Source organism: Chiloscyllium plagiosum, unplaced genomic scaffold (assembly GCF_037043375.1).
Source record: "Chiloscyllium plagiosum isolate Xiang-an unplaced genomic scaffold, Cpla_swu_hap1 HiC_scaffold_8, whole genome shotgun sequence".
Lineage (NCBI taxonomy): Eukaryota > Metazoa > Chordata > Chondrichthyes > Orectolobiformes > Hemiscylliidae > Chiloscyllium > Chiloscyllium plagiosum.
In genome coordinates, this window is record NW_028270146.1 from 37,910,754 (window position 1) to 38,403,995 (window position 493,242).

The 493,242-nt window shown below is 40.6% G+C and overlaps 4 protein-coding genes and 1 long non-coding RNA gene across 16 annotated transcripts; 2 read left to right on the forward strand and 3 right to left on the reverse strand.

Annotated features, from left to right (window-relative positions):
- Nucleotides 1–47,910: 47,910 nt before the first annotated feature.
- On the reverse strand, nt 47,911–75,132 carry ppm1aa (protein phosphatase, Mg2+/Mn2+ dependent, 1Aa). Of its 3 annotated transcripts, none has more exons than XM_043697261.2 (6): nt 74,984–75,131; nt 68,502–69,359; nt 64,587–64,704; nt 60,451–60,562; nt 57,245–57,299; nt 47,911–51,576 (listed from the first exon to the last, which is right to left on the reverse strand). In XM_043697261.2, exons 2-6 carry the CDS (start codon nt 69,336–69,338, stop codon nt 51,529–51,531), a joined length of 1,170 nt encoding a protein of 389 aa, XP_043553196.1. In that variant the 5' UTR covers nt 69,339–69,359; nt 74,984–75,131; the 3' UTR covers nt 47,911–51,528. The 3 variants fall into 3 exon arrangements, with proteins under 3 accessions (XP_043553196.1, XP_043553197.1, XP_043553194.1); XM_043697262.2 differs by having other exon boundaries at nt 47,911–51,500; nt 74,984–75,130; XM_043697259.2 differs by lacking the exons at nt 47,911–51,576; nt 57,245–57,299 and adding an exon at nt 59,672–60,340 and having other exon boundaries at nt 74,984–75,132.
- Nucleotides 75,133–75,228: 96 nt separating this feature from the next.
- dhrs7 (dehydrogenase/reductase (SDR family) member 7) lies at nt 75,229–145,388 on the forward strand. 2 transcript variants are annotated; one of them, XM_087989712.1, is made up of 9 exons: nt 75,229–75,282; nt 92,687–92,754; nt 93,179–93,306; nt 96,381–96,533; nt 101,927–102,033; nt 124,249–124,488; nt 127,568–127,690; nt 135,918–136,133; nt 144,199–145,388. In XM_087989712.1, the coding sequence occupies exons 2-9, from the start codon at nt 92,744–92,746 to the stop codon at nt 144,244–144,246; spliced, it is 1,026 nt and encodes a 341-aa protein (XP_087845838.1). In that variant the 5' UTR covers nt 75,229–75,282; nt 92,687–92,743; the 3' UTR covers nt 144,247–145,388. The 2 variants fall into 2 exon arrangements, with proteins under 2 accessions (XP_087845838.1, XP_043554401.1); XM_043698466.2 differs by lacking the exon at nt 75,229–75,282 and having other exon boundaries at nt 92,423–92,754.
- Nucleotides 145,389–152,138: 6,750 nt separating this feature from the next.
- Nucleotides 152,139–194,665, reverse strand: pcnx4 (pecanex 4). Of its 2 annotated transcripts, none has more exons than XM_043697265.2 (11): nt 194,543–194,665; nt 188,032–188,772; nt 186,411–186,587; nt 172,310–172,830; nt 170,513–170,613; nt 165,967–166,089; nt 164,211–164,574; nt 163,023–163,126; nt 157,025–158,091; nt 156,710–156,896; nt 152,139–154,205 (listed from the first exon to the last, which is right to left on the reverse strand). In XM_043697265.2, exons 2-11 carry the CDS (start codon nt 188,718–188,720, stop codon nt 153,954–153,956), a joined length of 3,585 nt encoding a protein of 1,194 aa, XP_043553200.2. In that variant the 5' UTR covers nt 188,721–188,772; nt 194,543–194,665; the 3' UTR covers nt 152,139–153,953. The 2 variants fall into 2 exon arrangements, with proteins under 2 accessions (XP_043553200.2, XP_087845843.1); XM_087989717.1 differs by lacking the exon at nt 194,543–194,665 and adding an exon at nt 194,237–194,388.
- LOC122553476 (uncharacterized) lies at nt 194,647–243,555 on the forward strand. 3 transcript variants are annotated; one of them, XR_015757875.1, is made up of 5 exons: nt 194,738–194,773; nt 203,464–203,536; nt 208,590–208,661; nt 227,769–227,886; nt 242,908–243,555. It is a non-coding gene; the product is annotated as an uncharacterized LOC122553476 (long non-coding RNA). The 3 variants fall into 3 exon arrangements; XR_015757873.1 differs by lacking the exon at nt 208,590–208,661 and having other exon boundaries at nt 194,718–194,773; XR_015757874.1 differs by lacking the exons at nt 203,464–203,536; nt 208,590–208,661; nt 227,769–227,886 and adding an exon at nt 232,844–232,930 and having other exon boundaries at nt 194,647–194,773.
- On the reverse strand, nt 238,425–475,971 carry lrrc9 (leucine rich repeat containing 9). 6 transcript variants are annotated; one of them, XM_087989713.1, is made up of 35 exons: nt 475,877–475,939; nt 468,192–468,253; nt 465,775–465,835; nt 463,319–463,401; nt 456,104–456,322; nt 450,096–450,236; nt 440,764–440,827; nt 438,408–438,478; nt 428,213–428,395; nt 423,794–423,949; nt 403,406–403,623; nt 402,134–402,265; nt 392,281–392,460; nt 387,938–388,055; nt 379,135–379,267; nt 377,465–377,605; nt 374,078–374,202; nt 358,309–358,524; nt 350,971–351,090; nt 343,903–344,094; nt 342,966–343,091; nt 327,219–327,359; nt 317,522–317,699; nt 314,461–314,681; nt 313,435–313,557; nt 297,542–297,672; nt 287,066–287,174; nt 285,288–285,427; nt 275,479–275,615; nt 270,930–271,147; nt 260,514–260,582; nt 253,965–254,090; nt 249,545–249,719; nt 242,537–242,711; nt 238,425–240,636 (listed from the first exon to the last, which is right to left on the reverse strand). In XM_087989713.1, exons 4-35 carry the CDS (start codon nt 463,373–463,375, stop codon nt 240,597–240,599), a joined length of 4,575 nt encoding a protein of 1,524 aa, XP_087845839.1. In that variant the 5' UTR covers nt 463,376–463,401; nt 465,775–465,835; nt 468,192–468,253; nt 475,877–475,939; the 3' UTR covers nt 238,425–240,596. The 6 variants fall into 6 exon arrangements, 5 of the variants coding, with proteins under 5 accessions (XP_087845839.1, XP_087845841.1, XP_043553199.1 ...); XM_087989715.1 differs by lacking the exon at nt 468,192–468,253 and having other exon boundaries at nt 275,479–275,612; nt 475,877–475,971; XM_043697264.2 differs by lacking the exon at nt 468,192–468,253 and having other exon boundaries at nt 475,877–475,971.
- Between the last annotated feature and the right edge of the window lie 17,271 nt (nt 475,972–493,242).

Below are 493,242 nucleotides of genomic sequence, written 5' to 3' on the forward strand. Positions count from 1 at the left end.
CTCTAGGGTATACCTGATCAGGTCCTGGGGATTTATCTACTTTTATGCATTTAAAAATATCAAGCATCCACTCCTCTGTAATCTGGATTTTTTTAACATGTCACCATCTATTTCCCTGCATTCTATATGTGAGAAACAATAGCTCACTCACTTCAATAATTTCAGTCCGAGTCCAAAAATCTGAAACAGTGTCGTTTATTTGTACACTTGCAAGTGGGTGCAATGTCTAATGCCAGGTAAGGCAATGACAAATACACATCAAATCCAACAAACTCTTGAAATTTATACAGTTTGAATCCCCATATTTTTTTCTTATTTCATTGTTTCCCCCCATCCTCCGCTTACGTCATTCATTTCCTTAAGACTGATCCCACAACTTCTGTTTATCCGGCCTTGTCAGTGACAAATGTCTATCTCTGGCTCCCATAAGGTTGTTTGACGTCATCCCATCCTTTGCTTACCATTATCTACTCCCTCCATCTGCGCTGCCCCTCACAGCATCTTATCACTAAGCCCTTTTAATTGGGGTTTGTTCCTGTGTCTCTGTACAAGTGGGAAACAGATGTTTTCCTGTTTGCCCATACATCTACCATTGTTCTATAATCATGTCTCATGCTAACATATCATTTTTTTAGCTGAATATATATATTTCCTCATTCTTGTTCTGTATCAGAATTTATAGTTGCAGAAATAACATTAATTCATCTATATCCCACATATATCTTCCATGTCCTTTTCCACAGTAAATACTGATGTAAAATACTTATTTACTATCTCCCCATCTCCTGCGGCTTCACACATTGGTCACCTTCCTGATCTTTGAGGGGCCCTATTCTCTCCCTAGTTACTCTTTTGTCCTTAATGTATTTATAAAAATCAAAGTTCATTATTTAAAATAACAATATGGTCTAACTGAAATTATTCTTTAGGTCAAAAATTAAGTTTGGAGTTAAGAAGTTAAATAAAGTGTTTTAAGAATTAAGAATAAAATATTACTATCTTCAGAGGTTATTTGCAATGATAGTTACATTTAACAAGAGCAGTAATTTTCTCTATTGGATACAATTATGACATTTGGCAGTAAAGTAGTCTGTAAATATAGGGATTGAGAAACTGATTGTCCCCACATTCTACAGTGGTAAATTGAGGCACCTGAACATTCAATATGGAAACAGTGCATTCAGATATATTCCATGACATAATAACACCATGGACTGTATTGGTTGTATTTGTACATACAAGAAATATATGAAACACTTGTTTCAAGTCACCTTCCTGAAAATTATCTGGTTTGTATGCCCTGGTTCAGAAAGCACATCAAAAATATTACTACAAGCCTTAATTTTTCAAATAATTGACCCTGATGCTTGCTGTAGAGTCCTATTGTGAATTGGTCTGCTCCAGTGCCTAATTAGCTTTGTGAAAAATTCACTTGGAAAATAATGGTGCTTAGAGGCAGCAAGTGTGCTTTTGCAGTGTTGATTAAATGGCTCATCCATTCATTAGTTGCTGGGTTTCCTCGTTAGACTGCTACACCTTTGGCCTATTTCCCTCTTCCAACTGATTCCTGACATCTAAGAAGAAGTTTTTTTATTGTTCTTACATTGCTTTTTGCTGGCTTCAAACCCATTTTGGTGTGGCAATTTTATTATTTGTCATGGGTTGTGGTGTCAGAGCCAGCATTTACTGCCCTCCCTGAGACATCCTTGAGAATGTGATGGTGTGTCATGATCTAGGTACACCCATGGTACCTTTCTTTTGTTTTATTCATTCATAGGATTTGAGCTTTATTGACAAAAACAGCATCTAATGCTTATTCCCAATTGCATTTGTTCGAGTCCATATGATGTGTTACACTTACTGTGCTACTTAGTGAAGGAGGTCCATAATTTTGATCCAGTAAAAGTCAATGAAGAAACAGTGAAATGACTCCAAGTAAGAATGGTGTATGATTTGGAGACACTGAAGTTCTCATGCACTTGTTTCCCTTGTGCGTAGACAATAGGGGTTGCAGGTTTAGAAGGTTCTGAAGAAGCAGCCTTGGTGCCTTACTACTGCCAATAATTTTATAGTAATAGAAGCAGGAGTATGCCATTTGGCCCATCAAACCTGCCCTGCCATTCATTAAGATCATGGCTGATCTATCAAATCGTCTCAGCTCCTCCTACCTGCATTATCCCCATAACCCTTAATTCCCCTACCATGCAAAAACCCATCCAACTGTGTCTTGAATATATTTAATTAAGCTGCCTCTACTGCTTCCTTGGGGAGAGAATTCCATAGATTCACTACTCTCTGGGAAAAGCAGTTCCTCCACATTTCTGTTCTAAATCTATTTCCCCAATTTTGAGAAGATTTGTCGCTCAGGTTGAGGTTCTGGATGAAGGTTTGCTCGCTGAGCTGGAAGGTTCATTGCCTGACGTTTCATCACCCTACTAGGTAACATCTTTAGTGGGCCTCAAGCGAAGCACTGCTGATAATTTGAGTTAGACCCCATCTACCGCTCCCTAAGAAAATGAACATGAAATGATCTTATCACAGGAAATGACATCACCAATCTAAAGAAACCTAAACATATAAATAGGAAGCAGGAATTATCAGCAGTGCTTTGCCTGAGGCCCACTGAAGATGTTACCTAGTAGAGGGATGAAACGTCTGGAAATGAACCTTCCAGCTCAGTGAGCAAACCTACATTCTATTCCTCAATCTTGAAAGCATGTCCCCTCATCCTAGTTTCACCCACCAGCAGAAACAACTTGCCTGCTCATATCTTATCTATCCCTTTCATAATTTTCGGTGTTTCTAAAAGATCCCCTCTCATTCAGAAGAATTTTAGTGAGTACAATTCCAGGTGACTCAACCTCTCCTCACAGGGTAACCCCACATCTCCAGAATCAAACTGGTGAACCTCTGCAAGGAGAAAGTGAGGTCTGCAGATGCTGGAGATCAAAGTTGAAACTTTATTGCTGGAACAGCACAGCAGGTCAGGCAGCATCCAGGGAACAGGAGATTCGACGTTTCGGGCACAGGCCCCTCCTCAGGAATGAGCAGAGAGTGTTCAGCAGGAGAAGATAAAAGGTAGGGAGGAGGGACTTAGAGGAGGGGCGTTGGAAATGTGATAGGTGGAAAGAGGTCAAGGTGAGGGTGATAGGTCGGAGTAGGATGGAGGCGGAGAGGTCAAGAAGAAGACTGCAGGTCAGGAAGGCGGTGCCGGGCTGGAGGGATCCGGCTGAGACAAGGTGGGGGGAGGGGGGATGAAGAAACTGGTGAAGTCCAAGTTCATCCCCTGCGGTTGGAGGGTTCCCAGTCGGAAGATAAGACGCTCCTCCTCCGACCGTCGGGTTGTTGTGGTTTGGCGGTGGATGAGTCCAATGACCTGCATATCCTCGGTGGAGTGGGAGGGGGAGTTGAAATGCTGTGCTACAGGTTGGTTGGGTTGGTTCGTCCGGGTGGCCCAGAGGTGCTCTCTGAATCGCTCCGCAAGTAGGCGGCCTGTCTCCCCAATATAGAGGAGGCCACACCGGCTGCAGCGGATGCAGTAGATGATGTGGGTGGAGGTGCAGGTGAATCTGTGGCGGATATGGAAGTTTCCTTTGGGGCCTTGGAGAGAAGTGAGGGGGGAGGTGTGGGCGCAAGTGTTGCACCTCCTGCGGTTGCAAGGGAAGGTGCCGGGAGTGGAGGTTGGGTCGGTGGGGGGTGTGGATCTGACAAGGGAGTCGCGGAGGGAGTGGTCTCTACGGAAAGCTGATAGGGGAGGGGAGGGAAATACATCCTTGGTGCTGGGGTCTGTTTGGAGGTGGCGGAAGTGACGGCGGATGATGCGCTGTACATGGAGATTGGTGGGGTGGTAGGTGAGGACCAGTGGGGTTCTGTCCAGGTGGCGGTTGGAGGGGCGGGGCTCAAGGGCGGAGGAGCGGGAAGTGGAGGAGATGCGGTGGAACCTCTGCAACACCTCCAAAGCCAGTATATTGTTCCTCAAGTAAAGAGACCAGAACTGTGCACAATATACCAGGTGCGGCATCACCAATATCTTGTACAATTGCAGCAAAACTTCCCTGCTCTTCAGTTAATCCCTCCAGCAATGAAAGCCAATATTCTGTTGTCTTCCTGTTTGTCATCTTTTTGCACTTGTTACATATGTTACACTTGGTCTCCTCTTCCAAATCATTTATATACATCAAGAACAGTTGCGGGCCCAACACAGACCCCTGCGGCACCCAGTTCACTACTGATCTCCAACCAGAGAAACAGCCATTTATCCAACTTCCTACTTTCTATTGGTTAACCGGTCCTCTATCCATGTGAGTACATTCTCTGCAACTCCATGCATTCTTATCTTATGGATGAGTCATTTATGTGACACCTTATTGAAAGTCTTCCTTATTGAAAGAAATCCAAGTATACATCATCCACCTGTTCCCTCCATCCACTGCACTTGTTACATCCTCAAAGAACTCCAGTAAGTTTGTCAAACCTACATTCCTGAATCCATGCTGCATCTGCCTGATGGAACCTTTTCCATCCAGTTGTCTCATTATTCCTTCTTTAATGATAGCCTCTAACATTTTCCCAATTACAGATGTTAAGCTAACTGACTTATAATTACCTGCCTTTTCCCTACACCCTTTTTTAAATAGTAATGTGACATTCTACATCTTCCAGTTTGCCAAGATCTGCTCAGAGTCTGGTGAACTTTGGTAAATTAACACTAACCCATCTACTATAACTTCTGACATTTCTTTCAGAAATCTGGGATGCATTCCATCAGGACTAGGGGACTTATCTACCTTTAGACCCTCAAGTTTGCCCAACACTACCCCTTTAGTGATAACAATTAAACTGAGGTCCTCACCTCCCATGGATCCTTATCATCATTCTTTGGCATGTTAAACATATCTTCCACTGTGAAGACTGATACAAAATAATTATTCAAGGCCTCGGCCATTTCAGCATTACCCAATATTAAATTCCCCTTTCTCATCCTGCAAGGGAGTTATGACCACATTCGCCACTGCTTTCCGTTTTATACACTTATAAAAAAAAATTCCTATCTGTTTTTATATTCTGTGCTAGTTTGCATTCATAATCTATCTTTTCTTTCTTTTTTCTTGCTTTGCAGTTCTTTGTTGCCTTTCAACATTTTCCCAATCATATCTGTTTCCCACTACCCTTGGCTACTTTGTACACCTGAGCTTTTAACCAGATGCCTTCCGTTAATTCCTTGGTTATCCAAGGTTGCCTCTTCCTACCCTTGCTATCCTTGTTTTAGAGAGTGAATGTTTAGGATGTTGAAAAAATGGCAGTCTTGGTTTACTTAAAAGTAGGCCGATTGTTCCCTCAGGCCTGCTCCACCATTTAGTAAGATCATGGCTGATTTGATCATAACCTTGTTATGATTCTGATGGAAGGAGTATGCTAGAAATTTTATCTGCTACTCCATGAGATATTTCAAAAATGTAAATGTCTTATTTATCAAGAAAATGAGTTTCTCTTTTCAATAAGCTCAAAAAAAAGCTTATTAATTAACAACAAACGTATTCCTTGAACAGCAGAAAAACATTATTAACTAAGCTGCTAAACAGACTGAAACTACATGCCCTGATCCCAAACACAATGATACATAGACAGGACAAGCAGCACAGCTAGACAAAGAATGGGTTTGAAAAAGATAGGCAAAATGGAACACACGCCTGACGGTCAAGGGTACAAATGCAGAAGATAGAATGGGTTGACTTCGAACAGTTTACCTGATTTCCCGTCAACATGAACCAATTGCTGTCAGGTGCAGTTTGGGTAGCAGGTTAGTTAGACAGAGGATCTTGGACTGAGTTAACAGTTCAGCATTCAAAGTTTGCAAGCACTTCAGAGATATTGATTCCAGGAGCTTTCTCCAATTCTTAGGAAATATTTCACGGAGATAACTTTTCAGCTGGTTTTCATTAAGGAATATATTTTAGTCCCTGAGAGAGAGAGAGAGAGAGAACATTTCTTCCTTGAAATATCTCGGGTCTGTGGCAAAACTGAAATCAAAAGTCCAGAGGCTTTTGCTGGGCAACCTTCAGCACTAGATTCTTTGCCAAACTCTGGTGTACCATGTGGATAATGGCTATACACATTCCTCTACACAGTGTAATAATGAGGGCCGTATCTCCATTTTTCATTCGGTTTCAGCCTCAGCATGGGCACCAACTTGGTGAAGAGGCATTGCCAGCTGAGCCACCAGCATAGTAGATCAGAAAGGAAGTGTCTGGTACACTCTGACTCCTTACCATCCCAGACCCTCATCAACTATGTAACTTATCATTACATTCAATAGAGCACATCATAATATTTTCATGATAAATAATGCAGTGATTATCTCCACCTCCTATAGTATCCTTCTAGGTGCCACACAAGTTATGAGCTGCTTTTGATCAACATTTGCCTCTTTTTTAGTCATTGCCATTAACATCTGTACAGTTGAAAAGCCACTATACAATCTATATTAAAAAAATGTCATGGTGCAAATTGTCTTTTACAAGCATTTGAATCCTAAGTATATTCACTCTGGAAGCATGACAAATACACAATGGAATTATTGCAAATTAAGTGTAGTTCTGCCTTTGCAAGCACATGTTTCATGTACTTCCCAGTCAATGTCATAGCATCCAGCAGATATGGATCCGTGCTTTTGCCCATCAAACTGACACTGACTTCACCCACCCTGTATGTTGTGTCAGCCATTTTCCAGTTGCAGTTAGCATCTAGCAAACAGCAAATGATGGCAATGAACACAGATGCCATCAGCACTGGGATCTGCCCCCTCCCAGAATGTCTATATCCCATTTCACATTTTGCCCCAAGTTCATTTCTATCCATATCACCTTTTAGAGAAACTAATCAGTTTCTAACATTTCTCACCTCTGGGCCCTCATTTTGCTGGTGGTCACCGCAGACTTATACACTCCTCCTCCTACACTCCTCCTCCAATCACTGATTGTCACTACCAATAACCCTGCTCTGCCAACCCACTCTCATTGCCTACTATGCCCTCTAATGCTGCTCTGTTCATACCTCCTCCCCCCCCCCCTCAACTTCCAGGCAGGGTTGCTGAGAGTATTGAGTGACCAAGTAAGCAGCCCTGCGCTGTAGCCTGGCTCAATTTGTAAGGTGGGTCCCTGTCCTACACAAAAAGTATTATCACAGCAATCTTACGATGTTAGTCGCCAATGCATTCAATGCAGATCTGTACTTCCTAAGCATCCCGAAAGTAGACTGGAGAGATCCTTAGAGGTTGGCAATTGTTAATATCAGTGGATGAGGGGTGCATGTGGCATGGATAATGCCCTAAGAAACTGTTGCATGGTTACCAAGATGGAGGCTCTTCACAGTCAGTAACAAGCTGATGTTGCCAGGTACCCATTCTGTCTGCCAAATCAAGAATTCTCAGCATTTCGATTGCCCACAGTGGGATGTAGGATAGGGAGCTGCATATTAATAAGGCAAGGTGTGCAGTTAATAAGGCTGTTAACCAGTGATAATCCCGCTAATAGGCAACTCACCACTGTCTATTGAGAATCTCACCTTGACACTCCAGAGTTGCTCCTAATGTTGAGATAGGCCTCACTGGACTTCTGCCACATTTCTCGCCATAGCCCACGTCGGTGAGGCTCCCATAAGATTCTGCCCTGTATCCCTTTCATCTCATGAGCTCTAACTTTGCTCACAAATTTGTTAGGTGGTGCTACATATGAAATACCTTCTGCAAGTCCATATACACCATATCAAGACCATTGCTTAATCTGTTGCCCTCTTAGTTACCATTAAAAAATTTCCAGCAAGTTGGTTAAACACGATTTGCCCTTAAGAAACCATACTGATTCTCCTCAGTTAATCAGTATTTATTCATACAATTACTAATTCCACCCCAAGTTATTGTTTCTAGAAGTTTCCCAACTATCAAAGTTAAACTGACTGGTCTGTGGTTGGTTGGGCTCATCCTTACAGCCTATTTTGAACAATATTTTCCCAATCATTTGTCACCACTCCCAAGACAGTACATGCAATGCCTCTTTCTCAATTTTAAATGCTTCCAGCAACTGAGTTTCCTTCTCTTTTCATGTTTATCTGGGCAGCATGCTTCTCTTTGTTAAAGTCAGAAGCAAAGTATTCATTTAGCCATGCTCTCTGTTTCCATCTGTAAATCCCCTTTTGGTACCAATCAGACTCACTCCTCCTCTCACCACCCTTTTCATATTTATATGCCTATAAAAGACTTTGAAATTTCATTTTAAATTTGCCTTCATCTCTTTACATAATCCCAAATTGTTTTCATCATTTGCTTTTTCTGAACCTTTTCCATATTATAATTGCTACCTGAAATCTGTCATAAGCACTTTTTAAAATCACAATTTCTACCTAATTTTTCAATCAGGGAGCTTTGGATTTATTTGCCCCACCTTTTTTTCCCGAGGGAACACACCTTGCTTGTGTCCAAACCATCTCTTCTTTAAAAGGTAGCCCATTGGTAAGCTACCAATTTCCCTGCCTAATTTGACTCCAATTTTCGTTGTGTAAATCCATTCTTACCTCACTGAAGTTGGCTTTCTCCCAATTCATTATCCTTACTTCAAATTGCTAATTATCCTTTTCTATAGTTATCTTTAACCTTACATAGTAATCACAATCCCCAAATCTACTTTTACTGACACTTAATCTACTTGGCCTGCCTAGTCTTTAAGAATCAGGTCTCACAGCATTTCCTTTCCTTTTGGACTGAAAAGTACTACAGTGGAAAATTCTCCTTGAAACCTAAGAATTCTTACCTCTCTCTGCCCTATTATCCTATCAATATTTATTATTGAAAGTCCCTCATTACAATATTATCATAATTTCTGCACTTCACCATACCTTCTTTGAAAGTTTCTCTACATGCTTCCTGCTAGTTGGCACCTATAGACTACACAAAGCAAAGCAATTACACCCATCTCTTCACCTTTTTTGCTTCTAAGTCTGAACATTCTCTCTATATTTAATTCATCCAATATGTGCATATTTTTAAAGATGTGTATTATGTATGTGGTAACCTTAAAAGCAGAATGTAATTTTACCACAGTGGAGTTATCCTTGTTGGGTTAACTTTGTTGTTTAAAGTTAAAAAATCACACAACACCAGGTTACAGTCCAACAGGTTTATTTGGAAGCACTAGCTTTCGGAGAGCTGCTCCTTCATCAGGTTGTTATTAATCTCATATGTGAATAATAATTCAGTGAGCAAGATTGCAAATAGTTGTAAAATGGATGAAACTGCTAAAATGTTGCATTCCATTCAATGAGCATAGACATGTGATTTCATATTTGGATTGATATAAAATATTACACATATGATCACAATTCAGTGCTCAGCAGTATAAAATTTAATATTCAACAGTTCCTGGTAAAAGGTTTAGGTTCACAGGCCAAAGTTTTAATGTAAACAGATTTCCTAATCCTTAATACCCATGCTTTCAACTGCAAGTACTTTGTGCTGACAGTTGATGAGTTATAAGGAGTCCCCAGTTCATTGTTAAAGGCTGCTTCATTTGTTGTAAGAGCAGAGAGAGTGAAACTCCTGTCTATAGGTGTTTTCCAGCACTCTTTCAAAAGTAGCTCTTCTAACTGACACCAATTAAAGAGATTATGTCATCAACTGAAAAGAAAGCTATTGCTACATATGTAAAAGCTTCGATTGCTTGTGACAGGGTCACTAGAGCCTTTACAACATAGCATGACCCCACTAAAATTAACTTCACTTCTCAAACACTAATTAGAATAATGTTTCATTGTTTTGTTATTTTACACACACATTCAACTCCCAATTAACCATGATTATTTGAAAGAGCTGGTTATTTCAGAAACAATTTATAACATTCCCCAACCTATATGGGAATTGTTTTCTATGCAACACTAGGAACGTTCAGTGGAGATTATTACTTTTATTATGATTTTACACATCCCCATAATTATATAATTGGGAATACCTCTTTTTACACAATTCAGTCCATCCAAAGAAATTGATTTACCATGTTTTGAGATCTAGTTTATCCTGAGGAAATTTGAAATCTATTTTAATTAGACAGTATTTAACAGAAACTTACTACTTTGACTGAACTTACCAGTTTTATATTCATTTGTGGAAAGACAGGGTTTACCAAGATTATAAGTGAAAATACTTTTCTTTGTAACATTTCCCCCCTTCCCCATTTCTGAATTTGAATTACTGTGGACACATTTATTGAATTACATTATTTAACAATAAATAAAATTTGAACATAAATATTCGAATAGAAGTCTTGTACAAAAGTAAACAAGATGTATTTGTTGCTTCTGAGACAAAGAAAGCAGAGGAAACTGTGGTAGTAAATCCTGTTGATGGAAACACCCCATGAGAGATGCTTACAGGAAAAGAAAATCGTGGCACAGATGGCAACAACATTGCCCAGGCTTCCACTTTACAGTCAGGTCGCAGCTATATTTCAGCTGGATAGTATGTTAGGCAGCTATCTGCCATTTCTCTTCAGAAACTACCAACCACCATCAAACATATGGTATAGAGAGGAATTGATATAAGCAGATTTAATTCAGGCATTTCTTCAAATTGTCCACCTACCTTTTTTTTTAATTCATTCATGGCATGTGGGTGTTTTATTACCCATCTTTAATCACTGAGAGGGAAATTAAGAGTCAACCACATTACTGGGTGCCTGGAGTTACATATAAGCCAAACCAGGTAAGGATAGCAGATTTCCTTGCCTAATGAACCATATAGATTTTTCTCTTGACAATCGACAATTATCATTATTAGAGACTCTTGATTGCAGATATTTATTGAATTAAAACTTCATCAGAACCCTGGAATATTACCAAGGTGTCCATATGAATTGTCTCAGGATTATACAACTGGGCAACCTGCACTTATTCATATAAAGTATTTCAGTCTGTGTAATTTCACATTCAAATTCTATTCTTGGTAATCTTTTGCTAGGTTTAAAAGTTTTGAAGCTATATAACTTTTTAGTTTATCAAAATCATGAATGGTGTAAGCAATAGTCCATGACATTTCATTGCAGCCATAAACCTATCTAATTGATAACAGCAGTAGCCCGGCACCCACTGTAGGCTGTATGGATTAATGCAAATTTTATATTGTACATTTCCATAGTAAATGTGAAGATTAAATTTAATTTTCTGATTAAGTTAAGAAAATCTCAAAATTATGAACTAAACTCCTGTCTTGTATTGAATTGTTCAAAACATGTCAATATATCAAGACCAGAAAATTTTAGTGGATGAAAGTAAACCTAGAAATAAACTGATTGAACTTAAGTGATGATTTAATGGAATATAATAATTTGGAATGCACTAAATTACTATTTTAATCTATCTAGTTGAGATGTCAATGCAGTTCTTTAAGTATATTGTACTCATTGGTAGGAAAATAGGAATACTTTATGAGGATATGAGAAATTATTAATCCAAATTTTTTTATTCATTCAAATAAGAATTTATACATTTAACAAAAAGTAATTACTTTGCATATTTTCTCAAACTGAAATGACATAACACTGAAGAATTTAACCTAACAGCCAGTTCACCTACTAATCCCATTCAATTCCACTCTTTGTTGTTCGGTACTGTTACTGAAAGCCTTTTTCAGTACATGTTAAAAGCTTGCAGAGATTGTCATCCCGACCTTTCACTTAGCTTGTAGCCTCCTTTAACCTCAACAGTACATGTTGCATTTTATGTTGTGGTTTTGTGCCCTGAAAGAAAATGACTTGTCTACTAAAATCTTTAAGTATGTGGCATTATATATAGCCTATACAGTAATACAGAGCACCACCTGCTGGTGGGTTGGCTCACACAAAAAATATCAATCTTAGCAAAATGTATGTTTCTGTCGCATGTTGTTTGTTCATTACAAATTATTTAACTGTTGTAATCTAAATCATGAAGAATTTTGTGAAGGCATTTACTAATTTTCTGCAAAGAATAACAAGAAATTAGGGAAAAGGTAATTAAGTATTTAGGGTTTTTACATTTATAACCTACAGAAAATGAACAGTTGGGCGGCACGGTGGCACAGTGGTTAGCACTGCTGCCTCACAGCACCAGAGACCTGGGTTCAGTGGTTAGCACTGCTGCCTCACAGCACCAGAGACCTGGGTTCAATTCCCGCCTCAGGCGACTGACTGTGTGGAGTTTGCATGTTCTCCCCGTGTCTGCGTGGGTTTCCTCCAGGTGCTCCGGTTTCCTCCCACAGACCAAAAATGTGCAGGTTAGGTGAATTGGCTATGCTAAATTGCCCGTAGTGTTAGGTGTAGGGGAATGGGTCTGGGTGGGTTGCGGGTCGGTGTGGGCTTGTTGGGCCGAAGGGCCTGTTTCCACACTAAGTAATCTAATCTAGCTCTTTATAACAAAAAGTCAATCAAATTTAATCTTTACCAGCATGAATAGTAAGGTGGCACAGTGGCTTGGTAGTTAGTATGACCACCTCACAGTGCCAGGGACCCAGGTTCCATTCCACCCTCTGACAACTGTCTGTGTGGAGTTTGCATATTGGCTGTGTGGGTTTCCTGAGTGTTTTGGCTTCCTCCCAGAGTCCAAAGATGTGCAGGCTTGGCGGATTAACCATGAGAAATGCAGCATTGCAAGAATGGAGTGGGTCTGGGTGGGATACCATTCAGAGGGTTGGCGTGGACTCAATGGGCCAAATGGCCTGCTTCCACAGTGTATTGATTCTTTAAATATTTGCATCAGATTATTTTTAAAAAAAAAATATTGTTCATGGAATGTGGCCTTTGCTGGTTGGCCAACATTTATTGCCCATCATTAATTAATTGCCCTTAAGAATGTGGTAGTGAGTTGCCTTCTTGAACCGGAGTAACATAAAAATTCATATTGACAAAAAAACAGATACTGCCTAACTGATCTATTCCAGTTATATGCTACTTTATGCATGCTCCTACTCAAATGATCGCTTCCACCCTGTCTTATGTTTCTCGGTTTTTCTCATGTATTAATCAAGCCACCACTTAAAAACATCATTGTCATTTTCTTCATCCAGTCCATGTAGCAACAAGTTCCATATTTACAACACTGTGTGAAGAAATGCATCCTAAATCCTTTGAGAGGAATTCAGAAAAAAGCTGAACAAGATTATAATTTTAAAAGGAGTTTTAATTCAGGGAAGTGAAATCGACTTGAATATTTTCTTCTTAGATGTTTTATCTTTGGTACTGAAAGCAAATAGCATAAATATCTGAATAAATGAACTGCATAAAAAAATTCCTTCTCACTGCAACTCCAGAGGACATTTTTCTAATTGCCTGACAAACAAACAGTTTTCCACACAAACTATTTACTTTTTATAACTACAATTTATTTTATACATTCAATTGACATCAAGATAGGTGGTGTAATCTCTGAAGTCATAATAGAATGCTGAATACAGACCTCAGCACATTTCACATTTTTACATAGGATTTTGACCTGTATTCAATGTTAATAAGTTTTTATTGAGCTGAAATAAAACGTAATTTAAAAACTCTGCATCACCTTCAACTCCATTACCCTGACTTAGATATAGTCTATAAAGGTTCTTTACATGATAGCTTTTGATTTAAAAAAAACTTGTCCCACAAATTTGACATGAAGTTGGGTAGATACATGCATTTTCCAAAATTGTCCAAAATCCAATTGTGAAAGCAGAAAATTGCCATCCATTTATTGACAAAATGTGTACAATGATTTCTATGGTACCTTCTCAATCTAAAAAGCCTTGTGTGTTCAGACCACCCAAGTAACTCTTTGTCCCTTCCAGCCTCCACTTGAAAACATGCTTGAAAAGAAATTCCATCTTTGCTTTTGTATTTGACAATGGCAGGTTTATATGCCATTAGCACATTTGTAGCAAACAAGTTTTGCCATAGCAGTTTACAGTTGACCATAGAAATAACATTCAATTTCTCTATATGGAATTTAATTATTACTTAATTAATTAATTAGTATTAAGCATTTTGACTTGCAAGAGAGTATTAATACAATTTCTTATGCCTATTGTGAGTATAATAATTCATTTAGTTGAACCATATTGAAAAACATTATAAAACTACAAAACATGTCACAAAGTTGCAAAGATTACATTTTTCAAACAATTTGGTTTGTGACAAATATTTACTTCTTCTCAGTGGCGTACTTCCTCAAACAATGCCATCCAAAGCATTCTAAGATAATTTCTGAACTTGAAATGAATGCTTTTTTGAAGTGAAATCAGTGTAATAAGTGATCCAGTGTGCCACTTGGATGATTGGAGGAATGATCATACCAAACGATAATATACAATCAATTTGCTATGTACCAGAGTCTTTGTGGTCTTCTACTGGTGTATTTAATGCATTCTTCATTCTGCTTTTGAATCTCAAAATAGAGAAAACATCTTCAGTTAAATATTTTACACTTTTAAAAATTAAGTTGAGAATGAAGCTGCTCATTAAGATAATTTATTTGTTGCTCCTCCATTTTCTGGGGGCTGCTTGTGTGCTTTCTTACTGCTCAGTCACTTAGTGCCTACCTGTATACCCGGGGCATCCATGCCATACCATACCTTGCTAATTAGCACAGTTGCATACCAGGCAGCTGATCAGCAGTCCTCAGTCTGGGAGGAGGCAGTGTGCTACATCAAATTCTCCCCTGCTCTATGTGCCAGCAGCTTACGCAGTGAACAAACTGCATATGCAGCAAGCAGGCAGCCATGTCTCAATGTCCATGGGGAAAACTGGTTCTGAAGTCAAGATAGGCACCTGTAAGACAGGGGGGCAAGACACAGTGAGTCAAGGGAAGCCTCTGATATCATTCCAGGAGATTTGCCATGGTCAGATGTCTGGTTGGAGTTTTGTTTAGGGGATTGTGCCTCTGCAGTCCTGGGAAAGGGTCGCAGCCAGTCTAAGGGATAGGGTTAACACAATCAGAAAGACTTTTGGGTATCAGCCAAGAATCTGGGCATGTGTTATCCAGAGCTATTCTGGTCATGTTGGTCAACGGAATGGGATACAGCCAGTCACTCAAATCCATCTACAGAAGCTAAAGACAAATGGGGGTGTGGGTTCGGGGTAAAGTAACCATTTCCACAGGACAGAGCCTCAGCAGGCTACTCATTGGTCGTGTTTAATGTGAGCTGCACAACCATGTAGTCACTTGGTGGTTCTGCACACAAGGTGTCTTGCATTGATGTGTTAACACATTGATGTCCACTTCCAGAGCTGCGGACTTTGGAGGCCCATGTGGCAGAAGAATTAAAGGGGGAATATTGATCTCTGGCACAGGGTCTTCAGACTCTGGAGAAGGATGCAGTACAATTGTGAAGGGAGTTGGGGTGCAGGACCTGTAAGGTGATATTTGGTTGAGCATGTCTAGGAATGGTGTTATGTCATCCATGATCAGAAGCACCCTGGTTTCAAGGTGGGGGCAGGTTATGACCACACTAGGCATGGTCACTGTATATGCCAGGGGGCTACATGAGAAAGATGGGCAATGCAGGTGCATAAGGATTGGTTGGGTGGCGACTTTTGGGAAACATTAAGTCTCTGTGTGCGATGAACAACCAGCAAGTGATTGTGGTTGTTTGGATCTGGATGTCTGCACGCTCATCAGTTTAGAAGCTACTGGCAGAGGAGCACTCACTCTCAACACAGATTTCCATCCACGGAATCTCAACTGTAGCCATGAAGTGATGCTAGTTGGTGTAATACATATGATTAGCCCCTACACAAAGAAACTAACAACCACATGCATGGTTAAATAACAAATATTTACACATAAGCTGAGAGTAACATTCAAGCCATTGACACTATTTCACAAAAGTGCCCTCAATAAGTTTTCTTCTTCCTCTCCTTCCCACTACATTTTAGGGTTCTTCCTGGTTATGTAGCTGGTGTGGGGGCAGCCTGCTTAGCTATAGAGTGGATTAACACTGACGTTTGGTGGAGTCATGCTGGACACACTTTTTTTTCTGGACTGACCAGAGGTAAATTGACTTAGCTTGACTTGAACTTCTAAGTGGAGAAAGTGAGGTCTGCAGATGCTGGAGATCAGAGATGGAAATGTGTTGCTGGAAAAGCGCAGCAGGTCAGGCAGCATCTAGGGAACAGGAGAATCGACGTTTCGGGCATTAGCCCTTCTTCAGGAATGAGGGAAGTTGGTCCAGCAGGCTAAGATAAAAGATAGGGAGGAGGGACTTGGGGGAGGGGCGTCGGAAATGTGATAGATGGAAAGAGGTCAAGGTGAGGGTGATAGGTCAGACTGGGGTGGGGGCGGAGAGGTCGGGAAGAAGATTGCAGGTAGGAAGGCTGTGCTGAATTTGATGGATTTGACTGAGACAGGCTGGGGGGAGGGGAAATGAGGAAACGTGAAATCCGAGTTCATCCCTTGTGGTTGGAGGGTTCCTAGCTGGAAGATGAGGCGTTCTTCCTACAACCGTCGTTTCGCTGTGGTCTGACGATGGAGGAGTCCAAAGACCTGCATATCCTTGGTGGAGTGGGAGGGGGAATTGAAATGTTGAGCTACAGGGTGGTTGGGTTGGTTGGTCCGGGTGTCCCAGAGGTGTTCTCTGAAACGCTCCGCAAGTAGGTGGCCTGTCTCCCCAATATAGAGGAGGCCACATCGGGTGCAAAGGATGCAATAGATGATATGTGTGGAGGTGCAGGTGAATCTGTGGCAGATATGGAAGTTTCCTTTGGGGCCTTGGAGGGAGGTGAGGGGGGAGGTGTGGGCGCAAGTCTTGCACCTCCTGCGGTTGCAGGGGAAGGTGCCGGGAGTGGAGGTTGGGTTGGTGGGGGGTGTGGATCTGACAAGGGAGTCACGGAGGGAGTGGTCTTTACGGAATGCTGATAGGGGAGGGGAGGGAAATATATCCTTGGTGGTGGGGTCCGTTCTCAACATTTCAATTCCCCCTCCCACTCCACCAAGGATATGCAGGTCTTTGGACTCCTCCATCGTCAGACCACAGTGAAACGACGGTTGGAGAAAGAACGCCTCATCTTCCGGCTAGGAACCCTCCAACCACAAGGGATGAACTCGGATTTCACCAGTTTCCTCATTTCCCCTCCCCCCAGCCTGTCTCAGTCAAATCCATCAAATTCAGCACCGCCTTCCTAACCTGCAATCTTCTTCCCGACCTCTCCGCCCCCACCCCAGTCTGACCTATCACCCTCACCTTGACCTCTTTCCACCCATCACATTTCCGACGCCCCTCCCCCAAGTCCCTCCTCCCTATCTTTTATCTTAGCCTGCTGGACCAACTTCCCTCATTCCTGAAGAAGGGCTAATGCCCGAAACGTCGATTCTCTTGTTCCCTCGATGCTGCCTGACCTGCTGCGCTTTTCCAGCAACACATTTCCATCTTTGAACTTCTAAGTGTCAGTGGGACAACCAGAATAGAGATGGAGGACCTAAACACCTCGGCAGTGTCCCGAGTGAAAAGCTGCAGAGGGACGTGTGTGTATGTATGAGAGATTCATCCTGGTATCACCCGGTTTCCTTGTAAAGAGCACACACCTGGTTGTTTTCCACCCGGCAGTTGCTGATCACTAGGTGAGGAAATGGAATTCTCAGTCTGTCCAACCTCCCCCAAGGCTGTTGAGCCTGACTCTCAATGGCAGCTGCCATTTCCGTGGAGGTTGTATGTTTTGATGCAATTATGCAGGTTTCATCTGCCATTTCACCACAGATATCCATACTGCTACTGGTGTCGTGTTCTGTGGTTGATATTTCTCATTATCTATACATTGGGGTCCTCTCCTACCTAGGCCTGAGCAGGTGCCTGGTCTCTGATCTCTGGCAGTCCTTTGACTGCAAATAATCTAGAGTGTTTCTTCCTCAGATAGCTACAGAGCTGTCACTGTGGGATGCTCACCAGCTTGTGCTCCCACATTCTATTAAGCCTAATGTTCCCATTCCTCTGTACCCTGGAGCTGGCTCTGAGACAAGTGGCAACCTTGGATCAGACTGACAGAATCTGGTGGTGTGGACTTGTCTGCAAAGAGATTCTCTGGATCACTCTGTCCACCAGGATTTCCACGTTCCTGTTGGAGAATGGCAGTGCCAACTAGACCAGTGAGCCTGACCTCAGTAGTGGGCAAGTTGTTGGAGGGAATCCTGAGGGACAGGATGTACATGTATTTGGAAAGGCAAGGACCGATTAGGGATAGTCGACATGGCTTTGTGCGTGGGAAATCATGTCTCACAAACTTGATTGAGTTTTTTGAAGAAGTAACAAAGAAGATTGATGAGGGCAGAGCAGTAGATGTGATCTATATGGACTTCAGTGAGACGTTCAACAAGGTTCCCCATGGGAGACTGATTAGCATGGTTAGATCTCATGGAATAAAGGGAGAACTAGCCATTTGGATACAGAACTGGCTCAAAAGGTGGAAGACAGAGGGTGGTGGTGGAGGGTTGTTTTTCAGACCGGAGGCCTGTGACCAGTGGAGTGCCACAAGGATCGGTGCTGGGTCCTCTACCTTTCGTCATTTACATAAATGATTTGGATGCGAGCATAAGAGGTACAGTTAGTAAGTTTGCAGATGACACCAATATTGGAGGTGTAGTGGACAGCGAAGAGGGTTACCTCAGATTATAACAGGATCTGGACCAGATGGGCCAATGGGCTAAGAAGTGGCAGATGGAGTTTAATTCAGATAAATGCGAGGTGCTGCATTTTGGGAAAGCAAATCTTAGCAGGACTTATACACTTAATGGTCAGGTCCTAGGGAGTGTTGCTGAACAAAGAGACCTTGGAGTGCAGGTTCATAACTCCTTGAAAGTGGAGTCGCAGGTAGATAGGATAGTGAAGAAGGCATTTGGTAATGATTTCCTTTATTGGTCAGAGTATTGAATACAGGAGTTGGGAGGTCATGTTGCGGCTGTACAGGACATTGGTTAGGCCACTGTTGGAATATTGAGTGCAATTCTAGTCTCCTTCCTATCGGAAAGGTGTTGTGAAACTTGAAAGGGTTCAGAAAAGATTTACAAGGATGTTGCCAGGGTTGGAGAATTTGAGCTATGGGGAGAGGCTGAGCAGGCTGGGGCTGTTTTCCCTGGAGCGTTGGAGGCTGAGGGGTGACCTTATAGATGTTTACAAAATTATGAGGGGCATGGATAGGATAAATAGACAAAGTCTTTTCCCTGGGATCGGGGAGTCCAGAACTAGAGGGAATAGGTTTAGGGCGAGAGGGGAAAGATATAAAAGAGACCTAAGGGGCAACTTTTTCACACAGAAAGTGTATGGAATGAGCTGCCAGAGGACGTGGTGGAGGCTGGTACAATTGCAACATTTAAGAGGCATTTGGATTGGTATATGGATAGGAAGGGTTTGGAGGGATATGGGCCGGATGCTGGCAGGTGGGACTAGATTGGGTTGGGATATCTGGTCGGCATGGATGGGTTGGACCGGAGGGTCTGTTTCCATGCTGTACATCTCTATGACATTTGTGGAATGCCAGTTCTCATTCAGGTGCACAACGAGCTTTTAAAGATGGCGTAGATGCAAGGGATTCCAGTCTTTTAGATTACATTAAGTGTGGAAACAGGCCCTTCGGCCCAACAAGTCCACACCGACATACCCCTACATTTACCCCTTACCTAACACTACGGGCAATTTAGCATGGCCAATTCACCTGATCTGCACATCTTTGGACTGTGGGAGGAAACCGGAGCACCCGGAGGAAACCCACGCAGACACGGGGAGAATGTGCAAACTCCACACAGACAGTCGCCTGAGTCGGGAATTGAACCCAGGTCTCTGGCGCTGTGAGGCTGCAGTGCTAACCACTGTGCCACCGTGCTGCTGCTGAGTGGCAAGTTTTTCTGGGAATGGTGTGGGCTAAGTTGGGGTAGAAATCGGATGTGAGAGATGCTATAGTGGCATAGTGGGAAATTAAAGAGACAAATTAAGTAAGAGAAAGCAAGAAATCCTGCCTGGCTTCGTGACCTAAGACCCTACAAAGAAAAACAGTGCAACTTGTATTTAGTCAAATAAAATGTAAGATCCATTCCCTTATACTTTCAGACCTTCTATTAAAACCTGCTGCTCCTTCAGTCTGGAAGGCTTCCTACTGGTCTTCCAGGTTCAACAGCCCATGAACCATCCTCAATTCAGCAAAGAACCTGTCTCTATGCCAACTGTTATGACTCATTGGGGTAGTGTGCTGGAAGTCAAGCATTTATTTTCCTAGTCATCACAAATTCTCTAAAAGATTTTAGCTAACTATTCAAAGTACCCAATTTACCTGACTGACAAACCCAAGTTAAAAGGAAATACTTATTGGGATTCTATACTTGAGAAAACAACTATTTATTTGCAGATTGATTTTAACCAATGTCAGAAAAGAAACACAAATTGCTAACTTATAACTTAAAGTCTACCTCATTAAAAAGAAATAACTCCCATACAAATATAACCAGGCACACAAAGAGACAAGGCAAGAGACAAAAAATTATGGGTGGGGAAGGAACAAAGAGAAGTCAGTGAAGTACAGTTCTGGCACCAATCCTGATTACAGAGAGTAGCGAGCTGCTATAATTTGTTTTACTTCACCACTCAAACAAGAGAGAAAGAGATGTTTTCTCTATTATAGGCTAAATGTTTCTGCTGCGTAGCCCAAACAAAAAGTGGCAGCCACTTGACCAGGAACCAGTCAAGAGCTTATTACTGTGCTGAGTATTCCTGAACACATGCAACTGGTCCTAATTGAAGAACCAATCAATAATCTGTCACTGGCAAAACACCGTGAAAACACACACAAACCCAAGATGCCTAACATCCTCCCACCTGCCCTCTGTTGGAAAAACGTAATCAATGAGTTCCAGTAATTCTTTTTAAAAATCATAGAAGCCCAATAGTGTGGAAGCAGGCCCACCGACCCTCTGAAGAGCCATCCCATCCAGACGCATGCCCCCACCTTATTCTTGTAACTGCATTTACCAAATCTACATCTCCTTTCACAGTCCCTAGTTTTAAAGCATTAATTTCAATTTTTTTGTGTACACATCCCAAAAATTAAAATGGTCTTAATACAACTAAGAGGATCCAGTTCATAATGTCACAGCATTATGTAAGATGAGCTATTTGGATGGCCAATTGAAAATCTTAGAAACATCAAAAGAATAAATTCAGGGGAAGTGTTTGTGTAGTGGTAACCTCATGGACAAGTAATCCAGAATTCTGGGCTAATGTTCCAGGAATAAGAATGTGAATCTCACCATGGGAGATTGCAGTATTAAGGGAGTACAACATTGTTTGAGGGGTCACCTTGATTTATTGTTTATTGATTGATTGTACCTACGTGCAATGAAAGGTTTTGCTTTGCGAGCAGTACAGGCAGATTGTAGCAAACAAGGACATACAAATCATAAGGGTACTTAGAGTGAGGCAAAAAAGATTATGACGGCACAGGAGATGCATAAAAGTAAGATCAACATTAGATTTGAAATTAGACAGGTCCATTCAGCAGTCTAATGACAGCAGGGAAGGAGCTGTTCTTGAACCTATTGGTGCATGTGTTCAAGCCTCTGTATTTTCTGCCTGATGGAAGAAAGCATTACCAGAGTGGGAGGGGTCTTCGATGATGTTGGCTGCCTTTCAGCTGCAATGAGAAGTGCCTTTACTTGGATGAGAGGTGGGCCTCTGTGATGGTCTGGGCTGTACACACAGGTTTCTGTAGTTTCTTATGGTCCTGGGCAGAGCAGTTGCTTTCTATGGTGCATCTGTAAACGTTGGTGAGGGTCCTTGTGCACATGCTGAATTTCCTAAGCGACCTGAGGAATAACAGCTGTTGTTATTCCTCCTTGATCATCGCATCTAAATAGGAGGTCCAGGACAGATTGTTGGTTGAGATTAGATTAGATTAGATTACTTACATTGCCCTTCGGCCCAACAAGTCCACACCGACCCGCCAAAGCGCAACCCACCCATACCCCTACATTTACCTCTTCACCTAACACTACGGGCAATTTAGCATGGCCAATTCACCTGACCTGCACATCTTTGGACTGTGGGAGGAAACCGGAGCACCCGGAGGAAATCCACGCAGACACGGGGAGAATGTGCAAACTCCACACAGTCAGTCACCTGAGGCGGGATTTTAACCTGGGTCTCTGGTGCTGTGAGGCAGCAGTGCTAACCACTGTGCCACCGTGCCACCCACATCATCACACCTCAAACCTTAAGGGTCTCAAACCTCTCCACCTCAGCTCCATTGATGTAGATGGGGTGTCTCCTTTTCCTTTCTTCCTAAAGTCAATTATCACTTCTTTTGCTTTGAGACATTAAGAGAGAAGTTGTTATCATTGCACCATGACAACAAGCACTCTTTCTCCTTCCTGCACTATGACTCATGGTTGCTTAAGAGTTTTGCATACCGATTCAAATAGATGCAAAAGATGGCATTATTTCCAAATCCTAGTTAATATCACCCTCAGCCATTATGATCAATACAAAGTTACCTCACTGGTTTTTGTGAAATTGCCAGACATAAAAATATTTCTTATTATAACAATATTATGGCTTTAAGAAGTATATTTTGTCCTGGTCTTTCTTCTAAGGAGAGTATTAAAGTAATAAAGAGAGAAAGGAGAGTATTTCAGACAGAGGTGAAAAGCTGTCTATTTGAATCCAATAAAGTAAACAGCGTCAAAAACAAAAGTCGTTGAAAAAGCTCAGCTGGTCTGGCAGCGTCTGTGAAGAGAAATCAGAGTTAACAGTGCAGATCCTGTGACTCTTCTTCAAGCAGTGCATGAGAGAGAGAGAGACAGACAGACAGACAACACTGCTAACTGATACAGCAGTGAACTTGAACAGTTAATGTTTTTGCTGTTTGAATTCATATATCACTGGACATTGGAGTGTGGCTGGGGAAATTAACAAACAGGAAAATTTACAACTAATCTTGGAGGGACCTGTTTGGGAGAGGTCACAACACAGAAACAGATAAGTGTGGCCTTATAGTAAGTCTGCAGTAGTGAGTAGAGTGTTTTTTTTCTTAATTATATCTTATATTGAGATATGTCTCTTGATTAAACTTAAAAATATAAACCATAAGTATTAAATTAACCTTGAGCAGTGTTTTGTAGAGGAATAAACAATGCTATTTCTGAGTCTGTTGATTGAAAGAAGCAAAAATGGCCTTCAGTAGAGTGATATGCTCTTCTGGTCAGATGTGGGAGTTTAGGGAGAGTTTATGTGTTACTGAGGATTATATCTGCAATAACTGCCGTTGGATGCGAATCCTGTCAGATTGAATGGATTAGCTGGAGAGACAGTTAGAGGTAGAGGTAATGAGGAATTTACAAAAGCAAGGGGATGTGATGGATGGCAGTTTTAGGAAGGGAGAAAAGTTACAGATAGATGGGTTAACTCCAGGAAAGGTAAGAGAGGTAGATAGGTAATGCATGAGTCTCCTGTGGCTATCCCCATTTCAAACAAGTATGCTGTTTGGAAAATGTAGGTGGTGATGGATTTTCTGGGAAATGTAGCACGAACAGAGACCTTGGAGTGCAAGTTCATAGCTCCTTGAAAGTAGAGTCTCAGGTAGATAGGATAGTGAAGGCGGCATTTGGTAGGCTTTCCTTCAATGATCAGAGTATTGAGTACAGGCGTTGGGAGATCATGTTGCAGCTGTACAGGATATTGGTTAGTTCACTTTTGGAATGGTGCATGCAATTCTGGTCTCCTATTGGAAGGATGTTGTGAAACTTGAAAAAGGTTCAGAAACTATTTACACGGTTGCCAGGGTTGGAAGATTTGAGCTATAGGGAGAGGTTGAATAGGCTACAGGTGTTTTCCCTGGAGCTTTGGAAGCTGAGGGGTGACTTTACAGAGGTTTATAAAATCATGAGGGGTATGGATAAGGTAAGTAGACAAGGTATTTTCCCTGAGGTGAGGGGTCTAGAACTAGAAAGCATAGGTTTAGGATGAGAGGCAAAAGATATAAAAGAGACCTAAGGGGCAACATTTTCATGCAGAGGGTGGTGCATGTGTGGGATGGACTGCCAGAGAAAGTGGTGGAAGCTGGTACAATTGCAACATTTAAAAGGCATCTGGATGGGTGTATGAATAGGAAGGGTTGGGAGGGATTTGGGCTAGATGCTGGCAGGTGGGACTAGATTGGGTTGGGATATCTGGTCGGCATGGACGAGTTGAACTGAACGGTCTGTTTCCATGCTGTAATCTCTATGACTTTACTGTTTGGCGGTCTATTATTCTGTTAAGTTAACTAATCTATTATTCTGTTAAGTTTCTCATTCGAGTTGTCATTCCAATTTCTTCTTACTTTTGTTGTATCTTAATTATAGTTTCTGAATGAAGTGTGTTTTACTTCAAGACTGGTGCATCACTAGAACTGTGGATGTGACAACTTAACCTCCAGAACCTATTCCTTTAAGGACAATTACAGCAAAGGTAATAGTGGAAAAATTAATTCATTAATTTGGGATTTTACTCATTATGGGCTACCAATTTAAAATTTAATCAGATCAATGTTCTATCTTTATAGAACATACAACATAGAACAATACAGCGCAGAACAGGCCCTTCGGTCCTCAATGTTGTGCCGACCTGTGAACTATTCTCAGCTCGTCCCCCTATACTATCCCACTATTTTTATGTCTAAAAATTTTCAGGATGTAATAAGCAATTCACTAATACTCATTCTATGTTTTGAAGAACCATTCAATGAGTATTAAAGATGCAGGATTAATTATAATTTGAGGTTTTCCTGCGACCTGACATATCAGAATATTTTACAGAACAGTACTACCTCATTCTGCTGGCTCCCTCTTTACTTGCCACAGTCCTTCTCTCGCAGATCTTTCAGAACATGGCCAGTTGTCGAGTTACGAAACCATTTTTGATGAAGGACATTTCCACCAAAATTAAGAACAATGTAGGAGTCTGTACATACATAGAACAGTATAGAAAGTAAAAAGTTGTTGTCAGTGATTCTATATTTCTACAGAATGAAATCCCTTAACAGTAAAAAGCCAAATACCTACCACCTTTTTCACATGGTTAGCCATGCTGCTAAAAAGAAATCAGATTTCGTTGAATGATATTTAACTCTGTTTTTATTGGCTTATAAAAGTTTTCTTCATGATTAGTTAGAAATATTTCCTTGCTATTAGCTAAATTCTAGTCCATAATTTCTCTGACATAATATGGCCCTTCTCTGTAACAGCAGAACAGTTGAGGAAGGGAACTAGAACATAGAAAAGTACAGCACAGAACAGGCCCTTTGGCCTATGATGTTGTGCCGAGGTTTAATCCTAATGTAAAATATAGTAACTTAACCTACGCACTCCTCAACTTACTGCTATCCATGTGCATGTTAGGCAGTCGCTTAAATGTCCCTAATGACTCTGCTTCCACCACCACCACTGGCAATACATTCCATGCATTCACAACTCTCTGCATAAAGAACCTTCCTCTGACATCTCCTTTATATCTTCCTCCTAATATCTTTAAACTATGACCCCTCGTACCACTCAATCCTGCCCTGGGGAAAAGTCTCTGGCTATTGATTCTATCTATTCCTCTCATTATTTTGTACTCCTCGATCAGGTCTCCTCTCTTCCTCCTTCTCTCCAGAGAGAAAAGTCCAAGCTTATTCAACCTTTCTCCATAAGGCAAGGCCTCCAGTCCAGGCAGCATCCTTGTAAACCTTCTTTGCACCCTCTCCAAAGCCCCTGTCTTTCCTATAGTAGGGCGACCAGAACTGGACACAAAATTCCAAGTGTGGTCTCACCAGGGACTTGTAGGGCTGTAGCAAAACCTCACGACTCTTAAACTCAATCCCCCTGTTAATGAAAGCCAAAACACCATATGCATTCTTAACAACTCTATCCACTTGGGTGGCAACTTTGAAGGATCTATGTACTTGCACATTTCTGTTCCCCCACACTTCCAAGAATCCTGTCATTAATCCTATATTCAGTATTCGAGTTAGACCTTGCAAAATGCATCACTTCGCATTTATCCAGGTTGAACTCTATCTGCCATTTCTCAGCCCAACTTTGCATCCTGTCTATGTCGCGCTGCAGCCTGCAATAGCCTTCTATACTATTGACGACACCTCCAATCTTTGTGTTATCTGCAAATTTACTAACCCACCCCTCAACCTCCTCATCCAAGTCATTTATAAAAACTATAAAGAGCAGAGGCCCAAGAACAGAGCCCTGCGGGACCCCACTCAACACTGACCTCCAGGCAGAATACTTTGCATCTACAACCACTCTCTGCCTTCTGTCATCCAACCAATTCTGAATTCAGATAGCTAAATCTCCCTGTATCCCATACTTCCTGAATTTATGAATGAGCCTACCATGGGGAACCTTATCAAATGCCTTGCTGAATTCAATTAAACTGAGAACTGAGAAAAGGCAACAGCAAGTAAAATTGCATTTATTTAGCAACTGAACATGTGAAATATAATCCTGTCATAAATATGCTAACTGCAGGCACTACAAATAGCAAATGAAACAAACCACCAGGTATTTGAAAGAACAAAAATGTTGGAAAAAACTAAGCAGGTAACTGTGGAGGCAAACAGAGTTGATGGAATGTTACATTAGAATTGTATTTAGCATGTTTAAAGAAGGTTGTGATGCTGGAAAGAAGAGGCATTTATTCTTTAAATAACACAGTTGGTTTTTTTGTATTCAGTTGAACAGACGGATTTAGAACTTTAATGCTGCAATTAAGTTATAAGCTTAACAGAAATTGTCAATTAGTTGATTGCGGTTGCTTTAATAGTTGTCAATTACTGTAGCAGTCACAAACTTTCTGTGAAAGAGAAGTCTGAAGCCCTATGTTCCTGTAAGAGAACAAATTCCTCTTCATCGCCATTGTAAATGGGAGGATCCCTATTTTAAAACTGTTTTGCCTCTTCTTGCTATCACCATATCTGAAAATATCCTCCCAGCGTCAATCCTGACTATCCCTTTAATAGTTGCTATTTATGTTTCAATAAGAGCAACTCTCATTTTCCTAAACTCCAATGGAGTATAGATCCAAACTACACAATTCAAGAACATTTCTCATGACAGATGTAAAGCATGGAAACAGACCCTTCGGTCCAACGTGTCTATGCTGATCAGATATTCTAAATTAATAGACAATAGGTGCAGGAGTAGGCCATTCTGCCCTTCGAGCCTGTACCACCATTCAATATAATCATGGCTGATCATCCTTAATCAGTATCCTGTTTCTGCCTTATCTCCATAACCCTTGATTCCAATATCCTTGAGAGCTCTATCCAACTCTTTCTTAAATGAATCCAGAGACTGGGCCTCCACTGCCCTCTCGGGCAGAGCATTCCACACACCCACCACTCTCTGGGTGAAGAAGTTTCTCCTCATCTCTGTCCTAAATAGTCTACCCCGTATTTTTCAGCTGTGTCCTCTGGTTCGGCACTCACCCATCCGCGGAAACATGTTTCCTGCCTCCAGAGTGTCCAATCCTTTAATAATCTTAAATGTCTCAATAAGATCCCCTCTCAGTCTTCTAAACTCAAGGGTATACAAGCCCAGTCGCTCCAGTCTTTCAGCGTAAGGTAGTCCCGTCATTCCAGGAATTGACCTCGTGAACCTACGGTGCACTCCTCAATAGCCAGAATGTCTTTCCTCAAATTTGGAGACCAGAACTGCACACAGTACTCCAGGTGTGGTCTCGCCAGGGCCCTGTACAGCTTCAGAAGAACCTCTTTGCTTCTATACTCAATCCCTCTTGAAATGAAGGCCAGCATGCTATTAGCCTTCTCCACTACCTGCTGTACCTGCATGCTTACCTTCATTGACTGGTGTACAAGAACACCCAGATCTCTTTGTACTGCCCCTTTACCTAAACTGATTCCATTTAGGTGGTAATCTGCCTTCCTGTTCTTGCCATCAAAGTGGATAACCATACATTTATCCACATTAAACTGCATCTGCCATGCATTTGACCACTCACCTAACTTGTTCAGGTCACCCTGTAATCTCCTAACATCCTCCTCACATTTCACCCTGCCACCCAGCTTTGTATCATCAGCAAATTTGCTAATGTTATTACTAATACCATCTTCTATATCATTAACATATACTGTAAAAAGCTGCCGTCCCAGCACTGATCCCTGCGGTACCCCACTGGTCACTGCCTGCCATTCCGAAATGGAGTCGTTTATCACTACTCTTTGTTTCCTATCTGCCAACCAACTTTCAATCCAAGTTAGTACTTTGTCCCCAATACCATGCGCCCTAATTTTGCTCACTAACCTCCTATGTGGGACTTTGTCAAAAGCTTTCTGAAAGTCCAGGTACACTACATCTACTGGATCTCCCTTGTCCATCTTCAGAGTTACATCCTCAAAAAATTCCAAGATTAGTCAAGCATGATTTCCCCTTCATAAATCCATGCTGACTCTGACCTATCCTGTTACTACTATCCAGATATGTCGTAATTTCATCCTTTATAATAGACTCCAGCATCTTTCCCACCACTGAGGTCAGACTAACTGGTCTATAATTTCCTGCTTTCTCTCTCCCACCTTTCTTAAAAAGTGGTACAACATTAGCCACCCTCCAATCCGCAGGAACTGATCCTGAATCTATCGAACTCTGGAAAATAATCACCAATGCATCCACGATTTCTCGAGCCACCTCCTTCAGTACCCTGGGATGTAGACCATCAGGTCCCAGGGACTTATCAACCTTCAGACCTAAGTCTCTCCAACACCAATTCCTGGCAAATATAAATTCCCTTAAGTTCAGGTCCTTCAATCACTGTTATCTCAGGGAGATTGCTTGTGTCTTCCCCAGTGAACACAGATCTGAAGTACCAATTCAATTCTTCTGCCATTTCTTTGTTCCCCATAATATATTCCCCTGTTTCTGTCTTCAAGGGTCCAATTTTAGTCTTAATCATTTTTTTGCCTTTCACATACCTAAAAAAGCTTTTACTATCCTCCTTTATACTTTTGGCCAGTTTACCTTCGTACCTCATTTTTTCTCTGCGTATTTCCTTCTTAGTAATCCTCTGTTGTTCTTTAAAAGCTTCCCAGTCCTCCGTTTTCCCACTTATCTTTGCTATGTTATAAAGTTAAAAGAGAAAAAGTATATGTTTCTTAACTTCCCTCGTAAGCCATGGCCACCCATGCCTCCTCCTAGGATCTTTCGTCCTGTTTGGAATGGACTGATCCTGCATCTTCTGCATTATACACAGAAATATCTGCCATTGTTCCTCCACTGTCATCCCTGCTAAGGTATTGCACCATTGAACTTTGGACAGCTCCTCCCTCATAGCTCAATAGCTATTCAACATAAATATTGTCACTTCTGATTGTACCCTCTCCCTCTCAAATTGCAGATTGAAATTTATTGTATTATGGTCACTACTTCCCAATGGCTCCTTCACTTCGAGGTCCCTGATCAATTCTGGTTTGTTGCACAATACCAGATCTGGAATTGCCTTCTCCCTGGTAGGCTCCAGCACCAGCTGTTCTAAGAATCCATCTCGGAGGCACTCCACAAAGTCTCTTCCTTGAGGTCCAATACCATCCTGATTCTCCCAGTCTACCTGCATGTTGAAATCCCCCATAACAACTGTAGTAACATCTTTGCGACAGGCCAATTTCAGCTCCTGATTCAACTTACATCCGACATCCAGACTACTAATCTAGCCACATTTGCCAGCATTTCACCCATATCCCTCAGCTACTCACCCAGATGCCTTTTAAATGTTGGAGTTGTATCAGCCTCCAACACTTCCTCTGGCAGCTCACCCATACCAACCTCTGTGCAAAAAAGTTACATTTTGGGTCCCTTTTATAATTTTCCCCTCTCACCCAGAGTTGGAATCTTTTGGTGGCCCATGACGGTGTCTTGGCAGCCAGCAGTGACAGCAGGGCCCAATGAGAACCCAACAACAGAAAGCTGAGAGTGGGTCCTGCCTGAGCATCTTGTGGAGGCAACATGAGGTCAGAGAGGATAGCATGCAATGGCATTGCAGCCCCATGTGGAAAAAGCGGGCAGCGAGGGAGGTTCCCAGTATCTGCAGTGGTGGCATCAAGAACAGGCAGCTAAAGGCGCCCTATGAGCACACTAAGCAGATGAGATTGGGCCCCAGCATGGCTAAATATTCAAGAAAGATTATTGAACATTTTACTTTATTCCTATATTCTTCCAGTTCATATTAAGGAGGACTTTAATGTTAACTACTATGATTTTTCTTTACTTTTCTACTTATTCTATGAAGGACTGTAATGCTTAACGTTTTAAACTTTGTTTCTCTCTTTTACTATTTTGTACGAAAGTACCTTGTACTTAGGATTGCGCCATGTGGTGACATTATACACTTTTCACGGTACTCCTGTACTTGAGTACACATGACAATAAAATCTAAATCTTCTCACATTATACCCTCTATGCCAATTTTTTGCCCACTCCTATAGCCTACCTATATCCTTTTGCAGACTCCATATCCTCCTTATAAATTGAATTTCTATGATTCGTTATATAATTAATATACTTTGCTATATTAGATGTCCCTTTACGCAAGCCAGTAACATAGGTCATAAATAGCCGAGGCCCCAACACTATGGCACTCCATTGCTTAGTTTGCCAAACTGAAAACAGCACATTTATCTGGACTGGTTGATTTATTACTTAGCAGAAAGTGAGGACTGCAGATGCTGGAGATCAGAGCTGAAAATGTGTTGCTGGAAAAGCGCAGCAGGTCAGGCAGCATCCAAGGAGCAGGAGAATCGACGTTTCAGGCATAAGCCCTTCTTCAGGAATCCTGAAGAAGAGCTCATGCCTGAAACGTCGATTCTCCTGCTCCTTGGATGCTGCCTGACCTGCTGCGCTTTTCCGGCAACACATTTTCAGCTCTGATTTATTACTTAGACAATTCTGTAACCATGCTTATACCACATTCCCACAAACACTATGAGCTCTTATCTTGTGCAGTGGCCTTTTATGTGACACCTTATCGAATTCCTATTGGAAATCCAATACTCCCAATAGCCCCACTTCATGTGCCCTGCCTATTACAACGTCAAAGAGCTCTAAGAAATTTGTCAAACACAAATTCCTTTTTACTGATCTATGTTGACTCTGCCTGACTTAATGATTTTCTAACAGTTCTGCTACTACCTTATAACAGATTCTAGCACTTTCCAATGAATCTTATTAGACTAACTGGCCATATTTTCCTGCTTTAACACCCCCTCCTTTCTTGTGCAGCTACTTCAAGACCTTGGGAAGCAAGCCATCATATCAGTGTCACAAGTTTTCCTAGTTCCATTTTCCAAATACTGTGAATATTAAGCTTCTCCCCTTTCTGTCTTTACTTCCTATCAATCTTGGGATACTCTATCTTCTACTGTGAAGACAGACAAAATACTTGCTCAAAAACTCTGACATTTCCTTGCTTTTCATTATTACTTCTCCAGTTTTAGTTTCTAAGTGACTAAGACTTGCTTTGGCTACTCTTTCCTTTTTATATACCCGTGACAGCTTTTACTGTCTGATATTTATATTTCTAGCTTGATTTTTTTTTCATACTTCAATTTCACCCTTTTTTGTTATCCTTTGCTGGATTTTTAAAAAATTCCCAAGATATGGAAGGTATGAAATTGCTGCATATATCCACTAGATTAAATATTCTAACTTACACTTTGCTTTGGACTGCATTGCTAATAAAGAATTCATCAGTTAGGAAGATGCACTGCTGACTGCCTTGTTCATACTGATTCCAAGTATGCAAGAGACTGCACCACTCTGAAGTGAATTTCTCATTGCTGCAGACACACATCAGTACGATAGCCTGCATAATTAAGTGCAATGAATATAAAGCAATCCAGGCCATTGTATTTTGCTACTATTAAATACTCCTTTAATATAAAGGCACCCCTTTAACAGCATATCGTTGCAGTACATACATACTGTCCTCAAGTAAGAAGTGCCTTATAGTTGCTGAGGAAAGAAATGCAGATTAGCAATTACACTGGCAAATCTTCAACTGCAAATTAAAGACAAGCAGCGTGAAGTTACTGCCTTTTCTTTCTGAAATGTGCTCCTTATTTATTGATAAATGATCTATTCATTTGTTATTTTACATTTGTGCTAGAGATTCCTTCCTTTTTAAGCACCTCCAAAGTGTATCATGTTTCTGATTATTATCAATGATCAACCATAAATATGTATTTAAATTAGGAACATTTTATGAAAGCATACTAAGTGTGGAGGAGTAAACCAAAACATTATTTCACTACATTAGTCTTTCTTAAAGAGGAGTTATCGATTTGCAAGACTTTTCTTGGTGTCATATGATCCTCTGTTAGTAAGTTGATAAATGTACATAGCCAAGTGCAGATCCTGTTACCGCAAGCAGTTATAGTCATAGGCTGTTGTGCAGCTGTAGCAACACATGCTCTTACTTGCTCGCTCTCACCACCTCTGCAATTTTTTTTGTTAGAAAAACAATATCTGTAATTTAGTGCAAGAGAGGCAAATATACTAAAGACAAATTCAGTTGATGGTCTGGTTCTGGTCATTGACTTGAATATTTGGTCAGAAAAGTGCAGGAAACCTGTTAACAAAATTGAAATTGACCATACTGGACTTGCCTATTGTACACATTGCTTTCTTCTTTTTTGAAAGCTTTGCAAATGATCACACACTGCACAATTCACAAATCAGATTCACATGTTGAAGGCACTCTGGAAAGAGTCAACTTCATCTAGTTACGTCCATGTAACATATATTCAAAACTGAATTTGTTGCTATTACTTTACAACAACAACCCCTTGGTGTTTCTTCTACTCAAAAGTCTTAAGGTGCAACCCACAAGATGCACACGCTCTGGACTATGCTTTACATATTTTCTTGCATTTAGTCCCACCTCTAGATCGAACGGCAATCTATTTTTCTAACAAGGAACTTCACAAAATTATTTGTATTGTCTGTGAATCTGAAGACTATTTTTCCAATAGTCAGGCCTGCATTACTGTAACAAGTATTCAGTTATTGATCAGTTCAAAATTTATGTTCTTTGATGCAGCACTTCAGTATCAGGGATAGGATGAAAGGTTAAGAACTATTGTTTAAAAAAAAGAGACACAAAGTTGAATCATTTTGTCTTGCATTCATCAGGACTGAGATGCAAGAAACTAAACTTTGAAAGCAAATCAATTGGATTTCTTGTATCTCTGTCCTGATAAGTGCAAGGTGATAAGTTTCAACTTGGTGTCTCTTTTTAACAATAGCCTCGACATTCCAGTTAGAGGCAGAAACCTATTTGCAACTCGTTCAGATTAAAAATTAGTTTGAGATGTCTTCTGCACTGCAATACTTGTAGAGAGGCTTCCTGTTACGTCTCTGTCCACAAGTACATGAACCTGCAGCAAACACAATCTTTGTAGCAACGGTGTCCCCTATTACAGCAGTCAGTGCACAGTGACTGTGATTTAAATGCAGTGTAGCACAGCCACCACTTAAACAGGGGCTAAAAAGAAAAATTATGCAATACAAATATTGGGATAATGTGCCAGGTGGGTGATGTCAGTATGATATCAAGTGGGTAAGGTCATTAGCATGCCAGAAGGAGGGGGTCCCAGGTGGGTTGAATAGTCACGTTCACTGACACTAACTTTATATCAGTGATTTATTAATACGATTTATACTGTACAAATGCTGTGGTAGAATTCGAATTAGTATTCAGTACATTAGCCTGGGTCTCTGGATCATTAGTTCAGTAACATTACCACAATGCCATCAGCTCCCCTGGCCAGTGAGTCAGGCTATTGGGTTTGCACAGTAAGTGCAACGGATGGTGGATAGCTGGGTTTTGCAAGGTCTGATTGGAGGGATGTGGAACAAAGTCAGGTTACTTGTTATGGTGGGAGTGAGTTTCTGGTCAGAGTGTAATTATCAGAGATCTGGAGTGTGTAAAAGGCCCAGGAGGGGAGTAGTTCTGGTAGAGTTGAGGGGTCAATGGTGAGTCACAGATCCAGTTTGGTAGTTAATCAAGGGATAGAAATGACGTTCTAACTTGTCCTGAGTAATTAAGAGTTGGAACCCTCTAAGGCTTTGATGGACTCTTTCAAAGAGTTCCAATGAAAGGGAATTGCCCAACAGAAAATTCAATTTCCCAGATAATTCCTGCAGAGTCAGCTGTTTCTGAGATTCCATATGGTCCTGATGCACAACTACAGTCTATGCTGTTCCAACACCTCTGTGGTCACTAGATCATCTGAGCTAATGTTTTCACCATCTATACTTTGCACTTGGTCATTAAAGGAATACAAAATATGTTTAATTATTCAAGATTGAGAGGAAAAAGGTCAAGATGTCCTTAGGTGATATCGTTATCATTTACAAAACTCTCTGTCTATCAGGCTACACAGATCAGATTAATTATTTAGAGATTTCTGATTTATGGGCATCAATGGTTAGGAGGCAGTGGAGCTGCTAGAACTAACATTAGTCAGGAGTAAAAATCCTGATTTGGCGAATTAAAAACAAAATTTAGTATTATAGAATCTTCAAGCTGGGTTTGTGAAGTTAGTATTTGTTAAGTCATCTACATTTACTTAGACAAACAAAAGGCAACGGGCTCTCCAAAAGACAAACAGTAATTTAAAACTAATCTTGTTGTATCCTAAAGAGCGCTTCCTGTTTTTGACCCCTCAATACCTCTACTTAGGAACCACAAAATTAAAACAAAACTGTAATCATATCTACCATAATGTGATAACTGTAATTGTGAACACAGCCACGATAAAATGTTTATTCTAATGTGTAATGTGCAACATTACACTACAGAAACACAGAAGACACGGGCAGGAGGAGGCCATTCAGCCTTTTGAGCCTGCTCCGCCATCATGGCTGATCATCCAACTCAATAGCCTAATCTTGTTTACTTCCATAACCTTTGATCTTATTCGCCCCCAGGTGCTATACCTAACCACCTTTTGAATATGTTCAATGTTTTGGCATCAACTACTTCCTGTGGTAATGAATCCAACAGGCTCACCACTCTTTGGGTCAAGAAATGTCTCTTCATCTCTGTCCTGAATGGTCTATCCCAACTCCTCAGACTATGACTTCTGGTTCAGGAACATCCTCCTTGCATCTACCCTGTATGGTCCTGTTAGAATTAAGTCTCTATGTGATCACCCCCCCCCCCCCCAATTCATCTGAACTCCAGAGAAAACAGTCCTAACCTAATCACGTTCTCCTCATATGTCAGTCTCGCTAACCTCGGAATCAGCCTGGTAAACATTCTCTGCACTCCCTGAAGAGCAAGAGCATCCTTCCTCAGAGAAGGAGACCAAAACTGTACACAATATTCTCGGTGTGGCCTCACCAACGCCCTGTATGACTGCAACAACACATCCCTGCTCCTGTACTCAAAACCTTTCACAACGAAGGCTAACATACCACTTGCCTTCTTTACCATCTGTTGCACCTGAATGCTTACCTTTAGCGATTGTTGCACAAGGACATGCAAGTCCCACTGCACACTCCCCTCTCCCAAACTATAACCATTCAGGTAGTAATCTGCCTTCTTGTTTTTGTTTTCAAAGTAAATAACCTCATATATCCAAAATTTACTGTATCTGCCATTAATTTGCCCACTCACCCAATTTATCCAGTTCATGCTGACGGATCTCTGTATCCTTATCACAGTTCACCCTCCCACCCAACTTGGTATCATTTACAAACTTGAGATGTTACATTTTGTTCCCTCATCCAAATCATTAATATATATTGTGAATCCCAGTACCCACCCTATGGCATCCCACTAGTTACTGCCTGCTAATTTGATAACATTGATTTTCTATGTGGTAAATGTCCCAAAAAAGTCCTAATCCAAATACCAACAATGATGGAAAATGTGTCATGATTATATATTAAATTGAACACAGGAACTGGTTAAATTCTCAGTTACCTGCTAGCGTAACTCAGTGCCCAGTACAAGTCCCTGTACACCAAGAGCAACCTGATAGACTCTGTAGCTTGATCTTGTTCAAAATTATATTGTGTAGCTGTGAATAAATTATACATTTTGGTGGCCTCTGTGACAAACATACTGTAGGCTCCAGTGCGATGTGACAACACCAGGTAACACACACACACACACACACACACACACACAAAACATTCATTCGCACTTATTTTTTTCTAAAGGTCATATTTTGATACAAGCCAATTTTTATATTTAAAAAAAAATCAATGGTTTGACCTTGAGAACATGCCTTGGAGGTTTAGCAACAATCCATTCTGTATCAATGAGCACATGAAATTGCTTTTATGAGCTAGGATGCTTTCAGCGCATTTGATAGCAGATGATTGGCCTTGCCTGACAAGACCTGCAGTAAAAAGATTTAATGTATCCAGCTCAGAGTGAATTGGATCGTAACCCACTGACATTATATCCTCAGCCCCAGGGAAGACAGGGCTAACTGCTGGGTGGCTGCATTAGTCAGACTTAATGGCTTTACTAAAGGAAACAGACCATGACATGGCTAAACAAAACTGGCAGAAAGACTGCATTAATCGAACAGATTTCAAACTCATCAGCAGCAGGTTTTTCCGTTCTGCAAACAATTAGTCTGCCATTTAATGTTCCATGCCACGTTGCACATAAACCTTCTCTTTCAGGTCTATAATTATTTACACCAGGTGCATTTATTTCACACGTTGTTCTGACTTTTAACATTGACAGAAACATGATGAGTAATTTGCTAGCCATTACTTTAGTCTCTTTGTATGGGTTTTGCCCTCAGGTATACTGTTACATTAACAAGCATTGGAATATAATGGAAGGAAATAGAATTTATCCCAGTTAACAAAGGATATTAGCACCCCTGGAAAAGAGCCCCAGGTGACTGAACAGCATTGATTTCAAAACTTCCAAATGACTGGGGCTCTTGTACTGAAATGCAAAAGATGTTTGAGCTGCAGAATACAAAAATAATTTCAATAATGGACAACGAATGGACCTGGCTCACTTCATCAGAAACTAATGGAGCAGCAATTATCAAAAGGGAGAGTAATCAAAGATTTTTCCTTGTTTGAATGAATTTTACAATTCCTCTTGTGAGTCAAACAAGAATATTCCACAATGCATAATCAAAAGTTATACCCAAAGCACTTCAGCACCCTCTGGTGTCAACAGAAATATCAAAATGCTCAGTAGATATGTGCAATTAGTGTTGCAAACCTGATTTGTGCCAAGTTAACAGATTCCAGTTATGATAAATTTGGCCTTTGGATTCTCATGAACTATGAAAGAAATAGAATTAGAATCCCTACAGAGTGGAAACCGGCCCTTTGGCCCGAGAAGTCCACACCAACCCCCCGAACAGTAACCCACCCAGGCCCATTCCTCTGCCCTATATTTACCCCTGACTAACCTACACATCCCTGAACACTATGGGCAATTTCCCATGGCCAAATCACCTAACCTGCACATCTTTGGATTGTGGAAGGAAACCAGAGCACCCAGAGGAAACCCACATAGACACGGGGAGAATGTACAAACTCCACACAGACAGTTGGCTGAGGCTGGAATCAAACCCTGCTCCCTGAGGCAGCAGTGCTGATCACTGAGCCACTGCGCCGCCCTATGGGGCAGTAGGCAAGATGGCTGGGAGAAGGAAAGACCTTCAGGAGAGGAAAGTCAGGAAGGCTTCACCCTCTTATTATCCAGTAACCAATTTCAAAGCAAAGAGACAGGAGCGGTTTGATCTGCAGCCTCATATCTTCCTTCACCAGTCAGTAAATAGCATACGATATTCATTCAGATTTTTGCTTAAAGAACATCTATTTGGATTGGTTTGGAAAGAATTGTCAGCAGTCTGTGGAGCTGTACAAGAACAGATACATACAGTACATAAGTTTTTTTTAAAAAAAATAGCAGATATGCAGGAAAACAAGTCGATACCACTGCCAGAAATTCAGTTACAAAAAATCATGCTGAAGTCATTTTCTTAATAAATTGTAACCAGTAACTTGACACCACAGTAGCTATCACATTCCTGATGAAGGGCTAATGCCCAAAACGTCGACTCTCCTGCTTCTCGGATGCTGCCTGACCTGCTGTACTTTTCCAGTGACACACTTTTTCACACTGATCTCCAGCATCTGCAGTCCTCACTTTCACCACAGTAGCTATAGTAACTTAATTAGTACAGCCTAATATTGCATCAGAATTAAAATTATCAATTCTGATAATTCAGTAATTAAGTCAACTTGCTTCTTACTCTCACCTCTTGAAGAAAAACCCTTCCCTTAATGTAATTAATATTTTCTACTTAGGGACATAGGAAAGGGAATAGGATGTTTAGCTGTTTAAGACTATTCAGCCATTCAATGAGTTAATGGGTGATCCAGCCATGACCAATTTCTAGTTACAAACCTTTGACTCCATCCCAAGAGTCTTAAAAATGCATCAATTTTGGATTATGGAACCAACAGTTGAAGTTGCAGCAATTAACATTTATAGAGGACCTGCACATTTCTACCACCCTTGCACATAGGAATGTTTCCCAATTTCACTCTTAAAGATCTAACTCAAAATTTTATACCATGCCCCACCAATCATTGAGTTTAGGTAAAGCAGTTTCTCTTTATAAAGACTGGAGGAAATGATCATGTTGTCGTAGTATAACTGAATGAATAATTCAAAGGCCAAGGCTAGTGCTCTGGGGGCATATGGTCAAATTCCACGATGGCAAAGAGTAGAATTAAACTTCAATTAATAAAATTGAGTAGTCTTCAATTCCAAGTGTTGGTGATGAAGACAGCTATCAGTAAATGCTGTAAAATTGTCTGGCTCACCAATATCATCCAGGGAAAGAAATCTGCCATTGTTTTCTAATCTGGCCTACAAGTGACTCCAGACCCACAGCAATGTGATTGATTCTGTCCTCTGAAAGATCTAGCAAGCCATTCAGTTCATGGGCAATTAGGAATGGGCATCAAATGCTGGCCTAGCAGCAATGTCATTATACCAAAAAAAATACTCATTTGTTCTCCTTAAGATCTTGAAAACGTTGATCAGACATTTCATTTGAAATCTAGAATTCCATCTAGAATATGCAATTTTCCCTTGTATACTAATAATCAGAGTCAAGTGCATTTGTATTGCACTCTCCAATGGCATTATATCCTATAAAGGTATGGCACCCAGACCTGCTGACAGTAATCCACATCTAACTAGAACTTTACGTCATTGAAACATAACTTGCATCTTCTTGCATTCTAGACATTTAGATAAATTCTAGAATTTGATTAGCTTCTTGGTTATTTTCTGTACCTCTTTATAACATTTCAATGACCAAGGCAACTGGATGTCCAAGTCTCTTTGGACCTCTACTGTTTCTAGCATATCACCATTGGAAGTATGCTAGCTGGTTGGCCTCATTTTAGCCACATTTAAATCATATTATCATTGTTTTCTACATAGTCACCAAGAGGGATAGGGTTATAACTACAGAATAGGCCATTTAGTTCATTGCGTCTATGCCAATTCTTTGTAGAGGATTTTGTAGTGGAAAATCTGCCTCAATTTTCCACCCTATCCCCAATAGGTGTTTAAACTTTTGTTCAAGTGCCCTTCCAACTTTTATTGAAATCATTGATCACCTCTGCATACACCATCCCTAAAGGCAGAGAGCTCCAGCTCACTACCACTTAAGTGTGAAAAAGTCCTTCCTCATATCCAGTCATGATTCTCTTGATCAAAATTTTGTAACCCAACCTTATAGTTAAAATCCCTCATCTCTGGAACTAGTTTGGCTCAGTGGTTTGCACTGCTGCCTCACAGCACCAGGGTCCCAGGTTCAATTCCAGCCTTGGTCAACTGTGAGGAGTTTGCACATTCTCCGTATCTGCATGGGTTTCCTCCGGGTGCTCTGGTTTCCTCCCACGGTCCAAAGATGTGCAGGTCAGGTGAATTGGCCATGCTAAATTGCCTGTAGTGTTAGGTGCAGTAGTCAGAGGGAAATAGGTCTGGGTGGGTTACTCTTCAGAGGGTCGGTGTGGACTGGTTGGGCCAAAGGGCCTGTTTCCACACTGTAGGGAATCTAATCTAATTTCCTCTGCACCTTTTGTCATGATGTTGTAATAAACAGCTCATTAATCTTTAAATTTCATCAGCTGTTTCATACCTGAAACTTTCATTTGAAAGAAAGCACCTTTAAATGAGGCAAGACACTGTTTTGCTACACGAGCCAACTGACCTATATGATTGCCATGCTCCATGGGAAAATACAAAACAAATACTGAAACAACATTGCTCGGAAAAAGAAACAAATTGGTGGCAAAACTCAGCAGATCTGACATATTTAAGAGACATTTGGATGGGTAAATGTTTAAGATTGGTTTGGAGGGGTATGGACCGGGTGCTGGCAGGTGGGACTAGATTGGGTTGTGATAACTGGTCGGTTACTCTTCGGAGGGTCGGAAGAAGAGGTTGGACCGAAGGGTCCGTACATCTCTAAGACTATGACTATGACAGCATCTACTACTGCTAGAAATCAGAATTAACATTTCAAGTCCAGTGATTCTTCACCAGAACTGATAGTGGCTGGGAAAAGCTGATATTTATGAAGGATGGGGAGAGAGGCATTTGGACAGATGAACAGATATGTGGAGATGGAGACCACAATGAGATATGAAAATGATAGGTAGGGAATTAACATCAGGCCAGGACAGAATGGTAGGCTGTGCGGAAAGCAAACCATGGAATGTGATAACAGGCCTAAAAGTGGGTGAAAATGGGTTGGGTTGTGCTCAAAGCAATCTATGTTAATTTTGGGTATCGGGGTGGGTAAACACGAAAGAATGGAATCAGGCTCTATAGTTATTGAACCCAATGTTGAGTCCTATAAGTTGCAGGGTCCCCAAATAGAAAATGAGATGCTGTTCTTCGAGCTTGTGCTAAGGCTTGCTGGAACACTTCAGTAGGCCTGCATCAGAAATGTTGACACAGGAACAGAAGCACCAAGTGCCAGACAACTGGAAACTCTGGTTCTTTTTCACAGACACCAGATAGGCATTCTGCAAAGCGATCTCCCCAGTGTACAGGAAACCACACTGTAAACAAATAGAATCGAGTGTGTGGTGTTGAAAAGGCATAGCATCCAAGGAGCAGGAGAGTTGACGCTTTGGGCAAAAGCCCTTTACCAGGCAAGTCTATAAAGAGAGTAGACTAGATTGCATGAAGTGCAGGTAAATCGTTGCTTCACCTGGAAGGTATGTCTGGGGCCTTGGATAGTGAGGAGGTAAACAGGTAGATAATACACCATCTGCGATTGCATGGACAGATGCTTTGGGAATGTGGGGAAGTTTTGGGAATGCAGAGGAGTGGACCAGGGTTACCCAATGAGTACAGTCCAAATGGATTGCTGACAAATTGAGGGGAATGTCTGGTTATGGCATCCCACTGGATACAGCGGAATTGATGGCTTACAATCCTTTGGATTTTGAGGCTGGTAAGTGAAGAGCAGGGGACCCTATTACTGTTGTGGGAGGGAAGAGAAGGGGTGAAGGCAGAAGTGTGGGCGATAGACTGGACACAGCTAAGGGCCAGACCACGGTAGTAGGCAATCTTCAATTGAGTAAAATGGTGGACATTTGAGGCCCCCTGCAGAAGGTAGCATCTTCAGATCAGATGTGACAGAGAAAAAGAAATTGAGAATGGGATGGAGTCTTTGCAGGAAGCAGGGTGCGAGGATGCATAATTGAGGTGGCTGTGGGAGTCTGAGAGTTTGGAATAGATACCATGGCCAGCCTATTTCCAGACATGGAGACAGAGAGGTCAAGAAAGGAAAGGGAGGAGTCAGAGATGGGCCAGCTGAAGGTGAGGGCAGGCGTGGGGTTGAGAGGTTACTTGACCCACTGTGTTGTTGCCTAGTCTCTTGAATGGGGAGCCAACTCAGCAAGTGCTCATTCTGTCACTGCTTCATGAAATGATGGGAAGCTTACACACAAGTGTGTGTCTACTCAGAAACAAACCCTGAGACAGAGAGATGGACCAAGGCAGGCAGAGAGAGGAAATAGGAAACTTCAGAAAATTCCCAGAGAGGTATTGGATCTGTCATTCCAAACAATTATCCAAATGAAATACTGCCTATCTATCTCATTCGGATAATAAAAGGTTCCTCTGCATACCAGAGAAACCCAGCACCACCCTTGTTGACAAGCTTCATGACAAAGTCAGGACTGGATCTGACAGCGTGGAGTGCAGCCAATTCAGAGGAAAATAGGTTCAAATGGGTGGAAGAGGGAGAAATTAACGTGACTGATGCTGCTATCTTAACATTTCTCAAATGAACAAATAAAAGTTAAAAAGGCTAGAGGAGAGATTCCAGGTGGAATTCAGTTTTTTTTGTCCGTGTTGGACCGGAACTGTAATGAGGTCAGGAGCAGACTAGCCTAAATTGAACAGGCTATTTACGATTAAGAGTGGTTCAGATGACCCATTTCCAACATATTTTCTGATTATCAAAAATATTGCCATTTTATGGTTGTAATTGCTATCTTATGGGTTAATCAAATTGATTAAAGATTGACATCTGTGATGCTGGGGACCTCTGAGGTTTTCAAAATCGGCCAACTACTTAGCACTTTGAGCTGAACACTGACAAACAGATCAGGTTTGTCTTTTGCTCTAATGTGTTGGGCTCCAGCATTGTACAAGATGAGGATATTGATGGAACCTCCTCTTTCTGTTACTGATTTAATTGTCCACCACCATTTATGACTGGATGCAGTAAGACTGCAAAGCTGTTGGTTGTGGGATTGCTTACCCTTGTCTACAACATGCTACTTCTGCCACTGAGCATGCAAGCAGTCTATGTTGTACCTTTACCAGGTTGACAGTTCAATTTTTATGTATGCCAAGTGCTGTTCCTGGCATTCTCTCTTATGCTGTTTTATTAACCATGATTGCATTACCTGCCAGGCAATCACCAGAGCAGGACATATCACAGACCATGAGATTACAGGTTGTGGTTGAATACAATTCTTCTGCCGCTAATAGCCACAGCACTCCATTAATGTGCAGAAATAGACTTCAATCAAAAGACCATAAGACATAAGAACACAAATTAGGCCATTTGGCCCTTTCAGTCTGCTCTGCCATTCAATCATGAATGATACGTTTCTCAACCTCATTCTCCTGCCTTGTCCCTGTGACCTTTAATCCCCTTTTTCATCTCCGTTCAAGAGAGTTTTTTCCTCTTGAATGGATTTTCAAAAGCCATATGGATACCTTTTTTCCAAGACTGTAGTATTTGAAAGGAAGTTTCCTTCATTCCTTTACTAATTTCATTGAATTGGAGAAATATAAATGCAGCACACCAGTCATACATTCTACCATGGATGTCTAGCCTTAAAGATTAACTGGCTTTTGATAATGCTTGTCATAACAATGTATACATGCAACAAATATGTTCTAGCACTTAGTTCTTATCTATAATTGACAGGCAAATTTCAAGGCCTCAATTCACTAAGGATTTCTAAATTTCTATTTTTGCATTGTACCCCAGAAAATCTTTCACGCCAAACTAAGACGTACTATATTGTGGAATCGAAAGAGAGTTAGTATTGATAGAATTTTGCAGAGATCTTACCTGTGAGAGAAGTAATTTTTGATTTCTAGAAATGAGGATTTTCCTTAACTACTGTTGATAGATAATTATGAATAAAAGCAAAACAGATGGAATGCTGGATTTCTGAAATAAAGAGAAACACAAGCCTGACAGCATCAGTGGAAAGACAAATATTGCTAACAGTAAGTCTAATGACATCTTTAGAATTGATGCGGGTTGGAGAGTCATAGTTTTTATGCTGTTGCCAAAACAGGAGGAACAGCGAGGCCGTTGGTGAGACTGCCCAGAGAAAAGATAATGGGAATGTTAATGGGAGCAGAGATGCACATGAAAAATAGATGCTGATCTTACTTGTGAATAGATGGAGAGAGGTTGGCTTGCTCATAGCAAACTCATGCAAATCACACTGGGGAGAGAGGAGAGTGTAATCAAAATCAGAGGACGGTGGTCATGCTCTCAAGTTGTTGAATTCAAATGCTGAGTCTTCACGGCCATAAATTGCCTACATGGAAAATTAGGTGTGATTCCTCCAGCTTGCATTGGGCTTTGCTGGAACACTGCAGCAGGCCAAGGGGGTAAATATTAGCCTTAGAGAATGATGGTGCTTGAAATGGCAAACAGCTGGAGGGTCAGGGTCATTCTTATGGAGGGAGGGGAGACATTCTACAAAGCAGGTACCCTGCCAGTATTTGGTTTTGCCAATGCAGAGAAGATTGCATTGTGAATAGTAAATACAGTAGACTAGACTGAAAGACTTGCAAGTAAATCACTTTCACAGTGAGGAGGGAAGAAGTAAAGGATAAGTTTGACACCTTCTGTGATTCCATGGGAAGATCCATACGGTGAGGACAGATGTAGAACTGTTGGGAGTGGACCAGGGAGCAGCAAGTGTGGTCATGTAGAATTCAGACAGCGCAGATGGGAAGTGAAGATATGTTTACCATAAGTGACAAAATAGTGGAGGATGATCCTTTAAATACAGAAACTGGTGGAGTGGAAAGTGAAAGGGAAAGGGGAGGGCAGAGGTGTGGGAAATAGGCCAGACACTGCTGAGGCTCCTGTCAACTATGGTGGGGGGAGTCCTCAACTGAGTAAAAAGGACATATTGGAGGCATTCCTGTGAAAGGTGTCATCGAAACAGATGGGATAGAGATGGAGAACTGGAAAAATTGAATGAAGTCCTTACAGGAAGCAACGTGCAGGTTAGGTTGAAGGATGGCAGCAAAGAAATTACAGCCGCAAATACCATGCTCACAATTCTCAATGAAGAAATCGAGTCTAGGCAAGAAAACAGGGGAATGGTCCATGTGAAAGGAGACTATTGGATGTATGAAAGGATCCATGGATTGTGGAGACAACTCCTGTGCATTGAGACAAACGTGAAGAACACTTCAACATATTGTCATGCCCAAAATTCACTGAAGTATGAACCAAATAATATATAACTAAGTCCTCTGCTGAGCACAGATTGTTCAATAGGAACTGGAAGGTCAGAGGGTATAGTGAATAAACAAGAGGTGGGATTGGAAAAACAGATGAAGTCAGAGGGAAGGGAAGGGGAGGAAGAGGAGAACTGGCACTTGCATTGGAACTTGCCTTCTTTAACACTTAAAAAGGAAGGGAAAAAGGTTTCTCATTAAGGTGCTGAACTCGACAGTTATGAAGTTTATTCTTCACATAGCAGACTTGGGATAAGAAGCACAAAAATGTTTTGTAAGCATTGGTATACAGTAGCAACCTTCTACTTTTACTGTGCACTTGGTTAAGATGCAAACTTTCACAGCGAAGGTTAAAATTAGAATTTTTCTTCACCATTTTCTAATTAACATATCTTTTGGAGTCAGCCTCGGCTTCCTTGTAGCACATTCATCACAGCATTTGAAAGTCACGAGTCTAGCTTCACTTCAAACACTTGAGCACAACTTCGGCTGACACTTGAATGGAGTAGAGTGTGCTGCAATGTCAGAGGTGTTATCTTTCAGGAGACGTTAAATCAACTGGTTCCTTGGGTGAATATAAAAGAATCAATGGTTTGGATTTTGTTCTCCCGGTATCCAGGTCAACATTTTCTTTAGTTTATCTTTTATTTAATTTATTTCAATGCTGTTTATGGAACCTTGACTGTCATTTTCCTACAATTTTGATTACACCTATAATGACTTTTGTTGGCTGTGATGCACTTTAAAATAGTGAGGGCAGGTACTTTCTTCCTTTCTGTCCATTCATTTGTATGTGCTATCTTTTGAATAGTTCATAAAATAGCTTAAGCAAAACATTTTGGTAAAATGTTTTAAATTCAGTACTTTTATTCCAATTGCCATCCACATTTGAAAAAACTACCAACATCGTAGCTTATATAAAATCAAGTAGAAGCAGCTGCTGTAACCATTTATAGAGCAATACAAAGACACACACAAGGACATTCCCTACTCACCGGCTTTCCTTTCACCTGCACAAGTTGTGTTCAGTCCCTTAATGAATGTGACAATTGCAGCTGCACAATAAGAGCTAGTAATATGCACACTTTTCAATATTACTTAGGAAAAAAGTTGATTTCTTACTTAATGATGTATTTTAATAGAAAAAGCATTCTTCTGTTCGATGATTAAATCATGTTGATCACTACAAGCAGATCCACGCAATACTGTGTTTCACTACTCGATAAAGCTGAACAGACTTTACCTACTGAAAAATAATCTTAGTGTTATAAACATGAGATATAACATATCAAAAGTGAAATTGGTTTAAAAGCTGCAGGCTACATTTATCATAGAAGTCAGTTCTAAAAAGAGGAAGTACAACCAATGATTATTATCAATGACAGCAGATAAACCCAAATTTAATTGGCTCATGTGTATTCCAATTATTTGCTCAAAATTATTTGTGGAACTTCAAAAATTAATTCATTTGATCTATCAAGTAAAGATTGGTCACAAGAATGTACAATAACAAAATATGCAAAACACTGATTTGGACCCTTGTATTCAAAAATTCTATTTCGAAGCATCTTGTTTCAATAACTTTACAGAAGATAGACAAAATTAAAGCAGGTTTTGATGTGTTCTGAATGTAAACGCTAAAGGTATATCATGATTTTTTGTTTTAGTAACAGACATTTGCATGGCATATCAGTAAAATGCCAAGTGTTACAGATAGAAACTTGGCATTTGATAGTCACTGGATAAAACAATAAAATGTAAAAATCTGAGTGTTATATACCTGCCTAGTTTTCAACTCAAAAGTAAAAATAGCATTAAGTATTCCACAAAGTATTTTGCATAATTTAATACATCCCTTTTTTAAATGTACATGCTGCTGATTGCCCATTTTTAATTCCTTCTTTGTATTTAACAATTGGGTATTGGCTACAAGTCAGTTGATTCATACCCTTTTCATGCAGCATGATCAGCTGAGTTGGGAAAATGAGATTTGAACCAGTGCACAAGTGACAACAATTTGCATGCTGATAGCCATTACAAGCAAAATGCCAACAACAGATCTTATGATTTGCATGTTAAAGTTATAATTACCTAAAAGAAATTATGCACCTTTGGTCATAAACCACTACCAATAAAGTACAGCCAGGCCATATACACCAAAATCTATGATTGCTCTTGATTCACTAATTGAGGTGCCTCAGAACACTGCCTATTGTGACTGCAACTTTTCTTCCTTTCAAGTTGGCTTATCCTCCAGTTCCTGCACTGAGAATGGAGAGCTCATGAATAACAAAATATTATTGCATGCTGTGGTATATTGAAAACCAAAGAACTAGTCTAAACCATACAGTTAATCTTTCCATTCATTATTTTTTTTTTAAAGTACCAAAATGTTTTGCACACTTTGCTTTAAATTCAGATGAAGAATGAGTAGATTTTCTACAGGCATAATTTAAAACTTCTGCCTAGTTTAAACAAACAGTCTTTGAAGGTTCCATACCACAAACAAAAACAATTCATCTGCACATTCATGCAATGTTCATGATTCAATTCTGGTAAAAACACAAAAATATTATGCAATAGCCTGACACTTTAATTAATGGCATCTTCATCCATAAATGTATTTCAAAACCACCACAGTGTGCAAACATAACAATACACAGGCATATGCAATTTGTTCAACTGACTCCAAACGAATAGAACAACCTCACAGTTAGGAACTAAATTCACACTATTTCCTTTGGAGTTGGGATCAGTACATAATACAAAATATACAATTAACAAGCTTTCTGTAAACACAATCAATTTCCAATAACAGTTTAATTGCTCTGAACAATAATGTACCAAATTTTGTTACATATTCTACACGTCAAACAATACATTCTAGTGTGAGATAAACTGAATATAAAATTTAAATTACTTCTCACTGATAGTGGAATTATTTCTATGCGAAATTAAAATATTTTCCAATGCCATTATTTTTGATCTGTAAAAATATATATCGATTGTAAGTGAAGTCCAGCAGTATGTAGATGCAACCTGATAACAAACATCATAAACAATCAATATTTCTGTAGAGGATGAATATCTATGGTAATTCAAAAGGTTTTCTTCCAAGATAGGCACAGCAAATTTTAGACTAAAGCGGCATATAATCCCTTCTTTTGCAATGTGCTGGGACAAATGCTATTCTAGAACAAAGTAAGGCAAACTGGTTTGATTACAGTTACATTTTCTGACACATAGCATAAGCAACAGTGGGTGGGAAAGTTCATTTATCTGACATCATTCCACAATGATGGGTAAAGTAAATGTGCACTTGACAATTTATACAAAAGACAATAAATGCTTCAGATTAAATTGATGCTTGTTCACAAAACTAACATGAAGGATGAGCCAATTTTAGAACCGAATTGCCCTCTTACATTTCACCCATTTCTCCAACACTTCTGTACTGAACTAATTATGCAATTTGGTCATTATGATAGTCCAATGGAACTTGTATTTCTAAGCAATTATCCAAAATATATTAAAATAAATTTTATTTAAAATATAACAGACATTCAATGGAAAACAGACCATGAACAGTCCAGTAATCATTTGAATATCTACATTTAAAGCTAATCAGAATTTCCATAACTCGTCATTTGCAAGTTTTCTGGTCAGCCCCACTCAAAAATTACCTAAAATATATTCATTTAATGTAAATTTAAATTTGCATAAAATTTGCAGTCAACTGTCTTGAGCACAAGTATTCCTTTCAAACAATTCAAATTAGAAAATGCACTTGGGAATAATGTTCTTCATAAAATTAGTCAACATACTATTTTGCCAGTAATGTAAATTTCATTATGGATTGTAAAAAGCAATCTTTACTTAAAATCACAAGTACTGACTATTAAGGGCACACTTTAAATTTGTAAGTTTATTAATCTTGTACATTAATACATAACTTAATCATTTTCCACACAAGATCCATTTGATGATATTTCAAAAACCATCTCAATATTCTAGTTTATAACTGCAGATTTTTTTTAAAAAATGGAGAGATGGGTTAGAATTCATAATGCTACCCTGTAAAATGTCACATAATTGTGCCTGGTTCTTTTTTTCCTTAAATTATACTGGTTGTTCAAAAGGCATAGCAGTGAATTCCATGTCTCAGCCAGAGAACTGGAATATTGGAGCTCAACTTCCTGTTGAAATTCACCTTGCTCAATGATAAATTTATTAAGTCAGGTCTGCACAACAGAATTATACTAGAGAGCAAATATGGGAGAAAATTTAAGTAAAGTTGCTCCTAAAGCAACTTCAGATTTTAAACTACATGAAAAGTATTGTGAAGTAGCAACAAACAAGCAAACATATGTTGCTTCATTAGCTAGAACATTTTACTCTTTTTTTTGCATTTGGGTTGGGAATTATAGATAGTGTAATTAAAAAGAACTTTTGGGCATTGTCTTCAAAATGGAATCTGTTTTGTAGCCAGATAGCACTATGCCAAAAACCATTAAAAAGCATCAATTTATTATGACTAGAATTCCATTCTACTGAAGTTCTGTACAATGCAATTTTAAACCATGATGGAGAAAACAAAATTCTTGCTCTGATGAGATTAAAAGAAAATCCAATGTCACAAGCTACTTTTTTTATTTCAGAACATGAAACAGCTGGAAGCTCATTCAATAATCTCTTATATCAAGCTGTCTGGTCACAGTGGTATAAGGAAACCTGATCCAGTGTCACAACCAATTCCTTTTCCATGAAACTAATCCTACTCAACATGTAGATCTAACGCTGTACCATTAATCCACATATTTTGAACATACATTAAATAAAACTTTCCCACCCTGCAATAGACCTCATTTTTATGTTTAATTCTCCACTGTTAACTCTAATGAATGAAATATTTAGTCCAATGAGAAAGTAATCTTATTAGCAAATATTCAAAATTCATTTTGAAAAATTTGCACATTTGAATCACTTGGAATAAAGTGTTAGGCCAATTTAATCCTGAAATGCACTATTTATCCTCGAAGAATACATTTAGAGGTTATTATATAATGCCACAGATTGTCGAATATCAAAAAAGAAATAAAAATTGCTAATGAATTACAATAATGCATCCATATCTCTTATTCATGATTTTAGGAAGGAATTCTACCTATTATATCATTCACACACAGCTGAAAAGGAACAAGTAAAAGGTTTGACTGAGTACAGATCATATGCAAAGTTTCTATATGCTATCAATGGTGGAAGTATTTTGGTGCTTCAAATCCTGACAATAATGCAACTCACCACCTATCTGTGATCACAAACTTCCATTCCAATGCTGGAAGAAGAATCTAGCATCATTCGTGGTGATTTGTTTAAGCGGAATGAGTCAGTGAAAGGTTGCCATCTTCTGGGTGGAAAAAACCTAACCTAATGGTCTTCACCATGACAGACAACACATCTACTGGATGACACAGCAATACAACTTAAATACATGTGGTCTGCTCACCTGTCTGTCCAGCTGATGATACATAAACAAAGGTATAAACCCAGGAAGATAAATAAGGAACACTAATTTTTGGAACTGGAAAGGCAGCATTAAAATGTATAATTATAACTAGCTGTTGAGTACAATGGCGAGAAAATCTAGAATCTGGTGGATGTTTTATTTAACAGCAAGAATACAGGGCCATTTAATAGTGTAAATCCTTAGCTAGAATTTTTCAAAATGAGAGACAGGGCATTATATAATTCCCAATAAATCACTTGCACCAGCACTGCAAAGTCAGCTTTTAAAATGCCGACAATAATGTGAATGCTATCATTCAAGTTTAATCTGTGACATACTCACATCTTGGCCTGCCAAATCCAAATTAAAATTTTACAGAGCATTCATAATCTCAGTTATTGGGACATAATTAGAAGAATAGTTTACCCAAGGCTCAATTTAAACATAGGAACAAAAATTCCATGAAGAGGATTTTACTTTTGATAAACCACTTCTACTGCAAATTCTTTACCAGGGAATATTGGTCAGTTTTTCTACCCAGTACATTTTGCAAAGATGTCATATTCCATTAAATAGAAGGTTTTTCTTAAAATAAAACAGAATTGCACTTTTAATCAGTCAATAAAATTAAAGTAAACAATGCCCAATTTATAGTGGAAATAATTCGATCTTCGTATTTTCAGCCACCGTAAATAAATCAGATCTTAGGTGAATCATTGCTGGTTACTGAATTCCGGTATTGTATTCACACCCTTGTTGAATTTCCTTCGCAACATCAACAATGTTTTGCAGACTTCTGATTCGCAGATATGCGATGGCCTTGATTGTGGATATATGCAAGCTCCTGGTCAGCTGTTACCACATATCATCAGGAGATGAAGGTTCCTTGTTAAAAAAAAAGAAGCATAACCCTTTAAAGTCTGGAGTGCCAAAAAGTGCAGAAATATCTAGACAACCCAGACTGTAAAGAGTTAAGAACCAAAATAACTGACTGGATTTATAGTTTTTAATAAAACAACATGCAAAGTTTCTGTGGTGGATATTTGACATAAATTAGTAGTTGGCAATACTCCATCCAGTAGCTTTGAATTTTAACAATCTCAGTCAGTCACAGTCAACCTCTCCATTCAAAATCAAGTAGCAGCCATTCTAAATTCCAGACTTCACAAACATTACTTTCTGGCAAAACAGAATTATGACTCTCGGACAGCAGAGCAGCTCTTATCAAACAGTACTTCTCACTTCTGATGGGGCATCACACAGTAGCAAAAAACATCCTTGGAGTGACAGACAAAGGGAATGAAATTGCAAAAGAATTAAAAATATATGGCTAACAAAATTAATATTAAAGTGTTGTAAACAAGTCAATCGCACAATGACAGAGCCCATGGTTGAGACAATCCTTCCAGTTAAAGCAGAAGAAGTCATTCACTCAGGACACAGCTATAATCACATATTAATGAAAATCAGCAGTATAAAAGTGAAAAAGGACAGCGTAGGGGCTGGAGGGGAAAGTATATAACATGTCAGACGACCTCATATTGCATCAATTTAATTGGCAGTGAGAACTCACTACTCATAACTATGGCACTATCATCTTCATACAAATGTCTTCTTAACTTAAAACTTGAAAGAAGATTATAAACAGATAATTAATAAATAATTGTTCTCCCGTTTGTTTAAGGGTAAACAATCCCAAAAAAATCAGATGCACACTCTGATCTTCTGAAACCACCTAAAAGCAAGAGCTTGAAGTTTTATACATCCTTTATACCACATCAATCAGTTAGTTTGGAGGATGTTAAAACTACAATATTTACTCAGATCAATGAGGAAAGACCACTGGAAGTGGTCAGTGCATGCATAAAAGAACATACTGGTTTCTAGCCACTACCACCAAGGTAATTTTTGCTGATTGAAAGCACTGTTTAAAAGAAAATTAGTTATTTTAAGTGAAATGCACCAATTCTATCCTACAGACTATTTTCCGCTATTTTTAAAAATCACAGTGTAAAACGCAGAGTATAAAGATAGTACCACTGCAGCACACAGATGCCAGGTGAGTCATGAAAATTTTTATTCACAACATCATTTGAGGCAAGTTTCTTTTTGAGAAGCTAATCAACAAGAGTAGTAACATTTATTTTCCCACCTCATTCCTTCTTTCCTCCATTCCAAATTGGAAATAACTTATGGAGTGTTTAGCTTCATTAACACAGTATGTATTTTGTACGCTAAAGTAAGGAATGATAATGCATGCCAAGCTTTGATGCAAGACCCTGTATTGGACTTATTCTGAGATTGCTAATTGTGTGCAAGAACAACTGGAAAAGGAAAGGAGACTAAAAAATAAGAACAAGGAACTGTATTAATGGTCATGAAAGAAAAAGGCAAACCTCAGGGGCCAATACTTCTACTTGATAAATGGTTATTTGAGGAACCTCGGCTTTATTATTTAGAATTGCAAGTTTTAATGCTACTTCAAACTTTTCCGAATTTTAGGTGGCTTCAAACTCAGTTCAGGATGCAATCTGTACTTTTCCATTCCCTGAAAGAAAAGACAGCCAAACCTTAATGCTCAGATCTAAAATCAGCCCTAAATTAAGTTCACTAATCCTTTACTTTCACATTTTTACGGTGAGAACATTAAATTCATGTCATAGCTTTTATATCTTGGTTTCAAAATTAAGTTGCTTCAAACAAGAGTTTCCTCATACTACTTTACAGTGGCTTCAATTTCTAGTTTTGCTGTTTTCAGCAGGATTTCTCTCTTTTAGCTGAGATGGGATATCAAGATCAAACGTGGGTTGAAACCTGCACTGTGGGAAACAATCACATGGCCATGATTTTCTCCAGTTTGGCCAATTATTGGCTAGACAGCAAGCCAATTAAGGATGGTGGTTAAGATCTCAATTTGGAAGTTCTCCAGATCAGAGGTGCAGAGAAGGTGAGAGAATCTCCATTTGTTCATCTTTTGTTCAACGTTTAGAAACCTGGAATTTTAAAATACATCAGCAGCTGTGTCACTATTGTGAAAGCCCCTGGCTGCTATTATAGCTAGGCAAACAGGGGTGGCCAACTCTGTCAACTGGCCTAGTTCCAATGACACAGTGAGGAACTAATGTTTTATTGCTAAGTTTGCAGTAGACACCAAGATAGGTGGAGGAACAAAAAGTGTTGTGTGAGCATGGAGACTACAGAAGGACTTGAACAGGCTAGAAGGGTGGGCAAAGTAATGCCAGAGGGAGTACAATGTGGGAAACTCTGAGGTTATGCACTTTGGTAGGAAGAACAGAGACGTAGACTATTTCTAAATGGGGACAGGCTTAGGAAATCTGAAACACAAAGGGGTTTAGGAGTCTTCGTTCAGAATTCTCTCAAGGTTAACATGCAGATTCAGTTGGCAGTTCAGAAATGCAATGTTAGCATTCATTTCAAGAGGGCTAGAGTATAACAGCAGGGACTGTTGAAATGCTGAGAGCAGTTTTGGGCCCTGTATCTAAGGATGGTATCCAGAGATGGTTTACTAGAATGATCTCAGGGATAAACGGCTTGTTGTATGAGGAGCGGGTCGATGGAGCCGAAAAGGATTGGTTGCGGAGGGGATCTCATTGAAACTTGTAGTGAAACGAGAGGCTTGGACAGAGTGGAGAAAATATTTCCACTAACAGGAGAAACTAGAATCTCAGACTGAAGAACTGAGATCAGGAAGAATTTCTTCAGCAGAAGCGTGGTTAATCTGTGAAACTTACTGTCACAAAAGGCCAAATCACTGAGTGTACTTTGATCAGAGATTGCTAGGGGCTTGATTATTAAGGGAATCAACGGTACAGGGAGAAGGAAGGAGGATGGGGTTAAGAAACATTGCAGCCATGATCAAATGACAGAGACAACCTGATGGGCCAAGTGGTCTAATTCCACTCCCATATCGTACAGTTAAGAAATCCCTACAGCGCAAATAGAGGCCATTCGACCCATCGAGTCAGCATTGACCCCCTGAGAAGAATCTGAATAAGGCTCACCCCATCCCTGTAATCCTGCATTTACCATGGTTAATCCACCTAACATACACCTCCTTGCAGGGCAATTTAGCAAAGCCAATCGACCTAAACTGCATATCTTTGGACTGTGGGAGGAAACCCACACAGACACAAGGAGAACATGCAAACTCTGCACAATCACCCAAGGCTGAAACAAAACCAGGGCCCTGGTGTTGTAAGGCAGCAGTGCTAACCACTGTGCCATCCCATTTGCCCTACAAGTTTTATGGGTCTGAGAAAACCAATTGGAAAATTCTTGTCAATGGGTTTTAACAGGCTACTCGCCTGGCTGATGTTCACGCAGATGTGGTGATTCCTGTCATCCTTGGGAAGATGAACCAAGTTTGAGATGGAGCTGGTAGACTGGACTTTTTGTCCATCCTGGCTCCTGCTGCCTCCATATGGGGCAGTATTAATCAACATAATACTCCCTATAGTGGCAGGGTAGATTAAAAAACTTGAGCTGCATAACCTATTAACATATTTTGTGTCAATTGGAGAAATTAGGCAAAACTTTGCAGTGATCAGATTGGGAGGCAGAATTCAAGTCACAATATGTCAAATTGGTCTTTTACTTGGAGGTGATAAAAGGAAGTAAAACAAGTGTTAACAAACAAATGAGGCGATTGTTCAGGGATTGAAGAATATCATTTGACAGTTGCCATTAAGACATTCAGGTTAGATACACTGGTGTTTCAAAAAATAAATTGGCCACAATTATCAGAATTGTTACTGGTTTCTGAAAATAACAAATTAACATTACAATCTGAGTGAAATAACAGGGTAATTTCAATAGCTATATTATTTTAGAAGAATTCTTAGCATCCTGTAATTTAGCTGTTATTCTAAATCAGTCAAGCTCAGACATCAGAATAATATTTTAAGTACAATATTGCACCTAACAGAGGAGTTTATGTGGACAAATGCATTTAAGTATTTAATAGAATCATAGAAGAATCATAGAATAGCCAAGATAAAACAGAGTTCTCTAGTGTGCTTTTTTTTTCATAGAAGCATGGAAGACAGGAGGAGTAGGCGATTCGACCCTGGAGTCTGTTCCACCATTTAATATGATCATAGCTGATCATCAAGCTGAATAGCCCATAGAAGTGGTCCTAAACAAGTATGATACTAAGCCACGTAAGGCAGTAAAAGGCAGATGTCTTTCCTACCCACCCCCAAATCCCTTAGTCTCTTTAGGGTTAACAGCTATAACTACCTTCTTCTTTACAACAATGTTTTTGCCTCAACCATTTTCTGTGGTAGTGAAATTCCATGGGCTTAGCACACGGTGAAGAAATTTCTCATCTTGGATCAATCATTTTTCCAAAAGGTTGCTGAATGATTGAGAACAACCATGCTTCAGGAATTATTACACTAAGGGATTGTGCAGGAGAAGTGGTTTTGCTTTGACATTTCTAAGATGTTGGTCCTTTCAGTAAACTAGATTCTATCTTTAACAATCTCCACACACTGGTGACTAATGAGACCAAAGACATTGTTAAAAATCACACAACACCAGGTAATAGTCCAACAGATTTAATTAGACGCACTAGCTTTCAGAGCACTGCGCCTTCATCAGGTGGTTGTGGAGTATAAGATTATAAGACATAGAATTTATAGCAAGAGTTTACAGCGTGATGTAACTGAAATTATATATTGGTAAAGACCTGGAAACCAACATGGTCGTTCTAACAGATGAGAGTTTTAACAAACAATCCAGGTCTTTTTCAATAAAGTCTCTCACCTGTTAGAACGACCATGTTATACTCCACAACCACCTGATGAAGGAGCAGTGCTCAGAAAGCTCGTGCTTCTAATTAAACCTTTTGGACTATAACCTGGTGTTGAGATTTTTAACTTTGTGTGGAGCATCAGTTTCAAAGAAGAATCACTCAACTCATACCATTAACTCTGTTTCACTCTGCACAGATGTTGCAGTCCTGTTGGGTCATTTCAACAACTTATTTTGGGAAATCTAGGATTCTTTATGTCACGGCAGAAAAAGGAGACTAAATACAGGTATTCAAAGTAATGAAAGGTTTTGCTGGCTCTCTCTTTCTTTGGCAAATATGTCTGTCGCTGGATATCACAGATTGGGAAAGGATTCAGAAGGGAAATGGGAATTTTTTTTGCACAGAAGGTTTTAAAGATCTGGAACACACTACCTGAAAAGTTAAACAAGTCATATTGTATCATAAGTTTCAAAAGGCAAGTACTTGAAGAATAATTTGCAAGGCTTGGGAAAAATTGCTGGGATGGGGAACTAAACTGAATTGTTACTTCAAAGAGCAAGCACACAAAATGGCCTCCTTCTGTACTGCAATATTGTATCATTTAATAGTTTCTTTTTATCGAGACAATTCGTAATGTGAAGAGGATGTGTTATAATACAAGTGTCATTGCTAATAACAGCAAGTTCTCAGCTTGAAAATAATTTTGCCTGAAGCAAAAAACATTTCTATCATAATGACATTGATTGGTTCTAATCATAGATGAAGAGGTTCACTAATACAATTACCTTATACAATCTTCTGGGATAGAAATGATGAGTATTAAGGCATTTGAATTAGATGTGTGATTACTCACTGTGTCAGCCTGGTAGGGACTCAGTCTATTGTAAACTGCTTCAACAACACTCTGCCTAAAAATGAAAACAGAAGTTAAAATGGAACATTAATTTCTCATTGCATATTCAAGTTGATATTGATATAAAATAAATACTCAAATGCTTCTGAAGTTGTAAAATGTGTCAGTCACCTTTTTAAAAAAAATTCATATATGGATGTGAGCATCACTAGCATTTATTTGCCCAGCTCTAAATGCCCTGACAGCAGTTAAGAGTGAACCGAACTATTGTAAATTTGGAGTTACAAGAAGGCCAGACCAGATAAGAATTGCAGATATCCTTTCCTGAAAGATATCAGTGAACCAGATGGGTTTTTATGACAATCAAATAGTTATAGGTTACTATTAGGGCAGCTTTTCTTAACATTAAAGCTTCAACAGATCATCCAGATCTCCATTTGATTCACACATTATTAAAGTAAATTGTAAGTATGCAACATTTAAGAAGTTTTAGATGGCTCTTTACTAGTAAGAGCAGTTTTTGAAAATTCACATTGCAAAGTCATTCACTAATTACAATACAATCCCAGGTGACTGAACTATCAAATGTTTGTGAAAAAACATTACAACAGCAAATGAAAATGCCACTTACTTTTGATTGGCCACGGGAGAACCGATGTGCATAGCTTCATTTTTGTTGCCTTTGTGTGGCAAACAATATCTACTTCAGATTTTTATTGCTTTTTTAAAAACAAACCATAATAAATTGCAACAGTAAGGTGGTTGTCAATAGGATATGGCTTTTGTTTAAGTGCTCCGCAAAACTGACAAAGGAAAACTGATTTTCAGCAAAGTTCGTTCAAACAAACATCATTTGGGTTTATTGCAAAAGCTGTTTTACTAAAATCATTTTTACTTTATAACACTATTTTCCAATTTAAAAATACATCTGAATTTAAACTGAAGTATTGTTTTATTGAATATTTGCCAAATCTACATTTGTTCAACTAAGTGGGCCTACGCTTGCCTGAATCCCTATATAGCCATAGAATCATCTGCAATGGCTTCACTTCCAACTTCTTTAACTCTAGGGTCCTTCAAAAATCTATTTCTAGCCCTGCCCATTTCTCAATTACTTGCTGCTGATCAGAGACATCATCTGAAGTACAAAACCAGCTTGTGTGTACACAGGAAAAAAAAATCTCTACCTCATGTCCACTTCGTTTGGCTCTTCCACTGTCTCGAAATTGTAAAACTGCTTGCTCAACATATAATACTGGATGAGCAGAAATTTCAAATATTTGGAGTCCAAAGTCATTGTCTTCAGTTCCCATCATAAACTCAATTCTCTCACAACTGACTCGACCCCTTGCCCTGGCAAACATAAGGCCGAAGCAGACCACTTGCAACCTTGCTGTTAAATTGACAAGGGTTTAAATTTCTCATGACACAGCCACTTCATCACTAAGATCACCTGCTTTGACTCCATGATACTGCCAGTTCCAGCTGAGCTGTGGCTCAGCTTCACCTACAGCTCAGTCATGTGCTGCCAAGACTCTGATTCATGATTTTGCTCAACTATAATCGTAATTATTTAATTCTCTTTCAGCCTGGTTTCCACCTTCTACAAATCATGACCTATATCCTAGCTGATGTTACATGAAGGAATGGAGAATAACAGTGCACAGAGCTGGGAGGAAGGGACAGAATCCTGGTGTGTGTGTGTGTGGGGTGGTGGGCGGGTGGGGGGGGGGAAGGGGTGGAGTATGCATGCGACAATGTGTGTATGTGAACCTACAGAATAACAGAGAGGCAAATACACACCCAACCTTGCCTCTTTCTTTTCCAAAAATGGTGGGGGAGGAGGAAATTTCAGGCTGAAACGTCCAGCCTTCCTATGAATTCTGTGAAGGCCAATTTGAAGTGTGTACCACAAGAGACGAACCAATTTCAGCGTTAGTTAAACCTAACTCCTTAGATCCCCCACCAAAACCACCCCACCAATCTCCACCCAATTCTTGATATCCAGGAGTTGGGGCCTAGTCTTTTTCTGTCTCTAGCTCTGCTTCTTAACCAAAAATGCAAAAACAATGTTAGTAGTTAACTCTGGTGTTTAGCAAGTTTTAATTGTCATTTTTTAAAATCAATCACTTAATTATTGACGGATTGCTTTGAAACTTTCTTTCATAAATTTAGTTTAGTGTTGTGCTACATCTTACTTCTCTGAAATTTTTTCACTGTGAGAGAGAAAAATTAAAAAGTGATAACCTTTCACTCAAGGCCATTTCATCATCCAGCGTGGCAATGTCAGGAATTTCCTGATTGCATTAGAAATATAAATTACACAATTTTGAAAAACTTGTACAAAAAATGTACTGCTTTAGTTACGTTAAAGTATATTTACACTTTACTATTAACCAAAGGTGACAAATACATTTTTCAAACAGAAATGAAACTAGCAACCAACCATAACCAGGCAAAAATCTCATTTAAATACCCGCAGTATCTTTTTCATACCTTAGATTGAATTTTATGCCATTTGAACATGAATTGTATGGTCTTGTGAACAAAATTGCACATGGAACTTAAATGCAAAAAAACCATATATTTATGAAGACAAACAATAGGTTTAATTTAACAGCATTCAATACAATTCAAGAAGCACAAAACAAAAAAAGGACATTGCAGTTTTAAAATCATAATTCCCAATTTTAAGGGTACATCGGATCAAAATCACCCAAGAGTCAAAATTTACGAGTTCTGCTTGGCACATTTGTGTATACTAGTCTGTTTTATTTTCACATTTTAAGTACCAACTGTTTATTTTCTATCATCTACAAATTTCAGCATCAACACAAATAAAAGACAATTAATTTCATTTTGCACTGCAAAGGGTTAAAATGGGACTGTTAATCAGTATGTATGAAACATAACTACTTATATCATCCAATCAACATATATTGTCTAATGCTTTCATATCACCTACAATTTATTCATCACCACTTTTCAACAAAGATGTTGTACTGAAATGCTGAGTCAAAGTTTATTCTCTTGGCTCTAGGAATAATGTCCATTCTTACTGTTAAAGAAAAGTCATTTAAAGAGCCAAGTGTCGTGCTGGAAAAAAAAAGACATAATTGCAGGTGATTAGCAGCCCCCTTTAAGATCCTTTCAACAGTGCAATTAGATTTTTAGTTAAAGATTATTTCCACGTATTATACACTCACTTGCTGGCTAGTTCACCTCCTGGTGGGAGGTTTGGGATGCTCTCCGACGACAAAGCACGCATCACCTGGACTAGACCTGGTACCCCCTCAGCACCCTGCTTCTCAAAGATTTCTGGGGAATCAGAAGGACTTCCAGGTCAGTGGGACATGCATATCAAAGTTGTATGCATATAACAGAACTTCAGAAATGTATATACTAAAACATAAACAGCAACTATGAAATGTGAACCCATCACACCAAAACAGAATTTTATATAGTTTTGCATGAGCTAACTATAATAGCAATATTCTTGTCTAAGAAGCATCATCTGGATAAGTGTAACAGTGGAACATTTTGTCAGTCAGAAAAATATTTTACTTCTGTTCATATCTGTGCATAGAGAACAAATGGTTAATTAACATTTTAAATACTGCATTGCAATTTGAATGTTTTGGATTGAAAAGTATCATTAGTCCACATTTAACATGAATAACAACATAAATAAAAAGAAAAAATATATTTGTAAGAGTATAGTTTTTAATTTGGGAACAATCTGAAGACTTGAACTCTAATTGAGACTAACTGAAGCAGAACAAATTTAGTGAAATCGTCCATAAATACTTCCTAAGATTTAGCCAAATGAAAAAATCAAAGATGTCAGAATTGATTCAGTAAATAATTTTATTAGAAGCGTTCAACATATCTTCATAAATATGGCTAACATATTATCTACATCAGTATGTTGAATTTTAATCATCCTATATATAATTTACTATACAAAAATAAAAGATTTACAGCCACTTGCTACCCATATATTATAAACCATAACTAAACTACTCAATATTATGCATATCAGATAATTGTGACACTAGAGTTTGTGTGCAAACATTAAGCAATGACTGCATTACATTAATACCTTTTGTCACAAAATATTTCCTTAAACACCCTTCTTACAGTTCTAATTTGACTAAAATGCAGAGATAAAAATGCCAACAAGTTGATAAACTTAGAACATCATCCTTTCTTCTGCAATCAAGTCAAAATAAACTGCCTTTACCAGTCACAGGCAAGAGCAATCAAAAGGTACTTCCACAGAACAAAGCTCATTAATAACAGGCATGAATTTTAGTAATTAATCATCATTTAGTTTATTCCTATATGTATGTCCATTGTACCGATCTATCTGTAGGGAGCTAACCAATTGTTTGTTACAATGTTACCTGAAGTACCACTACTATGGTAAAAAATGCTTTTAAAATCACCTACTGCAAAGCTTACATAATGCCTTTCGCTGTCTTAAAATCCTAATAGTTTACTGAATACAAATCATTCCCACTATTCTCACCCTGGGGAGGGGATGGAGGTGAAGGCAGGTTGAAAAGTAATTCACACAAAGAAAATTTCTTATTTTAAAAAAATGTAGACAACTAGGAAGCACAGGAATGTTGGCATCAATTTTCCATTTATAAACTTTCTCTAAAATGAAGGCAAAACAAAAATGGTGTACTGTTTACATTGAACTCATACAAAATGAAAATGGTTTGAATTCTGTTCCTCCACACAGATTTTCAAATACTGAATTTTTGAGGCAGGAGAAGGTATAGTCAAGATAATGTGAAAACATTAAATTGCCAAATCAGGTTACAGAGGGTTATGGGGAAATAGCAGGAACATGGAGTTGAGTATTAGCAGATCAGCCATGATCTCAGTAAATTGCAGAGCAGATTTTATGGGGTGAATAGCTTACTTCTGCTCTTACACCTTGTGGTCTTACGGTTTCTGGGGACCAGATGATTGTATAACTGTAGCATGAAACATTTAAAAACATTTTCCAGAATATAAGAGAGATGGATTCAACATGAAATTAAGCAAAGTTAGTATTTCAAGATATAAGTCAGGCATAATGTAATAACATTAAATCAATTAAAATGAGTTATTGCTGGTGTGCAATAGTTTATCAGAAGGTAATCCAGCTATTAGCATACATTTGATATTACTTCAAATAATACATTATGTGTTGTGCATCATTTTTCAATATACACCTTTTGTTCATTATTGCTTCACTTAAGGCCTTCACCAGGTATATTAAAAATGACAGATCCCAGCGACTCCAAATACACCAGCCTCCCATAATTCAAATAGGCTTATTTTCTATTCAATAAATAAAATAGCATTCTTCATTATATTAAGAAGGAAAATAATAGTCACTTGGAATGTAATGTATAAAATTTGGTAACAGGGATTGCAACGTAGAGATAACACTGCCAACACACTTCAAGATGAAAATAACATCTCCAAAAAATTGATGCATACATTGTAAAAACTGAATACTTACAAAAATTGAATATGGCTTGCGCATACATATGTTAATTGTATTTTCACTAAACTAGACCAACTACACACATATTAACCATTCTCAAATGTTCAGATAGTTTTATTCACTGAATGACATCTAACAACCCTGAGGCAAGTTTCAGAAATCAGATTTGGGCCTCAAACTGCGGGAAATTTGACCTTTGATGTACTCCCTTAATAGGCTGATATGTACAACCTGAATTGATGTCAACATAATCCTAACCATAGACTTATACAGGCATCAACTGAGGGACAAATTCAGACCTGAAGCTCCATTTTTGCTACAGCACATCAGATTGTAGTGTGCTGTATTGTCATAGCTCCTATTTAGTACATAGCTGCCTTGAGATTATAAACTAAGTAGGATAACCTCACAGACTCATGGTTGCAGATTTCATATTTAACATATTTCATATTAACCTTTATAAAAAGCTTTTAAGGGCACAATGTCTCATTTTTAAAAAAATTATTTTAAGTTTCATTAGATATGAACATTAGTGGCAGGACTAGAATTTAATGTCCATCCCAAGATGCCTTTGAGAAGACTGAGATAAAATACATATCGCAACCACAGCGATCTAAGTTGTGCAGGTACCTCCACACCTGCTTTGTCTCCCCTTCAATTGTGCATGTTATGCACAACCTAGTGGGAAAACAGTACAGACTAGGATTTAAATCTAGTAATCTGAAATTTTATTGCAGCTATCAGGTAGCCTGAAATTGTACATTTTTGATTGCACTTTTAATATAGCAAATCCCTGTTATCCACAATCCTGATCTACATGAATGATCACTTAATCTGCGGCAACCAGTCAATTAGGGAAGAGAGAAAAAAAACAAATTGGGTCTGAGCCAATTTGCAATTATGTGGATCTGTGGGTAGTGAATTCATGAGGTGTAAGCATAGTTAAGATTCAGTTCCAAATGGTATCATTTCAATATTCTTCATAAAGTAGTATTGGGATTATTGGCTGTGGATAAATATTGTTTACAGTCATTCCTTATTACTGTCTAGCTGAACAAATTGTAGATTTGTAGATTGTAGATATTGCATATCACTTGACCTCTTGAAAACTTAAAATAGAAATATAAACCTTTTTTGGAATGACAGACTTATACCCAGGACACCTTAATGCATAAACTTCCATCACAGAGGATATTCTGTTTCAACCTCGTACAACATTCCGCTATAGAATTATACAGTATATAGACAAACAAGTGACAATTCCATTTTTTTGGCTGGCAGAACCGAAACAGTGACATTTCCTGTGCAGAGCTACACTTTATAAAGGCTGTTTTCAAGAAAAAAACTAACAAACAACCAACAAATCATCACACTAGCAGCAATGTAGTTTTCTGTAGTTAATTTAACAATGCACATAACCTTGCACATTAGAATTATTGGGAGTTGGTTGTCCTGCAAGTGGTGTGGTCCCCACAGCCAAAATGTCAAGAGTAAAGATTAATCTACAATATATGCTACAAGATACGCAACTGAAAGCACAGTATTTTTTTTTCAAGAAGTTACCCCTCTAAGCTCAGACTTGTAATTATGACTACAGGAGATTTTGTTTTTATATAAAAGTACAATTTTAAAACTATACCATTGTAACAAAATCTCAGATATTAGACATCATATCCATTAAGTGTAATGAAAGACAGAATCACTTATCTTCAGTTGCTCCTTGAAGTTAAAGATTTATAGAATTTAGTTGGCTAGTTCACGTTAATGAACTTAGAGGGTTAACACTTTAACTTAAACTATATTACTTAGTAGCAAGTGTTTTTTTAGATGCTCCACCTTCCACTTTGTTCTCCAGATAGTTGTCCAGCTCAGCCTCTCTCTTCACTGCTTCAGGTGATACCTTTGGTGCATTTGGAAAGCAAATCAACACGACACTCATGTTGTCTCGACTCCCCTGTTTGAGGGGGAGAAAATACTGTTAGTCATATACTTTCTTTTATAATAACACAAATTGCAAGATTTATAGCAAGTTGCAATTCAATATCTGTGCATGAAGGGTTTTTGTCTATTTTTGCTGGAAGTTCAGGTAGAAAACAAGTTTCCCTTCAATATGTGCTTTATGCTCATAATAAAGACATTTGCTAATATTAAAATATAGAGGAACAAATATTCATAAAGAATAAGAAAATTCTGGGGAGTTTTGGGAATACAACCAGGAACCCAGTTATTCCCATTACGTTTTGCAAAAATGAAAGAGTTTTAAAAAAATAAACATACAGTCACAGACATCCTACAGTGCAGAAAGAGGACATTAGACCTATCGAGTCTGCACCAACCCTCCAAAAAGCATCCCAACTAAAACTGACCTCCAAACCTTTCCCTGTTACCACCCATTTACCATAGCTAACCCACCTAGCCTTTAGTATATCAGCTGCTGTAAAGTTAAAGAATGCCAGTCAATCTATCATGAAGTTACCTGAGCGGGTAACACTAACTGCAGCCTTCAGATGAACTTGAATTGAAGGATGCAAACTAATTGGACCACATGAATCAAACATGATGTAGTTCCATTTAAATTGATGCTTTCTATTTTTTTATTTATTATAAACTTCTCCAGTCACATTCAGCTGTGCTACATTTGAGCAGGCAGTTTCAATTTTTAAATGTAAATATAGTAATTTATAATAGTCAGCAAATATGCAGAAGGGCAGAAATATTGATACTCAGTTTTCACAGCTTTACATGTGGACTATACACAGCACTCAAATTAGTAAAGCAAAACATTTAAAGTGATAGGATCTTTGTAAGGTAATGCTTGTTCCACTATATAGCAAGTTACCAAGTCCAAATATTTACCAGCCAAGACTAATAACTTCAACCAGCATTTGAAGACAGACTAAAAAGAATTACAATGGATAGCTCCTTATCCTTTTCTTCCACTAATTCTAATTTCTATATTCAATTCTCATCTTTATCCTTTACTCAATCTTTTGTCAATCTACTAATGTTGTTCACCCATATCTTATTTACTTTGCTTTAGTCTCCCCTATTACTTTAATATTACAATTGTTCAAATTCAACTTTTTTTTAAAATCAGTCTTTCCTTCTCTCAAAATTCTGGGCATTTCTGATAAGCCCTTGCTTATGGCAGTAATGAAAAAAATTCTTTGCACTAAAATGAGGAATGCAGTTTCACAATGTTTGAATAGTTCACAATGTTTGAGAATAGTTCACAATGTTTGAATAAAAGTTGGCGTGTTTACTATGAATCCTAAAACTACACTAACCATATGGCACTCAGACTATAAGCATTTAATATCGCACTGATTCAAAGGTATCACTCTTGTTTAAATGACACTCCAGTATGGCTCAGTTGTCTGCATATATAATGAACAGGCAAAAGAGACGGAGTAAACCGTTCGGTGCATCGAGCCTGTTCTGTCACGAAAAGATCATGGCTGATCAAATTGTGGTTTCAACTCCACTTACCAGCCTACCCGATATCAATTGACACCACAATTAATCAAGGAGCTAATTCTACCTTAAAGATATTAAAAACTCAAGGTCCTGATAAAATTTGAAATGGTAACTTTCCTTCAAGACATAGTGCCTGACTCACTGGCCATTTCCATCTTCTCATTTTAATATCAAATTTCACATTTCTGCAGTATTTTCCTTAAGCACTTGCAAGTTCTTTACTTTTTTAATGTATCACTGTCTTCACTAAGTTTACACAATTTTTTTAAAAAAGATGGCTGAAATTTAGTTTATGGATTTCTAAATCAAAAATTAAAGACATAAAGATTATGTTTGCTTTGATGATCCTGTGCCATCCCATCTGTAGCACAATCTGGTCAATCCTGGTCACTCACTGTATCCTTGCATCCTACTAGTTTATTTCTCGAGAGTATGTATCCTATCTAGTTTTAAAATTATTCATCATCTCCTCTTAAACCATGCTTGGAGGTATGTGAGTAACATCTTGATCCATTCTAAGCTGACATGAAATAACAAATAACTGCAGCTGTTTTCCATTGAGCAAAGGAGGTTGAAGGAGATATGTTAAAGGTGTACAAGATTATGACAGGTTTAAGAAAGAGAGACAAAGAAAACTGTTCCTAACATATATTAAGGAACACTAGCTAAAAGTTCTGGGTAAGAGATGCTGAAGGGAATGAGAAAAACTACTATCTTTATGCAGGGTGTGGCAATAATCTTTAACAACATACCTCCAAGTATGGTTTAAGAGGAGATGATGAATAATTTTAAACTAGACTGAATACATACTCAAGGGAAATAAACTAGTAGGATGCAAGGATACAGTGAGTGACCAAGATTGACCAGATTGTGCTACAGATGGGATGGCACAGGATCAGTGTGCTGAATAGACTCCATCGAGCTTAACTGACTTTGATTCTACTACAGGTTTATTACCTCTTCAAGATCAAGTATTTGTTTAAAAGTTTTAAAGCAACACACTGGTTTACTGGCTGAAATCCTACATTAGCTACAACCAATTCCAGTTCAAATAAGATTGCAGTCTATTAGTAGGATAACTAATTAAATATTCCATTTTCAGTATGATAAGCGCAATAGGTAACAACATTAAGTTCGAGCACAGCCCATTGAAAGTGTTGGCTATCATCCCGATGTAAATGTAACTATTTATCAACTGTAGCTTTTTGAAAGCTTATTTTATAAATAAAATCAAGTCATATGAATCTGCAGCTCTAGAAAGAAATACAATACTGAGATAGCCTTCAATGACAATTAGCATTTTCTTCCATTCCTCGAGTCAGAAATCTGCACAATATCTCCCATGAATGACCAGTCCAAGCTCCAAACTTGCTAGTTGAAAAAGAATGCCTTCACTTTCACACTCACTACACACTAACGCAAGGCACTCCAACATGTTACGCTACTAGACCCAAAATCTATATTCACTGATGTTCCTCAAAATTAATTTGAATTTTTCTGTTATTTCAAAAGAAATTATGGATCCTTTCTTAAAGACTTAGCAGTAGGCCAAGAAGTAATTTTAGCGACCTAGTCCTGATGTTACCTAGCCAGTACTCTTATTTAGCACACAACCAGACTAGGGAGAATACAGCTACATATGAAATTGCATCCAGAACTTTGCTAGTATATACAACAGCTGAAAATGTGTTGCTGGAAAAGCGCAGTAGGTCAGGCAGCATCCAAGGAACAGGAGAATCGACGTTTCGGGCATCAGCCGTTCTTCAGAAGAAGGGCTGATGCCCGAAACGTCGATTCTCCTGTTCCTTGGATGCTGTCTGACCTGCTGCACTTTTCCAGCAACACATTTTCAGCTCTGATCTACAGCAGCTGCAGCCCTCACTTTCTCCTAGTATATACAACATAATATTAACTGGGTTACTTGCATAGAAGATGATGTAATTTAAGACTGCAGGGTAACAATATGCTTTACTTGGTGGCCCTTTGGTTTAACCAATGGATTAAAGATTAAAAATGAAAGATCAAGTTAGTTCTTCTATAATGCAATGGTTGCATTCTTGTGCAACTCCGTGATATAGAAAAATCATGCTTTAGAAACAGCACTTAAAAGTGTTGGTGCTGTAACTGCATTACAGCCAACACACATTTTAAAGGTTCTCGCTGTAGAAACAGCATCCCCAATTTGTCAATTGTGTTACAGCAAATTCGCATCGATGAAACACACGTTATAACAGAATGACCTATACAGTAAAATGGGAAGGACTTCAGATATACCTTGTACAAGCACGTGTCAACAATCTGGTTACACACTTTCTCAAGATCATTGCTAACTTCTAGTCTGGATTTAACAAATTCACAGATCTCTTCATTCCCCATGACATCCCAAATACCATCACACGCTAGGATAATAAACTGATCATCCGCTGTTCTCTCAATTTCATAAACCTCAGGTTCTGGTGAGACAAGCTGCTCTGTTGGACCCTTCCCATGGACACACTTGTAATCAAAGTCTCCAAGAGCCCTTGAAACAGCAAGGGAACCATTCACACGCTGAATCATGACTGAGCCACCAGCATTCTGGATCCGTTCTTTCTCCTGTGGGTTACTTGGTTTATGATCTTGCGTGAAGAAATGAACCTTGCCATTCCGACAAAGCAAACCTCGAGAGTCTCCACAGTTGATAAAGTAAATATGCTTGGGTGAAACCATGACACCCACTGCCGTTGACCCACTTCTGTCTGAACCATGGCGCTTCTCAGAGATTGTTCGCATATGCTCATCTATCTGCAAGAAACCTGTTCGGATTCCACTTTTTACTTTCTCAACCGTAGGTTCAGTCATGCCATCAGTAACTTTGAAATCCTGGGTGTTGGTGATGTGATCTAACAAATGCTCACAGCAATATCTGGCAACTTGGGATCCAGCATGCCCATCATAGACTGCAAAGAAAGACCATGCTTCAAGTCCATGTGGTAGTCCAATGACAGCTGTATGTGCATCCTCCATCTCAATTCGCCAACCTTGCATGCTGCTCAGTCCATAATGTAGGTCATTTCCTGCACCACTGGCATTATGCTTTTCCATCTTTGGCTTATCCAGAAACGCTCCCATTTTCAGCCAATATGCTCAGCACTGAAAAAGTAAACAGAATTTTTTTTTTGAATGAATGTACTTACAATAGCAGAAACATGAGCATAATCTCTCTTATAGTTGACCAGCAGCTAGTTAAAAATGGATCTCAGAAGAAATTCTTTTCAGCAAAGAAAATAAATAGATTCCCAAACAAGGTTAAAGCAAGACACACATTTGAAAGGCAGGCTCATCTTCAATTTATCAATTAATACAGCTTATACAAATATTTGTACAGAAAAGTGATTCATTCAGACAACTGATTAGATATTAATTTGCCAGTTAATCTGCATAACCATATAAATCTGATGTAAAGACAATAGTCAAAATACAGTACAAACAGTGTGATGCATGCTTTCTTTATTCACAAGCATCAGTGGTGACAAAATTTAAATAACATTTAACCTGAACTGTTCCAAAGGAACATCCCTTGAATGTTATATTTTGAAAAATCTGATATACGCTTACAGCAACTGCTTGTTTTATTTTTAAAAGCATCAAGGTTACCTCAGATTACAATGGGATCTTGATCAGATGAGCAAATGGGCCTAGGACTGGCAGATGGAGTTTAGTTTAGATAAATGTGAGGTGCTGCATTTTGGAAAGGCAAATCATGGCAGGACTTATATACTTAATGGTAAGGTTCTGAGGAGTGCTGCTGAACAAAGAGACCTTGCAGTGCAGGTTCCTAACTCTTTGAAAGTGGAGTAGCTGGTACATAGAACGGTGAAGGCAGTGTTTGGTATGCTTGCTTTTATTGGTCAGTGATTAAGTATAAGAGTTGGGAAGTCCTGTTGTGGCTGCACAGGACATTGGTAAGGCCACTTTTGGAATACTTTGGCGCAATTACAGTCTCCTTGCTATAGGAAAGATGTTGTGAAACTTGCAAGGGTTCAGAAAAGATTTACAAGCAGGTTGCCAGGGTTGGAGGATTTCAGCTATAGGGAGAGACTGAATAGGCTGGGGCTGTTTTCTGTGGAGCGTTGGAGGCATAAAAGGATGAGAGGTGACCTTATAGAGGTTTATAAAATAATGAGCGGTATGGATAGGGTAAATTGACAAGGTATTTTCCCTGGCGGTGGGGGAGGGGGAGAGCAGGAGAGTCCAAAATGAGATGGCACAGATTTAAAGATGAGAGGGGAAAGATTTAAAAGGGACTTAAGGGGCAACTTTTTCACACAGAGGGTGGTACATGTATGGAATGAGCTGCCAGAGGAAGTGGAGGAGGCTGGTACAATTACAGCATTTAAAAAGCATCTGGATGGGTATATGAATAAGACAATAGACAATAGGTGCAGGAGTAGGCCATTCTCCCCTTCGAGCCTGCACCACCATTCAATATGGAGAAAGTGAGGTCTGCAGATGCTGGAGATCAGAGCTGAAAATGTGTTGCTGGAGAAGCGCAGCAGGTCAGGCAGCATCCAGGGAACAGGAGAATCGACGAGGAAGGGCTTATGCCCGAAACATCGATTCTCCTGTTCCCTGGATGCTGCCTGACCTGCTGCGCTTCTCCAGCAACACATTTTCAGCACCATTCAATATGATCATGGCTGCCCAGAGTTTAGAGAGATATAGGCCAAATACTGGCAAATGGGACTAGGTTAGGTTAAGTTAGGATATCTGTTCAGCACAGACAAGTTAGACTGAAGGGTCCGTTTCTTTGCTGTGCATCTCTATGACTCTATCATCCACTGAAGTGAGCAAAAAGCATTCTACACAGGATGTGGTACAAAATAACTTGATTGTTAAAGGTCAATATAACTTTTCTCAAGCATCTTTAAAAAGCTGTTCTCTGCTGGGTTTTTTTTAACCCTTTTCCTTACTAGTAACTGTTGAAATATATCTTCACTGGACAAATGCAAAGACTTGGGAGTTATTTTTGGATCTGCATTTCTACGGTCATTTCTTAAACATGTGCATTCACTGCTCCATACAAATGTGGGTGGATTTGCAGTATTTATTTAATTTGGATTCAGAAATGCCTTGGACTTATCCATACTCATTGTAAGAAAAGAACTGCTGAAAAAATAAATTTTTGACTACTCAATACAATAAAAAGGTAGAGTCACCTTGGTCCTAATGGACCAGTAGGGCTGCTCTCTCAAAGAGAGATAAGTGGTGATGGTTTAACCTCAAAGTCACCATGACTCAGGCAACGGGAGGGTTTGAGAAGCAAAGGCGCTCATGGAAATCTCAGTCAGTGTTAGCAATATTCTATATTGTAAACAGGCGATCCAGTCAACTGAACTAACCAACCTCCCCCTGCCTCACTCTTGATCCTCCCCATGGTAATAACCATTGGCACTTTACACAGGCAATAGAACTATGCAATTTATTGCACAATAAGTGTTATCTTGATCAGATAGTCCTTTAACAAGCCAGTTTTGGTAATCTTACACAAAAACAGAAAATGCAATAGGTCTGACAGCATCTGTGGAGAGAAAAACATTAAGTGACCTTTGTCAGAATGGTCATTTTCAGAATGTTTTTTGCTCAACAGATGATGGCAGAGCTATTAAGTTTAACAGCACTTTCTATCTTTGTTTCAGACCTTCAACATTCACAGTTCTTTGAGTTATTTCGTTAATCTTAGCTTTACTTGCATGGAATAAATGATTCATAGGAAGTTGGAACTTACTGCCATGCCGGGAACTGATGAAGAGAAGCGGGGGGGGGAGGGGGGGAAGAAATAGGAAAGGGACAACCATCTCCAAAAAAGCATACTCTCTTAACCGATATACACAGACAGATTATCTAATATCACTGTAATGTTCCAAATAAGAAGCTAATCTGAAAGTTTTAAAACAATGAATTTCAGCAATCTGGTCCCAAGCACTGCCTGGGAAACTAGAAGGTCAACACTGCATTAATTTAAGGTGAAGTAGAGGAAATCTATTTGTATTTTTAAAAGCTCACCCTAATTTAAACAAACATTTGTTAAGGAATTTTAGGATTAGGAATACTTCAAAGCATTTAAGATTAGTCACAAAGTTTATGTCTTGGCACTGGCTGTCATAGATTCTAAACTACAATCTAAATAGCTCTTAGCCAGGTCACATGGTATGAAAGCTTGTGGACTCGAGATTACTAGTCCAAAGACATTACCACCATCCCACCACTGCCCCAGTTTATTTTTAGAATATGACGACTCAGCCAGAAAGGAGAACTGCAAAGAGATAATTAGTACGCAAGTACAGGAAGGAGAGGGTTTGATCAACAAATGCACAAATGTTTAATTTGCATTTTTTTTATCATCTTGCATATATAGGCTTTGTTTAGAATATCAGGGTATCCAAAAGCACTTAGTCAACTAATTACTTTTAATAAGTTAGTGTTGTAATGTCAGAGAAAATAGCCAATTTATACACAGAAGGCCTCACATATAGCAAAAAAGTGATTAACCAACTAATTTGTTTTTAGCAATGTTGATTAAGGAATAAATATTGGCCAGGATGCCAGAAGAGCTATCCTATACTTCAAATATGGCCATGAGATTTTAATGCTCATTGACAATACAAACAGAAACCTCAGAGCACAGTATTTCCTCAGTATTACATTTAATTATCAGGATAGATTATGCATTCATGTCTCTAAAGTAGAATTTGAACCCGATTACCTTTGAATCAATTGATGAATAGTATCAGTACCAGGCTCTACTCATCCATGGAATTTGACTAGGTAATTTCCAAAGTAGTTCAGAACAGTAAACATAAGTTAACTAAAACCTAAATTACCCAGTACCAACAGTAACATACTGTCTTTTCAGACATAATATATACATTTGAAATATAGATGTTAATATTGTTCCTCTTCAAAAACAATATCATACTTGGTAATAAATAATCACAGAAATTGCTGGAAACTCTGTAGGTCCAGCAGCATCTGTAGCGAGAAAACATATTTCACATCCTGTGAACCTCCTTAAGAATGAGAAACAATTCCAAAAAAAGGTATTTATGCTGAGGAACAAATGGGCATTGAGCAGACAGGTGGAGAGGGAGTCCAGAATGACAGAAAAAGCAGTAGGCAGACAAAGAGATTGTTTATAGCCAACCAGAGAAGCAGAAGCTAGATAGATGATAATGGGGACAATGAATAGTTGAAAATGAATTGGCTGTACTAAAAGCGTCCCATCTCATGATAGAACGTTGGGTAGTGGGAAAGGTTAACAAACAAGGAAGGGGGTCATCACGCACTAAAAATCGTTAAACCTGATGTTGAGTCCTGAGGGCTCAAGCAGCAGATGAGGTGTTATTCCTCCAGCTTGCATTGAGCTTCACTGGACTACTGTAATAAGTTTGAGACAGAAATGCTGTAACGAGAAAACAGTTGTGTCCAGAAGTGGCAAGGAGTTCAGGGTCATTTTTACAGACACATCATTGCTGTTCTGAAAAGCAATCATCCAGACTGTATTTCGTCTCCCTTATGTAGAAAAACCATTGTGAATAGCAAATAAAGTAGACTAAATTAAATGAAACGCAGGTAAATTGCTACTTCAACTGAAAGATGTGTCTGTGGCGTTAGTGGGAGGTGGCAAAAAACAAGTATTGCTCCTTCTGCGATTGCATAGTGAAGTGCCTTGGGGGTGTGGTGAGGTGAGGTGTTGGGAGCAATTAACGTGGTCTCCTCTACATTAGGGAGACAAAACACAGCTCGGATGAGTGTTTTACAGAACATCTACGTTCTGTCATAAAAGCGATCCCAAGCTTCTTCCCCCCCTTCACTGAGATTAAATTCAGGACAATCTTTGATCACAATGACTCACTGCTCCATTAATTGAAACAAGTACATTTCAAAGCCAGAATAGAAAGTTAAACAATTGACAAAATGAAAATATGAAAAAAGGCAAAAAAAAGGAAATGATCAATTAACATCTTTGCAATAAGCATAGAGAATTGAAATCTGTCCATCCAGCACGTGTAATGATGCTGAGGAAAACAAAAATGTACATTATACTTATCCCCATTTTTATATTTTCTGACCCCTTTCAGATTTTTTCCAACAATGAACTACGACGTAAGGACTATTTTAAATTCTTTAGCAGCTGAAAATGGTAACAATGTATGAATGCATCTTCCCAACATCTAAAGATATTGTTATATCACTAACTTTTATCACCATTTTTAAACGAACTTAAAATAATCTTCAGTAGCTTTAAAAAAAATCCAACAATGACATTCATAATCATACACAACTAGAATTTTGTTTACCCAGTAAATATTAAAACATTTAAAGAAGGTCATCCTACAAATGGTAGGATAATAAATATGCGATTGCCAGGAGAGTTCAAGGGGCAAAGCATTTTCGCTCAGGAAAAAAACGCAGTTACATAACACTAAACACACACCCAGGAAACACCTCCTCTTTCCTAATCCAATAATTATCAAAGATCAATGCACAGGCACAAACCATCTTTAAAAACAAAAACATTGTGAATAAAGAATAAAGTTAGAGGAACCGCAAACATCCTGGGTGTCTGGGATCAGCGTGGGAGAGAGAAACCATGAAAATGACAGCCTCAACAATAAATTTCAGAGCTGAGGCCTATGGTTGGACATGGCGCCCTCTTCTGCCTCCTGCAGCTCTGCGATAATCACGGCGTGTGTGGCGCAGACATGGACACTCACCAACCCTCAGCCAGACAACACAACGGCCTTCACCGTGAACACATTCACCACGAAGCAGAGTCCCTCTCTATAACAACAAGATGCCGACGCATCGCCCGCCTGACCGACCTAATCACGGTAACATACTCCCAGATCACAACTGCGACTGCGTTGATCTGCCGGCTTCCTGGCTGCAACTGCGGCTGCGTGGGATGGCCGGCGATCTGAGCAAAAGTGCGGTTGCGTGGAATGGTCAGCGATTTGAGCAAAACTGGTCCTGAATTTTTCCTTTAATTCATCTAATTTTCTTCACGTCAGAGGTCTGGCCATGGGTCCCACAAGGGCCCTAATTATGCATTTCCTTCTTGGGGTATGTGGAACATTCTTTGTCCAATCCTAGTCTAGTCTTAACCTACAACTCTTTCTTCATATGTCAACGACATCATTGGTGTTGCTTCCCTCTCTCATTTGGAACTGGAAAACTGTAAAATTTCTACCTTGTTCTCACCTTGCCGGATCTCCTCCCTTCCTTGACTGGCCACCAATATTCTCTACAAACGCACTGACTCCCACAGTTACCTGGCTATTCATCATCAAACCCTGCTTCCTGTAAAGACTATGTTTCTAGTTCCTTTATCTCTGACTCATGTTCCAATGATGCTAACTTTGACGAGGGGCCTCCAAAATATTCACCTTATTCCTCAACAGAGGATTCCTCACCATCGTGGTTGGCAGGGCCCTCAGCCATGTCTGACCCTTCTCTTGCACTTTGGCCCTCACACTCTGTCTTGCCTCCCACACAGCGATAGAGCCCCCTTTGTCCTCACCTACCATCCCAGCAGCATCCATATCCATTGGATCATTAACCACCATTTTCGCCAACTACAGTGGATGCCATCTCCAGAATCACATTTAGCTGCTGTCCTTTGTCAGCTTTCCGCAGACATTGTTCCACCGGTAACACCTTGGTCTACTCGTCCTCCACTCCCAACACCTCACTACAGTCCCATGGCACCTTCCCTTGCAATTGCAGAAGATGTAACACCTGTCTGTTTACTTCCTGACTCCTCACTATCCAAGACCCCAGACACACCTAGCATGTGAAGCAGCAATTTACCTGCACTTGACTCAATCTAGTCTTCTATATCTGCTGCTCACATTGTGTTCTCCCTTACATTGGGGAGATGAAGTGCAGACTAGGTGACTACTTTGCATAACACCTGAATTCTGTTTGCAAAAATGAACCTGAGTTTCCTGTTGCATGCCACTATAACATACCACCATGCTCCCTGGCCAACATCTCTGTCTCGGCTTGCTGCAGTGGTCCAACGAAGTTCAGCACTAGCAGGAAGAACAGCACTTCATTTTCCTTTTGGGAATCCTGAAGCATTCTGGTCTCAATATCAAGTTCAACAATTTTAGGGCTTGAGCATCTTCTCCCATGTCCTTGCCCTTACCTGAACATGTACACAGCCAGGCCTTATCATCACGTGGGCTACCAGCACAAACAACACATTACCAACCATGAATGGTCCCCATTAGCAGCAGTAGGTTCTTCCAGGCTGACCTTTAACCATTCTTTTATCTGCTTAATTGTTTTTCTCTTTCTCTGTCTGGACTCCACATTTTTGAGGAAAAAGTGAGGACTGTAGATGCTGGAGATCAGAGCTGAAAATGTGTTGCTGGAAAAGCGCAGCAGGTCAGGCAGCATCCAAGGAGCAGGAGAATCGACGTTTCGGGCAGAAGCCCTTCTTCAGGAATTCCACATTTACCTATCGTTGACTCCTCCCACCTCCCCACACTTCATCTTTATCACATAAACCAACCTTTTCCTAGCTAAAATCAGTTCTGAAGCAGGGTCACTGTACCAGAAATGTAAACTCTGCTTTCTCTCTATAAATGCTGCCAGACCTGCAAGAGATTTTCCAGAAATTTCTGTTTTTGTCTCTGCTGAGCACCTAGTGACCTGAGTATAACTATGGCACAAGGATTAAGTTCCTGGTTGGTAGTTCACAGATATTTGCAGGAGTGGAGTTTTTATTGTTATTATAGTTCATTTGGCTGAACAGTGGTGTGTGATGCAGACTAATGCCAATTGCATGGGTTCAATTGCCAGACTAGCTGAGGTTACCATGAAGGACTCTCTTTCTGAACTTTTCCCTTTACCTGTGGTGTGGTGACCCTCATGTTAAACACCACCAGTGCATTTACACTGCATTTTGCCCCCATCTCAAAGATTTTATTATTTTTCTGCAATTTTACATCACTTAGCAATTTTAGAAAACATAATCAAAAACTATATTTAAAAGTTAAGATTGCATTAGTTGATTACATCCTACATTGAGGTATCTTGTGAGGACCATTCAAGACTAATGCAGTGCGGAAATACGAGAATAAGAAGGAAGATTGTCAACCTGAAATGTTAACCCTGAACTGAATCTTGTGCTGCAGGACGTGGTGAGCTTGACTAAACAAGCATAGTTGGGATAGGATACGGGTAACAACATTTCAATATATAAAATTCAAGGTTAAGAGGATAGTATAGATACAGAGAGCTGGGTATAATCTGAAGTAATTAATTCGTGCAAATATATGGAATGAATAGGAAAAGTTAGATGGATTTTCAGTAAATTGTGCTTAGCTACCTTTAGGAGATAAGAAATTTTTTAAACATATCCTCAAGATTAAATGAGTTCAGTGAACAGGATTCATGAAAAATGATTTCCATGCTTCTATAATTGCCCTATTTAAGTTGACAATATTGGTTTGAGATTTGCTGTCGCTCAAACTGAAATTTAGATTCTACCATGACAACCACCCCCCCAACCTGGAGAATCATTAAGTATGGGACTGCTTATTAATCCTACATCATTACAAAGTACTAGATCTAAAATAGCCTGATCCTGGTTATTGGTCTGTGTTGCCAAGTTTGGTAAAACAATTGTAGGTTGGGAGGCAGGACATTAGAATTTGGTGTTTGTAAAATTTTAAATTGTAAAATGGGCAAAGCATTGCATGGTCCTTTAAAATATGGTGTTTTTCTGTGCTTAGAGATGTCTATGAGAGGCAGCTTGCGTTTGCCAGTACACAGACAGCCTGAAGTGAAACACTGTGGGAGGCGATGGCTGAGTGTTAATTCAGAGACTCATGTTTTGGGGACCCATGTTCAAATTCCACCATAGCAGAAAGCAGAATTTGAATTCAATAAAAAATAATTCTGGAATTAGGAGTCGCATGATGATATTGGATCCATTGTCAATTGTTGCAAAAACCCAATTGATTCACTAATGTCCTTTAGGTAAGAAACCTGTCATCCTTATCTGGTCTGGTCTACATATGACTTCAGACTTCAATATGGTTGACTCTTAACTGCCTTCTTGGCAAATTAGGGATGGGAAATAAATGCTGCCTAGCCAACGACGCCCACAGAAAACAATTTGTACCGAAAGGCTGTACTGTTAGCAGGTCAAGCAACAGTTTTTTTTACTAAGATAACAGGTTTTTGAATTTAGCCAGTCAATTTGAACCAGGCATTTAGATACCAAAAACCTATTAAATTTAAATCTAATGGTTCTGACAACATAGGACCAATTGTATTGAAGAAATATTGATATACTATCAAGAACATAAAAGAAAGGGGGCAATTGGACAAAGACCCCAGAGCTAATATCTCTCAGCTCTCAAGAGAGAAATTAGTTCTCTCAGTCATCTATGTATTAGAGAAAACACTATCTAAATAATATCGGTACCAATGATGAAGAAGACATTCCTGACGGAAGAAACAATGGAAGAAGGCAGTAAACATACCAGAAGACATGTTACCTGGCTGTAATTTTGAGTGACTAAATTATATTTTTTGTTATATGAGTGGGATTTATAATTATTGGAACATTAAACCATTAGAATATTGTTTTATTCAGTAATAGTTAGTAGTTATAAGGGCTTTATTCAGTTTGTTAATAGTTTAGTTAATTTGTTCACTGTTAGAGTTAGATAAATAAATTGTTACTTGTTGATTTTTGAAGTGAGTGTCAGGGATTTGTTTTATTTAATTACTAGTAGGTTCTGAAAAGTAGATTACACCATTGTTCACACTCTTTACAAATGATAGGGTGTGGTGTTCCTCTTTGGGTATTTAAATGTTAGGTCTTAGAAGGCGGGGGGGTCAACCTCCACTTTATAACATCTGCAACATACTTTTGTAACAAATAATCCCCGATACACTCTAGAAATTCTTCATGCTTCATATTACCCATACCCATGTCCAGTCGATATGCTGCTTAAAATCACCCATGACAGTTGTAATACTCTTCTTATACCACTCAATTATTTCTCGATTAAAGTTTGACCTAGAGAGAAGCAATTCTTTGAGGGCCTGAATAAAATTGCGAGCTCAGTACAGAGTTTAAAGGTAACTAAATGGAAAATGATATCCAACAAGGATTGGTGCTGGGACTGCTATTGTTTACCTATTGTTTACTATCTACGCTACTTAACTATGTGGTCTGCCTGTATTGCTCGCAAGACAAAGCATTTCACTTCGGTACACATGACAATAAATTCAATTCAATTGTTCACAATTTACTTAAAAGATTTGGACTCTAGAATTAGAAGCACAATTTCAGGATATGCAGATAAACCAAATTGGGAGGTGAGTACAGAGGAAGACTGTGACAAAATGCAGGAAACATGCAATTGGCAAATTCAGTTAAAAATAGATTGGTGTGTGTAGGACTTTTTGATAGGAAGAATAATTTGGCTGTGTCTCTATATAAACAATTAATTTCAAAAGAGTAAAAGGAATAGAGTAATTTGGGAATGCAAACAGACACACAAATCAGAAAGAGTAGTCTAGATTAATTATCCCATAAAAATGGAAAACAGAGAATTATAGTTCATTCAATGAGAAATAAATTTGAAAAACAGAAAATTCATGTTAAACTCATCCTAAAATCTGAGGCATGCAGCTTCATTAAAATAGATAAATGATCACCTCACATCAGGTGACAAGGTTGTTTCCTACATAACTGAACTAAATGTCTTGTCAATTTCTTGAATCAATTTGAATTAATTATATCAATCTGTTATGCTATTTGATGCTGTCAACATTAGTAGTCATTCTGATTTTCAGCCTGCTGAAACAGCGGTGGGGAAGGAGCAGTAGGCAAGCTTTGGCTTCTGTATCTTTTCTGTAGGAGGTTATGGATTGTGAAAATTGATAGGAGGAGGGAATGTAGTTTGAAAAAATATAAATAAGAGATTGGGCAGAAGAGTGGCAAATAAAGTATAATGCTGAGAAAAATGAAATTATCCACTTTGATAGGAAGAGCAAAATAGGCATATTTTTTAAATGATGAAAGACTGGCTGTTGATTTGCAGTGGAAATTGAGAAACTTCCAGAAAGCTATCATGGGTACAGTAAGCAGAAGGAAGGCAGCTGTTAATGTCTTTAATGTAATGGTTTTAAATATGACAGTACACTAAGGAAATTTACTGCAATCTTTATAGGATTTTGTGAGAACACATTTGAAATAGTTTTGGATTTTGTACCTAAGGAAGGATGCGTTTGCTTTAGAGGGGGTGTAACAAAGACTCACTAGAGTGATTCCTGGGATGATATTGTTGTCCCATGAGGAGAGATTGAGTAGAATGATTTTATCATCTCTGGAATTTGAAAGGGTAAGAAGTTATCTCATTGAAACATACATAAATATTTTAGAAGCAAAGACAGGCTAGATGCTGAGGGTCAGTTTTTGCTTTCTGGCTGAAGACTCTAGAGAACTAGGGGATCATTGTCTCAGGATAAGAGTAATAGTCAATTAGGACTAAAATTTATGAAAAATCTCACCATAAAGACAGTTTTCAAAAAATCCTTGTGTGGGATTGGGCACTGCTGGCAAATCCTGTCCTTGTTAAACTTGAGAAGATCTTCTTGTGACTCCTTTAAATTTAAACTCTGTGTGGCTTGAAGAACTTACCCCTGAGAACAGATTTGTATAAAAACAATTCATCACTTGGATTATTTCTTCAGCAACCTCTGGACTTGAAGGAGGTCAGAGGGCAGTGGATGTTCGGTAAGTGAGTATATTGAAGGATGAGATTGTAGACTTTCAGCTGTAAAGGAAATAATGGATATAGGCATAGGTTAGAAAATAGAGTACAGATTAAAGATCAGCCATGACCTGATAGAACAGAGCAGCACACCTAAAGTCTTAGATGGCCTTCTACTCCAAATTCTTATGTGTCAAATTGCAGGCAAGATAATGATGTTGTTTTTCCTTTAGTTTGCAAGATTTTAATTTGAAGTAATTGGAAAAGTTCACATTTGAATTATTAATTAACTTAATGAAGTATACCCAGTTAAGAAAAGTATCAGAAAAATATCGTAGGTGATTTCTGTCTCAAGACCTTAAACTGTTTCAGGTGAGACTTTTGTTCTCAAAGATCTTATTCTCTTTCATTCTGTCATAACACTTACTAATGAAGAAAAATAAATTTTACTCACCAAAGTCATGTCCTACTTTAAATTAAATGTTGCAACTGCCACTCAGTTGGTTACCAAATGGTTGAAGTGGAGGTGACAGTCTTGATTCAAGTATAAAAATGATCTGTTCCAATATATCTGATTGTGCTGTTGACAATTGCATTTTAATTTAACAAGAAATTAAGTAATTAGTTCCTTATGTCTGGTTACTATTGTAGGATTATTTATTGTCCCTGACTTTTCAAATCACAAATTTCGCTTTTAAGTCTTTGAAGAAAGGCTACTTGACTAATATCTTTAAAGAGTGGCACTGGAAAAGCACAGCTGGTCAGGCAGCATCCGAGGAGGAGGAAAATCAACATTTTAGGCATAAGTCCTTCATCAGGAATGACAATCCTGATGAAGGGCTTATGCCCGAAATGTTGATTCTCTACTTTTCCAGTGCCACACTTTTCAACTCTGATCTCCAGCATCTGCAGTCCTCACTTTCTCCTAATACCTGTAAAGAGGAAAATCTAACATAGACAACTTTTTATAATTGATGAAGAAAGTGTTTCAAGAGCAATTGCATAAAAACAGAACTTAATTATGACCATCAGTTATGAACATTTTTTTCTCTTCCCTACTTAGTTGCTTTAATGCAAAATTACCGCAAGTGCTATTTCCTGTTATTAAATTTTTGTTTACTTTTTTAGTAAACTTGCTTGGCATATAAAGTGTACATTATATTTCAGAGTAAAAGTTTCTTTACTATATCTCAAAGATAAGGAGGATTCTTTATGTGCATCCAGTAAAATCTGTGGCTGAAGTAATCTACAAAACATGATTCATTATCTTAGATGATCTAGATATCATGGTGTGTAATAATCACTTGACTACTCAGAGGCAAAAAAAACGAGAGATTTCCTGGAGTCCTGGTAAACATTTATCTTCTAGCCAATCCATGTAAAATAATTTAATTGGTTTGACACTGACAGTGAACTAAGACTCATTTTATGTTTTGAATGACCAGAAAATTTAAACAGTAAATGTACAAGTGAATTAAAGTAGAAAATAACATATTTGAGTTTTAAATCAAACTAGCTGTATGCTTAATAGGGAATACATTTCTCATAACTTTGAAGCTCAAACAGTTTATTTGGCCATTCGCTGTTTGTGAATCCTTGCTGTGCACAAATTTCACTACATTTCATCAGGGACTACATTTCAGAGGTACTACAGTATATTAGTTGTCAAAGGCATTATTTTAAATGCAAGATATTTTCTTTCTTAATTTTCCTATATCCTTTCATTAACTACTTAATTTCTACCTCTACAACATGAGTCAGCTTTGCTCCTAGCTCAAACTTGCCACCATTGAAATCCTCAAGTACGCCTGTTATCTTTAGAACCAATTATTCCAAAGATTCTCTTTTTGTATCCCGTCTCCTATCTGCTGTGAATTCTAGCCTGGCTGAAAAGCAACCATCTCTAACTCATCCTACATTTGGTCCCATACACCATTCCATTTGTCCCTACTGACTTACATGAGCTCCTTATCTCCCAAAATGAAAAGTTTCCATGTTAAAATATCTTTACAGCATTGAAAGCTGTAAGTTGAACTGAATAACAAAAAATTATTTCTGTTGCAGATTTCTTACTGTATGTGTAAAGTTTACTGTATGTGTAAACTTGCAACAAAAACTCCAAATTTTAATCCAATCTGAGAATGGAACTTTACTGCTCTATTGCCTTTGAGAGTTATTATCTATCTTCATATTATTAAAGATACATTGATTTATGAAAATAAAAACTACATTTCTTGTGCTGAATAAAAAGACAAAGAGGGATATGTCACTGTGTTCTTTTATAAAATTTCCTTCTTGGGATTTGAGCATTATTGCCAAGGCCAACCTATCCCTAATAAAACTTACATGTTAGTATTATATATTATATTATTACTGATTTATTTTATTATGTTTAGTTTACAGTATATAAAGATAAACTATTTCATCTAACGAATGAATACAGGACAAGTCATAATGTTACATATAGGAGTGAAATCAGGCAGTGATATCAACATCAAGAAGTTCAGTATAATGGTAAGCAGCTGGATTTGATCAGCCATCATCTACTTGAATGGTGCCAAAGGCTCAAGACACTGAATAATTTACTTCCATACCTCCAAGGCAGAGACATGGATGTTACAGAGTCTCCAAGTGTGCACAACTAGTGATGAGAGCCAGTAGCAACAAAAGTCATCTTAAACTACTTGTTTAAAATGAAGCAGATAAGAGCACTACCGTGTTCTGTATACTAGACCTTAGTTAATTCCTATGTGGAATACGGTGTCCATTCTCTCACATGCTTGAAGATGCTGGAAAAGATTCTTAGGAATTCACTAATAACTAACTTGAAAATCCTAAGCTATCACAATACGTTCAGGGTCTTAGTTTGTTTTATTCTAGAAGAATGTTCATCTGGATGGGTTATTTGAATTAGATAAGTCAGGTAGAAATAAAGAGTGCGTGCATACAAATTACGTAAATATAGCTTTACATCAGATGTCAGGAGATTCTTCTTTTCCCAGAGGGTTATTCGCCTTTTGGAAAATGCTGCTGGCATTAGCAGGTGCTACTGGTTTATAATAAATGCTCATAAGGGAACTGGACATGTTTCTGGAAGAAGCCGATGAAGCTGTATTCAGAAGGTAGGATGTTGGGTTATTTTTATCTTCTGAAAATAGCTTTTGATTGCCTTGGGGATGGAAGAAGAATATTCAAATGCTATTTTCCTTGAAATAAAAGCAAAATACAGGAAGTGAACACATGGACATATGAACAAGGAGCAGGTGTTCAGCTTTTCAAGACTGCTCTGTCATTTAATAAGATCATGGCTGATCTAATTGTAAGCTCAAATCTACAAGCCGTCTACCCTGTTATATAATAGAATAGAACATTCTTTTATTGTCACATGTACTCCATTGTAGAAGTACAGTGAAAAGCTTTTACAATGTCTTATGGCATCATCTTAGGTACAAGTACCTAAGTACAAATCTTGGACAAAAGAGAAATAAAAAGTAGTTGCATTACTTTAAAATATAAGTTAGAAATAGTAATTAGTAATCTCACGCTATTTATTACCAAGAATATATCTTTGCTTTAAAAATATTCAAAGACTCGGTTTCAATCATTTTTCAAGAATAGATTTTCTACTAATAATAAAATTTTGCCTCATCTGTCTTAAATTGGTGATCCTTATTTTTACACAATGACCCCTAGTTCTAGATTCTCCTATAAGAGTAAACATCTCTCTACATCTACTTTGATAAGACTCCTTAGGTTCTGATATGTTTCAATCAAGTCACTTCTTGCTCTTCACAATTCATGGTTAGTGTGTCCAACTTTTCCTGATCGACAACCTGCTCATTTCAGGTATTAGTCCGGTAAACCTTTTGTGAAATGCTTACTATGCATTTACGGCCTTCTTTAAATAAGATGATTAAGACTGTACACAATATTCCATATGTGGTCTCACCAGTGCCTTATATAAAAGAAGCTAAATAACCTTATTGAAACTGTGGAACAGATAGCCATGTTTTTTCCTAACCTCTACCAGATGGCTTGACCATAAAAGCCGTCCGGCAGATTTTTTTTATTCTCATGAACAGCTTAAGTTTTTTTTCAAGTTTAAAGAGTATGGAAGTTTTAAAAGATCATAACACTTCAGCTTATTTCATCTGCCCATCAAAAGCATCAAGTTCACTACATCAAATAATTACACATATGCTGGATTAAGGTTCTTGGAACAACCAAAATTGTTTGTTTGAACTCAGCATGAAGTTCAAATGGCTTTGATGAAGTTTAACTAAAATTTGACGGAATGAAATAGGGGCAGGACCTCTTCATCTGGTTCCTACATCACATTTTTAAATGTATCCAGAACTTTCTATTCCCCAGCCCAACATTCCAGGTCAATGGATTTTCAGCAGAATTGGGAAAAGTCTGAAAATATTACAGCTTTTGAATGAGACAATGCGTGGGGATAGGGAGGCCGAGAAAAATAAGCAAAAGGAAGGTCCTTGGTAGGGTGAAAAATGGATTTTCCTTGAATAGGTTTAATATTTTTCCTCTTTTGTCTTGGAGATTTCATGACTGCTGGTGGTTGGTGATGTCAGAATGATATCTAATTTCAAAGTAGTTGAAAACCTGCTGTTTTATTTTCTGTCCATTTTTGTCATATGTTCGTATCTACTCTTTATATGCATTTTTTCCTGAAATTATTAACTTATGATAAGGTAGACAATGTCACATATCCACAGCATTTTCAGTAACAAACTATTTTTCACACTCAGTCATGGAAAACAGTGTTTGATTATATAAGGTATCTCAACTGAGCTAGGTCTTGTTACATTGCACTCCTAGATGTTAGAGAGAACTGGCTGAGATAACCAGAGCCCTGATCCATTCTTTTCCCTTCCTCCCTTTAGTTTAGGCTTTTAAAGGCAAATCTTGGCACTTCATCACCAATCTAGTTATATTCAGCACATTCTAGAAACTAACCCAATTCGACAATGTATCACGTAATGTGCACTTAATCATCATTGTTTAAAATGACTGGAACCTTTGTGGTTTCAAAAAGCAGACAAGCTAATTTGCCATCAACAGCAGTCTACTCTCTCAGACCACTTTGTATTGATTTCTTCCACTCACTTCCTTAACTCTCAGATCACATGAACAATGCTATATTCGATGCTCTCATGGTACCGGTGCTCAAGATTTTTTTTGTTTTAGATTTAGATTAGATTAGATTAGATTCCCTACAGTGTGGAAACAGGCCCTTCAGCCCAACAAGTCCACACCGACCCTCCGAAGAGTAACCCACCCCCCTCTGACTAATGCATCCCAGCACAATCGACAATCAATTCACCTGACCTGCACATCTTTTTGGATTGTGGGAGGAAACCCACGCAGACATGGGGAGAATGTGCAAGCTCCGCACAGACAGTTGCCCGAGGCTGGAATCGAACTTGGGACCCTGGTGCTGTGAGGCAGCAGTGCTAACCACTGAGCCACCATGCCGCTTTTTTTTTGTTCTGTAAGCAAAGTTGTTTGTGATCAAATAATAATGAAAACTGGTTACTACTATACTTCATTGTATTAATATAAATATGTTTCGATTATATAAAACAAAAACCCTGTGTTTTAGAAATTTCTCTTTGTTAATAAATGCTTGTTACTAATGAGATCTGTCAAGAGAAATTCAGTATGAGTATATCTTATTTGGAGCTGTTTTTCCACTGTTAGCAATTTTTAAAATCATATCTCACTTTAGTGTCTGCATTAAAGTAAGGTTTATTTTCAAGACTTGTTAAATCATGGCCATTTCTAGCAGTTTGGAATGATATAAAATCCCATATTTCAAAGTAATTAATTTTATCTGAAGCACATTTGATATGTTTAAAGAAGCACCTAAGACAAAGCTTGTCCTTCAATTTTCTCCCCTTTGCTGACTCATGTTGAAAAACCAGTTCTGCAGACACAAGTCACTCACTTTTCCTTTACTTTTGTTGCCAATTGAAAGTTTAAAATGAGAGTTTCTGCCAATTATTCAATCACGTATGTCTGAAATGAATCCAGCCCTGCATTACACTATGCCTCTTTATCCTACTCATTTGACTTTAAATGTTTTGCTTATTTTTATGTATACTTAACCATGCATTAGCTATTCACACTTCTTTTCGGACTGAAAAGGCCACAGTTATCACTTGTTTTTCCTTATAACTCAAACCTTTTACACCAGAAGTCAGCCTCTTAGTTGCATTGCCTCTATAATGCTTGACTATCTCTTTTGTTTCTGGACATGTAATTCCAGTTGTAATAAAAACAGAAAATGGTGGAGAAACTCAACAGTCTGTGGAGAGAAAAACAGAGTTAATGTTTTAAATCTGAAACTATTCAGTTGTAATCTGGCCATAGTACAGCTTAACCATAACATTCTCTGCTGTTAAATGTTACTGTTTAGTTATTTCAATAAGCATCCTATTGACATAGTCCTAATTGCTGCTCTTCATCAATTGGACTTATTTTGTGTTGAATCTAATGCTTAAAGTCCTCTGGGCTTGATGGGATGCATCCTACAATATTAAAGAAAGTAGCCACAGAGATAGTTGATGCATCGGTAGTAAACTTCCTGGAATTGTTACATTCTGGAAAAGTCCGAGAGGATTAGAAAACTACCAATGTAACACCTTTTGTTTCAGAAATAAAGAAGGAGATGGAAAACACAGGTAACATTAGGCCAGTTAGTTAACGTCAGTTATTGGGATAATGTTAAGGATATTATAAACATAAAAACATAGAAAATCGATACAGGAGTAGGCCATCTTAGTATCCTGTTCCCGCTTTTTCACCATATGCTTTGATCCCTTTAGCCGCAAGAGCAACATCGTCTCTTCAATATATCTTAATGAACTGGCCCCAACACAGAACTGACATGTGAGTTATTCTGAAAGCAGCTTTGATGATACGATGTTTTGGCACTGCCCACTTGTATGGAAGAAGGATGGAAGAGTGTGGTGCTGGAAGAGCAGAGCAGGTCAGGTAGCATGCAAGGAGCAGTAGAGTCAACATCTCGGGCATAAAACATAACAGCACAGTACAGGCCCTTTGGCCCATGATGTTGTGCCAAGCATTTATCTTAATCTAAGATCAACCTAACCGACACACACTTCAATTTACTGCCGTCCATGTGCTTGTCCAGCAGTCACTTAAATGTCCCTAATGTCTCTGACTCTATTACCACTACAGCAGTGTATTCCACGCACCTACCACTCTCTGTGTAAAGAACCTACCTCTGACATCTCCCTTGTACTTTCCTCCAATCACCTTAAAATTATGACCCCTCGTGACAGCCATTTCTGCTCTGGGGAAAAGTCTCTCACTATCTCCTCTATGTATGCATCTTATTACCTTGTACACCTCTATCAAGTCACCTCCCTTCGTTTCTCCAGTGTGAAAAGCCCTAGTTCACTCAACCTCTGTTCATAAGACAAGCCCACCAATCCAGGCAGCATCCTGGTAAATCTCCTCAGCACTCTCGCTAAAGCATCTACATCCTTCGTATAATGAGGCAACTAGAACTGGATGCAATATTCCAAATGTGGTCTAACCAGGGATTTATAGAGCTGCAGCAAAAGCTCGTGGCTCTTAAGCTCAATCCCCCTGTTAATGAAAGCCAAAACACTATATGACTTCTTAACAGCCCTGAGAAAGTGAGGACTACAGATGCTGGAGATCAGAGCTGAAAAATGTGTTGCTGGAAAAGCGCAGCAGCTCAGGCAGCATCCAAGGAGCAGGAGAATCGACGTTTTGGGCAAAAGCCTTTCTTCCTGAAGAAGGGCTTATGCCCGAAACGTCGATTCTCCTGCTCCTTGGATGCTGCCTGACCTGCTGCACTTTTCCAGCAACACATTTTTCAGCTCTGATCTCCAGCATCTGCAGTCCTCACTTTCTCAGGGCTGTTAAGAAGTCATATAATGCTGGAAATCAGAGCTGAAAAATGTGTTGCTGGAAAAGCGCAGCAGGTCAGGCAGCATCCAAGGAGCAGGAAGAAGGGCTTATGCCCGAAACGTCGATTCTCCTGCTCCTTCGATGCTGCCTGACCTGCTGCGCTTTTCCAGCAACACATTTTTCAGTTCTTAACAACCCTATCAACTTGGGTGGCAACTTTGAGGGATCTATGTACATAGACCCAAGATCCCACTGTTCCTCATCACTGCCAAGAATCCTGTCTTTAACCCTGTATTCAGCATTCAAATTCGACCTTCCAAAAATGAATCACTTTGCGTTTATCCAGGTTGTACTCCATCTGCCACTTCTCAGTCCACCTCTGCATCCTGTCAATGTCTTGTTGTCGCCTGCAACAGACCTTGACACTATCTACAGCACCACTGACCTTTGTGTCATCGGCAAAATTACTAACGCACCCTTACACTTCTTCATTCAAGTCATTTTTAAAAACTACAAAGAGCAAAGGCCCAAGAACAGATCCCTGCGGGACATCACTGGTCAACTACCGCCAGGTGGAATATTTTCCATCCACTATCACTTGCTGCCTTCTTTTGGCTAGTTAATTCTGTATCCAGACAGCCAAATTTTCCTGTATCCCATACCTCCTAACTTTCCGAATGAGCCTACCATGGGGAATCTTATCAAATGCCTTACTGAAATCCATATACTTCACATCCACTGCTAGACCTTCGTCAACTTATCTTATCACATCCTCACAGGCATAAAGTTCACCAAGGAGGAAGAAACCGACAACAAACTCGCATTCCTGGACGTCACAATCGAAAGAACGGACAACAGAGAACTACAAACCTGCATATACAGAAAACCGACAAACACTGACCAAATACTTAACTACACCAGCAACCATCTCAACCCACACAAACGAAGTTGTATCAGAACACTATTCCAATGAGCACCTCACACTGCAGCACAGACGAACTTCGGAAAACAGAGGAGAACCACCTATACAACATATTCAAGAAGAACGAATACTCAAAACATACAGTCCGCAGATTCCTCAAGAACAAACCAGGACAAGCAAACCAAACAGCCAGAAACCCTAACCACCTTACCATACATCAAAGAAGTTTCAGAAATGACAGCCAGACTAATAAGACCCCTCGGAATCCTAGTAGCACACAAACCCACCAACACTCTCAAACAAAAACTAACAAACTTAAAAGACCCAGTACAACCCATGGACAAAACCAATGTCGTCTACAAAATTCCATGCAAGGACTGCCACAAACACTACGTAGGACAAATAGGAAGAAGGTTAGCCACCAGGATACACGAACACCAGCGAGCCACAAAAAGACATGACCCTCTCTCCCTCGTAGCCCTACACACGGAGGAAAAAAACCATTTTGACTGGGACAACACATCTATCCTGGGACAGGCTAAGCAAAGACATGCCAGAGAATTCCTAGAGGCCTGGCACACCAACCACAACACCACAAGCAAACACATAGATCTAGATGCTATCTATCAACACCTCAGAAAACGAACAGGAAATGACATTACCACAAACCCCAGGAACCCCATCCAGGACAAACATATAAATAGAAAGCAGGAGACAACAGCTTCGCTTCACTTGGAGGTCGCCACTGATGATGTTATCTAGCCAGGTAATGAAACGTCTGGATATCAAACCTACAGCTCAGCAAGCAAATCTACACCCTAAATCCTCAAAGAACTCAATCAGGCTTGTGAGGCATGACCTGCCTCTCACAAAACCATGCTTACTATCTTTAATCAAACTATATTTTCCCAAATAGTCATGAATCCTATCTCTCAGAATCCTTTTCAGTACCTTGCTTACCACAGACATAAAACTGACTGGTCTGTAATTCCCAGGGATTTCCCTATTCCCTTTCTTGAACAGAGGGACAATATTTGCCTCCCTCCACTCTTTTGATACTGCTGCCGTGTAGAGTGAGGGTGCAAAGATCATTGTCAGAGGCGCAGCAATCTCATTCCTTGTTTCCCATAGTAACCTTAGATATATCTGGTCCGACCCTGGGGACTTTTATGTCATGATGCTTCCCAGGATTTCCAGCACATCCACTTCCTCAATATCTGTTCAAGCCTATTAACCTGGTCCATGGTGTTCTCACTATCAACAAGGTCCCTCTCTCTCTATTGAATACTGAAGCAAAAAACTCATTTAGGGTGTCCCTTACCTCTTCAGACTCCATGCACAAGTTCTCTCCATTGTCCCTGATTGGTCCTACTCTCTCTGTGATCATTCTCTTATTCCTCACATAAGTGTAGAATGGTTTTGAGTTTTCCCTCATCCTTCCTGCCAAGGCTTTCTCATGACCCCTCCTACCTCTCCTCAGTCCATTTTTGAGTTCTTTCCTATCTACCCTGTAATCCTCTAAAGCTAGTCAGATCCTTGCTTCCTCAACCTTAAGTAAGCCTCCTTCTTCCTCTTGACGAGAAGCTCCTCTTCTCGTTATTCCAGGCCTCCTTTACCTTACATCCTTGCCTGTTTCAGTGAGACAGTTATCCAACACTCACAGTAAGTGCTCCTTAAATAGCCTCCACATTTGTGTTGTGCATTTCCCGTAAAACAATTGTTCCCAGTTTATACTCCACAGCTCCTGTTTAATAGCAGTGTAATTTCCTCTCCTTCAATTAAATACGTTCACATACTATCTGTTCCTATCTCTCTCCATGGCCATGGTAAAGGCGAGACTGTCACTGAAATGCTCTTCAACTGAGAGGTCTGTACATTCTCAAGTCACGTTTTAAGTCAGATTCTCAAAATAACTTCAGGGTTTCTAACAAAAAGGGAGTTCTTGGATTTACATATTAAGGAACTGAAACTCGCAAAACAATTCTAAAAGACGAAAAACCTGAAAAACAATCTAAGTTTGTTTAATATGTTTCAGCCGCGTGACATTGTAACCTTTGCGATAAATTCTGTCTTATGGTCCCGCTCCACAACCACCTGATGAAGAAGCAGCTTTTCGAAAGCTAGTGCTTCCAAATAAACCTGTTGGACTCTAACCTGGTGTCGTGTGATTTTTAACGATATGGAATGTGAAAGTAACGCCACCGTGTTTGTGGTGCGATTGGCAAGATCACGACGAGAGAAATTATGTTTTCGCCGTAGCGAATGTTTGGCATTTGGAATGCTGATTATATGCCGGACGGTGTGACGGAGACAGAAAGCGCTTCAGGGGATTGGTACAGGGTTTGCACGTTCCCCTCCCCGGCAGAGATTAGACCCTGCAGGATGGGTCGAACGGGCACGTGCTGTCATCATCGCAGCCTCGAGCTTCCCGCAAGGTTTGAATTTCGCGGGCTGGAACCGGTGGATCAGGTCCCGGATGTAATGTTGATCGAACTGAAGGTGGGTCATTCCTGAGGCTCAGATATTAAAAATTGTTTACTCTCAGGTAGACAAAGACCGACAGCCTGAGTTTCGGAATTTCACGACTGAGAAAAATGCAAAGGCGACTTTCTTACTGAGACGAAAGCTTCATAAAAATTAGATAACAACTCGGTCGATAAAATTAGTTTGATTAGCTTCCAATCTGCCTATGATATTGGTGACCTTACCGCATTGGATTCTTAAACTTTCGTGCGCTTGCTCTAAACCCCACCTACTTTCAACACCCTCCTGACAAGCTAAACGTTTGGATAGGTATTTTAACATCTTGTTTTCTGCCTTGCTGTCAGATTTTGTTCGTTGACGTTGCCGTGAAGCGCCGAGGGACCTTCTGATAAGTTGAATGTATGATCTCAGCGTAAGTTGTTCTTTATTTGAAATTTCTAGCGTTGTCGTACTTCAGGTTTTTTTTCTGTTGAATTGGCACATTCGTATAGAAAACGATTGTACAAATTCATTACACGGTTTACTGCATTTTAAAAGCGCCAATTTGGAAACGATTGGATAAAGTTAGTAAACCACGTAACTCAATATTAACATTGGAAAACTTGATATTCAATTTAAGAATGTTGTCGCAAGCGTAATTATAATTCACAAATAGCAATCCGAACAGAGCAAAATATGTATAATACATAATATGTTTTGACTTCTGGCTTAAACTTAATTTGCTGAGGCGTGTTTATGCTTTATAGGTCACTAGTGAAGAAATGGGAATTAAGTTTACATGTTACGTTTTGATTAGTTCAATTCACATGGCTTTTCTTTATTTTATCAAACACTAGGACAATGGATCTCTTATCATTACTGTATTACTGTCTAGTGATTTACGTGATCGTGCAGTTTATTCGGTTCTTGAGAGCTGATGGAGATTTGACATTGTTATGGTGTGAATGTTTTGGAAACAAGCCAGGTACAGAGATTGTAATTTTACTTCTATGTTCAGTAATTAATCTACTTCAAATAATGTTGTAAAAATTAATCATTGCACCAATACAAACTCACTTCAGATTTCACTGAACTCTACCTTTATTGACAAATTTCCATCCTTTAAACTTTCTACCTTAAACTATGTCCCCAGCCTGAAAAAAAAACTCTAAGTAACCATGCCCGTCATAATTCTGTAAACTTCTCTCATTTCCCCATATTCTTTGATGTTCAAGTGACATAATGAAAACATCCAAATCTAATACGTGGTTTATATTAATTGGCAAATTTCAGCTTAATAGCATTAGGAATTTTACAATGAACTCCGTTATCCTGGATTAAGTAGTTTGAAAATCCAGGAATGTTCCTGATACCATCTGGAGGGAAATCTAGTAACTGCAGTAACTCTCCATAGTTTCAACCCATATAAGGCACAATCTGTGAAGAAAAATCAAGTTCATCTGGCAATTCATAACATTAACATCAATTTTCATGTCATTCACAATCTTGGCATTTATAGCGTCATAGAGATGTACAGCATGGAAACAGACCCTTCGGTCCAACCCATCCATGCCGACCAGATATCCCAGCCCAATGTAGTCCCACCTGCCAGCACCCAGCCCATATCCCTCCAAACCCTTCCTATTCATATACCCATCCAAAAGCCTCTTAAATGTTGCAATTGTACCAGTCTGCACCACTTCCTCTGGCAGCTCATTCCATACACCTACCACCCGCTGCATGAAAAAGTTGCCCCTTGGGTCTCTTTTATATCTTTCCCCTCTCACCCTAAACCTATGCCCTCTACTTCTGGACTCCCCAATCCCAGGGAAAAGACTTTGCCTATTTACCTTATCCATGCCCCTCTTAATTTTGTAAACCTCTATAAGGTCACCCCTCAGCCTCTGACGCTCCAGGGAAAAAAGCCCCAGCTTGTTCAGCCTCTCCCTATAGCTCAAATCCTCCAACCCTGGCAACATCCTTGTAAATCTTTTCTGAACCCTTTCACAACATCTTTCAGATAGGAAGGAGACCAGAATTGCATGCAATATTCCAAAAGTGGCCTAACCAATGTCCTGTACAGCTGCAACATGACCTCCCAACTCCTGTACTCAATACTTATATTGTCATTGTGCACAACTCTCTGCTTTCAATCAAATAGTCCACTAACAATTACTGTCAAGTTTATTATGGCCCATGGCTAAGTTATCGGCTAAAGTTTGCCAGTCATCAAGCACCTATCTATTCTAATCCATTTTCTAGCACTTGGCCTGTAGCCTTGTATGCTATGATGTTTCACGTGCTTAACTAAATACCACTAAAATGCCTTGAGTGTTCCTACCACTCTTTTTAGGCAGAGTTCCCTGTATAAACCTGCAGCTCCTTACCTTAAGGCTATGTCTCCTGGTTGCTGACCCTTCTACTAAGGGTACATGAGGTTAACCATCCCCATGTTGTCCCTCATAGCTTTGTAAATCTCTCTTAAGTCTCCCTATATTATATTATATTCTATTCTTCATTCGCTATTCTAAGGAAAACCACCCCAGGCTATCTCGTCTCTTTCTTGGGCTGAATCTCTCCAGCTCAGTCTACATGTTGGTAAATAAAAATCGAAAGAACTGCAGATGCTGAAACTCTGAAACAAAGACAGAAATTGCTGGATAAGCTTCGCAAGACTGGCAGCAAATGTGGAGAGAAAGCAGAGTTAATATTTTGGATCTAGTGATCTTTTTTCAGAATAATTCATCCAGTGTATTCAAATCCCACAAGAGTCCCAAATCCTAGTTAATGCTATTATTGGCTAGTCACATTTCAAACTGAAATCTGCCTTGATAGATTTTTTAAAAATAAGTTAAGATGGTCTTTCACTGACACATAAGCCTGCAATAATGTAGATCTGGTTTTAACAAACAAACAGAAGTTTGTAAAAGAAAGGTTGACCAAGCTATTTACATATAACACAATTTGAAAGATTTTGAATTACACAAAAATACAATCCCTTCTATCTCAGTATGGTAGAAAATCTCATTTTGTGCTAATGACATCTATAGCTTTTAACATGGCTGTTTCTTTTCAATTCCCAATTTAGCAATTTCTTTTCCTTGGTTAGTTCCACAACTAACTTACTTGACTTCAAGTAACCATTTCAGGATTTAACCAAAGACTTTTGATCTGGAACTTCCACACTGATTTTTTTTAACAGTGAAGTAAACCATTTCTTAACAATTCTAAACCATCTTCCTTTTTCAGGTTTGTGTGTGTTTCTTACATGTAACTTCCTTCAAGATATCTGTGAACTGAAAACAAAAACTTCCCCAGCAATGAGTTTACCCCTTAAGCCAAAAACAAATCCCTTACATTTCCAAACTGAAAACAAGCTCATGCACCTCTACTATTTTACTTTGTCTGCTTGTAAAACTGTCCCTATGCAAACAAATTACCATTATCACCCCTTTTACATTGGCTTTTAAATCTTCATAGCTCTCAAAGTACTGACAAGTTGTTCATTACACTACTCTTGTATATGCAGACCAAACCCCATGTGCCACTAGTTCAAAATCCAAATTCTCAAATAAATGATTGTTTATATTTATGTAAATGTGACACATTGCATCAAGGTAGTGGGATACTATTGCATGGAGGTGGATTTGGAAGGTGCTGCAGAAGGAGCCTTGGTGAGTTATTGCAGTGCATCTTGGAGATGGCACACATTATTGCCATTATACATTGATGAAGGAAGTAAATGTAAATGGGTGGTGTGTCAATTGACCACACAGCTTTTTTTTCTGAATAGTGTTGAGCTTCTTGATTGGAGCTGCACTCCTCTAAGAAGCTCATCTTAGGTATGCAGAGATCTGTTGTGGTAGATGCCTACACAATTTTCCAATCTTGAGCATTTGTTTTACATCAACAAAAATGCAAGATCTAGGGGTCTTTATTTGAAATATTTCTGCTATCATTAAGACTCAACTTATTCATGAATGGAAATTAATAGTTTGTAAAGGTATTTTTGATAGTCAAGGAATAACATTTACAAGCTAGGTATTTAATATTCAATAGAAGACAAACTCTACAAGAAAGTGGTATGGATAACGGGGGCCTCTTCTGGAATTGGAGAGGAGCTGGCATATCAACTAGCAAAATTAGGAGCTTTTTTGGTGCTATCTGCTAGGAGAGTTGCTGAACTGGAACGAGTTAAACAAAACTGCCTTGGTAAGTAAAATATTTTTAATGATCGTATAGATTACTGGAAAAGTAAATTTAGTATGTAACTAAAGGAAATTAATTAGTTGTGCTGTTCACTATCCTTGGAGATTGAAACAGAGTTGAAGAGTTGTGAAATAATTTTAGCACTATCAGCGTTTGTAACGGATGTAAGTAAAGTTTCTTCTTGTGAACTGCCTGAAATTATCTTTCTTTGCCTCAGTTGAAACGCTAGACTTTTTTTTCATTTTTCCTCTATTCATCAGTTCCTGATGAAGGGCTTATGCCCGACACGTCGACTCTCCTGCTCCTCAGATGCTGCCTGACCTGCTATGCTTTTCCAGCGCCATAGATTTCAATTCTGATCTCCAGCATCTGCAGTCCTCAGTTTCTCCTTAAATCTTTCATGCCCAGGCGTCATTTACATGAAGAAAGCTGTCACCATCCTCTTGATCCAATTGTTAAGAAATAAAGAGCAGTATCACCCTTATCCAATTATCTCTGTCTGCATGGCTTCCAATGAGTATTATAGGTAATGTGCACTTCCCAGCAGTGATTTTGTTAGCAGCAATGCTGAGATCATCACTGTCAGTCTGCATGTAATTGGAGTTTCCTGCAGTGTGTTGCTCACCACTGTGCTCAGTGATAAATGGCGTATGATAACCCATCAGTCGAGAAAGGGGTCAAAGTGACAGTATAGGTTTTCAGTTAGATGTACTTTCAACTACAAGATGGTTATATGATTGAATAACATAATCATATGTATTAGTTTGAATATGATTGGATCATGCTGTTATGCGTACCACAATGGTATGTAGACTATTATTATTGTTAAGATAGATATTTGTATAAGTAAAAATGTAATGTTTTGGAAATTATCTGTAGAAATAGTTGGTCGGAAGCCTTATATGTAAAAATATAAGAGTTTTGGTTTTGTAATAAAGATTTTCAGCAATATGCCACTTTTTGATTTATTCATCTCTGATGCATGCGTGAATAAACTTTTAAGCAACCCGAGTCTTGTCTGGCCTAAGTGGGGAAAAAAGGTTTAATAGCTCACTTACTAGGCTGATGTGGCTCAGATTAGCCATTACCTTTTGGGGTGGCTTGACATCAGGTGGGGATCTTAGACGAATGAGACCAATAAGATCTGAATTGGGGTCACTGAGCCAGGTTGGGGACCTGAAGTTTTACAAAGTTGGAGTTTGGCAGAACATGGGTGTGTATTAGAGGGACTTGGAAAAATCGAGTCTTCAGTCTGAGTAGGTCGCAAAAAGGCAGTCAATTCAGGTCATGAGCGTCCCAGAACAGGACGTTCCTTAGATAAAGTTAAACAGCCCCACAAAGAAGCAGATCATTCTCTGTTGAAATCTAGGATATTGGAATTAAAAGGGCAATTCTTCAAACAACAGGTATTGGTCATACTCCAGATGAGTGGAGACAAACATCTGTATCATTACTATGTACTATAGCTGGTGTTTCTGGAATTTAGAATAATTTGTGTATCTCGCTCCTATAAAGGAGTTGGGAGGTCATGTTGTAGCTGCACAGGACATTGGTTAGGCCGCTTCTGGAATATTTTGTGAAATTCTGGTCTCCCTGCTTTAGGAGGGATGTTGTGAAACTTGAAAGGATTCAGAAAAGATTTACAAGGACGTTGCCAGAGTTGGAGGGTTTGAGCTAAAGGGAGAGGCTGAATAGGCTGGGGCTATTTCCCTGGATCGTCGGAGGCTGAGGGGTGACCTTATAGAAGTTTATACAATCATGAAGGGCATGGATAGGATAAATAGACAAGGTCTTTTCCCTGGGGTGGGGGAGTCCAGAAAATTAGAGGGCATAGGTTTGGGGTGAGTGGGGAAAGATTTAAAAGGGACTTAAGGGACAACTTTTTCATATATGGAATGGTGCGTGTATGGAATTCTCCTGCTCTTTGGATGCTGCCTGACCTGCTGCACTTTTCCAGCAACACATTTTCAGCTTTATTTCAAGGGGGTTAGAGTATGAAAAATTGGGTTTTACTGCAACCGTACAAGTTGCTGGTGAGATACCGGTGTCCCGTGAACAGTATGTGTCCCCTTGTTCAGAAACTATATCATTTCATTGGCGGCCGTTTGGAGAATGTTCACCGAGGTTGATCCCCAATATGGAGGGATTGTCTTTTGAGCAATAGTTATTAAAATTTAGAAGAATGAGAGCAAATTTCATTGAAACAAAGTTAAAAATCACACAACAAAGATGATAATCCAGCACGTTTATTTGGAAGCACTAGCTTTAGGAGCGCTGCTCCTTCATCAGATACCTGATGAGGAGCAGCGCTCTGAAAGATAGTGCTTTCAAAGAAACCTGCTGGACTATAACCTAGTGTAGTATGATTTTTAACTTTGTTCACCTTCGTCCAACACCGGCTCCTCCACTTCATTGAAACAAGTAGGATTATTAAAGGGCTTGACAGTATAAATGCTGAGAGGATCCATGGGAGATTCTAAGACAAGAGGATATCATCTCATAATTAAGGAGTGCCAATTTAAGACTGAGATGAGGACGAATTTCTTGAAGAATATGAGTCTTTGGAATCCCTTGCAACTGAGAACTGTGGGATCGGGTTAAGGTCTTAAGCCAACATAGAGCTTGCAAATGCAAGATAAAAATATTGGGAATTTAGAATTGCAGCTGTAAGACTGAGAATGTTTGTTTTGTTTCAAATCCAGACTTCCATTGTCAAATAAGAGATGATAAACTTTCGAGCTTGTCAGTTCTGATCAATGAGTTATAATCTGTTAATTGATTAAATGTAACTCTTTTCTTTTAGAATTGATGTAATCAACCTTATTATAAATCGTAGAAATTAATGTGCTTCATGTTTTGGGCAAGGTATAAGAAACGTTAAACTGTTTTTAAGATTTCATGCAACATAATCAATCCAGAGAAAAACAAACTGTTAATGATGAAGTATCTGATTTTTTGCAGGAACTTTATCAATTAAGTGCTGGGATTAAGACATGAGTTCAAGACATCGAAATCATTGCGTCCAGATTACATAAGCTTCCCTTTTCCTTTAACAAAGAAGCAAAGAATATTTATTTTTTCTTAAAAACTGTGATGCTAGAAGTCAGAAACAAAAAAAAATTGCTGGAAAAACTGCTGATCTGGCAACATCTGTAAAGAGAAAGCAGAGTTAAATCTTAGTGTCCAAATCTTCAGATTAGCTTTGAAGGGTCACTGGACCTGAAATAAATCTGCTTTCTCTCCACATGTGCAGTCAGACTTGCTGACGTTTTTCCAGCAATTTCTGCTTTAGTTTTTGAGCAAAGAATAGTTATTTTAGCAAACTAATAACACACCTGATGAAGAGAATGGACTCCTCAGTGACAATGTCAGCCAGTCAGACCTTAGTGGGTAGTGACTTTGGTCAGTGTCCATCACCCTGAAGAGCTAATTAGCGATGAATCATGCAGTGCTTAAACTAATCAGTGTCATACTTGGTTTGGTCAATCAGAATGACTTATATAATTGATTATGCTATATGGAGCTTGGAAAGAATTAATAAACAATGGCTTTTGGTGACTAAGCCCGTGGTGAGAGTTTGTGATCCTGCTTCTGCCTCAGAATGCGGGCCCCATTATTTGGCCTACTTGGATGTTTGCCAAGAGCCAATAGGCGGGACTGAAAGGGAAGGGGTAGGGGACGAAATTATAGGTTGTTTGGTATTTGTCAGTATGTGCCAAAAGACTAGGGTTTCTAAAATTTACTAAAGGGTTAAATTCACCTTTCAAGTGTGAACAAGATCACCAAAAAGAAGTTGTAAGAGAGTACAAACTTCTGAGATACCACATTCCAGTGCTGCACTCAATGGAACAATTAACCAGTGTCACAAAAACTATGGTCGACTGGTATGTGAGCTTTTGCAAGGAGTATAAATGAAACACTATACACTGTTGGAGCACTTTCATTTTGTTATATTTTTACTTTTTGTTTCCATTTCCAATATTTTACTGTAAGATCCTCCAAATATTTAGATCTTAGAAATTCTTCATCTAGTAGGGGAATATTCCAAGTATCATAAATTAATCAAACATCACTAAGACTGAAGATTTTAGATTGGAATTGCCCTCTTAGGTACACCACCCTCTTCTTGATCTGTGCTTTGCAAAGGACATTTTTTAAAATGTACAGTTTTACTTTGTAAATTAAGAAAATATTTAAATATAAATGCTCTACAGGAATGTTAAAAATGATTTCACGTGGATATTGTTGTCAGTAAGGACTTAAATATTATCAAGTTGGCTGACCTTTGGAAACTGCTATCATGTTGTATATTTTACCATGAATATGGACTCTCTTATTTGGCTTTTGTGTCAATCATCAACAGTACTGTTCAATGTTCTACCCTTTGAACTTTCCAAATTTAGACTTGTTTCATGGCAATCCTGCAAATTTTGAATGAGACAAAGAGAAAAACCTATTTGACTATTGTGCCTGTCAGTGTTGCCTAATTAGTCACTTTCTTTTACTCCAGCTTATTTCTCATAGCTCTCTAAAACCCAGTTTTAGAAAAGTTTAGTATCCTAACTCATATATTCAATGTTCTGACCAATGAAGGCAAGCTTGCCAAATGCCGTCTTCATTGCCCTGTTTATCTGCAACTCCACTTTTGAGAAACTATATATCAGCACCCCTAGGTCTCTTTGTTCGACAACACTCCCCAGGGGCCTACCATTAACTGTAAATGTCCTGCCCTGGTTTGCCTTACGTATGACCTCACATTTATCTAAATTAAACTCCATGGCCTACTCTTTACCAACTCGCCTGTCCTGCTGCTTTCAGAGGATTTGCATGCATGCACTCATAGTGATTGGAACGAGGTCAGCCAGATGGACCTCATAGAATTCAAAGTTCCCTATTTGGGGCTGTTAATCTGGACCAGTCAGGGAGTCCTGGCTGACCAGAATCTCAGGAGTTCTGTTCACTCTAGGAGCCAGCTCTGAGCTGGCTGGATTAATGTCATGTACTATGCATGTGTGAAAAAAGAAAGGATGACTTGGTGATGGGATACTAGATTTTGTGGAATTATTTCAACACTGTCTGGGTGTCCTAGGTTCTGACATCCCAAGGTATGACAGGAAAAATAATTTCACTGCAGAAATGCAAAATATTCAAAACGATTACCTGCTAACTCTCCGGATAAGACTTTAAAATGGGGTAGAGTGTTTTGTGTCTCAAGTTTCAAGTTCAAATTTGTTATGTTTCAAATTTTAATCATGGTATGATTTTTAGTTTAACTATTTATTAATAGCTATATTTTAGGCAAGGCTTTAAAAATGAAAACCAAAAGAATGAAATGATTTAGCATAAAATATTCATTTGTTTTAGTATTCACTCAGTGAATATGACTTGTTTTGTAGATCATAGCAAGCTACGAGTAAAGGACATTCTTGTTCTGCTACTTGACCTGAATGTAAGCAGTTCCCACAAGGATGCGACAAAAAGTGTTATCCAGTACTTTGGTAAAGTACGTTTCCTCATGATTTTCCATTTATTATAAGACCATAAGACAGAAGTAGAAGTAGGCAATTTGGCCTATCAAGTTTGTTTTGTTATTTGTTGTGACTGATATGTTTCTCTATCCCACTTTCCCACCTTCTCCGTGTAACCCTCAATCCCCCTAACAATCAAGAACCTATCTATCTCTGTCTTGAACAGACTCAGTGTCTTCGCCTCCATAACCTTCACTGGCAAGTGAGTTCCATAGGCTCACCACCCTCTGACTGAAGAAATTCCTCCTCCGCTCAGTTCTAAAGGGTTGTCCCTTCATTCTGTGGCTATGCCCTCAGGTCCCAGTCTCCTCTACTAGTGAAAAACTCTTACCCACTTTCACTCAATCCAGACCTTTCTGTAGGTTTAATAAAAATCTCTTCCCTCTCCCTCTCTATTGTCTCTATGTCTCTCCCTGTCTGTTTCTTCTCTCACCCTGTCCACCCTTGACACCCCAAAAAAATCCTTTTTAAACTGAGTACAGATCGAGAATCCTCAGACAGTACTCATGATAAACCCTTTATCCCCAGCATCATTCTTGGAAACAATTTCTGGATCTCCAAGGCCATCTTTCCATAGATACTGGGCCTAAAACTACTCTCAATATTCCAAATGCATCTGACCAGAGACATAAACAGCTCAGCAGCATATTTCTGCTCTTGTATTCTGGCCCTCTTGAACTAAATGCTAATATTTCATTTGCTTTCCTAAATGTCAACTGAATGCATGTTAATCATAAGAGAATTCTGTAGTGGGGCTTCAAGGCTCTTTGTGCTTCAGATTTCTGAAGCCTTTCCTTGTTTAGTAAATAATCTATCTTCTTCCTACCAAAGTGCATAACCCCACACTTACCAATGTGATATTCTTTGTCCACTCTCCTAGTCTGCCCAAGTCTTTCTGCAGCCTCGCTACTCCCCCAGCACTACCTGTCTCTCCACCTATCTTGTCATCTGCAAACTTAGCAATAATACTCTTAGTTACTTTGTCCAGATTGTTAATTCATAAAGTGAATAGTTGTTGTCCCAACACAGATCCGTGTGAAACTCCACTACTCTTTGGCTGCTATCCACTTCATGCCAGAACCTTGTCCCTTACACCATGGGCTATTGTCTTACTTAGCAGCCTCCTGTGTGGCACCTTGTCAAAAGGTTTCCTGGAAATCCAAATAGACCACACTGACTGGTTCAACTCTCATCTAACTTACTCATTACCTCCAGCAGACATGACCTCCCCTTGCCAAATATGTCTCTGTTTTACCATGTACTTCCAAGTACTCCACAATCTCCTCCTGAATAATAGATTAACTTCTTATCAACAATCTAGGTCAAGCCTATAGTATCCAACCTTTGACAAGTCTTCTGCCTGCCTCCCCTCTTAAACAGGGATGTTACATTAACCACTTTCCAGTCCTCTTGGACCCTCCCTGACTCTTGTGATTCCTGAGAGATTCCACAAAGTCCTCTGCTATCTCTTTCAGAATTCTGCAATGATTTAGCAACCTTCTGACATTTTCAGCTTCCCCAACACTTTCTCCTTACTGATGGCCACTACACTCACTTATGCCTCTGACTTTTTTTTAAGTTCTAGCATGCTTCTGTTTTCATCCACCATGAAGATTGATGGAAAGTACCAATTCAATTTCTCCACCATTTCTTTGTTCCCCATTACCACTTCTCCAGCCTTATTTTCTAGTGGTCCAATGTCCAGTCTTGCCTCTGTCTTGACATTTTTAGATATTTAAAACAACTCAAGCAATATTTTATATTACAAGCTAGCTTACTCTCTTATTTCATCTTTTTCTGGATTAGATTACTTACAGTGTGGAAACAGGCCCTTCGGCCCAACAAGTCCACACCCACTCGCTGAAGCGCAAACCACCCAGACCCATTCCCCTACATTTACCCCTTCACCTAACACTACGGGCAATTTAGCATGGCCAATTCACCTAACCTGTGCAAACTCCACACAGAGAGTCGCCTGAGGTGGGAATTGAACCCAGGTTTCTGGCACTGTGAGGCAGCAGTGCTAACCACCGTGGCACCCTTCTTTCATCCTTCACGTATCTCCCCGTCCCCGCTTTTTTTCTCTGTTATCCTCTGCTGCTTTTTAAAGGTTTCTTAATCCTCAGGTTTTCCCACTAATCTTCACCACATTGTATGCCTTTTATTTTGCTTTCATGCAGTCCCTGACTTCCTTGTGGTTGCCTTGATATATCCTAAATATGTTTTTTCTTTCTTGGGATGAATTTCTGCTGTATCTCCCAAATTGCCCCCAGAAACCCCTTCCATTGTTATTGCGTTATCTTGCCTGCTAGGCTTTCCTTCCAGTCAATTCTGGCCATCTCCTCCCTCAGGTCTTTGCAGTTATATTTTACTGAATTGTAATACCATTATATCTGATTCCAGTTCCTCCCTCTCAAATTGTAGTGTGAATTCTGTCATGGTCACTTCAACCATAGGGGTCCTTCACCTTAAACTCCCCAAACAGGTATGATTCATTACGCATCACCAATCCAGAGTTGCCTGTACTGTAGTGGGCTATACTACAAGCTGCTCGAAAACAACTGTCTTGTAGACCTTCCATAAATTCCTTTCCTTGAAATCAGTTGCCAACTTGATTCATCCCCAGTCGACCTGCATATAGAAGTACCCCATAATCATTGTAATAGTGTCTTTCCTTGCTCCTGATTTATTTTCTGCCGCACATCCTTACGACTGCTAGGAGGTCTGTACACAGCTCCCCTCAAGGTCTTTTTTTTCTCTTTGTGGTTCCTCAACTCTACCCACACCACACAAATTCTGACTGTCACTATTAAATTGATAGCAAGAAGTGTTAGACTCAAAAATACTAGAGAAACAAAATATGAAATTGATAGCAAAAATGTTGTTTCTTACTAAAAAGGCATCCTTGCCCCCCTCTGCCCATCTGCCTGTCCTTTCAAATAGGACATATATCCTTGAATATTTAGTTCCTGGCCCTGATGCCCTTGCAGTCACATCTCTGTGATACCCATAACCTCAGACCTGCCAAATTTAGTGCATATTAAAATCTCATTTGCCTTGTTTCATTTACGTACTGCACCCACTTTACCTCTGAGCATCCCCTCTCTGCTTCCATTTTTCTCTCTCACACACACGCACAGATGTACACAGCATGTCCCATTGGAACAGTGTCCTGCTTCCTCGATATTTTGCCAGTGTCCCATGAATTCAAACTCTTTGAACCACATGTTTAGCTCTTTAATCTTGTTGACCTTGTGCCAAATTATTTGTGGCTCAGGTAGTAATCTGGAGATTGTCTTTTTGTTCTTTTTTTTAAATTTAGCCCCTAGCTGCTCATATTCCCAGCAGAACTTCTTTTCTCTTCCTACCTATATCATGGCACCTACATGGACCATGACAACTGGGTCTTCCCTTCCCACTCGAAGTTCCTTTGCAGTCCAGATGAGATATCCTGAATCCAGGCACCATGCAGGCAACAGAGCTTTAGGAATTCTCAATCCTGGTCAGAGAGTGTCTATTCCCCTGACTGTATTATCCGCAATTACAATTTCATTTCTCTTTGAATGGCATCCTGTACCATGGTGGCATGGTCAGTTTGCTCATCCTCTCTACAGTCCCCACTCTCATCCACACATGGAACAAGTGTCTCAAACTATTAGATATCCCTCTATCTCCTGCATTCCTTTACCAGTCTCACTAGTAAACATACCACTGATCATGTACAAGATGGTTAATCTAAGGGGTGTGACTGTATCCTGATATAGTGCCCAAGTAACTCCTTTCCTCCCTGATGTGTTCAAAGATTGTGAGAAGATTTGTAGCTTGGGTGCTCGTTGTTATGGTTCTGTTCACCGAGCTGGGAATTTGTGTTGCAGACGTTTCGTCTCCTGTCTAGGTGACATCCTCAGTGCTTGGGAGCCTCCTGTGAAGCGCTTCTGTGATGTTTCCTCCGGCATTTATAGTGGTTTGAATCTGCTGCTTTGCAGGAACCGGAGTTGTTTGTATGTGGTGCTAAGGCGGTTGGCACAGGATTCCCATTTCCTGGCTTGTCTTAGCGTTCCTCGCCCGTGGGTGTTCAAAGTTTGTGAGAAGATTTGTAGCTCAGGTGCTCGTTGTTGTGGTTCTGTTCGCTGAGCTGGGAATTTGTGTTGCAGACGTTTCGTCTCCTGTCTAGGTGACATCCTCAGTGCTTGGCAGCCTCCTGTGAAGTGCTTCTGTGATGTTTCCTCCGGCATTTATAGTGGTTTGAATCTGCCGCTTGTTTGTGTCGCATTGTTTGAAATTCAAATGCTAGCTCATCAGCTCTGAGCCGGAATTCCTTGAGCAATCAACACCTCCTATAGATGTGATCACTATGAACCACAATGGGATCCTCCAGAACCCACATCATGCAGGTACAACACAGTGCTGGACCAGAATCTTTGTTTTAATTACTTAGTTCTTAATTTAATTTTTACAAGTTTCATACTGGTCCTCTGGTTTGTAGCCTGTAAATATTTCCTCTATTTATCTTCAGTCTGAAAGTAATAGTCAAATTAATAGCTATCACCAACCAGTGAACTTGTGGTTTATCTGTGATGAAAATCTTTTGTGCTGGACTTAGATCCTGGTCTTCAGTTTAACCTGTTCAAAAAAAAACCTTGCAAATTATGAGCTAAAAAAGGAAGCAAAAATATAGCTCGTGGCGCTCGAGAACCATAAATAGAATGGTGGTATACTGCAAGGATCTGTTTTGGGGCCACTGCTGTTTGTCATTTTTATAAATCACCTGGATGAGGGCGTGGAAGGATGGGTTAGTAAATTTTCAGGTGACACTAAGGTTGGTAGAGTTGTAGATAGTGCCAAAGGATGTTATGGGTTACAGAGGGATAAGCTGCAGAGCTGGCCTGAGAGGTGGCAAATGGTGTTTAAAGCGGATAAGTGTGAGGTGATTCATTCACTTTGGAAGGAGCAATAGGAATAAAGAGTACTGGGCTAAGGTAAGATTCTTGGTAGTGTAGATGAACAGAAAGATCACGGTGTCCATGTGCATAGACCCATAAAAGTTGCCACCCAGGTTGATAAGGATGTTAAGAAGGCACACAGTGTGTTAGCTTTTATTGGTAGAGGGATTGAATTTCGGAACCAGGAGGTCATGCTGCAGCTGTATAAAACTCTGATGCGGCTGCACTTGGATTATTGCATAAAGTTTTAGTCACTGCGTTACAGGAAGGATGTGGAAGCTTCGGAAACTGTTCAGAGAAGGTTTACTAGGATGTTGCCTGGTATGGAGGGAAAGTCTTATGAGGAAAGGCTGACGAACTTGAGGCTGTTTTTGTTAGAGAGAAGAAGGTTAAGAGGTGACTTAGTTGAGACATATAAGAAAATCAGAGGGTTAGATAGGGTGGGCAGTGAGATGCTTTTTCCTCAGATGGTGATGGCTAGCACAAGGGGACACAGCTTTAAATTGAGGGGTGATAGATATAGGACAGATGATAGAGGTAGTTTCTTTACTCAGAGAATAGTAGAGGCGTGAAATGGCCTGCCTGCAACAATAACTCTCTAACTTTAAGGGCAGTTAAATGGTCATTGGATAGACGTATGGATGAAAATGGAATAGTGTAGGTTAGATGGCTTCAGGTTAGTTTCAGGTCGGCGCAATATCAAGGGCCGAAGGGCCTGTACTATGCTGTAATGTTCTATGTTAGAACTCAAGATAGACGAAGAGAAATCTTGAACAGGGAATACTTTATTATGCATCCTCTCAGCTCCACAGTTGGGTTTAGACTGCTTCCCCTTGTTCCATCTGACCTACTCTACAGGGTAAAATACACCCAACTACATACATAATGCCAGTACCCTTTAATATTTCTCTTAATATATCAGTTATTTACAAAACAAATTGTGGCGGTGAGGTGGGGGGGGGAGGTGGAAAGTGATCCTTCCATAATATATATGACATGATCATTCTCTCAAGGGAATGGCTATTTCTCGAAGACCGTCTCCTCATCTCAGCCTTTTTTTATAGCATAATCTCCTGGGCTTCAGAAGCTCCTATCGTTCTGCAGTTTTGTCCCTCTCTGACTGTTGTCACCTCCCTGGATACATCCAACCTGGGGTCGGAGACACTTGACTTGGTCAACACCACCGATCCCATTTGGTCTGGCTTGGTATTCTGAGGGACACCTTCTTGTTCTTGCTCTCGCTCTCTCTTTTCCTACCGCTTCCACCCCCAAACATAGTTGGTGAGGTGTGGCAACCAGCTGCCCTGCATATCTCCACCAGCCCAGTTCATCCCAAGTTTGTACTGTATATGTCAACGAACCTGTTTGAGCCAACCACAGATGGGATCAGTTTTTCCCATCCAATTCCATGCCATTGCAATCTCTCCTCTTTGGAGTACCTTTGACCATGATGTTCCTGCCCTTCCAGCAGTCTGTCTGTCTTGATTTCACTCGACCACCTCTCTGATTTCTTCCAACCACAAACATGGTTCTAAGTTGGTGGCTGAACAGTAAGGACACTGGTGAGCACTGGGTCATCATTGTGTGGTGTGTTCCTGTACATGCTGAGAAACTTGAGGGCTTTAAGGCCTGCTTCAAGATTTGAAAATATCTCTGCACCTGGCTGTTTGTCACAGGGTTATACAAAGCTGATCTCACATATCTGACTTCGTGATTTTCCAGGTAATCCTTGCATTCTTGCGCCACAAACTGTGGACGATCGTCACTCATAACTTGTTCAGGGTTCCTGAATCTGGTAAACATTTCATCTAGGTTCATCTTTTATTGCTCCAACCGATAACTGACATCATTACTGCCACTTCTGGCTACTTGGAGTGGGCATCCATGACCATTATTAACATCCATCCCTCTACTGGTCCCATGATATTGACATGAATCAGCTACCATGATTATTGAGGCCATTCCCATGGGTAAAGGGGTGACAACAGCGATGCCTTCCTTACGAATGCTCAGAATTCACATCAACTTGCTTTCTTCTCAATCTGGGAGTCTATCTTTGGTCACCAAAAGTAGATTGTGGTTGTTTCTTTCTTTCACACCACACCGGGGTTCCCTTGGTGCACTTATTTCCTCTTAACTGGGGAGAGATAAGTTTTGCATTGATACCTTGCCTTCCTGGGAAAGGTATATAATTTTCTGGTTCCAGTTGGAAACATCCTTATTTCCCAGGAATGGTAACATTGACAAAACATTGCATTGCCGTGTTTCTCCGACTGTTGGTATTTGATTTAATATGATTTGGCTGACTAAGCCAGTGCCCATCTCTGAAATTGTGCTGTCGTTATTGACAGTAATCTTGTGTGCAGGCCAATAATGAAGGTTAGCAGCTTATGGTCTATCAGCAGCACTAAGTGCCTGCCAGACATGCAAACTTTTAACACTGAGCACAGTGCCCAATTCTTCTTTTTCCACTTGGTATACTTCTCCTCCACTTTCAATAGTGACTAGTGACCTCAATGTGAATGCAATGGGCCTTTTCCATGGCTACCCTTTTCCAGCAATCATTGCAGGGATTTAGCAGATCAGACACAAATTTGCCATCATAATTGATAAGTCTCAAGAATGATCTCTCTTGAGACAGTATCTGATTTAGGGCCTTTGTGATAACGCCCATATCTGGGGCACCTCGTGTAATCCCTTGTCATCGATTTACTTAGCACAGGTACTCTCTGGGGATCTTCCTTTCTTTTTTAAAAAAAAATTCTCTTCTTTTTCACTTGTAAGCCATGCTCTTAAAACCTTCTTGGTTTTTCGAATACTCCTATTTGGAGGATCCAGTAACCAAAATATTGTCCAGCTAACAGTGGACATTTGGCAAATCACACACAATTTGGTTCCATGTCTTTCTAGAATAGATCTAGCATGGACTTGATGCCAAAAGGAAGCCCCTTATAGTGGAATAGTTCCCTATCTGTCACTATTGTCAGCAGCAGCTGGGAATCCTTTGTGACTCCCATCTGCAATTAGGTTTGCAGCAGAACCATTTTTAAGAATTCCCTTTCCCCAGCCAGTCCACTGAACACGTCCTTAATGAGTAGAAGTGTGTATTGATCTACATAGAGAGCTGAGTTGACTGTGACCTTCAAGTCCACTACAATCCTCACTGCATCATCAGTTTTTAAAACTAAGAAGATTGGAGTGGTCCATTCACTGGTTACTGGTTCCAGTGCTCCCAGGTTCACTAGCTGTTCTACGTCTGTGTCCACTTTTTTGGCCAGTTGGTATGTGGTACCAATCGCAACTTCACACTCCCTGGACGAGCCTTCTGCTTCTACTGAATTTTAAATTCTTCTCCTTTCATTACCCCAGGATTCTCTTGCAGATGTCTTTTATGTATGTACAAAATCTCTTGCCAAATCGTTTTGAGTTTGCCAGTCAACCAACTACACCCCAATTTAACTTTAATTTCTGTAACCAAGAGCGTCCACATAATGCAGGGGAGTCACCTTTACTATGTACTAAGGCAATTTGGCACACTGGTCCCTTTAGCTGTGATTTTACCAGTACATAGCCTTTCAGTGGCACCACTTGTTTCCTCTGTGTCTGTAGTGTAATATTAGTGGGCTTCAATGGCATTGCCTTTAACTTTTTCTTTTTTTGTTAATTTGGGAATCAGAGACACCGCTGCAACAGTATCCACTTCCGTCTTTACTGTCTTCGCTTCCAAATTGGGAAGGTCTCAGAAGTGATTAGCTTCGCTCTGTACCAACAGGATATTTAACCAAAACTCTGACTCTGGGCCTGGCTTTCTGTTTCTCCTTCAGTTGTAGCTGACTCCAGGTTCACTCCTTGGTTGGCAACATGTACCTTATGTCTTGTTTTCTGAACTGCCTCCTTTGAGACACCACTTCTCTTGCTTGAGTTGTACCTAACAATTTCGGGCAATGTGGCCCGCTTGCTTACACCTGTGGCACTGGAGTTCCCCAGTCCAACACATTGACTTCCATGGCCACTCTTGCAACATTCTACATTCAACAGTTGGTATTGCACTCTGCCGAGTTTTTGCTTCCCTGCAGCTAATCCCATTGTCTTAAAATCCAGGTCTCTCTGTGTTAGGAAAATTCAAATGGTCCCACATGGCTTCTTGGAGGAACCTTCTGAATTTCCAATGTTCAACTAACTTTTTTAATGTTTGCATTTCGGACTGGAGGCCTGAATTGGGTTTTAACACACAGGGTAAACCTTCCTGCTAAATTTAACCCAGCAACACAGAAACGATTTATTGTGTGTAATAATCTATGAAAATTCGATAGGCCAAGAACTAGTTAAAGTAAAAATTAACAACTTTATCTCTTAAAGTATAACAGAGAATAATTAACTAACAACTATTTACAACTCCTTCCACTAAGCTATCGTTTACCTTTCCCGTCCACAATACTAATCCAATAAAACTCCCAATTACGATTTACAAAACAAAACTTCTTATCTCAAAACCAGGCAGCTTTTGGGTTCTTCTCTGTATTTCAGTCTTCTTTTCTTCTTCTTGGGGATTCTGCTTCACAGGTTACTGATCGATAAAGGTACCTTTGGGAGAGCTATTTTTCGGGCAGTGTTCTTATGTGTTGGTGGCTTGGTAGTTCTCCTTTCAACTATTCAATGTTCTCCAGTCTTATACCCCCAAAACATCGGCATTAGCTTTTAAGATTGTCAATATACTAAATTCAAACTGGATTGGAGTTTGGTATTTTTCAGGGTATAACTGAAACTGAACGGCCTAATTCTTAATTGTTTTGTCATCTCCAGGCAACCAACTAATCGAGTTTTTCGACCAAATGTTACATTATATATTAGATTAGATTACTTACATGATTAGATTACTTAGTGTGGAAACAGGCCCTTTGGCCCAACAAGTCCACATTGCCCCGCCAAAGCGCAACCCACCATACCCCTACATTTACCTCTTACCTAACACGACAGGCAATTTAGCATGGCCAATTCACCTAACCTGCACATCTTTGGACTGTGGGAGGAAACCGGAGCACCCGAAGGAAACCCACACAGACACGGGGAGAACGTGCAAACTCCACACAGTCAGTCGCCTGAGGCGGGAATTGAACCCGGGTCTCTGGTGCTGTGAGGCAGCAGTGCTAACCACTGTGCCACCATGCCGCCCATTTTTTCAGAGCACTTTGTTCTGTCAGGTAGTTCTGTTGCTTGTAACTCTCTTAAAGGTATAGTACATCCACATCTTCATACCACCTCATCCCTTAAGGAAAACGGAATCATCATAATGAAAAGATGGCTTTTTTTTCAATTTCTTTTTAAAACACATTACCCTAACATACAGATAACTTCAATATGAGTTCACCTTAACTTCTTCCCATAAACCTACACATACATACATATAAAACATTAAATAAATGCAAATCTCATCTAAACTTTATCAGTTCAATTCGCGATAACGCATCTGCAATTACATTCTTACAACCCCCAATGTGTATTATTTTTAAAGTAAAAGTCTGTAACATAAGACTCCAATGAAATAGTCTCATATTCTTGTCTTTAAAGCCTTCTAAGAATGTAAGTAGATTGTGATCCGTGTACACAAACATCTCCGACACATTCTTCATGACATACACATTAAAATGTTGTAAGGCCAGTACCAAACTCAATGGTTCCTTTTCAATTGTGGACTATTTCCTCTGGTGGATGTTGATCTTCTTCGAAAAGTTACCAATTGGCAGTTCAATCCCAACCTCATCTTCCTGTCGGAGTACAGTTCCAAATCCAATGTCATTAGCATCAATGGCTACTTTAAAAGATTTTGAAAGGTTTCGTGTAGCTAAAACTGGTTGGTGGTTAATATTGATTTCAAATGGTCGAATGCCTCTTTTGCATGGTTCTATCCACTGAAACTTTGTGTTCTTCTTAAGTAAATTGGTTAATGGTGCTGAAGTTTGCAACAAACTTCTGATAGAATCCGCTGAAGTTTGCAACAAACTTCTGGTAGAATCCGCTGAGTCCTAAGAATCAAAGCACCTCTTTCTTTGAGGTTGGTCATGGAAATTCCTCGATGGCCTTTGTCTTTGCATACCGTGGGGTCAACCTTCCATGACTGATGTTATGTCCCAAAAATGTCACCTCTGCTTTCACGAATTCAGTTTTGTTTAATTTTATTACCAGTTTTGCTTCTCATAGTCATTCAAAGAATTCTGGCAACTTTACCATGTGATCTTTCCAGGACTTCGTAAGGATCACTACATTGTCCAAGTAGACTGCACAGTTTGTTAACCCAGCCACAACTCTGTTCATGAGTCTTTGGAATGTGGCGGATGCATTCTTCATTCCAAAGGGCGTTACTTTAAACTGATATAGCCCATTTGGGGTTACAAACGCAGAAATTTCTTTCATCGTCTCAGTAACCACACATTAACCACGCTAGTAACCATGCATTAAGTCCAACTTGATGTAACTGGCTTGTTCGACTTTCTTGATACAGTACTCCAATCTATGGATTGGATATGAGTCTGATTTTGTAACGGCGTTGACCTTCCAATAATCCACACAGAATCTTTGAGTCCTGTCCGGTTTGGGAACTAAGATGATCAGTGAACTTCTTCAAGCATGGCCTCCATTTCCATGTGGACCTGTCTGGCTTTGAAAGGATTAAACAAGTAGAGGTGTTGTTTTATTGGAGCAGTATTCCCTACATCTACTTCATGTACAATAGCATTAGTCCTTCCCATCTGATTCTTACATATGTCTTTATATTGCAGTAACAAATCTTTCAACTGCGCTCTATGCTTCTGAGACCGATAGCTTACTAACCTATCCCACTCCTCAAGGACTTCTTCCTTTTTTAATATATCTTGAGGCACACCAAATCCATATCATCTGGATTTCATTCCTCACTCTGCAGAGCAGTAACATAGAACATTCCAGCGCAGTACAGGCCCTTGTACCCTTGATGTTGCGCCAACCTGTAGTACCACTCTGAAGCACATCTAACCTACACGATTCCAATCTCGGTCATATGACCGTCCAATGACCATTTAAATGCCCTTAACGTTGGTGAACCTAGCACTATTGCAGGCAGTGCATTCCACACCCCTACTACTCTCCAAGTAAAGAAACTACCTCTGACATGTGTCTTATATCTATCACCCTGCAATTTAAAACTTTTTCCCCTCGTGCTAGCCATCACCATCCGAGGAAAAAGACTCTCACTGTCCAACCTATCTAACCTTTGATTATCTTATATATCTCAATTAAGTCACCTCTCAACCTTCTGTCTAACGAAAACAGTCTCAAGTCCCTCAACGTCTCCTCGTAAGACCTTCCCTCCATACCAGGCAACATCCGACTAAATCTCCTATGAACCCTTTCCAAGGCTTCCATATCCTTCCTATAATGCGGTGACCAGAACTGCATGCAGTACTTCAAATGTGGCCGCATCAGAGTTTTGTACAGCTGCAGCATGACCTCATGATTCCGAAACTCAATTCCTCTACCAACAAAAGCTAACACACCATATGCCTTCTTAACAACCCTGTCAATCTCGGGGGCAACTTTCTTGGATCTAGGCACATGGACACGGAGATCTCTCTGCTCATCTACATTACCAAGAATCTTATCATTAGTCCAGCATTCTGCATTCCTGTTACTCCTTCCAAAGTGAATCACCTCACATTTTTCCGCATTGAACTCCATTTGTCACCTGTCAGGCCAGCTCTGTAACTTATCTATGTCCCTCTGTAACATCCTTCGTCACTATCCATAACTCTACCGATCTTTGTGTCATCCACAAATTTACTAACCCATCCTTCTATGCCCTCATCCAGGTCATTCATATAAATGACAAACAACAGTGGACCCAAAACAGATCCCAGCAGTAACTGAACTCGAGGACGACTATTTCCCTTCAACCACTTCTTTCAGCTAGCCAATTTCTGATCGAAACCACTAAATCACCCTCAATCCCATGCTTCCATATTTTGTGCAATAGCCTACCGTGGGGAACCTTATCAAATGCCTTACTGAAATCCCTATACACCACACCAAATGCTTTTCCCAAATCTACCTGTTGGGTCACCTTCTCAAAGAACTTAATAAAGTTTGTGAGGTACCACCTACTTTTCACAAAACTGTGTTAACTATCCCTAATCAACGTATTAATCTCTAGATGATCATAAATCCTACCTGTTATAACCCTTTCCAACACTTTACCCACAACCGAAGTAAGGCTTTCAGGTCTATAATTTCCAGGGTTGGCTCTACACCCCTTCTTGAACAAGGGAACAATGTTTGCTGTCCTCCAGTCTTCTGGCACTATTCCTGTAGACAATGATGACTTAAAGATCAAAGCCAGAGGCTCGGCAATATCCTCCCCGTCTTCTCAGAGAATCGTAGGATAAATCCCATCTGGGCCAGGGGACTTAGCTAATTTTACACTTTCCAAAATTGCTAACACCTCGTCCTTATGCCCCTCAATCCCATCTAATCTCGTAGCCTATTTCTCAGTATTCTTCTCTTTTTCTAGTGTGAATAATGACAAAAAGTATTCATTTAGTGCTTCCCCTATCTCCTCTGACTCTACACACAATGTCCCACTACTATGCTTGATTGGCCCTAATCTTACTCTAGTCATTCTTTTATTCCTGATATAGCTATAGAAAGCCTGAGGGTTTTCCTTGATGCTATCCACCAATGACTTCTCATGACCCCTCCTGGCTCTTCTTAGCTCTCTCTTTAGGTCTTTCTTGTAACTCTCAAGCACCATAACTGAGCCATCACACCTCATCCTAACATCAGCCCTCTTCTTCGTCTTTATAAGAGATTCAACTTCCTTAGTAAACCACAGCTCCCGTGCACACCAACTTCTTCCCTGCCTAACCAGTATATACTTATCAAGGACCCGCTGTACTCGGTCCTTGAATAAGCTCCACTTTTCCATTGTGCCCATCCCCTGCTGTTTCCTTCCCCATCCTATGCATCCTAAATCTTGCCTAATTGCATCATAATTGCTTTTCCCCCAGCTATAACGCTTGCCCTGCAGTATATACCTATCCCTTTCCATCACTAAAGTAAAGATAACTAAATTGTGGTCACTATCACCAAAGTGCTCACCTACCTCCAAATCTAACACCTGGCAGGGTTCATTACCCAGTACCAAATCTAATATACCTTGCCCTTGTTGGCCTGTCTACATACTGTTTCAGGAAACCCTCCTGCGTTGGACAAAAACTAACCCATCAAAAGTACTTGAACTTTAGTATTCCCAGACAATATTTGGAAAGTTAAAGTCCCCCATAACCACCACCCTGTCACTCCCACTCCTATAGAGGATCATCTTTGCTATCTTATCCTCTACATCTCTGGAACTATTTGGAGGCCTGTAGAAAACTCCCAACAGGATAACCTCGCCTTTCCTGTTTCTAATCTCAGCCCATGCTACCTCAGTAGAGGAGTCCTCAAACATCCTTTCTGTAACCATAATACTGTCCTTGACTACACCACCCCCTGTTTTACATTTTCTCTGTTCTTACTGAAACATCTAAATCCTGGAACCTGCAACAACCATTCCTGTCCCTGCTCTATCCATGTCTCCGAAATGGCCACAACATCGAAGTCTCAGGTACCAACCCATGCTGCAAGTTCACCCACCTTATTCCGGATGCTCCTGGTGTTGAAGTAGACATACTTCAAACCAACTCCTTGTCTGCTGGTGTCTTCTTGCGATCTTGAAATCTTAGTTCTGACTTCACTACTCTCCTCCTCCCGTATATTCGAGCTACAGTTTTGGTTTCCATCCCCCTAATTAACACCTGTTTCTCCAGTTCTTTTTCTCTCATATAATATGGTTTCAACATTTCACATAAAATACTCAATACCTTTTTTTCTTTCTGGCATCTTTACTAGGTAGTTCACCTGACCCAACTTTTTCTCAATTGATAGTGACCGCTAAACCTGGCTTTGAAGGGATCTCCTGTAACTGGTAACAGTAGTAACATGTCATCCCCTTGGGAAAATATCCGAGTCTCAGAGCTTTTATCTGCCATCCGCTTCATTCTATACTGCGTCCTGTTTAGGTGCTGTTTAGCTAACTCACCTATTCTAGTCTCTCTCTCACCTCCAATACATAAGTGTGAGATCTCCGACTTTGGTCCTGTCAATTTTTCTTTAATTAATTTCAAAGGGCCTCTCACTTCATGACCGAATATTAACTCAAAGAGAATGAACTGAGTAGATTCATTTGGGGCATCTCTAATGGCAAACAATATGAGTGGTATACCTTTATCCCAATCATTTGAGTAATCCTGACAGTTTGCTCTCAACATGGTCTTCAAGATCTGATGCTACCTTTCTAAAGCTCCCTGGGATTCAGGATGATACGCGCTGGATTTAAAGAGCTGTGTACGTAAGCTATCCATAATCTCCTCAAAGGGCCTAGCAGTAAAATTTGATCCTTGGTCCAACTGAATCTCTCTGGGTAGCCTATACTCTGTGAAGAAAGCTACTAACTCCTCGACTATCCTTTTTGCCTTGATACTCAGTAATGGAATTGCCTCCGGAAATATGGTAGACACATCCATTATGGTTAACAAGTACTGGTTCCCACTTTGAGTTCTTGGGTGGGAACCTACACAATTAATTATAACCTGTGTGAAAGGTTCTTCAAATGCAGGAATTGGTAACAAAGGTGCTAGTTTTATTACTGCCTGTGGCTGACATACCATTTGGCATGTATGAGACTATCGGCAAAAGTTAACCACATCCTTGTGCATTCCAGGCCAATAAAAATGTTTTTGTACCTTAGCCTGAGACATTTATACCCCTAGGTGATGTCCTACTGGTGGTTCATGTGTTACCCGTAGCACCTCCTATCTGTATGCTACCGGCATGACAATCTGGTGCACTTCAGCCTGTTTCTCCTCTGCACTAACCTGCTGTGGTCTCCATTTCCATCTTAGGATTCTATCTTTCAGATAGTAACCCTCTGAAATATTCTCTGCCTCCTTTCTGGAGTATGCATCCACATATATATCTTTCATTGTCTTGGCCTGCTGTTGCAAGTCTCTTACCTTTTCAGGACCAAACACTTCTGTCTGATCCTCTGCCTGTTCAGGTTCTTCCTACACCATTACGTCAAATAGGGTATTTGCTAAATGAACCTCAACTTCTTGATCTTTCTGTTTACTTTTCACTTCGTGCTGCAATTTATGATAGTGGAATCCAAATACCACACAATCTGGGAAAAATACCAGGATATTTCTCTTTTAACACCTCCGTTTCTAGGTGTTTCTTGGGCTTCTCTACAACAAGGGGTGTCACTTCCACCTTGGATCCTGCCAAACCATTCCCAAGAACAAATTGAATTTCTGGAACTGACTCTCTGTCAGTCTCTGTAACTTCACCAGTCTTGAGTTGGCACTCCAACCTGATTTTACATAGGGGAATGCAAACTTTCTGTCCACCTATCCCACAAATTACCACACTTTCGGGTAACAGATCAGAAAGAGTGCATATTCGCTCATCCCTTACTATCAGTGACTGGTTAGATCCTGCATCTCTCAAAATTATAACTTGTTGTCCTTCTCCCTCTGTTCGTTCTGAGTAAATTTTACCCACAGAGGCAAATTCTTTGTCGAAATCAGGTACTAACTTGATACCCAACCCCTGCCTAGGCTGTGAGCTCCTCGGCTCTTCCTGGGGTCTCCTCTACTACGTTCAGTAATGCCATTGGCTAAACTTCTTTCACCACATCTTTTCCCACAGTGCCTTTCTTTAATGAACAGCGCTGTGATTTTACGTGTCCCACCTTCTGGTAGTGAAAACACCTTTTCCCAGAGCCCTTCTGAAACCACTGGCACTGTAGTTTTCTGTGTCCCACTCCATTATAGTGAAAACACCTCAGGCCTTTCACCTCATTTCCACCCTCTTGGGCTTCTTTTTATCCTATGGTAAATTCTTACCAGCGCTCTTAATTTTTGGTTTTGTAGTGTAGGATCTCCCCTTCTCCCTTCTCCCTTCTATCCCTCACATGATGAAATTCTGGCCAGAAGCTTGTCTTATGCACCAGCATCTGCTAATTCTGCTGCCCTTCTTGCTTCCTGAATTTCCTGTTCCTCCACATGAATTCTTACCATCTCTGGAAGTGGGTTTTTAAACTCCTCCAGCAGAATAATCTCTTGTAGAGCCTCAAAGGTCTTATCTATTTTCAAAGCATGCACCCATCGATCAAAATGACTATGTTTAATTCTTTCGAACTCAATGTAAGTCTGACCTGATTTCTTCTTTGTGTTTCTGAACTGCTGTCTATATGCTTCTGGTACCAATTCATAAGCACTTAAATAGCCTGTTTAGCCTCTTCATAATCTCTTGACCCCTCATCTGACAGTGCAGCAAATATCTCACTAGCTCTGCCTACCAGTTTAGTCTGAACTAGCATTACCCATAAGTCCTCAGACCACTCATCTGCCTAGACAGTTTTTCAAATGAAATAAAGAAGGCTTCAACATCTTTCTCATCAAAATGTGGTAGAGCTTTGACATATTTAAATATATCACTACCTTCTCTTTTAATCTCCATCCTGTTAACTTGACTTTGCTTAATAAGTCACAATTTTTCAAATTCAAATTCTCTCTTTTTGGTCAGCTAAGAACTTTCTCTTTCTTTCTTTTCCCCCCTCTCTCTCCTCTTTTTCTCTCTCTTCTCTCTCCCTCTTTGCTCAGCTAAGAACCTTCCCTCTCTCTCTTTTTCCTCTCTCTCCCTCTCCTCTCTCTCTCTTTCTCTTTGAGGATCTGAAACCAGAATACAGGCTGAGGTAACTAGTTGTTGTCAGGAACAACCACTTAACAGATGTTCTTAATAACTTAGCTGGCAGTAAAATGGCTTCTCAATGCAAATAATATGACAAAATGGCTTCTAGGCTGCAAACTGACAATTCTGCTAAAAGCTGCATAAAATGGCTTTTAATTCTGCTATAGCTGCATAATTGACGAACCATTGTTTGCTTCAATAGAGATTAGCAGACAATGCTCCCTTTACAGCATAGAAATAATTAGACTAGATAAGACATTACTGGCTATCCTAACTGACCTTCAAATGCAGGTGCAATGGCTCAGTTAGTGAGATAAGTGTGGCCGAAGTGTTGGAAAACAAAGTTGGTTCCCAGGAAATATCATTGGACCAAGTAACTGTCAAATAAAACAATATCATTTATTGATTGGTAATTGTCTGAATGGACTATGCCATCATAGCCTGTTCCTTCCTTGAAGAAAAGTGTAAAAATGTCTTTGTTTTAAGCCATGAGCGCAGCTCCTCTGGTGAACACAGAAGTGTATAACCTCCTGTGTTTCTGGACGATCTGTGCCCAACCGTATGAAGAAATAAAGAGTGAAGTCTTAAAGGACCAGACCAATTGCGAATGTTTATTAACCAATCGTGGAACCGAGAGACCCCGCCGGGGGTCCAGATCTTCACCTTTGTTTCTCTTCTAACTCCATTTTCCTCAATTGTAATTTTAAGTTTTTCTACCTCTACTGCACTTCTGTGTTCTCTGACATATCTAAGTGTTTGAGTAACTCTTTTATAATTTCAGCTTTACTTTTGTCAATAGTTAAACCCAAATCTAACTTAATTGCTAATTCTAAAAGTATTGCCTTTTTCTTGCCTTCTAAACTTTCTTGGCAAATTTGAGAATCATCTTCCACAATTTTAAGAGTAATTTCTCTCACTTCTAATTTAATCAACTACAAGTCACTGAAATTAAACAAATTGTCTCACCCACGTTTTATTTAAAGATCTATGACTTACAAGGATGCCTTCCTTGAAGAAGCTCTCTTCCTCCCTCTACAAAACTTACAAGGATGCCTTCCTTGAAGAAACTCTCTTCCTCCCTTTACAAACAAAGACTTCAACCTACTGCGAATCCTCTTACAAGGATGCCTTCCTTGAAGAAGCTCTCTTCCTCCCTCTACAAAATTCCTGAAGAAGGGCTTATGCCCGAAACGTCGATTCTCCTGTTCCCTGGATGCTGCCTGACCTGCTGCGCTTTTCCAGCAACACATTTTCAGCTCTGATCTCCAGCATCTGCAGTCCTCATTTTCTCCTTAAAGATCTATGACACTAACCTACCAAGTGTTTAAATCTGGGGAGTTTTGTACCCCCAGATCTATTCAAATCTGTCTAAACCAGTTCAAATCCTGATGACGAGCCCCTAAACTGTTACGACACGAGGTAAACCCTCCTGCTCAATTTAACCCAGCAACACAGAAAGGATTTATCCCATGTTGTAATCTGTGAAAATTTGATAGGCAAAGAACTAGTTAAAGTAGAAATTACAACTTTATTTCTTAAAGTATACCAGAGCATAATTAACTAACAACTATTTACAACTCCTTCCACCAAACTATCTTTTACCTTCCCCTTCTACAATGCTAGTCTAATAAAACTCCCAATTATGATTTACAAAACAAAACTTACCTCAAAACCAGGCAGCTTTTGGTTCTTCTCTGTATTTCAGTCTTCTTTTCTTCTTCTTGGGGATTCTGCTTCACAGGTTACTGATCAATAAAGGTACCATTGGGAAAGTGTTTTTTCATGCTGGTGGCTTGGCAGTTCTCCTCTCAACTATTCAATGTTCCCCAGTATTATACCCCCAAAGATTTTGTCATTGGCTTTTAAGATTGTCAATATACAAAATTCAAACTGGATTGGAGTTTGGTATTTTTCGGGGTATGATTTAAACTGATTGGCCTAATACGAATCTGTGTTTATGTTCCAGGCAACCAGCTAATTGAGTTGTTCGACCAAATGTTATTTTTTTTTTCAGAACAGTTTGTTCTGTCAGTTGGTTCTGTTGCTTTTAACTCTCTTAAAAGCACACACGTCTTCGTAACAGATTGCTTCCCCTAGTTCCTACTTGACCTGCTCTCTCTAAAGGCAACACATGCTCAGTTGCATACATAACAAAAAGCACCCCTTCCACTCCGCACCAAATTCCCATGCTGCCTCCAAATTCCCTGAACTATATACTCACTTTGGCTGTGTTTTACTCCTGATATGATCTGTCCTTCATGACTGAGTATGAAACAATTAAATGTTTTTAAAACTGATGTTCCTTTTAAACAATTTATGAACAGAATGGAAAACAATGTTGCATTTCATTGGTGAAACTGATTTTATTTTGTCAGTCACCAACAAACTGGAAGAATAGTAAATTTTTTAATGAATAATTTGAATATTCCTGTATGCAAATGCTGCTTTTTTTTTGCTGCTTTCAATTTCACTCATTTATGGTTTCCCTTTAGTTCCATGCCCTTTCTACCAGATTTCTCAAGCCTTTTGCATAACTAGGTTGTATTCTGTAATTTCCTTTTTATTGTTCACTGTATGAACAATTAATTTCTGTTTTTCATGAGATTTGCTCATTTTCTTTTAAAGAGGAGAAAAATAAAGTAACATGAATATAACTAATTTTGGTTTTTACTCTTTTCACCATATTAGTGTAGTTGTTTACATCATTGACCTTGTCAAGTAAGAAAACTTTGTTTGGAAAACTTTGCATGTTAATTGCTATTATTGTTTCATGTACAAAAATTAAAAATAAATTGATTATTGTTTTAAAATGCTCCCAGAAAATACCTGAAAGATGTAAAATTTTAACCATATGAATTGAACCAGGCTTTTTTCTTAACAAAAAATAGTTTAGAAATGAGCTTGTGATTTAATGAAATCTGGCCCTTTTGTGATTTCTACAATATTTCCAATTAAATAAACAAGAACACCATTTGACTGTCCTCCATGGTTTTAATAATTGGCAGCACTAATTATTCTTGGAGAATCAGTTTTAAAGGATAGGTCAACAAAGATGCAGTGAAAGACTTTTAAGGTTATATTTCAGGATGCACAGAATGGATACATTCCAAAAAGTAAGAAACATTCCAAGCCACAGACCTGCCATTTGTGGTTAACTAGAAAGGTTAAACATAGTGTCAAACTTGAACCCCATGTGCAAAGACAGTAGCAGGTCTGTCAAATGACATTGGACAGAAATGTTTTTGCTTTATAGTAACAAAATCTAGCACAAGCGCAAAACAGAAATACTCAAGGATCGTAAGAGTTTCAATAAATACTTAAAGAAGAGTTAACAGAATGAGTTAGTCCTATAGAAAGTGAGTCTGGAGAAGTAATAATGGAAAAATTAGATGGCAGTTGACTTGAGCAGAGATTTTGCATTCAGTTTCAGTGTAGAGGATAAAAGTAACATCTAGAAGCAGTGATATTTATGGAAATGAAAGGGAGAGAGGAACTCTGGAAAAGAACTTAAGTGGTGTTGAGAAAATTGATGGAGCTGATAATTGCCTAGATTTTGGATGTCATCCTAGGCTTTTAACTGAAGTCACTAGTAAGATAGTTACATTGGTTTGAATTTTCCAAAATGTCCATTGATTCATGGAATGTTCCATTTTTAGATTGGAAGATAACTAATGTAGTTCCTTTAGTCAAAAAGTGGAGATAAAAAGTGGGAAACTAGCCAGTTAACGTTTGTCTTCAGAGCAAATTTAAAACTGTTATTCAGGTGTTACAATAGGGAAGTAAAGTCCTTTTTGAATATTTTAAGGCAGAAATAGATATATCACTTGTTAAGTAAAGGGGTGGGGGATTAGTGGTTGGGTGGGAATGCAGATTTGAAGTTACAATCTGATCAGAGGTGACTAAGGAAGCTTGGAACTGAGTGGCCTACTCCTTGCTTGTGTTTGCAATTTTTTTTTAGTTTAGTGAGGCGGTGATGGTAGTTTTGACTTTTCCATGGAAATGGAACTCCTTTTTATACTGGTTTGTTTAAGATTTGGTAGATCAGTGTTTTAAATGGACTGTCATTACAGTTCTGCCAAATATAACCAAAGCTCTTATACTTTGAGCTATTACACATGGGAAGTTCAACATATCCTTTTCTAAGCTTCTTTAACATTTTCCACTTTTCTTACCCATTAAAATATGCAATGTTTGACATATTTAGAAATGAAAATCTTACTTATCTAAAGCATTTGCTGCTATCTACCGAACTACTTGAATTGTTATATTGCAGTTATATTGCTAATTGAACACCCAAGATCTGCTTTTTGTGAAACAAGACTGAAAATCCAAGGAAATTTTATTTGTTAAGCTAGGAAATAATCATAGCTTTTCATTTTCTTGTTTACTATGTCTTAGTAGCTTTGATCTTTCTTCTTTACTTTGCAGATTGACATTTTGATCAACAATGCTGGTCGTTCCCAACGCTCCTTATTCCTGGACACCAACCTTGATGTCTATGAAGCCATAATGCACCTGAACTTCCTTGGTACAATCTCGCTGACCAAATGTGTGCTACCTTACATGATAAAGCAGGAGAAAGGACAAATAATCACTGTCAGTAGTTTGGCAGGTCTTGTTGCTGCCCCTATTTCTACAGGTTATGCAAGTAGTAAACATGCTCTTCAGGTGATAATAATTGCATTCAGTAATTATTTTAGTTGTCACAAAGTTATCTAATTGACCTTTTCTTCACTGTTAATTTTCTGATGTCATGGTTCCTTTTCACAATTCTGTGCTATATTGAGTTAATTATTTTTAAAAGAGATGTATAAACATTATGTTAAATCATAGAACTAAAATGAACAACAGTGATATGACTGTTTTAATTTTACTAAAGAAAATTGAAACGTCATTTTTAAAGTGATGTGATTTTTCAGTTAAAGCAGATTTGGTGTATACAGTTGATCTTGTTTCTTTGCTGAGAATTCATAGGCTGATGTGAATTTGATGGGCTGAATGGCCTGCTTCCACACTGTATGAATTCTATAAGGTCACCTCTCAGCCTTTGATGCCCCAGGGTAGGAAAAAAAACCCAGCCTATTGAGCCTGTTCCCTGTAACTCAAACCCTCCAGCCTCAGCAACATTCTTGTAGATCTTTTCTGAACCCTTTCAAGTTTGACAACATCTTTCGTATAGTAGTGAGACCAGAATTGATTGCGGTATTCTAAAAGTGGCCTCACCAATGTCTTCTTTGTTCTTTTTTAAAATTTTTACGAGCAGGAACAGTTTCTCTCTGTCTACTCTGTTCAGCCCACTCATGACTTTGTAAACCTGTACCAACTCTCCTCTCTACTGCCTTCTCCGAGGTGAACAGTGCTAACTTCTTCTTGCTATTCTCATTCGTGGAATCATTCTTGTAAATCACTTCTGCATTCATATCTTTTCTGTAATGGGGCACCCTGCAATTATATACCATACTCCAGTTGAGGTCTAACAATTATCACCTTCTTGCTCTTGTACTCCATTCCCACCTTTTCAGTATAATGGCGAAAACACTAAACATTGACTGCTCTCAGGAGAATTACAAGGCCTTTTATGCATATATTAGAAGAAAGAGGGAAGCAAGGGAAAGAGTAGGCTCCGAGTCGGTAAAGTGTGGAGATGGCAAAAGCACAGCAATTCGAGCAGCATTAGAGGAGCAGGAGAGCCGACGTTTTCAGTTGGTACCCTTCACTCTGCTCTCCTGTCCCTCTGGTGCTGCTTGACTTGCTGTACTTTTGCCAGCTCCACACTTTATTGACTCCGACTTTCCAGCATCTGCAGTCCTAACTATCTCCAAAGAGTAGGGCCACTCAGGCACTCAAGGACAAAAAGGAAGTTAAGCGAGGAGCTACAGGAAGTGGGAGAGATCCTTAATGAGAATTTTGTATTGATATTCACCAAGGAGAAGGACATGACTGACATTGAGGTCAGAGATAAGTGTGTGAATATTCTAGAGAATGTCAATATATTGAAGAAGGCAGTTCTGGGTATCCTAAATTGCATTAAGGTAGACAAGTCCCCAGTGCCAGATGTGGATCTATCCTGGGTTACTGTAAGAGGCAAGGAAAGAAATAGCAAGGGCGTTAGCAGATAGCTTCACATGCTTTTGAAGCTCCGTGCGTATTGAAGCCCTGTGGCAGGAGTAATAGAGAGGGTCTAGGGGTTCAAAGTCAAGGTGGACCCAGTCCCTTTACTCCTGGGTCTGGCGAATTTACCTCACTTAGATGTACATGGGAAAAAGCTTTTTAACATTCTCACTTTTTATGCGAGGAAGAACTTCTGATGTGTTGGGTGTCTGAGAATCCCCTGGGTCTGTTGGGGTGGTGTAAGTTAATTGTGGAACACATTCCTTTAGATCTTCCTTCTTATCTCTACGGTGCGCCAGAAAATGGACAACTTTTACAAGACATGGCAGCCCTTTTTGAAATACTTGGAAGCAGATCTGTCCACCGTTTTGATTAGGGCTTTTGTCTAGCCATGATGGTTTGGTCTGGCAAACCTAAGGCTGTGAGAGGAAGAATTTCAAACAAATGTGGGTTTAATAATTGAGGCTGTCTCAGGTTGAGAGCTGTGGTCTAGTTGCGCTGAGCAGTGTTATTTACTTGTATATTGATTTGTAATAAGTGCAGTTTTTATTTCTTTTGCAGAGTCGTATAGTAGTTGGTTTATTGTTTATTGTTGGTCTTGATGTTATGATGCTATATTTTCATGTTTCTGTAACTTTCTAATTTTGTAAAGAATAGTTTTTCAATAAAAGTATTTAAAAAAAAGGACAGAGAACACAGTTTCCAAGTCTTTTACAAAACAAGCAAATGTGAAGTGAGAAAAACGTTTTTCCTCCAGTGAGTACTTAGGGGTTTGGAATACACTGCCTGGTAATATGATGGAGGCAGGTTTAATCAAGGCATTCAATGCATTGGATGATTATTTAGATAGAAAAAAATGAGCAGAGTTATGGGGAAAAGGCAGGAGTTGCTATTAAGTCAAAATGCTCTGTGGGCCAGCTCTGACATGATGGCCTGAAATGGCTTCCTTATGTGTGGAAAGATTCTGTGATCTACCAAGTTTTTGCTCACATGCTTCATCTGTATACATCCCTTTTGTAGCCTCTCCCCCCTCCCTTTTTGACAATTTATTTCCCAATTTATCTTGATACTGGTTATCATACATTTGATCCCCTCATCCAAATCATTGGTAGAGATTGAAAATGATTGAGGACCCAGCACTTAGCCCTCTGCCAATCCATTGGCAAACTGTGACTTATGACAAATGATCCATTTATCCTTGCTCTGTTCTTCCTAATACCTAAAGAATCCATTATCCATGTTGCCCCTCCTGCAGGATGTGTTTTAATCTTTGTGGTATTTTTTCATGAAATGCCTTTTGGAAATCCAACTGTCGTACATCTACCATTTTGTTTCTCTATTGTAAATGTTCCTTCATCAAATACCCTAATAAATGAAACATGATTTCCCTTGCATAAAACTGTGATAGCTCTCTGATCACATGATATTCTTAGTATCCTGCTATAACCTTCTTAATAAATTCAAGAAACTTTCCTTATGATAGATGTTTAGGGTAACTTGCCTGTAGTTTACTGCTTTCTGCATTCTTTTTCTGGGTAGCAGGTCATAGTTGATTTTATCCATTTATAATGAACGGTGCTAGTAGATTGGAAAATAGCAAATGTAACACCTATGCATAATTCTACATCTTTTCTAGGGATTTTTTAATTCCCTTCGACCAGAGCTTGCGAATTACCCAGGGATTATAATTAGCACTGTTTGTCCAGGACTGGTCCACTCTAATATTGTGAAAAATGCATTTACCGAAGAGATAAATAAGGTACAGTGAATGTTAATCACCAGAGTTACCAGTGCAATTTTACTAAGATTGTTCAAAGAATTGTTGTTTACTCTTTTTTGTTATGAATGGGGTAAATCCCTCCCTGCTAATTTAAACCAGCCACACAGAAATGATTTAACCTGTGCTGGAATCTGTTAAAATTCGAGAGGCCAAGAACTATCCCAAAGGTCACTATTTAAATTAAAAATTAACAACTTTTTAATTTAAAAGTCTTAACAGAGAACAATTAACAACACTGATTTACAACCCTTTTCTCTAACCTATCTTTTACTTTCCCTTCTATAATACTGGTCTGATAAAACCCCCAATTGAGATTTACCAAAAAATTCAAATTTTAAAACCAGCCAGCTGTCTAATCTTCTCTTTGTATCTTCCTCTGTCTTATTTCCTTCTTAGGGTTTCTGTTTCACAAATCATTGATAGATAAAGAGAGCTATTCTGTGGGCAGTCTGTATATGTTGGTGGCTTGGTAGTTCTCCTCCAACTGTTCAATTTTTTTTTCCAGTTTTATACCCCAAAGCATCGGATCATTTCATTGGTTTTACTATTGTCAAAATACTAAATTCAAACTTGATTGGAGTTTTGTATCTTGGGGCATAATTTAAACTGATTGGTCGAATTTGGATTTGTTTTTGTCTCATAGCAACCCAGGTACTGCTAGCTGCTGGATCAAATGTTACATTGTAAATTCTCTAGCACTCTGTGTGCTTGCTAAGTCCTTCAACTCTCTTAAAGGTACAGTAGACCCACAACTTCAAAACACCTTCCCCCTTAAGAAAAATGAACCATCATAATGAAAAGATGGCTTCTTTTTTTTTCAATTCTTTAACCATATTACCATAATATACACATAACTTTAATCTAGGTTCACCTTAACATCTTCACATATATACATAACATTGAATATACAAATCTCACCTAAACATAATGCATCTGCGATTACATTCTTACGACCTGCAACATGTATGATTTTTAAATTAAAAGTCTGTAATATAAGACTGCAATGAAATAATCTCATATTCTTGTCTTTAAAGCATTCTAAGAATGTAAGAGGATTGTGATCCATGTATGCAACCGTCTCTGACACATTGTTCGTGACATGCATATTAAAATGTTGTAAGGCCAGTTCCAAACTCAATTGTTCTTTTTCGATTGTGGAGTATTTCCTCTGGTGGATGTTGAGTTTCTTTGAAAAGTAACCAGCTGGCAGTTCAATCCCATTCTCATCTTCCTGTAGCAGTACAGCTCCAAGTCCTATGTCACTAGCATCAATGGCGACTTTCAAAGGTTTTGAAAAGTTTGGTTTGGCGGTCAATATTGATTTCAAGTGGTTGAATGCCTCCTGGCATTGTTCTGTCCACCGAAATTTTGTGTTCTTCAGCAAATTGATTAACAGTGCCACTACACTGCTGAAGTTTGGAACAAACTTCCAATAGAATCTGCTGAGTCCTAAGAATCAAAGCACCTCTTTCTTCAAGGTTGGTCATGGAAATTCCTCGATAGCCTTTGTCTTTGTGTTCTATGGGGTCAACTTTCCATGACTGATGTTATGTCCCAAGAATATCACTTCTGCTTTCACGAATTAGTTTTGTTTAATTTTATTATCAATTTTGCTTCTCGTAGTCATTCAAAGAGCTCTAGCAACTTTACCATGTGATCTTTCCAGGACTTAGTAAAGATCACTACATTGTCCAAATAGACTGCACAGTTTGTTAACCCAGCCACAACTCTGTTCATGAGTCTTTGAAATATGGCAGGTGCGTTCTTCATTCCAAATGGCATCACTTTAAATTGATATAGTCCATTTGGGGTTACAAACGCAGAAATTTCTTTCGCTGTCTCTGATAAAGATACCTGCCAGTAACCACACATTAAGTCCAACTTGGTGATGTAGCTTGCTTGTCCGACTTTCTCAATACCGTCCTCCAATGTAGGAATTGGATATGAGTCCAATTTTGTAACGGCGTTGACTTTCCGATAATCCAAGCAGAATCGTTGAGTGCCGTCAGGCTTCGGAACTAAGCTGATCGGCGAACTCCGTTTGATTCGATGATACCCTTGTTGAGCATGGCCTCCACCTTCTCCTCGACCTGTCTGGCTTTGAAAGGATTAAGCCGATAGGGGTGTTGTTTTATCGGAGCCGTAATCCCTACGTTTACTTCATGTACAATAGCATTAGTCCTCCCCATCTGATTCTTACGTATGTCCTTACATTGTAGTAACAAATCTTTCAACTGCCTTCTATGCTCTGAAGACAGATAGCTTACCAACCTAGCCCACTCCTCAAGGACTTCTTCATTTTTAAAATCTATTTTGAGGCACATCAAAATCCAAATAAGCTGGATTTGATTCCTCACTCTGCAGGACAGTAACTAACATCTGTTTCTCCAGTTCCTTCTCTCTCCTAGTTCTCTGGAGGGGACCTACACAATCAATTATAGCCCGCATGAAAGGTTCTTCAAAAATGTAAATTGGCAACAAAGGTGCTGGTTTTATTACCGCCTGTGACTTACCTACCATTTGACATGTTTGACATGTACAGCAAAATTTAACCACATCCTTGTGTATTCCAGGCCAATAAAAATGTTTTTGTACCTTAGCCTGAGTCTTTCATATCCCTAGGTGACCGCTTATAGGTAGTTCATGTGCTACCCGTAATACTTCCTGTCTGTATGCTACTGGCAATACAATCAGTGTACTTTGGCCTGTTTCTCCTTTGCACTTAACCTGCTGTGGTCTTCGTTTCTGTCTTAGGATTCTATCTTTCAGATAATAACCTTCCGGAATATTCTCTGCCTCCTTTTTGGAGTATGCATCCAATTTTATATATTTTATCGTCTTGTCTTGCTGTTGCAAGTCACTTAGCCTTTTAGGACTAAACATTTCTGCCTGACCCTTTGCCTGTTCAGGTTTTCCCTGCACCATTACATCAAACAGGATATCCACTAACTGAACTTCAACTCCATCTTTATTTTTAGTTTTTTCTTCATGCTGTGACTTATGATAGTGAAATCTGTTTACTACATGGCCTGGGAAAATACCAGAATATTTCTGTTTTAACTCCTCAGTTTCTTGGTCTTCCTCGGGCTTCTCCTCAACAAGGGGTGTCACTCCCACCTTGGATCCTCCCAAATCATTGCCAAGAAGAAAGTGAATTCCTGGAACTGACACTCTGTCAGTCATTCCCACTCTAACTTCCGCAGTCTAGCGTTGGCACTCCAACCTGATCTTACATCGGGGAATGCTAAATTTCTGTCCATCTATCCTACAAATTACCACAGTCTCAGGTAACAGATCAGAAAGAGTGCATATTTGCTCATCCCTTACTATCAGTGACTGGTTAGATCTTGCATCTCTCAAAATTATAACTTTTTGTCCTTCTCCCCCATTCTTTTTGAGTAAACTTTACCCGCAGAGGTGAATTCTTTACTAATTCGATACCCAGCCCCTGCCTAGGCTTTGCACTCTCCTGCAGCTCCTCGGCTCTTCTTGGGGTCTCCTACCTTCACTAATGGCACTGGCTTAGCTTCTTTTACCGCATCTTTTCCTACACTGCCTTTTTTTTAATGACCAGCAATGTGACTTTACGTGTCCCACTTTATCACCTCCTTTCCACCCTTCTGGGATTCTTTTTTATCCTGTGGTAAATTCTTACCAGTGTTCTCTACTCTTGGTTTCATAGGGTTTCATTCACAGGATGAAATTTTGGCTGGAAGCTTGTCTTATGCACCAACATGTATTTATCTCTAATTCTGCTGCCCTTCTCACTTGCTGAACTTTCTGTTCCTCCACATGAATTCTTACCAATGGACGTGAAGTTTTAAACTCTCCAGCAGAATAATCTCTCATAGAGCCTCAAAGATCTTATCTATTTTTAAAGCATGCACCCATCTATCAAAATGACTATGTTTAATTCTTTCAGTCTCAACATAGGTCTGACCTGGTTTCTTCTTTGTGTTTCTGAACTGCTGTCTATATGCTTCTGGTACCAATTCATAAGCACTTAAAATAGCCTGTTTAACCTCTTCATAATCTCTTGACCCCTCATCTGACAGTGTGGCAAATACCTCACTAGCTATGTCTACCAGTTCAGTCTCAACTAGCATTACCCATAAATCCTCGGACACTCCATCTGCCAAGACAGTTTTTCAAATGAAATAAAGAAGGCTTCAACATCTTTCTCATCAAAATGTGGCAGAGTTTTGACATATTCATATATATCACTACCTTCTCTTTTAATCTCCATCCTGTTAACTTTACTTTGCCTAAAAAAATAATTTCTCAAGTTTAAATTCTCTCTTTCTTTGTCTCTCCCTTTCTTCTCTCTCTTTGCTCAGCAAAGAACCTTCTCTCTGTCTCTTTTTTCTTGTCTCTTTCTTCTCTCTCTTTCTCCTCTCTCTCTTTCTCTTCCCCTTTGTTTATCTTCTAACTTCATTTTCCTCAATTGTGATTTAGATCTTTCTACGTCTACTGCATTTGTCTGTTTATCTGATACACCTAAGTGTTTAAGTAACACCCTAACAATTTGAACTTTACTTTTGTCCTTGGTTAAACCCAAATCTAACTTATTTGCTAATTGTAAAAGTATTGCCTTTTTCCTTCTTTCTAAACTTTCTTGGCAAATTTGAGAATCATCTTCAAATCCCTGAACCTCTTTAGCAATTTTAAGAGCCATTTCTTTCACTTCTAATTTATCAACCACAAGTCACCAAAGTTAAACAAGTTACTTACAGTGTGGAAACAGGCCCTTCGGCCCAACAAGTCCAAACCGACCCACTGAAGCGCAACCCACCCAGACCCATTCCCCTACATTTACTCTTCACGTAACACTACGGTCAATTTAGCATAGCCAATTCACCTAACCTGCACATTTGTGGACTGTGGGAGGAAACCGGAGCACCCGAAGGAAACCCATGCAGACACAGGGAGAATGTGCAAACTCTACACAGTCAGTCGCCTGCGGTGGGAATTGAACCCGGGTCTCTGGCACTGTGAGGCAGCAGTGCTAACCACTTTGCCACCATGCCACCCATTATTGGGCGCCTATGTTTTATTTAAAGATCTAGGACACTAACCTGCAAGTGTTTAAATCTGCTGGGGTTTTTGTACCTCCAGATCTACTCAAATCTGTCTAAACCAGTTCAAATGACAGACAAAAGCTTCCAAACTGTTAAGACACAGGGTAATCCCACCCCTGCTAGTTTAAACCAGCAACACAGAAATAATTTTAACCCGTGCTGTAATCTGTTAAAATTCAAGAGGCCACAAACTATCCCAAAGTCACCATTTACATTAAAAATTAACAACTTTTTATTTAAAAGACTAACAGAGATTAATTAACAACGATTTACACCTCCTTTCTCTAACCTACCTTTTACTTTCCCTCCTATTGTACTGGGCCGATAAAACTCCCGATTGAGATTTACCAAAAAATTCAAATTTCAAAATCAGCCAGCTGTTGAATCTTCTCTTTGTATCTTCCTCTGTCTTCTTTTCTTCTTCTTATGGTTATTGAATAGATAAAGGTACCCTTAAGAGAGCTATTCTGTGGGCAGTCTGCATATGTTGGTTTAAAAATGTGTTGCTGGAAAAGCGCAGCAAGTCAGGCAGCATCAAAGGAGAAGGAGAATCGATGTTTCGGGCATAAGCGAAACATTGATTCTCTTTCTCCTTTGATGCTGCCTGACCTGCTGCGCTTTTCCAGCAACACATTTTTAAGCTCTGATCCCCAGCATCTGCAGTCCTCACTTTCTCCTGCATATGTTGGTGAATTGTTCAATTATTTTCCGGTTTTATACCCCAAAACATCGGATTGTTCCATTGATTTTAATATTATCAAAATACTAAATTTGAATTTGATTGGAGTTTTGTATCTTAGTGCATAATTTAAACTGATTGGCCGAATTTGAATTTGTTCTTGTCTCTTAGCAACCCAGATACTGCTAGCTGCTGGACCAAATGTTGCATTGTAAATTCTCCAGCACTCTCTGTGCTTGCTAAGTCCTTCAACTCTCTTAAAGGTTCGGTACCTCTCTACACCTTCAGAAAACTTTATTGCGAAAACTAAAAATGCATCCACTATTGTAATCATTTAAAGTGAAATTCATGCAATGAATATTGAGAGTTCAACATATTAGACTCAGTATCTTTGATTTGATTACTATCACGTGTATCAAGGTACAGTGAAAAGTGTTGTCTTACGCGCTCTGTAGGCATATTGTACTATAGAAGTGCATCAGGGTAACAGAACAGAGTACAGGATACAAAGTTACAGCCGGCGAGAAGGTACAGAGATTAGCATTAATGAGGTCCATTCAAAAGTCTGGTTATACTGGGGAAGAAGCTGTTCTTTAATTAGTTCATATTTGTACACAAACTTATATGCCTTCAGCCCAATGGAAGAGAGTATATACAGGGTGGGAGGGGTCTTGAGTTATGTTGGTTGTTTTCCCAATTCTGCAGGAAGTATAGATGAAGTCAGAGGATGGAAGGCTGATTTGTATGATGGACTAGGCTGTGTCTACAACTCTAGTTTCCTTTGGTCTTGGGAAGAACAGTTGCCAGCTCTGATGCATCCAGATAGGATGCATTTTCTGGTACATTTATAAAAATTGGAAGTCTTTATGGACATTCTTGGACCTCCTGGGGAAGTAGAGGCGATGCTGTGCTTTCTTGATTGTAGCGTCAATTTGGGTGGACCAGAATAGGTTGTTGGTGATTGTCACTCCCAAAAACTTGACATTTTCGACCATCTCCACCTCAGCACCACTGATACAGATGGGGAATGCCCCCCACTCTGCTTCCTGAAGTCAATGACCATCTCCACTTTGCAGACTTTGATGGAGAGATTGTTGTCTTTACATCATGCCTTTAAGCACTGTCTCTCCTTCCTGTACTCTGTCCCGTTGTTGTTTGAGATCCAACCAACAATGGTGGTGTCGTTAGCAAACTTGTAAATGGAGTTGGTGTGGAACTTGGCCACACGTGTATGTGTGTATGTGTGTGTGTGTAAGGAGAATAGTTGGGTGCTGAGTAGATAGCTTTGTGGCGCTATTTTCTGTATTGGGTCCTCAGACTTTAATTTCTGCTTGTAAGCCAGGAGGACCACAGCATTGTAGTCTGATTTTCCAAAATGCAGATGGGGAATGGAGCAGTAGGCATCTTTTATGGTTGTGTTGCAATGATCAAGGATGTCCAGTCCTCTAGTGGGACAAGATATGTGTTGGTGGAATCTTGCTAGCACATTCTTGAGGTTGAAAGAGGTAAAAACAATGACAGCAGATGCTGGAAACCAGATTCTGGATCAGTGGTGCTGGAAGAGCACAGCAATTCAGGCAGCATCCGAGGAGCAGCAAAATCGAATGTCGATTTTGCTGCTCGTCGGATGCTGCCTGAATTGCTGTGCTCTTCCAGCACCACTGATCCATTCTTGAGGTTGGCCTGGTTAAAGCCGCAGACTACGATGAACAAGGCATTGGGTATTCCAACTCAAGGCTGTTTATTTGTAGCACTGTATACTTCAAGTGCATTTTTCACTTCTGCATGAAATGGGGTGTAGACCGCTGTCATTGGAGGTGAACTTGTGCGGCAGATAGTATGGATGGTATTTCACTGTTAAATAATCTCAATCCAGGCAGCAGTGACTTGTTAAGCTCACCATGTTTGAGCAACCGGGAGATGTTGATATCAGGAGGCAGACTTCACCACACCTTACCTTGCCCGAGGATGCCAAGAGGTCCATTCGGTGAATTGAGAAGCCTTCAGGTTGTAAGGTAGTCAGATGCAGCAAGGATGAGCCATGTCTCTGTGAAACAGAATGCACAGCAGACCCTCAATTCTCTTTGGAAAGTGAGTCTCGTTTTAAGTTCATCCATTTTGTTCTCAATAGCTTGGATTTTTTGCCAGGTGTATGTTGGGGAGGGAGGACTTGAAACCCTAAAGTTTCAGTGTCACCTTTTATCTTGATGTTTATTGGAACAGAGAAGTAAAGTATTTTTCTTTTGGAGATATAAATGATAACTAGTTCTTTGTCTAATTGAGGGCACAGTGCCCAAATTTGATCTCATTTGAATTCTCTCCTTGGGGACAGCTTGTAAGCTGGACTAGTATGATTAAACAATCTGAATTTGGAAATCCTATAGCTTTTTCAGTTTACGTTTACAATTATAATTGCTTGCAACATACTGTAGTTTTGCTTTTTTTTTAGCCTATATCTGACAACTCTGCACAAACCTGCAAAATGTCCACTGCACGCTGTGTCCAGCTGATGCTAGTTGGTATGGCAAATGAATTAAAGGAAATGTGGATTTCTGGGCAGCCACTTCTGCTTTATGTTTATTTGTGGCAGTATGCTCCCACCTTGGCCTGGTTAGTTGCAAACAAGATGTCTGTGAAAAGAATAAAAAACCTGAAAAGTGGACTGGTAAGTACACTTTTGGAAAATGTAACCTGCTGATATTATTGTTACCTGTCAGTTGTCTGGACACATTATAATGCATGGCAAAATTTGCTAGCTTTTAAATGTACTCCTGGGTAATGCTATTATTTTTGAATTAAAGAAATTATTGCATTTAAATTTATGAAAACAATATCTTATTGCCATTGGTTAAGGGGACACCTTCTTTCTCCCTCCGTCCTCCCCTCCCTCTCCAGAGAGATATTAGAATGAATAAGTCTTTGCTAGATTGCAATGTGATTGCATGGTTTTTTTTGGTATCTCTGCAGATGTATAATTGACTTTAACAAGATTAAATGTTACACTTTATTTTTGAGTTTACAATCTGTCATAGATGCATTAAGCTAAGTTTTAGATGTACATTTTTATGACTGGCATGAGTGGAGACTAATTGTTGTACAAGTGCCTGAGCAGTTCACAAAGGCAGTGCTTCTACATTTAATTATAGATATGCATACTCCTTCCCAATAAGGTCACCTGAATTTTAAGAACACTAGGATCCATGTTGGCAAAAGCTAAGGTTTTGCTCTCCTCAAGTTCATATTAAAGTTTAAGACTGTAAAACATAGGAGCAGAAATAGACCATTCAATCCATCAAGTCTATTTACCTTTCAGTAAGATTATGGTTGATTTAATAATCCTCAACATCACTTCCTTGCCCTTTTTCCCTATAACCCTGATTCACTTACTGATTAAAAATCTCTTAGCCTTTAATATAATCACACAGCTTTGACTGCCTTTAGCAGCAAAGAGCTCCGCTGAATCAACCCTCTGAAGAAATTTCTCCCTCTCTCTTTAAAATGCAACCCTTTATTCTGAGATTGTGCCCTCTGGTCCTTGACACACTCTTACAAAGAGAAACAACTTTTCTACATCTACCTTGTAAATTCCCCTAAAATCTTGTATATTTCAATAAGATTGCCTCTTATTCTTGTAAATTCCACTGAGTACAGGCCCAACCTATTAAAGACAGCCTGTCCATACCAGTGATCAGCCTAGTGAGCCTTGTCTGGACTGTGTCCAATGTAAGTATATCATTCCTTATATAAGAAACCCAAATTCTTCATGTGCATGGGAATTCATGTCTCATGAACTTGATTGAGTTTTTTTTAAGAAATAACAAAGAGGATTGATGAAAGTAGAGTGGTAGATGTGATCTATATGGACTTCAGTAAGGCATTTGACAAGATTCCTCATGGGAGACTGGTTAGCAAGGTTAGATCATATGGAATACAGGGAGAACTAGCCATTTGGATAGAGAACTAGCTCAAAGGTAGAAGACAGAGGGTGGTGGCAGAGGGTTGCTTTTCAGACTAAAGGCCTGTGACCAGTGGAGTGCCACAAGGATCGGTGCTGGGTCCACTGCCTTTCGTCATTTATATAAATGATGTGGATGTGAACATAGGAGGTCTAGATAGTAAGTTTGCAGGTGACGCCAAAATTGGGGGTGTAGTGGACAGCGAAGAAGGTTACCTCAGAGTACAAAGGGATTTTGATCAGATGGGCCAATGGACTGAGGAGTGGCAGATGGAGTTTAATTTAGATAAACATGAGGTGCTGCATTTTGGAAAAGAAAATCAGACTAGGACTTATACACTTAATGGTAAAGTACTGGGGAGTGTTATTGAACAAAGAGACCTTGGAGTGCAGGTTCACAGTTTGTTGAAAGTAGAGTCACAGGTAGATAGGATAGTGAAGAAGGCTTTTGGTATTGATATAGTTTAGATTAGATTAGATTACTTACATTTGGAAACAGGCCGTTCGGCCCAACAAGTCCACACCGCCCCGCCGAAGCGCAACCCACCCATACCCCTTACCTAACACTACGGGCAATTTAGCATGGCCAATTCACCTGACCTGCACATTTTTGGACTGTGGGAGGAAACCGGATGCTTTCCTTTATTGGTCAGAGCATTGAGTATATGAGTTGGGAGGTCATGTTGCGGCTGTATAGGACATTGGTTAGGTCACTTTTGGAGTACTGCATGCAATTCTGGTCTCTTTCCTATCGGAAGGATATTGTGAAACTTAAAAGAATTCAGAAAAGATTTACAAGGATGTTGCTGGGGTTGAAGGATTTGAGCTTTAGGGAGATGGTGAATAGTCTGGGGCTGTTTTCCCCAGAACTTCGGAGGTTGAGGGGTGACCTTTAAGAGCTTTAAAAAATCATGAGGGGAATGGATAGTTGGGATAGTTCCCTGAGTTGGGAAAAGGACTTAGGTTTAGGGTGAGAGGGGAAAGATTTAAAAGGGACCTAAGGTGCAACATTTTCATACAGAGGGTGGTGCATGTATGGAATGAGCTGCCAGAAGAAATGGTGGAGGCTGGTACAATTGACAGCATTTAAAAGGCATCTGTAGACTCTGCAAGATGGTGGCGATTCTGTAGAACTGCTGTGGACAACTCTGCCTAACAGCCAAGGCATACTGGTGTTTTTTGCCATCCCTGGCCAACTTATGTGGTGGAATTATTAGTTTAACACCTTACAGAACACATATTTGTTAATATTGGGAGTGGGAAGGATGCCAAAGGGAAAAGGAGCGAGCAAACAGCAGCAGGGAGGACACTCCCCTGGACCACCTACCACACCAGAGACTGCAGCAGCAGCAACCTCTCCTGAACCCCCCGGGGACCTGACAGACTCACAGGAATTGGCTGCAGCGATGGAGGGACTTACCTTGAACGTTGGGGCTGCGATTGAGGAGATCCATGGGGAGATTCGTGCCCAGGTCCAACCTCTCACAGCCATGCTGCAGAAGCATGAGCAGGAGATTCAGAGCCTCGGGGAGAGGCTGGAGGAGGTGGAGGGTCGAACTAAGGCCTCGGAAGTTGCATTGGAATCCGCATCCAGTCGGGCCTTGTGAGATCATATCGATGACCTTGAAAATAGAGGTCGGAGGATAAATCTCCAAATTGTTGGGCTCCCTGAAGGCGAGGAAAGTGAGCAGCCAGTCAACTTCTTTGAAAGCTGGCTGCCGAAGTTTTTTGGCCTTCACATCAAGTCCAGCAGCCTGCAGATTGAAAGGGCTTATCGGGTTACAGTGCACAGGTCAGGCCCAGTGCAGCACCCCCGCCCAGTCCTAGTGCACTTCCACTCATATAAGGACAAGCAAAAAGTCATAGAAGCTTCCAGATCCCTGGGAAAAGATCCGCAGGCACTGCTGTACAAGGGGTCAAAAATCATGTTTTTCCAGGATTTCTCTGCAGCTGTAATTTGAAGTGAAGTTAGAAAGAGGTTGAGGAACCTGGGCATCCAGTACTCCATTAGATACCCCGCAGTGCTCCATTTCAGCCACGAGGAACTGTAGCATCGACTTGAGACGTGTTTGAAAGCCGCCGAGGAGGCACATTTTGTGTGGCCTTCGGTGACTAAGCTACAGCGGATCATGGCCCTCCAGCTGCCTTGAATTCAGTACTGACACAAAATGTAAAGAAAGAACTTGCTTTTGCTAGACAAAGGCTGTTCGAATATGGGGATAGGTCAGGGAAGTATTTAGCGTACCTGACTAGGAAAAAGCATGCTCCCCAATCCAATACTGCAATCAGAGACAGTGCCGGGGTCCTTACACACAATGCTAAAAAGATTAATGAAGCTTTTTGGAGTTTTTACTCTGAATTGTATCGGTCTGAAGGTTGCGAGGACAGGAGGGTTAAAATTGAGACCCTTTTTAAGAACCTGGACCTCCGAGGGGTAACCTTGGAACAGGCCTCTCCTGGGTGAGTTTTATAAGGGGTTTATAGGGCTGATGTTGGAGGTGTACAATCACTCATATATGCATGAATGTCTACCACCATCTTTGAGAGAAGCTAATATTTTCTTAATTCTTAAGAAGGGGAAGGTTCCTGAGGATTGTGCCTCATACGGGCCCATCTCTCTATTAAATTCAGATTTCAAGATTCTGTCCAAGATCCTGGCACTGAGATTGGAAAGGGTGTTGCCCCATATTATTAAAGAGGATTAGACTGGCTTTATAAGGGGCCGTAGGTCCTCTAATAATATTAGAAGGTTGCTGAATATGGTCCAAGTTTGTCAGCAACAATCGATTCAGGGGTTGGTGATTTCCTTAGATGCATTTGATCGGGTGGAATGGCCATACCTTTTTTATGTCTTAGAATAGTTTGGGTTGGGTGGAGTCTTTGCTAGATGGGTGGAGGTTTTATATCGCCACCCTCTGGCCGCAGTCATCACCAACAGGTTAAGTCTGGGAATTTTAGGATTGGTAGGGGGAGTCGGCAAGGCTGCCCCCTCTCACCGTTGTTGTTTACGTTGGTGATAGAGCTGCTGGCAGAAGCCATTCGTCAGAAAGGCCACATAACCGCTCCGGAAGTGGGATTGAGGGCACACAAGATTACACTGTATGCGAATGACATTCTTCTGTTTTTATCGACCCCGATGACCTCAGTACCCCATTTGATACAATGTATCAATTCATTTGGGGCTATTTCAGGATATAAAATTAAGTTTGTAAAATTGGAGGCTATGCCTTCGGGGAACTTTAAGGATGTGCCAGAAGTTGAAGGTGGCCCTAAGTTCCCTTTTAAGTGGTCATGGGCAGGGTTCTGATACCTAGGCATTTTTATTACCCCCAAGTTTGATCTGTTATTTCGGACTAACTTTGCTCACTTGCTCAACAATATTAGGCTAGATCTCCAGAAAAGGGAGGTTCTTCCAATTTCATGGCTGGGCCGAATATCTCTCATTAAGATGAATGTTCTTCCTCGTTTGCTTTATCCCATGCGTATGCTCCCTATAATGTTCCACAGATCAATGCTGCGAAAGCTTATGGGGTTTGATTTGGTTCCTTTGTCTGGAATCATGGGCAGCCCCTCATCAAATTTACTAAATTGCAGTTCCCTCAAAGAGGGGAGGAGTTGATTTCCCAGACATCAGGAGGTATCAATTGAGTTCCCTGCTGTCCTTTGTCTGTGATTGGGTAGGTAACGATCCAAACTCAATATGGCTGGATATCGAGGCCTCCCAGACAAAGTGCCCTCTTATTAACCTGTTGTTCATGGATAAGATGAGGACAGTTATGGAACACTGCCGGAACCCCATTGTCATTAGTACAGTCAAGGCACGGAGGGTGATGCGTCAGAGTGAGGGTTGTTTATCCAAGACTTCGCCACTAGCACCTATAGTTGGCATGCCAGGGTTCCGACCAGGGATGATGGACTCAGGGTTCAAACTATGGGCAGCGAGAGGAGTTTCTAGTTTGGGAGACTTGTTTGAGGGGGAGGTTATAATGTCTTTTGAGCAACTGAACTTTATACATCATTGGTCCTGACCTCGCATTGACTATGCCTCTCACCCATGCGAGGCCTGTTCCATGATTTTTGCACCAAACTTGTCCCCTATATCAAACTGTCTCTCTCACCTGACAGAGTCTTGTGTCAGGCATTGGCATTCTTGTTGCTGTTTCACAGGATGGACTCTGTGATTAACAAAGGCAGTTAAGGAGAGTATCAAATCAAAAAACTATAGCCCACAAAGTGTCAGAAAGTAATGGTAGGTCAGAGGATTTGAAATTGTTTAGGAATCAGCAAGGGATGAGTAAATGCTAAAAGGGGAGAAATTGACTGAGAAGTAAATTTGGCGAGAAATCTAAAAATGAACAGCTCGAGCTTCTATATACATACAAAAAGTAGCTAAACGAAGTGTGTGGGATCCTTGGAGGATGCAACTGGAGAAATAATAGGGGAACAGGGAAATGGCAGGTAGCATAAACAAATATTTTGCATTGATCTCCACTATGGAGGACGCTATAAGATACCTGAAGATGACAGATGAGTAAGGTGCTAATGAGAGGAAAAGTCTTGTAATGGTCTGAATCTCGAAGAACAAAGTATTTGAAAAATTAATGGGCTGAAGTGGCCTCTGGGAAGAGGAGATTTTAAAACCACTAAGGTGATATTCTGTTCAAAAAAATAAGGGAGACAAAGTAGTAGACTACAGGCCAGTTAACCTTGCATCCATCACTGATAAATGCTAGAGTCTATTAATAGGGACAAAATGGAGGACAGTTAATTAATTAGCTTAATACAATCAAATAGTCAATATGCTTTGTATAAAGGAAATTATTTGACATGTTTGCTAGATTCTTTGGGGATATATTAAGCAGAGTTGAGAACTGGGTACAGGTAGATATAATTTTGGATTTTCAGATAGAATTCAGTAAGGTACTATAAAAGATTATTGTACAAGATGGAAACTTATGATATTGGGGTAATGCATTAGTGTGCATTTGAGGATTGGTTAACACAAACAAGACAGAATTGGGATTAATGATCCTGTTTCAGGATCAGGCCTCGGGGTCTTCATTATTTATCTGTAGTTCTTTAGTCAGGGAGTGTGGTGGTGCATGGAGGTACAGTGTGCTTTGAGTGTATCCAGATTTTCTCACCATACAAAATAGGTGGGAAGGCATGTTGTGATGAGGATGTAAAACGTCAAGGAAGGGATATAGATAGTCTGAGTGGGCAAAAGTTTGCAGATAGAATTTAATGTATGAAAATGTAAGGTATTTAAATGATGTAAATCATATTGCTATTATTGAACAACTAGTAGTACAGCAGCACAAGTAATATTCTTTGAAACATACAAGACTCTGAGGGGCTTTGACATGAGAAGACATTTCCATTAATGGTGGAATCTCGACTAGGGGGCATAGATCCAAAGTAAGGGGCACTCATTTAAAACTGAGATACAAAAGAATTGCTTGGAATTATTTATCCCAGAGTTATGGAGGCTAGGTCACTGAAAATGTTTTAAAGAGGAGGTAAATGTTTAATATTGGAGTTGGGGGCAATGAAGAGCTGGTACAAAAGAGCTTAGGCCTGGAGCAGATCAGCCATGATCTTATTGAATGGTGGGGCTGAACGGCCTGCTCCTGGTTCTAGTTATTTTCTTGTATAACAACACTTGGTGTTTACTTTCATGAAAAAATTATAAATCAGGAATAATTTGTTTACAGGTCAGTTTAAGTACAGGCCAGGTTATGTTGTCATGGAGATGGTAGAAGTTAGGAATGATCTCTGGTTTCAGTTTGTTTGGGAATTGGTTGTAGATTTTGTACTGGTGTGTGCAGTTTGCACTTGAGAGAAAAGTTGGCCAAAATAAATGACTGTTAGTCAGACTATCACCATATGGAGAGTAAAACACTAACTCTATCATTAGCAACATGGAAGATGGGTGAGACTTGATCTTGGGTTGAATCTTTTGATGAAAAGAAGCTAGGAGAACACCATTAGACATGTTTTATTGCAAAAGAAAGTAACCAGAAATATTGGATTTATAACCAGAACCAAGGGATTGAGTATCTTTAGTCAAGAGGATAAGTACCTCTGAGAATAGCTGGAGTTGAGGATTATTCTTTAAAGGATTATGGCACACTTAGATTAGATTACTTACAGTGTGGAAACAGGCCCTTCGGCCCAACAAGTCCACACCGACCCGCCGAAGCGCAACCCACCCATACCCCTACATTTACCTCTTACCTAACACTACGGGCAATTTAGCATGGCCAATTCACCTGACCTGCACATCTTTGGACTGTGGGAGGAAACCGGAGCACCCGGAGGAAACCCACGCAGACACGGGGAGAACGTGCAAACTCCACACAGTCAGTCGCCTGAGGTGGGAATTGAACCCGGGTCTCTGGCGCTGTGAGGCAGCAGTGCTAACCACTGTGCCACCGTGTCGCCCACTTATTGGTGATTCCTACAGAAGTAAATAACTTTGATGTGTGTGTTTGAGAGAGAATTATTGGTGCATGTCAGAAGCAAGCCTAAATGCTTTGCAATATGGTTAATTATTACACTGGTCCTTGTTGAATTTAAAACTTTACATTCTGAAATGACTTTACATACAAAATGTTGTGGCATTGTTTTAACCAATAGAACAATGTTCCAGTTTTCTGTTTTAAATATTAATGGTTCATAACAGAAACTTGGTTACAATTCAATCGGCTGGAATGTACACCTTTGTTTCCCAGCCTCCTCCTCCCTTTGCTAACTCTTATTTTCATATTTTCAGGATGCTGATGTATCTTATTTTGGAGATTTAAAGATTAAAGCAGCTTGAAACTGTAGCCATTGTACTGGTGGAGAAGGTGAAAGTTTGGAACATTTTAATCGTCTGGTAGTATGGAACTTATGAAAAAGATTTTTTTTTGGTCTTGGACTTATCATGATATTTTACAAGAATACCAATGTAAAGGGAACAACATTTTATACTGTTTGAGAAGAGTGCTGATTAATGGAGGCATTGCCGTAGAGACTATCATTTCATTGAATGACAGTTAACTGCCGAGCTTTAATTTTGAATTGGGAAGTTCAACTGTGAAGGCAATGCCCAACTGACTTGCCTATTTAAAGTTGAAGCAAATGCAATGTCTGTACATGTCTTTCTGCCGGCAAGGGTCAGGGCCCTGTCTACTAATAGTGCCCAGTTTATCCCCAAGTGCCCTTCAAAGGTAAGATATCTCCAAATTGAGCAAAGGTAAAGGTAGCTATTTCATGCTACTTTGCAGTATTTTTCAATGGGTGCTTTAACAGGATTTTTTTTTCAGCCATACTTGCTGATGGTTTTGATTTAAATTAAACCTTTGTTACAATCTAACATCATTTTCATACACTGTTTGTTTAAATTTAATACTTGTGCTTACACGTTGGTTTTTACTCTTTTGAGTCATGGAACATGGTAAAAGGTATAATGGTCATCTCTCTTTACATCAATGCATGACATGTTATCTCTGTTCTGTGCAGTTAAACCACCAGCAAAATCCTATATGTTTTTCCTCATTTCTCTAATAAAGGAATACTAACATATCATCTTTGAATATTTACAAAGCACACTTAGTTGGTTTGATGACCAGATTGGTTCTAAGCTTCACTATAGCCTAGTGGCTAGATGGGGGTTTTAAAAAAAGCCATGCTTCCTCATCTTATGACTTAATAACACCCATGTGATAACTTCATACTGATGCTCAGTTTATACTCGCATGACTGGTTACTAAAGCTGTAAAGCAAAGTATTACTGCTCTATAGATATGAATAGTCATTATAGAGAGTAAAACAAGAGGAAAAAAATGTTCATCTGTGATTATATTAAGTATTTTCCTCCTTATACTCAGAAAGCATGAGGTATGACTCATGGGGATTTACAGTCCTGTGTATTGGAAAACTGAAACTATGTAACATTTGGCTGTGAAATGGATACCTGAGTTTTGCTGCTTTGACAACAATTCGAATTAACCAATCAGTTTAAATTATGTCCCAGAATAATAAAAGCCAATCAAGTTTGAATTTATTGTTTTGACAACATTGAACCAATGAGACTATGGGGGTATTAAAATGTGGGCATTTGAAAACTGGTCAGAGACCAACTGCCATTGAGACAGATCCAAGAAATTAAGGAACCATTCTCTATCAAAGGTACCTTTTCATATGAAATGTACTTGCAGTAAAAAGAGACAACCCAGGGAATTCAGCAGCCAGAAGAGTGAAGTCACAGAAGATGACAGCAGCTATGTGGTTTTGAAATTAAGTTGATGTAATTTTAATAAGTATCTTATTGGAACAGCATATTAGTATAGAGTTGGAAGCAGGTAATAAGCAGTTAAGAGAAAGAGGGTCTTAGAGTTGTTTAATGTTCACTTTTAGCATTAAATAAATTGATTATTTAAATAGTGGAATTTGGGAGTTCTCAGTCAAATATTTTAACAGATTACGAGGCAAGGTGAATTTTTCTGGGTGTTTGGTTTAATTAACAGAGGGGTTCACTGCCATGTTATAACATAGGATGAATGCATATAGTCTTTTTCCCATGGACGGGGAATTTAAGTGAGACGGGAAAGATTTAAGGTGGACCTGAGGGGGCAACTTCTTCATGCAGAGTTGGTGCATATATGGAATGGCTGAGACAGGTACAATAGGAACATCTAAAAAAAGTTGCATGGATGGGAAGAGTTTAGAGGGATAAGGACCAAATGTTGGCAATTGGAACTAGCTGAGTGGGCCCCATGGTTAGCATGGAGCAGTTTGGGCCAAAGGGCCCGATTCCATGCTGTACTCTATGACTCTTCTACTCATACTTTACATTCATTATCCACGATTGCTTTTTTTTTAACAGCTTTCAGTTGAAACACAACAGTTGATTTTAGAAATTTATGAGTTGAAACTTTATTGCTGGAACAGCACAGCAGGTCAGGCAGCATCCAGGGAACAGGAGATTCGACGTTTCGGGCACAGGCCCTTCTTCAGGAATGAGCAGAGAGTGTTCAGCAGGAGAAGATAAAAGGTAGGGAGGAGGGACTTGGAGGAGGGGCGTTGGAAATGTGATAGGTGGAAAGAGGTCAAGGTGAGGGTGATAGGTCGGAGTAGGATGGAGGCGGAGAGGTCAAGAAGAAGACTGCAGGTCAGGAAGGCGGTGCCGGGCTGGAGGGATCCGGCTGAGACAAGATGGGGGGAGGGGGGATGAAGAAACTGGTGAAGTCCAAGTTCATCCCCTGCGGTTGGAGGGTTCCCAGTCGGAAGATAAGACGCTCCTCCTCCAACCGTCGGGTTGTTGTGGTTTGGCGGTGGATGAGTCCAATGACCTGCATATCCTCGGTGGAGTGGGAGGGGGAGTTGAAATGCTGTGCTACAGGTTGGTTGGGTTGGTTCGTCCGGGTGGCCCAGAGGTGCTCTCTGAATCGCTCCGCAAGTAGGCGGCCTGTCTCCCCAATATAGAGGAGGCCACACCGGCTGCAGCGGATGCAGTAGATGATGTGGGTGGAGGTGCAGGTGAATCTGTGGCGGATATGGAAGTTTCCTTTGGGGCCTTGGAGAGAAGTGAGTGGGGAGGTGTGGGCGCAAGTGTTGCACCTCCTGCGGTTGCAAGGGAAGGTGCCGGGAGTGGAGGTTGGGTCGGTGGGGGGTGTGGATCTGACAAGGGAGTCGCGGAGAGAGTGGTCTCTACGGAAAGCTGATAGGGGAGGGGAGGGAAATATATCCTTGGTGCTGGGGTCTGTTTGGAGGTGGCGGAAGTGACGGCGGATGATGCGCTGTACATGGAGATTGGTGGGGTGGTAGGTGAGGACCAGTGGGGTTCTGTCCTGGTGGCGGTTGGAGGGGCGGGGCTCAAGGGCGGAGGAGCGGGAAGTGGAGGAGATGCGGTGGAGGGCACCGTCGACCACGTCGGGGGGGAAATTGCGGTCCTTGAAGAAGGAGGCCATCTGTGTTGTACGTATTTTGAACTGGTCCTCCTGGGAGCAGATGCGGCGGAGACGAAGGAATTGGGAGAATGGGATCCCTCCAGCCCGGCACCGCCTTCCTGACCTGCAGTCTTCTTCTTGACCTCTCCGCCTCTATCCTACTCCGACCTATCACCCTCACCTTGACCTCTTTCCACCTATCACATTTCCAACGCCCCTCCTCCAAGTCCCTCCTCCCTACCTTTTATCTTCTCCTGCTGAACACTCTCTGCTCATTCCTGAAGAAGGGCCTGTGCCCGAAACGTCGAATCTCCTGTTCCTTGGATGCTGCCTGACCTGCTGTGCTGTTCCAGCAATAAAGTTTCAACTTTGATCTCCAGCATCTGCAGACCTCACTTTCTCCTCTTTAGAAATTTATGATCCCACTTACGTAACAGGCAGTTGATAATTTATTGCAGTTTTCTGATTAGTTTAAGTAGCAGCAGTTTAGATAAAATACATCAGTTAAGTTGGCAAGGAAAATAAATATATGGCCCGTGCTAGTTGTGAACTGATCCTGAAGCTATTCTGTAAAACAGAGAAGCAGCAATAGTGATTTTGAAGTAATGGAGTGTTCTGTCCTGATGTTGTACAGTTTTTTTGGTAACAGTCTTTATCAGCTCAAGAAGAATATAGGGAAGCTCCTAGTCTTCTCCCAAGATGGTGGCTTGTTTCCCTTGAAACTTTCTCATCCCACCTATCCCTGTTGATGTACATATTTTGGAGGCTGGCCATCTGTGCTGTGTCAATTGTGTGTCTAAACCTCTTGGCCAATGACCATGAGCAGCAGCTATTGTTCCAGGATGCCCATTGACCCCTTGCTCACCTCCATTTGAAGGTTTGCTTTAATTCCTTTTAAGAATAAAATCTACATTGCATTGAAAATAGGGTGGTGTGGCACCTGATAAATGTTTGTGATCTTCTTGGTGATTCTTTTAACCTTTCTTGTTTTTGTAGATTTGACTCTCTAGCTTTTGGAAAAAATCTTGGCTATTCAGCTTATATACACCTTTCATGATTTTATAAACCTCTATGAGGTCACCCCTTAGTGTTCTATTTCCCAGGGGAAAAAAAGTCCCAGCCTCTCCTTATAACTTAACAAGACTAACCTTTCTAATTAATCTTTAAAGTTAATTCCTTTACCTTAACTTAGATTAGATTACTTACAGTCCAACAAGTCCCGCCGAAGCACAACCCACCCATACCCCTACATCTACCCCTTACCTAACACTACGGGCAATTTAGCATGGCCAATTCACCTGACCTGCAAGTCTTTGGACTGTGGGAGGAAACCGGAGCACCCAGAGGAAACCCACGCAGACACGGGGAGAATGTGCAAACTCCACACAGTCAGTCGCCTGAGGTGAGAATTGAACCCGGGTCTCTGGCGCTGTGAGGCAGCAGTGCTAACTGCTGTGCCACCGTGCTACTCTTTTCTAATCCCTTTTTTTGTTCTTTTCTAATCCCTGGTGCTTCTCAATTAATCCTAAATACATTTCAAAATGACTGCTTTTTTTTAGAGTTAGTACCTAAGGTAGTTCCTTACCAGCCAATCAACTGACTGCTTTCCTGTGATGTCATGTCTTCTTTTCCTAGTTCAGTTGCGAGCAGTTGACTGAATGAAACAGGTGTAATATAGGTAGCTGACTTTGCTCCCTGGTTAAGTAGGCCTCCAAATCCTCAGCTGTAGTTTTATATACTCGCCCCTCCATGCTTCTCCCCCACAGCTCTGGCATTGTACTAGTTACAGAGGAACCAGTCAAAGGAACCTCAATTATCCAAATATCAATGATCTGAATTTCAGATTATCCGAAGAAGATCTCAAAGTCTCAGTAAAAACATCACATCAAAGAGGTGTTACCAACACTGATTGCATCCTTTGTTCACAATGATTAAAAGTGAATTTGGCTTACTGAAATGCTAGGAGAAAGTGAGGACTGCAGATGCTGGGGATCAGAGCTTAAAAATGTGTTGCTGGAAAAGCGTAGCAGATCAGGCAGCATCAAAGGAGAAGGAGAATCGACGTTTCGGGCATAAGCCCTTCAGGAATGAGGAGGGTGTGCCAAGCAGGCTAAGATAAAAGGTAGGGAGGAGGGACTTGGGGGAAGGGGCATTGGGAATGCGATAGGTGGAAGGAGGTTAAGATGAGGGTGATAGGCCCGAGAGGGGGTGAGGGCGGAGAGGTCGGGAAGAAGATTGCAGGTCAAGAAGCCGGTGCTAAGTTTGAGGGTTGGGACGGAGAAAAGGTGGGGGGGGAGGGGAAATGAGGAAGCTGGAGAAATCTGCATTCATCCCTTGTGGTTGGAGGGTTCCTAGGCGGAAGATGAGTCGCTCTTCCTCCAGGAGTCGTGTTGCCACGGTCTGGCGATGGAGGAGGCCAAGGACCTGCATGTCCTTGGCGGAGTGGGAGGGGGAGTTAAAGTGTTCAGCCACGGGGCAGTTGGGTTGGGTTGGTGCGGGTGTCCCAGAGGTGTTCTCTGAAACGTTCCGCAAGTAGGCGACCTGTCTCCCCAATGTATAGGAGGCCACATCGGGTGCAGCGGATGCAGTAAATGATGTATGTGAAGGTGCAGGTGAATTTCTAATGGATATTGAAGGATCCCTTGGGGCCTTGCAGGGAAGTGAGGGGGGAGGTGTGGGCACAGGTTTTGCATTTTTTGCGGTTGCAGGGGAAGGTGCCGTGAGTGGAGGTTGGGTTGGTGGGGGGTGGATCTGACAAGGGAGTCGCAGAGGGAGTGGTCTTTCCAGAAAGCTGATAGGGGTGGGGAGGGAAATATATCCTTGGTAATACCTTCACCTTAATTCCTTCCACCTATCGCATTCCCAACGCCCCTCCCCCAAGTCCCTCCTCTGTACCATTTATCTTAGCCTGCTTGGCACACCTTACTGAAATGCTGCCAAGAACAGTGCTGGACATCAATGGGAGCCCAGGCACCGTCTCCAAATGACTGACCTCCTGCCCTCGGTGTCTCTCCCCACATTTTTCCTGGAGTTCTTCACAGGGGTGTACCCTAAACTCCCCTTCCCCAGATAATCTCTTCAACATTGTCCTGTACAGGGCAGACTGGGAACTTGTCAAAAAGTTGCAGTAAAAAGGTGTGTGTGGGTCTGTGTGTGTGTACTATTTTGAGACTCAATTAACCCCCCACAAAAGGCAGCATTGTTGCTGTTGGTATCCAGTCCGGCTGCCATCTCCGTTCAGAAGTCCCATTGGGAAGAAGAGATAAAGGCATCTAGCTGCTTCATTCCATCCGCTGGCAGGAAACATGGAAACATAGCAGGGGATGGGTGGGGTATGCACAACGTGCTGCTGCCTAGTCTTCTGAACAGGGAGCCGACTTAGCAAGTGCTCGCTCCGTCAATCCCATTGAAATGAAGCAGTGGTGGGGAGAGGCTTCAGCAATGCTGCAGGTCCTTTACACACAAGTGTGTGTCTGCTCAGAAACAAAACCTGAGAGAGAGAGGGACGAAGGCAAGCAGACAGAGAAAAAAAGAAAACTTCAGAAAACTCCAAGTGCCAGAGGAGAGGCATTGGATCAGTCATCTGAATAATCAGTTATCCAAACAGAATACTGCCCGTCCATCTCGTTCGGATAATCGAGGTTCCTCCGTTGATATAGTTTACCTGGACTTTCTCAAGGCATTCAATTGTATCTCACATAACAGTAATGCCTAAGATAAACAACTGGTTGGCAGACAAGAAATGGGAATAAATGGGTCAATGAGCGGTAGTGGATCAGTGGGGAACTTCAGAGATCAGTGCTTGAACCCCAGCTATTCACTATTATATATGATTTTAGTTGATGAAACTAAATGTAATAACTCTAAGTTTGCAGACAACACAAAGCTGGGTGGGAAGATGAACTGTGAGGAAAGTACAGAGATATTTGTGTGATTTGGATAAGTGGAGTGAATGGGCAAATGCATAGCAGATGAAGTATAATATGGATAAATGTGAAGTTATCCATTTTTGTATCAAAAACAGGGACAGAAATTCTGAATGGCAATAGGTTAGGAAAGGAGGTGCAATGAGACCTAGATGTCCTTGTAACCATCTGCGTAAATGTTGCAGCAGGCAAATAATATGATGGCTTTTGTATCAAAAGGATTGATACAAAACTGGGATGTCTTGTTGAAATAGTAGACTGTTGATGTATTGGGTTCAAAGGTAACCTGCTTCAAAGTTGTGTCCTAACATATCTAAACAGGTTGATCAACAATATCTATAGGGTCTTCAATGACACCATACCTGGAGCAATATATACAGTTTTTGTCTCCTTATTTGATTTTGTGTGTGTGTGTGTGTGTGTGTTGGGGAGGAGGGAGGGATCTTTTGGCTACAGAAGCAGTACAACCAGACTGACTCGTGGGATGGAAAGACTACACAGTAAAAGAGAATGGATCAGTTCAAACTATACCCACATAACTTCAGAAGAGGGAGAGCACATGGAAACCTGTTTAATTCTAACACAGAATGTTCTTAACGGTTCTGGACTCTCTAATCAGAGGCCATTCTGATGTCTCACCCAGAGAGTGGTGAGCCTGTGGAACTCTCGATCACAGAAAGCAGTCAAGGCCAAAACATTGAATGTTTTCAAGGAGTTAGATAAAGTTCTTAGGGCTAAAGGGTTCAAGCTGTATGGGGCTAAAGCTGGAACAGGTACTACGTAGAATGGTCAGAGCAGGCTGAAAGGTCTACTCCTGCTTCTATTTAATATTCCAACCATATTTGCCAAATATGTTAAATGTATAAAATTAAAGTTTTATTTATTTCTAATTTTACAAGTTTACAAAACAATGAAGATTTTAATTTATACAAATCTACAACTGGAAAAGTCAGTTAAAATGTGAAATACAGTTCTACATATCTTCCCTACAACTGAATTATTTAATATACAATAACCAATACTGAAATTTTTTATTCACCTGGAAAACAGGAGTTACAATTTTATTAAAATGTTTAAATGGATGTGCATCAAGGGATATTGAAAAAAAGAACATTATACACACTAACCAGCTCATACTATGCAGCACTTTAAAAATAGGCACAGTTTGAAGTTTAATTCTGTTCAATACAATTTTTGCATAATACATTTTTGGAAAAACTCAGCAGGTCTAGAAACATCTGTATAGAGAGAAATAGGAATTCACATTATAGCTCTAAAGAAATCATATTCAACTCAAAGAAGTGAAGCTCAGACGCAGAGTCTTATTTGACTCAAAATGTTAACTTTACCTTTCCACAGATGGTGCCAAGCTAACTTCAGTTTTTCCAGCATCTACCTGTCTTGCTTTTTAACAATTTCTTGCACGGTTGATTGAAAAATGTTTGTGTGCACATTTCAAAAAGTCAGGTTTCTAGAACTCTGCAATCTTAGATTTATATCGTTAAATGGATTTTCATGCAAATGATCAGCAAAAGAACAACTTGTTCTACTTTTTTTATGTTTTGAACAATTTTTTTTAACATTGTTTCTTTTTTGATATTGGTCAGTCAGACTACTAGCAGGTTGCTACTAATGTCTTGTTGACTTGTGCTAGTAGCCACCATGCAGTTCTTCCGATCTTCCCTTAGTGACCAGAATTAAACCAAGTGCTGTCATTCTCTGTTCAGCAGCCCACCACTCTGTTAAGACTTTCTAACATTTATCATTCACAGAACCAACAAAAAATATTTTCTCCAAATTAACTATAATTCTTATTTTTACTAATAAAGCACTTCTGAAAAATACATACATATACTATATTCAAAGTGAGTTGATGTAATTCCAGTACGACAAAATAATATTTTAACATCATTTCAAATTCAAATCAAAGATCTCAGGTAACCTACTGTTAACACCAATGCCTCTTCATTGGCTTTAATCAAAAATGAATAAACATTTTCAGCACTTCACTGGTAATTCATGGCAAAACATTTGTTTCTTTGAATAGAAAATCTTTATGGCTAATTCTTGTAGTCCATGCAATTACATCTATATAGTTGAATGTTATTTTACAATGAAGTTTTATAAATACACCTCATTCCAAATTTGTCTTCAATAAGCTGCCATACTTTTACGATTCAACTTATGTTGAATATGACACAAAGTAGTGTATAACATACATTCTCTTCTTCAAAGCTAGTGGGACATGCTTGGATATAGGTTCACAATTCTCTCAATCTTAATCTAAATCCAAGTTTTGGCTTACTTTTAAAACATGGAGGTATCAAACTTCCAATGCATTGAAACCATGTACTTTGCAACAAGAGTTGCAGGATAGCATTTCCAGTTGATGTTTCACTACTAACACCCCCACTTTGGTTTCAGGGATACAAAGAACAGTAAAATTCCACTAATTAAAAATCATTTGGAATATGTATAAAAATCCAGGCGTTAAATTCAAGTTTTGCATAGTTGATACATAATGGTCCCTGCCTAAGTAACAATTTTTACTAGTCCAAAGTGGTAATCTCTACAAAAAGGCCAAGCCTCAATTTATAAATAAGGAAACATTTTTCTTTCATTTCATCCATGGTAATAAGTGTTGGATGCTAATTAGAACTTGCAGTTCTCTAGAACAAAGGCACATGGATTGATGTGGATGAATAAATGGGATAGCCAAGGGGAGGGTCTGCTGACTGAACTGTTAAATTTCTCAGTAACACAGGATGTGCTTGTATACTATATCGTTCCTCATCATCATTTGTGGCATAAAGAAGTTCCCATGATAAGTTGGCCCACTGTCCTCTTATTGCTTCTGCATTCAATCTGCCAACTTGCAACAACATTTCCTGCAATGACAGTACACGTCCAGTATATGTACTCTGTAAGAACAATGAAAAAGAACATTAACTCCTCCGAGAACTAATTGTAATAAAATTATATTGTAAGTAATTATGGCAAGTAATTTGTTCCAGAAATGATTTAAGCAAAACCAGACATTTTCACTTGTTACAGAATTTGTACCAAGTTGTAGTGATGAAAATTAAGATGCCAATTTGACTGTCTAGCACTGCTTCCTCTAAATGAAAATACTTATAGGTTCAAGTTTTATTCATCTTGTACTGGATTGTTAGAAATGCCAGCATTTGAATGAGGATTTAAGGCATACCTATCTGTCTCTGCCACTATTTTAAAGCACAGCTCAATCTAATCAACTTTTTCCTGCAGCAACACCACTGAAAACTTCATCCCATTGCTGAATCTACCTGTCTGCAAATTCTGCCTTGATTATTGATATAATAGCAATGATAGTACTTCAAAATGGATTGTCATGTTTGCAAACTATTTTTGGTCAAGAACAAAATAGTCAAACTAACTGTAGAAATGTTTAGATGTAAACATAGTTTAGTTGTAGGTCAACAGACTCAAAGACAAATTAACAAACCAATAAATGATGTTCATTGAGTCATAGAATCACTACACAGTGAGGAAATAGGCCATTTGGCCCATCGAGCCTGTACTGACCCTCACAGCATTCCACCAAGACTACGCAGTCCCACCCTAACTCCATAAGCCCCATTTAGCAGGGCTAATCCATCTAACCTGCATATGCCTGGACACAGCGTAATAAACTGAGCGTAGTCAATCCACCTAACTTGAATATTAGAAGGAAATCACAAGTACCAGGGAATCCCACATAGACACAAGAAGAACATGCTAACTTCAGTCACCCAAAGCTGGAATTGAACCCGGTTCCCTGGCACTGTGAGGCAGCAGAGCTAACCACTGTGCCACCATGCTGGTGAACTTGAAAGAACAAGATGGTAAATACAAATCTACCAGATTTGTAAAATAAGCCACCATCCTGAGAATCTGGACCAAAAGGATTTATTAAACAAAATGAACAAAGTTAAATGATACCAGATATTCAGCCTCAAAACACTCCAACATATTTTTTAATCAAATGATTTTGTTACCAGAATTATTTAGTAGTAATATTGCCAATAAATTAGCAAATCATTACAAAGAAATACTAAGATTTACTACCATAAGTACTAATGGACCTATATAGCTCAACTTTATATATTTTGTATATTAATTTAATCCTCAAAATAGTCTCAAAACAAATATTTTCATAGATTGCTCAACATAGGTTTGTGGTTTAGTGATAAAGGTAAATTAAAATAGTCAAATTGTGTTTTAAAATACAAGTCTTGCATTTACAAATCTTCGCATGTTCTAAAATGCATTTTCAAACAGAATTGCGACAAAAGCATGGTAAAGTGCGATTTTGAAAATCCATTTTGCTAATGAGTAAAATTAGTTTAGGAGGATAATCTAGATATATCGGTTAAAATGGGAGAAGAGTCATGCTACATGAGTCAGCAGAGCATAGGGCAAAGGTGAGAAAATATTGCAAAAATGCCATTTGAAATGTAGGATTTGATATTGATATGTTATTGAAATGAGCCAGCCAATGACAACAAATGACAACTTTAAAGGTTTGAGAAAGGAGCTAGAGTTCTGGTGAAACTTGTTTTAAATCTGCTGGAGGGTTCACTAATTAATAAGGAAACGTTTTAGGGGACAAAATGCACTCTGAAGTGCTAAAGATCAATCATAGTGGGAAAGAGGCATATCCAATTATGTTTCTAAACGGAAAGTGTGGAATCTTAACAATAAATTTTGAGATTTGAAGCCTGATCAGGATTGAGCTGGAGCTGGGATCAGTCAGATTGAGCTTCTGAAAGAATCCTAGGCTTCCATGTTCCCTCCAAGCCTGCCATTTCCCATTTCTGTTGAAGTCTCAGAATTTATAGTATAGCAAGCACATATGTGGTGCTAGTTTCCTCAGATCTACCCTGATCATGTCATGCATTAGTATATCTTTCCATTCTCATCAAAATGATATAGTATTCCAGGATCAAGTTGGTGGGCAATATAGTTACTTTTGAAGTATAGTTACTGCAATAATACAAGAAGAGACGATGGCATAGGAAATTCCGAAAGCCATCCTCCTGCCTTTGCACCAAATTCCTCGACCCCAGCGGCTACCCTAAACAACCTCACTGAATGAGATGGCAAAAAAAACTTACCTTCTCACTGTTGGATCGGCCAATCATGACTCGACTGGCAGGCTTTAGGACCCAGAAGCAATGCAACCTGTAATTGTATGACCTACTCACCCTCACTCACGTCTCAGCTTTTAATGAACTGACTGGTTGGTAATCCACTGAGTTATCCCACTAATGTCAATGGTATGTTAGTTACCACACAACAATCTCAGCCCCACAAAGGAAAAAAACAAAATCTCTCTGTTGCATCTGAGTCAGAGGCAGGAGTGCTGCCTGCTAAGTTACACTGGTATGCAATTAGATGGACTTACCAGACTGGGGTCATATCCCAAGGAGAAGAGGTAAGGCTTTTCCTGCAGTATAGCCTGTTGCCACTCAGACTGAGACATCATACCAATGAACCAGTCTCTCTCGTATTCTTCCAAATAATTTACCAACTCAACAAAGTCTTCAACTGGACCAAGGCTGGCTTTGTCAAACATCAATTTGAAAGCATACCTACGTAAAGAAATGACCCACTATGACCAGATTCTGCATTTAGTAATTCAACCATGTAGCTACATGCATTAAATTGCAGTTTTATCAATTGACAACAGATTTACAACAATAACAATTTTTTAAATTACCTGAACGCCTTCAGTGCAAGTGTAAACAGTTCTGGTTTTTGAGTCAGCCAATCTAAACCAAAAGACCAAGGTATATCACCAGAATACACTTTGAAGACTTGATTAGGGCTTGGGATTGTTGAGTCTGTTCCTAACATTATGCCATAACAAGACATCACCACCTGGGCATACATCTCTCTCAAAGTCTTATCTCCTTTCACTTCAAAGGTAATAGAAGATTTTTCATCAGATTGGACAACATCCATGAGAGTAAGAACAAATGAATACCACTCATCTGGGAAGGATTTCAACAATTTTTGAAGAAGTAGAGAAGGGAAAGGTCCTGATCTCCAATTTTCTGGCACTTTAAGCTTACTTGAGTAAGGACAACTGAAAACAACCAGTGGGGCTATTTCATGGTTTCCACTTTCCATTAATCTCTTTCCGCCCTTGTCAATAGCAGGAAGTCCATATGGAGGTGTTTTCTTTGGTAATTCTTCTTCATTTATATCAGGAGATAAGCTTTGTGATTCAAGGCTCCCTGGAATGGATGTTACTATAGGTTTTGTAGAGATTTGTTGGACATCTATCATGTTTTTAACTAAACTTATTCTAGTCTTTCTTCCAATGGATTCCAGTTCAAATATATCACCATCTGACCATTCATTAAATGTTTCTGAATTTATGCTAAATGAATCTTTGGGACTTATAGAAGATTCTGTTTGTAGTGAAGTAACTATACACTCATCTGACCAGGTTCTATTTTGTTGTAATGGCTGGTTGTCTTGAATATTTTGTGAAGATTTTGACTTATTAGTATAACGTAGAAGCACCCAAATGAAAACTTTAGCAAAATCTTCCTTTAACTGTTTTAAATTTTCATGAGTGTCAATGATTCCTGTTAAAACATTCCGTGCATCAGAGTAAACTTCTACTGGTAATACAGCACACGGAGTCAAGATGTTGCCAAAATGCTGATTTATCAGGCAAGTTTCTGCTTGGTCCTCTTGTTCAAAGGCCATCTCAAACACCTCATCAACTCGTCGAGCTTCAGCAGTGTGGCATGATGTTTCTTGTAGCTCTAATCCCTGGCAAAACAGTAATTTCATAACACATTTTGTTTTAAAAGTCTATTGAAATATAAACATTCAATAAGATAATGTAAGTACTACACAATCATGAAATCAGATTCCAGTGCACTATTATCATTTTAAGTCAAAAATTAATTAATTTGCCATTTCACAGCATTCTTGGTTGACCAAATACGATGCAAATTACAACCATACTTCTACCAATGCCATTCAGTTATGTAGTTGACAGAAATAAAATACTAGATCAAGCTGACTATCCTTCAATTTTTTTTCTTTCCTGTGGGGAAGCCTGCAACTAATAGTGCAAATTTCAACAAACCCATTGACTAACTCCAATTATGTGGATTTCAGGGCTCAAATGGGCAGGATGTCTGGTGGCAAAAGTAAACCACTTTTAAGAGTCTAAGTGAAAACCCATATTGACTGAAAAGCTGAAATTTCACTCCAAGCAAAAAAATCAATCCAGCATCTTAAAACAAAATTGAAACAAACATCAAAAGTAAAGAAATTATAACTCTGGTCAACAAACACCAATGGCTTGTAGATCGTAGGCATTTGCTGCCCTACCTTCTGAGTGGTAAAATGAAGAAACCAAATCCATATGAAGATCAAACATACAAATTCACTTTCTGCAGGTCAATTTAAATTAATCACAACTATAAATGTAAACTTTCACAAACAGCAATTAAAAATGGCCTATTAAACAAGGAGACAGATTAAACTGATATATTTATTTTTTACAAGTAAAACAATGGTCTTTGTTGATTTATTACAATGTGGTATTGATGACTTATGGTCTATTCTTCTACTTACACTAGCTGATTCTTTAAACTGTTGTAATAAATATTTGGTAAATATATAACAAATGCTTACAATTAAGTCAGAAAAATTGCTGCTGCAGTCACATTAATTTCTCCACTACTATTTCTTATCGATTATTTTTTCTTTAAAGTTTCCCATTTTCACTAGATCATTGGTTTCCCATTATCTTTACAATATGCTGTATGTCTTCTCCCAAGACAGTTTTAAATTATTTGTAAAATAGTTTTTTTTTGAGAAAGGGAAAAATAGGCTGATATTAAAACATACTTCTTTATATGGATGGTTTCCCTGTGCAGTATGCACTGTGTCAGAATAATACACTAACAGATTGCTCCTAGTTTGCCACCGTTGCTCCAAAACCCTTGATTAGCATGTAGTCCCGAAAATGATGCAGAGAGAAAAAAATTATTTTCCACAAAAATAAAGTTACATTCCCTCTTCTGTTCATGAACTCAGCATTTGTGAGAAATAGAAGGTTGAAATCCATAGCCAGTTCTTCAGCACACGTGAAGATGCAAGGTTGCTTATATTGGAAATGGTATCATCATATTTGAAACACATAGCAGGTGGATCAAGTAGTTATGATGACATTTTACACTTAAATGAAACAGGGGAAAATATACATTTTGATTTAATAATACAATAGGTGAATTATTATTTGACCAGACAATACAGATCACAAATATTAAGGGTAGGGTAGAGATTTTATATACAGTTCATATTTTAGGAATAGATATCCAAAGATCATTCCTGAAAACCTGAACCTCTAATTTACTAAGTCATATTTTCAATCAAACGTTAACCTGATTGGACTTTATCCTGCAATACTGTTCTGAAGTAGTGATTGCTATACTATTTGGACAGGAAAATACATTTTCATTTAAGTTTGACATTAGCACAATGGATTGTTATTGCGTTTCACAAACTGGATTTCTTATGGGTCACCTGAGGTGCTTGATCTTGGTGCATGAACAAATAGGAGGTAACAATCTAGAGAATCATTTTTAGGATATTTCAAAACTCTGCTTTCTCTACAGTCCAAACAACAAATAGGATTTGATAGTAAAATTGTGTAGGATGCAAAACTTAATTCAAAAAGTACAAATTGTTATTGGTGTGTGTGTGTGCGCTCAGATTATTTGTGCTCATCAAGACAAACAACTGTGATTCAGCCCTAATTTTAAACTGTTATCATCTTGTTAGATTTTTAATTTGAAATTGCCCAAACACATTTTGCTTTAGATCTTACACTGGTTAGAGATCTTGAACCCTTTAGCTGAGTTTGAATCAACATCCTACAGATAATAATGTAATTGTTTTGTCTCACCAACCGATGATAAAGGTTTATAACATAATATCAGATGTGAGTTGGGAAGCATGGACTGGGAGCAATTGTTCCATGGAAAAGGCACTATAGACATGTGGAGACTGTTTAAGGAACAGTTGTTGCGAGTGATACACAAATGTGTTCCTCTGAGACAGGCAAGGGGTAAGATAAAAGGAAACTTGGATGACGAGAGCAGAGAAGCTTCTCATCAAAAGAAAGAAGGCAGCTTACGTAAGGTGGAGGAAGCAAGGGTCTTGCTCAGCTCTACAGGATTACAGGCAGGCGAGGAAGGAGCTCAAAAATGGTCTGAGGAGAGCCAGGAGGGGGCACGAAAAAGGCTTGGCAGGAAGGATTAGGGAGAATCCATAAGGCATTTTACACATATGTGAGGAATAACAGAATGATCAAAGAAAGAGTAGGGCTGATCAGGGATAGCACAGGGAACTTGGGTATAGAGTCTGAAGAGGTAGGGGAAGCCCTAAATGAGTTTTTTGCTTCTGTCTTTACTAAAGAAAAGGACCTTGTAGTGAATGAAACCATTGAGGAGCAGGTAAGCATGCTGGAACGGATAGAGATTGAGGAAGCTGATGTGCTGAAAATTTTTACAAACATTAAGATTGACAAGTCGCCAGGGCCAGACCAGATTTGTTCTCGGCTGCTTTGAGAAGCGAGAAATGTGATTGCTTCACTGCTTGCGAAGATCTTTGCATCCTCGCTTTCCACCAGAGTCGTATCTGGGGACTGGAGGGAGGCAAATGTAATTCCACTCTTCAAGAAAGGAAATAGGGAAATCCCCGGCAATTACAGACCAGTCAGTCTCACGCCTGTTGTCTGCAAGGTGTTAGAAAGGATTCTGAGGGATAGGATTTATGACCATCTGGAAGAGCATGGCTTGATTAAATGCAGTCAGCACAGCTTTGTGAGGGGTAGGTCATGCCTCAAAAATCTTATTGAGTTCTTTGAGGATGTTACTAGACAAGTTGATGAGGGTCGAGTGGTGGATGTGGTGTATATGGACTTCAGCAAGGCATTTGATGTGGTTCCCCATGGTAGGCTCATTCAGAAGGTCAGGAGGAATGGGATACAGGGAAATTTAGCTGTCTAGATACAGAATTGGCTGGTCGACAGAAGACAGTGAGTGGTAGTTGAAGGAAAGTATTCTGCCTGGAAGTCAGTGGTGAGTGGTGTTCCACAGGGCTCTGTTCTTGGGCCTCTACTCTTTGTAATTTTTATTAATGACTTGGATGAGGAGATTAAAGGATGGGTTAGCAAGTTTGCAGACGACACAAAAGTTGGAGGTGTCGTTGACAGTATAGAAGACTGTTGTAGGCTGCAGTGTGACATTGACAGGATGCAGAGATGGGCTGAGAGTTGGCAGATGGAGTTCAACCTGGATAAATGTGAAGCGATGCATTTTGGAAGGTCGAACTTGAAAGTTGAGTACAGGATTAAAGACAGGATTCTTGGCAGTGTGGAGGAACAGCAGGATCTTGGTGTGCAGGTATATAGATCCCTTAAAATTGCCACCCAAGTGGACAGGGTTATTAAGAAAGCATATGGTGTTTTGGCTTTCATTAACAGGGGGATTGTATTTAAGAGCAGTGAGGTTTTGTTGCAGCTCTATAAAACTATGAATACTGTGTCCAGTTCTGGTCGCCCTATTATAGGAAAGATGTGGATGCTTTGGAGAGGGTTCAGAGGAGGTTTACCAGGATGCTGCCTGGAATGGAGGGCTTATCTTACGAAGAGAGGTTGACTGAGCTCGGACCTTTCTCATTGGAAAAAAGAAGGAAGAGAGGGGACCTAATTGAGGTGTACAAGATAATGAGAGGCATAGATAGAGTTGATAGCCATAGACTTTTTCCCAGGGCAGAAATTGTTAACTCGAGGGGTCATAGTTTTAAGCTGTTTGGCGGAAAGTATAGAGGGGATGTCAGAGGTGGGTTCTTTACGCAGAGAGTTGTGGGAGCGTGGAATGCGTAGCCAGCACAGTTGTGGAAGCGAGGTCATTGGGGATATTTAAGAGACTGCTGGACATGCATATGGTCACAGAAATTTGAGGGTTCGTACATTAGGCTTACCTTACACAAGGATCAATGGTCAGCACAACATCATGGGCTGAAGGGCCTGTTCTGTGCTATACTGTTCTATGTTCTATAATTTGGATTTTAAAATAGAAGTAAAACAGATTTGTGGTATTCTTGCTGTGAAGGCAATCTTTGGAAACAGGTCAAAAATTTATTTGGAATAGTGACCTAGATCATTTTCAAGAAAGTACATGACATAAGTACTTAACAAGATGCCTGTTAACTGATTAAGTGTTTATAATGCTGGGTTTTAAGACACATAGAAAAATAATGGTCAGGTGTCTTGAGTAGTCTGAGTTCAGTTCAGAACAATTTCATAACAATGGAAGGACAGGTTAGTTGGAGTAGTCTTCAAACTCTGAGAATTTGCGCAGAAGTTTTCAAACTCTCAGAAAGAAAGTTTTGGTCATCTGAATTAGAAAATTGATTAAGAAAGAAAGAGTTAAAATAAGATTGGTACTTTACTAGATGTAAATGACTGTAAAGGATATTGGTGTGAAATTGCTTTTTTCTGTTTTTGTTTTGTGTTCCTTTATTAAAGATCATTGACATCCTTGTGTGAAAATGTTCAATAACAAACCACCATGATTACTAAACTGTTTCACTCTGGGATCTGAAACAGTCGACTATTAGTGTCAGCTGGGATCATAATAAAGCCGTTAATGCTTTTTAGTCAGGAGATGAAACCTTACCTTAATGCTAATACAGCAGTATCCAAAACCACGTTCCAAAACCAAGACCCATATCAATCTATCCTGGAAGCGACATAGGAAATGAGAGCCAGGTGAAGGATTCCCTTGAAATAAAGTGTCTAGTAATTAGTACACAGAATACACTGGAATTTTAAAACAAAATGCAAATACAATTTATATATACTGTGACAGATTTCACTGTACACTATTTTTATAAAAGGCAAAGAATCAATTTTGTATACACACATTCTGTATATGCATGTTTACTGTAAAAATTTAAAGCCAGGATTAGCAAATGAAGAGCTGAAAATTGTGTTGCTGGAAAAGCGCAGCAGGTCAGGCAGCATCCAAGGTGCAGGAGAATTGACATTTCGGGCATAAGCCCTTCTTCAGGCTTATGCCCGGAATGTCGATTCTCCTGTTCCTTGGATGCTGCCTGACCTGCTGCGCTTTTCCAGCAACACATTTTTCAGCTCTGATCTCCAGCATCTGCAGTCCTCACTTTCTCCTTAGCCCATGAAGCACCAATACATCTGGCTTCTGGCACTGAATATTTCCTACTTTAACAGCAGAAAAATAATTTAGAATTCACATTAAAAATATTTAAATTGGAACTGATGACCAATAAACTGAGTTTGCGGACATAAAGAACTCCCACTCAGTAACAATGATTCCTTTGCATCTTTAAGCCCCAAATATGGGTCACAATCATTTATAAATAAAAATAAAAAATGGAACAAAAAATAGATCTAATAAGTAACATCCCCTAATGTTAGGACAATGGATTTATGGAAAAACTCAAGATGCAAAAGTTAATACAAATAAACTAACACTCCCCATACAATTGTTTCAGTTTTAAAGTTTCCCTTCCAACTGAAGTGAAGAGAATCATTAAACTTCTCTGATGCAATTACAATATTGAATGTTTCATCTGTAACAGTGACAGCACGTTACAGTATATCAGTCTGATAGAGGTTTTCATGTTTATAACCAAGTTATATGATAAACTTAATCTTTAATCTTGGTTGCATGGACTTGTGACCATTTCAAAATACTAGTGTGAAACAAAAGTAGATCAAAACTAACTTCAGCTCGAAAAAATAGATCAAAACCTAACCTGAGTTTAGGAGTATTAAGTCATCAGATCATCAAGAACAACATTCAAACATAAAATAATTCTTCACCTACCCAAACTGCCAGCAGAAAATGCTTTAGAAAATGCATTAGCCAGGTTGTGCATCATATGCTGATAATATACTGAATCAGGACAGACGCATGCAGCAGCACCCACAGATCCAGGCCAGCTCTTACTTGGTCTTGGAAATCCCACAAGAAACACTGGAAGTGTAAACAGGGGAAGTAAAGGCGCTGAAAGTGCTGAAGCAAGACCTATGACTGTCAGTACAACAGGGAACAGAATAACATTTAATGTAATTATAAAGCTAGAAGACTTCCGGCGTTGCTTCTTTTCTGTCCAGGATGAGACAAGTACAGTCAAAGCAAATTTGAGCTTGGATGTTGCTTGAAAGAAACGATCTCTTATAATACCAACCTACAAAACAGGATTAAAAATATTAATTGTAGGACTTCTCAATTTTCAAATACAGTGACCAAAAGAATTAATTTTTCTCATTTTTTTAACTTTAAATTCATTATGAATATTTATGTTTGTGCAATGTATATTTTCTAAACCCACTTGTATTTATTTGAAATCATTAACGTAGAAAATTCTAACACACTTTGTAACAACTTAAATTAGGCAAAAACCGTAAAGGAGAACTGAATCAAGACAGTTATGATTGTTGGACAACTGAAAGGAGAATAGTATTAAAAATATTTCTCTGCCCAGGTAAGTACAGTCAAAGTAAACTTCAGTAACTATCTGCAGTTTGGTTCTAACTTCTGAACACACTTAATATTAAGAAATCAGCATAAAAAGTATTAAAACTAGTGGCCTACAAATTAAAACATCTACTGCATAAATAGCTAGGTTAAATACTTATCAGTATAAACAAAAATATCAAAATTTCCACAAACAAAATAAATCAGAGATTCAGAAAGCATCAAGGCTCATATAGCCATTGCAGAGAAATCAGGAAATCCATGTTTTTCTCCAACACAGAGGGGCTTTGTGCATTGATTTCCAGTGAAACAAAACACAACCCAGGACATTATTTTTTCAATTTAAATATTACATATAATCTTTAGAGTCACTGGCTGAATGTAGATTGGGGCAGAACATGCAACTTTTCTGGTCCACAGTGTTCAGCATTTCAGTAACTCTCTAATTCTGTGGTAAAACAATTAACCTCATTTTCTAAAAGAAAAGGCCTATAACTGAGATAGTAACTGGAATTTTAAAACAAAATGCAAATACAATTTATATATACTGTGACAGATTTCACTGTACACTATTTTAAAAGCCTGATAGAGTCTTTTGGAAACTGATTTAAGTGACAATCAATTGGATGTATGACAAAAAGTTCTGGAATAAATTCTCTTCCTCATATCTGCAACAATACAAAAAGTAGAAAGAATAAAATATTTGCACCAAAATTGGGAAAACAAAGCAAGATAATAACCCAATATATTGTACAAGAATCATCATTTCAGAAAATGAAGATTCCTTTCGAAAATATATTTGTTTTGGTAATATATATTCAGAGATGGACAGACAGAACCAGAACCTAACTTATAGTGAATAATTAAATATTATTAGCATTATTTTCAGCTTCTGTATTTTATTGTAGATGTAAGATGATATTTTAAAAACATTTTCATATTTGCACTGAACACTTCTTTGCTCTGTGGAGGTCCATTAATTTTTTTTAAACGGTCTAATTATGGCTTATGGTGATCCCACTGAATTTAAGGTAAAACTAAAATATATGCTCAGAAGCAAGTTACTAAACAGGAAAATATACAAAATAAAAATTGCAGTTACCATCAGAAGTTGGATTCCTGTACCTATACTGTTCCACCACACCAAACTTGAATGCACTGTGGAAAGTCGTACAATTGCTATCACAACCACTTCCAATAGTGCATTTTCTGTATTCTGCCAAACCTGTTAAAGCAACCAAATACTGTTTTACAAAAGGAATTAAAAATAAAGACATGTTGTATTATACAAACATCAATGATGGTTTATCATTAAATGGAGTTTTGATTTAGTAGTCAGCAGTGAATGAATTACGCTTACAGCTGCTCCCAAACCTTTCATGGGCTGTTGGGTAGCAACATGTAGTAACGAAGAGTCTGATACAATATAATGTCCTCTCTAGATGATCCACGACCTCTGAATAGGGCAAGCAATAGCGCATCTCTTCCATCAAGCGTACAGAAGGACTATTTACTAAGCTACAGAATATGAACCACGAAATATAATGAAGAATGTTTAATTCATTGTATAAAAAGTACAGAAAATAAAAGTCAGAAAGAAAAAGTGACAGAGCGAGAGAAAGAAGCATGAAAGAGTTAAATAAAATTGTTGCACAGTTATAAGATATTTAAAGTCTGAAGAAAGACATAGCAATTGTAGAAGGAAATTTCAGTGCTACACAATTTGACCTGTCACAGTTATTAATTTTCTTACAGAATTGTTGAAGAGAGTGTTAAAGTTTTACATCTTGCCCTCGTTAAGAAAGAATCACAAGAAATAAGCAGGAGGTGCTGATTGGTTGGCAAGTGGACTCTGATAAAGATGTTGCCATGGAGAATGTAGCAAGGAACAGTTAATGGCCAAAACTTTGTTTAAATTGTCAATGCCTTGACCAATCAGAGCTGACACGTCTAGTTCAAATTTAAAGAAAAGCTTCACAATTACCTGTTCCCTGTGCATTCTCCATGGCAACACCACTACCAGAAGTCAATGTGCCAACCAACCAAGCAATTGTTCCGTGCAATATAAATTGTTGTTCCCTTTGAGATTTGGAATAATGAGAGTAAGACTAAAGCTTCAACAGGAGTATTTTCTTCCGAGTCCTGTACTGCCAAGTTACAATTTACTTTCATTTAAATTCGGTCCATTGAGCCCACACCGCCCCTCCAAAGAATATCATATCCAGACCACCACCCCCCACCTCGCCATAACCCTACATTTCCCACAGTTAACCTAACCTGAACATCTTTGGACTGTAGGAGGAAACCTGAACGCCTGGAGGAAATCCATGCAGACACTATGAGAATGTGCACACTCCACACAGTCACCAGAGGCTCAAATTGAACCTGGGTCCCTGGTGCTGTGAGGCAGCATTGCTAACCACTCAGCAACCATGTTGCCTAGTAAATTAAAGAATTCCCATTATTTGCACATTTACTTGGTATGCCATCAAATTCTTGTTTTGTGTTTGAAAGTAGTGTCTCTTAGCAAGATAAGCAACAATCAAGGAGGAGCAGTGCAAACTGGACAGCAACTTCATGATTTTTACACTTAGGATTTTGCAGTCTCCATAAATTTTCTGATTTAACCCTTAATAATGTTGACTGCTGAAAGCCTCAGCTTTGACCTGAATCTTTAAATTTTGATAGTGGTGGACACTAAGATGGTCTCCACTATTAAGAGCTGCACTTATACTCAAGTGGAGAAGTGGCAATGCATCTTAATGGGATCTGGAGGAATCTTGGCAGAGTCGTCAACCATGAGCAGTCATTTGGGAACTTGGGCTAATTTTCCAGCAGTTAAAATTCTTTGCAAAGCTACTTTTTTGCCTCGGACAGCACCCCATTTGCTCACATCCCTATAAATTAACAGGATTATCAAACAACAAGCCCAACTCTGTTCCCCTCCCACACTCAGGGCTCCTCAGTCCCAAAGATATTCAGAAACAGCATTGGGGAGGAGCTTAACAACTCTCCTCAAAATGCTGTTTCTGATATCGTGTCAGAAAAGCTGGTTTGGAGTCAAGCCAGGTAGATCCCTGAGGGTGCACACCTTGGGTGTGGTGTTTGTGTGGAAAGGAGCCAAGGCTGTGGGACTATAATTAAAACAGGCACAGCCACATTGTCAGGTTACAAATTACAAAGAATGAGCTGAATAGACCTCCAGGACCTTGTGCTTATGACATAAAAAGAGACATTGCTTTGCCACTAAGGCACCACATCAACAGGCCTCCCTATTAACTTTGACATTACAGACATACTGCAGTGGAAAGAACAAGTTTCTGCTGGAGCCTACAACCAAGATTGGGTTGTCTTCATAAAGTCAGCAGCAAAGACTGACTGCAAGATCATGTCCATTAATCCTACTGCATAGTCTGGGCCCTTAGTACATGTCACTCAGAGCCACATAGCTCTTCTTGTGGTCTTCAGGTTAAAGACACCACATAGATCATTACTAATCTAGAACACAGAACAGTACAGCACAGTACAGGGCCTTGATGTTGTGCTGACCTTTTACTCCTACTCTAAAAGCAGACAAACCTACATACCTTCATGTATTATCATCCATACGCCTATCCAAGAGTCGCTTAAATGTCCCTAATGTATCTGTCTTTACCACTGCTGGCTGTGCATTCAATGCACCCACCACTCTCTGAGTAAAGAACCTATCTCTGACATCTCCCCTAAACCTTCCTCCAATCACCTTAAAACTATCAGAGAAAATGCTGGAAAATCTCAGCAGGTCTGTCAGCATCTGTAAGGAGAGAAAAGAGCTGATGTTTCGAGTCTAACTGACCTTTTGTCAAAGCAGATTCTTTACACCTTAAAACTATGCCCTCTTGTGATAGACATTTCCACCATGGGAAAAAGTCTCTGGCTATCCACTCTATTTATGCCCCTCATCATCTTGTACATCTCTATCAAGTCACCTCTCATCCTTCTTTGCTCCAATGAATAAAGTCCTAGCTCCCTCAACCTTTCCTCATAAGACATGCTCTCCAGTCCAGGCAGCATCCTGGTAAATCTCCTCTGTACCCTGTCTAAAGCTTCCACATCTTTCCTGTAATGAGGTGACCAGAACTCAACACAATACTCCAAGTGTAGTCTAACCAGGACTCTACAGAGCTGCAGCATAACCTCGCGGCTCTTAAACCCAATCCTCCTGCTACTGAAAGCCAACACACCATACACCTTCTTTACAACCCTATCAACTTGGATGGCAACTTTGAGGGATCTATGGACATGGACTCAAAGATCCCTCTGTTCCTCCACACTGCCAAGAATCCTGCCTTTGAGCCTGTAATGCGCATTCAAATTCGACCTTCCAAAGTGAATCACTTCACACTTTTCCAGATTGCACTCCATCTGCCACTTATAAGTCCAGTTCTGCATCCTGTCAATGGTCTGTTGCAACTTACAACAGCCCTTCACACTATCCACAACTCCACCAGCCTTCATGTCATTGGCAAATTTACTAATCTACCCTTCCACTTCCTCATCCATGTCATTTATAAAAATCACAAAGAGCAGAGGTCACAGAACCGATTCCTGCGAAACACCATGAGTCACCAAGCTCCAGGCTGATAACTTTCCATCTACCACCACTCTCTATCTTCTATTGGCCAGCCAATCTTTTATCCAGTCACCCAGATTTCCCTAGATCCCATGCCTCCTTACATTCTGAATGAGCCTACCATGGGGATTCTTATCAAACACCTTGCTAAAACTCATGTATCACTGAGGCAAGGAAAGGAAGGTAGGTTGAAAGAAGGGATGGTGGGTGACAAGGGATGGAGAACATCTAGTCTAGAGGAAGGAGTAAGCTTACTTAAGATTGAGGAAGCAAGGATCAGACAGGATTTTAGAGAGTTACAAGCTAGCCAATCTAGAAGACCCCAAGTGTGTTGTCTGTGCTGAGTTACCAATTTTAACCAGAAAAACAGATCAAATGCTATAAGCAGCCACAAAATTCTTGGGAATAGTGCTATCAAAGGAACCTGTTGGACATTATTGGATTCAGCTGTCACACCCTTCACAGAAACAACCGACAGTCATTTACACCTTTCCTCAAACAATCTTGGCAAAGACCTGGGAATCTGCCAACATCCTTGTAAACATGCCTCAGCATGAGTCTCAGTATTTGCAGCTGAGAGAAAAAAAATGGCAAATCCATTTTAAAGGCACCAGGAATAAAATGAATTTGCAGAGTGACTCGGCTTTAAAGAGCAATTTCCTCTTTGTGACCGAAACCAGTTTACTGCCTCTGCTGGACAATAAAACCAAAATACACATTTTTAAAAATTCCCCTTGATGTTTGTTGCTAAAATATGGATAGTTCTCTAAAGGCTGTCAGACTGGATGGAAATTTTTAGTCACTTTTAACATTCAATAGAGGATCTTTTCTGCAGTTTAGAATATAACCCGCCTACGGAACTAATGTTTAGTCAATGTGGCTTTTAGTTTGTGTGTTACAGTAAAAGACTTGAAACTTGAAATCTTGCATAAATTGATTAAATTGATCACCAGGAATTCAATATTTTTTAAAGAAGTTATTAGCCTCTATAGAAATAAAGAGTTAAAAAAATTGCATTTATGTATGACAAACTTACTATTCGGTATGCCCGTGTGAATCCAATGCAAAGAGATGCCGTATGGAGATCCTGCAGTGAAGTGTCAACAGAAAGAAAGGCTACCATGGCAAATGGAGAGACTAGAACAAATAGACTGTTATTAGAACAGTTCGCTCACATTTCACGTATACAGACTGGTTCACTACTAAGCTTCTAGCATTTCAAAAGGATAACATTGATCAAGTAAAGACTCTTGTTCATTCTGATCCTGACAAATTCTCTACACACATTACAGTACATTTATATAGCAAATAACTGTCAACAGCCAGAACTTGAAAATAGGAAACAAAATCCATCTACCAAAAATGTTTCCAACAGATTCTCAATGCTATGTTAATGAGATCAAGTCAATTCATTAATACAGTTAGAGAATCATACAGCACAGAAGCAGGCCCTTCAGCCCAACTTGCCCATGGTGACCAGGTTTCATTAACTGAACTGATCCCATTTCCTTTCATTTGGCCCATATCCCTCTCAACCTTTCTTATCCACGTACCTGCCCAAAAGTCTTTTAAATGTTGTAACTGTACCACCTTGACCACGTCTTCTGGCACCTTGACCCTCATCAAATCCTTTTCAAATCCTTCTCCTCTCACCTTAAACCTATGCACCTATATAGTTTTGGAGTCCTAGGGAAAAGACCTTGGCGATTCATCTTATCTATGCCTTTTATGATTTTATAAACCTCTATAAGATCATCCCACAGCTTCCAATGTTCCAAGGAAAATGTCCCAGTCTATCCAGCTTCTTCTTATAACTCAAAGCTTCCAGTCTCGATAACATCTTTGTAAATATATTTTGTGCCCTTCCAGTTTAATTCTCAACTCCTTTTCTCAATGCTCTGACCGATGAAGGCAAGTATGCCAAATACCTTCTTCACCATCCTGTCTATCTACGATGCCACTTCCAAGGAACTATGTACCTGCACCCCTAGGTAGCTCTGTTCGACAATACTCCCCAGGGCCCTAGCACTAATTGTGTAAGTCCTGCTCTGGTTTGTCTTACCAAAATGCAAAATCTCACATTTATCTGCATTAAACTCCGTCTGCTATTCCTCAGTCCAGTTGATCAAGATCCCATTATACTCTTAAATAATCTTCTTCACTGTCCACTATACCACCAATGTTGGTGTTATCTGCAAACTTACTAACCATGCCTCCTATATTCTTATCCAAATTATTAATATAAATGACAAACAACAGTGGACCCAGTACCAATCTACTGGTCACACGCCTCCTACCTGAACAACAACTCTCTACCACTACCCTCTGTCTCCTACCATGAAACAATTTTGGGTATCCAATTGGCAGCTCTCTATGGAATTTCACATGATCTAACTTTACTAATGGAGTCTACTATGTGTCACCCTGTTGAAGGCCTTGGTAATGTCCAGTGAGACAATGTCTACAGCTCAACCTTCATCTACTTTTTTGGTCACCTCTTCAAAAAACAAACTCTAACAGCATTGAGTTTTGAATAAGGAATATTTGAAGAAAATCCTATGTCACCATTCTGGAGCACTGTGCTAAATTACAAAGTGTAGTATCACTGTATCTATTGGGGTCTTGAGCATTAGTTTTACTCTGTAATATAATTTGTCTTTTCATTTCACCTTCAGATGGAAAGATTGTGATGGCTCTCAATACAAATATGTAATTGTGTACTAAATTAATTACTACTTGCAGACAAAAATCGATTAAGCGAAAGAGAAAAATTAAAAATACAATGTATAAATAAGTTAGACAATTTAATCTATTACCATTTCAGGTAACTTACTGAGATTAAGGAGAATCCTTTGAATAAAGCCAAACTTCATCAATATTGCTCGTTTCTGCTCAAAAAGTCTCACAGTTCTTAAAACTTTAGGGAATAAAGGATTTCGAAAGAATCCAAAGAGGACATATGCACCTTGAATTTCTTGGAAAATCTTCCATATTACCAAAGTCGCTATCAGAATATAGCTTATTACAGTCTGAGGACTTATTTTAAATGCAGTTGATCTTCTTACAAAGAAATGTAATAAGCCAGCTTCAACAAGTGTCACTATTAGAAGACTAATATAGATCAAGGCTTCCTTCCAGCCAAGACGCCATCCAATTCGTTTACCAAAGTATTTAGGATATTCCAATGAGGCATGAGTTGTCCTGCAGCAGAATCTGAATAAAGTATCAGCTTGGCTGAGATCAAGGCTCAGTATAAATCCCATTCCTGTTGTGAACAGCACAACACCAAGTGTGCTGGGAATAAAGAATGTTGCAATCACCACTCCAACAGACACAATAAACATAGCCAACAGCCTGCAGAAATAAAAAATGTAGATGTAAACCCAAACATGTGAGGTCAACATTAATTTTTTTTTCCAATTTTCTACTATGCATGTAATGATGTGGCCACAAATTCGGTAACTGTGCGACCTGCATATAAGCAGTGGCGATTAGGCAAAGACAATATTACCATACACCAGCTGAATTTCTGTCATGTTATGAACACAAAGTAAAAATTTGATTGAACCAGGAATCAGACTAGTTTGGATCTGTTAATGTGGAACAAGGCAGTTTTAATAAATCATGTCAGAGTAAAATTTATAAGAGTAGATGATGGCAGAGTGGTTCTATTGCTAGACTATTAATTCAGAAGCCCAGGTAATGTTCTGGGGACCTGGGTTTGAAACCTGCCATACCAGATGTTGGAATTTGAATTCAATAATAATCTGGAAATAAGAGTCTAATGATGACTATGAAACCACTGTTGATTGTCAGGAAAAATCCATTTAATTTACTAATGTCCTTCAGGGAAGGAAACTGCCATCCTTACCTGGTCTGGCCTACATGTGACCTCTGACCAACAGCCATGTGTTGGCATGCTTGCTTTCATTGATCAAAACATTTGTGTAAAGGAGTTGGCATATCATGTTGTGGCTGTACAGGACATCGGTGAGGCCAATTTTAGAATACGGTGTACAATTCTAGTCACCATATTGAGTCATAGAGATACACAGCATTGAAGCAGACCCTTAGGTCCAACTCCTGCATGCCGACCAGATATCCTAAATAAATCTCGTCCCATTTGCCAGCATTTGGCCCATATCCAACTAAACCTTTCCTATTCATATACCGATCTAGATGCCTATTAAATGTTGTAATTATACCAGTCTCTACCACTTCTTCTGGCAGCTCAGTCCATATATGCACTACCTTCTGCATGTCCTTTTTAAATCCTTCCAGTCTCACCCTAAACCTATGCCCTCTAGTTTTGAACTTCCCCAGCCCGGGGAAAAGACCTGGTCTATTTATCTTGAATATGCCCCTTATGATTTTATAAACCTCTATATAAGGTCAGCCCTCAGCCTCCGACACTCCAGGGAAAATAGCTCCAGTCTATTCAGCTTCTCCCTATACCTCAAATCCTCCAGCCCCAGCAACGTCCTTGTAAATCTTTTCTGAACCCTTTCAAGTTTCACAACATCCTTCCTATAGCAGGAAAACCAGAATTGCAAGCAGTATTCCAAGTGCAACCTGTGCAGCTGCAACATGACCTCCCAACTCATTTACTCAATGCACTGACCAATAAAGGCAAACTTACAAACACCTTCTTCACTATCCAATCTGCCCACGACTCCACTTTCAAGGTAATATGAACCTGTACTCCAAGGTCTATTTGTTCAGCAAAACTCCCCAGGACCTTACTATTAAGTGCATCAGTCCTGCCCTGATTTGCCTTTCCAAAATGCAGCACCTCACATTTATCTAAATTAAATTCCATCTGCTACTCCTCAGCCCTTTGGTCCATCTGATCAAGATCCTGTTGTACTCAGAGGTAACCTTCTTTACTGTCCACTACGCCTCTAATTTTGGTGTAATCTGCAAACTTACTAAACATACCTCTTATGTTCACTTCTAAATCATTTATATAAATGATGAAAAGCATTAGACCTAGCATACATCCTTGTGGCACACCACTGGTTACAACAGGCCTTCTGTCTGAATAGCAACCCTCCACGAGCACCCTCTGTCTTCTACCTTCAAGCCAATTCCATACCTAAATAGCTAGTTCTCCCTCCATTCCATGTGATCTAAGTTTATTAACATTTCTACCAGGAGGAACCTTGCCGAACGCCTTACTGAAGTCCTTATAGATCACATGCACCGCTCTGCCCTCATTGTTACTTCTCCAAAAAACTCAATCAAATTTGAGAGACATAATTTCCCATACACAAAGCCATGTTGACTATCCCTAATTAGTCCTTGCCTTTCCAAGATTCTCTCCAACAACTTACCACCACTGATATCAGGCTCACTACTCTATAGTTCTCTGGCTTTTCCTTAACACTTTTCTTATAGACTGGCACCGTGTTAGGCAACCTCCAGTCTTCCAGCACCTCACCTGTGGCTATCAATTCTACAAATTCTCAACAAGGTGTCCAGCAATCACTTAGAATGTTGCTGAACTTGAAAGGATGCAGTAACGATTTACAAGGATGTTGCCAAGACTGGACAGCTTGAGGTATAGGGACAGGCTGAATAGGCTGGGGCTTTATTTCGTTAGAGCTTTGGAGGCTGAGGGGTGACCTTATAGAGGTTTATGAAATCATGAGGGGCATGGATAGGGTAAATAGTTAAGGGGTGGGGTTAGTTCTGAGGAAGGGTCACCAGACCAGAAACATTAACTTTGATTTCTCTTCACAGATGCTGCCGCACCTGCTAAGATTTTCCAGCAGCTTTTTATTTCCTCTGTTCTGCAGCTTTCTTCAGTTTTTCTCCACTTAAATAACATTTAGCTCCACTGTCCTTTTGCCAAAGTACTGAGGTACTGTGTGCAGTTTTCATCTCCTTATTTGAGGGAGGAATGCTTTGGCTGTGGAGGTATTGCAACAAAGGTTTCCCAGACTGGTTTGTAGGATGGCATTACTGATGTTATGATCAATTAGGACTATATTTACTGGAGTTTAGAAGAATGAAGATGAAGTCTCATAGAAACCTATAAAATTCTAACAGGACTTAACAGTGTAAATGCAGGATAACTGCAGAGTTTAGAACCAGGGGTCACAGTCAAAGGTTTAGAGGGTAGGCCATTTAGTACTGACATGAAGAGAAATTTCTTTAGAGAGTGGTGAGCCTCTCTGTCACAGAATTCAGTTAAGAGCAAAAATTAAATGTTTTCAAAAAAAACGTTAGGTATAGTTTTTAGGCTAAAGGTAATAAGGGAGATGGGGAGAAAGTCAAAAAATAAGTTGGCTGATCAGCCATGATCTTACTGAAGGGTGGAACAGGCTCAAAGGGCTGAATGGCCCACCCTTCCATCTAGTTTCTATGTTTCTATTCAGTCTAGTCTGAAAAACATTTTTTGTTACTTCACGAAAAGTAGTGGAACTCAGTCTCCATAAGGCTATTAGGAGAGTCGAAATTGAAGATCAAATCATGTAGATTTTTATTAAGTAAGATATAATGGAAAAAGCCAGATAAATAAAGTTTAGTTTCAAATCAATCATGTGCTAAACTGATCACAGAACGGATTTCACCGATTGAAAAACCAACTGGAACATCCAATGTTCTACTTTAAAATGGCTGTTACCTTTAAATATAAAACTACTGAAAAATACTTAAGCTCTATCAAGAATAGGTGGGACTGAAGATAGAACACAGAAGAGAGAGACCAGTACAGCATAGTACAGGCCCTTTGCGCACGATGTTGTGTCAAGCATTTATCTTAAAGATCTAAGATCAACTTAATCTACACACACCTCAAATTACTGCCATCCATGTGCTTATCTAGCAGACACTTAAATGTCCCTAATGCCTCTGACTCTACCACCACTGCTGGCAGTGAATTCCACGCACCCACTATTCGGAGTGTAAAGAACATCTCCCCATACCTCCCTCCAATCACCTTAAAATTATGACCCCTCGTGACAGCCATTTCTGCCCTGGGGAAAGTTCTGTGGCAAAAACAATGACTGCAGATGCTGGAAACCAGATTCTGGATCAGTGGTGCTGGAAGAGCACAGCAGTTCAGGCAGCATCCAACGAGCAGCGAAATCGACATTTCGGGCAAAAGCCCTTCATCAGGAATAAAGTGAAGGGCTTATGCCCAAAACGTCAATTCTCCTGCTCCTTGGATGCTGCCTGACCTGCTGTGCTTCTCCAGCACTACACTCTCTACACTTAGAATATTATGTCCAGTTCTGGTCGCCCCATTATGCAAAGGATGTAGATGCTTTAGAGAGGGTGCAGAGGAGATTTACCAGGATGCTGCCTGGATTGGTGGGCTTGTCTATGAAGAGAGGATGAGCGAGCTTGGATTTTTCACACTGGAGAGAAGAAGGGAGGGGACTTGATAGAGGTGTACAAGGTAATGAGAGGCATAGATAGATAGCCACAGAATTTTGGATAAGTGGTGCTGGAAGAGCACAGCAGTTCAGGCAGCATCCAACGAGCAGCGAAATCAATGTTTCGGGCAAAAGCCCTTCATCAGGAATAAAAAGACCAGAACTGGACACAATATTCTAAGTGTAGAGAGTGTAGTGCTGGAGAAGCACAGCAGGTCAGGCAGCATCCAAGGAGCAGGAGAATTGACGTTTTGGGCATAAGCCCTTCACCAGGAATGAGGCTTGGATTGGGGCTGAGAGATAAATAGGAGGGGATGGGGTTTGGGGAAAGGGAGCTGAGAAAGCAATAGGTGGATGAAGGTGGGGGAGAAGGTGATAGGTCAGAGGGGGAGTGATGGACATGTCCGAGAGCAGTACCGATTTGGAGGCTTGGTACTGGGATAATGTTGGGGGGGGGGGGGGGGGGGGGGAGGGAGAGGGGAAATGAGGAAGCTGTTGAAATCCACATTTATCTCGTGTGGTTGCAGGGTCCCAAGTGGAATGTGAGGCATTTCTCCTCCAGATGTCAGGTGGTAATGGTTTGGTGGTGGAGGCTGCATGTCCTTCACGGAGTGAGAGGGGGAGTTGAAGTATTCAGCCACAGGGCAGTGGGGTTGGTGGTGCGGGTGTCCCAGAGATGTTCTCTGAAGCAATCTGCAAGAAGGCATCCTGTCTCCTCGATATAGAGGAGACCACACCCGATGCAACGTTAACAAACGTCCACTTACATGACAATGTAATTTTTAAATAATTTCTGTGCTATCAAGTTATCAAAGTTAACATGTAGGACTGTAATTAATCAACAAGTGCACTGCAGGTTTTGGGCTGCTGGATTATAACTGGAGGACTGATAAACAAGTAGACACAGTGAGAAGAAAAAAGGAGCTTATTTGCTTTTAGACACCAGTAAGTTGTGCACTATCAGGCAAGAGAGATCACATCTGGAGTGAGACATAGCCCAAGTCAGCATATGTTTCGGGGAATTTAGAGGCAGTGTGGGAATTCAGTGCAGACAGCAGAGGTGATTTTGGTTTGCTTTTTTAGTTCATAATTTGTAAAGTTTTTTTACAGGATAAATTGAAACCCAGGATGAGGGGCCCAGCACAAAAGAAAGAGTGACATCACAGGAAAACTGTAAGTTGATTGGTTAGTAAAGGCTGTAATTGGACTATTATGAGTAACTTTCAGATTGAAAATAAATAAGTGAAATATTTATAGGCTACAAACTAAACAAATCAGTCATAAATCTTTAAAATAAAATTAAGAACTAAGAAAATAAAACAGAGATGCAGAGCCAGCCATGTGTTGTACCTACATGATGTGGGAGCTGTTAGACGGCATTGAATGAATAATTTTATTGTCCCATATATCTCAGAAAATACAGTGAAAAGTGTTTTGTCATCACAATCTGGAACCATTCTGAGTTGCAAAAAGAACGAAAAGAAATTACCTAAATAGAGTTCATCTTCTGTTCAAATTGAGTCTCGAGCACAGCCCCAGGGCTTCTGCAAGGTCTCTACAAGGTGCTCAGGGCCTCAAAGAATCACTGCTCTGGGTACAGCAATGATAACACTAATGCCCCAGGAGACTCTGGCTCTGCTACAGCTGCCAACATCTCGCCATTACTGCCAGGAGTCCCTGCTCTGGGCACTACCACCACCGCCACTGCCGCCTCCAAGAGTCTAGGCTTCAGGCCTACTGCAGCCAGGAGTCCCCACTCTGGCCATCACCACAAGTACACGCTCCAGGTCTACTATCACAAGGAGCCCCTGCTCTGGGCATTGTCACTGCTGCCAAGGGTCCTGATCTACGCTGCTGACACTGCAGTAGCCGCCCCACCGACACTGCTTCAACTCCAATGATGAAGTAAGAAAAGAAAACAAAGGTAGACGAAAAGGAGAGGAAAGGATGCTGTCAGCCTGAAGCGGACAGGCTCAGGAGCCCGAACACTATCTACTGTGCTGGCACCACTATCTTGAAAAGGTTGTGGTTTATACAATTTCCAACACAAGATGTGTTTGACCACATCTGTAGGAAGTGTTAGCAGCTTGAGGAACTCTGGCTCAGGGTTGATGAGCTGGAGTCTGAGCTTCCAACACTGCAACAGATGAGGGTGGGGGAAGAGTTACCTGGATGCTGTGTTTCAGTAGGCAGTCACTGTTTAGATTAACTACCTTGAATTCAGTCAGTGGTCAGGGACTGGAGTGTATAACTACAAGTGAGACAGATAGAGGGATCCAGGAAATAGTGCTGAAAGAGCCTCAGCCCTTGACTTTGTCTAATAGGTTTGAGATTCTTGCTTGTATGGACAAGAGCAGGGGTTTTAGGGAGGATGAGCAAACTAACAAAGCATTGCATTTACTGGAAACCATTCAAGAGTGGGGAGAAAACAGAACTGTAATTGTAATCGGAGATAGTACAGTAGCGGGAATAGATACTGTTCTCTGGCCAGGATCGAGAGTCCCAATGGTTATGTTGCCTGCCTGTTGTCTGGGTTCAGGATCCTTCACCTGGGCTACAGAGGTACTACAGTGGGAGGGGAAAGACCCAGTGTCATGGTCCAAGTGGTTAACAATGATATGGTTAGAAGAAAGAGGTCCTGCTGAAGGAATATGAGTAACTAAGGGCTAAATTAAAAAGCAGAACCAAACCAGTAATTTCCAGATTACTACCTTAACCATGAGCTTATTGGCACAGGGTCAACAAGATTAAAGACGTAAATGCGTGGCTCGAAGATTGATGTGGGAGTAATAGACAATAGGTGCAGGAGTAGGCCATTCTGCCCTTCGATCCAGCACCACCATTCATTATGATCATGGCTGATCATCCTCAATCAGTATCCTGTTCCTGCCTTATCCCCATAACCCTTGTTTCCACTATCCTTAAGAGCTCTATCCAATTCTTTCTTGAAAGTATCCAGAGACTTAGCCTCTACAGCCTTCTGGGGCAGAGCACTCCACACACCCACCATTCTCTGGGTGAAGAAGTTTCTCCTCAACTCTGTTCTAAATGGCCTACCCCTTATTTTTAAACTGTGTCCTCTGGTTCGGGACTCGCCCATCAGAGGAAACTTGCTTCCTGCCTCCAGAGTGTCCAATCCTTTAAAATCTTATACGCCTCAATCAGATCCCCTCTCAGCCTTCTAAACTCAGGAGTATACAAGCCCAGTCGCTCCAATCTTTCAATGTAAGATAGTCCTGCCATTCCGGGAATTGACCTCGTGAACCTACGCTGCACTCCCTCAATAGCCAGAATGTCTTTCCTCAAATTTGGAGACCAAAACTGCACACAATATTCTAGGTGTGGTCTCAACAGGGCCCTGTACAGCTGCAGAAGAACCTCTTTGCTTCTATACTCAATTCCTCTTGTTATGAAGGCCAGCATGCTATTAGCTTTCTTCACTGCCTGCTGTACCTGCATGCTTGCTTTTATTGACTGATGTACAAGAACACCTAGATCACGTTCTACTATCCAGATGTGTCGTAATTTCATCCTTTATAATTGACTCCAGCATCTTTCCCACCACTGAGGTCAGATTAACTGGTCTATAATTCCCTGCTTTCTCTCTCCCTCCTTTCTTAAAAAGTGGGACAACATTAGCCACCCTCCAATCGCAGGAACTGATCCTGAATCTATTGAACATTGGAAAATGATCACCAATGCATCTTTGATTTCTAGAGCCACCTCCTTCAGTACCCTGGGATGTAGACCATCAGGTCCTGGGGACTTATCAGCCTTCAGACCTAACAGTCTCTCCAATACCATTTCCTGGCAAATATAAATGGATGGGACATTGAATTCATGGGACATTGGCAACAGTACTGGGAAACGAGGGAGATGTTCAAATGAGATGAGCTCCAGCTGGATCATGGTGAGACCAGAGTCCTGGCAAATAATAAGTTCATAAGATATAAAAGTAGAATTAGGCCAATCAGCCCATTGAGTCTGCTCTGCCATTCGATCATGGCTGATAATGTTCCTCACCCCCATTTTGCTGTCTTCCCTCCATATCCCTTCAACTTATTACCAATTAAAAATCTGTCTAACTCCTCTTAAATTTGCTCATTGTCCAAGCATCCACTACACTTTGGGGTAATGAATTCCACAGATTCACAAACCCTTTGGGAGAATAGTTTCTCCTCAATTCTGTTTTAAATTTGCTACCCCTTATCGTAAGACAATGACCTCTCGTCCTAGAATGCCCCAAAAGGAGGTATCTGCTCCATATCTATTTTACCAACATCTTTTATCGTCTTTAATACCTCAATTCGATCTCCCCTCATGCTTCTAAATTCCAGAAAGTATAGGCCTAAACTGTTCAATCTCTTTTCAAATGACAAACCTCTCATCTCTTGGATAAATCTAGTGAATCTCCTATAAACTGCCTCCGATGCCACTACATCTTTCCTCAAATACGGGGACCAAATCTGTGCACAATACACCAGGTGCGGTCTCACCAATACCTTGTATAGTTGCAACAATACTTCCTTACTTTTATATTCTATGCCTATATCAATAAAAGCCAACATTCCATTCATTTTCTTTATTATCTTCTGTACATGTAAGCTAGTTTTCTGTGACTCATGAACAAGTACACCTAGATCCCGCTGTACTGGAGCACTCCAAAGTCTCTCCCCATTAAGATAAGGATTCCTTCCCATTTTTCGACCCAAATGCATGACCTCGCAATTATCCACGTTAAACACTATTCCACATTTTGGCCCACCCTCCTAATCTGTCTATATCCATTTGTAAGGTTCGAATCCTGTAGCACCCCACTAGTTACATCTTGCCATCCAGAACATAAACCATTTATCCCAACTCCGTGTCTTCTGTCCATTAGCCAGTCATCGATCCCTAATCCCTAATAAATTATCCCTAATCCCATATGATCCAACTTTGTGAATTAATCTTCTGGCTGGTAGAATGTTGTGAGTATCACAGAGATGTGGCTGCAAGGGAATCAGGGCTGCGAACAAAATATCCAAGATGTGTGTCCAGGAAAAGGACAGGCAGATAGGCAGAGGAGCGGGGTTACTTTGTTAGTAAGAAATTAAATATTAAACTGATGGCAAGAAATGATGTAGAGTCTAAAGGCTGTTTAGACAGAGTTAAGGAACTGCAATGGAACAAATAGGAGTTATGTAAATGCCTCCAAACCATACGTGGGGAAGAAAATAAATCAGGAGATAGAAAAGACACTATTAGAATAATCATGGTAGACAGGGAACATCCAGATCCAAAGAAAAGGAATTTGTGAAACAGATTTTTTTTGGGAAGCAGCTTTTGGTAGAGCCCATAGGAAACAGGCAATTCTGGATTTGGTGCTAATGTAAAGAGGCAGACTTGATTAGAGAGTGAAGGTGAAGGAACCCTGAGGGAGCAGTGACCATAATGCAATAAAATTCACCCTGCATTTTGAGAGGGAGGAGTTGAAATCAGATGTAACAGTACTTCAATTGTGTAAAGATAACTACAAAGATATGATGGCAAGAGTTGATTGGAACGGGAGCCTAACATGGATGTTAGTGGAACAGCAATCATAGGAGTTTTAGGGAGTAATTCAGCAGGCACAGCAGAAATTCATACCAAGGAAGAAAAAACATACCAAGTAGAAGACAAGGCAACCACGGCTGACAAGGGAGTTCAGGAAAAGCATAAAAGTAAAAAAAAAGCAATGTGGTGAAGATTAGTGGAAAGCCAGAGCGTTGAGAAGCCTTTAAAAACCAGCAGAGGATAACTAAAAAAGTAAGGCAGGAGAAATAGTACTGAGGACAAAGAATAGGTACTTTGCATCAGTCTTCACAGTGGAAGACATGATGGAGGCATACCAGAAGAGAGTTGGGATCAGATGTGAATGTAGTGGGCATCACTAAGGAGAAGACGCTAAGGAAATTGAAAGGTCTGAAGGTGGATAAATCATCGGACTGATGAGTTCTGAAGAAATTAGCTGAGGAGATTTTGGAGGTGATCTCTCAGGAATCACTAGAGTCAGGGGCATCCCAGAGGACTGGAAAATTACTAATATAATATAATACCCTTGTTTAAGAAGGGAGGGAGGCAGAAGACAGGAAATTATTGGCCCATAACCCTGACCTCAAACCATGGCAAGATTTTAGAATCAATTATTCAGGATCAGATTGCAGGGTACTCAGAAGTGCATGGTAAAATAGTTAAAAACCACACGACACCAGGTTATCATCCAACAGGTGGACTGTTGGACTATAACCTGGTGTTGTGTGACTTTTAACTGCACCCCAGTCCAACACCAGCATCTCCAAATCATGGTAAAATAGGGTTGAGTCAGTATGACTTCATCAAGGAGAAGTCATGCCTGACAAATTTGTTAGAATTTTTTTTTACAGAAGTAATGATCAGGTTAAGCAAAGGACAGCCAGTGGACGTGATCTGTTTAGACTTTCAGATGGCCTTTGATAAGATGCCACACAGAAGGCTGCTAAACAAGATTAGATCCAACGGTGTTAGGGGCAAGGTATGGCATGGATAGAGGATGGGCTTACTGGAAGAAGGCAGAAAGCGGGGATAAAGAGGTCTTTTTGGGATGACAGCTAGAGAGTAGTGGAGTTCCGCAGGGATCAGTGTTGGGACCACAACTATTCATGTTATAAATTAAATGTCTGAATGATGGAACTGAGGGCATTCTTGCTAAGTTTGTACATGACACAAAGATTGGTGGATGGATAGGTAGTATTGAAAACGCAAGGAGGCTGCAAAAGGACTTGGACATGCAAGGTGAGTAGGCAAAGAAGTGGCAGATGGAAAACAATGTATTAAAAAGTGTGAGAGTTATGCACTTTGGTAGAAAGAAGAGGTGTATACATTTTTCTAAAGGGGAAAGGCGTTTGAAATCAGATGTAACAGTACTTCAATTGTGTAAAGATAACTACAAAGATATGATGGCAAGAGTTGATTGGAACGGGAGCCTAACATGGATGTTAGTGGAACAGCAATCAAAGGGACATGGGAGTCTTGGTTCAGAATTCTCTTAATGTTAACAGGCAGGGTCAGTTAGCAGTTAGGAAGGCAAATGCAATGTTTGCATTCATTTCAAGAGTGTTAGAATACAGTTGCAGGAATGTACTACTTAAATAAGGTGCTGGTCAGACTGTATTTGGAATGTCGCCAGCAATTCTGGGTCCCATATCTAAAGATGGATTGCTGGCATTGGAGAGGTCCAGTGGTGCCTTACAAGAATGATCCCACGAATGAAGTGTTTGTCATATGAGGAGTAGCTGAGGACTTTGGGTCTGTATTTAATGGAGTTGAGAAGGATTGGGGGGGGGCGGTTCTTATTGAAACCTACAGATAGCGAGTTTTGAGAAGATTTGTAGCTCAGGTTGCGGTTCTGGATGTAAGTTTGCTTGCTGAGCTGGAAGGTTCATTTTCAGATGTTTCGTCACCATACTAGGTAACATCATTAGTGAGCATCCGGTGAAGCACTGGTGGTATGGTCCGCTTTTTATTTATGTGTTTAGGTTTCCTTGGGTCAGTGATGTCATTTTCTGAGGTGGCCATTTCCTGTGGTAATGTCATTTCCTGTTCTTTTCCTACATTGGACAAACAGGCAGAAAACTAGGCACCAAGATACATGAATATTAACTAGCCACAAAAAGACATGACCCACTCTCACTAGAACCTTTATTTACAAATGAGGAAGGATACCACTTTGACTGGGACAACACATCCATCCTAGGAGAAACCAAACAGAGACAAATGCGCAAATTCCTAGAAGCATGGTACTCCAACCAGAACTCTATCAATAAACACATTGACTTGGATCCCATTTACCACCCCCTGAGGAAAAGTACAGGAAATGACACCATTATAGTATCATCAGCCCAAGGAAACATAAACACATAAATAAAAAGCGGGCCATACCACTAATGTTTCACCGGAGGCTCACTGATGATGTTACCTAGTATGGTGACGAAACGTCTGAAAACAAACCTTCCAGTTCAGCGAGCAAAGTTTCATCCAAACTTACAATTACTGAGAGGCCTGGATAAAGTGGATGTGGAAAACATGCTTCCACTAGTAGGAGTGACTAGGACTCTAGGGCACAGCCTCAGAGTGAAAGGACAACCCTTTAGAACTGAGATGAGGTGAGTCTGTGGAACTCCTTGCCATAGAAGGCTGTGAAGGCCAAGTCATTGAGTGCATTAAAGCAGAGATAGCTAGATTCTTGATTGATAAAGGGGAATCAAGGATTATGGGGAGAAGGAAGGAAAATGGGGTGAAGGACTATATCAGCCATGATCGAATAGTGATGAAGACTTGATGGGCCAAATGGCCTAATTATGTTGCTATATTTTAGTCTCTTTGACTTCCGGTTTTAAAATAAGAACAGGAAATAAGTTGTACACATCTCCTGCTGCACGAATAAAATGTTTGTAACTGAGTTCACAAAGCATTACTTGGTAACGGACAACAAAAGGTTTTGTACCTAACACAATAGTTGCGTCATTTTCAGGAAATACATGTACATTAAGGTGAGGCAATCGAACATTCTTCCAAATAATGTCTACATTATGCCATTTGTTTTCTTTAATGATTCAGTTCCTTGGATATTTACTCCTATTGAATATGATATATTATTTTCAAGATTGCATACTCTGATAATAATTGGTAATGAAATACAGGTATTTTTCTCCTCACCTTAACAATATAAATTGACATAGAATATGCTAAACAAAGTATTTACATCACAGTTTTTGAAAATAATAGGGAGTCTAATTTTTATATAACATTTACAAATTCTAATTGCAGATTTTTTACAACCCTGATACATCACATCAATGAATCATAAATTTTAGGAAGTTTTGTATTTTAATGCCTATTATTTACTCAATTAGTTGAGGCAGAGGGTTTCAACAGTTAAAAATTTAGTACAGCTGGATTAGAAAACAGATTTGCAATGATGACTGTCCACTGATCCTTACTGGAAATACATATGTACATGAGATGAGGACAAGATTGAACTCATACATGATATCATTTGAATGATCAGCACTGTCATTCACTTTCAAGTCTCACACAAATGACTAAATGTAACTCTGGCAAAGTACTGAAGGGCCTCTGAAAGTATCTCAAAAAATTAGTGCCCTTAGAAGGGGAGAGTAGGAAAGAAAATTTATCAGAGGGGACAAAATATTGGCTCTCTCATGTGGAGTGAAAAATGAAAAGCATTAACCTACAAATTAGGCTAATGTAGTGAATCAGGATCAGTTTGATATGCAGAATCTGAATGCAATAACAACCACTTCATAAACCACATGCTCCAAAGGGCATCTGCACAATCACCAAGACGCTGTATTAGTGAGGCCCTGAAAGAATGGGATTCTGAAAGACCAACAAATATCCAATGGCCATCATAAAATATACTATAACCTGTGTACAACAGGATGAGGCAATATTCACATGAAACTTTTAAGTTGATGAAAGAACTGCCTTTTTATCTTCATGTTTTTACATTTGTGAAGATTTAAATCTTACCTTAAATTGGTTGCCATGGGTGAACCTCCAAGCCCAAATTCTAAGACTTGTTCAAGAACCCATAAGAAAAGTGCATCCACAGGAGGCAAAATACCAACTGCCCAGATGACAGGCAGAAATACAAAAATAATGTGCAAAATCTGATTTATTTGAAGCAGGGTTGGGTTTACTGTAAATCTGAGGAAAGAAAAAGTCAATTAACTTCAAAGCACTATTGTACAAGATACTTCAGCTATATACCTCACTATTCAAAATCCAATATCCAGATTCAGAAAGCCTACCATTAGTTAAATATTACAAGTAACTAAAATTTCCTCAAGACTGGAACATAATATTGATAAATTTATATGAGCAAGAATGGAATTCCAAGCTATTGATACATAATCAGAAGAGAGAGTCAACATTACACATTCTAATTCCTTTACCCGCAAAATTAGGTTTCTAAATTCCATCAATCTCCATGTTTAGAAGATATAAAAGCCAGCTCTTCTTTTGGAGCTGACTGGCTAATTTCACTTCTCTAGTGCAAGTAACATTAGGTCAACTGCAAATTAAGAGTCATACTCAACACATACAAACTTTCCTTAAAAATGAAAATGAAGATAATTTACTGAACCTTTTGTATTTAACCCCAGCTCATGAAAATTATTCAACTTTCTAAAACTCACACCATCAATATTTTTCACTGTCAGGCAACTGTCTGTGTGGAGGTTGCACATTCTCCCTGTGTTTGGGTGGGTTTCCTGTAGGTGTTCCAGTTTCCGCTGACAGTCCAAAGAAGGGGATTCCAGTCAGTAGACTTGGCGGCATGGTGGCTCAGTGGTTAGCACTGCTGCCTCACAGCACCAGGATCCCAGGTTCAATTCCAGCCTCGAGCGAATGTCTGTGTGGAGTTTGCACATTCTCCCCGTGTCTGCGTGGGTTTCCTCCCACAGTCCAAAGATGTGCGGTCAGATGAACTGGCCATGCTAAATTGCCCAGAGTGCTTGGTGCATTAGTCAGAGGGAAATGGGTCTGGGTGGGTTACTCTTCGGAGGGTCGATGTGGACTGGTTGGGCCGAAAGGCCTGTTTCCACACTGTTGGGAATCTAATCTATGAACTTCTATGATTCTATATTCAGGTTTGGTGGATTGGCCATGCTAAATTGCCCACAGTGTCCAGGGATGTGTAGATGAGATGGATTAGCTATAGGAAATGCAGAGTCATAAGGAAAGGATAGGGAGGTGGATCTCGGTGGAATGCTCTTTGGAAGGTCAGTGTGAACATGATGGGGCGAATGGCCTGCTTCCACACTAAGGATGCTATGATTTTAATATTTTCAAATACACAGCCCTAATTTGCAAGGAACTAAAAGCCATTTCGGAATTTAAACTAGACCAATACTAAAGAAAATCCAATTTTATTTTTTCTAACAATTTCTAAGTTGAAAAAAAATTCATACTTAAGTCACGTATCCAGTCATATCGTTAGTGGTATTTTTAAAAACATGAAAATTGGAATGCAAATTCACAATTGAAAATCAAGTCAAAATCTGAACCCAAAATTTAAATGTAGTCACTTAATTCAATTGTAATTCTACAACCAACTCCTCACCAAATCAAAGATTAAAAATTTTTTTACCTGTAAGCAAGATCCATTGCAATGAAAAGAAAAATGTAAAGTGGTCTGGTGAGTGCATTGATTTCATATGTATCTTGTGGTTGGAATGTGGCAGTCTCCACCGCAGTATTTATGATTAAAGAATATTCTCCAATGCACACTGTTACCCAACCAAAAACGAAGAGCACAAAAGTTGCCCCTGTGTTGGTATATAGTAGCATTAAGCTGTTAGGTAGTAAATAAAATGTTCCAAGGCCACATAATGCTCCAGCTAGGATGGAATGAAAAACTGTATTGATTAAATACTTTTTTCCAGGTATGATAAATTTTATTGTCTCTGGCCCAGCACAGCTGGAAAAATCAAATTCATCCTCATCTGCCAAAGTATTTTCAGATGGAAATATTTCAACTGTCACATTCTTTTGTCTGACCCATAGGCTCATGCCTTGGACAATGAAGGCTGCCAGCAACATCAATCCTGCAGCAAGGACTGATGCCCAACAATCGTTTAATATATTTAGTTGGTAAAGAACAGTCCCTACACCACCAAAAACCCATGGTATCAGAAACAAAATAATTTGGTTAACATAAATGTAAGGCGGAGCACAGTATCCAAGTTTGAAGCGTGGTCCTCCTAGTATCGTCTGTGGAAACCGTTTCCAAAAGAATTCCTGTTTGTAGTCGTTTAGTAGTGGAACATCTGGACCCATCCTGATTTTGCACAATTCTTATTTTGTTAATGTTTCCATAACACGATTTTGCCTAGGAATGTCAGAATTTGACAGTTAGGGATATAAACATTATCTCCACTATTATACCAAGTAAACAAGCACATAAAATTTGGCATCACGTTTTCATTACAATTCAAAGCAACAGTCTAGGACACATTTACATATGGTGGAGGCAAACATGTGTGTGAAAAAAACATTACCAAACATATTGACTCACTATTCAATGTACAAACATCCTAAAAAAAGCTGAAAGGTATTAAGTGCTGTGGGTAACTGAGAACCTGTAGTTAAGTTCTATGTTTGTTGTGATCCTGCTGCAACCCAAATGCAAAAACTAACTTATTTATGTAACACAGCAAATTTACTAAATTAGTATTTCAAACTGGTTCTGTTTTTCAGATGTTACCAATACTGAATGATAACCTTCACAAACATATTGAGCGATCACTTGCTTAAGATACAAGTAAAACCTCTTAATCCCATATAGTTGCATTAAATGTTTTTGAAATACCTCCCACAGCATCCACTCAAAATGTAAATATTTTATCCTTGATTAGCTTTTTTTCCTTTCTTGCCCCGAAAGAATTACTTTTTGCAGTTGTCTACACAATTATAATCACCACTTTACCTCCCCCTTGCCAAACATGGATTTTTAATTATTGCTAATATAGTCATAGGTACTACTCAGGAGTCTCAAATGTTCAGGCATGAAGTAATAGAAGAACAGGGGAAAATAATATAGTTTGAATTATTATTTGCTTTGAAAGACATTTGCTTTTTTATTTGAATAATTTGCTCCTGGAAGATAAGCTTCAACACAGGTTAGTTGTGCTGGGGAGCATTTTTCAGTGTTATAAATATACTCAATCTCTGGATTCTGTTCTGCCATTCAGTGAAATCATGGCTGATGTAAATCTCAATTGCCTACTTGGGCTTTCTGTCTTGCGTATAACAAAAATTCACCTCAGTCTTCAATGTTTCAACTAATCCAGTAGCAATGGCCATCAAAGGACATGCTCCTAATGTTCATTATTTTTGCGTAAAAATGCAATTTCTGATTTCATTCCTAAATGGCCTAATTGTATTTGAAGATCATTTTCCCTTGTAATAGATTCCCCATGTGGGAATATGGTTTATTTTTAAGATCCCCAATGATTTATATATTTTCGTAATATCTAACACTTTAACAAGTGTCCGTTCTGAGAAGAACCAGTGACTTGCAGTAATGTCACTGGTCTAGCAACCCAGAATCCCATGCTATTGTTCTAGGAATATGAGTTTGAATCCCACCATAGCAAATGACGGAATTTGAGTTGGTAATTCAGATAAAAACCTGGAATTCAAAGCTACCTTAATGGTACCATGTAACAGTGGATTGTTGTAAAAATCAATCTGATTCACTAATGTCCTTCAGTAAGGAAGTCTGCCATCCTCACCTAGTCTGGTCTACCTGTGACCACAGACCCATAACAATGTCAATGACTCCTAAATTTGGGATGAGTAATAAACAATGACCCAGCTAGCAATATCCATATTCCATGAACAAATAAAACAACAAGCCTCGAAGATTGACTTACTGTAATCATAATATCAAACATGATCAAAACGTTTCACACATTCTTAGAGTCATAGAGATGTACAGCATGGAAACAGACCCTTCGGTCCAGCCTGTCCATGCCGACCAGATATCCCAACACAATCTAGTCCCACCTGCCAGCACCCGGCCCATATCTCTCTAAACCCTTCCTATTCATATACCCATCCAAACGCCTCTTAAATGTTGCAATTGTACCAGCCTCCACCACATCCTCTGGCAGCTCATTCCATACACGTACCACCCTCTGCATGAAAAAGTTGCCCCTTAGGTCTCCTTTATATCTTTCCCCTCTCACCCTAAACCTATGCCCTCTAGTTCTGGACTCCCCAACCCCAGGGAAAAGACTTTGCCTATTTATCCTATCCATGCCCCTCATAATTTTGTAAACCTCTATAATGTCACCCCTCAGCCTTCGACGCTCCAGGGAAAACAGCCGCAGCCTGTTCAGCCGCTCCCTGTAGCTCAGATCCTCCAACCCTGGCAACATCCTTGTAAATCTTTTCTGAACACTTTCAAGTTTCACAACATCTTTCCGATAGGAAGGAGACCAGAATTGCACGCAATTTACCAACAGTGGCCTAACCAATGTCCTGTACAGCTGCAACATGACCTCCCAACTCCGGCACTCAATACTCTGACCAATAAAGGAAAACATACCAAACACTTTCTTCACTATCCTATCTACCTGTGACTCCACTTTCAAGAAGCTATGAACCTGCACTCCAAGGTCTCTTTGTTCAACAACACTCCCTAGGACCTTACCATTAAATGTATAAGTCCTGCTAAGATTTGCTTTCCCAAAATGCAGCACCTCGCATTTACCTGAATTAAACTCCATCTGCCACTTCTCAGCCCATTGGCCCATCTGGTCCAGGTCCTGTTGTAATCTGAGGTAACCCTCTTCACTGTCCACTACACCTCCAATTTTGGTGTCATCTGCAAACTTACTAACTGTACCTCTTATGCTCACATCCAAATCATTTATGTAAATACCAAAAAGTAGAGGACCCAGCACTGATCCTTGTGGCACTCCACTGGTCACAGGCCTCCAGTCTGAAAAACACCCTCCACCACCACCCTCTGTCTTCTACCTTTGAGCCAGTTCTGTATCTCTAAACCTGACACAAACACTATTCTTTCAAAATATACTTTATTTCCAATCCATCTGTGCCTCACAGTTATTAGTTGCAATTTGATAGCACAGCATTTAGAGCTATATAATATGATCGGGCAGAATCAGCATGGCTTCACAAAGGAGAAATTATGCATGCCAAATTTACTAAAATTCTTTGAGAAGGTATCAAGCTGGATTGGTTATGGGGAAGTAGTGGACCTAATACATTTGGATTTTCAGAAGGCATTTGATGATACAATATCACAGACTAGGCTACTTCATAATGGTGTTGCAGGTAGTAATTAACATAGACAGAAGACTGGCTAGTGTATAAGACAAGACTCAGAATAAGAGGAGTATTTTCAGCAATGGCAACCTGGAATGAGTGATCTGCAATAGGGATCACTGCTGTGCTCAAAATTACTTGCAATACAGGTATATGTTGATGACCCAGATGAGGAAATTGAACACACGATGGCCAGATTTGCAAATGATGCAAAAACAGGTGGGAAGGTAAATGATGAGGATGACACAAGGAGTCTGCAGAGGGATATAGATAGGTGATGGGTGGACAAAAATTTGGCAGATGGAATATAATGTGGTGAACTTTGAAGTTATCTATTTTTGGCAGGAAGAATATAGGAGTGAATATTTAAATGGAGAAAAACTGCAGAAACCTACAGAGCAGAGGGACTTGGGAGTCCTTGTCCATGAGGCACAAAAAGGTAGCATTCACATTCAGCAGATAATAGCAGAAGACAAATGGAATCAAGCCTTAATTTCAAAGGAAATGGAGTATAAAAGTAGAGAGGTTTTATTAAAACTATGCAAGGCACTTGTCAGTCCACAGCTGGATTACTGTGAATATCTGTGTACCACTTATCTAGGGAAAGCTATACTGGAGGCAATCCAGACAAGATTCACCAGTTTAGTACCAAATACGGAGGGAGGAGAGATTGATTATGTTGGGCTTGAACTCACCAGAATTGAGAAGAATAACTGTGACTTTATTAAAACATACAGGTTTTGGGGGACTTGACAGGGTAGTTGTGGCAACTTTTCCCTTACGGGAGAATCTAGGACCAGAGGGCATAATCTCAGAACATGGAGTCGCACATTTAAGTTAGAGATGAGAAGGAATTTCTTCTCTCAGAAGATCGTGAATCTTTGGAATTTTTTACTACAGAGGGCTCTCAAGGCTGGATCATCAAGTATATTCAGGGTTGAGATAGATTTTTAATCAATTAGGGAATCAAGGGTTATAGCAAAAAGATGGGAAAGTGGGGTTCAGAATTATCAGATCAGACATGATCTCGTTGAATAGTGGCACAGGCTTGCTGGGTTGAATGCCATTCTGCTCCTAAACCTTACAGCCTTATACTATGCTTTTTATCCATTGTTTATGTGACAGTCTGGGTATTGCAGCTCCCCCATAGAAAGGTGAAAACCACAATTTCCATGATGACTCTCACCATATGACATTTCCATTTGCCTCACCAGAGTTGAAGATCCTCAGCATCCAAGCCTGGAAAGAATGTTTAAGCAAAACCCAAGGCCAGCCTATAATGGTTGAAAGCTCTTACATCTATTTTATAGAAAGAGAGGAGTAGGTAATTTGGCCCTGCTTCACCATTCATTATGGTAAAAGTTGATTAGCCAACTCCAAAAATTAAACATTCTAGAGGTTAAATTACAGTACTGAGAAACTTAACCAGAAACCTCCTTTTCTATTTTGTCTTTTCCAATCCCCTTTAATTTTGGAGGGTATTCTTCACAAGTGTCAATATCTGTAGATATTCAGCCATATATGCATAATTTGGAGATATAATGGTCAAGGAAGCCCAATTTCCATTCAAATGCAGTTTAGTTGACTTCACTAAAAAGCAGTCAAGATGCAGAATCTAGACTTAATTTTCCTTCCTTACCCAATAGTCTGGGATCAATTTCAGCATCTCTACTTTTATGTTGGTTGAGATCAAAACACTAAGCAAAATCTAAGGATGAACATGGAATGCTAATGTTCTGCAAATCTCAGCTATAACAAGCAATTGAGGAACCAGTTAATGTGTTTACATACCAACTAGAAAGCATCTTGAATTGCCTAGTGATATAATAATTAATGTAAGTTTGCCAATTGCTTGACATTTATAGAAATGAATCACACCTAATATGTTTTCAAAATAACTATGATCTAATTTAAGTTTCATTTGCCTGATTCACTCTCTGTAAGGTACAAAACTTACATGAGCCAAGAGGACTTGGGAAGTAGCCAATGCTTTGGTTTACTACTAAAGCTTAACAGGGGTTAGTTAGCTCACCTAATAGCTAGCTGGCTTGAGATGCAGAGAACCCATTGGCATGGATTCAATTTGCATATTGGCCGAGGTTACCAGCCCCAATGTTTTGGCTTGTCTGAGGCTTGGTGATCCTCAGATTAAGAAACCACCAGTCATCTCTCTCGCTAATGAGATAGTAACCCTATGACCCAGTAGCACAATGGCGACTTTATCTAAAGCTGAACTGACAAAAGTTGGAAATAAGTATTGCACTACTCTTGTACTGTTGAGGGTAATGGCAACAGCTACTTAAGATTGAACCCAAACTTTCTGAGCACTCAGATCCCATCACTGAAACAGGGTAGCTTGTCAACAACCGATATAACCGTTACAAGTTCAGGATCTGCTGTAGATTACCTTGTTGAGTACAATACTTAACTTAAAAAACCTTAAGTTTTCCAATAAACTAGATATCTTTACCAGACAAAGGAGACATGCATTAACATACATTTAAGTCATGTCATTCGGAGCTACGCTCCAAGTGAAAGTCGGTATTGTAAATCAAAATTATACACGGAGGTCGACAATTTCATTGCAGTCCGGATAAGAGTAGGCAACAGGTTAATCACACGATTCTCGCAGATTGTATTTCACCAACATGAAGCAGCCCTAGTAAAGGGCAGACTGGCCTTACGGCTCAGTGGCCACTCTCGATGCCGTCGCTGCCGTGAACCCTCCCCTTCTCACCGCTACACGTTTCTATGGCACAGACCGTAAACAGTCAACACCGAACATACACAGATCGTTAAAATACCTCCGACAACTGCGCCGGACTCCCGCTCCGTTTCCTCCCGGACTGGCTCCCGACATTAAACACCAACGACTGCACCGTCCCCCGGACATTTTACACATTGGCCACTTAGCCAAGAATGCTGCCGCCAACGCGCATGTGCCTGACCTCTCACCACCTGCTCGATGACGTCATCAAGCGTGCGGGCGCCTGCGCCAGCGTCAGACTCTGGCCATTACAATCTTGGGGAAACGTGTGAGTATCTGAGTTGGACTATAACCTGGTGTTGTGTGATTTCTAACTTTGTACACCCCAGTCCAATACCGGCATCTCCGAATCATGATTTTTAGAGTAGTAATGTTTTAAACTACATAGTGTTAAGTAACTTCACTGGTGTATTCCCTTTTCAGATTTTATTTCTCTCTACCCCCCCCCCCCCCCCCATTATAACTTATAACATTTGTAAAGTTTATTCAGCGGTCATGGGATTCATTGACATTGATTACTTGTCCCCTCCCATCTCCAATTGACCTTGCAAAGGTGGTGGTAGACATTACAAAAAACACCTTTGACCACAAGTCCATCAGGAAGTGGTCAGCCCGTAGTGTCCTTGAGAACCTTCGGGAAAAGGAGAGGACGGATCCTTTTGAGCGGTTCCCTGGGCAGCCTATCAAAGTCATTTGGCAGAATGCTTCATCACCAGAACTTTCAAACAAGCACCAAGACATGGCTTGGCTGGTGGTGAGAAGGGCTCTGCTGGTGAGATCCTTTATGCAGGCCCGGATTCTCTGCCCCACCACATGCTGCCCTCGAAACGGCTATGGAGGGGACAAGACTGTCACACACCTCCTTCTGGAATCTGCCTATGCAAAGGAAGTCTGGAGGGGAATGCAATGGTGTTTGTTGAGGTTCGTCCCGAGCAGCTTTGTGACGCACACAGCTCCATGCTGTACGGTCTGTTGCCTGGGACGCACACCGAGACGAACATCAACTGTGCCTGGAGGATCGTCAACTCGGTGAAAGTTGCTCTTTGGTCTGTCCGAAACCTGTTGATCTTCCAGCTGAAGGAGTTGACCCCGACTGAGTGTTGCAGACTGGCACATTCCAAAGTCCAGGACTATGTGTTGAGGGATGCGCTGAAGCTTGGGGCAGCTGCCGCCAAGGCACGGTGGGGAAAGACCACCATGTAAGGTCTGCCTGCCTAAGAAGAACAGGGCGCCCACTCAGTAATTGTGCTCCGCTGACGCCTCAGCAGAATATCTGGGTAGTCAATGTACAGATTTGAACATAAGAATGATTAATTCTGATCTCTGTATGTAAAGAAATGGAATGTATACGTATGTATGGCATCATCAATTGTATAGAAATCTAAATAATTTTATGAATAAAGTATATTTTTGAAATAAAAAAATTACAAAAACATTGTGATTCTTCTCTGACCACTGTCTCCTGCTGGCTGACTGTCACCTACAGGACAAGCAGTTGGCTGGTAAGGGAATGTGGAAGCTGAACACAAAGTTGTTGATCCCAGGAAACATTGAGCAGCTGAAGAGGCATTATGCAGGTTTGAGAACTATGAAGCCCCTCTTTGAGTCTCCAGTGGACTGGTGGGAAACTGTAAAAGGGAACATCAAGAGGTTCTTCTTCCTCAAAGGTGTTCAGGAGGCGAGACAGAGGCGGGGAAACTGTCCAAACTCCAGGAAAGTATGCAGAATTGCTCCTGCTGCAGACGATGGGGGTTAATGTCACAGAGGACCTCCAGGAGATGAAGGGCCAGCAAGCCTCGCTCTTTGCCTCAGAGGCCTCCAAGGTATTCTTCCAGTCTAAGGTCCGCTCTGTGGAGCAGGATGAGAGGTGCCCACATTTCTTTTTCCAGAAGGTGCACGAGGAGAACTCTGTGCTCAGCAGCCTGAAGGAAGATGGCTCAGTATCGTCATCTTAGGCTGACATCATGAGGATCAGCAAATTTTTCTATGCCAGTCTGTGTGACTCAAAGCCAATTGACAGCGTGGACTCCCCGTCATTCCTGTCCTTTATCACTGAGGAGTAGACGACAGAACATGGGAGACATTGAACCAGCAGCTATCTCTGGATGAGCTGACCAAGGACCTTGAGTCCTTTGAAAAGAATAAAACTCCTGGAAGTGACAGCTTACCGGTCGAGTTCTAATCTGCTCTATGGGATTTGATTGCCAGGACCTGCTGGAAGTGTATGTCATAATGCTTCTGGCAGGTACCATGAGCAAATCCATGAGGAAAGGCATCATCACCCTCATCTTTTATTTCTTTCTTATCTTTCTTTTTCATACATGTTTAAGTGCATTGTTTGGTTTTAGTTAGTTCATATAAAGCCAAGTTTACAATGGCAGGGGACCTCAGACCAGTGGCATATGCCTCTTGCTTGATGTGGGAGCTTAGGAACGTGTCTGACGTTCCTGACTCTTACACTTGCAAGAAGTGTGTCCAGCTGCAGCTCTTGTTTGACTGCATGACGGCTATGGAGCTGCGGATGAACTCACTATGGAGCATCCGCGATGCTGAAGAGGTCGTGGATAGCATGTTTAGTGATCTGGTCACACCGCAGGTTAGAATTGCTGAGGGAGACAGTGAATGGGTGACCAAAAGACAGAAAAAGAGTAGGAAGGTGGTGCATGTGTCCCCTGCGGTCATTTCACTCCAAAACAGGTATACCGTTTTGGATACTGTTGGGGGAGATGGCTCACCAGGAGAGGGCAGCAATTGCCAGGATCATGGCACCGTGGCGGGCACTGCTGTTCAGAATGGCGGGAAAAAGACTCGTAGGGCCATAGTCATAGGAGATTCTATTGTGACGGAAGTAGATAGGCGGTTCTGTGGCCAAAAACAGGACTCCCGGATGGTATGTTGCCTCCCAGGTGCTCGGATCAGGGATGTCACCGATCGGCTGCAGAGCATTCTGAAAGGGGAAGGTGAACAGTCAGTTGTCTTGGTGTATATTGGCACCAACAATATAAGTAACAAATGAGTTGAGGTCCTGAAAGAAGAATTCAGGGAGCTAGGAGAGAAGTTAAAGAGGAGGACCTCAAAGGTAGTGATCTCGGGATTACTACCAGTGCCATTTGCTAGCCAGCGTAGAAATGAAAAATAGGCAGGATGAACACGTGGCTTGAGAGATGGTGTAGGATTGAGGGGTTCAGATTTGTTGGATATTGGGACTGGTTCTGGATGGTCCACATCTGAACCAGACCGGAACCAATGTCGTTGGGGGGTTTTTGTTACAGCTGTTGGGGAGGTTTTAAATTAATGTGGCAGGGGACTGGGAACCAGAAGAGAAAACAAGTAGGCAGCGAGATGGAGACTGTAAGAATCATGAAGATAGCATTAATAAAGGGAAGAGTAGGCAGAGAGCAGATGGGCACAAAAGAACAGATGGCCTGAAATGCATCTACTTTAATGCGAGGAGTATAGTGTGTAAGGCTGATGAACTTAGGGCTTGGATTGGTGCCTGAGAGTATGACGTTATTGCAATCACACAGACTTGGTTGAAGGAAGGGCATGATGATTGGCAACTAAATGTTCCAGGATATAGACATTTTAGACAGGAGAGGGAGGGAAGTAAAAGGGAGGTGGGGGGGGGGGTGGTGGAGTTGCATTGCTGGTCAGGGATGATATCACGGCTGTGGTAAAGGAGGACATTATGGACGTCTTGGGTAATGCGGCATTATGGGTGGAGCTGAGAAATAAGAAAGGTGCAGTTACATTGTTGGGGCTGTATTACAGGCCTCCTAACAGTGAGCATGAGGTAGAAGAACAAATAGGTAAACGGATTATGGAAAGATGTAGAGGCAATAGGGTTGTGGTGATGGGAGATTTTAATTTTCCCAACATTGACTGGGATACACTTAGCATTAGAGGTCTGGATGGGGTAAAATTTGTAAGAAGCATCCAGGAGAGTTTTCTAGAGCAGTATGTCAATAGTCCAATGAGGGAAGGAGCCATGGGTGAGAGAATGGGTGAGATTCTGAATGATTACTTTGCATCAGTGTTCACTGAGGAGAGGAACATGATGAATCTTGAGATTAGAGATAGAAGTTTGATTAGTCTGGATCACGTTGACATATGTAGGGAGGATGTGTTGGGTAGGTTAGAGGTTATTAAGGTGGACAAACCCCCAGGACTGGATGGGATCTATCCCAGGTTGCTGAGGGAGGTGAGAGAGGAAATAGCTGGGGACCTTACAGTCATCTTTGTGGCATCCTTAAATACAGGTGAGGTGCTGGAGGACTGAAAGGTTGCTCATGTTGTCCCCCTGTACAAGAAGGGTAGTAGGGATATTCTGGGTAAGTACAGACCAGTGAGCCTGATGTCAGTGGTGGGAAAGTTGCTGGAGAGGGTACTGAGGGATAAGCCCATTCTTTTCTAAATATAAATAGAGCCTATCAGTGATAGGCAACATGGTTTTGTGCGGGGGAGATCGTGCCTTATCAACTTAATAGAGGTTTTTGAGGAAGTGACCAAGTTGATAGCTGAAGGAAGGGCTGTTGATGTCATATGCATGGGCATTAGTAAGGCATTTGATAACGTTCCCAATGGTAGACAAATGGAGAAAGTGAAGTTCTATCTAGGTGGTTAAAGAGCGTTGAGCAACAGGAGACAGAGAGTAGTAGTTGAAGGGAGTTTTCAAAGTTTGTGCGAAGATTTGTAGCTTGGGTGCTCGTTGCTGTGGTTCTGTTCGCCGAGCTGGAAGTTTTTGTTGCAAACGTTTCGTCCCCTGGCTAGGCAACATCATCAGTGCTTGGGAGCCTCCTGCGAAGGGAGTTTCTCGAAATGGAGAAAGGTGACCAGTGGTGTTCCACAGGGGTCAGTGTTGGTGCTACTGTTGTTTCTAATATACATAAATGATCTGGGAGAGGGCACTGCTTGTAAGATCAGCAAGTTTGCAGATGACACGAAGATTGGTGGAGTAGCAGAAAGCATAAGAGACTGTCAAAGAATACAGGAGGATATAGATAGACTGGAGAGTTGGGCGGAAAAATGGCAGATGGATCAGAGTTTGGGAGAAGATTTGTAGCTCGGGTGCTCGTTGTTGTGGTTCTGTTCGCCGAGCTGGGAATTTGTATTGCCGACGTTTTGTCCCCTGTCTCGGTGACATCCTCAGTGCTTGGGAGCCTCCTGTGAAGCGCTTCTGTGATGTTTCCTCCAGCATTTATAATGATTTGTACCTGCCGCTTCCGGTTGTCAGTTCCAGCTGTCCGCTGCAGTGGCCGGTATATTGGGTCCAGGTCGATGTGCTTATTGATTGAATTTGTGGATGCCTCTAGGAATTCCCTGGCTGTTCTCTGTTTGGCTTGTCCTATAATAGTAGTGTTGTCCCAGTCAAACTCATGTTGCTTGTCATCTGCATGTGTGGCTACTAAGGATAGCTGGTCGTGTCATTCCGTGGCTAGTTGGTGTTCATGGATGCGGACCGTTAGCTGTATTCCTGTTTGTCCTATGTAGTATTTTGTGCAGTCCTTGCATGGGATTTTGTACACTACATTGGTTTTGCTCATGCTGGGTATCGGGTCCTTCGTCCTGGTGAGTTGTTGTCTGAGAGTGGCTGTTGGTTTGTGTGCTGTTATGAGTCCTAGTGGTCGCAGTAGTCTGGCTGTCAGTTCAGAAATGTTTTTGATGTATGGTAGTGTGGCTAGTCCTTTGGGTTGTGGCATGTCCTCATTCCGTAGTCTTTCCCTTAGGCATCTGTTGATGAAATTGCAGGGGTATCCGTTTCTTCCAAACTTTGAACACCTACAGGCGAGAGACGCTAAGACAAGCCAGGAAATGGTAATCCTGTGCCAAACGCCTAAGCGCCACATACGAACAACTCCGGTTCCCGCACGAATGCCGAAAGAATCGAATCCTTCCACCATGTGTCAGATACAGACCACCAGTCAACAACCCACAAGCCAGGGACACAGCCAGACAGAACGGATTCAGGATGATCCAGGTAATGATTACAGACGCACACAACAGACTTCACAAATACAGACAAGAAATTGCGCGCCAAAAATCGTTAATTTCAAAAACCACCAATCAGGAATGGACCCGGACCATAGAACAGGCTGTCACCATAAGACAGAACAGGACCACACACCGCAAAAAAATGGCACTAAAAGAAAAAATGGCCAAACTAACACACAACAGAGAGGACACCACAACACACACCTGGATTAGAAACCTCTCCCACAGACAGCTCACAGAGCGGAAAGAACAATACTGGCTAAGGAACTCAACTACAACCACAGGGACACCAAGACAGCAGACTTCCTAGCAGCACTAGAATGCACACTCAGAAACAATGGACTGACAGAAGAGACACAACAAACAGTGAGACAAAGTATCATACCCATGATAACAAGGAAAAGACAAACACATAACCTCAACACCAAGGAGAGGGAAGCACTAAAAGCACTAAGAAACGAGAAGAACATAATCATACTACCAGCAGACAAAGGCAGAATGACGGTCATCCTGGACAAAGCAGAGTACATCCAAAAAGCGCAACAACTACTTGCAGATACCAACACCTACCAAAAGAGGGAGTTTGACCCCAGGCCACAGCTCGCCAATAGGATAAACAACACACTGAGGAACCTACAAAAAAACGGACAGATAACCAGGTTTGACCTAGAGAGAATGAAACCTGAAAGCAACAACACCCCCAGATTCTATGGACTACCTAAAGTGCACAAATCAAACATCCCATTCAGACCCATAGTATCACTACCAGGGACACCATCACACAAACTGGCTAAAGAACTACAGCAGAAACTGAAACACCTGATCAGCGGATCCAGACACTCTATACAGTTAACACAGGAATTCTTGAACATCATCAGAAATATACACATAGACAAGGAAGAAACTATAGTCTCATTCGATGTAATGGCACTGTTCACCTCTATCGACAAAACCCTAGCCAGAGAAACAATAGCCAACCTGCTGGATATACAGAACAGACAACAAGACGGGGAACCTATCAACAAAGACTGCATACTCAAACTACTGGACCTGTGCCTCACAACACACTTCACATTCAACAACCAAATATATGAACAAATCAACGGCACACCCATGGGCTCACCCATCTCTGGACTCATAGCAGAAGCGGTAATGCAAAGGTTAGAACAAACAGTCTTACTGCAAATTCAACCCAAACTCTGGGTCAGACATGTAGATGATACCTTTGTAATCATTAAAAACACAGAAATAGAGAACACACACCGGATCATCAACGCCACACTCACAGGAATCCGATTCACTAGAGAGGAAGAAAAGGACAACCAACTCCCATTCCTAGACGTGATGGTACAGAGAACACCTAACGGAGAATTCACCACAAAGGTATACAGGAAAGCCACGTACACAGACCAAGTCCTGGCCTATTCGCAGAACCTGTGCCTCCGCACTCACCTGGGCCATCTTCCACTTCATGTGGAAATCAAAGGTGGACTGGGTCCGAAGGGACACGATGTACAAAGATCTGGGCAATGGGGGAAAGAAACACAACCAATCCCACCCTCACCCTGATGGCCACCTTTGTGTGTAGCTGTGTCAAGCTGTGCATGGATCCCCGGTACGCAAACACCAAGTGTTACTGCGTACTGAGGTTCTACCTACCCCCGGTGTTGGGAAAGATGGGCCTAGCCTCGCTGCTGTGGAACACTCCAAGTAGATGGACTGTTCCATATCACCTATCCTTCGTGGAGAAATTTGTTAAAAAAACACCTTTGATCACAGATCCAACACTTAGTGGTCAGCACTTAATGTCCCCAAGACTCTTCAGGAAAAGGAGAGGGTGGATCCTGTTGAGCAGTTCCATGGGCAAACTGTCGAAGTCATTTAGCAGAATGCCTCATCACCAGAACTTTCCAACAAGCATCAAGATAGGGCCTGGCTGGTGGTGAGAAGGGCTCTGCCTGTGAGGTCCTTTATGCACGCCCGGACTCTCTGCGCCATGCACACTGCCCTCGAAGCGGCTGTGGAAGGGATGAGACTGTCACACACCTCTTTCTGGAATGTGCATATGCAAAAGAAGTCTGGAGAGGAATGCAATGGTGTTTGTCAAGGTTCGTCCCAAGCAGCTTCGTGACGCGGGACTCCATGCTGTTCACCGGGACGCACACTGAGACGAACATCAACTGCGCCTGGAGGATCATCAACTCAGTGAAAGATGCTCTTTGGTCTGCCCGAAACCTGTTGATCTTCCAGCTGAAGGGGTTGACCCTGACTGAGTGTTGCAGACTGGCACATTCCAAGGTCCAGGACTATGTGTTGAGGAACACGCTGAAGCTTGGGGCAGCTGCCGCCAAGGCACAGTGGGGAAAGACCACCGTGTAAGGTCCTTCTGCTGAAGAATAACAGGGGTCCCATTCAGTAATTGGGCTCCGCTGATGCCTTAGCTAAATACGAAGAGGCTGATTGGTTAACATACAGAATTGTAAATACCAATGACTCAGTCTGTTCGCTGTATATAAAGACATGTAAAGTATACATCTGAATGGCATCACCAATTGTACAGGTACCAAAGATTTCTATGAATAAAGTATATTTTTGAAATAAATTAATTAAAAAATTGACTTGAATTTTCCAAACTTTATAATCACAGAATCATTCTATTATGTTTGATTCAGAGGTGACTCAAAACAATTTCAAATATCCTTCCTAGCATTGTACACTTGTTGTAAGCCCAAGGAATTCTACAGTTTCTATCCCCTTGGTGCGATATCACTGAAAAGCCTTAGTGTCCCATTCCCATTGCATCTCTGCAAGTGCTACTCTAAGTTTTATTTTGTCACTCAGCATTTAGTGTGGACTTTGGAATAGGTACAGACGCAATACAGTTGAGACTGGACAGACCAAAGAGCTCCTCTCACTGAAATGATGGTCTTCTGGATATAATTGATCTTTTTCTCTGTGTCCCCCTAGGATCACACTGCAGCACAGAGGAACTACGAAGAGCAGAGGAAAATCACCTATATAGCATGTTCAAAGAGAACAGGTACCCAATGAATGCAGTCTGCCGATTTCTCACCCACAATCCCACCAACACATTAAAACAGCAACTAAACGACCCTTTACAAACAGTAAGCAAGATGAACATCATAGACAAAATACCTTGCCAGAACTGCAACAAACACTGCATTAGACAAACAGGCAGAATACTAGCCAGCAGGATACATGAACATTAACTAGCCACAAAAAGACATGATCCACTATCACTGTGGAAAAGACGATGGATGAAGACTCGCCATCTGAGGTAGTTTGGGCTGAGGTTAGGAATAGGAAAGGTGAGGTCACCCTGTTAGGAGTTTTTTACAGGCCTCCTAATAGTCCTAGACACGTAGAAGAAAGGATTGCGAGGATGATTCAAGAGAAGAGTGAAAGTAATAGGGTGGTTGTTATGGGGGACTTTAACTTTCCTGATATTGATTGGGAAAGCTATAGCTCAAGTTCGTTAGATGGGTCAGTGTTTGTCCAATGTGTGCAGGAGGGTTTCCTGACACAATATGTAGATAGGCCAACAAGAGGTGAGGCCATACTGGATTTGGTTCTGGGTAATGAACCAGGCCAGGTGTTAGAATTAGAGGTAGGTGAGCACTTTGGGGACAGTGACCACAATTCGGTGACTTTTACTCTAGTGATGGAGAGGGATAAGTGTGCACTACAGGGCAAGAGTTATAGCTGGGGGCAGGGAAATTATGATGCGGTGAGGCATGACTTAGGATGTGTGGCTTGGAAAAGTAAGCTTCAAGGCAAGGGCTTAATTGATATGTGGAGCTTGTTCAAGGAGCAACTATTGAGTGTCCTTGATAAGTATGTACCCGTCAGGCAGGGAGGAAAGGGTCGTGTGAGGGAGCCGTGGTTTAATAAGAAATTGGAATCCCTTGTTAAATGGAAGAGGGCGGCCTATGTAAAGATGAGGCATGAAGGTTCAATTGGGGCGATTGAGAGTTATAAGGTAGCCAGGAAGGACCTGAAGAGAGAGCTAAGAGCAGCAAGGAGGGGACATGAAAGGTCCTTAGTTGGTAGGATTAGGGAAAACCCTAAGGCTTTCTATAGGTATGTCAGGAATAAAAGAATGACTAGGGTAGGAATAGGTCCAGTCAAGGATAGTAGTGGGAAGTTGCATGTGGAGGCTGAAGAGATTGGGGAGACACTGAATGAATACTTTTCGTCAGTATTCAATCAGGAACAGGACATTGTTGTCAATGTGAGTACTGAGTCACAATTAAGTAGAATGGATGGCTTTGAGGTATGTAGAGAAGAGGTGTTGGAAATTCTGGAAAGGGTGAAAATAGATAAGTCCCCTGGGCCTGATGGCATTTATCCTAGGATTCTCTGGGAAGCAAGGGAGGAGATTGAGAGCCGTTGGCCTTGATTTTTATGTCCTCGTTGTCTACAGGAGTAGTGCCAGAAGATTGGAGGCTAGCAAATGTGGTTCCCTTGTCCAAGAAGGGGAGTAGGGATAACCCTAGTAACTATAGGCCGGTGAGTCTCACTTCTGTGTGGGCAAAATCTTAGAGAGAATTGTAAGGGATAGGATTTATGAACATCTGGATAGGAATAATGTGATCAAGGATAGTCAGCATGGTTTTGTGAAGGGCAGGTCATGCCTCACAAACCTTATTGAATTCTTTGAGAAGGTGACTAAGGAGGTGGACGAGGGGAAAGCGGTAGATGTGGTGTGTATGGATTTTAGTAAGGCGTTTGATAAGGTTCCCCATGGTAGACTACTGCAAAATATACGGAGGTATGGCATTGAGGGTGAGTTGGAGGTTTGGATTAGGAGTTGGCTGGCTGGAAGAAGACAGAGGGTAGTAGTTGATGGCAAAGGTTCATCTTGGAGTGCCGTAACTAGCGGTGTTCCGCAAGGATCTGTTTTGGGACCATTGCTGTTTGTCATTTTTATAAATGACCTGGAGGAGGGGTTAGAAGGTTGGGTGAGCAAGTTTGCGGATGATACGAAAGTCGGAGGAGTTGTAAACAGTGAGGAAGGATGTGGGAGGTTACAGTGGGATATAGATAAGCTGCAGAACTGGGCAGAAAGGTGGCAAATGGAGTTCAATGTAGCTAAGTGTGAGGTGATTCACTTTGGTAAGAGTAATAAAAAGATGGGGTACTGGGCTAATGGTTGGATACTTGGTAGTGTGGATGAGCAGAGGGATCTTGGTGTCCATGTACACAGATCTTTGAAAGTTGCCACCCAGGTAAATAGTGCGGTGAAGAAGGCATATGGCGTACTGGCTTTTATTAGTAGAGGAATTGAGTTCCAGAGTACTGAGGTCATGTTGCAGTTGTATAAGACTCTGGTGCGGCCGCATCTGGAGTATTGTGTGCAGTTTTGGTCGCCATACAATAGGAAGGATGTGGAGGCACTGGAACGGGTGCAGAGGAGGTTTACCAGGATGTTGCCTGGTATGGTAGAAAGATCGTATGAGGAAAGGCTGAAGCACTTGGGGTTGTTTTCATTGGAGAAAAGAAGGTTTAGGGGTGACTTGATAGAGGTGTACAAGATGATTAGGGGTTTAGATAGGGTCGACAGTGAGAATCTTTTTCCACGTATGGAGTCAGCTATTACAAGGGGACATAGCTTTAAATTAAGGGGGGGTAGGTATAGGACAGATGTTAGGGGTAGGTTCTTTACTCAGCGAGTTGTGAGTTCATGGAATGCCCTGCCAGTAGCAGTGGTGGACTCTCCCTCATTATGGGCATTTAAGCGGGCATTGGATAGGCATATGGAGGATAGTGGGCTAGTGTAGGTTAGGTGGGCTTGGATCAGCGCAACATCGAGGGCCGAAGGGCCTGTACTGCGCTGTATTCTTCTATGTTCTATCACTAGTATCCATACATGTAGATGAGGAAGGACACCACTTTGACTGGGACAACACATCCATTCTAGGACAAGCTAAATAGCGACATGTCCAGGAATTCTTAGAAGCATGGTATTCCAACCGGAACTTTATCAACAGTACATTGATCTGAACCCCATCTACCACCCTCTGAGTAAAAACAGGAAACGACATCACCAACACATGAAATGGCATCACCAACCCAAGGAAACCTAAACACATAAATAGAAAGCTGGACGTAACACCAGCGCTTCACCCAAGGCTCACTGATGATGTTACCTAGTATGGTGATGAAACATCTGAAAACGAATCTTTGAGCTCAGCGAGCAAACTTACATCCATAATCTCAACCTGAGCTACAAATCTTCTCAAAACTCGCTAATATGTCTTGATGCTTTTTTATAAGTGCTGATGATGAGGCTTTCTCCCCAAATGGCTTTGTCAATCTGCTTAGGGAACTAATCAACAGGATCCACTTACCTGTCATACATGGCTTTGGATTATTACATGTTGACCATTGCCTGGTGGACCTCTGATCAAAATTGGGGTTTTGTTTGACCATGGGTATTCAGTCTCTCTTTTTTATGCATGACCAGCCCCTCTAAAATATATCCTCTTGTACCTTCAGGTAATTTAATTTAACAGTAATGGGGACAAAGGATCGGTCAGCCCAGATCTCAAAGAGCATTGCCTCCCTCCTGCTTTGATTTACTTTCACTCTACAGACTAGTTCAAACAGGTCAGAGCTGGCAATCTGTGCACCAATACCATTAAAGCAAAAGGTAATGATGTAGCTGTGCACAGGGAGGCTTTGAGCTGAGTGCCTTCACTAACTGGGATAATTACCCTTTTTATTTGTTTCCCTGTTGATGGAATTGGCAAAAGATCTGCAGAAGACACCCATCACGTCAAGGTGAAAAGGGCAGCCCTGCATGGTTCCAGATTGATTAGAAAGATTTCCAATATCCACCTACTGACTGAAACAGTTTTTCTAATGTTGGTAAGGTGCAGCTGTATAAAATTGTGGGTTTCCTTCCCAAAACCCCATTGTGGAGAGAACATGGGAGTCTGTGATATTCTGTCTAATGCCTTTTCCTGGTCTTATTGGTGCCACATATGTCCACTTCCCTGTCCTGCACATAGGGAATTGTATCCCTGAGTAGCATAAGGCTGTTTGAGATTTTTTGGAATCATAGAATCTCTATCGTGTAGAAACAGGCCATCTGGCCCATTGAGTCCACACCAACCCTCTAAAGAGTATCCCATCCAGACCCACTATCTCTGTAATCCTGCATTTCCTCTGGCTAGCCCACCTAGCCTGCACAACCCTGGACGCTAGGGGAAATTTAGTATGACCAATCCACCTAACCTGCACATCTTTGGGCTGTGGAAGGAAACCGGAGCACCTGGAGGAAACCCACGCAGACACAGGGAGAATGGGCCCACACAGACAGTTGACCAAGACTGGAATTTGGCCCACAGCACTGAGTCAGCAAGGCTAACCACTGAGCTACTGTGGCACCCTGGCACATTTTCCTGCAATGTACAATACAGTCTGGTCAGGATGAATCATCAACTCCAAAGCAGAACTGACCTCATTGTCAATGACCTTGGACAGAACTTTGGAAGCTGTGTTCAGCAGTGAGATGGGTATCTTTCTAATTTACTCTTTCTCCACTTTCACTTGTTGATGAGTGTGATGATACTTTTTCTCATGAATGCAAACATGCAGCTAGCCAGAAGCCTACTCTTGTACACAAGCAGCAGGTCCCAGCTGATTAAGTGCTATAGAACTGAATACAATTCATTGATCATAGAGTCATAGAGATGTACTGCACGGAAACAGACCCTTCAGTCCAACCCGTCCACTGGTAAGCCATCACTTCTAGGAGTTTTACCGTCTCGTAGAACATGAGCTCCTTAGCTCATTCAGAATCAGCATTTTGTTCAGACTGTACCATGTATTGTCATCTAAGATATTCTTGCTAGAGGATTAGATTTCACCAGAACTATAGGTACCCTTCAAAATGATCCACTTTATTTTCCAGACCTGGCATTGCTCATTTTCTCCAAAAGTTATTTGGAATACCAGAAACAGTTGCATTATAAAAATATTTAATTTTTGGAGTTATTCTTTTAAGTTATCAGTGTATGAGGTGTTTGATACGTATCATAACATGCAACAAATACTTTAAATCATAGAATGTTGCAATGAAGAATCAGGCCACTTGACCCACATAATCTATATCTGACATGACCTTGCAACCAAAACAGGTAGGTCATTGCTATTCCTTTTAATCAGCATAGAAAAACGATTTAGTGTCTATCTATATAAGCTGGTGATGTAATCACAGATCTATCTCCCTGACTTACAGCCTGACAAACCAGTTCTGTTGAGTGCAAATCAGGTTTCTGCAGAGTTAAACACTCAGAAAAAAAAATCATACTTGAACCTGATCCCACCCATAAACAGGCTATGCCTCTTATCAAAATTACCATGGTGATTATCTGCAAATTTTGCTGAATACAAGTGTTCAAAAAGGCTTTCAAAATTAAGTTTGTTTTTAAGAGCAAAAGTGGGAGTAAGCACAATTAAATGTTAAAAATTTTACTAACATTTTGGGTCCATTGAGCCTTCTTCAGACCCCACGTGGCTCCAGTGGCACAATCGATTAACACGTGGTCGTTCTATGACAGTATAGAGATGTGTGAAATGTGGAGGCTGAGAATTCAAGCCTCAACTGGAGCAGGTTTTGGGAGTCAGAATACAGAAAGGAGATAGAGGACTTTGTGATATGGTGCAATTATAACAAACTCGTTTACAATGTAGGCAAAACTAAAGAACCAATCAGTGCCTTCAGAAAGAAATAAGGAGAACACGCCCCCACCTACATCAATGGAGCAGACATTGTGAGAGTCACGTTTCAAGGATTGACGATAACTGATTACCTGTCCTGGACTTCTCGCGTAGATGCGACGGTCAAGAAGGCACAAAGCCTCTTCTTCCTCAGGTGGCTCAGCAAATTTGACATGTCGACAAGGTCCCTCACCTTAGAAAGTACACTGTCCAGGTGCATAGCGGCCTGGTACAGCAACTGCTGTGCCCTGGACCATAAGAAACTACAAAAGATTGTGTGCACAGCCCAGCCCATCACGGAAGCCAGCTTCTCATCCATGAACTCCATTTACATGTTTTGTTGCCGTGGAAAGGCTGCTACCATCATCAAAGAATCAAGATTAGAGTGGAGCTGGAAAAGCAGAGCAGGTCAGGCAGCATCCGAGGAGCAGGAAAGTCAACGTTTCTGGCAAAAGCCCTTCATCAGGAATGAGGCTGGGAGCCTCGGGGCTTGAAGGATAAATAGGAGAGGGATGGAGCTGGGGATAGGATAGCCAAGAGTGCAATAGGTGGGTGGAGGTGGGGTTAAGGTGATAGGTCAGATAAGAAGGTGGAGCAGATAGGTGGGAAGGAAGATTGACAGGTGGGACAGGTCATGAGGACGGTGCTGAGCTGGAAGTTTGGAACTGGGGTAAAGTGGGGGGAGGGAAAATGAGGAAACTGGTGAAGTCCACATTGATGCCATAGGGTTGAAGGGTTCCGAGGCTGAAGATGAGGCGTTCTTCCTCCAGGTGTCAGGTGGTGGAGGATGCCCAGGACCTACATGTCTTCAGCAGAATTGAAATATTCAGCCACGGGGCGGTGGGGTTCATTGGTGCAGATGTACCGGAGATGTTCTCTGAAGCACTCTGCGAGAAGGCATCCGGTCTCCCCAATTTGGAAGAGACTGCATCAGGAGCAACGGATACAATAAATGACATGTGTGGAAGTGCAGGTGAAACTTTGATGGATGTGAAAGGCTCCTTTGGGGTCTTGGATGGAAGCGAGGGGGGAGGTATAGGCGCAGGTTTTGCAATTCCTGCGATGGCAGGGGAAGGTGCCAATAGGGGAGGGTGGGTTGTTGGGGTGTGGACTTGACCAGGTAGTCGCGGAGGGTATGGTCTTTGCAGAGGTAGGGAGGAAAATAGATCCCTGGTGCTGGAGTCCATTTGTAGGTGGTGGAAATGTCAGCGGATGATGTGATTTATGCGGAGGTTAGTGAGATGGAAGGTGAGGACCAGGGGTGTTCTGTCCTTGTTGCGGTTGAAGGGATGAGGTTCGAGGGTGGAGGTGAGGGACATGGATGAGATGCGTTGGAGGGCATCTTCAACCATGTGGGAGGGAAGTTACAGTCTTTAAAGGAGGAGACCATCTGGTGTGTTCTGTGGTGGAACTGGTCCTCCTGGGAACAGATACGCCAGAGACGGAGGAATTTGGAAAACAGGATAGCATTTTTGCATGAAGTAGGGTGGAAGGAAGTGTAATCCAGGTAGCTGTGGGAGTTGGTGGGTTTGTAAAAAATGTCAGTGTTGAGTCGGTCATCATTGATGGAGATGGAGAGGTCCAGGAAAGGGAGGGAGGCGTCAGAGATGGTCAGATGAATTTAAGGTCGGGGTGGAATGTGTTGGTGAAGTTGATGAATTATTCAACCTCCTCATAGGAGCACGAGGTGGCGCCGATACAGTCATCAATGTAGCAGAGGAAAAGGTGGGGAGTGGTGCCGGTGTAACTGAGGAAGATGAACTGTTTTACGTAGCTGACGAAGAGACAGGCTTATCTGGGACCCATGCGGGTGCCCATGGCTACCCCTTTTGTCTGGAGGAAGTGGGAGGATTGGAAGGAGAAATTGTTGACGGTGAGGACCAGTTCAGTCAAACGAGTAAGAGTTCAGTGGAAGGGTACAGGTGGGGACATCGGGAGAAGAAGAAATGGAGGGTTGGAGACCCTGGTCATGGCGGATGGAGGTGTAGAGGGACTGGATGTCCATGGTGAAGATGAGGCATTAGGAGCCGGAGAAACGGAAGTCTTAGAGGAGGTGGAGGGCATGAGTGGTGTCCCGAACATACGTGGGGAGCTCCTGGGTCAGAGGAATAGGACAGTAGGACAGTATCGAGGTAGGTGGAGATGAATTTAGTAGGGGCAGGAGCAGGCTGATACGATGGGTCGGCCTGGGTGGTCAGGTTTGTGGATCTTGGGTAGGAGGTAGAATCGGGCGGTGTGGGGTTCCTGAGCTATGAGGTTGGAAGCTGTGGGCGGGAGATCCCCTAAGGTGAAGAGGTTGTGTACAGTCTGGGTAATAGACCGGCATGGAGTGTCCAGGTGGATGGGGTGTGTTGGAGGCTGGCAAAGGGATCCGTGGAAGGTGGGCAGGTATTTTGATGAAGAAAGTAAGCTCAAAGGCGGAGGCGGCAGAAGAAGTGCTCAACGTCACAACATGTATTGAATTCGTTGATGCATGGTTGGACGGGGATGGAGGGATAGTGAAAACTCGGCAGGGCTGGGAGTTAGGACCTGGTATAGGGCTGGAGCTGGGAGAGGGGGCAGAGACTGTAACTGGAGTGGGCGTGGTGGTGGGGGAATGGGGGTGGAGTCATTTGCAGAAGTGGTGTTGCCCTCGGGATTCTGGGGTCTCCCCCACCACCACACCCTCTGCCCACGCATCAATGAATTCAATACACGTCGTGACGTTGAACACTTCTTCTGCTGCCTCCGCCTCCAAGCTCAATTTTTCCATCAAGAGTTCTGCCCATCTTCCGAGGACCCCTTCACCCACCTCCAACACACCCCATCCACCTGGACACCATGTGCCAGTCTATTACCCGCCCTTGACCTCTGTATTTGCAACTGCCGCCAAGACATTGACTGCCTCAACCTGTCCATCCCCTCCCCAACTCCAACCTCTCACCCTCACAACACGCAGCCCCCACTCTCTCTGCTCCAACCCCAACCTCACCATCAAACCAGCGGACAAAGGGGGTGTAGTTGTAGTTTGGTGCACTGACCTCTACACCACCGAAGCCAGGTGCCAACTCGAAGACACCTGCTCCTACCACCTCCTCGACCATGACTCCACCCCCATCACCAAACCATCATCTCCCAGACCATACAGAACCTCATCACCTCAGGAGATCTCCCACCCACAGCTTCCAAGCTCATAGTCCAGAACCCCACACCGCCCGATTTTACCTCCTATCCAAGACCCACAAGCCTGACCACCCTGGCCGACTTATCGTCTCAGCCTGCTCCTGCCCCAGCGAATTCATCTCCACCTACCTCGATACTGTCCTATTCCCCCCTGGACCAGGAACTTCCCACATACATTCAGGACACCATCCATGCCCTCCACCTCCTCCAAGACTTCCGTTTTCCTGGCACCCAATGCCTCATCTTCAGCGTGGACATCCAATCCCACTACATTCCCATCCGCCATGACCAGGGCCTCCAAGCCCTCCGTTTCTTCCTCTCCCGACATCCCCAACAGTACCCTTCCACTCACACTCTTATTCATTTGGCTAAACTGGTCCTCACCATCAACAATTTCTCCTACGAATCCTCCCAATTCCTCCAGACAAAAAGGGTAGCCATGGGCACCGGCATGAGCCCCAACTATGACTGTCTCTTCGTCGGCCATGTAGAACAGTCCATTTTCCTCAATTACACCAGTATCACTCCCCACCTTTTTCTCCGTTATATTGATGACAGCATCGGCACCACCTTGTGCTCCCGTTTGGAGGTTGAGCAGTTCATCAACTTCACCAACACATTCCACTCCGACCTTAAATTCACTTTGATCATCTTGGACACCTCCCTCCCCTTTCTGGACCTCTCCATCTCCATCAACAATGACCGACTCAACACTGACATTTTTTTACAAACCCACCGACTCCCACAGCTACCTGGATTACACCTATTCCCACCCTATCACCTGAAAAAATGCAATCCCATATTCCCAATTCCTCCGTCTCTGCCGTATCTGCTCCCATGAGGACAAGTTCCACCACAGAACACAGCAGATGGCCTCCTTCTTTAAAGACCGCAACTTCTCCTCCCCTGTGGTTGAAAATGCCCTCCAACACATCTCACCCACATCCTGCACCTCCGCCTTCAAACCCCACCCCTTTAAATGCCACAAAGACAGAATGCCCCTGGTCCTCACCTTCAACACCCACCTACCTCCGCAAAAATCACATCATCCGCCGACATTTCCACCACCTCCAAACGGATCCAACGACCAGGGATATATTTCCCTCCCACCCCTATCCACCTTCCACAAAGACTGTACCCCCTGTGACTACCTGGTCAACTCCACAACCCCCAACAACCCACCCTCCCCTACCGGCACCTACCCCTGCCATCACATCAATTGCAAAACCTGCGTCCATATCTCACCCCTCACCTCCATCCAAGGCCCCAAAGGAGCCTTCCACATCCATCAAAGTTCCACCTACATTTCCACATGTGTCATTTATTGTATCCGTTGCTCCCGATGCGGTTTCCTCTACATTGGGGAGACCGGACGCCTGCTCACAGAGCGCTTCAGAGAACATCTCCGGTACATCCGCACTAATCAACCACACCGCCCTGTGGCCCAACATTTCAACTCCCACTCCCACTCTGCTGAGGACATGCAGGTCCTGGGCCTCCTCCACCACCAGTCTCTCACCACCTGACACCTGGAGGAAGAACGCCTCATCTTCCACCTTGGGACCCTTCAACTCAATGGCATCAATGTGGATTTCACCAGTTTCCTCATTTCCCTTCCCCCTACTTTACCCCACTTCCAACCTTCCAGCTCAGCACGTCCTCATGACCTGTCCCACCTGTCAATCTTCCATTCCACCTATCCGATCCACCCTCCTCCTTCAACTCCACCTCCATCCACCTATTGCATTCCCAGCTACCTTCTCCCCAGTCCCACCCCCTCCCATTTATCCCTCCAGCCCAGTGGCTCCTGTTGAGGGGCTTTTGCCAGAAACATCGATTTTCCTGCTTCTCGGATGCTGCATGACCTGCTCTGCATTTCCAGCATCACTCTAATCTTGACTCTAATCTCCAGTGTCTGTAATACCCACTTCTACCATCAACAAAGACCCATCCATCCCAGTGATGCTCTCCTATAGCCTCTTCCATCAGTCAGGGGATACAGAAGCTTGAACACATACACCAGCAGGTTCAGGAGCAGCTTCTTCCCTGCCATTATTAGACTGATGAATAGTCTCTCTAACTTCAAATGATGTTGATTTTGTGTCGTGAAGATCCTGTGTAGCTTAACCTGTATGCTTCACTCTGACCAAGCTTTTTTCATCCTATGATCTGTATGTCTTTGCTTCCTGTGATTTGCCTGTACTGCTTGTACTTAGGTACAAGAAATCAAATCAATTAATCGATTGATCTGGTTCAGTTACTCACCATAATCCTTGGCTCCTTTGTCATTGTTTATTACATTTCTGACCAATCCATCTAGTCCCAATGTTATCCCACAAAAGGTTTTGATTACAGATAGCCTATCTTTGATAATGACCTGCACACCCAACCATGGCAATATCCACTATATTGCTATCACCACCTATTCAACCTCTGCCCACCTCTATCCCATTTCATTTAATCTGCTGCTAAAATCCCCTTCCATGACTTTATTGTCTCCAAACTTGTCTATTCTTGCTGTCCAAGCCTGGTTCCACTGCATCCCCAACATAAACCTTAGTTCATCCATAACTCTGCCTTATTCGAACCACATGTTTTCTTTGACCATCCTCCAAAGCTTCTAACAATTCCCAAGTTCAAAACCTTCCTTGCCCTTGCCCCTCCCAATAGTTATGTTCCCATATATCCGCTGTCCTTGACCATTGCAAAGCCCAAATAAGGCATCAAATTTCCAGACAGGTAGTTCTCAATGAGGCTAAGGCTATCAACTCTGGTCCAAATACTATATTCGAGAATCTTATTGCCAATCAGACTCCTTATGAATAAGCACAGTTATTTATTCTAAATGACTTAAATTTTATAACTTGCAGTGAAAAAACTGTTACTTTTATTGGAATACTTTTAGCCCCAGAAACATCCAAAATTGTGGCTAAAATGAACATTTCAAAATTAATTTAGCAGTTTAATTGGTTGCTGTTGCTATATTAAACTAGTAGCTTTAAAAATATTTGGCAATTTTTTTTATTCATTCATGGGTTGTGGGCATTGCTAGCTAGGTTAGAATTTACTGGCCAATTGTATAGAAAGCAGTTAAGTCAACCGTGTGTGTCTGGAGTCACATGGAGGCCAGACCAGGCAAGGACAGCAGTTTCCTTCCCTAAAGGACAACAGTGAAACAGATGAGCTTTTCCAGCAAGTGACAATGGTTTCAAGGTCTTCATTAAATTCCTAAATCCAGATTTTTACTGAACTGAAATTCCATCATTTGAACCCAAATCTCTCAAACATTACCTGGATCTCTGGGTTAATAGTCTAGCAATAATACCACTAGGTCATCTCCTCTCCTAATTTGATTACTTAATTTTATATTCTACTGGTTCCTCAGTGCTGCTGATCGTGTTTGATTTTTTGCATATAGTCAGTTGGATATTTGATTGGTTAAACTGTACAATATCAGTTGGTGGCAATCAGTTTTTTCCCTAAGAGGTGTGAAACTGTTGTTGTTGAAAAGTATGACAAAACAGGCATAGCTAGACATTAATTCTCATTTCATATTCTGCAACAATTACTATATATATTAAGCACAGGCATAAAGATATCAAACATCTTTCTCATCTTTGGCTGCTTTGTCAATTATTCTTTATTAAACATAGTCATTTTATTAATATTACAAATCACTTTTAAAACATCTAATTTCTCAAAGCCTATGTTATAATACATTATAGTATATTCTTCCAGTTGAAATAATGGATTTAGAAGGAAATAAAAAAAAACATTTTCTCCCCAAAGTTACTTTAAGAAATCAGCTTTCGTAAATGAAATACCAACCTAATTTTCATCAGTTTAACCTTTAAAGGAAGAGCCACTGTTTGGAGAGCTAACTAGAATTTTGGGATATGTCAGAGTGCTTGAACATAGCACCAGAACTGAATTACATTTAGAAGACAAAATCATTTTCTTTATGAGCCATAACTACCGACTAAAACATCATAAACATAATCCAGATAAACCATAATCACAATCAACATAATTTAGTCCTTTTGAGGTGCTGTCCCAGTTATTGATGGAAACTCTTTAACATTACTCATAAACAAGATTTCATTCTTGTAATGTGGTGACATGCTTTAGGCTGTGGTTCAGATTCACAAGGTTATGTCTTGATTAATAGTAGATAGCTCAGACCTTTCAAGATGGATTTGAAGATGTAAAAGTGGCAATGGAGGACAAATAGCAATCAGGCAAAATTGAGATAACACAGATAAGTGCTGCATTTATCAGTAGACTGCATCAAAATGCACTGATTTCTATAATAAAAATTAAATCTCTTGTGACTCTTTTCAGTTTTAGTTTTCCTTGAATATAACAGAACTTCAACCCATCACAGTTATGTTTGAGCAAATCCAATTTCTAAGACATATTGTAATTCTGATATTTGCTATCATTTGGATTCCTGAATATACTGAAGTTTGGAGTTGAGAGAGCATGGCGTGTGCATTGTAGTATTGAGTTGACATCCGACTTTTCAAAGTATAGACTTGTTTAAAATATTTTCAGTGTTCAATAAATCAAGAAATTACTTTATTGCTGATGTTTAAAATCACGATTAGAATTGACCTTCTACATTTAATCAACATGTTGAATTACGTTCATTTGGCAGGTTTTTGACACGTTGAAACTTCTGTCTGCAAATATAACTTGCTACTTATATAAAAGGAGCTTAATTACACATTCCTGCCATGTCAGTTTGAACTCTGATTCATTCTGATTAGTTTTGTTGCTGTTTCAATCAATAATGACAAAAACAGTCTGAATTTTGTGGTCAACAGAGAAAGGAGGTCACCCAGTTCTAACTTTGAAGAGAGCTCCCACAAGATCTAGCAAAAACCTTTGTAATGTTTCTTTCCCCTATTACAATGTAAGTTCCATTCTGTTTTCACCTAAAGAAAATCTCTGGCAATAGGGTTCAATGAAGCCATCAAGTAGGCAGAATCAAATTGAAAAATTCACAAGGATAGCAAACCAAGAATTTAAAAAATGACTGATTATCATTCACTATTTAATCCTTTTACAGAAAGAAAAATACAGATTGGGATATACGCATACGGCTGAAATTTCCCGATTTGAGGTCAGGTGTTTTGTTGAGTAAGATTCATGGTGCTTGGTCCATAATGGTTCAGAATGAAGTTTCTAATGCAATCTTCTGATCATCGCTTTATTAATTATGTACCTGGGCTCTGCACCTTCTCATGGAATGGCACAGCAAAAGAAGCAGAAGTTCATGCTGCTGGTGCCACATTGCAAGTGTATCTGCAAACTACTTCTGACGCTGCAAGTTGGGAACAGGCCTTCACACTGTTTGGCACAACTGATATCATTGAGGACATGACCCTGACAGGGAAACTGGCATCCCGCTTCACCGACAGGCATCTGCAGATGCTGGGGCATGGGCTGGTGGAGAGGAGGACAATGCTTTATTTATCCTGCTAATCACCAAAGGAGGCAACACCAACAGACTCAGCCAGTCTGGACCCAAACACAGTCCAAGTCAGTGCTGTGAAAGAAAACACAAGCAGTGCAGGAAAAAGGTCAATGATTTTCTGTACTCCACAAAGGTAACGGGCCAACATTTTCTCTCTGCTTCCTCACAATCACAGGGACTCTACTTATTCTAATTCTGTCACTGCACACACATCTCATCAGGGTCATGAACTATAACTGTTACTACTGCTTACATCACGTCCACCCAACAGCTCTCACATCTCATCTTCTCAAACAACACACTCTTCATGTTCCCTACATCTCTGACATTTGCTGTGGACACCTCACCACTGTGCTGCTCCAGCTTACCACTAACTGGTCTACCATCCACTTTAATCATATTTAATTCCTCCCTGTATCTCATTGCAGGAGAAACTGTCCAACAACTGGGCTGTCCCAAGACTGGTGGTGTTTGTGGTGAGTCTATGTCTGACATAAGAGTCCTCCCTCCTCCAACAAACTAGAGAACAGCATTCTGTTCATGTGGGGTGGTGAAGACCACAATGGGCAACTGACTCCATAAGCTTTGTGCTGCTGCACTGCTCTTCCATTATCAGCAACTTCCTTCTAGTGGCACCCAGCCAACCTCAGCCAAACAATTGTCAGCAACTGAGATGCTCAGCTCCACCTCCACCTGAGGAGGAAGCCACTGATGTACCCAACAAGGCTTTCACTTGCACTCTCCAACAGCTCAAAGACATTCACATTTGTGGGTACTCGATCTAATGAGCACATTGCTGAGATATCTTCAAAACCAATCGAGGAAGAAATGCTCCAGGTCTCTGGTACTCAGACATTAGGCATCTGGTGAGCCTCAGGCAGAAGACAATCCCTTGGTCTCGACTAGTAATAAGCATAAAATCGCACAGATAGACACATGAATATCACATCAATTTTTCAGAGGTAGCTGATAGGGTGGATAAAGGTTGAGGAATTCACCAATGTTATCAGTTTGGTGCTGGCTCTTGTGGCCGTGTGTCTTGCTGTTTCCTTTGAGAACTTTGTGGCTGCCATCGAAAGCCAGTTTCTGCTGGATATGTGCATCGACCTGCACTCCATGGCTGTAGCGATAAATGCTCAGCATCAAAGGCAAGGCAAGTGAGGTCATAAGAATCACAGAGATCTACAGCACAGAAAAAGTTATTTCAGATCTGCACCAGTCAAAAACAACCACCAAACTATCTAATCATATTTGCCAGCATTTGGGCCAAACCTTTGAATGCTTGGCATTGCAAATGTGCTTCTAAATACTTCTTAAATGTTATGGAAGTTTTTGCCTCCACCACCCTTACAGTGAATTCCAGATTCTCAATGGGTGAAGATTTTCTTCTTCACGTCCTCCCTAAACTTCCTGCTCTTTACCTTGAATCTCTATGTCCCAGCATTGATCCTTCCGCCAAGGGGAAAAGTTTTTCCTGTCTACCCACCTATGCCCCTCATAATTTTGTAGATCTCAATCATGAGCTCCCTCAGTCTCCTCTGCTCCAAAAAAAGTGCAGTCCATCCAATCTCTCTTTATAAGTACAACCCTCAAGCCCAGGCAATATCCTGGTAAATCTACTTTTCACCCTCTCACACCTTTTCTACAATGTGGATTCCAGAACTACACACAAAACTCTAGCTGTGGCCTAACCAACATTTAATAAAGTTCCAGCACAATCTCCTTGCTCTTAAACCCTAAACCCTAGCTAATAAAGGCAAGTATCCTTTTTGCCTTCTTAACCACTTTATCTACCTGGCCCGACACCATAAGGGACCAGTGTATGTGCACATCAATGTCCCTCTAATTCTCTGTGCTTCCCAAGGTCCTATCATTCCTCATGCATTCTCTGCCTTGTTTGTCCTGCCATGGCTGTTAATTTAACCTGGGGCAGTGTTTGTAGAGGAATAAGACGGTGTTATTTTCTGGATCTGTAGATTGTGAAGGAGAAAAAATGGCCTTTGCAGTGATATGTACTTCTTGTCAGATGTGGGAGTTTAAAGAGAGGTTAAGGGTTACTGCGGATTATATCTGCCATAAATGCTGTTGGATGCAAATCTTATCAGATCGAGTGGATCGGTTGGAGAGACAGTTAGAAGCAATGAGGAATTTGCAACAGCTACAGTATGTGATGGATGGTAGTTATAGAAATGGGGGAAAGTCTCAGATACAGTCACATAGATGGGTTAACACCAGGAAGGGTAAGAGAGGTAGGCAGCTAGTGCAGGAGTCTTTTATGGACATACCCATTTCAAACAGGTATGCTGTTTTGGAAAATGTAGGGGGTGATGGATTCTCAGGGGAACGTAGCACAAACATCCAAGTTTCTGGTATTGAGACTGGCTCTAATGCAACGAAGGGTACGTCGGCTTCCAAGAGATCAATTATGTTAGGGAATTCTGTAGTCCAAGGTACAGACAGACGTTTCTGTGGCCAGCAGAGAAAAATCAGAATGGTGTGTTGATTCCCTGGTGCCAGGATCAAGGATGTCTCAGAGAGGGTGCAGAATGTTCTCACGGGGGAGAGGGGCCAGCAGGAGGTCATTGTCCACATTGGAACCAACGACATTGGAAGGGAAGAGATTGAGACTCTGAAGGGAGATTACAGAGAGTTAGGTAGAATTATAAAAAGGAGGTCCTCAAGGGTAGTAATATCTGGATTACTCTCAGTGCTACGAGCTAGTGAGGGCAGGAATAGGAGGATAGAGCAGATGAATGCATGGCTGAGGAGCTGGTGTATGGGAGAAGGATTCACATTTTTGGATCATTGGAATCTCTTTTGGGGTAGAAGTGACCTGTACAAGAAGGACGGATTGCACCTAAATTGGAAGGGGACTAATATACTGGCAGGGAAATTTGCTAGAACTGCTTGGGAGGATTTAAACTAGTAAAGTGGGGGGTGGGTGGGTGGGACGCAGGGAGATAGTGAGGAAAGAGGGGTACAGCTGAGACGGGTACAGCTGAGAACAGAAGTGGGTCAAACAGTCAGGGCAGGCAGATGAACAAGGTAGGACTAATAAATTAAACTGCATTTATTTCAATGCAAGGGGCCTAACAGGGAAGGCAGATGAACTCAGGGCATGGTTAGGAACATGGAACTGGGATATCATAGCAATTACAGAAACATGGCTCAGGGATGGGCAGGACTGGCAGCTGAACGTTCCAGGATACAAATGCTACAGGAAGGATAGAAAGGGAGGCAAAAGAGGAGGGGGAGTGGCATTTTTGATAAGAGATAGCATTACAGCTGTGCTAAGGGAGGATATTCCTGGAAATACATCCAGGGAAGTTATTTGGGTGGAACTGAGAAATAAGAAAGGGATGATCACCTTATTGGGATTGTATTATAGACCCCCCAATAGTCAGAGGGAAATTGAGAAACAAACTTGTAAGGAGATCTCAGCTATCTGTAAGAATAATAGGGTAGTTATGGTAGGGGATTTTAACTTTCCAAACATCAAGTGGGATGTGTTAAAGGTTTAGGTGGAGAGGAATTTCTTAAGTGTATACAAGATAATTTTCTGATTCAGTATGTGGATGTACCTATTAGAGAAGGTGCAAAACTTCACCTACTTTGGGAAATAAGGCAGGGCAGGTGACTGAGGTGTCAGTGGGGGAGCACTTTGGGGCCAGTGACCATAATTCTATTTGTTTTAAAATAGTGATGGAAAAGGATAGACCAGATCTAAAAGTTGAAGATCTAAATTGGAGAAAGGCCAATTTTGACGGTATTAGGCAAGAACTTTCAAAAGCTGATTGGGGGCAGATGTTTGCAGGTAAAGGGACATTTGGAAAATGGGAAGCCTTCAGAAATGAGATAACAAGAATCCAGAGAAAGTATATTCCTGTCAGGGTGAAAGGGAAGGCTTGTAACTATAGGGAATGCTGGATGACTAAAGAAATTGAGGGTTTGGTTAAGAAAAAGAAGGAAGCATATGTCAGGTACAGACAGGATAGAATGAGTGAATCCTTAGAAGAATATAAAGAAAGTAGGAGTATACTTAAGAGAGAAATCAGGAGGGCAAAACGGGGACATGAGATAGGTAAGAACAATGACTGCAGATGCTGGAAACCAGATTCTGGATTAGTGGTGCTGGAAGAGCACAACAGTTCAGGCAGCATCCTAGGAGCAGTAAAATCGACGTTTCGGGCAAAAGCCCTTCATCAGGAACAAAGGCAGAGAGCCTGAAGCGTGGAAAGATAAGCTCGAGGAGGGTGGGGGGTGGGGAGAAAGTAGCATAGAGTACAATAGGTGAGTGGGGGAGGGGATGAAGGTGATAGGTCAGGGAGGAGGGTGGAGTGGATAGATGGAAAAGAAGATAGGCAGGTAGGACAAGTCATGGGGACAGTGCTGAGCTGGAAGTTTGGAACTAGGGTGAGGTGAGGGAAGGGGAAATGAGGAAACTGTTGAAGCCCACATTGATGCCCTGGGGTTGAAGTGTTCCGAGGCGGAAGATGAGGCATTCTTCCTCCAGGCGTCTGGTGGTGAGGGAGCGGTGGTGAGGGAGCGGCGGTGAAGGAGGCCCAGGACCTCCATGTCCTCAGCAGAGTGGGAGGGGGAGTTGAAATGTTGGGCCACAGGGCGGTGTGGTTGATTGGTGCGGGTGTCCCGGAGATGTTCATGAGATAGCTTTGGCAAATAGAATTAAGGAGAATCCAAAGGGGTTTTACAAATATATTAAGGACAGAAGGGTAACTAGGGAGAGAATAGGGCCCCTCAAAGATCAGCAAGGCAGCCTTTGTGTGGAGCCACAGAAAATGGGGGAGATACTAAATGAATATTTTGCATCAGTATTTACTGTGGAAAAGGATATGGAAGATATAGACTGTAGGGAAATAGATGGTGACATCTTGCAAAATGTCCAAATTACAGAGGAGGAAGTGCTGGATGTATTGAAACGGTTAAAGGTGGATAAATCCCCAGGACCTGATCAGGTGTACCCGAGAACTCTGTGGGAAGCTAGAGAAGTGATTGCTGGGCCTCTTGCTGAGATATTTGTATCATCGATAGTCACAGGTGTGGTGCCGGAAGACTGGAGGTTGGCAAACATAGTGCCACTGTTTAAGAAGAGTGGTAAGGACATGCCAGGGAACTATAGACCAGTGAGCCTGACCTCGGTAGTGGGCAAGTTGTTGGAGGGAATCCTGAGGGACAGGATGTACGTGTATTTGGAAAGGCAAGGACTGATTCGGGATAGTCAACATGGCTTTGTGTGTGGGAAATCATGTCTCACAAACTTGATTGAGTTTTTTGATGAAGTAACAAAGAAGATTGATGAGGACAGAGCGGTAGATGTGATCTATATGGACTTCAGTAAGACGTTCTACAAGGTTCCCCATGGGAGACTGATTAGCAAGGTTAGGTCTCATGGAATACAGGGAGAACTAGCCATTTGGATACAGAACTGGCTCAAAGGTAGAAGACAGAGGGTGGTGGTGGAGGGTTGGTTTTCAGACTGGAGGCCTGTGACCAGTGGAGTGCCACAAGGATCAGTGCTGGGCCCTCTACATTTTGTCATTTACATAAATGATTTGGATGCGAGCATAAGCGGTAAGTTAGTAAGTTTGCAGATGACACCAAAATTGGAGGTGCAGTGGACAGTGAAGAGGGTTACCTCAGATTACAACAGGATCTTGACCAGATGGGCCAATGGGCTGAGAAGTGACAGATGGAGTTTAATTCAGATAAATGCGAGGTGCTGCATTTTGGGAAAGCAAATCTTAGCAGGACTTATACACTTAATGGTAAGGTCCCAATGAGTGTTGCTGAACAAAGAGACCTTGGAGTGCAGGTTCACAGCTCCTTGAAAGTGGAGTCGCAGGTAGATAGGATAGTGAAGAAGGCATTTGGTATGCTTTCCTTTATTGGCAGAGTATTGAGTACAGCAGTTGGGAGGTCATGTTGCAGCTGTACAGGACATTGGTTAGGCCACTGTTGGAATATTGCGTGCAATTCTGATCTCCTTCCTATCGGAAAGACTTTGTGAAACTTGAAAGGGTTCTGAAAAGATTTACAAGGATGTTGCCAGGGTTGGAGGATCTGAGCTACAGGGAGAGGCTGAACAGGCTGGGGCTGTTTTCCCTGGAGCGTTGGAGGCTGAGGGGTGACCTTATAGAGGTTTACAACATTATGAGGGGCATGGATAGGATAAATAGGCAAAGTCTTTTCCCTGGGTTTCGGGAGTCCAGAACTAGAGGGCATAGGTTTAGGGTGAGAGGGGAAAGATATAAAAGAGACCTAAGGGGCAACTTTTTCACGCAGAGGGTGGTACGTGTATGGAATGAGTTGTCAGAGGATGTGGTGTAGGCTGGTACAATTGCAACGTTTCAGAGGCATTTGGATGGGTAAATGAATAGGAAGAGTTTGGAGGGATATGGGCCGGGTGCTGGCAGATGGGACTAGATTGAGTTGGAATATCTGGTCGGCATGGACGGGTTGGACCGAAGGTTCTGTTTCCATGCTGTACATCTCTATGACTCTATGACTCTAAGTGCATCACCTCACACTTATCTAGATTGAGTTCCATTTCTTCTGATCAGCTGTCCATATCCCCCTGTAATCTAAGGCTATTTTCCTTACTATTTAACACCCCACCGATTTTCGTACCAAGTGCAAACTTACTGATCAACCCTCACAATTTCAAATCTAAATCATTTCTAAAAACCACAAACCGCAAGGGCCCTAACATTGAAACCTGCAGAGCCCACTGGACAGAGACCTCCAGTCACAAAAACATGCCCTGACTATCACCCACTGCTTTGTACCACTCAGCCAATTCTGGATTGAGTCTGCCAAATTTCCTTAGATCCCATAGACTCTTGCTTCCTTGAATTTCATAGGTTGTTATTTCCTTGGATACCATTAGCTCTTACCCTTGCTATCAGTCTCCCATGAAGCCTCCCTTACAAAAACTTGCTAAAGTTTATATAGACTGCGTGGAAGGCATTGTCCTCATCTACACACTTAGTTACCACTTTAAAAAACATAATACAAGAGATCTTGAAGCCAGTCTGGGTGCCTGTTGGTCTCAGGGTTGCAGGTGATGTCAGCAGACATGCACTGGGAGGAAGAGCCACACAAAATACCCCGTGGCTTCCTCTTAGGACACTGCAGAGATTCTGAACCCAACACCACCACCCCTGTACTTGTGGTATCAAGGCCTGCAGAAGTTCCATCTGAGGAGGCTGCATCTACATCTGGGCAGGATCGGTCTGTAGACTCCGACCCTCTGTACCCAAATGCACATGACGACAACTGCTGAAATCTTTCATACCCAACAGGACCAATTACACAACCAGTTCTCTCCACCTAGATACAGAATTTGGGATTGCATTTAGATTGTGTGGAAAGGTAAGGAAGAAAAAAAAGAGTAGTGGCACATTCGTGCCATTCAGCCACAGTTCATCAACTTCACCAACACATTCCACTCCGACCTTATATTCACCATCTTAGACACCTCCTGCCCCTTCCTGGACCTCTCCATCTTCATCAACAGTTACCGACTGAACACTGACATCTTCTATAAACCCATCTCCTCCCACCCTGCCTCCTGTAAAAATGCTAACTCTTATTCCCAATTCATCTGCCTCCACTGCATCTGCTCCAGGAGGACCAGTTCCACCATAGAACGCACCAGATGGTCTCCTCCTCTAAAGACTGCAATTTCCTCTCCCGCCTGGTCAAAGATACCCTCCAGCGCATCTCATCCACTTCCCACACCTCCGCCCTTGAACCCCACCCTTCCAACTGCAACAAAGACAAAACCTCTGGTCCTCAGCCTCTACCCCATCAACCGCTGTATACATCACATCATCCTCTGGCATTTCTGCCATCTACAAACAGACCCCAACATCAGGGATATATTTCCCTTCCTACCCCAAACCGCTTTCCATAAAGACCATTCCCTTTGTGATTCCTTTGTCAGGTCCTAGCCTCCCCGCTTCCCTCCAACTCCCCCCCCCCCCCCCCCCCAACCACCACTAACTCATCCTCCCCTCCTAGCACTTCCCCTGCCACCGCAGAAATTGCAAATCCTGTGCTACATCTCTCCACCACCCCCCCTCACCTCCGTCCAAGGCCCCAAAGGAGCCTTTCACACTCATCAAAGTTTTACCTGCACTTCCACACATGTACACACTGTATCCATTGCTCCCGATGCGATCTCCTCTATATTGAGGAGACAGGACTCCTAATCACAGAACACCTCTGGGACACTTGCACCAACCAACCCCACCACCCTGCGGCCGAACACTTCAATTTCCCCTCTCACTCTGCCTAGGACATGCAGGTCTTGGACATCCTCCAATGCCACTCCCTTACCACCCAACACCTTGAGGAAGAACACCTCGTCTTCTGCCTCCTCTTCTGCCTCAGGACCCTCCAACCCCATGGCATCAATGTGGATGTCACCAGTTTCCTCATTTCCCTGCCCACCACCTTATCCCAGTTCCAGCCTTCCAATTCATGACCTGTCCTACCTGTCCATCTTCCTTCCCACCTCCATCTACCTATCAGCTACCTTACCCCAGTCCCAGCCCCACCCCTCTCCCATTTATCTCACCACCCCCGAGGCTTTCAGCCCCATTCCTGATGAAGGGCTTTTGCCCGAAACGTCAATTCTCCTGCTCCTTGGATGCTGCCTGACCTGCTGTATTTTTCCAGCACCACACTCTCGACTCTAATCTCCAGCATCGGTAGTCCTCACTTTCGCCAATGGCACATTGGTGGCATTGGATTATATATAATTTTAAATCATTTTTCACCTTTGTAAATATATGTTCACTTGCACTCTTCAAATGTCTACTCTGGTGCTTTTATGATTGTTGGACTTGGTTAAGTTGCACCCAGATAAGAAATAAGCAGCTTCTTCAGACATCCCAAGTATGAAAAAATGTTTTAATAATCAAGCATTACTCATCTCTCACAAGCAATCAACTCCTTGACAGCAGATAGCCTTAGAAATAAGGGCTCCTTCATCAACTTCCTTGATGTTGATGACTGCAAGCCAAGGAATTTCATTCTAATGTGGACAATATTGAGGCTAAATGCAATGTGCATGGATCATGCTAGGATCCATGTTGCATACAACATTCCACACTTAACACACCTCACCAGTGAGAGTACAGAATCAGTGAAGATTCCACACATTTCTGCAGGGAAAGGCTCATTTCAACTATCAACTTTTCAAGGGAGTGTACTGCCATTCAAGACTAGGAGACAAACAATGGCAGTTCACTTGTCCATTCTTCCTCAGAATGCAACGACCTGCCATGGAAAGGTACATAAAGTTCTCACAAGTTCAACAAACTACTTCTACGAAGCATTTTAGGTCAACTTAGCACTCTATGCAGACTCAGAAATGATTAATGCTGACCATTGATAGAAGAACCTACAGGAGATGCCACGGGGAGTCCTTTTATCCTGTGACCTGTCACAAGAGACTTCACTCTGCAACACTCTGATATCACATCTTGGGTGATGTCATAAGAGCAACCTAAGCTTAGCTCCATGCTATATTAGTGTACTGTCTCACAAACTGCTGCTTTTTCCCTAATGGCCAGGAGCTGTAAAGTGTAGACCTTTGGATGTGGAATCACCCAAAGATTCCACTGCACTAAGCAGGGGCTGCTTATTATATAACTAACAGAATGATGACTCTATGACTATAAATAATAGTTTATGTCCTGGAAACAAGTTAAATTAGGTGCTCTCTCACTTCTTGTGCTTAACAATTCATTACTCTTCAATTCACTCTTGAATGACCCTTGTGGTCAATGTCCTGATTTTTATTCTTATCTTCAACATCAGAAAATAACTAACAATTCCCTATTTCTTCATTATCCAGGACACCCCCATTTTGTCAGCTCCAGTTGTGAAGAGCACACATGCTACACTTGGCTACACTGCAAAGCCCTGCCAGAATGGTGCAGGCATCAAAACTGCATTCTCAGACATCCTTGGTGGTAATGTGGCCAGCATTGTATCTTTTTTGTGTGTCAGTTTAAAAGTTTTGTAAAGGTATAATCAGCCATGGAGAGGGTAGTCCATATCTCACAGTAAATATCTCTGTTAGGCCCGAAGGCTATAGTGCCCTGCACTTGAGGATGTCAGCATGGTGGGGAATTCTACTGGCACAGCTGCTTAACTCTCCTTACAATGGGGAAAGGGTATGAACAATTGTGATCTAGGTAAAACAGTAGCAATGACATCCTGGATGCAATTGTGTGGCAAGAATTGGCACAGGTCCCAATTTGCTCTGTGAAATGAACCAATGGCATAAAATACCTGGTTAACTGTTTTTTAATATTTCTCCCATCTTCATTCATCCCCCGTTGTTCCCCACTGTTTATCCCATTCTTTTCCTCCCTCTGTTTCTCACCATTCAAATCTCTGCCTCTGTTTTGCTCACTCTTTTTGAACCCCGTGGTTCTGTCATCTCTCTATCTACATACCTGTTCTCCCTCCCTGTTTCTCTATCCTAATCCCATTTCCAACACTTGGCCTTTTATACCAAGGTGTTTCATGTGTTCACCTAAATATCTCAAGTGTCTTGAGGGTTCCTACCTGTCCTACCCTTTTAGCAGTGATTTCCAGATATCCACAACTCTCTTGGTTAAAAAGGAACACTGGCTGAAAGACATACATGTGCTGGAAAATGGAATTAGAATTGTTGGTGACTAGTATAGATATAATGGGCTGAAGGACCTCTTTGCATTCTATATGAACTTTAAAGCTCTCTGTGACCCTAAACATAGGTCAGAGACTAGAAACTCTTCAGCAAGTATGCTTTTGTATTTCTTATATCAATATGTCTTAGGTGCCTCTCTTTGATTAGTTCTTCTACTGCATCGCGGCTGTAGTTCCAATATCCTGTACCTTAGTGCAGCAGCAATACGGAACAGCACAACATTAAAACTAATTGAGTTTACCTGTTACATTATGAGGATCCGGAATTCTGAAAAAGAACAAAGGTCAACAGCAAGTATCAGTAACTTAGATAGGAACAACATGTGTATTTGTATTGTACTTTAAATGTAGTAAAACATTCCAAAGTGCTTCATAGGGGAATTATCAAATACAATTTGACACCAAGTTCCCTAGGAAAATATTTAAAAGGTGATCAAATGATGTCAGATTTTCAGAAGTTCTTAAGAGAAGAAGAGAGATGGGGTTTAGGAAAAGCATTTCAGATTCTATGGCCTAGACAACCAGAGGCATGGCTATCTAACATATTTCTTCAAAAAAATAGATTTGTACAAGTTTTCGAATAGAAAAGTCAGTTCGTTATTGAAAACTCTGCAACCTTTTGAAATACATACTAACACTTAACGCTTTATAAGAACTATTTTTAAATCCATTGTTACATGTGATTTGATTTTACAGCAATTTGAGGAAAACCCTGTTTAAAAAAACACCAATACTTGGAAATGAATATACTTTTTTTAGTTAAAAATCACACAACATCAGTTTATAGTCCAACAGGTTTAGTTGGAAGTACTAGTATTCAGAGTGCTGCTTCTTCATCAGGTAACTAGTGATGCAGGATCTTAACTTGGTGTTGTGTGATTTTTAACTTTGTCCACCCCAGTCAAATACTGGCACCTCTATATCATACTTTTTTTAGGCATTGGTATTTTTCATCACAGGCTGCAAGTCTTGAACATGTACTGTTTCAGGCCACTCTTTCTAATCTCAGTTCATCAAAACTTTACCTTCTGTTTCTGCAAGAACAAGGACGCACTATCAGGGTTGATTGAACTTGCCACCACATATACTTCACTAAATGCAAAGATCACAGAACTAGAGTAAAATGAAGGCAAAACATGAAAGGATTTTCAATACCTTAAATTACTGCTCACATTTGTGATTCCTTGTTGTAGATGAGTGGTAATCAAGACCAACTTCAGTCTCCTGAGGACTCCTAGAATCAAGCATAATTTCTGATGTTCACACATAATGATTTCCATTCTCAGGGTTTTATTATTTTCTAACCTTATAAAAATTCAATTGTTTTCAATTGTTTACAAAGTGTTAGTAAATAACTAGTCAGAACAGAATGTATTGATGGGATGAATGATAGCAAAATTATAACAAAGAAAGTAAAATGTTGTAGAAGTAGTATAGTACATACATTGAAAATATTTTCCTCTATTATTGTGTGCACATATCACAGGTTATATTTGGTCCACCTACAAAACATCCTGATAACTCTGATTGATGCCTCATACTAATTTCACTGTAAAGGTTGAAAAAACCTGGAGGCAGAACATAATCTTATCGCAATACTCTTTTAAAGCTGTAAGCACTCTATCATTGTTTGTTCAGGTTCTTGCTGTTTGGTCCTAGCATAAGTTTTAAAGTAGTCTTAAATCTTTCCCTTATGCATTCAGCTGAAGGAACATTTGAAACAACTATTTGTGTCTTATTCGGTCAAGTGGTGTGGCGTGACCTAGGTGCAGAACCTTTTGATCTTCTATTGCTCTTGCTATTTTGTTTCTTAAATAAATGTTTCACGTCATGTTCCTTTTCTTTCAATGAACTCATGGTGGCTCAGTGGTTAGCACTGCTGCCTCACAGTACCAGGGACCTGGGTTCAATTCAGGCCTTGGGTGACTGTCTGTGTGGAGTTTGTGCATTCTCTCAGTGTTTGTGTGGGTTTCCTCCGGATGCTCCGGTTTCCTCCCATAGTCCAAAGGATGTGCAGGTCAGGTGAATTGGCTGTGCTAAATTGCCCATAGTATTCAGGGATGTGTAGGTTAGGTGGATTAGTTTGGGGTAAAAATAGGGTAGGGTGAATAGCTCTGGGTGGGTTATTCCTCAGAGGGTCGGTGTGGACTTGTTGGACTGAAGGGCCTGTTTTCACACTGTAGGGATTCTATGAATATTGCTTCTGACTTGCGCTCACATGATGACTCTTAGTATGATTTTGATAATGTGCCCAATAAGGCTGCCTGTCTTATGATGTTCGCAGAGGAAGATCTACAAAAACGTCTGGACCAACTGTAATGAACAGTAGCAGATATGGATTATCATTAAACTGCCTCAGATAGTATGCATGCTAATATCAAAGAAAAGAATTATACCTAGATGGAAAATTACAGTAGAGTTGAAAGAAATAAAATAGAATCATATTCTTATCTGGGTAACTTAGTAACAATATACCAGCAAGTGCATAAGGCTTAAAAAAACCTTCACAAAAATGTCAGCCCTCTTCAGAAATAAGAATATTTCTATGGAAAGCAGAATGAGGTAACAAAATCTATTCAATGTTACTATACAGATAATAAAGATGGAATATATAAGCAAGAGTGTTTAGTACAGCTGTAAGGAAGACTTATTTCAGCTGTAAAGGGACTGGGTGAGACCACACCTGGAGTACTGTGCGTAGTTTTGCTCTCCTTACCCAAGAAAAGATATATTTGCCCTAGAGGTGTGCAGCAACTGTTCATACAACTGAGTCCTGGGATATCAGGTTTGTAGTATGAGAGGAGACTGGAACAGCTGGGCCTGTATTCACCGGACTTTCAAAGAATGAGAGGGGATTTCATTTGACAGTTCTGACAGGACTGGCCAGACTGAATGCTTCCCTTGGCCAGGGGATCCAGAACAAGAGGTTAAGGTCTCAGGATACGTGGTGGTGAGAAGACATTTCTTCCCTGTATTGCTCAGACCTGGCTTAGAAAATTATTTTGTCATTGTTTGGTAGTACCTAACTTGAATATTGCTGAAAAAAGACACAGTTGTTCAAAGATTTGCATTTTGCAAAAAGATTGTGAAAAGCATCTGTGCAAAGACGTAGCCTTGCTTGACCCCAGCTCATTCCAGGGCTTAGCCATATAAATCTTGCGCATGTATACACAGGAAATATGCAAACAGGCAATATCTGTGGAGGGAAACAGATTTAGCATTTCAGGACAATGGCCTTTATCATATTTAATAAGATCTTAGGACACCACTCAGTCTTCTCTTATCATGGGAATTGACTCACCTCATTCACCCGTTCCTTATAGAAATGCAAGATTATTTATTGTATCCAGCCTAATCATTTTTTGCACCTTTTACAGTGCTTCTATATCCTTTTTAGAATTTCGGAACTAGAACAATACACAGCAGTCAAAGTGTTGTCTAACCATGTTTAGCATAAATTCTCTATTTGTCAATTCTACCCCTTCATTAATGAACCCACAACTTGGATTTCCTTTTTGTTTTTTAAGATCCCCTTATTAATCTGTATAGATGCTCATGTAACGTGGCCATTTGTACACCTCAGCAACTTTGGTTTTCTATTCCCTTTTGATTCTTATTTTCCATGTGTCCCTCTGAATTTTCCTCGCAAAATTTAACACCTTACAGTTAATTTATTGAAAATAATTGAATTATTAAGTCCATTATAATTCAATTTTTCAAGTTAGTTATTGTTGCTATTTGATTATATCACAAGTAATCCACGTCTGCAGTCCTACACTTAGCCAAGTGGGCCCTGACTGCTGACTTACTGCTGTTCCAAATACTTTCTGCTTTAAAGAAAAACAAAATATTGCAGATGCCAGAAATCTAAAATTAAAAAAAAGTTAACAAAGCACTCAACATGTCAGGCAGCAGTTGTGGAAAGAAACATTTCAAGTTGATGGTGACCTTTCATCAGTATTCACTACTTTCTGTCTTTCAACCAGTTAAGAGTGGTACGGTGGCACAGTGATCAGTGCTGCCTCACAGCACCATGGATCTCTGTTTGATTCCAGCCTTGGGCAACTGCAAGAAGTTTGCATGTTCTTCTGCTTGGGTTTTCACTGGGTGCTCTGGTTTCTTCCCACAGTCCAAAGATATGCAAGTTAGGAGGACTGGCCATGCTAAATTACCCTGAGAGGTTCATGGATATGTATGCTAGATGGATTAATCATGATAAATGTGCCATTACAGGGACAGGGTGGGGATTTTGGAACTGGACAGGACGTTCTTTGGATGGTCAGTGCAGACTTGATGGGCCAAATGATTTCTATCTGCATGGTAAGGAATCTATTATTTTATAAATTAATAAATTTACAAATTGCTTATCCCATAGCTTTACATGATTTCACCTCATTCATTGGCCTCTATTTGACATCTTAAATACAAACGTGAATTCTTAAAATCTATAAATTAATCATTGCAATATGATAAAGGATGGAAGAAAAAGACACCTTGGTGATAATGTTTTCAATGAAACTTGCATAACGGATTTTGAGAAGATTTGTAGCTCAGGTTGGAGGTTCTGCATGTAGGTTTGTTTGCTTAGCTGGAAGGCTCATTTTCAGACGTTTCGTCACTATACTAGGTAACATCTTCAGTGAGCCTCTGTATGAAGCACTGGTGATGTAGCCCGTTTCTATTTATATGTTTGGGTTTCCTAAGATTGTTGATGTCATTTCCTGTTGTGACATCATTTTCTATGGTGACATCATATCCTGTTCTTTTTCTCAAGGGGTGGTAAATGGGATCCAAGTTGATGTGTTTGTTGATAGAGTTCCGGTTGGAATGCCATGCCTACGAATCCTCGTGAGTGTCTCTGTTTGGCTTGTTCTAGGATGGATGTGTTGTTCCAGTCAAAGTGGTGTCCTTTCTCATCTGTATGTAAAGATACTGGTGAGAGTGGGCCATATCGTTTTGTGGCCAGTTGATGTTCATGTATCCTGGTGGCTAGTTTTCTGCCTGTTCGTCCAATGTAGTGTTTGTTACAGCTCTTGCAAAGTATTTTGTAAATGACATTGGTTTTGTTTGTTGTCTGCATAGGGTCTTTCAAGTTCATTAGCTGCTGTTTTAGTGTGTTGGTGGGTTTGTGGGCTACCATGATGCCAAGGGGTCTGAGGAGGCTGGCAGTCATTTCCAAGATGTCTTTGATGTAGGGAGAGTGGTTAGGGTTTCTGGGAGAAAGTGAGGACTGCAGATGCTGGAGACCAGACTTGAAAAGTGTGGTACTGGAAAAGCACAGCAGGCCAAGCAGCATCCGAGGAGCAGGAGAATCGACGATTCCGGCATAAGCCCTTCTTCAGGAATGCCAAACGGGCTGAGATAAAAGGTGGTGGGGGGGGGGGTGAGCGGGCACTGGGAATACGATAGGTGGAAGGAGGTGAGAGTGAGGGTGATAGGCTGGAGAGGGGGTAGGGACGGAGAGGTCAGGAAGAAGATTGCAGGTCAAGAGGGTGGTGCTGAATCCGGGGGTTTGGACTGAGATAAGGTGGGGGGAGGGAAATGAGGAAGCTGGAGAAATCTACATTCATCCCGTGTGGTTGGAGGGTTCCTAGGCGGAAGATGAGGCGCTCTTCCTCCAGGCGTCGTGTTGCCAGGGTCTGGCGATGGAGGAGGGCAAGGACCTGCATGTCCTTGGCGGAGTGGGAGGGGGAGTTAAAGTGTTCAGCCACAGGGCGGCTGGGTTGGTTGGTGCGGGTGTCCCAGAGGTGTTCCCTGAAATGTTCCGCAAGTAGGCGGCCTGGATCCCCAATATAGAGGAGACCACATCGAGTGCAGCGGATACAGTAAATGTTGTGTGTGGAGGTGCAGGTGAATTTGCAACGGATATGGAGGGATCCATTGGGGCCTTGGAGGGAGGTGAGGGGGGAGGTGTGGGCGTAAGTTTTGCACTTCTTGCAGTTGCAGGGGAAGGTGCTGGGAGTGGAGGTTAGGTTGGAGAGGGGGGGGGGGTGTGGACCTGACGAGGGTGTCGCGGAGGGAGTGGTCTCTCCGGAACGCTGATAGGGGTGGGGAGGGAAATATATCCCTGGTGGTGGGGTCTGTTTGGAGGTGGCGGAAATGACGAAGGATGATATGATGTATCTGGAGGTTGGTGGAGTGGAAGGTGAGGACCAGTGGGGTTCTGTCCTGGTGGCGATTAGAGGGGCGGGGTTCAAGGAAGTGCAGGAAGTGGAGGAGATGCGGTGGAGAGCATCGTTGACCACGTTGGAGGGGAAATTGCGGTCTTTGAAGAAGGAGGCCATTTGGGTTGTTCGGTAGTAGAATCGGTCCTCCTGGGAGCAGATGCAGCGGAGGCGAAGGAATTGGAAATATGGGATGGCATTTTTACAGGGGGCAGGGTGGGAGGAGGTATAATCTAGGTAGCTGTGGGAGTCGGTCAGTTTGTAGTAAATGTCTGTGTTGAGTCGGTCGCCCGAGATAGAAATGGAGAGGTGTAGGAAGGGGAGGGAGGGGTCTGAGACGGTCCAGGTAAATTTGAGGTCTGGGTGGAAGGTATTAGTAAAGTAGATGAACTGTTCAACCTCCTCGTAGGAGCACGTGGTAGCGCCAATACAATCATCGATATAGTGGAGGAAAAGGTGGGGGATGGTGCCAGTGTAGCTACGGAAGATGGACTGTTCCACATATCCGACGAAGAGGCAGGCATAGCTGGGGCCCATGCGGGTGCCCATGGCTACTCCTTTGGTTTGGAGGAAGTGGGAGGATTGGAAGGAGAAGTTGTTAAGAGTGAGGACCAGTTCAGTCAGTCAAAGGACGGTGTCAGTGGAAGGGTACTGGTTGGGTTGGCGGGAGAGGAAGAAGCGGAGGGCTTGGAGGACTTCGTGATGGGGGATGGAAGTGTATAGGGACTGGATGGCCATCGTGAAGATAAGGTGTTGGGGGCCAGGGAAGCGAAATCATGGAGGAGGAGGAGGGCGTGGGTGGTGTCCTGAATGTAGATGGGGAATTCTTGAACTCCTATCTGGGTGTCTTTAATGGTCTTCAGGAATTCTTGGGCGGAGTGGATGGAGTGACGTGAGTCTTCTATTGAGTATATCAGTCTCTGGCATAGTTCCTTGGCCAATCTGTAAGTTGATGTTCCAGGTAGCGAGACTATGGGTCTGAGGGGGGCTCCTGGTTTGTGAATTTTGGGTAATCTGTAGAAGTGTGGTGTGTTGGTTCCGTCTGGTTTCATTTTTTGGAAGTTGGTCTTATTTATTACTCCAGATTTCTGAGGTTTTTTGAGAAGGACTGTGATTCGGTTCTCTCGTTGTGGGGTCAGTCTAATGTCACTTGTTAGTAAGTGTTGGTATCGGCAAGTGGTGCATTTGCTTTCTCAATGTAGTCTCTTTGATTTAAGATGACTGTCAAGCGTCCTTTATCTGCAGGTAGGATAATTATGTTTTAATTTTTTTAAGTCTTTTTAGTGCTTTCCTTTGTTGTGTATTGAGTGTGTTTCCTTCCCTTTTCCTGCTTAATGTTGATGCAACTGCCTGTCTGATGGTTTGCTGGGTTTCATCTGTGGGTTGGTTTTCTTTCAGGGTTGTTTCTAATGCTGCTAAGAAATCTTATCCGTATCCATATCCTGAAAGTTGCAATTTAATCCTCTTACTAAAACAGCTATCTCAGTGTCTGTTAAGGGTCGGTCAGATAAATATTTTATCCATGCTTCTGTGTTGTCAGCATTGTTATTTTGTATAAGTTTGTCTATTTTTTTTCTGCAGGTTTAGTTTGTTCATTTTCTGTGTTTGTCGCTGTCTAATATCTATGGCTTTGTTGTACTGTGTCTGTCCATTCATAGTCTGTTGCATTAGTGAGTAAAGATTTTTGGCACAAACTTTCCTGGTTATATTTATGGAGCCTGTTGTGGGCATCATTAATCATTTCTCTAAGCATTCCACGGCCGTTTTGCTCTGCTATTCTTTTGGCTAGTGGGGTGTTAAGGGGAGGTTTGTATTTAAGACATTTAGGTAGTACCTGTTTCCTTAGGCACTCGTGCAGGATATATAGCCGTTCGTGGGTGGCGCTCTGTTGGATGGCATTGGTTTCCCATTTTCAGGTCATTTTTAGCTTATTGCGCCCATAGGTGTTAGTGGGTTTTGAGAAAATTTGTAGGTCAGGTTGAGGTTCTGGGTGTAGGTTTGCTCTCACTAGTATCCTTACATACAGATGAGGAAGGACACTACTTCACCTGGGACAACTCATCCATCCTAGGACAAGCCAAACAGAGACATGCACGAGAATTCCTAGAAGCATTCCAACCGGAACTTTATCAACAAACACTGACTTGGATCCCATTTACCACCCCCTGAGAAAAAGAACAGGAAATAACATCACTATAGGAAATGATGTCACCACATGAAATGACATCGCCAACCCTAGGATACTCAAACATATAAATAGGAAGTAGGCTACACCAACAGTGCTTCGTTCGGAGACTCACTGAAAATATTACCTAGTATGGTGATGAAACGTCTGAAAATGAACCTTCTAGCTCAGCGAGCAAACCTATATCCAAAAGTTACACAATCTTTGAAAGATATCTCTTACAAATAGAAAATTGTACCCAAAATTAAGAATACAAGGAAGGAAGTGTTTTCTTAAAACAACCACCAGATTAAAAAGGTAATTGAAATTAAGAGATCTATATTGTAGAAAAAGTGGTACTGCCTGTTGCTTTCTATTTCATTACATAACAGATTTAAACAATTCTGTTGAACACACTGGAAATCTCAAAAAAGCCTTTTACATTGGTGCAATTTTCAAAACAGCACTATTAATATTTTATTACTTTTATGCAAATAGAAATTTTACCAACACTGATGCTTATTAGGTGAGATGTAAATGGAAATAATATTCATTTCTTCTCAAATAATTGGTGAAATTTAAATAAAGATCTTTGACCATGAATTACTCTGGAATATAAATGCCAAAATTAATTAGAAATGCATAATCCAAAATCTCAACCAAATGAAAAGTGCCAAGTTGTTTCTTTCAAAACGTAGACACATTTTTGTTTGATATTTCTGAACCTTTACTTTTATTAGCACCACTTCTATTACTAATTTTAATCAATGCCATTGTGCAAAATTAGCAGTCATAGCCGTCTTTATTTACTGAAGGTTAATTAAAATAATCTGCACTATTAAATGAAAAAGGGTCAGATTATACTAATGACAAAACACCAAATATTCACTGTGGTTTCACTTATCAATTTTTGAAATCTAAAAATAATTTTTTTGGGCTCCTCAAGGATAAACCTTCACAAATATGATGTTCATGGTGGGTTATGCAGTCATCCGATCTTCAGGCATAATAATTTAAGAGTGCAATGTTCTTAAGATAATTTGTTAATGCAGGATTAAATACAAACCCATTTCATGTCGGATCCTTACAGACACTTGCTAAAGACCTTCATCTCGTATCCGAGTCCCAAAGGTGAAGTACTTTTTCTCATTCTCCGAAGAGAATGAATAGCTGTGGGAGAATGGTGTTTAATAATGGGAGTGGCTCCACTCAAGACTGAACAGTCATTATGATTAGCTAGTCTTTCCTGCCCTTTCTGCATGTGACCCATTCACCACGTAAATCCCCAAGAACTTAAAAAATTATTTTCAACTCACCTCGCAGTGACACAGCTCAAAACATTTGATAAGTTAACTGCTTGCCGTAAGATTTCCGGAACGTGATAATGTTTGCAGGATCGCAAGATCACGAGTAGTTAATAAAATTGTAAAATGTGACAGCACTTAAAAATCACACGATTACTACTAGCTAGTAAGAATTCTCAAAATAGAGAAACACCATTTATTATAAAATATTTAAGGATACAGTCATGATCATTTTAAAATAAAGATCTTACATTTTACAGATGAGGAAAAAGTAACTAGTGTTAGCTAATCACAAAGCCTGGTTCATTGTGGCAGTATAAAACAACCGAAAGAACCCCACATTCAAAATCTGTCAAGAGTTTAATATTGAATAATGTCCTAATAAATAAATGCACATTAACTACTAGGGTGAGCGGGAAAATCTGCAAATGCAACTGGAAACTAATACAAAATACAGTCCAGAGCTATATGTGAAAAGAGAAAAGATAAAAAGGATGACAGTTTCAACATTTACTCACCTGAAGTGAAACTGGTACAAATATTTGTTTGCAATATTTAATAGCTTGGACCTTCTTTATAACAATTTTTTTAAAAATGCAATTCTTCCCTAGAGCTGAAATAACTGCAATTATACATAACATAGGAGACAGGTTCACATGCTCAAAAATGAATAAGGGTATGAGTGCTTTAATTCACAGTTGAATGCATGAAATTTAGAAATTTATCGAAATTTATCAAATGTTGGGGAGAAAAATCCGTCACTAACAAGATCTTGGAAGATTTTTGCTAATTTATTGTATGATGCAACAGTCTAGTGGAATGTAACTGAAACATTTTATTGATTGCAAATGCACTTAATCCAAATATATTTTGAGATTAAATTATCCTGATAGTGCTATGTTTTTAATTGATTTTGAAACACATTAGATGTTGCATAATAACTTTTAAAACAAATAAAAATAGCAAAGTCTACCATGTTTGGGTATAAATAGATTATTAGGCATCTGTACTGTTTTCACTTCAAAATGAAACTGAAGAAAAAAATTAATTACAGAATGAAGGTAAGAAATGCGACTGGGTGTAGATAATACTGTGTAAATATGATTTCGTAATATCACACAACACATTTGACTAGACTATGAGGACTTCTTGTGAAGTAACAGTTTTCAAAATGTGTAAGTTCAAAAAAGTGCAATAAGACATTAAACAATTTCAATTTTGTACTGATGTTCAATAACATTTACTCTTATTGTGGAACAACTTGCAATAGAAATACAAATTTGTTATACAAAAATATAGTATTTACAAATGCTTTTGCAATACTTTTGAGAAATATGGAACAATGTTTCAATGTCATCAAGACATACTTAACAACATTAATTGTAATCACTGTAAATTGTCATTTTAATAAGCAGTTCTAAATCCATCTTTGTACACCTTTAACAAAATAGGATTACATTTATGGGGCATTTAAAGTAATATACAGTATTTGAGATTGCAAGTAAATAACTAATTAATGGAGTAGACTACTGAGCAATACCAGTTATTGCTTAATGATTCTTAAATGTTAGCAAATACAAACCTTATCTTTACATGGTAACTAACAAAAGTAATCAATGTTGTAATTGCTTCCACTTTTGCATGATTTAAGAATTTTTAACAGTCAACTAAAATAGTTTTAACTGAGTATTTTACACAATATTCTGTGATATTAGCTCAGCATTAAGTTATCATTGTTCATGTAAAACTGACTGCAGTTATTTCCATACTGAATTATAAAAGTCAATGAAGTGTATACTTCACCGAAAGTGCAAACAAATGTTCTTTGATGAATGTAAATTATGTCAATTAAATTCTCAAGGAAAAAAGGTTACAGCGAAGTCTTATTAAGTAATGTAGTGATGGACACAACAGATGACATTTTTTGGAGCATTCCTATGGATGATAAATACATTTATTTCATATGCCTTTTACATCTGAGAGGGTTTTCTATGTACCAACTTAGTTTCAATGTAAATCTTTAAATGTAGACAATTTACATAATAGTTAACTCATACAAAATGTTAAATTCAGCATACCTGAACCTTGAGAAGAAACTGACAAGCGATGCAGAAATAAATAAATCCACTGCTGTATTTTAAATAGGCTTATGGACTGTTTACAAAATAGTACAATGTTACTTTGAAAGAAAAATAACTCATCCTTAGAAATGTAAAACGTTTTTGAAAGAAAATGCCTGAATCAATATTTCATGAACAATGCATAAAGTTAGGGACATATGGTGTCTGCAAAGTTGTTTGTCTTCCTCTTCAGAAAGGAATATCCAGACATCCGTATTGTTTTCCGTCCTGTTGTCACATTTGAGATGGCTTTGAAGCACTACTGTTGTGTACCCTAGAAGAAACCTTTCCATTAGCAATGAATTTTATTTTTCATGAATTAAAATGTTCAACTAATTAATTTTCATAAATAATAAAAAATGCAGAACAGACATTCTGAATATTCATGCTTATATTTTGATTATGCAAATTCATTTTAACAAATATTTGAACTAATTTTGCAACAATTGGTATTATTGTCCTCTTTATACTAAAAAGTAGTGAGATTAAATAAAAAAGCCTGCTTTATTTCAATTGCATCATGTTAAATATCCAATAAATGTGACAATTGATTACAGAAAAAGCAAACATTGCAAACAAACTTTGACAAAAATTTGAAAATTTTTCTTTTAGTATGTACTGCTAAAACTAAATGTGCTGACCATGCAAATTAAATCATCAAAGTGAACTAATTCCGACAGAAAAGCCAAAATAAATCAGAGTTCATGTTTACCTATCTGTGGAGACAATATGTTGTACAATGATACATGTATTGCGCTTTGCCTAGTATGTTTCTTATTAATTCTATTATTTTTAACTGGCTGAAAGTCACTATTGAGATAAATAATATTGCAAAAATGACTTTCAATTATGTGTATTATTCTATTTAAATTATTATTTAATGTTGAATTTGGGACAGGACTTACACAGTTGTGTAAGCATTGTAGAAGAGAGAGACCTAGAGGTTCAAGGTACATAATTCTTTGAAAGTTGCGTCACAGGTATTCAGAGTGGTAAAGAAGGCAGTTGGCATGCTTGCCTTCTTGATTAGAGTTTAGGAGTTGGGATGTTGGCGAGGCCACTTTTGGTGTACTGTGTATAGTTTTAGTTGCCCTGTTATAGGAAGGATATTATTAAATCAGAGAGGTGCAGAAAAGATTTACAAGGATGTTACTGGGACTGCAGGTCTTGAGTTACAAGGAGAGACTGGATAAGCTGGAACCCTTTAACTGGACCATAGGAGATTGAGGAATGACTTTATGGAGGTTTATCAAATCATGAGGGGTATAGGTAAGGTGAATAGCATAGGTCTTTTCCTTAGGGTTGGGGAGTTCAAAACTAGAGAGAATAATTTTAAGGTGAGAGGAGAAAGATTTAAAAGGGACCTGAGGGGCAACATTTTCACACAGAGGGTGGTTCATATGTGGAATGAACTACTAGAGGAAGTGGTAGATGCAGGTACAGCTAAAACATTTAAAAGAACTTTGGATAGGTACATGAATAGGAGAAGTTTGGAATGATATGGGCCAAATTCAGACAAATGGAACTAGTTTAGCTTAGGATACTTGGTTGGCATGGACAAGTTGGACCAGAGAGTCTGTTTCTGTGCTGTATAACTCTAAAAAAAATTCTAAGTATATTTTTCTACACTCCTCAAATGGCATACTTAAAGCAAAAAGCTTGAATGCAAGCTCCAAGAGAAACCATTTTACTTTTAAAAATACTGATAAATAATTTTTACTGGATGTTATACTCAGAACAGTAAAAAAAAGGCTTTTGGATTTGGAGTATGAATTTCTGTACCCTTCCATAATGGTGCTACTAACTTTGAAAATAAAGCATACTTCTTATATTTGAAGGAAACATTATTCAAATAAAAATGTTCAACATTTCTTGCCAATTAAGAATTAATTGCTTCTTAGACATTTATTGTTGTATTTTGTAAATATTTTTCTAAGACGCAATGCATGGGAATAAATTTACATTTCGAATGCATTTACATTTAACTTTTCAATAGGTATCTAATTATGGTTTGACAGAACAAACCTTCAGCCGGTTAAAACTGCTGTGATGGACTGGCCAATGTCCATTTACAGAATAGAAATTGGACACTGGAAAAATTAAGTTATATCCTGCAAAGTGTATAATTATAAAGTAATTCAAATATAAAATTCAAATAAAAATTAACCACATACCTGCCATCTTGATCTTGGATTTGCATTAAAGTTCGCATGTTACGTGAACTGTCCCTCTGCTGCTGCATATAGGCAGGTTGATAGGTTGCACCACTTCTTATCTGCCGACAAATAATGTCTGATTGGAAGGTACGAGTATTCGGCAGGTTTGCTCCCAAATGCTTGGGCCTCTTATCTGCAACATTGTTTACATATTTGTAAAAAAGTTGACATCTGTTTTAATGTGAATTACTTCCAGTCAGTTATCTAAAGTTTGCAGTAATAGTTGTCTGTTCCAATATTTTATAGTCATAGAGTCTTGATCTACATTTGTACCATTACAGTTGCCATTCTGATAGTTATTGCCATTTTCTTTGTCAATGATTCCACAGTGTACAGTTTCAGAGATCCAGAGATTCAGAGTTCCAAGGTGTAAATCTCACCAATGATCTATCCTGGTCCAGCACATCAACACTACAGTCAAGAAAACACACCAATACCTCTACTTCCTCAGAAGGGTAAGGAAATTTGGCATGTCCACAATGACTCTTTCCAATTTTTATAGATGCACTGTGAAAAGCATCCTATCTGGATGCATCATGACTTGGTATGGCAACTGCTCTGCCCAAGACCGCAAGAAATGAGAGTTGTGAATGCAACCCAGTCCATCACAAAAAAGAGCATTCCTTCCATTGACTCTGTCTATAGTTCCTGCTGCCTTGGGAATGCAACCAACATAATCAATGACCCTCCTACTCCGGTCATACTCTTTTCCATTGGGCAGAAGACACAAAAGTTTAAAAACACATATGAAAAGATTTAAGAACAGCTTCTTCCCTGCTGTTATTAGACTTGTGAATTGACCTCTCATATATTAGAGTTGATTTTTCTCTACCCCTTCTCTGCAGCTGTAACACTATATTCTGCATTCTGTTCTATTATCCTAATATATTTCTATAAGGTATGATTTGTCTGGATAGCATGCAAAACAATACCTTTCACTGTATCCCTGTATATGTGACAATAATAAATCAAATCAAAGCAAAGCAAATTGAATGCTATTTTCTGCAGTTTGTTACTGAAAAATTGAGTGAAGCATCTTTCTTGTCCAGCAAATGTGATTGGAAATTTCCCAGTTTTCTATCTCAACATCAAGTCCCCACATTTCCCAAATAAGATCAAATTGTCTGCCAAGTCCTAGGCACTTTACATATACATATGTAGATTGAAATTTAGGATATAAATAAATGGGCCCTGTTGCTTAGGGATGCCTTACTATATTGAAGACACTGTATGTATTTGCCCATTTAAGCATATAATGTACTTGGGTTAAATTAATAGAAGAATGCAGAATATGAAGTTGTTGACAGAAATCAGTAGACAGTGGGTGTACTTTTCCCAGCCCTGTATGACTTGAACAATGGCAAGACAGTTAGGAAAATATGATGAATTTAGAAAATTTAAAACAAGAGAAAGAAATCTGATTTTTGGCTTAAGGTTGTAATAGCTGAAGGAGAATCTCGCCAGTGAATGGGGGAGGGCCTATTTCCATGTATTAATATTTATTATTACTTAATCTGACCTAATTAATATGCAACTTGCAATTTTCTCAAGCAGAGAATGAGATGGCGTCCATTCCCAACATGAAAGCCATTTTGGTTACATAGTAGCTCACCAGTGTCTTCTCCAGCATTCCCTAACTCTAAGGCATGCTGTATGGGCAGTGACTAGCAGCACCTCAATTTACAGAGGTTGACATTGGAAAAGCACTAGCCTTGCGTCACCATTAAACATCTCAGACTTGTATGTAATAGCTTACCACCTCAATATTGCACATTGGATCATACTGACAACATACATTACAGTCCTCCCAGGTACAGGCACCAATCTAATACATTGGAACAGGATGCCTCTTGGGTTATTTTCTTAGTGTTCACTCAATTTGTGCTTACTTGAATGCCCTCTGCATCTCTGCCTTGCATTTTTGCACATTGCACCACCACCCTCTTTGCCCTACTGTTGGCCAAATTTTCCTAGATTGCAAGAAGGGATTCAGTAATATGAATGCGGCTGGCACAGCTGTTAGTGGTGCATCAGATGGAAGTAAGGTAGTGAGATATCCTGAGTGACTGAGTAGGTGGTGTAGGGGCATGCTCAGTTTGTAATCTGTGGCTTTGAGGTGACTGATTACAGATAGTCAATATGGCTTTGTGCATGGAAAATCATGTCTCACAAACTTGATTGAGTTTTTTGAGGAAGTAACAAAGAGGATTGATGAGGGCAGAGTGGTAGATGTGATCTATATGGACTTCAGTAAGGCATTCGACAAGGTTCCTGGGAGACTGGTTAATAAGGTTAGATCTCATGGCATACAGGGAGAATTAGCCATTTGGATACAGAACTGGCTCAAAGGTAGAAAACAAAGGGTGGTAGTGGAGGGTTGTTTTTCAGACTGGAGGCCTGTGACCAGTGGAGTGCCACGAGGATCAGTGCTGGGTCCTCCAGTTTTTGTCATTTATATAAATAATTTGGATGCGAGCATAAGAGGTGTAATTAGTAAGTTTGCGGATGACACCAAAATTGGAGATGTCGTGGACAGCAAAGAAGGTTACCTCAGATTACAATTAGATCTTGATCAGATGGGCCAATGGGCCAAGGAGTGGCAGATGGAGGTTAATTCAGATAAATGCGAGGTGCTGCATTTTGGGAAAGCAAATCTTAGCAGGACTTATACACTTAATGGTAAGGTCCTAGGGAGTGTTGCTAAATGAAGAGACCTTGGAGTGCAGTTCATAGCTCCTTGAAAGTGGAGTCACAGGTAGATAGGATAGTGAAGGTTTTGGTATGCTTTCTTTTATTGGTCAGAGTATTGAGTACAGGAATTGGAATATCATGTTGCGGCTGTACCGGACATTGGTTAGGCCACTGTTGGAATATTATGTGCAATTCTGGTCTCCTTCCTATCGGAAAGATGTTGTGAAACTTGAAAGTGTTCAGAAAAGATTTATAAGAATGTTGCCAGGGTTGGAGGATTTGAGCTATAGGGAGAGGCTTGACAGGCTGGAGCTATTTCCCTGGTGCATCAGAGTTTGAGGGGTGACCTTATAGAGGTTTACAAAATCATGAGAGGCATGGATAGGATAAATAGACAAAGTATTTTCCCTGGGGTTGAGGAGTCCAGAACTCGAGGGTATGGGTTTAGGGTGAGAGGGCAAAGATATAAAAAAGACCTACGGGGCAACTTCTTCACACAGCGGGTGGTATGTGTATGGAATGAGCTGCCAGAGGAGGTGGTAGAGCCTGGTACAATTGCAACATTTAAGAGGCATTTGGATGGGTATATGAATTGGAAGGGTTTGAAGGGATATGGGCCGGACCAAAAGGGTCTGTTTCCATGCAGTACATCTCTATGGCTCTATGACTCTATGGGTGACAGTGAGTGAGGTAAGATGATAGCCAACAGAGGAAAATTGGCACCCTGGTTTGTTGACAGGGACTTCAAGGCCCTGGTGAATGGGGTCATGGGCAGCAGGGTTGTCCTTTTTCTGCAGGACCAGCAGAGGCTACCATGGCACCAAGCACTGCCAGCCTCATTTGAGATAGCCATTCAAATCAGTGTAGTGTCCATGTGCAGATGAGCCCAGCAACACAAGAAGATTAATGACGTCTGCATTCCGCAAATATAAGTACCACTATGTTTTCTCTGCTATCTCACATTCACTAATGCATAACTCTACAGCTGTACACAATTGCCACCAAGCCATATTGTCTACCACTCCCACTATTGCATGCAGCATCTTACCTCACATGGAATACAGAACCAACAAATCAGTCACATACTAACTTTCTGGCTATAGTCCATGCCTTTTGATCACTGGTGAGAATGGACTGTGTAAATTGATGAAGATAACCATGAGTACAAGAACTATTAATACTGGGGCCCAGCACCGCAAAATCTATTACAAGTACCTCTGGGGGACTCTTGGCGACCAGAAACCCATGCTGGGGTAAGGTCACTTACTTGCTTTGGTCAAAGTATGTCTCTCACAACTGCGACAGCAATCATCAATATCAGCAACCATCCTGGGCCAGTAACATTATTCCCTGATTAAGGCAGTCATCTTTTGTGGTGGCCTGTTCGACTATGAACTGCTACTAACATAGTACTTGAGACTGTCGGGGACAACAGTTGCTTCATCTCTGTCTCCTGTCATGAACCAACTGATGGAACACTTCATCCTCCTCCAGCATTGCAAGCCTTAATGTTGACCAGTTGGAGATGTTTGGTTTAAGCCCTCAAAAACATTGAGTGAATGCACAGATAAAAGAACAGCCCGATTTCCTGCTACGTCAACATTTCTAGGCACAATATAAGTTGATACACTTTGAGCATGCACAGCAAAGTCAAAGACTCATGTGCCCTGTCTGCCAACCTCTAATGTGCTGCTCAACGTAGTGACCTTACATGCTGCCCAAGGATGCTCGATATGTATAAAGTCATTCAACCCCAAATTAATTAATTCTCAACTTCCTTTCTTCCAATGAAATATCAATCAGATCATGAACTATCTGAAACTCCAGCAAATTAAAATTAGTTGATTGGATGCAAATAGGCTGAACTCAATATAGCCATGATGTTTTGAGCATCCTTCTCATTTCCTACCCATTGATCTGGTTCATTCATTCAAGCTATGAAAATCTATTCTTAACAAATAACATCAAATTCCACCATTGACCCTACCCAAGAGAAAGTGACAGAGCTATTGTGTAGAAGGTTAAAAAGCAACAAACATAGGGGAAAGATAAGACAACTTGAAACATAGAAACACAGAACAGAATGGTGTGGATGAGGGATACTCTTCATTTTATCCTTTCCTTGTATTTGTGTATTCTGTGCTATCATGGAACCATAAAATCATTTAATGGTCGCAGCATAAAATAAAACATTCAGAATGTTGTTTACATGGATTTTCCGTAACAGCTATTCAGCTCACCACACTCCCCTAATTTTTGCCCAGAGTCCTCCAATACCTTCCTTTTCTTTTCGGGTAATTATCTAATTCCCTTATGAAAGCAACAACTGAACCTTCCTCCACCACACTCTCAGGCAATGCATTCCAGTTCCTAACCATTCACTGCATAAAAATGTTTCTCCTTGTCTCGTATTGTATTTTTTTTGTCATCTACATGGATTCTAGACCTTTCCATCAGTAGGAGCATCTTGCGTATCTATTTTGTCCAAACCTTGTAGGTTTTTCAAAATCTCTATCAAATCTCTTCTCAACCTTGCCTAAAGAGAATGATCCCAGCTTCCTTAATCTACATACATAACTAAAGTCTCTCATCGCCATAGCCATTTTTATAACATTTCTTGTGCACTGAAATATCCTCTTCTTCAAGTGTAGTAGCCAGAATTGGGCACAACATTGCAAGTGAAGCCAAATTAGTTTTCTCAACCAGTTTCTCAACTTGCCCTGCCAAATTGAATCAAGCCAATTGGAACCTTGAGAGAAAAAAAATGAGGGAAATTTCATGCATAACGGGTGTTGGAAAAGTCGAATGCAGTTGAAGCAGAAACTCAAACTTCACGTGTTTTATGTGTTCTGGACTGGACAGTTTTCAGTAAATATGGAAGTTGGTTGGCTGATGAATTGCTGTATATGATAACTTTGTAGAGTTCTGACAGAGGCAGCTCCTGACCTAATAGCAAATCCAGAATATTTCATCACCTGAAATTGAGGTTAGATAGTTTGGAACTAAAACAATTGTCCATCTGTTAGGTTCAAGTTAATATATATATTGTCTCTGAGTGGTTATCTGCATTCAAAATCCTCAGTAGCTTCTAGCCTCTATACACAACTAATCGAATTACATACAGTTAACTCCACAATCCAAGGTCTCCCCATACTACTGGTTCTATAGGTAACATGGAAGACAGAGTTGGATTGAATTGCAACAACTTGTAGCCTATAGTGTTGAGATCCACTTAAAGCTGTGTGTTTAATCATCATCCCTAGAGACTGGGATACCCATGCCAGCAAGATGAACAGCACCTCCTGAAGCACAGGGTATCATTATTTTCATCTTACCTGTGGTAATTTTCAAATGCTGTATCAGTTGGATTCATATATGTTTCATCTCTAGTTGTGATTAAGATCATATTGTATTAATTGGGAAAAGATTAGGCATGTATATAAGGAGCAATAGGGGTCTTGTGGTACAGTGGTATTGTCACAACGTCTGGACTGAATCACTGAGTTCAAGTCCAACTTGCATGAAGGTAGGTCATAACATGTTCAAACAGGTTGAAAATTATTTATAAGAAGCTGTTTCCAACTGGGTATGGCTAGGCTGTAGAACAAAAACATAGTTGCAACTTACATTGTCCTGGGCGTGGTGACTAAACGTATAGTGGAAGACACTGACTTGCTGCCTGTTTGACTGCTGTTCGTTCACTAGACTTAACAGCCTGTACAGGCCAGTTCCATGTTTAGTCAGTTTTATGAACTTAGTTCAGCCATGAGGTTGAGTGCAGTAGCAAATCAAAAGTTTGTGCATAGCCAATTGCTTCCTTATTGTTCTAAAAGCTATTTCAGGAGGCTAACAAAGAACCAATGTTTCAATATGAACTTCCATATATATTAAACATTGAAAAAAACCTACATATTTCTTAACAGAATTTAAGTCAAAACTGAATAGGCACTCAATAAAACAAAGGTATTATTAGGAAGGGTGATTAAAATTTGGTTAGAATTCCTTTTTTTTTTCCAAAGGGAGGGATTTAATGGAGGAGAAGAATTAGAGATCTTAAATGGTTTTTTCCATTGAATAATTAATGATTCTTAAATACCGTCCAATTAACAGTAATAAAACAAAATAACCCTGTTAATTCCGTATCAATATTGGTCATTTTGGTATGATAGGACAGAACAAGTAAACAAGTTAATTTATTGGAAGCTGTACAGAATACAATATATGCAGGTTGTTGGCAAAGACAAAACAAGAAAAACACACATTACAATTTCTTACTTCTGACTGGCTCCTGTGGTACTGAGTCCCCAAAGCCATGTGGGAGATTGAAGTCTGGTCCTGAAAAAGGCTGCAACCCTTTAGGAAGACTATTGGTTGTCCTCAATGTATTGGGCCTTGTTAGTAATGGCATTATTGCAGCTAGCCCTGTTTCCATTGAACTTGAAGGCATTGTCTATGGTCAAAAAAATCAATATTGGTTAAATATTGAAATCTGTAGTTGCAGTGCTATTAAGGAACTGAAAATAAAACGAATATCAATGACATCAAATGTTTCTGAATGGATGTGAAAGGTGGTTTAGCCCCCTCAACTACAACCTGGCTCATGTGCAGAAAACCTGCCTGTATAAGATAGTTGGTGAGTGTACTTAATGTTCTGTTTTAGAATTGTCTATCAGCAGAGAGCTTTTGTGGTGCAGTACTACTGTCCTTGTCTCTGAGCCAGGAGGCCTGGGTTCAAATCTCACCTGCTTCAGATGTATGTAATACTATCTCTGAATAGGCCGATTAGAAGATCTCAGGCAGGAAAGATACTCAAATAATGGATGAACAATCTATGCCTTTTGATGGAGACATGCACCCACAGACCTCTCAATAAAAGCGGTCTAGGAAGATGTTTTTGTGTTGGGAGTTAGAGTTAAATTAGTTTAAAAGGATTCTGAATATTTATCAAATCAATTTGTTCTTTTAGCTCAAAAAGGAATTTTAAATGAGGGATACAGTGATTTCAACTTATGTGTGTGTTTGATGAGAGAGACTGTCAACTGCAATCTTGATTGTATGTGGTCCAGATTACTGGGAGAATATAAACAAAGTAAATGATCATTAGACCTACAGTTTAAGAAAGAAAATGCTAATCATTCAGCTCATCAAATGGATTTCATTAGGGAACAGAAACTGCAGGATGTCCCCAGTTAGTGAAAAATATCTATATGGTTTAAATGAAGAACCAGCTAATTGGCTTTGAAGTATTGAGAAAAAAACTAGACTAGTTGGACCGAAGAGTCTGTTTCCATGCTGAACGAATATGATAAAAATAACTCATTTAACCACAGTCAAGCCCCGAATATTACGATCAGTCCCAATCCCAACTTGTGGCAGTTTAAACAGTTTAGAAGACAGTCAGGATCTAAAGCAGGCTTTCTGACTCACTAAGTAAATCAAAAACCCTTCAAAGTCTCTAACCTTGGCTTTAAAGGTGGGGCCATTTTTGGAAGATTGTGGATGCTGGGATAATTGCCCATAGAAGTTTGAACTTCCAAGGCAATTCCTGCGGACGTCTGCCTTGGGATGTCCGTATGGTCCCAATAAGCAATTCCAGTCTTCACTTCTGCCACAACTATCTTCCTATCAGGAGGTCTGGGTCAAAGGATCTTGTCTTGGAGAATAGCCAGAACTGAGGAGAATTAAATTCCAGAGAGCAGGAACATACTTAGAGTCATAGAGATGTACAGCACAGAAACAGGCCCTTCGGTCCAATTCGTCCGTGCCAACCAGATATCCTAAACTAATCTAGTCCCATTTGCCAGCATTTGACCCAGATTCCTCTAAATCTTTCCTATATTGTTCTGATACAAGTAAATAACTCTTAAGATATCTTAAAGTATAAGAGAATTCTTTGGGGAGTGGAGCGAGGATAATAAATGCAACTGAATACATAACTATATAGCCATGAACAATATTGTTAATTAATAATCCTAAGTTTTTTTTAATGTCCAAATCTTTTAATTGCTTGATAGTACAGAATGTACACACTGCTAAAAAGAGACACAAAGTTAAAGCATTTTGTCGACACTTATCATGACTGAAACATGAAGATCCTCTTTAGATCCTCTTTAGAAAGCAAATAATTTATGCATTTTCGTTTGGGAGATATGCCAAGCCTTCTATCATGGTTTGTGGGACTACCCTGTGTTAAATGGGAAAGACTTCAAACAGATTTGGCAATTCAAAATTATACATCCACAAGTTGCACAGCAGAAATATATTCCAACACATTCTGTAACTTCATGGCCAGGCATTTCCCACACTATTATCATCAACAAGCTGACAGAATAATCCTGGTTCAATGAAGAATGTAGGAGGGCATGTCAGGAGTAGCACCGTGTCTACCTAAAAATGAAGTGTCAACCTGGTGAAGATACAACACAGGGAGAAAGTGAGGACTGCAGATGCTGGAGATCAGAGCTGAAAAATGTGTTGCTGGAAAAGTGCAGCAGGTCAGGTAGCATCCAAGGAGCAGGAGACTCGACGTTTCGGGCATAAGCCCTCCTTCAGGAAAGGGCTCCTGAAGAAGGGCTTATGCCCGAAACGTCGATTGTCCTGCTCCTTGGATGAAGATACAACATATGACTACTTGCTTGTAAAACAGTGGAAGCAGCATACAAAACTCAACAATTTTATAACCAATGGATCAGATCGAAGATCTGCAGTTCTGCCATATCCAGTCATGAATGGTGGTGCATAACTAAACAACTAAGGATGTGGAGGGTCCAGAAACATTCCCATCCTTGATGATAGGGAAAAGCCCAGTACATCAGTGCAAAAGACAAGGCTGAAGTATTTACATTCATCTTCAGCCAGAAATGCTAAGTGAATGATTCTCCTCCTGAGGTCCCCAGCATCACAGTCTTCAACTAATTTGATTCAATACATGTGATATCAAGAAACAGCTGAAGATACTTGACACTGCAAAAGCTATGGGCTCTGATAATATTTTGGAAATAGTATTGAAGAATTGTACTCCACAATCAGCCCCATACCCAAACCAAGCTGTTCTATGCAACCGCACACTGGCATCTGGCAGACAGTGTGAAAAATTGCCCAGTTATGTTTTATACATAAAAATTAGGGCAAATCCAACCCAACAATTACTGCCCCATCAGTCTTATCTCGATCATCAACAGTGTTACCTAGATGCTTAGCTGTGTACGCCATGGCTACTCAGCTCCTGGCTTCATTACAACCTGATTCAAAGATGGACAAAACATGTGAACTCCAACAGTGAGGTAAGAGTGACACCAAGTCAGCATTTCACTGAAATGGCATCAAGAAGCCCTAGCAAAAATAGGGTCATTGATAATTAGGGAAAATCCTTTACATTATTTGGAGACGTACTTAGCATGAAGAGAAGATGGTTCTGGTTGTTGGTGATCAAACACCTCATCCCCAGGGCATTTGTGGAATTCTCAGATAGTGTCCTAGGCTGATCCATTTTGAGCTGCTTTGTCAATGACATTCCCTCCATCATAAGGGCAGAGTAGAGATGTTCACAATAATTGCACAATGTTTGGCACCATTTGTGACACCTCAGATACTGAAGCAGTTCACGTCCATATGAAGCCAGATCTGGAAAACATCCAGGCTTGGACTGATAAGCAGGCACTCAAGTTCTGGACAATGATAATCTCCAACAAAACAGAATCTAACCATTACCACTTAACGTTCAATGACATTGCTATCTCTGAAAACCCCATTATCAAAATCCTATAGGTTGGCATTGAATAGAAACTGAACTATATAAATACTGTGGCTACAAAAACAAGTCAGTGGTTAAAAATTCTAGGAGTTACTCACCACCTATCTCATCAAAAGCTGTCCAACATCAATAACACATGTCAGTTGAGTGATGGAAAGCTCCCAATTTGACTGAATGGGCGGAGGTCCAAGAACACTCAAAAAGCCATCCAGGACAGAGCAATCTGTCGGGCAATCACTCCCTTCCCACTGACACAGTGGCAGCAGTATGAAACATTTACAAGGTGCACTGCATCAACTCAGCAAGGCTCCTCTGAAAGTACTTTGAAACTTGTGGCCTCTACAACCTTGAAGGACAAGGGCAGTTGACGCAAGGGAACACCATCATCTGCAAGTGCCCCTCTAAATCACACACCATCCTGACATTGAACGATATTGCTGCTCCTTCACTACTGCGGGTCAAAATCCTGGAATTCCTGTCCTAACGGCAAGGAACATACCCAAATGATTGCAGTGGCTTAAAATGACACATCACCATCACCTGGGGCGATAAGGGATGGGCAATAAATTCTGCCCTAGCTACCACTACTCACATCGCACAAACTGATAGTGTTCCCAGAGCATTAATTTGGGGCTCTGGATTACTATTCCAGTGACATTGCCACTATATCATCACCTCCCCTAAAATCTTTGTATACAATAAGTTTGTTTATGTTTAAAAAATTGAACTTGTAGGGCATTGTTCTATTGGATGGATGGTCAGATTTCCCTTTATATGTAAAGAATCCCTGAACAGGATTGGAATTTCATCCTAAATCAGAGACCATGATGTAACACACCACATAGCAAACCATCCCTATGTCAATCCAATCGATTGTTTAGCTTATACTGTTAACAATGTCACAGGATATCTGCTAGCCATTTAAACCACCAAAAGTCTTACATTATGCTCGCACAATAGAAATTCAGCTTTTTCTTTCTCATCCATAGTGACTGGTACGCCATCTAATATCTGAAGCTTTGTCAATCGAAACACTAGGAATGGACGATACAACATTTTACGAGAGACCTGAAAAAAATTTACAATGTAATCTTAAAATAGAGTATCACTTGATTATCATCTTAATGGTTTTGACATTTACAGTGATTCAGAAAAGATTGACATAAATCAAACACACTCAGAATTTCATACATTTTATTAGTTTTAGAATTGCCTATATTTTAAAGTGTCCTTATAAGAATTGCTGTTCATTGTAACTTGTAGACCCATTCAACGTTGATCCAAACCTTTACAACCACAAACTGATCGATTTTTTTTTTTTAAGAATGGTAACCTGAATTCTCCAGGTAGTTAAATGGCAACCTGAGACATACAAAACATAGAATACCACACTTGAACGGTTTCTCACCCCTGGAGAACATGTGTGCAGAAAGTGTGATCGGCTGCAGCTACTGATGAACTACATTTCAAAGCTGGCGCTCAGGGTGAAATCATTGTGGAGCATCAGCAGTGCTGAGCATGTTGTGGCTAGCATGTTCAGTGAGGTGGTCACACTGCAAGCGAAGATCGAACAGCAAAAATGGGCATGGGTGACCATCAGGCAGAGCAGAGGAAGCCAGGTAGTCCAAGAGTTCCCTGTGGCCAGCCTCCTTTCTAACAGATATATTGTTTGAATACTATTGGGGAAGATGACTGTGCAGCGGAAAGTAGTGGCAGCCAACTTCACAACACCATTAGCGGATCTGCTGCCCAAAATGGGAGGAAGAATAATGGCAGGACTGAAGTCGAAGGGGGTTCAATTGTAAGGGGAACAAATAAGTGTTTCTGTGACTGCAAAAGAGACTCCAGAATGGTATGTTTCCTCCCTGATGCCAAGATCAGGGATATCACTGAATGGCTGCATGGCATTCTGAGAGGGCATGTAAACAGAGATTGTTGCATATATTATGATTATGATGAGGGCTTAGGACTTATTTATTGTCAAATTTATCTAAAAAAGGTATAGTAAAAAATCCGGTGCCATTTTGAGATACAAAAAGAATTTTAAAAAATTACATAAACAGAGTTCCTCTTCTGTACAAGGGCTCTTCAAACACAGCTCCAGCAAAGTCTCTGCAAGGTGACCCAGGCCTCAAAAGAATTCTTGTGCTTCAGGCTTACTGCAGCCAGGTGTCGTCACACCAGGTACCGCTACTGCCACAGCTGACCACCCGCCAAGTCCACACTCTGGCCCTCCCACAGCCAGGAGTCCTTGCTCTGGGCATTGCCACCGCTGCAGCCGACAACCCACCAAGCACCCTCCAACTTCCCCAGACGTCAGATGATGATGAAAAGAAGAGAAAGAAAATGACGAGAAAGGAGAGAAAGAGAAGGACGCAGATGGCCTGTACAAAGATTTGCAGGTTAGGTACATAGGTTATGTCAGGGATCTGCTGACTAGGTGGATTAGACATTGGAAATGCAGTGTTACAGTGATGGAGTGGGTCTGGATGGGATGCTTTTTTGAGGGTTGGTGTGGACCCTGTGGGCCAAATAACCGGCTTCCACACTGTAGAGATTCTTTGATTCTATGAATGCATGGAGGGATGGTACAGGAGGGAGGGCTTTAGATTTCTGGGATGTTGGGACTGTTTTAGCGGCTGGTGGAACCTGGTTGCAGTGAACCTAAATGGGATTAGCATCCTTGTAGGAAGGTTTATAGTGCTTTTTTGGAACTATTTGGTGGGTGGAATCCTGAGAGACAGTTCAACAAGGGGAGATGAATGGTCAAAATTAGAGACAGCTAGGGAGTCAGGAGGCATAGAAATTGTCGGCCAGTTAAAGTACAAGGGAATTTAGCAAGGTTGGATGGTTTTTATTTTAATGCAAGGAATCTGATGAATAAGGCAAATGAGTTGAGGACACAAATTAAAACATAGGGATATGATGCAATTGCTATCACTGAGACATGGTTGACAATGGGACAGCATTGGCAAGTTAATATTCCAGGATACAGGGTCTTCAGGCAAGACAGGGAAGGAGATAAAAGAGGAAGGGGTGTCACAATATTAATCAGGAAAACAATTATAGCAGAAGATGCCTCAAATAAAGCCATATGGGTAGAAATTAAAAACGAAAGGGGAGCAATCACATTGCTGGGGGTGTACTGTAGGCCACCCAACAGTCTGAAAGAAACAGAAGAGTAGATATGTAAGTAAATATCAGACAAGTGTAAAAGTACGAGGATATTGATAGTAGGGGATTTCAACTTCCCAAACATTAGCTGGGTACTCACAATGTGAAAGATTGAGAGGAAGCAGAATTATTAAAATGCATCCAGGAGATGCATTTTTAAGCTGGTATATGGAAGGCTGTACATGATAGGGGATGATTTCAGCTAGGCAATACCTAAGAACTACAATTAGCTTCAGTGCCTCCATTTAACTAGGTGAAGATTGAGTGGAGTACCATTTCCTGTTCATTGGTTAATAATCTTACTCATATCTGTTTCCACTGGATTTTGATAAACATTGAATCACGATTAAGTTTCACATTTTAATGAGTTCCAAGATGCGCTACTGCAGTATACCGATATACGTACCAGTGGGAAGTCACAGAAATGAATAAAATAAAATAAATTTTTTTAATATCTTGAATATCTACATATATATACACAGGTATTTCTCAAAAAGGTTTTGCAATAGAGAAAACTGCAACTGTTGGTCGCACAAAGGTGATGGAATTGATCCTCATGTTTACAGTATAGATCATTCCTCTCAATGGAGAGGTGTGAGAAATACAACTTCTGTGACAGTGGCATGACCGAAGTTGTTATTCAGAATTCGTATGTAAGCACTAGAGAGGCAAGTAAAGACTGAGCATGGATCTGGGTGGCATGCTCTTTGCAGTGTTGGTGCAAACTCAAAGGTCTCTTGCTTGATGTGGGAGCTCAGGGATGTGGCTGACGTCCCTGACTCTTACACTTGCAAGAAGTGTGTCCAGCTGCAGCTCTTGTTTGACCGCATGATGGCTCTGGAGCTGCAGATGGACTCACTGTGGAGCATCCGCGATGCTGAGGAGATCGTGGATAGCATGTTTAGTGAAGTGGTCACACTGCAGATTAGAATTGCTGAGGGAGACAGTGACTGCGTGACCAAAAGGCAGAGAAAGAGTAGGAATGCAGTGCAAGTGTCCCCTATGGTCATCTCCCTCCAAAACAGGTATACCGTTTTGGATACTGTTGGGGGGAGATGGCTCAGTGGGGAGGGCAGCAGTTGCCAGGATCATGGCAACGTGGCTGGCACTGCTGTTCAGAAGGGCGGGAAAAAGATTCATAGGGCCATAGTTATAGGGGATTCTATTGTAAGGGAAGTAGATAGGCTGTTCTGAGGCCGTAAACGAGACTCCTGGATGGTATGTTGCCTCTCAGATGTTCGGGTCAGGGATGTCACCGATCGGTTGCAGGGGAGGGTGAACAGCCAATGATATAAGTAAAAAAACGAGATGAGGTCCTGAAAGCAGAATTCAACGAGGCAGGAGAGAAGTTAAAGAGGAAGACCTCAAAGGTAGTGATCTCAGGATTGCTACCAATGCCATGTGCTAGCCAGGGTAGAAATGAAAAAATAGGCAGGATGAACACATGTCTTGAGGGATGGTGGAGGAGGGAAGGGTTCAGATTTGTGGGACATTGGGACCGGTTCTGGGGAAGGTGGGACTATTACAATTGGATGGTCTACACTTGAACTAGACTGGAACTAATGTCCTTGGGGAGTCTTTGCTACTGCTATTCAGGAGGTTTTAATGTAGCAGGGGACTGGGAACGCGAAGAGAAGACTAGTAGACAGTGACGTGTGAACTAGAGCCTGTAAGGATCATGAAGTTAGCATTACCAAGGGGAAGAGTGGGCAGAGAGCAGATGAACGCAAAAGAACCGGTGACCTGAAGTGCATGTACTTTAATGCAAGGCAGATGAACTTAGGGTTTGGATTGGTGCCTGGGAGTATGTACCTGTAAGAAGCATCCAGGAAAATTTTCTCGAGCAGAGTGTCAATAGTCCAACGAGGGAAGGAGCCATATTGGAGCTGGTGTTGGGAATAAGCCAGGTTAGGTGGTAGAAGTTGCAGTGGGGGATTTCTTTGTGAATAGTGACCACAATTATGTCAGTTTTAGAATACTCGTAGACAAAGATGAAAGTGGAAAGTGAAAGGGAAGAGTACTAAAACTGGGCCAAGGCCAATTACATCAATATTCGCAGGAGCTGGGAAATGTGGATTGGTAGTAGCTATTTGAAGGGAAATCCACATTTGATATGTGGGAGGCTTTCAAAGATAGGTTGAAGATAGTGCAGGAAAGGCATGTCCCTTTGAAAACAAGAGATAGGAAAGCAAGATTTGTGAACCATGGATGACAGGTGAAATCGTGCAACTAGCCAAGAGGAAAAGGGAAACATACATAAGGTCCAGGCAGCTAAGAACAGAATGGGCTTTGGAGGAATATTGGGAGAGTAGGACCAATCTTAAACGAGGAATCAAGTGGGCTAAAGGAAGGTCATGAAATAACTTTAGCGAGCAGAATTAAGGAGAAACTCAAGGCTTTTTATTCATATATAAGAAGCAAGAGGGTAACTTAGAGAAAGGGTTGGTCCACTAAGGATAAGGAAGGAAGGTTGTCTGTCGAACCTGGGAAAATGGGTGACATTCTCAGTGATTACTTTGCATCAGTGTTCACTGAGGAGAGGGACATGATGAATGTTGAGATTAGAGATAGAAGTTTGTTTACTCTGGATCACGTTGACATATGGAGGGAGAATGTGTTGGGTAGGCTAAAGGATATTAAGGTTGACAAATCCCCAGGACCAGATGGGATCTATCTCTGTTGCTGAGGGAGGCGAGAGAGAGGAAATAGCTGGGGCCCTGACAGATATCTTTGTAGCATTCTTAAACACAGGTGAAGTGCCGCAGGATTGGAGAGTTGCTAAAGTTGTCCCCCTGTACAAAAAGGGTAGTAGGGATATTCCAGGTAATTACAGACCAGTGAGCCTGACGTCAGTGGTAAGAAAGTTGCTGGAGAAGGTACTGAGGGATAAAATCTATTTATATTTGGAAAAGAATGGGCTTATCAGTGATAGGCACCATGCTTTTGTGCGGGGGAGATCGTGCCTTACCAACTTAATAGAGTTCTTCGAGGAAGTGACCAAGTTGATAGATGAAGGAAGGATTGTGGATGTCAGATACATGGACTTTAGTAAGGCGTTTGATAAGGTTCCCCATTATAAACTAATGGAGAAAGTGAAGTCACATGGTGTGCAGGATGTTCTAGCTAGGTGGATAAAGAACTGTTTGAGCAACAGGAGACAGAGAGTAGTAGTTGAAGGGAGTTTCTCGAAATGGAGAAAGGTGACAAGTGGTGTTCCACATGGATCAGTGCTGGGGCCACTGTTGTTTGTGATATACACAAATGATTTGGAAGAGGGCACTGTTAGTCTGATCAATAAGTTTGCAGATGAGACTAAGATTGGTGGAGTAGCAGAAAGCATAGGGGACTATCAAAGAATACAGGAGAATATAGATTGACTGGAGAGTTGGCTGGAGAAGTGGCAGATGGAGTTCAATCCAGGAAAATGTGAGGTGATGCATTTTGGGAAGTCGAATTCTAGAGCGAACTATACTGTAAACGGAAGAGCCTTGGGAAAAGTTGATGAGCAGAGAGATCTGGGAGTTCAGGTCCATTGTACCCTGAAGGTGGCTGCACAGGTGGATAGAGTGGTCAAGATGCATATGGTATGCTTGCCTTCATCAGATGGGGTATTGAGTGTAAGAGCTGGCAGGTCATGTTAAAATTGTACAAGACTTTGGTTTGGCCATATTTAGAATACTTTGTACAGTTCTCGTCGCCACATTACCAAAAGGACGTGGACACTTTGGACAGGGTGCAGAGAAGGTTTACGAGCATGTTGCCTAGTATGGAAGGTGCTCGCTATGAAGAGAGGTTAAGTAGGTTAGGATTGTTTTCATTAGAAAAATAGAGATTGAGGGGGGAACCTGATTGAGGTCTACAAAATCATGAAGAGTATGGACAGGGTGGATAGAGATAAGCTTTTTTCCCCCAGGGTGAGGGATTCAATAACAAGAGGTCACACTTTCAAGGTGTGAGGTGAAAAATTTAAGGAGGATACACGTAGTACTTTACACAGAGGGTGGTAGGTGCCTGGAACGTGTTGCTAGCAGAGGTAGTAGAGGCAGGCACGGTAGATTCATTTAAAGTGTGCCTGGACAGATGCATGAGTAGATGGGAGCAGAGGATGCTTAGGAATTGGACAATAGATTTAGACAGTGGAGTTGGATCGGCCCCAGCTTGGGGGCGTCAAACAGCCTGTTCCTGGGCAGTAAATTTTCTTTGTTCTTTGTTCCATCTGCACTCTAGGGATTCTATGATTTGTGCAAAACAATTTTGATTGAGCAATTAATTGATACATTATAAATTATATACAACATACAAAATTATAATACTTACAGGATTTCCAACAACTGAAAGCTCTGTCAAATTTGGAAGTGAATCAAGTTTTTCCAGTTCACCTATATCCTGTGAAAAATAAGTTGTTTAATATCACGTCTATTATGACAGTATCTCAAATCTTGATTGACAGAACAGTTGAACAGGTTTCCTCACATTTCCATTACAATAGATTTGTTAAATACTGCATATCACATGTTTAAATGCACCTAGTTTTTCACAAGTTTGCTCAGCACATGTTCTATGCTCTTTCTTCTATGGCTTTTTGATTTATATGTTTTATACCTTTTGACTTCCATGCTTTAAAATATTTGAAATTTAGTTATATACAGTCCATAAAACTTCCTATGCTTTCAGAAAAATATTAAATATAAATTTTGAATAATAATATACACTTTTAGTACAAAAGCAAACTACTACAAATGCTAGAAATCTGAACTGCTGGAAATACTCAGCAGATCAAGGGCATCAGTGGAGACAAAAACAAAACTGAAACTTCAGGTTGTTGAAACTTTGAGAAGGAACATAGTTAGCCACCGGAAAAAGTTTGCGAGAGTAGAAAATTTAGGAGTTGAGGAATGGTCCATGTTGTCACAGAAAATAGTCATATTGAAACGCTGAAAGAGGAGAGGAGGAGTAGATGTGTTTGATGGTGACATCATGCTGGAACTAGCAGTGATGGTGGTAGTTGAGATGTTGATTGAATGAGGATACTGATGGCGTCAAGAGGAATTTAAAATAAATTACAAGGATATGATCATAGTGAGGACTAAAGTGAAATGGAAAAGTAGGCTAAATTGTAAGTAGTACAGAAACAGTGGGAGACATTTAGGATATATTTTATAACTTGAAACAATTAATATTCAAGTAATTGGTCAGACAGAACTTTGAGTATTGCTCATAAAAAATATCCTTGGTCAAAGTTTTCAACTTGCAATCATCAGGACAATCACAAGAATATCATAAAGGGAAAAAGCATGACCGAAAATCACACTGTATAAGATTGCAAGAGAAAATTGCTATGCTTGTTCATTAGAAAGTTTGCATTGTCCAAACAGCGCTCACAATTGATAAATTGCGTTATAGCCAATTTGTGCTAACGAAACATGCATGATACCAAAATGACCTGCACTTATATTGAATGAGAAGAGAGTACTCATTGTGGACTCTCATTGATACAGGTCTTGCCACGGAGAAGGCAACAGTTATAGAGTCATAGCGCCATAGAGATGTACAGCATGGAAACAGATCCTTCAGTCCAACTCATCCAAGTCGACCAGATATCCCAACCTAATCTAGTCCGACTTGCCAGCACCTGGCCCATATCCCTCCAAACCCTTCCTATTCATATACCCATCCAAATGCCTCTTAAATGTTGCAATTGTACCAGCCTCCACCACATCCTCTGGCAGCTCATTCCATACACGTACCACCCTCTGTGTGAAAAAGTTGCCTCTTAGGTCTCTTTATGTCTTTCCCCTCCTACTCTAAACCTATGCCCTCTAGTTCTGGACTCCCCCACCCTACGGGAAAGACCTTGCCTATTTTATCTTATCCATGCCCCTCATGATTTTGTAAACCTCTTTCAGGTCATCCAACGCTCCAGGGAAAACAGCCCCAGCCTATTCAGTCTCTTGATGATGATTGACTGTTATTTGCCATGCTTTTTTTTCCCATCCCTTTTTCTCTAGATTCTGTCTATAACACAAATCAGAAATGTGATTTATGAATTTCATAGCCAGCGTAATGCCAAGTATGTAGGCCATACATCTCAAAGACTGTAGATCATATCTCTTCAGCTGTTTGTAACAATCAAGGCACTGACCAAACACAAGCAGACAAAACATGCAACACAGTGTCCAAACAGTTGATGCAATTCTACAAACTGGACAACATTTGCTAGATTATTTTAAGCATACAAATAATGATACTTACAACCTATAGAGGATAGTCAGTTGGGCCCATCGTGTGATGTACTGCATGTACTCGAAGCTACATTTGTTAATATATACGGCCTGACTCTTTGCAGAAAGAAAGATCTTGAGCATGCACTGCATCTGTTTCCACTCAACAAAATAGTTGGCAGCCATTTGCTGGTTTATTTCTCAAGACAATTTCTCAAACAAACTCTAGTCCAACTAGTCCATACTGATCATAATCCCAAATAAAACTAGTCCCACCTGTCAGTGCTGGCCCATATTCCTCCAAATGTTTCTTATTCATGTACTTATCCAAATGTCTTTGAAATGTTGTAACTCTATCTGCATCCACCTCTTCCTCTGGAAGTTCATTCCACATACAAACTACTCTGTGTAAAGAAAGGTGTCCTTCATGACTTTTTAAAAATCTTTCTCCTCTCACCTTAAAAATATGCCTCTGTGTCATGAAATCCCCCCCCCCCCTAGGGAAAAGACACCTGCCAGTCACTTTATCTATATCCCTAATGACTTTATAACCCTCTATAGGGTCACCCCTCAACATCCTACGCTCCAGTGAAAAAAAGTCCCAGCCTATACAGCCTCTCCTTATAACTCAAGCCCTCTATTCCCGGCAACATCTTGATAAATCTTTTCTGAATCCTCTCCAGCTTAATAATATCCTTTCTATAGCAGGGAGGCCAGAACTGCACACAGAGAGGCCTCACCAACATCCTGTACAAATTCAACCTGACATCCCAATGCCTATATTCAAAAGGTTTGAGCATGCTAAATGTCTTCTTAACCACTATGTCTACATGTGATACAAACTTCAAAGAATTATGAACCTGAACACCTAGGTCTCTAACTTATACAAAATTCTAATTTTAAATGTATAAGTTCTGCCCTTGTTTGTTTTACTAAAATGCAATACCTCACATTTATCCAAATTAAACTCCATCTATCATTCCACAGCCCATTGATCCAACTGATCAAGATCTCTGTTATCTTAGACAACCTTCTACACTGTTCACTATATCATCAATTTGAAATAATCCACAACCCCCACTAACCGTGTCTTCTATATTCTCTTCTGAATCACTGATACAATTGACAAACAAAAATGGACCCAGGAGCAATCCCTGTGGAACACCGCTGGTAATAGGCCTCCAGTCCAATCAGCAACCCTCCATCACCACTCTCTGCCTCCTGCTGTTAAGCCAATTTTGCATCCAATTGGCAAGCTCACCCTGAATCCCATGAGATCTAACTTTATCAACTAGTCTACCATGTGGAAACTTTTCAAATGTTTTACTAAAGTCCAAGTAAACAACGTTTACCGTTCTGCCCTCATCAATTTTCTTGGTTACTTCCTCAAAAAGTTTCCCTTGGACAAAACCATGTTGATTCCTTGCCTCTCCAAATGCATATAAATCCTATCTTTCAGAATCATCTGCAACAACTTGCCCACCACCCCGAAGTCAGATTCGCAGGCCTATAGTTTCCAAGCTTCTTCTTACATCTTTTCTTAAACAAAGGCACAACATTAGCCAGTCTCCAATCATCCAGTACCTCACCTAGTAATAGGGGATACTATCATTTCTGCAAGGGGTTCCGCAATTTCCTCCCTAACTTCCCTAGGATACATTAGATCAGGTCCCAGAGATTTATCCACCTTTATATTTTCTAAGGCCTCCAGCACTTTCTCTTCTGTAATGTGAACTGTTTTCAAAACATCAATGTTTATTTCTCTGAGTTCTCTAGCCTCTATATCTTTCTCACAGTAATAAAAACTGACGAGGAATATCATTCAAAATCTCTCCAAAGGTTCAACACAAAGACAACCTCTTTTATTTTTGAGGGTCTCAACTCTCTCTCTAGTTGCTCTCTTGCTCTTAAGTGACTTGTAGAATCTCTTTGGATTATCCTTAACCTTATCTGCTAAGGTTATCTCATATTCCCTTTTTCCCTTCCTGATCTCCCTTTTAAAAATGTCCTTACACCCTTTATACTATTCAAGAGATTCATTTGAACCCTGTTGTCTATTAGATTAGATTTTTTTAGATTAGATTAGATTACATTACGGTATGGAAACAGGCCCTTCGGCCCAACAAGTCCACACCGACCCGCCGAAGCGCAACCCACCCATACCCCTACATTTACCCCTATACCTAACACTACGGGCAATTTCGCATGGCCAATTCACCTGACCTGCAGATCTTTGGATCTGTGGGAGGAAACTGGAGCACCCGGAGGAAACCCACGCAGACACGGTGAGAACGTGCAAACTCCACACAGTCAGTCGCCTGAGGCGGGAATTGAACCCGGGTCTCTGGCGCTGTGAGGCAACAGTGCTAACTGCTGTGCCGCCACCGTGCTGTCTATATCTAATATATGTTCTTATAAGGACCATAATGATTTTGAACAATTGTTATCACATTTTTCAAAGCCTCCCAGTTATCAAATGACCCTTTGCCTGCAAATAGTTTATGCCCATCAACTTTTGAAAGTTCTTGTCTTATACCATTAAAATTTGCCTAACTGCAATTAAAACCTTTAACATTTATGAAATGCTTATCTTTGTCCATAATTCTATTAGCTTTAAAATAATTATGATCAACTAGACCCAAATACTCCTCTAATATCAGTTCAGTCACTTGCCCTGCTTTATTATCCAAGAGAAAGTCAAGTTTTACTCCCTTTCTTGTAGGAATATTTACATATCGATAAAGAAAATTTTCTTGAACACAAGTAATAACTTCTTCACCATCCAAACTTTTAATACCATGGTAGTCCCAATCAATGTTTGGAAAATTAAAATCACCCACTATTAGAGCCTTATTATTCTTACATATACCTGAAATCTCTACATATTTGTTCCTCAATTTCCTTCTGATTATTTGGGGACCTATAGTACAAACCCATCAAAAGTCATCATTTCTTTCTTATTTCTAATTTCAACCCACATATTTGCATTGGATGACCTTTTAGAAATATCTTCGAGTTACAGCAATGTTTTCCTTAATCAAAATCGCCATACCCCTTCCTCTTTTGCCTCCTTTTCTAATCTTCCTACAGCATCTGAAACCTGGAACATTGAGCTGCCAGCCCTGTCCATTCCTCAGCCGAGTTTCTGTAATAGCAATCCCATGTTCCCAAACATGCCCTGAATTCACCAGTCTTAACTGTAAGAATACTTGCATTGAAATAAATGCAGTTTAACTCTTCAGTTACTTTATTCTGTGATGTGCTCTTGTCTGTCTTTTCTAATTAATTTGTTATTTTCAGATTCTGAACCATCTTCATCTATCTTTCTATTTACTCTGCTATGTGGGATCCCTCCACTCCCCCTCTCTGATAGTTTACAGTCTACTTTCATAGAACTAGCAAATTTCCCACTTTCCAGTTCAGATGTAATCCATCCTTTTTAAACAGGCCTTTTCTGTCCCAGAAGAGATCCCAATGATCCAAGAAGCTAAATCTATATTATACCACCTTTTCAGCCATTGATTTATCCTCTTCATCTTTTTACTCCTTCCATCATTCAAGCTTGGAACTAGGAGTAAACCAGAGATTACCACTTTTGAGCTTCCATTTTTTAATTTTCCATCCAACTTCTTATATTCACTCTGTAAAGCCTTAATCTTTTCCCTAACTACAATAATTTCACTCTCCCCTTTAACAATATGCTTCAAATGTTTTGAGACGTCCTTAATCCTGGCACCAGGAAAGCAACATACTATCCTAGATTCATGCTCACTCTTGCAGAATCTCTTGTTTGTGCCCCTGACAGGACAGCCCCCTGTAACAATTATTCTTTTAAATTTTGTTAAACAGCCTTATGTAAGATTCACTTTTAGTGCCCAAGATCTGATTGCCTCTTCTTTTTACTTCTGAGAGACTATCCCTTTCAAAAGTTTCCAAAACTGAGTATTTGTTTGAGAGAGGAATAGCCACAGAAGCCTTCCGAACTACCTTCTTACCTTTTGATTTGATTTGATTTAATTTATTGCATTCCTAATGAAGGGCTTTTGCCCGAAACGTCGATTTTACTGCTCCTCGGATGCTGCCTGAACTGCTGTGCTCTTCCAGCACCACTCTAATCTAGACTCTGGTTTCCAGCATCTGCAGTCATTGTTTTTACCTAGTTTAATTTATTGTAGTCACATGTACTTAAGCACGGTGAAGGGCTTTGTTGTGCGAGCAGCACAGGCAGATCATAGCAAACATAAATTATGGGATGCTTAGACAAAGTGAGGCATACAAGGTTACAGCTACACAGGAGATGCGTACAGCAAGATAACATTATTTGAAGTGAGAGAGGTCCATTCAACAGTCTAATAACGGGGAAGAAACTGATCTTGAACCAGTTGGTGCATGTATTCAAGTTTCTGTATCTTCTGCCTGATGAAAAAGGTTGGCAGAGAACATTGCTGGGGTGGGAGGGGCCTTTGATGATGTTGGCAATGAGAAGAGTAAATTGGGTCCATTGATGGGTCATTTGGCTTCTGTAATGGTCTGGACTATGCACACAACTTTTTGTAGTTTCTTTCAGACCTGGACAAAGCAGTTGCTGTACCAGGCCATTATGCACCTGGAATACTTTCTATGGAACATCTGTAAAAGTTGGTGAGGGTCCTTATGGACATGCCAAATTTCCTAAACCACCTGAGAAAGAAGAGACGTTGTTGTGCTTTCTTGACCACTGCATCTATGTGCAAGGTCCAGGTCAGATTGCTGGTTATCGTCATTCCAAGGAACTTGACACTCCCAACCTTCTCCACCTCAGCTCCACTGATGTAGATAAGGGTGCGTCTCATCCTTCCTTCCTGAAGTCAATAATCAGTATAGTTTTGCCTACATTGAGAGTGAGGTTGTTATCATTGCACCATAACACCAAGCACTCTACCTCCAACCTGTATTCAGACTCATCATTTTTGATATCTGTTCTATAATGGCAGTGTCGTCAGCAAACTTGTAAATGGCATTCATTTGGAATTTGGCTAGTCGTGAGTGTACAAGGAGTACAGTAGGGGGCTGAGAATGCATCCTTTTGTCCTTTCCTGACAGTTACCCGTCTATCTGACTGATCCTGACTGCATAATCACTTCTCTAAATATACTAGCCATCCAACTCTGTCTCTTGTATGCCCTCAATGACATCAAGCCTAAAAAGAGAATGCATAAGCTCCACACAGTCACCCAAGGTGGGAATTGAACCTGGGTTCTTGCAGAACCACTGAATCACCATGCCTTCCATTATGGCTAACTAAGGAAGTTAAGGATGATATCAAATTGAAGCGGTAGATATACACTGCTGAAAAGTGGTGGCATGGTGGCACAGTGGTTAGCACTGTTGCCTCACAGCGCCAGAGACCCGGGTTCAATTCCCGCCTCAGGCGACTGACTGTGTGGAGTTTGCACGTTCTCCCCGTGTCTGCGTGGGTTTCCTCCGGGTGCTCCGGTTTCCTCCCACAGTCCAAAGATGTGCAGGGTCAGGTGAATTGGCCATACTAAATTGTCCGTAGTGTTAGGTAAGGGGTAAATGTAGGGGTATGGGTGGGTTTCGCTTCGGCGGGTCGGTGTGGACTTGTTGGGCCGAAGGGCCTGTTTCCACACTGTAATCTAATCTAATCTAATCTAAAAAGGTTAGTGGAAGCTCAGAAGATTGGGAAAATTTTAAAAACCAGCAAAAGATGATTTAAAAATGTAATATAAAAAGGAAGGAATTAGGGGAGTACAACAGAATGCTAGTGATAAACATGAAACCATACATGTAAACACTGCCAAAAACAGCCTTTGTTAAAGTGCCACATAAAAGCTTACTTCACAAGACAGAGCTCATGGTATTGGGAATTACATGCTAGCATGGATAAAAGATTGGCTAACTACCAGGAAGCAGAGAACCAGGATAACTGAGTCATTTTCAGGTCAGCAACTGTAAGTAGAAAAGCACCACAGGGTTCAATGCTGGACCTCGATTTTTGTAACCTCTATTCATGATTTGGATAAATATGTTGTTAATTCAAATATAGGTACGGAAGCAAGTTGTGAGGATACAAAGAGTCTGCAAAGAGATAGGTTAAGTGAGTGGGCAAAAAAAATCTTGCAAATGAAGTATAATATGGATTGATGTGAGGTTGAGGTCGTGAGCATAGTGCTGGAAAAGCACAGCAGGTCAGGCAGCAATCGAAGAGCAGGAGAATTGACGTTTTGGGCACAAGCCCTTCATCAGAATGTTATTTAAATGAAGAGCGATTGCAGAATGCTTGAGTACAGACCTGGATGTCCTTGAACAAGAATCATGAAATGCCAGTACATATACACAGAAACTAATTATGAAGGCAAGTGAAATGTTAGGCTTTTTCACAATGGGGATGGAGTGTACAAGTAAGGAAGTCTTGATGCAGCCATAAAAGGCAATGATGAAATAGCATGTGGAATACTGTGTACAGCTTGATTCTCCTAATTTTAAAAGGGATCTCAACTTGCATTGAAAGCAATTCAGACAAGAGTCACTAAATTGATTCCTGGGATTAAAGGTTGTGTTATGAGGAAAAGTTGAGTAGGATAGACCAAACACATTGGAGAAGAATCATAGAACATAGAACATAGAAGAATACAGCGCAGTACAGGCCCTTTGGCCCTCGATGTTGCGCCGAACCAAGCCCACCTAACCTACACTAGCCCATTATCCTCCATATGCCTATCCAATGCCCGCTTAAATGCCCATAAAGAGGGAGAGTCTACCACTGCTACTGGCAGGGCATTCCATGAACTCACGACTCGCTGAGTAAAGAACCTACCCCTAACATCTGTCCTATACCTACCACCCCTTAATTTAAAGCTATGCCCCCTCGTAATAGCTGACTCCAGAGGTGATCTTATTAAAATGTACAAGATTCTGTGAATGTGATAGAAGCGGGGGGAAGATTTCCTTTCATGAGGGAATATCAAACTAGGTGACACAAATTGAAATGGTTCACAAATTTAGAACAGAGATTAGGAAGAATTTCTTCTGTTAGATGGTCATTAGTATTTGGAATTCATTTTCAGAGAGCAATGGAGGCTATGTGAATGAAAATATTCAAACGTAAGATATTAGGAATGTTGCAGTAAATAACCCATGACTTGATTCCCCAATGCTTGCCTACCATCCACAAGGCACAAGTTAAGAGCATGATGGAATACTCTCATTTGCCTGGATGCGTTCACCTCCAAAAACATTCAAGACGTTCAACACTAAGTTCAATCACACTGTTTGACACCTCATATATTTCCTCAAACATTCACTGTCACCATCACCAATGCAAAGGAACAACAGTGTGTACCATCTACAAGGTCCAGCAATTCACCAATGCTTCTTTTAAAGCACCCTCCACACTGCTCTGTCACCTAGATGGACAAAGGCAAAAGATGTATGGCAACACCATGACCTGCAGGTTCCACTCCAAGCCACACATCAGCCTGACATGGAACTACAGGGTATGTCATAGTTCCTTATCGCTGGATCAAAATCCTCGAACACCAATCTCAGAATTGTGTGTAACTACAGCACATGGATTACACCAGTTCTTGATGATGACTTATCATCAGGTCTTTGATTGACAAGGGAGTTAAGGGAGATGAAGGATAGGCAAGAAATTGGATCTAAAGATCTGAACAGATTAGCCATGATCTTTTTGAATGGTGGAGTGGGCTTAGTGATGTTAGTGAAAGAGGAATGGGGTGTGGATTTGAGGAAAGGGGGTGAATGCCATTACCTCGCCCCTATTTCTGATCTTATGATCCATGTAATAAATTAAAGATCTTTCACAATATGCTAACATACCAAAGCAATATACATTACAAATGCATTGCAAAATAATCAGGACAATTACTTCTGACCTTTTTCTCAAAATAAATATAACAGTTTCTATCTTGAAAAAGAAATTTATTTTGTTTCTGGTGTAATATAAACAAACTAATCTTCCATAATTTTGCCAAAAGCAAAGTGTAGATGCTGAAAATACTCAGGAGGTCTGATATAATTTGTGGAGACAGAAACAAAACTAACTTTGCAGATCTTGACTTTACAGAAGGTCAATAGAATGGTTCATTGATAGAGTAAGAAAATTGGATCTAAGTGCCACTGTAAGTGATTTGGGCACTTTATCTAGGCTGATGCTTCAGTTCTGTACTAATAAGGGCAGATTGCATTGTTAGAGCTGTTATCTTTCAGTCATGACATTAAACCAAGGCTTAACGATCTAATGTAAAATATCCCATCCCCCAAACTGAAAAGGAACACGGAAGCTCTTATTGGCAGCTGGACACAATAACAGATAAGAGTGCTACAATAGGTCACCTGATCATTGTTATTGTGAGACCTTGACGTGTGAACATTTATTGCTGCATTTTCATATATATCAACTAAGACCTTTTCAAAAAATATTTAATGTAAAGTGTTTTATTTGTCCTGAGTCACAACTACACTGTTTTCTTACAAATCATTTCTTTACCTGGATTTTGTTTACACCGAGGAAAAGTCGCTGTAGTTTTACCAGTGGATATAGATTGTTAAGATCACGCATCCTATTCTCCTCTAGGTGGAGCTCAATGAGAGAGGTTTGGCCCAAAAAGGAGTTCTCGTGGATCATTCGGACTCGGTTTCGTTCCAATGATAATTCAACAAGGTTCTGAAGGCAATCAAGCCCCTCAACCTGACTAATAAAATTGCCTATAATGTAAAGAATTACAATGACTCAAATAGTATGTATACTGCACATATGAAACTGTGTGCATCCACTTAACTAAAATTTAATTTCATCAGAATCAAGGAGATAGGATGAACCAAATTCAGTCAATCCATTTTTCCGATTGATAAATTTTGATCAGGGAACTTCAGATCATTTACATCTTCCTCTAGCAAGACCATATAACGAGTATAGAATGTTTACAGTTTTTCAAAAATATGTCCGGGGTGACTCTCTAGTCCGAGGTACAGACAGACATTTCTGTGGCCAGCAGTGAAAAATCAGAATGATGTGTTGCTTTCCTGGTGCCAGGATCAAGGATGACTCAGAGAGAGTGCAGAATTTTCTCAAGGGGGAGGGGGCCAGCAGGAGGTCATTGTACACATTGGAACCAACGACATAGGAAAGGAAAAGATTGAGATTCTTAAGGGAGATTACAGAGAGTTAGGCAAGAATTTAAAAAGGAGGTCCTTGAGAGTAGTAATATCTGGATTACTCCCAGTGCTACAAGCTAGTGAGGGCAGGGTATACGAGGATAGAACAGATGAATGCATGGCTGAGGAGCTGGTGTAAGGGAAAAGGATTCACATTTTTGGATCATTGGAAGCTCTTTTGGGGTAAAAGTGACTTGTACAAGAAGGACGAATTGCATCTAAATTGGAAGGGGACTAATATACTGGAAGGGAGATTTGCTAGAGCTGCTCAGAAGGATTTAAACTAGTGAGGTGTGACCCAGGGAGGTAGTGAAGAAAGAGATCAATCTGAGACTGGTACAGTTGAGAACAAAGGCAAATCAAATAGTCAGGGCAGGCAGGGACAAAGCAGAGAACAAGGTAGGACTGATAAATTAAACTGTATTTATTTCAATGCAAGAGGCCTAACAGGGAAGGCAGATGAACTCAGGGCATGGTTTGGAACTTGGGATATCACAGCAATTACAGAAATGGACAGGACTAGCAGCTTAATGTTCCAGGATAAACATGCTACAGGAAGGACAGAAAGGGAGGCAATAGAGGAGGGTGAGTGGCGGTTTTGATAAGGGATAGCATTACAGCTGTATGGGGGGAGGATATTCCCAGAAATACATCCAGGGAAGTTATTTGGGTGGAACTGAGAAATAAGAAAGAGGTGATCACTTTATTGGGATTGTATTATAGACCCACTAATAGTCAGAGGGAAATTGAGAAACAAACTTGTAAGGAGATCTTAGTTATCTGTAAGAATAATAGGGTGGTTATGGTAGGGGATTTTAAAAACATGCACTGGGACTGCCATAGTGTTAAGGGTTTAGATGGAGAGGAATTTGTTAAGAAGACTTGTTACAAGAAAATTTTCTGATTCAGTATGTGGATGTACCTACTAGAGAAGGTGCAAACCTTGACCTACTCCTGGGAAATAAGGGCAGGGGAGTGCGGTGTCAGTTGGGTGTCAATTCTATTAATTTTAAAATAGTGATGGAAAAGGATAGACCAGATCTAAAAGTTGAAGTTCTAAATTGGAGAAAGGCCAATTGTGATGGTATTAAGCAAGAACTTTCGAAAGCTGATTGGGGGCAGATGTTCACAGGTAAATGGATGCCTGGAAAATGGGAAGCCTTCAGAAATGAGATAACGAGAATCCAGAGAAAGTATATTCCTGTTTGGGTGAAAGGAAAGGCTGGAGGTGTATGGAATGCTGGATGACTAGAGAAATTGAGGGTTTGGTTAAGAAAAAGAATGAAGCATATGTCAGGTATAGACAGGACAGATCGAATGAATCCTTAGAAGAGTATAAAGGCAGTAGGAGTATACTTAAGAGAGAAATCGGGGGGCAAAAAATGGACATGAGATAGCTTTGGCAAATAGAGTTAAGGAGAATCCAAAGGGTTTTTACAAGTACATTAAGGACAAAAGGGTAACTAGGGAGAGAATAGGGCATCTCAAAGATCAGCAAGGCAGCCTATGTGTGGAGCTGGAGGAGATGGGGGAGATACTAAACGAGTATTTTGCATCAGTATTTACTGTGGAAAAGGACATGGAAGATATAGAATGTAGAGAAATAGATGGTGACATCTTGAAAAATGTCCATATTACAGAAGAGGAAGTGCTGGATGTCTTGAAACATAAATGTTGATAAATACCCAGGACCTGATCAGGTGTACCCTAGAACTCTGTGGGAAGCTAGAGAACTGATCACTGAACCTCTTACTGAGATATTTGTATCAACGATAGTCACAGGTGAGGTGCCGGACGACTGGAAGTTGGCTAACGTGGTGCCACTGTTTAAGAAAGATGGTAAGGATAAGCCAGGGAACTATAGACCAGTGAGCCTGACATCAGTGGTGGGCACGTTGTTGGAGGGAATCCTGAAGGACAGGATGTACATACATTTGGAAAGGCAAGGTCTGATTAGGGATAGTCAACATGGCTTTGTGTGTGAGAAATCATGTTTCACAAACTTGATTGAGTTTTTTGAAGAAGTAACAAAGAGGATTGATGAGGACAGAGTGGTAGATGTGATCTATATGGACTTCAGTAAGGCGTTCTACAAGGTTCCCCATGGGAGACTGGTTAGCAAGGTTAGATCTCATGGAATACAGGGAGAACTAACCATTTGGATACAGAACTGGCTCAAAGGTAGAAGACAGAGGGTGATGATGGAGAGTTGTTTTTCAGACTGGAGGCCTGTGACCAATGCAGTGCCACAAAGATCGGTGCTGGGCCCACTACTTTTCATCATTTATATAAATGATTTGGATGCGAGCATAAGAGGTATAGTTAGTACATTTGCAGATGACACCAAAATTGGAGGTGTAGTGGAAAGTGAAGAAGGCTACCTCAGATTACAACAGGATCTTGATCAGATGGGCCAATGGGCTGAGAAATGGCAGATGGAGTTTAATTTAGATAAATGTGAGGTACTGCATTTTGGGAAAGCAAATCTTAGCAGGATGTATACACTTAATTTTAAGGATCTAGGCAATATTGCTGAACAAAGAGACCTTGGGGTGTAAGTTCATAGCTCCTTGAAAGTGGAGTTGCAGGTAGACAGGATAGTGAAGAAGGCATTTGGTATGCTTTCCTTTATTGGTCAGAGTATTGAGTACAGGAGTTGGGAGGTCATGTTGTGGCTGTACAGGATATTGGTTAGGCCACTGTTGGAATATTGCGTGCAATTCTGGTCTCCTTCCTAGCAGAAGGATGGTGTGAAAATTGAAAGGGTTCAGAAAAGATTTACAAGGATGTTGCCGGGGTTGGAGGATTGAGCTATAGGGAGAAGTTGAATAGGCTAGGGCTGTTTTCCTTGGAGTATCGGAGGCTAAGGGGGTTTATAAAAGCATGAGGGGCATGGATAGGATAAATAGACAAAGTCTTTTCCCTGGGGTGGGGGAGTCTAGAGCTAGAGGGCATAGGTTTATGGTGAGAAGGAAAAGATATAAAAGAGACCTAAGGGGCAACTTTTTCACACAGAGGATAGTACGTGTATGGAATGAGTTGCCAGAGGAAGTGTTGGAGGCTGGTACAATTGCAACATTTAAAAGGCATTTGGATAGGTATATGAATAGGATGGGTTTGGAGGGATATGGGCCGGGTCTGGCAGGTGGGACTAGATTGGGTTGGATTATCTGGTCAGGATGGACAAGTTGGACCGAAGTGACTGTTTCCATGCTGTATATCTCTTTGACTCCAAGAGATAATCATAATGAATTATGTGGTCGTTAGCTGTGAACAAGTCTTAGTTAATACTGCAGATTCCTGGAGGTTACTTGATTGTCTTTGGAAGCTGAACTGGAATTTTCCAAGTTTGCATTACTGATTGTGTGAAATGGAGACAGAAATACGAGGAAGGTTGTGAAAATGGCTGGGCTTCAAAGATGATGCTTGCTCCTGGGATCACAGGGGATCAGGGCAATGGTGAGTCTTTCAGGCTGCAATGAATGGAAAATACATGTAGGGCACTATGGGACATTATATATCATGAATGAGGTAAATTTATAAAGATAGCACGAGAAATCTCACTGGGCTTCATGGAGAAAAACGCTTCATGAAACTTGCCAAAATTGATAATTAGTCAATTTCTACTAAATTCAGCTCATAGTCATAAGTAGGAGTGAATTGCTTAGGCTTTAGACTGTGAAGACTTGAGGACCACATCTTGGCTGTGAACAACATATTAAATATCTTAGGAAACCATGTAATGTCAAAGGCAAAGATTTGATTTTGTACTTTATCAGTTATTACATCTTAACTGCAGTGTTATGCCTCATCTAAAAAGTATAGAAATCAATTTATTTTCACTCTCATTTGTTGTTAAGTGTGCATAAGTTACTACTTACCTTCTAAACACAATACTCTCAAATTTACAAGTCTGTTTAACTGTAGTTGAATGAGGCTAGAGATGCCATTGTAGCCTAAGTGAAGTACTTCCAAGCTTTCCATAACAGGAGGAAGATTTTCATAATTTACATCTCTGCTGTCAGAAGGGAAATACAATTGTGAATCATGCAAGAAAACAATTCTTTTAATGTAAACTATTATTTAAAATGTAGCAAAATTCATAATTATATATTTATATGGAACACAATTTGGGAGAACAAAAAATTAGAAGACTTGTTAAATGGCAAGAGGCTGGGATATGTTTAACTTCAAAGGTACATGGATGTCTTAAGTTTATGAGTCACTGAAACTTATGTACAACAAGCAATTAAGAAGGCAAATTGATCTATAGTATGGAGGATTTGAGTCTCGTTGTATAAATGTCTAACTGCAATTGCATGGAGCTTTGCTGACGCCATAAGGAAAGATTGCATAGACTGGACCTATATCGTCTGGAGTTTAGAAAAGAGGGCGTGGTAGTGAGAGATGGGTGAATCTTTGGAACACTCTGACCTAGATGGCTGTGGAGGCTTAGTTTTGAGTATGTTCAAGGCTGCGGTTTGTACAGTTCTATACAGTGGAACCTCGATTATCCGAACGTGATGGGCGGGCACTATTTCGTTCGGATAATCGATTATTCGGTTAATCGATTAAATGCCTTTCCTCTGGAGTTCGGAGTTTTTAAAGTCTGCTCCCCGTTCAGGAGATCGCAGCAGCACACAGCGTGCGAGGCCCTGCCCCCACCTCCACCCCGCCCCCGAGCAGCCCCCTGCCCCCAAAACTGTCTTTCACCGCTCCCAATCCCATCCGACACCTCCCCGGCCCCGAAAACTCCCCACCTCCAACACCCCCGCCCCAACCCCTTCTGGACTGGACACCAACAAGACTGCCTTTGTGGGGTAAGTCTCCAAATAGCGTGTACACATGCGCGCGCGCGCACGCACACACACACACACACCAACCTTTTGACAGGTTCCACCTTTGCCCTATACAGGACAATGTTGGAGAGATTATGTGGGGAAGGGGAGTTTAGGGTACATCCCTGTTTAGAACTCCAGGGGAAGTGTGGGGAGAGGGGGAGGTCAGTCATTTGGAGATGGTGCCTGTTTAATCACTGTAAACAAAAGACACGATCGCTGTTGGAAACACGTCTTTGATGTAATGTTTCCATCAGGACCTCAAGATCTCCTTTGGATAATCCGATTTTTGGATAATTGGTATTCAGATAATCGAGGTTCCTCTGTATTTAAAAACAAAGAATATGTGGATAAATGCATGATGTGGGGGTGCCGGTGTTGGACTAGAGTGGACAAAGTCAAAAATCACACCGGATTATACTCAAACAGGTTTATTTGAAATTGCACGCTTTCAGAGCCCGTACGCGTTCCTTGGGCAGCTAGTGAGAGAGAATACATCTGACACAGAATTTATAAGTAAAAGATCAAAGCATCATACAATTTATGCAAATATGTTGAATAAACCTACATGGCTATTAAGTCTTTAATCAGTTAGAATGGAGGTGCAGGTTTCGATTGATTAACATGTGAATCCCAGAATTTCTTTCAGGTCACCGCCCCAAGATAACTTCACGTTTTATCAAAATAAAGGTGACACCTCAGGTCAGACAATGCATTTTATGTGTGAGGTCATGTTTCAAGTTTGTTTGTATCTCAGCCTGGAGTTAGACTGGTTTTATTTGCAAAGTAGGAATTTATAAAATGCCACATTGAGTGACTGTCAACAGATCTCATGCTTTTTTGAACAAAATAGAACGTATCTGCAAATGCAAATTCACTACATAGAAGTAAATGTGTGTGTGTGTGCGTGTGAGTGACTGTCGACAGATCATGTGCTTTTTTGAAAATAGAATGTATCTGCACATGCAAATTCACTACATAGAAGTAAATGTGTGTGTGTGTGTGTGTGTGTGTGTGTGTGAGAGAGAGAGAGAGAGAGAGAGACTGCGCGCGTGCTCTTGAGAGACTGAGTGTGAGAGAGTACATGTGAGAGAGCATGCAAGTGAGTGTGTGCGAGAACATGTGTGCACGAGTGTGAGGGGTTATATGCCTGTGACAGAATGTGAGTGCAAGTTTGTGTCGACGTTTGCATAACTTGTATGACTCTTTGATCTTTTCCTTATAAATTCTAACCCGGTGTAATGTGACTTTTGACTTTGTGAAAATGCAGGAAGATTAGATTAAAATAGAAGATCGGACATAATCTTATTGAAAGATGGAGCAAGCTTGAAGGTCTGAATTATCTGTTCTTAGGTGTAATAAAAATGTTATTACTAGGTTGGAAGAAAGTAGTTAAAACAGCAAGTTCCGGGATTATTTAGTTCCATTAATTTTTCTTATTCATTCGCAGGACATGGGCATCACTGGTGAGGCCAGCATTTAATGTACATCTAAACTGCCCTCGAAAGGATGACATCAATCACTTTCTTGGTAATGACATGGCCTGCTAGATGATTCTGGGTGTATTTAAGAGTCAACTACATTATTGTGGATCCGGAGTTACACTTGAACCTCACATGACAAGGACATCAAGAAAGGGACATTAATAAACCAAATAGCTTATTTTACAAGTCTCCACTCCTGATACTAACATTAGAACATAGAACATAGAACAATACAGCACAGAACAGGCCCTTTGGCCCTCAATGTTGCGTCGACCTGTGAACTATTCTCAGCTCGTCCCCCTACACTATCCCAAATTCATCCAAGTGCTTATCTAAGGATTGTTTAAATCTCCCTCATGTGGCTGATTGGCTACATTAGCAGGTAGGGCATTCCACGCCCTCACCACTCTCTGTGTAAAGAACCTGCCTCTGACATCTGTCTTAAATCAATTACCCCTCAATTTGTAGTTATGTCCCCTTGTACACGCTGACGTCATCATCCTAGGAAAAAGACTTTCACTGTCTACCCGATCTAATCCTCTGACCATCTTGTATGTCTCTATCAAATCCCCTCTTAGCCTTCTTCTTGCAATGAAAACAGGTTCAAGTCTCTCAGCCTTTCCTCATAAGACCTTCCCTCCAGACCAGGCAACATCCTGGTAAATCTCCTCTGCACCTTTTCCAATGCTTTCACATCCTTCCCGAAATATGGGGACCAGAAATTTACACAATATTCCAAGTGTGGGCACACCAGCGTTGCAGCATGATATTGCGGTTCTAGAACTCAATCCCTCTACAATTGAGACCTAACACACCATATGCCTTCTTAATAGCACTATACACCTGGGTGGCAACTTTCAGGGATTTATGTACATGGACTCCAAAATCCCTCTGCACATCCACACTACCAAGTATCTTTCCATCAACCCAGTACTCTGCCTTCCTGTTATTCTTCCCAAAGTGCATCACCTCACATTTAGCTGCATTGAACTCCATTTGCCACCTCTCAGCCCAATTCTGCAGTTTATCCAAGTCCCCCTGCAACCTGTAACATTTTTCCACACTGTCCACTACTCCACTGACTTTAGTGTCATCTGCAAATTTACTAATCCATCCACCTATGCCTGTGTCTAAGTCATTTATAAAAGATGACAAACCGCAGTGGTCCCAAAACAGATCCTTTTGGCACACCACTAGTAACCGGACTCCAGGCTGAATATTTTCCATCAAACACCACTCACTGCCTTCTTTCAGAAAGCCAGTTTCTAATCCAAACTGCTAAATCACCCTCAATTCCTCTGCATTTTCTCCAACAACCTACCATGTGGAACCTTATCAAAGGCTTGACTGAAGTCCATGTATACCACGTCAACTGCCCTACCCTCATCTACATGCTTGGTCACCTTCTCAAAAAACCCAATGAGGTTTGTGAGACAAGACCTGCCCTTGACGAAACCATGTTGACTATCTGAAATCAAATTGTTGCTTGCTAGATGATTATAAATCTTATCTCTTATAATCCTTTACAAAATCTTTCCTATAGCAGAAGGAAGGCTCACCAGTCTATAATTACCTGGGTCATCTCTACTGCCCTTCTTGAACAAGGGCACAACATTTGCAATCCTCCAGTCCTCTGGTACAAAACCTGCAGACAATGACGACTCAAATATCAAAGCCAAAAGCTCTACTATCTCCTCCCGAGTTTCCCAGAGAATCCTCTGATAAATCCCATCCGGCCCAGGGGACTTGTCTACTCTCACTCCTTCTAGAATTGATAACATCTGTTCGTAACTAACCTCGATCCTTTCTAGTCTAATATCTCATCCCTCATTCTGCTCCTCAGCAATATTCTCCTTTTCCTGAGTGAAAACCAATGAGAAATGTTCGTTTAGCACCTCTCCGATCTCCACAGGGTCCACACTCAACTTCCCACTTCTGTCTTTGATTGACCCTATTCCTACCCTAATCATCCTTTTATTCCTCACATACCTTTAGAAAGCTTTAGGGCTCTCCTTTATTCTATTTGCTAAAGACTGCTCGCGTCCTCTCTTTGCTCTTCTTAGCTCTCTCTTTAAATCCTTCCTAGCTGATCTGTAACTCTTCATCACCTCATCTGAACCATCTTGCCTCATCAGCACATAAGTCTCCTTCTTCTTCGTAACAAGAGATGCAATTTCTGTAGTAAACCATGGTTCCTCTACCTTATCACTTCCTCCCTGCCTGACAAGGACTTACCGAAAAGGACGTGCAATATCTGTTCCTTAAACCAGCTCCACATTTCCATTGTCTGCATCCCCTGCATTTTGCTACTCCATTCTATGCATCCTAACTCTTGCCTAATCGCATTATAATTTCCCTTGCCCCATAGATAATTCTTGACCTGTGGCATGTACCTATCCCTTTCCATCGCTGAACTAAATGTAACTGAATTACAATCATTCTCTCCAACGTGCTCACCTACAACTAAATCAAACACCTGGCCTGGTTCATTACCAAGCACCAGATCCAGTGTGGCCTCTCCTCTTGTCGGCCCTTCGACATACTGTGTCAGGAAACCCTCCTGTACACATTGGACAAAAACTGATCCATCCGACATACTGGAGTTACAGCATTTCCAGTCAAGGTTGGGAAGTTGAAGTCTCCCATAATGACCATCCTGTTCCTTTCACTCCTACCCAGAATAATTTTGCTAATCCTCTCTTCCACCTCCCTGGAACTCTGCGGAGGCCGATAAAAAAACTCCAAGCAGTGTGACCTCTCCTCTCCTGTTTCTAACCTTCAGCCCACACTACCTCAGTAGACGAGTCCTCATCAAAAGTTCTCTCTGCCACCGTTATACTATCCTTGACTAACAAGGCCACGCCTCCCCCTCTTTTACCACCTCACCAGTTCTTAATGAAAGATCTAAACCCTGGCACCTGCAACATCCATTCCTCACCCTGTTCTATCCATGTCTCCGAAATGGCCACAACATCGAAGTCCCAGGTGCCTATCCATGCTGCAAGCTCACCTACCTTATTTTGGATACTTCTGGCGTTGAAGTAAACACACTTCATACCAGCACATTCCTGTGACCTTGAAATCCTGTCCCTGACCTTCCTACTCTCATCCTCCTGTGCACTGCAACTACACCCCCAGTTCCCATCCCCCTACTGAGCTAGTTTAAACCTACCCAAATAGCACCAGCAAATTTCCCACCCAGGATATTAGTATCCCTCTGGTTCAAGTGAAGACCGTCCTGTTTGTACAAGTCCCACCTTCCCCAGAATGAGCCCCAATTATCCAAGAACCTGAAACCCTCCCTTCTGCACCATCCTTGCAGCCATGTGTTCAGCTGATATCTCTCCCTATTCCTTGCCTCGCTATCACGTGGCACATTCTATTCTAGATTTAACTAATTAACAGAAGTTAAATTCCCCAGCTTCTTTAGTGAGGTTTTAAATCCTGTGTCCAAATCATCATACTATTATTCAATAAGGGAATGAAGGATAAACCAGAAATGTCAGGCAAGTCAGTGTCCAAATCATCATACTATTATTCAATAAGGGAATGAAGGATAAACCAGAAATGTCAGGCAAGTCAGTACAACCACAGTGGTGGGGAAACTATCAGAAGCAATCCTAAGGAACAGAATTAATGCAAACTTGGAGAGGTAGATATTAAGCAAGTCAGTATGGTTTTGTTAAGGGGAGGTCATTTCTGACCAACTTGATTTAAATTTTCAAAGGGGTAACCAGGCTGTAGATGAAGGTAATGCATTTAATGTAATCCATTTAGATGTCTGCAATTCCTTTGATGAGATCGAGCAAGGGAGAATTATAGTGAAGGTAAGAGCCCATGGGATCCAAGGAAAGTGGTTAATTGGATCCAGAACTGGTGAGTGGCAAGAAGCAGATGGCGGTGGTTGAGGGGTGTTTTTGTGACTAGAAGCCAGTCTGTAGTGAGGTTCTGCATGAATCAGTATTGAGGCCTTTGCTGTTTGTGGTATATATAAACAACTTAGATTTGAATGTAGGAATATATTTAACAGATATTTGTTGGAACTTCAATTCTGTGACTGTGCACCTTGTAGATGGACTGCAGCAACTCACCAGAGCTCTTTTCATAGAACCTTCTAAACCCACAACCACTACCTCTCAGAAGGACAAACTTGAATGTAGCAAGTTTGCAGATCACCCCAAATTTGGAGGTGTAGTGGACAGCGAAGAAAGTTACCTCAGATTACAACGGGATCTTGGTTAGATAAGCCGACGGACTGAGGAGTGGCAGATGGAGTTTAACTTAGATAAATGTGAGGTGCTGCACTTTGGAAAGGCAAATTAGAGCAGGACTGATCCACTTAATGATAAGGTCATGGGGAGTGTTGCTGAACAAGAGACCTTGGAGTGCAGGTTCATAGTTTCTTGAAAGTGGAGTTGCAGGTAGATGGGATAGTGAAGGTGGTGTTTTGTATGCTTTACTTTATTGGTCAGAACATTGAGTATAGGAGTTCGGAAGTCATGTTGTGGCTGCACAGGACATTGGTTAGGCCACTTTTGGAGTATTGTGGGCAATTCTGGTCTCCCTCCTATCAGAAGGATATTGTGAAACTTGAAAGGATTCAGAAAAGATTTACAAGGATGTTGCCAGGGTTGGAGGATTTGAGCTACAGGGAGAGACTGAACAGGCTGGGCCTATTTTCTGTGGAGCTTTGGAGGCTGAGGGGTGACCTTATAGAGGTTTGTAAAATCATGAGGGGCATGGAAAGGGTAAATAGACTAGGTCTTTTCCCTGGGGTGAGGGAGTCCAGAACTAGAGGGCATAGGTTTACTGTGAGAGGGGAAAGATTTAAAAGGGGCGTAAGGGGCAACCTTTTCATGCAGAGGGTGGTGTGTGCATGGAATGAGCTGCCAGTGGAAGTGGTGGAGGTTGGTACAATTACAACAATTAAAAGGATGGGTATATGAATAGAAAGTGTTTAGAGGGCTATGGGCCAAGTGCTGGCAAGTGGGACTAGATTGGGTTAGGCTATCTGGTTGACATGGATGAGTTGAACTGAAGGGTCTGTTCCCATGCTGGACATCTCTAGGACTCTATGATTCTAAATGTGAGGTGGCGCAAACAAGGAAGGTAATGCATGATGAACAGTAGGACATTGGGAAGCACAAAGGATCAGAAGAACTTGGTGTGCATATCCATTAATCTCTTAAGATAGCAGCATCAATAGATAAAGTGGTTAAGAAGGCACATGGGATATTTGCCTTTATGAGATAGAGCAGAGAGTTTAAGAGCAGAGAAGTTAGCTGGAACTCTATGAAATATTGGTTAGGCCACAGCTAGAATATTGTGTGCAGTTCTGGCATCCATATCTTAGGAGGGATGGAACTGCATTGATAAGGGTGTAGAAGAGATTTACCAGGATGTTGCCTTGGCTGCAAGTTTTAGATAGGAGGAGAGACTGTTTACTCTGAAGTTGTTTTCCTTAGAGCAGAAGAGACTGGAGGAGGGTGGGTGGGGGTGCCATGATTGAGATGTTAAAAAAAAAAGAGTATGAGAGCCATAGGCAGGGTAGACAAGAAGAAACCTCTTTCTTGGTGGCGGGATCAATGACCAAGAGGGATGGATTTAAGGTAAGGTGAAGGAGGTTTAGAAGGGAATCAAGGAAAATGGTTTTGACTGTTAGAGTGGTGGGAATTTGAAACTCACTGCCTGCAAGGGTGGTAGAAACCACCATAGCATTTAATAAGTATTTATATGTATAGGATTAGATAGTTAGGTGATTATTTTTTGACCAGCCTCGATGGGTGATTCGATGGGGGTGAACAGTCTTTTTCTCTGCTGTAGATCTCTGTGATTTTATTATTGGATTGGGTCAGTGGATGACAATCCATGACTATAACTATCATGCTACTTTTCTCTACCAGTGTGGGAAGCTGATTTTCCTTATTGATGTATTCACGGTTTATTATATAATTGTCCAGTTAGCTACTGAAATGCAACATCTGTTTGATATTGGAGTTAGAGCATTTACAATATTGAATGTTTACTCTTGTAGTTAATAGGATTTAGTAATAATAAACACAGGAACATCAGAAAATTCCCAAATTAATGTTAATATATTTATTCATATACTATATAACTAATTGAACTAAAAGATTAGCCATTTTTAAACTTTAAATTTTGAACGGTTGTTTCAGTTAAGGAATAAGACGCACAGATCCCAATTTTCCTTCTAATTGGTAGTAAAGATGACTGGCTGTGCTTTTCCAGCACCACACTCTTCAACTCTATAACTCACTTTCTCCTGGTCCTAAAGATTGTATTGTTACAAAATTCTCATATTAGAACTTATAGCTTTCTCTGCGAGCAATGAGTAGGTAACTAAAATGAGTCACTTATGAGTTGAAGTCATTTCTAGCAGATTAATAGTGGTAGCAAGGCTCTTGTGAGACATCTCATCAAAAACCTTTCAAAGTGCACTCAAATCTTCCAGTTAGGATGAGAAATCCTTTTTCTGGCTCCAGTCAGACATAAGATTTCACATTTTTTTGATTTTTCTGAGTAACCTTCCGATGAAAGATCCTTCAGGATCAATTCAGTGCAGGAATCCTCAGCGGAAGCAGCAAAGACCATTTGCACAGAACTTAAAACTCCTTTTTATGGCCTTAGCCTACTTTTTTTGGTTTACTAGAGGCTTTGAATATTCCAAAGTTTCTTTGCAGAGCTACAAAGGCAGGAGTGTAAAGAGATAGGGCAGATATGGCTGGTGGATAAAGTATTTAAAGGATCGGGTGAATAGGTAGGTTGGGGTTGAGGGGGATGTCAGTCTGGTTTGGGGCATTGTTCAGGCAGTTGTAGTGAGAGTTGGGATGTCAGTGAGAGTAAACTTTTTTTTCTTTATTCATTTGCATTGTTGACTATATTAGCATTAATTGCCCATTCCAAATTGCCCAGAAGGTAGTTAAGAGTCAACCATGTTGCTATAGGCCTGGAGTTACTTGGTAAGGATGGCTGGTTTCCTTCACTAGAAGTTATGAGTGAACCAAATGGGTTTCTATGACAATCAACTGTGGTCACATGGTCACCACTAGGTCAGTTCTTTATTCCAGATGTTTATTGAATTCAAATGTTACCATCTGCCATAGTGGGATTCAAACCCACGTCCCCAGAGCATTAGCCTGTGATTTTGGCTTGTTAGCCCAATGGCATTGCCGTTACATTGCTTCTGATTTATCCTTCCCCTCTTGAAAAAGGGCTTATCTGATGTTCTTTGTTACTGACAGTAGAGAGAGGTGGAAAATATTCAATCTTTTGCTAGATGAATCATAAGGAAAAGATTTAGTTGACTACTTTATATATAGTGATAAGAAAGTGATTGTAATCACATACCTGTTGCTCCGGGAAAGTCCTGACTGTCCATAGCCACTGGATGAGACCTTCTGCTGAAGAATCTGTCTATTGGTCAAATGAAGTTGAGGCTTTTGTCTTGGCAAAATGGTCTCAATGTGGTTGTGGTTTAAGTAAAGCACCTTCATAATAAGCAAAATATTAATTGTCAAGACTTCAGTTTTGTTAATGTACTTATTTACCAGGTCCTTGTTTTTTCAGTTGGTCTCTAGGAGGTACACAAGAGAACCATAGAACACACCTGATAATGAAGAAAAATATCTATGACTTGTATTTCAGTAATAAGAAGATTAGTTTCCTAGTTTATTTTTCTGTGAAATACCCATTCCCTGTGAAGAACATCACAAAGCATGAGTGCAGACCTGTTTTATAGCATCCTATTTTGGTAACTCTAGCATTTTAAACGCTAACCTTGGGATTACAGAGTTACCTCTGAAACTGCAATAGAAGAGGACCTATAGGTGAGAGATGGAGCTTCCTACCACATTTTTCAGTTGGATTGTTGGCTGCCTGTTCCAATACAGAGTTGCCCACCCAGAAGGAAATGCCGATACAACTTGGAAATTATAGAACCCAGCCAAAATTGTCTTGAATATCTTAACATGGAACTCCAGTTCAGACCATACTGTTGCTGTCATTTCCAATTTTTACCATTTTTAAAATTTTTATTTCTTCTCGGTAAGAAAATGGCTTCACAATTGCCCTCTGAATTTCCAACTTCAGTTTTCATAGTAACCCCTGAACACGTCAAAGATGATTAAAAACAGTGTAAACACAGAAAAGATGTTCCCAATGACTGGAGAGTTCAGAACCAAGGGTCGCAATCTAAGGATATAGAATAGACCACTTAGGATTGAGAGTGGTGAGCCCATGGAATTCTCTGCCACAGAAAGCAGTAAACATTTTGAATGTTTTCAAGAAGGAGTTAGATAGAGTTCTTAGTGCTGAAGTGATCAAAGGCTATGGGAAGAAAACAGCAGGGTTCTAGAACCATGACTATAATGAAAAGCAAAGCAAGCCGATGTGCTGAATGATCTATTCCCACTCCGAATTTCTATGTTGCTATGAAGAATTTTTAAAAAAATTGTCCCTGGTTCCTGAGGAATTTTGTTTTATTAGTAGCAAGAAAGTGCAAATTCTAGATCTTCACTACATAGCTGTTATTTCCATTTCATCAATGTTATGTCCTACTAGAGGGCAGTTCTACAGACCAATTTAATTGCTTAGGATAGGAAATTCTGGCAATCTTGGGGCTGGACATGCTGCTAGAAAAAAATATACCTGTGGCATTCAGTGGATAGCAGTTAACATGATCAGTATTATAAGTACACTAAAATGATTAAAGGATATTTAATTGCACCTGCCTATGAATTTTGATTAGCGCCTATTTACCATTGAAATAGGGTCATTCAGCACAGAAGACTCCCTTTGGCCCATTGACCTATCTATATTAAACCCTTTTTCCAGCATTTGGCCCATGCCTTGAATGTTATGACATTGAGTGTCCAAATACTGCAACAATATGTTCTAACTTAATGCATATGTTGATCAGTCCAGTGTAATGATAGTTACAGTAAAGATGGCTAAACACAAAGTGTTGTACGTAATTTACGTACCTTAGATAAATAAATATACTGACTCAAATATGGAACAGAAGTGACTGGGTAGTATATCAACATCACTATTTATAACTTGATTTTTTTTCAAAATCTTGCAGTAAATTATCTAAATAGAGAAAAAAATATTTTTAGAAGACTCACTTTGACACGAGGGAGATAGACAAGACCACTGAAGGATGTAAGATTGTTGCGTTCCAAATTGATTCTTTGTAAACGTCCAAATTTCTCAGAAGGTCCAAGATCTACAGATCTGTTAAGAAGTATAAGTAATTGACACTAAATAATGATACTTATGCATTTGCTATTGCAACTGTTGCTACTTTTTAACTTTTCAATTAAATCTTTGTATTTCTTAATATTTGATGAAATGATCACAGGATTACAAGAGAAATAGGCCTTTATATCCAATTAATCCATGTTGGTGTTAATGTTCTGTATTAACAACTTTGCTAATCTCATGCATCCATCTTGTTTCCATATTCTTTTATTTTCATTTCCTTCAATGTATGAAAATAACATATTTAATGTTGTAGCAATAATGGCCAATTAAAGGGTGAATGCTGTAAGACTTCAGATCAACCCATTTCCTATTTTTACCTGTATGTTAAACCCCTTTCATAACTGTTCACAATTTTTTAGTCATAATTATTTGTAGTCTTAGTAACTTGGGTGTTAGTTTTTATTACTGATTTGTCATAGCATTTGTAAGTATATACTCAATTGTAGAGGGCTTTTGACAATACTGCTTGCAGTGGACAGACAAAGTGCTGTTGAAAGGAAGAGGGCAATAATGACAGAAGTCATTTACAAACAGATGGACAAGAAGTAAAACAATGTCTTATTTCTGATTTGAACACTTGCAAAAACATGTTTTTTTTCATCTTGACCTGATAAGATAAAAACTAATAATATTCCTATTTAAGAATGCGTTGGATAAGAAGGGCTGAAGTTGTTTGTTCTAATCAGGAATGAAAATTGTAAGATCTAGTTTAGAAGCAATGTACCTTTGTTTTGCAATCTTGTACATCGCCTATTAATTTAAATGCACGGTACCTTTATTTTCTTTTGCACATCTATTTTACATCTGCAGTCAAGTTCTACATTCAAGGTGTAATTTTTGTGTAACCATATTGCTGGAATACTGCATAGCCTAGCACCTTAGGGAGCAGTAGTTCAGAATCCTACTTCTTCAGCAAAGATAGCAAGGTCATTGAACCTCTAAGCATTAATCTGCTGACTGGCCACCTGTCTTCAATGGTTCACTGCTAACAGCACTTCAAAATTTCTAGACCGATTCCATCAGGGCCCTCTGTGCTGTATCTGAAAATCTTAGGCTCTCACAACAGTTGTTTCAGGCATGTCTGAATTTACAATGGTGCTTTATCTTGTCAATCAACAAATGTTTGACACGCCCTTAAGTGGAAATAAGCTGCCTGTAAAGGGAATCATAGGTAAGTCATTGTCAGACTCCAGTTAGGCAAGTTGCCAATGAACCATGTAAGAAGTATTGGCAACCTGACTATTCAATATTAATGACACAAGGCCTAACTTTATACTTTATGGTGGTAATGTGTTCAGGTGCAGGCTGAGTATGCAGTGCCAGTTCTAAACTTCAAAATGTCTTACGTATCATTGACTCAGGGCAAACTGAAACCTTACATTTTTGGGCATTGCACCTTAGGAAAGAATTATTGGTCTAGGAGTATAAATTTACCAAAGTATCTAGGTTTTTGAATGATTAACAGTAAAGGAGAGGTGACACAAACTTGAATGTATTCTCTGGAATGTAGAAGATTAAAGGCTGATTTGAACAAAGTTTTAAGACATTAAAGAGAACAAAGCGGATTAAAATGCACCTACACGTTCTTTCTGTTGTACAAATGCGATAGATTAGTTGAAACTATTGTGACTATTTGGGGAATCTACGATTTGAAGGCATTGTCCAAAAACTAGAGCCATGCTTTTCAGCAGTAAAATTAAGAAACACTTCTTTATGTAAAGCACAATAAAAGTTTGGAACTCACAATATCAAGTGGCAATTGATGGTAATTTTAAATTAATTTGCAGTGGATACATTTTTGGTAGCCATAGGTATCACAAAGGAATATAGAACAAAACCAATTGTATACATTCAGGTTACAGATCAACCATGATCTCCGCGAATGGTTTTGTAGTGAATGGAACGGTGGCCAGCTGAATCTCATTTACTATGAAATCCTTGATTGAAGTTGTTTGTCTGGGCCAGTCCAGGGAGCCATGGCTGGCAGTTTATGGACAGCAGATTTAGAATCTCCTAGTTTAGGGATCTGATTGTCTGCTAGCTGGGCCACAGTCAGTATGTACTGTTAATCTGGAACAATCAGGAAAGCCCTGGCTGATTGATCTAAACAGGAGATTCAGAGTCTTCTCAATTTAGGGGACCGACTCTGTGCTAGCTGGGTCACAGTCAGTGTGTTACTGCTGCTGTTGATTTCTGCTTTTTTTGTGGAGAAACCTGATTCCTGGACTGGCTGAATTATTAGGTGAGCACTTGCTGCATCATGGAGTTCGGGAGTAGACCAAACCCCTGTGAGTTAATTGCACCTTTACAATGAACTGTGCTCCTGTGAGTGGGCCTGGTTCTCTATGGATGGGCCAGGACCCTATGGAGACTGAACACCTGTGTGCTGTGGGGTGTGCATTTGTCGCCTTCAGGAGTGGACTCTGCAGTTTGGAGTGAGCTTCATTTCTGACAATGCACTTTGCCTACTGGAGTGGACTCCACATTTTGAAGAGAACTGTTTATGGTAATGGACTCTGTGTACCAGAAAGGACTTTGTTTGTTTGTTGACAATTGACACTGTCTTGTTGCTTGTTGGGGTTACCACCTGCACTATTTTGTGTGTCCCTGGGTCTGGCAGGCCTCACTGTGAGCTGAGAGGCTCATAGGTTGTTCTGAAAGTTGTCATCCCGAGAGCAGGAGGGTGGGTAGGCCGTCCTGTGAACCTGAAGGTGGGTAGGCTGTCCTGATGCCGGTTGCCCTGAGAGCCGGAAGGTGAGTAGGCAATTCTGAGCGCTGTCGTCCCAAGAAGGGGTAACCAGGATGGGCTGTCCTAGAGGTATTCGGAAGGTGTCAGAGCGGCAGAGAGCCAGAAGGTCTGTAGGGGCAGGCCAAGATCTGGAAGGCTCGTCATCCCAGGGAAAGGGATGGGCTATCCTAGAGGTGACCAAAAGGTGTGTCATGGCAGTCCACAGGCCGGATGGCGCGTCAGGGTGGACGAGAGCCAAATGGTACATAGGGGCAAACTAAGAGCCGGAAGGTGGGTAGGCCGTCCTCAGCACTGTCACCCTGGGCAGGTATGGGGGTGGGCTGTCCTAGAGGTGGCCGGAAGGTGTGAAGAGCGGTTAGGGAAGCTAGAAGGTGTGTAGGCTGTCCTGACCACTGTCGTCCTGGGGTGGTTGAGGTAGCAGGACGAGCTGTCCTTGAGGTGGCTGGAAGGTATCAGGACAGTCCGACAGCCGGAAAGGGCGTAGGGGCAGGTTGTCTTGTAGAGTGGTTGGAAGGTGGGAGGGATGGGTGAGTTGTTGGGGATCTCTATTTTATACACTGTTTATGTAATTGGATTGCTTTATACATATTTGTCATTGTTACTGTTTTGTGGTGACTGAAACTGGGATTTGAGGTTTGTCCACATTTCCCTGAAAACTGGTTGAACAGTAGGGTTTGGGGCCTGGCTTTGCTGCTCCTCTCCCTTGTAAAATTGCTGCTTCATTGTATAGAGCTGTTAATGTTAACTGTTTTGTAAACTGTATTGTTTAATACAAAATAAACAGGAGATTTAGAATCTCTGAAGTTCAGGGAACTGACTGTGCTGGCTGGGCCATAAACTCAGTGTTACAACTGTTGCTGGTTTTTGTTTTTTTTGAGGCGGGGGGGAGGGGTAGACAATTACCTGATTCCTGAACTGGCTGAACTATAAAACCCAATTTGTTAACTGGTATTCCATTCTTGAGGACTGATTTCTAAACTGCCTGATCCATACAGTCAATGTGTTTCAGGTGTAACTCAGTTCTCATTAGGGAACTGTTGTTTCACTAGCTGGTTACAGCCTGTACATTGTTCTTTCCTCAAAGTAAAAGAGTAATGTTGATTTTGTGGCAGGGTTTAGCCCTTGATTCTGGTTCTGTTTTTGAAAGTGTTTTCTCTTTTTTGGTGTTTGGACTGAGCCCTTGTGAGAAAACACATCTTTCTAGGTGAGCTGTTCTTGTGGGTAGGCGTGGCCCTTTGTCGGTGGATTAGGCCTCTGTAAAGACTGAACACCTGTGTGTGTGCTGGGAGGTCAGAATTTGCTGTGTCCTGGAGTTTGGGAGTGGACCAAACCCTTGAGTTACTGCACCTTCACAATGTATTATGTTCCTGTGAGTAGGCCTGGTTGTCTGTCGATAAACCAGGCTTCTGTGGAGACTGAACACTTGTGTGTGTGCTGTGAAGTATGCATTTGCTGCCTTCAGGAGTGGACTGTGACAATACATTTTGCATATTGGAATGGACTCTGCTCCTGGGAATAGACTCTGCATTTTGAAGAGAACCATTTATGATAATGGACTCTTAATACCAGAAAGGACTGTTTGTTGGTAATTGACTCTGTGTTGTTGCTTGGTGGATTTTTCACCTGCACTGTCTTGAGTGTCCCCCTGGGTCTGGCAGGCCTCGCTGTGAGGTGAGGGACTTGTAGGTCATCCTGCAAATTGGAGGCTAAGTATGCCATCCTGTGATGCAGATTACAAAATTCTGTCAAATGTAATCGCCAACCGGGTCAGGTCTGCTCTAGGGGCGGTGATTCACCCTGACCAAACCTGTGCTGTGCCGGGCAGGAAGATCGCTGAGAGTCTCGCACTCCTCAGGGATACGATTGCCTACGTGCAGGACAGAGGGTTGGACACCTGCCTGATCAGCCTGGACCAGGAGAAAGCCTTTGACAGGATATCACACACGTATATGAGAGATGTTCTCTCCAAAATGGGCTTTGGGGAGGGAATCTGCAATTGGATCAGACTGCTCTACACCAACATTGTCAGTGCAGTCTCAATCAACGGGTGGGAATCCGATAGCTTCCCAGTCAGATCTGGAGTCAGGCAGGGCTGCCCCCTCTCTCCTGCCTTGTTTGTGTGCTGCATAGAGCCATTTGCCGAGTCCATCAGGAAGGATGAGAGCCTGAGAGGGGTGACTATTCCTGGCAGCGGGGGCCTGCAGGTTAAGGCCTCCCTGTACATGGATGACGTCGCCGTTTTCTGCTCGGATCTGCTGTCCGTGCGCAGACTCATGTGCATTTGTGACCAGTTCGAACGGGCCTCGGGGGCCAAGGTAAACCGAGGCAAGAGCGAGGCCATGCTCTTCGGGAACTGGGCCGACCAATCCTTGATTCCCTTCACCTGAAGGTGCTGTGTATTTGGTTCGGAGGGGCTGGGGCGTGTGCCAAGTCTTGGGAGGAGTGTATCAGCAAAGTGAGGCAGAAACTGGGCAGATGAAAGCTACGGTCGCTCTCCATCATGGGGAAAAAACCTGGTCATCAGGTGTGAGGCACTGTCATTGCTATTATACGTGGCACAGGTCTGGCCTATTCCCAGAACCTGTGCCGCTGCAGTCACCCGGGCCATCTTCTAGTTTATATGGAGGTCAAAGATGGACAGGGTCCGAAGGGACTCACTGTATAAAGATCAGGGCAATGGAGGAAAAAATACACCCAATGCCACCCTCACCCTGATGGCCACCTTTGTGTGTGGCTGCATCAAGCTGTGCGTGGATCCCCGGTACGCAAACACCACGTGTCACTACGTACTGAGGTTCTACCTGTCCTCCGTGTTGCGAAGGATGGGCCTGGCCTCGCTGCTGCGGAACGCTCCGCGTAGTTGGACCGTTCCGTATCACCTGTCCTTCATGGAGAAGTTTATAAAGAAAAACATCTTTGACCACAAGTCCATCAGGAAGTGGTCAGCACGTAGTGTCCTTGAGACCCTTCGGGAAAAGGAGAGGGCGGATCCTATCGAGCGGTTCCCTGAGCAGACTGTCAAAGCCATTTGGCAGAATGCCTCATCGCCAGAACTTTCCAACAAGCACCAAGACATGGCTTGGCTGGTGGTGAGAAGGGCTCTGCCTGTGAGATCCTTTATGCACGCCTGGACTCTCAGCCGCACCGCACGCTGCCCTCGAAGCGGCTGCAGGGGGGACGAGACTATCACACACCTCCTTCTGGAATGTGCCTATGCAGAGGAAGTCTGGAGAGGAATGCAGTGGTGTTTGTCGAGGTTCGTCCCGAGCAGTGCCGTGACGCGGGACTCCGTGCTCTACGGTCTGTTCCTCGGGACGCACACCGAGACGAACATCAACTGTGCCTGGAGGATCATCAACTCGGTGAAGGACGCTCTCTGGGTGGTCCGAAACCTGCTGATCTTCCAGCTGAAGGAGTTGACCCCGACTGAGTGTTGCAGACTGGCACATTCCATGGTCCAGGACTACGTGTTGAGGGACGCGCTGAAGCTTGGGGCAGCTGTCGCCAAGGCGCGGTGGGGAAAGACCACTGTGTAAAGTCTGCCTGCCTAACTAAGAACAGGGGGCCCATGCAGTCATTTGGGCTCTGCTGACGCCTCAGCTAATTATATGGGCATATGATCAAAAAATATACAGACCTGTATAAAAATGATAAGTTTTGATCTCTGTATGTACATGTTTACAATGTATGGCATGACCAATTGTACAGACCATCAAATTATTTTATGAATAAAGTATATTTTTGAAATAAAAAAAAATCCTGTGCACCGGAAGTTGGGTAGGCTGTCCCAAAAGCTGGAAGGTGGGTAGGGCACCCTGATGCCAGTCGCCCTGAACGCCAGAAGATGGGTACGCTGTTGTCAGCACTGTTGTCCCAAGAAGGGGTAATCTGGATGGGCAGTCCTAGAGGTGGTCAGAAGCTGTGTCAGTGACCAAGAGCCAGAAGACGCATAGGACAGGCCGAGATCCGGAAGGGCTTGTAGGCTGCCCTGAGCAAAGTCGTCCCAGGAAAGGGGATGGGTTGTCCTAGAGGTGGCTGGATGGTGTCTCAAGGCAGTCCACAAGCTGGATGGCACATTGTGGTGGGTGAGAGCCAGATGGTACATAGGGGCAGCCCGAGAGCCGGAAGGCAGGTAGGCCATCCTCCGTGCTGTCACCCCAGGCAGGTAGCAGGGCGGGCTGTCCTAGAGGTTGCCAGAAGGTGAAGGGCAGTTAGGGAAGTCAGAAGGTGATGGGATTGGGGAAACAAGATGGGCTGTCCTAGAAGTGACAGGGCGGAAGGGGCGTAAGGGGCAGGCTGTCTTAGAGTGACCGGAAGATGGGAGGGATGGGTGGATTGCTGGGGGGGGTCTGTATTCTATGCACTATTTTTAATCTAATTGGACTGTCTTGTACGTATTTGTTGCTGTTTTATGATGACTGAAAGTGGGATTTGAGGTTTGTCCTCATTACTCTGAAAACTGGTTGAACAGTAGGGTTTGGGGCCTGGCTTTGCTACTCCTCTCCCTTGTAGATTGCTATTTTTCTGTACACAGCTGTTAATGTTAACTATTTTGTAAACTGTATTGCTTAATAAAAAAAGACAGATTTAGAATCTCCCCAGTTTAGGGGAATGACTCTTTGCTGGCTGGGCCACAGTCAATGTATTGCTGCTGCTGTTTGTATTTTGGTTTTTTTTTTGGAGGAAACCTGATTCCTGAACTGGCTGAATTATTAGTTGTTAACCAGTATTCCTTTTTATTGAGGATTGGTTTTTAAACTGCCTGATCTACGGTTAATGTGTTTCTGGTGTAACTCAGTTCTCCATTAGGGAACTGTTGTTTCACTGGCTGGTTACAGCCTGTGTGTTACTCTGTTTTCTCCTCAAAGTAGGAGAAAAATGTTGACTTTTATGGGAGGGTTTAGCCCTTACATTTTGACTTTTTGTTTTTTGTAGTGTTTTCACTTTTTGGTGTTTGGGCTGAGCCCCTGTGAGAAAATGCACCTTTCCAGATGAGCTATTCCTATGGGTAGGCCTGGCCCTTTGGTAGATGAGGTCTCTGTAAAGAATGAACACGTGTGTGCTGGGAGGTGAGCATTTGCTGCGTCCTGGAGTGGGCCAAAAGGTGAGTTAACTGCACCTTTACAATGTACTGTGCTCCTGTGAATGGGCCTGGTTCTCTAGGGATGGACCAGGACTCTATGGAAACTGAACACCTGTGTGCTGTGGGGTTGCATTTGCTGCCTTCAGGAGTGGACTCTGACCTCTATTGTGGACTGTTTTTAGCAACAGACTCTGCAGTTTGGAGTGGACCTAATTTCTGACAATGCACTTTGTATACTGGAGTGGACTCTGTTCCTGGGAATGGACTCTACATTTTGAAGAAAATTGTTTATGGTAATGGACTCTGTACCACAAGAGACTCAGTGTGTTGATAATTGATTGTCTTGTTGTTTGTTGGATTTATTACCTGCACTGTTGTATGTGTCCCTGGGTCTGGCAGGCCTTGCTGTGAGCTGGAAGGCTCATAGGTTGTTCTGAGAGCTGGAGGGTGGGTAGACTGTCCTGAGAACCTGAAGGCATACTTACACTACAGGTGAAAGTGAGGACTGTAGATGCTGGAGATCACAGTCAAGATTGGAGTGGTACTGGAAAGGCACAGCAGGTCCTTGGATGCTGCCTGACCTGCTGTGCTTTTCTAGCACCACTCTAATCTTGATACTTACACTACATAGAATAGAGTGATTCAAGATAGCTACACTCAACTACCTTCTGAAGGGCATTTTAAAAGCTAGTCAGGCCAATGAGGCCCACATGCTATGAAAGAAAAAAAAATTCATACGGTTTAACAATATTTTAATATCCAACCTGAACTTTTTATTAAGTACAAGACAAACTGGAATGAAACCTTGGTTTGAGTAACTTGATGAGGGCAAGGGGGAGGGGAGAAAAGGGTGGCATGGAAAAGTGTGGGGTGGAGAGGGAAAGGCAGACAGGAAAACTATCAAACTGAAATCTGTGGATTCTATTTACTTTACAATTAAAACATATCTTCTGAAGACTAGTTGGCAGAATTTATCATCATTCTAGAGATGGGGCAGGGTCACATGTTAAACCATAAGGAAAGGCAGTAGTTGGAGTTCTATTGTCTTTCAACTGCCATGCAATCTCACTAGTGGGAGGCAAGCCCCTTCCCTCCATATGGCCAAGTAAGTCACCTAAATGACTAAGTGCCTACTCCTGCCTGCACTCACATTTTACCTGCAATGGTGGCCCACTGCCACAGGGAAACTACCAGTTAACCTTTCAATGGACTCGAGGGCACCTTCCTAGTCATAGCATCATACAGCACGGAAACAGGCCTTTTGGTCCAACTTGTCCATGTTGACCAAACTAAACTAGTCCCATTTGTCTGCATTTGGCCCATACCCCTCTAAAGCTTTGCTATTTACGTAACTGTCCAAATATCTTAAATGTCATAACTTTCCATGCATCTATCACTTCCTCTAGCAGTTCATTCCACATACAAACCATCCACTGTTTGAAAAGGTTGCTCAAGTCCCATTTAAATCTTCCTCCTTTCATCTTAAAAATATACCCTCTAATTTTGAACTCCCCTATCCTATGGAATGATCTTTGCTGTTCACCTTATCTATGCCCCTCATGGTTTTATAAACCCCCTATAAGGTCACCCCTTAACCTCCTACACTCCAGTGTAAATGTCCCAACCTATCCAGCCTCTCATTATAACTCAAACCCTCAGTCTCCGTAACATTATTGTAAATCATTTCTTCACCCTCTAAAATGTAATAATATCCTTCCTATAGCAGGATGTCCAGAACTGTAGACAGTACTCCAAAAGTGACCTCACAAACATCCTGTACAACCATAACATGACATCCCAACTCCTATGCTCAATAATCTGAGCAATGAAGCAATGCCTTCTTTCAGGCACATTTTGGTCCTGAGAGGACCATTCTCATCAGTAATGGGCCTTTTGCTCTCCTCTCCCCATCCCCACTATCTCAGTTCACGCCTGTCTGTCTGATAGGACTCAGTGGTCCCAGATTCTAATTATTGAGTTGAATGGCTGTCATTCCATGACACCCGAATCTTCCAGGTGCAGTTTCCACACTACTCGTTGTGGTGCTGAGTTCTCAGGCCTTCAATTCACTGGCAGCTCTTGGGGTGAGTAATCAATTGGTTCTGTGCCATATTTAAAATGTGATCTTGAGTGCTGCAGAGCACCAAAATGGAGTTGACCCTCTCCTCGTGTTTCTTGGGCTGTTGGCAATAGCCATCACTGGATCAAAATTCTGCCCATGTCTTTAATGTGATATTTTGCAACAATATTTTCCTCTCCGGCCAGCAAAAGTATTTTAAATGTGCTAACCATATTTCATAAATTATATGTACTTTATTGTTTATTTATGTGATTGCTTTGTGACAATTCTCCCATTCATCATAGAACTTTTTGGCTGGTACAGTTGAGAATATTCAAAACTTGAAGCATTTAATAACTTGACTTAAAACAGAATTATGGTATAATTTTAATGTTGACTTACCACAAGAAATATTTAAGCAAGTCATTATAATTATTAGACTTTACCTGATTGCAGATTCTGGCATCTCCAACTTTAAAATTTCTGAAAAGTTTGAATGCCCCAGTCTCTCTGTAACCATATCAGCGGTTAATCTACCACCAAACACATCTTTTGCATTTTCAGATTCTGCTGGTTCCTGCATACAAATGCAAAACTTGAGATTTTAAAGGGCCCCAACATTTTCAGGTAGAAAATTAAAATGTAAAATACACCTGCAAATTACTTTATAATTGTGGTTTATTACAGATCTCAGAGGGACTGAATTGTTCTGGCAACATAAGCTTTTACAATGATGGACAATACGGCTGCAACAGTAGTGAAAATACTGCTGAGGGAATTAATTCCATGATACGGACTCTCAGACTATTAGCTCAGATAATGGACCGCACTTTGTGGCCAAAATTAACCAGGGGATTTGCAGGGAACTAGCGTTAAAACAACAATTCCACCGTAACCACTACCCAAAGGTGGCTGGAGTGGTGGAACAGGCAAACGGCACCCTAAAATACAAGTTGGCAAAGCTAAAACAGGAATCAGGCCTAAGTTGGATGAATGGCCTCCCTCTCGCCCTGTTCCACATGAGGGTTACTGTTCTAGCAAGACCAGCCTGTCTCTTGCTGAGGTTTACGGGAAGCCCATGAGGACTTTATGGGTACCTGGGAGACTCCAACAACCACCCCCACCCCCAGGTACCCATCCCCACCACGAGAGTCTAGATATGAACACTCTAGATATGACAGGAGGTGGGGGCGTACCGACAGGAGCTAACCAAAACTCTCCAGTTTCCATTCGCAGGGACACCAGGCTTGCAAAGAAAGCGACGATCTGCCTGAAGGAGACTACCCTGCTGCTGAACTGGGGGACTTCATCCTGATAAAGGCCTAGGAACAAAAGAAGGTGGGACCAAGATGGAAAGGACCATTACAGGTGCTGCTAACCACTCCCATGGCTGTGAAAGTACAAGGCCGTCCCTGGTGGATACACAGAACCAACTGCAAAGAGTCAGAGTGGAAGTAGACAACAACTAAGGACAACGATGTTTTCCATACTTGTGACTTTGGGAGAAGGAACCTTGAGAATAGATGGATCTCAAATTGACTGCCTGCAGCAATATTCCTTTTTGCACCTAGCCTAACAGACTGCCCGCTAACAGGGAGAGACACCTGCTGCTGGGTATGTGCCCCCCAATTGGTGGAGGAATCCCTTTGTGGCCCTTACCTTTTTGATGGCACAAACTGGCCGAATCACTACTGTGTCGAAGCTCCTCTGATGACCTTGCTAACACCAATAACGCACAAGAGTCAGCAGGGTATAACCTGACATCATTCAGGGGCTGGTATCACCCTAATTACAACCAATCCCATAGACACCCCCCCCCCCCCCCCCCCCCCCACCTCCTTGTAGTTCTCAACAACGCCATGGCCTAAACCATTTGTTTCAGGTGGGAGGCGAAACTCACCAAAGGCACTTATGTGGGAATGAGTGAATGCTCCTTTACCATCCCCTGGGCCAAACCTATTCGAACTTAATAGAACAGAACCTCATGCCACCTCTGGAATAATCCTGCTCCCAGGCTGGGTGGGGGCACTGGTTTATAACGGTACATATTTCATTAGCAGGTTGAAAGATTGGGAGGGATCGTGCTACCTGGGGTATGTTGTACCTCGCATTTGAGTTTTGGGCAACCTGCCCTCATTTGAGTTCCAGAAGGTCCCTCGCCAAGTTCTTCACCTGAGTAGGTATGATCAAAAGGAGGGTGTTCTGTCTGCATTGTATCTTAGAAATAGAACCTAATGGAGCCACACATGTGGATTCCCCTGTAACCCCAGATGGAGGAATTTGCCCTTTCCAGACAAGACTGATAGTCCTGGCCACAACCCTGTTAAAATGCCTCCTGCTCCCATTGTCTTTCTTCCCCTCCATATTAGCATAGGTATGTGAATCTCCCATTTACTAAAAGAAGAACCCTTCTGCCTTAATCTCTTCCCATCAACACATAATCATAAACAATACGATATTCTGTAATCAATTTACATGTTATCGCAGGACATTGACATTCATCAAGCTTTGCAAATTCATAATTATCTACTTTAAACTATGTAATGACAAGCGCCCATGTGACTGATATGCTTTAGTCTAATTCCTATAAAATATACTGTCTCTGTGTTTAAGGTAGAGATTTGCGAAGAAGAGTCACTACAAGTAGACACTTGGCTACTTTAGGGACTCTTTGAATCTCTCACCGGCTGTGCGATAATAAAGTTACTGCTTTTGTACAGAAAACTTGTGTCGTCTGGATTTGTGGAACAAAATAGACATCAACAATACTGGATCAGTTAATTTTAAATCTGAGACTTCTGTTAAGCAAAAGTATGGGACAAAGCAGGTATATGGAGTTAGGCCACAGATCAGCCATGATCTCTCTAAATAGTGGAATGGGCTCAAGGGGCTGAATGTACTACTCATGTTCTGATATTTCTAATTCAAACAGTACCAAAGCCTGAATGACATTAAGTTTGAACAATGGTTTCAGCATGAATACACACAGAAGTTAGAAAACATTTCAGACAGAACAAATTACTGAAGATGCCACAGTGTTAATGGCTTGGATAGAGATGAATTTATGTACAAGAAAACATTCTTATTTGGTATGTGGATGTACCTATGAGAGAAGGAGCAAAACTTGACATTCTCTTAGGAAGTAAGGTAGGGCAAGTGACAGAGGTGTCAGTGGGGGAGCACTTTGGCACCAGTGAAGATAATTCTATTAAGTTTAAAATAGTTGTGGGAAAGGACCGAGCTGATCTAAAAGTTAAAATTCTAAATTGCAGGTATTAGGCAAGAACTCTCAAAAGTTGAGTGGAGGTGGATAGTTGCAGGTAAAGGGATGGCTGGAAAGTGGGAAGCCTTCAAAAATGTGGTAACAAGAGTCCAGGGGTAGTATATTCCTGTTAGGGTGAAAGGCAAGGTTGGTAGGTGTAGGGAATGCTAGATGACTAGAGAAATTGAGATTCTGGTCAAGGAAAAATCAGGAAGCATATGTCAGGAATAAACATTAGGGATTGAGTGAATTCCTAGAAGAATATACGGGGTGGGGTGGGGTGTATACTTTAAGAGGGAAATCAGGATGAAAAAAGGAAACATGAAATAGCTTTGGGAAATAGGGTTAAGTAAAATCCAAAGAGAATTTCCCAAAGGTCCAGATCCATATTTAACAGTTAAAGGGGGAAATGTAGGGGAATGGGTGGGTTGCGCTTCGGCGGGTCGGTGAGGACTTGTTGGGTCGAAGGGCCTGTTTCCACACTGTAAGTAATCTAAAATACAAAAACAACAAAAGAGTAATAAGGGAGAGAATATGGCCCTGAAAGATCAGCAAGGCTGCCTATGTGTGGATCTGAAGGAGGTGAATTAGTTATTAAATGAGTATTTTGTGTCAATGTTTACTGTGGAGAAAGATATGGAAGTTTACACAACTTGGGGAAATAAATAGCAATATTTTGGAAAGTGTCCATATTACAGAGGTGGTGGTGCTGGACATCTTAAAATGTGTAAAGTTGGATAAATCCCCAGGAACTGAGCAGGTGTACTCTAGAACTTTGTGGGAGTCTAGTTTAGATAAATGTGAGATGCTGCCATTTTGGTTAGGCAAATCAGGGCAGGACTTAATTTACTAATAGTAGGATGGTGGGGAGCATTGCTGAACAAATAGACCTCGGATTGCAGATTCATAGTTCCTTGAAAGTGGAGTCACAAGTAGACAGGGTAATGAAGAAGGCATTTGTATGCTTGCCTTCATTGGTCAGTGCATTATATATAGGAGTCGGAATGTCATGTTGTGGCTATACAGGACATTGATTATGCCATTTTTGGAATACTGCATTTGATTCTGATTTCCCTGCTATTGGAAAGATATTGCAAAGCTTGAAAGGGTTCAGAAAAAAAAATTACAAAGACGTTGCCAGGGTTGGAGGGTTTGAGCTAAAGGGAGAGGCTTGATAGGCTGGGGCTCTTTTCCCTGGTGCGTCAGAGGCTGAGAGGTGACCTTGTACATGTTTATAAAATCATGAGGGGCATGGAAAGGGTGAATAAGCAAGGTCTTTTCCCTAGGTTGGGGCAGTCCAGAACTAAAAGGCATAGGTTTAAGGTGAGAGAAGAAAGATAGAAAAGGGATCGATGGGACAACTTTTTCACGCAGATGGTGGTGCATGCATGGAATGAATTGCCAAAGGAACTGGTAGAGGTTGATACAATTATAACATTTGAAAGACAGCTGGTTGGGTTATGAATAAGATGACTTTAGAGGGGTATGGGATAAATTCTGGAAATGGGACTAGATTAATTTAGGGTATCTGGTTGGCAAAGATGAGTTGAATTGAAGGGTTTGTTTTCAAGATGTACATCTCTATGACTTAAGGGCATCATACTGCTCAACCATTGTGTTTGCATCCACTCCTCAAAACTTGGTACCAAGAAGGGGGAGCACTGAATTTGATTGATTACATCAAAAATTCAACCCCTTGTTCAAGGGATCATCATACCAACCTTTAAATATAGGTACAGAAGAGAACTGATCAAGAGAACGATGGATATTAAGGTAATTGTGACAAGTTGTCTGATTAAACTCAATGTGAAAGAGAATTTACAAATAGCCTGGCAGGTATTGTCAGTTAACTGTATCAAAAACTTACGGATATACTCCCAGGTGCTGCATCCAAGATGGAAACTGACAGCAGTGAAAATGGAATGAAGAAGGTATACTAGAAGGTGAGAACCGAATTGTAAAGTGTGATGGACTCAATTCTCACAGTATAAACAATGTCAGGGTTGTAGCTGGAGCTGAATTAGATACTGACAACATGCCTGTTGGAATATTACCACATAAGCAAGTACGAACAAGATGATGACAGAAAATCAAATACTGATAGTGTAACAGATCCAAACCCTTAAAATACCTAGCAAGCTGTGGTGGAGGAGAGGAGGAGGAGGAGGAAGACGAAATTGTCTCTGAAATGGAACCATTATTGTCTTACCAGCTAATTAAAACTCAACAGTTACAAGTATGACAAAACTTCAAAATATCCTAAGCCTAACAAAGGCAGAAATGAATTTCATATGTGAACAATTAAAATTTAGTTATTTCTTCAACACCGGTCCATCCATTCAATTAAGAGTGTGCAATTAAGTACCTTTTAACACAAGAAGTGAAAATGTATTTAAGTTGATAGTGTTCATTTTGCTTGTTTTATTATTCTAGCTAAACGCTTGGCAATTTTGAAAGGATGTTATTATGTGACCTCACCTATGTGACCTGGATCATTAATTAATCTAGATTTAAACAATTTGTTTATTGATTGATTGAAACAGATTTTGGAGCGAAGACGGGTATATGAAGTTAAGTCTCAAATCAATTAATTCTCAAATCAATCATGATCTCTTTGGATGGTGTAATAGGAGCTCAGAGATGTTAATTGGCACATTACCATTCCTATGTTTTTCACATTAGTCAGCACATATGCAAACTTCCAAAACTGTTGTCAATTTCATCAGTGAAATGGGAACAAGTGCAGGCAGTTTTACTGTTAATTATCACTGCAAAATTTAATAAACAGTTTGCACACATACCATTACACAACTCACAGTAAGTAAAATTGAAACACGTTTGATAAATGCTGTAACACATTATTCTCCTAATATGGTATCGTGATCCTTTAAGTCCACAAAGTCTATACATAGAACAGTACAGCACAGTACGGGCCCTTTGGCCCTCGATATTGTGCCAGCCTTTTATCATAATCTAAAATCAGACTAACCTACACACCCTTCATTGTACTACCTTCCATGTGCTGACTAAAGACTTGCTTAAATGTCCCTAATGTATCTGATTCTACTTCACTGCTGGCAGTGCATTCCACACACCCACCACTCTCTGAGTAAAGAACCAACCTCTGATCTCCCCTAAACCTTCCTCCAATTACCTTAAAATCATAACCCCTCATAATAGATAATTCCGCCATGAGAAAAAGTCTCTGGCGATCCACTCTATCCATGCCTCTCATCATCTTGTACACCTTGACCAAGACACCTCTCATCTTTCTTCACTCCAATGAGAAAAGGCCTAACTCTTTCAATCTATCTTCATAAAAAATGCCCTCCAGTCCAGGCAGCATCCTGGTAAATCTCCTCTGCACCCTCTCTACAGCTTCCACATCTTTCCTATAATGAGGCAACCAGAACTGAACACAATATTCCAAGTGTGGTCTAAGCAGGACTCGAGAGCTGCAGCATAACCTCAGAGCTCTTAAATTCAATCCCCCTGCTAATGAAAGCGAACACACCATACACCTTCTTAGCAATCCTATCAACTTGGGTGTTCTAGGGGACTATTCACTGAGAGTCAAGGGCGGCTGCTGTGGTGTTGAGTTTTGGGAAGTCAGTTTTGGGGATGATAGAGCACAGTACAATTGCTTACATGATGGATTGACTATGAACAGCCACCATCCTGGCTCCAGTGGAGTGGGATAGTGCATAACAACATGTGGCTTAACTGAGCAGTCGGCCTAAGACTCAGAGAGTGAGGGCGTGAGATGAAAAGTTCAGTGAAAAAGTTGGGTGGGAATGTAGGATAGGCCAAACCTGAGAGGGTCAAAAGGAAGTGCAAGCAGAAAGCAACATATACGTTTCAGGGGACCTCAACTAGATTGACAGGCTAGGCCTGAAACTCACATCAAGTGCCACTCACGTTGCCCTCCATTTACATCCAAATCCCAAGTGCACATTGAAAATGAAAAATGGCTGCCACCACACTCAGCGTGGCAGAGTCAATAGTTCTTCTAAATCTCTGAGGGAACAGGCTCTGTTTGAATAATGAGAGGCCCTTCAAGAAAATAATTGTATTCATTAGGCTCTCACAAAGAACAGGTTAAAGACACTATCACAGAATTCTAGATGCAAACTGCATGCATTGATGAACTATGCTGACTAAAATCTTGGCTGGAAGCAATCTTGACCCTGTCATTAAGCATTTCAAGCTAATCCTAGTAATGGCTATAAAGCAGAAGTAATGTCAGGTAACCTGTAATTTTTTTAATCCAAGTTCCATAATTCACAAATATATTCCAAAGTCGTATAGCCTGCACAAGGTCCAGGAGGTCCTTACGTTTTAACATAGAACATAGAACAATACAGCACTGAACAGGCCCTTCGGCCCACGATGTTGTGCCGAACATTTGTCCTAGCTTAAGCACCTATCCATGTACCTATCCAATTACCGCTTAAAGGTCGCCAATGATTCTGACTCTGCCACTCCCACAGGCAGCGCATTCCATGCCCCCACCACTCTCTGGGTAAAGAACCTACCCTTGACATCCCCCCTATACCTTCCACCCTTCACCTTAAACTTATGTCCCCTTGTAACACTCTGTTGTACCCGGGGAAAAGGTTTCTGACTGTCTACTCTATCTATTCCTCTGATCATCTTATAAACCTCTATCAAGTCACCCCTCATCCTTCGCCGTTCCAATGAGAAAAGGCCTAGCATTCTCAACCTATCCTCGTACGACCTATTCTCCATTCCAGGCAACATCCTGGTAAATCTCCTCTGCACCCTCTCCAAAGCTTCCACATCTTTCCTAAAGTGAAGTGACCAGAACTGCACATAGTACTCCAAATGTGGCCTTACCAAGGTCCTGTACAGCTGCAACATCACCTCACGACTTGTGAATTCAATCCCTCTGCTAATGAACGCTAATACACCATAGGCCTTCTTACAAGCTCTATCCACCTGAGTGGCAACTTTCAAAGAGCTATGAACATAGACCCCAAGATCCTTCTGCTCCTCCACCTTACTAAGAACCCTACTGTTAACCCTGTATTTCGCATTCTTATTTGTCCTTCCAAAATGGACAACCTCACACTTGACAGGGTTGAACTCCACCTGCCACTTCTCAGCCCAGCTCTGCGTCATTTCTAAGTCCCTTTGCAGCCGACAACAGCCCTCCTCACTATCCACAACTCCACCAATCTTCGTATAGTCTGCAAATTTACTGACCCACCCTTCGACTCCCTCTTCCAAGTCATTAATAAAAATTACAAACAGCAGAGCACCCAGAACTGATCCCTGCGGAACTCCACTTGTAACTGGGCTCCAGGCTGAATATTTACCATCTACCACCACTCTCTGACTTCGACCGGTTAGCCAGTTCTCTATCCAACTGGCTAAATTTCCCACTATCCCATGCCTCCTGACTTTCCGCATAAGCCTACAATGTGGAACCTTATCAAATGCCTTACTAAACTCCATGTACACTACATCCACTGCTCTACCCTCATCCACATACTTGGTCATCTCCTCAAAGAATTCTATAAGACTTGTAAGGCAAGATGTATCCCTCACAAATCCGTGCTGGCTGTCCCTAATCAAGCAGTGTCTTTCCAGATACTCATAAATCCTAAGCCTCAGTACACTTTCCATTACTTTGCCTACCACCGAAGTAAGACTAACCGGCCTGTAATTCCCGGGGTTATCCCTATTTCCTTTTTTGAACAGGGGCACAACATTCGCCACTCTCCAGTCCCCTGGTACCGCCCCCATTGACAGTGAAGACGAAAAGATCATTGCCAACGGCTCTGCAATTTCCTCTCTTGCTTCCCACACAATCCTAGGATATATCCCGTCAGGCCCGGGGGACTTGTCTATCCTCAAGTTTTTCAAAATGCCCAACACATCTTCCTTCCTAACAAGTATCTCTTCTAGCTTACCAGTCCGTTTCATTCTCTCCTCTTCAACAATACGGTCCCTCTCATTTGCAAATACTGAAGAAAAGTACTCATTCAAGACCTCTCCTATCTCTTCTGACTCAATACACAGTCTCCCACTACTGTCCTTGATCGGACCTACCCTCGTTCTCGTCATTCTCATGTTTCTCACATACGCATAAAAGGCCTTGGGGTTATCCTTGATCCTACCTGCCAAAGATTTTTCATGCCCTCTCTTAACTCTCCTAATCCATTTCTTCAGCTCCTTCCTGGCTATCCTGTATCCCTCCAACGCTCTGTCTGAACCTTGTTTCCTCAGCCTTATGTAAGCCTCCTTCTTCCTCTTTACTAGATATTCAACCTCCCTCGTCAACCAAGGTTCCCTCACACGACCATCTCTTTCCTGCCTGACAGGTACATACATATCAAGGACACGTCGTATCTGTTCCTTGAAAAAGTTCCACATTTTTACGACATCTTTCCCTGACAGCCTATGCTCCCAACTTATACTCCTCAGATCCTGTCTTGCAGCATCGTATTTACCCTTCCCCAAATTGTAAAACCTATCCTTTTGCATGCATTTATCTCTCTTTATAACCAAGGTGAAAGTCACAGAATTGTGGTCACCATCACCAAAATGCTCACCCACTAACAAGCCCATCACTTGTCCTGGTTCGTTACCGAGTACCAAATCCAATATGGCCTCCACTCTGGTCGGACAATCTACACACTGAGTTAGAAAAGCCTCCTGGACACACTGCACAAACACCGCCCCGTCCAATCTACTTGATCTAAAGAGCTTCCAATCAATATTTGGGAAGTTGAAATCGCCCATGACTACTACCGTGTGGCTTCTGCACCTTTACACAATCTGTTTCTCCACATCTCTGCTGCTATTGGGGGGGCCTATAGTAAACACCCAACAAGGTGACTGCTCCTTTCCTATTTCTGACTTCAGCCCATACTACCTCCAAAGGCAGATCTCCCTCGAACTGCCTTTCTGCAGCCATTATACCATTTCTAATTAGCAACGCCACACCCCCTCCTTTTTTACCACCCTCCCTAATCTTACTGAAACATCTGTAACCAGGAACCTCCAACAACCATTCCTGTCCCTCTTCTATCCACGTTTCCGTGATGGCCACAACATCGTAGTCCCAAGTACCAAAGGACGCCTTAAGTTCACCCACCTTATTTCTGATACTCCTTGCGTTGAAGTATACACACTTGAACCCATCTCTGTGTCCGCAAGTATTCCCTGTCAGTGCTACCTTCTCCACAGCCTCCCTACATTTTTGGACATCCTGAAAAACAGCTAACCTACTTGCTGGACTACAAGTCCGGTTCCCATCCCTCTGCCAAATTAGTTTAAACCCCCCCCCCGAAGAGTGCTAGGAAACCTACCTCCCAGGATATTGGTGCCCTTCTGGTTCAGGTGCAACCCGTCCTGCTTGTACAGGTCCCAACTTCCCCAGAATGCAGTCCAATTGTCTAAATACCTGGAGCCCTCTCTCCTACACCATCCTTGCAGCCATGTGTTCAACTGCACTCTCTCCCTATTCCTTGCCTCACTGTCACATGGCACCGGCAACAACCCAGAGATGACGACTCTGTCCATCCTAGCTTTTAGCTTCCAGCCCAACTCCCTGAGCTCCTGAATGACCTCCCCACCCCTCTTCCTACCTATGTCGTTGGTGCCAATGTGCACCACAACTTCTGGCTACACACCCTCCCCCTTAAGGATTCTGAAGGCACAGTCCGAGACGTCTCGGACCCTGGCACCCGGGAGGCAACAAACCAACCGAGAGTCTCGCCCATGTCCACAGAACTGCCTGTCTGTTCCTCTAACTATAGAGTCTCCTATAACTAGCGCTCTCCTCCTCTCCCCCTTTCCCTTCTGAGCCTCAGAGCCAGATCTCGTGCCAGAGACCCGGTCACTGCAGCTTACCCTTGCTAGGCCGTCCCACCTCAACAGTATCCAAAGCGGTATACTTATTGTTGAGGGGAACGACCACAGGGAATCACTGCACTGCCTGTTTCCTCCCCTTCCCACCTCTAACTGTTACCCAGCTACCTCTGTTCTCTGGCGTAACTATGTCCCTGTAGCTTCCATCTATCACCCTCTCAGCCTCTCAAATAATTCTCAGTTCATCCAACTCCAGCTCCAGTTCCCTAACGCGGTCTGTGAGGAGCTGGAGCTGGCTGCACTTCCTGCAGATGAAGTCAGCAGGAGCATCGGTGGTCACCCCTACCTCAAATGTCCTGCAGGAGGAACATTCCACTGCCTGCACTGCCATAACTCTACACTTAGTCTCCAAAACAAGAACACCAAGTAGCTTACCTTTTTTTTAGGTTAGAGGAGGGAGGGTGGGAGACACTACACGTGTAGTGTCTCGGGTTCCTTCTCCACTCAAATAACAATTACTTACCTTCCCGACCGGCTTTGCGCTCCGACTTCACTTCTGCCCAGCTCCCGCCGCTCTCTGCTGCAAAAAGACCGTTGGCGTCGAGGTACGTTCTTAAATAATAATTACTTACCTTCCTGACCGGCTTTATGATGGTCCTGTGATACAGCAATATTTTCAATACAATAACTGAATTCTGGATTTTATAAAAGTAAGTAGATACATGGAAACAAAACCAAATAATTATTTTTCTCACTGGCTTGCAAGCATGCATCTAGATTGTCTCCTGCCCCCAGTGCAGATAGAGGACATAGAGTCATAAAGCACAGACATAAATCCTTCATTCCAACTCATGTGCACCAACCAGAAATCCCAGTCTGATTTGGTCCCATTTGCCAGCATTTGGCCCATATCCCTCTAAACCCTTCCTATTCATATACTGATCCAGGTATCTTTTAAATGTTGTAATTGTACTCGCCTCCACCACTTCCCCTGGCAGCTTGTGTCATACAGGCACCACCCTCTGTGTGAAAAAAAAATCACTCGACATCTGTCCTTCAAATCCATAATCAAAAAACTTTGGTGTCAGCTCTCTCATATGCCCAGCCTTTCTCCACTCTTCTCAATCAGAGATTCAGTTTGTATAGGATGCTTAGTTTATTTTGCACAATGCATATCCCGTTCAAAAGATGCAAGCAGCCTTTAAGTAGCGTTAGCCACTTACAATATTAAATCTGCCTACTGATGCTTGCAGCCAATGGATGACATAGGTAGAACTATGCTGCACATAGCAAAGGTACAAAAGAGCAGACATTAGAAATTGGAGAAACAATGAGCGGACAAAGGCTAATCATGCACCATGATCTCCCACACTCATTTTCAGGTTTTTTGTAAACATCTAAATTAGGAGCAAAAGTAGAATATTTGACCCCTCAAGCCCGCTCTGCCATTCAATGAGATCACGACTGATATTCCATGGTCATGTCTTCTCACGAGTAAGCTGTGATTGGAAGGGTTCAAATTGGATAGATTAGAAGTGTTGGATAGATTATCAGGAGTTAAAGTTGATGAGGTACCAGGACTGATGAGATGCATACAAGGATATTGATGGAAGTGAAAGGTGAAACAGCAGAGACACTGACCAGAATACAGTCTTTCTAGACTCAGGCAATCTGCCAGAGGAATGGAGAATTGCAAAAACTATGAACTTGTTCAAAAAGTTTATAAGGATAAACCCAACAATTATATAGATCAGTCAGTTTAACTTATGTAGATGGAATAATTCCCAAATACAATTATTTGGCAGGGATATAGTAGTCACATGGAAAAAGAAGAGCTGATTCGGAAGATTATGCAGAGACATACAGTACCACACACACACTTGTGAGAAACTTATAGCCTGTGGAATAATAGGGACAGTAACAACATAGATACAAAATTGGCTGAGTAATAAGAAATAAAGAATAATGATGAATTTTCAAGATGGAGAAAAGCTTGTAATTGGAGTTCCCCCAGGGTCAGTATTGGGACCTTTGCTTTCCAAATATCTATTAATCTTGATTTTGACATGCAGGAAACAGTTTCAAAGTTTGCAAGTGACAAAAAAAAATTGGAAGCATTGCGAACTACGAAGATAGTGAAAAATGGGAGGGACCTGCATGTGTATGTGCATATATATTTCAAAGTATGAGAGGTGGAGAGTGCAGTAAATAAAGCATACAGTATCCTGGAACAATAGCAAAGTACTGGAGATGCTAGAGATCTGAAAATAAAAGCAGAAAATGCTTTGGCAAGTTAGGAGCGGAGTTAGCAATTGTGATAATCTGAGCTTCTGACCTACTCTATAGTATATAGGCAGCACGGTGGCTCAGTGGTTAGCACTGCTGCCTCACAACGCCAAAGAACCGGGTTCAATTCCAGCCTTGGATCTGTGTGGAGTTTGCATATTCTCCGCATGTCTGCATGGGTTTCCGCCGGTTGTTCCCACAGTCCAAGTATGTACAGATTAGGTGGATTGGATTTACTAAATTGTCTGCAGTGTCCAGGGAGCAGATGAGATGGATCAGCTTGGTAAATGTGGGATTATGGGGATAAGGTGAGGCTGAATCTTGGCGAGATGCTCTTTGGAGGGTGCAGACTCATTGGGCTGAATGGTCTCTTGCCACACTGTACAGAATCTATGATTTTTATGACAAGTCTAGTTTAGTTTCTGATCAATGGCAAACCCCAGGATGTTATGAAGATAGGTTAAGGCTGTTCTCCTTGGAGAGAAGGCAGTGTAAAGGAGATCTGATATCAGTTTTTAAAATTGTGAAATAGTTGAATAGGTTAGATATGGATAATTTGTTTCTGCTTGTATAATATTGAGGCTTTGAGAGCACAGATTTAAAGGGATTTGTAAAAATAGCAAATGTGATATGACAGAAAATATTTTCATACAATTAGTGCTTTAGATCTGGAATACTCCACCTGGAAATATGGTTGAGATGGTTCCGTTGAGGCAGTCAAGAAGGTGTTAGAGGATTACTTGAACTCCAACAATTCACATGGGTATGGAAAAAAGGCAGAACATTGGCACTTAGTCATAATGCTCATTTGGAGAGTTGGTAGAAATGGAGATATGACAGGCTGAATGTCCCCCTTCTGCGCCGCAATATATCTGTGATATGTCCAATGACATTTGATTCCTTTGCCTAGCAAAAGCTATTCACCTCAGCCTTAAAAATATTCAACAGCTTTATTGCCTCTGGTGCCATCTGAGTTTCAAAATCACACAACCCACTGAAAAAAATCTCATCTGTTTTTATGAATCTTATCCATATTGACTGCCTTTAATATGTCATTTTGATTGTAGTTCTGTGCTAAAACATTCTCTTTACATTATACCTAATAACTTATTCTTCCATTTAACTCTCAAACCATTTTATAGAAACAGCTACTGTTATGAAGTTGAAGGCATTTACTGTACCTTTAAGCAAGAATGAATGCTGTTCTCATCTGAGAGATTACAAGCACCTTTGTATGACTAGATGGCAGTCCCAGAGTGTACTGGAAAATTGAAAAGATGTAACATTTGACTGTGAAATGGATACCTCAGTTTTGGTTGCTGTTTTGACAACAATTCAAATTTAACCAGTTTAAATTATCCCCCAGGATACTAAAACCCAATAGAGTTTGAATTTATTGATTTGCCAACATCCAACCAATGAGACGATCCAATGTTGGGGATATAAAAATGCAGGCATTTTGAAAATTGGAGAGAGAGCAACTGCCAGCAACACAGATCCAAAAAATTAGGAAACACTCTCTATCAAAGGTACATTTTCATAAGAAACATTCTTGCAGTAAAAAGAAAGAAGAAGCAGGGAATTCCGGAGCCGGAAGAGTGAAGTCACAGAAAACCACAGCAGTTGTGTGGTTTTGAAATTAAGTTATTGTAATTTTAGTAAGTGTCTGATTGGAACAGCATTTTATTATGGAGTTGGAGGCAGATAATAAGCAGATAAGAGAAAGTAGGGCTTAGAATTATGTATAGTTGTTGTTTAATGTTCACTTTTAGAATTAATTAATATTATTTTCTTTAAATAGTGGAATTTGGGAGTTCTCGATCACTCGTATTTTAACAGGTTACGAGGCGAGGTAAGCTTTTCTGGGTGTTTGGTTTAATTAACAGAAGGATTCATTGTCGTGTTATGACACTACTGACTGCCTGACTGTTTTCCTCCAGATACTTAGCTTGAACCTACATCTTAGTTTTGCATTTGAGGTAAAATGAGTACCAATTTTAAACATTGTTGCTGCCATGTCGGGGCAACCATGCATTTTTCATATTTGCTTTTTTTAGATTAGATTAATTTAGATTACTTACAATGTGGAAACAGGCCCTTCGGCCCAACAAACTGACTGTGTGGAGTTTGCACATTCTCCCCGTGTCTGCGTGGGTTTCCTCCGGGTGCTCCGGTTTCCTCCCACAGTCACAAAGATGTGCAGATTAGGTGAATTGGCCATGCTAAATTGCCCGTAGTGTTAGGTTAAAGGGGTAAATGTAGGGGTATGGGTGGGTTGCGCTTCGGCGGGTCGGTGTGGACTTGTTGGGCCGAAGGGCCTGTTTCCACACTGTAAGTAATCTAATCTAAGATCCACACCGACCCGCCTAAGTGCAACCCATCCAGACCCATTCCCCTACATTTACTCCTTCACCTAACACTACAGGCAATTTTGCCTGGCCAATTCACCTAACCTGCACATTTTTGGATTGTGGGAGGAAACCAGAGCACCCAGAGGAAACCCACGCAGAAACGAGGAGAATGTGCAAACTCCTCACAGAGAGTCGCCTGAGGCAGGATTGAACTAGCTACATTCATCACTGAAAAGGAAACAAAGAACTTCTATATTTTAGGAGCTGTTTTTGCATTTTCCTCCTAAAAGCATCACTCCTTGGCATGGCACAGTTCCCTGAATGCTGTTTTCCCTCCAATTCCTCGTGAATATTTATATTCAAGCCTTGACGATATGTTTCAATGTGCTATGTGATTACAGGGATAAAACAGCCAGATCCAATCCTGTTCTCACCCCATGAAATTAGGTAACTCAGTTTACACTGATGAGGTTAAATACTTTCTTAAGTTAAATACTCTAACCCGTGAACATAGACGATTACATGAATATTATAAAGTATGTTCAACTTATAATTTAATAAACAAAGAAACCACCTTAATAAGGAGTGAACACATACTAACCACTACATTTCCATCAAAAGCCCTCAATGAAGGTAGGTGATAGATGACAAAAAGGCGATAGTGTTCCTGTTTACAAACCAATGGGTTCCCATACAAGTCCAATATTACAAGATTCTCCATTCCCTAAAAAAAAAGAAAAGATCCATTAAGGAAAGTAACACATTTCACAGTTTTAAAGAGATGAATTAATCTTCTACAAATTCACAGCATTTTTATGCTATTGAATGTTCTGCAAGAAATAATTGTCAAAACTGAAATAACAACTTTTAAAGGCGCATTAATTATAGAATCATAAACATAGGAGGTGCTCATTTGGGCAACTGTGTCCATGTCAGAAGGCAAAAGGAATTCATCCAATTTGAAAGTTACTATTCAATCGTCATCTGCCACTCTTTCAGGGAGTGCAGTCAGACCATCTTAAGTTACTGCAAATTTCACCTCCTTTCATCAATCACCTTTTACATCTGTGTCTTCTGATTTCTGACCTTTCTGCTCGCATGAACATTTGTCCTTTATTTAACCAAAACACCCGGATAAATTTAAACTTCTCTATTAAAAATCTCCTTATCTTGCTCTGCTCTAAGATGAACAACATTAATTTCTCTAGGATCTCCATGCAATTGAAGTCATTTATCCCTGTCACAAACCTATTAAGTCTTCTCTAGATTCTCTCCAAAGACATGACATCGTTCCTAAAATGTGATGATGCAACTTTCGCATTTTCGTACTCTATTCTGACATCGAAGACCCATCTGTCACTTTCAAAGCTTGGTATACATTAATCCCTTGATCATTCTGATACTTGAACTTTCTTTAAAAGTCTACCACTTCGTTGATAATACCTCTTCTTGTGGTTTCTTCCAAAGTCCATCATTTCACATTATTTTAAAGAAAATTTTAAAAGATTAGAGTCAAGGATAGCGAATGAGATTGATTGGATATTTCTTTCAGAGAATGCAGATGTGGCAGAACACAAGACCAATTTCTGCACTGTAAATTGTCTACCAAAGTATGAAGTATATTTACCTTTAAATGGTAGATTTCACAGTTATTAACTATGAGATTGTTTCCCAAGTAGAGTTCTATTAAGGTGTATATTTTCTGTAAACAGCGTAGTGAACAAATGTTGTTGTTTTCTAGTGACAAATAGTGGAGATGCGTTAACTTGTCTAGACCACAGCCTTCCAAACTTTTCAATTGATTATTTCCAAGATTCAATCGAGTCAGTTTCATCAGCTTTGAAATCCCTAATTGCAAGAAAAATTAATTAGTTAACAGTAACCCAGCAGGGATCAAGGAGCATCTTTTACACCCACAGGGTGCCCCAAAATCCAACTAATTAATTACTAGTATAGTCATCATTGTTATGTAGGCAAATTCAGTAATCAATTCACATAAACTGCCATCAAATAAATTGCCAATTACTGTCTCTACAATTGCCCAGACTTGATAGATTTAAAGAATATTATAATATAAGAATGAACCTTTGATTTATCATATAATGATTCAAGTAACACTAGGTAAATTACGTTGAAGATCTGTGGTTAGAATGTGCCCATCTCACTGGTCAAGCATTTTAAAAGAAAGATTAGCCCTCATAACAAATGATGACATAAGGTCATTAGTGAGAATGGATTTTTGCTCAGAAAGTAGAATCAGTTTAGGAATAACACTGATACGGGTAATTTATGTCGGCCCAATCGTAATTACACCACTGAATGGAGCAAAATCTAATTGGAGCTTTAAACAAAGACAACAGAATAATCGTTGATATTTAATCTTTGTATATATTGGACAAATCAAATTGGCTAAGGTGGTCTGGAAGATGGGTCTGTAGAATTATTTTGCAACAGTTTCCTAGAACAATATGTCCTAGAACCAATAGGAAATAGAGCTATTTTAGATCCTTAGATTTCGCATTTTTAATTAGGCAGTTTTAATTAGCAATCGCATAATAAAAGAGGCTCTGCAATAGGGTTATAGTACAACTGAATTCCATATTAAGTTTGAAAGTGGCACATTCCAATCTCAAATAAATTTCTTAAACTTAAAGAAAGAAAATTCCATGGATACGGGAATTTCAAAAAAATTACATTCAATTAGAAAAAAAAACAAAAAAAATCCATCCATTGCTTCTAGCAAGTTGTTTTATTGACCATCACCATTAACAACCACAACCATGGTTGTGGCAGGACTACAGAGCTTAGATCTGATACAGTGAATGATCACTTGTCTCTTTGTGTTCTATGCCGTTTGCCCCGTGTTGTGCCTTCACTAGGCTTGCACCTTGTTTCTGTTTGTCTGTGCTGCTCCTGGCATGTTCTCCTGCACTTCACTGAATCAGGTCTGGTCCCAGCTTGATGGTAATTGTAGACTGGGGGATATACTGGGTTAATAGGTTACAGATCATGGTTCAATGGAATTCTGCTGCTACTGATGGCTCATTGTGCCTTGTATATGCCACTTTAGAGTTGCTGGATAAGTTTAAAATTTATGCTCATTACCATTCAACACAATGGAGAGGATCCTCAATGTGAAGTTGGTAATTTATCTCCACAAGGTTGATGGTCACTCCTACAAATGCTGTCATGGACAGATGCATCTGTGGTAGGTTGACTGGAAAGGGCTAGGTCAAGTACGTTTTTGCCTCTTGTTGGTTCTCTCACCATCTGCTGCAGACCTAGAGTATATTCTGTACCCTTACCACTCTGTGTTTCTTTCAGTTGGTGTTCAACATGGAGAAGTATTAATAATCAGTTGAGAAGGAAGTGGTAGGTCAAAATCAGCAGATTCTCTTGATCATGTTTAACCTGCCATGAGGCTGTACATGGTCTGGAGTCAGTGCTGAGGACCTACAAGACAGATGCCAGTTGTGAATCATATTGCTGCCACCTCTGGTGAGTCTGCCATGGTGGTGGGAATGGACATACCCAGAGATAGGAATCATGAGGTCTGGGATATGGTCAGTTAGGCTCATTGCATCATACATTACTATGTCAGGTTGTTGCTTGACAAGTCCCCAAGAGAGCTATCCCAATTTTATACATGCCAGACATATAGCAGAGGGATGGTGACAAAAAAGTTATTTAGCATTTAGAAGAATGAGAGCTCATTCCACTGAAAATGAGTTTTGAAGGGGCTCTCTAAGATAAGATACTGAGAGATTGTTTCCATGACTGGGGAACATAAATCATGTTCCAAACTTAGGCTACTGGCTGTATGGAATTTGCACAATCTCACCATGTCTGTGTGGGCTTCTGCCAGGTGCTCCAGTTTCCCCCCACAGTCCAAAGATGTGCATGTTAGGTGAATTGGCCATGCTAAATCATTAAGTGTTCAGGGATGTGTAAGTTAGGTGCATTGGCCATGGGAAATGCAGGGTTATAGAGAAAGGTTGGGTGGGGAGGAATGGGCTGGGTGGGATACTCTTCATAGGATTGGTGTGGACTTGTTGGGCCACTTGTTTCCACTGCAGGGATTCTATGGACTCTCCTATGTTGGCGAAGCCTCAAAATGAGGACAACCATTTAGCACTGAGTTGAGAGAAATTTCACTCAAAAGGTTGTGAAGTTTTAGAATTAATTTAGCCCAGAAGGTTGTGAGTGACTGATTGTTGAGTATACTTAAGACTAGCATCAATTGATTTTTCTCACCGGAAATCAAAGGATCAAGAGGCACAGGCAGAAAAGCAAGTTAAAGTACAAGATCAGGCATGCTCATATTGAATGACAGGAGCTGGCTTGCAATGGTGTATGGTCTTATGAATATCACAACACCAGAAGAATTGGGCAGTATCCATGGCTCACTACATATCCCAAGAGAATAAAAAAAATGTTATGTCCGCTTTCAATCAACAAATCAGCAGCTAGTTTTAAATTCTCCTCAGCTGACTGTATGTTCATGTCTAGTTGAGACTTGAACTGCAAACACATGATTCTCAACATGCTCGCTTGGAAAAGCTCTTACTTCAGTGTAAAAGCTGCTAATTTGGTTTTGGAATGATAAAGTTTGTTTACCAAGTATTACAAGGAGAATGAAATATAAAATCTGAAAAGAATGACAAAATCTGTACAAAACCAACCACTACCTTCAAGTTCAGAAATAAAGTTGTCTTCCAAAGAAAGTTCTTCAAGTTGGAGGCAGTGATCCAAGCCTTCAAATCTATGGATGATGTTGTTATTAAAAGAAGCCCAGCGCAAATTCTCCAGCCTATCTAGATTTGTGAGCCGTGAAAGATTCTGTCCATCTAAATTTAACGTAGTAATCTGTGTACCAAATGCAAATCAAAATATAAAAGGACATATGATTTAGAGATAGGATATAGGTATTGTTAACAACTGAGCTACCATTTATAAAACTGCAGTACAAATGAACACTTTAGATAGCTTTGTAATTAACTGGTCATATGAATAAGTCATACGTTTGAATAGGTTGTATAAATTTCTTGAAGTGTATTAGGACTTTACAGCAAGTCCTGGTTTACCAGGGCACTCAGAAGGTCGGAAGAACACAGAGTAATCTTGGGGTGCTTGTCCACAAATTTCTGCAAGTGGAAGTTTAAGTTTCTATGGTAGTTAAGGCAGCATATGGGACACTTGCCTTTATCAATGAAGTCATGATTTGGAGATGCTGATGTTGGACTGGGGTGTACAAAGTTACAAATCACTCAACACTAGGTTATAGTCCAACAGGTTTATTTGGAAGCGCTAGCTTTCGGAGTGCTGTTCCTTCATCAGGTGATTGTGAGAATAAGATTGCAAGATACAGAATTTATAGCAAAAGTTTTCAGTGTGAGGTAACTGAAATTATGTATTGAAAAAGATTGTTTGTAAAGTCTCTCATCTTTTAGAATGACCATGTTTTTTCAGTTCTTTCTTATGTAAGCTGCAAAAACTTTTTTAAAAGTTACATTCTCAAGTGCACTTTAACAATTGGTGTCATGTCGGCCCAGATAAGGTATTGAAGGTGTTAACTCCCTGTGAGGCTGTCTGTACCACAATGGGCAGACTGATTCTAATCTAAAAAACTGATTTACAGAGTCTTACATGGATTCATGCAGCTTTTGAGCAAAGTAAAATGCAATTCTGCAAGTACAAATTCACCCCACCTGTCTGTGTGTATAGTGCAATGGGGTCATTTGTAGTGTGACATGAACCCAAGGTCCCAGTTGAGGCCATCCCCATGGGTACCAAACTTTGCTATCAGCCTGTGCTTGGCCACCTTTCGTTGTTGTCTGTCCCAAAGTCCGAGATAAACAACGTTGGCTGAGTCGCATGAGTGCCTGCCATGTATATGGTGTGAGATGTCCTCACGTGTAATGGTGGTATCTGTGTCAACAGTCTGACATATCTTGCAGCGTCTACCATGACAAAGTTGTATGGTATTGTCCTGAAAGCCAGGCAGTTTGCTACAAACAATGATCTGTTTGAGGCTGTTTAAAGGCGAGAAGTGGAGGTGTGGGGAAGGTCTGAGTGAGGAGCTCATCCTCATTGATGATGTGTTGCAGGCTGCGAAGAACATGGCATAGTTTTTCATCTCCTGGGAAGTGCTGGACAACAAAGGGTACCCTGTCGGTTGCAGCTCGTGTCTGTCCCCTGAGGAGATCATTACAGTTCCTCGCTGTGGCAGGTCAGAACTGGCAATCGATGAGTTGAGCATCGTACCCTGTTCTTATGAGGGCATCCGAGTACTTCCAGGTGCCCATCATGTTCCACCTCATCTGAACAGATCCTGTCTACGTGTAGGGCTTGTCCATAGGGAATGGCTGTTTTAATATGTTTCGGGTGGAAGCTGCAAAAGTGTAGCATCGTGAGGTTATCCGTGGGTTTGCGGTAGTGAAGTGCTGAGGTGTCCATTCTTAATGGAGATTCATGTGTCCAAGAATGGTGAGTTTGATGGTGGGATGCAACTTGTTGATATCACTGTGTAATTTTTGCAGTGACTCCTCTTCATGGGTCCAGAGGAAGAAAATGTCATCAATGTACCTGGAGTATAGTGTTGGTTGGAGGTCCTGTGTAGAGAAGAAGTCTTGTTCAAACCTGTGCATGAAAATGTTGGCATATTGGGAGACCATGGGTGTTCCATGTGTCTGAATGAAGAACTGGTTGTCAAAGGTGAAGACGTTGTGATCGAAGATAAAGCAGATGAGTTGTAGGACAGTGCTCGGAGATTGGTAGTTGTTGGTGTTGAGTACCAAGGCTGTTGCCGTGATGCTGTCATTGTGGAGGATGCAGGCATAGAGTGCTGAAACATCCATTGTGATGAGGAATGTTCCTAGTTTGATTGGTCTGTGGGTGCTGAGTTTCTGTAAGAAATCTATATCTGGGGGTCCTCTGTACAATGGGTTTCAAGATGTCTTCAACATAGCCAGAGAGCTTCTCTGGAGCAAAGAAAGTTAGTGGGGACTTGATAAGATGATTATGGGCCGAATGGAAGCAGCCATTCTCCTTTGTTAAAGGATCATGAACAAGGTATCATAATTTTAAGATGAAAGGCACAGGGGATTTGAGAAAAAAAATGTTTTAATCTAAAAGGATGATGGGGTCTGGAATGGAACTACCTGGGTGGGTGGTTGAGGCAAGTAACCTCATGAGCTTTAAAAAGTACTTGGATAAGCAACTGAAATATCACAACATTCAAGGCTATGGGCATAGTGCTGAAAAATGGGATTAATAGGGAATTAGTGTAGAAAAGAAACAATGAACTGCAGATGCTAGAAATTAGAAACAAAAAGAGAAATTGCTTGAAAAACTCAGCAGGTCTAGCAGTACCTGTGGAGAGAAAGCAGAGTTAACATTTCAGGTCCAGAGTAGCTGGATTTCTTCAGAATCACCATCTGAGGCAGACAGTTCCAAAGGCACATAATCCTCAAAGATAAAAATTCCACTTTTTTTTCTTAAAAGGGTGACACCTAATTTCAAAACAGTATCCTCTAGTTATTCTCACTCACCCTCTGCTGAGAGGGATGAGATTTACATATATATATTAATATCAGTTTGGATTTTAAAATAGTGATATGTCTACATAGTAGTTTTAAAAGAAGAAATAAGTCAGATTGTTCATTTGTAACTGTGACCTGATATAATATGTATTTGAGAGTGAGGACTCTGGAATGTTCATGGAAAATTGTTTATACTATGCTGGTTTATGATAGCAATTATAAACATTGAAGGCTGTAAGATTTGTTTTCAATTCTGGATAATCAAGGAATGATTTTAGCTGAAGAAAACCAGAGATTAGAATTTTTGGGTAGTGCTGAGGAGACCTGACTAGGTTCAGATGCAAATATAGTTACTTTTTCCCCTAGAAATGAGCCTAGAACAGCTCAATAAAAAAAAAGTGTAACTTCCAGATCAGAAGTGTTTAGTTAGAGATTTGCAGGGTATTAGAAGTTGATAAAGTCAAAGGATTCAGTTTTGAGAGTATTCATGTAAGACAACTACATGGGTCACAGGAAAGAACTGCCGAGTTAAGTCAAACATAAAGATTTGATTTTGAGGATAGTTTCTCCAGATTTGAGTCTCTATAATAATGATAGTGTCAGGAAACAGGATTTGCTTAAGAGTGTGTTTTAAGACAATTTTAAATAATGTTCTGTACTTAAACAGTTTCGTTTTCATTAATTGTTTCGTGAACTTTTGTTCAATTGTTAAAGAAATTCTGCAGTCTTGTATGACCATGTTTTAGTAATTGTTAACTAACCAAAAAAGGATCTATCAAACCATGTTTCATTCTGAGAACTGACTTCACAATCATAATGTCAGGTAGGATTATACCATTAACTCCATCATGTCAAGTTATGTTGATCTTATAAATTTCAATCAAACCACATCTTGCTCTTCTAATGTGTAGTAAAAACAAGCCCAACTTGTTCAATCTTTCCTTGGAAGGCAATTTGCTCATTCCAGGTATCAATATAGTAAACCCACTCCGAACCGCTTCCAGTGCATTTACATTTTTCCTTGGATAAGCACATCAAAACTACATGCAGTATTTGAAAATGTGGTCTTACTGCTGTCCTGTATAACTGAAGTATAAAATCTTTACTTTTATATTCAATTCCTCTTGTAAAATGGCTACCATTCCATTATCTTTCTAGATACAATGCTCTACCTGGAGACTAATCTTTTGGTGATTCATGCAGTAGAACACCTCGATTCCCCTGCATCTCATCATTCTGCAGTTTTTCACAGCTTAAATAATACTCTAAATTTTTATTCTTTCTGCTGTGAGCAAAATTTTCCCACATTATACTCTATCTGCCAATCTTTTGCCCAGTCATTTAACATATCTACATCGATCCGCATCTTTGTTAAGTCATCTTCACAACACACTACCTTCCCTATCTTTGTGTCATCTGCAAAATTAGCCACTATGCTTTTGATCCTCTTATTTAAGTCAATGTTATAAATTGAAATTAAAGGCTCAGCAAAGACCCCACTCATCACATCCTGCCATTCAGAAAACAAAACATTTTTGCATAATCTTTTTTTACCTATCCATGTTAGTATGTTACCCTCTAAATCATAAGGTGCCATTTTTCACAGTAGATTTTAATGTATAAGCTTGTCAATAGTCTTCACGAATATGTAGACTCTCTTTCATTCATAGCACAAATGACTCTAAGACCATAAGACATAGGAGCATAATTTAGGCCATTCAGCCCATTGAGTCTGCTCCATCATTCAATCATGACTGATAGGTTTTCAACCTCATTTTTCCACTTTCTCCCATAACCTTTGATTCTCTTGGAAATCAATAAATTATCTCTCTCAGTCTTAAATATACTCATTGACCTGGCCTCCACAGCCTTCTGTGTGGTAATGAATTCCACAGATTCACCACTCTCTGGCTAAAGAAGTTCCTCTTTACCTCCATTCTAAAGGTCTTCCCTTGACTCTAAAGCAGTGCCCTCGGCTCCTCGTCTCTTCTGCCAATGGAAACATCTTCCCAACATTCACTCTGTCCAGGCTGTATTCTGAAAGTTTCAATCAGATCCCCCCATCCTTCTAAACTCCACTGAGTATAGTTCCAGAGGCCTCAAACATTCCTCATATGTTAAGCCTTTCATTCCTGGGATCATTCTTGTGAACCTTCTTCAGTTTGCGGCTGCAATTTGCTCAGTGCATTCTTTGAACTTTCTGATTTACCAAAATCACTGGGATGTTTTTGTATCCTTTATAGTTAAGGCTTAAATAAATATCTATTTGTTATTTCTAAAATTTCTTTATCATCTAATATTAACTCCCCATTCTCACCACATTGAGGACAACAACTTACACTTTGCTTACTCATTTCACTTTCAGATACCTATAGAAACTCGTCTTCCCCGTTTTTACATTTCTAGCTAGCTTCCCCCATGTTCTAATTTATTTGTCCTGATGAGCAGTCATTCTCTGCTGATTTTTTGTATTCTGGCCAATCATCTAGCCTGCCACTATTATTTTCTTAGGTTTGATGGTCTCCTTAATCTCTTTTGTTAACCATGGATGGAAAGTCTTCCCCTTTTCATTTTCTTTATAGTAGAAATGTACTTTTTTTTTCTTTAATATTTATTCACAGGATGTGAGTGTCATTGATCAAGCCAGCATTTATTACCTATCCCTAATTGCCCAGAGGGCAGTTAAGTAACACCCATATTGCTGTGGGTCTGGAATCACATTAGACCAGACCAAGTGAGAATTCATAGTTTCTCTCAATGAAGGATATTAGTGAACCAAATGGGTTTTTCCTGACAAAGGTTTCATGGTCATCGTTAGACTACTAATTCCAGATACTTACTATGTACATTCAAATTCCACCGTCTGCCATGGAACACTTGAACTCAGGTTCCTAGAACACTACCTGGGTCATGCGATTAATAAATAGTCTAGCAACAATACTACTCGGCCATCACCTCCCCCTTGTTCTTATACCTATTCAGAATATTGAGATATATGCTCTTAGATGTCTGTTAATGCATCTCTATTGATCACTGAGCCTAATATCCCAGTTCTTATGCTCAGCTTTCATGTTGACATAGTTGCCCTTATTTAAGTTTAAAATATGAGTCTAAAATACCCAATATAAAATTCAAACATATAATGACAAAGCAACAACCAAATGCCTGTCATATTTGCTATGGACTAGGTCAGACCACTCAAAACATTCTTGAGCAGGCAGCCCAGACCATAACTTTGCAATTTGTTTTGGTAAGTGTACAGTGAAAATTACCCGGAGTGGGCTAGCTAGGTTGACTACCAGGTTTTAAAAGAGAAAGAAATTTATTCACAAGATTACATAATGAAACACAAAGAACAGAATAAAGAACCCCTTAAGAACTCAGTCTATCCAAACTAGACTTAATTATGCTATTCCAAATTCACACAACAGTCCCTATAAGCAAACACTCTTTAAAAAAAAAGTTAAAAATTGGAACAGATGCTTACAGGTTGAAGTTATAAGGGCAGAAAGAGAAAGAGCCTTCTTCCACACAGCTGAACTCCTAACTAATTCTGGACTGAACCGCTCAGCTAGAGAGCTGACTACTCCCCTTTCAGTATACAGGTCACTTCTAAAACATGGCTACTTTGGCCTGAAGTCTCATCTGTTTACATATAAACAAAAAGGCCCCTCAATATCCATTAATCTCTGTACCAAATCAGTACCAAATCGGAACTGGAAGCTGGTTTATGACCCCTCTGAAAAAACCAAGGACACAGTATCCTTGAGAAAAGGAACAGCTTTTAGAAAGAAGGGACCAGCTTTGTGACACATTACACAATAGTTAGCTTCCTCTATGGTCAATTCCAGAACATGCTGCTCAAAGAAACTATCACAAAACCATTGTATGAACTCCTCATAAAAGCAAATAACTATTTCTAGTTTATATGCAGTATAAAATTACCCATAATTCTCACTATCCCTTTATCAAATGTTGATTATGTGTGTTCTTATATACTTCTTGCTCATGGTGACTGTTCAGGGGCTTGTAGATCACTCCAAGAGATTTCTTTTCTTGAGTATTTTCCTCTAGCCAAACAAATACTGCATGCTGATCTCTTGAACAAAGGTCATTTTCTAACTGTAACACCAATACCATCTTTATTTGAAGTGTTAAAGATCGACCTTCCTCTAGCTTCTTAGTCTCCTTGAACACCATATACATCTCAATATTCAGAAACCAATCCTTGACATCTTGCAGCCATGTCTCCATAATAGCTATCAGAACATATTTAGTCACTTCAATGTGAGGAGTGAGAGATAAAATCGTGAAGAGCATGGATAGGGTAAATAGACAAGGTCTATTCCCTGGGTTGGGGGAGTCCAGACTAAAGTGCATAGGTTTAGGGTGAGGTGGAAAGATTTAAAAGGACCAAAGGGGCAACTTTTTCACGCAAGGGTGGTACATGTCTGGAATGAGCTGCCAGAGGAAGTGGTAGAGGCTGGTACAGTTACAACATTTAAAAGGTATCTGGGTGAGTACATAAATAGGAAGGGATTAGAAGGAGATGGGCCAAGCGCTGGTAAATGGGACTAAATTTATGACACGAGGTTGACATGGACTAGATGGATCGAAGGGTCTGTTTTTGTGTTGTACATTTCTATGAGCGCTATCAAATCAGTTGAAAATGCAATGTGCATTCAGATACAGAGCTTATGGCTTGGCTTTTTTGTTATCCCTGGAGCATCGATTCTTGTCAACAACCAGGAAGGTTGGCAATCGAGAGAGAAATCAGAGAACTGTAGAAGCAGCTCCAAAATAGCAACAATTCAGTCATGCAACCCCTTTGTCAGAATCCCCATCAAACAACACTAACACAAAATTCCTGATACAAAAGCAAGCAATAACTCTATTAACTGACTGCCAATAAAGTGAATTGAAATAAAATGGGGAAACTGGACATGGTATTATACATCTTACTCTATTACCTTGTTGATCTCAGATTTGTGTATAAATATTGTAGATTAAACAGTTTATTAAACTATTGTAAGATAGATTTTCAATTGGACTATTATTCTGCAACAGAACTCTGCACCGTCAGGAACTTATAGTAAATGTGCTACTTTTCAACTTTAATGTGATGAAATCCATTCATTACATACGTAATTGTACCAGGGAAGATGGTTTTGGCTGAAAAGTATCACACTTAATTCCAGACTGGTTAGATGATAACATTCAATACTTCCCTACAACAGGTGTGGGCATATTGCAAGATTTTTAACTGGTCACTCAGGACAGTTTCGGGGCAGGTCACAAAAGAACAGTTCAAAAGAATGCAGACAATGTTGTGATCTCAGCTGATAGCAATATTTGACATGTTTAATCCCAAGAAGCAACCTGGTTTGAATTTTGCAGTTGGGTTCCATGGTGGCTAGTCACTGAAACACACGTCTCCAGATGTTCTTTAACAACAGCACATTTACTACTTCAAACAAAACACCAAATCTATAGAAAAATCTTAACACAAACATCAAAACAAAATTGCACTCCTATTTCAGTTTCTCAAACCTTTAATTAACTGATGTTTTGCAGTTTCTTTCCCTTAAACTGTTGACAACATTTATCTCAAAACAATTTCTTTCGCAATCTGATGGCATAAACCTTGCACAAATCTGGTGGCCCAACCTTTCTGAAAATGAATAAGTTGTAGGTTTCAAAAGAAACTCTTCCAGCATGAAAATTCCACATGAAATCACTTCAGCTAAAGTGACTAGTTCTCCTGACTGACTTGATTCTTCTGCCAGAGCAAACCATTCTACTTTCTGAATTAAACTCCAGGTTATTCTAAGCAAAAACTTTGAACCTTCTATTCAGAAGTCAAACTAAACTAATTTCTTAAATGCATATATAATACATCTTTCCTCACAACAGGACTGAAGGTCAAGGAGTTGTGAAACAGATAACTGGAGAAATAGACAGGGGCAGACTCCATGCTGTGAGTACTGATTTTTAGCTTTCTGGTAGGGAAGGAATCAAGAGCAATGAGATAGCTGTGTTGTTATGACGAACTCAGGAAGAGGTTCTAAGAAGTTGCAGGTAGACACAAATTGGCACTAGGACTCAAAAGCAGCCCTAAGAAGGTGAGAATGTGAAGGCTGATGGTTTGTATTAAGAGAAGTGCAGTTGAGACAATGAGAGTCGAAAAGCCATATGCAGTACTTGCTTGGTGCATCTGAGCTAAATTAAAGCTCAGGCAAAACGTGTGGCAGTTTTTAGTTTGGTGAAGCTGATGTGGGCGAAAAAGTTGACTCATGCTTGTGAATAAGTGATGGAGTGCATTTTTCAGAGTCTGGGAAAGTATGGACCAAGGAGGGAGTGATTGATTAGAACAGGTGCAAGTCATTGTGGCAATACAAGATGGATGGCTTTTGAGGGGCAGTCTCAAGGCAGATCAATAAAAGTGAAGAATTATGATTCCTTGTGAAGTCTAATGTGTTTTGATGACCATCATGTCATCAATGTTTGGGGGAGTAGCTCAGAAAATCTTTGGGATCTTACTTGATTTCATTTGCTATTTGATGTGCACTGTGGTGTATTCAATCACAATATATGATCTATGTTTACCACTTGTTAATTCTGGATGTTAGAAAAAAGTTGCACATGTATTGCAGATAGCACTACTATTCTAACTTTTAAAGTGAAGTTTATCATTGCTGTTTAAAAACATTGAGTTTTGCAGCTGTATTCTGTTAGGAATATCAGTTCTTTCAACTTTAAAACTTTATTTCGTCCCCAGTCAGATCATAAAGTTTGCAGTCTGGTCTGAATCATGACGAGTGACACTATAAACATTTTTACAAACCGTGGAAAACCAGTTGGTGCTTTGGTCGACAGATGGATTTGGTTTCTTTTTGCTTAACTGAGTCAGATTCTGAGCGCAGTTCAATAAACTGAGGCAACGAGGGCGCTCTTCATCAGTCCGTGAATGGGCTAATAAAGAAACCTAGCGGAGAAGAGAAAAGGATTTTAGTTTAATGGTAAAACTTATGTTATATGTGATAACTCCAATCAATGTGTTGCACACATTTAAAATTTTGTGATTCCATCCCTTGGGTGAATACCAATATTATGCAATCTTCATATCCTATTTTACTTTGAGCTGTTCATCAAATATTATATACTTTACATCACAAAAATCATCTATATGGATTTTTTAACAACTCTCATTTAAGCCCTTTCTTCAGTTCATTTGTAGGCAAAGTCCTTGACTGTTCCAAACATGAGGGGTGGCACGGTGGCTCAGTGGTTAGCACTGCTGCCTCACAGCACCATGGACCCAGGTTAGATTCCAGCCTTGGGCAACTGTCTGTGTGGAATTTGCACATTCTCCCAGTATCTGCGTGGGTTTCCTCCGGGTGCTCCAGTTTCCTCCCACAATTCAAAGATGTGCAGGTTAGGTGAATTGGCCATTTTAAATTGCCATTAGTGTTAGGTGCATTAATCGGAGGGAAATGGATCTGGGTGGGTTTCTCTTTGGAGAGTCGGTGTGGACTTGTTGGGCCAAAGGGCCTGTTTCCACACTGTAGGGAATCTAAACATCTAAACATGTCCTGGTTGGCCTAGTATCCTCCATGATTCATAAACTTCAGCACATCCAAAATTCTGCTGTTCATCATTAATTTATACCAAGTCCCATTCATCTATCACTCCTGTGTTCACTGTCCTCGAACTTGCATTTGATTAGAAAATCAAAATACTCGACTCAACACTGCAAGTAAAAACTGAAAATGCTAGAAACACAAAAGATAGAGAAGGAGAAAAAATAAAATTTTAAGACAATAATCTCTTATCAAAACTGATTTTAAAACAAGGTTCTCAACTTCCAGCCCCTCCACTTTAAAATTCCCATCCTCACATTCAAACCCTTTGTTGGTATCACCTTTCTATTATTTCTCCAATGTTTCTACAGCACACCAAGAACTAGGAGTTCCAATTTTCATCTTTTGTTCATCACCTACTCTCTTTACCCCAGTAATGGGAACCATAAGCAGAACTTTTCCACTTCCTAAATGACCTGGGCAATGAGACATTTGGGAAGGTATGGTGAGAATGGAAAGTGAAATTCTAAACAGCAAGAAAAAAAGTTCAACTTTCCACAAAGTTCCAATGACTACATGAACATCTGATTAATAAGTGGCAAGAAGCCTATTTGCATCCATTAATATCTGATTATTTCAGAATCTCACTCATTCATATGTAGGTTGCTATTTTCCCAAGCAGCTGGGAGAAACTTGATGGTTCCAATTCCCAATTTGAAAATCAGAACAATTATTTGGAGAAGGATTTGAAGAAGAATCATTCGATTCAAAACAATAACTTAGTTTCCTCTTCACATTTGCTGCCAGATCTACTAAGTTCTCCAGTAATTTCCATCTTTGTTTCAGATCTCCAGTATCCACAGTCCTTTGTTTTATTTAACCAGTTACCTAGTGGCTGCTGCTCACTTGCATCTTCTGTAGCCATCCAACTTGGCTAGCATTCCCCAACATCTTAGGGTATACTCCATAGGTAGCGACTATCTGGATTCTCAATTGTTGGAGGTTGGCATCAGTAAAGCACCACATCATCATGGCACCATCACCAACTCAATTCTCATAGTTCAGCTCTTCACCTTTGAACTTTGGAACACACTGACACCTTTTATTGCAATGCTGCTGCCATGCTGCTTTGTGTGCTGAGACAGGCATCTATCTTATGTCGTACAGAGTGCATCTCAGGGCTCTTCGCTTGCTTTCTTGCATTCACTTGCTTTGCGTCTACTTGGATGCTCACAGCATTTCTGCCTTGCCTTTTTGTGCATTACCACTTGAATCAGAACTTGAATATGTGTATTGCCTTGCCTTTTGGGATAGAAAAAAGCCAAGCAGCTTGGATTAATTTCATTTCAGAGGATGGCCCATGTCAGTTCAGAGGGTTCACAGCAACCAGTCTGGTAGTTTGTGGTAAGTCATTCAGGGAGATGCACAGAAATCAACCAGAATTCTGGTCAGTTATCAACCAACATGTTGTTCCAAGTTATTTGACAAGATAGACCACATTTAGTCCTGGGGGTCTGTTCACTAAACATTAAGGGGGCCACAGTTGTGCTTAGGAAGTTGGGGAGGTCAATCTTTAAGATTGGAGGTAGCATGCTATGACTGAGAGAAGACAATAATTGTGATTTGTTTTGTATTCATTTTGTGGGATGTGGGCATCACTGGCTGGCCAGCATTTTTTGCCTATCCCTAGTTGCTCTTGAGGGATAGGCAATAAATGTTGGTCAATTGTTGTATGGAACTGTTGCAGTCCAACAATGCTTTAGGAATGGAATTCCAGGATTGTGATCCGGGGGGGGGGTAACACCATTGAATCACAAGGAGCGATGGTTAGATTGCCTTTTATTGGTGATGGTCATAGCCTGGCATTTGTATGGCTTGAATGTTACTTGCCAATTGTCAGCCCAAGCCTGGATATCGTATTTGGACGTGGACTGCTTCATAGAACATAGAACAATACAGCACAGAACAGGCCCTTCGGCCCACGATGTTGTGCCGAACATTTGTCCTAGCTTAAGCACCCATCCATGTACCTATCCAATTGCCGCTTAAAGGTCGCCAATGATTCTGACTCTGCCACTCCCACAGGCAGCGCATTCCATGCCCCCACCACTCTCTGGGTAAAGAACCTACCCTTGACATCCCCCCTATACCTTCCACCCTTCACCTTAAACTTATGTCCCCTTGTAACACTCTGTTGTACCTGCGGAAAAAGTTTCTGACTGTCTACTCAATCTATTCCTCTGATCATCTTATAAACCTCTATCAAGTCACCCCTCATCCTTCGCCGTTCCAATGAGAAAAGGCCTAGCACTCTCAACCTATCCTCGTACGACAGATTCTCCATTCCAGGCAACATCCTGGTAAATCTTCTCTGCACCCTCTCCAAAGCTTCCACATCTTTCCTAAAGTGAGGTGACCAGAACTGCACACAGTACTCCGAATGTGGCCTTACCAAGGTCCTGTACAGCTGCAACATCACCTCATGACTCTTGAATTCAATCCCTCTGCTAATGAACGCTAATACACCATAGGCTTTCTTACAAGCTCTATCCACCTGAGTGGCAACTTTCAATGATCTATGAACATAGTCCCCAAGATCCCTCTGCTCCTCCACCTTACTAAGAACCCTACCGTTAACCCTGTATTCCGCATTCTTATTTGTCCTTCCAAAATGGACAACCTCACACTTGACAGGGTTGAACTCCATCTGCCACTCCTCAGCCCAGCTCTGCATCATATCTAAGTCCCTTTGTAGCCGACAACAGCCCTCCTCACTATCCACAACTCCACCAATCTTCATATCATCTGCAAATTTACTGACCGATCCTTCGACTCCCTCTTCCAAGTCATTAATAAAAATTACAAACAGCAGAGGACCCAGAACTGATCCCTGCGGAACTCCACTTGTAACTGGGCTCCAGGTTGAATATTTACCATCTACCACCACTCTCTGACTTCGACCGGTTAGCCAGCTTCAGTATCTGAGGAGTCGGGAATGGTACTGAACATTATGCAGTCATTGGTGAACATGCTCACATCTGACCTTATGATCGAGAGGACCATTATTAGGCAAAGTAATTGTATAGGTGGATACGATCATTAGAAGCTGAAACCACATGTCTCCTATCTCACATATTTGTTAACAGAACCCATGTTGAAGACCAAAGGATTGCAACTGCTGAAGATTGAATTGATGTATACAACTAAAACTTCATCCTTCACCTTCAAATTCAAAAAAAAGAGAAAAATAGGAGAGTGAAAGGAAAGCAACCAACCAGAGTAAAGCATGGATAGACGTGAAAGTCTTAAGGTCTCCTCCTCAAAACAGAAGGGAAGTCCTTGTGGAGGATGTCCTTGTTCTAGATCCAAGTAATCGTAGGTCTTGCTAGGTACTTACTCATGATCTTTGGTGAAGTTCTGCAATGCAACTTGTACACGTGGCTACTACTGAATGTCAATGGTGGAGTGGATGTTTAGTGGATATGGCGCCAGTCAAGTAGGCTGCTTTGTCCTAGATGGTGTCAAGCTTCTTGAGTGTTGTTGGAGCTGCACCCATCCAGGCAAGCGAGGAGCATTCCATCACACTGTGTCTTGCAAATGTTGGACAGGCTTTGGGGAGACAGGAGGGGAATTCTTGCCCCACTATTCCTAGCTTCTGATCTGCTCTTCTAGCCACTGAATTTATGTAGTGAGTCGAGTTGAGTTTCTTATCAATGGTAACCCCAAGGATGTTGTTACTGGGGGATTAAGTGATGGCAACTCATTAGGAGATGCCTGGCACTTGTGAATGTTACTTACATTTGTCAGCTCAAGCCTGGATAGTGACTAGTTTTTGTCACATTTAAACATGGACTGTTTCAGTATCTGATGTTTTGCTGAACATTGTGCAATCAGCAGCGAACATCCCCACTTCTGACCTAATGATGGAGGGCACGTCTTTGATGAAGCATTCCTATGTGCTAGGTAAGACTCCAAGACAGTGCAGATTTTGTCCCTGATATCCACTGATTCCAGTTTTGCTAGGACTCTTTGATGCCACACTCAGTCAAATGTTTCACTCTCTTCTCACCTCTGGAATTCAGCTGTTTTGTCCATGCTGGAACCAAAGTTGTAATGAGGTCAGGAGCTGATGGCCCTGGAAGAACACCAAACTTGGCATTACTGAGCAGGTTATTGCTCAGCAGGTGCTGTTTGATGACACATACCATCACTTTACCGACTATTGAGAAATGACTTTTGGCTGGGTTGGATTTGTCCTGCTTTTTATGTGCAGGATATAGCTGGGTAAATTTTCACATTGTTGGATAGTTGGCAGTGTTGTACCTCTTCTGAAAGAGCTTGGTTATGGGAATGGCAATCCTGGAGTACAAATCTTCACTTCTAATACCAGAATGTTGTAAGGGCGTGGAGCCTTTGCTGTATCCAGTGCCTCCATACATGTCTTGATATCACATGGAGTGAACTGAATTGGCTGAATGCTGATATGTGTTATGCTGGGGATTACCAGAGGAGGCCAAGATGGATCATCCCCACTTTGTGGCTGAAAGTTGCTGTGAATGCTTCAGCCTTGTCTTTTGTTCTTGTTGGACTCTTACATTGAGGATATTTGTGGAGCCTTCTCCTCCAATAAGTTATTTCTCCACCACCATTCATGACTGCTTAGAGCAAAGCTTAGATCTGATCCATTGATTAGGGGATTGCTTAGTTCTGTCTATCACTTACTGTATAGGCTGTTTGGCTTGCAAGTATCTTGTTTATCACCTCATTTTTAGGTATGCCTGATGCTGCTCATGCCCTCCAGCACTCTCCACACAGGTCTGACCCTCTGGTTTCCTGGTAATGGAAAATGCTGGGCCATGAGGTTGCAGATTGTGCTGGAGTACAGTTCAGTTGCCATTCATGGCCCACAGCACCTCATGGATGCCCAGACTTGAGTTGGTACATCTGTTCAAAGTCTGTCCCATTTAGCATGGTGGTAGTACCAAAGAACACGATTGAGAGTATTCTCAATGTGAAGGCAGGACTTCATCCCTGCAATAACTGTGCAATGGCCATTCTTGACAGGTGGACAGATGAATTTGCAGCTGGCAGATTGGTAAGGGTGATGTCAGGTATGTTTTCCCTTTTTGTTGGATGCCTCACCACCAGCCGCAGACACAATCTAGCTGCTATATCCTTTAAGACCTGAGCAACTCAGTCAGTAGTGTAACTGCTGATATACTCTTGGTTGTGGATATTGAAACTCCCCCACCCAGAGTACCTCTTGCTCTCGTCACCCACAGTATTTCTTCTCGGTGTTGTTCAACATGGAGTGGTACGGATTTAACAATTGGGAGACCACCCAATTGTAAACAGCAGCGGGGGGGGGGGGGTGGTGTTCCGTGCCCATGTTTAACCTGAAGCCATGATGTCCACAGTCAATGTTGAGCATTCAGAGGCCAAGTCTGCCCCGACTGTGTTCCATTGTGTTGGTACCTCAGCTGAGTATGTCCCTGGGACAGAACGTATCCAGAGATAGTGATGGTGGTGTATGGGACATTGTCTCTTGGGTATGGTTCTATGAGTATGGCTATGTCAGATTGTTGCCCGACTAGTCTATGAGACAGCTCTCCCACTTTTGGCACTAGCCCCAGATGTTAGTATGGCGGACATTGCAGGGTCGACAGGGCTGTATCTGCTATTGTCTTTTCCTATGCCTTGGTCAATGCCATGTGGTCTGTCCAGTTTCATTTCTTTGTTGAGACTTTATAGCAATTGATACAACTGAATGACATGTTAGGCCATTTCAAAGGACAGTGAGAATCAACCACATTGCTGTGGGTGTGGAATCACATATAGGCCAGAGAAGGTGAGGGTAGCAGATTTCCTTCCCTGAAAGACATTAGTGAACTAGATGGACTTTTCAGACAATTGACAATGGTTTTTGGTCATCAGCAGATTCTTAATTTCATATATCTTTTGCGGAATTCAAATTCCACCATCTGCCATGGTAGATTGAAACCTGGGTCCCCAGAATATTAGTCGAGTTGGTCAACGGAGAACTGTTTTGGCTTTTGAAACCAGATTTTCTGCATAGGTGGCCCAATGTCCTTTGGAGCCACGTAATTATGAAGAAATGCTAGACACTTCAGAATAGGTTCAACAAATGGCATCTAAGATGGATGTTTGGTTCACTTTGCTGACTGTAGCAGTTGTGTTGTATGCACTTAAATCATGTAATTGATGTCGATCTGCCACTATGGTTTCATGCTAGCATCACATTCCAGCAGATGTCAGTTGCATGGGTATGGCTTTTTTTCTTCTTGCCCACAAGATCTTTCTTAAGGCTTTGTTTGAAGTAAAGGCAATTACAAATTTGGTTAGCCTCTCCACAAGTTCTTCTTCGGAGAATTACATTCATGCCGTTTGCTGTGGCATCTTATGACAAAGTCATTAACGGACTCCTGGGATTTTTGGTGTACAATATTGTTTAGAGCCTGTTAATCTGAAAGTTAATTCATGCCTTGCACAGGATTTCTTTTGTAAGTAGTTTTAATTGGATGAGTAGTTAATATTCTTCAACTTTAAATGTGTTGACATTGGAAAGGTAAGCTTCCTCTTTTAATCTCAATTGCAAAAGTGGTTTTGTGGCTTGTTGTTTTTGCTTTTCTTTTATAAATTAAAGTTACATGGAAGCCTTCATGCCATCTGGTGCTCCCCCATTCAATTATGACAAAATTTTATGCTAATATGGGTGCTATGGAAAGATATAACAATATTTCAGACAGGTCTATAAGATTGCATGGTGCTAAAAATGGCTGTCTTCATTCTTGTAATTACAGCACAAATGATAGTTGATCACAAATAATGATGAAAAATGAATATTACTTACAAATGTGATGTTCTATTTACAATGAAATTTCACCATGATACCAAGTGCCCTCTTAGAGGTTTTCTTTTTCCTTCCCACTGAGTCTAGAAACAGTCCTGAGGTCTACATCTGGGATAGATGGAGCCTGGCCTATAATGGATCCTGTTGGTGTTGGAATTTTAAATGAATGATACAATTGTGGCTAGATGGCCCAGATATGCTGAAAGTCCTGCCCAGATGTAGGCTCACTGTCCTTGGTTTGAACTTCTGCAGGGTCAAGGGATGCAATCATAATGGAGGTAGAGGGACTGGGCACTTTAGCAGTCTCCTAAGAGCACATTTTTGAGGAGCCTATATATAGCTCCTCCTATTAGCACTCTTCTATTTCCTTGTGAGGAAGGGGTGTCTGCAGTGAGACCAAGATCCCTGTCACCCTGCCATTGGTGTTAATCACTTATGTGAGGGAGTGTCGAAGGTGCATCCTCTGTGTGAACTTCTTCCTCAGAGTGAAAAAGTTTATGATGTCAAGATGAGCTGGTCTCTTTATGGCAGAGACTGCATGGATGCCACTTAAGCCTGTGCAAGATAAGAATAGGAATGATTTGTGGAAGAGGTGCACGGGGCAGAAATTTGGACATATTAACAATATGGCGGTGGTAATGGGAAAGCAGTGCAACCTTTGGCCACAAGTCTTAGGTCATTAGGATAAGGATAATACTGGTTCTCGGATGAAAGTGTTAAATAAGGGAAAGGCTAATTACAACAGGACTAGGCACAAACTGGAGAAATTAGATTGGCCGCAGCCGTGAGAGCCTTTTAAGATCATAAGACATAGGAGCAGAAATTAAACCATTCAGCCCATCGAATCTGCTCCACCATTCAATCATGGTCGATAAGTTTCTCAACTCCATTCTCCTGCTTTCTCCTTATATCCTTTGATCCCCTTGACAATCAAGAGACTTTCTATCTCTGTTTTAAATATACTCAATGACCTGGCCTCCACAGCCTCTGTGGCAGTGAATTCTACAGATTCACCACTCTCTGGCTGAAGAAGTTTCTCCTTATCTACATTCTAAAAGGTCTTCCCATTACTCTAAGGCTGTGCCCTCAGGTCCTAGTCTCTCTGACCAATGGAAACATCTTCCCAACATCCACTCTGTCCAGGCCACTCAGTATTCTCTTAAAAGGAAGTTAATCAGAATTCAGGACCAGCACATTCCTGTAAGATTGAAATTAAGCCCAGCAAGATTTGGGAACCATGGATGACAAGACATATTCAAAGTTTAGTTAAAAAATTCAAAGGAAACATTTCTGAGGTTTAGGCGACTGAAATCAGACAAGGCCCTTGTCTGAGGAAGGGCATGTGCCCGAAACGTCGAATCTTCTGTTCCCTAGATGCTGCCTGACCTGCTGTGCTGTTCCAGCAATAAAGTTTCAGCCTTGTCTGAAGGAAGCAGGAAAAAACTTAAACAAGGAATTAGGAGGGCTAATAAGGGCCACTGAATGCCCTTGGCAAATAGGATTAAGGACAATACATGCATAAGGAACATGAACGTAGTTAGGGAAAGGGTAGGCTCACTCAAGGACAAACAGAACATTTATGCATGGAGCCAGAGAAGGTAGGTGAGGTTGTTATTGGTGTTCACCACTGAGAAGTTAAAAAAATCACACAACACCAGGTTATAGTCCAACAGGTTTATTTGGAAGTACTAGATTTAAGAATGCTGCTCCCTCATCTGAAAGCTATTACTTCCAAACAAACCTGTTGGATTATAACCTGGTGTTGTGTGATTTTTAACTTCCACCCCAGTCCACACCAGCACCTCTACATCATGGCTACCAATGAGAAGGACATGGATGATGGCAAGATTAGGAAGGGGTATGTTTCATATTCTAGGCCATGTTGATGTTAAGGAGGTGGTGGTGTTGGATGTCTTGAAAAACATTAAATTCCCAGAGCCTGGTGGGATCTATTGGAGTATACTGAGTGAGGAAGAGAAGAGATTGTTGCGGCCTTGACAAAGCTCCCTGAAAGTGGCAATACAAGTGGATAGCCTGGTAAAGACGACATATGGCATGATTTGCCTTCATTGTTCAGGATGAGGTGGTACCGGCGTTGATAGCCAAGTTCGATACCCATGAGGATGGCCTCATGTCACACTACAGGTGACCTGACTACACTACACACACTCTTTTATACATACATATCCTCTCTCTCAGACCCACATACACTTCTCACCCACGCACACACCCTTTCACAGGCATATACTCAGTCACGCTTGGGCACACACACCACCAAACAAGCAAGCAAGTACGTATATATACACACACACACACACAAATATAAGCTATGGGGTGAATTTGGATTTGAAGAATTATATTATATAAAGATATATTCTATTTTGTTTAAAAAACACACAATCTGCAGGCACTCATTGCAGCCAGTCAATCCATGTGACATTTTATAAATTCCTACTTTGGAAATAGAACAAGTCTGACTCAACATTGGGATACAGACAGACACTAATTTCACACCTCCAATGCATGGTCTGAGCTGAGATGTCCCTTTTTAAAATATAAAACCTTAAGTTATCTCAGGAATGTGACTTGAAAGTAGTTCGGGGATTTACATATTAATGAATCGAAACCTGCAACCCATTCTAGGAGATGAAAGACTAAACAGTAATCTAGGTTTGTTCATTATATCGTATCAGTTGCATGACACTATGATCTTGTGCTGTAATTTCTGTGTGCTATGATCCTGCCCCAATAGCTACCTGAAGAAGCAGTAGTGCTCTTAAAGCTGGTACCTCCAAATAAACCTGTTGAATTACAACCTGGTGTTGTGCAATTTTTAACTTCATCGGTCAGAGCATCGAGTGTAAAAGTTGGCAAGTCATGCTACAGCTACACAAAACTTCAGTCACCCTACACTTGGATTATTGCATACAATTGTAGTCACCACACTAGAGTCATAGAGATGTACAGCATGGAAACAGGCCCTTCGGTCCAAATCGTCCATGCTGACCAGATATCCCAACCAAATCTAATCCCACCTGCCAGCACCTGGCCCATATCCCTCCAAACCCTTCCTATTCATATATCATATATCCATCCAAACGCCTCTTAAATGTTGCAATTGTACCAGCCTCCACCACATCCTCTGGCAGCTCATTCCATACACGTACCACCCTCTGCGTGAAAAAGTTGCCCCTTAGGTGTCTTTTATACCTTTCCCCTCTCACCCTAAACCTATGGCCTCTAGTTCTGGACTCCCCGACCCCAGGGAAAATACTTCGTCTATTTACCCTATCCATGCTCCTCATAATTTTGTAAACCTCTATAAGGTCACGCCTCAGCCTCCAACGCTCCAGGGAAAACAGCCCCAGCTTTAGCGCAAATCCTCCAACCCTGGCAGCATTCTTGTAAATCTTTTCTAAACCCTTTCAAGTTTCACAACATCTTTCTGATAGGAAGGAGACCAGAACTGCACGCAATATTCCAACAGTGGCCTAACCAATGTCCTGTACAGCTGCAAAATGACCTTCCAACTCCTATACTCAATACTCTGACCAATAAAGGAAAGCATACCAAACGCCTTCTTCACTATCCTATCTACCTGCAACTCCACTTTCAAGGAGCTATGAACCTGCACTCCAAGGTCTCTTTGTTCAGCAACACTCCCTAGGACCTTACCATTAAGTGTATAAGTCCTGCTAAGATTTGCTTTCCCAAAATGCAGCACCTCGCATTTATTGGAATTAAACTCCATCTGCCACTTCTCAGCCCTTTGGCTCATCTGGTCCAGATCCTGTTGTAATCTGAGGTAACCCTCTTTGCTGTCCACTACACCTCCAATTTTGGAGCCTTTGGAGAGAGTGCAAAAGAGTTTTACTGAATGTTGCCTGAATTTTGAGTGTAGTAGCTGTAAGGAGAGGTTGGATAAACATGGATTGTTTTTGCAAGAAAAAATTGAGGTTGAGGTTGAGGTTGAGGGATGACTTGACAGAAGTATATAAAATTATGAGAGACATGTAAAAGGTGAATAGTTGGAGTCTTTTTCCCAGGATGGAAATGTTAAACACAACTGGCCATAGGTTTAAGAGATTGAGAAGCAAGCTTTCTTTACACACAGAGTAATGCACTGCCAGGAGAGGTAGTAGAAGCTGATACATAGCAATGTTTAAGAGGCATTTAGACAGACAAACGAACAGGCAGGGAATAGAGGTATATGGACCATGTGCAGTTAGTTCGGATTGGTTTAGATGGCATCATGCTCAGCACAGACATGTTAGGCCAAAGGGTCTGTTCCTAAGCTGTACTGTTCTATGTTCTAGTTGCTGATAACTGGAAGTCTCAACATTACAACATTGGTTTTAATGTCTTTTCCCAATAAGGTGAAGATTCGCTCCTCACTAGGGGTAAGGAGATGAATGTTGAGTACTCCACCACCTGTCTTGGGCCTTCTAGCCCTATGGTGTGTTGTTTTCTCCTGAAATGAATGAAATGCAGGGATTGAGTAAGGTGAAAGTGGACAGCACTGCTGTTAGTATTAGTGCTGTTGTGAGAAAAGTGATGAGGTGTTCCTTCTGAGTAAGAAGAGTCAGAACGAACACCTCATCACTTTTCTCAGCGGGCAAATAGAGTATGTAGTTTGCGGATAGAGTGGGTGGGAATGATTGAGAGAAGATGACATGAGCCTTGGTGGGACCTACGTGCAGTGATAGAGATAAAGCAAATGGGAAGAAGCAGAGAGCAGAAATGGTGGTACTTACCCTTATGAGTGCAGAACATACTTGTAGCATTGCTGGGAGTTTCTCCAGATCTTGAAAACTGCATTGAGCAAGGTGGCAAATCTGGATCAAGCTGACAGGGTGTAAGTGGTGTGGTTTCTTGGGCAATTTTGAATCAATATATTGGCTGCCCTCTCTGTCATCAAAGCAGGGTGCTAAATTTCCTCAATCAGCCATCTCTTGTGCAGCTATTCACACATCGAAACTATGCAGTCTTCTTCTTGACTTGCTGTACTTGAACAGCTCCATATTTGTACTTTATATGTTGTTGGCAGCAAGAAACCTATAAGATCCTAACAGTGGTAATCATTTTTACTGCTGACTACCATGAAAGTAAACCATGGAGGCATGGTTCATGCTTACTGTGGTGAGCACGATACAATTACATGAAGAGGCTCAGCAGATCCACAGAGAATAACCCTCCAGACCAGAGCCCATCAAATTATTTTAAGAAGGTAGTTTAGACCCTAAAGTTTTCTTATTTTAAAGGTAGATGTGAACTATATGTTCCAGATGTGATGAGACTGGTCAAGCCACTTGACATTAAGCAAAACACAATAAATTAAACACTACAGTTAAAATACAAACAAAAGAAAGAGGAATTTAAAAACTTGAACATTGGAAATGTTAACCGAATAATAGGTACACTAATTAACTGTTCTAGGAGAAAGTGAGGACTGCAGATGCTGGAGATCAGAGCTGAAAATGTGTTGCTGGAAAAGTGCAGCAGGTCAGGCAGCATCCAAGGAGCAGGAGAATCAATGTTTCGGGCATTTCCTGAAGAAGGGCTCATGCCCGAAACGTCGATTCTCCTGCTCCTTGGATGCTGCCTAACCTGCTGCGCTTTTCCAGCAACACATTTTCAACACTAATTAACTGTTTCAATATAATAACATCCCACAATCACACCCTTAGCAAAAAGGTAAATTCAGACACAGATTCTCACATACAGTTCTCCATTCCAGGAAGAAACAACATCAAGGGTGATTTCAGAGAAGGTAGTAGCCAGGGAATCATTCACTGAAGCTCCAACTCGTCTAGGACCCACATAGCTTCTGACTACTAAAGCTAAGAAAAATTAGAAAGCCTGGTCGGTGAGAACTGGCCACTCCCCTTCCGTTGTTATAACTGTTTTTAAAAAAAAACCTAAATGCCTCCCAAGTTATTTACTTCAGCCATTTTCATAGCCACTTTGGCACTTCCACCTTTACAATCTCTCTTCAAAAAAAACCAGAATAAAATAACCTTTTGAAAGTGACAGCATCGTCACATACTTAGCTCCAAATCCTTCCTCAGGTGTCACCAAATGCAGGAATGCCTCAACTCTGTTTACCTCACTCTTCTTTTTTGAGATCTTCCTTGAAACTTAATAAAAGCAAAGCATGACAGATATTATGGATCAAAAAACAAAAACAGAAGTTCTGGAGAAGTTCAACAGATCTGTTAGCATCTGTGGAGAGAGAAACAAAGTTAACATTTGAGTCTAATAAGACTTCAGAAAAAGTTCTTCAGCTTCTGGTTCTCTGTTCTTCTGTTTTTGTTCTTTGAAAACTACTACTATGACCAAACATGATTGTGAACACCATGCAACAAACCATGCTAACTCCTCTGCCGTGTCCCCTCCCCCTACACAGCACTCCCCAAACAACCCTAATCCAAACAATGGCCTGGAGCAAACAATCATTCCAGCATACATGGGAGTACTGCCGGGCACCTACAGAATCCTAATCATAGTAGACTCGAAGGAACTGTCTGGGAAACTGAAGATTCATTTGGACAATTCCACTATGCTTGGATGTTTCCACAAATTTGCATTTTGATTATAAAGTTCAAAATGTTCTGATGAAAGTAAATGAATAGTTACTCAGGAAATGTTAGACTATAAATACACAGTCTAACTCCTGTTTAAGTTTTAAACTAAGTTAATACTGACCTCACACACTCCAACTACTCCTCTCAGACCCTGACCTCACCTCACCCCACCCCACCCCTATTCCCCCAAGACCTAATATTGCACCAAGTTCTGGACCCAACATCCCTCTTTTCCATGCTGTACCTACCTCCATCCATCCTCCAATGCATTCCTCTCTCTTTTCCTTCTCCTAATCCACTCCTCCATCACTCTCTAACTTTCAGAGTACAACAGTTGACTGCTGTGCAAAGGAGTGCAGTTGCCTTTTCCTAACAGTTCTGCACTATGAGCAACCTACCAAGTATACTTCACATTTTCAAAGAAATGCTGATTGGAATCTCTGGTCAAAAATGAGGAGCCCTTTCATTTTGTAAAATAGAGTGGGAATTTCTTAAAAAGTCTAGCCCAATGTCTGTCTTTGCCTCAGTTATAGTTTTTCCAACTTGTACATTGTGCTAGTGTTTCTAATGTCAAAGTGTTCAGAAATGTATTTTTAAGAATTAAATTTTTATTAAGGACAATAACACAAAAGACCAGAGCAGCTTGTTTCACAGCAAAATAGATTGGAATTTATAATCACTTTATATGTTCAAAATTATTTGACTGTATCAATAGCTAATTAGCCATAGTCCACAAAAGATCATAGCAATCGCTCCCCAGAGACAGATTATTAGTTACATAGCTTGAGGGATACCATTCCATATCAAACATGGGAAATGTCAAGAAAGCAGGCTTCCATGAATGACTACAGCCAGTAGTTGTTGAACCCATGCTGCTGGCATCATACTACACCACACTCTTTGCCAACAGAGCCAACTAACCACCACAAATCTAATATTGCTAAGTGTAATTTGTTAAAAACAAAATGAATCCAAAAAGTAAAGGTAACCTATCAGATGAACAGCTGAATTCTTTATGCCAGTTTCACATTTTGTATTTGGTGTACCTGCAAATTGGAGGTAGTAACTTGGAGAGTTACTAGCCAGCAAAGCCCATATTCCCTAAATGAATTAAAAGAAGTGTACGTAAGAAGTTTATGTCATACTTCATTTTTAAAATAAATTCACTCCATGTCAATAATAATTTGAGATCGTAAGTCTGAACTTAACTGAAATATGGAAATGTGTTAGCATAATAAAAACTGATATTTAAAGTTTTACATAGAGGATTAATAAAAAAATATAAAAGTCAGAGAGCAAGCCTTTCTATCAGGTAGCATATCCATCTTAAGTTTGTGTGAAATACCCAATTTTTTAATGTTGAAAAATAGTATGTCAATTATTAATGTTTTAAGCAGCATGCCAATAAAAAGAATTGAAAAAGTAAGCCTAAGATTTAAAAAAAAGTATACACACAGCTCAAGTGGAAGAGTCAATTGATTGAAAACAATTTTTTTTCCAATTTTAGTGTATACAGTCAAAGAAATCAGAGAAGTTAACATCAATGTTGATCATACCTGCGTAATCTTGGATTCAGCAATCATTTGCAGAGCTGCTAGAGTTTCTTCCTCCATTACAATGGACCCATTCAGATAAGTGAGAGTCTTTAATTGGCCAATGACAAGCGGACGTAATAAATCAGGCTATTAAAAAATTTGATATGGGTAAAAACAATGATTAGGCTTATTGGAATCAATTAAGTTAGTTTATTTTAAAGCAGAACCAAATTGACATCTATAATATAAACCCATTCAATGGAAAATGTGAAATTATGCAAATGAATTAGTATTTAATGAATTAACTTGTCTTTCAGAGTAAGGATCGCCTTGCCAATCTCCACCAGTCCAAAGATGCATCATCATATTTGGTGATGTAGAACTTTAGGTTACCCAAGTATAATTGTTTCTTGCATTTGATAATCATAAGACAAGCTGGCCTAATATTTTATGAATTGATTATTCAACATAATAAACATAGATTCTGTTCTTTTCTCTAGCAGAGACTGGGAACTCAGCAAAATTGAGGCTTGACCCTGCATTGCTGCATTCCACAATGTGATAGATTGTGAACCATCTTTCCAGTTACACATTTTGAAAATGGGAATAGATAATGACATCAAACAATAAAGATGGTTCACTATTCATTCTGTAGGTTAATCCACCTAGTTTTAAAACTTGGTATAATGTTGAAGGGTCATTGTGTACGTAATTTTGTTCACAGCAATGTGTTGTCATTTGACTACATATTTTCACTTCAAAGTAGTTGAAGAAATACTAACTGACTATATAAGCGAAACAATGTATGGAAATGTTTTAAGTATTGTAAACAGTTGGATCCATGAATTAATGAAAAATGCTCTTGAAAATGAATTTAAATAAAACTAAGTGAAATTTAAAATAATCTAAATCACATTCTATTGTTTATCTTTGTCATTTAAACACCAATGAAACATACCTTTTTCCATGGATTGTGACTGAGATCAAGTGTAAGAAGTTCAAATGCATGTTTATGAAGAACTCCTATTTCTTTCTTGATGTAAGTCAATTGATTCCAACTCAGGTCCAAATAGTTGAGATTCTCCATTCCAGTGAAACCATCTAAAGTTATCAACTGGTTGTGGCTTGCATCCAAAAATCTTAGATGAGACTGCAGAAGTTTAAATTACTAGATTCAGAATCAAGGAACAAGGTAAAGGAAATTAACAATGGAAAAAAGAATTTAGGATTGTCAGTTAGGTTCACAGTGGGGCTGACTTCCCTAAATTTTGCAGATTAAAGGAGCATTTACATTTACTGCATTTGTTTCAACTCAACAAAATAAGTGACAGCCATTCACTTTTTGACACAACACCCTGCTGAGAGTCACCTGACTGGTTTAAAATGTAAACAAAACCTGATAGTTAACTGTGACTCATGATTATCTAGTGTTCTCCATGGCAATATCTCTACCAATCACAGTCCAACTGCCAACTAATCATCCCTCTCCACTCAAATAGCATTAAAATGTTAGTTTCCCCTTAAACTGGCAGTCTTGTGAATTGTAATGATGAGGGCAAGCCAAAAAGCTTTGACAAAATCTCTCTCTCTTTTTCAGCAATATTGAAGTTCTGCACTTTAATATTGTGAAACATCTCAAGGCTGGACAACTTTCAGATATTGAGACTAACCACATTAACACAGAACATGGAACAATACAGTACAGAAACAGACTCTTTGGCCCATCATGTCTGTGCCAACCATGATGCTATTCTAAATTAATTCAATCTGCCTGCACATGGCCCATATCCCATATATTCCTTGTCTGTTCACGTCTGTATGAATGAGAAATTCCTGGAGAGCTAACTGCCCATCTAACATCTTTCTCTCAAACAAATTAGAAAACACTCTCTATCCTTTTCATGTGAAACATACTTACAGTAAAGAGAAAGACAATGACCCAGGGAGATCAGTAGCAGAACAGTGAAGACACAGAAGACAACATAGACTATGTGGTTTTGAAATGAAGTTGATGTAATTTTAATAAGTATCTCATTGGAACAGCATTTTGTTATAGAGTTGGAGACAGATAGCAAGCAGTTAAGAGAGAGGGAGGCTTAGCTTTATGAATAATTATTTGTTTTGTTTAATGTTCACTTTTAGATGAGAAAATAAACTGATGTTATTTTCTTTAAATAGTGGAATTTGGGAGTTCTCTGTCACTCATATTTTAAGAGATTATGAGGTGGCAAGCTTTTCTGTGTGTTTGGTTTAATTAACAGAGGGGTTCGCCTCAGTGTCATAACACTAATGAAAAACTGAAACAGATGCAACTTGACTTGCCAACTTTTAGATTCAATGCCCTGACCAATGAAGACAAGCACACCACACACATCTTTACCCACCTTATCCACTTGCATTGCTCCTTTCAGGGAGCTATGGACTGGCACCCCAAACCCCCTCTGTATATCAGTGCTCAGGGCTCAACCATTTTCTGTATATTTTCCTCTTGTAATAGATCTCCTAAGATGCATTACTTCACACCTGTCCGTATTAAACTCCACTTCCTATTTCTCCATCCAACTTTTTACTGGTCTATATCTTGCTGTCTAGAACAGGAGCAAGGATGTTGTTGGAGTTATACAGGGCCCTGGTGAGGGCACCCGAGAATAGCGTGCGCAATTTTGGTCTCCTTTTCTGAGGAAGGATGCTCATGCTCTCTCTCTCTCTCTCTCGTGCAGCGAAGGTTTACCAGGCTGATTCAGAGGATAGCGAGACTGACGCATGAGGATTGATTGACGAGGCCTAGGTTAGTTGAAACTTTATTGCTGGAACAGCACAGCAGGTCAGGCAGCATCCAGGGAACAGGAGATTCGACGTTTCGGGCACAGGCCCTTCTTCAGGAATGAGCAGAGAGTGTTCAGCAGGAGAAGATAAAAGGTAGGGAGGAGGGGCGTTGGAAATGTGATAGGTGGAAAGAGGTCAAGGTGAGGGTGATAGGTCGGAGTAGGATGGAGGCGGAGAGGTCAAGAAGAAGACTGCAGGTCAGGAAGGCGGTGCCGGGCTGGAGGGATTCGGCTGAGACAAGGTGGGGGGAGGGGGGATGAAGAAACTGGTGAAGTCCAAGTTCATCCCCTGTGGTTGGAGGGTTCCCAGTCGGAAGATAAGACGCTCCTCCTCCGACCGTCGCGTTGTTGTGGTTTGGCGGTGGATGAGTCCAATGACCTGCATATCCTCGGTGGAGTGGGAGGGGGAGTTGAAATGCTGTGCTACAGGGTGATTGGGTTGGTTCGTCCGGGTGGCCCAGAGGTGCTCTCTGAATCGCTCCGCAAGTAGGCGGCCTGTCTCCCCAATATAGAGGAGGCCACACCGGCTGCAGCGGATGCAGTAGATGATGTGGGTGGAGGTGCAGGTGAATCTGTGGCGGATATGGAAGTTTCCTTTGGGGCCTTGGAGAGAAGTGAGGGGGGAGGTGTGGGCGCAAGTGTTGCACCTCCTGCGGTTGCAAGGGAAGGTGCCGGGAGTGGAGGTTGGGTTGGTGGGGGGTGTGGATCTGACAAGGGAGTCGCGGAGTGAGTGGTCTCTACGGAAAGCTGATAGGGGAGGGGAGGGAAATATATCCTTGGTGCTGGGGTCTGTTTGGAGGTGGCGGAAGTGACGGCGGATGATACGCTGTACATGGAGATTGGTGGGGTGGTAGGTGAGGACCAGTGGGGTTCTGTCCTGGTGGCGGTTGGAGGGGCGGGGCTCCAACCGCCACCAGGACAGAACCCCACTGGTCCTCACCTACCACCCCACCAATCTCCATGTACAGTGCATCATCCGCCGTCACTTCCGCCACCTCCAAACAGACCCCAGCACCAAGGATATATTTCCCTCCCCTCCCCTATCAGCTTTCCGTAGAGACCACTCCCTCCGCGACTCCCTTGTCAGATCCACACCCCCCACCGACCCAACCTCCACTCCCGGCACCTTCCCTTGCAACCGCAGGAGGTGCAACACTTGCGCCCACACCTCCCCCCTCACTTCTCTCCAAGGCCCCAAAGGAAACTTCCATATCCGCCACAGATTCACCTGCACCTCCACCTACATCATCTACTGCATCCGCTGCAGCCGGTGTGGCCTCCTCTATATTGGGGAGACAGGCTGCCTACTTGCGGAGCGATTCAGAGAGCATCTCTGGGCCACCCGGACGAACCAACCCAACCACCCTGTAGCACAGCATTTCAACTCCCCCTCCCACTCCACCGAGGATATGCAGGTCATTGGACTCATCCACCGCCAAACCACAACAACGCGACGGTCGGAGGAGGAGCGTCTTATCTTCCGACTGGGAACCCTCCAACCACAGGGGATGAACTTGGACTTCACCAGTTTCTTCATCCCCCCTCCCCCCACCTTGTCTCAGCCGGATCCCTCCAGCCCGGCACCGCCTTCCTGACCTGCAGTCTTCTTCTTGACCTCTCCGCCTCCATCCTACTCCGACCTATCACCCTCACCTTGACCTCTTTCCACCTATCACATTTCCAACGCCCCTCCTCCAAGTCCCTCCTCCCTACCTTTTATCTTCTCCTGCTGAACACTCTCTGCTCATTCCTGAAGAAGGGCCTGTGCCCGAAACGTCGAATCTCCTGTTCCCTGGATGCTGCCTGACCTGCTGTGCTGTTCCAGCAATAAAGTTTCAACTTTGATCTCCAGCATCTGCAGACCTCACTTTCTCCTCGAGGCCTAGGTTAGGCCTAGATTATATTTGCTGGCGTTCAGACGAATGAGGGGGGAATCTCAGAGACTTATAAAATTCTAACAGGACTAAGTAGGGTGGATGCAGGGAGGATGTTCCTAATGTTGGGTGTGTCCAGAACTAGGGGTCACAGTCTGAGGATTTGGGATCGACCATTTAGGATGGAGATGAGGGGACATTTCTTCACTCAAAGAGTAGTGAGCCTGTGGAATTCATTATCCATTTATATTGCCACAGGAAATAGTTGATGCCAAAACATTGAATGTATTCGAGAGGCAGCTAGATATACCACTTGGGATGAATGGGATCAAAGGTTATGGGGAGAAAGCAGGATTAGACTATTGAGTTGGATGGTCAGCCATGATTGTGATGAATAGCGGAGTAGGCTCAAAGGGCTGGTTTGGCCTCCTCCTGCTCCTATTTTCTATGTATCCTTTGATAACCTTCCTGACTATCCACAACTCCAACTTTCATTTTGGCTGAAAACTTATTAATTAAACTACCTACATTTTCATCCAAAGCATTTCGGTATATATTATATATTAATATACATATCACAAGCAACAGAGATCCCAGCACTAATCCTTGTGGAACACCACTGGTCATAGACCTCCAGTTAGGAAAACACCCTTCCACAGCCACCCTCTGTCTTATAAGACCAACCCAATGTTGTGTCCAATTTGCCAACATACTGTTGATCCTATATGACAATCTTCTGGACCAACCTACCATGAGGCATCTTGTCAAATGCTTTTGTAAAGCCCATGCAGACAATATCCACTGGCCTACCCTCATCAATCATCTTTGTTACGTTCTCAAAAGACACCAAGTTTGAGACAAGATCTCCCTGGCATTTAGCATGCTTTCCCAAATAAGACCATTCTTTTCCAAATGCTAATAAATCGTGTATCTAAGAATCTTCTCCAATAATCTTCCAAACTACTGATATTATACCCAATGCCTTCTTGATATCATATGGAATGAATAAAACTGATTGAAGACCATCTGTGTTTTTGGGGACTTCGAGAGGAGCAGAAACGGTTCATTCACTTGGCATATTTGACTGGACACTTTTGAAAATCCTCCAGTCTTGGCTTTTGTACTGATGTACTAAACTATCTCATCATTGAGGAGGAAGATATTTATGGAAATTCTCTCTGGTACCTGTCAAGATTTACAACTGGATGTGGCAGGACCACAGGTCCAATCCGTTGCTTTTGGAATTACTTAACTCCATCTATTGTATGATGCTTCTGTGTGTGGCATGCAAACAACGTGAATTGGAGTATTAGTAAACATTAGGCCTGATGATTAGAAACTTGGCCAAAGAAGTAGGTTGTTGTGAATGTCAAAAAATGTTAGCTCTGCATACTATCCATAAATGCTACCAGACCTGCTTAGTTTCTCCAGCAATTTCTGTTTTTGTTTCAATAAAAACATGGTGAGGTTAATGCAAAAACCTCCAGAGCCTAAACCTAGATCATCAAAGGAATGGTTGCTAATGCAATGCCTACGAGCCAGAATTGGAGGAGTAAAGAGATATTGGAGGGTTATAGAAGATAAGAGATAGGATGGGATGAGGCTGGATATGAAATTGAAAAACAGAGTCAAAAATTTTAAAATCAAATGCTGGACCAGGAGAAAATGCAGGACAGTGAACAAAGTAGGACAAAGTTAGGATACAAGCATATTGTTTTGGTAAGTTCAAGTATATGAAAGTTGCAAGATTGGGAGGTCAGCGAGCATTACATTGAAATTGTCACATCTAGTAGTAACAAAAATATGGATAAGGGTTTAGAGATAAATATAGTCATTTATTTATTAGCATACATATTGATGCTAGGATAAAATGGTATCACAGAAAGGATGAAGAATTCTCTTTAGCAGGATGGAGTAAGCCAGAAGTCATAATACATGCCACCAATCACATTTTCAGATTCTCAGGAGTTGGGGTTGAGAAAAGTACAATTTTGGAGAAACGAATCTCTGGACTAATCCTACTGACACTACTTATTGCAAACAGAAATAGATGGAAGGATGAAAAGTGACCTGACGCAAGTTGCAGGAGGGCGTGCTTAAGATTCTTCAGACATTGGAATCAGTTCTGGGTCAGGAAGCATTTATTCAAAAAAGAAAGGTTGCACTTCAACAAGTCTTGGACAACTTTCATTAATGCTGGAGAAGGGAAACTAAACTGGAAGAGGTGATGAGAGCCAACATATAAAAGTGGGAAAGAGGAACGAGGTACATTAAGTACTGAAAGTTTTGGATGGTAACAGAAAGGAAACAGTCCGATAATAAATAGGAACAGACTCAGGAGGATTAATAAAGTTGCTATAGTCTCAGAGGGCCAAAGGGCTGCTTTCTCATTAGAAAGAGATGACTGATGGTGAATTTGAACTGAGGATCACCATACTTTGAGTAAGGGGTAAGTTTGAGAAGAAGGGATCTTCATGGTAACCTGATTTAAAAATAGTAAGAACTTTAATATTCAAAGATCCAAAGTACTCAGAACGAATAGGTAAGGAAAATACAGAGGGGAGATAGCAGAATAGAACGGGGAGGATATTGGTCCAGATCTTCAGTGGTGCAATAATCATCGGATTGCCATTCTGCACAAACTTCGTCTTGCCTCAACATTACTTCACACTTGTTGCATGGTCTTCTGAACCTAGTTTCTCCAAAAAATTGGACTGCAGCATCCCTTAAAAGGGCTGTAGGATTGGGAACAAACAGGACAGAGCCGCATGCCTCCTTTTCTTTCTTTAGAGCTCCAATATTTGGAATTTAAAGTGAAAAGCAAACGATACATCAGATCTTACCAAAGGTTTTGCAAGATAGCCAAACAGAAAGACAAAGTATTGTATTGTGCAATTCAGTCACAGTTGTTTGAATAACAGTTAAAGAGGTCTGTGTTTCCATTATGCTTTCTAAAATGTTGTTCGGCCAACCTCAATAGTTGACACTTAAATAACTTGTTTTCTTTATGCAATATAAAAACACATGCACTACCCCCTTCACCGTGTCAAGCTGTTTATTTCACTGTGTTACTGAAATCAGCGTCTTATCAACTGCTGGACAATGTGTTGGCCTAAAGTGATCATGTAATCAAACATGAATGGGGAATTTGTCAATCCTCGCCCTACTTGGTTGTTAACACTGATTTTGCCCTACCACTACAAGCGTAAAGAAACAGAAAATTTTCCATATTGCCACCAATACCTTTCAAGCATCAGATTGCATAGCCATCGGTTCATTTCATCCTGAAAACAATTAGGGCTTGGAAGTGGATCTTAAAGTTCTTACCAGGTTTGAAAGGTCATTTAGCTGTGTGAGTTCATTAAAGCTGATAACTAGTTTCTGTAAATTTGAGAGTCTGGAGATACCTTTTAGCTTACGCAGACCATTTCCATGTAAGTTCAAAATCTGCATTGGACCAAACATAAATATAAACAAAATACATTTCAAATTAAATCTCTTAGCATGAATTTATATCTATTTTGCATATTGTTCTCATGAAGTACAGATTCCTATGTTTTCATATACTGTCTCAAAAGACAACACTTTTTGTTACCATATGATTATAAACTCCAGTAACTACTCAGATCATCATTTTAGAAGATAATATTTTCAACTGAATAGTTTTTATTGCAAATTTTGGAAATGTCTATACAACTGAGTTCTTTGAGGCTGTGACGAGACAAGTTGATGAAGGTCGAGCAGTGGATGTAGTGTATATGGATTTCAGTAAGGCATTTGATAAGGTTCCCCACAATAGGCTCATTCAGAAAGTTAGGAAGTATGGGATACACAGAAATTTGGCTGTCTGGATACAAAATTGGCTAGCCAAAAGAAGGCAGCGAATAGTAGTGGATAGAAAGCATTCTGCCTGGAGGTCAGTGACCACTGGTGACCCACAGGGATCTGTTCTTGGGTCTCTGCTCTTTGTGGTTTTTATAAATGACTTGTATGAAGAAGTGGAAAGGTAGATTAGCAAGTCTGCCAATGACACAAAAGTCGGTGGTGTTTTAGATAATGTTGAGGGCTGATGCAGTCTATATCAAGACATTGACAGGATGCAGAGCTGGGCTGAGAATTGGCAGATGGAGTTCAAACTGGATTCATTTTGGAACGTCAAATTTGAATGCTGAATATAGGGTTAAAGACAGGATTCTTGACAGTGTGGAGGAACAGCAGAGTCTTGGGGTTCACGTGCATACATCCCTCAAAGTTGCCACTCAAACTGCTGGGGTTAAGTTGTATGGTGTTTTGGCTTTCATTAACAGAGGGATTGAGTTTAAGAGCCATGAGGTTTTGCTGCAGCTCTATAAAACCCTGGTTAGACCACATGTGGAATATTGTGTCCAGTTCTGGTTGCCTTATTATATGAACCATGGAGATGCTTTAGAGAGAGAGCAGAGGAGATTTACCAGGATGCTGCCTGGATTGGAGGGCATGTCTTAGGAACAGAGGTTGAATGAGCTAGGGCTTTTCACATTAGAGAGAAGGAGGAAGGGAAGTGACTTGTTAGAGGTGTACAAGGTAATAAGACGCATAGATAGAGCAGATAGCCAGAGAGTTTTCCCCAGGGCAGAATTGGCTGTCATGTGGGGTCATAATAGTAAGGTGATTGGAGGAAGGAAAAGGGGAGATGTCAGAGGTAGGGTCTTTACACAGAATGGTGGGTGCGTGGAATTCACTGCCAGCAGTGGTAGTAGAGTCAGAGACATTAGGGACATTTAAGAAACTAATGAATAAGCACATGGACGGCATGATGTGCAAGTTGGTTTGATCTTAGATTAAGATAAATGCTCAGCACAACATCATGGGCTGAAGGGCTTGTACCATGCTGTTCTATGTTGTCAAACTTATTAACACTCACTTGTCAATTGAATAAATTGTTTGTAATATGATAATTGAAAATAATTAAGAGTCACATAGTAATGGAGTTGAAAAAAAACAAATTAATACAAATCATCAAAGATTCTTTCTAATTTACATATTATTCTTCAATTTTTCATGTTCCAGATTCTGCAAGAATAGCCCACACTGTCAAGAGAATTCGTGACAAGATTATGTATGCTCCATTCTATGTGCTGTAATTTTGTCTACTAACTCCTTTTAAAAGGGAACTCAACAAAAATCTACTGAAAATTCAAATTTATTACATCTACTGGTTCTCCCTTTCTTAGAGTCACAGAGATGTACAGCATGGAAACAGACCCTTCGGTCCAACCTGTCCATGCCGACCAGATATCCCAACCCAATCGAGTCCACCTGCCAGCACCCGGCCCATATCCCTCCAAACCCTTCCTATTCATATACCCATCCAAATGCCTCTTAAATGTTGCAATTGTACCAGCCTCCACCACATCCTCTGGCAGCTCATTCCATACACGTACCATCCTCTGCGTGAAAAGGTTGCCCCTTAGGTCTCTTTTATATCTTTCCACTCGCACCCTAAACCTATGCCCTCTAGTTCTGGACTCTCCGACCCCAGGGAAAATACTTCATCTATTTATCCTATCCATGCCCCTCATAATTTTGTAAACCTCTATAAGGTCACGCCTCAGCCTCCAACGCTCCAGGGAAAACAGCCCCATCTGTAGCGCAAATCCTCCAAGCCTGGCAGCATCCTTGTAAATCTTTTCAGAACCCTTTCAAGTTTCACAACATCTTTCTGATAGGAAGGAAACCAGAACTGCACGCAATATTCCAACAGTGGACTAACCAATGTCCTGTACAGCTGCAACATGACCTCCCAACTCCTATACTCAATACTCTGACCAATAAAGGAAAGCATACCAAATGCCTTCTTCACTATCCTATCTACCTGCATCTCCACTTTCATGGAGCTATGAACCTGCACTCCAAGGTCTCTCTGTTCAGCAACACTCCCTAGGACCTTAACATTAAGATATACAAGTCCTGCTAAGATTTGCTTTCCCAAAATGCAGCACCTCGCATTTATCTGAATTAAACTCCATCTGCCACTTCTCAGCCCATTGGCCCATCTGGTCCAGATTCTGTTGTAATCTGAGGTTAACCTCTTTGCTGTCTGCTACACTTCCAATTTTGGTGTCATCTGCAAACTTACTAACTGTACCTCTTATGCTCACATCCAAATCATTTATGTAAATGACAAAAAGTAGAGGACCCAGCACCGATCCTTGTGGCACTCCACTGGTCACAGGCCTCCAGTCTGAAAAACAACCCTCCACCACTACCCCCTGTCTTCTACCTTTGAGCCAGTTCTGTATCCAAATGGCTAGTTCTCCCTGTATTCTGTGGGATCTAACCTTGCTAACCAGTCTCTCATGGGGAACCTTGTAGAACGCCTTATTGAAGTCCATATAGTTCACATCTACTGCTCTGCCCTCATCAATCCTCTTTGTTACTTCTTCAAAAAACTCAATCAAGTTTGTGAGACATGAGTTCCCACGCACAAAGCCATGTTGACTATCCCTAATCAGTCCTTGCCTTTCCAAATACATGTACATCCTGTCCCTCAGGATTCCCTCCAACAACTTGCCCACCACCGAGGTCAGGCTCACCGATCTATAGTTCCCTGGCTTGTCTTTACTACTTTTCTTAAACAGTGGCACCACGTTTGCCAACCTCCAGTCTTCCAGCACCTCCCCTGTGACTATCGATGAGACAAATATCTCAGCAAGAGGCTCGGAAATCACTTCTCTGGTTCCCACAGAGTTCTCGGATACACCTGATCAGGTCCTGGGGATTTATCCACTTTTACCCGTTTCAAGACATCCAGCACTTCCTCCTCTGTAATCTGGACATTTTGCAAGATGTCACAATCTATTTCCCGACATTCTATATCTTCCATATCCTTTTGCATAGTAAATACTGATACAAAATATTCATTTAGTATCTCCCCCATTTTCTGCGGCTCCACACAAAGGCTGCCTTGCTGATCTTTGAAGGGCCCTATTCTCTCCCTAGTTACCCTATTGTCCTTAATATATTTGTAAAAACTCTTTGTATTCTCCTCAATTCTATTTGCCAACGATATCTCATGTCCCCTTTTTGCCCTCCTGATTTCCCTCTTAAGTATACTCCTACTTTCTTTATACTCTTCTAAGGATTCACTCGATCTATCCTGTCTATACCTGACTTACGCTTCCTTCTTTTTCTGAACCAAACCCTCAATTTCTTTAGTCATCTAGCATTCCTTATACCTACTAGCCTTCCCTTTCACCCTGACAGGAATATACTTTCTCTGGATTCTTGCTATCTCATTTCTGAATCTTCCCATTTTCCAACCGTCCCTTTATCTGAGAACATCTGCCTCCAATCAGCTTTTGAAAGTTCTTGCCTAATACTGCCAAAAATTGGCCTTTCTCCAATTTAGAACTTCAACTTTTAGATCTGGTCTATCCTTTTCCATCACTATTTTAAAATGAATAGAATTATGGTCGCTGGTCCCAAAGTGCTCCCCCACTGACACCTCAGTCACTTGCCCTGCCTTATTTCCCAAGAGTAGATGAAGTTTTGCACCTTCTCTAGTAGGTACATCCACATACTGAATCAGAAAATTGTCTTGTATGCACTTAAGAAATTCCTCTCCATCTAAACTTTAAACACTATGGCAGTCCCAGTCGATGTTTGGAAAGTTAAAATCCCCTACCATAACCACCCTATTATTCTTACAGATAGCTGAGATCTCCTTACAAGTTTGTTTCTCAATTTCCCTCTGACTATTGGGGGGTCTATAATACAATCCCAATAAGGTGATCATCCCTTTCTTATTTCTCAGTTCCACCCAAATAACTTCCCTGGATGTATTTCCAGGAATATCCTCCCTCAGCAAACTAAGCACAGCTTATTCTACTATTTACATTCTCAAAAACTCCAGTAGATTCGTCAAGTGTGATTTGCCTATCATAAAACTCATGCTGGCTTTATCGAATTCCATTAATACTTTTCAAATATTTTGTTATTGCAGACTCCAACATTGTAACAGACTCCAACATTTTCCTCACTCCTGATGTTAGAGTAGCTGGTCTGTAATTCTCTTCCTACCTGCTTAAATGGTGGGATTATACTTGCTGAGCCCCACAATCTGTGGGAACTGCTTCAGAATCTATACAATTTTAGAAGTGACCACCGATACATCCAATATTTTTAGGACCACTTCTTTTAGTATGTTGGGATGTAGATTATCAGGACCTTATGATTTGTCAGCCTTTAATCCCATTAATTTCCCAAGCACAATTTTTTTTACTAATACTGATCTGCTTAAATTTTGCATTCTCACTAGACTTTTTCCTTCCCCAATATTTCTGAGAGGTTATTTTGCCAACTTTTGAGGACAGAACCAAAATGCGTACACAATTCTTCTGCCATTTCTTTATTCCTCATTAATAATTCCCCACTTCTGACTGTAAAGGATCTATATTTATCTTTGCTAATCTTTTTCTTTCTATGTATTTGTAGAAGCATTTAAGTTTCTACATTCCCTACAATTTTACTGTAATGCTCTATTTCCCCTTTGTTGACCAAACATTTGCTGAATTCAAAAGTTCCTAATCCTTCGAGCTTGCTGCTTTCTCTGGTGATTTTATATCTCCTCTTTGAATCTAATACTGTCCATAACTTAATTTATAAGTTATGGTTGAGCTACCTTTCCTCTTTTCATTTGTGCCAGACAAGAATAATTGATCCATGTAATTTATGCATATATTCATTCAACCTATATACATTTTGTTCCAGTTATGAAAAAAATGGGAGTTATTTTTACATCGTTTGTAGATTTCACTCTCTAATTTTTTTTATTGGCTTGAAAAATATTTGAAGAACTAGACTACTTTGAAAAAAGGCTCTGCAACAAAGCCATCAGATCCTCGTCCTCATTGAAAGCTCAAAGATCCCAAGAGAAATTTACAAAACTGGGATACTATAGCAAGCCAACAAACTCACAATTATCTCATATAGGATTAATAAAATCATTCATCTGGAGTTCAAGAATGCCATGACGGTTCATACAAACAAAGAGAAAGGACAAAAATGTACATGTGACAAACACAGAGGAATGCCACAGCTCATGCTCGCAGGCAAAGCAAATGTCCTGCCCAAAAGACTGCTAAACCACAGAGGATAAGTGCACTGCTGGAAAGCCAAAGTGGGATTCAGGAAAGGCAGATGTACATGTGTCATGATCTTCACCTTTCGCAAATAAAAAAAATGATTCTTCTGTGCCTTTGTCAACCTAACAAAGGCCTCTGACAGTGAGATGGAAAACAAAATTGACAGAGCAAGCTTGGCAATGTTGGTCTGTGCAAGAGGCTGTGGAGGAAACAAGATTTCCTTATTATACTCAACTTACAACAAAACTTGATGTATACAAAGCTATGGTTATATATATCTGAGACCTGGACTACCCATTCCCAAGATATTAAGCAGCTCGACAATTTTGCATGAGATGCATTCAGATCAAATGAGAGAACAAAGTGTCCAACATTGAGATATGTCAAAGAAAAAAAAATGTCTGGAATTGAAGCATTCATTATCAGATGGAGTGGGCTCATAAAACATATGACGGATGATAAAATCCCTAATGTTCATTTCTTAAGTTTGGGCACCACTTGCAGTGATGTTAAGATTTAAGAACATCTTGAAGCCAAACTTCAAGAAATAGGACAGGTCTATAATAGAGTGGGAGAATACACAAGAAAGAACAATGTGAAACAGTTGGTGTTGTTTCCTTCAACAGCAAAGAATATGGTAACAAAGGACGAAAGCCAAACTAGAAAAATTGGGCAAGACCATAATTTAAAAAAAGACAACTCTTCCTTGCCTACTCTATGGAATGCATTCTAGCTCTGCAGTTGGGTTTTGCAACCGAACTTAGAATACATAACCGAAGACCACAAGAAATTATGGAGAGTTGTGAACACAGCCCAGTCCATCACGAAAACCAGCCTTCCTTCCCTTGACTCAGTCTACACTTCCTGCTACCTCGGGAAAGTGGGCAACATAATCAAAGACCCCTCCCACCCTGGGTACACTCTCTTCCACCTTCTATCAGGCAGAAGATACAAAAATTTGAAAACTAAGAATAGTTTCTTCCCTGCTGTTATCAGACATATGAACAGACCTTTCATATTAAAGTTGATCTTTCTCTGAGCCTTCTCTGTAGCCGTAACACTATATTCTGCAATCTGTTCTATCACCCTGTTGTACTTAAGTAAAGTATGATTTGTCTGACAGCACACAATACAATATTTTACACTGCATCTCAGTAAATGACAATAATAAGTCAAATCAAATCAAACTGATTATACATGCAACAAATGACCATTTATAGTAACAAAGGGAAGCTGACGACTTGCAACTAGAATTTAATCTTGGTTCTTTTAAGACAAGAACAAAATCATTATCATTGGATAAATTTCCTTCATAGGACACAGAAACTATATGGATAATATATCAAATGAAATATCTTCACTGTAATAGCATCTTAAAATGGTAATGCCAATCATGACTTGGTTTTACATTTGGAAGAGTTTGAAAATGTTTCAATATGAAGAATGATGAGCATCCTTAGGGCAATCTCTGACAGTTAGTGAGATAAGCAAATTGCCTTCACTAAGCATCTTTTTTTACATGTACATGACTGGAACTTACTGTGATTTGACTCAATATTGAAGCTCCAGAAGCAGAAAGTAAAGTAATCTCCTCCAGATTTGGAATTTTATGACTTTGTGTCACAATTGGATCCATTTTTAACACTTCTTCGTCAAATGCCATGGCTCGCTGTATGATCAATATTTCTGCTTTACTCTGCTTCCTTGGATGTATTTTGTTTTCAGAAAAAGCAGAATAAAATGTCTGCCCATCATTCTAAATAAATTCAATTCGGACAAAAAATGATTAAGTACATTCATTGTAAACTTTGAAAATGCTATCTTTATTTTTATTAGATTTTCCTACTTCCCTCCATTATTGACCAAACTTGAAATGAAAAGATGGCTGAATCTGTTATTTGCACCATGAGCTACAATGCAAAGTCAGAGTTATATCAGATATAACATACAAAATATATTATTGCAAGCTAAATACAAGAAATGTCATGAGTTTTTTTTTCCATCCACTCGTTTCAATTATTAATATTGGTTACCAATCAAAAGGACTTGGGTCTTTTTTCTAAGAGCTGAAAATGTGTTGCTGGAAAAGCGCAGCAGGTCAGGCAGCATCCAAGGAGCAGGAGAATCGACGTTTCGGGCATGAGCCCTTCTTCAGGAATGAGGCAAGTGTACCAAGCAGGCTAAGATAAAAGGTAGGGAGGAGGGACTTGGGGGAGGGGCGTTGGAAATGCGATAGGTGGAAGGAGTTTAAGGTGAGGGTGATAAGCCGGAGTGGGGGTGGGGGCGGAGAGGTCAGGAAGAAGATTGCAGGTTAGGAAGGTGGTGCTGAGTTCGAGGGTTGGAACTGAGACAAGGTGGGGGGAGGGGAAGTGAGGAAACTGGAGAAGTCTGAGTACATCCCTTGTGGTTGGAGGGTTCCTAGGCGGAAGATGAGGCGCTCTTCCTCCAACTGTCGTGTTGCTACGGTCTGGCGATGGAGGAGTCCAAAGACCTGCATGTCCTTGGTGGAGTGGGAGGGGGAGTTGAAGTGTTGAGCCATGACCTCACTTCCTCTTTTTTCTAAGATCCATGTATTGATCAAGTGTTTATTTTAATTTTAAGATTTTTAACCAGGTATATCTACTACTATATTTTGTCATTATCTTGAATTCACTTGTTTCAACGATATCTCCACATATTTATAGTGGAAACTGAACTCTGAGGAGGCATGCACTCTGTGTAGAAGTTAAGACTTTAGAAAAGGGCTCCAGAAAGATAAAATAAGTATAGCTGAAAATTAAATATTAAAATTGTTATTTATCTATTGGCTTATTTGAAGTCTATATGAAGTTATAGCTTCCAATAAATCCAATGAATTTAAAAGGGGTGAATGGCCTATAATGTTATTTTTCCACCCATGAGGGAAGAATAAAGTTTACAGCAGATATCTCACATTAACTGTAAAGTCTCCTACCTTCCTGCAGGGACAGATTCTCAGTTCTAAAACAACATAACATGGTTACTTCTTGTACAAGATAAACAATTTTACATCATAGATGGGGTAGACCAGAACACATCATGGTATGGTAAGCATGAATAATAGGTGTCGGGCAAAAGGCTGAACACTAAACATCAAAACTTGAATTTTCCTTTCGAGGTTGGAAAGCAAAAGCTGAAACTGTGTTCAGGTCATCTTCCATTGAAGATGGCGTGCAGGCTCTCTTGGTTGGAGGGCTAATTGGAAACCTTGCTGTTTGAGACAAGGAGCAGGGTGTTATGGAAGGTAACAGAAAGGGTGCTTCTTTCCAACTACTTAAAGTGTTTAATTTAAAAATGACATTCTCATTAGCCACCGCCATGCTGCAATAGAGATTTCCTCGAAAGGACAAGTTGGCTCCAGCAGCCAAGAAGGAATGCCTCCAGAAGAAAACTTTTCACAGCAGCCTTAGGAAATACATTTCAACACCAAAATATGTAAGGGGATGCTAGGTTAGATTATCAAAAGCATAACCAAAGAGGCAGGTTTTAAAAAGTCTTTTTTTTTTTACTATTCACTCATGGGACATGGACATCACTGGTTGGGCCAGTATTTATTGCCAAATCCTATTTGCCTTTGAATAAATCGTGACGAGTTGCCTTCTTGAACTGGTAGACCCATAATGCCATGAGGGAGAGAATTCAATGACATTGACCCAATGCCAGTAAAGGAATGGTGATATGAGAACAAATTGCAGGTGGCGATGTTCCCATGTATATGCTACCCATATCCTTGTAAATGGAAGTAGTTATGAGTTTGGAAGGTGCGGTCTATGGACCTTTGATGAATTTCTGCAGAGATACAGACTGCCGTCTAAGCATCGGTGGCAGAGTGACTGAATGTGGAGGAAATAGCAAAACACCGGTAGTGAGATGGGCAGGGAGGGCATTCAAGAAATTAGTATTGCCTGGAGTGATGTTTCACCTCCCCTAACCCAGCTGTTATTTTCTTACCTCCAGAAACCTAAACTGGTCTCCATCAATGTAGAATACTAGAGAATAAATGGAAAATAGTGTCTGCTATAACTGGACTATATTAGGCCCCTAAAAAGCCAAATTGTAAACCTGTCACATATAAGTAGGCAACCCTGCCAACATCTATCCTGACTTGGCAAAAATAGCCTGGCTAAGTGCTGTTAATCTTTGGCTTTCATTACAGTAATCGTATTATTTCCACAGTAATGAAGCAGGCCATTTCGCCTATCAAGTCCACACTGATCCTCTGAAGAGCATTCCACCCATTTCCAATGGCTAATCCAACTAGTCTGCACATCCCTGGAAATTTAGCCTGGCCAATCCACCTAATCTGCACATCCCTGGAAATTTAGCCTGACCAATCCACCTAACCTGCACATCTTTGGACTGTGGAGGAAACTGCAGCACCTGGAGGAAAACCATGCACATGTGGTAAGAACATGAAATCTCTACACAGATAGTTGCCCCAGGCTGGATTCAAGCCCAGGTCCCTGGTGTTGTGAGGGAGCAGTACTAACCACGGAGCCTGCTTTGGGCCAAACCTCCAGCTCATGGCTTCAACTGCCAAAATAACACCATTTAAAAAGTGGCCCTACGACATATTTGTAATGATTGGAATGAGGTCAGCCATGAATATGAGTTCCCTGATTGGGACTATTAACTTGGTCCAATCAGGGAATCCTGGCTGACAGATATAAACACAATTGTTTCCCCTTCACTGTTTTGATCACACAGCACTGTCCTTTGATGTGAAGAGCAGTGTTTGTCACTGGCCACCCGGGTGTTTTCCTATCTTCCTGGTGGTGGAAATTGAATAAAGATTCGTGCACTTTGTGTCTTCCACTGTGTCTCACACCTGCGCACACACACACACCATGGGTGCTGGGGATAAAATAAGCACTACCGCACTTAAGTGGTAGTGTGGGGGTTAAAATTAAAAAAAAGAAAAAAAAGAAAAAAAAAATAAACAACAGTGTTTCCCTACCCTCCCCTTCACTGTTCTGATCACTCAGCACTGCCCTTTGAAAAAAAAATAAACATAATTGTGTGTCTCACACCTGCGCACACACACCATGGGTGCTGGGGATAAAATAAGCACTACCGCACTTAGGTAGTAGTGTAAGAAAAAAATAAATAAAAAGGGGAGTGTCCAATTCTATTTTGAAAAAAAAGAGAAATAAACACAATTGTTTCAGGGAGAGGTGGACGCCGCAGGGAGTGGAGTGCATTATTTCTCCCTACAACTCTATTTTGATTTAGTCCCTCCCCTCCCCCTCACTGTTTTGATCACAGAGCATTGCCCCTTGATGTGAAGGGCACTGCTTGTCACTGGCCACTCGGGTGTTTTCCTATCTTCCTGGTGGTGGAAATTGAATAAAGATTCGTGCACTTTGCATCTTTCACTGTGTCTCACACCTACACACACCATGGGTGCTGGGGAACAATAAGCACTACTGCACTTAGGTGGTAGTGTGGGGGTTAAATTTAGAGAAAAAAAAACAGACGGGTCAGTGATATTGTTCACTCTGAGAGAGCTGGATCAGTGTGTGCGTAAAAAAAAATAAACAATTGTCACACAGCACTGTCCTTTGATGTGAAGGGCACTGCTTGTCACTGGCCACTCGGGTGTTTTCCTATCTTCCTGGTGGTGGAAATTGAATAAAGATTTGTGCACTTTGTGTCTTTCACTGTGTCTCACACGTATATACACATACCATGGGTGCTGGGGAAAAAATAAGCACCACCGCACTTAGGTGGTAGTGCGGGGGTTAGATTTTTTAAAAATTTTAAAAAAATAAACAGGGAATTATAAAAAAAAAGAAAAAATATAACCAGAGGATTTGATGTGAAGGGCAGTGCTTGTCACTGGCCACTCGGGTGAGAAAAAAAATAAAAACAAACACAATTGTCACACAGCACTGTCCTTTGATGTGAAGGGCGGTGCTTGTCACTGGCCACTCGGGTGTGTTCCTATCTTCCTGGTGGTGGAAATTGAATAAAGATTTGTGCACTTTGTGTCTTTCACTGTGTCTCACATCTACACACACACCATGGGTGCTGGGGAAATGTAAGCACTACCGCAGTTAAGCGGTAGTGTGGGGGTTTAATAAAACAAAACAAAAGAGATAAACAGGAGATTTGGGTGCTGGGAAAAAAATAAGCACTACTGCAACTAGGCGGTAGCAAAAAAAAGAAAAAGTGTTGAACATCCTGTTCCCTCTGAGGGAGCTAAAAAAAATAAACACAATTGTGCCAAACTGGCCATAAATAGGTCCAGGCAGCGGGCCGTGGAGGGGGTCGTTAGGGCCGACTGCCTCCCCCTCTTCGGCAGTTACGTTAGAGCCCGGGTGTCCTTGGAGAAGGAGCACGCGGTGTCCACCAACACCCTGGAGTTGTTCAGGGAGAGGTGGGCGCCGCAGGGAGTGGAGTGCATTATTTCCCCCTCCAACTCTATTTTGATTTAGTCCCTACCCTCCCCTTCACTGTTTTAATCACACAGCACTGCCCTTTGATGTGAAGGGCACTGCTTGTCACTGGCCACTCGGGTGTTTTCCTATCTTCCTGGTGGTGGAAATTGAATAAAGATTCGTGCACTTTGTGTCTTCCACTGTGTCTCACACCTGCGCACACACACACCATGGGTGCTGGGGATAAAATAAGCACTACCGCACTTAAGTGGTAGTGTGGGGGTTAAAATTAAAAAAAAGAAAAAAAAAGAAAAAAAAAATAAACAACAGTGTTTCCCTACCCTCCCCTTCACTGTTCTGATCACTCAGCACTGCCCTTTGAAAAAAAAATAAACATAATTGTGTGTCTCACACCTGCGCACACACACCATGGGTGCTGGGGATAAAATAAGCACTACCGCACTTAGGTAGTAGTGTAAGAAAAAAATAAATAAAAAGGGGAGTGTCCAATTCTATTTTGAAAAAAAAGAGAAATAAACACAATTGTTTCAGGGAGAGGTGGACGCCGCAGGGAGTGGAGTGCATTATTTCTCCCTACAACTCTATTTTGATTTAGTCCCTCCCCTCCCCCTCACTGTTTTGATCACAGAGCATTGCCCCTTGATGTGAAGGGCACTGCTTGTCACTGGCCACTCGGGTGTTTTCCTATCTTCCTGGTGGTGGAAATTGAATAAAGATTCGTGCACTTTGCATCTTTCACTGTGTCTCACACCTACACACACCATGGGTGCTGGGGAAAAAAATAAGCACTACCGCAAAAAAAATAAACACAATTGTTTCAGGGAGAGGTGGACGCCGCAGGGAGTGGAGTGCATTATTTCTCCCTCCAACTCTATTTTGATTTAGTCCCTGCCCTCCCCTTCACTGTTTTGATCACACGGCATTGCTCTTTGATGTGAAGGGCACTGCTTGTCACTGGCCACTCGGGTGTTTTCCTATCTTCCTTGTGATGGAAATTGAATAAAGATTCGTGCACCTTGTGTCTCTCACTGTGTCTCACACCTGCACACACACACCATGGGTGCTGGGGAACAATAAGCACTACTGCACTTAGGTGGTAGTGTGGGGGTTAAATTTAGAGAAAAAAAAACAGACGGGTCAGTGATATTGTTCACTCTGAGAGAGCTGGATCAGTGTGTGCGTAAAAAAAAATAAACAATTGTCACACAGCACTGTCCTTTGATGTGAAGGGCACTGCTTGTCACTGGCCACTCGGGTGTTTTCCTATCTTCCTGGTGGTGGAAATTGAATAAAGATTTGTGCACTTTGTGTCTTTCACTGTGTCTCACACGTATATACACATACCATGGGTGCTGGGGAAAAAATAAGCACCACCGCACTTAGGTGGTAGTGCGGGGGTTAGATTTTTTAAAAATTTTAAAAAAATAAACAGGGAATTATAAAAAAAAAGAAAAAATATAACCAGAGGATTTGATGTGAAGGGCAGTGCTTGTCACTGGCCACTCGGGTGAGAAAAAAAATAAAAACAAACACAATTGTCACACAGCACTGTCCTTTGATGTGAAGGGCGGTGCTTGTCACTGGCCACTCGGGTGTGTTCCTATCTTCCTGGTGGTGGAAATTGAATAAAGATTTGTGCACTTTGTGTCTTTCACTGTGTCTCACATCTACACACACACACACACACCATGGGTGCTGGGGAAATGTAAGCACTACCGCAGTTAAGCGGTAGTGTGGGGGTTTAATAAAACAAAACAAAAGAGATAAACAGGAGATTTGGGTGCTGGGAAAAAAATAAGCACTACTGCAACTAGGCGGTAGCAAAAAAAAGAAAAAGTGTTGAACATCCTGTTCCCTCTGAGGGAGCTAAAAAAAATAAACACAATTGTGCCAAACTGGCCATAAATAGGTCCAGGCAGCGGGCCGTGGAGGGGGTCGTTAGGGCCGACTGCCTCCCCCTCTTCGGCAGTTACGTTAGAGCCCGGGTGTCCTTGGAGAAGGAGCACGCGGTGTCCACCAACACCCTGGAGTTGTTCAGGGAGAGGTGGGCGCCGCAGGGAGTGGAGTGCATTATTTCCCCCTCCAACTCTATTTTGATTTAGTCCCTACCCTCCCCTTCACTGTTTTAATCACACAGCACTGCCCTTTGATGTGAAGGGCACTGCTTGTCACTGGCCACTCGGGTGTTTCCTATCTTCCTGGTGGTGGAAATTGAATAAAGATTCGTGCACCTTGTGTCTCTCATTGTGTCTCACACCTGCACACACACACCATGGGTGCTGGGGAAAAAAAAAGCACTACCGCAGTTAGGCGGTTGTGTGGGGGTTAGAAAAAAGAGAAAAAAAAGAATAGCAATCTAAAAAAAAAAGAAATAGGAGGGTCTCCCCTTCACTGTAAAAAAAAAAGCATGAGTGTCCAATTCTATATAAAAAAATAAACACAATTGTGCCAAAATGGCCATAAATAGGTCCAGGCAGCGGGCCGTGGGGGGGGGGGGGGTCATTAGGGCCGACTGCCTGCCCCTCTTCCGCGGTTACGTTAGGGCCCGGGTGTCCTTGGGGAAGGAGCACGCGGTGCCCACCAACACCCTGGAGTTGTTCAGGGAGAGGTGGGCGCCGCAGGGAGTGGAGTGCATTATTTCCCCCTCCAACTCTATTTTGATTTAGTCCCTGCCCTCCCCTTCACTGTTTGATCACACAGCATTGCCTTTTGTGAAGGGCAGTGCTTGTCACTGGCCACTCGGGTGTTTTCCTATCCTCCTGGTGGTGGAAATTGAATAAAGATTCGTGCACCTTGTGTCTCTCACTGTGTCTCACATCTGCACACACACAAAAAAGAAAAGAAAAAAAACAGGAGTGTTAGAAAAAACAAACAAAAAGGAGTGTCAATCATCATGTTTACTCTGAGAGCTGGCTCTGAGGGAGCCAGACCAGTGTCAAAGACACTCCACGTGTAAATAAAAGGTGACTTGGTGGTGGGATACTGGCCTCTGTGGAGTTATTTCAGTTCCTTTATTAAATGCATCTCTAATTCCCTTTATATTCCCATTCCAAATCCCAACATCACCCTCTAGTTTAAGGGTCTATATTAACACCAATTAATATTTTTTGTCCCTGGGATTTTCTCAGCTTTGCCTATACAGATTCTATATCATTGGAGCTAATATCCTTCCTGTCTGTTTGTTAATTTCTTCTTTAACTAACAATGCAACTCCTGTGCTATTTCCTTTATGTCAGTCCTTCCAAAATACGGAACACCCCAGGATATTCAGTTCCCATCTCTGGTCAGCTGGCAGCCATGTCTCTATAATTCCAATTACATCCTGCCTATCTACATCTATTTGTATAATTCATTCATTCACACTACTGCAAATGCATAAAACCTGAAGGTGTGTCTTTGTAACAGAAAAATAAACACAATTGTGCCAAACTGGCCATAAATAGGTCCAGGCAGCAGGCCGTGGAGGGGGTCGTTAGTGCTGACTGCCTGCCTCTTCCGCGGTTACGTTAGGGCCCGGGTGTCTCTGGAGAAGGAGCATGCAGTGTCCACCAACACCCTGGAGTTGTTCAGGGAGAGGTGGGCGCTGCAGGGAGTGGAGTGCATTATTTCCCCCCTCCAACTCTATTTTGATTTAATCCCTGCCCTCCCCTTCACTGTTTGATCACACAGCATTGCCCTTTGATGTGAATGGCACTGCCTGTTACTGGCCACTCGGGTGTTTTCTTTCTTCCTGGTGGTGGAAATTTGAATAAAGATTCGTGCATCGTGTCTCTCACCTGCACACACATGGGTGCTGGGGAAAAAATAAGCACTACTGCAGTTAGGCGGTAGTGTGGGGGTAAAAACAAAGAAAAAAAAACAGGAGTGTGAAAAAAACAAAAGAAAAAAGAAAAAATAAACACAAGTGTCAGGGATTCGCTTCACTCTAGAAGCCAACTCTGAGCTAGCTCAATCCATGTCATGTACTTTGCACATGTAAACAAAGAGTGACTTAGTGACAGGGCATTGGCCTTTGTGGAGTTATTTCAGTGGCAACAAGAGAACAAAAATGCCCCTGAAGAAATTTGCTCAAAACTGTCGTCTTTAATATTTCTACTACCATGCCACTATTTGGGAAGCTTGACTCATTTGATCTTATTATTGAAGATTTGGCCCAGTATGTGGAAAGAATGCACTATTTTTTCTGTACAAATAATAGCGGGACATGCGAAGGGTAACAAGTAATTCGCCTGACAGTTTGTGGACCTGCAGCTTTTTCAGTTATTAGGAGCCTAATGCTTTCTGAGGCACCAGACTGAAACTTTTCAAGAGTTGATGAATTTAGCAATAGACTCCAAGCATAGTATCTAAATTCTGAGATGCTATTGGTTTTACTCAGTGGCTTGAGAAACAGGGAAATCTGTATCAGCATTTCTGTTGAGGTAAAGATGACTGCAGATGCATGTGATTTTGGTTTAATCCAAATGAGATGCTGAGAGGCCATTTGGTATATAGGATTAATGAGGTCAAAAGGAGCTGAAGCGCAACTGGACTTCAAACAGGCACCAGCACTGGCTTTGTCACTAGAAAATGCAGCAAGTGGAGCTTATGAGTTACAGGGTATTCCGATAAAAGTGAACACCCTCGCCAGGCTGACTGAGCTTAGGGAACAGCACTTGAGTGTAGTCAATTGTAGAGCCTCGCTCACGACATATCCTGAGCAGAGTAGGTCAGTCCACAGCAATACCCCAAAGCAAAACCAAGCCCTGGCCAAACGGTTAAAAGTTTCTCAAGGATCCAGGCTGGCAGGCCATTGTAGTTGCTGCTTGTATGCAGGCTTGAGACAGCAAAACAGTCCCAATAGGCCTGAATTGAGTAATAGAATTCATAGGCCAGTATCCAGAGCAGTGCACATCCTGGAAAGCCCATCTGCAGCTGGTTTGGAACAGTTAAATGACTTGGCAACATCCAAATCAGTGCCAATAAAAATAAATGTCTAGTTAAATTGTTTGATACCGACACAGCTGTATCAGTGATTGAGCAACCAGTTTTCCCCAAAATATGATCTGGCTTCCAAACCTTAAGTTTGCATAGGACCTCAGCTAGTGTGAGAACCTATACCAGGGAGCCTTTACTGATTAAGGGTCCAACTTCGGGTTCCAATCTCTTATATAAAAACACAGTTAGTTGTTACCACTGATTGTAATAAAAGGATCAGGTCCCAAGCTTGATGGGGTGGAATTGGTGGAGAAAGATTCAATTTTATTGGCTCAACATTTCTCAATTAGAAAATATCTGCCCGAGTGAAGTCCTAATTAAATACCTGGAAGTTTTTCAGGAAGATCTATGGACTATCAAAGGAGCCAAGGTCATCTTATATATTGACCAGGATGCAATTTCACAGTTCTGCAAGGCCCGCCCAGTGTCATTTGCCTCATGGGCAAAACTAAATGCACATATCAGGAGGCTGGAAAACAAACGAAGTTTGTGGCATGAGTAGCACCAGTTGTACTGATAGTGAACCCTGACAGGTTGGTCCACCTTTGTGGGGATTTCAATCAAATGGTAAACCGCTTTTTGCAGCTAGATAAACACCCAATACCTCACATAGAAGACTTATACAAAATTGGTGAAGCTGGGCATGAGCCAAGTATGCTTGCAATGAAGGGTAGATGAGGATTACCAGAAGTATACTGCAATGAATACCCACAGAGGTTTGTACCAATGAATGAAACTGCCATTTGGGTATCATCAGTCTGTGCCATTTTTCAGCGGATGATGGAGAACATGTACAAGATCTACCCCAGGTTGCCATTCATCTAGATGACCTGCTAATAGCAGGGAAGACCAAATGTAGCACTTACAGAACTTGGCTATAGTGCTTGAAAGGTTTCTTCAAACCAGGCATATGCCTTAGGAGGGAAAAATGTATGTTCCTGGCACCCCAAGTGACCTGCTTGGGTTACAGAATCCACAAGACTGAGTTACACCCACTGGAAGATAAAATAAGGGTAATCAAAGGTGCGCTGTCTCTCTCATGTTTTTGTATCAGAGCTTAGGTCTTTCCTTGGGTTGATGAATTACTACAGAAAATTCATAGGTAACCTAGCCACTGTCCTGGTACTTTTACAGCTGCTATTGAAAAAGAGTCAGTCCTAGAGATGATCTTGTAGCCAAGAAGTAACCCAGACAAGGCCCTATAGGCAGGGGTGGTGAAGTATCGGCCTAGTGGCAAAGATGGCTCCTAAGGATCACCAACTTCAATATTCATTGGGTCTAGTGGAAACAGCTGCATATGGTGTGGAAGGATGACACAGGCACCAATGATGGTGATGAGCTGGCTCAAGACTGTTGGACCTCTTCAAGCTATACCTTTTTTCACTTATTAATAAATTATTCAAACTGGCGCTATATTGTGGCACCAAATGAAAGCTTTTCTCTATATTTTATTGTATTATTACTGTAAAACATACATGACAATAAGATCAAACTTAATACATTTATGGATATAAATTTATAATAGTAATGGACCACAAGCCCCTGTTCAGGCTACTTAAAAAAGACAAGGTGGTGCCACCCATAGCTTCAGGTTGAATTCAGTTTGCACTCTTATTCTAAGTGCATATAATTACAAGTTGGAATACAATCCAAGTGGCAAATGTGGATGCCTCAAACTGCCTCCAAATGGCAGATACACTACCAGTACTGCTGCCACAAGAACAATTTTCTGAAAAATTTTCTAAACACTCTTCTGGTCACCACTGACAATATCAGAGCTTGTTGTTGGCAACTTTTTACAAATTTAAATTTGTGAAATCTGAACATCACTGAATGCACATCTATAATTGCCTAGAAGACAGTTGAGAGTCAACCACATTGTTGTGGGTCTGGAGTCACATGTAGGCCAGATCAGGGGAGGATGGCAGATGTCCTTCCCTTAAGGACATTAGTGAATGGGTTTTTTACGACAATCAACAATGATTACATGGCCTTTACTCCAGATTTTACTGAAACCAAATTCAGAGAATGCATTAGATAGCAAATATGAGGTAATGGAAGGATCTAAAAATAAGGATGAGAATTTTAAAACTGAGCATTGCTTAACTGGAACACAGTGTAGGTCATCAAGCAGAAAGGGGGTGAATACAATGCTAAGTTAGTACACTGTTGCAATGCAAGGTTAAAAAGATTACTGCACTTTTGGGAATGTATCTTTAAATTACAATTAAAAGGTGGTCATGTGACCTGTTCTTCAGTCTGCCTAACAGCAGGCCTGAGGTATCTGGCTGATAAAATTAAAGAGAAGCTTGGGTTGTTTTGTCAGGAAAAAGGCTTATGGTATTATACTTAGAGACAATGGCTACAGTTTTGAGATTTGTAGCTCAGGTTGAGGTTCTGAATGTAGGTTTGATCACTGAGCTGGAAGGCTCATTTCTAGATGTTTTGTCACCGTACTGGGTAACATCTTCAGTGGGCCTCAGGTGAAGCACTGCTGATAGTTCCTGCTTTCTGTTTATATGTTTGGGTTGGTGATGTCATTTCCTGTGGTGAAGTGACTTCCTGTTCTTTTTCTCAGGGGGTGGTAGATGGGGTCTAACTCGACGTGTTTGTTGAGAGAATTCTGGTTGGAATGCTATGCCTCTAGGAATTCTCGTGCGTGTCTTTGTTTGGCTTGTCCTAGGATGGATGTGTTGTCCCTCCTTATCTGTATGTATGTAAGGATACTAGTGAGAGGGGGTTATTTCTTTTTGTGGCTAGTTGGTGTTCATGTATCTTTGTGCCAGTTTTCTGCCTATTTGTTCAATGTAGTGTTTGTTACAGTCCTTGCGCAGTATTTTGTAAATGACATTAATTTTGCTTGTTGTCTGTATAGGGTCTTTCAAGTTCATTAGCTGCTGTTTTAGTGTGTTGGTGGGTGTGTGGGCTACCATGATGCCAAGGAGTCTGAGTGTACCTAAGATAGAGATAGATAAGTTCTTGATTAGTAATGGGAATGAAGGTTATAGGGAAAAACAGGAGAATGGAGTTGAGAAACAGATCAGGAAAGACTGAATGGCAGAGCAGACTCAATGGGCCAAATGACCTAATTCTGGTCCTATTTCTAATGGTCTTGTGATCAAAAGTCTTACCATGTCACTCTATCATTTTTCAACTAGAGGTTCAAATCTTTTTTAAAAACTTTCTAGGCTCTACAATATAGATGGCAGAGGTGTGTTTGATCTGAAGTTTACCAAAGGTTAGTCAGGGAGGCCAGTCAAGTGTGTCAAGATTAGAGTTAACAAAGGTAACAAATAAGAACTGGATGTAGGTTTTCTAGTTGAGCTGTAAGGTTCGTTTTCAGACGTTTCATCACCATACTAAGAAACATCATCAGTGAGCGTCCGGATGAATAAAGAACTTCAACAGCAGATGATCTGAAGCAGAAACAGAATTAAGTGATGCCAAGAGGTGAAAGTAGACATTCATAGTGATAATACAGATAAATGGTTAAAAGGAGTAAGGTAACATAGTGGATACATGGAGTAGCAGGTTAAAGGCTTGGATTAATGATCCAGAGACACATACCATACTATGGCAACTTAGGAATTTAAATTCATTTAATTAAATACATTCTAGAACAAAGAAATACAATCTGCAGTAATGGTAGCCATTAAAGTACTAAATTGTCTAGTTCACCTATGTACTTTAATGGAGGAAATCTGCTGTACTTATCCAGTCTGGCCAAATAGGACTCTGAACCCACAGCAATATGGATATATTTTAACTGCCCTCTCAAGTACTGAAAAAGCCACCCAGTACTTTCAAAAAGGTGGCTCACCACCATGTTCTCAAGGCCAATTTGGTATAGTCAATAAATACTGGTCTTCCCAGCAATGTCAACATCTCCTGAATGAATAATAAAATAATGTCTCCAGGTCAAATAGTTCAGCCCGAGCAGTGAAGAGTAAATCAAGTTAGGATTGCTGAAGTGATTGTGTGTAACAAGTGTCGGAACAAACTATGGGCATAGTTGAACACCATAGGGAAAAGTATGGACTGCAGATGGAATCAAAAGTGTGGTGCTGGAAAAGCACAGGAGGTCAGACAGCATCTGAGGAGCAGGAGAGTCAACATTTCAGGCAAAAGCACTTTATCAAGAATCTGATACATAATGGCAATATGAATACTAAAGTGGCTAAGAGACAGAAAGCAGATTATTTTGTACAGGTTTTCCTGAGTTGTTGGTATTAGATCACTTCTCTTTCTGATGTAAATAAATAACCTGGATTTGGGTACACAAGACATAATTTCAAAGTTTTCAGGTGACTTAAAACTCTGAAATCTACTAACAATGGGAATAAAGTTAAAAATCACATAAAACACCAGGTTATAGTCCAACAGGTTTAATTGAAAGCACACTAGCATTCGGAGCGCTGCTCCTGCTCTGGCTCTGAAAGCTAGTGTGCTTCCAATTAAACCTGTTGATCTATAACCTGGTGTTGTGTGATTTTTAACTTTGCACACCCCAGTCCAACACCAGCATATCCAAATCATGACAACAATGGAAATGGCAGTAACAAACTCCAAAAGAACATTATCAGAAAGGGAAAATGTGAAGGACACATGGCAGATGAAGGGAATATGTCAGCACACGTTGCACATTAAAGCAGAAAAAGAAAGCATTAGTTAATAGATCTGTTTCTGACTAGAGGAAGGTAAATGGTGGAGGCTTCTCAATGTCCACTGATTGGGACACTGTGCTTCTTAATACATATAAATGAATTTGATTCCAATCAACTAACAGAAAAGTAAATCTCAAGATAAATGAAAAGACTACCTTGAATATATCCAGAGGCATTCAGCAGTGAAACAGCTCGGAAAATAAGAGGCCAAAAATATATTTCATCATTTTAAGCGGTAGTGGGACAGAAAGAGATGCAGTAAACACCCCTCCCACAATAACTAGATATTCCCTTCTTTGTAAATATAGCAAAATATACAGACAATGCCAAAAAAAAAAGAACAAAGGTAAATGTCAAAGTATTTATGAGAAAACAGACATATCAGTAGATTAGTCAAATAGAGGCCAAATTAATATAGAAACAAAAGTCAAGGGGACGATATACACACTGAAAAGTTAACTTTCTTTGTGCCAAAGGAGCAGAAATTAAAAGGGAAAGACAAAAATATATTCAAAATTGAAAGGACAAAATCAGGAGACCTTGTACATGAAGATCTGAAATAAAATTTATGGGATAAAGTATAAAGCACAAGACAAGGAGATAATGCTAAACAGATAAATCATTGTTTAGATCATAATTAGAAAATAACATTTAGTTTAGATATCTTTCTTCAGAAAACAAAAGCCATGGAGCGAGTGCAGAAAAGATAAAAGCTGGGCTTTTATTTATATGCAGAGATGGAAATTTGATCTCTTTTCATTAGAACAAAGCTGGTTAGGATAAGATCTGAAATTTGTTCCAAGTTATGAAGGAATTAGAGAAATACTTCAAAAAATACTTCTATTACATAATCCTGGTCCTGTTAGAATTCTTGACCTGCCTAGATCTGGAGTTGAGTCATAAAATTAAGAAATTTTCACCTCACCACATTTCTATACTTCAACAGAAATAAAAATCAGAGAGATATAAATCGGGTTATTAACTTATTACCCATTTTATAATATCACATCATATTACAAGGTCTACCAACTACCTGTAATTCTATGACAAATTTTCAATTGGAGCGAATGAAGTTGAGAGAATTTGTGCAGATAAATTGTATGAATCTCAACAGACACCAATGATCACCTAATTTTGTACTGAAGTGGTTCAACCTTAAATAGAAATTCTCTTTCATCATTTCAACATATTCCATTAATAAATATTCTACAGTTCGTTTAAACAGTCCTTTAATAATTGTAGTCCATACCTGTGTTATATATTCAAAGTCAATAAAATATTCAGGAACAACCAGTTCATGGTCAAACACAAACCACTCATATTGACGAAGGCTGCAATCACAGCTGCCGTGGAACTTTAAGGAACTTGAGAATCCTTTCATGTACATGAAACATGGGAGGCAATTAAAAAAGTTAGGAAATTAAACATATACATTTTTTAATAGTATTGGTAGAAACCTATCCAAAGAGCAAACTTCTGATACTGACAATGTGTGCATTAAATGATAACTGAAAAATATGAGAGCTAAGTTTGTAGGCTGTAAGAAATCAATTATTTGTTAAGTCATACAACAAGTTTTTAAGATATGATTATTGTTAGGTTGTATGCAGATAGCCATCCTGTGCTTTTTGCAGAACACATTTTCTATTTTAGGTACCTGAACCTTTTAAATATCATATACTGACCTCACTCAAAATAACCTAAGCATTTTTGGTCACTGTTTGACTTCCGAGTATTTTTTGCTTAATTCTACAAGTGGTGAAATTTCACTGTCTGCAGAATTTTTCGCAATGTTGTTGCTTTTTGCCACACGTTTTCTTGCTGCAGACATGATAGTCTGATAGGCAGCCTTTTGGAATGGAGAACGATTGCCATCATACCATTGTGCTGGTAAAGTTCCCAGAAAAGTGAAAAGGGAGATGAGACTGTTACACAGGAGGTCATACCGACAGAGGATCTTGGAGAAGTATTCATTCTACTTCACTTACAGTGTACAAGTTGAATTTGCTTTCAGAGGCATATTAAGCTACAATCATCAGTGCCAACCTCAACAAAACCTAAAATCATGAACAAAAGCATTACATTCAACTATCAAGGTTACTATAGTCCACTTCTTTTCTGTCGCAGGTAGAGTTCAACAGCAACACCTCATAATTCGCAGGCCTTGGATGAACTGGAGAAGTCACCTCTACATTGGAAACATTTATATTTCCTATCCATTTAATAGTGAAGGAAGAAAGGAGAAAGTGAGGACTGCAGATGCTGGAGATCGGAGTCGAAAAGTGTGGCACTGGAAAAGCACAGCGGTCAGGCAGCATCCGAGCAGCAGGGGAATCAATGTTTTGGGTATAAGCCCTTCGTCAAGAATGGGGTGGGGTGGGATTCAGGGAGGTGGCTGAGAGATAAATAGGAGGATGGGAGTGGTGGGGGGGGGGGGGGGGGAGAAGGTGGCTGGAAGGCGACAGGTAGTTGCAGGTGGGGGGTGATGGTGACAGGTAGTTGCAGGTGGGGGGTGTGGTGTGGATAAGTGGGAAGGAAGATGAACAGGCAGTTTTAGAGTCATAGAGATGTACAGCATGGAAACAGACCCTTCAGTCCAACCCATCCATGCCAACCAGATATCCCAACTCAATCTAGTCCCACCTGTCAGCACCCAGCCCATATCCCTCCAAACCCTTCCTATTCATATACCAATCCAAATGCCTCTTAAATGTTGCAATTTTACCAGCCTCCACCACTTCCTCTGGCAGCTCATTCCATACCCATACCACCCTCTGCGTGAAAAAGTTGCCCCTTAGGTCTCTTTTATATCTTTCCCCTCTCACCCTAAACCTATGCTCTCTAGTTCTGGACAGGATGGTAGGATCTGGATGAGGTGGGGGGAGGGGAGATCAGGAAACTGGTGAAATCAATGTTGCAATAATACTTATGGTATTAGAGTGGACAAATCAAAGCAATTTTCAGCCAATAGAATACTTCCTAAGTGTCATAATGTAGGAAATGTGGCAGGCAGTTTACATACAGCTAGCCTCTCTCCCCAACAACCCTCCAAACCTTCCCATGCAACCGGAAAAGATGCAAACCTATGGCACACCATCCCCCTATCTCCATCCAGGGCCCCAAGCAGTCCTTCTAGGTGAGACAGAGGTTCACTGTTCCCTCCTTGAACCCAATTTACTGTATGCAGTGCTCCCAATATGGTCTTCTGTACACTGGGAAGACCAGACATAAACTAAGAGAACATTTCACTGAGCATCTCAGTCAGGTTCGCAGGGGCCGATGGGGCCTCACAGTAACCACCCATTTTAAATTCCCCCTCCCACTCTTTCCGACTTGACCATCCTTGACCTCCTCCATTGCCACAATGAATCAAATCGTAAATTGGAGGAACAACACTCATCTTCCACTTGGACACCCTACAGCCCAGATGACTCAACATAGAGTTCTCCAATTTCAAATTACCTCCCTTTCCATCCACCGACTCCCTTCACAGCCCCTCCTCTCTTTTCCATACCTCTCAGCCACCTACCAGATTCATGCCTCCCATTGACCAATCAGACCGTACCCTTTACTTGAGTTCACCTATCCCCTTCTCAACACCCTTCATCCCACCCCCTTTATCTGCAGCTCCCTTTACATCCACCCTAGTCCTGAAGAAGGGTTACACCTGAAAAGTCGACTTCTTCATTTTCTGACCTTGCCTGGCTTTTTGCGTTCACCCAGGCTCCTGCTGGTCTGCCCTGAATTCCAACATTTTGTTTTGTTTGCCTCCAACCCCAGAATGCCGACAGGGCCTCAGTTTAATATCTCTTATGAAGGGTGATACTTGCAACAATGTAGCACTACCACAGCATCACTCTGGATTATCAGTCTAGGTCTTTGTGCTCAAGTCTCTGGAGTGGGACCTACAACCAGAGGTAAACTTGCTGCCAATGAACCACAGCTGAATGTAATAGTATTAGCGCTGATCTGTCTGGCAGGCTTCACAAAAGGTGCATGGTGCAATGACTGAAGACAACATATTACTTTGTATGCTCCATATAAAAAGCCTGGTATATCTGTTCAGTAAAAGGATTCCACTCCTTCAAAGTACAACTGGTTTCAAATCTCCCCAGCAGCCATCACAACACTTACATTCATGCCACAAGTAACATCATGAAATAAACAAACAATCGACATGATACAAGTAATGCTTTTGCTTCCTACGCAGTTTTGGAGGAGCTTTGCTGTAACATTCTTACCACATCTTCAAGCTTCATCATGGGGTGGTAGGGACAACATGCATACTGCATTTAGTGGGTAAGAATTGGGCTTGCTTTAGATGTGCTAGAAAATGGGGTTAGAATAGTTAAATTCTTGTTTGTGACTGGCACAGACTTGATAGGCTGAAGGGATTTTTCTGTGCTGTGGACGTCTGCTTCTATGTATTGGATAAAGTCTAGACTTCTATTGGAATGTATGGATAGCTGCTGAGTTTTGGATTCACCTTACTGTCAAATACGAAAATTTTACTAAGTACATTAGGTTCTTTCAGAGTCTACTTTTTCTTTCATTTTATTTTCTTTAACCATAGACTTATTCAAAGATCACTAACTATTTTTGGAAAGCAAATCTAGTGCAATATACTATTTGTTACCTGTATCATTTGCACATCTGGTGTTCACTTTTCGAGGTCTGTAGACAGAATTTGCATTTGGATACTTCAACTGTTCAACAGGTTCTGAATCGATGGCCTGAACACTATGACCAAGGAAAACTTTGGCAATAATGAGCTGACCTAAAAACAAAGTTGAATGGTTTATTGCAATGTTTTCTGAAATTGAATTTTTCAATTCATTCAAACCTGACATGGAAGATATGTAATATAGCAATAGTGTGGAGGAAGATGACAAGTTGACCTGATGCATCCCCCCAATTTCTGCCAATAGACAAGATATTTTGATATTCCCAGTCAGAAAGCAATTTATGCAATGACCTGAGGGAGATAAAGAATCACAGAGAATGGAAAGAAATAAATTCATCCGTAACTTACATAGCTGACAATATCAATCTAATTTACTGTACATTATATTATTCAAAACCAATCAATTGCACTTCAAATATTACATTTCTATGATCCCAACATGGGAATAACCATTGTATTTCACATATCAGTGACAACCACATACACTTATCTACTGAACATTCACCCAGTTTTGATATAAATTTCATTTACATAATTTTCCTAATTTTTCTTAAACTTGGCTTCAATGTTTTGAATCTTTGCTGAAATGCTGCTCAGAAGTGCCCATTTTGTATAGTAGTCAAGTGTTACAATTTATATAAAGTCTTCAACACAATGTCACTCAGCTTCTTTACTAGTTTTATGTCTTTCCTGAATACCACATACCCTTCAATATCCAGATTCCAAGCTAGGCCATTCTGCAGCCTTGTGTCAGTTACGGTCACTAGATTGTACTGATTAATTTTAATTGTGAAAGTTCATCGGTTTCGCTTCAAATGCTACACCCATTCAAATACAAAGCCTCAAGTTTCGTCCTTTAATTGTTTTTGTAATTTCCAGTCGTATCTGTGGATGTTCTCTTAGAGGTGCAGTCTCTGTCCCTTCCTGTCATTGTCTGTTTACCATTATGCATTTGCCCCACTCTTTGATTCACCACAATATTCCAAGTTTGATCCCTTGACCCTACTATTTAGTTTAGAATCCATTTCCCTAGTTTACGTGGTTTGCAAGAACACCACTTCCAGTACAATTCCGGAGTAGACCTTCTCACCAATACAGATCCCACTTTCTCCGGCATTGCTGCTCGTGCTCCAGGAACCAGAATCTACTTCCCCCATACTGGTCTTTCAGCCATACATTCATCTCACTAACTTTGTCAACCATATGTCAATTTCCCATGGCTCAGGTAATAATCCAGCTATTACTTTGAGATTTTACTTCTTAATTTGATGCAGGTCAGTCTTCCCATTCTGCTTCACTGTAGTGAGTGCAGACTACTCTTTCCCCCACTTATATTCATGGTTCATCATTGTATGGTGCATGCATCACAATGTAATATTTAAAGGGGTTTGTGTTGGAAAGTAGGAGGATGCAAATTCAATGGGTTGCACGGCCTCCTCCTGCGTTGTACTATTTTATGATTCTGTGAAACTGCACTTTTGGTAGAGTCCAACATGGTATATTATCTTTCATTTATAGTTTCAAATAATACAGTTATGCCAACTCAATTCTTAAGAAATAATACAAGCACTCCCAAGAGAACAAAAATCTAATAATTAATACACATAATTTAATTAATTTACCATATCTAAAAGGTATTGCATCAAATACATTGGTGTTCTGGACTTTAGCTTGTTGCTGCAGGTAATCAATTCTGGGTTGTTCACATAGGCTCATACTATTACAGAGAGGGACTGCCTCATCACGACCTTGAAGCTAAGAAAATGAACAAAAATACGTGGATCAGTTACATTTGTTTTGTGAGAAGCCTGTAAATTGGTGTTTAACATTAATGACAAACTGTTCTCTATCAGTTGTGCAACTGTATAACAGTAAATGATCTATCTATACACATTTGAATAAAGTCCATGAAATATTACCTAGTAAAAAATTAGAGCAGTGACACTTCTGTATTTCAGATTATATGCTAAAGCAAGGTTCCCCATTTCAAACATAAATGTCCAGGATGTAGAAGGGAGCATCCATCAGCATCAACAGCAGTCCCTTGCAGACATGGATGACTGTCTTCAACTCGCAAGGGGAGTCTGCAGGTGACTCTGCCTGATACGGCTAACACAGGTTCTGTTACACTTGGGGCAGGTGGTGGTCACAGGAAGGGGGTGGATGGGGCATGATGTGACAGCAAGGTGTTTTTGACTGGCTTCCATTTTATCTGATGGCAAGTCTTGTGCTTGACACTTTCCAGATCCTCCTCCACCACTTTGGATAGTCTTGCGCCAGTGATTCCCACGTGTCTGTGGGAATATTGCGCTTCGCCAATGAGGCCCTGAGAGTATCACTGAAGCACTTCTTCTGATCACCTGGGATTTGACTGCTGTTTCAAAGCTGTGAGAACAGCACCTGCTTGGGAAACCTCAAGTCAGTCATGCTGTTGATATGCCCAGCCTGTCATATCCGACCAAGGATGGTCAATGCCTCAATGCTGTGATGTTGGCCTGGTTGAGGACATTATTGGAGCAGTAAGAGGATGAAACCCTGAATTAGGCAGTAATTGTCTAAACATGGGCCTCTACCTGGCTATCGGTTAGGGACCCACTCAACACTTTACCCACCGCCTGCAAAATTGTGGTGGGATGGGGTGGGTGGGCTAGTGGTGGACATGCCTTAATTTATGGTCTACTCACTTTGTTTCATGTTTATGGGTATCCTAAATAATTGAGTCCACAGAAATGCTTATGAGGCTGGTTAAGAGCTACAATCATACCTGCTGGGAATTTTGGTCAAGCTAGTTTAACTCTGACCTCAGTTAAAACTATAGCCAGGACATGTGGTGAGCTGTTCTGTAATCTGTGACCTGAAGTTTCCCATGTTGTCCAAATAAGGCAAGTGTCATGGTATCTCTAGACATACAGGCACCACGAGTACTTTTTGTGGAGTATGGCATGTCACTGTTAATGGCTTGGTCACAATATTTGGGAGCTGTCTATTGGTAAATGTCATTGGCTGGTAAGGAAAGGATCACATTTTCAGATAAATTAACAGAACAAAGACGTTTTTTCTCAGAGAGAGAGAGAGACAGAGACAGAAGCAGCAGCTTCAAGATCGCAGCAGCTGCGAGATCACATTGGAAAAGCACATACTTTGAAATTACTTTCAGAGAGAACAAAGAATCATTAGGCATTCACCAAAACCACGTTGGCCACTTCACTCTGTTATGAAGTTGAAGGCGTTTACTATACCTTTAAGAGAGTGAATGCTGTTTTGCACTGAGAGCTTACAAGCACCTGTCATGTGACTAGCTAGCAGTCTCAGAGTGTACTGGAAAATTGAAAATATGTAACATTTGGCTGTGAAATAGATACAGGAGTTGGTTGCTGTTTTGACAACAATCCAAATTTAATCAGTTTAAATTAGGCCCCAGGATACTAAAACCCAAATGAGTTTGAATTTATTGTTTTTGCCAACATCAAACCGACGAGAAGATCCGATGTTGGGGGTATACAAAGCAGGCATTTGAAGGTCAGACAGAATAACTGCCATCGAGAGAATAACTGCCATTAAAACACTCTTTCAAATATACCTTTTCATACGAAACATCTTTACAATAAAAAGAAAGACAATGACCCAGGGAGCTCTTCGGCTGAAAGAAGAAAGACACCAATGATGACAGTCACTGTATGGTTTTGAAATTAAGTTGATGTAATTTTAATAAGAGTTTATTGCAACAATATATCGTTAGAGTTGGAGGCAGATAATAAACCGTTAAGAGAAAGGGGGGCTTAGAACTGTGAATAGTCGTTTTTTAATGTTCACTTTCACAGTTAAAGAATAAATTAATATCATTTTTGTTAAATAGTGGAATTTGGGAATTCTCTGTCACTCATATTTTAACAGAATACGAGGCGAGGTGAGCTTTTCAGGTCGATTAACAGAGGAATTCACTGCCGTGTTGTAACAACTCGAATCAGGGTAGTATGGTTAAATGCGAATTAGAGAAAGTAAGGTAAAGTGAAGTTAAATGAAATGAGTTACAGTTAAAAGTTAGGTTAGATGAAATAAGAAGTAAATGTTACAATGAATATATATTTTATATTAAATATTGGTACTTAGTGAATTAAAATAAAGAAGAGTTTGTTTAATTCAGTTCTGAATCGGTTCCCTGCCTTTTGTCTGTCACACAAACGAATACCTAGATAAAAGGTTTGAGTACTACTTTTTGTGCAATACCATGGACATCACCGAAATGCCACTATCCTGTTAACTAAGTTGTACCTTGTTATGAATGAAGCAGGGATGAATTGATAAATTGAAAGTATTGAAAAACCAGTGAATTCCCTGGGATGAATGTAACAAATCTCTATGCACTGAGTATGAGATGAGATTTTTGCAGCATTCAGAGGGAATCAGTAAGAAGTACCTTTGGCAATCTTGTATCATGATTTTGCGTATATTCTATTATAATATGTAGGTGGTTAAAAACTAGGTTCATTCATGGTTCTTAAACAGCTCTTAAATAGATATTAATTCTCAACAGGCATCAGCTGAAGACATCAACACTCTTCTCAAAGACAAAGCAACATGCCAAGACTGTAGGAAGGTGGACGATAGGAACCTTGTCAATTGTGAATTAACTACATCAGACAAAATCATCATAAAATTCAATAGCTTGTGGGCTTAAAGTTGAGTATGATGCCAACACATTGCTCAGTGTTCAAATGGCAATCCAAAGGATGAAGACTAATAAGGAATGGAGTCTGACTAAAACATCTACAAACTTGTGGTATATATGCAGCATACTGTCCAGTCAACATGCTATTATGTGAGAACTCAGCATTGAGTCTGAAAATGAAATATTAATTCTATGAGTTATTCTGAAAGAAAGAAACAAGGAAGAGAAGTTGGCTAAATGGGTTAGAAAGATTACACCAAAAGATTTGACATTAAATACTAGCCATTGCTTGCCTAAAGTATGACAAGCCTACAACAAATCTACATTTCACTAATGCACAAAAACCTCAACAAGGAACTTTAATCAATTGTGATCAACAGAAGTAGTAAAAGATTGCATTAGCTCAAATTAAGTGACTCATAAGGCTTTCAGAAGAAGTGATAAACTGGATGTTTGAGAATTATTTAGAATCTAGAAACATAGCTAAAACAAAAATCTGATTAAAGAAAGAGAAAAGATAATGTATACAGAAGTTAGCAAGAAACACAAAAGAAGACTATAAAAGATTCTTTAGGTAAGTGAAAGGAAAAAGAGAAGCAAGGACAAATATGAGTCCATTATGAGGAAGGGCATATTCTAAAATCTTCTCTCCAGAGAACAAAGGCTTCAAATCGATAGAATTGCTGTTGTCACCACCGATCTACATGGCAAAGAGATTTAGGTCACATATCAAAAGGCACTTACTGGCACTGGTGGTGCTGCATGAAAATACTTAAATTGATGCAAACTCCAGTGTCCTCACCAAAGCCAATTGCCGGCATTGCAACCATCAGAAAAAAAAATCAACTCTGCTGGTCTGGACACTGTACATGGAAGAAAAAATAACCAGCTTCCAAAACAAGTGCTTTGCTGACAATCTAAGGATGGCATCTGATCTCATGGAGGATAAAGAAAACATTTCAAGGACATTCTGAAGATTTGCTCAAATAGGGGACAAATTAACATAGTGTCTGGGAGGAACTTTTACAACATGTGTTGATGCCTCATCAAACAAGCTGTAACACAATTCGACCTATCACAAATTTTTCCTCAGGACAACACCCGTCCTCTATTCAAAGATCTGTGGCTCCAGGATTGGCCTGCTGAGTCACAAGAGGTTACAAAACTCAAAACCTAGCAGACATCACTCTCATTTCGAGGGAGTGTCACAAAGCTAGTCCCTTGGCTCAAGGATACTCTGTCCTTGAGTTTTTTCAGAGGGGTAATAAACCTGGCCAGGCTCTGACCAGTCTGGTTTGGTACAGAAATGAAAAGGATTTTGAGAGGCCTTTTTGTTTATATGTAAACAGATGAGACTTCAGGCCAAAATGCCCATGTTTTGTAAGTGACCTGTATAATGAAAGGGGAGTGGTCAGCTCTCTAGCTGAGCAGTTTAGTTCAGTCCTGAACTGGTGAGGAGTTTAAAAGTGAGCTGTGAAAAATCCCTCTCTCTCTCTTTCTGCCCTTCAAATTCAACCTATAAGCATGTGTTCCATTTATACTGGTTATTAAAAGGAGTTTGTTTAAATGGACTGTTGTATATATTCGGAACAACATAATTAAATCTATTTTGGATAGACTGAGGTTTCTACAGGGTACTTCATTATTTTCTTTGCGTTTCATTGTGTAATGTTGTGAATAAACTTTTGTCTGTTTTAAACCTGGTAGTCAACCTCGCTAATTTAATCTGAATAATTTTCACTGTCGCTTACCGAAACAAATTGCAAAGTTATGGTCTGGGCTGCCTGCTTAAGAATGTTTTGAGTGGTGTTCATAACAGGAGTGACAACGATTATGATGAATGTACCATGCCAAAGCTAGATAGGTAACACACCCCTTTTTGAGAATGACGTGCACAAATTATTTTCATAGATACATAGGAGATAAGAGTAGGAGGCGACTCTTTGAACCTGCTCCACCAATCATCACGATCGTGGCTGATCATCCAACTCAATAGCTTAACTCTGCTTTCTGCCCGTCTCCTTTGATCCCATTTGCCCTAAGTGCTATATCTAGCTGCCTCTTGAATACATTCAATGTTTTGGAATCAACTGGATAATGAATTTCACAGGCTCACCACTTTTTGGGTGAAGAAATGTCTTCTCACCTCCATTCTAAATAGTCTACCCTGAATCTCAGACTGTGACCCTTGGTTTTGGATACACCCACCAATGGGAACATCCTCTCTGCATCTACCCTACACAGTTCTGAGAGAATTTTATAAGTCTCTATGAGACCTACCCATTCCCCCTCCATTTGTCTGAACTCCAGTGAAAACAATTCCAACCTAGTCAATCTCTCCTCATAGTCAGTCCTGCTATCCCCAGAATCAGCCTGGCAAAGCTTTGCTGCATTCTTCCTCAGAAAAGAAGACCAAAACTGCACACAATTCTGTGGTCAGTAATTGCGGAGTTTGTTACCACACTTTTGGAATGAGAAAAAGTCCCATTCAATTATGGAACCAATGTTTATTCTCGAACACAATTAATATTTTGGCACTGAAAATTAACTAAAACAAAACTATTGTTATTGCGGAGAGAGAAGATACTTTTCTGCACTATAATACTTTGTTGAGAGTACAGTGTCATAGGAAAGCCTTCACAGTTTTTTGGGGACAACCTATTTTATAATATTGGAGCAAACAAGTGGTCTTAAGACATCTGCTGTTTTACATTAAAATAAAACCCTTTCATCATGTAGGAAAATACAGTTTTTATAAAAACATACACAGAGAACATGAATCTCTCATGTGGAACTCAGCAAAAATACAATCTATTGTAATCTCTGTCACAAATATACTTGAGCACTAGCTTATTGGAATCTTATTTAGGTAAACCAGAAATGTTGCTGCAATTCCTAATCAATATAAGAAGCATATTAGATGAAGTAGCAATACTAAGGGTCAAATTTCTGTAGAGACCTTTATAAACTGGCAGATCATTGAGTTTTAACGGATAATAAAGGATTAGCTGCCTTTGATGCAGTTACTGAATAGAAATTTGTTTGTTTTTATATCAGATTACAAATGGATTTAAACATGCTGAATGAGTTTCATGAATGAAAGTCATTTTCTCTATCAAATTTGTATGAGCTAAAGCTCTAGCAGGTGGTTAACAACTTGTTCTCATCTCACATGACTCCTGAAGTTTGCCCTACATGAAGTTTGGGTGTATGACTATGGAGATAGAGGGGCAGCATACAAAGTGGCAACTGGGATTTGAAAGAACATAGGATACAGGTGGTGCTGAAGAGATGTGAATGGTGAGTGGTAGAAGACTGAGGATCTGTTCAAAAAACTGAGATGAAGTCCCAGTAAACTGAGGCAGGCTTTCCAATCCTTCTGTCACAATTAGATCTCTCTCCCTCCACCAACTCAACCCCAAACCCACCTCCAGAGAAGGAACTGGATATGACAGAACCCTTTATATCAAAGTGAGTCTGCCAAATTGGGAAATTTTCTGACGAGCTATACTCTCCATTATTGAAATCCAGAATTAAGTTGCAAAATATGGGAAACACTCATCATTGGTTTCCTCCAGTTTCATGTTCTAATTCAAATAATTGATAAGTCCCTTCACTTAGCGATTACTTCATCAAAAGGTACATAGTCATTCATCTATGTTGTATGTATAAGTTCATCTATGTCATCAAAGAATGCTCCTTACATCAAAATACATAAGACAAAGTCACAACTTATTAATACTTAATATAAGTCAATTCAACTGTGCTCACACTCAATGGAACTTCCAGAAATGCATGGCCAACATTCTGCTTCTCTAAGGAAAATGATGCAACAAAAAAAAAGAATATTTTCAAAGAAACAACTCAATAACATGTGACGATCCCCAATCAAACAAATGATATACTTAAAAGTTAGATTGAACCTGATCAATTGAAGATACATGTAGATCAGAGGTTTAGCCATATACAAAGCTGGGAAGAAAAAATGAGGGCAATTGTGGCATTTTTGTTGAGAGGAAAAAAAAGAACAATGTCAAATATGTTGGGAATGGATATACATTTCTATTTACCCTCCCACTACATAAACTTATAAAAAGACAATTGAAGTGAGCTAATGTAGCAAGAAGTTACTTAAACCTACCTACTAACCAAATTAATCTAGAGTTCGCAATTTATCATTAATGAACATTTTCATCTGGGTGGAAATTTGCAAATGACATCCTTCCACACTACTCCCTCCACACAGTACTGACTAAGCTAGATAATTAAGAGGAAAAATTAGGCAGGAATTGTGAAAAAGAAAAGAATGTAAGAAATAGAAGCAAAAGGACATTATTATTCTTATCCTGCTCCTTTATCCTGATGCTATGGCTTCTAGTTCTAGATTTTCCAGCCAGAGAGAATCATACTCCCAGATTCTATCCTGTCAGTACCTTACAGATATTTTCCTGTTCACACTTCTAGAGCAGCAGGTGAGACTTGAAACGAGGCCTCCTGGTCCAGACATGGCCACATCTCAACCATGCCACAAGAACACTTACAGAACCTCTCAAATATTTTCTAATTAACCAGCTTAGAGACATTATTAAACACTTCTAAAGCAATGGGATTTGTCTGAAACCGGTACACTACCACTGCACCACAAGAGCCACAGGTTCTCTCTGAATGCCAAAAGTTGAAACAGATCATCTATCATTCTTTTAAATCTAAAGATAGAGGCCTGTTCTACTCAATCTCTAAAACTGTACTGACAATTTGAAATTGAAAGTAGTATGACAGTAGCAACAATATAATTTTGGTAAGTATATGTTAACTCATTTCAAATACCTTGAATATATTTCGTCCTTGCTATAACTTAATTTTCTATATCCCAAAATGTGTCAATTCCTTGATATGGAATACTACGGAAATTAATGTTGCAAACAAGAAAATATCATATATAGCCCTGAGATAATCATGATAGAATAGCTCTAAAATACATAAACATGACTATTGTCTCATATCTCCTTATTCTGCAGCATCAGAAAAAAGATTATACTCTTGTATGAGAATAATGAAACAAATATGAGAGGGAACAGATAGAACCAAGAAAATAATAAAGTTGCTATATTACAATAGAAAGAACATGTCTGATTATATAAAAACCGAAAGAACTGTGGATGCTGAAAATCAGAGACAAAATTAGAAATTAGAATAGGAAAATCTCAGCGGGTCTGGCAGCATCTGTGGAGAGAAATCAAAGTTAATGCTTCAGGTTGAGTGATCCATCTCAGAATGCTTGTTCAAATAATTTTCTTTTTTAACACATAAATGCACAATATTAGTGAAGAAAAATGTTTGCTTTAAAATTTATTCAAGGACATGGACATTGTTGGCTAGGTCAGAATTTATTATCCCATATCCAAATACCCACTGGGCTATTAAGAGTCAACCACATCCTTGTGGACCAGATAAGACTTCCTTCCCAAAGGACATTAGTGAACCAGATTGGTTTTTGCAACAATCAATGGTAGTTACATGGTTGGATTAAAATTTCATCTTCTGGTCTGGTGGGATTTGAACTCATGTCTCCAAAAATTCACCCAACATTACCACAGCGTCACCACTTCGACTTTATCTGTGCCAAGGAATCAGTACAACATATATTTTATAAAAGAATGGAAAATTAAAAATGATGCAAGTTAACAGGTATAATTCCCTTTCAAATTAGGATTTTTCCATACAAAAGTATTGTTACTGAATTTTTAGGTACGTACCCGATAAACATCTGCTTTTTTGAAACCACCCTCAAGAATCTGGAGAATTTCATTCTTTTCAGTAGATAATTTGGGATCATATATGTAAAATAGGTATTCCAACATCTTACTGTAGTTTCTAAAAGAGGATAGAAATTGTTGATTTCAGTACAGTATTTATCTGATAAGGCAAAATTAATCAGTAACTATGCAAGATGTTGCAAATCTAACTTTAGATATTTCTAAGCTGTTGTAAGGTCTAAATATATTTTATATGAAATATTAACTGGAAACAGAAGTTTAGACTGTGTTGCAAAGAAGGACCAATTGTATTAATTCATTTTATATTCATATTAACACTGCTCAAAAACATGCTGTTTCAGAGGTCACAAAATCTGGGAACATTGGTTTGAGGCTCAGAATACATAAAAACCCTTCTGTACAATGTATGAGTAATCCCAGAGAATGTTGGTGTTAATCCAGGGATGTGAAAAGAGTGGCCTAGAGATTTATGAGAATAGTTTGTGATGTACTGATATCTGGAGAAAGGATCCTCAGGATTGGGGGAGGGGAAGTAAAGTTAAGGAGCACTGGGGAGGAGTTTCTGTCAAGCATGTGAAAGCACACTCAGAAAAAACCAACTGCCTTCGGGTCTTGGATCATCTGACCTGCTATACCACCTTCTCAGCCTCTTCTCTGACACACTCATGGACCTAGAGGCATCATGCAATGCTCTTTGGTTGCTGGTTCATGCATTTAGCTTCACGTTTTAAAAAATATATTCTACCTATTTATCTACAATCTATTTCTATGTACATGTGTGATCTTTAATAGGAGTATATTTCCAGAAAGAAACACAAATTACTGGATATCTACAAATTAAAACATTCATGGTATATATTTCCACTTTTTGACTCTCTGCTGCTAGAAGGATAACAGTACATGTGGGCAAATATAGAGTTTCAAATTCTTTTATCAATCACTCATCAACTTGAAACAGATATTATTCTGCATCCCTTGCTGTCACTGAGGCAACTTTGTGGAGCTCCCTATCCAATGCCATTGCCACAAAAATTTAAATTCAGAGAGTTGCATAGGGCAAATACGAGACTCTTAGGGCAACAAAGTAACAAAGCCTGGTTAACTTCTCAAAATCAAATTTCTTAAGCTCACAGACGCCATTTTAACACTGCCAACAGAGCCAGGAAGAGAAATCATAAGTCCTGATGTTTGTCCTATTTCTGGGCCCCTTAATAACTTCCCCCTGTGCTGAGAATCGGGAACCACAGTCACAGCAGAGATGAACTGTTTAATACAGATTAAGCAAAATTTCTTGCCTTTTGAACTTTATGCCTCTATTTATAAAACCATTCAAAGGCTCAGGTTTCAGTATGACATAAAAATACTGCTTTGCCAGACAGTAATACAAAACTTGATCAATTCTATTATGTAACAACTTGTTTCTTTGAATATGGTCTCATGCGATATCTGGACAACATCCAAAAGACTTGAGCATTGCAAGCACCGTAAACATCAATTCCGTGCACAAATGAGAATACCTTGAACGAATAGTGACATATTTTAAGAATTGGTTTAACTTGCAAGTGACAAAACTTCCAGTAACTTAACACTGACCAATTCACCTGCAATATTTGCATCCACACAAGTGGATTTTGTTAACAAAAATAATTACACATTGAATTGAGTGATAAATATTTTCTAATTTTAAATTGAAACTAGCTACACTTACAAGTGCCCAGCATGGAGCACACAACAGGAGAGCAAAGTAATGCGAATTCTGGAAATCTGAAACATAAGCAGAAAATGCTTGAAATGCTCTACAAGCCAGGCACATTTATAGAAAGAGAAACAGAATGAACACTTTGGATTCACAATCGTCACTAATTTTTATGATCACTGACCTCTGTATCTCCCTGTACATATACTGCCACACATTTGCATCACACCTATATTTACTGGAGCAAAATCAGGCCTCTTTACCAACACTGCTAAAAGCAGTAGTCATATGAGCTTCTCATTGTCCTCAGCACCACACTGAACAAGATAAGGTATGAATAAAACATAACAAATTACTGACCCAAAAAAGTCTAAATAATACATTGAAGACTTAAAAAAATAAATAATAAAATATAACAATTGCAAAATACCAGGTTGCAGAGCTAACTAATGGCAGCTTTTTGATGTTTTCATTTAAGAAATAGAGCTAGAGAGAGATATAGGCAAGGTTTCAAGTCTGAGTCATGAAGGAACATTCCTTTTCATTCTGTTCTATGCATGAGAGACTTGGACTGTATATTAGCATCATTTCAGGAAGCTCAACCACTTTTATTGAACCTTCCTTTGGAAGCTTCAAAAGATCAGATAACGGACAGAATACCAGATAATGAGGTACTCACACAAGCAGGTATGCCAAGCATCCTCACCAAATTGAGACAATCACAACCAAGTTAGGCTGGTCATGTAACCAAATGCCTAACACTTAAAGCAAGTCTTCTATGGTTGGCTAGAGTCTGGGGTGCATTGTCATGGCACTAAATGGAAGTGCTACAAGCATACGTTGAAGAATTCACTTGTGAGCTTTGATACAACTTCAAGACCAAGGTGAATCAATCCCAGGATTGCTATGCTTGGCATCAACAAATAAAAACTATGGAGCTTGCGGGGCTCAAGGGTGGAGGAGCGGGAAGTGGAGGAGATGCGGTGGAGAGCATCGTTGACCACATCTGGGGGGACATTGCGGTCTTTGAAGAAGGAGGCCATCTGGGTTGTTCGGTATTGGAACTGGTCCTCCTGGGAGCAGATGCAGCGGAGATGAAGGAATTGGGAATATGGGATGGCGTTTTTACAGGGGGCAGGGTGGGAGGAGGTGTAGTCTAGGTAGCTGTGGGAGTCGGTCGGTTTATAGTAAATGTCCGTGTTGATTCGGTTGCCCGAGATAGAAATGGAGGTGTCTCGGAAGGGAAGGGAGGAGTCTGAGATGGTCCAGGTAAATTTGAGGTCGGGGTGGAAGGTGTTAGTAAAGTGGATGAACTGTTCAATCTCCTCGTGGGAGCATGAGGCAGCGCCGATACAGTCATCGATGTAGCGGAGGAAAAGGTGGGGGGTGGTGCCAGTGTAGCTGCAGAAGATGGACTGTTCCACATATCCTACGAAGAGGCAGGCATAGCTGGGGCCCATGCAGGTGCCCATGGCCATGGAGTAGCCATGGATCGACCTCATCCTTCTAAATTCCATAGAGTATAAACCCAGAATCCTCAACTGCTCCTCATATGACACGTTCTTCCTTCCCAGAACCACTCTTGTTAACCTCCTTCAGACCTTCTCCAAGGCCAGCACATCCTTCCTTACAAAGTTCAAAACTGCTTACAATATTTCAAACATCTGATCAGAGCTTTAAACAGTCTCAGCAATAAATCTCTGCTCTTATAATTCAGTCCTCGCAAAATGAATGTTAACATTGTATTTGCCTTCCTAACTGTGAACTGAACCTGCATGTTAACCTTAAGAGAATCTTGAACTTGGATTCCTGAGACCCTTTGTGCGACAGATTTTCCAAAGCCTTTCCTCATTTAGAAAATAGTGCATGCTTCTATTCTTCCTACCAAAGTGCATAACATCACACTTTTCTACATCATATTCCATCTGCCACTTCTTTGCCTACTTTCCTAGCCCGTCCAAGTTTCTCTGCAGCTTTCCTGCTTCCTCAACACTACATGTCCCTTCACTTATCTTTGTGTCATCTGCAAACTTAGCAACAATGCCCTCAGTTCTTTCATCCAGATCATTAATGGATAACATGAACAGTTGGTCCCAACAATGGCCTCTGCCTGATAATGAACATGGTTGTTCTTTGTTCTGGATGTAAGTTTTTTTTGCTGAGCTGGAAGGTTTGTTTTCATGAAAACAAACCTTCCAGCTCAGTGAGCAAATTTACATCCAGAACCTCAACCTGAGCCACAAATCTTCTGAAAACTCGCTAATGGTTGTCTTTGTGTCGAAGGATGATCAAGACCATGTTTATTACTCAGGACTGTGAGGAAACAAAACATGTAGCAGTAAACAGGATTTCAATTTATTAGTATGATTTATTGAATGTAAAAAGGAACACTGTAGTATAGTTCCTTTAAAACACAATAGCGACTGCTTTCAAATTATTTTATTGGCTGTAAAATGCCTTGGGATAGCCAGAGGCTCTGAAAGGCATTACATACATGGAAGTTATTGTTTTCTTAAAGTGATGAGTTGTAGATTATTGCTTTGTACAAAATTAGCAAGATTTTAAAAGTTGTTTTGTAAGACTGTATTTAAAAAGTAATTTAAAAGCTGCAATTAAAACAACTTACTCTGATTTAAAAGGAGATCCTTCTTTATTCAAAATAGATTGGATTTTATCCTCATACTTAAGGCGTAGCACTCGATTGTGAACTCTGACTATGCGATTTATTTTTAACCCTGTCACTCCAAGTTTCTTGAAGTCCCAAGCACAGAATCGAGACAAGATTACATCATAGCAGGAAGTGAACCTGTCAAGGGAAAGAATATTACATTTATTTACACATAAATATCCTGAATTCATACACTGTTGTAGTTTACTCACACACAGTATAGAAAATATATTCTATACATCTGCTACCATCAAATAAATTAAAAAGTAGCCTCATTGTTATTGTAGAACAATTTTAATGTTAATGTTGAAATACTGGTAATTAATTCTTCCTTGGAAATTTTGAAATTTTAAGATGCTTTTTTTTAAAATGAAAAGAACATCTTGTATAAACTTTAAATTACAGAACCACATAAATTTAAGAGTACAGGAGGCCTGTCAGGCCATCATGTCTGCACTGCTCTTAAGCATCATTTGTTGTCAATTTCCTGCTTTTCCCCTATACCCTTACATATTATTTCTATTCAAATAATTAAACACTCTTGAAAACCTCAAAGAAGCTCAAATGATATGAGTGTCTACATACAATTAAATTCCAATATGTAGTGCATGACTGGTACTTAAAAGCTATTCTAATACAGTGCTTTGTGCAATGCTATGATTACTATCTACTGACTTGAGCGTCACAAAGCTAGCAGCAAATCCAGAAAAGGTTTTCAGTTCCTTGGCAACCAGCTGATGGTTAGAAACATTTTTTTTCTTAAATTGAATCTTTAAGTTGAAATCTGATGAATTTATTCTTGTGATGACACTGATTGTAGGACCAGAGCCAGAAAAAAAAGGCACAGCACTGACAGCAAAGCTTAAACATAAATGTCATACATTACAAATTTCATAATGGCAAATATCCACAGGATAAAAATTCTTGGCTGCCTCAAATTAAAACAAAAATTACAAACTTTGTTAATACTTTAAATATAATTCAAGTAGTTTAATTACTTGTTACGATAAATCACAAAGTTACAAATAAAACTACCAATAATCAGCAAACATAGCAAATGCACAACAGAAATTATCTAAAGGATTTTTTCAAGTGACTTCAATGACCAGATTGGATTTTCTTCCAATGTAAAGCTACAAATCCAAAACTAACTGTACTTAAAAATAGTCACTAAAATCTTACAGTAAAACTGCCTCCAATAAATGTTCTCTACATAGGCCTAACATTTTAGGGCTGCAGGTCAATTTTTGAATGCAATTCATGTACAAAATACTTACCTCAGGTTTCCTTCAACATTTTCCTATGGCTTCTTTTTCTGTTTGTGAAGGTACAATAAAAAGAAATTCCAGCTTTTCAGAGTCCTTTCATGTGTGCCATCCCCTAGACTAATGTACTCTCACTAGTAATCTGGCCATACGTTTTTCCAACTCAGTTTATGGCGACTTTGACGCACCTCAGATTTTCCAATGCTTTCAGTCCGGCTTCACAAATCTCATTCCGCTCTGAGCCCTCTTTCACAAATTTCATTGAATTTTTGCCAGCATTCCTGTAGAGAATCTCCAAATAATTGACTTCAGCCTTTCCTGTCTCCTCTTTGGCTTCTATCTCAATTATAAGTTTATAAGATATAGGAACAGAATTAGGCCAATCTTGGCTGATATGTTCCTCAGGAGAAAGTGAGGACTGCAGATGCTGGAGATCAGAGCTGAAAATGTGTTGCTGGAAAAGCACAGATCAGGCAGCATCCAAGGAACAGGAGAATCGACATTTCGGGCATAAGCCCTTCTTCAGGAATATGATATGTTCCTCACTGCATTTTCCTGCCATTCTAAAAGTTCTTCCCATTACTCTAAGGCTGTGCCCCCAGGTCCTTGTCTCTCCTACCACTGGAAACATCTTCCCAATATCCACTCTAACCAGGCCATTCAGTATTCTGCAAGTTTCAATTAGACCCCTCTCATCTTTCTAACTCGATTAAGTATGGACCCAGAGTCCTCAAATGTTTTTTATATGTTAGGCTATTCATTCCTGGAACCATTCTTGTAAACCTTCTCTGAACATGCTCTGGCTCAATACATCCTTCCTGAGATATAGGGCCCAAAACTGTACACTGTACTCCAAATGTGGCCAGACCAGAGCCTTATTGAGCCTCAGAAGTACATCCCTGCTTTTATTTTCAAGTCCTCTCAAAATAAATGCCATCATTGCATTTGCCTTCCTAACTACTGATTCAATCTGCAAGTTTACCTTGAGAGAATCCTGGACTAGAACTCCCAAGTCTCTTTGCATTTCAGACTTCTGAATTTCCTCCCCATTTAGAAAATAGTCCATGCCTCTATTCTTCCTACCAAAGTGCATGTGACCTCACACTTTTCCACGTTGTACTCCACTCTCCCAACCTGTCCAAATCATTCTGCAGACTCCCTGCCTCCTCAATGATACCTATCCCTCTACCTACAAGCTTAGCCAGAAAGTCATCAGTTCCTTTGTCTATATCATTAATGCATGAAGTGAAAAGTTGTGGTCCTAACACTAAGCCTTGCAGAACACCACTTGTCACTGGCTGCCATCCTGAGAGGGACCCTTTTACTCCCAATCTCTGCTTTTGGCCAGACAAGCAGGCTTCTATCCATGCTAGCACCTTGCTTGTAACATCACCGGCCTTTATCTTACTCAATAGCCTCCTATGTGGCACCTTGTCAAAAGCCTTCTTTAATTCCAGGTAGATAATGTCCTTTGGCTTTCCTTGGTCTAATCTGCTCATTACTTCATCAAAGAATTCTAGCAGATTTGTCAGGCGTGACCTTCCCTTCATGAAACCATGCTGACGTGGTTTTATTTTACCATACATTTCCAAGTATTCAGAAATTGCTTCCTTCACGATGGATTCCAGGATTTTACCCACGACCGAGGTTAGGTTAATTGGTCTGCAATTTTCAGTCTTCTGTCTTACTCCCTTTTTAAACAGGGGTATCATATTAGTGATTTTCCAGTCCTCTGGGACCCTCCCTGATTCTAGTGATTCCTGAAAGATTACCACTAATGCCTCCGCTATCTCTGTAGCTGTTTCCTTTAGAACTCTGGGGTGTAGTCCATCTGGTCCAGGTGATTTATACACCTTCATTCAAGCCATTAGTTTTTCTCGCACCTTCTCCTCGGTAACGGTCACCATACTCAGCTCTGTCCCCTCACTCTCTTGGGTTTTTGGGAAATTACTCGTGTTTTCCACTGTGAAGACTGATGCAAAGTAATTATTTAGTTCCTCAGCCATTTCTTGGTTCCCCACTACAATCTCTCCTGCATCATTTTCCAGTGGCCCAACATCCACTTTTGCCTCTCTTTTGCCCTCTACATATCTAAAGAAACTCTTACAATCTTTCTTTAAATTACTGATTAGCATGCCCTCATTTCCATCCTTAATTTTTTTTTCATTGCCCTCTTTGTAAGCTTCAACCTTTCACTCCAATATAAATTAAAAATCTGTTAACTCCTCCGTAAATTTACTCACTGTCTTGGCATTCACCGCACTTTGGAGCAGCGAATTTCACAGATTCACAACCCTTTGTGAGAAATAGTTTCTCTCAACTCTGTTTTAAATTTGCTACCCCTTATCCTAAGACTATGACCTCTCATCCTAGAATGCTCCATAAGAGCACGCATCTGCTCCACGTCTACTTTATCCATACCTTTTATCAACTTGAATACTGCAATTTGATCTGCCCTCATTATTCTAAATTCCAGACAGTACAGGCCTAAACTGTTCAATCTCTTCATATGACAAACCTCTCATGTCTGGGATCAATCTATTGAACTTCCTCTGATCTGTCTCCATCTTTCTCCAAATATGGGGACCAAAACTGTGCACAATACTCCAGGTGCAGTCTTACGGTATAGTTGCAACAATACTTCCTTACCTTTATATTCTATTCCTTTAGCGATAATGTAATTTATCAAATATGTATTAATATTCTAAGTCAGGACTTGCCCAACAGGACTACACCTCTGAAATTCATGGAAGGAAACTTGTCACTTTTAATATCTAGAAATTATAGATTTATCAGTTTCTAAGGACACTGGGATTCAAATTCAACATTGTTACTTTTTTTAACATAATATTAAAATGGACACATTAATAACCAATTTATCAGGATTGAGGCCTGCAAGGATTCCATTTGCATTTGGGCCACTCACTGCAAGCTTGGCTGGACATTTTAAGGCAGAACAGCTAGCTGCCTTTGCAAAGAATTCGTTCATGGCACATGGCTTCACAGGCTGGGCTAGCATTACCCATCTTTGGTTGCTCATGACATGATGACAAACTGTCTTTTAGAATTCAAAGTTTGTGAGAAGATTTGTAGCTCGGGTGCTTGTTGTTGTGGTTCTGTTTGCCGAGCTAGAAGTTTTTGTTGCAAATGTTTCGTCCACTGTCTTGGTGACATCCTCAGTGCTTGGGAGTCTCCTGTGAAGCGCTTCTGTGGTGTTTCCTCTGGCATTTATAGTGGCCTGTCCCTGCCGCTTCCGGTTGTCAGTTTCAGCTGTCCAGTATATTGGGTCCAGGTCGATGTGTTTGTTGATGGAGTTTGTGGATGAGTGACATGCTTCTAGGAATTCCCTGGCTGTTCTTTGTTTGGCTTGCCGTATAATGGTAGTGTTGTCCCAGTCAAATTCATGGTGCTTGTCGTCTGCGTGTGTGGCTACTAGGGATAGCTGGTCATGTCGTTTCGTGGCTAGTTGATGTTCGTGGATGCGGATCGTTAGCTGTCTTCCTGTTTGTCCTATATAGTGTTTTGTGCAGTCCTTGCATGGGATTTTGTACACTACATTAGTTTTGCTCATGCTGGGTATCGGGTCCTTCATTTTGGTGAGCTGTTGTCTGAGAGTGGCTGTTGGTTTGTGTGCTGTTATAAGTCCTAGGGGTCGCAGTAGTCTGGCTGTCATTTCAGAGATGTTCTTGATGTGGTAGTGTGGCTAGTCCTTTGGGTTGCGGCATGTCCTCGTTCTGTTGTCTTTCCCTTCGGCATCTGTTAATGAAATTGCGAGGATATCCGTTTTTTGCGAATACCTTGTATAGGTGTTCCTCTTCCTCTTTTTGCAGTTCTGGTGTGCTGCAGTGTGTTGTGGCCCTTTTGAATAGTGTCTTGATGCAACTTCGTTTGTGTGTATTGAACCACAGCTTCTTTTAGAATCACTGCTCTTCACTTGAAGGTAGACTGCAATGCCATTCGGGAGGGAGTCCCAGCATTTTGACCCAGTGACATGTAAGGAACAGTGATATATTGTCAAATCAAAATAGAGTGACTTGGGGTGGGCAGTGTATTGCAGGTGGTGTATTCCCTTGTATCTTTTAGATAGTAGTCGCCATGAGTTTGAAAGGTTCTTGGTAAGGAGTCTTGCAGTACACCTTGTAGATCTTATACACTGCTGCTACAGAGGCTATTTCTCCTAAATGACGCCAACGGTTTGAATGTTGGAGCTGTACTCATTCAGGCAATTGGGGAGAATTCCATCACACCTCTGATTTATACCTTGTAATCAGTGCATGGGCATTACGGAGTCAAGAGGTGAGTCACCCACTGTAAGATTACTCACTTCCTACCTGCTTTTGTAGCTACAATATTTACATGGCTAGTCCAGTTCATCTTCTAATCATTGGCAAACACTGAGGATGTTGGTACTGGGGGATTAAGCAATGATAATGCCATGGAATGTCCAGACATAATAGTTCAATACACTGTTGTTGGAGAGAGTTAGTGCCTGTCACTTGATTGGAGTGAATGGTATTGGTTTACATGACGGCCCAAACCAACATTTTGCCCAAGTGTTGCTGTATTTGGATATGAGCTGCTGCAGTAACTGAGGAGTCATGAATATGCTGAACAATGTGTAATCAGCAGCAGATATTCTCTCTTCTGACATGATGATTGAAGGAAGGTCTTCGATGAAGCAGCTGATGATCGATGGTTGGGTCAAGGTCACACCCTGAAGAACTTCTGCAGAGATGTACTGGAGCCGAGATACTTGACCTCCAATAATCGTAATGGTCTTCTTTTGAGCAACCTGCAAGTTCAACTAATGGAGAGTATTCCCAATTTTTATTGACTTTTGTTTGCCACATTCAGTCAAATGTAGCCTTGAGGTCAAGTGCAATTACTCTGACCCCACCTTTGAAATTCCAATGTTTTGTTCATGTTGGAACCTAGGCTGAAATGAGGTCAGGAGTTGAGTTGGCCTTGTGAAAACTAAGTTGAATGTCAGTGAGCAGGTTATTGCTATACAAGTGCAGCTTTATAACTTCATTGTTCACTTTGTCAATATTAAGAGTAAACACATGGGGCAGTAATTGACCAGCCTGGACTAGTCCTGCTTTGTGAACAGGGCATCATAGGGCAATTCTGCACATTTTTGGCTAGATATCAGGGTTGTAGCTGAACTCAGAATCTCTACAGTGTAGAAGCAGGCCATTTGGGCCATTGAATCTACACCAATACTCCAAAGAGTATCACACCCAGACCCCTACCTTATCTCTGGCACAAGGTAGTATAATGTTTAATTACAAGTCTAGTAATAACTGAAATAATTTTCAGTTGGCATAAAAACTCAAATGGTTCACTTATATTCTTTTGCGAAGGAAAATTGCACTTGACATCAAGGCTACATTTGACTAAATGTGGCATCAAGGAACTCAAACCAATATCCTCAGTGTTTGTCAATGACTAGATGATGAACTGGACTAGCCTTATACATTATTATGCATTTCTGATCTCTAATCCACCTGCCTTGCCACTCCCTGGACACCATGAGCAATTCGACATTGCAATCCACCTAAACTGCACATTTTAGGATTGTGGGAGGAAACCAGAGCACCTGACAGAAACCCATGCAACCTCAACCACGCAGACATGGAGAGATGTGCAAAATGTCACACAGTCACTCAAGTCTGGAGTTGAACCAGAGTCCCTAATGGGGAACCTTGGGAATTTGGCAGAATCAACAGTGCTGAGCTTTTTATTACCCTTTCTGCTGTCTATGTTTAAGCCAGTTGATCCATCTGGTTTTATTTCTCTTTTTTTCAGGTTTTGTTGCAGTTGATACAACTAAAGGTTTGCTGGGTAATTTGCAAGGACAAGTGTAGTCACATGTAAACCAGACCAAGTTAAGGATGCAATTTTCCTTCACTAAAGGATATGTGAACCATTTGAGTTTTTATGTCAACTGAAAATTGTTTCACAGTTATTATTAGGCTTGTCCTCTACCTTATGCAAGGTCCCTATAACATTACCATTCAATACCATCATAATTTTTTGCCTCAACTCAACATTCCTACCCAGTCCCCACATGCATTGAATCAGTGTAACAAAATTATCAATCTTAGACTTGAATACACTCAGTGATGGAGCTACAGCTGGAGGAGACAGTGACATGGTAGTAATGTCTCTGGACCAGTAATCCAGAGGCCCAGAATATAGCCATTTCCATTCCCACTATGGCAACTGCTAGAAACTCAAATCAATTAACTAATAAAAAAATGAAAAGCTAGTCACATTAATAGTGACCATGAAGCTATTGCTAATTGTCATAATGCCTTTCAGGGAAGGAAATCAACCATCCTTAATTGGTTTGGCCTCTACATGACTCCAGCTCTACAGGGACAAGGTGGATTTGTAAATGAGCCTTGAAATAAACTGTCAAGGCATTCAGTTGAATTGAATTAAACTGAATTAGCTTGGTTGTCACATGTAACCAAACATGTATAGTGAAAAGCTTATAGGTCACCACTTACAGCACCATCTTAGGCACAAAGGTATCTTGGTACAATCCTTAGTTACAGGATAGAGAAGTTAAGAAATAAAGTTACATTATAGCTATACACAGTATAGCCATAGATCAGAAAAACAAGAAGCAAAGTTAAAAAGACAAACATTACACAGTACAAGTACCAAGTCAGAAAGGAATGAAACCAGATGAATGACTCAGTAGTGCTTGAGTTGCCAAAATGTCCTCACACGTAGGAATGGACATCACACTGTCCACATAGCTCTGCACTAATTTGGTACCCAATTCCTCCATGCCTTCTCAAATTACATGAAAGCTTTCTGGCAGATTTTCTATTGCTCCAAATCTTTCAAGTTTCATTAAAATGCTCATCCGTGTTCTCAGAACATATGTATAATCTTGCTGGCACCTATACCACCCTTGTCCCACACCATGGCTGAATGGGCACATTAGCTTTTTAACAATAGAAATGTTCCAAGGAGCGTTATTGGACCAAAAACGTTTATTGTTTCTCTCTCTACAGATGCTGCCAGACATTTTGTGTTTCTCCAGCAATTTCTGCTTTTATTTCAAATTTCCAGCATCTGTAGTATTTTACTTTCACATGTGGTGAGGGGAGTTGGGCAAACTATCTGCAGTTTGAACAGAGAACAAAAATTGTGGGAAAAATAATTAGGACCAAAAGAAAAGGTCTGGGTACAAGGGTACAGTCATCATTTTTTGTTTAACAATCACTCTTAGCCACATTCTCACATTCATACCCATTCCCTGTTGATCACATCCCAATCTGTTCTGTAAGAGACAGAGAACAAAGTAGCAAGACAGATTATAGCTGTGTAGAATTATGAAAGGATGAGATGAAACCAGGAATATTATGAATGACTCCTGATTGATGGAGAATGTGCATTGAACATTGTGAGAATAGTGGTGCAGCGGGTGGAATATGAAGTATGAAAATATATTCATTGACTTCGACCTTTGAATTTATTGTGATACTATGTTTACGACACCAGGGCCACTCTCCTGACATTTCTCACCACTATTATTTGCTCCCAAAACCATTTTCAAAGATTGGATCGTGGGTTTATTGGCCTTTGTGGACAGATTATGTTTAGCCTTCTCTCCACTACAATTTCCAGCATCTGGGAAACTTGGAACAGGCTCTGGTTCCTTTTGCATTAAATTGATTATATCCTGCTCAGATTTCTCTTCCACGATCAACTCCAACAAAAACACAGTTCTCCTCTTTTATTTTTTTAAGATCAATCTAATTGGTCACAATATGGCCACATCTCAGAGGTACCTGAACTCAGATCTTCTGGCCTAGACATAGGGATAATACCCTGCACCATAAAACCCTTGCAGCTCTCCTTTAAGAGTATAGACTGACTTTAAATAGAGTAGGTTAGCTGTAAGCAGTATTAGTTTCACATGACCGTGGGCTTCAGCTCAGATATGCTACCATTCAGCAACACATTTATTTAGGCAACAATCACACAAATTATCAAACAGCAGATATTTTTAATCAATCTGCTCATGCATGTTACAAGACATTTCTGGAGCAGGTACGACTTGAACCCTACCACTGTGACACAAGGCCCTTGTTATCAGGCAGCATGCTATCCGAACAACGTGATGCAGACTACCATCCATTACAATCCCCATGCTTTATCTCAGGGACTGTATAATATAATCCCATTGTTTCCTTGAAAAACATTATAGTACTCAGTTATAGTTTTATAAAAACAATACTAGGAAGTATAAGTTCATGCCATTAGAAAACCTATTTCTCAATGTGAACAAGACTGTGGGAAATCCCTGGATGGAATTAAAAATGAGAATAATATCCTATTAAGGACTAAATGATTGCTGTCATTGCTGAGGATCTATATGCTGTGTTTGCTAGAAACTAAGCAATCACCTCAAGTTTCAAGAGGAATTATTCTGTTCACTTTTAATTACTGTTCTAAATAATATTTGAAATTTGGTGATTAAGTATTACGAGGTTTCTGTTAGGAATTTGTAGTTATCACCATACCATACATCAGAAGGAGTGCCTTCCTCAAAGCGAATGTTTCCCACGGTTTCCAGTTCAATTAACAAAAACAGAATACTCAAATTAAAAAAATCAACGATTGGCTTCAGTTCAGTCTGATACTTTACTTCAGTTCTGTCAAAGAAAAGATAGGATGGAACGACTTATTTAAGTATGACAAAATAAATATTTGCATTTGATTTTAGGTTAACAGTGAAGCCAAACACATTTTAGTTAGCACATTATCACATGTCTTTTTCACATAGTCTGAGCAAAGGAAACTATGAAGGGAAACTTTATTATGCAAGATTCGTAAAATGCACAAAAAGAGCTGGTGGTAGAAAGGCATTTAGGTATCTTTGATATTCCGCTAAAACACCCACAGGAAAAAGTGAATCAACTACAGTTAAGAAACTAAGTTAAAGATTGCATTAGATCAAAGAAAGTGGCTTACAAGAATGCCAGAAATAGCAGTAAGCATGAGTATTAGAACAATTTAGGAAATTGGTAAGAAAAAGGAAAAGAGAATACAAATGTAAGCTAGTAAGGAACATAAAGACAGACTGTAAAAGCTTCTGTTGATATATGAAACGAAAGAGATTAGCAAGGGCAATTGTGAGCCAATTAGAGGTAAGGACAGGAGCATATATAGTGAAGAAACTAAACAGTTACTTGGTGTCTGTGTTCATGAAAGAAGTTACAGGAAATCTCCTAGAACTACTAGGCAATTAAGGGTCTTGAGTAACTGAAGAACTAAAAGAAATTCATTTTTTAGTAAAGAGGCAGCATGTGAAAAATTAGTTTGTTTGTTTGAGGGTTCAGAAATCTCTGTATCAGATAAGTTTCATCTCAAAGTTTCATCTTGTTGAGTGGAAGGCAACAGATGTAACTTCACTAATCAAGAAGGGAGGAAGACAGAGTAGACAACAATAGACTTATTAGCTTATCATCTGTAGTAGTGAAAATGTTAAAATTCATTTTAAAGGACGTGATAATTGAACAGTTTTGTTGAGTCAACACAGATTTCTGAAGAAACATATGTTTTACAAACTTGAAGTTGTTTTGAGGATGTTACTTGCAGCATAGGCAAAAGGAGAACCAGTGAATTTGTGAATTTTCAGAATGACTTTTGATAAAGTTTGCCACATGAGTTTAGTGAATAAAACTACAGTATATAGGATTGGGAGGAATATACTAGTACAGATCATTATTATTAGAGAAATTAAACAGCTTTTGCAATATCATGCATGATATATCACACAGTAATTTACTCACTCATCCAGCCTGTTGTTCCAAAATGTTAGTCTTTCTTTCAGAGCATCCAATTTTTGACACATTTTCTGCTCTTCATTGGAACCTTCTGTGTTGTCCTTTAGTGAATTACTATTGCTGTACATTTCTTCATTCCTGTCTTTATTCCTCAACCCATTCAGAAACGTCTTCACAGAATTTGGTCTTTTGCTCAAATACAGCTTTGTCAATTCTGATTCTAGCTGTTTCAAGAAAATTGTTTCATTAACTATTATCACATTTTTATTAAAAAATGTTCAATCTTAGCCATTTGCTTACAAGATTACATTAAAAAATAAATATATTATACAACGTGACTTCATTGCTTGATCCTGAGCATTGAGGATTGGGTCAATGATTGATTCACCACCTCAATGTCTGAACATCGAACATAGAAACTTACAGCACAGAACAGACCCTTAGGCCCACGACTCAACTCACTGCTATCTATGTGCATGTCTAGCAGTCGCTTAAATGTCCCCAATGACTCTGCTTCCTCTACCTCAGCTGGCAACGCATTCTATGCATTCACAACTCTCTGCGTAAAGAACCTACCTCTGATGTCTTCTTTATTCCTTCCTCCTAATATCTTCAAACTATGACTCCTCGTACCAGTCAATCCTGCCCTGGGGAAAAGTCTCTGGCTATTGACTCTATCTATTCCTCTCAATATTTTGTACACCTCGATCAGGTCTCCTCTCTTCCTCCTCCTCTCCAGAGAGGAAAGTCTGAGCTTAGTCAATCTTTCTTCATAAGGCAAGCCCTCCAATCCAGGCAGCATCCTGGTAAACCTTCTTTGCACTCTCTCCAAACCCTCTGTATCTTTCCTATGGTAGGGCAACCAGAACTGGACACAATATTCCAAGTGCGGTCTCACCAGGGACTTGTAGAGCTGCAGCAAAACCTCGCGGCTCTTAAACTCAATCCCCCTGTTAATGAAAGCCAAAGCACCATTTGCTTTCTTAACAATCCTATCCACTTGGGTGGCAACTTTGAGGGATCTATGTACTTGCACACCCAGATCCCTCTGTTCCTCCACACTGCCAAGAATCCGGTCTTTCATCCTATATTCAGCATTTGAGTTCGACCTTCCAAAATGCATCACTTCACATTTATCCAGGTTGAACTCCATCCGCCATTTCTCAGCCCAGCTCTGCATCCTGTCTATGTCACGCTGAAGCCTGCTGTAGCCCTCTATACGATCAGCGACACCTCCAACCTTTGTGTCATCTGCAAATTTACTAACCCACTCTTTAACCTCCTCATCCAAGTCATTTATATAAACTACAAAGAGCAGAAGCCCAAGAACAGAGCCCTGCGGGACCCCACTCAACACTGTCTTCCAGGTAGAGTACTTTCCATCTACAACCACTCTCTGCCATCTGTCAGCCAGCCAATTCTGAATCCAGATAGCCAAATCTCCCTGTATCCCATAGTTCCTGACTTTATGAATGAGCCTACCATGGGGAACCCTATCAAATGCCTTGCTGAAATCCATATACACCACATCCACTACTCGACCGTAGTCGCCTCACATGTAGCACTTAAGATATGCTGATTAAGATATGGTAGTTTCACATTTGAGAGAGTAATTTGATCAGTTACATCATAGTTTACACAAATCTCACTGTACCATATCTCTCAAAATTTGTCTCTGCTTGGTCTATATTTTTACAGTAATTTACTTTTATTTACTTTCATTCTCTTTACAATCATTAACATAATTATCAATACCATTACTGCCATTACCATCCACTTAGATTGAGGTAATTTGGAACTCTGGCTAGATATTGTGATCTGATTTACTTCAATTCAACAAGTTTAAGTTCAAGTGAGAGTGGATATTTCACCCAAGTGAGATAAAGGATGAGTGAGTATACTTGGTGATTTTGATCCAAGTGGGAATTCAGGACAGAGGAGGAATGAGGCATGTTCGATTTTGCCTGTTCTCGGATGCTGCCTGAATTGCTGTGCTCTTCCAGCACCACTGATCCAGAATGTTAAGTAAGATGCACTGCAAGAAACAAAGTCTCCAGACTGGAAGGGTGTGTGGGGAGAATAAACAGTCTGCGTTGAAACAAGCAACAAGATGATGTCACAAACCACAAATGAAATGAGTGCAGAGAGAGAAGCTGATTAGGGAGTTGGATTGGTGACTATTTCTGGTAGAGTAAAAGTAAGATCTTCAGTGCGTATTCAAGTCTCTAGGCATTTTTCTCCTTTTCTAAAAAGAGTTTTTAAATATAAGATTTAAATTTGTGTTTAGAAACATAATTGCAATAAATTTTGGAAAAAAGGGATTCTAGAGTAATTGAAAAATTATTATAATAAAAAAAGTGTGGAAAGCAGGGATTCTGGAATAATTAACAAATATATTAAATGAAATACAATATTAATGGTAAAGCGGTTGATGTGTTGTTGCTGCTGCAGCATGTGGCATCTGCTGCACAAAATGAGATTTGGCTTTCAACAAGTAATTGATAGGATCTATGAAATAGTGTGTAATTGTCGATGCCAAAGGTCTTCTGCCTGCCAACAATTTAGGATTGCTGAATAGCCTTGAAGCTCTTAGACAGATTATTCGTTGGGAGGAATTTAAAATACCTCCATAATAAAATCCTTATAGGACATAGGCTTCCGGTCACAAAAACCCGCTTGAATCATCACACTCTGCTTCCTGTCTTGCAGCCAATTGTGGATCCAATTTGCCAATTCTCCTTGGGTCCCATGAGTTCTTACCTTTACTATCAGTCTCCAATACAGCACTTTATCAAAACCCTTCCTGAGGTCCATTTCAAATGCATTGCCCTCATCTATATACATGGTCACCTCTGCATCAAATGCAGTCAGGCAAAAAGTAAGGACTGCAGATGCTGGAAACCAGAGTTTTGATCAGAGTGGGAGGCTTCCTTCCTCTATTCCTGATGAAGGGCTTTTGCCCAAAACGTCGATTTTCAAGCTTCTCGGATGCTGCCTGACCTGCTGTGCTTTTCCAGCACCACTCTGATCTAAACAAATGCAATCAGGTTGGTCAGACATGATTTCATCTTTAACAAAACCGTGCTGCTTGTTCTTGATTAATCCCTGCTTCTCCAAGTGCAGATTAATTCTATCCCTTGATTCTTCCTACTATTCGTGATATACATTAAAAAATCTGGATGACTTGTTGCTAAATTTGTAGATTACACAAGGATTATGTGGAGGGTCACATAGTGTTGTGGAAGCAGGAAGGCTGCAGGAGAACTTGGACAGACTAAGAGAGTGGGCAAACAGGTGGCTGATGGAATATAACATGGGAAAGTGTGAGGTTATGCACTTTGGTTGGAAGGACAGAAGCACAAAATATTTTCTAAATGTGGAAAGCCTTCGGAAATTTGAAGCACAAAGGAATTTGGGAGTCCGAGTTCAGAATTTTCTTAAGGTTAACATGCAGTTTCAGTTGGCAGTTAGGAAGACAAATGCAATGTTAGCACTCATTTCAAGAGGACTAACACAAAAGAGCAAGGATGTACTGCAAAAACTGGACAAGGCTCTGGTCAGATATTTGAAATATTGTGGGCAGTTTGAGCCCCCTAGCTAAGGAAGGGTGTGCTGGCCTTGGAGGAAGTCCAGAGAAGATTAACAAATGATCCAGATAACAAAGCTCCAGTCATATGAGAAGTGGTTGAGAACTCTGGGTCTGAACTTGGAGTTGAAAAGGATGAGTCGGGGGGGGGATCTGATTGAAACGTTCAGAAAACGGAGAGCCCTTGATACAATCAGACATGGGGAAGATGTTTCCACTGATAGGACAGACTAGGAGCCAGGGTACCTCAGAGTAAAGGGACAAACATTTAGAATTGAGATGAGAAGGAATTTGAGAGAGGGTCATGTCGTTTTGTGGCTAGTTGATGTTCATGTATCCTGAAACACACTAAAACAGAAGCTAGTGAACTTGAAAGACCTATACCGACAACAAGGAAAACTAATGTTATTTATAAAATACCATGCAAGGACTGTAACAAACACTACATTGGACAAACAGGCAGAAAACTAGCCACCAGGATATAGGAACATCAACTAGCCACAGAACGACATGACCCTCTCTCACTAGTACCCTTACATACAGATAAGGAAGAACACCACTTCGACTGGGACAACAGATCCATCCTAGGACAAGCCAAACAGAGACACGCTAAAGAATTCCTAGAAGCATGGCATTCCAACCAGAACTCTATGAACAAACACATCAAGTTAAACCCAATCTATTACCCCCTGAGAAAAAGAACAGGAAATGATGTCACCAACCCAAAGAAACCCAAACATATAAATAGAAAGCAGGAATTATCAACAGTGCTTCGCCCGAAGGCCCACTTAAGATGTTACCTAGTAGAGTGACGAAACGTTTGGAAATTAACCTTCCAGCTCAGCTAGCAAACCCACATCCAGATTGTGGAAAGTATTTTAAAAGCAGGTTACTGACACTCATTACAAATGCTCTTTTTTCAAGCAGTCGGGAAAATATAGTTAAACAAACTGGAACAAGGGCATTTATACAAAATGAGATTCGGCTGGTAACAAGTAGCCAATCAATCTTTGGAATCATGACTGAATATCAATGACAAAGGTCTTCTCTCCTGCCAACAACTATGTCATTAGCTCCAACGCAGCTGAACAGCTTGAGTGTGTGAATGTTTGGGCGGAAGCCATTGGACCTTTGGCCAGGAAGATTCTGCAATTTCCACTGCTATAAAAATAACAGCTCAAGTTTTAAGAAAACCTGTTTATTTCCCTTCAAAACTGACTTCTAAACAATAAGTCAGGGACATAAGAAGTGCAAATCATGTGTGCCTCCTAAAAATAAATGAATGAACAAAGAGATGATCAAGAAGTGATCAGTGCTGACAAGCCAAAGTATCATCTCACTGAATATTATGCATAGGAATCACTGAACTGATTTCCCAGTCTATCACTCTGCCTGTAACACCCATTCTTGTTTTGTGTCTGTGTTTGTATGTAGGGGCAATATTATAAGGGGTTTAGAATTTAAACTGGCAGTCCAAGAATCTATTTATTTCTAATAAATAGCAATTTCTTTAAAGATAGAAACCTGGGCCCATCTTTCTGTCAACTAGGATCTAAGAGACATAAAAATTCAAAAATTGTATCCCTTTAAAGCATCTTTAAACTTTGCAAACACACCAGGAATAGAGGGACTTGATTTCCAGCATTCTACCCCAGTGAGGCAAGAACATTAAAGCATTAAAATAGTTGTGGAGGTGGTTTTCGGAGAAGGGGAACATAAGGGAGCTAAACAAAAGGATTTGCCAGCATTGCCAGGGCAGCTATTTGAATAGTGATACTCAGTTGGACAGGAAGGAACAGATTGAATAGAGTATAGAGAAACAGAATCAAATAGGGTCAAAAGACAAAAATGTTCACTCTTCACTTATATACACACATTGTATTCGTAACAAAATAAGTAAACTAACAATGCAAAAAGGTTAATGGGAACAATCTTCCAGACATTGCAGAGACAGAGCTTCATGGAGATCAAAACCGGAGAGTAAATGTTTGGAGCTGTGAGACTTTTCAAAAGCATAAGCAGAAAGGAATGGACAGTGACATAGCTTTGTCAGTACAAGATAAAATAAGTACAATAGCTGGAAATAATCTTAGAATCGTAGGATCATAGAAATGTGCAGCATGGAAACAGACCCTTCGGTCCAACTCGCCCATGTCGACCAGATATTCTGCATTAATCTAATGCCATTTGCCAGCATTTGTCCCATATCCCTCTAAATCCTTCCTATTCATATGCCATTCAGATCCTTTTTAAATATTGTAGTTGTATCAGCCTCCAACACTTCCTCTGGCAGCTCATTCCATTCATATACTACCCTCTGCTTGAAAGAGTTGCTCCTTAGGTCCCTTTTAAATCTTTCCCCTCTCACCTTAGACCAATGCTCTCCAGTTTTGCAATCCCTTGACCTGGGGAAGTGACTATTCACTCTATCCATTCTTGTCATAATTTTACAAACTTCTTTAATGTCAGCCTCTGACATCCAAGGAAAATAGCCCCAGCCTATTCAGCCTCTCCCTTCAGCTCCAATATTCCAACCCTGGCAACATTCTTGTAAATATTTTCTGAACCCTATCAAGTTTCACAACATCCTTCCTATAGCAGGGAGACCAGACTGAATGCTGTATTCCAAAAGGGACCTAACCAATGAGCCGTACACACATGACTGCCCAACTCCTATACTCAATGCACTGACCAATAAAGGAAAGCATACCAAACACTTTGTTCACTACCCTATCTACCTGCAACTCCACTTTCAAGGAGCTATGAATCTGCACCTCAAAGCTTCTTTGTATGGCAACCCTGCCCAGGACCCTATCATTAAGTGTTCAAGTCCTGCCCTGATTTGCCCTACCTAAATGTAGCACTTCATATTTATCAAAATTAAACTCCACCTGCCATTCCTCAGCTCACTGGTCCATCTGACCAATGTCTCATTGTTTTCTGAGGTAGCATTCTTCGCAGTTCACTACATCACCAATTTTGGTGTCATCTGTAAAAGTATTAACCATACCTCCTATATTCACAACCAAATAATTTACATAAATGACAAAAAACAGTGGACCCATCACCGATCCTTGCAGCAATATATTTTGCCTAATGATATTTTCCTACCTTCTTCCCATTATTCATTACATTCTTCCTCTTCAAATAACTACCTAACTCCTTTTGAATGCATCAAATAAATGAGCCTCAACAACACCCCCAATAAGAATATTTTATCCTGCTTTTAAACATGCATACTACCAAATACAAGATGCCCTTCCGGCTTTTAAGGACATAAAAATAACTTTAGATGATGATACAATAAGCTTAGATCAGAAGACGTAAAATCCATATGGGTGAAGGTAAGAAATATCAAGAGGAAGATGACATTGGTAGGAGTAGGTCAATAGAATTCCAATATTAGCTATACTGTCGAACAGAGAATAAAGCCAGAGACCATGAGGGCATGTCAAAAAGGCAGAATATTAATCATGAGTTATTTTAATATTCTCATAGATCAGGAAAGCCAAATGGGCAGAGATAGGCTTTAGGTAGAATTTATAGAGTGCCTTTGGGACAGATTCTGAGAACAATATGTTGTGCATCCATTTTGGGATTAGGCGATGTTGAACTTGGTAGTGCAAAATGAGGCTGGATTAGAAAATGACGTCAAATTAAAAGATCCTCTAGAATTCAGCATTCTGCTTGAGAGGGTGCAACTTGGATCAGAAACAACTTAAAACAAGGGTAAATACATAGAAACAAGTTGGCTGGAATGGAGTGGGAAAGGGGTTCAGTAGAAAATATGGTTGTTGAAGAATGACAAAGTATTTAAGAAAATAATTCACAGCTTATAATAACTATATCACAGTGTGAAAGTAGGATTCAAGGAAGGGAATAAACTAACCATTACTAACCAAAGACAGCAAATATAGTATCAAAAGTACGTATCAAAGGAAAAATATAAAATGTGGCAAGACAAAGAGTTGAGAAGGCTTAAGAACCAACAACAGGTGACCAAAAACAATAAAGAGGGAGAGGGAGAAAATAAACTGATAAATACTAACAAAATTGACAGCAAGAAACTTATTTTGAATATATAAAAAGGAAGAGAAGTCTAAGTGACCAAAGGCTCCTTAGAGAATGATGCTGGGAAAATAATAATGGGTAGCCAGGAAATAGCACAGGAATTGAATGAATGCTGTGCATCTATCTTCATGGTAGAAGATATAAATAGCATTCGAAAAATTTTAAATAATCAAGTGGGGAAGAAAGGAGGAGGAAATGAAGATTATAAAAGAGATTGGACAGACTCGGTTTGTTTCCTTCAAGCAGAGGAGAAAGTGAGGTCTGCAGATGCTGGAGATCAGAGCTGAGGAAGGGCTTATGCCCGAAACATCGATTCTCCTGTTCCCTGGATGCTGCCTGACCTGCTGCGCTGTTGCAGCAACACATTTTCAGCTTCCTTCAAGCAGAGGAGATTGAGAGGGGACATGATTGTGATGCATAAAATTGTGAGGGGCACAGATAGAGCAGACAGGAAGAAACTGTCTGATGGAAGGATCAATGAGCAGGGGCACAGATTTAAGGTAAGGGGCGGAAGGTTTGGAGAAGATGTGAGGAAATATTTTTCCTGGACTTACTGCTTGTAAGGGTGGTAGAGACAGGAACCCTCATAACATTTAAGAAGCATTTAGATGTGCACTTGTGATGCACAAGTTTACAAGGCTATGAGCCAAGTGCTGAAAAATGGGTTTAAATAAGTCAGGTGGCTGTTTTTGACCAGCACTGACATAATGGACCAAAGGACCTTTTTCAGGGCTGTAAATATCTATGACTATGAAATAAATACAACAATTATCACTGAAGCAAAGTACTAAGGAAACTAATGGGGTTAAAGGCCAATAGGCCACCTGGACCTGATGGATTACATCCTAGGATATTCAACAAAGTGACTACAGAGATAATGAATACCTTAGTAGGAATCTTCCAACAATCCTTAAATTCTTGGAATCTTGGAAAATTGCCATTGTTATACCCTTATTCAAAAAGGAAGGAGATAAGCAACAGGATACCATAGGCCAGTTAGCTTAATATCTGTCATCGGGAAAATGTTAAGAGTCTATATTAAAGGGTGTAATACCAAAACATTTAGAAATGCAATATCATCAAAGAGAGTCAGCAGGGTTTCATGAAGAGGAAATCATGGCTGACAAATTTTACAAGAATTCTTGGAGGAGATAATGAATAAAAAGTAAAACCAGTAGATTTCCAAAAAAACGTTTTAGTAAATTATCATACATTGAGCCCAAAGTTTGGGTGAAGATTTGTAGCTCGGGTGCTCGTTGTTGTGGTTCTGTTCGCCGAGCTGGAAATTTTTGTTGCAAACGTTTCGTCCCCTGTCTAGGTGACATCCTCAGTGCTTGGGAGCCTCCTGTGAAGCACTTCTGTGGTGTTTCCTCCGGCCAAACAAAGAACAGCCAGGGAATTCCTAGAAGCATGGTATTCATCCACAAACTCCATCAACAAACACATCGACCTGGACCCAATATACCGGCCACTACAGTGGACAGCTGAAACTGACAACCGGAAGCGGCAGGGACAGGCCACTATAAATGCCGGAGGAAACACCACAGAAGCGCTTCACAGGAGGCTCCCAAGCACTGAGGATGTCACCTAGACAGGGGACAAAACGTTTGCAACAAAAACTTCCAGCTCGGCGAACAGAACCACATACATTGAGCTCCTTAATAATATAAGAGTATATGGTGTTGGAGTAATATATTAGAATGTATAGAGGATTATTTAATATAAGAGAGAGTTCGGTTAAAGGGGGCATTTTCAGATTGTCAATCTGTAGCTGGTGGAGTGCCACAGAGAGCAGAAGTTAGAATATAATAAAGGAAAATAAAACTTATGCACTTTGGTGGGAAGTATAGAGGAACTGAATATTATTTAAATAGAAAAATGCAGTGTCCTTGTGCATAAAAAGAACATTAGAACATTATTTTAATGAGCCACCACACTCTGCAGCACAGAGGAACTAAGAAGAGCAGAGGAAAATCACCTTACAATGTATTCAAAAAGAACGGTACCCAACGAACATAATCTGCCTGATTTCTCAGCAACAAACCCAAACAAGCAAACAAAACACATCCAGAAACCCTAGTCACTCTCCCTACATCAAAGACATCACGGAAATGACTGCCAGACTACTCAGACCCCTTGGCATCATGGTAGTCCACAAACCCACCAACACACTAAAACAGCAGCTAATGAACTTGAAGGAACCTATACAGACAACAAGCAAAACTAATGACATTTACAAAACACCTTGCAAGAACTGTAACAAACACTATATTGGACAAACAGGCAGAAAACTAGCCACCAGGATACATGAACATCAACTAGCCATCATGACTAGTGGTTCGTTTAGATCGTGCACCTGGAACATAAAAGGGAGCCATTCCTCTATCAGAAGAAATAAGGTACTCTCAAACTTCAGAAAGGAAAGGGTTGACATCACCCTGTTACAGGTAACATATTTGAATGACAAGGAGCATTGAAGTTACAGCAGGGAGTATTTATTGGGTATTTTTCTCCTCTTTCAATTCTAAAAGCAGAGGAGTGGTCATACTGGTACAGAGGAACCTCCCATTCCAGATAATAGAACAAATTAAGGATGAACATGGGCGGTTCATCATCCTCAAGGCCTTAAATCACAGGGAAGAGTATGGCATCCTGAATGTCTACTGCCCCCGATGGACCCCTTAATTCTTAATCGACACATTCTCCAAATTAATGGCTCTTGGGGTGCGCCATAGGAATAGACTTCAACCGTCTCACAGACCCTGAGGTAGACAGGATGCCAAGGGGTGTCTCAGGTATCTCCCTGCAATCCAGACAACTAGTGGACTTGTGTGGGGAGTTTGTAGGGATTTTACCTTTTACTCCAACCTGCACAGTGCAACACAAGAATTTTATGTTCTTTGTTCCATCGATCTGTCTGGATTCAGTGTTATCCTGCAGGATTGGGAACATAGCCATTTTGAATCATGCGGCAGTGTACTTGGATGTCAAGATCAGGGCTAGTGGAATAGCCACGCCGCACTGGTGCGTGGATCCATTTCTTTTGAAGGATAACAAATTTATAGAGTAGTTCACAAGGCAATTGAGGACCTTCTGGGACATCAACTCAGGTATGGCCAGTAACCCATCAGTGTTTTGGGAAACCACCAAGGCATATTTAAGGGATTTAATAATTTCATACTCAGCAACTCGGAAAAGGCAGAGCAGCAGTGGATGCTTGAGGCCTGATTGAAAGCAGCCAAATCAGCATATTATGATAGACCATCTGTGGTTAAGCTATAGCGGGTCACAGCTCTCTAGCCTGCTCTGAGTTCAGTACATACCCAGGCAGCGAAGAGAGAGGTTTCCTTTACGAAGCAAAGCTTATTCGAATATGGGGATAAGTCAGGTAGATATCTGGTGTATCTGGCTAGGGATAAGTGGCCCGCGGTCCATCATGTCCACTAGGGAGAGATCCGGTAGTATCACTCGTGAGTTGAAAAAGATTAATGCCATACTCTGGAAATTTTATGCAGTTATATCAGTCGGAGGGTTGTGAGGATGGAGTAACAAGAATGGAATCCTTTTTTGAGCATCTGGACCTCCCAGGTATAAATGCAGAGTAAGCCTCCCTTTTGAATGCACCCTTAACAATACAAAAGATAGAAGAGATACAAGAGGCAGTAAGGCAGCTCCAAAGTGGCAAAGCACCTGGCCCAGACAGATTCCCGAGTGAGTTCTAAAAAGAAATTCATAAACATGTTGGACGAGCCAGTATTGGGTGTGTACAATCATTCATACAGCCAGGACTGCCTTCCGCCTTCTTTTAGGGAGGCCACTATCTCCCTTATTCTAAAGGAAGGGAAAGATCCTGAGGACTGTGCCTCATATAGATCTATCTCACTGCTTAACGTAGATTTTAAAATCCTATCTAAAACGCTAGCCCTGAGATTGGAGAAGGTACTGCCCACTATCATAAAGGAAGACCAGACGGGTTTTATCAAGGGTTGTAGCTCTTCCAATAATATCAGGAGGGTGTTTAATATAGTACAGGTATGCCAGCAGAGTCAATTCCAGGCTTGGTGCTCTCCTTGGATGTGAAAAAGGTGTATGATTGGGTGGAGTGGCTGTAGCTATTTGGTGCCCCTGGAACATTTTGGTCTTGGGGAGACCTTCGTTAGATGGATGATAGTGATGCTGCCTGACGTGCTGCGCTTTTCCAGCAACACATTTTTCAGCTCTGATCTCCAGCATCTGCAGTCCTCACTTTCTCCTAGTGCTATATAACAACCCCAAGGCTGCGGTCCTTACGAGTGGCGTAAAATCAGATACTTTTAGCATTGGGAGAGGCAGCTGGCAAGGGTGTCCTCTCTCGCCACTGCTATTTATCTTAGCAATCGAAGCATTGGCGGAAGCTATTCAGAAGGACTCTGAAATAGCAGCGCCAAAGGTCGGAATGGGAGAGCACAAAATTACTCTCTACCCTGATGATGTTCTTCTCTTCTTGGCTAACCCAGAAAAGTCTGTACCCCGGCTAATACAAAAGATTAAGTTATTCGGCATTTTCTCAGGATATAAAATTAACTTTACAAAATCGGAAGCCATGCCCATGGGGGGCTTGGTGGGAGTGCCTGACCTGGAGGATGGAACACAATTTCCTTTCTGGTGGTCACAAAAAAGTTTTCTTAATTTGGATATTTTTATTATCCCTGCTTTCCACCAGCTATACAGAGCTAACTTTGTGCACTTGTTTGATACGATAAAACAGGATCTACAGTGTTGGGAGGAGTTACCAATATCATGGTTAGGCTGAATAGCCTTGATTAAAATGAATATTCTTCCTCAGCTACTATACCCTATGAGAATGCTCCCATTGTTGTTGCCCAGACAAGTTCTGTGGAAGTTCAATAGCTGGCTTCTGTCCTTCATTTGGTATCGTAAGCGCCCTCTTATTAAATTTACCAAGTTGCAACTCCCTAGAGTATTGGGACGGGGGTGTGGATCTCCCAGATTTTAAGCAATACCAAATAAGGGCCCTATTGTCCTATGAGAGTGACTGGGATCCAAGGTTGATATGGCTTGATATTGAGGCCTCTCAGGCAATGTATCCCCTCTTTAACTTATTATTTATGGATAGGATGAAATCTGTTGCTGAGCGTTGTAAAAGACCAATCATCATAAACATGCTCAAAGTGTGGAGAATGATGTAGCAGGGCAAGGGTAGTTTACATAAGACCTCACCTTTCAGCCCCTTAGCAGGAGCCCCAGAATTTAGGCCAGGGTCAATGGATTCTGGCTTTAAAGCATGGGAGGTCAAGGGAATCCCCTATTTGGGAGACTTCTTTGAGGGGGAGGTCCTGATGTCTTTTAATCAACTAAGTCACAGATATGGGCTACCAAATAGGTACCTCTTCCGTTATTTTCAGATTAGGGATAATATATACAGAAGGACCATGCTGACGGCTCAGCCCTAAGTTTGACATGGAGAGAGGAGTGCTCCGGCACGTGGGCACTCTCTCAGTCAGTATTCTATATCATTTACAGACAGGGGGCACCTTCGAAGATGTGCAAAGACTCTACCGAGTCTGGAATCAGGCACTAAGAGCAGAAATTTTAATTTGAAACTTGGGAGGACATATGGGAGAATGTGAAGAAAATCTCAATATGCAATTTCCTTTTCTTTTTCTCAGAGGACGATAAATGGGGTCCAAGATGATGTGTTTGTTGATAGAGTTCCGGTTGGAATGCCATGCTTCTAGGTTTGGCTAGTGGTGTGTTAAGGGGAGGTTTGTATTTAAGATATTTAGGTAGTATCTGTTTCCTTAAGCATTCATGCAGGAAGTACAGCTGTTCGCAGATGGCGCTCTTTCGAATGCCATTGGTTTCCCATTTTTGGACCAGTTTTAGCATATTGCGCCCATAGGTGTTAATGAGTTTTGATAAGATTTGTAGCTCAGGTTGAGGTTCTGGATGTAAGTTTCCTCGCTGAGCTGGAAGGTTCGTTTTCAGATGTTTTGTCACCATAGTAGGTAGCTGAAAATGTGTTGCTGGAAAAGCGCAGCAGGTCAGGCAGCATCCAGGGAACAGGAGAATCGACGTTTCGGGCATAAGCCCTTCTTCAGGAATGGAAGAAGGGCTTATGCTCCTGAAGAAGGGCTTATGCCCGAAACGTCAATTCTCCTGTTCCCTGGATGCTGCCTGACCTGCTGCGCTTTTCCAGCAACACATTTTCAGCTCTGATCTCCAGCATCTGCAGACCTCAATTTCTCCACCATTGTAGGTAACATCAGTCAGCCTCTGGTGAAGCACTGATGTTAGAGACCCACTTTCTATTTATGTGTTTAGGTTTCCTTGGAGCATGGCATTCCAACTGGAACTCTATCAACAAACACATCAACTTGGACCCCATTTACCACCTGCTGAGAAAAAGAACAGGAAGTAGCATCACCACGGAAATGACATCACCAACCCAAGGAAACCTAAACACAAATAGAAAATGGGTCACTAATACGATGCTTCACTGGGACTCACTGATGTTATCTAGTATGGTGATGAAATGTCTGAAAACGAACCTTCCAGCTCAGCAAGTAAATTTATATCCATAAGTTAGGTTAGTCTAGCACAATTTAAGTTAATTTAAACTAATTTGCTAAGTACAGTCATTTATTAAATCTTAATATGGAAAGATCGTTTGGTACCTTTGTGATAGTCTTGATTTGTTCTGTAGAGTAGTAGGTAGTTTATTGTTAATGTTTTTGTAATACAAGATTGTTATATTTTTGTATTTTTATAATTTTGTGAAAGAATAAAAACCTTGCACAAAAAAAAAGTCACTTGGTTCAAATGGAGGTCGATACTGGTGCTGCTGTATCAGTGGTTGCAGAACCAATCTTAAACAAGATTCGCTCCGGACTCCAACATTTATATTTGCACAAGACCTCAGATAGACTGAGAATGTATACTGGGGAACTATTACAAATTAAGCGTAGGACTTTGGTTCTGGTCTCCTACAGTTACCACTGATTGGAGTAAAAGATTCAGACCCAAGCTTAATGGGGTGGAATTGGTTGAGAAAGATTCACCTTTATTGGGTCAACATTTTTCGATTAAAAAATGGCTGCCTGAGTGAAGTCCTAAATAAATACCTGGAAGTTTCTCAGAAAGGTCTAGGGACTATCAAAGGAGCCAAGGTCACCTTGCATGTTGACCAGGAAGCAATTCCGCAATCCTACAAGGCCTACCCAGTGCCATTTACTTTGCATGCTAAAGTAGAAGTAGAAATCAGGAGACTGGAAAGCAAAGGAACCATCAAACCAGTGCAGATTGGCTGCACTGTTCATATGGACTGTGAAGCCGAACAGATTGGTTCACCTTTGTGGGGGTTTTAAATAAATGATAAACTGCTTCTCGCAGCTGGACGAATACCAAATCCCTCGCATGAAGCTGGCAGGGGGCACTGTCATTCATTAAGCTGGACATGAGCCATGGATATCTGGAATTACAACTCAGGATACACTTTGTAATCAAAAAATGTTGATCCAATCTCTGAATCTTTCTAAACAATTTTGTCCCATCAAGCTTGTGCCCGAGCCTTTTACTACAGTCAGTGGTAACCACTGTCTGTGTTTGCTTCTCATAAGAGAGTGGAACCAAAGTTGTACTCTTAATCTGTAAAGGTACAGGTTCAGCCTAGCTGATGTCATATGCAAACTTAAGGGTTGGAGTTCAGACCCTTAGGCCACAATCAGTGAAGATGGAGGACAATATTTCATCCTCACCAACACTCAACACTGGAGCTCCCCTGAGGTGTGTACTCAGCCCCCTACTGTACTCACTGTATATCCATGACTGCGTCACCAAATACCAGACTAATGCCATGTTTGCTGATGACACCACCATTATCGGTCGAATCTCAGATGGCGACGAAATAGACTACAGAGGTGAGGTGGAAGACCTGGAAAAACAGTGCACCGAGAACAACCTAGCTCTCAACGCCAGCAAAACCAACAAACTCATTACTGACTTTTGGCAGGATGTTACTCATGACCCCCTACACATTAACAGCACAGAGGTGGAACGAGTGGAGTGTGTCAAGCTCCCGGGAGTCGTCATCCACAACAAGCTCTCTTGGACTCATGTGGACACACTGGTTACAAAGGCCCAACCACGTCTCCTCTTCCTCAGGCAGTGGAGGAAATCTGGCATGATGGTGAATACCTTTGCCAACTTTTATAGGTGTGCCAGAGAGCATTCTGTCTGGATGTATCACTATCTGAACTCAGCCCGTACAATCACAAAGGCCAACCTCCCATCTATAGAATCCATCTACCAGGCTCGCTGTCAAGGAAAGGCCGCCAGGATTCTCAAAGATCCATCCCACCCTGGTAATGTTTTTCTACAACTTCTATCATCAGGGAGAAGGTACAGAAGCCTGAACACACACAGTTTTGAAACAGTTTCTACCCTACTGTTGTTCAATATTGAATGGACTTGCAAACTCTTAACATTCACCTGTACCTGTGTTTTTGTTTTTGCTGCTGTTTACCTCTTATTTACTTATTTATGCTACTTAACTCTTGATTGGCCTGCATTGCTCGCAAGACAAAGCTTTTCACTGTGCCTCGGTACACGTGACAATAAATTCAATTCAATCCAATCTCCACTAGAACTGGGTGGCCATTTAACCAGATGTTTAGTTTGATTGGTTCGGATTTAGACGTTGCTAAGCAATTAACTGTTCCAAACTAGGTGTAGGTGGACTTTCCAGGGTGTGCACTCTTCTCGATACCCGCCTAGGAGCGGTTTTACTCAATTTAGGTCGAGTGGGACTCTTTTGCAGCAACTAAAATTGCTTGTCAGCCCAGACCCAGAAAAAAAATGTTAACTATCTGGGGGGACGTGGCTTTAATTTGTAATTTTGCTGTGGGCTGACCTAGAGTCCCTCTGTTCAGGAAATGTCCTGAATGAGTCAATGCGATTGCCTTCGCTCAAGTGGTGTTCACTGATCTCAGTTGGACTGGTGAAGGTGTCCACTTCCATCGGAATACTCTGCAACTCATTCTCCACTTGCTGCATTTTCTAATGATAAAGCCAGTGCCTGTTTGAAGTCCAGTTAGGTTTCAGCTTACAGGTGCTTTTCCATCGATATATCATTAATCCTTCAAACTAAACAGTCTCCCAGCATTTCATTAAGGTTTAAACCAAAGTTACATACCTCTGCCAGTCTTCTTAACCTCATCAGATGTCCTGATAAAGATTTCCCTGGTTCTCAAAAATGCAGAGTAAAACCAATAGCACTTCAAAATTAGAAGTGGCTTGGGATCATAATATTCCTTAACTAAATCTGTCAACTCTTGAAAGGTTTTAGTATTTGGTACCTCAGGGAAAATAAGGCTGCTAATAACCAAAAAAAGCTGCAGGTTCACAAGCTGTCAGATGAATTACTCATTGCTTTTCATCTGTCCCAATGTCATACAGTTATACAGCTTGGAAACAGAGCCTTCGATCCAACCAGTCTATGCTGACCATGTTCCCAAACTAAACTAGTCCCACTTGCCTGCACTTGGTCCATATCCCTCCAAAATTTATCCTATTCATGAATGCATCCAAGTGTCTTTTAAACATTAACTGTACCTGCACCCACCACTTTCTCTGACAGTTCATTCCACACACTAACTACTCTCTGTGAACAAAGTTTCCCCTCATCTACTTTTCAAAACTCTCTTCTCACTTTAAAAATATGCACACTTGTTTTAAACTCCCCCACCCTAGGGAAAAGACCTTAGGCATCCACCTTATCAATGTTCTTCATGATATTATAAACCTCCAGAAGATCACCCCTAAAACTCCTATGCTCAAGTGAAAAAAAATCTTAGTCTTTCCAGTCTAATTTTATATCTCAAAACGTCCATTCCTCGCAACATCCTGGTAAATCTTCTCTGAACCTCTCCAGTTTAATAATATCCTTCCTATAATAGGGTGACCAAAACTGCACAGAATAGTCCAGAAGAGGCCTTACCAATGCTTTGTACAAACTCAACATGATGTTCCAAACTCAAAGGTCTGAGCAACGAAGGCAAGTGTGCTAAATGCCTCCTTAACCCTGATGAAGGGCTCCTGCCTGAAACGTTGATTTTCCTGCTCCTCGGATGCTGCCTGACCTGCTGCGCTTTTCCAGCACCACTCTCATCTTGACTCTAAATCGCCAGCATCTGCAGTCCTCACTTTCACCTTCTTAACCACCCTGCCTACCTATGACACAAATTTCAAAGAATTGTATACCTGAATCCCTAGGTCTCTGTTCCACAACACTACCCAAGATGCTATCATTAATTGTACAAGTCCTGTCCTTGTTTGTATTAAAAAAAATGCAAAACCTCATATTTATCCAAATTAAACTCCATCTACGACTGCTCAGCCAATTGACTCAATTGATCAGAACCTCTTTGTAATCTTGGATAACCTTCACTATACCAATTTTGATCTCATCTGCAAACCTACCAACCATGCCTCCTATATTCTCATTCAAATAAATGACAAACAAAAGTGGATGTGTATCACTGGTCACAGGTCTCCAGTCCAAACAACCCTCCACTATCTCCTAACATAAAGCCAATTTTGTATCCAATTGGCAAGCTCACCTTGAATCCCATGTGTTCTAACTTTGCTAATTAATCTGCCATGCAGAAAACCTGTCAAAGGCTTTTGCCGGTAAAAATAATGCATTATTTGAACATACTTGGCCCAGTCTTCAACAGCTGATTCAAATGAGTTAAGCTTCCCAAGTAACAGCCTAATGCTTACCCCAACTCAAAGATTACTGTTGAGAGTCAATTTCTTCAGAAGTATGTTTTTCTCTCGTCACCATTGAATTAACTCTAGAGGGGCTGGTATCGGTCACCAAGTCATCATTTATTTACATATGGAGAGTCCTTAACACTGGTCTAGCCTCCTCAGAGCCAATTCTCAGTGTCAACAGGATGTCTGACACTCCTGTTTATATCCATTAGCCAGGACTTTGATTTGATCAGGTTAACAGCCCCAACCAGGGAACTCATTCTATGACCTCGTTACAATCATCACAATTCTAAGCTGACATGCAGAATATTTTCTTACTTCTTTTAAGGAGTTGGGCATTGCCAGTTTAGCCAGCATTTATTACCCATTCCTAATTGCATTGAGGACAATTGAGGGTTAGCCACTTTGGTCTAGAGTCACATGTTGGCAAAAACAGGTATGGTTGACTGATTTCCATCTCTAAAAGACCATTGATCAACCAGACCTTTTTTTTAAAAACAGCAAACAACAATGACTAGTTTTTCACACTTCTACTGAATTGAGGTTTGAACCTACGGCCCCAAACAGTCATCTAGATTTCTAGATTAATCGTCAGTTAATTGCCACTTTAAAAACAAAGAACAGTCCACCTTTCTCTTTAACTAAGGTTTCATTGTGGTTGACAATACCCTCAGACACGTCTGACCTATTTCCACACTTCTGCCTTCACCCCTTCTCTCGCCTCCCACAATGATAGATTGTACCTCGTCTTTACTTTTCATCCACTAGATTCCGCATCCAAAGGATCATTTCATTTCCACTATCTCCAGCAAAATGTCAGCATTCAGTCTGCGACAATCTGTTCCACTCTCCTTCTGTTCCCAGCATTTCCCCACATTTCCACAGCACCATCTCACAGAATCACAGATGATGCAACACTTGTCTGTTTACCTCCTAGTATCCTTCTAGCGATTTTCTGTCTCTCAATTATAATCTTTTAGTTTGCCTATATCTTTTTGCTCTCTCTGCTCACTGTCTCTTTGTACTCTATTCTCTACTACCACTTCTCTCCCCACAGCCCCCCAAACTTCCACCCCATCAACATAAACGCTAGTACCACTTCTCCCCAGTTATTTTCAGTTCTGACGAAGTGTCACAGGCCTCAAAACATTAACTCTGCTTCACTCCCTACAGATTCTGCCAGATCTGCTGAGTTTCTCCACCACTTTCTATTTATATTACCACGATGCCACTGCTTCACTACATTTAGTGAGTTGTAATCCTGTTGATCAACACAACACTATCTTTAAGACTTTGGGACTATTCAGTTAATACTACATATGCTGTTTTCCACACTTTGGCAGATGTGGATTTTCCATGGCATATTTCCATTCCACTTTTTGTTCATGCAAAAATACCTTTGCTTTAACTTGTTCTATTGTTGTCCATTACTAAATACTGAATCTATGTTGATTTTAGATTGTTACAACTTTTAGAAAGGCACTTCTATTATTAATAGTTTTTGAGGAGTCATGTCTAAAGAATTGTGAAAAATGATTCAGTTGAAGTACTAAAAAGAGTTCCTGGACCTGGCTTCGTTTTTTTAAAAAGGAAAAGGTTACTGAAGCTCAACTTGGTTGAAAGAATCAATTACTGCAAGTCACATGGTTTCATCTAACTGCTTTATTAAAGAATGAAATCATGTCCTTTCCCTATGTCGCTGGGAAATTCTTAAAAGCTCTTCTTCTCTAAGGTTTCACATTTATTACCAAACCAAACAACCTGACCTCTACCAGTACAATGTTTGTATAAATGTCTAAAAGTAGCAAGCTCTTGATTACTCATTGCAGAGAATGGAAAAACGGCTAGACAATTTTGAGTATTAGTAACACAGAGTATGAGAGTAGGAAAAGCAGAGCCTTTCAGTGGAGGCTGAATTAAGGGAAAAAAAAATCAATCACCAACGTAGGTTTTGTACTTACGGTTTTAATGCAGAAGCCAATGGTATTTATTCGCTCCTTAGGCACGTCCTGCAATGAACTAATTTGCTTCTGTAACTTTGCCACAATTTCAGCTTGCTGCCGTCGGATGTCCTTTATACGCATACGATAATACATTGTCTTTTTCATCACAGTTGACTACAGGAGAGGAAAAATTCATCCACTAAATCATACTGCATCTTCATTTCGACACTAATGTTAAATGTTTTAGTTTAAAATTATCAATGATAAATTTACTAATTTAAAATAGCAATTTTTTTTATACTCATCACCTTTCAAAATTTAAATAGAGTTTGTAGAAGCACTGAACACTTAAATACAGTAAAAAAAATTGTAAGTTGCTGTTTTTCCTTGAAATGCTATCAAATTACCTATCATGGGTGACATATTATTTTCACTTTAACCTTACTTACAACTACATTAACGCCATCTAAACATACATTAAAATGAAAAGGGAAAACATGTGGACATTTGTATTTTGATGTCACATGAAAGGAATGCCAATCTTGTTATCCTTCCTGTGCTATTTCTGAAATGGAACAGGGATCATTAAGAGAGAGATGTTTCAGGTATAGTTTAGGTATGTTGTTATCGACCGGACCCTTCAAAGTATTTTAAGAAAATAGCCTAGACCCTAACATTTTCTTATCTTTAAGGCAAATGCTGTGCTCCAGATACAATTTAACTGATAAAATTACTCGACCTTAAGCACAACACTTTATTCAAACACAATAGTTAAAATACAACACAAGAAAGATAAACTTAGAATAACAACTCTAATGGAATACTTAACAGAATAATAGATACTGTAGTCATTACTAATTAATTGTTCCAATATAGTAAAATCCCATATACACATCTCTTGGCAAAAAGGCAAAATCAGATTTTGGTCACATGCAATGACTGTAATATGAAGAGAAACTCCAGCTCTGACTTAAGAGGGAGGGCGAGAATAGCTTCTACTTCAAAACTCTAGCAGCATCTGCTGAATCTTAAAGCAAAAAACAAAAGTAGATATCCAGGCCTAAGAGAGCTGGTCATGCCCATCCTGACTGCTTCTATTGTTCCAACTTCTTAAAAGAAAAGAACAAGGCCTCACCACCTGTTTAAGTTACCACAGACTGATCGTCACCTCTTGTTCAATCTCTCTCTCTCTCTCTAGTGAAACCAGGACAAAATATACCTCCTAAAACCAGTGTATTCACAATGTTTCAACAAAGGTAAAAGGCAACAAAGCCAATGCCAGACTCAAATGGGTGATGAGAAGATAAGAGAATATGAGGAAACAAACAAGAGTGTATAATGCATATCAGGTGAATTTTTCAAACAAGAATCAGATCAAATACAACAACGTAAGATAAGTGAAGACACAAGATAGATTAGTAAAGCAAGAATGAGAATAAATGGCAGTTAGCATTAAACTGAACCCAAATATCTTCTATAGCACACAACCAGGAAAAAAGTTAGTGAAAACTGCTATAGTCCCAGAGGATCACAGGCTGTTCTTTCACTGGATAGAGAAAACTGGTGGTGTGTTTATCCTGACGATCACCACACCTCAAATAATGGGTGAGGTTAAAAAGACAGTGCCTTAATTTTCACTAGGCAACTTCTCTTGTCTTGGCTTCTTTCCTGAAAGCCTGTGGAGTTTCTGACCAAACTGTGGAAGTATGGAATTGATTTTTATTGCTTGACAACTCCAACTGAAATCCAGGAACAACACGAACAAATCCACTGCCCTTCTTGACCTGATCAAGGGTTTTGACTCAGTTAGTTGAGAAGTGCAATGGGGGATTCTGCTTCAACCTCAAGATGACTCAAATCTTTTCCCAATCCATCCCTGGTCAAGTTCCGGTCTATTTGTCTATTAAAGTCAATGAAGAAATCGTCCAAAAGTGGGACATTTCTTCCAGTTGGAAAACTACATCTCATTAATGTTGCAGACATTCAACATCTCATCCAATCTATGACAGCTGCCTTCAGAGGCCTAAGAATGAGAGTCTTCGATGGTCATGATACTCATCCTGATGTACAAGACTCATCCATCTGACTATGTGCCTCTAAAACCTATATTCAGTTTTGGCGCCACTTCAAGACTCTTGAGAAGTACCATCATATTGCTTGAGACACATTCTCCATATCAGCTAAGAGAACAGGGTACCAATATCAGCATCCTTGAAGCAGCTAACACCACCAGCATCGTGGCCATGATCATCTGATACCAACTCTGCTGGAGTGACCACATGCTTAGGATGCCTAAGTTCGAATTACCAAAGCAAATCCTTTTCACCCAGCTGAGGGAAGGCAAACAAACAAAAGGAGGACAAGGGAAGTTTTTCAAAGACTCTCTGAAGACTTCCCTCAAGAAATGCAACAAAGATGTCCCATGCATGGCAGATCCTCATTCAGAAGAAACTGACGTGGATGAAGTCCCTGTATGAAGAAGTACCATTCTTTGAGAACACCCAAAACAAGAGGTGGTACAGAAAAGGAACTGGAGAAAGGAAAGTCAACAATCTTAAAAGATAAAGACCAATCCATCTCCCAGAAAGACATGCCAAATGCATGGTCTAAGAGTAGGCTCATCAGATATGCAAAGATCCACATGACCAATGACACAGAATTTCCTAGGTGGATAATCATACTAGTCAGATAGGAATTGCTGACAATGACAATTTGATACTGGAATATGTAAATAGGGATAAGGATGGGTGGGGCCTATTTACAGCAAAAGGGATGTTATATGCTTAATGACATGCAGTGAAAAATCTGCTGATTATATGGGTGAGGGTACAAATTTAATTTTTTTGAGTAAGTGATAACAGGTGATATGCAGATGTGCTTTTTTAAAAAAGTAGCAAGTGCTTAGAACTTGGAACTCTCAGCTCACAATGTCAGTGAAAATTGAGACATTTAATTAGTTCAAAAGGAAGGTGGACAAGCATTTGAGGGAAATAAACTTATGGGGCTCTATGGATAGAGTGGATAATGGCACTGAGTAGATTCATTTACAGAAAACAGATGTTTTTTATTGCCAAACAATTTCCTTTCATGCTGGAATAACATTATATGCAGGTGTATCCAATCGATGGATCTAGCCTATTTTACAACAATTAGTTTTAGTGTTATGTGTAATGTTGACTGTGTATTTGTAGTTAAGTCAATAACATCACATCAAGTGAGCATTTATGGTTGCATCTTTGTTGTTAAATAAAAAAGGCCATATAGTTCAGTTCATATGTAAGGATCCATCTTTTATGGATTGCTTGATTGCAGAGTACTTTGAGGGTTCTTTTTGAAGCCACATTGACTTAACTTTGGAATTTAAGAATGCTTTAAAAAAAGACAGCCAATCTAAATGATATTGCTGGTGACAGTGTGGCTCCTATCACAGTGTGGGGGGGATACTTAGAGGTAGCATGCTTGCAGTGAGACAGCATTGAGCATTGAATCTAGAGGTGCCATGCTACGAGTGAGGTTGTACATCAAGAGGCTACATCCTATCTAAGCAATGCCTATCTCTCCCAGTGCGATAACCAAGGTTTCAGAGCTGTCAGTCCTCAGTATCTAAACCTTGCCTGCCACCCTTAATTGAACAGAGAGCCCGGTGGTGACCAACTAGGAGGCCAATAAAATTGCTGAACCAGTCTCATTGCCATCAAGTGTGATTTCGGGACACTGATTTGATCCCAAAACTCAATAATATATCCTGGTATTATACAATTTCAGATTCACAAATCACAAATAAATAATAGTGAAGGGGGGTCTGGTTTCACATTGACTATGTATATCTGTTGCTTTGCTGTGAGTAGACCTATCTTAACATTCCTGGGCCTTCTCAATATGTGTCTAACTCAGTGTTCTCTTGTTTAATTATGAACAAGAAGCTGGTTTTCTTATAGCAATGTGGAAGTTCCTACCATATTTGGTAAAGGTAACAGAGACAAGCGCATTATGCTGAGTTTCTTTTTGTGCAGGACATAAACATCTCCAGCAGGCTAGAAGGTAAGTGAGAAAAACCCCTGTTTGAAATACGCAGGAGTTTCATTATTATATTTAAATAATTTAGCAGTATTCAATCATTTGATACATTTACTTTCATTGTAATATTGTTATGAAGTTGAATGTGTGCATTGTACTTTTAAGAGAGAGTGAATGCTGTATTGCACAGAGAGCTTACAAGCACCTGTAATAGCACTAGCTAGTAGTCCCAGAGTGTACTGGAGAATGGAAAATATGTAACATTTGGCTGTGAAATGGATACTTGAGTTGGTTGCTGTTTTGACAGCAATCAAATTTAACTGCATCTGCAGTGAAACTGTTATTTTGAAATGTTTGCTATTGTGCAAAGAAAAGGAGAAATACTCTACTGAAAATCAGAATATTAAATCATTTCATTACCTCAGCAAAGTCCTTCGCCTGTTTATTGGACACATCATAAGTGTCCAGTCTCAGAAGCTTCGGCATGTGGTATACTACATGTGTCATGTAGTTAGAGAGAAGAGTCACAGGATTTGGAGCATATTGCGGATCCTTTAGACTTAATATTTGAAGCTCAGGCAGTCTTACTAAATTAGTGAGTTCCTAGAAAAGTAAATTAGAAAGAACATAGACTCTTAAAGAAGTCTGGTGTAACACATCTTAAAATGTATCATGTTTTAAAAAGGGTTGGTAGCTTGGAGCTTAAGCATTCTTAAAAAGTACTGGTATGCTTAATTTGTTAACAAATAATTTTGTGGCACACAACTGTAAAAAATCACAAAAGGTATTCTACAAAATAAATTAGTTATAACTATTTTCTGGGATTAAGTTTCATTTGTTTTAAACCACTGGGTGTTAAATATTCTATCACAGTTCAGTTACTCATAATGCCAAAGGAAACCAAAAATCCGACAGCATGCTAAAATAGGCAGATGATTCACTGATACCCAGCCATAAAACTAAAAAGACTAATTGCACAGGGCAGACGCTTATGGTGACTCAACACAAGATTAAACAAGGGATCTTATTGTTACATGCTCTGTACATATGATTAATTAAAATGAAAGAATGATATTTCCATTGAGCAATTCTTAATGTTTCACAAAAATCTCAAAAGCAGTTGATACACATGAATTATTTGAACATTTAGTCAGTGAGGTTATGGGCAAAATCCCACAACTGGCAGTGAGGTAAGTGATGCAATCAGTAATTTGTTGCTGCTAGATGAGAAAGCAATACTTTCTAAGACTCTGGGTGAACTTCCTTCTCCTGTTTGATTGGTGACATGGAATAACATCCACTCAACTAAATAATAGGCAGATGAGAGCTCAGTTTAATGTCTCAAAAGGACAAGACCTTTCACATTGCAGCGGAGGGGGGTTGGCAGTGTAGTGATAATAAGCACTGGACTACTAATTCAGAAGCTCAGGGTAATGTTTGGAGGCTTGGGTTCAAATCTCCCATAATAGATGGTGTAATTTAAATTCAATTAACAATAAATCTAGAATATAAAACTAGGTCCAGTGATAGTGACCGGGATAACCACTTTTGCAAATCCACTCTCATTCACTAATGATGTTTCAGGGAAGTGAATTTGTCATCCTTACTCATCTGGTCTATAACAGACCCCAGATCCACAGCAAGCACTTAATAAAGTAGTTAAAAGTTAAATAGTAAATCAGCCACTCAATTCAAAGGCAACTAGGGATAGACAACAAATGATAATCTTGCTAATTCCACCCACATCTCCCACTATCATTTTAAAATCTTTCAATATTGCAGTTGAGATCATGTGTTCCAATTCCAAGAAAATGGCTTGGCCTTGACAACATTTGGTACAAAGACTAAATTTCCACCAAATGAGCCACTTTTATTGTTAATTCGATATGAAGTGATTTTTTTTTTTTGTTTTTAAGTGTTTTATAGAAATACAATGGCACTTTCTCTTGAAGAATGTTCACAAATTGCTGCCAGAGCTCAAAGCAAACAATATTTATTTCCAAATGACTCCAGTGTTCAATATGACTGTCAAGTACTTTGAAAAGTCCAGTTCTTATCATTTGAAATAATGCTGTGAAAATAAAAAAGATTACAGAATGTTCAACGGAGTTGAATAAATTGAGCTAGGAATCGTTGAGGTTTTTGGCAAATGGCAATTGTTTAGAAGCGTATCATCATGTTAGTTTTTTTATAAATAAGATCAGACGTGTCGTTCTTTACAGCCTCAAATTTCTCCTACCTTCCTACATATTTCCATAACTGAGAAGGCATTCAATTTAAATCCAAAGCCTTGCCAATGCTATGATGCAAATGGCTTTTTGAAAATTTGTGAAAGTAACAGAATAATATGTTCACTGCAACAGAGTAGAGCCTTCAGTGATTTTTAATCTCTCTTTTATGTGTATGTTTTGGACCTGATTTGTAGTTTTAATTATTAATTTTCATGACTTCTAATCAGCTTTAGTTCAATGACAGCACTTACACTTTATGACTTCAGAGACTAATTCCAGAGTCTAGAGTGTATAATTTTCTAGAGGTACTACTTCTTGTGCCATATTTTCATTGAGACATTAAAATAAGATCCCGTGTAACCTTCTCCAATTAATGCTATGAAGGCATTCAATGAGGAACAGAGGCATATGCTTGATGTTCTTGCTAATATTTCATCACTGACTGTCCAGCATATTGGATGTCCTAAGGTTATGAAAGGTGTCATATACATCCTCTTATGAGGAAATTTCTAGAGATTGAAGGTAAAATAGATGCACAATAGTGAACCCATATAAACACTATCTAAATCTATTAAATCCCAGTGCACACATTATTCAATACCACACAAATAACAGGAATTATTTTTCAGGAATTTAAGTTGCCATCTTATTTGCTTTATAATGATCTGTACTACAGACAAAGATGCAAAAATATAGATATAAATGTGGAAATTAGGAAGTTGCTCTCAAAGGTGAAACTTTTCTGAAAACATTTCCCCCTGACTAAATGCATTAAGGAGCATTAATTTGCTATATATGACTTTTCAAGTACACCTTGCATCGACCTGGCAAAGGAAACACTTACCATGCTTTTAGAAGAGACCAGCACACACACCCCAACCACCATCAATCACATTACCAACGAAGACATTATGAAGCTAGGGGACCTGTACCTCACCACCCACTTCACCTTCAAGAACATAATCTACAAACAAACCAACAGCACACCCATGGGATCTCCACTATCAGGATTCATAGCAGAAGCGGTAATGCAAAGACTAGAACAAACAGCCCTACCAACCATCAAACCCAAAAATCTGGGTCTGCTACATAGATGACACCTTTGTCATCACAAAACGAAACTAGATAGAAGAGACATTTAACATCATCAACAACACCCTCACAGGCATAAAGTTCACCAAGGAGGAAGAAACCTACAACAAACTCGCATTCCTGGACGTCACAGTCGAAAGAAGACAACGGAGAACTACAAACCGACAAACACTGACCAAATACTTAACCACACCAGCAACCATCACAACACATACAAACGAAGCTGTATCAGAACACTATTCCAGCAAGCCACCTCACACAGACGAAGTTCGGAAAACAGAGGGGAACCACCTATACAACGTATTCAAGAAGAACGGATCTTCAAAAAATACAGTCCGCAGATTCCTCAAGAACAAACCAGGGCAAGCAGACCAAACACAGCCAGAAACCCTAACCACCTTACCATACAGCAAAGAAGTTTCAGAAATGACAGCCAGACTACTAAGACCCCTCGGAATCCTAGTAGCACATAAACCCACCAACACTCTCAAACAAAAACTAACAAACTTAAAAGACCCAGTACAACCTATGGACAAAACCAATGTTGTCTATAAAATTCCATGCAAGAACTGCCACAAACACTACGTAGGACAAACAGGAAGAAAGTTAGCCATCAGGATACACGAACACCAGCTAGCCACAAAAAGACACAACCCTCTCTCCCTTGTAGCCCTACACACGGAGGAAAAAAAACCACCATTTCGACTGAGACAACACATCTATACTGGGACAGGCTAAGCCAAGACATGCCAGAGGATTCCTAGAGGCCAGGCACTCCAACCACAATGCCATAAACAAACACATAGATCTAGGTACCATCTATCAACCCCTCAGAAAACGAACAGGAAATGACATCACCACAAACCCCAGGAACCCCATCCAGGACAAACATATAAATAGAAAGCAGGAGACAACAGCTTCGCTTCACTTGGAGGTCGTCACTGATGATGTTACCTAGCCAGATAATGAAATGCCTGGATATCGAAGCTACAGCTCAGCAAGCAAACCTACACCCCACAAAATAAACTTGCCTGAAAACATTCGGATTTATTCATTTCATACTTGTATGCTTTATTATTGCATACTCACAATGACTGTCAAATGATCTCTCCAGTACTAAAGCTTGATCAATGTGGAGTTATAGTCCTTCAGATTTCAATTGTTGATGGAGATTTTTTTAAAAAAGAATTTCCTTCCATCTCTTTAATAATCTCTTAACATTAAATTTTTATTTTCCTTGCTTAATTCACCTTTTTGAATTCAATGTCAAATTATGTACAGTGTTCAAATTTACACTTTCTGGTTCAGACATTTTAGGTTCACTGAATAATTCTTCAATCTAATTGGTCGAAGAGATGCGCAAGTACCTTGGCTGGAGTTTAGAAAGTCCACTTCGTAATAGAAACATGCAGCTACAGCTACTGATCAAGTGAGCATAGGTGAGTGTACTCAACAAATAAAATAGGTTACTAGCCAAGTCTTTTGGGCCACTGCAAAGTTATGTGGCTAGGATCAATTTGGAATTAATTAAACAAACCCTAGGAAATTCAAATGTAATTCAGTCCACATTTTAAAGCCTTACATTTAGCCCTTATTTTTAAACACCAAATCTGATAATTTGGTGAGCAGGAGTAGGCTATTCACTTCTTCAAGCATGTTGTCATTCAAAATGATTATGGTTGATCAGCAACTCAGGAACCTGTTCCCACTTCCTCCCCTTAGCCTTTGATCCTTCAGTACTAAGAACTGTATCTAATGCCTTCTCGACAGCATTCAATGTTTTGGCCTCAACTGCTTTCTGTGACAGAGAATTCCATAGGCTCACCATTCTTAGTAAAGAATGTTGCCTCATCTCAGTCCTAAATGGAACCTCCTGTATTCTCAAACCATGACCCCTGGTTCTGGACTCCCATGTCACCGGGAATGCCCTTCCTGTGTTTACCTCTATAGTGCTTTAGAAATTTATAGATTTCTTCTAAATAGTGGTGATATAGTCCTAACCTAGTGGGGCGGCACAGTGACTCAGTGGTTAGTACTGTTGCGTCACATCACCAGGGTCCTGGGTTCGATTCCAACCTCAGGTGACTGTGTGGAGTTTGCACATTCTCCCACTGTCTGCGTGGGTTTCCTCCGGTTTCCTCCCACAGTCCAAAGATGTGCAGGCTAGGTGAATTGGCCATGCTTAAATTATCAATTAGGTACATTAGTCAGAGGGGAAAAGGGGTTTGGGTGTGGTCCTGTTGGGCGAAGGGGCCTGTTTCCACACTGTAGGGAATCTAATCTATCCAGTCTCCCCTCACAAGTCAGTCCTGCCATCTCAGGAATCAAATTGCTAAACCTTTATGGCACTCCCTTCATAGCCAGAACATCCATTGTCTCACCAAGACCCTTTATGATTGTAGCTTGTTGTGTAAAGTATAGCAGCTTATGAATTAAAAAATACTTAGAATGCAAAAACAGAATAAAGATGTAAGAGCAGTTGATATCACTGAAGCAGAAAGGTTTCCATGCTAGGCCTGATTTTGTAATGCATAATTAGTAGCTTTCAACTGTGTTGTGTGCTAATAACGTACAGTCCTCACAATTTACATTATTCACCCTTGTTCCAGGCCACTGCCGTCATAATTGAATTTCAGAGGCACTGTTTATAACATATTAAGCCACCAGCAATTGTCTATTGTCAAAAAACAACCCATCTAGTTCACTCATGTCCTTTAGGGAAGGAAATCAGTCATCCTTACCTGGTGTAGACCCACATAATGTGGTTGACTCTTAACTTCCCTCTGAGCAACTAGAAATGGGCAATAAATAATGGTCCAGCCAGAGATGCCCACTTCTCATGATCAAACAGAGAAAAAAAGAAACAATTGATTGAAGCAGCTTGTTGTAGCAACCCATGACTAAAGTTGAGAAGATGGCAGCCTGGGGCTTTTTTAGTTGACACAAGATGGCTGAAAGGGGGTTGACAGCCTACATACAGATGTTCACAGCTAGACCCATGGTGTCCTCATAGAGATACTGGATAAGATGAGATTCTCCGTAGGGATAAAAATTAGGAAAATCAATCAGGTTTCTGTAAACAGGCAGTTCTAAATATAAGCATTTTAACAAGGAACAGTTTTGAAAGGCCTAGTTTAGCCGCAGTTTCAAGTTTGTAATTTAGAAAAAAGTAGAAGAAAACATCTGATCTCTCAGTATTCTGAATTCATTAGGTAATTGTAGAATTGGAAAGGCAAAATAGTATGAAAAGGTTAGTTGGATTCTTTGAGCAAATCTTTGTAGGCAGTGCATTATTATGAAAGATACAGTAATAATAGATGGTGTAAACACAACCTTAAAAAAAACCATTGGCACAGGAGGAGAGCAGAGGAAGATTGTAAAAAGAGAGAGGTCACAACTAGGGAGAGATTAAAAAAATTGAAACAATGCATATGTAGATAACTTGAACAAATTCTTACATCCAAAGATCAAGGATAAGTGACAAAGCCAAATTACAACATACAGAGAGTGAAGATGTGGCTATGTGGTTATTTGTGGAATCTAAACAAGTTTTGTTTAAAGACTTCATAAAGCTGTAAAGTGATTGAATTTTACCCTTGTCAGTGGAATTTGATTAGATGTTTTTGGATGTAAGTTTGCTCACTGAGCTGGGAGGTTCATTTTCAGATGTCCACTATGATACTAGGCAACATCATCAGTGAGTCTCCAGTGAAGCATTAGTGCTGTGACCCGCTTTTATTAAAAGATAATTAGTAATGGAAAGTGTTCTGCAGCTACAGTGAGAAAGGGGTTGTTTTCAATTTGTCAGTCATATCACAGAATTGTAGTAACTTTATTATTTGAGTTGATTTTAAGGACTTCATAACAATTGGTAGAATTTAATATCCTTCCTAATATCCCACACTAAAATTAGTATAGAAGAGTTCTTAGTGAGGAGCAAGTATTTACGTTATTGGTAAACAATGCAATGCAGCTGGCAAATGTCTGGGAAGGAATAAAACTGTCAGAAGCATTGCAAGATTCCAGAAACTGACGACAGAGGTATCTGGGAAACATCATAAGATTATGGGAGGACCTGGGCTGTCCATAGATTTACTTATCATTGATTGTGTGTTTGCTGGATTGAATGTATAGGGTGATGTCATTAACAATGACATCCATGTTGCATGTAATTATTGTAACGTGAAAGGTATAAAAATATTGTATTCAGCTGGTGAACACAGTTTCATTGAAATTCTTCCGATCTGAATCATAATTAAGAGGGCAATTGAGCCCTATAGGAAAGCCAGATTTAGGGTGGTCTCTGGTCTCTCCCACGTATGTGGTAGAAGAGCTCTCAATAAAAGTCGCTTTTACTACGGAACACAGAACTCAAGACTCTTCTTTGACATTTCTCCCTCCAACAACTGGCGCTACAAGTAGGGTGATGTACCGGTCTGTAATTGGCTATGTGGACTCTAATTGGGTGAATGTGTTTAATATTACCAACCTTTAGGTAGATGGTAAACCTTGTAGTCGATCCCGGCTGTAAGTTGTAATAGGAAAGGAATTAAAAGGAGAAGGGGGTTGTACTGTGTTCAGTAGACAATTGATAGATCTAGTCCACACAGGGGACGGTTGAGCCCCACAGCAGGATGGGCAAGGCCCAAAGACAGTCCACAGCCGAGACTGTTGAGCTCCATAGCAGGATGGCTAAGGCCTGAGCAGCATCCAAACTGGGGATGCGTTGAGCCCACAGAAGGATGCCTAGGTGGAAAAGTGCACAAAGGGATGCATAAGACGATGGCAGCCAGAAAAGATCTGGAAGGGATCATGTTTAAGAACAAAGGAAAAATAGTATGGGGCCCAGAAGAATTCACTGGTTCAAGTTGAACTAGAACGTAATCAGAAATTGATCATTAAGATAATTGGGAACGGATATGATCTGGATGCCCGATGTCAGAGCAGAAAGCTTGGTGGAAGGGACAAGAAGAAAAAAATAAATATGAGAAAGGGGTAATAACTCCAGCAGCCCTTGTCAGAGATATGACCAATGAGAAACAAGAACAAACAAAAGGTGATGGCTCTTAGACGTGAGGGCTTGAAGCCAAAGGGCCAGATGATAGTTACAGTCAGAGAGGCCCCACTCCACTCGGAAGGCGGTAAGGACAATGACATTGCCTGGAATGGGTTAGATGATGACGTATATGTGTATGGACATAGGGAAGACAATCGGTAGGATGACCCACCAGTCTATAAGAAGGCTGCGCCTATGGCACTATTGCGGATCCAAGTGAGAGCTTAGAAAGACCACCGGAGACAACAAATCCATGAGACAGAAACCAAAACCCAACCATTTACTCTTGCTGAACGACAAATGTTGGTGAATGAACTCATAGCTTTAAAGAAAAATGATAATAATGGATCTTATTGGGAGAAATTACATGAATTAGCTGAGGCACACAATCTCACTAATGATATCCTTAAGGTGAAAACGCCCAACACTATATGGCAGAACCTTCCAGCTCCAATGAAACAAGGACCATCTCGGTTCCACTATTTGACAGTTGACCAGTGGCACCAGATGTTCAAAAGTAATTGCATGGACACACTAGATAGGAGACAGGCTAATTGGACTAAAATAACCTTGGTGACTCAAGGACCAAGAAAAATGTAGAGCATTAGGCAGACAGGAAGTTTGAGGCAAAAGGATCGGGGGGGATTCATAAAGGTCGATCGTGATGATGACATGTTTTTGAAGTTTTTTTAAAGATGGCATGGGCCCCCATTTGACTAAAATTATAAATATGGGACGTCCAGTGGGAAATAAATAGGGCCACGAGAGCTGAGGAAACTCAGAAATAACAGTGGTACACAGTTAAAATAGCCACAATGCAGGGAGCAAAAACAGACCTGGAATGTTACAAATGTAGCAGGATAGGGCACAAAGACACGGAATGTAGGCAGAGAGAGGACAAAAGATGTTTAAATTGCTGAAGGCCAGACCACTCTAGGAAGGATTGTTGAGCAAAATGGGGAGATAAGGAAAGATGGGAATCCCGAGACCAAATGTCCCAGAGCCAAAGTTCTCAGGTAGGGACACTGATGACAGTGCTCACATCAGGCTCATATTTGCCCACACATGGGAAGATGGTGTCAGCTCCTGTCATGCAGATCTTGTCAAATGATCTGAAAAGGCTGCTATCCTAATGACAGATAGCAGTCCTTGGCCGGGGGAGTGGGAAAGGGACCCAAGAATATCTATTGACATGCTGTTAGGAGGTCGGCATGGCATGACAGTAATATGTACAGGAGCATCTATATCAATTACCAATACAAATTTGCCTCTCATCCCCTCAACTACTAAAATTAGGGAGTTGGAACTAGATTAAACGAACCTGTCCCAGTGCAGTTTAGGAATGTGACAAATACATTCAGATGTGGGTGTGTGAAAATGAGGAAGGGACCATTCTGGCAGTTGACCTTTTAGAACAATTAGGAGCAATTATTGATATGGGGACTCAAACCACAACATGGCAACCCTCCAGCCAACTCTGGGAAAGGAAAAAAGATGCTCTCATTTTCCATTTTCCAACTGCCTTCTTGGTTGTTAATGGTGTAACACTGCTGAAGACTGCAGACAGCTTCAGTCAGTTGTTTCCCAAATACAGATGATCTATTGGCTTCCAGATAAATAACCCATGGTATAAAATAGAAGGACTGCAGAATGAAAACATTTTAAGCATTTACTTACTGTACTGTACTATATGTGGACATGGTTCATCTGCCTGTAACCAGAAAGACCAACTTCTGCAAGTTAAACCTATTTTCTCACTACTCCAGCTGATAATTACTAGTGATTAGAGGTGAAGTGAAATTTTCTGCTTTGCTCTGTTACAGATTTAACAATCTCCTTTGAATGCTACCAGTTTGGTAACTTCATAAATTGATAAGCATAAACTGCAATCTTACACAGCCAACGGACTCTGCTCCAAATCATAACACACAGCAAAAACAGCAAGACAAATTTAGATCATGAACGTATTAAATCAGACTTATTTCAATTCTTTTTTTTTCCCGGATTGTTTTAACTGCATGACCATTGATATTTACAATGACTTAAATTTGCAATACTCAATAACCAGCTTTCCTTTGCATAAAGAATTCAATGAAATTATTGTAAACCAGTTATAGAAGGAAAACTTCACTTGAACAAACTCCAATATGGTGTCTGTATTACCAAAATCCATCCTTCAAGCAATAACGTTAAAACTACAAATACAAATAAAGAAGTAGTGATGTAAAATATGTACCTTAAAGGAGCATATTTTGTTTCCAGAAAGGTTCAGCCATTCTAACTGAACATTGAAGTCCAAAGAGTTAGCTGAAATTTAAAACATTGTTGCAAGATTACATAAACAATTATTATATTCAAATCTTTAAAGTAACATTTGCCACAAATTAAAAGAGAAAAGGATTCAGTGCAATAACAGAAAACAGGTTTTAACTGTACTTCAAAACGCTTTACGTTCAATAAATTAGACAATAGTAAGATCACAAGCCAGAGGAACAGGAGGTTATTCACCCCTTGAGACTGCTCTGCCATTCAATGAAATCATGGCTGATAATGTAAATCATCAACTTTGCTGCCTTTTCCTTATAACCCTCAATTCTCTTACTGTTTAAAATCTGTCTATCTCAACATTGAATATACTAAATAATCCAACCTCAACAGCCCTCTGAATAAAGAATTCCATAGATTCACTATTCCTCAAGAGAAGAAATTTCTCCTGATCTGTCTTAAATGTGCAATTTCTTATTCTGACATTATGCTGTCTAGATTCTCCAACAAGATGAAGCTCATTTTACATCTACCCAGTCAAGAACCCCAAGAATCTTCTATGTTTCAATAAAGTCACCTCTCATTCTTCTAAATTCCAAAGAACAAAGATCCAACCTACTGAACTTCTTCTTGCAAAATAGTTCCTTTATATGTGTATCAGCCCAGTGAATCTTGTCCAGACTGCTTTCAATGCCAGTATCTCTTTCCTTCGACAAGATACAAAACTGTTTTCCAACTATGGTCTGACTGGTGCCTTTTACAGTGTTGGCAAAATCTCCCTATTTTTCTCATAAGGTGGTAATGGATATCTGAAACAAAGACAGAATACTGGAGAAACTTAACAGGTCTGGTAGCTTCCTTAGAGTGAGAAAAACAGTTAACCTACTCCATTCCTTTTGACATAAAAGGTTAACCATTCCATTAGCCTTTCTCGTTACCCACTGAACTTGGATGCTGCCTTTTTGTGATTTCTGTACAAGGATGTCCAAATCTGTTTTGTAGCTTTCTGCAGTCTTTTTCCATTTAACTATCATCCAGCTCTTCTATTCTTCCTGCCACAGTACATAATCTCACATTTCCCCACATTATATTCCATTTGCGAAGTATTTGCTCACTAACTTTACCCATCTAAATTCCCTGCAGACATTTTGTGTCATCCTCACTACATGCCTTCCCAACTATTTTTGTCATTAACAAACTTGGCTATAAATCATAATGGAATTTAACAGTTATTACAGTTAACAAATGTGTTAGTTGATTTGTACAAAGCAATATCCAACAAACAAACATTAGTTAGTCTGTTTATCACAATGTTGCTTGAGAAAGGAATGTCAGCCAAGACTTAAAATAATCTTCAAATAATATAATGTAATCTCTAATATCAACATTTTCAGAAAAGCATCAGTTTTACAACATACTTTCTGTTGTATTATCCTGGTTTCTACTGAGTTTTTGAACCCAAACCCTTTTTATCAAACTCCAAACCTCAAACTTTTGATTAGGGATAACAGAATTTTCAATAGAGGCAAGTGATCATAGAAATTTCAGTACAGGCACAATCAGTCTTCTAGGGCCAATCTTGACATTATGCCATGTTACAGATGGTTTTTCACAATTTAAAAACTCCTACGAGATTCTATTTTACTTCTCTATTTCAGAGAAAAAAAAGAATCAATTATTAAGTCTTCCATCATAATTGTAATAATTAATTCTTATAATTGGAAGTGAACCAAGAAAGGTCAACAACGTGATCATCATAGAAAACAAAACCAAAAGAAGAAAACATTTATCATTGTCTTACTGCTTAAAATTCTTAGGATTAATAATGAATTATCTAAGTGTATTATCACCCATTATAAGACTATATATTTAAGCTAATAATCAGATCAGTATTTTCCAATTCTATCAGTTTTATCTATTCTCAAATTCAATAATAGAACAGAGCAGACATCACGCAAATTGAACTGCATCTTTTATCAGTTAAGTGAAGTCAAGTGAAGTGAAGTGAATGCATTGGCTTTCTCTACAGGTCAGCCTAATATACAAATCATTTCATTTCACTGTCTGAGTTTAAGGTGGGAAGGGAATAAAAGGCAGAGATTAGAAATATGAGAAGAGGTATGTCAGGACCATGGTAAGGATTTTAATTTCATTCCACTTGATTTGGTTCAGATTTACTTTTGGAAAGAAATATCAAATACTCCTTTATGTTTTAAAATCATAAAAAGTCTAGAATCACTTAAAATAGATAGTTAACAAATAAGCTAAACACTTGTCATATTGGCCTCCATAAGTAATAACAAAGGTAATAATTATTTTATACTTACAAATCACATCAATTAAATTTCCAGCAAGATTCAGCTCCTTGAGATGTGTCAATGTGTTTAAGCCCTGCAGTAAAAAAGCGGTTACAGTTAAAATGGTATTTATAGTTTCCACTCATATGAAGCTTATTTACCCTCATGTTTCCTTTCTATCTATTTTATCATTGTACTATTGAGATACAAAGACTATCCGTATGGCTTCAGCCACCATCAAACATATCAATATATCATTATAACATCTTAGTTATAATATTGACAACTACAGTATTTTAGTGAATATTTTAAAGAAATGGTAATGCTGCATTCCTTAAAATTAAGTGAATTTTTTATCTCTTCCATGTCAAAAGTATACCAATAAAAATATTGTTCCTTGAGATCTCTTTTCACGGAATTCTGAGGCTTTCAAAGTAGATCATTCTCAAGAATAGAATGTAGGGAAATACATGATGACATCTTGAAAAATGTCCATATTACAGAGAAGTGCTGGATATTTTGAAACACATAAAAATGGATAAATCCCCAGGACCTGATCAGGTACCAGAGAACTCAGTGGGAAGCTAGAGAAGTGATTGCTGGGCCTCTTGCTGAGAAATTTGTATCATCGATAGTCACAGGTGAGGTGCCAGGAGACTGGAGGTTGGCTAACCTGGTGCCACTGTTTAAGAAGGGTAGTAAGGAAATGCCAGGGAACTATAGACCAGTGAGCTTGACATCAGTGGTGGGCAAGTTGTTGGAGGGAATCCTGAGGGACAGGATGGCAAGAACTGATTAGGGATATTCAACATGGCTTTGTGCGTGGGAAATCATGTCTCACAAACTTGATTGAGTTTTTTGAAGAAGTAACAAAGAGGATTGATGAGGGCAGAGCCCTCATATGGACTTCAGAAAGGCGTACGACAAGGTTCCCCATGAGAGACTGGTTAGCAAGGTTAGATCTCACTGAATACAGGGAAGACTAGCCATTTGGATACAGAACTGGCTCAAAAGGTAGAAGACAGAGGGTGGTGGTGGAGGGTTGTTTTTCAGACTGGAGGCCTGTGACCAGTGGAGTATCACAAGGATCGGTGCTGGGTCCTCTACTTTTTGTCATTTATATAAATGATTTGGATTTTAGCATAGGAGGTTATAGTTAGTAAGTTTGCAGATGATACCAAAATTGGAGGTGTAATGGACAGCAAAGGAGGTTACCTCAGATTACAACAGGATCTTGATCAGATGGGCCAATGGCTGAGAAGTGGCAGATGGAGTTTAATTCAGATACATGTGAGGTGCTGCATTTTGGGAAAGCAAATCTTAGCAGGACTTATACACTTAATGGTCAAGTCCTAGGGAGCGTTGCTGAATAAAGAGACCTTGGAGTGCAGGTTCATAGCTCCTTCAAAGTGGAGTCGCAGGTAGATAGGATAGTGAAGGCGGCGTTTGGTATGCTTTCTTTTATTGGTCAGAGTATTGAGTATAGAAGTTGGGAGGTCATGCTGTCACTGTACAGGACATTGGTTAGACCACTGTTGGAATATTGCATGAAATTCTGGTCTCCTTCCTATCGGAAAGATGTTGTGAAACATGAAAGGGTTCAGAAAAGATTTACAAGGATGATGCCAGGGTTGGAGGATTTGAACTATGTGGAGAGGCTGAACAGGCTGGGACTATTTTCCCTGGAGCGTAGGAAGCTGAGGGGTGACCTTATCGAGGTTTACAAAATTATGAAGGGCATGGATAGGATAAATAGATAAAGTCTTTTCCCTGGGGTGTGAGAGTCCAGAACTAGACGGCATGGGTTTAGGGTGTGAGGAGAAAGATAGAAAAGAGACCTAAGGGGTAACCTTTTCATGCAGAGGGTGGTACGTGTATGGAATCAGCTGCCAGAGGAAGTGGTGGAGACTAGTAGAATTGCAACATTTAAAAGGCAGTTGGATGGGTATATGAATAGGAAGGGTTTGGAGGGATATAGGCTGGTTGCTGGCATGTGGGACTAGATTGAGTTGGGATATCTAGTCAGCATGGACAGGTTGGACCAAAGGGTCTGTTTCCGTGCTGTACATCTCCGTGACTCTAATATGTGGTTTTATCAAGGTGCCTCCATTGGTTCCATTCTTAATACTTCTGAGTATGTTCAAAAGACTGCAAAAAATTGGTTCATTTAACAAATGGGAGACTTATTCTATTTTAGAAGAAAGGTCCCTGGACTTCCTGTAAAAAAAATACTTAATGGGAGCTATGTAAACAGCTAGAAGCTTAGAGACTATGGAACTGCTTACACTTGTTTACAGAAAAAGTTTGGAAGAAAGAACAGATGTAGATTATTTTCTAAATGTGGAAAAGCTTCAGAAATATGAAGCATAAAGTGTCTTAGGAGTCCTAGTTCAAGATTCTCTTAAGGTTAACATGCAGGTTCAGTTGGCAGTTAGGAAGGAAAATTCAATGTTAGCATTCATTTCAAGAAGACTAGAATACAAGAGCAAGGATGTACTTCTAAAGCTGTACAAGGCTTTGGTCAGACTGTATTTGGAATGTTGTGAGCAGTTTTGGGCCCCAAATGTGCTCGCCTTGGAGCGAGTCCAGAGGAGGTTAACAAGAATGATTCTGGGAATGGAGGGTTTCAAATATGAGAAGCTGTGGCTGATTCAATACTCACTGGAGTTTCGAAGGATGAGGGCAGAGAATCTGATTGAAACCTAAGAGTATTGAGAGGCTTAGATAGAGTGGACATGCAGAAGATTTTTCCAGTAGTGGGAGAGATTAGGACTCAAGGGCACAGCCTCAAAATGAAGGGATGACCCTTTAGAATTGAGATAAGGAGGAATTTCTTCAGCCAGAAGGTAGTGAATCTGTGGGACTCATTGCTGCAGAAAGTTGTGGAGGGAAAGTCATTAAGACAAAAATAGAGAAGATTCCTGATTAAAAAAGGGATCAAGGATTACAGGGAGAAGGCAGGAGAATGGGGTTGAGAAACATATCAGCCATGACTGATTGTCGGTCCAGATTCAATGGGCTGAATGCCCCAGTTCTCTTTGTATACCTTAGGTTTATGGTTGTCAGACGTTTTGGGGTTTTCTCTGAATATTGCTTGGGAAGTTCATTTGGGGTCCAGTCTGCTAACAGAAACCATCTGCTTCATCCTTTCAAATGTTTTTTTTTGAGTACGCACTTTTACAGTGCAGTGCAGGAGCTGAAACACTGATGTGTAAAGTCCCTTATAAAAATTTCTGAAAGATTTCTTCTTGATATCCCTTGAACACCCTACTTCCTGTAAGGACTCCATTCTATTCTTCGAGTTTCTCCGTTGCATCTGTCCGAATAATGTCATCTTCCAGATGTGCTTGAGAAATCGACCTTCTCTTCAATGGATGAATCTATCGCTTTCTTTCTCTTCCCTCTACCTTGGATTGGAGCCCACAATGTCCTACTTATTTCCTACACTTCTGCCCTTACCTTCCCGAGTTTAGGGTTTCCCTTGTTCTCCTTTTCTATCCCAATTCATCCTCTGGATTCATAACATCATCTTCTACAATTTCCGGCATCTCCAGCAGGATGCCACAACCAAACACATCTTTCCCTCCCTTCCAATCTTAGTATTTTGCAGGGACTATTACTTTCATGACAATCTGGTCATACAGTCAGAGTGATAGAGATGTACAGCACGGAAACAGACCCTTCGGTCCAACTTATCCAAGCCGACCAGATATCCCAACTAATCCAGCCCCACTTGCCAGCACCCGGCCTATATCCCTATAAACCCTTCCTATTCATATACCCATCCAGATGCCTTTTAAATGTTGCAATTGTACCAGGCTCCACCACTTCCTCTAGCAGCTCATTCCATACACGCACAACCTTAAATCTTTTTTATATCTTTCCACTCTCACCCTAAACCTATGCCCTCTAATTCTGGACTCCCCCACCCCAGAGAAAATACTTTGTCTATTTATCCTATCCCCTGCCCCTCACGATTTTATAAACCTCTACAAGGTCACCCCATAGCCTCCAACACTCCAGTGCAAACAGCCCCAGCCTATTCAACTTCTCCCAAAGCTCAAATCTTCCAACCCTGGCCACATGCTTGTAAATCTTTTCTTTCAAGTTTCACAATGTCCTTCCGACAGGAAGGAGACCAGAATTGCATGCAATTTTCCAAATGTGACCTGTACAGCTACAACCTGACCTCCCAACTCCTATACTCAATACTCTAACTAATAAAGGAAAGCATATAAACGCCTTCTTCAGGTACTGGGGATTTAGCCACTTTTATGCGTTTCAAGACATCCAGCACTTTCTACTCTGTAATATGGACATTTTTCAAGATATCACCATCTATTTCCCTACATTCTATATCTTCCATGTCCTTCTCCACAGTGAACACTAATACGAAATACTTATTTAGTACCTCCCCCATCTCCTGCGGCTCTACACAAAGGCCAACTTGCTGATCTTTGAGGGGAGTGTGTGGTGATGTAAGAGCACAACAGATCAGGCAGCATCCGAGGTGCAGGACTGTCGACGTTTCGGGCAAAAGCCCTTCACCAGGAATCTGCAGTCCTCACTTTCGCCTAGTTGATCTTTGAGGGGCCCTATTCTCTCCCTAGTTACTCTTTTATCCTTAATGTATTTGTAAAAACCCTTTGGATATTCCTTAACCTTATTTGCCAAAGCTATCTCATGTCCCATTTTTGCCCTCTTGATTTCCCTCTTAAGTATACTCCTCCTGCCTTTTTACTTTAATGATTTTCTCAATCTACTATGACATATGCTTCCTTCTTTTTCTTAACCAAACCCTCAATTTCTTTAGTCATCCAGCATTCTCTAAACCTACCAGCCTTTCCTTTCACCCTCACAGGGATTATACTGTCTCTGGACTCTCATTACCTCATTTCTGAAGGCTTCCCATTTTCCAGCCGTCCCTTTACCTGCAAAACATCTGCCCCCAATCAGCTTTTGAAAATTCTTGCCTAATACCATCAAAATTGACCTTTCTACAATTTAGAACTTCAGCTTTTAGATCTGGTCTATCCTTTTCCATCACTATTTTAACACTAATAGAATTATGGTCGATGGTCCAAAATGCTCCCCCACTGACACCGCAGTCTGCCTTATTTCCCAAGAGTAGGTCAAGTTTTGCACCCTCTCTAGAAGGTACATCCACATACTGAGTCAGAAAATTTTCTTGTACACACTTAAATTCCTCTCCACCTAAACCCTGAACACTATGGCAGTCCCAGTCTATGTTTGGAAAGTTAAAATCTCCTATCACAATCACACTATTATTCTCCAAGTAACTGAAATCTCCTTACAAATTTGTTTCTCAATTTCCCACTGACTATTAGGGGGGTCTATAATATAACTCCAATAAGGTGATCATCCATTTCTTATTTCTCAATTCCACCCAAATAACTTTCCTGGACATACTTACGGGAATAACCTCCCCAATACAGCTGTAACGCTATCCCTTATCAAAAATGCCACTCTTGCCACTCCTCTATAAGTCATAATACCTTTTCACCTCCCCTTAAACTCATGCCTCCTTCATGAAGGGATGCAAGAAAATTGGAGGATGGACATCATGTGGTCAATCTCTGAAGCGGTGGAATTCAGTGAAGTCTTAGAGGCTGTAAAGTCCCTAAGCAGAGGATGAATTGTTATAGTCTGAGCTTATGCTGTGCTTCGTTGTAATGTTCCAGTAGGACCAGGACCACTTATTCTCTTATGGTATCTTAAGAAGAATTCCAAAGAGGTGTAACACTTCCTTAGCTGTCTCCTCATCGTTCAAGGATCCAAAAGTAACCTCAAGGTGCAGGAGCATTTTACTTGTACCTTTTCAAGTTAGTCTACCATATTCTCTGCTCACAAATTTAAACCAGCTATCTAAATATTCTGTCAACAAGAGCAGGTCAGAGGCTGGCAGAATAACTCAGCTCTAGACTGCCCAGAGCCTGTCCACTATCTACAAAATAGAAGTCGGAGGTGTGATGGAATACTCTCCCCTTTCCTGAATAAATGCAGCACCAATTACATTCTAGAACCTTGACATCATCCTGAAAACACAGACGACATGACTCACACTCCATCAAACACATCAAAATTCACATCCTCAACCAGGACGGCCAAGTGGCTGTGATGCATTTCATCTACAATATATGTACCATCTACAAAATGCACTGCAAAAAAAAACCAAGGATCTTTAAACAGAATCTTCCAAATTGCGATAACAACCATCTTGGAAGAAAGAAAGCAGCACTTCTATGAGGACACTACAACCTACAAATTCCCCTCCAAGCCACATACTATCCTGATTTTGAACAATATCACTGGATCAAAATCCTACAAATTCCTCTACAACAGCACTATTGTTGCATCTACACTGCATGAACTTCAGTACTCAAGAAGGCAGCTCATCACCACCTTCTCAAGAGCAAATAGGGGCAATAAATCTTAGCTTAACCAGCTACTCCAACATAGAACATAGAACAATATAGCATGGGAACAGGCCCTTATGGCCACCATTTCTGTGCCAACCATGAAGCCATTCTAAACTAATATCATCTGCCTGCACATGGTCCATATCTCGCTAATCCTTGCCTGATTATGTGTCTGTCTAAATATCTCTGTGCAAGCATATGCAGCATACCATCCAGATAATGCCTGTAGTTTGGCAATAGCCATGATACTTTAATTGTGTTAATCCATTGTACCATTGCTATTTGAGCCACAAGAAACTGGAGAAGGCCAATGGAAAGCAAGGGCTAGTCCCTCATCACCAATTTTGGAACACATCTCACACAGATTGAGGGCAGCATGGTATGTGCAATGATGCCAAACAGACCACTGGGATGTTTAAGCAATGTAAGCCTCCTGAAACGCATTGAAGGAACCCCGGAGGGAGGGAAGAAGTGAGTCCTTGACTCTCGTGGTCTGCTGCATCTTGCAGAAACAAACAATGACAGCACAATTCTTGTCATAAGGTTTACAATGAGAAACGGAAAAGGTGGAGAAGGAGGAAGAGAGGCTGCTGGTGGAAGGGAGAATGCAATAAATACACTGCCTTTCTGGCCAAAGTATTCATGATCAGATCATGACAACAGGGAATGCAAACTCATTCCCCATTATACAACCATTCCATACTTTTCAAAGAATGCTGAAGTAAAAGTCACCATAGAACAAATTTACCGAAACAGCTCAATCAATTAAACCACCCAATATACCAAACAAAAGTTAACTACTATATTAGCCTTCTGCCTCGATTGCACAACCAGTCAGTTTTTTAGATTAGATTTTTAGATTAGATTAATTCTCTGAAGTGAATATTTGAGGCCAAGCTAGATTGATGCCCTTGCCTAACAAGAATTTAAAGTTCAACGGTAGATTGGAAAACTGAACTCCAAATTTAACAGATTAGCCATGACCCTATTGAATGGCAGCATATGCTCAAAGGGTTGGATGGCCTACTTTTGTTCCTAATTTGTATTCATACTCATCTTTCATTAGTCTTCACATGTTCTTGTGCTTCTGTGCAGTGTCACCTCAGTATGAGGCAAGATGGATAAAGAGCACCAGTTGAGATGGGGTATTTAGATTTTCAAAAGACATTCAAAAAGTTTATTTCACAATATAAAGGTTCATGTATTGGGGATGATACATTAATAAGAGTAAAGGAGTAGCTAACTGAAAGGAAACAAAAGATGGGCTAAGTGTGTCAATTTCGGGTTGGTAAATGTTAACTAGTGTAGTGTCAACCAAATTGGTTGTGGACCTCAATTATTTATTGCCTCCATTAAATTTTCTTATTCATGCACAGGATGTAGGTGTCACTGACTCGGTCCATCATTGTCCATCCTTAATTACCCTGAGGGTAGTTGAGAGTCAACCACATTGCTAAGGGTTTGGAGTCATATGCAAGTCAGACTAGATGAGGATATCAGATTTTCTTCCCTTAGGACATTAGTGAGCTGGATGGGTTTTTCTGACAATTGACAATGGCTTCATGGTCATCAGTAGATTCTTAATTTCACATATTTTTTACTGAATTCAAATTCCAACATCTTGCATGGTGGGATTCGAACCCCAGAATGTTAGCTGAGTTTCTTGATTAACAACCTAGTAATAATACCATTAGGCCATTGCCTCCCCTATTAATGACTTTGATAAAAGGACAGGGTGTAATTGCATCCAAATTTGCCGATGATACAAAAATAGGTGGGAAAGTAAATCATGAGAATACATCTGCAAGGGACATAGGAATAAATGAGTAGTGAAATAATTTAAAGTGATAATGTGAGGCTTTTCATTTTGGCTGAAAGAACAGAAAAGCAGAATGTTATTTAACAGGAGAATACAGAATACAGCAGTACTGAGAGATTTTAGTATCCTTGAACACAAATTGTTAAAAAGTCAGCATGCAGGTAAGTAATTAGAAAGGCAAATAGCATGTTGGTCTTTATTACAAAGGGGACAGAATCTAAGAGGGAAGAAGTCTTGTTGTAGCTTTAAAGCACAGTGTTGAGATAGCACCTGGGGAACTGTGTATAACTTTCACCTCCTTGAATAGGAATATACTTGATTTATAAATAATTCACAGAAGATCCTACATCAATTTCTGGGTTGAAGGGGGTCATCTTATGAGGGACGGCTGAATTAGTTGGACCTTTACTCACTGTATTTCAAAAGAACAAGAGGTAATCATGTGTAAACAGATTCAGAATGGGTTTGATAGTGTAAATGCTGAAGCCCTGATGATGGGTTATGCCCAAAACAAGAGTCCTTTGCTCCTCAGATGCTGCCTGACCTGCTGTGCCTTTTCCAGCGCCACACTTTATCGACACTAACTCTTCAGCATCTGTCGTCCTATCTCCTAAATGCTGAAGGGATGTTTTCTGTTGTTGCAGAATACACAACATAGGCGAACACTTTAAGCATAAGGTGTCATTCATTTAAGATGGCGAATAGGAGGAATTTCTTTTCAGAGGTTATTAATCACTAGAATTCTCTTCACCAGGGAACAATGGATGCTGGGTAATTTAATATATCCATGTTGCACAGATCTTTAACGGACTGGAGCGTCAAGGATATTAGGGTGGTCCTCAATCAAGTCAGCCATGATCTTATTGAATGGTAGAGAATATTATAGGAGGCAAATGGCCTAATCCTACTTCAAATAATTTTGGAGTAATGTACTTGAAACTTCCAAACTCATTCAGGAAATAGTAACTTTCAGATACATCATATCCAGAATGTAGAATGCTATTGCAAGGTTTTTCACGGGGGCAAAACCAACAGAGTAAGGAGGGATGGTTAAGACACCTGGTCAAAAATAAACATGTTTAACTTGTTTTGAACACACTTACTTCTATAACTTTAATTTTATTATTGTTCAACCAAAGGATCTCCAACTTCTTCAGATTTTCCAGATTTTTAATCTTTGTAATTCGATTGTAATACAAGTAGAGTCTTCGAAGATTTGTACAATAGTTTAATCCGTTAATATCCTAGAAAAATAATTCAAAGGTTTTTTGGAACAAATATGATGCTCTAATTGTACTGGTCTCTTATTGCACTACAATAAAGAACACATAACTTTAGAACCTTCAGGTGATCGTCTCAATGGACCGAACAGCCTCCTTTTGCATCTCAACAATTTTGATCTTGCAATTCAATACTTTAGCAACATTTAAAGTAACACATCATGGAGAAGAACTTGTATTTATCTTACACTACCCTACATATCTCAATAACTCTACAGAACATTTCAAAATCATAAATTATTCAAAAAAAATTTAAACACCAAGCAACTTCTACAGATGCCTGTTGGTGGCAGTATTGAGCTGTTACAAACTATACTCAAGACAAAACTAGCAGCATCTTAATGGTATGCAGACTGATTTCAACAAGTTACTTTAAAAGGGGTTATATAATTGCCATAAAATGTTCCAAGGCAATTCAGAAGTATTATTAAAAGGAATTAAGTTTCTGAAACTGTGAAATAGGCAAAATCCGTAGGTTTTGCTGAGCATCTGAAGAGAAAAATAAGTGAGGTAGAAAGGCTTACAGAAAGAATTCCAGTTTACAAATTTTACAATTAGAGGGTTGGTCATGAAGGGCGGAGTGATTAAAGCAAAGGTTTGGCAACAAGCTAGAATTAGAGGAAAACAAAGAAGTGGAAGGTTGGAGAGCAGCAAGAGATTATAAAAGGATTTCAACATAAGGATGAGAATTTTAACATCCAGATAGTACTTAAATTGGGAGCCAATGTCAATCTGTGAGCCCAAGCGCAACAAGGTAATCAAGTCTTTGGATGATATTAGAACAGTTTTAGGGATTAAGAGCAAAAGAGTGGCAAGGAAAATGTTATAATAGCCAAGGCTATAGGTTTAAAAGAAAATGTGAGGGACTTACCTCGGGAATCGGGCCTCCATTTTGCCAGAGCGGCGGGGGGAGAAGGAGTGGTGAAGCGAGGGCTGCCAGGGTGAGTTTTCCTGCATTAAAAGGAACTTATCTCGGAAGTCGGGCTTCCATTTGCCAAGAGGTGCGAGGGAAGAGCGAAGGACTTCTGGGAAGTCATATATTGGTTGAGTTACCCGAAACACTACTCGGGTAGCGTCTCCCACCATCCTCCTCCTCTAACCAGAAAAAAAGGATCTGTGCGCCAGCTTGGTAAGGTAACAAGTTTATTTTTTTATTCCTTATTTTTTCAACAGTCTCTTTGGGAATTTAGAATAGTGAGAATGGAGGTTAGGGCAGTTGAATGTTCCTCCTGCAGAATGTGGGAGGTAAGGGTCACCACTAGTGTCAATGCTGACTACACCTGTGGGAAGTGCACCCAACTCCAGCTCTTCGAAAACTGCTTTAGGGAACTGGAGCTGGAGCTGGATGAACTTCAGATCATTCGGGAGGCAGAGGGGGTTATTGAGAGGAGTTTCAGGAGGTAGTCGCTCCTAAGGTACAAGAAAAAGGCAGGGATCCCCTGTGGCCATTCCCCTCAACAATAAGTATACCGTTTTGGATACTGTTGCGGGGGGGGGGGGGGGGGGGGGAAACAACTTACCAGGGAAAAGCAGTGGGGTACAGGGTTCTGGCACAGAGTCTGTCCCTGTTGCTCAGAAGGGAAAGGGGAAGAGGAGCACAGCAGCAGTCACTGGGGACTCCTTAGTTAGGGGGACAGATAGGAGGTTCTGTGGGGACAAGAGAGACTCACGGTTGGTATGTTGCCTCCCAGGAGCCAGGGTTCGTGATGTCTCTGATCGTGTTTTTGGGCTCCTTAAGGGGGAGGGGGAGCAGCCCCAAATCGTGGTCCACATTGGCACCAACGACGTACGTAGGAAGAAAGATGGGGATTTAAGGCAGAAATTCAGGCAGCTAGAATGGAAGCTTAGAGCTAGGACAGACAGAGTTGTTGTCTCTGGTTTGTTGCCCGTGCCACGTGCTAGTGAGGCAAGGAATAGGATGAGAGAGGAGTTGAACACATGGCTACAGGGATGGTGCAGGAGGGAGGGTTTTGGATTCTTGGATAATTGGGGCTCTTTCTGGGGTAGGTTGGACCTCTACAAACAAGCAGGATGGTCTTCATCTGAACCAGAGGGGTACCAATATCCTGGGGGCGGGGGGGCGATATTCTCTAAGGCTATTGGGGTGGGTTTAAACTAATCCAGCAGGGGGATGGGAATCAAAATTGTAGTTCAAGTATAGAAAATGTTGAGAGTAGGGAGATCCAAAATCAAGTTTCAGGGACGCAAGATGGCACTGGCAAGCAAGAAGTTGGTTTGAAGTGTGTCTACTTCAACACCAGGAGCATCTGGAATAAGGTGGGTGAACTTGCAGCATGGGTAGGTACCTGGGACTTCGATGTTGTGGCCATTTTGGAGACATGGTTAGAGCAGGGACAGAAATGGTTATTGCAGGTTCCAAGATTTAGATGTTTCAGTAAGAACAGAGAAGATGGTAAAAAAGCGGGAGGTGTGGCATTGTTGGTCAAGGACAGTATTTCAGTTGCAGAAAGGATATTTGGGGACTCGTCAACTGAGGTAGTATGGGCTGAAGTTAGAAACAGGAAAGGAGGTCACCCTGTTGGCAGTTTTCTATTGGCCTCTGAATAATTCCAGAGATGTAGAGGAAAGGATAGCAAAGATGATTTTCGATAGGAGTGAGAGAGACAGGGTAGCCGTCATGGGGGACTTCAACTTTCCAAATATTGACTGGGAACACTATAGTACGAGTACTATAGATGGGTCAGTTTCTGTCCAGTGTGTGCAGGAGAGTATGTAGACAGGCCAACAAGGGGCGAAGCTACATTAGATTTGGTACTGGGTAATGAGCCCGGCCAGGTGTTAGACTTGGAGGTAGGTGAGCACTTTGGTGATAGCAGTCACAATTCTGCTATGTTTACTTTAGTGATAGAAAGGGATAGGTGTATACCACTGGGCAAGTGTTACAGCTGGGGGAAAGGCAATTACAATGCGATTAGGCAAGATTTAGGAAGCATAGGATGGGGAAGGAAACTGCAGGGGATAGGCACATTAGAAATGTGGAGCTTATTCACAGAAAAGCTACTGTGTGTCCCTAGATAAGTATGTACCTGTCAGGCAGGGAGGAAGCTGTAGAACATGGGAGCCATGGTTTACGAAGGAAGTGGAATCTCTGGTCAAGAGGAAGAAGGCGGCTTATGTTAGAATGAAATGTGAAGGCTCAGTTAGGGCGCTTGATGGTTACAAGGTAGCCAGGAAAGACCTAAAGAGAGAGCTCAGAAAAGCCAGGAGGAGACATGAGAAGTTGTTGGCAGATAGGATCAGGGTAAACCCTAAGGCTTTCTATAGGTACATAGAACATAGAAAAATACAGTGCAGTACAGGCCCTTTGGCCCTCAATGTTGCGCCGATCCAAGCCCACCTAACCTACACTAGCCCACTATCCTCCATATGCCTATCCACTGACGTTTAAATGCCAATAAAGAGGGAGAGTCCACCAGTATTTAAGGAATAAAAGCATGATGAGAGTAAGATTAGGGCCAATCAAGGATAGTAGTGGGAAGTTGTGTGTGGAGTCAGAGGAGATAGGGGAAGCACTAAATGAATATTTTTCGACAGTATTCACTCTAGAAAACGACAATGTTGTCGAGGAAAATACGGAGATACAGGCTACTAGACTAGGTGTGATTGAGGTTCTCAAGGAAGAGGTATTAGAAATCCTGTAGAGTGTGAAAATAGGTAAGTCCCCTGGGCTGGATGGGATTTATCCTAGGATTCTCTGGGAAGCCAGGGAGGAGATTGCCGAGCCTTTGGCATTGATCTTTAAATCGTCATTGTCTACAGGAATAGTGCCAGAAGACTGGAGGATAGCAAAAGTGGTTTCCCTGTTCAAGAAGGGGAATAGAGACAATCCTGGTAATTATAGACCAGTGAGCCTTACTTCAGTTGTTGTAAAGTGTTGGAAAAGGTTATAAGAGATAGGATTTATCATCATCTAGAAAAGAATAATTTGATTAGAGATAGTCAGCACGGTTTTGTGAAGGGTAGGTCATGCCTCACAAACCTTATTGAGTTCTTTGAGAAGGTGACCAAAGAAATGAGAGTAAACCAGTTGATGTGGTGTATGTGGATTTCAGCAAGGCGTTCGATAAGGTTCCCCACAGTAAGCTATTGTACAAAATGCGGAGGAATGGGATTGTGGGAGATATAGCAGTTTGGATCAGTAATTGACTTGCTGAAAGAAGACAGAGGGTGGTGGTTGATGGGAAATGTTCATCCTGGAGCCCAGTTACCAGTGGTGTACGCAAAGGTCGGTGTTGGGTCCACTGCTGTTCGTCATTTTTATAAACGACCTGGATGAGGGCGTAGAAGGCTGGGTTAGTAAATTTGCAGACGACACTAAGGTCGGTGGAGTTGTGGATAGTGACGAAGGATGTTGTAGGTTACAGAGAGACATAGATAAGCTACAGAGCTGGGCTGAGAGGTGGCAAATGGAGTTTAATGCGGAGGTGATTCACTTTGGTCGGAATGCAAAGTACTGGGCTAATGATAAGATTCTTGGTAGTGTAGATGAGCAGAGAGATCTCGGTGTCCAGGTACATAGATCCTTGAAAGTTGCCACCCAGATTGACAGGATTGTTAAGAAGGCATACAGTGTTTTAGCTTTTATTAATAGAGGAATCAAGTTCCGGAACCATGAGGTTATGCTACAGTGACCACACTTGGAGTATTGTGTACAGTTCTGGTCACCCCATTATAAGGAGCATGTGAAAGCTTTGGAAAGGGTGCAGAAGAGATTTACTAGGATGTTGCCTGGTATAGAGGGAAGGTCTTACGAGGAAAGGCCAAGGGATCTGAGGCTGTTTTCATGAGAGAGAAGACGGTTGAGAGGTGACTTAATAGAAACATACAAGAAAATCAGAAGGTTAGATAGGGTGGACAGGGAGAGCCTTTTACCAAGAATGGTGATGGCGAGCACGATTGCTTTAAATTGAGGTGTGATAGATATAGGACAGATGTCAGAGGTAGTTTCTTTACTCAGAGAGTAGTAAGGGTATTGAATGCTTTGCCTGCAACGATAGTAGATTCACCAACTTTAAGTACATTTAAGTCGTCATTGGACAAGTACATGGAATAGTATAGGTTAGATGGGCTTCAGATTGGTATGACAGGTTGGCGCAACATCAAGGGCCGAAGGGCCTGTACTGCGCTGTAATGTTGTATGTTCTAAGTGAATGACGGTTTTAGCACAGTCAAATTGAGGTAGAGTTAAAATCAGGCCTCCAGATTACAGAGGTGGTAGTAAGCGATCTTACTGATCAGCTAGAAATATGATTAGGATATGTGATCAGACACACCACTCATAGACTAAATCATTAGCATGGTTTTTCTTAGCACACACTAACAGATCAGCTGAGTATCAAACATTTTATGTTTTATTTCAAATTTCCAGTGTCTGCAGTAAATCATTTTATAGCTCAGAAGGAGAGGGGAGATGATGAGGGTATCAGTGAAAGTGTCTTTGATGCTCTATATCTTTCCTGTGATTTTAGAAATGTAAGGTTCATAATTATTCAAAGTAAAGTAATTGGCAATATCTTGGGATTGCAATAAGATTAAACAATAATGCACCAAAATTATGATGTTATTTTCTCCAAAGCAAATTGTAGGTTCTGAAAACATTGCAGTCTGTAATTTTATTAAATCTTTGGTTATTTACATAAAAATGTAATTTACTGATATTGTACTACATTACAATCAATATAATTTCAAATCTAAAGAAAATTCAGTATTTTATTAGGAGTATTTGACATGCCTTGAACAAAATAAACTATTCAGAAAAGCATCATACTCAAGAGTATTCATTTTTACTTCTCCCAAAATACATAACTCACCGTTATATGGCACTCAACAATCCACAGTTGAGTAAGCAGAGGACATGCTTCCAAACCTTCAATTTTTGTGATATTTTGCTTCACTAATGTAAGAACAACTAAATTTGGAAAGTATAGCAGTCCCACCATTTGTGGATATCCAGAGAAGAACATTTCCAGTTCAGTGACTGATGGTCCTTCCTGAGCAATCTTCTCATATGACAATCCATTGCACATACACTGACAAAACATTTTAAAAAATGAATTAGAAGTGAGATTTAATTTCTAGCTTTATTAGATCTCCATACTTCCATCGTCCCAGATTCATAACAGCAGGAGTTAAATTAAAAACTCCAGTTTTGACTTAGAAGTAAACTTTTTAAACCACCAAAGCCGATCTATTTTGGGTGAGCAAATATTTTGACGATTTTTAATGTAACACTTTGAGTTAGAGATGGAGTCTAACAGGACAGACCATCATGGAATCTAGGGTCTATATTTTTGTTGTTTCTCTCAAACATAATAACATCAAAGAGAACTTAATTCTTCAATCAGCATTTAATTCAGAATTGCCAACAATGAATGGAGATATTGCGAAAGGTTTCACCATGCGATAATTAAAATCATAGAATCCTGACAGAAAAGAAGCTATTCCGCCCATTGAATCTTGACTAATCCCCAGGGGACATCCTACCCAGATGTACCCTATCCCTGTAACCCCTCAATTCTGATTAAGTGACATCTGCCATATTATTCTTGGTACCCTGTACAGGTTGGGCTCTCAGTGGGCGGCACGGTGGCACAGTGGTTAGCACTGCTGCCTCACAGCGCCGGAGACCCAGGTTCAAATCCCGCCTCAGGTGACTGACTGTTTGGAGTTTGCACGTTCTCCCCGTGTCTGCGTGGGTTTCCTCCTGGTGCTCCGGTTTCCTCCCACAGTCCAAAGATGTGCAGGTCAGGTGAATTGGCCATGCTAAATTGCCCGTAGTGTTAGGTAAGGGGTAAATGTAGGGGTATGGGTGGGTTGCGCTTCGGCGGGTCGGTGTGGACTTGTTGGGCCGAAGGGCCTGTTTCCACACTGTAATGTAATCTAATCTAAATCTAAATCAGTAGTTGAGTATTCTTTACTCCGGTTAACCGCACCTGTTGTTGTGCAGCCAACTGAGAAAAACATGACCAAATAGGTGAAGGAGGGAAATGGAGGAAGGGGGCACAAAAAAAACTTAAAAGTGGAGGAGCAATGCATAGAGGGAAGTAGTATAGGGAAATCTGCTTGATTAAGTTGCAGTTTCAATAAGTTTCAGTTCCTTAATCAAATTAAAATTATTTAAGTGAGGAATTAAGTTATATTCTGTTCAACGGTAGTCAATGTAGGAAACTTATGCAATACATTACTTACTCAACCTCACTTGGGGATGTAGAGGTACTGTTACCACTTAGTTCTATATCACTGAACTTTCATTTTTTCAAGATTGAACAAACAAGTTCACATCATACCTAGTATTTTATGCTAATTGTGATTATGCACCTTTATTTTGTTGATAATGGCTTTGTGTTATTTCTGTATTAGTTTTACATTATATAGTTTTAATGTCATGTACAAATTTAGAATTTAAACATTTATGAAAAAGCTAACTCTTCCCATCATCATTAGCTGCCCATAAAAGCCATTCTCCACCAGATGACCTTTAAAAACAAATGGCCATTGATAAAGGTATTTGGTGTAATTAGAAACTCTCATCAATTTAACAAAATTGAGGCAATGAACTCAGAGTATCAATTGCAGAACATGGCAGAGATGGCTTCATGAATAATTGACATCTTAGGAACCAGTTCGAAGACAGTAGGAACTGATGACACTTGGATAGCTATTGTATGTAAAGAAATCAGTGGTTAAGCAGACATCATTTAGGCAGACATCATTTAGCAGTCAAGACTGATCATGAATTGTTCACGTCAGTTAGAATTCAGGGTGTCTCTAATCATGCACAGGGCGCAGTAGCACAATAAGGGTAAATAAGACCTGGTTTAATGGTTTGTGTTGCAAAGAGAAAAATCGAAAACAGGCCAACTTCAGTCATAGAGATGTACAGCACAGAAACAGACCCTTCGGTCCAACTCATCCATGCCGACCAGATATCCCAATCCAATCTAGTCCCACATGCCAGTACCTGGCCCACATCCCTCCAAACCCTTCCTATTCACCCTTCCGGATGCCTTTTAAATGTTGCAATTGTACTAGTCTCCACCGCTTCATCTGGCAGCTCATTCCATACACGTGAAAAGGTTGTCCCTTGGTCTCTTTTGTACCTTTCCCCTCTCACCCTAAACCTATGCCCTCTAGCTCTAGACTCCCCCACCCCAGGGAAAAGACTTTGTCTATTTATCCTATCCATGGCCCTCATAATTTTATAAACCTCTATACGGTCACCCCTCAGCCTCTCCCTATAGCTCAAATCCTCCAACCCTGGCAACATCCTTCTAAATCTTTTATGAACCCTTTCAGGTTTCACAACATCTTTTCATTAGAAAGAATCAAGCAAGTGACACCGTCTAGTTAACCAGTATCACAAACTTGTATCACAGCCCAAATAGACTGCAAACCATTGATTTTATTAAGTATCAATTCTTTTGTACATTTTTGATAAACTTAAGTTCTCTTGTAAAAACATATTTTACCTGGAAAGAGGCTTATAACTAAGTGCACCTTTAGACAGGCTGTCTAAATGGAGTCTATTGACTGTAACTGACTTAAGATATACAATTAAAGTTAAGTGAATGTTAAGGTCTTACACAAGAGCTGAGGAACAGTCAGACGTTTCTGCGGCCAGCAGCAAAAAATCAGAATGGTGTGTTGCTTCCCAGGTGCCCAGGTCAAGGATGTCTCAGAGAGGGTGCAGAATGTTCTTAAGGGGGGAGAGGGACCAGCAGGAGGTCATTGTAAACATTGGAACCAATGACATAAGAAGGGAAAAGGATGAGATTCTGAAGGGAGAATATACAGAGTTAGGTAGGAATTTAGAAAGGAGATCCAGTGCTGTGAGGGTAGGAATAGAAAGATAGAGCAGATGAATGCAAGGCTGAGGTGCTGGTGTATGGGAGAAGGATTCACATTTTTGTATCATTGGAATCTCTTCTGGGGTCAAAGTAACCTGTACAAGGACGGATTGCACCTGAATTGGAAGGGGACTAATGAACTGGCAGGGAGATTTGCTAGAGCTGCCTGGTGAATTTAAACTAGTAAGGGCCGTAGGGGACCCAGGGAGATAGTGAGAAAAGAGATCAATCGGAGACTGGTGCAATTGAGAACAAAAGCAAGTCAAACAGTCAGGGCAGGCAGGGACAAAGCAGAGAACAAGGTAGGACTGATAAATTGTTGCATTTATTTCAATGCAAGAGGCCTAACAGGTAAGGCAGATGAACTCAGGGCATGGTTAGGAACACAGGACTGGGATATCATAGCAGTTACAGAAACGTGGCTCAGGGATGGACAGGACTGGCAGTTTAACATTCCAGGATATAAATGCTACAGGAAGGACAGAAAGGAAGGCAAGAAAGAAAGGAAGAGTTGTGTTTGTGATAAGGGAGAGCATTACAGTTGTACTGAGGGAGCATATTCCTGGAAATCATCCAGGGAAGTTATTTGGGTGGAACTGAGAAATAAGAAAGGGATGATCACCTTATGGGATTGTATTATAAACCCCCTAATAGTCAGAGGGAAATTGAGAAACAGATTCGTAAGGAGGTCGCAGTTATCTGTAAAAATAATAGGGTGGTTATGGTAGCAGATTTTAACTTTCCAAACATAGACTGGGACTGCCATGTGTTAAGGGTTTAGATGGAGAGGAATTTGTTAAGCGTGTACAAGAAAAATTTCTGATTCAAAATATGGATGTACTGACTAAAGGAGGTACAAAACCGGACCTCCCTCTTGGAAAATAAGGCAGGGCAGGTGACTGAGGTGTCAGTGGGAGAGCACTTTGGGGTCAGCGACCATAATTCTACTAGTTTTAAAATAGTGATGGAAAAGGATAGACTGGATCTAAAAGTTGAAGTTCTAAATTGGAGGAATGCTTATTTTGACGGTATTAGGCAAGAACTTTCAAAAGCTGACTGTGGGCAGATGTTCGCAGGTAAAGGGACGGCTAGAAAATGGGAAACCTTCAGAAATGAGATAACCAGAGTCCAGATACAGTATATTCCTGTTAGGGTGAAAGGAAAGGCTAGTAGGTGTAGGGAATGCTGGATGAAGGGCTTTTGCCCGGAACGTCGACTTTCCTGCTCCTCGGAGGCTGCCTGACCGGCTGTGCTTTTCCAGCACCACTCTAATCTAGAGTCTGATTTCCAGCATCTGCAGTCCTCACTTTTGTCTAAAGAAAGTGAAGGTTTGGTTAAGAAAAATAAGGAAGCATATGTCAGGTATAGACAAGATAGATCGAATCAATTGTTAGAAGAGTACAAAGGCAGGAGGAGTATACGCAAGTGGGAAAACAGGAGGATAAAAAGGGGACATGAGATAGCTTTGGCAAATAGAGTTAAGGAAAATCTAAAGGGCTTTTACAATAACATTAAGGACAAAAGGGTAACTAGGGAGAGAATAGGACTTCTCAAAAAATCAGACAGCCTTAGTGTGAGGCCGCAGGATATAGGGGAGATACTAAACAAATATTTTGCATCAGTGTTTACTGTGGAAAAGGACATGGAAGATATAGAATGTAGGGAAATAAATGGTGAAATCTTGAAAAATGTTCATATTACAGAGGAGAAAGTCCACTTTTGGATTAGGCCACTTTTGGAATATTGCGTGCAATTCTGATCTTCCTGTCGGAAGGACGTTGTGAAACTTGGAAGGGTTCAGAAAAGATTTACAAGGATGTTACCAAGATTAGGTTGAATAGGTTGGGGCTGTTTTCCCTGGAGCGTAGGAGGCTGAGGGCCGAGACCTTATAGAGGTTTATAAAATCATGAGGGGCATGGATAGGATAAACAGGAAAAGTCTGTTCCCTGGGTTGGGGGAGTTCAGAACTAGAGGGCATAGGTTTAAGGTGAGAGGGAAAATATATAAAAGAGACCCAAGGGTCAACTTTTTCACACAGAGGGTGGTATGTGTATGGAATGAGCTGCCAGAGGAAGTGGTGGAGGCTAGTACAATTGCAACATTTAAAAGGCATCTGGATGGCTATATGAATAGGAATGGTTTGAAGGGATATAGGTCAGGTGCTGGCAGGTGGGACTAGATTCGGCTGGAATATCTGGTCGGCATGGACGAGTTGGACTGAAGATTCTGTTTCTGTGCTGCACATTTCTATGGCTCTAAGTAACTAAAAACAATTCACTGAAATGACATCAGAAACTATTAATAATACTGGAAATACAGATTCTCAGAATTATCTTGCAGAAAGAGGTTATTCAGCTCATTGTTCTTGTGTTGCCTCTTCCAACACACCTAGTGCCAATCCCCTGCTTTTCTCCTTGCAGACTATTTCTATCCAAATAATCAGAATAAAGGTGACACCCTAGGTCAGACATTCCATTTTCTGATCAACATTACGTATTACAGGAAAACCGATGTTTCGGGCAAAAACCCTTCATCAGGAATGGAGGCAGGGAGCCTCCAGGGTGGAGAGATAAATGGGGGGGTGGGGCTGGGGAGAAGGTAGCAAAGAGTACAAGAGGTGAAGGGGGGTGGGGATGGAGGTAATAGGTCAGAGAGGAGGATGGAGTGGATAGGTGGGAAGGGAGATTGGCAGGTAGGACAGGTCATGAAGACAGTGCTGGGCTGGAAGTTTGGAACTGGGGTAAGGTGGGGGGAGGGGAAATGAGGAAACTGGTGACATCCACATTGATGCCCTGGGGTTGAAGTGTTCCGAGGCGGAAGATGAGGTGTTCTTCCTCCAGGCGTCGGGTGGTGAGGCAGTGGCAGTGGAGAAGGCCCAGGACCTGCATGTCCTTGGCAGATTGGGAGAGGGGAGTTCACATGTTGGGCCCCTGGGCAGTGGGGCTGATTGAATCTCCCTTCCCACCTATCCGCTCCACCCTCCCCTCTGACCTATCACCTTCATCCCCCCCTCCCTTTGTATTCTTTGCTACCTTCCCTCACCCTCCTCTCTGACCTATCACCTCCATCCCCACCTCCATTCACCTACTGTACTCTTTGATACCTTCTCTCTCCCTCTTCCCCCCCACCTCCATTTATCTTTCCACCCTGAAGGCTCCCTGCCTCCATTCCTGATCAAGAGCTTTTGCCAGAAACATCAATCCTGCTCCTCGGATACTGCCTGACCTGCTGTGCTTTTCCAGCACCACTCTAATCTAAACTCTGGTTTCCAGCATCTGCAGTCCTCACTTTTGCCTATTACATATTACCAGTAAATATTACATAGAACATTACAGTGCAGTACAGGCCCTTCAGCCCTCAATGTTGCGCCGACCTGTCATACCAATCTGAAGCCCAACTAACCAACACTATTCCATGTACATCCATATGCTTGTCCAATTACAGTTCAGCTTTCTTCAGAAATTGGAGAGTTTGGCATTCACTAACATTGAATACAGTGTCCTGTATCATAGGGCATAGATTGTGGCTTGCTAAAAGTGCAAGGTTCAAAATGTTCAAACCTGTAAACAAAGTTGACTAATTAAGGAGATGTTTTGTGTCTCAGAGCTGGTAGGTGGCCAACAGTGTGTGCCTGTCTGTTTGTATGTATGCACCTGTGTGAGTGTGATTGAGAGAGAGATTGTTATGATCATTGGTATTTCATCAGTTGTTGGTCTTCCATCATGTGAGGAGACAACAAGGTATCTCTATACTCTTTGGAATTGAGAACACTCTGCAAAGACTATGGCTCCCAGCCTGGAATGAAGAGTTATCAGTCTCCCCATTGGTTGGAAGCTCTTTGAGGTGCATTATTGCTCCAATGCCAGATTCATGTAAAATCCACCCGAGACTCCCAGAACCGGCCAAGGATGTAATTGGCCTCAACTCAGATTGGCTAATAAACAGGGCCTCTCCTTCCCATAAAAACACCAGCTGGTAATTTTGGAATGTTTGTAGTTATATAGTTTTCAAATCTGGACAGCCCAATGAATGTCACCATTTCTTTATAAACCATGACAAATACATTAAAATAATGAATAAAGTCAAATTCTTCAGGAGAAAATGGATAAGTTTCAATTAACCATTATTTATTAGTTCCAGATCAATGATTTAACAATAATACAAAGGGTTATACTTACTAATTCTTTGAAAATTTCTTCTGTTTCGTCCTGTATTTGGATCATCTCCGAATTCATTTGGTAACTTACATGCAAATTAACCACTAAAAAAAAAAGCAGCATGGCAAAAATAAAACAATTTTTGCTTAAGATATTGTAGCAGTTGAATATTATTTAAATAAAGTAAAAATCCTTACAAATTAGCTCCGATTCTCAAAGTTTATGTGAAGATTTGTAGCTCGGGTGCTCGTTGTTGTAGTTGTGTTCGCCGAGCTGGGAATTTGTGTTGTAGACGTTTTGTCCCCTGTCTAGGTAACATTCTCAGTGCTTGGGAGCCTCCTGTGAAGCGCTTCTGTGATCTTTCCTCCGGCATTTATAGTGGTTTGAATCTGCCGCTTCCGGTTGTCAGTTCCAGCTGTCCGCTGCAGTGGCCGGTATATTGGGTCCAGGTCGATGTGCTTGTTGATTGAATCAGTGGATGAGTGCCATGCCTCTAGGAATTGCCTGGCTGTTCTCTGTTTGACTTGTCCTATAATAGTAGTGTTGTCCCAGTCAAACTCATGTTGCTTGTCATCTGCGTGTGTGGCTGGTCATGTCGTTCCGTGGCTAGTTGGTGTTCATGGATGCGGACCGTTAGCTGTCTTCCTGTTTGTCCTAAGGAGTGTTTTGTGCAGTCCTTGCATGGGATTTTGTATACTACGTTGGTTTTGCTCATGCTGGGTATCGGGTCCTTTGTCCTGGTGATTTGTTGTCTGAGAGTGGCTGTTGGTTTGTGTGCTGTTATGAGTCCTAGTGGTCGTAGTAGTCTGGCTGTCAGTTCAGAAATGTTCTTGATGTATGGTAAAGTGGCTAGTCCTTTGGTTGTGGCATGTCCTCATTCCGTTGTCTTTCCCTGAGGCCACAACCCGATACCCAGCATGAGCAAAACCAACGTAGTATACAAAATCCCATGCAAGGACTGCACAAAATACTACATAGGACAAACAGGAAGACAGCTAACGGTCCGCATCCATGAACACCAACTAGCCACGGAACGACACGACCAGCTATCCTTAGTAACCACACACGCATGAGTTTGACTGGGACATGAGTTTGACTGGGACAACACTACTATTATAGGACAAGCCAAACAGAGAACAGCCAGGGAATTCCTAGAGGCATGGCACTCATCCACTGATTCAATCAACAAGCACATCGACCTGGACCCAATATACCGGCCACTGCAGCGGACAGCTGGAACTGACAACCGGAAGCGGCAGATTCAAACCACTATAAATGCCGGAAGAAAGATCACAGAAGCGCTTCACAGGAGGCTCCCAAGCACTGAGGATGTCACCTAGACAGGGGACGAAACGTCTGCAACACAAATTCCCAGCTCGGCGAACACAACCACAACAGCTCTGATTCTTTTGTTGCACACATGGAAGAAATACATGTGCTTAAAATCAAGGCTGGTTACTGTTCATTGGAGATTTGAAGAGAGGGAGTCAATAGGATAGTTGATAATCATACGTAACAATATCAATCCACAGCTAGTGAATATTCAAACTATGTAGCAGAGAAAACTCTTCCCCACACAGCTTGATTCTAGTCCCCACTGACCACACCCAAAGTAAATGCTTGGGTTAATCTCTAAACCACTCAATCTCCCTCTGTTAAGGGATCAAAATATAAATTTGATGAAATACAGTGGATTATTTCCCATCACCATCTGAAGGGAAATCTGTTCCTGTGGAAATCAAGAGGAGCCCACTGCAAGTTGCACCCTCTTCATTGTTTCATTTTATCCTTCCATGGGATATGTGCATAACTGGTAGACATTCATTGTCCATTCATGATTGCTTTCAAGGTAGCAGCGATGTGCTGCCTTTTGAACCACTGTTGTACATTTGGTGTAGGAACAGTCACAGAATACAGGAAGGGAGATTTGTGATTTTCATTCAAACTTTCTCTGTCTTTGCTCTTATCCTTCTCCATCACTTCTCTCCCTCTCTGCTGGTCTTCAATCTCTACTCCACCAGCCATCCTTCAACTATCCTTCTCCCTTCTTGTATTCAATTTGCCCTTCTATTCTTGTACTATCTTCTCCTGTTCTTTCCTGTCCCCTTCCTATCCTCATCCCTTTCTTCCATCTGCTTCTTTTACATTCTCTTCTCTGTTGTTTACTCAAAGAAGTTCTGTAAAATTTATCAGACAGTCCTTCCTTTAAAAATCTATACATGCTCTCTGTAATTACTCGTGTCTTTTTCTGCAGTATTGATTTTGTCCAACATTAAGCCATAGAAGCTTACCCATGATCAAAGTTAGGCTGGCTGGTTCATAGCTACCTGATGTCTCCCTTTCTGAACCAACTGTTATATTGGCAACCCTCCAACCTTCTGTCACAACTTTCATATTCAAGAATATTTATGGTCAGAGATTTATTTGCTTTCTCATTTCTCTAATCGTTCTGGGACATGAGCCAAGGGAGTTGATACCTTTTCCACTTTCAGCTTTGTCAATTTAAATCACCTTCACTTCCAGTACCCATAATTTCTTCTGCAAAAAAAAAAGAAGTCTCATTTATTATCTCTGAAAGGTTTTCATCATCCAGAGGATTTCATGTTTCATCTTTCATTGGTTCTTTTCTTCCTTGAACAGTCATTTTAGTGTTACAAATGGGTAACTACAAGTAAAAGTAATTACAAGTTCTCTGTTCTATTTATCAGATTTTGCTCATACTGTCTCTTAGCTTTCTAGTACTTTTTGGTTTTCTTTTTTTATATAGTTGGCTTGATTTTATTTTATATTATTAGCTTCTCAAATACTTCTAAACCAGCAGCAGCTAGGAACTTTCCTGAAAAATACAAACAGTAGAAAAATATATCTTTCATAAATTCAGGGAAAATAATCAAAAATATAGTTGCAGGTGTTTAACAGTCACCATGAAAACTGACCTCTTCTGGCTGTAATTTATTATTCATGTGACTCTTCATTTTCAATGCTAGAAATAATATTTAAGGTAGTTGGAAGTATTTACTTTAAGAAAGCAATCTGTTAGAAGGTTGACTTAGAAAAAGTTGTAAAAGAAACTATGGGAAAATCTGGTTTTTCCAAAGTCAGGACAAGGCAGCAGGAGTACTCCTAGGAGGAGGACTGCCAGATTGGAAACAGGAATAAATCAATATGAATTCTGAAGGGCTGTGGCATCCCTGAAGAACAGAATTTACATTTGAGATTTTAAGAAAAGGGAAATCTTGGGTGGGATTAAAGTAAAACTGGATTCAGCCTACACAGCTATAAAACACTATATTAAGTTAAAACTGCTTACTTTAAAATTTTAACATATGCAATAAAACTTGTTATTATTTAAGAACATGAAAGCTAGTGGTATGGTTCTCTCAGTTAATTAATGGGCATTCAAAATTTCTCTTTGAACATTAACGATTCCTACCAGGATCCTCACAAGTATTTCTTATAAATTAAAGGTCAAGGCAAATTTCAAGTTAATAACATAAAAGAAGCTAAGCCAGGTTTCTTCCATTCTCTCCCATCAGTTTCTAATTTAGAACCAGTATACAAACAAATGCTTGGCATTAACTCTACCATATGCATCACATAATACTGATCTATAGTTTTACAGTCCTAAAACACACAATGCAAAGTCTATATGTTTTGATTTCCAGGAGAGTTCTAAGTTGGGACTTTACATTTAAATCTAGGGCAAATGAGAATAAATGTGCTCTCTGTTAGAATTTGCTTGGCTGTAAAAGCTGGGTGTTAATGAGGATCAATAGAAAGACAAACTGCATTATTGAGAGAAAGGTGACTGATACTTTGAAGACAATCACAGCTGTTGCTATGTTCGCAGTTAAAAAATGCAAAGTCTCTTAAAAGCTTTCATATGTTATTTACCAAGGTTCCAAGTAGTTGTGCTAAAATGTGCTCCTTTGTTTTTCAGATAGAAGGCTGTTGTGGGTAGATATAGCTAAATCAACATTTCTTCTTGCAAACAGGGCTAAAGTATTTTCTGTTGGCATGAAGGGGGAAAGGAAATATTTTTGGAATTAAATTAAAAATATTATAGAAACCCAAGAATATTACAGAAGCTTGGTCTTGTAGAGTTTGCAGCTCAGAGAATTCAGGAAGCTCAAAATTAAATGGTAGCCAGGTCTGTAAGTTAAGCAGAGAAAAAAAGATATCTGTTTATTATGTAAGTGAAAACATACCCAATTCAGTGGCTGAATTCATGGGAGGGGAGGGGGTTGGGTTAAGAGACTGTAAGATTTGCTTAGTTTAAAGCTACAGAAAGATCTGCAGCAATTCTCAGCCAAAAGCAGTTAGCTAAGGAGCAAATTGGGAGAAACTGGTGTGTCTGTCTAAAGCTAGAATAATGAGCATAGGGACCATTAGAAACTAAGAGTGTTCCTGATCTCCCACACTTGAGCGGAGAAGTCAACAGCTTTGAAAGAAAGTTGAAGGATAGCTTAGCCAAATGCCAATGGAAGAATTCCCATGAACTGTCGTACTTTGGAGAATGGCTGCAACACAGGAGAACTCAATGTACCATACTTGATTTGATGCAAGAAGGAAGTAAATAAACTCTCAAAATCGTATGATGTATCAGAAAACTTTTGCCTGGAATCAAGTTGTAAAAGGGAATTTGATTCTTATTCTAAGTAATGACAAACTATGGTGGTAAATTAATAGAGATTACTTTACTTGTTATATATAAAATGTCTTTTTGTCTATAATGTGAAGTATTGTACCATACTTCATCACTGGGTATTCGAATTTCTCCTTAAAACATTAATAATCTCTAGGGAGATTGTAACAACAACTTAAAAATATCATTACTTTACTCCTTTGCTATTTTGGCGTAATTTATATTGTGGAGTTTTAATTAATTTCTCACCAGAAGCAGGAGAGTTGTGGTTCTCGGTAAAGAAAATCAGCATGTTACAAAGGTTGCTTGATCTGTAGATATTTGAGCAATTAGATGTGGAAACAAAGATACCATTAAAACAAATGACGTATCAGCAGTGACAAGGCAGTTTTCAGAAGACCTCATGTTACGTACATGCAATCTTAATTTGACACCTGAGCACATGACAACCATCTGAAACATCTTTCTAGAGAAAATTTCACAAATTTTAATTTGCACAGGCTGCAAACATGACTCCAACTTGTTCCATGCTACATAGAGAAATGGCTTCTGCCTATCAATTCAAACAAATTCATACAAAATCACTAGCTCACTCAAACTGCTGTCAACCAACTCTTCAAACCCAGTGCTTTTGGATCTTGTGAACCATTTCTTTTCCTCAGTTACTACCTTTGCTAACTTCATCCTTAAAAAGCCCACTCTCTCCATCTCTACATGACCACATTCCTAAAATCCCCTACCTCTCAGCTCCTGAAACAATACTTCCCATATGAAACTAATCTTTTCCCCATTTAAGATATCTCAACGTCAAAACTAGCAATATGACTATAATTACAGTTCAATATCAATCTTCTAGGGGATACTAATACGATATTCATGTCCTCCAGCACCAACACTTAGGAGCAGCTGTGCACCATCTGCAAGACAGTGAAGAAATTCACCAAAGATCCTGATACCAAAGGCAAGGGTAGCAGGACAGCAGTGAGGACATTCTCCTGGCAATCAGAGGTAGTGGCAATGAGTGTGTTCTCTCCTAGTTGGGGCTTTTGGCAGTGGGTGTTATCTCCTGGCGCTCGGGGCTAACAGCAGCAGCAGTGAGGTTATCCTCTCAGCGATTGGGGGGCAGTGGTAGCCACGTTCTCCCAGTGTCAGAGCTAGTTCCAGCAACAGAGAGGTTGTTCTCCTGGTGTTTAGGGTCAGCAGCAGAAAAGCTCCTCCAGCAAGTGGGGATGGCGGCAGAGATTGCAGCGCTGGCAAGGAGACATCTGCAAGCAAAGCAGGACATATGGCCCAGTGATGGCCTGGCCTAGCAGAGAACCAGAGACTCTTGGTTGCGGGGAAAGTGTGGTTTCAGCAGCATCAGTGAATTGGGCCCAACGGTGAAGAGATGATGCCTAAAGTGGGGCAATTCCTATGTTCTTTACTTTTCTGATTTGTTTTTGTTTCCTAAGAATTTGAACTTGAGTATCTGTACCTAGGTACCTTTCCACCCGAGATGGCATTGTAATGCAGCAACTATAAATTCTTCATTGTACTGATTTGAGTACATGACAATAAAGCTAATTCAAAATGGAAGAACCACAATCTGCAAGCTCTCCTCCAAACCATTCAACATCCTGACTTGGAAATATATAATTGTTTCTTCACATATTGCTGGGTCAAAATCCTAGAATACCCTCTCTAACAGAATTATGGGTCAATCAATTGCAATGGGTGAAAGAAGGCAGTCCACCCCCACTTTCTCAAGGGCAACGAGAGACAAGCAGTAAATGCGGGCCCAGTCAGCAACATCCACATGCCAAGAGTAAATTTTTAAAAACTGGCTCATCCCTTTCATGATTCCAATCCTTACAGAAATGTGGGGATATTTTCATTGTACTCAAAAGTTTTATTTTTAGTCTCCTCCACTTGCTTAAAAAAAATCTCAGTTACATCATAGAGTCATAGAGATGTACAGCATGGAAACAGACCCTTCGGTCCAACTCGTCCATGCCGACCAGATATCCCAACCCAATCTCGTCCCACCTGCCAAGACCCGTCCCATATCCCTCCAAACCCTTCCTATTCATATACCCATCCAAATGCCTTTTAAATGTTGCAATTGTACCAGCCTCCATCACATCCTCTGGCAGCTCATTCCATACACACACCACTCTCTGCGTGAAAAAGTTGCCCCTTAGGTCTCTTTTATATCTTTCCCCTCTCACCCTAAACCTATGCCCTCTAGTTCTGGACTCCCCCACCCCAGAGAAAAGACTTTGTCCATTTATCCTATGCATGTCCCTCAATTTTGTAAACCTCTATAAGGTCACCCGTCAGCCTCCGATGCTCCAGGGAAAACAGCCCCAGCCGGTTCAGCCTCTTCCTATAGCTCAAATTCTCCAACCCTGGCGATATCCTTGTAAATCTTTTCTGAACCCTTTCAAGTTTCACAACATCTTTCCGATAAGAAGGAGACCAGAATTGCATGCAATATTCCAACAGTGGCCTAAGCAATGTCCTGTACAGCCGCAATATGACCTCCCAACTCGTGTACTCAATATTCTGACCAATGAAGGAAAGCATACCAAACACCTTCTTCACTATCCTACCTACTTGTGAGTCCACTTTCAAGGAGCTATGAACCTGCACTCCAAGGTGTCTTTCATTAGATTAGTTTAGATTCCCTACAGTTTGGAAACAGGCCCAGCTGCCCAACATGTCCACACTGACCCTCCGAAGAGCAACCCATCCAGACCCATTTACCCCGTCTAATGTACCTAACACCATAGGCAATTTAGCATAGCCAATTCACCTAACCTGCACATGTTTGGATTGTGGGAGGAAACCGGAGCACCCAGAGGAAACCCATGCAGACACGGGGAGAATGTGCAAACTCCACACACCCATTGCCCAAGGTGGGAATTGAACCAGGGTCCCTGGTGCTGTGAGGCAGCAGTGCTTATCACTGAGCCACCGTCTCTTGGTTCAGCAACACTCCCTAGGACCTTACCATTAAGTGTACAAGTCCTGCTATGATGGTGCTTTCCCAAATTGCAGCACCTCACATTTATCTGAATTAAACTCCATCTGCCATTCTCAGTCCATTGGCCCATCTGGTCAAGATCCTGTTGTAGTCTGAGGTAACCCTCTTTGCTGTCCACTACACCTCCAATTTTGGTGTCATCTGCAAACTTATTAACTGTACCTCTTAGGCTCGCATCCAAATCATTTATGTAAATGACAAAAAGTAGAGGACCAAGCACCGATCCTTGTGGCACTCCACTGGTCACAGGCCTCCAGTCTGAAAACCGAAACTCCACCACCACTCTCGCTCTCTCTCTCTTCTGCCTTTGAGCCAGTTCTGTAGCCAAATGGCTAGTTCTCCCTGTATTCTGTGAGATCTAACCTTGCTAACCAGTCTCCCATGGGGAACTTTGTCAAACACCTGACTGAAGTCCGTATAGATCACATCTACCGCTCTGTCCTCATCAATCCTCTTTGTTACTTCCTCAAAAAACTCAATCAAGTTTGTGAGACATGATTTCTTACACACAAAGCCATGTTGACTATCCATAATCAGTCTTTGCCTTTCCTAATACATGTGCATCCTGTCCCTCAGGATTCCCTCCAACAACTTGCCCACCACCGACATCAGGTTCACTGGTCTACAGTTCCCTGGCTTGTCCTTACCACCCTTCTTAGACAGTGGCATCACATTAACCAATCTCCAATCTTCCGGCACCTCACCTGTGACTATCGATGATACAAATATCTCAGCAAGAGGCCCAGCAATCACTTCTCTAGCTTCCCATAGCGTTCTAGGGTACACCTGATCATATCCTGGAGATTTAGCCACTTTTTTGCGTTTCAAGATATCCAGCACTTTCTCCTCTGTAACATGGACATTTTGAAAGGTGTCACCATCTATTTCCCTACATTCTATATGTTCCATATCTTTTTCCACAGTAAATACTGATGCAAAATACTCATTTAGTATCTCCCCCATTTTCTGCAGCTCCACACAAAGGCCGGCTTTTTGATCTTTGAGGGGCCCTATTCTCTCCCTAGTTATCCTTTTGTCCTTAAATGTATTTGTAAAAACCCTTTAAATTCTCCTTAATTCTATTTGTCAAAACTACTTCATGTCCCCTTTTTGCCCTCCTGATTTCCCACTTAAGTACACTCCTACTGCTTTTATACTCCTCTTAGGATTCACTCAATCTATCCTGTCTATACCGGATATATGCTTCCTTCTTTTTCTTAACCAAACCCTCAACTTCCTTAGTCATCCAGCATTCCTTATACCTACCAGCCTTCCCTTTCACCCTAACAGGAATATACTTTCTCTGGATTCTTGTTATCTCATTTCTGAAGGCTTCCCATTTTCTAGCCGTCCTGCCAACATCTGCCCCAGTCAGCTTTTGAAAGTTCTTGCCTAATACCGTCAAAATTGGCCTTTCTCCAATTTAGAACTTCAATTTTTAGATCTAGTCTATCCTTTTCCATCACTATTTTAAATCTAATAGAATTATGGTCGCTGGTCCCAAAGTGCTCCCCCACTGACACCTCAGTCACCTGCCTTGCCTTATTTCCCAAGAGTAGGTCAGGTTTTGCACCTTCTTGAGCATGTACATCCACATACTGAAACAGAAAATGTTCTCATACACACTTAAATTCCTCTCCATCTAAACTCTTAACACTATGGCAGTCCCAGTCTATGGAAAGTTAAAATCCCCTACAATAACCACTATTATTCTTACAGATAGCGGAGATCTCCTTACAAGTTTGTTTCTCAATTTCCCTCTGACTATTCAGGGGCCTATAATACAATCCCAATAAGGTGATCATCCTTTTCTTATTTCTCAGTTCCACCCAAATAACTTCCCTGGATGTACTTCCGGGAATATCCTCCCTCAGCACAGCTGTAATTCTATCCCTGATCAAAAACACCATTCCCACACCTCTCTTGCCTCCCTTTCTATCCTGGTACATTAAGCTGCCAGTCCTGCCCATCCCTGAGCCATGTTTCTGTAATTGCTATGATATCCCAGTCCCATGTTCCTAAACATGCCCGGAGTTCATCTGCCTTCCCTGTTAGGCCCTTGCATTGAAATAAATGCAGTTTAATTTATTAGTCCTACCTTGTCCCTGCCTGCCCTGACTGTTTGTCTTGCTTCTGTTCTCAACTATACCAGTGTTAGATTGATCGCTTTCCTCACTATCTCCCTGCATTCCACACCCCCCACCTTACTAGTTTAAATCCTCTCAAGCAGCTCTAGCAAATCTCCCCTCCAGTATATTAATCCCCTTCCAATTTAGGTTCAATCCACCCTTCTTGTACAGGTCACTTCTACCCCAAAATACCTTCCAATGATCCAAAAATGTGAATCCTTCTCCCCTACACCAGCTCCTCAGCCATGCATTTATCTGCTCTATCCTCCTATTCCTGCCCTCACTAGCTCATAACATCAGGAGTAATCCAGATATTACAGCTCTCGAGGACCTCCTTTTTAAATTATTGCCTAACTCTCTGTAATCTCTCTTCAGAATTTCAACCTTTTCTCTTCCCATGTCGTTGGTTCCAATGTGGACAATGACCTCTTGCTGGCTCCTCTCCCACTTGAGAACATTCTGCACCCTCTCTGAGACATCCTTGATCCTGGCACCAGGAAAGCAACATACCATTCTGATTTTTCACTGCTGGCCACAGAAAAGTTTGTCGGTACCTCGGACTAGAGAATTCCCTAAAACAATGGATCTCTTGGAACCCGATGTACCTCTCGTTGCATTAGAACCAGTCTCAATACCAGAAACTTGGCTGTTCGTGCTACATTCCTGAGGATTCATCACCCCCTACACTTTCCAAAACAGCATACTTGTTTGAAATGGGTATAGCCACAGAAGACTCCTGCACTAGGTGCCTACCTCTCTTACCTTTCCTGGAGTTAACCCATCTATGTGACTGTATGTGAGACTTTCTTCCCCCCCCCCCCCCTCCCTCCTCCCATAACTGCCATCCATCACATACTGTTGCTGTTGCAAATTTCTCACTGCTTCTAACTGTCTCTCCAACTGATCCATTCGATCTGACTTTGCAATCACAAAAAAATCACTGGAATTGCATCCTACTTCACAGCTTCAGATACAACTTACAATATATTCCAATATTTTGTTCCATTTAACCATCACCACATCCTCATCTATCCCTTCTGGCTCTCATTTCCCAAGGAATTAAAATGTTCATCAAATTTAAAGTACTTTTTGCAATCTCACCCCATGCTGTAGCTCCTTTAGGTATAAAATCATGTTGCAATCTCCTCACTTCAGTTTGTTGTTCCTGCAGAGTGTCTAATTTTAACTTAGTCTTCCTCTGGTATTCCCTTCCTATCTATTGCCTGCTCTCTATGTTGAAGCCTAATAAAAATCCACATGAACAATCACTTCCTCGAAGTTCAATTTTTGTTTGGCTGTTCTATTTTACGCACTCTCTCACAGACACTATGTAGGTTCCCGTTGACAAAAGGAAATATAATACTTGCAAATATACAAAGTATATTAGGTAATATCCTAATTATTCAGTACACAGAAACATTTAAAGTATTGCATAGGTACAAATACATTGAGGTTCTGCTCGATTCATAATAAACGTTTACAGAGGGATAATAATCTGCAATTATATTACCACATTTGTCCAGTCAGAAAAGTCTTTAAATTGGCGTAACAAATAACTATCAGCGTTCCAGAAAGACCACTCCCTCCGCGACTCCCTCGTCAGGTCCACACCCCCCACCAACCCAACCTCCACTCCCGGCACCTTCCCCTGCAACCGCAAGAAATGCAAAACTTGCACCCACACCTCCCCCCTCACTTCTCTCCAAGGCCCCAAGGGATCTCCCATATCCGTCACAAATTCATCTGCACCTCCACACACATCATTTACTGGATCCGCTGCAACCGATGTGGCTCCTATACATTGGGGAGACAAGCCACCTACTTGTGGAACGTTTCAGAGAACACCTCTGGGACACCCGCACCAACCAACCCAACCACCCCGTGGCTGAACACTTTAGCTCCCCCTCCCACTCCGCCAAGGACATGCAGGTCCTTGGCCTCCTCCATCGCCAGACCATGGCAACATGACATCTGGAGGAAGAGCGCCTCATCTTCCGCCTAGGAACCCTCCAACCACAAACGATGAATGCAGATTTCTCCAGTTTCCTCATTTCCCCTCCTCCCACCTTTTCTCAGTCCCAACCCTCGGACTCAGCACCGCCTTCTTGACCTGCAATCTTCTTCCCGACCTATCACCCTCACCTTGACCTCCTTCCACCTATCGCATTCCCAACACCCCTCCCCCAAGTCCCTCCTCCCTACCTTTTATCTTAGCCTGCTTGGCACACCCTCCTCATTCCTGAAGAAGGGCTTATGCCCGAAACGTCGATTCTCCTGTTCCTTCGATGCTGCCTGACCTGCTGCGCTTTTCCAGCCACACATTTTTCAGCTCTGATCCCCAGCATCTGCAGTCCTCACTTTCTCCTAGTAACAAATAACTACTTTACCGCAAAAGTATCAGGAAGAAAGAGGGTAGAAGCCACCTTCAAACCAAGTAACATTAGGCGTTTTGAGTTGTTTAAACGAAAATCAAATGTTGACACAACTTGACCCATGGCAATGTGGACCAGATCACACCCAGAGACTGGATGAGCCAAGATTTAAAGTGAATGAAATGGCTGGAGCGCGCCGACTCGTGGCTAATGGGACGGCGGTTTCTATGCCGCTGTCTCATTCACAGAGTCGCCACGGTAGGAAAGGAAGGGACAACAGGCCGGCGATGTCGACCACTCCATGTCTCCAATCCTCCGCTGCTTCGACAGTCCACATGGAGAAAGTAAAGTTTACAAATATCCTGTCTGTCTGTCAGTCAGTCAACCGCCTGATCTCGAGCTGCTCACCTGTTGCCTCTCCCAGACCAGGTTAGGTATTTTATCTGTTCCCCTGTTTAGAGGCCATTTCGCCGACTGCTCATTCTAGCCGACTGCGCGTCTCTGTTGTCCGGGAGCCATTTTGGTTTCCATGGAGAAGGCCATGGGGTTAAAGGTTAAAGGGGCAACAAGCAAAAACCCCTTGCAAAACAAGAAACAAAATTTAAGAGTTGGAAATGTGACAGCAAAAAATAAAAGGAGATAATTCGGACATTTTCATCTTAGCATCTCAAGCAAAAATTTTGAGGCAAACACTTCAGCCGTTGTTTTTCAAATATGAAAGCAGAGACGTACGTGGGCACGTGAATACTGTAGATCTGATGAATCACAAAACTGAAGAAGCTATTAAGCTTCAAAAGCCATATAACTTTTTAAAAGAAATATACAGTACTCCATTACTGGAATGAAGACTGTGCAAGATTATTTTGATTTGGAGGAGCCGGTGTTGGACCGGGTGGACAAAATTAAAAATGACACAACACCAGATTATAGTTCAACAGGCTTATTTGGAAGCACTAGCTTTCGAGGCGCTGCTTCTTCGTCAGGTGGTTGTGAAGCAGGACCATAAGACACAGAATTTATATCAAAAGATTACAGTGATACAATGACACATTGAAGAAACCTATATTGTTAAGTCTTTGATTTTTTAGAAATGATTTGCTGGTTTCGGTTCTTTAATATGTACATCCCATATGGGATTTCACTACAGATTATTATTAAAGATCCAAAACCATTATTAATCTCATCTATCCTTTTCCATCACTACTTTAAAACTAATAGAATTTTGGTCGCTGGCCCCAAAGCGCTCTCCCACTGACACCTGCCTTGCCTTATTTCCCGAGAGAAGGTCAAGTTTTGCACCTTCTTGAGTAGGTACATCCACATATTGAATTACAAAATTTTCTTGTACACACTTAACAATTCCTCTCCATCTAAACCCTTAACACAATGGCAGTCCCAGTCTATGTTTGGAAAGTTAAAATCCCCTACCATAACCACCCTATTATTCTTATAGATAACTGAGATCTCCTTACAAATTTGTTTCCCAATTTTCCTCTGACTATTAGGGGGTCTACAGTATAATCCTAATAAAGTGATCATTCCTTTCTTATTTCTCAGTTCCACTCAAATAACTTCCCTGCATATATTTCTGGGAGTGTCCTTCCTCAATACAGCTGTAATGCTATCCCTGATCAAAAATTGAAATAAATGCAGTTTAATTTATCAGTGTCCTAGCTTGTTTTTGCTTTGTCCCTGCCTGCCCTGATAGTCCATTTGCTGTTGATACGCCCACATGGCATAAGAGAGGGAGATCCAGGATTTTAATCCAGCAAGAGTGTAGGAATGTGATATGTTTCCAGGTCAGTAAGGCTTAAGTCAGTAAGTTGAGGAGTTTCCTGTTTGATTGTATGTGGAGGTATATTCCTTTTATGTTGACAAAGAAAGCAGAAGTCAGAAAGGCATAGAAACATTTCAAAGTTAATGAGGCTTAAAAAAAAATTTGCACATGATGGTGTTCTCACGTAACTGCTACCCTTGTCTTTATAGATAGTAGCGCAACACATATAAAAAGTCTTATTTGTTCTTTATAATCCTTCCTGGTTCTCTCTCCATTTATGTTTCTTTTCCTATTTATCTGCTTTTTAGACACTATTTGCTGGACTTTGAACATGTGCCAATCTTGAAGCTAGCCGCTACTCTTGCGGTATTATAAGCTTATTATTTTCATCTAATGTAATCCTTAATATCCATTGTTGGCCATGATATTTCCACACTGAATTTTTACTCTATAAACTTGTGTATAAGTTGAATTTTGAAGATCATTTATTTAAGCTGAAATTAGAGGGTCGACTAATACATGAGGTATTGTTTTTGAGGGGATGAAATTCATGCTAGGAGTCAAAAAATGGACAAACAAGAGCCAGATCTCTATATAAAATAATAAACAGCAAAGGAAAAATAATTATAGTCATTATTGAATATCTATTTACAAAATAACTGTCTCAATTCTACTTGCTATGGCAGAAAGTATTGTTGTATCTTATTCCAGTTACCAGTACCGTCAAGTGCATGTTGGTATACATATATGTACAATGTTAATAGACATACCAGCTGGTGGTCAGGCCATCTACCGAGGGTATTTGTACAATACACAATTCATGAAATAAAAACAAAAAAAAGACTGATAATATTTTATTTGAAAAAACCAGATAAAACTATTAATATTATATGGTAAACACTTTACATCAAAAAACTGATATTCACAGCAAATGACTCTTCTCATTGTATATCACAGATATTATGGGATAGCTGCTTAAAACAAAAGTTACATGCAAAAGTCCCATTAGAATCCTTCAAATTCACTGTCCTCATCACATGCACCACTTAATAAATCATTCCAGTCGTCTGGATCAAGCATATCGTCATATAGATCATCATCTGCAGTCTCAAGGGGATCATCAATTGATTTTTCATCACTTCCATCTGACCGTAAATAGCCATCCTCCATACCATTAAAGTAATAGATTTTCCACATTTTTTGAAGGCTTTCACAATAATTTCAGTTTTCCTCATCTTCCAGGACTCAACAATCCACACACATACAGTTGCAAGTAATGGAGCACGCATGTTGCCACCCTTTGTGAAGCTTTTTTCTCTACTTGCATCCAAGTGTTCCATTTCTTCTCTACTAAGTCCTTAAAAAGTTTATTGATGCTAACATCCAGTGTCTGTACCATGCTTGTAAGGCCTCCAGGAATCATTGCAATGTTAGTATTTTAGCTCAAAAGTTCACTGATAACAGTTTTCACTCTGTGTGATTTGAACATATCCCAAACCAGTAAGCTTTTTGCATTTCTAAGTCCACTTGGTTGCATATTCCATTCCTCCCAGTCCAATTCTTGCAGCCACTTTCATCCATTCACCTTTTTTCCAAAGACTAGGACAACAATACCTTTCAGAAATTTCTGTTTGGGTGCGCTTTCTGCTTAAAAATCACCATAGGCTTTAACTTTGTTCCATTTGCCACACAACCAAGTGCCACAGTGAATTGACTCCTTTCATGGCCAGTAGTCTTAACTAAAACTGTTTTTGCACTAATCTTGTCATCAGTTCTGTTCCCTGCCACATTCTGTTCATTGGGATCTTGTTGATATTGCCGATGCATGAGAGTCTGCACTCGTTTTTCTTCCGACTTCTGATTACAAAGCAATGGACCTCAATTAACTTGTCATTAGGTTCTGCTGGTAGACATTGGGCAATCTTGGTTTTCTGTCTGAGCACTAAATCATACCTTTTCATGGACCGACTGCACCATCTAGCACTGGCTTTGAAATCACTGAATCAATCTTTTTTTGCTCCTTTTTGGCGCGAATTCTTATGCTTGGCGAGTCACTATGCTTCCATTCTGACGACACTGAATTACCCAGTTAGCAACCTTTTCTTCTAGTTGTGGCCACTTGTTAGGCTTTCCTTGGTCGGCATACTTCTGTTTTGGCACAGCTTTTAACTGTGTGGCTTTTCTCCTCCAATCTCGGACATGTTTTTCCAGAAACACAGGCCCTTGCAGCTACGCTTATTGTTGTTCTTCTCTGCAACCTCAATAAGTTAAAGTTTAAACTGTACTGTATACTCTTTTCTTCATGATGCCATTTTGTCAGAAAAAATTGGGGGAGTTTTACAATATGTTCAGAGCACAACCGTACATTACACCTACTTCTAAGAAATCAAAGTAACAGTGGGAATACAAGGTCGCAGGCTCCCATAAGGTAGATAGTTGCATGCACAGATCAAATAGATATATGTAAATAGTACAAAAATAAACATATACATTATCAACATTCAATTTAATGATTTGAAAATCATGTTACCCAAATATATCCTGGTGCATGTAACATGTGATGACCCAGGTGATGTTATCAACCTAGACTTCCGAAAGGCCTTTGATAAGATGCCTCATGGGAGCCTGCTGAGTAAGGTGAAGGCCCATGGTGTTTGAGGTGAGCTACTGGCGTGGATTGAGGATTGGCTGACAGAAGGCAGAGAGTTGGGATAAACGGGTCTTTTTCAGAATGGCAGCTGGAGACAAGTGGTGTCCCACAGCGTTCAGTGTTGAGGTCCCAGCTGTTCACTTTATATATAAATGATCTGGATGAAGAGACTGGGGGCATTTGGTGAAGTTCGCTATGATGCGAAGTTAGGTGGACAGGCAGGTAGTTCTGAGGAAGTGGAGAGGCTACAGAAAGATTTAGGCAGTTTAGGAGAATGGTCCAAGAAATGGCTGATGAAATTCAATGTGAGCAAATGTGAAGTCTTGCACTTGGAAAAAAGAACACAGGCATGTACTATTTTATAAACGGTGAGAAAATTCATAAAGTCAAAGTACAAAGGGATCTGGGAGTGCTAGTACAGGATTCTCTAAAGGTTGACTTGCAGGTTGAGTCCATGGTTAAGAAAGCAAATGTAATAGAACATAGAACATTACAACGCAGAACAGGCCCTTCGGCTCTCAATGTTGTGCCAACCTGTGAACAATTTTCAGCTCATCCCCCTACACTATCCCCAAATCATCCAAAATTATCTAAGGACTGTTTAAATCTCCCTAATGTGGCTGAGTTGACTACATTAGCAGGTAGGGCATTCCACACCCTTACCACTCTATGCGTAAAGAACCTGCCTTTGACATCTGTCTTAAATCTATCCCCCTGAATTTGTAGTTATGCCCCCTCGTACACACTGGCATCATCATCCTAGGAAAAAGAGTTTTGCTGTCTACCCTATCTAATCCTCTGACCATCTTGTATGTCTCTATCAAATCCCCTCTTAGCCTTCTCCTTGCCAATGAGAACAGGTTAAAGTCTCTCAGCCTTTCCTCATAAGACCTTCCCTTCAGACCAGGCAACATCCTGGTAAATCTCCTCTGCACCTTTTCCAATGCTTCTACATCCTTCCCGAAATATGGGGAGCAGAACTGTACACAATATTCCAAGTGTGGCCGCACCAGCGTTTTGTATAGTTGCAGCATGATATTGCGGCTCCGGAACTCAATCCCTCTACGAATGAAACTTAACACACTGTATGCCTTCTTAACAGCACTATCCAACTGGGTGGCAACTTTCAGGGGTCTATGTACATGGACTCCAAAATCCCTCTGCACATTCACACTACCAAGAATCTTTCCATCAACCCAGTACTCTGCCTTCCTGTTATTCTTCCCAAAGTGCATCACCTCACATTTAGCTGCATTGAACTCCATTTGCCACCTCTCAGCCCAATTCTACAGTTTATCCAAGTCCCCTGCAACCTGTAACATTCTTCCACACTGTCCACTACTCCACTGACTTTAGTGTCATCTGCAAATTTACTAATCCATCCACCTATGCCTGTTTCTAAGTCATTTATAAAAATGACAAACAGCAGTGGTCCCAAAACAGATCCTTGTGGCACACCACTAGTAACCGGACTCCAGGCTGAATATTTTCCATCAAACACCACTCGCTGCCTTCTTTCAGAAAGCCAGTTTCTAATCCAAACTGTGCCTCTGCATTTTCTCCAACAGCCTGCCATGTGGAACCTTATCAAATGCTTTACTGAAGTCCATGTATACCACGTCAACTTCCCTACCCTCATCTACATGCTTGGTCACCTTCTCAAAAAGCTCAATGAAGTTTGTGAGACGCGACCTGCCCTTGACGAAACCATGTTGACTATCTGAAATCAAATTATTGCTTGCTAGGTGATTATAAATCTTATCTCTTATAATCCTTTCCAAAATCTTTACTACAACAGAAGTAAGGCTCACCGGTCTATAATTACCTGGGTTCATCTCTACTGCCCTTCTTGAACAAGGGCACAACATTTGCAATCTTCCAGTCCTCTGGTACCAAGCCTGTAGCCAATGACGACTTAAATATCAAAGCCAAAGACTCTACTATCTCCTCCCTAGCTTCCCAGAGAATCCTCGGATAAATCCCATCCGGCCCAGGGGACTTGTTTACTTTCACTCCTTCCAGAATTGATAACACCTGTTCATAACTAACCTCGATCCTTTCTAGTCTAATATCTCATCCCTCATTCTTCTCCTCTACAATATTAACCTTTTCCTGAGTGAAAAATGATGAGAAATGTTCGTTTAGCACCTCTCCGATCTCCACAGGGTCCACACTCAACTTCCCACTTCTGTCTTTGATTGACCCTTTTCCTACCCTAATCATCCTTTTATTCCTCACATACCTTTAGAAAGCTTTAGGGTTCTCCTTTATTCTATTTGCTTAAGATTACTCATGTCCTCTCTTTGCTCTTCTTAGCTCTCTCTTTAAATCCTTCCTAGCTCATCTGTACCTCTCCATCGCCTCATCTGAACCATCTTGCCTCATCAACACATAAGCCTCCTTCTTCTTCGTAACAAGAGATGCAATTTCTGTTGTAAACCACGGTTCCCTTATCTTATCACTTCCTCCCTGCCTGACAGGGACATACCTATCAAGGACGCGCAATATCTGTTCCTTAAACCAGCTCCACATTTCCATTGTCTGCATCTCCCGCATTTTGCTATCCCATTCTATGCATCCTAATTCTTGCCTAATCGTGTTATAATTTCCCCTGCCCCATCGATAACTCTTGACCTGTGGCATGCACCTATCTGTTTCCACTTGTCATTTATTTCAAGAGGGTTAGAATGTAAAAGCAGTGAGGTACTAGTAAGACTTTATAAAGCTCTGGTTAGGTCCCATTTAGAATATTGTGTCCAGTTTTGGGACCCACCCCTCAGGAAGGACATACTGGCACTGGAGCCAGCAGAGATTCACACGGATGATCCCTGGAATGGTAGGCCTAACATACGATGAACGGCTGAGCATCCTGGTATTGTATTCATTAGAGTTCAGAAGGTTGAGAGGAGATCTAATAGAAACTTACAAGATAATGCATGGCTTAGAAAGGGTGGACACTGGGAAATTGTTTCCGTCAGGTGGGGATACTAGGACTTGTGGGCACAGCCTTAGAATCAGAGGGGGTCAATTTAGAACAGAAATAGGAGACATTTCTTCAGCCAGAGAGTGGTGGGCCTGTGGAATTCACTACCATGGAGCGCTGTGGAGGCCGGGACTTCAAATGTCTTCAAGGCAGAGATTAATTCTTAATCTTGCAAGGAATTAAAGGATATGGGGAGAGTGCGGGTGAGTGGCGTTGAAGTGTCCATCAGCCATGATTGAATGGCGGAGTGGACCCGATGGGCTGAATGTCCTTACTTCCACTCCTTTTTTCTTATGGTCTTATGGTCTTATTGCATTTGAATCAGAAATGTGCAAATCGTGCCCTTTAAGACTGCATGCATGGTCAAAAAGAGAGCTCTGAAAAACTATAGTTGACTTATACATCATATACAGGTATATGAAAATTACAAGATTTGTTTGGCCAAAATAAGGGGTTTACTTATATATGAAATCGACCTATATATGAGTATATCTGGTAGCTTTGTTATTCAGCTGATATAAAGGTATAATTCTTACCTGATTATTGTTTACGCTTGGTACAAGCTTCCAATTATGTCTTATTTAATGCTCTGCCCAATGGTATAACTACTGTAAGAAGATCTATAAGCTACTCCAACCAGCACTTTCTGATTTATGATTTCTTGTCTTCACCCAGACTGATTGTTCTTCTAATTCTAATTCCTGAACATCTGAAACAAGATCCTTTCTTACTACTTTAAAATAATCCTTTATTATCAAAGTTACTCCTGCTTGTTTTCCATTCAAAATAATAAATACCCTGGAATATATTGCTCAACTTTTGCTATAAATTCTATGCCTTACAACTGTGCCCTCCACAACCACCTGATGAAGGAGCGGTGCTCCGAAAGCTAGTGCTTCCAATTAAATCTGTTGGACTATAACCTGGTGTTGTGTGATTTTTAACTTTGTACACCCGAGTCCAACACTGGCATCTCCAAATCATTACTCAACTTTGGTCACCTTGCAATCATGTTGTCATATATCAAACCCACTTATCTCTATTTGGGTCATTAGTTATATTGTTATGAATGCTTTGTAAAGCCTTTAATCTTAATTTTTGAATCACTATTCCTTGTTTGTACATTATTCATTGACATCTAGTATCTATCCTTGTCTCTTCCCATTCCATTCTCCCTCATTTTATCCAAATCACTTCACTTCTCTATTGTCTTGACCTTTCTGTTTAAATTTCAAAATTTCCCTTCTCCTGATTTCTCAACAGTCTCCCGCACAACCCTTTTAATTCAAAACCCTGCCCAATACCGTAGTTATTATGATTCAAAGTTGATTAACTCAATTGGTGATCGGCTGGTATATAATGAGAATGATGCCAACAGCACAGGTTCAATTCTTGCACTGCTGAGGTTGCCGTGAAGGACTATCCCTCTTAACCCTCCCCTGAGACAACCAGTTGTCTCCCTCTCTCTGATGAGTGATCGGCCCTATACTTCTTTCGGATTGTGGTGACTTTTTATGACTCGGCAGGATGCTGAATGCAGCCCAATTGAAGTGGAGCTCATCCCAACAGAACAGTTCCTTCATCTCCATGTTCTGCTATCAGCCTCCCATGAATCAAGATCACTTATCACACATCACATATGTCACTCCTCAAGCCACACATTAATTGCTTGCCCCTATGCATTTTGTAAATGGTCCAGGTAATATTTCAAAAATTGAGGTTTTGAGATTCATGAATTTTAAATTGAACCATAACTCCCTAAAATTTTCCAACAGAAAAATATATGTTCTACATATATCATTGGTGATCATGTGGACTTTGACAAACAATCTTCCCCTTACTTCTTTGGTTTAGACAGTACATTTGGATTGGCTCAGGTTTGGAGGGCCGAAGGGTCTGTTCCTGGGCTGTAAATTTTCTTTGTTCTTCTTTATTCTTTAATGCAGTTCTAGCAACAAGGTGATGTCTTTCAGACAAGCACTGAATAGAAAACACAATCTTCAGCACTGCTGAAAACAGTACCCAGCCTCTTAATTATATTGTTGCTATCATTACCACATTTTTTTTATTCTACCTACTGGAATATCATCCTATATGATGGTGAATTTGTCTATCCAGCTGGGAGTCCTTGTTATCATTCACATAGGGAACAAATACTTTGGATTCTGGATTGGTGGTGCTGGAAGAGCACAGCAATTCAGGCAGCATCCGAGGACAGGCAAAATCGACGTTTTGGGCAAAAGCCCTTCATCAGGAACGGACCTGTTGACCAAAGCTAAATGGCAATGTTCCTCAATCACTATGTCCAGAATCCCAATATTCATCCTATCGAAAAGATAGGCAGGTGGGCAGAGGAGGTACGGTTGCCTAGTTGGAAAGAAATAAAATCAAATCAGGAGTAGGAAACGAAGTCAGGCCAGATGGTGTGGAATCTGTTTGGGTAGAATTGAGGAACCGCAAAGATAAAAAAAAATCATAATTGGATTTGTGTACAGGCAACCAAACAGTAGTCAGAAGCTGGGGTACAAGATAGACAAGGAGATAGAAAAGATGTGTAGGAGAGGCAAAGTTACAGTGATCATGGGAAATTCCAGTATGCAGGTGGACTGGGAAAATCATGTTGGTAGTGGATTGCAAGAAAAAGAATTTGTGGAATATCTACAAGATGGTGTTTTGAAGCAGCTGGTAGTGGAGCCCACCATGGAACAGGCAATACTAGATTTAGTGTTGTGCAATGAGGCAGACTTGATAAGGGAGCTTAAGCTGAAGAAGCCCTGAGGAGACAGTGATCATAATATGATTGAATTTACTCTGCAATTTGAGAGGGAGAAGAAAGAATCAGAGGTAACGGTATTACAGCTGAATAAAGGCAACTACGGAAGCATGAGGGAGGAGCTGGGTAGAATTTACTGGGAGATGAGCCGAGCAGGAAAGACAGTGGAATAGCAATGGCAGCAGCTTTTGGGAATAAGTCAGGAGAAGAAGAAGAAATTCTTCCCGAATAAAAAGAAGCATGGTACAGGGAGGATGCGGCAACCATGGCTGACTAAGGAAGTCAAGGATAGCATAAAAGCAAAAGAGGAAGTATATAATGTGGGGAAGAGCAGTGAGAAACCAGAGGAAGCTTACAAAGACCAACAGAGGGCAATGAAAAAAGAAATAAGGAGGAAGAAGATTAAATATCAGCTTAAGCTAGCCGGTAATATAAAGGAAGATTGTAGGAATTTCTTTACATATATATAGGGGAAAAGAGAGGCAAAAGTAAACATTGGATAAAAACAATGACTGCAGATGCTGGAAACCAGATTCTGGATCAGTGGTGCTGGAAGAGCACAGCAATTCAGGCAGCATCTGAGGACAGGCAAAATCGACGTTTCGGGCAAAAGCCCTTCATCAGGAAAAGTAAACATTGGGCCACTGAAAAATGACGCAGGATTGGTAATAGTGGGGAACAAGGAAACGGCTGACAAACTATATCAGTCTTCACAGTGGAAGACTTGAGTGTTACGAAGGTGTAGAAGTGTATTGTACCTTTAAGAGAGTGAAGGACTTGGCAAGCACCCTGAGACTTTACAATGTAACATTTGGTTCAGAACAGATAGCACTGGCTGAGTTGCTATGAAACAAAACAAGTTCAAATTTGGCTAATCAGTTTAAAGTATACACTGAAAATACCAAATTCCAATCAAGCTTGAATTGAATATATTGACAATCTTAAAAGCCAATCACACAATCCAATGCTTTGAGCATATAAGACTGGGGAAAATTGAATAATTGAGATGAGAACTGCCAATCTACCAACATGTAAAGACTGCCTGAAAAATAGCTCTCTTAAAGGTACCTCTATCGATCAGTAAACTATGAAGCAGAATCCCCAAGAAGAAGAAAAGAAGACAGGAATACAGAGAAGAACTGAAAGCTGCCTAGTTTTGAGATAAGAAGTTCAGTTTTGTAAACTTTAATCAGCAATTTTTTCAGACTAGTATTGTAGAAGGGGAAGGTAAAAGGTAGGTTAGAGGAAGGAGTTGTAAATAGTTGCTAGTTAATTACTCTCTGTTATACTTTAAGAAACAAAGTTGTTAATTTTTACTTTAAATAGTTCTTGGCCTCTCGAATTTTCACATATTACTGCAGGGGAGAAATCTTTTCTGTGTTGCTGGCTTTAAATTGGCAGAGGGGTTTACCCTGTGTCGTAACATGAATAATATACAAAAATTCAAGTGAGTAAGGGGGAAGAGCTAGATATGGTTGCCATCACCTAGGAGAAAGTGCTAGAAAAACTGATAGGATATGTGTGGATAAATCATATGGACTAGATGGACTACACCCCAGAGTTCTATGGGAGATAGCTAAAGACTTAGTAGTAGAAGTGTTAGTGATGATCTTTCAGGAATCATCAGAATCAGGAAGGATCCCAGTGAACTAGAAACTTGCTAATGTGATACCCCTGTTTAAAAAATGAATATGCGGAAAATCACAGACAGATTAGCCTAACCTCAGTCATATATAAGATTGTGGAATCCATTGTGAAGGATGAGATTTCTGAATATTTCAAAGTATCTGGTAAAATAGGGCAAAGTCAGCATGATTACATCATGGGAGATCATGCCTGACAAATTGGCTAGAATTTTTTGAGGATGTAATGAGCAGATTAGACCAAGGAGAGCCAATGGATGTTATCTACTTGGACTTCAAGAAAGCCTTTGACAAGGTACCACACAGAAGGCTATTGAGCAAGATAAGGGCCTATCATGTTAGACACAAGGTGCCAGCATGGACAGAAGCTTGGCTGTCTGACAGAGAGCAGAGAGTGGGGATAAAATGGTCCTTCTCAAGATGTCAGCCAGTGACAAGTGATGTTCCACAAGACTCAGTGGAAGGACCACAACTTTTCACTTTATGCATTAACAATCTAGATGACTGCAGTGAGTGAATTCTGGCTAAGTTTGCAGATTATGTAAAAATAGGTAGAGGAACAGGTAGCATTGAGGTGGAGAACCTGCAGAAATATTTGGACAGGTTAGGAGAGTGGACAAAGAAGTGGCAGATGGAGTACAAAGTGGGAAAGTGTGAGGTCATGCACGTTGGTCGGAAGAATAGAAGCCTAAACTATTTTCTAAATTGGGAGAAAATTCAGAAGTCTCAAGTGCAAAGAGGCTTGGGAGTTCTAGTCCAGGATTCTCTCAAGGTAAACTTGCAGGTTGAGTCAGTAGTAAGGAAGGCAAATGCAATGATGGCATTTATTTTGAGAGAACTTGAATATAAAAGCAGGGATGTACTTCTGAGGCACTATAAGTGTCTGATGAGACCACATTTGGAGTATTGTGCACAGTTTTAGGCCCCCTATCTCAGGAAGGATGTACTGGCCTTGGAATGTATTCAGAGGAAGTTCACAAGAATGGTCCCAGGAATGAAAAGCTTAACATATGTTATGAAGTTGAAGGCATGTACTGCACCTTTAAGAGAGAGTGAAAATTGTTTTGCACTCAGAGCTTGCAGGCACCTGTCATGTGACTGACTAGCAGTCTCAGAATGTACTGGAAAATTGAAAATATGTAACATTTGGATGTGAAACAAACACCTGAGTTTTGGTTGCTATGTTGACAACCATTGAAATTTAACCAATCAGATTAAATTATGCTCCAGGATACTAAAACCCTACTGATTTTGAATTTACTGTTTTGTCAACATTGAACCACTGAGATTATTTGATGTTTTGGGTATAAAGAAGCAGGCATTTTGACAGTCAGCCAGAGAGCAACTGCCACTGAGAGACTGTGATTCAAAACACTTTCTATCAAAGATACCTTTTTCATGTGAAACATCTTTACAGCAAAAGATTGAAGATGACCCAGAAAGATCTGCAGCTGAAAGAAGACAGATACTGATGACAACAGGGTGGTTTTGAAATTATGTTGATGTAATTTTAATGCGGCTTTTATTGGAACAGTTCATTGTTATAGATTTGGAGATAGATAACAAACCTTTAAGAGAAAGGAGGCTTAGAGTTGGAAATAAGTGTTGTTTAATGTTCACTTTTAGGATTAAAGAATAATTTTTTTCTTTAAATAGTGGAATTTGGGAGTTCTCTGTCACTCATACTTTAACAGATTATGAGGCAAAGTGAGCTTTTCTGGGTGTTTGGTTTAATTAGCAGAAGGGTTCACTGTCATGTTGTAACATTTTGGGGGCTCGGGTCTGTGATTTTGACAGGTTTAGACAGATCCAGTCTGGAATTATGGGGAGACAATGGTCTAGTGGTATTATTGTGAGACTGTTAATCCAAAGACTCCAGGTAATATTCTGGGGACTTGTGTTTGAATCTCACCACAGCAGACTGTAAATTTTGATTGTCGGAAAAACCCAATCCTGTGGCACTCCACAGGTCAGAGGCCTCCAGTCTGAAAAGCCTCCACCACCATCCTCTGTCTTGTACCTTCAATCCATTTCTGTATCCATGCAATCTAACCTTGTTAACCTCTCCCATGGGGAACCTTGTCGAACGCCTTACAAGTCCATATGCATTATGCTCACCAGTCTGCCCTCATCAATCCTCTTTGTTACTTCTTCAAAAAACTTAATCACCTTCGTCAACCACATTGCTGTGGGTGTGGAGTCACACATAGGCTAGACCAGGTAAGGATGGCAAATTCCTTTCCTAGAGGGCATAAATTTAGGGTGAGAGGGGAAAGATATAAAAGGGACGTAAGGGGCTACGTTTTCATGCAGAGGGTGGTGGTGTGTATGGAATGAGCTGCCAGAGGAAGTGGTGGGGGTTGGTACAATTGCAACATTTAAAAGGTATCTGGATGGGTATATGAATAGGAAAGGTTTCAGGGATATGGGCCAGGTGCTGGCAGGTGGGACAAGATTAAGTTGGGGTATCTGGTCGGCATGGACGAGTTGGGCCGAAGGGTCTGCTTCTCTGCTGTACCTCTCTATGACTCTATGATTTTTAACTGCCCTCTGAGCAATTAGGGACTGGCAATTAATGCTGGCTTGGCCAGTGACACTCTCACCTTGTGAATGAACTTTTTAAAAATTGGACAGATTTGAATAGATTTTGGGGTACAAAAGATCCCAGCAGATTTAAACACTTGCCGATTAATGTCCTAGATCTTTAAATAAAATGTAAGTGAGATAATTTGTTTAATTTCGGTCACTTGTGGTTGGTTAAATTAAATGTGAGAGAAATCGCTCTTAAGACTGCTGAAGAGGTTCTGGGATTTGAAGATGATTCCCAAATTTGCCAAGAAAGTTTAGAAAGACAGAAGGAGGACATACTTTTAGAATTAGCAAATAGGCTATCAATTAGGTCTAACCAGGGACAATCGGAAAGCTGACATTGTAAGGGAGTTAGTCAAGCGCTTAGGTGTGTCAGAGAAACAGACAAGGGCAGTCGAGTTAGAAAAACATAAATTACAATTGTGAAAAATGGAGTTAGAAGATAAAGAAAGGGAAAGAAGATCCATGAGAGAGGAAAAAGAAAGAGAGAGATGGTTCTTAGCTGAGCAAAGAGAGAGAGAGAGGAGAAAAGGAGAGAGAAAGAGAGAGAAAAGAACGAGAAAAGGAGAGAGAACTTGAACTTCAGAAGTTGTGACTTAGAGTCATCGAGTCATAGAGATGTACAGCATGGAAACAGACCCTTCGGTCCAACCCGTCCATGCCGACCAGATATCCCAACCCAATCTAGTCCCACCTGCCAGCACCCGGCCCATATCCCTCCAAACCCTTCCTATTCATATACCCATCCAAATGCCTTTTAAATGTTGCATTGTATCTGCCTCCACCACATCCTCTGGCAGCTCATTCCATACACCTACCACCCTCTGCGTAAAAAAGTTGCCCCTTAGATCTCTTTTATATCTTTCCCCTCTCACTCTAAACCTATGCCCTCTAGTTCTGGACTCCCCAACCCCAGGGAAAAGACTTTGTTTATTTATCCTAACCATGCCACTCATAATTTTGTAAACCTCTAAAAGGTCACCCTTCAGCCTCTGACGCTCCAGGGAAAACAGCCCCAGCTAGTCAGGAAAGTCAACTTAACAGGATGGTGGGGAAGAGAGAAGGTAGTGATATATATAAATATGATAAAACACTGCCACATTTTGATGAAAAAGATGTTGAAGCCTTCTTTATTTCATTTGGAAAATTGGCTTGGCAGATAGAGCGGTCAGAGAACTTGTGTTAGTTTAGAATAAGTTGGTAGGCAAAGCTAGTGAGGTATTTGCAGTACTGTCAGATGAGGGGTCAAGAGATTGTTATTTTTAGTGCTTTCGAATTGGTACCAGGAGCAAATATGCAGCACTTCAAAAACATAGAGAAGGAAGCAGGTCAGACTTACGTTGAGTTCTGAAGAATTAAACATAGTAATTTTGATAGACGGGTGCAGGCCTTAAAAATAGATAAGACCTATGAGGCTCTAAAAGAGATTATTCTGCTGGAGGGGTTTAAAAACTCACTTCCAGAGATGATGAGAATTCATGTGGATAAACAGAAAGTTCAAGAAGTGAGAAGAGCAGCAGAGATGGCAGATGAATATGCATTTGTGTACAAGGCAAAGTTTAGCTTCTGGCAAGAATTGTATCCTGTGAGGGATAGAAATTGGGAGAAGGGGAGATCCTACACTACAAAACAAAGGATAAAGACTACTAGTGATAGTTTACCACAGATTAAAAAAGCAGCCCAAGAGGGTGAAAAGGAGATGAAAGGCCTCACTTGTTTCTACTGTGGTAAACTGGGACATGTAAAGTCACAGTGCTGGTCAGTAAAGAAAGGCACTGTGGAAAAGATGTGGAGACAATAAAAGATATGTTGATGCATACACAGAAAAGGAGTCAGAGAATATTCCTGAGGGTTATTATCTGAAAGATAGAACTCTAAGATGAAAATGGAGACCATGGCAGGTTAGTGCAGAGAAGAAATGGGCAGAAGTGCACCAGATTGTGTTGCAGGTAGCATGCAGACAGGAAATGTAACAGGTAGCACATGAATTACCAGTCAGAGGTCTCCTAGTTGTAAGGAAGACTCAAGCTAAGGTACAAAAGCATTTCTATTGGTCTGGACTGCATAAGGATGTGGTTAACTTTTGCCATACATTGTCATTCATGCTAAATGGTAGGTAAGCCACAGGCAGTACTAGAACCAGCACTTTTGTTGCCAATTCCCACATTCAAAGAACCTTTCAAGCGGGTTATAATTGACTGTGTAGGTCCTGGCCCAAAATCTAAAAGTGGGAACCAAAACTTGCTAACCGTAACGAATATCTACCAGATTTCTGAAGGCAATTCCATTACTGAGTATTAAGTCAAAAAGAGTGGTAGAGAAGAGTTAATAGCATTCTTAATGCGGCATGGACTACCCAGAGAGATTCAGACCATGTGTCTGTTTTTATTGTTAGGCTGTTTAAGGATGTCATGGATATCTTAGGCATATAGCACTTTAAATCAATGGTGTATCATCCAGAATCCCAAGGAGTTTTGGAAAGCTGACATCAGATTCTGAAGACCATGTTAAGAGCATACTTTCAAGATTACTCGAATGACTGGGATAAAGATATCCCATTCATATTGTTTGCCATTAGAGATGCCCCAAATGAATCTACTCAGTTTACTCCCTTTGAGTTAATATTCGGACATGAAGTAAGAGGGCCTTTGAAATTCATTGAAGATAAATTGACAGGTCCAAAGTCAGAGATCTCACACTTGCTTATGTATCGGAGGTGAGGGAGAGATTAAATTGGGTAAGTGAGTTAAACAGCACCTGAAGTGGGCACAGCATAGAATGAAGTAGGTGGCAGACAAAAACTCTGGAATTCAGACATTTTCCCATGGGAGGATGTCATATTATATTCTTACCAATGATAGGAGATCCCTTCAAAGCCAGGTTTAAGGGTCCCTATCAAATTGAGAAAAACTTGAGTCAGGTAAACTATCTGGTAAAATTGCCTGACATCGATAAAGATAGCATCGAACTGGTTCAGAGCAAGTGGAGTTCGCCAATTGTGTTAGTTCCCAAACCTGACTGGACTCAACGATTTTGTGTGGACTATCAGAAGGTCAATGCAAATACCAAGATTGGAGGACTGTATAGAGAAAGTTGGACAGGCCAATTACATCACAAAGGTGGACTTACTGTGTGGTCATTGGCAGGTAATTTTATCAGAGAAAGCAAAAGAAGTTTCTGCGTTTGTAACCCCAAATGGTCTATATCAATTCAAAGTGATGCCGTTTGGAATAAAGAATGCACCAGCCACATTCCAAAGACTCATGAACAGAGGTATGGCTGAGTTAACAAACTGTGCAGTCTATGTGGATGATGTAGTGATCTTTAGTGAGTCATGGAAACATCACATGGTACAATTG

Coding starts and splice junctions, on each gene's coding strand:
- ppm1aa (XM_043697259.2), bottom strand. CDS start 69,338: ATGGGAGCGTTTCTGGATAAGCCAAAGATGGAAAAGCATAATGCCAGT. Junction 60,563..64,586: donor TCTGGAGAACAAAGTGGAAG/GTGGAGCATCTA, acceptor CTGATTCCCCAG/AAATCTTTGAGAAGCAGGGT. Junction 60,341..60,450: donor GGAGGTGAACTAGCCAGCAA/GTGAGTGTATAA, acceptor TTTTTTTTCCAG/CACGACACTTGGCTCTTTAA.
- dhrs7 (XM_087989712.1), top strand. Junction 96,534..101,926: donor AGTTAAACAAAACTGCCTTG/GTAAGTAAAATA, acceptor CTTGTTTTGTAG/ATCATAGCAAGCTACGAGTA. Junction 127,691..135,917: donor TTACCGAAGAGATAAATAAG/GTACAGTGAATG, acceptor CTTTTTTTTTAG/CCTATATCTGACAACTCTGC.
- pcnx4 (XM_043697265.2), bottom strand. CDS start 188,720: ATGGGTCCAGATGTTCCACTACTAAACGACTACAAACAGGAATTCTTT. Junction 172,831..186,410: donor CCCATGGCAACCAATTTAAG/GTAAGATTTAAA, acceptor TTATTTCTGCAG/GCTGTTGGCTATGTTTATTG. Junction 170,614..172,309: donor AAGGATTCTCCTTAATCTCA/GTAAGTTACCTG, acceptor TATTTGTTCTAG/TCTCTCCATTTGCCATGGTA.
- lrrc9 (XM_043697264.2), bottom strand. CDS start 463,375: ATGAATTCGGAGATGATCCAAATACAGGACGAAACAGAAGAAATTTTC. Junction 260,583..270,929: donor TCGGTGTAAACAAAATCCAG/GTAAAGAAATGA, acceptor TATTTTTCACAG/GATATAGGTGAACTGGAAAA. Junction 242,712..249,544: donor ACCACAGGAGCCAGTCAGAA/GTAAGAAATTGT, acceptor ACAATGTTGCAG/ATAAGAGGCCCAAGCATTTG.